General features: G+C 41.0%; 4 protein-coding genes and 1 long non-coding RNA gene across 26 annotated transcripts; 3 read left to right on the top strand and 2 right to left on the bottom strand.

The window, feature by feature from the left end:
• Positions 1–63,335: 63,335 nt before the first annotated feature.
• On the bottom strand, positions 63,336–94,638 carry MTRR (5-methyltetrahydrofolate-homocysteine methyltransferase reductase). 14 transcript variants are annotated; one of them, XM_009208136.4, is made up of 16 exons: positions 93,707–94,331; positions 93,346–93,434; positions 92,838–92,991; positions 90,232–90,385; positions 88,368–88,485; positions 85,406–85,784; positions 80,433–80,555; positions 78,521–78,674; positions 77,680–77,768; positions 75,188–75,368; positions 73,085–73,127; positions 71,581–71,767; positions 68,641–68,759; positions 67,535–67,627; positions 67,244–67,426; positions 63,336–64,555 (listed from the first exon to the last, which is right to left on the bottom strand). In XM_009208136.4, exons 2-16 carry the CDS (start codon positions 93,396–93,398, stop codon positions 64,411–64,413), a joined length of 2,175 nt encoding a protein of 724 aa, XP_009206400.1. In that variant the 5' UTR covers positions 93,399–93,434; positions 93,707–94,331; the 3' UTR covers positions 63,336–64,410. The 14 variants fall into 14 exon arrangements, 8 of the variants coding, with proteins under 8 accessions (XP_009206400.1, XP_009206401.1, XP_009206402.1 ...); XR_004183634.1 differs by lacking the exons at positions 93,346–93,434; positions 93,707–94,331 and adding an exon at positions 94,527–94,638 and having other exon boundaries at positions 90,246–90,385; XR_004183639.1 differs by lacking the exons at positions 93,346–93,434; positions 93,707–94,331 and adding an exon at positions 94,527–94,594 and having other exon boundaries at positions 85,406–85,779.
• A 67-nt stretch (positions 94,639–94,705) lies between these two features.
• FASTKD3 (FAST kinase domains 3) lies at positions 94,706–104,528 on the top strand. 3 transcript variants are annotated; one of them, XM_021939233.2, is made up of 7 exons: positions 94,706–94,773; positions 95,614–97,069; positions 97,711–97,796; positions 100,703–100,877; positions 102,041–102,110; positions 102,430–102,544; positions 104,148–104,528. In XM_021939233.2, exons 2-7 carry the CDS (start codon positions 95,638–95,640, stop codon positions 104,241–104,243), a joined length of 1,974 nt encoding a protein of 657 aa, XP_021794925.1. In that variant the 5' UTR covers positions 94,706–94,773; positions 95,614–95,637; the 3' UTR covers positions 104,244–104,528. The 3 variants fall into 3 exon arrangements, 2 of the variants coding, with proteins under 2 accessions (XP_021794925.1, XP_009206398.3); XR_001903221.3 differs by having other exon boundaries at positions 94,753–94,864; positions 101,920–102,110; XM_009208134.4 differs by having other exon boundaries at positions 94,753–94,864.
• Positions 104,529–116,725: 12,197 nt separating this feature from the next.
• Positions 116,726–137,318, top strand: C5H5orf49 (chromosome 5 C5orf49 homolog). Its single transcript, XM_003899488.3, has 3 exons — positions 116,726–117,744; positions 133,243–133,359; positions 136,807–137,318. Exons 1-3 carry the CDS (start codon positions 117,232–117,234, stop codon positions 136,984–136,986), a joined length of 810 nt encoding a protein of 269 aa, XP_003899537.2. The 5' UTR covers positions 116,726–117,231; the 3' UTR covers positions 136,987–137,318.
• Positions 137,319–141,333: 4,015 nt separating this feature from the next.
• On the bottom strand, positions 141,334–565,939 carry ADCY2 (adenylate cyclase 2). Of its 7 annotated transcripts, none has more exons than XM_009208133.3 (25): positions 565,646–565,939; positions 550,659–550,856; positions 447,022–447,183; positions 337,358–337,507; positions 273,686–273,834; positions 268,661–268,772; positions 265,852–265,979; positions 259,566–259,724; positions 258,600–258,732; positions 257,040–257,216; positions 253,460–253,503; positions 249,126–249,206; positions 243,507–243,576; positions 240,553–240,650; positions 224,013–224,097; positions 209,547–209,684; positions 200,295–200,414; positions 194,259–194,428; positions 183,298–183,382; positions 177,935–178,093; positions 165,654–165,800; positions 163,287–163,394; positions 153,045–153,159; positions 146,395–146,519; positions 141,334–142,151 (listed from the first exon to the last, which is right to left on the bottom strand). In XM_009208133.3, exons 1-25 carry the CDS (start codon positions 565,853–565,855, stop codon positions 141,999–142,001), a joined length of 3,276 nt encoding a protein of 1,091 aa, XP_009206397.3. In that variant the 5' UTR covers positions 565,856–565,939; the 3' UTR covers positions 141,334–141,998. The 7 variants fall into 7 exon arrangements, with proteins under 7 accessions (XP_009206397.3, XP_021794920.1, XP_021794921.1 ...); XM_021939228.2 differs by lacking the exons at positions 550,659–550,856; positions 565,646–565,939 and adding exons at positions 452,592–452,896; positions 453,092–453,166; XM_021939229.2 differs by lacking the exons at positions 550,659–550,856; positions 565,646–565,939 and adding exons at positions 452,592–452,893; positions 453,092–453,156.
• LOC116274869 lies at positions 217,406–259,337 on the top strand. The gene is made up of 2 exons (XR_004183633.1): positions 217,406–217,457; positions 258,270–259,337. It is a non-coding gene; the product is annotated as an uncharacterized LOC116274869 (long non-coding RNA).
• Positions 565,940–576,716: the final 10,777 nt, after the last annotated feature.

The following is a 576,716-nucleotide window of genomic DNA, read 5'->3' as shown; positions in this document are numbered from 1 at the left end:
TCAAAAGGTCTTTCTCCTTGGTTGTATTTTTAAAATGCCATTATCAGAAAATTCTGAGAACTTACATTTTTTATTTCTCATCAATGCAAAATTTCTATAAACCCATCATTTCATAATTTCTATGAAGCCAAGAGTGATTTTCATAAGGCTTGATATTTAAGAAACTACAATTCTTCATAGATTCTGTGACCTTGAGTGCTCAAAATCACAAAATAGAATGCTTGTCTTTCTTCAGAAAATAATGTGCATTTTCTTACAAAGTACTTTGATTGTTATTGGCAAACATTTGGCAAAATAGCCTCTGTAAGTTCAAAGTCTTTTTACAAAACTCAGCAATTTTTAACATGATTTGTCCCTATTGATATAAAAAGAGCACTTACTAAATAAACAGTAGTATTGAAAAATACTAGTTATATTTTAAAGAAATCGGTGTCTAAATTCTTAATATGTGATACATGTTTCTGTAGAATTATATAAAAATTAAATGTTTTAGTAAGATCTAATGAAAACTGTTTTAACAAATAGTTCAAACACATAGTTTGCAAATTCTTTCTCCCTTTGTGTAGGCTGCCTTTCTGTTGATGGTTTCCTTTGCTGCGCAAGAGCTTTTCAGTCTGATGTAGTCCCACTTGTCTATTATTGTTTTTATTGCTGTGATTTTGGTGTCAAAAGGGTTATAAGGGTGGGTCTATAATAAGGGGTTAATTTAAAAAATATGTAAGAAATTTTTACAAATCAATGGCAAAAAACAAACAACCCAATGAAAAAGTGGGCAAAGGACTTAAACAGACAGTTATCCAAAGAAAGCAAGAAGTATATGAAAATATCCTCAACATCGTTCATTATCAGAAAAATGCAAATCCAAACAACGATAAGATAACATCTCATATCTGTTAGCATGGCTAGTCCCAAATACTACCCTTGATGCAATTCCAAGGTCTGCTCACCTTCTCTTAAAGATACTTTTGCCCCCAATGGTGGATGCCTCGTTGTGGGCCAGTATTATACTTGCCTCTGCCTAGACTCCTGATATCAATTCTAGACTAATTTTTGTTTGTTCGTTTGTTTGTTTGTTTGAGACGGAGCCTCGCTCTGTCACCCAGGCTGGAGTGCAATGGCATGATCTCGGCTCACTGCAACTTCCGCCTCCCAGGTTCAAGCGATTCTCCTGCTTCAGCCTCCTGAGTAGATGGGATTAATGGCACACATCACCATGCCCAGCTAACCTTTTTTTTTTTTTTTTTTTTTTTTTTTTTTTTGTATTTTTAGTAGAGACGGAATTTCACCATGTTGGTCAGGCTGGTCTCGAACTCCTGATCTTGTAATTTGCTCGCCTTGGCCTCCCAAAGTGCTGGGATTACAGGCCTGAGCCACCGCACCTGGCCTAGACTAGATTTTTTAATCCACTTTATTGAGCTATGAATTACATAAAATAAAAGGTACAATTTTAAGTGTATAATTCAATCAGCTTGCATTGTTTACATTTGTGTAACCACCATCACAGTAATATATAGAACATTTCCATCAATCAAAAATAATTCCCTTGAGCTTCTTTGCAATCAGTATCTTCTCCTCCACAAAACACTGTCCTGCTTTCTGTCACCATAGTTTTGCCTTTTCTGGAATTTTTTATAAATTGAATTATACTTCATGTAACATTTGTATGTCTGGTTTCCTTCATTTAGTACAGAGCTTTTGAGATTTACCTGTGTAGTTGTGTATATATGCAGTTGTTATTACTGAGTAGCATTCAATTGCATGAATGCATAAAAATTTGCAAATCCATTTACCTGTTGATAGATATTTGGGTTGTTTCTAGTCAGGGGTAATGATGAAGAAAGCTGCTATCAATGTTCATATAAAATATTTGATGGATATATGTTTTCATTTCTTATTTACTAAGGAGCTAGTGGAAATCACTGGGTTGCATGATAACTTTCTGTTTAGCTTTATAGGAAACTGCCAGATTTTTTGCAAAGTGGCAATATTATTCTTGCATTATTGCCAGCAATTTATGAGTTTCACTTACTCTGAATTGAATCCTTGCCAATTCATGTCATTGCCAGTATTTTTCATTTTATTTCATGTAGTAGTTGTGTAATGGTAGCTCATTGTGGTTTTAATTTACATTTACTTAAAAACTAATGATAATATATTTTTATGTACTTATTTTATATCTGTATCTCTTCTTTGATGAAATGTCCATTCAAATCATTTGCCTATTTTTGAATTAGATTTTTGTCAACATATTATAGAGTTATGTTTTATGTATATTCCAGATACAATTTCTTTAAAATATGTTCCACAAATATTTTCCGTCTTTGGTTTACCTTTTCTTGTTTTAACAGTGTCCTTTGATTTTTTTTTAAGTTTTCATTTTAGTTAAGTTCATTTCATTATTTTATTCTTTTATGATTTATGTTCTTTGTGTTCTCTTTAAGAAATAATTTCTTAAACCAAGATCACAAAGATGATCTCTTATGCTTTATTCTGAGTTACAGCTCTTGAATTCAAGTTTGTGATCCATTTGGAGTTCATTTTCTTGTATAACATGCAGTAAACATCAAAGTTCAACTTTTTGCATGTGAATACACAACTGTTTTGTTACTGTTTATTGAAAAAACAAGAGATCTTTTCCCACAAGGAATTACTGTGGCTGCTTTGTACCATATATGAGTATATACATGTAGATCTACTTCTGAACCTATAACAGGAACTTGTAGTTTCCGCTCTCACTTCCCCTGTGATATTGTCAGACATGTTTCTTTTACCTATGTTAAAACTCCACAATCTTATTTTATTTAAACACTCAATTTTCTTTTGAAGTGTTTAAAAAATGACAATAACATCTTGCATTTTTCCCACATACTTACAATTTCCAGCACTCCCCCTTTCTTTGTGGAGGCCCATATTTCCATCGAGTATTTTTTCCTTCTTCTCAAAGAACTTGCTTTAACTTTTCCTTTGGTACAGTTCTACTAGCAATGAATTCTCTCAGCTTTTGTTTGACCTCAAAATTTTTAAAAGCCTTTATTTTACCTTACTTAAAGACATTTTTACTAAAATTAGAGTTCTACCTTGACAGATTTTTTTTCTTTTAGCTGCTTCAAAAATATTTTCTCCATATTCTTCTGCTTTACATAGTTTCTGAAAAGGAGTCTGCTGTAATCTTATCTTTGTTCTCTGTACAAAATGTGTTTGTATGTTTGTTTCTCTAGCTGCTGTAAGATATTCTCTTTATCATTACTTTTTAGAAATGTGATTACAATGTCCCTTAGTGTGATTTTTCTCATTTTTCTTCTGCTTGGATTTTATTGACTTTCTGGGATTTGCAGGTTTATCATTTACACTAAATTTGGGGAATTTTTGGCCATTTATTTCTTCAGTTATTCCCCTCATTTTGTCACTCCTCTGAGGCTGCAATTAAATATAATCACTTCATGCCAGTCATCTATGTTCTGTTCATTCTTTTTCTGGTCTCTTCTCTAGACCGAATTCTTCATTTCATGTGGGATAAATTAAGATCCCCAAGCCCATGCATATTAAGGCAGGAGCTTCTGCCACATGGGTACTAGATCCCTAAAGAGTGAGCAGTGGGCATGGTGGCTCACACCTGTAATCCCAGCGATTTGGGAGACCGAAGCGGGCAGATCACCTGAGGTCAGGAGTTTGAGACAAGCCTGGCCAACACGGCAAAACCCTATCTCTACTAAAAATTCAAAAATGAGCTGGACCTGGTGGCCATGCCTATAATCCCAGCTACTCAGGAGGTTGAGGAACAAGAATCACTTGAACCCAGGAGGCAGCAGTTGCAGTGAGCTGAGATGGTGCCACTGCACTCCCGCCTGGGGAACAAAGTGAGACTCCATCTCAAAAAAAAAAAAAAAAAAAGACAGTGAGTAGATTTTTTTTTTAGTCCTTATGTTCTGGCCTTATATAAACAGGTTTAATTCTAGTCTCTTCTCACCAAACTCAAGAATTCTTAATACTCTCCTTGTAGGAACACTGAATATCTAGTACCCAAGACAATCTTTGTTTCTGATGTCCCCACAGAGGTGTTCCACTCTCATGTTCAACATGCTCAATGCCCACTCAGGTTTTAGATGGAAATCTCCACTCGTTTTAGGTACCTGTGGTTTTATTTTTCATTATTGCAATCTCAGCTATGCATTTTTATTTTACATGAACTATAATGTATTTGGCATTTTTCTGTATTTGGCATTTTTCTGTATTTGGCATGTGTACGTTGCTGAGAGGTTGAGGAGGAAGGCACTGCATGTTAGTGCCATCTCCCACAGACTGGAATTCTCATGGCAGCATCTAAGGGAAATGGTCCCAGAGACTCGTGGTTGCCATGGTTACTGGAAGGTCCATTGAACAAGGAGCTTGGTTCTATATATGAGTTGCCGTGTGCATTTACTGAAGAATGTCATTTTTCTCAGTATTCAAAATAAATGTAGTATCTCTTTATAGCAAAGGTTGAGATCTTCTGTGTCTGAAAAAGAGAATATACAGGAAACTCCAAAGTTTCATATGCCTAGGTGTTGAGTACTCTGCATGAAGAGCACCCTCCTGAGACTGTCCTTGTGTAATTAAATACAACTGTAGTAAATTAAACACAGAAAAAAAAATGATTTCCTTGACATAACCTCAGTACAGTCTACCTTAAGTCTAATTAGCAAAATCTTCTGTTTTAAGAAACAATTTAGTTTAAAAGGTTTTAGGCATTTTTTATGTTAAAGTGTTAGCTATCACGACTTTTTCTGTAGTTTTTATTTTCTTAGAACCATTCTTTGAGTGTTACTAGAGTGGGCTACAGGGAAGTGGAAAGCTTGGATCTGGGGCACGCTGATGGCAGTACTTTGGAGGTGATGTAAAAGCAACGTAGGCCGGGCGTGGTGGCTCACGCCTGTAATCCCAGCATTTGGGGAGGCTGAGGCAGGTGGATTGCCTGAGGTCAGGAGTTCAAGACCAGCCTGGCCAACATGGTGAAACTCCGTCTCTACTAAAAATACAAAAAAAAATTAGCCAGGCATGGTGGCAGGTGCCTGTAATCCCAGCTACTCTGGAGGCTGAGGCAGGAGAATCTCTTGAACCCAGTAGATGGAGGTTGCAGTGAGTCGAGATCGTGCCATTTACTCCAGCCTGGGCAACAAGAGGGAAACTCTGTCAAAAAAAAAAAAAAAAAAAAAAAGCAATGTAGACCAGCTTTCCTACGGGAAAGTGTTTCAAAAGCCATCTTATCACAAAAAGGTAAACTCCATGTGATTTAGGGGATACAGTAATTTTCTCCTAAAGAAACAAAAGTTGGCAACCTTCTTTCTAATGCATCCATTTGAAAGTTAGACGTATTCTCTTGGTTTTCCACTTTAGGCTGTCAAATTTTTGTAGACGTCGGTGTCCAGGTCTGATAAGGTGAACGCAGGATTCAGACGATTCAGACATGCCCTGGATTTTTCCCTCAACCCCTTCCTCTCCCTTGTTTCCAAGCATCTAATCTTTTCTTTCTGTTGGCAGAATTATCCTTGCCAAAGTGAGAAAAATTCTGTGTCCACCTGAGTTGGGTAATATCTCATTGTTGTTTCCAAATGACTTTGATAGTGTCTCACAAAGGATGACCTTCAAAAGCTCCCCAAATTCTTACACAGCCCAACGGTAGGATTAGGTGTTTCCTGGGTCCCATTTTAATTTTACTACACTGGCAAACCGTAGTTCCTGAAATGAAATAAGCTGACTAAACTGTGAAGTTAACAGTGATGAGTGTTAAGATAAACAGGACAGTTGGTTATTGTCTAAGCACTGAGCACTGGCCTCCGTATCCTGATCTGCAGGCTTTGCAACTTGACATTTGCTGATGCAGACAACAGAGGACCCACCTATACCAAAAAGGCACAGTCTCCCACCCGAGGGAGCTTTCATTCTCTCAATGCACCTATCATCTTTCTCTCACGCTGCAATCACAAGACCTTTTGCGCCTAGTTGTGCTATAGTCATTGCCTGCGGATCTATGAATGCATTATCACTTCCCAGGGATGGCTTCCAGGGTGCAGATTCTTTCAGAAGCAGCAATTTGATGGGAGGTTTCGATGGGTGCTGGCAGCCCCTGGCCCATGGGTAATGGAACAGGAAAAGCACATCCCTCCCACCCCATGGCCATACCAACTCTGCCTTTAACTGTTCTACATATTTGTGTTCCACAGAAATGTTTTTATTTCAGAAAGAAGGAAACTCTACAACATAAAACAAAAGTTCAGTGAAAGCCACTTGTCTGCAGGAGTGAGAGCTGCTTTTGTTTCTTTCTTTTTGTTTTGTGACAAAGGTAGACAAAATCCTCATCATGAGGTTCTTCCAGGTCTAACTCTTCTCTTTTCTTCATGCCTCTCTCCACAGAAATGCTCTGTTCCTGTCAAACTCATCTCTTTACCACCAACCACTGCAACATGCCACATGCAATCTCACTGTCTTTCATCCACCAACACTCTTTCCTTTACATAACAAGCACAACTATTGATTGTCAGCATCTGTTCTTCAGGATTTGCTCAACTCTTACCTTTTCAGGAAAGTAGCCAATTATTTCTCTCCCATGGGGCTCCTTCATGATCCCCATGGCAACTTCACAACAAGGCCTTGAGGATACTCCTTGATTGTTACTTCAGAGTTGTACACAGTAGACTTAGATCTTCTGCACATCACTCCCCATGTAGTGCTTCACACATGAGAATACTCAGCCAAGAGTAGGACAGCTAGTCATTAGTAAATTCATTTAAGCCTGCTGAGTGAAGAGTAGGGTAGCTAGTGATTCATAAATTTGTTTAAGCTTTGCAAAGTTTTACTTTTCACATACATACGACAAATGACTGAATTTTCAGAAAAGTATCTTTCTATGAGATTGCCTTTACCAAGAATAGATCCATATTGAGATTCAGCTGCAGTGAAAGGTTTGACTTTTGCAAAATTATGTTTATCCAGGTAGGTGCCAGTCCCTCCCCAGCAGTGAGACGTTTGGATGCAGTCAGTTGACCTGATTTGATAAATGCCTTCCATTTTGTGAAGACAAGAAGAAATGGATGACAAGAAGAAAAAAGAAAAGCACTAAACTTGGGCATTCCTTAATGAATGCCCGTCACATCTCAGCGTAGGCATTTCTTAGCCTTACTAAAATCCTTTAAAAAGTCTATCACGCTGGTTCTTATTAATCCAGTCATTTCCCGTGTGATCTCCACTTTTATGAAAAGGTTTTCAGAACCACTCTGTACACATGCAGTGATTCTATTATTGTGTTCAAGGACAAATCATCCCACATTTGTCTGCAAACTGCACATGGTTATGTGATGCTGTTCTCCCACGAATCCAGAATTCACTCATGCACATCCACACTTCATATCCAGTGTACACGCCAATGTTCTCTCACCCGGCTGCCTCTGGGACAGTGGCAGGAAGTGGGTGGGTGGGTTGGAGCAGTAGTGTTCATGCAGCTGAGGGCACCAGCAGGCTCACCAGGATGCACCCCAGTAAACGATCTCAAAGACCTGAGTTTCCCTTAAAGATCAAATAGCTTAAGAAATTACACTGCTCCTAGTTACCCACTCACTCTCCCTCCAGGTTTCCCAGGGCACAGGAAGCCCACACTGGTGGTGTAATTCTGGCCATGGTGTAACAGTAAATTCCTAGGGTCTCTGTTTTTCTAACTGTGTTGTGAACTTCTTGAGGGCAGATCACTGGAATCTTTTACTTCCTTGTATCAACACTGCATCTCTGGAATTACTAAAAGTTTGTGGGTTTAAACGGACTCTGCCATTTCTTGGCATACTCCAAGCTAGAAGCAGTGATTGTTTCAGCATCTGTCAGTATGGTTAAGGTGGCAGAACCAGATGTAAGATCATATTTTCAGTTCACGTTGAGACTTGCACGTGTGACTCCATTTTACACTGCTCCAGGCACTTGGCTGGCACTAGTTGGTTTTCAAATTTCCCCAAATTTATTCAGGTCAAAAAACCACTCAAAAGCAGAGCCAAGCAAGGACCTCATAATTGATGAGAGCTGGTCTTGCTCCAAGCATTTGGCCTTTTTTTTTTCTATATTATTCTTTCCTTAAAACAACTTCAATTTCTCTCCCTGTCTCTAACCACAGATGTACATTTCCCAGGTGCTGCTGTATGCTGTCCCCAGTGAGGTCCAGAGCTTCTCCTGGGAGGCTGAATGGATGGAAAATGCCCCAGCCTGGCCCCAGCTTAGAGGATGCGTCTCAGGTGCACTGATGCGTGCATGATTATTTTACAATGTGATCCTGACCCCTGGATTACAGCTGGGTTTCAGGGAGCTTTCTAGTATTTCCCTGGGTTCCTTCTGGCATAAACAGCACTGTGCTCTCAGATTTGGCCACCCTGAAACCTGTCCCTTCTCCCGGCCATTAGAAAAGGAATTGATACACTCAGTCGCTCCAACTGCTAACCTTTAGACTCTAGGAGCTGGTTGTTGAATTGGAGACGGCTTCCCTCTCATAGACCTTTGTAAAATAAATGGTTGCTCTTGCCTATCACCTTATGTATGGATTGTATCTTTTGTCTCTTGTGAGGGAGTTAACAAAAGCCTTTCAAATCTAGAAAATATTGTATGCCTATATAAATCATGTCTCCTGAGCTTTCTTTAGCCACTTTTATATCAACTTCAAAAATTTAGGAATATATTAATTTTATAAAAATCGGCACTCTCAATTTTTAATTTTTGTTAAATCTTTGTTGGCTAAGGATTTACTTGAGGTTTCTTTGTTCTTTTTCTTTTGTTCCCACTACTATTAGAGGTCAAAATTAATCATGTCCACTGGAATCATACTCATCCTAGACTCCCCTTTCTTTTTAAGCATTCCATTCTTCACTGGATTTACAATTCTTATACAAAACCTGTGAGTGATATCTTTGGATGCCTTTCATCAGGATCTATAGTGCAATCACCAGGAAGTCTATATGTTGGTCCCTAGAGTTTATTCAAAAAGTAGCACCTGTATTTTAGATGGACATCTGGTCACCCCAAGGCATAGCTCCAATGTCTCACAGCCCAGCTCTCATGCCTGATCATATCCACAATAGTAAGGACTGTTACTATTTAAGCCTGCCAAGTGAAGAGTAGGGTAGCTAGTAATTAACAAATTTGTTTAAGCTCTGCAAAGTTTTACTTTTCACATACATACAACAAATGACTGAATTTTCAGAAAAGTATCTTTTCTGGGGTAAAATTTTAAGAGTTCTATTCAATTTCAGGCTGGGCGCGATGGCTCAAGCCTGTAATCCCAGTGCTTTGGGAGGCCGAGGCGGGTGGATCATGAGATCAGGAGATCGAGACCATCCTGGCTAACACGGTGAAACCCCGTCTCTACTAAAAATACAAAAAATTAGCCAGGCATGGTGGCAGGTGCCTGTAGTCCCAGCTACTTGGGAGGCTGAGGCAGGAGAATGGTGTGAACCTGGCAGGTGGAGCTTGCAGTGAACCGAGTTCACGCCACTGCACTCCAGCCTGGGTGACAGAGCCAGACTCCGTCTCAAAGAAAGAAAAACCAAAGAGTTCTATTCAATTTCTTATCCAAGGTCATGGAGTTCAAATATCTCTAAGGAAGATTAGGCACTAGGGGCTACTTAATTAGGAAATATCCATTACAACTCAGATTACGCTCCCTGCAGCCTATGTGTCATGCAGACTTGTCCAGCAGGCAGAAAGTTTTGCACTGGAGCTGCCCTTAGGACAGATGTGGGAGGAGGAGGAGGACTGTACCCTTCCTCACTACAGTCTCTGTCTCTGGCACAGTCAGCATGCACGGTTGATTCCACACTGTGCTATCACAGCTGGAGAAGATGTAGAAAAAGACACACACAGGCTGGACCCCTCTAGAAGGAGCTGCTGTCCACGATTGAAGCCTCCAGAGGAGAAGGCTCAGGTTCAAGTTAGTGGGTGAATCAGAGTGGACCATGATGGCCCATGGCCATCCACATGTCCTGACTTGATGGTGCTTGGGCACAGGCCTCACAAGTCCTGAATGGCTTAGGTGAATCTCCTCTGCTTCTCCCATCCTCCCAAATGAGATTCCCCATTCCAGCCTTGGCAAGAAGTGCATCAGCATCCACAGGGCTATTACTGACGCTCTTCTGGGGGTTGAGTAAAAGAGCAAATCAAGAAAAAAACAGAAGGAAAATGCTTTGCCAGGAATGTTTCTGGGTGGAGATACCCCAGAGAGTACAAGGTTTAATTTAGACTGTATCTTTTGACCCCAATAGGTCAGGAGAGCCTTATGAAAAAGGTGATGCATTCTCAGTTTTCACTCCCAACCTGATGACCATAGACAGCTCTTAGACTGCATTGACCTACTGCAAAGCCATTCATTCATTTCAATACTGGGAATACAAAGGTGAGAGGGCCGGGCAAGAGAGGAAGAAGACAGCAAGGATTGTAGGGCAAGAGTGAGGGCTTCGAAGGACTGCAAGGGTTAAGGAGGTGATAATCTCTGAAAGGCCCTGTGAATGGTGAGCAGTAGAATGAACTACATGACATCTGGGAGCCCCGAGCTCTGGGAACTCACTGGATGTGTATTTTGTCCCTATCAGTGGCCACTACCTAGCTCAGAACCCCTGCCCATTTCCTTCACCACCTGTCAGAGTCAGCTTCCTCCACCTTATCACCCTCCCCTCCTACTGGCCAAAACCCTGAAGGGGCTGATATATATCACCTCTACATTCTATCAACAATAAATTGCAAATGAAAGAAAGAAGGAAGAAGAAAGGAAGGAACAAAAGAAGGAAGGATAAAGTCTACAAACTCTTTCAAATTACTGCTTGTATCATGGGAAAATGCCAATGTCTGTTTTGACATATTTTTAGAACTGGCAGACTCATTTGCTTAGCAGTTTTCTACTAGGAGTTGATGACATTTGAAATGTTGGATAAGAACAATAAAGCTGTGTTTTCTGTAGCTTGACTGAACACACCAAAATGGAAAATGTTAAGATATTTAAATTCTGAAGGATGGGCTTGGGTTTTTTGACTTAATTAATGGTGTGAAGTACAAAATGTTGTTTAATTAATGCATTGAGATTTTTAAATTATAGAAATTTTCAGGATTTATAGCGTCTCTTATCACTTAAAACATTTATGATCAAGTCAAATACAACTACTTCATCTAAAAGCAAAAGTTATGAGACCTATAGAACTATCACATGTTAACATATAAGAGTTAAATATAAAAGTGTTCCCAACCCTCCTTGTTTTCTTGTGTAGAACAGGCCTAAAATCTCTCAACCTATTTTTTGTTTATCATTTTAGTAGATAAATTTATTATTTTAAACATTTAGGAGAGAACTTGTACAGAAAACCCAAATCTTTCTTTGGGAACTCAGATACAGGCTCCAGAGCTACAGAGGGCATGCCCATGTTTCTATCTAGAAAGCCTTCGAGCCATCACCAAAATTTAGAAAGACAGAACTACTGGTTTGTTGAAAAAAGTCCAGAGGTAGTTACTGCATATTTAAGAAAGAAAAACAGAATAATAGAAATCTTGCATGCATTGAACAAGCTAAAAAAATTACATTTGATCTTCTTTGAATCCTTTCTGTTTATACCCATCTCTCTCCCCTGGGCTAGGAACAAGGAGAACCTCTTCCTTTAGCATTCTGACAACCTTTCCAACTCTCTCCCCTGCCCAGTTCTCCCCTTCTCAGAGACGTGGCTGTCCCGGGAGTCCACAAATTCTTTTACAGAAACTTTAAGAACTCTGCAATGCCCGGAATTATGTGATCATTTCCTGGTTCTAACTATGATTTCCGGGGTACAGTGAGAACTTCATGTTTCCACAAGGAAGTTTATGATAAACCAACTAATGAGAGAAAAGCAATTTCAGATTTTCTTTTTATATGTCCTACAGAAATAATAAATCAAGTGTATTCCAGAAAAATAAAACTAGTCTAGATATTATCTTAAGAATGATTTCCTCTTATATTTGACTTTTACCGTGATGCAGCGAGTGCACGCAACCATTTTTGCTATCCTGAATAAGCTGGGCTACAGGATAAAATTTAAATGGAAACTTACATTATATATTTCAAGTAGGTATAGAAAGAAATTTTAGATTATATTTCAAATTGTATTTAGGGAAAAAATAAAGCAGATTCTATTAAAATTTACATGTAAAAGCATCACATGAAACCATCATTTCAGAACACAGATCACTAGAGTTGCAAAGGAAGTTTCAAAAAAAAATTGCCAAAAAGCACATTGTGTCAGGACACACTTCTTCATCCCAATTCACCTCTAAACTGACAGAAAAAAATGTAAGCTGTTATTCAAATTCTTCAGAATGTCAATATTTTATTACCTGGAGTTTAAGATATAGTTTAATCACTATAATATGCTTGCTTCTTTAGCTCATATAGCTGTAGGTTTGGACATTTTCTTTTCTTTTCTTTTCGCCTTCCTTTCAAGAGGGCCTTTGTGCACACACGTATGTATGAGTGTATGTAATATTTTTAAAGGGATTATGAATATTGAAATAAAGCTCTCACTCAAAGGAGTGATTTTCCTTAGTCAGACATGTTTGTATTCTATGTGTGGTGATTGATAGCAGCAATTCAGTCAAAACAAAGCAAGTTTATGCAAAAAAGAATGGAATTCAGTGTGCTGGAGAGAGGGTGACTATAACCCAACTCAATACACCATTCCTCAAGAGGATCTGTGTATTTGTCCATTCTTGCATTACTATAAAGAAATACCTGAGGCTGTGTAATTTATAAAGAAAAGAGGTTTAATTGGCTCACATTTCTGCAAGCTGTACAGGAAGTATAGTGGCTTCTGCTTCCGGGGAGGCCTCAGGAAACTTATAATCATGGTGGAATGGGAAGGGGAAGTAGGCACATCTTACATGGCCAGAGCAGGAGCAAGAGAGAGAGCAGGGAGCCACACACTTTTAAACAACCAGAGCTCGTGAGAGCCCCTATCATGAGAACAGCACCAAGGGATTCATGAAGGACCCTGCCCCCAACCCCCGCAACAATGATCTGGTCATCTCCCACCAGGCCCCACGTCCAACATTGGGGATTACAGTTTGACACGAGATTTGGTGGGGACAAAGATCCAAACCATATCAATTTGACACCAACTCCTTATAAATGGAAAACCTGGCCAGCTTTCCCTGTCACACATTCCCTATTGCCATGGACATCACAGAATGATCATGAAGCTGGGTGCTCCCATTCAGTTGGCGCCATGAAGGCCTCCCCTCAAGGGGCCTTAGCATCTGAAGATCACACAGAACACTTTCCAGGGCTTTGCCCAGAGGTCATGTGCAGTCTGGCTCTGATGAATGCCCTTCTTAAAGGTTAACATGGATCTTCAAGTAGTAATCATGCCTTAGCACACCTGGGGAGACAGGGGACTTTGAGTCTATGCAAAGTAAAATGCTATTAAAATGTTTCCTAAATGGTACGATTAATTTCAAAGCTCACCTACAATTAAATGAGACAAAAACATTAGAATTTTCTTACTTTTCTTCCTAAAATATTAACCAGATAGAGATGAAGGGGGTGCAAAAGGAAGAATTGCTGCACTATGAGCTATTAATTTGTTTTTTTAAGACAAATAGGTTTGGGATCCAGAAACTGGCAGTGCACTAACAGCAGTGGAGAACACGATGTTTTCACCTCTATGATAGCAGCTAATGTTCTCTTACAAACAGGGTTGCTTTCCTCCTAGTTGAAGTTTGAAGCAGGTGTGAGCTGATTTCCACTAATTGGTTGGGTAACCCCACCCACCCCTTCTCTGACTTCCATAATTGATCATATGTGGCAGGTAATGAGCTCCCTGCCTGGGCTGTAACAATTTGTGTCTTAAACTGATTTCTGGAAACAGTGTTTCTGTCAGGTGTCATTAAGCAACAATCTGAGATATAGACCTGGACAGTTCTCAGGGAGCATTGACCAGTAAATTGATGGACAGAAGAGATAAAAGTGACGACCACGAAAAATTTATATTTCTCATGTCTAACAGCAAGATATTGAATAACTATAAAAACAAGATTTTCAGAACTGGGAAAATGTATGTTGTGCCCAAAGAACCAGTGAGAAAACTCAGCATTCAAACCGGGCAACAAAATTGTATTTTTTCACTTAAATAGAGGACAAAGGCAAAGCTATCTCATTCAGTGAAAGGTTTATTGGGGTTAATAGACTGAATTTTTCAAATAATTTTTGAGACAAGGGAGGTCAGTAACTTCTCACACATTTATCAAGGGTCGAATTTGGCTTTGGAGAACATCCAATGACAAAATGAAACTATTCCAAATAGTTACATCACAAAATAGGCAACAGAAATTTAACACAGAAAGAGGCATTTAGCATTTCATGATATCTTCAGAAGTCACATGAAGTGGTATAACACAAGGGTGTTGTCACACATCTCAAAGAATTCCACATTGGACTGAATTTACACATATTTTTGCAGGTGATAGAGAATTTCAGTGTTGAATCCAGATGCTCAGATTGAAGCTTAGTGTATCACTTTTAAAAGTGCCTAAGTTCAAGTTTGATGTTGGTCAACAGTCACCGCATTAGGAGAAAGTAAAACTAAGGATGAGCTCTTCTGTAGATTTGTGAAGCAGTTTGAAATTGACTTTAAAAAATAAAAATCAGGCAATGCTCTAGGTGACTCTCATTTAGCCCTGCACCATATCTGTGCCAGCTGTCACCAGCCTGTGTCTGCTTTTTTCTGGACCTATGGACTTGTCTGAAGAGAAACGGTACACATTCCAGTTTCCATAGTCATCATGCTGACATTCCTAGTGTAAAACACTGCAGTGGTTTTGGAAGCTGTTTGTTTGTTTATTCATTTGTTTGTTTTGGGAAGGTGTAAAATTAGAGTGACATTGTATTCTGGGATGCTGAAGACTGGATTAACCTAAATTCTCAATACCCCCTGCAGCTCTTCTGGCACTATGGTGGAGAGTGCTGATGGCTTCATTGTTCATTTTCTATTCTGAATTCAAAGGAAATTATAAAATCAATTTTCTTTAAAGTACATCCAATCAATCCTCTGCTTCTAATTGAAACCAGTAACATCCAGGTGAAATGATAAACCATCACCTTAAACAAGGCACTAGCAAATTCTTGTAGGAAGTTCAGCTGTCTACACTTACAGAGAGGAAAGCCAGCAATGTGATCCGCTTAGCAACAGATTAGAAGGAGAGTTCGGATTTTCCAGAATCCAGATCTCCCTCTTACCTTATGACTCTTTATCTAACATTGAGCCATTTTAAGTGTTTCACGTTACATAGCATCAAATTGCCAAACAGTTGAGAAAGAAAGGGAGCACATTTGAACAGCTGACCTGTGATGACTAATTAAATAAGAGGTGGAATACAATTTCTTGTCTGACCTACATTTTAGTTAATAAATATCGTAGAGTGGTTTTTTACCACTAGCACTGTGTAAAGAATTTGTACTATTTTTCTGTTTTTCTGGTGTGAAAGTGTTCTTGACAGCCGGGCGCGGTGGCTCACGCCTGTAATCCCAGCACTTTAGGAGGCCGAGGTGGGCAGATCACAAGGTCAGGAGATTGAGACTATCCTATAAATGGTGAAACCCCGTCTCTACTAAAAATACAAAAAATTAGCCAGGCGAGGTGGTGGGCACCTGTAGTCCCAGCTACTTGGGAGGCTGAGGCAGGAGAACAGCATGAACCCAGCAGGCGAAGCTTGCAGTGAGCTGAGATCGCGCCACTGCACTGCAGTCCGGGCGACAGAGCGAGACTCCATCTCAAAAAAAAAAAAAAAGAAAAAAAAAAGAAAGTGTTCTTGACTAGCTAGCTTTATCTTGTCAACATAGTACAATAAGTTTATCTGAACTAGATCTGATATCAGCTCTTATCATGAGTAATAAGCTTGATTTTTTTAGTGGGTGAGCTAATATGATCTTTAGAAAAGACTATATGATATGACATTTACTAGTAACTGTACAATTGGTGTCAATCTCTAAATTAGGTTTTTATTAATCTCTAAGTCACTTTTCTGCAGGAGCCGTATTTTCAGGAGAGAGCAGGTTTTTATTCCTGATGTTTTTATACCAAATTTCTGAAAATAAACTAGAATAAAATTGACTAAAACATTGTTCCATCTGCTCAGAGAAATGTATAATTCATTTTAATATTAAGCTCATTTAAAAAGTGTATAAAATATTGCCATTTTAGAAATCACTGCCAACACTTCAACATTGCAGAGAGGCAATCAGGCTGGGAGAATGCATCACCTTCATTGCTTTTCAGTATCCAAAAAGAAGAGAATTAGGATTAGAACAATATATCTTCTTTGGTCTTATAGTTTCAAAGCAGATAATCTGAATACTTTAGTTCAGTATTTATTGAGTTACAAACATTTCTTAAATCAACTATAAATCTATTATTATTCATGACCTGGATGGAGAAGCACAGCAGAAATAAATTCTAAAATGGTGCCTTGTCTGCAAATATTGTATCTAACATGACAACGCATTGTCCAATATTTAACATTACGGTCTGTGCATTTCTCAGGTCAAGTGACTATTACTCTATTTCCCCCATTTCACACCTACTGATCAGAGAAGCAGGGGACTCAGAATGTTTTTCTGGCGTCTGACATAGATGATCTGCTGATTGGTAATCAAATATTGACCATGTTGTGTCCAGAGAAATCACAAAGTACACCATGAACGCATAGATGTACTGGACAGAACCAATGCAATCATTTTAAAAAGAATGACAAAGGTTTTCCACATGAATTGATTTAAGGTTGCCATTGGAATACTCTACTTATGCAGAAATGTGCTACTAGAGCTGTGGGATTAAAGCATGAGCCTCCCAAATGGAGAACAATTTGAGTCAGATGCAGTTCATCATACCTGCTAGTGGTACCTGTTACCTGCTGCTTTGTACCCCATAACCATCTTTTGAGGCAGTAATGCTGAACTCAGGTAAAAGCAATAAAGATATTCTAAAAATCCATGCACACACACACACAAAAACAAGGAACCGTAAAAGACACCCTGGAGCTAAAGAAAGTTGACAGCCATGGGGCCAAATTCGTGCAGGAAGTGGTGTGACAGTGTTAAAGAAATGTTCCTGATTTGTTCTGAAAGTTAGAAAAACATTTTCAACTGTCCTAAGGATATCTGTAAATCCAAACATGATCAAGCTTGCACCTTCAGTGTGAGTTAAGAAAGTATTCACACAAAATGATTAGCCGAGTATAGACGACATATTTTGAGGTGAAATTTCCTTTGATATTCAATTGTATGCCAATGTATCCCCTTAGATGGCCAGGTGGGGACACGGAGACTCCCGCTGAGACTTTGTTCATGACTTTGATGGCATGACCCACTAATTCCACCAGACACTCCAGTGGGAACATTCAGCAAAACAAGCTTCGACTCCCGTGATTTTCATCCTTTTGCTGATAAATAAGGAGTTAAGGACACTCTTAGCTAAAACTCTGGCACTCTGGGCACTTGATCCTGGCAGAGTCCAAGGGTCAGACCCATGGACGTGTCCAGTGGGTCACGGTCCCTGGGAACTGTCCATAGCACTCGCTGGGGTGACCAGGTCCCACCTTTCATGTCACCCTCTTCTCTGACCATTTCCTCCATTTGCTTCTTTTCTCTTGGTGTCACCTGTGAGCCGAGGGAGCCAGACCCCTGGTTCATCCCAGACCACATGAATATGAAAGGACCTTCTCTAGGGACAGAGGTTTCTCCCCAGCAGGGATGTCCTCACACGCATTCACTGTTTATAATCTCCTTTCAATTCCTCTAGAGCCTCAGCCCCACACAAACACACACATATATTAAATGTTCTTTTTCACTCCAATATGCATGCTAATTCTAGCGAGAATCTACTTAACCAGGCTTAGGGAAACATCCCTACAAACATGAAGAAGCTGAGATGCCTCATGTAAGTCATAAGAAGCAGCAGCATAGAAATATACTCAGAGTGGAATGCGGAGTTCTGGAGGGAATGCCATGAGTCTGGAGACTGCGGCTGTTCTGTGTGGCGGAGCCTGCCCCAGTGTCCCTGAGTTCCTTAGAATTCACTGAGTCCACATCATTCAGAGGTGACAAAGCCCCAAGTTTCACCAAAGCCACATGTCCCTGGAGCTATGGGGAAGGCCACACACTGTGCAGTGTGCAGGAATTCTGTCCTTCTCCTTCCTGTAAACTGTCAGTGCACTATCAATATTAGATAGTGATGAGTCTAACCTCAAGAAAGTACCCTGAATAGCACTGGGAGTCACTTTCAGAGAATTTAAATGTAACACTAAAGCCAGCTTTCTCATGAAAGCTCATGAAAACCAGCCAATCTTCAACTGTATTCAGAAACAACCATAGAAATTAAACTGTGATTAATGTCATTTGACGTCAGGTTCCTCTTAGAGGGATTAAATTACTTGGTGAAGTTTAAAAGTATTGGTCTTTAATTGCATTTCTTATAGTAAAAAGAAAGATAAAAAGAAAATTAAAAAGTTATACAGAAATTATAACTGTGACAAGTGTCCCCAGAAAGTTTTGGCAGGAACCCCAAACATTCCAGTCTAAAGAAGAGATACGTCATAAAAGAGGTTCCAGTAGAGGTGGTAGATAGCACGGCATATGCCCTCCACATGACAGTTCATGTAATAGCAAGAGGAGGAGTGTGAGGCATGAAAACAGGAGCAAAAGCTATAGAGTCATAGGAAAACAAAAGTTCTTCCACACTGGTGAGAATATAGCTTAGAATATAGCTAAAATTGTTCTAAACCAATCGCTCTTCTGCTAATTGATCATTTTAAAAGGTAACAACAATGACACACCACTACACACCCACTAGGATGACTAAGTTCCAAAATATTGACAATGTCAATTGCCAGTGAGGATGTGGAGCAACAGGAACTCCATTCATTGTTGGTGGAAATGCAAAGTCATACAGCCTCTTTGGAAGACAATTTAGTACTCTCCTACCAAGTTAAACATAACCTTATTGTATGATCCAGCAATAGTGCTCCTGTTGGTTTTCCCCAACAGATTTAGAAATGTATGACCCCACTAGCATGCAAATGTTTACAGCCACTTTTTTTCATAATCACCAAAAGCTAGAAGAAATCAAGATGTCTTGGTTATGGATCTGTTTGTGAGAAATTTATCTCTTTTTTGGGGACGGAACCTCTATGAACGGTGTTATCATACTTTGAAATACTTACCAATGATCAGTTATGATGAGACAGGAGAGTTCCCTGGTTCCCCTCACAAAGCATGCAATCCCTCACAGGGGCGCTGCCCTCTGTTCCACCTCCGTGAGCTCAAACGCCCTTACAGGAGGGGGACCACACAGACGGGAAGGTGCAGGAGCTGGGGTGAGTGCTTTGGGCTCTGGCCCTGCAATAGCATCTGGGGTGGGTGCCTAAAACCCCAGTGTTACAATGCTCTTTCAGCTCTGCCTTGCAGACAGCTTAAGTGTTAACCAGCTCTGTGCCCCCTCTGCCTTTCTGCAAGGGCAGAGGGCCAGTGTGACAGCTTTCTGTATCCCGAGCTCTTGTCCAGCATCCTGGAAGAATTGGATCACACAGGGACTTGAAGAGTGGTGAATGTGGGGGCTTTATTGAGTGGTGGAGGTGGCTCTCAGCAGGATGGATGGGGAGCTGGAAGGGGGATAGAATGGGATCTTCTCCTAGAGTTTGACTATCCAGCAGCTAAACTCCTCTCTGACCGTCCCCAGCCGAGCTCCTCTCGGCGTTCATATGCTCCTCCTCTTCTCTCTTTCTCTGCTGCATCATTCTACTGTTCATCTGCTTGTCTCCTCATCTCCTCATCTGCTTCTGGAGCCTGGGGTTCAGTGTTTATATGGGTATAGGATAGGAGGCGTGGTGGGCCAAAAGGCAACTTTTTGGGCACAAAAACAGGAATGCCTATTCTCAGGGCCACAGGTATCCAGGCTTGAGGGTGGAGCATTTACCGGTGACCCACCCTCTTCTACCCAGTATTTTCCTGTCTCCTGTCTGTATCAACAAGACCACGAGGATCATGAAAACCCTTACTTGCAGCTACCTTGACATACCTTGGGATGCCGTTGCCTCTATACAGAGGAAATGAGGGTGGGTGAACTTAGTGGGCAGGAAGGTAGCACTGAGAGCTGAGCATCTCCTGCTTCCCTGGCTCGGGTGCAACAAGTAACAGAGGAAACCAGGAATCACATTTCGTATGGATCCAGCAGACTCCAGAAAACCAGCTTTACACAGCACTAATGCCCTCGGTAGGGGGTGATTGCCACAAATTAGTTTCACTGGGGAGATGGAAAATAAAATACTAATTTTCATTATCAGTTCTTTCAATATTTTTTATAATATGAAAAATACATGTTGTTTTTAATTATATTTCACTGTTTTCAATACTTCCCCTAATTGGCATCCATAAATAGTCAAGATTTTTCTTTGCAGAGAAAGAGGAGGTGTGGAGTCTATCCAAAAGCTATACAAGTTGTTGGTTATTTTACAGGCTCTTCAGGATGTCACTACGGACCAGACAGGTGGGCTTCCAGGCCAACAGCATGGCAAGGAGCTCCCTGGAATGCCATGAAATCCAAAAGTCAGAGTAAGACGAGTTTAGCAGCAACCTGCAGAACACGTCCATGCTTCATTCTGCCTGCGCCTCTGCTCCGCTCCCTCCACTGGCAATGGCACAGAAACTGCACCAGGAGCAAGGCGGGGTGCCTCACAGTCTACCTTAACTTCTGCTGGTGTGAACTGGGTGCAACACCTGAGCTTCCCCAGGCAAGATTAAAACACACAAGCTGCTTCCAAGAATTCCACAGAGTTATTCAGACAGAGGAATATGGGAGATCCACGGTGAATAACTGTGTGGTCACGTTTATTTTCTTCATTTTATCAAATGCCACTAACCCAAGCACTCCCGGGGTGGGGATGAGGGTAATGGATTCTCAGACAAAATGCCTGTTACCTCGAATTAAACATCTTGAATATTCTCAATCAAAAGTGAGATGATGTCCTATTCCTAAAGACTTTTTCAAATAAAAATAAGACTATTCCAAAAATATAAGACTATTATTTAAGGGGAAAAAAAAAAAAAAAGCTCAAGGAAATAATCCACTTGTTAGAGGAAACTGGTGGAACACAATCATCAACTTCACGCTGTGACCTGCAGTGCTTCCCGTGGCTCCTGCAGCTGTGGTCCTGTATTATAGACTGGATTGTCACTCTGCCATATGTAATTTTTGTTGCTTTTAAAGGATGCGATTTTTGGCAAAGATGGGCACTCACGGCTTGAAGTGTGCTTGCAATATATCACTCTTCACCTCTGAAGCCTCGGAAACATGGGGAGGCACTGAGCATATTCTTAGGGCACTGGGAAATTACGAGAGATGAAAAATATAAAGGCTCCTAGAATTCACTGGAATTCATCAGAATGATCGAGACCTAGAAAGTAGGCGTTAGAAGAGGTGTTTCTGTGAGATGTGGCTTGAAGTATTTGCTTCTTTCCCCTAGAATCGTTTTATTATTAAACTCCTGGAAAAAAAAGTTAAAAAAAATACCCGATAAGTAGACTTTGAGAAAGAGACTATTATGTTAGGACTCAAGTTCTCTCCAAAGGTTCTGTGATGCTGAAATGTGCTTTTCCATGGTGTTTTACCACAGATTCTTCACTCCAATAAGAACTTATCATCCAGTAACTGAATTGGCAAACATTTTTCTACTTCTTCCACTCTATTTTTCTGCTTTTGTCATAATATTTTCAAGAGAAGCTAAGCATTATTTATTACAATAACAAACTCAAGAAACTCAGCAAACGCTTCATTTCCAATGAAGAGACACTTAGAATGTTACCAAGTATTACCCCGTGAAGTTCTGTAGACATATAAGTAGATTTCTGATTATCACAGTGAGGTACATTCATCAGAGTTCCTGAAAGATCTTCTTCAGCTAAATTCCTCATATTCCAAAAGTCTGAATTAGTATTCATTTGTTCCATGTGCAGTTTGTTCGAAAAGTGGCTATTGTACCTATTTCTGGATGTAACCTTCCTCATTCATGATGATAAAGTAAGCTGAATTTTCAAATCGTTACACTCTCACAGGTGGACGGCAAGTATTGGGAGGAACGGAGGATGATGAAGACGGTTGGCATAGGCCAGCCATGTGATGGTGGGGACTGAGAGGTTCATGAATGATCAGGGGACAGGTCAGTGCCACCGTAGTCTGCTCACGTGACAGCAAGACTTCGGATTAACTCAAAATGCTCCAGCATCCCAAGAGAGAATTTACCATCCAGATACCTGGAGTGACCACACAGCACTCATGTTGGAATCACATGTAGCCAAACCCATTTCAATTGTCCTGGAAGTTCACTTGGAAAGTTCTCAAGACCTCTTCATACAGAATGTGGGAGCTCCTTGTAAAACGCGTTGCTCTTTCTCCTCCTCACCTCCGGAAGCCCAGTTCTGAGGGGCCATGAGCGCTGTGTGAGTCATTCACGATGCTTCACTTCAGGACTTTCGCTGACTCATGTGAGGAGCTGATGGATTCTTGACCCCAGTTCAATCAGAGACCCTGGGAGTACAAGCAAACTAGTAGGAAGAAACTTTAATTACAAAAGGAGATGATGTGGGTACAACAGAAGGGGAAATCACAATGCTCCCTACAGATTTTAAGGGAAATCATCAAACGAATGAGAAAATCCTATTTGGTTTACCTAGTCCAAAAGAATTCCCTTCATCCACTGCTGTGAGAGGGGAGGTTGGATGCAGCCTTTCACGTCTCTTCAGGTTTCCTTGCAGCCTTGTGTGGAGGCACAAGTAAGACTACCAGCTACCCGTTGCTGAGCACGTTCACCCATTTAAACCCTACAGCAAGCTGGAAATACACAGCCTTTCATCTGTGTAAAAGATGAAGACACTGAGACATAGGAGGCCAAGTACCTCACCTGGGGCCATTTTGATAAGAAATGGCTGCAAGGCATCTTGTTCTAAGCCTCCGGCTATAACCAAAACATGAAATCCCTCAAAGAAGACCCCAATTTCATGAGCACTTAAGTGTCATGCACTGTTGAAGGCATTTTATAGAAATTACCTCATGAAATCCTCACAACACTGTTGTAAGTGAAGGTCGTTATCCCCAACTGATAAAGAAATGGAGGCCTAGAGGGTGTGAGCGTCTGACTCACGTTTACCAAGGTCGGCCAAGTCCAAAGCTGATGTCCTTCCCAGCCCTTGTTCCTGCAGACTAGGAGGTTGGCCCCCCACACAGAATTCCTGCTTTGAAAACTAGGGATTTAATTGTCCAATGGGGAAAACAATTACAGAGCACACCACCTCACACCAGAAATGGGAAGCACCGCCTCATAATATGCGAGGCACTTTTACTGCACTGGAAAGAGATCTGAAGGTGTAAGTGATAATGATACAATTGTTGTCTCAGGCTGCCATCTAGAGGCAGGTGCTGAAGTGACACCCTCCCCTCCATCCTGCCGCCTTTTCTCTGACCCTTGGGACAGGGAAGCCACAGTTTGGGACTGAGGCAGAGCTGGACATTGGACCATTGCCCAACATGAGGCAGGTCTTAATTTCTTGCTTTTCCTTTTTTCCTTTATAATCTATGTACCCAAAGTGACACACCATTGTTTCAAAGGCGCCCCAAAGCTAGAAAGGCAGTTTTTCATAAGGGGAACCCTTACCTGTCCCCAACTCAGCCACCAGCACCACCCCTACAGAGCTTTGCTGAAAGTCCCCATGCTCACCTGCCTTCTGTGCACACCTGGCTGCCACTGACGCTGCCAACTCCTTACCCTGATGGCCTCTACCGAGTCGTACTTGTCCAGTTTGTTGGTGTGGTTGGTGATGCTGGTGTTGAGGGGAGCAGGAGAGACGGGGTGGATGACAGTCCCATTGTGGGACTGCTGTTGGTGCTACTGCTGTAGGTGTAGATGAGCAGGCTGAGGATGGAGCTGCTCAGCCCCATGTGATCATGTGGAACACGCTGAACCCTGGGGGGACAGGAGCAAAGTGGTGCAGGCTCCCTTCCCCATCCCTTCCTTCCCTTCCTCAACAATTCAGCCTTTGGGTGCAGAACAAGGCAGGTATGTGAGAAGGGCTGCCCTAGCTCAGGGGCCTCAGTGTGAGTAGCAGGGTGAGAAGCCCATCCACAGAGAGGAGCAGCCCAGCAAGAGATGTGAAATGCCTGCTGGACACTACTGCAATGGCAGGCAAGTCCAACTGGACGCAAAGAAAAGCCTTCAGGGATATCAGGACAATGGGAAGGGCCTATAGGTTTTCCCCGGCACCCAAGGCCAGGGGTGTCTGCATCTTACCCACTCCAGCCTCCTCCCCAGGGATTTTCCCAGCCGCCTTCCCTGTGCTTGTGATCCCCACCACCTGGAAGAGACTTTGTCCTGCCAGCGCCAGCCATGGGGTTTGATGTCAAAGGGTCACTCGGCCACTCCTCACTGAGTTCCCACCAGGCTTCGGTCTCCAGGGCTCTGCCTGAGTCCGTCCTGAACCTCATGTAACCCTGCAGTGGCCAAGAGGCCCCACGGGAAGCTGAGCCAAAGGTCAGGAGATGCCTCTCTGTGGATGGGCTTCTCACCCTGCTACTCACACTGAGGCCCCTGAGCTAGGGCGGCCCTTCTCACATACCTGCCTTGTTCTGCACCCAAAGGCTGAATTGTTTAGGAAGGGAAGGAAGGGATGGGGAAGGAAGCATGTCCTGACCTTTGGCTCAGCTTCCCTTGGGGCCTCTTGGCCACTGCAGGGTTACATGAGGTTCAGGACGGACTCAGGCAGAGCCCTGGAGACCGAAGCCTGGTGGGAACTCAGTGAAGAGTGGCCAAGTGACCCTTTGACATCAAACCCCATGGTGAGGACCTCGCCAGTGCTACTGGCAGAGGTTGATTACCCCTCTTTGTCCCTAAACCCTGAGCTTTTCCCTCAAAGTTGTGCTCCTTGGCTGTTCTAGACACCATGTTCCAGGAACCCATGACTTTGGAGCTGGATCTGCCCCCTCAGGTGCACAGACACTATGAAGGGAGGCTGCCTTCCCTCTGACTCGCCGTCAGGCAGAACTCACAAGACAATCCTGACCACTGAAGTCCCAGTGGACAATGCAGTTCCTAGCACAGGCGCCCAATGTAGTCAGCACTAAGGGCTGGATCATCCCGGATGATAACACTAGAACATTCCACAAGTATCACCCACTCCCTGACAACCACCTCAACTTTTCACTTGCAGCTTAGTTGGTAAATGGGTTTCAGAATCTTTGGCCTTTCCTGACTCTGTGATGAAGCCTCTAGGGCTGGAGAACCCCCAACCTGGGACAGCCAGATAAAGTATCCAGGGGGTATTCCACCAGCAGCCACTGGGACTTTAACTGTAACACTGAAGCTGTACTTAGATAAGCAAGAGCTGATTTCACACAAGTTCTTACTTCTCTGTATTTCAGCTGCTAGCGCTCCCCAGGGTCAATGCCTTGTACCGAAGGAAATACTTCCTGCTGCACTGATAACTCATGTTTCATTATAACATAGGGAAGATGCATGACGGTCTCCATATGCAGATACTGTGTCATTAGTCAAATGAATCATTCCAGCAGGTGCCTGGGAAAAGCTTGGGCCAGCTGACATCTTTATGATGATTATATAGTCTTTGTGTCTCATGCAACTAAAAATAGCTCTCTAAGATGAAAAATTTCAGTGGAAGCACATTTTCTGCCTAGAGAAAAATAGTGCCCATTAAATCATTTTTGAATCTGCTTGAACATGTTTTGTTTTGTTTTTTTTAACCATTATTGGCCAGTAAGCAGGGATGGAAACCATCCTGTTGGTTAAGCAAAGTCTGATTTTTCAATAAACCAAAGAAAGTCTATGTGTCTCCCTAAGCATCCTAGAGCAGCTTTGTCAGATAATCGCTTGTTTTTAACCTGTCGGTTCTAAAATAAAATCGATCCATTCTCCCATCTGCCTATTATGTTGATGTGTCAATATCAGCAGCCTAAAGAGTTAAAACATCATTTTTGAAGATTGCAGAGTAATTACATTTTCTTTAAGTTTGATCAATATCAACATGAATTGGATAATCAGTTGGCTCTCCTGGCTCTGACACACAGAAGCAGCATTTTAGGATGGAAATGGGGTTTGTGTCATTTACCTGGTGCTCAAGGCCCTTGAGAAACTCCCACCCTTTAACCTAGACAGGGTCGACCAGAGCATCGGTGTTGCTAACAGTAAGCCCCTCTTCTCCAAGTATGGTTGACACACAGGTGAGCACTTTCATGGCACACAGACGGCACCGACTGAAAAGTCCAAATTTATTATGGATTTGAACCAGAGAATGTGGTTTTTTTTTTTTCATCCAAGGTTGTAGAATGCCTCTCATATGTAGGTCAATCTTCAAGCTCCATTAAAATTGAGTTCATTCCAGAGGACTAGAGACTTGGCACTGACCGTCATGGACCTGCAATGCCAATGGACATAAATGCTTCAATTCTGCTTCACTCCAGTGATATTTCAACTAGGTATTATCTAGCCATCAATTATTTAAATACACATATTTACAATTAATATACATGGCACTTGGGGTCCATGGAGTGTCTCCAGTCTCAATTTTGGCCACGAGACGAAGAAACAATTTACAAAATATTTAAAAAAAGAAATAATTAGAAAATACCAGAAAGTAAGTAGGGAAATAACTGACCTCCACGTGTCCTCTCTCCTAAGTCCTGGATCTTGCTACAGATTCTTCTGGGAGAACAAAGAATATGGAGGGATGATGACATTAGTGCTTCTCTTTAAAAATACTTAAGTAGTTTTTATTTGTACTTGACTTACAGTTCTAGAAGCTTACTTTATGACTAAAAATTATAATCTTAAGCCATGTGTTGAATATCTCTACTTTGGGTTTTATGCGTGTTTATTTGTACATCTGCTTTTGGTCAGGAATACCTTGAGGGAGGATGTGAGGAAGTTGCCTAGCACTGCCCCTTGGGCCAAAATCATGGCACTGGCCTCAGCCAAGTCCCCATGCTTGCACTGGTTGCCTAGTAAAATGCACACTTCCGGCTGTGAAGCCTGGACAGTGCCTGCAGGGGTGGGCACTGTTTCTGCCTCAGCTCTTTGGTTTTATCAAAGCTGGTGTTGTCCCATTTCCTGCAGAGATGGACTAATCCACGAGAGCTCAAAGGAAGTCACCTGAACAAATAAAGTCCCTCTTCAGGAGCCTATGCATGCTCTTTGCCATCCCAAATACAAAACCCACGGCAAGCTGCCAGCGACAGGACACATCTCCTACGTGCTTTAGCCCTCAAGGGTAACACACCATACTGTGAGTCTAGCAATCTTTTTCTTTTGGAAGATGAGAATTGAAAATGGGTCATGAGCTGGGCTCAGTGGCATACACCAGTAGTCCCAACTACTCGAGAGCCTGAGGTGGGAAAATCGCTTGTGTTCAACATAGTGAGGGCCCTCTCTAAATAGAAAAGAAAGATCACATCCTTACAATTTTATTCCAACACTGGGGAAACTCTCCAGAAAACTGGTCTGGGTAAAGATTTCTTGATAAAACCAAAAGTGCAGGCAACCAAAGCAAAAATGGACAAATGAGATCACATCAAGCAAAAAGCTTGTGCATAGTAAAGGAAATGATCAACAAAGTGAAGAGATAATCTACAAAATCCATCTGACAAGGAATTAATAGTCAGAATATATAAGGAACTCAAATAACTTAGTAAAAAATAAAGAATCTGATTTTAAAATGGGCATAGATTTGAATAGACATCCATTAAAAGAAGACATACAAATGGTCAACAGGTGCATGAAAAATTGGTCACTATCACTAATCATTGGAGAAATGCTAATCAAAACTACAAATCACTTATAAATCTTACTATCTCCAATTGATATGTCTGCCCTCACCTAGAATAAAAAGCACACAACTAGCTTTCCATGGTGTTTGCAGAACACTAGTTGTAAGAAAACACTAGTTGTAAGAAAAGAGACATTACCAGAGAGAGAGGGAGAAGGCAGTTTCATAATGAAAACATGCCAGTTCACCCAAAGGAAATAACAATCCTAAAATTTTTTGTATATAATAATAAAAATATGCATTTTCAAGATGCATCAAGATAATAAACCTGGTAAAAATGAAATAATTAAAAGATTAAATCCACAATTATAGCTGGAGATTTCAACACCCCTTTCTCAGATATTGATAAAACACGCAGACAGAAAATCAGTAAGGATATAGAAGGTTTGAACAACACCATAAAACCAACTTGAGCTAATGAACATTTATGGAAGTTTCTATACAAGCACATTGTTTAAAAGTGAACATGAAACATAACCAAGATAGACCATATTACAGGTCTTAAAAGAAGTGTCAAACATTTCAAAAGTGTTTTATTATACAAAGTATGTTCTCCAACCATGAGAAATTAAATTAAAAATTCATAACAGAAAGATATCAGGAAAATCCACAAATATTTGTAAAGTAAACAACATACTACCAAATAATACATTAAGCAAAGAGGAAATAATAGGGAAGATTAAAGTACTTTCAAATAAAGTCATGATGTATCAAAAATCGTAAAATGCTACTTAAGCAGTAATTAGAAGGAAATTTATAGCGTTAACACTTACATTAGAAAGGTTTTAAATCAGTTACCTAAGCTTCTGCCTTAAGAAACAAGATTTTGTTAAAATATCATATTAAACCCAAAGTAAATAGAAGATAGGAAAATATAAAGTTAAGAGTAGAAATCAATGACAGATGACAGAAACACAATAGATAAAACCAATGAAACTAAATCCTGGTTATTTAAAAAGATAAACAAAACTGATAAACTTCTAGCCTGACTAGTCATTTGAAAAAAGAGGGAATCCATCACAACAGAGTCTATAGACAGTAGAAGGATAACGAAGAAATATTATAAGCAACTTTAGTCAATAAATTTTACAACTTGGGTGAAAAAGACAAATTCCTTTTAAAAAAAACTAATTCAAAAAGAAATAAATTGTCTCACACTGCCAAATCTTATTCACAAAGAAATAGATGACCTGACTATCCCAATACCTATTAAAGTAATTGAATTTATAAATAAAACCCTTCCCACAAATAAAACTCTAGGCCCAGGTAGATTCACCAGTGAATTATATCACACATTTATGGAGAAAATGATATCAATTCTACACAAATATTTTCAGAAAAAGAAAGAAAGGAACATTCTCCAGAACTCATTCTGTGAGGTCAGTATTATCCTGATTAAGAAAACAAAAAGAAAAAGAAAAGACATTACAAAATAGAAAACTACAGGCTAATATATGTCATGGAAATAGATACAAAAGTTATTTTAAAAAACATTTTAAATCAAATCTGACAATATGTAAAAAGGATGATATGATGGCCACATAGGTTTATCTTGTTTAAGACAAGGTTACCATATTATTCAAAAATTAAGTCATTTAATTTACCATATCAACAGACCAATAAAGAAAACCCCTAGGCACATCTCAATAAATGTCACAAATATTTAACAAAATCAAACTTCCATTAATGGCAAAGATTCTCAGCAACTTAGAAATAGAATGAAGTTTCTGAAACTGGGTAAAGGGAATCTATGAAAACCGTACAGGTAATGTCATATGCAATGATTTAAAAATGAATGTTTTCCTCCAAAGATCAAAAACAAGTAAAAAAATCTCTTCTCCCCACTTTTATTCAACATTATACTGTATGTTATAGCCAGTGCAATAACACAAGAAAAAGAAATAAAGTATGTGAAGATTGAAATAATAAAGTATAATTTTCTTTACTTGCAGGTTACGTGATTATCTATGTTGAAAATCTTAAGCCATTTAAAAAACAGCAACTATAACTAATAATTGAGTTATCATGGTTACACAATAAAAGGTCAATATACAAAAATCAATTACATTTCTATGCACCAGCAATGAACAATTGGAAATTGAAACTTTTAAAAATACCATTTAAAATCACATGGGAAAAATTAAATATTCAGATAAATTTGACAAAAACTTTGTAAACTGCGTATACTAAAATTTATAAAGCACTGCTGAGAGAAATTAAATGTCTAAATAAATAGAAAAATATCCTGTTTTATGAAGGAAAGACTCAATATTGTAAAGATGTCAATTGTCTCCAATGCAATTAAAACTAAAGTTTGAGAATACTTGTATTTTGTAGAAATTGAAACGCATTATTACAAAATTTGTATGGAAATGCAATGAACCTAGAAATATCATATTTTATAACAGGAGAACAAAGTTGGAGAATTACACTACTTGATTTCAAAATGTTGTAAAGCTATAATAGCTAGTTTTCTATGGGCATAAAGATAAACGTAGAAATCAGTAGAACAAGGTAGAGAATTGAGAAACACAGCCACATTCTACAGTTGATCTTTAAACAACACAACTTTGAACTGTGCAGTTCCACCATATGTGGAGTTTCTTCCACTTCTACCACTCAAGAGACAACAAGACCACCCTCTCCTCTTTTGCCTCCTCCTCTTATTTGTATTCAACATGAAGGCAATGAGAATAAAGAGCTTCATAATGAGAGTCATAATGAAACTGATAACGTTTCCAGTCAACAGCGGGCTATTAGTAGTTAAGTTAGGGGAAGTCAAAAATTATATGTGGATTTTTGACTACATAGGGAATCAGTACTTCTAATTTCTGCATTGTTCAAGGGTCAACTATTGATGAGCAATTCAAATTTGACAAAGGTACCAAGGTGATTCAATGAGGAAAGTCTAATTATTTAAAGAAATAGTGCTGGAGCAACTGGCTATCCATTATCCACATGCATAGAAAATGAACCACAATTCTTACCTTGCATAATACATAAATATTACCTAAAAATGGGTCATAAATTTAAATTTAAGAGATAAAATTATAACATTTCCCAAAGAAAACATAGGAGAAAATCTTAGAGACCTTGAGCTTGGCAAATGTTTTTAAATAGAACCCAAAAAGCACTAACAATAAAAAAAAAAAAGGGAAAAGAACATTGGACTTCATTTAAAGATTTTTCCTCTCCAAATATGTATCAAAAATGAAACTGTAAGCCACCAAATGGGAAAAATATGTATTTGATGAAAACTTGTATTCTGAATATATAAAACAAAACTCTTACAACCTAATGATAAAATATAAAATATAGAAAACAGTTTTGAATGGACACTCTACCAGAGATGATACATGAATGGCAAGTAAACAGCTGAAAATAAGTTCAACATCAGTAGTCATTAGGAGAATGCAGGTTAAAATACAATGAGATAAGACAACACAAACATTAGAAGAGCTCAAATCAAAAGAGGTTGAGCAGAACAAGTTCTGGTGAGGATGTGAAGCAAAAAAAATAAAAAATAAAAATAAAAACCTCTCATAGAATAGCATAACCTCTTTGGGAAACACTTTGGAAGTTTCTAAAAACATTACCTTCACTTGGTCCAGTTATTCCATGCCTAGGGATCTGCTGAAGTAATAAAAGCACATAGTCACACAAATTCCTGTACACCAAAGTCACAGCAGCTTTATTTGAAATAGGCAAACACTGGAAAAACTCAAATTTTCATCAAAAAGTGAATGAATCAGCAAATCACGGTATATTCATACAATAGAATATTACTCAGCAATAACAAGGGATAAACTACTGATGCATGCAACAACATAAACAAATTTTAAAACACTTATGCTGACTGGAAGAAGTCAGAAAAAAGGAAAGTACATAGCATGTGATTCAATTTATAGAAAGTTCTAGAAAATGTAAAGTACTCCATAGTGACATAAAGCAGACCTTTGGTTGTTTGCAACAACAGGGGTGTTGAAGTGATGGAAAGCATGTGTTTCAAAGGGTCAAAAAAGTTCTTGGTGTTCATTATTTCAACTCTGTGATGCGTAGATGTCAAAAGTCACCATATTGTGCACTTTAAACAAATGTGTAGTTGATTGTATGACAGCTATCATTCAATAAAGCTGTAAAAACTGTGATTCAATAACTGTTATGGATTGAGGTATATCCCCCTTCCAAGGTGTATATGTTGAACTCCTAACCCGCGGTACTTCAGAATGTGGCTATTTTGGAAGATACGGTGTTTAACGAGGTAATTGAGTTACAATAAAGTCATTAGGGTGTCCAGTATGACTGGTGTACTTAAAACAAGAAGAAATTTGAATACAGACATATACAGAGAAAAACCATGTGAAGATACAGGAAAAGACATCCATCTGCAAACCAAGGAGAGAGGCCTCAGAAAAAACTAACCCTGCTGACACTGATCTTCTGTGCTTCCAGAACAGTGAAAAAATAAATTTCTGTTGGTTAACCCATCCAGCCTGTGGTAGTTGTTATGACAGTCCTAGCAAACTAATACAATGACTTACCTAAACTTTTAGAATTCAACAACATTTTCTCTTTCCAATGTCTAGTAAAAATAATATTCCTGTTAAGGAAAAATGAGGAATTGATCAAATATTTAACAGAAGTTATAATACTAGTAACAAGAAGGCAGCCATTTGCCTAGAACTTTATAATTTTCAAAAACACACTCCCATATCTTTTTTGTCTCAATAGAACATTTGCTGGCAGTTTTTGTATTTCCTCCATCTATACTATGAGTTAACACTTGTATAACTCACACACTAAGAAACAGAAGACCAGAGATGGAAAGCTCCAGTTAATAGAGCTTGGCTGCCTGGATGTACAGAGGAAGATCAGCGTCTTGTCAAGATGGTGTCACTTGTTGAGATGGTGTGAGAATGAATGGCTTGTCAAGATGGTGTAAGAGCCAGTCTTGGAACCAACTTTGTGATTTGAGGTTCCTTGGCTTTTAAAAAAAAAAATATATATATATATATCTGGTGACTTTTCTATGGAAATAAGCCTAAGTGTGCACGTTCCCACTCATTCTAGGATCATGCACATTAATGATCTCACACCAGGAAGCTGAGGCATGTAAGCTTCCCTGTAGTATTTCAAACAGTGTTTATTCCTATTCATTTTTCAATACTTACACCAATTTGTAAGTGATCTAGCCTAATAGTTGCCCTTAGCCAAACTGCCCTTCTAGTTTTGTAATGAATTCCCCCAAGCAAAGCAGCTTTGCAGTGATGTGGAAAGACTAAAGCTATTTGAAATGTGAGCCAAATGAGCAAGCCCTAGAGGTTTATGTGGCCATTTGTAATAGAATCCAGTTCCTAAATCATTCTCACATGTGTGGTTCAAAGTAAACATTACACAATACCACTATCTTTTCCAATTTACCCGCCCTGAGGGCTAAATTCTGAAAGCCAAGGAAATAGATACTTCTATTATTAAGGTAAATTGAAGACTTTCATATACCTCTTCAATTTTATGCTTGCTCCGTCTGCAAAACTGCCTGCTTTGGGAACCTTTTCACTTATTTCTTCCTTCATCTCCTAGAATTATTTCCATTTGTCTGGAGGCTGGCCTTTTATTCCACTGAGATCCCAGACACCTGCAAAAAGAACCTCATCTTCATGGACAGGGCTTTGTTTTCTGACACCTCTCTGAAGGCTCCTCCATCCTTCCTTCTCCTATTCTAACCCCTGTCTCTGCCTTGACCCTGCCACAGCTTGGGATGGGGCCTTGTCACCTTCATCCCTTCTACCTGGGCTTCCCACGGTCATAGCCTCTTTAACCCAGAGCCTCACGGTCATATGAGTACTGTTCTGTGACTATGGATACTGCATTTGACGTCTGTCAGAGGGAAAGCTCTGTGAGGAGAGGTACTACACTCACCACAGTGACCTCAGCTCCCAGCATAGGCCTGGCACACACTAGAAATACCTGTGAATGATTGTGGAATGATGAGGAAACGAGAGTTGGCAAATTGATCTTCCTTGCTGCCAGAGCACACCATCAGTTCATTCCATTTCTCCAGCAAACATTTTTGGGTAACCCACAGTGCACCACTCACAGGGATTATGAAGACGCAGTGCTACGGTCCAAGCCGAAAAAGAACTTAGAGTTCAGCGAGGTAGCCTCCTGTGAACATTGTCAACCCAGTATGGTCACTGGCTAGTGGTCTGGTGACAATATGCAGTGGTTAAATCAGCCAGGTACCAAATGAACTGGAATCATGGCAGCTACAACAAGCAGCATCTCCTGGGCTGAGTTTTGAGGGATGGGAAAATTGGCCAAGCAGACAAGCAGAAACGGGGAATAGGAGTCATTCCAAACACTGGGTACGATATTTAAAGGAAACGGAAGCCTGAAGGTGTGGCATCTTTTTCAGGAGAAACAAGCAGCTTTATGTTGCTGAAGTCTCAATAAATTGAGACTAGGAGTAGTGATAAAAGTGGCTGAAGAGACAGGCAAGGACAGTAATTCTCAATATGTTTACAGTGTGACTTATCTAACAATTTAGTATCTAATAATTTATCAATTAATATAATTGTCTCCCACCCTAGACTGTGCATTCTTTATGGAGCACCTAGCAAGGAACAGGTTTGTAACAGGGGGTCAGTGAGCATTTGTTGAATGGAGGGAGGGAGGGAGAGAGGGAGGGATGGATGGATGGATGGATAAATATGCATATAAAACTAAAAACACACAGGTCCCAGCTTTGTAGCTGAGGCTCCCAATAACGTTTCTGTTTGTACAGCTACATGGCTCCTCCTAGGGTGCCTCTGCTGAGTTTCTCCAGCCTTAGGAGACTCTTCCTCTGCCCACCCAGCTTTCCCACCCAAGCTGATGCCAAGAGGTTGGAAAAGTCACCAAACTGCTCTTTCCCAGCCCCAGTGGAAGGATTCTTTCAACGGGGGCTGAAAGGCAGCCCATGAGTGGCTTCATTAGATTCAGGTCCATGCTTGTAAACTGGAACAAGGACAGGTGCTATGGGAATGTGAGGGTGCCTCCACTCAACTATGCCTCCTGCCATTCCAGATTTGATTCTTCATTGCCATCAATAGAATGTACAGATTCCGCCAGACGCTTGGGTGCTGTCCTGGTCCAGTAGTGCAAAGGATCCCTGTCCATCTCAGAGACACTCCATTAACCTCAACCATTGGTTGCCTTTATTTTGGTGGATTTGGCAGTCAAACCAGAACATTTTTGATGCAGCCTCAATATCTTGGCCCCATAGCTGTTCCTTCCCACCTCCTCTTGCTAAACACAAACTGCCCAAATAAAGACTGATAAACCCCAGAATATCCTTCTTCTAAGAATAATCTTGGACTAACTATTCCAGAAACTAGCTAAACTTAGGCTGACCCACTCACTAAGGCTCTATAAAATTTCACCTCTCCTTCTCCAAGGCAGAATATTTCTAGAGAGTAGTCTGAAGCCTTGGTATCCTGATTAATGGTTTATATTAACCATGCTCTGTGCTCTGGTTGATTTTCATCCACTGAAGGATGCATCTCCCATATTGAATGTGTTCTGTGTCACATAGGGAAAACTGAGAGACAGGGTTCTAATACAGATTTAATTGACTTGGGACTTTGGCTCAGGTCAATTCTGAGGCATTAAGGGAGAAATTCAGCCCTATTTAGGTGCTATTTAAGTTCTTTTAAGAGAACCAGGTCTAACATTTAAGTCTCTAATCCATCTTGAATTAATTTTCATTATGGGAGTAAAGGAAAGGATCAGTTTCAGCTTTCACAACTACGACTGTAATTTTCCAGCACCATTTTATTAAAATAAGGGAATCCTTTCCCCATTTCTTGTTCTCTCAGGTTTGTCAAAGATCAGATGGCTGTGGAGTGTGTGTTATTATTTCTGGGGGCTCTGTTCTGTTATTCCATTGGTCTATATCTGTTTTGGTACCAGTACCATGCTGTTTTGGTTACTGTAGCCTTGTAGTATAGTTTGAAGTCAGGTAGCGTGATGCCTCCAGCACATTCTTTTTGACTTGGTTAATGCTTGGAGATCGGGCTCTTTTGGTTCCATATGAACTTTAAAAGCGAGTTTTTCCAATTCTGTAGAAGAAACTCATTGGTAGCTTGATGGGGATGGCATTGAATCATAAATTATACCTTGGGCAGTATGGCCATTTACCATAAAATCCTAGAGGAAAACCTAGGTAGTACCGACTGGGACATAGGCATGGGCAAAGACTTCATGTCTAAAACACCAAAAACAGCAGCAAAAGCCAAAAATTGACAAAATGGGATCTCATTAAACTAAAGAGCTTCTGCACAGCAAAAGAAACTACCATCAAGAGTGAACAGGCAACCTACAGAATGGGAGAAAATTTTTGCAATCTACTCATCTGACAAAGGGCTAATATCCAGAACCTACAAAGAACTCAAACAAATTTACAAGAAAAAACAAACAACCCATCAAAAATGGGCAAAGGATATGAATAGACATTTCTCAAAGGAACATTCATACAGCCAACAAACATGAAAAAATGCTCATCATCACTGGCCATCAGAGGAAATGCAAATCAAAACCACAATGAATGCACCATCTCACACCAGTTAGAGAATGGCGTCATTAAAAGTCAGGAAGCAACAGGTGCTGGAGAGGATGTGGAGAAATAGGAACACTTTTTACACTGTTGGTGGGATTGTAATAGTTCAGCCATTATGGAAAACAGTATGGCGATTCCTCAGGATCTAGAACTAGATGTACCCATATGATAGCCATCCATTACTGGGTATATACCCAAGGATTATAAATTATGCTGCTATAAGGAGCCACATGCACTAACATTATGTTTATTGCAGCACCCTATTCCTAATACTTAAAGAGACTTGGAATCAACCCAAATGTGTCATCAGTGACAGATTGGATTAAGAAAATGTGGCACATATACACCATGGAATACTATGCAGCCATAAAAAGGATGAGTTGTGTCCTTTGTAGGGACATGGATGCAGCTGGAATCCATCATTCTTAGCAAACTATCACAAGAACAGAAACCAAACACGCGTAATTTCTCACTCATGGGGTGGGAACTGAACAATGAGATCACTTGGACTGGAGGGAACATCACACACGGGGCCTATCATGTAGAGGGAGGGGAGAGGATTGCATTGGGAGTTATACCTGATGTAAATGACGAGTTGATGGGTGCAGCACACCAACAAGGCACAAGTATGCATATGTAACAAACCTGCACGTTATGCACATGTACCCTACAACTTACAGTATAATAATAATAAATAAATTTAAAAAAAAAAGAAACCAGGTCATTTACTGCTCAGTAGGGGAGTATTTTGAGTTTCTCAGCTATAATACTTTGATTAGGCAACAAGTGGAACTGTAGAGTTAATATTCGAGGGAGAAAATGCACAAGAAATATTTTCCATTCACTTTCCCCTTATTTTTTATATTTCACATTCAATAACGTTGTCCCATAGAATTTCAACATGTGTTAGTCATTGGATCTAAAATTAGTAAAGCACATCAATGCATCACTAAGGACCACACATGACTGCCTAATCACAGTTTATTCCCAAATCTTACTAGATCAAACCACATTCATCCTCTGGTATTTTCCAATCTAACTCCAAATGAAAGCATCATGAGTCAGTCTCTCTTGATCATTAGTTAATAAGGCAGAAATGCAGGTGAGTGATAATTTGCTACAGCTATAGATTATCTATCTGTAGTTGCTATTAAGTATGAGCGCAAATGGGAAAACAATTTGTGTATGTGGTTGATATGGTCTGGCTGCATCCCCACCCAAATTCCATCTTGAATTGTTTCTCCCATAATTCCAACGTGTTGTGGGAGGGACCCAGTGGGAGGGACCCAGTGGGAGGCAATTGAATTATGGGGACACGTCTTTTCCATGCTATTCTTGTGATAGTGAATAAGTCTCACAAGATCTGATGGTTTTAAAAAGTTGAATTTCCCTGCACAAGCTCTCTTCTCTTGTCTGCTGCCATGTAAGACATGCTTTTCACCTTCTGCCATGATTGTGAGGCCTCCCCAGGCATGTGAAACTGAGTTCAATAAAGCTCTTTCTTTTGTAAATTGCCTAGTCTTGGGTATGTCTTTATCAACAGCATGAAAATGGACTAATACAGTAAATTGGTACCAGTAGAGTGGGGTGCTGCTGCGAAGAAACCCGAAAATGTGGAATCAACTTTGGAACTGTGTAACAGGTAGAGGTTGGAACAGTTTCGAGGGCTCAGAAGACAGGAAGATGTGGGAAAGTTTGAAACTCCCTAGAGATTTGTTGAAAGGCTTTGACCAAAATGCTGATAATGATATGGACAATGAAATCCAGCCTGAGGTGGTCTCAGACAGAGATAAGGAACTTGTTGGGAACTGGAGCAAAGGTGACTCGTTATGCTTTAGCAAAGAGACTGGTGGCACTTTGCTCCTGCCTAAGAGGTTTGTGGAACTATGAACTTGAGAGAGATGATTTAGGGTATCTGGCAGAAGAAATATCTAAGCAGCATAACATTCAAGAGGTGACTTGGGTGCTGTTAAAGGCATTCAGTTTTAAAAGAGAAACAGAGCATAAAAGTTCAGAAAATTTGCAGCCTGACGGATGTGATAGAAAAGAAAACCCCATTTTCTGAGGAGAAATTCAAGCAGGCTGCAGAAATCTGCATAAGTAACGAGAAGCCCAATGTTAATCAATGGGGAAGATGTTTCCAGGGCATCTCCGAGACCTTTACAGCAGCCTCTCCCTTCACAGTCCCAGAGGCCTAGAGGGAAAAAATAGTTTTGTGGGCCCGGGCCCAGGGTCCTTCTGCTGTCTGCAGCCTAGGAACTTGGTGCCCTGCATCCCAGCCACTCCAGCCATGATGAAAAGGTGCAAAGGTACAGTTCAAGCCATGGCTTCAGACGGTGCAAACCCCAAATCTTGGCAGCTTCCACATGGTGTTGAGCCTGTGGGTGCACAGAAGTCAAGAATTAAGGTTTGGGAACCTCTACCTAGATTTCAGAGGATGTATGAAATGCCTGAATGTCCAGACACAAGTTTGCTGCAGCAACAGGACATTCATGGAAAACCTCTGCTAGAGCAGTGTAAAAGGGAAATGTGCAGTGAGTGCCCCCCACAGAGTCCCCACTGGGGCACTGTCTAATGGAGCTGTGAGAAGAGGGCTACCATCCTCCAGATCCCAGAATGGTAGATCCACTGACAGCTTGCATCATGTGGCTGCAAAAGTCACAGACACTCAACCCTCCCATGAAAGCAGCCAGGAGGGAGGCTGTACCCTGTGAAGTCACAGGGGAAGAGCTACTCAAGACTATGGGAACGCACTCCTTGCATCAGAGTGACCTGGATGTGAGACATAGAGTCAAAGGAGATCATTTTGGAGCTTTAAGATTTGACTGCCCTGTTGGATTTCGGACTTGCATGGGGCCTGTAACCCCTTTGTTTTGGCTAATTTCTCCCATTTGGAATGGCTGTATTTATCCATGCCTGTACCCTCATTGTATCTCAGAAGTAATTAACTTGCTTTTGGTTTTAGTGGCTCATAGTCAGAAGGGACTTACCTTATCTCAGATGAGACTTTGTATGGTGGACTTTTAAGTTAATGGTGAAATGAGTTAAGACTTTGAGGGACTCTTGGGAAGGCATGATTGGTTTTGAAATGTGAGGACACCAGATTTGGGAAGGGTCAGGGTCAGAATGACATGGTTTGGCTGTGTCCCAACCCAAATCCCATCTCAAATTGTAGCTCCCAGAATTCCCACATATTGTGGGAGGGACCCTGTGGGAGGTAATTGAGTAATGGAGATGGGTCTTTCCCATGGTATTCTCATGATAGGGAATAAGTCTCACAAGATCTGATTGTTTTAAAAAGGGAAGTTCCCCTGCACAAGCTCTCTTCTCTTGTCTGCCAACATGTGAGAAGTGCCTTTCACCTTCCACCATGATTGTGAGGCCTCCCCAGCCACATGGAACTGTGAGTCCAGTAAACCTCTTTCTTTTGTAAATTGCCCAGTCTGGGGTATGCCTTTATCAGCAGCATGAAAACAGACTGATACAGCAACTAAGTCCCTAAGCAGTAGTGGGTCTTGTGACAGTAGCTCACATATTTTGCAGAGAAACTTCTTACAAAGAAATGACAACTTTCTTACTTCCCCTTGAAAATACTGAAGCAAAATAAAAACTTAATAACCTACAGATATGTTCTGAAACAAAGGCAGAATTTAACTGCTCTTATACACAATGGAGTCATGATCTTTTGTTAAAGTCATCCACCTGGAAAAATAAAAACATGATTTAGACCTTTTCTGAACCTGTTCTTTGCCTGTTAACCTTTAGAAAATGAATTAAAGTTGTGAAAGGTGCTGAGTTAACTGCTACTGAATCAAGGACCATGGAGACAGATGACTGCTGTGGAACCATGTGATGATCTGGGCACTTGCCAGGAGAACTAAAAACATATCAAAATGACCTTGTTGTACATTAAATGCTTCTCCAAAATTCACAGCACACCCATCAACCTGGTGTTTCTCCAGGAACATTTGTAGAAGTGATAGTAGTAATAGTAATAGCGGTAACAGTAACACAAATATGCATACACTTTAAATGCTTATTTTGTGTCTGATATAGCTCTAAACACTTTACATACATTAAATAACTAATGAACCACTAAAAATTCCTACCCATTTAGGTTAATACTCCCACCGAATTACAAAGGTTGATAAAGATTTAGTAATTTCCTCAAAATGAGGACAATGTTACAAAGGCTGTAACACCAAATCTGCAAATCAAAGTTCTTGGTTACGGTAAGGCCAGTAGACTGAGAGATACAGGAAGCATTACTAAGCTTTACTCCTTTCTTTGTTTACCCAGAGCCCAGCTCAAATAACAGGAAGGATTCTTTTCAGAGAAAATGAATTAGTGTGGATACTGTTTTGAGTAGCACTTGAAGCCTTAAGTCATACAAAGTCTCCAGGCTTTTCTAAGCCAGGTTCATCATACAGTGTGAGAGGGAATAAAAGATGTGTTTTATAAATAAGTACTGAATTTGGCCTTGGCTTATATTTGAATATTTACACCAAATATTAGCTTTAGTTTTTTATACATATATATAGACATTAAATAAGATAAACATTCAGAAATTAAAATGCAATTCATATATTCAGAAGTACCATCATATATATTCGAATTTGGGGTGATTAAAGAAGATACTGGAGAGTCTACCTTGCAAAAGGATAAAGGAAGTTTAAGATGCCAAACAATCAAGAAAATGTACTATTTAAATGGTAGAAACAGTGAAAGGGAAGAAATGTTCTGTTTTCTAACTTCTGCATTTTAATGGAGTAGAAAAATATAGGATGTTAAGAAAATATTAAAAATTTTTAATGTTTTTCTATTATTATTTTTAATGAAATTCTTCCTGTAGCATAATAGAAAGCTCATCACTCAGGACACCGTGTTATTTATTATGATGATCCCATGTACTTCCTCTTTCAAAAGTCATGCTTTGGGTCAGCAGTGTTATCCATAACACGTTTGAAACCCAAGCAGATCATGGTTTATCACTCACATCCGTTATGTGACAAAATTCTTTTCAGTAGTAATTATGTAATGAAACATATATTAATAATGGTGGAAAAGAAACAGTTAAAATGTTTATAGTCATTAAAAAGCACAGCCAGTAAAACAGAGCCGGTAAAAATCTTTAGTCAGTTAAAAAAAAGTTTTACTGAACTTGATCTATGTATATATCATTCCAGTTAAAAATAAAAAATAAAATAAGTATTATAATTTAAATGAAAGCTTCCCATTCCAAAATGGTGGTGTAGAAGCAAGCTGGCCTCATTACCTCCTTCCCACAGAAACCCAGAAACAAATACACAGTGCCAAGATTATCACCAGTAATATTCCAGGACTCAGATATGAGAATGAGACAGTTCCTGGGGTCACAGAGAAGTAAACAAATTTTAAGCAGAAAGTAAGGGAATCAGACTTCCATATTCATAATGTCCCTCCACCCAATCTGCCCATCACAAATGAAGAGGTGAAGCCGGCTGGGCTTCTGGCTGGGGCCGGGACTTGGAGAACTTTTATCTAGCTAAGGGACTGTAAATACACCAATCAGTGCTCTGTGTCTAGCTAAAGGTTTGTAAACGCACCAATCAGCACTCTGTCAAAACAGACCAATCAGCACTCTGTAAAACGGACCAATCAGCACTCTGTAAAATGGACCAATCAGTTGTCTATAAAATGGACCAATCAGCAGGATGTGGGTTGGGCCAAATAAGGGAATAAAAGCAGGCCACGGGAGCCAGCAGCAGCAACCTGGTCGGGTCCCCTTGCATGCTGTGGAGGCTTTGTTCTTTAGCCTTCAGCAATAAATCTTACTGGTGTGCACTGCTTGGGTTCCCGCCGCCTTTATGAGCTCTAACACTCACTGTGAAGGTCTGCGGCTTCCCTATTGAAGCTAGCAAGACCACAAACCCAGTGGGAGGGAGGAACAACTCTGGACATGCCGCCTTTATGAACTGTAACACACACTGGGAAGGTGTGCACCTTCACTCTTGAAGCCAGTGAGACTACGAACCCATCGGGAGGAACGAAAAACTCTGGACGTGCCACCTTTAAGAGTTGTAACACTCACTGTGAAGGTCTGCAGCTTCACTCCTGAAGTCAGCGAGACCACGAACCCACCAGAAGGAAGAAACTCTGGACACATCTGCACATCAGAAAGAACAAACTTCTGACATAGCATCTTTAAGAACTGTAACACTCACGGCGAGGGTCGGAGGCTTCATTGTTGAAGTCAGCAAGACCAAGAAGCCACCAATCCCAGACACAAAAGCATGTGGAAAATTTTCCCTCAATATACAGTCACTACACTGAAAAAAGTGACAACAAGGTGGACAATCAGTTTCCCCACCATTCAGGGCTCCCTAGTGGGAGACCTTTCCCTTTTGCCCTCAGAAACCATCAGTAGTGTCTGAAGGAAGAAATATCGCTGAGAACAGCCAGAGACAAAGAGGGAAGGTGGAACTACCATCCCTAGGCCTTAAAATTTTGCTGTGTAATTTGGTCAACAAAGACACTGAATCAGAGTGGCTCTTCAGTAGCATCATGCTGTAAGAGGTTCATTTCACAGGTGCACTGAGTGTAAACTCCCAGCCTTCTCATACTACTGGGATATTCCCTTTGAAACCTTATGATTTGAGATAGGTGGTAAGATGATTGTTTACTAGAACCAAGGGAAACTTAGTCTTAAGGTGTCATCTACTGCTGAAAAGGAGGCAGCAACCTAGTAGGGGAAAAAGAAAATATATCAAAAGGTAAATTACAAAGGATCTCTAAGAAAACATATCCAATAAAAAACAAAAATGCCAGAGAAGACTAGAATAAATAATTCTTCAATGAAAAGACACAGATGTACATCCAACAGAAACAATAGCAGATAACCATGATCTCTTCTAAATGGACAAAGCAAGAAAAAAGCAACTGACCCTAATGAAGTGGTGATATGTGAACTCTCTGACCAAGAATTCAAAATGGCACTTTTAAGGAAACTCAGTGATATTCAGGATAACACAGAAAAGCAATTCAAAACTTGTCAGAGAAATTTAACAAAATGATTGAAATAATCATAATAAAAATCAAACAGAAATCTTGGAACTGAGAAATTCATTTGCCAAAATGGAAAATTCATTAGAGGCTCTCAGCAGATCAGGTCAAGCAGAAGAAATAACCAATGAGCTCTAAGGCCATTTGAAAATAGTCAGAAGAGAAAAATAATGAAAACAAATGAAGATTGGCTACAAGATATAGAAAATTACCTGAAAAGATGAACCCTAAGAATTAGTGGTATTAAAGAGGGAGTTGAGGAAGAACAAGGTTTAGAAAGCTTTTTCAAAAAAAAATAGCAGAAATTTTTCCAAAACTTAAGAAATACATATCCAGCTTTAGAAAGGTCAGCAAACAAAACAGATTCAATCCAAATAAAACTACTCCAAGGTATAAAATAATCAAACTATCATAAGTCAAAGAAAAAGAGAGGATCCTAAAAGCAGCAAGACAAAATAAACAATGTATAAAGAAATTCCAATTCATTGGGCAACAGACTTTATTTATTTATTTATTTATTTATTATTATTATACTTTAAGTTCTAGGGTACATGTGCATAACGTGCAGGTTTGTTACATATGTATACTTGTGCCATGTTGGTGTGCTGCACCCATCAACTCGTCAGCACCCATCAACTCATCATTTACATCAGGTATAACTCCCAATGCAATCCCTCCCCCCTCCCCCCTCCCCGTGATAGGCCCCGGCGTGTGATGTTCCCCTTCCCAAGTCCAAGTGATCTCATTGTTTGGTTCCCACCTATGAGTGAGAACATGCGGTGTTTGGTTTTCTGTTCTTGTGATAGTTTGCTAAGAATGATGGTTTCCAGCTGCATCCATGTCCCTACAAAGGATACAAACTCATCCTTTTTTATGGCTGCATAGTATTCCATGGTGTATATGTGCCACATTTTCTTAATCCAGTCTGTCACTGATGGACATTTGGGTTGATTCCAAGTCTTTGCTATCGTGAATAGTGCTGCAATAAACATACGTGTGCATGTGTCTTTATAGCAGCATGATTTATAATCCTTTGGGTATATACCCAGTAATGGGATGGCTGGGTCATATGGTACATCTAGTTCTAGATCCTTGAGGAATCGCCATACTGTTTTCCATAATGGTTGAACTAGTTTACAATCCCACCAACAGTGTAAAAGTGTTCCTATTTCTCCACATCCTCTCCAGCACCTGTTGTTTCCTGACTTTTTAATGATCGCCATTCTAACTGGTGTGAGATGGTATCTCATTGTGGTTTTGATTTGCATTTCTCTGATGGCCAGTGATGATGAGCATTTTTTCCTGTGTCGGGCAACAGACTTCTTAATGAAAGCTATACAGACCAGGAAAGAGTGGGGTCACATTTCCAAAGTTCTGAAAGAAAACACACTTCCATTCAAGAATACTGTATCCAGCAAAGCAATCCTTCAAATATGATAGAGAGATAAAGTCTTAAACAAAAGCTGAGAGAATCCACCACCAAGAAAGAGACCCATCTTACAAGAAATGCTAAAAGGTGTTCTTTAATCTAAAATAAATAAAAACACTTAAGTAGAAAAAGAAAACATTTGGAAGTATAACACACACCAACAGAATTAAGTACATGGAAAACCAAGAACACGCTAATGCTGCAATTATGGTGAGCAATCCACTCATAATTCTAGTATGAAGAAAAAAAGACAAGTCTATCAAAACAGTAATAGATACAGCAACATGTTGAGAAATAGGCAGTATAAAAATATGAAAATTGAGACAGTGTAAAGTCAAAATTGGGTGATGAAGTTAAAGTATATGGGCTTTTTTCATTTTTTCTTTCTATTATTTTCTGTGTGATCTAAGTTTTCATCTCTTTGAAATAAATTTTTACAAGTATAAGTTGGTTTTTGTAAGCCACATAGTAACTACAATGCAAAATCTATAATAGATTCATAAAAATAAAAACACTGGCTGGGTTCAGTGGCTCAAACCTGTAATCCAAGCACTTTGAGAGGCTGAGACAAGAGGACTGTTTGAGGTCAGGAGTTCAAGACCAGCCTGGGAAAAATATTGAGACCCCTCTCTACAAAAATTTTAAAAATTAGCCAGGTATGGTTGCATGCACCTGTACTTCTAGCTGCTCAGGGGGCTAACGTGGGAAGTTTGCCTGAGCCCAAAAGTTCAAGGCTGCAGTGAACTATGATTGTACCACTGAAATCCAGCCTGGGTGGCAGAGTGAGAACCTGTCTCTAAATTTAAAAAGAAAACTATAAATTAAAACATACTGACAGAGAAAGTCATTTAACCACAATGGAAGACAGTTTTTAAAAAGAAAAAAAAGAGAGTTATAAAAAGAAAAACAGACAACCAGAAAACATGCGGCAAATGTCAGTAGTAAATCCTTATTTATCAATAGCAAAGAATGTTAGTGAACCAAATTCTCCAATCAAAAGGCATAAAATGGCTGAGCAAAGAAACAAAACCTAATTGCATGCTGCATACAAGAAATCGACTACACCTATAAAGACACGCATAGACTGAAAGTAAAGGGGTGAAAAAACATATTCCATGCAACCCTAAAACCAAATGGGAGCAGAAGTAGCTATACTTACATCAGATAAAATAGACTACAAATTGGAGGTACTAAAAAAGAGACAAAGATAGTCACTATACGATGATAGAGGGGCCAAATCAATAAGATAATTGACGTGCTTTGGCTGTGTCCCCACCCAAATCTCAACTTGAATTGTACCTTCCAGAATTTCCAAATGTTGTGGAGGGACCCAGGGGGGAGGTAATTGTATCATGGGGCCTATCTTTCCCATGCTATTCTCATTATAATGAATTAGTCTCATGAGATCTGATGAGTTTATCAGGGGTATCCACTTTTGCTTCATCCTCATGATCTCTTGCTGCTGCCATGTAAGAGATGCCTTTCACCTCCCACCATGATTCTTAGGCCTCCCCAGCCATGTGGAACTATAAGTCTAATTAAACCTCTTTTTCTTCCCAGTCTCGGGTATGTCTTCATCAGCATCATGAAAATGAACTAATACAGTAATACAACAACTATAAATATCTATGCACCCAACACTGGAGCTCCCAAGTATATAAAGTAAATGTTAATAAACTGAAAGGAGAAAATAGACTTTAATACAATAATAGTAAGGGCTTCAACTCTCCTCCCACAGTAAGGAAAAAATCATCTAGGCAGAAAATGAACAAAGAAACATTGGAGTTGAAGTATACACCATCTAGGTCTAACTAAAATTTACAGAAGATTTCATCCAACTACTGCAGAAAACACATTCTTATCAGCATATAGAGGTCCAGAATAGATCCCAGAAGTCCAGAATAGCCACAAAAAAAGTATCAACAAATTCAAAAATGTATAAATCATATCGTTTATTTTTGGACCACAATAGGATAAAACTAAAAATTAATAGTGAAAGAAACTTTGGAAAACACACAAACCACATGGAAATTAAGCAATACAGTTCTGAATGACCAATGGATCTATGAAGAAATTAAGAAGGAAATTCAAAAAAAATTTTGAAACGAATGAAAATGGAAATGAAACAAACCAAAAACCATAGTATACAGCAAAAGCAGTACTAACAGGGAAATTTATAACAATAGACACCTATGTCAAAAAAGTAGAATTACTTCAGGTAAACAACCTAAAGATGAATCTAAAGGAACTAGGAAAGCAAGGACAAATCAAATCAAAAATTAGTAGCAAAAAATAAATAATAAATTTATAGGCAAAAATAAATAAAATGGAGATTAAAAAGCAATACAGAAAATCAACAAAATAAAGAGCTGGTTTTTTGAATAGAATAAATAAAATTGACAAACCCTTAGCTAAAATAGAAAAAAGAGAGAGAGAGAGAAGATCCAAATACATTAAATCAGAAACCAAAAAGGAGACATAGCAACTGAGGCCACAGAAATACAAATGATCTTTGGAGACTATTATGAACAACTATATGACAACAAATTGGAAAACCTAAAATAAATGAATAAATGCCTGAACACCTACAACCTACCAGGATTAAACTATGAAGAAACAGAACACCTCAACAAACCAATGAGTAATGAAATCAAAGCCATCAGAAAAATGTTCCCATCAAAGAAAAGCCCAGGACCTGAAGTTTTATCTGCTGAATTCTACCAAACATTTGAAGAACTAATATAAATTCTACTCAAACTCTTCAAAAATATTGAAGAGGAGGAAATACTTATAAACACATTTTATGAGGTCAGCAATATTCTCATAGATCAAAATCAGACAGAAACACAACAACAAAAAAGAAAAATACAGGCCAATATCACTGGTGAACGTATGATATGGTTTGGCTATGTGTCCCTACCCAAGTCTCATCTCAAATTGTAATCCCCACATGTCAAGGGAGGGACATGGTATGAGGTGACTGGATGATGGGGGCAGATTTTCCCAATGCTCTTCTCCTGATAGTGTGTGAGTTCTCATGAGATACAATGGTTTAAACTGACACTTCTCTGTTCTCACTCTCCAGCTGCCATGTAAGATTTGCCTCACTTCCTTTTTGCCTTCCACCGTAATTGCCAGTTTCCTGAGGCCTCCCCTGCCATGCACAACAGTGAATCAATTAAACTTATTTTCTCTATAAATTATGATGTCTCAGGTAGTTATTTATAGCAGTGTGAAAATGGACTAATATAGAATTTGGTACCAGAGTTGGGGCACTGCCGTAAAGACACCTGAAAATGTAGAAGCTACTTTGGAACTGGGTAACAGGCAGAGGTTGGAAGAGTTTGAAGGGCTCAGAAGAAGACAGGAAAATGTGGGAAGGTTTGAAACTTCCCAGAGTCTTGATGAATGGTTTTGACCAAAATGCTGATAGTGATATGGACAGTGAAGGGTAGCAGAGTATAAAAGTTTGGAAAATTGGCAAGTTGACCATGTGTTAGAAAAGAAAACACTATTTTCTAGGGAGAAACTCAAACTGGCCATAGAAATTTGCATAAGTAAAGAGAAGTTGAATGTTAATAGCAAACACAATGGAGAAAATGTCTCCAGGGCACTTCAGAGATCTTCACAGCAGCCCCTCCCATCACAGACCCAGAGGCCTAGGAGGCCCACTGTGGGCCAGGCCCAGGGCCCCACTGCTCTGTGCAGCCTTGGGGCATGGTTCCCTGTATTCCAGCCATTCCAGCTCCAGTTATGGATAAAAGGGACCAAGGTACAGCTTGGGCCATAGCTTCAGAAGGTGCAAATACTGAGTCTTGTTGGCTTCCCCATGGTGTTGGGCCTGTGGGTGTGCGGAAGACTAGAGTTCAGCTTTGGGAGCCTCCACCTAGATTTCAGAGGATGTGTGGCAATGCCCGGATGTCCAGGCAGAAGTCTACTAGAGGAGCAGAACCCTCATGGAGAATTTCCACTATGGCAATGCAGAGGGAAAATATGGGATTGAAGCCCCCACACGGAGTCTCCTACTGAAGAACTGCCTAGTGGAGCTGTGAGAAAACTGCCACCATCCTCCAGACACCAGAATGGTAGATTCACCAACAGCTTGCACTGTGAGCTTGGAAAAGCTGCAGGTACTCTACGCCAGCCTGTGAGAGCAGCCACAAGGGCTATCCTCTGCAGAGCCAAGAGGCAGAGCTGCCCAAGGCCTTGGGAGCCCACCTTTTGTATCAGCATGCCCTAGATGTGAGACATGGAGTTAAAAGAGGTCATTTCAGACTTTTAAGATTTAGTGACTTGCCCTGCTGTGTTTCAGACTTGCATGGGAACTGTAGCCCCTTTGTTTTGGCCAATTTCTCACATTTGAAAAATGAACATTTACTAATGCCTGTACCCTCACTGTATCTTGGAAGTAACTAACTTGTATTTTATTTTACAGGCTCATAGGCAAAAGGAACTTGCTTGTCTCAGATGAGACTTTAGACTTGGACTTTTGAGTTAATGCTGGAATGAGTTAAGACTTTAGGGGACTATTCGGAAGGTATGATTGCTTTCAGAATGTGAAAAGGACATGATATTTGGGAGTGTCCAGGGGCAGAATTATATGGTTTAGCTCTGTGGCCCCACCAAAATCTCATCTCAAATTGTAACCCCCATGTCAAGGGAGGGACCTGGTAGGAGGTGATTGGATCATGGGGGTGGATTTTCCCCATGCTGTTCTCACAAGACCTAATGATCTAGTGAGTGAGTTCTCACAAGATCTAATGGTTTAAAAGTGTGGTACTTCCCCACTAACTCTCTCTTTCCTGCTGCCATGTAATACGTGCCTTGTTTCCCTTCACTTTCTGCTATGATTTTAAGTTTCCTGAGACCTCCCCAGCCATGCAAAACTGTGAGTCAATTAAACTTTTTTTCTTTATGAATTACCCAGTATCAGGTAGTTCTTTATAGCAGTGTGAAAACAGACTAACACAACATAGATAAAAAGTCTTCAAAATACTAGTAAACCAAATTTACCAACACGTTAAAAAAGATCACTCACTATGATCAAGTGGGATTCAACCCAGGGATGCAAGGATGGTTCAACATATGTTAATTAATAAATGTGATACATCACATTAACAGAAGCAAGAACAAAAACCATATAATCATTTCCATAGATAATAAAAAGTATTCAATACAATTCAACATCCCTTTATGATAAAAATTCTCAACAAAGTAGGTATAGGAGAAACACACCTCAAAATAATAAAGACCATATATGACACACCCACAGCAAACATCATACTGAATGGGGAAAAATTGAAACTTTCTCTAAGACAAGACAAGGATGCTCACTTTAACTGCTTCTATTTGACATAATACTGGAAGTCCTGACCACAGAAATTAGGCAAGAGAAATAAATAAAGGGCTTACAAATGGAAAAGAAAGAAGTCAGATTAGTCTTGTTTGCAGAGGGCGTAATCTTATACTTAGAAAAACTTAAATTCAACCAAAAACTGTTAGAACTAATAAACAAATTCAGTGTAAAGTTGCAGGATACAATATCAGCATACAAAAATTAGTATCATTTATACATGCCATAAGAAAGCAATATAATAAAGAAATCAAGAAAGCAATTCTATTTACAATAGCAATAAAGAATATAAAATATCTAGAAATCAATTTAAAGATGTGAAAGATTTATACAAGGAAAACTATACAACCCTGATGAAAGTAATTGAGGAAGAGACAAACATTTAAAAGGATATGAGATAGCCCATGCTCATGGATTGGAAGAATTTATGCATTTATAGTCATCTCATTTTTTACAAAGGCAACAAGAACATACACTGAAGAAAAGGCAGTCTTCTTAATCAGTGGTGCTGAAAATACTAGATAGCCATATGCAGAAGAATAAAACTAGAACCCTATCTCTCACCACATACAGAAATCAAATCAAAATGGATTAAAGACTTGAATCTAAGACCAGAAACTATGAAACTACTAGAAAAAAATCTTTGGGGAAACGCCCCAAGACATGGGTCTAAGCAAAGATTTTTGTGTAAGACCTTGAAAACATAGGCAACCAAAACAAAAATAGACAAAGGAAATTACATCAAGGTAAAAAGCTTCTGTACAGGAAAGGAAACAATTAACAGAGTGAGGAGACAACTGTAGAATGAGATAAAATATTTGCAAACCATTCAACTGACATGGGACTAATAACCAGAATATATAAGCAACTCAAACGATTCAACAACGACAACAAAATTAATTTTAAAATGGACCAAAAAAATCTAATAGACATTTCTCAAAAGAAGACTTACAAGTGGCCATGTGAAAAAAAATGCTCAACATCACTAAACATCAGAGAAATCAATTAATACCACAATGAGACACCATCTCATTCCAGTTAAAATGGCTTTTATCAAAAAGATGGAATAATGGATGCTGATGAGAATGTGGAGAAAGAGGAATCTCCTACATGGTTGGTGGAAATGTAAATTAGTACAGCCATGATGGAAATCTGTATGTAGGTCCTCATAAAAAGTAAAAATAGAATGACCATGTAATCCAGCAATCCCACTGCTGGGTAATCCTGAAGAAAGGAAATTAATATATCAAAGAGATATCTGCCCTCCCATGTTTATTGCAGCACTATTCACAATAGCCAAAATACAGAATTAACCTGAGTGTCCATCAATGGATGAATGAATAAAGAAAATATAGTATATATACATAATGGAATATTATTCAGCCATAAACAGTGAAATCTTGTCATTCTCAGCAACAGAAAGGCAAATGTTGCATAGTCTCACTCATATGTGGGAGCTACAAAAAAGTGGATCTCATGAAGATATAGAGTAGATTGGTGATTACTAGAGTCTGGGAAGGGTAGAGGGAAGAGGAGAACTAGATAGAAACTGGATAGAAACTATCTAGTTTCTAGTGGAAATAATCAAAATATTCAACACATCCTGCAATTCCTTCTGCTACTGCAAGGCCAGGAGTTGCTGTTCTTTTCCCTAATATTTTTCTCAGGAACTCGATTCTTCTTTTTTCTGTTTAAATGTCATTGACTTTTTTGTTGTTGTTGCATAGTTAATAATTTTCTACACAATTTTTGTGTGCTGCTCTTCAAGGAACAATTTAAAATCTTGAGTTTCTACATCATTTTTAGAGCTGATTTTGGCTGTTTGCAAATATTTTTATATCTGACTTACTTGATTGACAATTTCCTATCAGAAAAGAAGATAACTAAAAAAAAAAACCTGCAGCAGAGGAGGAAAACTGAGAAGAAACTGTTGTGTCCACATTAACTTTCAGAATTCACTGCCCTTGAAGTTGAGACAGACTTTCCAACATTTGTCTGTAGTGCATGCAAAGCTTCATCGTGAGCATATCATAACATCAGGGATGGTCTTTTCACAGTTATAACCACATTCTGAAGCATTTTTCATCTATGAGGTGAGACTGAAAGAAATAAACGTTTTCCAAATGTTTAAACAAAAGTCATCATGAGGAAATATTCAAGTGGTCACATACCCAGTAACAGAACTAAAGTAACTCCATTTGTATTTCTTTGTGTTGTTTATAATTTCTATGCTATCATTTTAATTTTGAATCTACTGGTTTAAACGCACAGGGACTGGAGACACGGACTGCACCAAAGCAAATTCTATCAATTCTGAACTCTTAAAAATGTCTCTCAAAAACAAATCCATGAACTCTCATTCTTTGTTCATGGGAATGTAAAATGAGACAGCTACTTTAGAAAACATTTTGATAGTTTCTTAAAAATTAAAAGAAAAAACTTAGCATATGACCCAAAAATCCCACTCTGATGTATTTATCCAAGTAAATTAAAAACTTACATTCATGCACAAATCTGTACGCAAATGTTTACAGTAGCTTAATCATAATTGTCATAAACTGGAGGCAACCAAGGTTTCCCTCAATAAACGAATGGATAAATAAACCACTGTACATCCATACAACAGAATAGTACTGAGCAATAAAAAGGAACCAGATATCAACTCACACAACATCGGTTAACCTTAAATATATTTCACTAAGCACAATAAGCCTGACCCAAAAGGCTCAATGTTGTATAATTCCAGTTATATCACACAGTCTGGAAAAGGCAAAACTATAGGCATGGAAAATAGCTAAGTGGTTGTCAGGGGTTCTCTGATATAAAGAATTATGACTTACTGGAGAAATGGTTGATTCTTAACACTGGGACAGGTAAAAAACAAGGACAACCTGGAGCATTTTCGACTATCAAAAAAAAAAAAGTGCTGAAAAAATGAAACAAATTATACATATCTCAAAACATCATGTATAAACAACATTCATATATATGTGAAACTTAAAAAAAGCAAAACTAGTTCTGCAACTGCAAAGCCTTCAAGATTGTGGCCCAGCCAAGGATGTCAGATCTCACTGTCATCAGCGCTTCCTTGTCTCCCTTTCCATTCCCCTTAACAAAACGGCTTGGCCCTCCTCCCCAACAAAAAGGGAAAGCATGGCAAAGGAACACAACAGTCACCCTGAGAGACATCACATATGATCATTCGAGCAATAAAATAAGTAATGCAGTATTATATTATAACCCAAAGTATTAAATAAATATCCATGAGTCCATACTTCCAGAAATACATGTTAAAATAAATTGGGAGAAGGAACAGCTTTTCCTTGCAGAAGAATTACAAATTATACATGTAGATCGTAACCCGTCCAGGAGCTGGAGCTTAATTTCTCTTCCTTTGAATGTGGGCCGAACTTAGTGACTCATTTCCAAACAACGTCATATGAAAAGGGAAAAAGAGTAACCTCATAGTAGAGAAATTGGCAGATACCACCTTAACCAAGATATCAGGGTTGAGATCCCTAGTGATTAATCATATTATACCATATACTCCATAATATGAAACACTGAGAAAAAAAAAAAACTGCTAGCATGCTCTTCTCAAAACCCAGAAACCCAATGTAATCATGCGTAAACTTCAGACAAACCCAAATAGAGGAACCTCCTACAAAATACCTGATCAGGGCTCTTCAAGGTCATGGAAAACAACAAAAGATGAGAAACTATCACAGACTGGAGAACACTAAGGAGGCGAAAGAACGAAAGGCAAGGTGATATCCTGGATGAAATTCTGGAACAGAAAAATGTTGGTGGGAAAAGTGAAGTAGGAATAAAGTCTAGGGTTTAACTTTTAAAAATCCCATCAAAATTAGTTCTACAATAATATCATTATTGTGTGGTTTAGTGAATTATTTATTATTTGATAAATTGGCTAACTTATTGTGATTCATCGTATTTAAATCACATTTTCAAACTAGATTTTCAAATTCAATAAACTCATTTTTTAAATTTTGAAAAAGTAACTTAGGAATCAGAAAACAAATTGTGTTTGCAATAATAAAATTAACAAAAGATGTGCAAACCCTGTATGGATAAGACTGTAAAATCTTATTAGAGGACACTGCAAAAGATTTAATGAAATGGAGAGCAATACTGTTTTCATGGATAGCAAGCCACAATATTTCAAAGATTTCCATTCTTCCAGGTCTATTGATTCCAGGCAATTCCAACTTAAAAATCTCATCAGAATGCTTTAATGAACTTGAAAAGTTGACGCTAATAATTTATAAAAAAAATAATGACAACCCAAGATAATCGACATACTCCATACTATTCAAAGGAATCTACAGATTCAATGCAATCTGAATACTGACGAAATTATTCACAGAAATAGAAAAAGATCCTAAAATTTATATAAAACCATAAAAAATGCCAGATAGCCAAAGCAATCCTCAGCAAAAAGAACAAAAGCTCAAAGCATCACACTGCCTGACTTCAAAATACATTACAAAGCTATAGTAAACAAAATAGCATGATACTGGCATAAAAACAGACACAGAGACCAATCAAAAAAGAATAGGAAACCCAGAAATAAATTCACACGTTTACAGCCAACTCGTTTCTGACAAAGGCACCCAGAACATACACTGGGGAAAGGACAGTCTCTTTAATAAATAGTGCTGGGAAAACAGGGATATCCATTTGCAGAAGAATGAAATTAGACCCCTCTCACCATATACAAAAATCAAATCAAAATGAATTAAAGACTTGAATCTAAGACCAGAAACTACAAAACTACTAGAAGAAAACATTGGGGAAATGCTCCAGGACACTGATCTGGGCAAAGATTTTTTGTGAAAGACCTCAAAAGCACAGGCATCCAAAGTGAAAATAGACAAATGGGAGGGATTACATCAAAGTAAAAAGCTTCTGCGCAGCAAAGGAAACAATTAGCAGAGTGAGGAGACAACCTGCAGAATGGGAGAAAATACTTAAAAACTAGCCCTCCAACAAGGTATTAATATCAGAAGATAAAAGGAACTCAAAGAACTCAGCAACACAAAAAATAAATAATCCAATTTAAAATGAGCAAATAATTTGAATAGATTTCTTAAAAGAAGACATACAAATGGCCAACGGGTATATGAAAAATGCTCAACATACCATTAATCATCAGGGAAATGCAAATCAAAACCACAGTAAGATATCATTTCACCCCAATTAAAATGGGTTTTATCAAAAAGAAAATAAGAAATGCTGCTGAGGACATGGAGATCTCCTACACTGTTAGTGAAAATAAATTAGTACAGCCACTATGAAAATTGCATAAAAGTTGAAAACTGTGTAAAGTTTCCTACAAGAAACATCTGCCCTCCCATGTTTATTGCAGTGCTATTCACAATAGTCAAAATACAGAATCAACCTAAGTGTCTATCAGGGGATGATTGGATAAAGAAAATGTGGTGCATATATATCAGACATAAAAGAGAATGATATTCTGTCACTTGCAGCAACATGGATGGGACTGGAAGACATTATGTTAAGTGAAAAAAGCCAGGCACAGAAAGACAAATATCGCATAGCATGTACTCTCTCATATGTGGTAGCTAAAAAAGTTGATCTCCAGGAAGTAGCGCATAGAATGGTGTTTATAAGAACAGCCAAGACACTCCTTCAGAAGAAAAATAAGGCTCTGTAAGTTTATGGTGTCATTTTACTATTGAGTCATAACTAACATTTGTTACGTATATTTAACAATGTGTATTTACACATACGCATTTTGTGAATAAAATAGTATGATATGGCCAGGTGCCATGGCTCATGTCTGTAATCCCTGCACTTCGGGAGGCCATGGCAGGTGAATCACCTGAGGTCAGGAGGTCGAGATCAGCCTGGCCAACATGGTGAAACCCTGTGTCTACTAAAAATACAAAAACAGGCTGGGCGTGGTGGCAGACACCTGTAATCCAACTACTTGGGAGGCTGAGGCAGGAGAATCACTTAAACTGGGGAAGTGGAGGTTCGAGTGAGCCGAGATCATGCCACTGCTCTCCAGCCTGGACAATAGAGCAAGACTCCCTCTCAAAAAAAAATAAATTAAAAAAAAAAAAAGTATGACACTTTTTTTTTAAATAAAAGGTAATGGACTTGGGATTCCAACAGATCTGGATTTGAAAGTCTGGCTATGACATTTACTACCCCTGACCTTGGAAAAGACAGTTAAACCTTCTAAGCCCCAACTGCCTCATCTGCAAACTAAGAATAATGACACATCTCATGGAACTTCAGTGATGACTCTAGGAGACCTGCAAAAGTTTTCTGACATTGTGTTTAACACAGGGTAGTTAGCTCCTTTGATAAGGAATGGGCGTGGTGGAAGTGGACAGACCCAGTGAACTCCTTGGTTCTGAACTGAGCTTGTTATTTGACCGGACCACTCCTTAGAATAGTGAGTTACACGCACCAGAACACTCGACATAATAAATAAATGCTGGAAGAGAAACTCATCAGACAATAAAATACATCAATCTACTTCATTGAAATCCAGTTTCACATTCTCTCTCACACTAAAATAATAATTTTATAAATAAAAACTGTACTAACCTAAAAAAAAAAAACACACATCACAACCTCTAGTCATAAAAATGTAATGGATGCCAAAATCAGTATTTGGATTTCCATCAAATGTAAGCCCACCACATTTAAAAAGCAAAATGTTAGCATTAAATAAAACATACATGAAAGCCTAGAATTGATTTAATGTCAGTATAAGTAATGTTAAATTAATTTACTAAATTTATTTACTCTCCATCGCTTTACAGAAAGTTCATTACCCATGATTTAAAGGATATTTTTTCTCTTTATTTTGTAAATGTGTATTATTATGTTGATTGATTTTTAAATGTTAAATCAACCTTGCATACCAAGAAAAACCTCACTTAATAATGCAGTATCTTTTTATACATTACTTGACTGAATTTGCTAATATCTAGATTAGAATTTTTGCATTTCTGTTTATAAGAAAGAGTAAATTACCTATATTTTTATTTTCTTGTAATGTCTAAGTTTTTTTAATAAGTAAAAATCGTATATATTTATGGTATACAACATAATGCTTTGATGTATGTACAGATTGTGGTACCTCATCTGTAAGTTTTGATATGGTTATGCTAGCCTCATTAAAATGATTTGGAATTTAAAAAATATGTATGTATTTTACGGAAGGGTTTAACAAGGCAAGTTCTCTTTCTTTCCTAAATATTTGGAGACCACCAGTGAAGCCATCTGTCCTAGGGCTTTGTTTGGAAGGTTTTAATTCAATATTTAATTTTTAAATAGGCATAAAAATTAAAAGTATTGGTTTTCTGTTTTGCCTGTCAGTTTTGCTAAGGCGAATTTTTCAGAGAATTTGTCCAATTCATCTAGATTTTCAAATAATTGACATAAGAAAGTTGATTATATTTTCTCCTGATTTTTAATAAGTCTGCAGGATGTGTCATAATGTTCCTTATTTCATTCCAGATGCTGGAAATAGGCCCTTTTGTTCTGGCTTATTTTTTGCTAGGAGTTTATCAATTGTATTAATCTTAACCAACTTTTATTTTGGTGGTTTTCTCTATTGTACTTTTCGTTTTTTGTATTTTATTGGATTCTTCTCTCATCTTTTTCTACTTCTCTATCCGTGGTGCTTAATTTGCCGGTCCTTTTCTAACTTCTCAAGATGGGACCTTTGATCATTGACTTTTAAGCATTTTTAAATTTTATAATATAAGCATGTAGCCCCATAAATCTCCCTTAAAGCACTGCTTTAGCTGCATAATTCAGATTTTGGTATGTCCTTTTATTCTTCATCAAAATAATTTCTAATTTCCCTTGTGACTTTTCTTTGACTCATGGAAAATTGTTTTTTGTGTTGCTTCTTTTCCAAATATTTGAGGATTATTCTAGTTCAATTTAGTTACAGACTTCTGGTTTAAATCTCAGAAAACATGCACGGTAGAGTTGTTATCTATCTTTTTGAAAGTTGGTCTGGCCGGTTGCGGTGGCTCACGCCTGTAATCCCAGCACTTTGGGAGGCTGAGGTGGGCGGATCACAAGGTCAGGAAATCAAGACCATCCTGGCTAACACGGTGAAACCCCGTCTCTACTGAAAATACAAAAAATTAGCCGGGTGTGGTGGCGGGCGCCTGTAGTCCCAGCTACTTGGGAGGCTGAGGCACGAGAATGGCGTGAACCCGGGAGGCGTAGCTTGCAGTGAGCCGAGATCACGCCCCTGCATTCCAGCCTGGGCAACAGAGCGAGACACCGTCTCAAAAAAAAAAAAAAAAAAAAAAAAAAAGACAGTTGGTCTATGCTGGTGATTACTCAGCATAAACTAGATGATAATTTCCATTCTGAACTTGTTGACTTTAGAGTTGTCATTTAGGTCCAGCTGGCTAATTACATTGTTAAAAACCTTCTTTTGAAGGTTTCCAGAGTATTTTATCTGCTTGTTCTTCCTGCTACTAAGAGTGGTATGTTAAATTTCCCAGTTTTAATTTGGGTTTGCTTTTTTGTCCTTTTAGTACTCACAACTTCTGTTTATATATTTTGAAACTTTGTTATTAATGGCATACATAGAATTTGCATGTCTTCAAATGACTTACAGTCACTGTGAAAATATCTCTAGTACTATTTCTTTCTGTGAGTCTCCTTTCTGTGATAACTACACCTACTTTCTTGTTTGCGTGGCATATGCTTTTCCAAATTTGCAAACTTTCTGTGTCTTAAAATGTGTCTCTTCTCAACATATTGGTAGGTTTGCTTAATAAACTTTCATTTGAGTTGTTTAGTACAATTACATTTAACATAATTACTGAATGCTTTCAGCAATATGTACTTGACTTGTATAGGGCGCTCCCTGTAAATAAACCTGAGAGATATAGATTGATGGGATATGGCTGTGCAGAAAATGTTGTATTAGCTGCCTAATTTTTGGCATATAATGCAGACAAGATTTGGCATACAATATAGACATCTCATGACCTAAATGGCTCCTTTTTAAAATAAGTGATACCCCATAAGCAATGCAGGAGTCGCATGGTAAATCTTAGTTAGGAAGGACCTAATGCAGCAAGGAAGAACTTGGGGAATGGGTAGGCAGTCCTCTAAAATTTCCTGTACCTTTGATATTAGTCAAGCTTGAGAATGGCTAACATTTCTGACTCATAAGTCTGGTTTAATAATCTGATCTTTTGTATTATCTCAATTCTTTAAGTGGTTGCCTGCTTCAACTACCACAACCACAATAATCCCTTTAGAAGGTAAGCTAGCCATGTGACTCCTCTTGTTACAGGTAGTTAAGACAGGTATGAGCAGGGCAGAAGAGGGCTCTCCCACACACTAGGAATGTTGGGTAATGGTTCAGCAATTATCACAATGCCTCTCTAAAAGTGATAAATTGTGTTTCCTGATGATCTGCACCTGTTGCACTAAAGTGTTAATTGCAGACACCAGGGAGAAGCAACTTCCTGGGCATGCGCATTAAGAGACAAAATTGCAGCAAATGACCTTCAGGGGCACTCCACAGGAAAAGGGAAGAAAGTCTCAGGTGGGCATGTGCACAGCTTCCTAAACACACTGCGGGTGCTCACCTCCCAAGAGTAAGGGGGGCACTGCGTGTGTGGGCAGCCCACCCTACAGGAAGAATCATGGGAAAAGTGCCAGCCTATAAAGTCCTAGCACCACTGTTAAACAGGGCACTTGACCTTGGTGCCAGGTTGGGTCTCTTCCAAGCATACTCTCCTTTCCTTTCTTCCCTGCTCTAAAGCCTTTTTTTTTTTTTTTTGAGACGGAGTCTCGCTCTGTCGCCCAGGCTGGAGTGCAGTGGCGCGATCTCGGCTCACTGCAAGCTCCGCCTCCCGGGTTCACGCCATTCTCCTGCCTCAGCCTCCTGAGTAGCTGGGACTACAGGCGCCCGCCACTGCGCCCGGCTAATTTTTTTGTATTTTTTTTTAGTAGAGACGGGGTTTCACCGTGGTCTCGATCTCCTGACCTTGTGATCCGCCCGCCTCGGCCTCCCAAAGTGCTGGGATTACAGGCGTGAGCCACCGCGCCCGGCTTCTAAAGCCTTTTAAATAAACTTCCACTCCTGCTCTGAAACTTGCCTTGGTCTTTTTCTGCCTTATGTCCCTCAGTTGAATTCTTTCTTCAGAGGAGGCAAGAACTGAGGTTGCTGCAGACCCGTACAGATTCGCTGCTGGTAACTCAAATACCTTCCACCCTTAACACTCTGACCAAATGGATTTGTATTCATTTAGAGTAAAAACCAAAATGCTATGATGATCTGAAACCATTATCAGACCTCCCCATTTGTCTTCTGTAGTCATCACTTACTAGTTTCCCCCTTTGTCACTCTGCTCAATACCCGATGCCCTCCTTGCTGTTCCAACTTGCCTGGCAGTTCTGTCACAGGTGTTTGAACTAGAGTGACTCCATCTTGAATAGGGTCAAAATGAGGCTGAGGCCGGCTGGGCTGCATTCCCAGGAGGTTAGGCATTCTTAATCGCAGGATGGAAGGTCAGTGCGATTGGTATCACAAGATACAGGTTGTAAAGACCCTGCCGATAAAACAGGATGCTGGAAATAAGCCAGCCAAAACTTGCCAAAATCAAGATGGCAACAAGTGACCTCTGGTAGTCCTTACTGCTCATCATACGCTAATTATAATGGATTAGCAGCACCATGACAGTTTACAAATGCCCTGGCAACATCCAGAAGTTACCCTATAAGGTCTAAAACTGGGAGGAACCCTTAATTCTAAGGAAATCCCCACTTCTTCTTGGGAAAACTCATGAATAATCCACCCTAGCATATTATCAAGAAATAACCGCAAAAATAGCCAACCAGCAGCCCTCGGGGCTGCTCTATGGAGTTGGCATTCTTTTGTTTCTTTACTTCTCTAATAATTTATGGACTCGCCCCAAATTCTTCCTTGTAAGAGATTCAAGAACTCTCTCTTGGGGTCTGGATTAAGACACATTTCCTGCAACCATTCTATCTCAGGGCCTTCGTTCTGACTTTTCCCTCCACAAGATACTCACGATGGCTGGCTCCTTTCTCTTTTTCAAGTTTTTACCTTCAGAGACTCCCTATAAAGTCACCCCAACCCTCCAAGACTGCAGGTCACACATCCCGTTTACTCTGACTTGTCATCCTCCATAGCCCTTATCACCTTCTCAGACCCCATGCAATTCACAGATTATTTTATGTCTCTCCTCAACGTGATGTAAAGCTCCCTGAAAACAAAGGTGTTTTAACTATTTTGGTCACTGCGTACACAGTACTTTGTGAAATAGATGAATGAATCCTCCCCCTGGGTATTGTTTCACCTGAATTCCATCTGTACATTTAATAATTTAAGCTATGAATCATCTGCACGTGTTTAAAATGTTTCATTGTGGCCTTGGTGGGTTTTTTCGTAGTTCTTTTTATTACATTAGTCAGTGAACAAGGCTTTATGTGATTTGTTGAGTTTTCCTTTATGGCTTAGTTCATGGTCAATGTTTTAAAATGGTTCAAGAGTATTTGAAATCAACAAGGGTGCCCAGTTTGTTGGGTGTGGCATATATTATCATATAGTTTGCTGTGAAATCCAAATGCTTTTTATTTTTTATCTGGTAGTGTACGACTCAATAGAACGACTGTTTCAGTTTAACAGTATAACTCACTTTAGAATAACCCACAAACACTGTTAAGTCTGAACCACAGAACGGAACCGTCTAGGTGCAGTGAGCGTTCTAATCAGAAAAGTCACATTGCAGAACTGCCTACCACAAGCTCTTCTGTTAATTTTATCACTGAGCCGTATGAAGACTGGCTATTAAAAATAATGAGTGCAATAGTGGCTTGTTAGAGTAACAGGTTAGAAAAGGTCCCTTGCCGGGCGCGGTGGCTCAAGCCTGTAATCCCAGCACTTTGGGAGGCCGAGACGGGCGGATCACGAGGTCAGGAGATCGAGACCATCCTGGCTAACACAGTGAAACCCCGTCTCTATTAAGAAATACAAAAAACTACCCGGGCGAGGTGGCGGGCGCCTGTAGTCCCAGCTACTCGGGAGGCTGAGGCCGGAGAATGGCGTGAACCCGGGAGGCGGAGCTTGCAGTGAGCTGAGATCCGGCCACTGCACTCCAGCCTGGGCGGCAGAGCGAGACTCCGTCTCAAAAAAAAAAAAGAAAAGGTCTCTCACTGCTAACTTCTCCCTACCCCTACATAAACAAGGTTAAAGACTTTATCTAGCAAGGCCCTAGGCTGGTGCCTGAGGCTTACCTCTGAAATACTGTGTCCGGTCACTAGGTTAAAGGATGGTTCACGGTAAGGACAAAATTTTGCCCCTGGAGTAGTCACATCCACGTTGTCACGCACCTTGAGTGAACTCTTCCTGCAAGATGTGGTGGAGTGCCTAAAGAGACAGCTGGAACTTCATTAAGCTTAGAAACTAGGTTAGTACAACTGTTTTGTGCCCGATGACTAATAAATCACAGATACTAAGATAATACATTTAAAAAATGATAAATGTATCTGTATGTACAGCAGCATTTATAATGAAATGTATTTTCACTATCACTAGCTGGTAAGGCTGCAGGGAGCAGCTGAACGATACCCACCTAAAACATAGATAATCTAGCAGTTTCTAGACATAACTTGGATGCTGTGTATAAACAAATTGGCTTAGGTCAGTTTCCAACACCAAGTTATGATTGACTATTTGTCAGTTTCTTTTTATAGATAAAAGTTTTGGGTCATGTAATTATAGATATTATTGGTAGGTGGACACAAGTTCTTGATTGTTGTATCTTATTAATAAGGAATATTGTTGTCTCTTTTAATGTTTTCACCTTAAGTATATCTTGGCTGATACATACAACTTACACATATAATTATGCATGTTACACAGTACTTGCTTAGTATATGTTCCTATCCCATATTTTTAGATTGGCTTCTATTAAAAAATATATAATAATGAAGAGAAGAGATTAAACAGCCACAAAAATTTACATTTTAAGATTATGCCATTTCTTTCAGATCTTTATTTCTCAAAAGGATCAAAAGCCTTCAACAGAAATTTTTTAAATGCCAAGCTATCAAATAAAAATACAACATATACTAGAACAGTGGAAAAAAGTTATAATCCTTTGTTATTTTGTTTTGTTTGGGCAAATTATAACAGAGAATTAGAAACTGGGAATCTAAAAATACAAGGATACTCAAGTCAGTATTTTAGGTACAGGACACAGCTCGAGTGGTATCAAGATAAAGAGTGTGGGAAAACCCAAAACTGTGCCAAGCAGCAGAAATAAAAGAAGTTTGAAAAGAGAAGAAAAAGGCTGTATCTTTTTACTAAACTATGTACGTTCTGGTACCTGTAAATTGAATGTAAATGTTCCCAAATTCTGAAATTGTGACTTAAAAAAAAGTAATGGTGATAGATAAATCATATGTCAGAGTGAAATTTTAAAATACATTTCATATTTCCAGCATCATGAAAATAAATCCCTTTGTAGGCAATTATCCTAAAATATTTTTTATCAGAAATATAGCTTTAGTAACAAATAACCATTTGATAGTTATATAAACATGTAACAGATGTGCTCTACATGTGTAATTTAAGTACATTAATATGAGCATTCTTTATGGGTATACATCATACAAAAATAAATCATTTTCATATTTTTTTAAATGTTGGCACTGTAAGTTCACATGAATGAGCTACTCAGTCAGTCTCCCTATTTCAGGAAGCCTCTGCATGGAAGGACAGAGTCTCTGTGAAGTTCTCCGGGAAGTCAAGGAGGCACTGATGGGGACTGAAGGCGGCCTCAGCTCAGGAGAGCCCACAGGCAACAGGGCAGTTCGGGGAGAGTCACAGGCACAGGAAGGGCATAGATGGAAGACGTGTAAAATCAAATCAGGAAGTTTTGTTATATTGTTAAATAATCCAATCCCCACTCCATCTCCTCCAAGAAATGCTAAAAGAAAATTTTCTTTTGAAAATTTAAAGTCCTGGCACTAGTAAAACTGACTTCTAGTACTTTCAGTCAAAAAAGCTTAATTCTCTTTAATTTCTGGTTTTATGACCAAATATCCTGAAGATAGCGTTTTTCTTCTTTTAAAGTGGCCAGGGTTTTCATTGCTTCTAGTTTTTCAACTCCAATCTCTTTGCTTATTATTTCCACAAGGGCATCATGTACATCCTTGGCCATATTCTTAGCATCTCTAAAAAAGAAAATAAGATGATTGTTTACAAGCAGGCATTTTTACTAAATCCTCCTTAATTCACAAGTCTAATTCCCTTTGACTGTACCACCATAGTTCTTCCCTCCCTCTTCTTGGAACATCTCACACAGACCTCCCAGCCTCACTCATGCCCAGGCCAGGCCTTCATCTACGGTGACTGTTGTAGGAGGCAGAGCTGACCACACGATTCTACAGATCCCAGTCCTCCACAGGCTCCAGGTCCCGACAGTAGGCCAACAATTTCCTAGGTGTCAGAGAAGCATCTGAGGCCCCGCCTGGTTCCGGCCCACCTGCTGGCTCGTCCCTCATTCCCTGCCTTCCACTCTCAAAGCACACAGTAGACTCGTACTCCTGAAGGGAACCAGATCTCTTGCACACTTCTAGGTCTTTATGCACATACAATTAGTAACAGACACCTTTATCGAGGACTTAGTATGTGCCAGGTCCTTTTGAAGTGCTTCTACCTCTTAACTCTTCAGTTTACAAGACAGGGGAGGTACCCCTCCTGGGTGCTCTTGCAGTGCTCTCTGGAACACTTCCGACGTTAGAAACGTCTGTTTATGTGCAGCTTTCTCACCAGGGAGCAAGTTGTTTGAGAGTAGGAAGTGTAACTCACTTATCCTCTGATACAGTCTGGATGTGTGCCCTCTCCAGATCTTTATATTAAAACGTGGTTCCCAGCGTTAGAAGTGGGGCTTGGCGGGAGGCGTCTGGGTCATGGGGGCGGATCCCTCATGAACGGCTTGTTGCTATGCTCACTGTAATGAGTTCTCCCTCTGCATTCCTGAGAGATCTGGCTGAGAGTGTGGCACCTCTCCCTACCTCTCGCTTCCTCTCTTGCCATGTGAGGTGCCTGCTCCCCCTTTGCCTTCTGTCAGAGTGGAAGCTTCCTGGGGTCTTCACCAGAAGCAGGTGCTGGCACCATGTTTCCTATACAGCCTAAACCATGAGCCCATTAAATCTTTTTTCTTTCGTCTCAGGTATTCCTCTATAGCAACACAAAAACCGATACATCCTCGTACCTATCGACATCTGAATGTGCCCAAGCACTCAGCCAGCACTTGGGTGTTTGCTGAATGAAGCAAAGTGTCAGACAAGATTCCACTATGTTAGGAACTGAAAATGTCCTGGTGCCTCACAGTGACATTTCTTGAGAGGTGTCTGTGGTGGCCGTCTCACCTTTCTCAAGAGGCTCTCCCATCCGCTTCTCCCAGGAACTTATACCCCACGAGCCTGCTCCGCTGTCTTCTCCCTTGACACATCAGCAGTACAGGCTCCCTCCCTGAGACAGCACCCTCTTGGCTTTGGGACAATTTTGCTTCTTCGGTGGCTGTTCCTTCTGTCTACTTCATTCCCGCTTCCCTGATAGGCCGTCAATGTTCAAGTGACCCAGAGTTTCCTTCTGAGCCCTCTGACCACTGCTATTAATGCTTCCAAGTGCATTTCACCAATGTGAAAAGTGAAACACCAATGATTGGGAGGAGTTATTTCTGGAATAATGTTTTAAAAGAGTCTGGACATTTAAGATATTCTCCAAGTTCTCAATTACCAGTCATCTGTGATCTGTACAATTAACTCTGCCTCTACTATTTAGAGGTACATCTCTAAAACTCTATTTGACCACCAATGGCACTGTCCTTGCCAAACAAAATGCAGACTAAATACAGACTAAATACTTCATTAAAAGCTAAGGAAAATGTAAACCAAAACAATGTCTAGAATTTTTGCCCTTTATCGACCTAAAGCAATGTTTTTCAATTAGGAGTCAAAATCTATTGAAAGGACATGAAATCAACTTAGTAGCCAAAGCTAGCTTTTAAAGCAAACTAAATAAAATGGAAGAGAAATGATCAGAATGTGTTATAAAAACTAAACAGAAAATGTTAAGTTTTGTTTCATGAAACTTGTTTCAATTGTATTTATACATATGTTCTGGGTCAGGATGCCAGTATTTTGTCTTCTGCATTACAGTTGAAAAAAACAAAAGAACCTGACTCAGAGAATGTGTTGAATCCCAGGAATGTATTTGGATGAAAAAGTGAATTTCTTACTTTAAAAATTCTTTTTCACTAGCAGAAATTTTTTGAGTCTCATTAAAATAAGCAAATAAGTGTTAAACAATTTTTCTTCGGCAATTATGGGTTTCTCTAACAGATTTTGCCTCAGAAAGTAGATCAAATTTAGTAACACAGAATGTTTCTGGGTTTTTGTCAACTTTATCACCACGAATTATGCCTAGAAGAGAAAGAATCCTAGTATCCACATTCTCAGGGTCAAAATCATAGTTTTTCTTTCTTAGTTATTAACAGTTCATAACAGCACAAATCACCTATTCTTATATACAACAAAATCAATCTGGAGATTTCAATTCACATGATTAATGTTGTAACATGAGTGCAATTTTCAGAGGCGAAAAACAGGTATGTAAAAGTTACCAAGAATGTACAATGCAAGCATTAACTTTCACCACTATTTACCTGATAATAACAACTTCTGGGCTAGTAAATATGTCAAAATCATTTCAGAACTGTTATTTCTATTCCTGTACTTAAGAATCAAATGTCTTATCCCTACATATCTAGATTATTGGCTTCTCAGTCCTTTGTTTCTTCTACAGACATCACCGATGGCCCTCTCCTACCCGACTTAGGCACGATAACGACTCACCCACACACATAAATACAGCCGTTCTCGTGGAGGAGGATTCTCACCACCTCCTGGCCATGAAGCTGGATGTTGTCTTGCACATACTTTGCTGTGGCTTCCTCCTCCCCAACAGGAGCATCTCTTGAGAAGGAAACCTTCAGATGAGTTAAGATTCCATGCTTAAGGAAATGTCTGAGCTCTTTTCTGAAATATAATATATAATGGATCACTAAAAGGTTGTCAAGTTGAAAAAGTCTGAGAATTAGAATTGTACACTCAGTGGCTGAGTACAATACTGGGATTGTACAATACCTGAATAGATAATCCCTATCCTTATGCCTGCAGCCAAAAAACAACCACACTGCTCCAAAATTCCCATCTGGGTGTTGTTCTTGGAGTTTCTCTCTAAGTAGGAAAAAAAAAAGTTTAGGTGTGTGATATAAGGAATGTGTAAAACCAATCTCTTTCATTAGGAACTATCACCAACAAACTCAGACAGATTTGTAAAATCCACCTCTGCAATTGAACATTCAGTCATTTAATCAGCGTTTTACTCTCCACAGGCTGTCATGATCACTCCAGCAGGCACCACGCTAGGCAAGTGTGTGGAGAAGCGGCTACATACGACGTACACAAAATGAGGACAATTCAAAGTATCACACTGTGAGATCCAGAGAGAGTTCTACATTCAATAATATTAATAGCAATTTTATGAATAAATGAACTCTCACTATGGAAAAGTGGCACAGGGCTGTGAAAGGTAGAATGTGTCAAGTGTCGATGAAATGATGACCACACTGATGAGACAGAGACATCTGTGATCACGCTTTTGCTTCCTTAAGGAAAAACTTAAAACGAAGTAAAATAACTGTCCAAAGGACAGGACTCTACTGAGGAATAGTACCCAAGACTTGCGCATTAGTTCTCAAATATAAGCAGAAGTACAATTTGATTTTATTTCATATCAAATAATTCTGTTCTGATATAAAGTTACACTTATTAATATTCTGTTGAAATTTACTGATGTTTGAGTTTAATGTTGAAACTTTTACTATAATTGGATCTGTTACTACCAATTTTATCCAATTAAGGGATAGATACAATAGCTGTACATCATCACAGTACGAAGGTAGGCCCAATATTTGTCCCCAACCACATATGCTATAAACCACACTGTAGCTGAGAAAGGAAATACTAAAAGTGCCACAATTAAAAAAGGAAGTTCTAGTACAAAGCAAAATCTCTACTACATTGTGTGTGTCCTTTTCCCATGCTGACAAATTATGTTATCACACATTGAATAATAATTTTTTAAATAAAAATTTTACAATCAAAGTCCAATTATCCTAAAAACGACTAAAGAATCCAAAACAGTTCCTCAGGAATACATTTTCCCATTAGCCAAAAAAAGAACATACCTATGTTGTAGGAACCCAATAAACGGTGCTATGCCAGTTCCTGGACCCACCATTATGATGGGGATTGAGGGGTCATTTGGTAAGTGGAAATAATTTGTTGTTCGAGGAGAGATGGATATCTGAAATATTAAACCAAATGTGGTAAGCATGAAAGAAAACCTAGGAAAGAGTATATAACCAACACGATCTTTGCTAAACAAATCAGAAAGGGAAAATTCCCATCAAAGAAACATCACTAAATAGCAGCATTAGATTTTACTGAAACCATGAGCACATTTGTCACTACAGAAAGAGTTTGTCTTGCAAATTTTTCTTTTCTATTGAAATAAAAAATGTTCTAAAAAATGATAGGCATTGTGTCTTTGAGGTGGAACACTAAATAGACAATAATCAAATCATGTTTCTTGGTCCATGGATAAGATCTGCTTTCTGGTGGGCAGACAACAGTATATATTATGGAGAAAGGTATCCTAAATATGAAGACAATAAAGATTAGCATCACGATGAGGTTGAAAAATTTTAAATAAAAGTCAGGCACCTTAAAAAGAAATTAAGGGGCTGCTCCAAATATTCTAGAGAATGGTGCTGTATTTGCTATTCCAGGTCCAATACTACCCAGAATTATTTTTGTCATAACTAAATAAATCATATAACTAACAAAATCTTTTTGTTAAAATTTCAAAATATATTTCTGAATCAATCTGAGTATGTTTCACTTCCAGTTTCACTGACATATGCAAAAGTCATAGTGAGTGGTACCGAGGTTTAAGAATGACAGGATTCCCCTCCACCTTGCCTGGCAGTGTAATTGTATACATTTTAACTTTTAACTCAAGGACAACTGTAGAAGTAATGAAGAGCCTGAACACCATACCTTTTAAATGAAGGAATGGCAGAGCTGTGTCTCATTATTGCTCTTACTTGGGAATGAAACTAGTTAACATTACATTTGCCTTATTCGCTTCATTCATTTAACAGATTTACTGAAAGTATTCACTATGACAGGCATTAGGGATACAGAAATGAACAAAACAACACCCCTGTCTTTATGGAACTGACATTCTAGTGAGAGAAAAAGAAAATAAACATACACATTACCACGTATATCCACAGAATGATGGGTAATGACTTCCTAATGTCTTAGGAAGCAAAATGACACAAGGTAAGGAAATGATGGGTGTGGCAGTGAGCTTGTAATTCAAACACCAATGCCAAAGAAGGCCCATGTCTACAGTGAGACCTTTGACCACGATGTGAATCAAGCTAGTTAGCCATGCCACAGCATATTCCTGGCAGAAAAGACAACACATGTGCAAAGGTCCTGTGACAACAGCACACTTTCTATGTTTTGGGGCTCTCTTCCTCGAAGGCTGTGGTGCTGCTTCACTTGGGGGTCTATGTGGAGAGAGTATCACGGCAGCTGGGAAGAAGAGAGACAATCTATGCCACACCCACAAGCTTAGTGCTCCTGCTTAGATGTGGCAGATGTCCTTCACACAGCCAGGCTGAACACCAGTGGCAGGGTTAGTCTGTGAACAACTGTACTATCTGCCGTAGTAGGGCAGGGCATGTGACAGGTCTTGCAAAGGTCAACATTCTCTATAATTTGTAATAAAACATGGCACAAGCATAGGGAATTTCAGATAGTTTTAAATTATATCCTTCACATCTGCACTTCTACTGCATATAGATTGGACAGTCAATAAAAATCTGTTAAAATGGGGAAGGAAGGAGGAAGACAGGGAGGGAGAAAAGGAGGAGTAGGTGAAAGGCACCCATGCTTAGTGTTTATGATACGTGATGGACACACATTGTTTTTAACGTTCTGGAGATCATCTGCTATCTTTATACAATCACCATGTGACATATACTTGTATATCAGTACTATAATATTTCTTCTCAAAAAAGAAAGTTTCTATAAGGTTTCTAGTATTTTGATGCATAATGAATATACGATGTATAGTGAACACAGTAAAGCGCCTCTCTGTTCCAGGCAGCAGACTGGAAAAATACCAAGTTAAAGGGCAACTTCAAGCAGCAATCATCCCTCATCCTCTCAAGTATATCCCAGGAAGTCCTAATTCCCCCTAAGGTCTATGAACATTTCGCCTCTAATAACTTAAAGAAACCAAACTTGTCCTAAGACAACATTCCAAGTGAATCACTGATTTCTTCATTACCATGAAGAAAGAGGACTTCATGAGAAAGCCTGAAATGTTGCTTTATTTCAACCATTCTTGTGGACAACTTTAAACTGTTCCCTACACACATGGTCTCGAAATTCTGCTGAGTGCCATATCAAAACATAAAAACAGGTGTCACCAAGTCCAGGTGTAAAGTGTCCACAATCTGTTGAGAAAATCACATAACCTTTTACTCCTAGGTGTGGTAAAAGTATTTACTGAATTTGTGCCATTCTCAGTAATGGCACAAATTCAGATGTCAGACACCACAGATAACAAAAGGAGAGAAACAGGGATGCGGGAATCCTACTAGCCAAAACTGGACAATATAAAATTAATCCTTAGTTGCCCTCAGACTCCCATTGTAAAACTACTTATTTGAGAGGCAGTATACACCTTAAACATAAAATGAGACTGTCTCTCATCACCCCCCTTAAATACTTCTAGACTCTTCTCCACCCCTCCCTAGGCCGATGTACGAAGAATATCAACATAAAAGGTCCTCTTTTCCATGAACAGGACAAGCAAAGACCGTACTATATAAAATTCATGCTTGACATATTCAGAAAATACACACACTAGTTAGAGAGTAAATGGAAGTAAACAGTTTCTGCTCTTGCAATAGAGATTTTAAAATTCAAGAACAGCATAAATGTTCTTATGATAGTAATGAATGATGTGGGTGAGACATTGTTTTTTTCTAATCAAACAAAGAGTATGAGTTAACAATGTTGAGGTGAAGGTACTAATTTCTTACCTTAGGAGCCACGGCTTTCCTGCTGTCTTCATGGGATGCATATGTGTTTGGCTGAAGAACGGAAGCAACCAACAAGGCCAGCCAGCCTGTGCACACTCCCTTCCGCAGAACCTCTGTTGGGGCAGTAGACAGAAATTCCACAACGTTGAAGACAAAATGGAGCTTCCCTGGGTGAAATAAACTTGAGCTGCAAAGATACACAGACAAGTTTTGAACTCGGTATCAGTACGACTACACACATGGGTCAAACCAATCCTTTTTTCACTCAGTTTAGAAATATTTCCTTATAGGCTCTAACCTACCTTCCAAATCCTCATAGAGGAAAGCTATCATTACATAATTAAAAACTGCCCCCAACCCTCACACTCTCACACCCTATATTTTGTGTTATTCAAGAAAGTTTCCAATTTTATTTGCTTGCACTAGGACTAGATGAGATTTATAAAAAGTAATATGCCCTAAGGATCTTCATGTAAAAGACTCATTCAGTCAATATTATAAAGACATTTTACCATGTGAAGAAATGGGGATAAATTCTAACAAATATCCATACATTATCTACCGGTAAGATCACAAAACTTGCAAGTGACTGAAGTATACACCCAGAAAAGAGAAAACTAAAAATTCAAAGTAAAAACATCTTTAAAAGATATCCCTACAAAAACAGATTTCTTTTCACATTACAGGGTATATAATGCGAAAGAACTTTTCATTCTTAATTCCTTTTTCAACCAAAAGAATGGCGCACTTTCTTGTATTATTATTAATGAAAGGCAAAACAGAGAGCCAGACGGGAAAACGGCAGAGGCTATGCAATGGAACGAAGGCCAGAGGGAGAATGCTACAAGTCAGTGCTCATCAAATGTTTTTTTGTTTTTGTTTTTTGAGACAGGGTCTCACTCTGTTGCCCAGGCTCAAGTGCAGTGGCGCGATCTCGGCTCACTGCAATCTCCACCTCCTGGGTTCACGCTACTCTCCCACCTCAGCCTCCCGAGTAGCTGGCGCCCGCCAACACGCCCGGCTAATTTTGTTTTTGTATTTTGAGTACAGACGGGGTTTCACAGTGTTAGCCAGGATAGTCTTCATCTCCTGACCTTGTGATCTGCCAGCCTCAGCCTCCCGAAGTGCTGGGATTACAGGCATGAGCCACCATACCCAGCCTCATCAAATGTTTTATAGTGGAACTTTTCTGTCTCCCCTACCTTCTGCTGCCATTCAGTGATGGGGGCTGGGCACACCAACAGAGGAAGCATGTGGAGGAGCCTGAGACTCCTAGGTGGGCAAACAGTGCTGGGCGGTCAGGAGCCACCCAAGACGTTAAATTCTATGAAGTCCCAGAGGACAGGAGCTCTGTGATTCTTCTGCTTTATTATGCCTGGTACTGTCTTCCATAAATCAGCTAAGTTTTCACTGAATAAATTAGTAAACTCTAAGGATTTGGAAGTCTGAGTGCCAAAAGATTTTGGACAATGATGCTATATATTATGTGAATGAATATTAGTACCTTGCACACGAATATGGTCTGGGTTGGAGTTTAGGAAGATGTTCTAGAAAAAAATAAAAACAAGCAAGTATTAATTCACTACTACTGAAAATAACCTTACCTAAAAAATAAAAAATCCACATCTTATTTAGAATACTCAAAATAAATCATGTTCTAGTTTTAAATCATAGTTAAGAGCAAGTATAAATTCTTTGTGTTCAAGTAAAATATTACTATTTTTTTCAATTCGTAAAGTTAAAAACGAGATAAGACGCATTTCCTTACTCTTGTCAGTATTTCTATCCAAATGCTAAATTTTGAAAGCAAAGGCTCCTAGGAATGGGTCCATGAGGTGGCTTCAGAGGCGAGGAGTCAGCAAACTCTTACTAGGTATGTGCAGTTTTCTGCAGGGAGGTGTCCAGTTTTCAGATTTAAAATAAAGTCATGATCCCAAAAGATTAAAGGCTACTCTTTCAAGAATTACTGAAAATACTTAGGCTTGAAAATTTTCCATCTTACATTTAAAATAATTTAAGTGTTTGGTTTTTAAAAAATCATAAAAAAAATTCAGTGATTTCAAAATACACAGGTATTCTTTCAAAAACAGGTTAAATAATCTGTATTTAAATGTTGAACTATCCACTAATAAACTTCGAAATGTTTTACGTTTTGGTATGTTTTATTTTTAGCAGTTACTTAACTGAAAATCTGAAAAGGTCTACGTATAATGGCTTAGAGTTTTAAACATCAAAATAAGGTTTAGTAGGGTGTTCGACTTAATATTAAGCTTTAGATATTTTAATTTTTCTTAAAGAAATTAGAAAATAATATAATTTTTTATAAGTCCCAATGACTTTAATTTTTTTATATAACTATGTAATATGTGGTATTGTTACAAACATTCTAAAAGGTAACAAAAAATCTATGAAAAGAATTGAAATAAAATAGTATATGACAAGAGAACTTTCCACTACTTAGAACTCCCCACCCTGTGTTCTGTCATCCTAATCCTGCTGTGGTTCCAAAGACTTCACTGGAGAGGGTGAGAGGGCCAGCCTAGGACAGGATGGCGAGAAGAGCGGCCTCATTCAGCAACATGGTCTTACCATTTTGGGGAGGTCCTAAGTGGAAAGAACACTAAGAAAAAGGAGGAGAAATCAGGCCCTGACTTGCAGAGGAGGGTGCCTTTAATTGTACTGGGCATCGAAAAGGATCTTGCTGGCCTAAGAGTAAAAAGGACAATACACATTTTGGTGTCACCAAAGAAAAATGCAAATGTTAAAGGCATGACAACTTACCACTACGGGAAAGGAGATGACAAAATTATAAGCACAGGAAAGTAATAAAGGCTTTGAAGTCCTATAAAGCACCCAGTCTTCACCCCAGTAAGCATTTTCAATCCCTTCCTGAGAGCCACAGAGAGGCCCCCTGGACATCGACTGCTCAGGGAAAACGCTTAGGTCTCTTCTGTTGGAGTATGAGGACTAGAAGAGTCACTCTGGGCAAAAAAATGGGTTACCTTTCATCTGAAATGGGATGGTTCTCTGCCTGGCAGTACCATGAATATGTCGACTTGCACTGGTACGACATAGGCCCCTTTTGCTCTTGAAGGACCCTCGATCTGGATTGGCTCAGATGGGGGCATTTCTGCATTCTGCACACAGCACAGACTGCATCAACCTCTATCAATTCAGTATGATGTTCATTAGCTCTGAAAAAGGTAACTTTTTAATAGAAAGCTCATTTTTAGACATTTAGCTAAACAACCTTTCTGAAAAAAGTTAAATTAGAAAAGATGCTCAATTCTGAGGCAAAAAAAGAGAATAACAAGTGACTCTACTAAGAGAGAAAATGATAGTGACACTGCTGGAAGGAAAAAAAAGAAAAACCAAAGGTTTGGAAGGGGAATTGTGTGACTTCTGGAAGGGCACACAGATGTCACAGCACCCTGAGAACAAGATATAAGATGTTTACTTACCAATCACCACCATCATTTAGATGTATTCTTTATGCATAGAATACAAAGGGTAAGACAAGAGCAGCAAATTTTCTTTACTACAGAAAGGTGGCCCGCCTGTCAGTGCACGAACAGCCACCACGGTGCTTGCGAAAGCGACTACTCACCAAGCAGGAGACTGAGCGGTGGCTGGCAAGAAGGGAAAGCGAGGAGGAGATCCAACAAGCAGGCGCAGGCATCTCGTACAAAGCGGCTATAATCGGCTGCCCCTTGTTTACTGCACAGCTCCTGTAGCCTGCGCTTTTCAGCACTGTCACTGGTATAGTCCACAAGGGCTCGCAAAAATGCCTACAAAAAGGAGCCCGCCTTAAATTATGACACAATTTGTGGGTAGAGCTATTAGAATACTCAGTTCAGTGTCTTCCTGGGGATGCGCCCAATTACCCAAGAAAAAAATGAGAAAGCCACTAGGAGCTATTGTCAGGAGGAGGGAACTTAATTTACCATTTGCTTTAATGTTGACCTGTTAGAAAAATTTCACAATGTAAATAAATAAATAAAAATAATAAAATTCTGAATCCCAATTTTCAAAGTCTAAACTCCCAAACAAAACATCAAACTTGCTAATAAGAATTTTTTATTTCAATGCAATTACAAGCTATTAATTACATGCATACATAGCTTATTTCTCAAGGGCTCTTTAGGAACAAAGCACTTCAGTGTCATTATTCGCATCAAATGTTATGTGAAATGCTAATGGGTACTGCTACTTTAAATTCCATGGCTCAAGACGATTATGTCCTGGACTTCCTTAACAGGGAGGACAAAATCACTGTTCCCAAAGGAGTCACAGGTTTCCAAAGGTTTAGCTGAAGAATCTCTGTCTAAAATACCAAGACACTAACAAATTACACCAAATGCCAAACTCAGTGTTGAACAAAAACAAGGACTCAGGAAACGCTGCTGAATGGACGCCCCAAATCTCTGCTTAGACTTTTTTGGAAGATAATAAAAAAATCCATCAATAACAGTTTGTAAATTCTAAAGCCAATACAATCTTCTAAATTAAAAGCTAAAACAGTCACAATTTTAAATCCTTTAACATACTTTTTTCACTTTAGAACTACGAAAACTTTATGGTACTAAAACAGGAAATACTGCACTGTTTTTGGAGAGCAAGCTGACAAACATTGTTACAATTTAAAATGTAAATATTTTTAAAACAGCAATTCTACTCCAAGGAATTTGTTTTACAAATATACTTCAAGTAAGTGTCCAAAAATTAATACAAGAAAGTTTGCCTTTCTTTTTTAGTAGTGAAAAAGCGAAAATGACTCAACTGCCCACAATTATATCAACAAATAATGGTGTATCCACAGTATCCATTAAAACTCTTTCCATCCTGAAATATACAGATTCTCGATTTAAGTTAAAAAGGCAAGTTATAGAACAGCACATACAATATGGATCCCCATATTTTCCTCAGGAAAGCAAAATTCAAGTGTTAACTCTGAGGGTTTGATTATAAAATACTTTGGTTTCCTAGGTTATTTCTGTATCCAGAATTTTTCCAATGAGCATACTATTTTTGAGGAAAAAAAAAAAACAGGTATACATATATATACACACCAATATATATACACACATATATACACACACACACATACACACACACACTTTACACATATTTTAAAAGCAGTAGAGCTGAACCAAAATTGTGACTTAATCGGTAAGCTTTCATCACAGTTAATTAATTCTAAATTTACTCAAATTACATCTCGAGCTGATTACCAGGAAAGGAAGATGGAAAAAAAATATATATATATACACACACACACACACACACACACACGTATTTAGAGACAGCTGAGCCTCTCTCTAAAGTAGTTTACTCATCCAAGACTAGAAATGCGATAAACACATTAATAAAATGACACGAAAACCACACTGGGGAGATGGTGGCCTAATTACAACACTCTCTACCCTCACTGATGATACAAGTGTGGCAAGGGACATGTGAAAAATTTTAGCCATTAATGGCCACTTCAGGGAACTGGTGAGAAGAAATCAGTTACAAGTAGTTTTAAAAAAACAGTTCCTGGTACAATACTGACATCTAGTGGATTGTTCTACCACCAAGTTCATCTAAAAACTGATTATTACCTACCAAAACCTTTCCATTTTTCCTGAAGCATTCTGTTACAGCAATAAATAGTTACATAGTATTACACAAAGGAGATCTTAACAACTGTAGCAAGTTGCAAGTGGTGGTGGTGGGGAATCCTAAGCTCGCATTAGCTTTCTGTCACCAATTACAGCAGCAGCAGCAACGTGTAGCTGGGTAACACAAGGTCAACTGCAGTCACCTCCATCACTGTGGAATGTGCTACACAGTTAATGACTAGTAAAAATAAGACTAAGAAAAAGCCCTATTTAAACTTCATTTCAAACAAAAATTAAAATGCAAATACAACATAAAAAGATTTGTATATGATAGTTATGATGATAGCACACACCTGTGAGAACTAATATTAAAAACATGCTATCAAGATCATATTTTTTAAGACTGCAAAGGGCAGATTCTAGATTTGTTTAATCAATCCTAAACAAAGCTAAGCATATTTTAAAATAGTTACCTGAAGAAGAGAGAAAAAAATACCTTTTTAGGAATTGCTCGGATTTCAAGACACCAGGTAAAAATGAACTGGAGAGAACATCTCGCAGGTATATGCTGGGGTAAGGCAGCTCCTTTCCAGGTAAAGACGAGAAAGGGGTTCATGACATAGAAGATAAAGAATAAAATGTTTTACACATTCCCCAAAACACAATTACTGTAGTACTTTACAGCACATCAAAGTGCAATACGACTTGTGGCAATGTTTATTCAGTCAAAAAAATTCCCCAAAATGAATACAGTGAAAAAAACTCCACCTTATAAAAAAATAAAAATAAAAGACTATAAATTCAAGATAGGCCACATAAAAGAAAGGAAAATTATTTAAAATTAAGAAACAAAAAGCTAAAAAGATAGCAGTACTCCATTAGCATTATTACTCTCAAAAAATCAATTTAGGACTAATTCAAGATTCTAAATAAATATTTATACTTTGAAAAATAAATAACTTAATTATGGATAAAGCAATTATTTTATATAATAGAGCAAAAACAAACATACTATGAGAAGTAAACATAATAGGAAAAAAATTTTTTTTTAAAACCTAGGCCAATGCTTCTCAAAAACTACATTTACACTCATTTTTCATGTCCACAAATGTCCAATAATCAGAACATCCATTATCTTCTTATTCAGTGTAATTAACATGAAAGTTAAGAAACTAGCAATACCAGTGTATGCCTGTGTTCCCGGACCCTGATGCACAGCTGAGCCCCAGGCATCTGTGCGGCCACCACACAGGACACTGAACCTTAGAGCCACACTCTCACCATCAGCTCCAGTCACTGGCCCACAACACCCTAACGTCACAGCAGCAGGGCTGTACCTTTCTTCTTTGTGTCTGTCTTTATTTTCAAAAGGACGTAGTGCTCTCTCTTATCTTCAAGCTGCAATCTTTGGAGTAGGCTTTGTACCTCAGAATCATTGTTAGGACAGATTACGCTGAAGGCATCTCCAGGCTGATAGGAAAAGTCTGTTTTCTAGGGAAGAGCCAAAATGGAAAAAAAAAAAAAAAAAAAACCCATTATATGTGTTACATAGTTTAAGCTATAGGGGAACAAAAATGTAGTTTTCAATATCATGATTTTAATATATGAACTCAGACAGAAAATAGAATTTCAAAAAAAAAAAACACAATTTTAAAAAGTAAGCTCAACTAACCAAATAAACATATTTTCATTATTAGCAGTTACTATTAAAAAGAAATCTGGCAGTTATCCAGTGTTTTGCCTTTTATCATTGCATACTTAAAGAATGGAAGTCAGACTTTCCTTGTTCTCTACAAAGTAAGGTCCTATGGCGTTTTCAATAACCCATGTAAATATAAAAATCCCTCTTACAAAAACACAGATGTACACACACACGAAAACATACATTACGACCAAAAAAAATTAATTATGATCAAAAGCATTGGTTTTCAATTTTCTTCTCCTTACTTCACTCTTTTCCTTTAGGGGACAGGAAAGGGTACTTTATTTCCTTAAGTTTAAAACATTACACCATCTGGCTTGATACTGGCTGTGAGCAAACATGGGCTGAAAAAGCCACCACTTCCCAAGTCAAGTCTATTACTAGGCCCATTGCCTCTAAGCCCTAGAGTGATACAGATGCAGGCTACAGCTCTGAGAAGGAGCCTCTCACAATGACACAAGCTCACATTTCTTGCCAGCAAGGGCGACAGACTGGATTAAGCACAGACCAACCCTTGCCTCTTTATGACAAAAATGTAAAATACCAGAACAAAAAATATTTTGGTGTACATAGTACTAATATTTATAGATGCAAAACCATTTAGTTTTGACACAATATATTTCTTTTTTTCTGTTAGGAAGTTCAATTAAATCTACACAGACGGCCTTAATGTGCCCTTGCTTATCTGAAAGAACCCACTTAACCTCTCAAGACTTTCACAAACTAAAGGGTTGAGCTAAATGACTTTGAAGAGGTACTCAAGCACTTATTTTAGGATTGTCGATCAGTTTCTTAACCTAAGGTCAATGGATTCCAGCAGGGTGTGGAGGGTGGGCAGGGGGCCCATGGACGGGGTGCATAGAGGCACATCTCAGACTAAAACTGTATGTAAATGTTTCTATATACAGTGGGCCCTCCATATCCTCAGGTTCTCCATCCTCAGAATCAACCAACCCTGGATGGAAAATATTTGGGAGGAAAAAAACAATAAAAAATAACAGTAAAAATAATGTAAACTTAAAAATACAGTATAGCAACTACTTACATTGTGGTTACTGTAAGTAATCGACAGATGACTTAAAGTATCGGGGAGGATGTGCACAGATTACATATAAATACTATAACATTTTATATAAGTGGTTGAGCTTTGAGGATCTGGATATCTGAAAGGGGTCCTGGAACAAATCCTTCAAAGATACTAAGGGACAAGTGTAATCATTTTTCGGTAGACCTCTTGTTATATAACCAAGCACCACGCAGTTCAGCGCACGTAACCAAGCACCACGCGGCTCAGCATACGTAACCAAGCACCACGCGGCTCAGCGTAGATAACCAAGCACCACGCGGCTCAGCATACGTAACCAAGCACCACGCGGCTCAGCGTAGGTAACCAAGCACCACGAGGCTCAGCGTTGGTAACCAAGCACCACGCGGCTCAGCGTACGTAACCAAGCACCACGCAGCTCAGCGTATGTAACCAAGCACCACACGTCTTTCTGCACATCTTGACAATATTACTGTGCTGAGAAATAAATTTTGCAACTTACTGAAATGTCCAATTCTACCAGCAGAGTGGTTTTTATGGCATCGTTCGTAGTAAGTTGAACTGCCTTTGAAATTGGAACTTGAAAAATTGGATCTGCTGAAGTCACAGATGCTTGGCTTTCCTCCTTTAGAAACAAATGGGACAAAATGTAAGTGCAATTTTCAATTATACCCTTCTTTCGCTTAGTGACTATGCAAGATCCATAGGGACTTACAAAATCTCCTGGCTAGTATTCATTTCCAAGGTAAATGAGTGCAGACATATGGAGCTAGCTTTTCAGAAGAGAAGCTCGATTCTATTTCAAACTCTTTATCTATTAGACATTAGAATTTCTGAAATACACTTAGAAAATACAAAATACTGGCATTTTCACATAAAGATCTAGTAGTTTTCCTAATAAACTATGTACAGGGAAACAGTATGTATGCAAATGTTTCAGGAAGGAGAGGAGATCTTAAACGATGTGAAAGAGTTTAAGAATGCAACATGTGTGTATGTGTGTGTGTAGATGGTCACAGGAACCCCCTAGTGTGGGGTAATGCTGTTCATACAGCTGCTGAAATATGGCTTGTGAAATATGGCTAGTGTCACTAAGAAACAGAATTAATTTTAACAAATGTTCATTATTTTAAATTTAAGTAGCTATATGTGGCTAGCAGCTCTTGTACCAGACATAGTAGGTCTTGGAAAACTGCAAAAAATCCCAATTCTTTATAATACTCCCTACTCCTTTTCTATATTCCTAAGTTTAAAAACAAAATATTTTAACAGTACTAGTCAATTAATCATGGATAAGTGGCTATATGGGAAAGCTGGGATGAAGGTCAGTTCTGGGTGTCTGGGGTGTGGGGGTACTGAGATGTACCCCTAAGAAGACTGCCTTCTGCAAAGGCTACGGCAGTGCTGATAATGACAATCTCTGCCACCTGCAAGAACCACTTCAGCATTCTCACGTCACACCTTGCCCCTGCCCACACCTCTTTTCAGAGGCAGCCCACATCCAATGTCTAATCAATGACTACAAAGGTCCAGCCTCTTTGTTCCAACTCAGGACAACTCTGAAGACCCACCAGCTCCAGAGAACCCTGTGGGATTGGCTGAGGCCTTTGCTGAGACTGCACAGCAGCTCAGCTTCTTTCTGTGCCCAATCCTGCTTCCATCCCTCCATGCCCAAAGATGATGCTGTCAAGAGGATGCCCTAAAAACATCTCATTGTTTGACTCCTGGAACCAGCCTGTGACAGTGCCAGGGTAGCCTAGGAAAGATGCTAAAATGGAGTCTGGAGCTGGATCATCTACCTGGTTGACAATGAGACCACCACACTAGTGAGAGAGTAGACAGATGGTACCAGCACACAACAACAATGCAACCGTTAAGTAGCAGGGAGAGCCAATGGAAGCAAATGCATTACCTTGCAAGATCCATCAGGTGCTTGAGAACTATGGAGAAATAGTAGAAGAGAAGACTGGTGGGACTTGGGGGGGCTACTGCTAAACTTCACTCATACTTGAAAAAAATGCAAAAAGCTTAAATGATGAATCAACAATTAAGAAGTAAGTATAAAAGCCAGGGGACATCCACAGGAGCTTAGAAAGACCCAGTCATCTCATACAGCTCATGACAGCAAAGGCAGAGAAAGCCAAGGACTAACTGGGAAAAAAATTCTTGAATACCCAGATTCCCTTTAAAATATTAACTACCCAGAAGCCCTTAAAAATCTTGACTACAAAGAATCCCTTAAAGATCCTTACTACCCAGATTCCCTTGAACTCTTCGAGCCTGCAGATGCAGCCAGTCCTTCCCATGAAGAGTAAGAACTCCCTTCTCACATCTGGATGGTGTAGGGACCTCTGCCCACAGCATATGCCTGTGCCCCCACTACCACACCCCATCCCCTCTCCTGGTTGCTAGACCAATAACTGGGGTTGTTGCGACACACTCAGCCACTAAAGCACTGGGCCAGTTAAGGAAGGTAAGGGCCTAACCCCTAAGAAAGTACAGGACAGAGCACTATGCCCCCACAGGAGCCAGGAGAGTATGCACACGACAAGACAGCTGAGGTCCTAAATTGAGGAGGGCAGAACACAGATGCAAAAAATGAGCAGCTCAAAAAGGCACTGGATCAATCCTTACAATGAAAAAAAATCAAGGAGACATGTAAAGGGAGCTGTAGGCAGCTGCTCCAATAAAAACGACCCTTTGCCCTGTTTCCAGACCAGCAACCCACTGACTGTAGGAGAGAACAGGTCCCTAGGAGGAGGGACTGTGCGACACTAGAGAAATTGTACTTGGCAATGGCTTCTGCAGTCCTTCTCCCAAAGGGGAAATGTACACTGGGCTAAGGGGAATGTGCAGGCATTCCAGGGTCTGTGAAGAGGGGGTTCAAATGAATGTTGTTACCCAGGGACCCAAAGCATCAGCACAGCTCGTCTGTGACAGCAAGGCACATGGGGGGCAGGCGGTAAATGGAGTCCTGGCCCAGGACCCCCTGTGGCCACTCAGCAGCTGGCACAGGGCAACACCGAATTCTTGGCCTCTGACATAAGATCTATCATCATGGGGAAGGCCAAGAAGAAGTCTCTGAATTTGACGCCATCCTCCTCCCTAAACACCGAGATAGAACAAGAGAAACAAAATAGCATCCTGAGAGAAATGACATCCTTAAAAAGCTGATGGACACAGGGGATAGTCTCTCATATCTCCATTTAATTCACCAGTTTGACCACTGCAAAAACCACACAAATCCGGGGGATGACACTGAACTACTGGAAACTCAAACAAGTAACAAGTCCGCTGTAGCCTCTCTGCAAGCTGGTTTTCCTTGACAGAGTAGACTAGCATGGCCTCAGGTATAGGGACAATGATTTCGTCAAAGTGCTCCTTCCCAACCCTATCACTAAAGAGGATCAGAAACAGTTCACTTTGAGTTGGAACAATGTATACATTTACAATTATGCCCCAGGGCTCTCATAAGTCTGCCTGCTGTTATGAGTCTGAACACATGTGGAACACCTGCAAAGCAAGACACTAACCAGCTTACTCTATCAGGGGCATTGTGCTATCAGACTGAATGAGCAACGAGAAGTGGTCAGAATACTGGAGTCCTTGGTAAGACCCATGCCCTATGCAATTTAAGGGCTTGCAGTGTCAGCACAATTTTTAGGGTTCTAACAGTTTGGTGCACGTCAGGACATCCCCTCCCAAGTAAAGGCCACACTAGTGCACCTTGTACCTCACTTCTCCTACAGAGAAGCAGAATCACTGCTAAGCGTCTTTAGGATCTGTGGATAGCACATCCCATACCTGAGAGGACTGCTGAGACCCAAATACCAGGTGACAGAAAAGGTCACCAGCTTTGCGTGGGGCCCAGAGCAGGAGAGGGCTCTAGAGCAGGTGCAAGTGACGGTGCTTGTTAACAGGTCCTGCCGCTCTACCACACAACCCAGAAGGCCCTCTGGTGATAAGAGGTGATACTTCCGCATGGGAGAAAGGTACCATACGGGGCTGACTGAGGCCTCTGGTGATAAGAGGTAATACTTCCGCATGGGAGAAAGGTACCACCACACGGGGCTGACTGAGGCCTCTGTTGAGACTGCATCGCAGCTCAGCTTCTCACTGTGCCAAATCCTGCTTCCAACCCCTCTGTGCCTCAAGGCGATGGTCCCAAGAGGATGCCTACAAAACATTCTTTTTTTTCCCAAGTCTTTACTCTCTCAGTATATTATTTCATATTTATATTGTCTCCCTTCAATACTTCAGATTTGTTAAATCTTTTAACTACATTATTTACAACTCAAGTCTATTTAATGACACTTTCTATTAAGAAAAAACCTAGAAACCGTTTTTTTTTTTTTGAGAGAGAGTCCCACTCCGTCGCCCAGGCTAGAGTGCGGTAGTGCGATCTCGGCTCACTGCAATCTCCGCCTCCTGGAAAAAACCCACAAACTCTTAACAGATCTTCCTCCTAACTTAAAACTCCTAGTCAGATGAATGAGTACTCGCTATGCCCGCTGGCATGAACTGATTCTGTCTCTGGTGCATCACTGTACTCTGCTCCCACCAGTCCAGGCATACGTTGTCTGTTCCCAAACCAGACTGAGATACACTTATTGCAATTATCTCACTAAACAATTCATAAAATAATGAAGTACAAGTGCAAAAACAATAGCCCATAGTTGTTTATACACAAAATCATACTTGTATGAAAGTTTTAGAAAGACACTATAAAAGATGCTAAAAAAATTGCTATTATACGAGGTGTCTACAAATAGTGCTAATATACAAGACGGATGCTGCATCCAAATTATTTCTTAAATGTCTACATCTGTCTTCATTAAAAAACGAGAACAAGACACTAAAACTGGCAATAACTGCAGTAAGGCTGTGGTTTTTGTAAGAAAAGTCCATGTGGAACTCCAAACAGCCACTCAACAGAAAGAGGACTTAGCTCTGGAAACTTATTTTAAGCAGGTTAGAAAAAACTTCAGGGTACCATACACTGACTATGGCAAGAAATTAGCTATCATGCAACGTGATACTCAACTAACTGCCCATACAACTTACTTCTGTTTGACTCATCTAAAATGAGAAACCAAGTTGTTAGTTCTCCAAAATAATGACGAAACTGAGTTCTTAACTATTTACTTCTTCAAATACAGAAATAATAATACAAGACCTTTTGTAATACCTGGGTGGGAAAACTTTTACTGGAAGGGGCCAAATGCCTTAGGCTTTGCAGGCCCCTGTGGTCACCATTAACTCTGCCATTGTAGCTCAGAAGTTGTCACAGACACTACCTAAATGAATAGGCATGGCTGTGTTCCAGTGAAATCTATTTACAAAAGAAAGGTGCTGGGCCACATTTGGCCAGTGAGCCATAGTTTGTTGACCTCTCTTCTAATGTAATAATTTAAAAGCCCAAAGCAAACATTCATGATTAAAAAGCATCCACAGCATAAAGAAAAACTTGCTTACCTGGCCAAGAGACTCCTGCAGATGTACCTGCAAATATTCTGGGGGTAAGGCAGGAACATTCAGAGAGGCTTGTGAGAGTGGGGGTACCGAACGGGTAAGTGAGGACTCAAAGTCTTCAATTAAAACATTGGATTGGTTGCTGTTCACTGCATTTTGCTTCAAAACCTCAGAATCCTTTCTTCCTGAATCATCGAATCTCAGAAGCTCGACTTGTGATTCAATGTGTAGCAACTCTGACTTCACAAGGTCTGTCCTCGAGGACGCAGGTGACGCCACCGGGGCTGTGCCACTTATCTCCTCTTGTCCTCTGCTTGACCTAAAATGCTCTCTGAGGGCCGGCCAGAGTCCAGCAATCCATGGCTCAACCACAAGTTCTAAACTGGACAGTAAAAGCAAAGGAAAAACAAAACAAATGCCTAAGTTCTCCATCTGAACGCAGAACAGGATAATGACAGTCTGTCCATTTGGCAAAGTATGCACTTGTTAGAAACACTATGAAGACCATTTGGAGTACAAAAAAATACTTCATGATTAAGTTTTTAAAAGCAGGATATATTATGTGTTCATTAGCACTGCAGCTGAAAACATGAGCATGTATAAAGGTAAAAGAAATGAAGAGGGACAGGAAGATATTCTAGTAATAGGATGACAGGAATAGAATTCCTCTTAACGTCCCAGAATTGGTAAATTTTATCTTAAGAAGATATAATTTTAAATAGGCATACTAATGCTAACAGAACTTAACCAAAATCCAAGACCACCATAATGCTGCAAATGCTCATTCCATCAATCAAATGCACTTTTTTTTTTTCTGCCTAGCCGATTTACTGATCTTTTCCCTACAGATTAAAATATCAACAAGAAATCACTACAGATTAATGCCAAGTCCTTGGACTAAATAAAGCCTTTCTCTCAGTCCTGAACTATTTTATTTATTTATTTATTTTTATTTTAGTAAAATTCCCAGGGAAGCTGACAACAGGAGAAAAAAAAAAAGCAACCATCCTTTGGGAAAGTTGAATTCATCATAAACAGATTGTTTTAAATGTGGCAGTCCACCTACTATTAACAAATGATGATAACAACAGCCATTCCCTGAACAGAGAAGTAGAGTCAGTGATAAGACAGTGTCAGGGCTGTGGAAATAACACCACTTTCAATCATAACTGAAAGGAGGTCCGATTAAATTCTAATTCCTAAAGTGAAATGAATATTAAGAGGACGCACATTTCAGGCCTGTGTCTCATCATGACTCAGGCTGTCATTTCACTGTGCTCGGTAAGTGCTCATGTAGTACACTGCTTAAAATGTGGTTATATATTAGATCTGCCCTGAGGAGCCTTTGTGAAAACAAGTTTATAAAATTACAGGTTCAATAATAACAGCTACATTTAAAATATCACTTTCATAACTCAGAAATATTAAGGTGATAATATGCGTAACCATGAAGACAGCTAACGTTCACTAAGTGTTTACTACATGATGACAGGCACTCTTCTAAGAGGACAACATGTATTAATCCGTTTGATCCTACCATAAAGCTTACATAGTAAATAGATTACTGTTACTTATTGCATATAGGCAAAAACCAAGGAACAAAAAGCTTAAGTAATCTGACCAAGTTCTCAGTCAGGAAGTGGGGGATCAAGGATTTGAACCCAGGTATTGGACTCAAGCGTGCATTCATAACCCCATTTAGTGTGGTGGTATGTACATCAAGCAAGAATGTCTTGAAAATATCTTTGTTTCAGAAAAAGGAAAAATTGAAGTAAGGTAGTTAGGCTGAAAAATCTAAGCAGTGTAGTCTACTGAAATATACAGTCAAGCATTTTAATACTTACACCAATAAATCAACAGAGAAAATGAAAGCCTTTGAAGAGAAGTGAAATACAGATGAGTGATGGGCCTAATGGTAATGGATGACACAAGCTTTACATTAACAGTTAAACATGGCCCACACAAGACTGAGCATTTAATGTCAATGAACTTCTGGCAAAAGACAAACACTCAACATAAAGGTACAGAGCTAAAAGTGAATTCGCAAAGAAATGCCACAAAGCTTTGTCACAATCAGGAACAATATGTGTACTGGGGATGTGGAAAAAACCCACAGCATCACAGCTGAAGGGAAAGATGGAAGAAGTGGGCACGAGGGTGAGTTCGGCAGAAATAGAGTATGCCGAAAAGCAAGACATTTGCTGAATTTGTCATTTTCTCATAAACAGATTATTCAGTAACATAGTGAGAGAAAATTAAATTAATACATGGACCTAGTAGAAAAAAATCAAGGGTGTGTGCTATTATCTGGCTAAAATAGTTAAAGGCTAAGTAAGTTATAGGACAGTATCTGTAAGACCACTGAATAAACACATCAGGATAATTTGAAAGGTGCCACACTGGGTGAAATACTGACTTGTAAAAACAAGAATAAAAGTAATGAAAAGATAAAGCATGTGTCTGTAAACGTTTGATTGGCATGGTGGCAAATGGCCGTTCAGAGGGTAAGAGCACGCCAAGCAATGCAGCCTACAGTGCAGGCCCACAGACCCACGCTCTCTAACGGCGAAGTGTGGCTCACCAGGCTCCCTCCATGTAAAGAGCCCAATCCAAAGGCTCCGTGTGCACGGCAAGGAGAATGGCATGCACGATTCAAGTTGCTAAAGAACAAGCTGATTTCTGCAAATATCTACACTGTTTAAAATAAAGATAACTGTACTGGGGTACCTTTTCTAACTCTTGTCATTAGCACACACTGAGAAGGATGAGACAGACACAAAAGAAAATCAGCAAAACAGGTAAATCAAGCTCTGGCCGACTTTCTTGGGTCTCAAAGCTAAAAAAGCTAACAAAAGTAAAACATGAGGAAAAGTTCAGTGTTAAATGAAAAGCGAACACGTTTTATAAATGAACTTTCATCATGCACAGAGGGCTTATTGGAATAAACAGAGAACACTGCCCTTACCCTACACAGTCATCTGCATGTCCAGTGTCATAGAAATGCCGGGCTCCAAGCTCTTGAAGTCGTTTATCAATTATTTTCCCCCCATTGCAAAAGTAGGTGTATTCTGAATCACCAAGACCTAAAGAGCCCAAATACATAATTAATGCACGATAAGGTTTAAATTTAAGGACATAAAGAATAGGTAAATAAAATATCTAAAATAATACTATTCCATGCTCTTTTGAATGGAGTAATAATGCACAGCCTCACATTTTATTCTCCTTGAGTAATACTATGCATGCAAGCAGCTTTCTTCTATTTTACAATATAAAAGTACCAGATATAATGAAACAAAATACTTATTGGCCACTGGTGAAAGAAAAGACTTCACATTTTCATCTCCTTGACTATGTGTAAAAATATAGAAATCTTAAAACAAGGATCAGACAGGTTGCAAAACCACAATATCTGTTATCTGTACATTTTTTCTGATACTGAGCAGGGGTCAGCCAACCATAGCTTCTGGGCCAAATACAACCCACCGCCTTTGTAAATAAAGTTTTATTAGAAGACAGTCAAGTCCATTTGTGTACATATTATTCATAACAGCAAGAGTTGAGTAGGCCTGCAAAGCCTAAAATATTTACTATCTGGCCCTTTATAGATAGAGTTTGCTGACTCCTGATATAGACAGGTACACCTGCCGTATAAACAACCACAATAACGATGTGCTATAAATGTTTCTGTGTTGGGGAAATTAAGAATTGCTTCTATGTCTCATGGTAAAAACAACAACAAAAAAAAAAAAAAAAAAAAGGCTTCAATTCCTCAGCTGAGTAGTCATCTCCATGTTCTTTCTCTACAAAAGGGTAAGAAATCAGTGGTTCCACGCTCGGGCCTAACATTGACTAGAACAATGGGATAGGCTTCCGCTCCTGTCTTTTCTGGATTTTTAAACAAGTACGTGTTCTCTCTCTGAAAATACAGAAAGTATAAAAACTTGAGGTAAAAAAAAAATTATAAATACTGTGAAATACTCTCTTGAACATGTTATATATGACAGATCATTGCCAGGGTTACAATCTCAAATTTCTAATCAGTTATTTATTATACTCAACCCATCCTTTCCAGATACTCTCTCCAACAAATAATCCTCAAAAAAAAAAATATATATATATATAGGTCACGAGTCAGGAATGCGGGCTCTCAATTCCCCTCTGGTATCATATTGTGCTGATCTGGTCCTTCTGATCCTTTAACATTTTTAAACTATGGTTCACAGAGTCCTAGGTCAGTTTTTCTTAACCTGGGATACACGTTAGAATCACCTACGAGCTTTTAAAAATAATGATGCCAGGGCCCTACCTTGGAATAATTACATCCGAATCACTGGAGCTGGGCGTAAGTCATAGAATTTAATAAAAATTCCCCTAGCTAATCCTGATGTGTAGCTAAGGAATGAAAAATCATTCATTCTGGGAGAATTGTTCTTAGAGAAGTTATCAAAATCATTGGGAGTGTTTTGTTTTGCTTTGCTTTTCTAAACAGAGGAATGGCCTGAGAAGTTGCTTCTTCAACGACTGTTTCAGTAGGTTTAGGATGAGGCCCAGCCACTGCTACTCTGAAAATGTTTCATGGCTGCATCTGAGGCGCGCCCTTAATTAAAATGCTACTCAAGAGGCTCTGCAGAGGTGTGGCTCTGAGTTCAGTCTGGGGAAGATTCAGAAAAGGTAGCACATTACATACATTTATATATACATACATATAATATTTACATAAAAAAGACAAAACCTCTATGATCACACTTCATAGTTCCGAAAGATAATTCAGATACCAGAGATAACAACAGTATACTATATTAAGATCAGAAGAGAGAGTCCATTACCCAGTAACCCATACCGCAGGTGAGCAAAGAAATCAACCGGCAGTGTTTGGTTCTGTATTTCCTTAACAAACTTGCGGGCTGTGTCGGGTGGATCTCCGGTGCCCGTGGTAGAAACCACAACAACAAGAGGAGCTGTTTCGGTTTTTAGATCATACTACAAAACAAGGATATCAAGTCAGGGACCTAACACTGCATGCAGTTTTGATTTAACACAGCAGCAAAGCAATCAGCTTAGTTTCCTGTCTTGTATTTCAGTTTTCCTCCTTGCCAGGTTTTTTGAGATGACCAGTCCAGTGACTACATGCTCTCAGCTTAATCAAGTTGCCTAATGCAGGATGTCATTCAAGGAAACCATGCGTCTGTTTTGTTGATGCTCATCAAGAAGTTGGGGGATTAACATGTCTTTCTCTTCATGTGGTGTATGAGAGTCAGGGACCAGAAAGGCACAGACAAGACCCATCCCAGGTTTCCATCTAGTCTGGTCCTTCATTTTCAGAAAAATCAGAGGAAATAGGATATAGTCAACTCTTTGCCACCAAGTCATGGGCCAAACATTAACATGAGCTCTGATCTGCAAGGCAAATCAGCACTGCTAAGAGCCAAAATGAGGCACCGTGATGAGCTGCCAAGGAGGAACAGCAGCTAACTGGGTGGAAACATCTTTTCATAAGAAAGTAAAAAAAAAAAAGCAAGGAAAGAGGTGTTAAAATGGGGATGGGGAGACTCGAAGTAAAGAGAACTGATACATAAGCACTCAGGATTAGAATGGCAAGACAAGGAAGCAACAAGTAGAATACTGTGGTAAAGAAAGACAGCAATAAAAACACCACAGCTCTGAGATCTTGAGCAAAGTATAAAACCAGCCATGTGTACTGCATGTGACACTAAGGCAGACGGACAACAGGGCATTTTAAAACTGGGAAATTTAAAGTGTCACTCCTTCTAAATCAGGGAGCTGGCTATCAAGAACCGCTCCTCATTCCCTCAGGTTTCCCGAGCTGAGAATATCATTAGCTATGAGCTCAGCTATAAACTCTTACAAATCAAGTGTATTCTTATACTCACGTAAGTTTAAATATTTCAAACACAGCATTTCACTCTTAACTCTGAGAATATCATTAGCTATAAGCTGAGCTATAAACTCTTACAAATCAAGTTTCTTCTCATTCTCGTGTAAATTTAAATATTTCAAACAGAGCAGTTCCTTGTCTTACTTATAAGGACTCCACAAGCTCTACTGCCCATGAACACCATCTAATTTGGCTCCAAATAATTCACCTTACTTTTCATGCTGATAAAAGAGGTAATGACTTGAGCTAACTTTTTACCAAGGCATTTAATGCTTCCAAGACTCTATATAAGTTGTGTGTGAAACTCTGCATACAGAGTTTGTATAAGTAAAGTCATCTTGAAAAGGACTATGTGAACTAGGAAGGAGATTAGATTATGAACAGCTAGAGGAAACCATCAGCCAGGGAGGACAACTTGGTGTTAAAAAAAAAAAAAAAAAAATTCACCATTCATCTGACTGTCAAAACACCTGCTGATCACCTTACTGAGGTCAACCACAAGGGGCCAAATCAGGACTAGTTTTATGATGTTGATGGCTTTGGTTTTGTCCAAAGTAACAGATGCAGGTATTTCATCATGTGGCACTGCAATGTGAACTGAAGTTATTGCAGAATGACAGAGTCTGCTGACTGGCGGTCTTCTCCAGGAAACTCCCTTTTCTCTGGTGGCCAGAGTCACCATGGTAGGGCTGCATAAAGGAACTAGGTGAGTCTCCTTCCATGAGCTGGGTTTATAATTCACTTGAGCTGCATACAGTCTAGTGTTCAGAACTAGAGTCTCAGGAAAGGCCAGAGGGGGTTGTGCACTTGAGTGAGACAGCACTGGCAGGGCCGTCTCTGAAGTGTTGAAGTGAACTTTAACCGCTTAGCGGCTGGCAAATCACCTTGTGGTATAAAACCCCTGCCAACTGCTATCACCTGAATTGTCTGAAATAGTATAATCTGGAGGCAGCAAACTAAATAAAAGAACACAAGATTGTAAAGTTGCAAATACCCTAAGGTAGGAACTTCTGCAGAGACCGAACGTAAACAACTAGTCCCTGAGGAAGCAGCCGAGTGTTTTCCAGATCCTTACACTACTACTTTAAATTCTATTTCACAAAAGAATCTAAGCGGTCCTTGATCAGGAGGAACTCTAACACGAATGGCAAGGCCTTTCTTTTGGGGAAAAAAATGGGGCACTGAGATTCAACAGACGGAAAGTACACCTGAGCAAGCAAACACACATCTCACTTGTTCTCACAGCCACCCTGTGAAATAGACACAGCATATGCTACTTCTGTCATTTACAGTTAAGGAGTTGTTACTTGTTTCAATTTTTGAGACCATTTAGTCTAATTCAACTGCACACTTCTACATTAAAAAAAAAAAAAAATGCTGGTGATATCTTACCATACCACTGAACAAAAAAATTTCTGTTAAAAAACAAGGACTATCTGGTGGTATTTAGTGTCCTTTATTGTTTCATAAACATCACTTCCCAACCAAAATTCTTCAAAGCGCAAAACGGTAAAAATCCATTGTAACAGCTCTAACCTTACTGGATTCACTAATACAGTGCAGATCTGCAGAAAATCCATGGACCACAGCTTGCTCACATATTTCTTCCGCGATGGCCTTTGCCTGTCCCTGCTGTGTAGCATATAGTAACAGAAACCTCCTCATCACTTCAAGGCATGTAACAGTGAAACTGAAAAATGGGGGAAAAAAGAGAGATCCTGTTTTTAATGAAATAGTAACAACCTAAAGGTATTGATTCTCCCTCAATCTTTAAGAAACAATGCAACAATACCCAAACGTAGTATGTAATAGCCTTTTCTAAATTTGTTTTTAGCACTAATCTTAAATGAGCCTAAATAAGAATTCATCGAATTCAGGAGAGTGTAGGAATGAAACTCTAATTCCATGGCTCAGAGATCAGACTATCGGCTCGGAACTACTTGGGTTTGAATCTGTGGTTCCTAAGTGCAACCCTGTAGGCAAGCTTCCCAAATGACCTGTACCACAGCTCCTCTATCCTAAAAATGAGACTATTACCACCTACCTGAAAAAGGATGTGGCACAAGAACCTGAACAAAACTTGAGGCACAGTATCATTTCCAACAGTCTTAAATATCTCTTGGTGTCCCCTTTCTTAAAAAATATAAAAGCAAAAATTATATTAAAATGATAGGATTCTTGGTTCCTACTTGATCCTAATGCTAAACAAACTAATCACAGTACTAAAGGTAACTGAAGCACATCAGTTACCTTTTTTGTATTTAATGGAAATCAAAAATATGTGAGTGTATGCGTATATTACATACAGGTGCATATAAAGAAAAAATATTTCCAATCCACTTAAAACATTTTACTAACACGATTTTCCTGAAGAGATAAGCAGTAGTAAAACAAACGACACTCACAGATTTTTTTTTCCATACTCATCTAATGGCTAAAACTGGTGGGCTGTCAATTTGTGGAGATAGATTTAAACTGAAACCCAAACCAAAATACTGGCTTTTGGTGAATGAACCGCCCTGGCACAAAACAGGTACTCGACAAGTTATCTGAAAGAGTAAATAAACAATATGAAAACACTACACATTTACAGCTCACAGAAAACGGTGGAAACGATCATGAAAATCTTACTACAGCTAAAATTTCTATCACTTCCCATGAAACACACACATCCTGAGGACTTCCCAGGATCAATCAATCCCTCAGCCCTGCTACTGCCCCACAACCCAGCACCACGTTCCCACGACTCTCAAAGAAGGCCCGGGCCCCAGCAGCCCCAGGGGCGGCGCGGAGGCGGTGGGCAGAGCTCACTGCCGCGTCCCGCCAGGTGGGCTCTCGGAAAATCCCCGGTTCCCCGGAGAGCGCCGCCCCAACCCGACACGTTCCCCCGTTCCCCGCGTCCCCAAGTGCGGTTTCCCTAGTCCTAGGAAGTGCCTAGAACCAAAGGCAGAACAGGCGGAGAGGCCCCACACCACCCAGGAGCCCCCGCGCGCAGAGATCCACGCCGATCTCCGGGACGCGCTTCCGGGGAAACCAAGGCCAAGGCCAAGCCCGAGCCCGAGGCCGAGCCCGCCCCCGCGGCGACCCCCGGAGCTCAAGGGGCGTGGGAACCATGGGCGCAAGCCGGCTGCCTCCCCTCGCTCCCCGGCCCGGGCCGCCTCTCCCTCGGGATTAGTGCGGGGCCAGCGGCCGGAATCTGGAAACCGTAGCCACCAGCGCTTTTACCTGCGCCGCGCCAGCCGAGGACACACCTGCACAGCGCGACTTCCACCAACGCTGCGCCCATGCGCACTGCCGTAGTGCCCAGGCTCCGTACCTAGGACCAATAGGAAGTTCCGAAGGGGACCTGGGCCAATCACATTGCGCGGCTGTGAGTCGTGCTCCCGCCTCGCCCCGCCCCGCGTTTACTACGGAGGCCCACGACGCCCAGGCGCTTCCGCGGCCACCCGGAGTGATTGGCGGGCGGAGGGCGGTAGGTGTCCACGCGGACTCTCCGGCTGGGTGTCACAGACCTTATCGGCTTTCTCCTCAGGCTGCGCCGCCCTGCCCGTGTCTCAGCGCAGGTACCCGGGGCGCCGAGTTTTGGGGGTGCTCGGCCCGCGGGTCCCTTTCATTCCTAGGAAGACGCGCCCCGGGGCATCACGCATGTCTCTCCTGCACACTCGTGTTCCCAAATCCTCCCGCGGCGTCTTGAGATCTGGACTGGCCGCCACACCTTCTCCCTTCATTGATCTATGTTGTGCTTTTTCTTTTCCTACTTTGTTTCCATTGCCGACGTAGACCCTTTCCCTCAACCCTGTCTCCTGACACCGAGGGGAAACCAACAGCTTAGGGCCTTTCCAGCGCGTTTTTACCCTTGCCTTGCTCTAACCTCGCGTAATTTCATCCACTTTATCTATTCTTTGTTTGATTTATATTCAAATGCAATTTCTCCCTTCAACCAACATTTAAGGGCCACCCTTAAGAGCTACATTGCCTGAGTTTGAACCTTAGCTCTGCCACTTAACCACCTGCATAAACTGGGCAAAGTAACTTTGCTCTTCAACTTCTACCTCATGTAAAATGATGGTAAAGGTACTTAATCTGTGTAAGTTAATAGAAAGTGTTTAGCAAGTAGTAACGATTGTTATTGTTGGATGTCAGCCACTTTTCTAATTCTAGGATGCAGAGACCTTGCTCCGCTGGTGTTTATGTGTTATCCATCCTTTTTTTTTTTTTTTCTCCTGGTACTCGTTTGTAGTTTCAACATTGATGTTGGGTCAGTCATGTTCTCAATGTATTTAACCTTGTCTTTTTAAATGTTTTAATTTAGTTATCAAATTGAGAATCTGATGGCATGGCATTAATCACCTTGAGGAAGAACCTTTATCGTTTATCTGATTTTCGGATGCATGGAGCTGCTTTGAAAAGTCAACCTCTAAATCATGTTCACAAGGTAGTCAAGGAGCGTCTGTGCCCTTGGTTCTGTTCACGACAACCTGAGCCTTTCAGGATCAGGTTCCATCATGCCCATTGTAAAAAGTTTAATTCGAAAAATGGAAATGACCTTCATCCACTCAGTGGGCCAGTATTCTCTCAAATATCTGACTGGGTCAGGCTTGAACAAAATGTTAAAAATGGGGAGAGTCAGACGTTTTACAAAAGACTGAGCAACTTGACTTCATCAGAAGAAGTGCTAAGTTTTATAAGCACGATGGAAACCCTGCCTGACACTATGGCAGCAGGAGCTTTACAACGAATTTGTGAAGTGGAAAAAAAGGATGGTGATCAAGGGTTGCCAAAAGAAATACTGGAGAATAGCATCTTTCAAGCTTTATGCTTTCAGTTGGAAAAGGAACCCTCACAGCTGTCAAACACTACTTTGGTGACTGCTTTGCAAGCTCTGATTCTGTTGCATGTGGATCCTCAAAGTAGCCTGTTACTGAACCTGGTGGCAGAATGCCAAAATCGTCTCAAAAAAGGTGGCCTGGAAGTTCGCAATCTTTGTATTCTTGGGGAGAGTCTGATTAGACTGCACAGTTCGGGTTGCGTGACACTAGAACTGATTATAAATCAACTGCAAGGTGAAAAATTGGAAACATTTACCCCAGAGGATATTGTGGCCCTTTATAGAATCTTGCAGGCATGTGCTGAAAAAGTGGATGAACACCAAACATTTTTAAATAAGATAAACAACTTTTCCCTTTCAATAGTTTCCAACCTGAGTCCTAAATTGATGAGCCAAATGCTCACTGCCCTGGTGGTTCTTGATCAAAGTCAAGCATTTCCTCTGATTATAAAATTGGGCAGATACGTCGTGAGGCATGTCCCACATTTCACTAACGAGGAGCTTAGGAGAGTCCTGGAGGCGTTCATGTATTTTGGGTACCATGACAGATTTTTTACAAAAGCCCTAGAGAATCGTGTAGCTGCGGTGTGCCTCACGTTGCATCCTGAAGTTGTCTGCGGAGTCATGGAGTACTGCGGTAGAAAACGGATTCTTTCAAAACCCATCCTCAATGCAGTGGCAGACACTTTTGTTTGCCAATCAGAAAAATTTTCACCTAGTCAGATTTCTGCATTAATGGAACCATTTGGGAAACTCAATTATTTGCCACCAAATGCCTCTGCTTTATTTAGAAAGCTGGAAAATGTGCTATTCACTCATTTCGATTATTTTCCACCTGAAACATTATTGAAACTTCTTCATTCATGTTCACTGAATGAATGCCATCCAGTCAACTTTATGGCAAAAATATTCAACCCTTTTTTCCTTCAACGGCTGCAAGGTGAGTTGGTTATAAATTCTGACAGTTGGAAAAAGTTAACGTTTGAATTGGCAGTGGTTTCAAGTCACATATAAAGGCAGTGTGTTGCCTTTAGTTTTTCTTCCATAGTGATCTGAAGATGAGACCTGAAGTTGACAGATGCTGGCATAAACACAGAGTTAAAGCATGCAGGAACTCGTATAAAGGGAGGAAAGCTGTCTCAGATAAACTGACTTTTGCCTTATCTGAGAAATTGCGGCATTCTTAGGAGATACAGTGATGGTAGTGGAAATAGCCACATTAACATGTTAGAACTTTTGATGAGTGAGCAACTGTATCTTTTTTTTTTTTTGAGAGGATGGCATTGTTCATCTCGAATCAAGGCCACTCACATATTTCCGGAACTCCATAGTTAAAGGAAATTTCCACTAATTCTGTGAACATATTTTCTTTCTTTTAATTGTACTCGGTAGCTAGGAGCTGGGTTCTTGGAAGCCAATTTCATTGGTGGCAAGAGGAGGGCAGAATTAATTCTAACAAGTTCATTTCATAGTGTCATTTAAAAGTACAATACTTCTGTCTGGAGTGTGTAAATTGATGTTGAATGTTCATGATGTTCTTTCATACATACCTCAGTTCAGATGGGGTGCTTTCTGTTTTAGGTGAAGAATCTCGTTTGGACAGATTGAGTCGGGCACGACTGACCCAACTTTTCTTAACCTCAGTCCTAGAATGCCCTTTCTATAAGGTAAAAGCATGAACTGTATGTGGCTTTATTTCCCTATAGGTAGTTTCCTATTAAGTTCTTTGTTTTTGATCTGTCTCAATAACCTCCTGAAAAAGCAGAATTTCATTTACTTGGAGTTAGTTGCCACCAGATAGGCTTTTCTTTGATAAATTGACCCCATTTTCGTGTTCTTGCTCTTGAAGGAACAATTTCCTGCTGTGTAAGATTTCTTAGGAGGTTTTATCAAGTGCTGCAGGCATGTGAGTTACAGTATTTCTCCATTCTCTCTGAAGGTTTTACAGGGTTTTACTACTAGGTTTACTACTAGGTTTCCCATAGCTGTTTGTTATCAAAGTGTGAATGTCTGGACTGCACAAATACCTAAATTATTTGCAAGTACAGTACATTGTTAAGCCAAGCCAGAAATTTTACTTTTATCTAATAGAGTTTACTTTACCTAGAGTTTGCTCTTCCCATAAAGACCTATAAAGATTTATCCTATTATCTATCACATTCCTTATGTAGAATCACAAATAGTGCACCAGACTCTAACATTCTCTCTCTGCTTCTCTCTACTTGACTCTGAATCTTACTTTAGAGTATCTGATTTTTTAAATAAGGTAATAAGAATGGAAAAATACCCCTTTTTAAAAACAGCTTAGATGGTACTAAGTTATATAAAGATAAGTAATAGTTAATCCCAATCTCTTACCATTTCTAAAGGAATAGTATTAAAAGCAGTTTCTGTGCCCAGATGTATACAGATACATAAATGCTGTCTGTTTTTTTTCTCTTTTCAAGGAATGAGACTGACTAATCAAAGTATACTTTGCTTTTATGCCCAGTATATCATGGCCATCCCTTGAGGCCAGTGCATACAGATCACATGCTTCTTTTTACAAAGACATGATATTTCATGGTGTTTATTCTACTATTCTACTATCGATGCACTTGGAGGATTTTTGCAACTTTTGTCTCTATCAAGAATGCTATAATAAACATTCTTGCAAATCCTGTCATACTAGAGCCTTTTTGGTTTTTTTCATATATAAACTAGATTCCTAAAAATGTGATCACTGGATTAATTTTTGATGGACAATGGCAGAATTTTTTTCCCTAATAGTTACAGATGTCACATTTCCCCGCCAATGAATGAAGATGGCCATGTCTCCTCCACTTCTGTTGCAGTGTGTTAGTAGTCTCTTTAATTTGTGTTACTCAACTGCATGAAAGAGGGCATCATATATATTTAAGTTGCATATTAATGAGCATTAATGAAGTTTAGCATATTTTCAAATATGTGTTGGCCATTTACATTTCTTTTGAATTGCTTTCTACACCTTAATTTATTTCTGTTGGATGGTTTGTCTTTAAGGACTCATTGTAAAACAGATACTAACTATTGTGAATGTTGTACATATTTTCCCCTGATTTGTACTCTTTCATTACTTTTTAATATTACTTATGATGTATTTTTAAATGTTCTGTAGTCGAATCTGTCTTTTATGACTTCTGAGTTTCCTGTCTAACTTAAGAGCATGAATATTTTACAACATTTTAAAAAATAATATCTTTTAAATTTTATTTAGATCTTTGATCTAAAAGCAAAACTGAATTTTTATTTATTTGCATATGTATTCTAATTAACAAGTAAAAGCTGTATATACTTATTGTGTTCGTGTTGTTTTGAAATATGTATACATTGTCAAATGGCTAAATCAAACCAATTAACGTGCGTATTACCTCCATACCTATCATTTTATTTTGTGGTGAAAATATTTAAAATGTACTCTTGCCGGGCACACTGTCTCATGCCTGTAATCGCAGCACTTTTGGAGGCCAAGGCGGTTGGATGACCTGAGGTCAGGAGTTCGAGACCAGCCCTTGCTAACATGGTGAAACCGTGTCTCTACTAAAAATACGGAAAATTAGCCAGGGCGTGGTGGCACACGACTGTAGTCCCAGCTACTCTGGAGGCCGAGGCAGGAGAATCGCTGGAACCCGGGAGGCGGAGGTTGCAGTGAGCCGAGGTCGCGTCATTGTACTCCAACCTGGGCAACAAGAGTGAAACTCTGTCTCAAAAAGAAAGAAAGAAAAAAAAGTACTCTCAGCCATTTGCAAGCATACAATCATTCTTATTAACTATAGTCAGCATGTTGTACCACTTGGAATTTATTAGAGTGTGTAATGGATGACAGAAGTTTAGTTATTTTCCAAATAAATAACCATTTTTCCATCATCGTTTATTATATTGCTATCCTTTTCTTCCTAATTTGGAATGTCACTTATGTCACATTTTCCATTACAGACTGAGTATCCCTTATCCAAAATGCTCCAGACCAGAAGTGTCTCAGCTTTCAGATTTTTTCACATTTTAAAGTATTCTCATTATATTTACCAGTTCAGCATCCCTAATTCAAGAATTTGAAATCCAGAATGCTTCATGAGCATCTTCTTTAAGCAGCCTGTGTGTGCTCAAAAGGTTTCAGATTTTGGAGCATTTTGAATTTTGGGTTTTCAGATTAGAGAAATTAAACCTGTGTTGAAAACTTGAGTTGTGTGTACTTAAGACCCTTGGGACAATTCTTAGTTCTAAAAATGTTTCTTGAGCTGTTAGCATTATTATGTTTCTTCTCACTCCCTCCTCACTCTTTTTTACCTTCCTTCTTTACTTTTCTTTCTGTTTATAGTAACCAGTGACTACTGTAAAAACACATATAAAAGACATTTTGAACTATTAGACTTGTATTATAACAATAGACGTTTGCATTGTCATTTTTGAAAGAGATGCCTGTCCCAATTCCTGGAAAAGTATCATGCCTATAAAGTAGTGTTATATCAAACTTTTCTACCTAGGTAACCTTCGATTTATTCTCAGTTTTTATATCTTATTTTTCTTTCTCATGTTTGTGCTTACGATTTTTTAGGGTCCAAAACTCCTTCGTAAATATCAAGTGAAGTCATTTGTTACCCCATGCTGTTCCCTGGAGACCCCTGTGGATTCTCAGCTTTATAAATCTGTGAAGATTGGGCTGATTGACCTTTTAGGAGCAAGATTATATTTTGCTCCAAAAGTGTTGACACCCTATTGTTATACACTAGGTAAGTAGTATAAGGAGTTTTGTTGTTTTAAACCTAAGCATCCTGTTCGATTTTGGAGATATATGGGACTTAGAAGTAATAGAAGGTCTCTGGAAATGCAAAATGGAATGGTCCCTTCCCTGAAGGCAAGTTGAAACAGGTGGTTAGCAGCAGAGCTGTTGCGTCAAGACTGTCTGGGTTTAAGTCACACATATTATCCGCGTATGTCCTGGGCAGAGTATTTAACCTTTTTCTGCTTGCTTCTTCCTCTGTAAAATGATAGTAATAGTGACCTCAAAGACTTATTTAAGCACTAAATAAAATAGTACCTGGAACATAGGAAATGCTCACTAATTGTTAGCTACTACTATAACCTAGGCTTGCGCTGTCCAAATATAGTAGCCACTAGACCATGTGGCTGTTTAAATTTAAATTATTAAACATTTAAGAAAATTCAGTTCCTCAGTCACATTCCAAGTGCTTGGTAGCCACATGTGGCTCATGGCTGCCAAATTGGACAGCGCCTTTATAACGATTTCCACAGCACAGAGATTTCTCCTGGGTGGCACTGACTAGAGACTCCAAGTCCTCTGTCCTTACAGTTCTTCTAACTTGATGAGGAGAAGAAAGCCTTCTCATAAAGGACAGCAGTTCATAGGCTCCAGATGGTCACTTCTCTTCTCTTTACGAAAGGAACTGCAGTTTACCAGAGGGGAAGGACAGCGAAGCCTTCTGTGCTCCCAGACCAGGTGTCTGTGTGCAGCATGCTTTCTTTACTTATCATGGAGGCGCTGCAAGTTGGAATGATGGAAGTTATGAGTTGCATAGATGTCTAACGGCTTAACTCAAGGGTTTTCTTCAGTCTGGATTGAAGGATCTCTGCCACCTGTTATAAGGGGAAAGAGAAAGCATGCGTGGTTCTTGTCATACCCCAGATAACTTCAGAACCCATTCTGTGGTTTAGTGTTATTGAGCTTTCTTAATTTAAGGCTGACCTGATTGATCATAAAGCCAATTGAATTAAAATTCTCACCATTGTCTGGTTGTGGTCATTACTTTGCAGCCTTCAGTCCAATTGATCAGTGCAATATGGAAGGAATCAAAGCAGAGCAAAGGAATGAATACAGGAAGATAGTGTTTGTGAGGGTATCACACGAGGTATTTTTCCTTTCTTCTCTTACCAGATGTTGAAATTAAATTAGATGAAGAAGGATTTGTATTGCCGTTCACAGTTAATGAAGATATCCATGAAAGGTACAGAAAAATATTGTGTTTTTTGCATTATAAGACTTGTTGAGGCTAATAAGCAGTGGTATCTTTTTCTCAAGAAGGTGAAAGAAATAGATATGACTCTGGAAATTAAAATACTACATTTCAGAATACTATGTTGGGAAATTCTTTGTAATATTTTATAAGTGTTAATATTCATAAGATCAAATTCATGATTCATTTGAAAATAATATTGGCACATAGTAATAGCCAAATCCCAAATAAACTTTGGCAACTAAAATATATAATAAATATTTCAGATTATTTTAAAAATTAAGTTTTTTTCTCCTTTTTTATTTTTCAGGATAGCACTGTGTATTGATGGTCCAAAAAGATTTTGTTCCAATAGCAAACACTTACTGGGAAAAGAAGCTATTAAACAAAGACACCTACGCTTACTTGGTTATCAAGTTGTTCAGGTAGAGTTTCACCTATTTTTTTTGTTTCCCAAAAGCAAATCCTAATTCGAATTTTTTTTCCAGGTTACTGTTAAAAAGTAATCTGAGGCACAGTAAAATTTTAAAGAATTTGATCAAACAGCAGTTATTGAATTGGACAGCGCAAAACCCAAAATGACTTGGGAACACAAGAGGGAGGCTTTTATAGGAAGAATGCAAGTACACAAAGAATCTACTTGATTGGTTACAGTTATATGTTCTTGCTGCCTTGTTTGAACTATTCTGTGGAAGGTTCCTAGTTATATAATTATTAGTTTGTGAGATGCTTCTGACTGGTTGAGCTTAAGTTCTGTTTTTCTCCAGTAGAAGCTTTTACAAGAAATAGCCCAAGTTAAATTTTGCTTAACATTTGCACTTTTAAACAAAGTTAAGGTTATTTTCAAGGCCTAACTAGCTTGGTCTGCTCAGGGATTTTTCAGGCACAGGCTCCATTTTAATTTACTTTTACAGTGCTCACTGGTCTGCCAGCCCAGTCAGTGGACCACCGATCTTATGTCTAGTTTAAATCCCAATGTTGGTAATTTGGCTTAAATCTCTTGACTTATATTTTGAAATACAGAATTTTCAGAGCTTTGATTTTTCAAAAGTGGGGCCTGCCTATCTTCATTATAAGCTCTGCTTAACTCTGCTGTTAGACTTACTCAATTGTTGGAATATATGTTCTGTTTTAATTTCTCCTTGATTTAATAAATAAAAGTGGACAAGATAATCCATTAAAATAAGGAGCTTCACCAATACTTGATATTTAAGACCTTTTAAGTATTTTCACGGTAGATAATGTAAGAATGTCTTATGTGAGGGCTCAGCAGTGCATGAGAAGGAGAGCTGCCCTAATTCTCTAAGCTGTCTATACTAGGCAGCACTGTGGTTTCATATCTGCTGACTTTTTTCTCCATCTTGCACATCCCCAGCTGAATATTCCTAAAACTAATCATGCCAGTGTGTACTCAGAAGCCTTCATTGTTTCTTTACTGCTTACAGAATAAAGTAAAAACTTCTCTACATCTTAACATTCAAGACCCTCCATGGCTGGCCTGCAGCCAGGCTCCTGGCACGTGATTACTACCTGGCCCCTCTGCTCCCAGCTGAGCAGGCTCTCTCCTTCGCTGAGCCTCCTGCTGTCTCTCTTCATTCCCTCTTTGTCCCTGCTGCGTCTTCCAGCTCTCTGAATACCTACCTTCCAGCAGTTTGTCGGCATCCCCACCCTCATCTAATGAAATGCCCACTCCCTCTCAGCACTAGATCACCAACCTACAGCTTGTTTTTTATATTTATTGTGTAATTTAACTTGCCACCCAAGGTGTGAGCTCCTGGAGAACAAGAGATCATGTCTGATTCTTATTTACATATTAATTCATCCAATATTTACCAAGCCCCTTCTCAGTGCCAGGCGCTGTTCTAGACACTGGGGATACAAGATGAAGACGCTAGTTGGGATATTTGCCTTTCAGGAGCTTACATTCTGCTGTGGGGAAGCGTGTAAGAAACAAACAAGGTAACCAACAGCCAGAGGAACCTCAGATTTTGAAGGATCTTGACCAGTTTTACTTTTCTACCTTTATAGATCCCCTATCATGAGATTGGGATGCTAAATTCAAGACGTGAATTGGTGGAATATTTACAAAGAAAACTGTTTTCTCAAAACACTGTTCATTGGTGACAAGAACGAATACTGGCTTCAGAACCCAAACAATGAAAGAACTTGCATTTTTATGGAACTCAGTATTAAAAGAAGAATACAGTGTGAATTAGCCACTTCGCAGAATATGTTCTAGACTGGTGATCTGGAAGCATCTATAGTTTTCCTTACACTATATATACATTTATTGTGGTAAAATGTAAAATTAATTTTAATTTAATACTAGTGTCACAGATACTTTTTATACATCAAACAAATGATCATGTGCAGTAAAGGAATTCAATGAATAAATGTTATTTTTAAGTATTTTGTCATAGTTATCTCCTAAATGAAAGTATTTTGCTCTTTAGAGACCTTTTGTTTTCTAACAGATGTAAGGAAGAAATTTTATCTCTATTCTGTGAGTGGAAGTGAGATGTACTGTAAGGAAAAGGAGCAATGAGAAATAGAGTATAGTGCTTTGGATGTAAACATAGAATTAGGCAGAAACAATCCTTTAGTTAATAAGATGTATTAGTATGGGAACTTTTTTTAAATAAACATTTAGAGAAATGGAAAAGCAATTTAGGTAGGTTTTTGGGGGAGGTGTTTGGAGGGAGGATCTTCTAAATTGTATATCAAGAATGAATTAAATCATCATTAGTTCATTGCAGATCCTTCATTGCCTCATCACAGGTTACAGTTTCAAGGGAGAAGAGGACAAGAGGGCCAACTGGAGTAGCAGAGCTTTGGGGTTGGACACTCAGACTTCACCACCAAGTAGTGCTGTGACCTTGGACAAGGACAGCTGCTGTGTATCGTTCACTGACTGTGCTGAGCCCATGCTGAGCATGTTAGCATGATGCTTGTGTGGATCTCACATGCCTTCTGATTTAGGTATTGTTCCTATTTTACAGAGAAGTAGGCTAGCTCAGGATGAATGTTCTACCTGATATTTCATTCATCATTAGTGATGAATGTCAGATTTGAATCTGTCCCTAAGAAGCAATAAAATGTAGTGGCTAAAAATTTAGGTTCAGGATTCCTACAGCTTGGATTTGAGTTCTAACTAACTGTGACCTCAAGCTTTGGTTTCCTAAGAGCTACTCTTACATTATAATGGGATTTCTGTCTTAGTCCCTTTGGCTGCTGCAGCAAAGTACAAACTGGGTGACTTAAAACAACAGAGATTTACTGTCACATTGCTGGAGGCTGAAAATCCAAAATCAAGGTGTCAGCAGGCTATGCTCCCCATGAAACCTCTAGGGGAGATCCTTTCTTGCTGCTTCCAGCTTCTGGTGGTGACAGACATTCATTAGTTTGTGGCAGTGTAACTTACCTGCTTCCATCTTCACATGCCATCTTCCCTTTGTGTCTGTGTGGCCCTGTGTCTTCTCGTGGCCATTAATGTGCATGTGTCTCTGTCTTCACATGGTGTTCTCCTGGTTTGACTGTGTCCAGATTTCCCTCTTACAGGGATTTCCCTCTTACAGGGATGCCAGCCATATTGGATGAAGGCTTACTCTAATGACCTTGTCTTGATTGAATCTCTAAGGTCCCTATGTCCAAATAAGGTCACATTCTCACAGACTGGGTCAGGACTATGATATATCTTTTTTGAAGGAGGGAGGAGGGACACAATTGAACCTGTAACAGGTTGAAATGATAATTATATAAAGCACTTAGAAAAGTGCCTTGTACAGAGTAAGCACACAGTGCGAGTTAGCTAGTATTAGTCTGAATGTCCACCCCATCATGCTTTTTACTTCACTTTACTTATCTTTAGAATAGGAAATGGAAACTGGATGAGCTAAGATCACTTTTTCTCTTCAATTATAAAGAGAGACAATGGAAGCAAATGGAGATTGAGCGGGAGATAGGCACGGTAGGTTTTGATGTATCCGTGTACCCAGCTGACCTTGCCGGTCATTTGGGACCCAGCTTGGAAGGATTCTCACATCTCTCTGAAATCGGGGTAATTAGCTGATTTACACTTTTTCTCAGCTCTTCGATGACTTAAAACAGGCATTCCTGACACTGAGCCTAAGATCTGTTCCAGACCACATCAGGCCTCAGAAACCCCTTTCACACCTCCTTGCAGCTAATATCCAGTCCTGTGTCTTTTTCTGCCTTTTGTGAACTCAGGTTCCCTCCTTGGCCTCTGGTCCACCCTCACTGTGCTATACACCTCTCCTTATGACTTAGCTAATTCTTGGTGCGAAACTCAACCCAGAAATGTGGTGTGAGGTTAACAGCATACAGCTTAAGGAGCAGAGAGGGACTTAACCAATTAAAGAGCCACACGAAGAGGTAATGACGGTCTGTTATAAATGCTTTGAAGAAAAATGCAGCCCGAGCATTCTTCACCTGTGCTGTTCATGTAAGTCCATCTCATCCATTGCAAGCTTTTCCCTCTTTACTCATCAGAATCAGATGCTCTTCCTGCAGTTTTCGCTTGCAGCCTCAGCTGAGCCTGTCTCATTTGGCTCTCCCCTACCGTCTTCACGTACGCATTCAGCAGACACTCACAGCTCTGATCATGCTGGGGCCACTCAGTGCTCCAGGTCCAGGGCCAAGTAGGAAAAAGCCCCTGCCCTGGCGGCGCTTGAAGCAGGTGAGATTAACGGGTTAGTGAGCAGGCGATGGGAGTGGTGAGGACTCTGGCACCCCAACACACAGGCAAGGCTCTGGGAACACAGAGACCTCATGCCCGCCTGGGCAGTGAGAGAGAGCCTCACAGTGCTTTGTAAGCTGAGTTTTAGAAGGAAGAGAGCAGGGTCTGGGGACGCAATTGTCATGGCTGGAACATCCAGTGTAAAGCATACAGGATTGGCCCAGGGAGGGAAGCTAGACCTGCCTCTGGCTCTGTTCAAATTTTAATCCTGAAGTACATGAAAATAATTTAGGCTAATAGAGAAATATAAGGTTGCTGGTTTCACTAACGAGCGAATTTGACAAGCTTTGTCAAATCATAAAGCTAAGTCTGAATTGTCAGAGTTTGTCAAATCATAAAGCTAAACTGAATTCTCAGGCTGATGAATTAATTTCTATGTCTATACCTGTACAAGCAAAAGTGATGTGAATGTATCAGTTGCAATTACGTATTCAAGATGATAGCTCTTGCAACTATATATTTGATAATACTTTTAATAATTGCATAACCTTGCTATATTTGTTTTCAAAAGTAAAGCAAAACAAGAAAAATGAGTGAAAAAAAATTGTTTTACTTGCTAGCACAACCCTTGCAGCAACAGTGATATTCTTTGGGCCTATCAATAGGGGGCAGCAAAGTTCAGGACTTTAGGCTGCCGCAGTTGAAACGAGAGGATCTCTGTGGGAGAGAGTGGATCCTCTCTGAATGTGTGTTGTGAGTGTGTGTGTAGATGGCAGGCAGGCAGGAGCTGGGGAAGAGTGTGGTAACAGTTCTGCCTGAACAATACAGACAGTTTTCTCTACCTTTCCTTACCTTCCTCTATGTAAGGAATGTGCTTCACTTGGGTACATGTGGACACTTGCTAAATATTTGTTAGGCGGTAGAAAATACAGGAAGGAGAAAAGTTCATCAATTTGATAGAATTCTGGGAAAACAAGGAAGCAGTCAATTCCTTCTTAAAAAAAAAAAAAGAAAAAAAAGGTATACCTACTAGAATATGTGTGCAAATCCAGAGAGGGGTCTTGGCTCTGAGGAACCAGGCCAATTATCCCCTTAGGGCTGAGATCTCTGAAACTGGGAATGTACCCAGCTCCATTTGGAGTCTAAATACTTCATGTAGAAAGTGAAATGAGACACATCTTGTAAGCTGTTTAGCCCAGTTCCTGGAAAACAGTAAATACTCAGTGAGCATTGGGTGCGATTATTGTTACTGGTACACATGTGTTCATTCTCAGTTAAACTTTATTGCACAGCTTGCGGTGAGGGTTCATATAAGGCATGGTCTATAAGAAGGAACATGACTAACTTGCCGATCAGGACTTCCAGCGCCAAGTAGGAGAAAGCCCCTGCCCTGGCGGCGCTTGAAGCAGGTGAGATTAACGGGTTAGTGAGCAGGCGATGGGAGTGGTGAGGACTCTGGCACCCCAACACACAGGCAAGGCTCTGGGAACACAGAGACCTCATGCCCGCCTGGGCAGTGAGAGAGAGCCTCACAGTGCTTTGTAAGCTGAGTTTTAGAAGGAAGAGAGCAGGGTCTGGGGACGCAATTGTCGTGGCTGTATTGTACCACTGTGAGCCTTTGACAACTGCCTTTGTTAATATCATCAAGGACGTAGTGCTAAGAAACTTTGTTCTCTAAAGCTTTGGTTGTCTGAAATCAGTTCAATAAACTGGAACATCTAACTGTTGTCTATATGAGCTGAGCCACATGGGCCAATCTGACCAATGGAGAAGTAGCTTCAATATCCACCTCAGTTGCAGAGCTCTAGACGTGGGAATTTTGCACACAACGTTCCACATTTGTCTTCCCTTTGAGGGACCTGAATCGGCTTCTTAGGCCAGGGTTACTGTTAACTCTTTGGCACACAAACTTGCTGTGCTTGAGTCTCTCCAGCTCAGCTTCATTAAATTTTACCTACTCTGTCTAGTCCTGTGTTTGACTCGATGTCTCTTGGCTCCTGTGGTGTGCACTCTCCCGTGCTGCACGAGTCAGGAAACCTGACTTTATGTTGATGTTCTCCCCCTGTCGGGCTCCATCAGAAGAAATTTTGCCTTCATCCAGTACTTGTAATCCCACCCCAGAAAAAGCCAACATCTCCCTCCCACTCCCACAGTCTCCCATACAGAGTGCACACAGTGTGTGGGTGGAGCTGATATTTTGGGTTCTAATGTTTACAAGAAACAATCTCTTTTAATAACCCTGCTGTTTTTGCTTGTATTATAGGAAATTTTCAACACACATAGGAATTGAAAGAAAAGTGTAAGAATTGAAAAAAAAGCTGGCTCAGTGGCTCATGTTGTATTCCCACTGCTTTGCGAGGCCACGGCAGGAGGATTACTTGAGGCCAGGAGCTATGATCATGCCACTGCTCTCCATGAGTGACAGAGCAAAACTCCATCTCTAAAAAAAAAAAAAAGTATAATAAGTTCGCAAGTCCCTCTATTCAGCATGAAAAATTACCATAATTTTCCAATCATGTTTCATCTATTCTTTAACTTTTTCTTTTTCTTTTTTTTTCCACTGGAATGTTTCTAGAGAAATCCAAGCTATCATATTATTTTAGCCTAAATACTTCAGTATTCACATATAACTGATAAGCATTTTTTTTCTTTTTTTAATCTAACCATTCAGCCATTGTTACAAATATCAAAATTAATAATTATTCCGTCATCATTTAATGTCTAGTCTATATTCTAAATTTCCTGTACTATCTCAAAAATATTTTTTAACCGTTGATGTTTTTAAATCAGGATCCAAAGTCCACAAATGACTTTTAGAGATTCTACCGCTGAAGTCTCTTATGTCTCTAACTGCCACTGTTTCTCACCGAGTTTTCATGTCATTCGGTTATGGACGAAATTAGATCAATTGCCCTGTAGAATGTCCCACACTGCTGATTTGGTGTTGTCTAATTTGTTTCTCTATCTATCTGCTGTATTTCCTATTAAATCAAAGGGCAGATCCAGAGACTTGCTTCAGTTTGGCTTGAATGCCTTGGGAATGATGCTTCAGAGGGGGTGCTGGGGGTGCTGTGGATTTCCACAGCATCATGCTATCATTTCATGTTAGTGATGGTCATTAAGATTTATGTGTGAGTTCCTGTGTTGTCAGCTTGATCCCTCCACTGTGTGGTCCTCACAGCCTCTTACCTGACATTTATTGCCAAGATCCATTATTTGACTAGGTGCTGCAAAATGAAACAAAAGGAAGCAAAACAAAATCATTTCCTAATTCTATCATTCTTCTACTTTTATTAGCTTGTAGTCTTCTTTTTTTTTTTTTTGAGACGGAGTCTCGCTCTGTCGCCCAGGCTGGAGTGCAGTGGCCGGATCTCAGCTCACTGCGAGCTCCGCCTCCCGGGTTCATGCCATTCTCCTGCCTCAGCCTCCCGAGTAGCTGGGACTACAGGCGCCCGCCACATCGCCCGGCTAGTTTTTTGAATTTTTTTTAGTAGAGACGGGGTTTCACCGTGTTAGCTAGGATGGTCTCGATCTCCTGACCTCGTGATCCGCCTGTCTCGGCCTCCCAAAGTGCTGGGATTACAGGCTTGAGCCACCGCGCCCGGCCTAGCTTGTAGTCTTCTATAACGAAGGAATTTCTCCTGTTAACTATTTGCATACCCTGAAATAAAAGTTTATTCAGAAAAAAAAATTCCTTCCTTGTATCAATTTTTAGAATAAAGGGTTGGGTGGTCTAGTCAGCTTTGTGTTTGTTCTAGGATGTTTATGAACTCTGGAACGTCTGCGTATTTGTTGTGCCTCAATCCTTTGCAGTCTTCTAACTGATGCTTAGATTATTCCATTTTGGGAGAGTGGGATACCCTTCAGGTTGGCCCCTTTGTCCTTTTGACCTTGTCATCTTATTTTGGTATTTTCTTTGCAGAACAGGATGTCCCAGCTCACATTATCCATTTCCGGTCTCAGACTTGGGATCAGGCCTCTCTCTAAGGAACCCTGGTTCCTGCAGGGCAGTGGCGCTCATTGCTAGAGTTGTCAGTATTTTTTGATTTATAATTTTGGTCATTTTTATTTCAAAATCAACAAAGTAAAAAAAAATTAAATTTTTATTTATAAGTCTCAATTCATAAACTTGATAGTTAAAGTTACTAACCATAGGGACTTTATCAATTGACTGAGTTGGCCTCTAGGACAAACTCGATGCTAAACATGCTTTCTAAGTCTCTTGACAATATGTATGTCTTTTTACCAGGGAGGAGGCATGAAATAAAGGCCTTGTTTAATCCCACCACAGACCGCTAACACAGTGAAATCCCATCTCTGCTAAAAAATACAAAAAATTAGCTGGGTGTGATGGTGGGCGCCTGTAGTCCCAGCTACTTGGGAGGCTGAGGCAAGAGAATGGCGTGAACCTGGGAGGTGGAGCTTGCATTAAGCTGAGATCATGCCACTGCACTCGAGCCTGGGCGACAGAGCGAGACTCCATCTCAAAAAAAAAAAAAAAAAAAAAAAAGTTTTGCAGGATGGACAATGGCTTCCTTGCTCTAGGAGCTGAGGTCATGCTATTAGTCTCACTGTTAAATAGTACTGACAGAGTTCGGAGACTAATGCCAGCAGGTTATTTGGGCTTGTGCCTTTGAGTTCATAATGTGTAAAATTTTCTGGGACACTGTATTAGTCAGGGTTCTCTAGAGGGACAGAATGAATATTTTATATATATATATATATATAAAATATATACATAGTTTATATATAAACAATAAACTCCCCTTTATAGATATCTATGTATCTATATATAATATATAAAAATATATCTAGATATATATCTATAAAGGGGAGTTCATTAAGTATTAACTTACAGGATCACAAGGTCCCACAATAGGCTGTCTGCAAGCTTGAGGAGCAAGGAGAGCTAGTCGGAGTCTCAAAACTGAGGAGTTTAGAGTCTGATGTTCAAGGGCAGGAAACATCCAGCCCAGGAGAAAGATGTAGGCTGGAAGTAGGCCAGTCTCACCTTTTCACATTTTTCTGCCTGTTTTATATTTGCTGGCAGCTGATTAGATGGTGCCCACCAGATTAAGGGTAGGTCTGCCTTCCCCAGCCCACTGACGCAAATGTTGATCTCCTTTGGCAACCCCTCACAGACACACCCAGGACCAATACTTTGCATCCTTCAATCAAGTTGACACTCAGTATTAACCATCACAGACATATAGATGGACAGTCATCCTCCTAGTTAGTTACAAACCTGTGTTTATATGTGTCTCTTCCTCCGCACCATCATGTAATATACCAGATGTAGAGGAATCCTTACTCCAATTAATTTTAAGATATTTTAGTCCTATGAATTAAAGTCCAATCACGTTGGGCCCCTTAAATGAGTTTACAGTGCAATTTTAAAATGGAATAATTGTAAAAGCTTTTAAGTGTAAAATGGAGACATTGACTTTATGTTTAAAACCTCTGCATTATCAACAGAAGAGTTAAAGAGAGAGGAGGGGAGGGAGTGAGATGGTGGTATTTTAATGTATTCACGGGTTACTTTCCCTCCTGATTCCACCACAGCTAACAGAGGTTTACAAGGTGGGGTGGAGGACACCTGGATGTCGCTGTGTTTGCCAGCTGGCTAGGTGCCTGGCTGAGAGTCAATGGCTAAAGCATCCTGTCGTCCAGGCCATGGTTCCGCCTCAGAGTGGTTGAGAGCCCTCATACCAGCCCTTTCTTTCGAGATATTTGTACATCTTTCAGGAAGAGCACCCACTGGCTATGTTACCTGTGCCAAGTCACTTAACCTCCCTTCATGTCGGTTTTCTCAACAGCATAATGAACTAGATAGGTCTTCCCAGCTTAAAAAGTCCATAGGTTTAGATCAACTCAAGATGAACATAACATATATGCCATGCAAGGTGTAGTGAAGCCACAGCTAGTGGGACATGACAGCTGCCTTCACTGGTTTCTTCTTCCCTGCCTCACATTCATAGAAAAAGCACTTCAAAATCTTCCGTTTTGTTCCGATGTCAAGAGAAATGGCAGGGGATTTCAGTTGCAGGGTGGCCTCTGCACCTCCTGAACTCTTGTGAACTGCCTATTTTCCTTTGCTGATAGGCTAGGGCCCCTGCAAGGGATTTGCTCACATGACCTGTTGGGGAGACGCAGGCAGCAGCAGTCCCAGCAGGCAGGTATCACTGTGCTGTGTACACAGTCAGGGCGCACTCAGTCAGCCTAGGCCAGAGCAGCGCAAAATGGTGCAGAGATTGTCAGCTCTGAGAGCCTGTGTAAATTCGTGATGCTGGAATGGGATTTGGAGGTTGCACAACCCATAATCCTAAGGTTGTCATTAGAAACACTGAGGTGAGACCGGGTGCAGTGGCTCATGCCTATAATCCCAGCACTTTGGGAGACCGAGGTGGGCGGATCAGTTGAGGTCACGATTCCAAACCAGCCTGGCCAACATGCTGAAACCCGGTCTCTACTAAAAATACAAATAGTAGCCGGGCCTGGTGGCACGCACCTGTAATCCCAGCTACTTGGGAGGCTGAAGCAGGTGGATTGATTGAACCTGGGAGGCAGAGGTTGCAGTGAGCCAAGACTATGCCACTGTACTCCAGCCTGGGCAACAGAATGAGACTCTGCCTCAAAAAAAAAAAAAAAAGAAAAGAAAAGAAAAGAAAAAGAAAAAAAAAAGAAAGAAAGAAAAGAAAAAGAAAAACACTGAGGTGGAGCTGATCCTCTGTATGTGTGATGGTTAATGCTGAATGTCAGCTTGTTTGTACCAAAGGATACAAAGTATTGTTCCTGGGTGTGTCTGCGAGGGTGTTGCCAAAGGAGATTAATGTTTGAGTCAGTGGGTTGGAAAAGGCAGACCCACCCTCAATCTGGGTGCACACCATCTAATCAGCTGCCAGTGTGGCCACAATATAAAAGCAGGCAGAAAAACGTGAAAAGACTAGACTGGCTTAGCCTCCCAGCCTACATCTTTCTCCCGTGCTGGATGCTTCCTGCCCTTGAACATCAAACTCCAAGTTCTTCAGCTTTGGGACTCAGACTGGCCTCCTTGCTCCTCAGCTTGCAGATGGCCGATTGTGGGACTGATATGGTTTGGCTCTATGCTCCCACCCAAATCTCCATAATTCCCATGTGTTGGGGAGGGACCCGGAGGAAGACAGCTTGAATCATGGGGGTGGTTTCCCCCATATTGTTCCCGTGGTAGTGAGTAAGTCTCATGAGATCTGATAGTTTTATCAGGGGTTTCCGCTTTTGCTTCTTCCTCATTTTCTCTTGCTGCTGCCATGTAAGAAGTGCCTTTCACCTCCTGCTGTGATTCTGAGACCTCCCTAGCCATGTGAAACTGTAAGTCCAATTAAACCTCTTTTCATCCCAGTCTTGGGTATGTCTTTATCAACAGAGTGAAAACGGACAGGGAACTTGTGATTATGTGAGTTAATACTCCTCAATAAACTCCCATATAAAAAAATATATACTATATATCATTATATAGATATATATACATCCTATTAGTTCTGTCCCTTGAGGGAACCCTGACTAATACAGTATGTTTAACCCAGCCCCAGTGTGTGTCCTTACCCTATTCATTTGCCTCCTTTGAGAGGAGGGTTTTCACGCTTCTTTCATCCTCCCATTCTCCTGCACAGAACTTTTGAGTACAAGTACAGACATGAAGAGCCCAAATGTATCAGACTCTGTGACCTTGTATTCCACTCATGTACCTGGGAATACATAATAAGATCATATAGGAAAATACATTTTAAAAAATTTTGATTATCTTAATAATCAAAATTACCACAGTCTGTCTTGCCCATGGTTTCATCTGTCTCTGGTACCCTGCCCTGCATCCTCAGGGCCTCACATCTCATTCCACCCTCATCTCTGGTGGACCATTCCGTGGGGCTATGACTCACCTCATGAAAGTAGCGTATCACCTCCAGTACATGCCCCTGTCTTTTGCTGTCAGCCCCAGGGCTCTTCGGACACCAAGGAGGCAAGATACTGCAGGGGAGCCTGTGAGGCCCCGGGGCGGGGGTTGTACAAGTTCAGGAGTCAACGATTAAAGGAGCAAGCCTCCACCAAGCAGACAGGAGCAAGCAATGAAACAAGCCTCCATGTTGATCCTCTGGGACAATTCTTCAAGGCCTTTCCAGGCCCCTCAGAAAGGTTCGTGGCCATGCACCAGTTGCCCTCAGCAGTGACCTGGGTAGTGCATCCTTGGTGTCTCTCCCGCTTCTCGCTCCTCTTAGTCCCTCTCTCCTGTTTCCTGGAATTACCTCCCAAATAAACTCAGGCCCTTGTCTCAGACTCAAATATTTGAGTTCCTACTATATGCCAGACTTCAGCCATCTGTATAAGTTTGTTCTCATGCTGCTATAAAGAAATACCTGAGACTGGGTAATTCATAAAGGCAAGAGTTTTAATTGACTCAGTTCAGCATGGCTGGTGTGGCCTCAGGAAACTTACAATCATGGCAGAAAGCGAAGGGGGAGCAAGGCACCTTCTTCACAAAGTGGCAGGAAGGAGACACGCCGAGTAAAGGGGGAGGAGCCCCTTATAAAACCATCAGATCCTGTGAGAACTCACTATCACAAGAACAGCATGGGGGAACGGCCCCCATGATTCAAGTATCTCCACTTGATCACTCCTTTGACATGTGGGGATTATGGGAATTACAATTCAAGATGAGATTAAGGTGGGGACACAAAGCCTAACCATATCACCATGCAAGAAAAAGATGTAGGTAACCTTGCCCTCAAGAGCTCTTGGTCTAGGACATGACAAAATATCACCTACTGAAATTGAAGTTAGCAGATTCACATCTGTATAACTGCGTAAACTTTACTAATTTCTTTTATTAAGCAATTATCTCAGTCTCAGTTTCAGCTGAATTCCCAAGATAATTGGTTTCAACTACGTTCACTTTCCAAAGTATGATACCGGGTCACCGATGCAAAGCTTACAAAGTCTTGTGACCGTTAGTTGACCTTTTTTGTGTCTTTGGAGACAACGAGAGAGGTTGAGAGAGGCAATAGATTATAAGGGCTTAAAAAAAACCCGTATTTGGCTGATGCTTTAAGTATGAGTCATGCCCTTCGTGACTTCAGCCCATGGGAGAAAAGTAAGAACCCTCTTTTCTTCACTTCACACGTAGGAGAGATGGTGCTCTATCTCCAAGCACTAGGGATACGTCATCCTCACCAAGTGGCTCCAATGAGGGTGATAGGTCCCCTGGGGCTTAGAGACACAGTGGGCAGGTGTCTGACCCTTGACTCACAGCTGACTCGTGTTCTGCCTGCCCATGGAGCAAAAAGATGTGTTAATGGGAAAAGAAGGCACATGGGTTTCTCAGGAAGCTCATGGGGACCCACGATAGAGATTTAAAAAAAAAAAAAAAAAGAGAGAGAGAGAGAAAAAAAAAGCGTGGTGGCACCAGGATGTCTTAAATCCTGCCCAGAAGGATCTCTAGGACTCTGGAGACCTCTACAGAGTGAATCACTAGGTGCCTCGGAATGAGAGAGGCATCTTAAGTCTTAAGCCTGCATCACAGAATGGCAGACAAGAGATTCCTACCTAGTTGCGGGGGTGGGGAAGAAGGCAGGGCACTGCTCCTTCCATGGTCCGTAAGACCTCTCCATCAGGCCCCTGCTTATCTGTTCACCTTCACTTCCTACCAGTTTCTGGCTTCATGAGGCCACACCACCCCGCTTCCTGCTGCCTTTCAAACACAAGATTGCTTCTGCCTCAGAGGACCAAGTTGGCCTGGAAGGGATTTCCAGACTCCCAGAACTGGCTTCTCATTATTGCTATGCGTCATCTCAAACACCACCTCCTCAGCGAGGCTGGCCTTCCCAGGCACTCCGGCTAAAGCATTTCCCAAGCCTTGGCCATCATGTAACTTTTTTTTTTTTTTTTTTTTTTAACTTTTCTTGGCTATACACCCACTAATCACGAGTATACAGCTCAATACATTTTCAACAAACGGAACGCAGGTATTGACCCAGCATTGAGATCAAGGGCCAACATAACCACATTGGCAAAGGATTTGCAAGAACCCTGTCCACAGCAACTGAGTTTGCCCGAATCTGTAAATTCATGCAGCTTTACACCTGCACTGGCCAATACCGTAATTGCTAGCCACACGTAGCCACCGAGCGCTTGAAAGGCAGCTGGTGTCATTTGTTGAAATGATAACGTTTTGGACATACTGAGTCAAATAAGAAATGACACACATGGCTCTCATCATGTTTCTATTGGACAGCGCTGCCTGGGGCCTCAGCAAGTCGTTTGGCTTCTTCATGTCTTTCATCTGTCTTCTCCAACTGACTGTAAGTTCCCTGTAGACAAGGCCTGCTCCGTTCAAGGCTCGATCTCCAGCTCCTGACACACCACACGCTAGGTGCTCAGTCACTAATGGTCACGCGAACGAGTGATCAGTGGGTGAAGCAGGGACTGCTGCCTGGGAAAGGTGAGCAGGCTGGAAATGGGAGGTCCCCGCGGCGTTTCCCAGCCAGGCTCCTCCCGAGGCGGAATGAAGGAGAGACCCCGGATGTAGTCGAGGGGCCAGGAGGGAGGAGAGGAGAGGAGGGTCGCCCCACCCTGGAGCGGGAATGCTCCAGGGCCGCTCGGGGTCGCCAGGCGGCGGTTTCCAGGCAACGGCTGAACACAGACGCTGGCTGGACGCCGGCGCTGAGCAACCTGAGGCCAGCAGACTCCGACTGGGCCCCTGGGCGGGCGGGACGGACCGCGGTCAAGGCGGGGGCGCTGGACGGGGGCGGCATGGAGGACGACGAGGAGGAGACCACCGCGTCCACGCTGCGGGGCAAGCCCAGGCCGCCGCCCGTCTCGGCACAGTCCGCCTTCAGCTACATCCCGCCGCGGCGCCTAGACCCCAAGGAGCACAGCTACTACTACCGCCAGGCGCGGGTGAGGACCGCGGGCGGGGCACGGAGGCGGGAAGGCTGGGCGACTGGGCAGGGGCGGGCGGCCGGCCGCGGAGGGGTGGGGGAGAGGGGATCACCCCAGCGGAAGGGTCTTGGGGCAGGGCTCTCCCTCGGGGAGAGGGCGTGGGGGTGGGGCTCACCTTAGGGACTGGGCCTGGGGGGCGGGACTAGACCTTAGGGAAGGCGGCCTGGGGGCGGGGCTCACCTTAGGGACTGGGGCCTGGGGGCGGGACTCACCTTAGGGGAGGAGGCTTGGGGGCGGGGGTGCGCCACCCGGGACAGGAGCAGGAGCTCACAGCAAGGAGGATCCTTGGGAGAGGCTGCACCGCTAGGGATGGTGACAGAGCTCACAGCGTGGTGGAGCCCTAGAGGAGGAGCGCGCCTTCGGGCAGGGACCCTGGGGGCAGGGCTTCACTAACAGGGGTAGGTTCCGAGGGGCGGGGCTGGGTGGGAGCGTGCAGGGATGAAGGGGGCGCAGCAGGGTCAGCTGGGGGGACAGGGAGGGTGAGCTCCCGCCAAGGCGCCTGGACCCCAAAGAGTACAGCTAAGGCGACCACCAGTGTCAGCTGAACCCCCCGGGAACGAGGATGTGGGAGGAGCCGGGTGCGCGAATGGGTGTCTCAGCTGCCACCAGGGGCCGGGGGTCGCGGGAATGCTCAGCTGGGACCCAGTGCTCTTCGGAGAAGGGAGCGGGAGCCACTAGGTGTCAGGATCTCTGAAAAGCACAGTGGCTCTGTCGGGACGGCAGGGCGCTCTTTCTGCCCAGGGTCTGGAGGGGGTCGCAGGAAGCAGGGACCACCAGGGTAACAAGGAAACATGGCCTTGCCGCCGGGACTAGGCCTGGATGGTCCAGGGAGCGGGAAACCCTCTGCCCTGCAAACAGAAGACCAGAAGGAATAGCTGGCGAACCGCCTGCAGGGAGGGCTGGACTGAGAGTGGTCCCTCTGTTCTTCTGTCCTGGCCACACTGGCCCGTGCACTTCCTGGGATGGACTCTGAGGGTCTGCGAAGGCCACTGGGCACCCTGCATCTCCCACCAGCGGCCAAAGGCAGGAAAAGGAGCAAATTCGAAGTCAGTTGAGGGTCATCTACTCCTGTCTTCTCACCATTGTTCCTAAATGTCCCCAGTTTGTCTTGCTCAGGATGCAGAGGCAGGGGAGTCATTGAGCATTCATTGAGGACCCTCAGCCTGCAGGCATAACTGGGACAGGCCTTTCTAATTCTGGCTGTCCTGGTGGCTTGAGTGGCTAGAGAGGGATATAGATTAGCCAGGTGTCTAGGGGGAAGGAGATCGTTCCCTTATGGTGTATAAGGTATTCCCAGAAAATGCATCCTTCCTCTCCCCCACTCCCACCCCCACAATTGGTTAGCACACACTGGCCTGCATGCCACCCATAAACTGTAAGCACTCATGGACAGCTTCACCAACAGAAGCAAGCATGTTTCTAGTTTAGACAGCTGCTGTGGGTTGAATTGTGTCCCCTTGAAATTTAGGTTTTGGAGTCTTAATCCCCAGTACCTTAGAATGTGAACTTATTTGGAGACAGAATTTTACAGAGATAATCAAATTAAAATGAGGTCATTAGGATGAGCCCTATTCCAGTATGACCAGTGTCCTTGAGAAAATGGGAAATTTGGATACATACAGACTGGCATGTATTAGTCCTTTCTCACACTGCTAATAAAAACAAACCCAAGACTGGGTAATTTATAAAGGAAAGAGGTTTAACTGACTCACAGTTCAGCTTGGCTGGGGAGGACTCAGGAAACTTAGAATCATGGCAGAAGGGGATGCAAATATGTCCTTCTTCACGTGGCAGCATCAAGAAGAATGAGTGCCCAGTGAAGACGGAAGACCCTTATAAAACCATCAGGTCCTGTGAGAACTAACTCACTATCACGAGAACAGGATGGGAGAAACTGCCCCCATGATTCAATTATCTCCAGATGGTCCCTCCCAGGACATGTGGGAATTATGGGAACAACAATTCAAGATGAGATTTGGGTGGGGACACAGCCAAACCATATCAGGGAGGATGATGTAAAGGGACACAGGGAGAAGACCTACAAGCCTCAGGAAAAGGCCTGGAACAGGACATTCCTTCACAGCCAACTGCTTGATTGCATACTTCTGGTGCCAGTACTGTGAGACAATGAATTCTGTTGGTTAAGCCCCCTCATCCGTGGCACTTAGTTTGTGCAGCCCCGGCTGACGAATACGGCAGCCATAAACCTCAGCCTGCTCCCAGGAGGATCTTTGGTGTCTGATAGCTCCTCTCTGCTTGGCTTTGAGCAATATGCAAGGACGGGGGGAAAGGGACATTTGCAATCAGATCTGTCTCTGCAGCACTGTTTGCCTGTTCTCCCAGGCTCGACTATCCACTGGATGTTAAGACAGGAGGGAAACACGAGGGAATGGTAACTTCCCAATCTCATTGCCCTCAGGGACTTCATTTTGTTTTCCTCCTGGGAGCAATATGTTTTGAAAGAACTGTTACCTATATGTAATTTCACTTATTAACTGAATTTTACATTTTAAGTATGCAATACTCATGTGACTGCCAATCAACTATGATTAATGCATAGCAGTAATGCACTGCATGAGATAAACAGCCGAAAAAGTAAGGAGTCTTATTGTGTTAACTTGTTCTATGCTGTTTTGTTGAAAGGAAATAAAATTCATCTGGCTGTTGGACAGAATAAAAACATGGACAATAACGCCATTTGAGGGGCCCTGTAAATAAGATGGGGGCACCAGGAAAAAGAGCAGAACCCCATCCCCTGTGGGCCAGCTACTGCCTAGGGAAAAGTGGTGAAATTGAGCCTGGCAGGCACAGTTCATTCTTACATTTACCAGTCTAATAAATGGCTCTACCTTCCTGGGGCCAGACTAACCAAAGGGCAGAGAGGTGCCTGAAGTGTGAAGTGACTGGGACTCCATCCCTTGGAAGGAGGTCCGCTGGGAGTGGGCCACAAATCTGTCCCTTTAATGCAGGGGTCAGTAAACCGAGGCTCCTTGGCTGAGTCTGGCCAGCTGCCTATTTTAATAAATAAAGTTTTCCTAGAACACAGTCTCACACCTATATGTTTGCGTGTCTGTGGTTACCCCAGAGAGTTGTGTAGATTTGGTAGAGATCATGTGACCTGCAAAGCCTAAAACAGTTGCTACCTGGCCCTTTACAGAAAAAGTTTCCCACCCCCTGCTCTAATGTATCACTACCTTCTGGAAGGTAGGTATGGAACGTAGAACAAATTGATGCAAAGTGGATTTTTGAAAAAACAACTTTTTTCCATACAGTTTGGATAACTGAAGTCACAAACAAATTCAAGTCCTGAGGCCTTTAGTACCATGCAAAAGAAAATGATGCAACATAAATGTTAACATCTAAATTGAAACAGCCTTGAAAGCAACAAGAATAACAAAAGCATTTTGAAGCCCATTTGACAAATAGCTACCAATGGTAATAATCCACTCCTCAGGATGATATGAACTGGGGTTTAATCACCTGCAGGACCAAAGAAACTGATTCTCTGACCTGGAGACTATTTGGAATAAAGAGGGTAAATTCTGTATCACAGGTTTTCTAGAGAACTCAGTTACACCTAAATTTGCTGTAAATAATTTCAGGCTCTAATTTGGGAGGCCGAGCAGGGCGGATCACTTGAGATTAGGAGTTCAATCAAGAGCAGTCCAGCCAGCGTGGTGAAATCTCATCTTTACTTAAAAATACAAAAAATAGCCAGATGTGGTGGCCCATGCCTCTAGTCCTAGCTACTCGGGAAGCTAAGGCAGGAGAATCACTTGAGCCCAGGAGATCAAGGTTGCAGGGAACCGAGACTGCACCACTGCACTCCGCTCTGGGTGACAGAGTGAGACTCTGTCTCCAAAAGATGATAATAATAGTAAGAAGAAGAATTTCAGGCCCTAATCAAGCTGAGCAGTAAAAGCAGTATGGAATTAGTTCTTAAGCCAATGCTATGGTCTGAATATTTGTGTTCCCCCCAAATACATACGTTGAAATCATAACCCCCAACATGACAGCATTAGGAGGTGGGTCTTTGCGAAGTGATGAGGACATGAAGGTGGAGCCCTCCCGAATGGTATTATCACCCTTGTTAAAGAGACTCCAGAGAGCTCCCTCCCCGCTCCCAGCATGTGAAGACACAATGAGAATGTGCCATGTAGCAACCAGAAAATGCTCCCTCACCAGACACCAAATCTGCCAGCGCCTTGGTCTTGGACTGCCCAACCTCGAGAACCTCGAGAAATAAAAGTATGTTGTTTATAAATCACCCAGTATATAGGTATTTTGTTATAGCAGCCTGATGGGACTATTCTGTTTAGTTTATTCCTGTGTAACACACAGTAGTGTGTATACCAATTAGTTGGTAGCACAGGCTGAGTAATCCTGGGTAAGAATGTTGGCTCCGTGTTGACCAGCCATGTGGACCTGCCACATTAACACACACTGTTTCACTCTACCCACCTTTGAGGCAAATGTTGCCAACTTCATAGAGCTCTTATATGAATGACTTTAATTAATCAATGCAAAGCGGCACATGGTAAGCCCAATGTAAGTACAGCTATTATTATCGTTTGCTTTTGTTAGTGATATTAGAGCTGCTTTTCACTAAGTCCTGGGTCCCGGTGGCAAACCTCATATCCCTGACTCTCATTTGCTGTCAGAAATTACACAGGTGAAGGCAAAATGTGAGTGTCAATCTGTGGCTTCTAATCCTCTGAAGCAGCTTACTTCAGGGAGCCCACAGAGTGGATGCACTGAAGGCTGCACACTTATTTAAAGCCTCAGTAATGCCTCTGAATTGTAAGACAAATTCGTCATCTAAAGCTGCCAGCAAAAATGTGATCGGCTCCTGTACTGCTCCCTAGGGAGTTCTAGTAGCGTAGGCTTTGCTCATAAAATATGGTTCCTGTGGCAGCAAAGCAGATTCCATTCAACAGTGTTTTTCAATTCCTTTTTTCTCCTTCTGCCTTGTGCAGCATTTCTGCTGCGGAAATGAAAAAGCAGAATCAAAGGACAATGGTATTTTATGAAGGTTTGGATTAAATTCCTCAAAGTCTAAGAGCTGCATTTAAAGAAATTATAACTGGTTTCAGAATCCACTTTCCCTCATGCCAAGGGGGCTTGTGGATAACTCTGTCTTGAGTGAGGCTTTGCTGTGAAGGCCCCACCTTAGGTTTGGTGGGATTAGCTGGCTTTTCTTCTCCGTGTATGTTGGGGACAGAAGCTGACTGTTTCTTCATGCGTCGAGGACTCTACCTCCCTGAGCACTGAATTTTCGTTTGCCAAGTGCGGCCAAGCACCTTATACAGATGCATGTTGATATGGCAATAAGTCCCCTCCCAAATCTCATCTCCAATTGTAGCCCCCACGTGTCGAGGCGGGGACCTGGTGGGAGGTGATTGGATCATGGGGGCACTTTCCCCCTGGCTGTTCTCGTGATAGTGAGTGAGTCCTCAGGAGATCTGACGGTTTAAAAGTGGCGCTTCCCTCTTTGCTCTCTCTCTCTCTCTCTCTCTCTCTCTCTCTCTCTCTCCCCTGCCACCACGTGAAGAAGGTCTTTGCTTCCCCTTTGCCTTCTGCCATGAGTGTAAGTTTCCTGAGGCCTCCCCAGCCATGCGAAACTGTGAGTCAATTAAACCTTTTTTTCTTTATAAATTACCCAGTCTTAGGCAGTTCTTTATAGCAGTGCGAAAATAGACTAATACACATGTTAACTGTCCAGAGGCACAAAGAGGAATCTCTGAAGGGCCTGACAGTATACAGACAGTGCTCAATATGAGCCTCCCTAGGTCCTCCCTCTATGGAGCCTGTCTGCATAGGAACTAAGCACCTTTACCACACACACTCAGCCACTCCAAGGGGGCTGTGCAGGGAAGGTGAACTCAGTTCTATTGCTGATCTGCCTGTCAATATCTAGGCTACTCTCCATTATCCAGCATACTCTTAAGCTCACATGCCTTTCCAAAAGAATTTGTACTAGCTCAGTGAAATTATGACCTCTCTGCATGGATATCTCTTTCCCTCTCCCTGCTTGTTTTTCTCCTTTCGTCTATTAGTATCTAACCTGCTAAGTATTTTGCTTAGTTATCTTGTTGTTTTCTCCCACTAAATGTGAGCTTTGTGAGGACAATGATTTAGCTTTATCACAGCTATGTCTTCAGCAATCAAAAGAGTCCCTGTCTCATAGTTGGAACTCCATAAATACCTGTTGCATGAACAAATGAGGAATGAATAATCGGAAAGCCAATTTTTAAAACAAAAGGATAAGTCACCGATTTTCAAAATTAGCTTCTTAGACTAAATAGGGGTTTTGGTTTGGATTGTCAGCTGCTTTGCTTATCCCCGTCCTCGTTCTCCTCCTCTGGTATCGTCAATAGCAGTGGGTTATAGTTTCTTCTCTACTTCTCCAGTTGCATTTTCACTATCCAGTGACCTGCCCCTGGAAAACTCAGGGCTTGGGGGAATTGGGCTGAATATCTTCCTCCAGGGCAGGTAGCTCCTTAAAAAGGGGTTGGTGGGGGCGCTGAGCCCAAGGTCCAGTTTCCCTTGCAAACCCATTAGTGAGAGAGGAATGAGTGAAAGGGGAGGCAGGCATGTTCTAGTGGAGATCTTTCACATGGTATGAAACACCGAGAGTGAGGAATCCATGTTCCGATGAATCAAAACTCCTGTGTGAGCATGTCCTCTGTGTCTTTTCATTGAGTGCATGCTTGTCATGATACGCATCTAAATGTTTTTTATACAAGAACATATTCACACACAGATCACACAGATGTGGACACATATGTTTGCAGCTTGCCCTTTTCATTTAATAATATATCTTAGTTTTTCAAAATCACCCCCTTTTAAGGGGTACAAGCAAATGACACAAGAAAAGGACAACATTTTTCCCAATAACTTTGACCAAGAGGAACGTATAAGATTGAATTCGAGTTTCAGCCCCTTTGGATTGCTGTTTCTTCCTGAGTTGTGAATTGCTGGGCTGGGGGTGATGGGGTGAGTAGGGAGCTGGTATCAGTGGAAGAGGAAAAACAATTGACTCCACAATCACCACATTTCCAACTGGTGACAAGTTAAGCACATAGATGAATGTAGAACTCTCTGAATCAGAACACTCGTAGAATTTGACGCAGACACAAGATCAGAGGGAGGAGTTATCTTGACTTCAATCCAATGGTAGAATATCCAGATTATTTGAAAATTTATAAGAATTTCTAAAACTTGTGATATTAATGTACCAAGAGAGGACACAGAATCTTTTCCACAGGAAAAAACAAAAACCCAAAGAGAATAGTTGAGTATTGTCTTTTCATAAAAACCTAACATTGTGTCCTTCGCAAGCAACAGTCCTCTGAGATACAGAATTTTGAATGCTGTTAAAATTAATGAAAATGTCCTCATTAAGCTTCACACAATACCAAACCTCCAAGGAGATGCTCTGGATTTATAAGTAAATTGAGGCCCTTAAGAATCAAAGGAAACTGTTTTGGATCACCTTGGGGGTTTTCAGTTTTAAAAGTAGGTCGTTTATCCTTGGACTAGCAAACTGATGGAAAGCCTCAAGATGAGGAGGTCATAGTGCTGTGGCTTCTGAGGACAGGAAGTAAGGTAGCCCAGTCATAGGTTGATTAGCATATTAAACAAGGTGGACTAGGATGTGCTATGGAAACACACCCTAAACCCAAAGAGTCTTAACCCCCGATGTGCTGGAGCTGGCGTGTATGACTCACAAAAGCCAAATGTTAGCATATCTTCTAAGCTCTGCGTTTCATTGGTAGCCTAAAATTGACCATGATCGAAGTATTTACACCATGGAAATCATCAAATACTACAAATCAGATTTTTTTTCCTCCAGAAAGTGGGTTGTTAAACATAGGTGCACCAATGGGCTTAACATAATAACCATGACATCACAGAGGCTTTTTTTTTTTTTTTTTTTTCTCATTCATAGCCTAACATTTATGTTTCTCCCGGGAGGCTCTTAGTGCAATTGCTTGGAAATCCAGGTGCCTTCTTTTTAATGGTTTCACTATTACTAGGGCCTAGGAGTTTTTAGGACTTTAGAGTCATGTATTGGATGCTCGAAATTTATTAGCCTGTGAGTGGGGGGAGAGGGTTTGGAGGACTGCCTGGGAGTTTTTTACGGACCAGGACTAGAAGTAGAATTTATTGGAGTTACCCACATTCCTGGCCCCAGCCTAATTGTGAGGGAAACTGGGAAATGCATCTTCTGCTTGTTCCGGAAGTGGTAGTATGTTTGATGAGCACATAGCATTACCCCTGCCGCAATTACATGACAAAAAGTATTAATTTTTTTCTCTTGTTTTTTTTTTCTTTCTTTCTTATAGAACTTATTGGTTTAACCTTATGGTGGAGAGTGAATTAATGCTTTAAATAGTCTGAAGAGGAGGAGAAAATGAAGGACCAGGGTCCCAGTTTGCTCAAAAACTTACCCCAGTTATTTGTATGAGAGTGTGTGCAACTTCTGGGAGTAAGGGTGCTTCTCAGGTTGGGAGGAGTCATGGGGCATGATGGCTACTTCCTGCCAAGTGTGTTTGCCTGGGCTGCCACAAAATGTGCCACAGACTTGGTGGCTTAAAACAACAGAAATTTCTTCTCTTTTAGTTTTGGAGGCTAGAAGCCTGAAATCAAGGTGTTAACAGGACTTTTTTTTTTCTAATTTCCAACTTCTAATTTGTGAAGGATATTCAGGTTTGTTACATATGTAAACACATGCCCTGTTGGATTGTACAGATCATCCTATCATCCAGGTAATAAGCCCAGCCTCCATTAACTATTCTTCCTGACCTTCTCCCTCCTCCCACCTCCCATCCTCTGACAGCCCCCAGTGTGTATTGCCCGCCCCCCATGTGTCCCTGTGTTTTCATCATTTTTTTTTTTTTTTTTGAGACGGAGTCTTGCTCTGTTGCCCAGGCTGGAGTGCAGTGGTGCAATCTCGGCTCACTGCAAGCTCCGCCTCCCGGGTTCACGCCATTCTCCTGCCTCAGCCTCCCGAGTAGCTGGGACTACAGGCGCCTGCCGCTGCGCCCGGCTAATTTTTTCTATTTTTAGTAGAGACGGGGTTTCACCATGGTCTCGATCTCCTGACCTTGTGATCCACCCGCCTCGGCCTCCCAAAGTGCTGGGATTACAGGCGTGAGCCACCGCGCCCGGCCTGTTTTCATCATTTAGCCCTCATTTATAAGTGAGAACATGCGGGATTTGGTTTTCTGTTCCTGTGTTAGTTTGCTAAGGATAATGGCCTCCAGCTCCATCCATGTCCCTGCAAAGGACATGACCTCATTCCATTTCATGGCTGCGTAGTATGCTATGGTGTATATGTACCACATTTTACTTATCCAGTCTATCATTGATGGGCATTTAGGTTGACTTCATATCTTTGCTATTGTGAGTAGTGCTGCATTGAACATACATGTGCATGTGTCTTTATAATAGAATGATTCCTATTCCTTTGGGTATATACTCAGTAATGGGATTGCTGGATTGAATGGTATTTCTGCTTTTAGGTCTTTGAGGAGTCACCACACTGTCTTTCAAAGTGGTTGAATTCATTTACACTCCCACTAACAGTGTATGAGCGTTCCTTTTTCTTCACAACCTCACCAACATCTGTTGTTTTTTGACTTTTCAATATTCATTCTGACTGGTGTGAGATAGTATCTCATTGTGGTTTTGATTTGCATTTCTCTAATGATCAGTGATGTTGAGCTTTTTTTCATGTGTTTCTTGGCCACTTGTATGTCTTTTGAGAAGTGTCTGTTCATGTCCTTTGCCCAATTTTTAATGGGGTGTTCTTTTTTTCTTGTAAATTTAAGTTTCTTGTAGATGCTGGATATTAGACCTTTGTCAGATGTACTGCTTGCAAAAATTTTCTCACCTTCTGTAGGTTGTCTCTTTATTCTGCTCATAATTTCTTTTGCTGTACAGAGCTCTGAAGTTTAATTAGATACTATATGTCAATTTTTGCTTTGTTGCAATTCAGCAGGATTGGTTCTTTCTAGGGGCTGCAAGGGAAGGCTCTGTTCCAGGCCTTTCTCCTTGGCTGGTTGATGGCCATCTTCTCCCAATGTCTCTTCACATCATCTTCCCTCGGTGCATGTCCATGTCCAAATTTCTCCTTTCAATAAGGACACCAGTCATATTAACTTGGGGGTCTACCCTACTCCAGTATGACCTCATCTTAATTAATTATATCTTCAATTACCTTATTCCAAATAAGGTCATATTCAGAGTTCCTGGGGGTTAGGACTTCAACATGTGAATGCTTGGAGGACATAAGTCAGCTGATCACATCCAGTGAGGTTGTTCGGCAGTGGTTCTAACCACAGCAGTGTGGTGCAGTCTCCCGTCTCACCTTCAGTCACCTGCACTTCCTCCCCCTGGCCCAAGCAATTGCCTATCATTCATTCTTTTCTGCTACTCTACTTTGTGCAAACTTCTCTTATTCCATTTGTATTTTTCTGTGGTTCATAACTAATGGGTTGATTTCTCTTCTTAGTCTGTGGTCTCTTTAAGGTAGGGACTCCCCATTTCTGTCCTGGAGCCTGGCATAGTGTCTCACACAATGGTAGGCCTAATGTGCTGTGGAGGTTGAAAACTGGAGGCCTCCACTCTACCCACATCATCTGCCCAGGTCTGTGGACCACAGCAATTTCTCAGGATCGGGGTGGAGGTTATTGTGAGGTAAACTGAGGGTAGGTGATCAGGTACCATGACCAGGCTAAGGTTATGCTACGTTTTAACAATATTCAAAACACAAAGGGAGAGATCACAAGGTAAAAAATGGATATTTTCTGTTTTGCTTTTTTTTTTTTTTTTTTAAAAAAAAGGAACATCATCTGTGAAATAGAGACAATTCCTTGAGGAATTTTAATGGCAAAATTTCAGTAATTTCAGAAGCTCTGTCTTGTGATTAGCATCTAAATCCCAATTGGTTTTTATTCGTACCATTTTGCTTCAAGCCATATGGGAATAAAAGAAAAAAAAAGAAAGATTAATAATTAAAATCCAGGGAAACAACAGATTTTCAGTTTGATTAGTTATTGAAAATGGATAGTCACATTTCAAAGTGAGGCTGCCTGTCTACTGATGATTTTTTTTTTTTTTTTTGGTCCTTATTTTTCAATGATAGAAAAATTCACTTGTACTCTGGAAAGTTCTGAATATGCAAAATCTGCACAAAAATAAGCTTCCTAAGATTCTGATCACTCCATACCCACAAGCAGTGAGATTCCTAGTAAAGACTAAGATGTAGAAGATCGTTGGCAACTAATCCAGGGATTGTGAGGCAGGCATGGCTGCTCATAGTGGTTGCTTTTATAGTGTTTTAGGAGACCTGATTAGAATGAGAAGAAATAGGCATTTTCTCTGTAAAGTTGCATATTACACTGGGCTTCTTCAATATAGGGAACAAAATGAATGAACATATCCTTTCTCATTCTGATAATAGTAATTGCATTCTCATTCTATTCTGAAGTCCTTTCTTCTTCAGAGTTTTTCTCCCAGGATAATCCAAGCACCCCAGTGGGCGCTCACTCAGTTCAGGAGGGTCGGACCTGATTAAAATCACTGTGCAGAAGAAAATACAAGACCAGGCAGTTCCTGGAGGATCTATTTTCCCTGCTGTTCGTGCCACCCACTCTGGAGGGCTGTCTCTCAGATCTGGGTGATATGGTTTGGCTGTGTCACCATCCAGATCTCATCTGGAATTGTAACTCCCACAATTCCCATGTGTTATGGGAGGAACCCAGTAGGAGGTGACTGAATTATGGGGGTGGATCTTTCCTGCACTGTTCTTGTGATAGTGAATGAGTCTCATGAGATCTGATGGTTTTAAAAAGGGGAGTTTCCCTGCACAAGCTCTCTCTCTGGCTGCTGCCATGTAAGAAGTGCCTTTCACCTTCTGCCATGATTGTGAGGCCTCCCTAGACACATGTAACTGTAAGCCCATTAAACCTCTTTCTTTTGTAAATTGCCCAGTCTTGGGTATGTCTTTATCAGCAGTATGAGAACAGACTAATACACTGGGTGGGGGGGGCTGCCCACACACAGGGAGCATTATAGGGTTTGAAGGGCCATCAGTCACTCCACTTTGCCTCAAGGTTCTCAGGGTGCAGGAGGAGAGAGGGCCTCCTGGCCATGAGTGTAGCTTTCTTCCAGGGGTTCAGTTCTAGAGACTAGGTCTTCATTTTGTACACTGCAGCTGTTCTCCCCAAAACCCATGGAACAGGGTCAGCCAGGTCAGGAGGGATTCCAGAGGCAACAGAACACCTAGATGATGAGCAAGAGCCTGGATAATATTGAATCCCTTAAAATATTGGGTGTATGTGTGGTGGCATGGGGGTGACGGAGATCAAGCTATTAGCCAGCCAGTGGCTCTGAATCTCAAAGGAAAGGTCTGGATGGCAATGTATTTACTCTGGAGAATTTATCCTCCCTCATCCTTGCAAAGTGTGTGTGGTGTACTTGGGCTTCATGTGTGTTACTAGGTGGCCCATCGCAAAAAGGTTTGCTTAGCCTTGCAGGCCAGCAGCAGATTGGCTTCTGCACCAACAGCTGCCTATGTTATGAATGTTAAAGATACTGAGATTTCTCTATCATGTCTTAAAATGGTTTTTTAAAGTTTTCATTTTATTTGATAAGCAAATGTCTAATTTGTAGGTAGTCAAAGTGATTGATATTTTTGACATTTTACCTATTGTTTTCATGTGTACGAGTTTTCGAATGGGTTTTCTTTTTCATTTGTCTTATCATCCAGAATTTACTTTTGGCTATAGTGTGATGTGAAGGCCCAAATAACTAGCCAATTGTCACAATACTAAATGTTGAATGGCTTATCAATTCTCCATTGATTCAGGCTTTTACAAAATCCTGTGGGTATGTAGCTATATGGTAGGTTGCCATCAGGAGACATGAGGTCCAGGGTGGTTTGACGTGAACACATCCAGAAGTTGAGTGAGAGTGAAGACAATGATAAGAGATGCTTGTGTCTGGTAACTCATAAAATGACCAGCAGAGCACAGAGGCAGAAGCCACAGCTCCTGGTTGGAGGTCGTTTTCCTCCTTCAAGCCGACTAGAGTAATTCTGAACTAAGACATACCAGGTTCCCTGCAGTGGCTGGCCAGGCACCTTGCACATGTTGCTGTTGGAATTCTTGCGAATCTTAAAGTAATAATTCTTAAAGACCATGTTGTTTCCTTACTAGATGGCTCGTTGAGTAAGGACAGTAGCCACATCTGAGTTATCTTCTAAATTCCCCTCAGCAGGAGCACAGCATGTTGCACATGACAGATGATCTGTGAATGATTTGCTAAGGATTGGCCAAAGCTACATTATGATCTAGTTATTCCCATTACAGGCCAGAGTGCCAAGTTCCTGCAGTCACTGTGAGTGGGCATTACGTGTTTTCCAACATACTATATAGAAGTCTTGCATCCTTTTCACTGCCTACTTCTACCTCTGTATCCTCCTGTTGGAGGGAATCATTCTAGCATCACTAACTGGGAAAAAAACAAAACAAAACAAAACAAAACCAACCAAGCATAAGCTAGAGACCTAATACTCCCAAATCCCACGGAGACATGTCTGAGTTTGCTGCTGGAAAATTTAAGGCAGCTGGAATAACAAATGGCATGACAAGGTGAAGATTAAAGACCAGCTAATACACGCATTCTTTTTTTTTTTTTTTTTTACTAGATACCGAACAAGGAAGATTTTCTTTTGTATTCAGAAAAAGTTGGGATGATAAAGTGGAGACAATACAGATGATAGCTCTGTTAATGGGTCATTTTCTAATACATCAGAGTTGTGTGTGTATGTAAATTACATACATATGATATATACGTGTATATTATATATAATATATGTATTCATATATTTATGGATTACCAAGTGTCACACTTATCACATATGATTAAAGAAAAAATACTTTTATCTTTCAAGAGAGGGGTTTGCACATAGACAGCCTGACTCTTGGCTAGTGTTAGAGTTCAGGAACCAACACACCAAAATATGGCGCTCTGACACTCTGGCCTCAAGAAAAGAAGGCTCACAGTCTCTCTGACCACCCCCACCCCCAGCCCTGGCTCCTGTCTCTCAACTGTTTGTCTCTCCCAGAGCACTTGATGAAGCTGATCTCTAAAGTTTGCTTATTTGCCTAAAGTCTGGACTCACCAAAGAAGAAAACAGTGACCCCTGGTAGCTTCCCTGCGTTTTCATTAACTGCACTCACATCCTGGGAAGACAGGTTGAAGTCTGCTAAGACACCTGGACAGACTTTCGTCACAGACCATCGTCTGCTCTGTGGGCCCAACAGACTTTCTCCCAGACCATTGTATCCCCCTAAAAATAACTTACTGCCTCCCTCAAATCATCCACATTTCCCCATCTTCCTTTCTCGTATGAAGAAGGCTGTGCAAGCATCTGTAGCCCATGGTGTGGTGGGGTAATCACCCTGAGATGTCCCCCATGCACATTAATGAAAATGTGTATACCCTTTCTTCTTTTAATCTCCCTTCTGTCAGTTGATTTTCAGGCAACCTTCAGAAGGCAAAGAAGACGTCTGCCCTTGGCTCCTGCACTAGTGACTTAAAAGATGACTTCTGTTAAGTTTCATTATCTTAGTATGTAGGTATTGTTTGTTTTTCAAAGAAGCTGAAGCTTATAGAAAATTTGAGGAGACAAGACAAGTAGAAATGAAGGAAAAGTACACACATGTGTAACCTTAGAGATGTGGTTTTGCTATGGTCTGAATGTTTGTGATTCATATGTTGAAGCCTCACCCGCAATGTGGTGGTATTGGGAGGCGGGGCCTTTGGGAGGGGGTTAGGCCTGAGGGCAGAGTTCCCATAAATGGAATTAGTGCCCCTATAAAAGAAGCTTGAGGGGGCTTGTTTGCCTTTCCAGCATGTGAGGCTACAGGGAGAAGACACCATCTGTGAATCATAAATATAGCCCTCACCTGACGCTGAGTCTCACAGGGCCTTGAACTTGGACCTCGCAGCCTCCAGGACTGTGAGAAATACACTGCTGTTGCTTAGAAGTCACCCAGTCTGTATGTTATTTTGTCATAGCAGCCTGAATGGACTAAGACACAAATTTTTATTTTAAAGTTTGAGCTCTAGCAATGGAGTCAGACAGCAAGAGAGCTTGGGGAACCACCTCTCTCAACAAGGGAGGAGAAAGTTGAGAAGTGCCATGAAAATGTCCCTCCTTCATCCTGGGCCTCTTAATAACCTTCTCTTGCTGGTGAGGGCTGGGCTTCTCCCTGCTCCACATCACAGCCGGTTCTGCTTGGTGAGGTGACTTTTCCTATCACATACTCACCACATGCACCTCCAGCCTCCCTTGGGAAAGAACTGGCATCTGTGCTCCATCGGGCCTCAATGACCCAGCCTTCAAATTAACCCACGGCTTTCTTTCTCTTTTTTTCCTAGACAGGAATTATTTCCCTCTATGACTGTGTTTTTAAGAGGCGACTAGATTATGATCAGAAGTTGCACCGAGATGACAGAGAACATGCAAAAAGCCTGGGACTTCATGTTAATGAAGAGGTAATATTAAGACAGAATGTTAACAAGTTGTCAGCAGATTAACAAAACTTTATACAGGCATATCTAGTTTTATTACACTTCACTTTATTGGGCTTCATAGAGACTGTATTTTTTACACATTGAAAGTTTGTGGCAACCTTATGTCAAGTAAGTCTATTGGTCCCATTTTTCCAATAGCGTGTAACCACTTCCTATCTCTGTGTCAGCATTTTTTAACAGTAAAGTATTTACAAATTAAGATCTGTACATTTTTCAGATATAATGCTATTGCACACTTAATATACTATAGTATAGTGTAAACGTAACTTGTATATGCACTGGAAAACCAAAACATCTGTATGACTCACTTAATAGTGATATTTATTGCCGTGGTTTGGAACCAAACCTGCAATATCTCTGAGGTATGCTTGTACGTGTGTGTGTGTGTGTGCACGCACGTGTGTGTGTGTGTGGTGGGGAGTGTATGTACAGTCATGCATTGCTTAACAACAGGGATTCATTCTGAGAAATTCATTGCTAGGCGATTTTGTCATTGAGTGAACATCAGAGTATACTTAACACAAACCTAGATAGCATAGCCTACTCCACACCTAGGCCATATGGTACAGCTTATTTCTCCCAGGCTACCAATCTGTACAGCGTGTTACAGTATAAAATATTGTAAACGATTATAACACAATGGTAAGTGTTTTTATATCTAAACATAAAAAGGTACCGTAAAAATATGGTATAAAAATAAAAAATGATACACTCGTGTGGGCACTTACCATGAATGAAGCTTGCAGGACTGGAAGCTGCCCTGGGTGAGTCAGTGAGTGAGTGGTGAGTGAATGTGAAGGCCTAGGACATGACTGTGCACCACCGTAGACTTTATAAGCACTGTGCACTTTGGCTACGCTACATTTATTTTAGATTTTTTTTCTTCAATAATACATTAACCTTAGCTTACTGTTACTTTTTAACCTTATAAACTTTTTAATTTTAAGAACTTGGACTCTTTTATAAAGTAACACTTAGCTTAAAACACAAACACATCGTACAGCTGTACAAAAATATTTTCTCTCTTTAGATCTTTATAAGGTATCTATTTTTAATTTTTTTAAGCTTTTAAAGTTTTTGGTTAAAAACTAAGACACAAACACACACCTTAACCTCGGCCTACACAGGGTCAGGATCGTCAGTATCACTGCCTTCCACCTCCACATCTCGTCCCACTGGAAGGTCTTCAAAGGCAATGACACGCAACACACATGGAGCTGTCATCTCCTAGGCTAACAGTGTCTCCTCTGGAATACCTCCTAAAGAACCTGCCGGAGGTTGTTTTATAGTTAACTTTTAAAAATAAGTAGAAAGAGTACACTCTTAAAATAGAGATAAAAAGTATAATAAATACAGAAACCAGTAACATAGTCATTTATTATTATTGTCAAGTACTGTGAGCTGTACATAATTGTATGTGTTATATTTTATATGACTGGCAGCCCAGTAGGTTTATTTTCACCAGCATCACCCAAACGCATGAGGAATGTGATGTATTACGACATGACAACAGTTATGACATCATTAGGTGATAGGAATTTTTTAGTTGTATTAGATTTTGCCATTTTCATGGCAAAAACAGCAATTAGTTTTGCACCAACTTAATATTATAAGCTTGTGGGACTATCATCATATATGCGATCTATCATTGAGTAAAATGTCATATGGCACATGACTGTATGTGTATATGTGTATGCATGTATATAGGCATACATGTATGTACATGTGTGTATGTATATATGTGTGTATATGTATATACAGATATGTATATTTGTATATATTGTACATATGTTTATGTGTGTGCACATGTGTACCTGTGTGTATATATGTGCATGTGTGTGTATATTCATGTGTATGTGTGTATATATTATATATGTGTGTATATATGTGTACGTGTGTGTCTGTGAATGTGTGTAAATGTGTGTATAGATGCATGCATACATGCATATGTATGTGGATGTGTATATATTATGTGTGTATATGTGTGAATATATGTATGTATATTATGCATATATGTGTATATTGTATGCTTGTACATGTGTGTGCATAGGTATGTACATGCATGTGTGTGTATATGCGCACATACACATATATATTTAATATTGTCCTCAGTTGCTTTATGTAATTTTCTTGATGCAGCTCTCCTCTATCTTTTTGTGCCAAGAAGCTAAGGCTAAGATACTCTTATAGTTCCCTGTATTAAGTCATGTCGTTGTGTATTTTTCTTGATATTGTTGTTTGGTTCTTTAGAATTTAAAAATTTAAGGACAGCAAAGCTAAGACGTTCCCTTCAACAGATAAAACAAGTCTCTGCTTCACCGCTGAGTCCGGACTTTCATAATTTTTCCAGAAAAGTTGGTCTTGCAGAGCTGAAATTGTGCACACGAGAACATTTCTTCCAAGTTTAGTTACAAAGCCACCATAAGTAGCACATGTGGTGCCTTCTAAGTTAATGCAAAGTTAGTGTTTTCCTCAGGAGAAAACTGTGGCACATAGTTTTTCAGAAAAAGGCTCCATCCTCTCAGAGCTGCCATTCCCGAAGGAAGACAGAAAAAGTAAAGGCAAAGAAATCATGGGCTGGGTGTGGTGGCTCACGTCTGTAATCCCAGCACTTTGGGAGGCCAAGGTGGGCGGATCACCTGAGGTCAGGAGCTCCAGACTAGCCTGGCCAACATGGGGAAACCCCGTCTCTAGTGAAAATATAAAAATTAGCCAGGCATGGTGGTGCACGCTTGTAATCCCAGCTACTTGGGGGGCTGAGGGAGGAGAATCGCTTGAACCCGGGAGGCAGAGGTTGCAGTGAGCCGACATCGCACCTTTGCACTCCAACCTGGGCGACAAGAGCAAGACTCCATCTCAAAACAAACAAACAAACAAACAAACAAACAAAAAACAAAAAAAGAAAAGAAAAAGAAAAAAAGAAAGAGAAGAAAAAAAGAAATGATGAGCAAATTCTAGGTGGTGATGAGTGGTATGTGGGAAGAGGAAGCCATGTGAGGATGTGAGAGGGGGAAAGTGAGAGGGATGAGCAGGGAGCTGGGGAGGGGCGGGGCCAGGGAGGACCTGGACATCTGAGGCAGGATCTGGGTGGTGGGAAGGGACCAGCAGCAGCAGGGGCGGGTAAATGACCAGGAAGAGCACAGAGACAGACAGGTAGAGCAAATGGTCCGGCACAGTTTCCCAACATGTCCATTGAATACACCAGCCAGCTTTCTAGCAAATTCAGCGGTTCCCCACCATAGGCTACTTCCCTGTGAAGCCGCTGGCTTCAGCGTGGAGGTCCCCTCTTGGTCTACCGTGGTGGGACCCGGGCAGGTAAAGCTCCCAGGACCAGGCTGATGGATGTACGGGTGAGCTGTGCTGGCGAATGCAGTGGTGCTGACGATGTGCTTTGATAACTTTCACCAGGAACAGGAGAGGCCGGTTGGAGTGTTGACGTCTTCTGTCTATGGGAAGCGCATCCGTCAGCCCATTGAACCCCTAAACCGGGACTTCGGCCGTGTCAACCACGTGCAGGCTGACTTCTACAGGAAGAACGACATTCCCAGCCTCAAGGCACCCGGCTTTGGGCACATGGCTCCAGCCTGAAGCATCCCTGTGGTCCACAGGGCATGTCGCGATGCCCTGTGGGCTGGCAAGGTTGCACAGCAAGAAGGTGGCATCTGGAGCCTTCTTTCCCCTTCCCATGACACCTAGGAGCTTGGCTCTGCCTGTGTTGCATCTCTGCAGTGGGACCCATGAAGATTAGCAGCTTCCCTCAGGTTGCTGTCGTTAGGAGCCTGACCAAAAGCACCTTCAGTACATGTGAAGAGTCTCTGGTTTGATGATTTTCAGCTGGAATTATTTTTGATCAAATGATACCGGAGACCGATTCACTGTGAGCACCTGAATAAAATGAAAACTTTGTTCCCCCTTGGTAATGGTTGGGTTGGTTTTTGTCACCGGCTCTCTACATTTGCTAGGATTCTTTGGGGAGGCAGTCACAGGAGTGAGGTGCAGTTACTTTTCCGAAGAGTTATGGGAACACAAGCAACCCTGGTAACACAAGCAACCCTGCCATGTTCCCTTCTCCAAGAGGAGATACAATGACAATTGTCTTTTGGCACAACTGAACTCTAGAGACTCCATTTTTGTTTTTCCAGAGGTCTGAGCCACAAGTAACAGAATTTAGTGCAGCTGGGACCAGGAGCCCTAGTAAGGATGGGTGGTCCTGGTGGCCAGCAGTGCTCACTGTTACCGCCCAGGGAGAGAGGGCCAGTCCTGGGAAGAGACCAGATTTCGGTGTCAACAAACTTGGGTAAAATTCTGGCTGCTGCATTTTCTACATTTGTGTTCTAGGGCAAGTCATATCATCTATATGAGCAGACATTTCCTCATCTTTAAAGTGGAGTTTCCAAACCTAGAAGAGTTCATGTGGGAGGCAATGAGCTGCCAGAGTGCAGGTACAGGCACCCAGTGCGTGCCCCACCTTCACAGCAATGACTTGACTTTAAACAGTCTTCTTTTTGGAAGCAGTCGCTTTTAACCTAAGTTGGAAATATTTACTCTGGGGATAATTTGAAACTCACCCAAGTGTTAAGGTATCAGCTACGTTTTAAATGAATGGACCCCTTGGAAGAAATCATCTCTCATCTACCATGATTAAATTCCCACAGTTTAGCAGTGAACGGGCAGGTGGCCTAATTAATTTCAATGCTGATTGCTCCATCACTGGTTTTATTGTTTTGAATATGCAAAGAGGATTCTCTAAAAATAAATGACACTGAATTGCCGGCAATTTCAAGGTTGAGTGACTCCTAAATATTTCTTTATTTTTTTGAAAACAATTTTTCAGTGTAGGTGTCTTTTATTTATTTCAAACAAATGGCAGTAGTTTATTTCGAATGCCTTTGGGTGCATTATACCATATTTATAGTAACATAATAGAAAATATATAAAGTTTGGGTTATAGAAATATTTATAAATTATTCATTATTCAGACTTGATTTCAACAAAGACAAGGCATCTGTAAGTGACTGTAATAAATTAATGTCAAACTAAATTATTTTCATTTACTTTAAGTCAGACCTTACTCCCTTCACCTTCTACTACATACTGACTTTCAAAAGGCAGGGCTGTAATTGGCCAAGATTTCAAAAGATCTCACATTTGTAAGAGGAAATTAAGTGTATTTCTCTTGGTATCCCAATGTTTATCATTTAAAGCCAATGCATGAATGCTTGTTAAACTCATCACACATAAGATAATATATTCTTATATTAATGGATTGTTTTGGTTTATAAATTTTCATCACTGGGCAATTGTGTTTCTTTTTCTTTTCTTTTTTCTCTTTTTTTTTTTTTGTGAGACAGAGTCTCGCTCTGTCACCCAGGCTGGAATGCAGTGTTATAATCAAGGCTCACGGCATTCTAGACTTCCTGGACTCAAGTGATCCTCCCACCTCAGCCTCCCAGGTAGCTGGGACTACAGGCATGTGCCACCATGCCCAGCTAATTTTCTTTTTTTTTTTTTTTGTAGAGGTGGGGTCTCACTATGTTGCCCAGGCTGGTCTCAGACTCCTGGGCTTAAGTGATCCTCTCTCCTCGGCCTCCCAAAATATTGGGGTTACAGGTATGAGCCACTGCACCCGGCCTGATGATGTTACCTGGTCATTCAGTGTATTCAGAGCAAAGGAAAGATCAATGGTTGCTGTCTTTAGGAGCACAGTGAGTTGGGAAGGAAGAATAACATCGGGGATTGATGACAAAACTTAGACACTTCTAAACAGATACGTAAAACACTGGCGTTTTTAGGTAACTGGACTGGAGGCAATTTCCATGAGAAGCTTCCTGTAAGACTTTAAGGAGAGCACTGGGGAGAGAATTTTTTCTTGAAACCAATGGCACTGGGACCTGGGCTGATGAGCGATGCACTGCCAGTTTTCTGCCTGGCCGGTGGGAGGCGCACTGCCAGTTTTCTGCCTGGCCGGTGGGAGGCACACTGCCAGTTTTCTGCCTGGCATTTTTGCTCACAGGGATGCTTTCAGCTGCCCAGAGCTTTAAGGAGCTTTGAGCAGGAGTAATGCTCTTCTAGATTCAGGGAACAGGCAGTTTTCCATTCTAGCCTGGCCTCAACTGCTAATCAACTGTGGAACTCTGAACACATGTGCCTGAATTACTCTGCCCCAGTTTCCTCATTTGCAAAAACATTGGGGAGGGAGGGAGGTCTCAAGCTTGATCAGGGATCAGAATCACCTGGAGAACCTGTTCACTAAATAGCAATTGTGCTGGGCCCTCACCCCGGGCATCTCAGATTCAGGGTCCTCCTTCAGGTTGGGGCCTGAGAATTTGCATTTCTGACAAGTTTCCAGGGGATGCTGAGGCTGCTGCCATGGGACCACACCTAGAACGGCCCAGGTGCACACAGAGCTTCCCACAGTGGATTCTGACAATGACTCGGAATGCTTTTAAAAGCCTATTGTTTGGTAAGACTGGTGATATGGCTTTCGGAGAGCACAATTCTCCTTTTGAGTTCTTTTAGCACAAACCCAAGTTCAGTGCACCACATGGGGGAATGGGAGGGACTCTGTTTATGAGAACTTGGTGGACCACCCAGCTGGGGGTGTTCACTCAGGGTAGGTTACCCAAGGAGACCTGCGGATGAGTGTAGCAGGATGTAACAGAGGAGGAACCCACGAGGCACACCTGCTGCTCATCCTTACACATTCTACACCATGGCCAGTTTGAGCTCATGAAATGCTACGACATCCTAGTCCAGATTTCGATTAGAGGAAAGAGAAAAGCCCTTGCTTCAACCACTGTTTTTGGAGATCTAGGGATATTAAGGCCAATGCTGAGTTGTGATTACAGGATCAAAAAATTCCCCATTGAGGCAGAATACTAAATAAGTCATGCTCTGCTCACACTTCGGTGATAAAGGATGGTTATCAGCTTCGATAAGTGCCTTTTACTGGGAATGAGTCACAGTCCTGGCACAGCAGCTGTGCCCGTGCTGTGACTGTGCAGGCCCAGCCAGGCTCTCACAGTCATTGCCTCGTTTAATCACTAGCGATTCCATGAGTTGCCAATAAGGAAAGTACTCCTAAGAGGGACTAAGAGATGTGTTCAAAGTTACACAGCTGGTAAAAAATCAGAGCCAGGAATCAAACCAGGAACTTGTGCTTCAAGTTCGAGTTCCACGAATAAAAGGCTTCCTAAGAGATCATCTGGGTCCTCTACCTCTTACAGATGCCTGCCACGAGCTATAAAAAGAAAACAAGTTTGACCAACTGGGCTACAATTTGCAGTTTTGCTTTTAAACATTAGATTACACATGATTGCTCTGCTTTTCACTATTTGGCAAAGTATGATTTCTTTATGTTATAAGTACCAAACAACTTGTATTGGATTGACAAGAACAAATTCTTCAAGGTCTTCTGTCTTTAAAAATGCATGAACGTTGGCTGTGTCTTCTTTAGCCTTCTCAGACTTAACAGGCAGTCTGTGGGACTTAGTACTTCTCTCAGTTAGTTCACGCTATTGTGAGACTGATTTGCATAGCCGGTTCCACATTATTCTTTTGCAGTCTATTTCTGTTAGGTCTAGCAAAACATTCCTGTAGACAGGAGCATAGTGGACGGAGGGGGCACTGTTGCTCGCAGAGAATCTTTTTACTAGTAAAGTATTTGTCCCTGAAAGCATTCTCTAGAGATGCCCAAATTAAAATCAGACCACTAGATACATTCAACATGCTTGCCTGCTTTCCAGGGAGCTGAGTAACCAATTATCTGCGTCACACACTGTGTCCTAATCTGAATTACATTTCAACATTGGCTTCTGGAGAGCTCTTTCCGAAACAACTGTGTCAAAAGGGAGAACGGATGGAAAACACACTTTAATTCTGGAGCAAACCACAGAAGAAAGAAGACAGGAAAATAAAAGATACAGGCACTGCAAATCAAAGTACATAAAACTTTTAATGAATTAACTTTACAAAAGACAAATGGCATCAAAACATCAGACGAGTTTGGTACAAAACTGGTCCTAGGCTGTGAAGACTAATTCTGGTGACGGATGGCAACGTGCTGCTGGCATGAGACACATGGAGCAGAGGGACGAGAGCCGTGGGTCCCAACGGGGGCCCTTGGACACCACTGGCAATGAGACAATGGGTGAGCACAGACTCCATGTGAGGGACAGAATCAACTTATTCACGAATACTGTGTGTTTGAATATCAGACGAGCAGATGCGGTTGGCGAGCTACCATATTTTCCAGAAAAGAACATGCACCAGAAGATAATATACACCCCCTAGTTTTATTGCCTTAAGAATGTGTGTGTGTTTCACCTCTCTCCTCTTTGTTAGTTCTCTCAATGCTTTTCTTCTATCACGCACGCTCCTTTTCCCTTTTGCTTAGGAGCAAGCACAGTGCAAGTGGCAGAACGATCTGGGCACACGTCAGACACCAAACGGTATGCCACTGGGTCACGGGAACGAGTCTGCAGAGGCTCCATAGGACAGACAGAGCACGCACATCAAAAACAAGGGACAGAAGTTGCAGTCAGAAAGTGTGTGATACCTTCCTGAAAATACAGTCTTCTTGCCAAAATGAAGGTGACTCTTCAGGATGCCACATTGCTCTGGGAAAGGGACCTTGACATTTCTGTGTTTACAAAGTACGTCTTCAGGTCCCCCTTTCCTTTCACGTTGATTATTCCTCGACAGGTGCATGTGTATCCGAGGGTCTGCAGGACGAGGCTTGTCTCCTCCGTAACCTAGAAGGCGCAGGAACACGGGAAAATGGGCTTAGTTAGTACCTACATTGATACAACCCATCTGACTCAAGGATGAAGAGCCAAAGAAAGGCACCATGCTCTTCAACCCAGGAATTCCACTCCTGAGAAGTCAGTAGAACAGTGAGAGGAATCCACAAGAAGGAAGGTTGTAAAGGACAATGCTGTTTAATTCAGTGCAGGGATAGCGAAAAATTGGAAACAACCTAAAATTCAAGTAACTCCAGTGCTACGATGGTGCTATCATGGATAAGACAATATCGAACCATTGCACCCAGAAAAGGGATTGAGCCTGGATCCAGGCTATGATTTCAACCACATGCTGTTATGTATTCACATTGAAGAGACCTGGAAAAAAGAGAGTGAACCAAAATAGGTTGGAGTGGTGGGATTCTGGATGATGTTTATAAATTGTCATGAATGTCTTTCATGAAATAATAAACATTAACACTCAATTTCAGTGTCGATGGGAGGAACACCCTGAGAAGGAGCACTCTCAACTCCCGCAAGGGGTCGCGTCCGTCAGGTTTGATGCCTGTGAGTGAAGGGGTAAAACTGGGAGAACTGTGGGAATTTGCACCGGTGTCCGCACGAGCATGATGCTCCCAGTTGAGTCTCAAAAGTCTCCTCACTTCACTGCATTGAAACGGGGGGCTAAGGAGGGCAGCCCCTCTTGCAGGCTGCCGGCTTGACAGGACCACTTACTTCCTGCCATTGCACCGACAGGCGAGGGCCCCGGCTGCTGAACCATGTCCAGGCCCTGCCGTCAGATGACAGTGAACTTGCTGGCTCCCATGGCTTCCTCCTCAGCGGAGATGCACTGTCCCGTACTGAGCCTTGCGCTCTCTCAGCTTCGGCGTGTGCTGCGCCTTCCCTAGGACACCCTGTCTGGGACAGCGGACCCACGCCTGCCTGTGCTGGGGCTGCCTGAGTGTGGAGGAGCTGCAAAAGCAGAGAACCAGTGAGGCACACAGGCGTGGTCTGAGGGCGAGGCCTCAGCGTCTGAGGCCGGGGAAGACCCCTCTGTTGGCTACCTGCTCCTCCACCCAGTCTCCCCTAGCTGGTGTCTGAGTTTGGGCAGACAGAAAGGCCTGGTAATGCTGCTTTGGAACCATAAGAAAAAGGCACAAAGGAGCAATCTCCTCCCACTTCATCTGAGAAGGCACCTGGCATGGCTGCAACAAGGGCACCTGTGAGACCTTGGCCACCTCCAGCACTGGAGTGACAAATCTGTGCCAGGCGGGTGTGGCAGGGCTGGGCAGCTTGCAACCCACACAGCAGTGTTACGGCACACAGCAGTGTTATGGCACAGGGCACCGTTGTTCTGGCACATAGCAGTGTTACGGCACACAGCAGCGTTGTTATGGCACACAACAGTGTTATGGCACACAGCAGCATTTTTTGTGGCACACAGCAGTGTTGTCATGGCACACAGCAGCATTGTTACGGCACATAGCAGTGTTGTTATGGCACAGGGCACCGTTGTTCTGTCACATAGCAGTGTTGTTATGGCACACACCAGTGTTATGGCACACAGCAGCGTTGTCATGGCACACGGTAGCATTGTTATGGCACACGGCAGTGTTGTCATGGCACACAGCAGCATTGTCGTGGCACACAGCAGTGCTGTGATGGCAAACAGTAGTGTTTTTATGGGACACAGCAGCATTGTCATGGCACACAGCAGTGTTGTGATGGCCCACAGAAGTGTTATGGAATAGGGCGGCGTTGTTCTGGCACGTAGCATTGTCATGGCACACAGCAGTGTTGTGATGGCACACAGGGGTGTTATGGCACAATTTTGGTTGTGGTGTGGCCCGGGGCAGGTGCAAAGGTGGGGGCCGTGTCAACAGCAAAGCTCCAGCCTCCTTGGGCTTGGAGACTGAGAAGCGCCTTGAGGGCAGATGCCGCTGCGGGGGCAGAGGCAGAAGTGCAAGGAAACCATGAGGGGCTGTGTTCATGAGAGCCCAGGACAGCATCCAGGGATGCCCAGAACCAGGGCGAATCCTCCATGCACAGATGTCAAGGACTGGCTATGGAAGAATCATCCACCTTTCTGCAGTGTCATGGAAGGACAGCCCCTAGCACAAGGTCCACATGTGGGTCCTCGGGACCCTGATGAGCAGAGCAGAAAGGAAAGGGAGGCACAGGCGCCAGACGCCCAAGTCCTGCTGCTCTGGTCTGGCCCAAACCCTGGGAGGAGGGCAGGAACCCAGGGAGTGCTTTGCGTATTGGATAAGAACCGAAAGAAGATGAAGAAAACCAAGAAACTCAGGTTTGCAAATTCTGCGGTTATTGGATGAGTGACCTTCCACCTAGAGAACAAACCAATCTTTTGGTGCTTTGGGGGTTAACTGTTGAGGTATTTACCGGCGCTAATGTCACTGGCATTTTAAAACTATCCACTGGTGTTCGTCATGCCAAACCACCCGCCGATCAGCGCCGCATGATTAATGGGAAACCGGGAGGAAGAAGCTGTCCATCTCGATGCACGCTGGTTTCTATGCCTCCAGGCCTAGAAGAGGCCCGCAGGGTTGCTGAGTGGGCTTGCTCTGCTGTTCTCGGGGTTTCCAGGCTAGAAAGCATGCTGGGAGTTAAATACCCTTTAATAAAAAGAACCTGTTCCTCAGGCCTAGGAGAAGCTTATTAATGGTCTGGGCATCGTTTTTGATTTTCCTGGCATCTCACCACTATTTTTTGCACATAAATGGAAAAGAGAGCTTACTGGAGTGAGGAAGCAAGCCACACCTTCGGGTTTAAAAACCCACCCAAATGCAGCCCTTCCAGCTCCTGTGCTAAGGGAGCAAACACAGGTCTACAAACATGGCTCCCTAGTGACAGGCAGAAACCTGTCTTCTTTCCCTCCAGGGATCAGAGGCAATGGAGCCGCCGCAGGTGGCTGACCCGCCCTGAGTCACATGGAGCTTTATGAAGCCCAATATCCTCTTCGAGACACACATGAGCTCAAACACATTTCAAACATCAACCTCTAGCAGATTTACGATCTCAAGGAGGGAGCACTCTCCATGACCTGCCTCACTTAAATTGCTTTTGATACTTATCCCAAGTGCTTGAAAGCTTTTTGGGGAGCTGGAAAGCATATTAAAAACTGCCATAAATCTTTGGACTATTCCGGGTGTTGTGCTGGGGACATGGGCTGGCCTGCAGGTGGGAAAGTGAGCCCTTGGTAGGGGCAGGCCTCTCCTCCCTGCCAAGAGAAGAACTGGGGTTGTCCAGGATTGCTGGAGCATCCCTGGGCATCGGAAGTGGCTAGCGATGTTTATGCAGAAAGTCCTGGAAGCCTTGGTACCATCAGGAAATGATTAGACTAGGCTGCCAACGCCCCACGATTCTTGTTCTAGCTGGGCAACTGAGCAGTCTCCACAGCGCGTGGGAGGAGCACAGGACGTGGGTATGGAATATTCTGTCACTGTCACCCTGGGCTGAACCACTGCTCTTTTGTAGCTTGAGGGATAGTTTCAGCGTCATCAACTGAGCAGTTGCATGAGAAGATTAGACTAGTTTCAGCACAGCTTTAGTAACAGACTTTTTTTTCTATTATCTTTTCAGTGATTTTAAAATACTTTAAAAAATATATTATTAGTGCTATTGTAACATACTTTAACCATGATTATAATTGATTTAATGAGCAATGGAAATAGTCATACAAAATAATTTTAGTTTTCTCCAACCACTGCTTTTCATTTGTCAGACCTTCCTTTCTCCCCCTTGGGTGGATTTCAGCACTGCCATTCATATCAACCTTCTATTTCACATCCGACCTCTCCCCAGCCTACCACTTCCCCTCATCCCAATTCAGCTTGAGAGAAGAAGGTGGGGGGTTGTGTCTGGTTTTGGATGCATGATCCCTCTCGCTTGCAAAGTCCTGTTCAAGGTATTGGCACCAGGAGAAGTAATAAAGGTGGAAGAGGGCACCACTCCCGTACCGAATGCTCAGGGCTGTTGTGCCATCATGCTGGTTGCTGCTGGATCATTTGTTTCCACAAATGCAACAGCCTTTATATAGTTAGAATTTTGTTGTTGTTAACAGTCAATGCAGAAACTGACATTTCCCCAAAAATTGTTCTCCAAAAGATTTAAGTAAATTTCAAGGTTTACTTTTTTCCTTTGTTTTAATATATTAGTATCCTTATTATACTTATTTATGGATCCCAAGAGAATAGACATGGTTGATGAAGGCAGCACAGACCGCACACTGCATTACCTGTATTTTGTCCAGGACTCCGGTGCTGTCCATCCTACTGGCCACATTGACAGTGTTGCCCCAGATATCATATTGTGGCTTCTGAGCTCCAATCACACCAGCTATCACAGGTCCATGGTTAATACCTGTGCCACATCAGAGATGAGTTAGCAAGATTCATCTTATAGCCACTGTCTTTTTTTTTTTTTTTTTTTGAGATGGGGTCTTACTCTGTCACCCAGGCTGGAGTGCAGTGGAGCAATCCTGGCTAACTGCAACCTTCACCTCCCAGGTTCAAGCGATCCTCCCACCTCAGCCTCCCGAGTAGCTGGGGCTATAGGCACACACCACCACACCTGGCTAATTTTTTTTGTATTTTTAGTAGAGACAGAGTTTTGCCATGTTGCCCAGGCTGGTCTCAAACTCCTGAGCTCAGGAGATTCACCTGTCTTGCCCTCCCAAAGTGCTGGTATTACAGGAATGAGCCATCATGCCCGACCATGGCTACTGTCTAAACAGGATGGTTTCATAGGACCATTCTTGAATCATCATTATTAAACAAACGTGAGCCCAACTCATGAAATTCTAAAACAAAGAAAAATAATTCCTCTTATTTTTCCTACTCAAAACTGTTAAAATATCTGTCCTCTTTTATCTTCTAGACCTTGATTCATGTTTATATGACCATTTGTCATTTTGCATAAGATAAAATGTGTATGCTTTAAAAAACTAAAGGATTACAGGTGCACCTGTAATCCCAGCACTTTGGGAGGCTAAGGCAGGTGGACTGAGATCAGGAGTTTGAGATCAGTCTGGGCAACATAGTGAAATTCCATTTCTACCAAATATATATATAAATTAGCCAGGTATAGTGGCGCATGGCACATGGCTGTAGTCTCAGCTACTCAGGAAGCTGAGGCAGGAGGATGCCTTGAGCCTGGGAGGTGGAGGTTGCAGTGGGCTCAGATAGCATCACTTCACTCCAGCCTAAGCAAAAGTGGGAGACCCTATCTCAACAACAACAACAACAACAACAACAACAACAACAACAACAACAACAACAACAAAAAGACATCAAAACTAAACATAATACAGTGGTTTTTCTGTGTTGCGATACAGTTTTAGGCAAGAGATGATTACTATACTATTTCGCAAGAGTTTTAGAGTAAATGTTGATTTTGAAGCAAACGTTTTTATTTTAAATGGCTGCACTACATGGATGTATGCCACTGGCTATTCTGCCACTGTTGGACTTTAGGGTTCGCCCTGATTCTGTGCTAAAAGAACAAGCACAACTACCCCCGCAGCCACACCAGCAGGGCACTTTCCACTCCCCTGTGCTGTTCTCAGTGCTTTACAGATATACGTGCGCTCCTCTCATTCTCAGGGCATGCAGGCCAGGAGGCCGAGTGGCCTCACACAGGGTGGCAGGTGGCAGACACAGGCCCCAAAGGCAGGTGGGTGGCTCTATGGAGTCTTCTCCCGAGGCCCCGACTCCCCCAACTCCACAGCAGGCTCTGGGCACATGGCCCTCTCCCACCTTGAGGCTCGCTGCCTTGGACAGCATCCCCACTGGCGAGCCTGCTGAATTCAGGAAGAACACGTTTTTGTGTTTGTGGTGATGGCTGTCATTTCTAAACCACTTTCCAAAGGACTATCCCAAATCTGCATTGCTGCTGGCAAGGGATCCCAGCTACATCAGCTTTAAGAAAGAATCCTGACATGTGTGAGAATGAGAATGAGATTTTGATGGGATACAAATCTGGGGAAATTGTTCTCATGGGAAGATGACTGGCACTTAGGGGAAAAGTTGAAGGTAGAAGAGAGAAGACTGAGGGGGTCCCTGAGCACCTCCCACTTGGAGGAAATGCCAGCGCCATCAGCGGGAGAGCAACCGAGCTCTCCCACAGGAAGGGGAAGGGACACACAGCCAGGCTCCAGGCGAGCCTCGGAAAGCCTGTCAGGTTTTGCTGCTTGGGTTCTTGGCCCTCTTGAAGCTGGGCTTGACTGCTCAGCGTTCATCAGAGTGAGGAATGTCAGTCCCGGGTGACATAAGCCTGCTCACGCACTGTGTTCTCTAAGGAAACTTAACCACCAGGTCGCTGGAGCCATGCTTGAAGCCAGCTCTCTTCAGCCCAGCTGGCCCAGTTCTTGTCCAAGGTTTCCTGGACCCTGGGGTATCCAGGCGTTAGATACCAAATACATACACACACACACACACACACACACACAAAAAACCACACACACACACACACACATATATATATATATACACACATATATAAATTAGCCAGGTGTAGTGGCACAAGGTGCATGGCTGTAGTCCCAGCTGCTCAGGAGGCTGAGGCAGGAGGATCTCTTGAGCCTGGGAGGTGGAGGTTGAGGAAGTGTTTCTTCCCCAGGTGAGCAGGTGCCCTGGGCCACTGCTAACTACAGAGGTGACAGACGTTGTGCTGACCTCCCCCTTTTAATAACTGCAATTATAAAACCACGGCGATTCCTTGTCTACATCTGAGCTTTGACCCTGTGTGGAAGGTGGATATGGCTTCTGCTGTCAGGAGCTGAAGCTTCAAAAGATTAATCAACTTCTCTAATCAAAAAGCAGCCGGGGCTCTTTCCCAGCTCCAGTTTAACATGCAGGATGGTTCCTGGTCCCATGAACTGCAAATGCGCAGACCGTGGATATTCTGGGAGTCAGGGGAAGGAGGACCATAGATATAGAAATAGGGATACTGACACTAATTGATTCTTCCCCCGACATTTTCTCCTGGGTCCAGGACCCCACCTTCCTGCATTAGTTGGACTGTAGATTGATGAGGGTATTTCTGGAGATTTAATTTCTGACTGCTGAACTGCTTAGTCTGCTACAGCTGATTGTAGATCTTAGGCAAAGCTTTCCCTTATTTGTTAAAAAAATTTTTTTTTTTTTTTTTTGAGATGGAGTCTTGCTCTGTCGCCCAGGCTGGAGTGCGGTGGCGCGATCTCGGCTCACTTTAAGTTCCACCTGCTGGGTTCACGCCATTCTCCTGCCTCAGCCTCCGGACTAGCTGGGACTACAGGTGCCCTCCACCATGCCACCAATTTTTTTTTTTTTTTTCAGTAGAGACGGGGTTTCACTGTGTTAGCCAGGATGGTCTCGATCTCCTGACTTCGTGATCCACCCGCCTTGGCATCCCAAAGTGCTGGGATTACAGGAGTGAGCCACCACACTCGGCCAAAGCTTCCCCTTTGCAATGGAAAGTTAGGTCAGGAAACAGCCCCAATACTGTTCCAAACAGTACTTTTGCAGGTACAAAAGAGGTAAGAAATAAATTCTCCTTTGATGTTGTAGTGTACTCAGGAAAACACACTTCTGGTTTAGGCATCTCAAATAATTTATTCCAGCTCTGGCACAGGTCAGAGCACCCAGGGGTCAGCCGCTGGACACTGGCCTGCAGTTCCAGCACTGCATCTGACAGTTCAGCTTTTCTTCTGGCCACTGCTGATCCCTGCTTGGTCAGCAGCTCTGCGGGTGGGGAAGAGCCTGGACTGATTATTGCTGGCAACAGGGCCAGCTCTAGTTAGTGCAGGGGTGTGCTTGATTTGTGGTTCCAACCAATTCTACAGCCTGATATGCTGAAAAGGATGCTAGGAGGGAATTCACCTCATTATTTGTCCCATCGCTTTTGTAGGCAATATTATTCTTCCGCGTTGCTATCCCTGAACTGCCTCTGGATGTTGTGGTGCATGGAGGTAGAGCAGAGAAGCCCCCTCCTGGGAGAGACTGAGGGTGTGGGGAAAGAGAGACTAAAGGCCAATGAAATGTTGAGTTCAGGCTTCCTTAGAAATCTAACAAGGCTGATATATGGGGTTGAGGGTAGAGAGCTTATCAGTTATTGGACAATCAGGGTAAAGTAGGCATTGAGTGTCAATCAACACGGCTTGACGGAGGTCCATTCAAGAGTTCACGTGAATCTGAACAATATCACTGAAGTCTAGACCAGGAAAATGGCACTTTGGATGTAGTACACATGACTGGCAAATAGTCGTTCTGGTCCCATGCTGCAGTGCAGGGCAATATTACTTTGGTCTCTCTAAGTTTGATAATAGAAGAGGTCATTCTCCCACTGCGATAGTTAATACTAAATGTCAAATTGATTGGATTGACAGATGCAAAGTATTGATCCTGAATGTGTTTGTGAGGGTGCAGACAAAGGAGATTAACATTTGAGTCACTGAATTGGGAAAGGCAGACCCACCCTCAATCTGAGTGGGCACCATCTAATCAGCTGCCAGTGTGGCCAGAATAAAAGCAGGCAGTCCTGGCTGACACGGTGAAACCCCGTCTCTACTAAGAATATAAAACATTAGCCGGGTGTGGTGGTGGGTACCTGTAGTCCCAGCTACTCAGGAGGCTGAGGCAGGAGAATGGTGTGAACCCGGGAAGGTGAGTTTGCAGTGAACCAAGATAGCACCACCACACTCCAGCCTGGGCAACAGAGCGAGACTCCATCTCAGAAAAAAAAAAAAAAAAAAAAGCAGGCAGAAGAACGTGGAGAGACTAGACTGGCCTAGCCTTCCAGCCTACATCTTTCTCCTGGGCTGGATGCTTCCTGCCCTCCAGCACCAGACTCCAAGTTCTTCAGCTTTGGGACTCGGACAGGCTTCCTTGCTCCTCAGCTTGCAGACGGCCTAATGTGGGACCTCGCCTTGTGATTGTGTGAGTTAATACTCCTTAATAAACTTTCCTTTATATATACATCTAACCTATTATATATACATCTAACCTATTATATATACACCTATCCTATTGTTTCTGTTCCTCTAGATAACCCTGACTAATACGTTCATGTAATACATTTTTTTTTTTTAAAGAGGCATAGTAGCAAAATTTGAGGAGCCCATTTTCCAAGCTGTCAAAACAGTGTAGAGTCTCTGGGGTCAAAGGGACATGCCCATGTTTGGTGTGGTCATCTCATCTTTGTGTAAGGTAGCGCCCCCGATAGGGGTTTACTATGCACAGAAGTGAGAAAGCAGAAAGAAAAGTATGGCATTTTGGGAGGCCGAGGTGGGCAGATCACTTGAGGTCAGGAGCGAGAGACCAGCCTGGCCAACATGGTGAAACCCCATCTCTACTTAAAATACAAACATAAGCTGGGTGCGGTAGCACAGGACTGTAATCCCAGATAGTTGGGAGATTGAGGCAGGAGAATTGCTTGAACCCAGGAAGTGGACGTTGCAGCAAGCTGAGATGGTGCCACTGCACACCAGCCTGGGTGACAGAGCAAGACTGTCTCAAAAAAAAAAAAAAAAAAAAAGGAAAATACGAGTAAACACTGACAACTAACAGTACAAGCAGAGAGAAACACATCTCATTTGTGAAAGAGATGTAACATATTTTGGATTTAAATGAAATTCAGGACATACCCATAGCAAAAGAAGAAGATGGCTTTAAATGTGTAGATTTCTTTTTAAAGTTGAAATTTGTATGTAAGAGAGTGTTAAAAACCATTCAGATGGAATTTGTTGCCTGAACTGCTCTTATATAAACTGACTGTCAGAAGAAGCAAAATGTGTTGCCAAGAAAACCATAACATGGTCAAGGAAGCTCTTAGAAATCTGAATGGTTGCAAGTAACTGCACACATCGCAACCCAGCTGTGTGTTGACTTGATGACTTAAAACACACATTTTAAAAAATAACAATTTGTAAAAGGCAAGTAATGAAACATGCTAAAAAAAATAAACTTAAAGTCTGTTAAAAACTTAGAAATCAGGAAGCCTCTGTTTTCAACCAAGCAAAGGTTACTTTTTTTTTTTTTTTTTTTTTTTTTTTTTTTTTGTGACAGGGTCTCTCTCCGTCTCCCAGGCTGGTTTGCAGTGGCACCATTATGGCTTGCTACAGCCTCAACCTCCTGGGTTCAATAAATCCTCCTGCGTCAGCCTTCCAAGTAACTGGGACTACAGGCGTGCGCCACCAAGCTCAACTAATTTATTTTTTGTGGAGATGGGGTCTCATCATGTTGCCCAGCCTGGTTTCAAACTCCTGGACTCAAGTGATCCTCCCACCTCGGCCTCCGAAAGTGCTGGGATTATAGGCATGAGCCACCACACCAGGCCTAAAGGTTATTTTTTTAAACAATATTATAAAGAAAGCTGGATTTTTTTTTTCTCTAGGATTTAAACACAATCGGAAAAGCTGTCACTGTTTCAGAACCTACCCCACATTTGGTGGTCCTACAACTTGTGGCCCCAGGAAGCTGGGACTGTATTGCAACAATTCTAAGACCTACTTTTTTTTTTTAAAAAAAAAACATGTTTACATCTCTGAAATATGGATGAATCTTATCGTTAGTGGCAGGCCCCAGTTTCATTGGCAACGGCCCATAAAATAATGCAGCTGCTCTCTGTGGATGTCTCACAGTGAATGAGCAATGCACGACAGCTCAAGGCTGTGCATGCCGTGCTTGTGGACGGGACCTTGGCTGAGTGCCGGCAGCCTAGGTCCAATCAAAGGGGTGCTTTTTCTAATTTGTCCAAAAGTGTCCTTCCTTCTGTCATCGAGTCTTGCAACGGGATGCATTTGGAATTGTTCTACTCCAACACTGAAAGGATCATCAATGTCCCCTATGACTTACCCTTTATTCCACATCTTTGCCACAACTGAAACCCAGACCTCTTTGCAGAACGTACCTACTCGCAATTTGAAGTCGTTGAAGGAGTGCTTGTTGATGGCATCCAGCTTCGCTACCAGGGCAAAGGCAAACTCCACCATGGTGCCAATGTGCATGTACTGCCGCTCGGGCTCCTGAGAACACACACACACAGGCGGACGGAAGTTAGAGCATCACAGCTGGAAACTTCCCCTTCATCCCAAACCTGAGCTTTAGGCCGAAAGGAATGCTGGCAAATTCTAATGCTGCAAGGCACGGCAGACATTCTGTAAGAATCAAATCCCATCTCAAGGAAGCACTGTGTGGCCAAGGTGAGACAGGAGGCGCTAGAAGACACTGACTTCTGTGTCTCAGGCCCCCTCAGGCCAAAAGCATGATGCGGGCTAAGGCTGACCAGGGGGAACCTATACTGTATTAGTCCAAAAATCACCAAGGAAAGCTGGCTTTGAGGAGGGGCTGGCGCCTTCTTCCCTCTTTTCCCCTCCACAGCTGGCCTTTGCCTTTCTCTGCTGGGCTCTGGCTCTGGTGGCCTGACCGCTAGGGGGTGCCCGCTCCTTGTCCTTGGGCAGCCAGTGGGGATCGCCCAGTGGGAGATGCTGTGGAAAAAGAGAGTGCGGAGGAGGCTTGGGGCCTCGTTCCTCCTCTTCCCTGCTCACCGCATGCTTTCCACAGGGGTCAGTCTTCTTCACGGAGGACAAGGGCTACTGCCTCGGGTGGCAGCTACTGTCTCTGCACTGCAGCTCTCTCTAGCTCTGGGAACATCCCCCTCCTTTTGCCCTCTTAGGCCTTGAAATGGAGGATTTTAAGCTGAATTGTGTCCCTCCAAGTTCATATGTTAAAGTCCTAACCCCAGTCTCTCAGGATATGACCATATTTGGAGACAGGGTCTTTAAAGAGGTGATTAAGATAAAATGAGCTTATATGGGTGGGCCCTAATCCAATATGACCCATGTTCTTTTAAGAAGAGGCAGTCAGGACCCAGTCACCCACAAAGCGAAGGCCGTGTGAAGACACAAGGAGAAGGAAAGAGGCCCGACAGGGAGGAAGAGAGGCCTCAGGAGAGACCAACCTTGTTGATGACTTGATCTTTGGTTTCCAGTCTCCAGAACAGGGAGGCAATTAACTTCTGTGGTTTAAGCCCCCTGTCTGCAGTACTTTGTTATGGCAGCTCTAGCAAACTAATATGGAGGGTAACAATTCCCTCATTTACTCGTCCTCGAGGGCTGTGTCATCCCATGAGGACGAGGGAATCACAGAGCTGAAGGAGAGAAGTCCTGAAGACTTCCCAGTGGGAAGAAGTGAACATTTCTTTGCAGATTTCCTATGAATTTCTGTTTATCATTCCTGTTACCTGTTTATATTTAACATTAACTTGTAGCACTTACTATATATTTTGAATTTCACCTTTTAAACGTTTCTATTTTTTGTTACATTATTAGTATATGCATAGAATTCATTTAATTCATTTAAATGTCCTGAAGGTTCCTGCTCCCCCAATACTTAATGATTCTGTGCACCAAAATGGTGTGGAGAAGCGTTTCTGTTCCAGCCTGCCTGGTGAGCTGCTGGGCCTTCGAGGTTTCGCTGACATGCGGTCCCAGGCCTGCCTGGCATGGCTGCTTGGCCAAATGGACATCTGTGTTAGCTCAGAGGCCGGGGCCGTGTGTCTTTTCAAGTCGGCATCCCTCATTGGTTTGGGAGCTCCACCAGGGTAGAGACCTTGCTCTATTAATCTGTGTCTCCACAGCAGAATAAAGTCCCTGACAAAGAAGAAGAACTCAATAAATGTTTATTGAATGACTATACTTAGGTTGGCAGTAGGATCACCAAGAGGAAATGGCTGGGAAGAATGCAGACAGGGACTCATTAAGCTTTGGCGGAAGGTCAAAGCTGACCGCTGTGCATTTGAAGAGCACGTACCCAGGAGGGATCATGAATATGCCTATTACAGCAGGTGGGGGCTCCATGGGAAGAAAGGAGAATAGGATAGTAGAGGGTTGAGCTGGGAATACACCCTTGGCTAGGCCACAGGTCGAGGGGAGGGGAGCCAGCAAGGCACACTGGAAAACAGTTGAGAGAAGGCCAGGAGAAATGGAACATCAGGCTGTTGTGGGCCTTAGGGAGTGACTTCTGAGATGAGCGTTGGATCCGAAAGGGAGCTAAATCAGAGATGAAGAAAGGTCTGAGGATAAAGAAGAGCCACCTGCTGACCTTGGGGGAGCATCCTCTATGGAAAGTGAAGAGAAAGCCCAACTCTCAGAGACTCAGAAGGGATGGGTGAGAAGATAGATGGAGACTGTAGACATAAGCACCTATTCAAGGTGACAGCAAGGTAGAGAAAAGCTACTCCCAAAGTGGTAGCTGAAGGGGAGAGGAAAATGAAGAAGGGGTTATTCATCTCTTCTACACAGAGTTTAATAAGGAGCATGTGGGGGATTGCACCAACGCAGGGTTTCTGAACCCTGGCACCATGGACACTTGAACTGGGTTGAACTGAGTTATTCTCTATTCTGCGGGCTGTCCTGCATGTCACAGTGTGTTTAACACCATCCCTGGTCTCTGCCTACTGGATGTCAGGGGCATCCTTCACCTCTCATTGTGACAACCAGAAATGTCTCTACTGGCAATGACAATGCTCCGGGGGGCATGGGGAAGGAATAAAATTGCTCCCAGTTGAGAATCACTGCACTAAACAGTATAAATATGAATGGAGAAGAATTAAATCTCTGGTCAAGAGAGAAAGACATCTTCCTATCCTCAGGTGAATTATATCATTCCAGAAAAAGTCAAGGGAAATAGAACTATTGTAGTAAATTCTCAACTCAGAGTCATGAGAGAAAAACCATATAACTACAAAATTGGAGCTATAAAGTTGACTGTCAGCTAACTTTGGTGGAATTTCAGAATGTCATTTCTTAAGAACAGTTAGTCTTTTCTATCATAGCTCACTAGTATTTTTTTGTCTTGCGACTTATGGGGAAAACCTGATTTGGAGGCTTGTGCAGTCAGTTGGAAAACATCTTCCTCCTTAACAGGAAGCACAAGCTGTTAAATCAACGAGCAAAATCTTGTATAGTAAAAATTACAACTGTCCAAGTAAGGAGGACATATTTGCCATGGGAGAAATGATTTTGCTTTTTACCAAACCAAGGTGCAGCAGACAAGCTCTGCCCCTTGAGAAACTATTGCCCAATCTGTTTTCACACAGATGGTTTAAATTGGAGGTTTTAAGTGACCTCAGTAATAAAAGAAGAGATTGAGTTCTGGGAATGAAGTTTAATTCAACATCAATAACTCATTTGGACTTAGCAAACCCTAGAAAAAAGTATGTTCAGTCTCTAGAAGAACTCAATTCATTTCAACAAGTCTTCATAAGTGCGCTCTAGATAAATATCTGATGGCAGTAGGAAGCAGTTATTTCTCCTGTGATCTGAATAATTTATGTTACATATCCCCAGATATTTAATGGGCTTCCAGCTACAGAGAGAGACTACTCAGTTCCCTGAAACACATTTTATAAACTGGTTGCTTTGGAAGTTTCACCAGCAAGGAACATTGCTTAAAGTAAATGCATGTTTACCAAGACGATTTTATAACCCAAGTGTCTGTTTGGTAATAATCGAGGTAATCTTTCAGGCTACAATAAACATAACTTTCCTCTTCTGTACTCTCCTCTCCCTCTTCCTTCCATAAATATTCACTGAGCATTTGTTATGTGCCTGGCCCTGTGTTCTATGCTGAAAAACTTCTGGTGTTCAAGTTCCCCTGGATCTGATTTGGAAGGGAACTGGGGATTGTTATCTAAGGAGCATTTTGTTCTCCTGACGGGCTTCTAGGAGATCTCATCAGACTTCTCAGCTTTTATGCTCAGACTTCTCCCAGCTGAGCATAAAAACTGCATGCTGTGATAATCAGCTTACCTGGGAGAGGGTTGCTAATGGAATATTGCCTGTGTCAGGCAAAAATAGGTTCAGTTCCGGTTTCTGCAATCATTAGCTATGCGGCCTTGGTAGAATCATTTAACTTCTCTGGGCCTCAGTTTTCATCACCTGTTAAATGGGACAATAATGCCCTACCTTTTGTGTGTGTGTGTGTGTGTGTGTGTGTGAGATGGAGTGTTGCTCTGTCGCCCAGGCTGGAGTGCACTGGCACCATCTTGGCTCACTGCAACCTTTGCCTCCCAGGCTTAAGCCACTCTCCTGCCTCAGCCTCCCAAGTAGCTGGGACTACAGTTGTGCACCCACCATGCCCGGTTAATTTTTTGTGTTTTTAGTACAGACAGGGTTTCACCATGTTGGCCAGGTTGGTCTCGCACTCCTGAGCTCAGGTGATCCGCCTGCCTTGGCCTCTCAAAGTGCTGGAATTACAGGCACGAGCCACTGCACCCAGCCAACTCCCTATCTCATTGGGTTTCAGTTAAGATTGAATGAATGGATACAAGCAATGCATTCAGCCTGCATCCCTGGGTCTTGGGTCTTAGGCTCCTTCAAGATAGTGTAGAGATACCTGTCATTCTGCTTGACATGACAGCCATCTAGGAGGAAGATACTAGTATTGTTTTATGGCTAAGTGTGGTACTTTTCCCTCTTATGTACAGTTTTAACAATGACCAATTTGTCTGACCTTTTAAGTGTCTTTGAGATTCTCTGTATGTATAGTGAAGAGGGACAGTTCATTTTCTTTCAGTTTTGAGTTTCCTGCTAACAGCATGAAAGCAGAAGGAAATTTCTCTCTTCTTCTGACACATCATGACAGCTTTGGTGTTTGCACAAAAATACACAGACTTAGGATTTTTTGCTTTTCATTTCCACAGAGACCTAAGCTATTCTTGATTCTTACCAGTGAAGGGAACTGGGGTTATTAGTTTTAATGGACCCCTTAACTACTATGACACTGGCAGGGATGGTCTCTGAATGACTCCTAACTTCCTCTCTGGCCCATTTGACAGGATCCCTCTAATCTTCCCAGACTGTCTGTGCCTACCTCACACCCTGGCTTGGATTCAGTGGTTGGTAGAAAATGAGAGCACTTCAGGGAGTGTGCTCAGGGAATGAATGAGAGCCCATTTCCAGTTTAATATTTCCTTTCTTGACAAATGCCTGCTTCTTCTAAAAACAACAATCAGTTCTTACATGTAATGCAACCGTTTAGCCACATTGTTGACTTAAGCAAAAAATTGGAATGGATCATTTCATTAAAAAGTACAAATGAGGCAAAACAGAGCCAGGCACAAAAGCCCTGCCTCACTAGGTGCTGATATACTTCTATGCACTTGTTTCTCCATGGGTATTATGTTGTTACTGCAAACAGAACATGCAGAGGTAATTACAGATAAAGGCTAAAGTTCAAAAGGCTATTACCCAGATAATTTGCCTCTTTTTGGATTTAAGAAAAAGACATTAATCCTTGGGTTACCCTATATATTTTGTAAACTGAATATCTTTTGTTGCCAGACTAAAGATTTGGCTAAACAATCCATAGAAAGTATTTTGTTTATAACTAGAGAAGCAAAGATTTCAGCCCATTTCGGGCCAGTTACAAAAGGTCAAAGTGACATTCATTTCTTATAAAAGTAACTAATATTAGCATGAATATTTATCAGGTATGTTATTTGCCCCAAATCAATTGTAATGAACTTTCATTTCAGAATACATTCATTGCACTTCAAAATATTTCTAGGATGCCCTTGTAAAGAATCTAATTAAGTGCTGTAATCACAAATAGTATACAGTACTGACAGAATTTGCCTTCATGCATATGATGACATATCATATTTCAATGTCCTAAAACCCTTATCTCTGTTCTATTTGAGGCAGCAATGGTAGCAATATGCAAAACATGGTTCAACCACAACTATATTATTATTACTGTTAGCATTTTTATTCCTTACTATGCCCATGAAGTCGATTAAGTATTTTGCATACTATAGTCTTCCCAACAGCCTCATGCAACGGGCGTGATCACCATTTCATGCATAAGGTAACAGAAGTGCAGAACACTTAGCTATAATATTAATTAATGAGCAGTTTCATTTGACAGTCATGCTCTTTCAACTCTACCCTGAAAACAGTCATGTGTTAACAACAGTGGCTGGGTTTGAAGTCAGTAAGTCATTCAAGGATAACTAAGAAGTCAAGTTTCATTGCTGGGGCAGCTGAAGGTGGAGGAACGGGGCTCCTGGGAAGGGATTTGCTAAAGGGCTGGGAGCAGCGATGAGTGAATAGGATAGATACAAATGTAGGGATGCAGGGACGCTCAGGAAAGGGTGGGGGCTGGTGGAGGGGCAGGTGAGCCAAGGACGACAGGAGGCAGCACCAGAGGCTGCCGTGCGGAGCTCTGGACAGACAGATACACCCAGAGTGCCCAGGTCTGAGCCCTACTCTATGGCTGCTTGTTTTCCCTAGGGCATGCCTCAGTTTCTCCAACTTTCAAATGGGCAAAGAGTTTTACTACTTACCTCCTAAGCTTGTTGTAAGGGCTCAGGAGCCATTCAGTAAAGGTTCAACAAGGTCAGCGAAATAAATCAGAGGGTTTGCATTGGAAGTGGAAGGATTGTAAAACAGAGTGAAGGAAGCTACACACTGTCTGGGAGATGGAGTGGGCACAGATGCAATCACTCCTTGAACAAACACGGGTGATCACTTAAAGGCCCTGCTGGGGACTTTGAAGGCCACTGCATAAGACATGGCACCTGCTATAGTCTGGATGGTGACTAAGAAACATATACTTCCAGGAAAGTTGAAAATAACAGGTAGCAAACAGTGAAGAAAGGAAATACGATCTGGACCCAGACAGCCAGGTGAGGCAAAGCTCCCCAGGTCAGGGCACAGGAAAGCCTTCTGTGAAAGTTGGAGCCTTGGCATTGTGATGAGTGAGATTCTGAACGGCTCCTTGATCAGGCAGGGCGTCTTCTGTGAGCGTCAGAATCACCTGGGTGAACTAGTGGAAATAGGGGTCCCCAACCCACCCCAGAGACACAGTAGGCTTGGGGCTGTCCCTGGAAACCACTCTAACAACCACCACAGGTGGTGCTGCTACAGGACATGGGTGCACCATACCTGGAGAGGATGTGGATAGAACCCAGGTTGGTCTGCACGAAAGCACATGCGTGTTTGAGGGCTGGTGTAGAGACTGTAGGGAGAAGTAGAGGATGGGTCAGGGCAGTGGGCTGGGGCAGAGGATTGGTGCTCTGTTTCCAAAGTGGGGAGGACAAGAAGAAAATGGCAGTAGTGTTAGAAAGCAGAGTGTCTATAGGAAGCTGGAAGTGATCCAAGTCTGCCCAATGGTCAAGACAGTGGATAGAGGTTTTGGTGGAGATCAAACGTGCAGAGGGGATGGATAAAGTCTTAGGAGAGGTCCCTGACAAAGAGGGGCTGGGGAAAGAATATTACAATGTCCCACAGAGAGGGACCACAGGCTGGGGCCAGACAATGGAAGGGCTCAAAAGCCAAGGGAGGATTACTGGGCAAAGGCAACGGCCACCCACAGACAGGACGTCACCCAGGACGAATTCTCAGAGAATGTGATTGGACAGGAATTTTGGAATCTGGAAGTGTTTTTTTTTTTTGGTCATCGAGAGTAGAATTCCTGATGGCACTGGTGAGGCAGGATTGTGGAGCTGTAGAGAGAAAGTAGAAGGTGAAAGGTAAAGGCAGAGGATACAAACTCTTAGTCTATAAAGTGTGGCTGCAGAAAGGAAAAGACCTGGATACTTTTCTTGAAGATCCAGGAGACTGGGTCTGATGGAGGCAGAGTTCGGGTCAGGAAGAACAGGCAGACACGCACCCTGGGCTGTAGGGTAATGGGCTGTAGAGTGACACTGAATGTGGAACAGGTCTTCACCTGGTAATGCCTGGAAAGATCTCCCACTCCGAGGCCCTGCCAAAGGATTGGTAGTTGGCTGTCCAAGAGCAAAGGGCTGGAGTGGATGAGTGGATGTGATCAGGTGAAGTGCTCCTGACGGCCCTCACTAGATGAGCTGGAGAAGCCTCCAAGTCATAGCTGGATAAGGGTGAGGTAAGTGAGGCACTCACCTCAGGGGTGAAACTTCAGAAGGTGCAAAAAGCTCAAAAATAATGAGAAATAATATCCTAGTGCAATATTTTTAAAAACCAAAATCAATGCAGAAAAATTCAAGATGAACTAAAACCATGACATTTTAAATAAAGATACTGCTGTGGACAGGATTGTGTCCTCCCTAAAGTTTATATGTTGAAGTGCTGACCTCCCAGGTGACTGTACTGAAGAGAGGGATTTGTAAGGAGGTAATTATGGTCAACTAAGATGATAAGGGTGGGGCTCCGATCCAACAGAACTCGTGCCTTCTTTAAAGTGGAGAGAAACTCTCTCTCTCTCTCTCTGTCTTGGTCTCTCTCCCCTCCATGGGAGGCCTAAGAGAAGTGAGAAAGCTACTGTTTTTAAGACAGAAGAGGGGGCCCTCAGCAGACACCTAATTTCCCAGCCTTCAGAACTGTGAGAAATAAATTTCTGTCATTTAAGCCACCCAGCCTGTGGTATGCTGCCTGGCAGGCCAAGTAGACTAAGACAGATAGATCCTGACAGTGTTGTGCTGAGCATCTTAGAGCCTGAGGCAATAAGAAAAATGCCTATCTCTATACATGTTTTAATGGTATATTTTTTAAATGGTCAATGTTTTCCAGAACATTAAAGGCATTGGAGAAGCATATATTTGTTTCCATGAAAGCCAGGAAAGCAAAACTGTAATTAGTTCTGGTTTGGATTATAAATATAATATTTAAAAGTAAAAGAATGTTGTACATTTTAGTATCTTGATTGTACATTTTTTTTTCAATTTTTTAACACTTTAATGTTCTGGAAAAAACCCTAATCATTAAAAATCTACAGCACCATGCAGAGGATACAGCAGTTTTCCTTTGGCCACAGGCTCCATGATGGCTTGAGAAGGTGTTGCTCAGAATCCAAAGGCTAGGTTCTTCTGGGGTCTGTTTTATTGCTTGTTTCTTTTATTTTCTTTATTACTGAAGTAATGCATACTCATTAAAAAATAATAATCTGAGGGCAACCACTTGAAGAGGAGAACCAGTGGAATACATATCACTCCAATTAACTGGAAGAACGCTAGGGTTCCCTCTTGGGTCAGACGTCTATCCACACTCTACTCTTTGCCCATGAATGCATGAATGTTAAGTGGGAAACTAGGACCCTCTCCTGATATTCCTGGAAGAGGGAGCTCTGTTATGGTGCCTGCTGCCTCTCTCCCCGCTCTCACTCTTCCCATGGGAGGTGGGTATGGGAGAGGGACTCATACACCGTGCTCAGCCCTTCTCTTTGGGAACCTGCCTGTCCACAGAAAGTGTGTTCTGTTTTTCTGTGGTCTGCCCAGCAGAGGGCAGGCTCCACAGCAAAGGCCACTGTCCTGAGGGGAAACGAGGTCTTTTTAATGGGCCCCTACTGATATTTCAACAAGTTACACAAGCATGTCTATGTACATGCTCTCTCTCTCTCTCTCGCTCTCTCTCTTTCTCTCTCTCACACACACACACACAAGAAAATCTTGAAAACCTTAGTTGATTGAAGATATTCAGTTTTGCCCAAATGACCTTTTCAATGAAATTTCCATGTGGCCAACTTGTTTTTTGACCACATTATTTTATTTTAACTCATTTTTTAGATGGGGTGTCACTCTGTCACACAGGCTGAAGTGTAGTGGTGCGATCTCAGTTCACTGCAACCTCCACCTCCCGGGCTCAATCATCCTCCCATCTCAGTCTCCCGAGTAACAGGGACCACAGGGGCATGCTACCACATCTGGCTAAGTTTTTTGTATTTTTGGTAAAGATAGGGTTTCACTATGTTGTTCAGGTTGGTCTCGAACTCCTGAGCTGAAGAGATCCAACCGCCTCAGCCTCCCAAAGCGCTGGGATTACAGACATGAGCCACCACACACGGCCTTGACTACATTCTTTTACATCAAAAGACCTGGAAACATCCTTACTGAGTCTCTTTTAAATAACTAGCTTTCATCTTCTACTTCATTGTATATTTATCTGTATTAACAAGCAGATACTGATTGGTTTTTCTTCTCCTGTTGGGCAGCAGCAGGAGTTCTGTGAACAGATCCTCTGGCACTAAGTCTGGAATTTTCATCTTCTCTCATAGAACCTTGACCCTGAGCTTTAGGTTGTACATAATACACAGTTCTTGGGGCATTTCATGGCTGTTTTGGTCCCGGGGTGGGGCTGAGGCTCACCTGTGCCATTAAGTGTTCAACACATCTTACCTGGGCGTGCTCCTGGCTGGGCACAGCGCTCAGACCTGTTGCTGCCATGTATGTGCTGCCAATGGTCTTAATCTTTTCAACTCCACTGAATTTTGGCTTGGAAAGAAGCTGTGAAGCAATGACAACCATCCAGTTACTCAGCTGGATGCTGACCTGAAGCTGAGGACTTTATAGAGACATTCTCAAATGCTGGTTCACAATGATGCCATGACTTGTTTCAACCCCTGTGTATGCACCCTGGGGCCCTGAGCTTTTCCAGGAATGAAAACTTCATGTATTTCAAACAGCGCATGTCCTTGGAGGAAAGTACAGCATAATGATTTACTTCCAAGGAACATGAATTACCGTTCAAACTTTGCTGGTGAAGGAACCAAGATGAATTATGATGCAAATGACAATGGGCTTGAAATAAATTTCCTGACTATGTATTTGAAAGGCATAAATTTAAAATTATGATTCGGTGAGTGAGCTCTTTCTTGCATGGTCAGAATGATTTATGATCAATTATTAGTGCTGAGGATTGGCTTTTGCCCTCTGAGTGCTTGAGGTGGATGGAATAAGATCTAGAATGGTTGTTATCAGCCCCAGCCCTAATATATATATTAGGAAGAGAAACCAGCTCTCTCTCTTTCTCCCCTCCATGGGAGGCCTAAGAGAAGTGAGAAGGCTGCTGTTTGCAAGACAGAAGAGGAGCCATATGATATATATATAAATATATATATATAAAGATATATACATATATAAGATATATAAATATATATATAATATATAAAGATATATACATATATAAAATATATAAATATATATATATAATATATATATATTTGAAACAGAGTCTTGCTCTGTCACCCCAGCTGGAGTGCAGTGGTGTGATCATAGCTCAGTGCAGCCTCCATCTTCCAGGCTCAAGTGAACCTCCTGCTTCAGACTCCCGAGTAGCCGAGATCACAGGCATACATTACCATGTGCAGCTAATTAAATTTTTCTTTTTTTTGCAGAGACAGGGTCTCCCTATGCAGCCCAGGCTGATCTCAAACTCCTGGGCTCAAGCGATCCTCCCACCTTGGCCTCCTAAAGTGCTGGGATGACAGGTACCAGCCATCACAGCTGGCCCGAGCTCTACTATTTCTTGTCTTGGAATTAGTTATCAGCGTCCCACTTGACTCTTCCTTAATCTGCTGATTTAGGCTTTCAGCTGGGATGGAGGAAAGCTAGGGATAAGAATGGAAGCTGTAGGAAGGAAGAGGAATGGACTTGCACATGAAGGACGCCCTGGAAGGTCTGTACCTGCTCAGGAGGGCAGGGTTCAAATGGCGCTGACCGGAGACCAAGAGCGTTTTCTTGCCCCTTCCTTGGAACTCTGGATTTCAGGGAGATTCCTCCAGGATTACATATCAAATAATTTAAGACAGATGAGCAAATCCCTGTATCACCTATCCACATATCCACTGTCATTCACCCGTTAGTACTGGGGAATGTTTACTTCACTGAGGAGCAGCTGAGACCCCCAGCCGCTGTTTGTCATGACGCACCCAGGACCACAGTGGTAATTGCTGGCGGCCATGACGTCACCATGAATCTCTAGCATCGACCTCACAATGATGATGGTGGTGAGAGAAAATGCACAGGGCCCACAAGACATTTAGGAGGTTTGCCTGAAACCACCGTGTTATGTAATCTCATCACTGTATTTCAGAATTCCATGAATCATCATTAACATATGCTCCTGGACAGATGTCAATTTTCTTCTATTTTGCAAGATAGTGATAAGAATAGTGTGGCTGCAATATCCTTAAATCAGAGGGGCGTTTGTTCTTACTGGGAAATAGAACACATTATTCTCTATGTAGAAAGTTGAAAAATGACACCTATTTCGAATTCTAAAACAGACACTCTGTCCCTTCTAAAGTATGTTGTATTATCCCCCCATACAGATTGTATTTTCAACAATAAAATGTCATCCATGCAGAGTGCAAGTTGATATCTGACAAAGGCATTGAAGTAGGAACAGACATAGCAATAATCTATTATAACTCATTATCTTTTTATGTAGAAAGGGATGGGCAAGTATTTTACCTGGAATTCAAGCCTTAGCAGAGAATCCACTAGCACACTGGATACACATTTGATTTAACAGATTTTGGTAGCTGTTCCTAGCAGTCATACCAACTTCAAAAATACAACATATTTGTCTACCTCAGGTTAGTCAGAGACCTAAATAAAGCAAAAGCCTTTAATGCCACCTGCCAGAAATTTATGCCAAGGGAAAAGTTTTTTGGGATAGGCCGCTATCCCGAAGTAACTTCAAGTGCGCAGGTGTGAGACTGGGGGTACTCCTGCCCTTCAAGGGCAACTCTCAGTACCTACATCATCAAAGTCAGCGATGATCTCGTTCAGGAGCCGAAGGCATTCCAAGCCCTCCTTGTTCACGTCGGATTCTGTATAAAATTCTTTGAAATCCGGAATGGAGGCAAACATGACGCAGACACAGTCATAGGACTGGTGGTATAGATCCTGCTTGGGAGAAAAGCAAGAGCTGATCACTAGGAGACTGACCTTTAAACCCTCCACAGGCAAGTGGCTTGTTTCTGCCAGGATTCACACAGACATCGCCCAAATGCCCACTCCACCTGCCCCACCCCAGCCATGGCCCAATCCACAGGCTGCCGATGCTCGCAGGGGAAAGCTTCTAATGAGCTGGATTCAGGCCACTAGCAGTTAAGAAGAGGTGCCTTGCCAGTTAAACCTCTTTGTCATATTGACCTGAGACAATGACAAGAGACCACAGAGTTCTGGCTTAGTAAAAAATGTCCTTTAAACAACTGAAGGGAAACAAAATAATTTCCCAAACTCTCAGATTGTCCTGAAGTAACTTGTTATGGCTATAGTATTTGGATGGGAGTCTTGATGAATTTTCCTCTTCAGTGTCTCCTGCAAAGAGCATATGGAATTCATCGAGTTACTTCTTATTACACCAGAAAGAACCAATAGAGCTCCTCAGTCTACTTATTCATATTATATTAGACACTGACTATATTTATTCAGGATATTCTTTTGTTTTTAAATAGGAAGAGGCTCATAGTTCTTTATCCACAGACATGAGTTAAATTGCAATGTCTTGTAAACACAATTTCAAGGTGTTTCCATGATTTTCCCAACACAGTGACACCTTCAAATTCAATGAAGGTTCCAGAAAGAGTTGTCAGGTGGTCTTGGGGGCTAGTCCTAGGTGTGGAGGATGTGCCCTTCCACTGGCAAGGGCTCCTCAGACCCCTGAGATGGCCCTGACACAGGCAGACCGGCTGGGGCCACTGTGGACGCAGTGCAGCATGGGAAATGCTTTCTTCTCCAGGAAAGGTGAGGAGAGTTCTGTTAAACAAGATGGCCGACCTCTGAGGGGAGGGAAAAATGCTAGTGGTTGGTACTTCCTGTGTGTCTGGCAGGGCGAGGGAATCCATTCTACATGAACATTATCAGTAAGCCCTGCTCTTTGGGGCACCCAGATGAACTTCTTTGCAGAAAGCAAGCACTTAAATACTATCATAACTCCAAGGTTTGGTGGCACCTCAGAGGAACTGCTCTTCCCAGTGAGGTCCCGTCCCAAACCCATCAGAGCCAGGGCAACCCAACTGAAGGCCACAACAGTTTTGAGAAAAAGATGGACTCATGGTTCTCAGGACCAGCCACTCTATAATCCCTACTACTGCCTCAAAATCTGTACAAAGTACGTGAACAATGAAATCAAGGTTTTCTTTTCTATTTTGTGCTTGATATGATTGTGCTGGTTTCTTGTGCAGAATTGTATTTTCTCTCTCTCTGCAAAGTTGCCTTTGTGAACACTCATATCCTTGGTAGGCAGCCTATGACAGCCAAGGCACGGTGCTGGCAATGCTGACTGCAGTCACGGGGTCAGAGAACAGGGATACATGAGTTTAAAATGTCAGTTTTATAAAAGTGGTATAAACTCCACTGACATCCCTGTGCTTGAGGAAATGGGTGCATCTAGCAAGGGGAGGACATATTTCCTTCCCTTTCTCCCTCCTTTCTTCCTTTCCTCTCCTCTCCTTTCCTTTCTTTTTGAGACAAAGTCTCACTCTATTGCCCATGCTGGAGTGGGATGGCGTGATCTTGGCTCACTGCAACCTCCACCTCCCAAGTTCAAGAAATTTTCCTCCCTCAGCCTACTGAGTAGCTGGTATTACAGGTGCGCACCACCATGCCCAGCTAATTTTTTTATTTTAGTAGAGATAGGGTTTTACCATGTTGGCCAGGCTGGTCTCAAACTCCTGACCTTGTGATCCACCCACCTCGGCCTCCCAAAGTGTTGGGATTACAGGCGTGAGCCACCACAGCTGGCTGAGGACATATTTTCTATATCCTGCATTTCCCCACTCCCTGCTGACACTGACCAGAGTGCTCTTTGGGGAATGATAATGATGACAAGAATAAGCACGATAATAGCCAGCACTTACTGAACACTCACCACATGGTAGGACGGGCACTTCTCTGAACAGTTTATGTGCATGAACTCAACACAATTACAACCCTATGTAGTACCCTACAACTCTAGGCTGGTACCAGAGTTTTCCATCTACAAATAAAGAAACTGAGGCACACAGTGGTTACGTTACTTGCCCAAGGCTGGAGTTATCAAGTCTGACAGTAGAATCCACCCTTGTAAATGCTACACTTCATACTTTATCAAGTCTCCGGGATGATCATGGGCTTCACTGCTTGGTTTGAGGGTAGCACGGGGCCTCCGACACTTGCGGGTCTTGTTACTTTACCTTTGTCTTTTCCTCTGGAGTCTTTAAGGGTGTCTGGGAGTTGGAGATAATGATATGCAAGACTAAACTGATGGGCAGTTTGGATCTGACATGTCATTTCATTACACAGCACCAAAGTGGGGATGTATGGGAGAATCTCTAATGGGACTTCCAAGAGGGCAGGTGCCTGCGCCTCCCCACTGACCAACGGACCCTCATCCCCTAGGCTGGGCTCCAAGCACAGGCATTGTTTTGGAAAGTTCCCTGGGCTATTCTGCTGTGTAGCCTTGATTAAGAATGACAGACTACATGAGGAAATGGAGCTCAGGGGAGCTGGGGCTGCCACCAAGGCTCCCAGCTGGCTGAGGGGAAGGGCCAGGACCAATCCCTGCATTCTCTGCAGGCCGTGAATGCTGCTGGGGAGCTTGGACTACAAACGGATCACCCACCTTCTTTGGCAGAGTGGTCACTTGGAAGCTCTGAGGGAATTCCCAGGGTGAGCTCAGGTCACTGGTCACACCTGGTCCTCAGATTCAGGGCTTCCATAAGACTATAACTACTGGGAAACCAGGGAAACTTCTAGACTTCTCAAATTCTCTGGAGCCTGAGAAACTTGCAGGGCCAAGAACCATGCCCTGAACTCATGAGAGATTCCCTCCTGTGGTTGCACTGGGCATGGGGCCAAAGAAGATTGCATGCTGACTGGTAGATGACTTGAGCTTGTCTTATACTTCCAGACGACCTGGGGGTTGGAGTAGGGCAGGTGAGCAGCCTTTGAAGATAATTTGGAGCTACCCAAAAGTATTACTGAGCTTTAGAATTGAAAGTGAGTTTAGATGTCTCCTCAACATTCATTCACATGTAACCATTCTGTTGAACAAGCTCAAGGAATGAAAACATAATCACAAAGTAACTGCATTTCTGTGGCCACTACCCCTTTCAGTTTTGGAGTGTGGCTAGATCTTCCCGTCTTGAACAAACACCTGGGACTACCCCCTGGCCCTCCATGTCACTGTGTGCAATGCAAGGTCCTCTCATCGATCATTAGAGGCCCCAGTCCAAGAAACAGTCAAAACTCTTGCCCTCGTTGTACCTGTGGCTTGTGCCCTTCCCTAGTGTGGGCCTTTTGTGGGTGAAGAAGGGGGATCAGTTGGCTTCTACTCTCTCTCCACCACTCCTTCTACCTCCACTCTTCCTAACTTGCTAGATGGGTTTTCCAAACCATCCAGAATGGAGAACAGGGGAAGACAGAAGAGGCTATGAGCCAGGACAGCTTCCTATTAGCTGCATCCCACTCCCTGAATACTCAAACCTGGCTTTCCTCCTGTGGATGTTTTCATGGGTTTTTGGAAGACTCCCTGTCATTTCGCCCATCCCTGGACATCCCCCCACCCTTGAGTCTTCCATGATGGAGGCCATGCACATCACTCCTGCTTCTCGCTACCCTCTCAGGTCTGGGCTTTCGGGCTATTTCTTCAAGTTTCTCTGCCAAGGTCCCTTCACCCTCCCTCCTGCCGCCCCAGGCAGCTCTGTAACATTGGATCTAAAACAACCCTACACCAATTCTCTTTTTCTTGTTTGGTCCTTTAGCAACACTCAGCTTTGCTGTGAAAACAACTGACAGTCCAGCCATGTACCAAGCCACAGCTCCCCTACCCTGTGTGCCCAGATGCCCCATCAGCACCTGTGCTGAGCATTTCCAAGTGTCAGAACCTGCCTGCCATCTGTGTACCCCAGATGGAGATGCTTCCCAGAACCACTCAGAGACTGAAGTCATGGGGTGAGTCCAGGCTGAGCAGTGCTGGCCTGTTCACAAGGCTGGAGGTGAGGGGGGATCCCCACCTTCCCCTTTAGGACGGCCTCATCCCCACTACATTCTGTCCAAACCCTCTTTCAATCTTTAGTCTTCTGGCCAATTCATAAGCTCCCTGCAGGCCAAGGAAGGCTTCTGTAAGCTCTGCACTCTGCTTGACGCCTCCTTTGGAATAAGAGAGCAAGTGTCTCTTCGTGTCACAGGCTGAAATTCTCTTTGACACCCTGTTACACACACACGTGCCCTATCAAAGGACCCTGCTGTGTGCCAGGCTTCATATCAGGTGTTAGGGACACAGAGAAAAACAACACAAGCCCTGCCCTTAGGGAGCTTAAAGTCTAGGTGGAGAGACAGAGAAAATCAAGGAAACATAATAAAGCACAATGGGTGCTGTGGGCCCAGGTGTGGAGGTGTCTGGGGCTGTTCATCAAGGTGGGCTCGGGGGATGGAGTGTTCTAGAAAACATTCAAAGCTGCCACTGGCACTCAGGTCTTCCACCTTCCAGACCAGACTGGTACTTTGTCTCACTGACTCGGGCTGCACAGAGGCTTTGGATCGTCCACGTTTTCCGAGTTGACCTATGGGGGAACCGTTAAGCACCTGGTGTCCCCAGCTGTCAGTTAATGCCTAATTTACTCAGGGGAGTCAAATGACTGGAAAGTACAGAAGCGTCCATTGCAACCCCAGGGGCATGCTAGCCTGACCCTCCTGCAGAGGACACTTGGGCATAGAGCTTTAAGCTTAGTGCTGTTGAAGAATTTGCCGGGTCGTCACCGGGAGGGCTTTCAACAGCAGAAAGGGAGGTGCTGTTTGCACATGAGGGGCATTTCCCAAATTTTTGTAGTGGCACCCGTGGCTCGTGTGGCTTGTTTTGATCAGGCATTGGCTCTCTCTGAATGAAGCTGTCTGGCTCACAATCCTCTACCACCCAGAGACTTGACTCAGGGTCAATTTGGTGACAAAATGCAGTCTTCTCCCCAAGTGATGAGAGCTGGCTTTGATGCCCATGGAAGGGGCTTTTCAGAAATGTTCCTGCCACACAGAGGTGGGGAGAACAGGCTTCCAAAACAGGGAAGGCTCCCATCTGGGTGCACAGAACTCTCCTGATGAGCCTGAGGGTTGTGTGGGCTGAATCTGGCCATGAGAGTTAACAGCTGATGGAGAAGCTTTGGGAAGTTCTAAGTAACACAAGTGCCCAGGAGAAGGAAGAGGCACTGCAAAGCCAGCGCAGACACAAGCAGCCAGGTCTGTGCCCGTGTGCCCAAGCACAGGCCTATGAGCACTTCTTCACTGAAATAAAACCTTTTCAGAATTGATTGTTACGGCAATTACATCATTCTTGACTCCCTATTTCTGAAGGGAAATTAATTTCCTTTGTTCACTGATGCAGTGGGTAGGAGAGTAAAAATGACATGATCTGTGTTAATGCAGGTCTTGGCATAAGCTGTGCCATTTTCCAAGGATTGTTCCAGAAGCCATGGAGTGGAGGCTATCCAAAGACCCCCTGCCCCGGACTCAAAAAGTCATCAGCAACCACAGGTTGTGCCACAGAGAGGAATGGAACTGCCTGCCTGGTCTCTCCCAGAGCCCTGGCCTGTGGGTTTTGGTCCCAGGAGGCCGTTCATCCTCAGGGCAGTGATTCTGCCGGGAAGCAGCCTCCATCCTGTTCATGCATGAAGTGTTTCACTAGTTAAGTCAGAAAGGATGCAGGCGTAAGCTGATCCCACACAGGGAAATAAACAGGACTTCAAGTCCTCTTCTTTTTTTTTGGCTTGTAGGTAGACCTTGTTGTATTGTGTCTTGCTTTATTGCAGTGCACAGATATTGTGTCTTTCACAAACTGAATGCTCCCTCGACCAAGTCTACTGGCACCATTTTTCTAATAGCATGTGCTCCTTTTGTGTGTCCATGTCAGCATTTTTTGCAACAAAGTATTTTAAAGTTAAGGTATGCACTTTTTTTTTTACACATAATGCTATTGAATACTTAATACATACAGTATAGTGTAAACATAACCTTCATATGTGCTGGGAAAGCAAAAATTTGTGACTCGCTTGATAGTGATATTCACTTGATTGCAGAGGTCTGGAACTGAACCGGCAATATTGGTGAAGTATAGCTATAATTTATTTTTGCCAAAGTCTTGTTTTCCTGTATTATTTCCAGAAAACTCACAGAGCAGTATCATCGAGAGTTTAGTGGAAATGGATTAGTGTGGTGAATGCTGGGGTAACCTCCACAAAGGGGCTGAGGGCCTGCCCCCATCCACCCGACGCCCCAGAAGCCTCCCCTGGAGCCACTGCATTCAGAGGCACTGAGCACTCAGCATCAGGGCCTGGCCCATCCTGCTGAGAGGGGCCTGAGAAGACAGACACTGCCCACAGTGCTTTTTATGCAATGCCAGGAACAGGAGTGAAGTGATTACGTTGGGTTTTGTTTTCCACTTTATTCAGGCTCTAAAAACGTTGGGCAAGAGCCCTTGCTGAAAGCTTTTAATCAATTCCCAGGGGCAGTGATTCTCAAGTTTTGCATGAATCTGGGATATTTGCTTAAAAGATAGCTGACAGTATTTACTACATGCCGTGCACAGTTCTAAGAGCGTCATCTAAATTATTGCTTCAAAAATTGGTAGTGGTCTCTGAGAGGATTCTGAGTCCCCACAGCCAAGAGGTGCCAGGGCTGGGCCAGATGCTTTGCTCTCAGTCACCTTGCAGGGCCTAGAAGGTCAAGGAAGGCTTGTGAGGGGATCAGGAATAGCCTGTTTAGCAGGCGCTGCAGGTGGTCCTTCAGTTTGAGAAGCACTGTTCTTGTCTGCAGTGACTTCCTTGGTCCCAGCATCACCCACCTCTGCCATGCAGGTTCAGTAAGGGGTAGGGCTTCTGCTTGGGGAAACCTTAGCGAGGGAAAGAGCTCAGGCAGGATGTCACTGTTTGGTCCTGACACCGTAGAGGGGACAGAAACCTTGGTGACAGCTACACTCTTAAACAGCATGGGCACCGTTATCATTCATCTGTGCAAGGCCACGCAATGTTAGCCCCACCTGGCCTGGGATTGCAAGGTTAATATTACATCATTAGGTCAAGGAGATAGATTCTTCTGTCCAGTGAGGAGGCTACTTTAGGGCAGCAGGGTCCAACGGCCACAGGAGACATTCCACAGAAGGGAGGGGCACGACTTTGCTATGCTTTATGCACACAGGTGGCTCTCCTTATAACACCCTCACTATGTGTTTTCAGAAACAAACAAAACATAAACAAAACTCTCCCTTTCTGAGACTCACTGTGGGAACTCTGAGAACCTTTGGCAGGGGTTGGTGCCTCTCTTTCTAGCTCAGGCCCTTTGTGTGGGCTCTGTTTTGCATGCAGTGCTGTTCCCATGGGGACTGAAGCCTCCAGAATCTCCCCACACTCACTGTTTCGGCAACTGGCTGGCAAACCTCCCCCGGAGGAGTACAGGGTCCTTGAGGAGACGGCGTGGGGCTGCTCTGATTGTGGTGGGGTTTGGGGGCTCCTTTTCATAGTTTAGTCCCCACGTCTTACAGTGGCTGCTAGGGTAGCCATCACCCCCACTGCTAACCCTATTAGACAGAAATTGGCAGTAAAATTTGAAATGTTATATTGGCCAAAGGAAGATCTGCATTGTGTGATTAAATACAGAGAACCCTGCAGCCCGCCAGCTGAGCAGAATGACATGATGATTTCATTTCCCAGCACCATAGTGGGAATGATGATGCCCTGATTTAAGGTTCAGTGTCCACTCTTCTCCCTTCCAGAGAACCATGTCAGGTCAGCAGCGAAAGTGCAAGCCTGCCACGCAGGAATCACTGGCCTTGAGCATAATCCAGACACCCTTGGCGTGCCTGTTATGGAACGCGGAGCCATCCGTGCTGGTCCGAGTCTGAAGAGCTCTGAGACCGAGCTCTTTCATTTTCCCACAGGCCTGTATGCTGCCCTCAGTCAGGTGTAGATTTGAGGACCCTGTGTTTCCTGAATGAAGGAAGGAACTATCTTCAGGAGCTGCAACTGGGAGCTTGGTGAACAGGCACTGATCATGTGCAGGGGCATTTATTTCAACGCTTAAAGACAGGTCCCTGTGTACACACAGGGCTACAGTGGCTGTGATGACACCCCCAAGGAGTTCACCTCCTTTATTTGACAAATACAGAAACAAAGCCCAGAGCTGGCTTCATCTAAATGTTCCCATTCCTGCTTTGTTCCTGAAAACTTTCCAAGCTGCCCTTGCAGTGAGGCAGTGCCAAAACCAGGGCTCACCCCAGGTGCTGAGTCCCCACTCCGGGCTGCTATTAGGCCGTGCTGCCTGCCCCACTACTCAGCCTTACGCCATGGAGCTCGCAGGGTGGTGAATGCTACAGGAGACACTGTGTGTCTTTTTTGTTGTTGTTGCTGTTCAGATGGAGTCTCGTACTGTTGCCCGGGCTGGAGTGCAAAGGCACGATCTTAGCTCACTGCAATGTCTGCCTCCTGGGTTCACGTGATTCTCCTGCCTCAGCCTCCCTACTAGCTGGGATTACAGGCACCTACCACCATACCCGGCTAATTTGTTTTTGTATTTTTACTAGATATGGGGTTTCACTATGTTGGCTAGTCTCGAACTCCTGACCTCATGATCCGCCCACCTTGGCCTCCCAAAGTGCTGAGATTACAGGCATGAGCCACCGCGCCTAGCTGATGCTGTGTGTCTTTAACCCAACAGCAGCACTGCGTAGGAGACTTGGAGGAAAATGTCACGTCACCCTCAGGAGCACCAGAGGGCTGTGCAGTGGCGTGAAGGTCCCTGGTACACAGCAGGGCCACAGGGGAAGTGGAGGAGTCACTGTGAGCTGCCGACACCCGCACTTTGCTGCTGTCTTCCCTCTCACATGCATCCCACCTGTGTGGATGTGGGCCCCGTGCACGCCTCTGTGAAATGCCCGCCTCACCTGCGGGACTGCAGTGCGAAGGCACCATGCAGATGTCCCTCAGCCTCCCTTCTGCAACTAGAAGGCAAGGCACCATGCTTCCTCTTTTATGGATGAGGACGGCGAGGTTCGGACAGGGAAGTAACCAGCTCACGTTCACAGGAACAGACAATGTTGGAAGTAAGAGTTGAGGCTGTGTAGCCCTAGGTTTTATTCTCCTTCCCCATCTTGCCTTTCCTTATTATTTCCAAGGCGGGTAACCATATTCTGATGCTTGCTTAGAATAAGCCAAGCAAACAGGAAAGAGCAGAGAGAACCTGCTACTTCTGGAGGTCTGGCCCAGGAAGGCTGTCAGGACCATGAGAGAGGGCTCTGCAGGGCTGTGAGGCTGAACCCTGGGGCCAGGGTACCTTCTGTGCTCCCCACTGACCTCAGAGCTTCTCGAGCTCCAGAGCTTTCCTCTGAGCCCATGTCCAGGAAGGGACCCTCCTATCAGCTCCCAAATTCTTTTTAAAATTTTTATATTTATTTATTTATTTTGAGATGGAGTTTCACTCTTGTTGCTGAGGCTGGAGTGCAATGGTGTGAACTCGGCTTGCTGCAACCTCTGCCTCCAGGTTCAAGCAATTCTCCTGCCTCAGCCTCCAGAGTAGCTGGGATTACAGGCACCCGCCACTATGGCCAGCTAATTTTTTAAAATTATTTATTTATTTATTTATTTAATTTTTATTTTTAGTAGAGATGGGGTTTCTCCATGTTGGCCAGGCTGGTCTTGAACTCCTGACCTCAGGTGATCCACCCGCCTTGGCCTCCCAAAGTATGGGATTACAGGCGTGAGCCACCGCACCTGGCCTCAGCTCCCTCGTTCATCTCCCTTTGCTCTCTTCCTGCCTGCAGCAGTGGGCTCTTCTGAGGTCTTGAATTAGGCACTTTCCTGGTGCCAATGGAAAAGTAGCCCCTTGGAGCCTGAAATGTTCTCTCCCCGTTCCTCTCTCCCCCTGGCCCCCTTCTCTCAGCTAGTGTCTAGCACTTTCTTTCCAGATTCAGAAGCCACTTCCTCATGGTGGCAGCCTTTCTGGATTACCATATTTACACCCCAGTGTCCTTGGAGATAACAGGATCCTATTTCCAGGAGGCACCCAGGGAGGATGAGGCCACCTCTAATCCCACTCATCTCTGTGTCCTGGGCCACCACCAGCCTGGCTACAGGGCAGGGGAAACATGGGGACCTTGTTGAATTTAAAAATGGGATGGAGACTCTTGTTCATGGGAACAGAGGGCCCCTTAATAGACACTGTGATTTTATTACCTGTGATCAATAGGAAAATCGGGTGCTGAAGAACCCACCAAATGTAGTCAACACCAGGAGAAGAAACAGGAAAGCCCGCAGGCCATGAGACTTGCTGTGTAGCCCTGGAAGGCCCACTGTGCCCTGAACGTTTCCAGGAAGATGAGAGTGGTGATGTCTAGCAGCTCATCTGCCACCTGGCGCCTTATTCTTAACGCCAACTTCAAATCTGCTACAGAAAAATACTGTTCCAAGGCTCCTCACTGCAGGTTCCTTTGTGTTCTCGTATCATCCGGGTTGAGCTTATCCCTTAAGGAGTGCATCCATCTACAGGTGACCCCCGCCTCTTTCACATACACACTCCCAAGCCTCAGTGAAAATCTCCTAAGAACAGGGGTTACACCTCTGAAAAAAAAATCTCAGAACCCCAAACTCACTAAAAATTAAGCTTGGGAACTGAGCCATGCAAGAAACTGCCTGCTTTTTGTTCCCACGTGGATGGCGGCAACGTAGAAGGGCCACGGAGCACCCTAGGTGGCCTCCCTCACAACTGCTCAGGAAAAAATTCCTTGTGGGCCCTGAAATCTTTCAGAATAGACACTCCCCCCAAAAAACTAACCAGAAATCAGAGTTCTGTTGACTCTTATCCTGGCAATGCAAATTAATAGCGGATCTTCACAGGTACTGGACAAAGACCAGACCAGAAATCATCCCTCGGCCCAAGCAGAGGAAGGCATAATGGGCTTTTCCTGACTCCTCTCTTTTCACATGTAAAATGCGGTTTCAAGGAGCACTAATCAAGTCTCACTAGAATGTAACCACCTCCCATCTACCCCACTTCTCTTTTTATTCCTTTTCCTCCTTCCCCTACTGTGCACTCTTTCTCCTTTCAGTATTGAAGTCCTCAAAACTCTCTTTGGGAAAAGCACAGGCCACGAATCCTTGTGTAACTTGTGTTTCTTTTTCCTGGGTACCATCCTCATCCTTGGAAAATAAACCTCTAACTTGATTGAGACCCGTCTCAGACACTTCTTGGTTTACACATCTCAGACATCTGGGAAACGCCACAGAACCAAGTACAGGGCTTTGCGTATTGAAGACGTTCAGATACATGTTTCTTACGTTAAGTCCAAATGTAGACACATCTGCTTTCTCTTGCACTTCAGCAATATTAAAGACATCTCACAACATCTCTCTTCAAAAGCCATTTCAACATTTAACTGACATTGTAGTCTTTTCAACTCTAGCTAATCCATTCGGATAAACCCTCCATGAAATTCCTATTTCCATCCATTCGAATGGATGGACTCAAGTCTTTGGTCTGCTCTTGTGTAGGTAACTGCTAAACGCTGTCACACTCACTGTGTATCTGATATCTTTGAAATTCTAAGAGCCTTGGAAGGCTCTCAGGGAAGCTGAGTGCGGGGAAACAGTGGGCATGTGGGAGGTATGGTTTAACGTTGCCTCTTGGTTTGAGCCTCCATTGCGTGCTGGTAAGGCAGGCCTCCTCCCACACTGGGGAGAGAGCAGTAGCTACTTTGGAGGCATATTTGGGTCTCTAGTGCCTCATAATGGACATTCAGAACTTTACATGATTGGGGGAAAAAATCTTCTCGAATAATGAATCCACCTCCAAACTCAGACTTTTAGAGGTCATTCTAACCCACTATTCTCAACTGATATCTCTACCACCAATCAATATCTTCTTGAAAACTGAACAATTCAAGCCAATCTTGGCCATTTTGAACGCTCGGATGTGCGAAGCGCTGCAGCCTTTATGTCACTGAAGAAGCTTTCAGCCCTCACCCAGGTCATCACGTCACCCAGCCCCATCCCCCAGCCCCCAGCCCCGCCTGGTCTGACCTCATTCTTCAGGCTCCTGGCCAGGAAGTGCTCAGCGACGTGCGCGGGAAGCACGTTCTCCAGCAGTACACGGTTCAGGTTCTCCATGGTCTCTATCTCCTCCCGCTCTTTTTTGAACTTGTTCTTCCATAAGAAGTCTAACCTACAGTAATATTCATTCTGTTACAAGAGGACACAGAGGTAAAGAACCAATAGGCATCTTGTCCTGCCAGAGAGTGGAGGTTTTAAAGAGAAAACAAAAAGAACAAAATGAAACCGAAAAAAGAACCCCCAAACAGAACTACCACCCTCCCTACAAAGCCCTCTGTGTCCCTGAAATGTCCTTCAGTCAACCTCGGACACGGATTTGCAAAAAACAAGAACTGGCCTCAGAAACAGGGAAATCAGCTATATGGAGGCTTCAATTCAAAGTGCCATTAAAGCTTCCTGCAACGTTATGCTACTAAAAGATGGCTCAAATTATTTTTTGAAAAGAGGCATTGTAGAATATAAATGATGAATAAATGAAAAATGAAGAATACCTCAGTAGAGAGAGTGCATTTTTTGATGATTTGAATAAAAACTGTATTGTTCGTTTATGGCAGTTTGCCTTTAGCATTTGTAAATTAGTTTTTCCCTAACACAAATTGTATAACTATGTAATCATTGCAAAATATGGATTTTTTTCCACTTGGGATTGTGTTGTTCTGACAGAATGCCATTCATTACATTTAGAGAAAAGTTCATTTTGATATTAATTAAGATAGTGCCTGCTAGTAAAAACCTGTGTTCATGCTTTATAATGTATTAAAATATAACATATTTTAAAAGTAGTTATTATTAACATTGTAGGAATGGAGAGGCCCAATTACTGACCAAGGGTCTTTTGGGTCTTGGCAACATTTTGTGCCTCCTATGATGTAAATAATTTAATATAATGAAATAGACTTGAATGGATCCTCCTGTAATAGAAAGGCTTAGTGGAGAGTGTGTATTTCACACAGATAGTCACCTATTGACAAATAAATGCAAAGAAGAGCTAACTGCAAGTTTTTGGTTTGCTTTGTTGAGTTGATTAATTCTACCAATGACAACTACAAAGTAAAACAAAACACACACACACGCACACACAGATGGCCTCTCATGCACAAATGAGAGTTTAAAAAGTTTAAAATCCACATTTTGAAATTTGAAAGAAAAATGATTATTCATTAGTTAGGTTTGCTTCAAATTATCTGTCATACATTAGGAAAACTCCTCCTCCTCTGGTGTGGTGCTTACATTTATCTCATGTAGTAAGGCATTTTCAAAAACTGCAAAAAATATATTTTAAAAGTTTGTTTATATTTAGCCAGGATGGTGGCTCATGCCTGTAATCCCAGCACTTTGGGAGGCCAAGGTGGGTGGGTCACTTGAGGTCAGGAGTTTGAGACCAGCCTGGCAAAGTCCGGTCTCTACTGAAAATACAAAAATTAGCCAGGCCTGGTTGTGCATGCCTGTAATCCCAGTTACTTGGGAGGCTGAGACAGGAGAATCACTTGAACCCAGGAGGTGGAGATTGCAGTGAGCTGAGATTGAGCCACTGCACTCCAGTCTGGGAAACAGAACTAGACTCTGTCTCAAAAAACAAAAACAAAACCCCCAAAATAAAAGTTTGTTTATATTTAAAGTTTCACATTCATGCCATATTTTCCACACCATGGACTGATAGAAATTATGCTGTACAGTGACTAGAAAAGTCTTCCTACTTGAAGAATGGATTTAAAAAATAAATAAATCAGTGGTATGTCTGGCTTCAAACTAAAATGATAGATGCAACCAGTGGTGGGGGCATGGAAAAGACACAGGTGCGCACTTAAAATTAGACAAAAGTGAAGCATGAGATGAAACCTCCTCCAAGGGAGCAGTTAAGGCAGCAAGTCCAACCCAAGTGAGCATGACAGGTTTCCGTACGCCATGCTAGGATGTTGCTCAGGTTTTCAGACCCATTGTTATTGCATAACAGGTAAGCATTTTGTAAGTCTCCTACTAAAAAATAATCACAGTATTTTGGAATCAGCTGCACTGAACTGAAATGACATTTTGCCAAATCTATCTATCTATCTATCTATCTATCTATCTATCTATCTATCTATCTATCTATCTATCTATCTATCTATCTGCCTAATCACCACCTACCTACCTTTCGATTTGTCTATCCATCTATCAATCATCTTTCACCTTCCCAAACAATGCAATCTGTTTCGAATCCTCTGCCTTCTGTGTAAGTAGCTGGCAGACATAACTCAGCCAGAAGGGCCCCTAAAAATACTTCAAAAACCCCACTGCCCAAACATACCAACAATATCTCCAAAAGATAGTTTCAAGTCCTAACCCTTGTTATTTGTAAATGTGACCTGATTTGGAAATAATGTCTTTGTGGATATGATTCAGTTAAAGATCTCAAGAAAATCTCATCCTGGACCTAGGGTCGGCCCTAAACCTGAAGACCGGTGTCCTTACAAGAGAAAGGAGGCAGGGATTTGACTCAGAGACACGGCGGGAGGCCACGCGCAGGCGTCTAGCAGAGGCCAGGATGAAGCCCCTGCCTGGGTGACTCGGGGAAGGCTGTGCTGCAGAGGACAGAGAGGATTCTGTGTGCAGGAGAGGAACAGGGAGAGACACACAGGTTTCCTCAGCTCTGAGAGCCTCCCATTCCTCGGATTGCCACCCACCTCTCGGATTCTGCCTGGGGCTACTCTACAGGTTTTCAGGGGCCCAGATCCCATGAAGAGACACAGAATTTGCTTTTCATTGGCTTTATCAACAATGAATGAGACAGCAAGAAGAGCCCGGGTGAATCCTCCAGGACACGCCTGGGACCCCATGACCCTCCCTGCTGGGGCTCACATCTAGCACAGCCTCGAGGGCAGTTCTGGGCTTTTTCTGGTTCTGAAAACAACTTGAGGAACTGGAGGGCTTCACATCTTTCTACATGGACAGAAGAACTAGTCACTGGGCTGGAGTACAGGACAATTGGTGACCCTGTACATTCTTAGGTTCTAAGCTCTCCTACAAAACAATAGCTTCATTTTGAGGTCATGTAGACTGTCCCCTGGTTTTATAGGATACATGGATCCCACCTCAATGTGCTGCTGTTTAAGCTCTGGTGAGACACCAAGCTTCTTTCTTTTTCGAAAGAGACCCCTGAGTTGGCTAACACATCTATCATAAACTAGACTTTAGTACAGCAAGTAGCACTGTACCTGTTGCACAAGAGACGTGTTATGTTTTTATCGAGGCTACTTAGATACCTAAAGCAATATTTAGTATACTGATTTGCTCGGAAACCAAACATATCTCCATCATTTCAAAAAAGATGGTCATGGAGCAGGATGAATAACAATCAAAATAGGTTGCAAAATGCATGTACTATCATTTAATAAACCAATCAGGAAATATAACAACTGAGGCCACAAATGCTTTACTTATAGCACTTGAAAAATCTTATTTCCAGTATAGGGTGTTTTGTGATATACCTCCCCTCCTTTTGGGGGAGTACTAAAGCACTGTGTCACAGACTTCAAAGTTCTTACCCAGAAGACCTGGGGCCTTAGTCAATCATTCAGTCAATGATTTTGGATTGCAGGTCAGCCTGCTGGCTCACCTTGGTATTTCCCACAGTGTCTTATATAGATTCGGTGATTTCTAGCTGGTGTTAAAGAATGGTTATGAAGAATGATAAATCCTTTAGAGGAAGTAATAATTTTTCTAGGCCTCTAGATGTAAATATTACTTTTTGCTACATTAAAGACAAAAATGGAATGACTCCCTATAAGACTGGTATCAAGCCAATTGTGTAAAATTAGTACTCAATCATAACACAGAACACTTTTGATGATTTAGTTTAATTAGAGGGTAAGGGATCAACTGTCAGCCATTGGAAACCATAATTATGTAGTGGTACTGAATGTGGATCATCTCAATGACCAGTAACAAAGTTGGGAGAATTTAATTGGATACTAGGTTCTTAAAATTTGCTGCTGTGAAGGAATCTGAGTGATGATTCTAGCAGGAAAAAGCATCCCAAGCATGAAATGGAGAAACAGGTGACCCCACAGAGGGGATGGCTGCATTGTTTCCTGAGAAATGATCGTCTAGGTGATACCCCTATGCAAGGAAGTGCAATTCTCTCACGTTTAAATTATAGGGTACTCAAGGGAGAGCATGCCTGCCATATGAGCGAGAGCAGAAAGATGGCCAGTCACGAGAAAAGAAAAATGGGTCGCAGGAGAAACCAGGGAAAAAGAACTGCACATGGTACAGGTTGTCAAAACTGCAAGCCAAAGAATGCAGAACAGAGAAAACACAAGGTGGTGGGGTGGGAAGAAGGGACCTCAAACAGCTTTGCATCAGGACAGGACAGCTCGGTGCTAGGGAGATGGATGAGGGCTGCATCATGGGCTCCTAGGGAGGAGGCAGCTCACATTGCTTGGGAAGCTAGAGGAGGACAGTTGTCCCAGACTGCTGGCCTGACAGCCAGATCCAGACTCGGTCCAACTGACTATGCAATTCCTAACAGCTTTCTGGTGGGGAGAACTGGAAGTCAACTGGAAGCCAGACCAAACTCATAAGTATATAGTGTACCTCTTAGACACCAGACAGATTTAATTTAATTGGCATTGCTTCTTCATGGGTTCTTTCCAAATACATAAATCACTGCTGTTTGTTTGTTTCATGCCACCCTTTGCAGAACTTAAAACAGACTTTGGACGAGGCAGAGGTGCCTGGCTTCAGATGAGTCTTGTGGTCTTTGGGCAACTGTCTTTGTTGGAAGCAGAGGAAGAATAATTGTCTTTAAAAATCCTGCACCCACAGCCTCTACTAGGAGACCAGAAGGGTTGGGGGACCAAAGAAGGAAGAACAGTTTCATTCACAATGCAAAATAAAGCTTTTAACAGGGGATCATATTTCTAGGAATGACTGCAAATGGCAGCAAAGGTATTCAGACCCGGTTCAAAGAAGCGTGCCACATATTCTGAAACGCAAATGAAAGCCCCAGTCAAGGTGATATGTTTTTTTTTTTTTTCAAATAGTGTCAGTTATTGAAGGAACACTTTTGTAGGCTTATAAAACCTACAACATTTATTTTGAGATTTAACAGGAAATTAACTGATTAAAATTTCACCCATTCATAAAATTCGCCTTTTGTGGAAAAAAAGAAAGCTATTTCCCCTTTTGTCTATAAGCATCCACACCTTGTACTAACTAGGTTTGTCTTCAGTGATAACAGGATTCTGATTCTTAGACATTTGTTTCCAATAAGGTTAACTACAATGCACAGCACAGCACTATTAATACAGCACTTTAGAGAAGGTATATATATATATGTACAGACTTCTTACCTGTCTACCCAGAACAAGCAGTGTGATGAAGAATATAGAGAGAGACACAGAGCCCATGGTCTTCAGGTCTTTCCAAATGCCTGGTCTATTAAAAAACAGACAGACAAACAGATAACAACACAACGAAACAACATGCACACAGGACTTAGAATTTGAATATCAACAAATGTCAGATTCTCTAGTGCCTGTCTACATCATATACCAGCCAAACACACGTTTCAAATCTCCTTCCAAACCCAGCTTGCATTAAAACAAAACAAAAATCCCTACTTTGAGGGCACAGTAAAATGATACAGATTTCCTACTTTATATCAAGCTACACCAAATATAAAAAGAAGACATAAGAATATGAACATTTTCTTTATACTTCTGGGATCAATATGGGTAATTGGATCTATGGTTTCTTCAATGTTTTCATTATTACTCTCGGAAAGAGACTGTACGCTTGAAATGAATAATCACGTGAGGTATAAACATGAAGTAGGGAACTTGATTTCTGCAAGCTACTCTCACCTCTGAATTACACAGTTTCATATACCTTTCAAGCAGTCATCCAATCTTATTCACTCTTTCATATGATTTTGTATCACAAAGGCATAACAGAGATGAAAATTCCGGGTACACTGCCCGAGTGACCTCAGGTTCAAATTGATAATAAATGACATCAGTCATTTACCCCTGCCAAGATGTCATTGCACTGGGTAGGCTCCCCCAGTCCTCACTATCACAGTCCAGGCAGTGAGCACCCACACATCCTTCCAATGCTGACATGCGAACATTTCCCATATAGGACTGTAACTAAGATCTGAAAAATAAAAGTGGATTATGCATGGACACCACATCACATAATCAGCATAGATGGTATCTGATCAACTACAGGTCATCACTTTCTGTTTGTGTGTTGTCCTGGCTTTTTTATTTTTCCAGCTTCTCTGGGGGGGATTCAAGGACACGTGAGATAACAAGAGGCTTTGGTGTAGTATTAAAAAGCCCAGGTGGACTTTAAAGCAAGAGAGCCTGGGTTTGAATCCTGAGCTATGGGGCCTCGCATAAACCCCATTCAAACGTCACTTTCCCCATCAGTCAAAGGTGGGTACCAACCCCTACCCTGCAGGCTGTTTTAGCCAGTACATTAAATATCTATATACCTGGCACAGAGCCTGACACATAGGAAACTCTTTCCAAATGGTACTTGTGATTTTTAACATTAATTACAGAATGATAAGGAAGGGCAGTGGGGTGGGGCTAAGAAACTAGAGAAAAAGATAAGGACACACAGACTGGAGAATATTCTTAACAGAATGAAAGACTCAAGTGCAAAGAAAAGGTGGACTCTTGCAGGAATGAAGACACAGAATTGCCTGGTCCCCGTGGCGTAGGGGCTTAGAGCCACAGAGAACTCTCCAATAAGGTTGTGCTTGCATTAGGAGTTCTTTCCTCTCCACCAAACCTGCGGTGGATGGAGGAATCGGAGCTCGTGAAACTGAAGGAGGTCATCATTTCTGAGAATGAGGCTGGGGAGCAGTGCCGCCTTCCTGTTTCACTGGCATTGATTTTATAAAATGAAGTTGCTGCTTTCTGAGCCTATGACTGCGGTGTCCAACAGCACAGCTGAAGTGACCGATGGGTGCAGATGTTTAAAACCAATTCTGACTCTGACTTTCATGAATTTTAAACTCTTTCTACTCTATATTGACCGTGCTCGTGCTATATTGAATAGTGAAAGTGGCACCACACAGCTAACGTCCTAAGAAGCTAGTGCAGGCTGAGTTTTTAATTTGCACGCTGCTTTGTGAACATCACATTACTTTACAATTCCAAGGGGCCAGAGAAAGCATCTATGACATCCCCTTCTTCCACCCACCACCCCCATAATTCCTAAACAAAGAGTAAATCTCAGGCCGGGGTTTATAAGAGCTTCATCAGTGCAACAAATCAGAATGAAGTCCCCTTTGCATTTCTAACTAAAGGAACAGATGCCCCAAACACACAGAGCCAGCTCAGGCCCCTCTCACGGACAGAGAGACGTAGGTAGGACCCTCTTAGGCAATTCAAGACCTGGCTGGGTTTTCAGTTAATCAGACAGAAAATTCACACAAGCAACCTATTGGAAGAAATCCTGTCTGGGGAGTCCTTACATTAATGCATTTGAATCTTGGTTTATGGGACAGAAATACCCTGCTCCACCCATCTCCCAGATCTTGAGTCTCCCTGAGGAATAGCGGTGGGTGGAGGGGGAGCTTGGAGGAAGCTAGACCAGCAGAGCCTCTCCCTGCAGGACTGGGGAGTGGATTGGAAAGTGCAGACCTAAACAGATCTCAGGAATCACGAGGCACCAGCAGCTCACAGAACCGACAGGCGTACCAGTACACAGCTGCCCCTTTCTCTTCTGAAGTTCTCTGACAACTACTAGGAACTCCATCTGGCTTTTCTGGATTTCACTTGGATTTCTCAAGACTTCTTTCATTCCGTTAGCAAAAGAGAACTGCCAACTCCTACTGAAAGCCTTCTCTCTTGTGTGGGCCACTTGTGGATGGATGCTGTTAGGGTCCCCATGGTTTCAGTGACTTATTTCTCCACTGTAGATCGGTTCCTAGATCTCCTCACTCTTTGTGTGTCCATGGGAAAGGTGGGAAGAAGGAGGGGCATGGAGCATGGTGGGAGACAGAAAGAGGTACAGTAAAATCCCAGGACATCTTTCTGGCAGAGTAGTCAGCTGTGTTGATCTCTGAATTAATTTCCTAGAGTTGCTATAATAATGAGGTAGCATAAACTAGGTGACTTAAAAATAACAGAAATGTATCATCTCAGAGTTCTGGGGGCTAGACATCTGACAGTAGGATGTTCTCAGGGCCTTGTCCTTCTGAAACCCTTAGGGAATCCTTCCTTGCCTTGGTCTCACTTCAGGTGGTTTGCTGGCCATCACTGGCTTTTCTTAGCTTGCCACCACGTGACTCCAATTCCTGCCTTCATCATCACGTGGCATTCCTGCATGTCTGTCTCTTCACCTGGCCATCTGCTTAGGAGGGCATCACTTATACTGGATTATCGGTCCCCCTCCTTCAGCATGACCTCATCTTAACTAATTCCACTTGCAACAATTCTATTTCCAAATAAGGTCACATTCTGAGACACTGGGGATTGAAGCTTTATACCTTCTTTTGAGGGACACAATTCAGCCCACCAATCAGGTCACCTGTTTAGAGAAATATGAGCTGCACAGCTAGTTGGGTACGAGCTCTCTCTCTTTCTCTCTCTTCCCCCAACTCGCTCTCTCTCTCTCCCCTCCCTCTCTGTTTCTTTCTCTCTCCTTTATGTTTTAAGGATGAAATCTACTTTGGACTCTCACGTGTTAGGGTGGTGCCATCACTGAGTTATGAAATAGGGAAGATACAACTAATATAACTGAGAAAGTTTGTAACTCTATGATTTCCAACACAACGACAATGGTAGCCAAAATGTGATAGAACATACTTCCTTCCACATCTAAAAACCAGACACTGGGGACTCAGATGCTCACATGCTGCACAGGCATCTGCAGTTGGCCCTCCGCCTGAGGTTGTTAATGGAGTAATCACTTTGCTTGTCAAGTTTCAGGAGTACAAAAGAACACCACACCCCAATATACTGGCTGAGGGAGATGGAGGAATTGCTCAGTGAACCAGCCTCTAACTTGAAGGCAAACACTTCAGATGGAGTAAAAAAGGACATTTTCATGATTCTCAGGAGGGAAAGCAGTCCAGGCACATAGACACAAACATTATCTTACCTTCAAAAACTTTACATTTCTGTGGGTGAATATTTTTAAGAATAAAAGTACCCGAAGGAGCCTAATTTCTGTTGTGTTGTCAATAGTGGCTAGCTGAGGTAAAGTCATATATTCTCAGGTCACTAATTGGGATAAATAAAAAAATCAGTTCACTGATCACTGAGGGCCACGACTCATAAAGACCAGACTAACAAGGAGACAATGACTTCCTTCCCCTTCACCCATACAATATCCTCATGGTCTTCAGCTAATCTATCTTTTATCTTTTTTTCATGCCTCTAGTTACACCATTACGTTAGAAAATACCTGGCTTTGTTCACAAATGACCCCCAAATCCTCAGGAATCATCAATGTCAAATGATGCTGAAAGCAAATGTCTTGTCCGAAATGATAATGCCACAAGGACGAGTCTGCTCACTGAGCCTCACTCAGCAAGGGACTGGGACCTCAATCACAGAGCCAGAAGACAACATTGTCCCGCGTAAAACAAGGCAAAACACCCCAGAAAACTAATCTGAGGTTAAGATGCATAAGCCAAAATAAGTCAGTCCCAAGCCTTGTCAGAAAATCTTCAACCAACTCTGGCTTGAGAAGCAGCAGGGAATTGCTAAGACGCCCTCGGTCTACTTTCATGGTGCCCTCTCCTGCTGTGTTCGTTGCAGATCCTGTGGGTCTCCTCTTTGGACTCTTCTCCTCAACTTGAGTCACTGAGGCAGTACCTTCCTCCTGGCCCGTGGCAGGCTGGTAAAGTGTGAGGTCAATGGCTCAGCCAGGGTTCCCACGCTCTGTATCAAGGGCATTCCATGCAAGTGTGTTATGAGAATGAGTAAGTGAGTGGACAAACAACTGTGTTGGCTTGGAAATGGCTCGTCTTTCCTAAGGGGTTTCTGGGCATTCTCTCCTCCCTGGATTGGACACAGATGCACCAGAATGCCACGTGAACTTGCAGTGAAGATGGCCCAACATCCTCCAGGGACAGATGGCTCAAAGGCTCCTGCTTTTTCAGAGTGGTCATAAATGCCAAGCCAGACATGGCGGTGCTGCAGCAGAACCATAGAGTAAGGAATAGTCTCCTGCTTCGAAAAGAGCTCCGGAGGCAGTGGCAGGTCAGAAGAGATGACAGAAGTGTGTGTTAGGGGGGTTGGACTGGGAGTGCTGGCCCTTTGCTGTGGAGACAATCATGTGTCCTGATTAATGCAGCTGTGGTTTCCTTTTGTGGAGAAGAGTGATTTTAAGTCGGAAGCCACTGCTGCCTCAGCGCGATCTGATGTGGTCGGGCTGGCCGTGGCTTTAGCATCACATGGAAGAACTGATGATGAGAAGCATCGCACAGTCTATGGAGTCTATGCCACAGGCCCTGTGAATCCCTCCCCCAATTCTAAAATCAAACAGAACAAAACAAAAGAGCCTAAATATTGAGTTTCTTCCTGCAGATGAGTCCAAACCACAGGACATTTTCTGTTTTAGGTCAGATAGAGAAGTAGTTCACTAATGGTTGCTCTTTATAGAAGGAAAAGAAGCTTGTTAGACCCTGCATAGCCCTAGGACAACTTGCTTTGTTGTTAAAGTGATGCGGCTGGGATGGCTTCCCTCCCTGCTGCCCCAAGAGTGGGTATCAGGCACAGAAAAGCATGCTGTGCTCCTCGCTTTCTGAAATGGCACAGGGTGCAGGAAACAGGCAGAGTGGGGGAAAGCTGAGATGATAAATCTGAAAGGAATCGAAAATCTTTTCAATATTAACTTGACTATATTATGGCTTGGAATGCAAATTTGTAATATAGCCTTCATTTAAAGAAAAGACATGAAAACAATGTCAGGTGCTTGGGAATATCCACAGACCATCTGCCCCAGAGCGAGACCTGCAGCTCTTCCCGACCTCTCCCGTGAGGGGTGGGTTTTCTTGTTCTTCCTCAAGACTTTCTTTCAGTTCATCATCAATCAATCCCTCATTAGGACATTGTCAAAATAATCGCAATATCCCAAATTCCAGCCATTGGGATTTCCGAGACACTGGAAAATCAGGGAAAGCAGAAAAATGCCACAAGGAAGGTGCTTCGTTCATGCATCTCAATGACAGGTGCAAGTCCGAGCATCTCCAGTGCTCTTCCTCATAGGAAGGCTGGCAAGGGAAACTTTTGCAGACATTTCAGCCAGTTACCATCTACAGCTTCTGGATAAGGCTAAGCGCTGTCTATCACTGCTGCTTAAACTCCGTATTTATGCGCTTTCCAGAAAGTATTTATTTTACTGGGCTAAAGTTGCAGCACAGAACTAATTGGTCTTTGGGGATGCTTGTGAGTTAGCCGCTCTGTTCAAGCTCTCCATGTCCCATGTGTCTCTAGAATTAAAGGTACATTTCTAGCCACCAGGTAAGTGAACATAATGGCTTGGTCCAAGCGAAATAACACCGATCCCTTGAGACTTTTCAGTTCAGCAAGAAAAAAAGACTCAGGAAAAATCCGACAACTTCTTGCAGACTCAGTAGCAAAAGCCTTTGTCATGGGAAGGATAAGTGTCTTCGAGACAAAAACAGCTTCCAGCAACATCCGTTGTTATTAATATCACTATCACCTTGAAGAGCAGCTGGTGTCTCAACAGCTCTGGCTAAGGGCTTTGGGAGACAGTGTCACAGATAGGAACCACAACCATTATCGATCCATTCACAGACAGTACTGAGGACTGCTATGAACACCAAAGAACAGAAAACATCTGAGAACCTCCTGAGCTACCTTCAGCAGGAGGCGACTTATCTGAATCACGCCCCAGCAGGTCACGTTAAATACCGGGACACTCCTGGCCTCCTTCCTAATGGATTTTCAATGGCACACTCTCTCTGAGTGGTCTTTCTTTCCTCCTGAAAAGTCTACTCTTCACACTCTTGAATGTGTAAGAATGTCTTAAATACCATTTTCTTAATTATTCATCAATACGAAGTTTTTCTAGCGCATCCCTCTCCTTTTTCCTCTGCCAACTCCATTGGTTTGTAACATCTTGTTGGCCCATCCACGAGCAATGTCAAGTTCGTTCTGAAAAGGCTCTGCCACCGGAGCCACGATGAAGCCACATGCAGGACAAAGTACAGAGGAAGACGGCCGGCACTGCCTTTAAACAGAGATGCCCTCCCTGAACTTTCCTTTGAAATATAAAGATATGAACAGAACCTGAAGTGGATACTAAAAGACACACATCCTCAGTGATCTGGAGATACACTCTGTCTTCAGGGAAGCAGGTGAGGCCAGAGATTTCAGGAAGCCGGTGTCAGGCTCTTCCCATTGTTCGAGAGCACGACCTGCTTTTGTTCATTCATTCAACAGATTTTTGTTGAGTACTAGATGCCAGGCACTGTTATAAACCATGGTATTTGGTTCAGATCTTCTCTTCTGCATGATTCAGGAGAGTGCGTTAAAGTCCTCAGCCCATATGTGTATATCACAGAAAAGGGGCTAACAGGCAACAGAGGCCACGTCCCCTTCACCCAGGATGGGTACCTTCCACCTTTCCTGGGTGAAACAGGCAGAGGAGCTGCTTGGTCCTCCGGCATACCGAGGGGTGAAAGCCAGAAGCTTGAGGGAGGTCTATGTATTAGTCGGGGTTTTCCAGAAGGATAGAACCAATAGGATGTACGTATATATAGAAGGCAGTTTATTACCGAGAATTGGCTCACCGGATTGCATGGTGAAGCCCCATGACAGGCCATCTGCAAAGCAGGGAAAGAGAGATGCTGGGAGAGGCTCAGTCCAAGTCCCAAAGCCTCAAAACCAGGGAAATCAACAGTGCAGCCTTCTGTACTGAGAACCCTGGAGATGCTGCTGTACAAGTCCCAGAGTCCAAAAACAAAGAACCTGGAGTTTGATGTTCAAGGGCACGAAGCATCCAGCACAGGAGAAAGATGGAAATCAGAAGACCCAGCAAGCCAGCTTATCCCACCTTCTTTCACCTGCTTTGTTCTGGCTGCGCTGGCAGCCGATTGGGTGGTGCTCACCACACTGAGGGTGGGTCTTCCTCTCCGAGTCCACCAACTCAAATGTCAGTCTCCTCTGGCAACACCCTTGCACACACACCCAGAAACAATACTTTATCAGCCATCTAGGCATCCTTCAATCCAATCAAGCTGACACCTAACATTAACCATCACAGTGTCATTGGAGCACTCAAGGCCAATGAGGAGCAGGTCTAGGGGCCTTGGTGGACAGCAAGGACACTGACCTGCCACAGTCAAGCAAGGGTCCCAGAAAGAAGACCAGAGCAGGAGAGAGAAGGCAGGAATGTGGTGCCCAGAGACAAGTCACCAAAGGGATGGGACCAAATGCTATGACTTCAATGGTACAGACGGACTCAATCAGAAAAGGCGGAGCTGCCTGGCCATCCTGTGAGCCAGCTCCCGCCTTCAGGGACACCTCTGGCTTTGGGATTAAGTGATGTTCATTCTCAAGGCACCACACTGCACAGATTTTTTTTTTTTTTAAAGGATCTCACTTTCATATTGGGAAGTGTGTGTCAGCATCAATAAGCAAGGCAAAGGATGAGAAAACTGATGTCAATTATTTGATGGGGAAAAGTTCTTGGATCTCAGAAAAGAGAAGGAAAACATTGACGTTGGTTGGTTTTACCTCTGGCACAAGTCACAGGGTTATGTAAAACAGGCAATGAGGCCGGAGAAATTGGGAGGCTTCTAAACTCCCACTTTCAGAGTGGGAGTTAGTTTTAAGTGCACATCATAGAATATTCATTGATTTTGAGGTATTATGCTTTTCTGCTATTACATCAGTAAGACTCATCTTTCCACATAAGATGCTTCTGAGAATATTGTGCAGCCTGTTCAGGGATCAGTTCAAGAAGTGCCAGAACTTCTGATCAAAATTAGGAAGTGGGAAAAAATAATGAGTAAGACCTACTACTTCATAGCACAACAAGGCGACTACAGTCAACAATAACTTAATTGTACATTTAAAAATAACTAAGGCCGGGCGTGGTGGCTCATGCCTGTGATCCCAACACTTTGGGAGGCTGAGGTAGGTGGATCACTTGAGGCCAGGAGTTTGAGACCAGCCTGGCCAACATGATGAAACCCTGTCTCTACTAAAAAAATATATATGTAAAAAAGTAGCCAGGCATGGTGGCAGGCACCTGTAATCCTAGCTACTAGAGAGGCTGAGGCAGGATAATGGCTTGAACCCAGGAGGCAGAGGTTGCAGTGAGCTGAGATTGTGCCACTGCACTCCAGTCTGAGCGACAAAGCAAAATTCTGCCTCAGATAAATAAATCAGTAAAAAGTGTCATTGGATTATTTGAAACACAAAGGATAAATGCTTGAGGGGATGGATATCTTATTCTCCATGATGCGATTATTTCACATTGCAAGATGTATGAAAACATCTCATGTACCCCATAAATATGTATACCTATTATGTAACCACAACATTTTTTTAAAAAATAGGAAGTGAGAGACAGGCACGTGCTCCCAAGGAGGGTGCTAGCTTTACTGATGGAAGTGAAGGCAAGTCGCTGAGGTTTCTCAAGTCAGTCTCCCTAGTTTCAAGGTCATTGCAAAGACAAACCGAGCTGCAAGCACAAAAGAGCTTTAATACGGTGAATGTGATCTAAAGGTAAAACTCCTTTTCTTCAACCTGATAACTACTCTCCTGCTGTGGGGGTTCTACTCAGAGATTGCCTGTCTCCTCAAGCGCCTCACTGAGGTCCCCAGAAGCAATTCTCTCCACACCTGGAACTTGGTAATCTGATTTCTTCTTTTGCTTCGGATGTGTAACATATTCAGGGGATTTAAATTTAATAAAGGGAAACTTAGTAGGGTTATCAGCTGCGTGTGAAAATCAATAATGCTACATTTATTTAGGAATACAACATAGGCTTTCTGGATACAGCAGAGCAATAGTAAAGCATGTTTAGTTGGCAATTTTGAGAATTTATTGGAAAATTAACTTCCATTCTCATTTTGGCTAAGGAATCATAAATATAATTACGCATTTTTGCAACTCCACTGCCTGAAGCTTGATTACAGATAGTAGAGTTTCATTGTGTGGAGGACGACGAAAATTAAATTAGGTGAAAAGAACGGGTTGCATCTTCTGCAAAGGTTCTTATTGCTAAGAAGTGTCTACACAGTGCGATGACTGCCATTCCTAACACCAGGTCTCCAGTGGAGAAATAGGTGGCCATGTACTATCAACACAAAACAACTTTCTGGAGTAATAAATCAGTGCAAATATTTAAGGCATTTATATTATTTTAAAATAAATATAGAAATAGGATGGAGGACAGTGCAAAGCCCTCCTAGAAAATACTTTGACATCTGATGGGTTCAGAAATAAACCTAACGCTTGTTATAAAATGTTTTGTTTTTGAGATGTGATGTGGAGAGTATTATCACGATTAAAACAATTTTTTTCAAACAAATATTCATTATAAGCTTCCGTATATATTCATATACGGAAGTAATTCGGTAACAGGAAACTGGTTATAAACCTGAGTGAGTGCACCCGGTAGAATCATTCTTGCTGCATCTAGCCTTACAGTTGAAAGACCTAAAGCAATCATATATTTTCTTGGAAGTCAATTTCTCCATAGAACAAAGAATTTTCAGGATTGACAGTTCCTCTTCCCCATAACAGTATTTTAGAAAATCTCTAGTGAGAAATATAACACTGTAAATTGTGAATACAGTTACTTATTTTTTCAATATCTTGCTTTGAACTGAGGGCCATTTTGCCTTCCTGAGGACACTTGGCAATTTCTAGAGACATTTCCAGTTGTCATGACTTGGGGCATTGGAGATTGTGACTGGCATTCAGTGGGTAGAGGCCAGGGATGTCACTAAACACCCTACTTACTACGCACAGGACAACGCCCCCCACAGAGAATTATTTAGTCCAAAATATCAATAGTGCTGAGGTGGACAATCTTAGATTACTTTTATCAACATAGTATAGGTTGTAACACAGTTCTTCTCTCGAAACCACTTCACATCTTCTATGTGTGTTTGAGAATACATAATCAGATGCAATCTACAACAAAAACACATATCATCTTTCTGAGGTATCACTTCAAAGAAATTCTCTCAGAATGATTTATCGATGACAATGACATCGCTAACTTGCATTTACTCAACACACACTTACGCTATCCACATGCTAGGAAAGAACTAAAGTAAGAGAAGGAAGAGGCAGCGGCTCACCTCTCAAACAAGACCTGGCTGTAGTCGCCCAGGACGTGGGCGTGGGTGTGGAGTAGGATGGTGTTGTAGCCCACCAACGCCACCATCATGATCAACATCTTCAGCTCGTAGTTCACCCGCAGGAACACGGAACAGGATATCAGTCCCAGAATGCAGCTGTAGATAAAGTACTGAAACAGCAAAGGACAACAGACAAATCCTTAGGATCTCTTCTAAGAAATGCTGAAACAATTACAATCAGGGGCCACCGCCAATCTCATTTGGTCAATATATAAGCCGGCTATGAAAACAGAGGCCTGTTTCTTATCTTTGATCCAGGGGCAAATGCCTGCATACATTAAATTCAGAAAAAAAAAAATCATCCAAAGCTTTCTGACCCAACCTTGCATGATAAATAAAAATAAGCATGTATATTGCCACTTTTTAGGAATAAAATTGCAAAAAAAACTTACATGGAAGACACATCATTATAATCCAATGTTATTTATTTCTTGAAAATGAAAACATTGTGGCCTCCTATACATTCCTTAAATGTAAGTTAACGTCTATAGAATCTTTTTCGGCCTTTCAATTCTTTAATTCATTAAGATAATATAAATCATTACAGACAACTGTTAAAAGCAGAAGGAGGCCCAGACATTTTATTAAAAGAGAAACTGTGTGTCAGAGGGGCCTATTTCAAACAGAAGGATTTAAATCAAAAGCCTTGACCAGGGTGAGTCATGAATCCCCGGGAGTTCAACAGGCACCAGAAGAAAGTGGAAGAACCAAGTGGGAGCCAGCGAGCTGGTATCGTCCATCTTAGGGCAGAGCAAGCTGCAGGCAGGCCTGCCCCAGGTGAACCATTTCCTCACCATTTACCACTGCAGGCACCGTTCAGATAGGCTTTGGATAGCTCTGAATTCAACTCTTCACTAGCTCATTAGCTCACTTATTTGCAGCCAGTGACCTAACTTGCTTGTATCACAGTGTCTGCATGACACTGTAAAATGAGGGTAATCATATTCTCCTTGTAGGTCATTGAAAACAACAGAGATAAAAGACTAATGCACAGAGCCCAGAGTCCTGCACGCCAGGAGGGACTCGCTGCAGGGAAACAGGCGCCATCTTCAGAAAGGCTTTATTTGCTCCATCATGGGGTTTCTATGAACAAGGTTTGTGTTACTATCTCAGCATTCCTAGAACAGAGACAACACTCAAAAAAAAAAAAAAAAAAAATTAAGACTTTTAATAAAACATAGATCTTATTGATTTTTTAAAACCTTGTCTTTTAAAATAGCCCAGCTTTTAAATTACTCGATTTTAATTTCATCATACTGAGTAAGCCAGGTAAGAGCTGCTTACTTTTGTCATTTGAGCTCTGCCTTTGATTTCCCCAGCTAAAGCCATCTACATTAAGCTATGTGGAAGGCTACTGATACTAGCTCAACAGTCCTGTTCCTGTGGAAGAAAGGAAAGTTGGAAATAGCAGCTTGCAGTGATCATATGGCAGGCTTTCTCTTTGTAAGAGGCACACTTGAGTGAAGGCAGCCTTAGAAATGAGTAGGAAATGAGTAGAAAAGCAGGAATGAGTAGAAATCCCATTAGTAAGGACTTCGACCTGGCACTGTGGCTTCAAAAGGAAGACCAATACCTCACACTGGATTACACACCAACTAGGTCACTCTTCAGGGAGTTAAAGTCTTTCTTTGCATGGGAATGTGAAGGCCACTCTTCATTTCAGGTGGAAGCATTTTAAGGAACACTGAGTGTTGTAAGCACAGTTTCTTAGCCGCAATTGCCTGATGTCAGGTCTCCACTCTTCTGCCTCTCATGGCTTCCCACAACAGAGAACAGGAAAAGGAAAAGAAGAGACCACGTGGGTTAATGTAGTAAAATGATAGAATCAACAGAGCTGTGAACAGGTGGACAGGCAGTATCTGAGAGGGAGGATGGGTGTAGCACGCCCTCTGAAAGGAGACCTTATTTCTAGAGAGTTCTGCCCTTGTCACCTTAGAGAAGTTACTAAGTATCTACTTTAGGGCAGGTCTGAGGACTCTGATACAAGGTACATTAATGCTCTATGTTGCTTAGAACAAGACCACTCAAAGTACAGCAGTGAGTTCTGCAAGACAGGGGCAGAATGTGGACAGAAACTTGGCAGAGTAAGCTTGTTTCTGATGAATATAATGAAATATGAGCTTGCATTTCATATGGCTTCCTTTTTAGTTCATTTTGCTGTTCATTCACCATTACATTTTTCAAAAGCATTAGTCTGTCATAGATTAGAAATTAAAAACACAAAACAAAGCAAAATGAAAAAAGGGCCTTCACAAAGAATTTGAGAAGCCCTCATTAATAACCTAGTAGCCCTTTAATAAATAGTCTTGAGTATTTAAAAACTGCTCCTTAAAACCAGGGAAATTGCCCCAGGAACTGGCGGGGGCAAGGCTTTTATTCAGGGATCCTGTCCCATCGGATTCCCCAAAGCAGTTGACCTTAACAAGGCAATCCTGTGTCCTCCACGAGTCACTCAAAGTAAAGATGATGATAACACCCATCTTGGAGAAGTCTCATGAAGATTGAGTAACAAAAGAGTTCAGAACAGCCTAGTCCATGAGAAACTTGGAAATTCTGCTATTATTACTACACACTAAAAGTCTTTTGTAAGTTTTGGTTTTTGAAAGAGCTCTGTTTCTAAAATTATGTTGAAAACCACTGTTATAATGAAAATTATCAACCAGTTCAACTTAATCGAATGAGAGAACAGAATAAGGAACCACTTATAAGAGGGTGTGTATGTATCAAGGGGTATATGTGGATTGTTTGGTGTATGGGGACCTGGGGTAAAATTTTAAAGGTTCTCACAGTTTGAACCTTTGAACTATGTGTCAACACCTATAAAATATGCTAAGGTTCCACATTTCAAAATTCATTCTTAGGCTTTACATTTTTTATTTTCACATTTCAGGAACATCTACTAAAATATGTATGTTAATGGGAAGTATACTTTAGTCCATTTCTGTAAAATGGCCTTCTAGAATGTTTGGAGGCTGTGCAAGAGGTGATCTGGCATAAAAAGGTAGGTTGAGAACCTGTAAATAGCCATCCAGGGACGTGTGGGAGAGAACAGTGCAAGACGCCAGGCTGGGAGCCTGTCCTGGCTCCATGGTTTAGCGGACCACGGAAGGCTCCAGATGGTCAGCGGCTCTGGCAGTAGGATTCTGAACCGACTTCTACTGGAGTGTACTTACTGATAACCTGATTGCTAGTAATGTTTACCAGTTTCAACATAATCATTGAAACCAACTTGTATTTTACAGAAAGGTAACAGCCACCGCTATCGGGAGTAATTTATTAACACTAAAGTATCTGGGTCTTAGCTTCTTCACCTGCAAAACAAGAACCCCAATAATACCTACTTCACCAGGCTCATTTTTGGGTGAAATGACGTAATGCATACCAAGTGCCCGCTGTGGTACAAACAACCTACACTGCAAAGATCCTTTATGGCTAATTTTGGTATTGTAAAAGGACTATGTTTTCCTGCCACAGAAACAATACACCAGATGTTAAAGACTGGGAAATATACAAAAGGATATCTATAAAAATAAGGGTCTCTGATAATCCCCAACATCCACTTTAGCCACTATTCATTATTTGTATATGTGTTTCCAGTCTTTTTCTTTCTACTTATTATTGGCAGTATTGTTTTAAAAAATTAAGATCATACTGTTTTGTATTTTTTAAAACCATACTTTTCAATGAATAATATATTATGAATATGCATTTATATGTCATTAATTTTTTTTACAATGTCTTATATGGTGGTTAAGTATAACCTTATCCTGTGTTACAATAAAATTTATTTTAAAATTTGCATTTTCAAATTTTTAGGTTGTTTTCTTTCTTTTGCTTTCTTTTTGTTGATGTTATATAAACACATGCACGGACACGTGTTTGGTAAACCTTTTCACTTTTAAAATTAATTTTCAAAATTAGTATTACAGGGTAAAAAGTGTGTCTGTCTTGTGCTTTTTGATAATTATTGAAATTACCACTTAGAAGAGTTATATCACTTTATACCAGCACCAGCAGTGAGCTGGGCATGCTTCTCAGCTTGCTGGGCAACTTCAGGCATCACATAACATGGGGTTTGAGAGATGACGCCTGTGTGGCACACACCCACAAAACGGCTTTTCAACTGTTCCCTGGGATCCTTTAGGGAGGAAGCCAGGATGTCTCCAGGCTCCTTGGGGACCGCTAAACCCGTGAGTTCACAATGCGGTTTCTGTGCAGCCAGTCCATGCAGACCTGGGGCTTCCGTGGCAACGCTGGCCAGGATCTTCAAGGCCTCATTATTGGAAAGATAGTAGCCGTTTACTAAATCCCACCTAGATTTTAGAGAACCTATTGTGTGCTTTTTCAGAATCTTTTTAAGACTGAGTAAATGTTGCCTTTCCCCACTTTAAGTTTTTAATAATTTTCTTTGACTGCAAATAAGATATTACACAGATTTACCTAAATGAAATTCAAAATGATTTCCTTATTCTTTTAGGGATGCCAAGTGTGGCGAGTTGTTTGGCTCAAACATAGTGGAAGGAGAGATTTAAAAAAGTATCGCAGCTATTCATTTTTTTTTTCCTGTCAAAAAGCATCTTCATGTTAAAATTTTAAACTTAAAGTGCCACGTGGATGCGAAAGGGGGACGGCTTGGTCATTGCACTCTCTTCCCAGCATCCAGCCTATGGATCATACGGATGCCAACACCATTGGATCAAGGAGGAAGAGGCAGGCCACACCATTAATTTAAATATTTCTCTAAAAAAGAGAGCTCCAAATGACCCACAAATGGCCCACAGTGAGACTACATTCAGTAGACTCTCACGATGACTCCAGCTTTTCACTTTTCACATAACTAAACAGAGAAGTCAACACCTAGTCCTCCCTGGAGTTTATGATAACACCTCATTTGAAGGGTAGGATCTCCTGGGTAAGGGATGAACCTATACCACCCCCTCTTCCCAAGCCCATGGGGACACTGCTTTTGCACCTTGGCCATCTTGCCCATGATGTAGTCAAGGCCTCAGAAGCCTTCAGGAAAGAACACCAGAAGTCACTTCTATCTGTGCATGGAGCTGTGAGCTTCCCAAGAAATGAAATGATGAGAAGGGAAAAAAGAACAGAGCAAAATATCAAGGAAGAAAATCAGAGAAGGAGGAATGGGAAAATAAATCCACTTTATTGCCATAGCTAATGGAGTTAAAAATTTTGGTAGGGAATTTTGAAAGCATACATATTAAATTATCAATTTCAGTCCCCAAAATAGTTCACTTAGCATTCTCAAAACTGATTATTTGAGACGGAAACTAAACAAGCATAATCTGCACTACTTCCAGATAATTATTTGGAAAGTGAAAAGGAGAGTATCAACACTTTTTTTCACACAAACGATGTATGGAAGAACAAAGTTGTTAAGCAGTAAATAACTGACTTAACTCTCCACTTGGAAGACTAATGTGTTAATATACGTTTTGAAGTTTCAACCTAGGTCCTTTGGGATACTGGTTAAGATGAGTCAGTTAGCAAGAATTACTGGGGAACAGAATCACTGGGCAACGTATGCTGCCAAAGAAGAGGGAAGAAAATGAGATGTGGGTAGTTTTATCACAGCTTTAAGGGGGATAATATTAATTCACTGGAGCAATTGGCACTGTCTCTAAGTGAGAAACCCAGAAACATGGTGCCTTATAATTGAATGCCATATGGTAGGAAATATGCTAGAAGTGCTGTAGTGGTTAAGAGAAGAAGGCAAACATTACTGGTGAAAGCATCACAATAACATTGTAAGTTTTCGGATGTAAGTTTAGCCAGTCCCCAAGGGCCCGGACTTCTAGCAGAGGCTGACATTTGTAATTTCAGGACCACTCAGGGATTGATACCAGAGAGGAAATGCAAAGTCTAGAACACATATGAAACTTAAGAAGGATATATGTTAATCCAGACTACTAGCATACAGGAGAGCCACCAATGCAGTCATAATTGCAATGTTCTTACCGGGAGGAAAAACAAATTTTGCGCACGCAGAATCGCCGCCTGATTATTTGAGGCTGAAAAGCTTGTGTTTGTTGTATTGGCAGTTGGAGGGATTGTTTCCTCTGAGTCACTCAGGAAAAACTGCAAAGAGAAGGTTTTTTTTTTTTCAATGAATTAGTGCAAATTAGATTAAATAACTAGCAGGTGGGTGTTAACTTTATGAATTCTGTGTTCCTTATGCACAGTCAACAGGATTGTTTATGTGGACTTGGGAATTCCTACTGAATAAGTAATTAACGATTTATTGTTCTATACATTCAACAGAGAATTCCAGAACTTCAAAATTCACATTAAAGAAATTAGAGACACCTCTATCAAACAGTAAATTAAAAGTACACAAAGCTCTTGGCAGAGGGAGTGGTTAGAATTACATTTGAAACCGATATCGCCTTTGAAGCCGGTATCACCATGTATACATTCAACTCTCTACCATCAAGTCGGAGCCTTCAGCATGTTTTTTCCCCCAGTACCTTTGCCATCCTGGCTCAAACATTAAATGAGTCAATACAATCCTATGAATTTTTGATGTTTAGAATGAAAATTAATTTTATGGGCAAAATGCAATCGCCAGCCTCGACATTTGTATCTGTTACTTGTGAGTGCTTGGCAACTCAGATCGTAAGGGGTGAACAATTTAAAAGGACGGATGTTCTCAGGACTGCTGGAAAGGGGATTTTAACTAAAAAACAGAAAGGTAATGCTGAGAAAATAATGAGCTCTTACGTAATGGTCACCAATATAAGCACCAGAAGGACAGCATCAACCTGTTAGCAAGGCAGGGGAAATTTGTCTCTCTCTCTCTCTCATCCTCTCTCGCCCGCTCGCTCTCTGTCCTACAGAAGCTGCACCCAGACTAAATACCCAAGGATCAGCCACTTTTCTGTCATGTGGCTAAGGGTCAGAGGAATGTTCTGGAAACAAACCAGAGAATCATGACTTCAGCCCATTCCTTTTACTGAAAGAAATTAATCTCATCCATACACCTATTGAACAACTTGTGTTTTCCGCATAGGGTTAACCATACATATTCAAGGTTTAAAAAGTGAAACTTCCTTATAGTTTCTACGGTTGCTTCTGTTTGTTTCTATTGAGTTATTTCCCTGGACTGCATAGCTCTGTCAAATACCTAAACTAATTTATTTGGATAGATAAGAAGACATTTATTTAGTCTATTCTTGGGAACATTCTCCTCATAGTCTATAGAGATATGAGATACAATATTTCTGCCCATTATATCATTTGATTAAATTTGGCAAAATGCTGATTTAAGCATCAAAGAAATATAGTAGCTTTCTTTATGTATGATGAAAGAACTTGTAAAAATTGTCACATCCCTGGCCGAACTACAAATGTGCTAATATTTTGGAAAAAATTATATCAGGGATTAGAAAAGAAAATAATGGAATAATTGCTTGGCAAACATCAGGCTCCAAAAGGGTACAGATTTAGATTTAGATCTGATAGACCAAAAATCCAATTGATTTAAATATTTAAAAAATCAACAAATGGCAAAGAAAAGGAGATTGTTTAGCTTGGTGGGTTACTAGTCTTAAGTGCCAAGGATCTTAAAATAATTAACAAAAACTTCTTGATTATATCACCATATAGGCAAAAAACTAGGTAAAATGAAGTGTTGCATTCTTGACATACAAAAAATGAGTAGTTTACTTTGTGAAAAATGTGTCTTGCAAGGAGGTTTTGCAATAAATATGATGGTTGAACTTGAAGAACAAGAGAAAACTCCAATCACTACACACGTTTCCTAATCCACTTCCGCTATGTCTTTTTAGTAGTTATTAATATCAACTCCCCGTAAATTCAAGAAACTCTTCATTCTGTCGAAAGTCATATTACAATTTTGAATCAACCTCCCTTCCTCTGTCTTCTTTGCATTTTAAAGTAACAAACTCATATCATTCCCTAATTGTAGCCAGTCAAACACTCAAGAGAGTTACTAATCCCTTGCCCACCTTCCTTCCAGGTAAAACTACCCCAACTTTCTCCACTGAAAATATTTTTAGCATCATAACGATTTAGGGAGCTCTTCTCTGGACCCAATTTAATTTTCTACAACCTTTGTCATAATTGGGACAACGATGTCATCATTCTGAACAAAACTTCCTAAATAAAATGCTAAGGAACACTGCATATTTTTAGTTTACTTGCAAATTTTACATTTCTCAGGCAATTTAAAACATATGAGAATTACATTTTTCGAATCACATTAAACTGTGAACAGGTGCTTTTGTATTGCTTTCTGCCTGATGACATCATTGTGTTTGTCATTTGGTTGGAATTAGAAGTCTACCTGACTAGACTACTAGTTAACTATGGCTAACTCCTTGCCTGGCTGGCTCACAGATTTATATATGCTTTACTTATAATAAATTTCTTGGAAATTTCTCAGAAGAAATTGCAAAATGCTGCGAGGAATCAAGTGATGACATTCTCAAAATGTCAGGAATAAAATGGCAGCACATTCGGCCGCTCATATGAGATTCTCAACAGCCAGCTGGAGACTAATACGGAAAAAACACTACATATGAAACAAACATGGACCACCAATTGTTTTTCTCCACTTTTTATTGAGGTGTTGGTATCACATGGATAAACATCGAGTGTTTCAGATATCCCGTTAAAGTCACACAATTCACTGGAAATAAAACTGACTTGGACATTTTGGCATTCAATACCAATGAGTAATGAGACTTAAAAAGCCAGTTCTGTGAACACACTGTTCCCATTGACCCTGGCTCTTGTAAGGGTCATTAAAATGCAGGCTGGGAATAAATATTAGTGACTGGAAATTGACGCGGAGCCTTGAGATGAACCGGCCCATCCACGCAGTCAACAGCAGAGGCAGGTCAGGGCAGCCTCAAGCCATCACACGTTATTCCTAACGCATCTCTCCCCTTTGAGGTACAGAGTCGTGGCAGACGATGACAGAGAGGCAGTTAACAAGGGCTGCTTGCCACTGGCTGGAAAAACGCAGGGCAAACCGAGGCTCACCTGCTGCAAAGGGACTGGGGCATCCAGAAGAAAAGGAACACTCGAGGGCACAATGCCAGGGGCAAGGAGCCAGACACAGAGGGACAGATATTGTGTGACTCTACTCACGTGGGGTCCCTGGAATAGGCAAATTCATAGAAACAGGAAGCAGCACAATGGTGACCTGGGGCTGGGGAGAGGGAGGATGGGGAGTGAGTGTTTCATGGAGACAGAGTTGCTGTTTGGGAAAATGAAAAACACTCGGGAGATAGATGGTGGTGATGGTCGCACAACATTGCAAATGTACTTAATGTTACTAAACTGTATGTTTAAAAATTGTTCAATAATATATCTTATGTTATATATATTATACACAATTAAAAAATACATTAGAAACAGAAAAAACAAAGAAAGAAAATGAAAGCACTCTTCCTCTGCCTCAAAGGGAAAACTTAAACAAATCACAAGTGCTATACATGAGGACATGAATGAGGCTAGGACTTTAAACAGTTTTCTGAGAGCAAGTTACATGTTCTTCCCAGTGACTTAAAGCATATGCGCTCCCACAGCCCCCCACCTCCGCCAACACAAAGAACGGTTATTCTTGCTGAAATGTGAGTCCGATGCCTGGATTAGTCTCACTGGGTTAACAACAGCTAAGAAATAGAAATACAACTTGAGGATGGGGCTCCCTCAGTCTGGAAAACGTGTTCAGAAAAAAAAAAATGCTGAGAAAAAACATGAAAAGCTATACTCCTTTAACTAGAAACTGCTCCCGGATGGACAGGTTCAAGTGGGACTAGGTAAAAAGAGACAGAAACAATCCTGGGACCATTGAACTGCATGTAAGTAAAGACTGAGTTTCACTCACATCCTTCAGCAGAAGGTGTCGCCTTCCTGATGTGAGTGACAGGAGCCCGCTTCCCTTGCACCGCCCTGCACAGGTGCCCCCTCCTAATCTGCCTGCCTGCTTGGGCAGTCTGAGTGCTGCATCAGCACCACCTCATGAGGTATGTGGCCCTGAGCGCTGCCTCTGCCTCACACAGTCAGAGTTCAGGAGCCCGGGGCATCTGCAGATCCTCAGGTGTGGCCAGAGGCAGAGCTCCATGGACAAGTCCTGCCTCTTCTGTGATTAATAAGACATTATACACAAGGCTGTACAGCTAGGTCATGTTATTTCCTTTCCGTACCTAACGTCAACTTTCCTACAGTTTTATGTTTTTTCTTTGACATAAGTATAAGAGGAGCACCTGCGTGGAAAAGAACCACTAAGTTCATGGCACCAGGTATCAATACTAACGGTATTTTTCTGCACACTTGGAGGAATTCAGTGCCTGAGCAGCTCTGATTTCTTCTCCCCCTGCATCAATAGACAGGAAAAGGTGGGGGAAGGTAATTTAGCTTATTTCCTGCTTCTACTGCTACAGAAGGCACATTAAAAGTATTAAAAAGTGTGATGAATGATTTTTGAGAAAGAAATAAATCTCAAGGGTCATCCATCATACTTTTAATGTGTCTTCTGTGGAGGAAGGAAAACAACATTGGAGACATATTTCTGTTTCCAAAGGCAGTTGTTCTCTCTCTAAAGGATCGTAGCTACTGTTGAAAGAAGGTCTCCTCCTAAATGATCAGCTTGTCAAACATTTATAGACAGTGACTGAACTGTCTGTCAATCATGACTAATTACGCTATACAAAATAGAGTTAGCTTCCAAACCAGATTTGTTTCTCATTTATATCGTCTTTAAGAATTACGTGATAAATCCTGGTTTTATAAGGTCAAACTAGATGTTACAAAAGGAAATGGTTTCTTATTTAGAGGGCTGTATGCTTACCTATTCACTCACTCATTCTTTCATTTAATAACTAATGAATGGAAGGCACTTTCCTAGGACATGTGGGAAAAAAACAAAGATTTCCTCAAAGTTCATTCTAGTATTATTCATAACACCCAAGATATGGAAACAATCTGTCTATTGATGGATGATTAGATAAAAAAATTTGGGGCTGGGCATGGTGACTCACACCTGTAATACCAGCACTTTGGGAGGCCGAGGCAGATCACGAGGTCAGGAGTTCAAGACCAGCCTGGCCAACATGGTAAAACCTCATCTCTACTAAAAATACAAAAATTAGCTGGGCATAGTGGTGGGCGCCTGAAATCCCAGTTACTCGGGGGGCTGAGGTAGGAGAATCATTTGAACCTGGGAAGTGGAGGTTGCAGTGAGCCGAGATCATCCCATCACATTCCAGCCTGGGTGACAGGGTGAGACTCCATCTCAGAAAAAAAAAAAAGAAAGAAAGAAAAAGAAAAAAGAAAAAAAAAAGAACAAAATAGAAAAGAAATTTTGATACACACACATACACAATGGAAAATTATTTAGCCTTAAAAAAGAGAAAAATCTTGTCATTTGCAACAACATAGATGGATATGCAGAACATTATGCTAAGTAAAATAACCCAGGCACAGAAAAATGAATGCTGCATGATCTCACTTATATATGGAATAAACAAAGCTGAATACACAGAAACAGAGAGTAGAATGGTGGTTACCAGGTGTGGGGGAGGCCAGGAAATGGGAAGATGTAGGTCAAAGGGTACAAAGTTGCAGTCATGTGGGATGAACGCACCTAGATTACTAAAGCACAGCGGGAGGACTTGGTCAATAATACTCTGTTGTATTTAAGATTTGCTAAGGGAGTAGATTTTAGGTGCTCTAATCACACACAAGAGGTTATGTGGAAGGCGATGGATATGTTCAGTTGCTTGCCTGTAGTAATCATTTCACAGTTTATATGTATATCAAAACATCATGTTCCACAACTGAAATTTATATAATAAGAGAGAAAGAAAAAATGATCTCACTCTTACGTTTGCGTATATGATGTTAAATGTATTGTCCCCTAACTCATATGTGTTGCTACTGACCAGTGAAGGTCAACCCTCAGGAAGTGTACTCAATTTGCTTGCATGCACGGTGAACACACTCCTGACGGGCCAGGAGGAGGCTTAATTTTACAGGCATGTGTCAGTCACCCGAGGGTTCTGAGTAAATCGGAACGCTAGCTTGTGCACCCTGCTGCCCTTCAAGTGCGCTTTCATCAGCCCACAACCCAGTCTCTCTCACAGCTTTCATCTACCAAGGCGCACTTGGTGCTTGGCCGTGCGCTCTCCTGGGAAGCTGGATCTTGGAACAGCAGGACTAACACATACATGCAGGTTACAAAGTCGAGCCCAAAAAACCCATTTTAGAAAACACCCTCTGACTTCTGGCGTCTCAGGCCAATGCCCCTTGCCTGCCCCTCTCTCTGTCCAGGTTCCTCCCCCGTGATTTCTTCACATCCTTGCAGTATCCAGGAAATTGCATATGCAGAAAGCTGAGGCATTCTTGTGGCTCGTGGCGTGTCTGCAGAAAGGCTCTTTCAAGAAAGCCTCTCTCCTGTCCCTGTCTTAAATCTCTCACCTTGAGTTCCCCACCCTGAGGCCGTCCCCCTGAAGAAAGCTCTGGGACCACAGCAAGAACACCACTCCCCCCCACCCCTGCCTCCCAACCCTGTTCTTCAGGCAGAAAGCGCCCGGCTGGCCAGTCTCGCTCCCATGAGCAGGTGCCTTGAGTGGATGAATGCAGCAGGTCTCCCCCTGAGCCCTGGCATTTCTGTCTTTCTGGAGCCCAGTGGTACCCCAGAAAATTGCTTGTTGTCTAGACATGGCACATTTTCCCTCTTCAGCTGTTTTCCATTCATTCTGGATTAAGCCCTAACTGGAAATAAATGATGTCACCATCCAGGCACGCCTGAGACCTAGAAGAGGAGGCCTCCTTCCCCTGCAGAAAATGAGCCTCAAGTGATGCAAACATCCAGGAAGAAGGGGAGACCCACTTTGTGCCACTCGCTCATCTTACAGAAGGGCAGGAGGAGAGCTTCCAGCAGTGGACCTGGCCCATCAGGACCTCTCCACAGGGGACTGCCAGCCAAGGGCCTGCAATAGCCCAGGGAGGCTGTGGCCTGCATGGACTTGCCTGCTGAGCCCCTCCTTCCCCAGCAACAGAGGAGCCTTTGAACTAGCTGTTCTGGAGGCTGAGCGAGTGGCTGGAGGAGGTAGCTGCGGTGGCACCTTTCAGCAGCCTGCATGTCTGGGGAGCCCCACAACAGGGCTGACCTCATGTTCTTTCTTGGGGAGCTCCGGAGAGGGAGCTGGGGGACACATGCAGGTGAGGTAGGGCTGCCAGCATGCTTGTACCCAAACTCATGACACAGGAAAACCTGCAGGAGTCGCACACATTCACCTCCAGAGAGCAGGGAGGACAAGCTACAGCTTATCTCTGAAGGCGCCTTTGCAGGTGTCACTAAGATCAATTTCTAGGCAACACAAAGCGATGGAGAGGCCATTCCCACTCCTGCTGCTAGTGCTTGGCCCATCTGGGATCCAGGTAGTGTCACCCTCACCTGAATCTGCAGGTGTCTGAGAGGAACTTACGATCACTAGTTCCTAGTGAGAGGAACTCTACGATCTGGAGGACTGGCCCCATGTAAACATTCAAGGACCTAATCCACTTCTTCAGGTGGATTTGTTTTTCTCTACTTCTTTTTTTTTTTTTTTTTTTTGAGATGGAGTCTCGCTCTGTCGCCCAGGCTGGAGTGCAGTGGCCGGATCTCAGCTCACTGCAAGCTCCGCCTCCTGGGTTTACACCATTCTCCTGCCTCAGCCTCCCGAGTAGCTGGGACTACAGGCGCCGCCACCTCACCCGGCTAGTTTTTTGTATTTTTTTAGTAGAGACGGGGTTTCACCGTGTTAGCCAGGATGGTCTCGATCTCCTGACCTCGTGATCCACCCGTCTCGGCCTCCCAAAGTGCTGGGATTACAGGCTTGAGCCACCGCGCCCGGCCCTTTTCTCTACTTCTTAATATGAATTTCTGTTCTTGTCCCAGAGGCAAACATCCCTCCTTCTCCCCTTCCACCCACCTGTCCTTGCCCCTCACTTCCTCCAGGTCCACGTGGCAGACTCCTCCTTTAGCCCTCCAGGACTGCATCTAACAGGCCTTGCTCTCCCTTCCCCTCATGCCTCTGTTGCTGCCTTCGCCTCCTCGTTTCAGAATGACTTGATGATGAGGTTACCCAGCTGTCTGTCTCCTACTCCTACTCCTACTCCTAGAAGGCACAGAACTGTCTTTGGGGTCTGAGCACCCAGCACATACCAGGCATATCTTTATATTCAATAAATATTACATTTCACTGCATGAATGCTTTCTACTTTATAAAAACAATGTTATTATTATGAAATAATATATGGTCTGTCACCACAACCTGACTGTGGGCCCCTGGAAGGCAAGGACTACATCTCCTAACACTCTGCATTTCCCATTGAGGGAAGCCTCCACTACAGGAAGCATCAGATCTATGGCTGCTGCTGCTGATGTGAGAACAATAAGGACATGTGTCAAAGCACCGTGACGAGCCAAGTGTCTATTCTGGGGGAGATAACCAGCAATGATGAGACTGATATAGTAAGAGTGGCCATTGGCTCAAAAATTACAAAATGACCAGAACTGTCCTAAGTGTGGTGGGAACATTGGCTCATTGAATCCTTAGAACTACCTTGGTAGAGAAAGTCTTGGTTCCCACTTTCAAAGAAGTGAAAATGGAGCCTGCGGAGTTCAATGAAAACGTCCTTATAGTCGCGTAGCTGGTGAGACGGGGAGCACGGGGTTGCAATCGGGTCTTTTAAACTCCAGGACAGGACACCGCACTCCCCTTAGTTTGAGGGTTCCTTTGCCCCTCATGACTATCCTTAAGACATTGCAGTCATTTCTGCAGCCTGTTGAGGGGCCACCATGAGCAAGGAAGTGGGGAACTGCTCCAAGGAGTCACCCCATCTCTCAAGGTGGCTCTGTGAAAGCATCCCTTCCCTTAGAGAAATGACTGCTGTAGCCATTAGATGCTAAATTTAACAGGCAGCAGCTGGTGTTGCAAAGGAGTTAAAAGCGAGTTTCCAAAATTCCACGGGACAGGTCCCAGAAGGGAAGAACGCCCTGCCTGCTGTGAGCCCTGACTCACCCTGGGGCTGACCATGTTGAACACGGCCATGGTTAGAGGCTTACCATGTTGAACACGGCCACAGTCCGGGGCTTACCGTGTTGAACACGGCCACGGTCCGGGGCTTACTGTGTTGAACACGGCCATGGTTAGAGGCTTACCATGTTGAACACGGTCATGGTCCGGGGCTTACCATGTTGAACACGGCCATGGTTAAAATGATGGCTGTGGTGATGATCGTGAGAGAGATCCGTGGCCAGGGGCGGTTGGCAATGATGCCCGAGGACTTCAAAAGCCACATGAGCAGGGGAGAGGCTTTTTTGCTGCATTGCTAGGAGAAGAGAGAAAGAAAAAGAAGAGCATTGCTAGTTTATGACTTCTCTCCAGTTTCTTGATGACAATGTTTAAAACCACAAGAAGCACCAACATTATTCATAAACATGTAGATTCTAGCCTCCCCTGGGGACTCATACCAAGTCACAAACCTTATTAAAATTATGTTGGCATCATTGCTACCAACTGAGAACAAATTAAATGCCTATGACAAAGGTACATTGTGCTTGTATGTCTTTTAAAACAGACCTGAAGTTATGTTTTTAAGTGACTCCTTTCTCAAAGGAAAAATGTCAGTTAATTACATCACCCTGGGGGATACGTTGGGTCTCTGATCACAGCTACGATGAAAGTTATCATTTATTCAGCTGATTTATGTGGAAAGAGATCAGCACATCTCCTGACCCTTTTAATGCTGCATTAGCAGATCACAAGAATACAGCCCAGGCCACAGACTTAGTTTGGCGCCTAAACTTATAAATACGGTATCTGAAAGTCTCAGGCATGAGGCATGATGGCTTTGTGTGATCCCGTCTGGTCTTGTGGGGGTTTTCTCCCACATGGAGAAGCTCTTTTTTTCCCCAAAAACATTTTTGAACAGTGTTGAGAAACACATAATATAAAACGTGCTCTTTAAACCATTTTCAAGTGTAGAGCTCAGTAGTGACAACCATATTCACATTGTTGTGTAACATCTCTAGGATTTTCAGTCTTACCTAATTGAAACCCTATACCCATGGAGAAACAAGTCTCCATTCCTCCCTCCTCCCAGCCCCGGCAACCACCATTTCCCTTCCTGTTTCCACGATGGTGACTACTCTAAGACCTCGTGTAAGTGGAACCATCTAGTAGTTCTCCTTTTGTGACTGGCTTATTTCTCTCAGCATAGTGTCTCCAAGGATCATGATGTTGTAGCATTATGCCAAGATTTCCTCCTATTTTAAAGCCTGAATAAAACTCCATTGTACGGATCTATACTTTTTTTTTATCCATTCATAAAATGGACACTGAGTTGCTTCACCTCCTGGCTGTTGTGAATATGCTGCTATACATATGGGGGTTGGGGAAGCTTTTTTGATATAAGAAGGAATTGAGGTCTTTGGGGAACGACAGCCAGCATTTGCTCCCCATTCACTATGGGGTCTCAGTGAATGAGCTCACCCATCCTGAGGGCCACCTTTCCAAAGATTCTCGCCATCTCCCAGGTATGAGTGTGGAGCAGTACACAGAGTTCCACTAAACTGTGAGTGACATCAGCTCTGCCTATGCAGATGCTGCGTGGGCATAATTTGCATACGTTATCTGATATGACAAGCAGGATGTAAAAGTACTCCAGGGATTGATATCTTCACATTAAAGGGATGTGGTCCCAAGACAATGTGTCTTAGAAACAAACAAACAAAAAAAGGTGACGATTTCAAGAAATTCATAAGAAGGAATGACGTAAATTATACCCTTTGATTGATACTACTAAGTTAATCTATTGGCAAACAAAGCTGGTGTGACATCAGTGAAATTCAAATTCAAATAAAGAATATTCCTGAACAGCATGAATAGGCTGTGCTTTAGTTCTCTACCTCTTTCACATCTTCTTTTTGTATTGTTCCTAAAATTATTGTTGCCCTAAGTGTTGCTGTATGTTCAATGTTGACACAGCAGTTGAATGAGAGTCTAAACACAGGAGAGAGGAGTTGAGAAGGGTGAAGATTCAGCCAGTGGTCTAGCTTCAAACCTCCACTGCTGGGAAACTTGCTGCCAGTTAACGATCGTCTCGGAAATGGGGTCTCAGTTTCTTCCTCTCAGAAATGGGGATAATAACAGTACCTGCCTCCTCTGTCTTTCCAGAGGTTTAAACGAGTTAGAGAAGGTGTGTACGACAGGACTTACAAGTGTTCGCTCTTCCTGTTATTTCAATGAAGAAAACACAATATTTCTTAGAAACATTTTAATGACCAAATTCCTATTTGCTTTATATCTATGTAAACAACAACGACAACAACAACAAAATCTCCTCTCTATTCCTTTCCACCATGGTGGCTTTGGTTTTTTTTTTTCTTCCTTCCAGCTCCTGATAGGAAAAGATGAAGAATGTTTGTTTACAGCGCACATGCCCCACTGAGGGAGACACGGGACCAGGTTCGGGGTTCACTTCTTGGGCTGATTTTCCCGGGCCCTCCTCTCATTTATCCGAGTACCTACCGGGGAGCTTGAGCCAGGGCTGCCCTCAGCCGCAGAGGCTGCCCAGAGCTGGACTGCTGGCTGGCGGCAGGGGGCGCCCTTGGCCCAGCTCTGCAGGGCCTCTGATCACCAGCAGCAGCAGAACCAGATCTGCACTTGACGCTTCTACTCAAGAACAGGTTTGGATAGGGGTTGGTGGTGGCAGGAAATCTGCCATGCAGTAAATTGTCCCTTAATGCTCTAAACATGCAGCATCTTAGAGGGTCAGGTAACCAGAAAACATCCACCCACAAATGGTTATCATTAAACACCCACCCATGAATGGTTATCATTATTGTTTAATGCATGCTACTTCTAATAATATTAATATCACAAAACAGTCAAATCTGTGTTCTTTTTTTTTTTTTCCTGAGACATAGTCTCACTCTGTCGCCACTCAGGCTGGAGTGCAATGGCGTGATCTCTGCTCACTGCAACCGCCGCCTCCTGGGTTCAAGCGATTCTCCTGTCTCAGCCTCCTGAGTGGTTGAGCTTTTTTTTTTTGGCCATTACATTTAAACCGCAATTACTTTTGCACCAACCTATAATAAAATATGAAGAGCCAAGCTTCAAATGAAATATCACGCTTATCTAACTCAGATTCCATTGGATGATGGCATTTGGTTTGATTCTCGCAAATTAGGACAATATATTTATATTCACATCCAGATCGACTACAATTAGTATCTTTAAGAGAAAATTGTTAAAATCAATGCTCTTATGTTTGTGAAATTATAATTTTTCATAATTCTGATATGAATTAAATTCTGAATGAAAATATGATAAATTCTGTAAACAGAAATTATCAATAGAGATGATAATGAAAATGTTAATGGCAGAACATTTAAAAAGTTTATTACTTCAGGAGAAAATGTACATCTAGCTAAGATTGCATATCGCTGTCAATTAGGTAAAATATTATCTAGTTATTACACAAATTTTTGAAATTACAAAATTAAAACAAGTTACTGTGTTTGAAGATTTAGAAAAATACATGGTGATAATCTTGTCAGATACGCTATCTAATAGGAATATGTTGTATTCTGCTCACAGGCTAGTAATTTACTAAAACAGACCTGGGCAGATATGCAGGAATTTTTTTTCCATTCGTGTGACATGCCAGGCAAAATGACGAATCAGCAGCACTTGCAGCTACTTACTAGACGCATGGGGGTTCGGCAGACATGGGTTTGGCACTACAGGTTCAGGATGCACTTGGTTCAGTTGCTTCACCTATGCAGTTTCCATGCACGTCTCAAAGTTCTCCCTCACAATTGTTTTAAAACTTATGCCAAATGTGTTGTTCCAGAGGTCAGGGAGACAGGTGGCTATCTTTCCTTGTTACCAAGCAGCGACAAGGTAAGTAAACCTGTTCTGAAGTGTAAAAATTGGTAAGGATTGCTGCCAGCAAGGACAAGGAAGTAGAAGAGAACAGAGAGGTGACAGTTGCAATGACAATGACGAAAGAGGAAGTGGAGGATCAAGCTGGTGGGGGGAGCAGAAGAAACCAATGATGGGGCTAAGAGGAGAAACAAGACTAAGATCTTCAAATGGAAGGAATCTGATTAAGAAAAACGGAGATCCTTGATTCAGTGTGTAGCTCTGTAGAAAAATTACAGCTTGGCTTTTGATATGATCATTGGCTTCAGTTTATCCTGTTTTTGATTAAGTATTAAAGGCCCTGGTGGAAAAACATTTATCAAAATTCAAACCATCCTAATTAAATGTTATAAACGACAACATCTCAAAGAATATTTTGGCCTTTATTTGGAAGATACTATTCAACTGAAAATGAGACAATGCCTGCTGTGAGCCCAGTCGGTGCAGTCATTTGCTTTGATCTTTGGTTTAATTCCTGGCGTAATTTCAGTCACATCTGTTTCTTTCCTTACTTGATCATCTCACTGAACCCCATGATTGGCTCTTACTTACAGTGAGCTCACCGTGTACCTTCTAGAAATGCTCTTGGATGTGAATATCACATTCATCCACTAACAAACAAGGGATTGGTACTAAATGTAGTGGGAGATGTAATAAAAGAAGCAATATAAATTTATAGAAAAATCCTGGCCAGGCACGGTGGCTCATGCCTGTAATCCCAGCACTTTGGGAGGCTGAGATGGGTGGATCACGAGGTCAGGAGTTCGAGACTATCCTGGCCAACATGGTGAAACCCCGTCTCTACTAAAAAGACAAAAATTAGCTGGGTGTGGTGGCGGGTGCCTGTAATCCCCGCTACTAAGGAGGCTGAGGCAGGAGAACTGCTTGAACCCGGGAGGCAGAGGTTGCAGTGAGCTGAGATTGCACTGCTGTAATCTAGCTTGAGTGACAGAGCAAGACTCTGTCTCAGAAAAAAAAAAAAAAAAAAAAGGAAAATCTTATCATAGAATTGATGGTGGGGATAATGAGCAGTGGGGTATGGTAGGAAAAACGTGGGATGAATCCCAACGTTCCTAATCCAGTACATGCAGATCCTCCTCAGAAAAACAAAATGTTCATACATGATCCACCGAAAATATCAGCCAGCTTCTCTTCCTTCCCTCTCTTCCTTTTTTTTTCTTCCCTTGTTTTGATCCACTTGCAATGGAAACAACTGGTAGTCTCTCAAATTAAGTTAAATCTAATTTTTTCACTCTAAAATTAATTCTTCATAATTTAACTTAATCATTATACAAGTAGACTTCATTTACTGTTTCATTAGTATCCATTTTAAAAATCAGATGAGACACTTGAAGTAGAAGCTCATATTAAACAAAGTTAATAAAATGAAAAAAAAAAATCCAGAAAAGTTATAAAGATATCTGAGTAGCTGAGAAGCAAACTTTTATTATTAGGAAAACAAAATCCATCTTAAAATCTTGCTTGGAAAATATGGTGGTTTCGTGTTTCATATAAACATGTACTTTTGTGTATTTGCCTAAAGGAACATCTACTTTGGCATTTTAATTAGCTGAGGACTGTCCTTCTGAATGGCAGGAACAAGCCGGAGCAATAATTACTTGTAACATTTAATGTCACAAAGACTGTGATGTGTACTTTGATTATTTAATTGTCCTTTAATTTCCCACAGGAAGACTTCTTTATGCCAATCAATCATATTTTACAAAATCAACCTTTTTCTTCCTTATGCCCTGGGTGAGCCACCTCCCTGCACTGTTGCTCCACTGGGTACCACACTGCATCATTTTTGCTGACATGCTTATCTCCGGCCAAATGCAGAGCTGGTTGAGGACAGCGACCATATCGCACTTGTCTCTGTTTTCTCAGAAGCCAGTATAATGTTTGTTAAATGGTAGGAACTCATCAAATACGTGGTGATTCTATGTACTATTTTTAATGATGGACTCAAAGGGAAATTACCAGGGCACAGAAACAAAGAGAGAGCTCAGTGATAAAAGGACTGAGGCTGTGGGGTGGATCCAGGAGTGTCCTGGATCAGGGCTCAGGCTATGGCACTTAGCGGGTGGCCTTTTAACACCCATAGGGAAAAGAAGATATTTCCTCAGGCCAGCAAAACGTGGGCAGCTGCAACTAAGACTCTTGAATAAAATCCAGAGCCTCAAACCGCTATTCCTTCTGTACAAAGAAGTCTAGAAGAGCTCCATTCACTAGCTCAGGGAAGTATCAATAAGCTTCCAAGGATCAATCCAAACCCTAAAGTGTTGGGTGTGAAATTATATTACCTGATTCATAATGAGAATTCCAAATTGAAGGGTTGTTAATTACGTCAAAACCAGAGAAAATCCTTGGGGCTATGGCAGAAGCAAGAATGACACGGCTTGTAAATGATACTTTAGACTACAGAGTGCAGGGATGTCCCATCTGGGGGCTTGGGCAGTTCCTCCTGAACATAGCCTGACAATAAAAACCAAATTATAAAGTACCTAAGGCAATGGACCATATGAGGAAGAGTCAAAAAACATAAGAGGTAGAATTAGCACCATGAGATCTGCAGATACGACAATAATTTGAAATAGTTTCTAAAATAAGATTAAAGTAACAAAAAAGGGATTATAATCCATATGAATGAGTGAGTTGTTAAGGAAAAATAACAAGTATTTTTTAAAATGAGCCACATAAACTTTCTAGAGATGAAAATGTAGATATTGAAATTAAAACTAAATTGTTATTGAGGAACTGGATGAACTGCCCGTGAATGGGAGATGCTAAGAAACATCTCAGGAAATAAACCATAAAATAGCACAGAAAGATAAAAAAGTTGAAAATAGGAAAAAGAGACTGAGACACAGAGGATATGATGAAGAGATTCAACATACCTATAATAAAAGTTTGAAAAAAACAGAACAGAAAGACCAGGGAAGAGACAAAACACAAGGAGATATTGGACAATGACGTTGCAGACCTAGAGCAGATTATGAGGTCTGTGGTTGAGAATACACAGCTGAGTCTCAAAAATAAAAGTCAGGCTACACTTTAACACATGGAACCTACTGCCCATGATTCAAAGAGCAAATCCTGCAGAAACTCCCACCGAGACAAGGGACCAAGTGTCTACAACAGTTAGATGGACAGGAGAGTTAATCTCATTGCCACAGAGGCCAGGAAATTATGGAACCCTGTTTTCAGAATGTTAGAAAAAATGATAAATAATCACCATGAGGAAAAGATAAAGACTTTTAAAACACAAAATCTGAGTGGGTATATTATTTACAAGCCCTCATGGGAAGGATTATAAAAGGAAGCATTTAGTAATATGGAAACTGAATCCAGAAAGGTGGAATGGTATTTGGAAAAAATAGTAAACAAATACATCATTTAACAAAAACAAGAATATACATTGAATAATTTGAGCTGTTTAAATTTAGAAAAATTTAAACAATGCTAGTATGGGAGATGAGAAATTACCAGACTCAGAGCATGGTCCCTGCATTGTTCAACAAGGAAGTGGAGACATTACTAATAATACACTTTGTTAATCATGTGTAGTGTACATGTTACCTGTTTTAAGGTAATAACTGAAAAAACAAACCAAAGTATATAAGTTCCAAGTCACTGGAGAGAACAACAGAGAATAAACTCCAGGAGTCCAAAAGGAGGCAGAAAAGATGGAAAAACAAGTAGAAGCAAAAAAGATACAAAGTAGATTTTAAAAGATTTTAGTAATAATTGCAATGTACATAAACCGATCACACTTGTCGAATTAGAGAGAGATCTGTCTGAAACAGAAAAAAGAACATAGAGCTACATGCTGTTCACCAGAGACACACCTAAAACCTATATCCTTTTTGTTGACAAGGAAAAGCTGGAAGTAGAAAGATGGAACAAGGAACACTAAGCAAATACTAACCAAAAAAAAAATATATATATATATATATTTTTATATACATATATATATATGGTGGAGTGATATTAACAGGAGAGAAAACAGACTTCAAGGGGAAAACACGGCTGTGGGGTAGAAAGCTTTCCTATTAGCTGGGAGTGTGACCTACTTTTCCTTTCCCAAGGCGACCTCTCTATTTGTGCTTTCATCTCTGCCTAGAAGAACGTTGGTGGGCTGGCATCGTATTATCTCTGCTATTGAAAGCACAAGGTAACAACATTGAGAGAAAAATTTCTTCTGATATTTTCTGGCATTTTCACTTGCTGTATCCAGCATATGCGTTCTAAACGTGTTTTGGGGGTTTGTTTGTTTGGTGGTGGAATATTTGGTTAGAGTCACTCTCTTGTATTTATCATAGAAACGTAAGTCTGCCTCAGGTAGTTTAGAAAGCTAAATGTGACTGTGAATGTGCACTTATTACTATTACTGCTACAGTGACAACTAGTACTATTTTTAATTGCTAATTGTAATGAAAATGTGAACTTGAATCTCTTATTCTAGTCTTAGCTTCTGCCTAGATAAAATGGATTATTTTCATTATCAAATAAAATAATGTCTGAAAACACTTTGAAGGACTATTATATGTATAAAACATTTTGTAAAGTATTATTATAATACTGAGTACTTTCTTACTAGATTATTTTAATCTAAATACAATTATAAATTAACTTTAAAAATATATCAAATGTCTTTTAAGATGAATTTACACTTTGCCCAGAACCTAGTTTTAAATAAATGGGACCAACAGCTGAAAAACATATTTTAGGAAACTAGAGTAGAGACGAATAGGAATAGTTACTATGTGAGGTTACCATGACTTACCAATGTGATTTTGATTAATGTGTGCTGAGCAGTCACCACAAGGCAACTTTGGTGCCATGCTGGTCCATGTCCACAAGCATGGGCATCCCTGCCTAGTGCTGGGCACCGTCTGCCTGTGACTCACCCCATACACAACCCTGGTACCCTCTGCAACCTGCCTCTACTAGAAGGTTCCAAGGCTTGATTGCAATTCCAGCTCCAACATCTACTTGCTATATACCACTGGGGAAGGCAAGTTATGTAGCATCTGTGAGTTCCCGTTCTATGAAATTGTCAAATAGATATTACCTGCAAGGGCTCTTGTGAGCATAAATGAGCCAGTCGAAGCTAAGCGCCCAGCAGAGTAAGTACGTATTTTTAATACAACATTTACTACTTACAAACTGTGATGAGGCTGGAATCAGAACCGCTCATTGGGATCTTGCCCATCATAAATAGTTTTGATTTATTCCAAAGATTCTTACCCAAGGATAGGAAGCCTTTGCAGACCTCATAGCCATTGCATTCCTGATTCTACTCCAAAGCCTCCATTTCCATCCTCAAGAGGCCTGATTATAGCTTCAGCATTGTGTGTGTGTGTGTGTGTGTGTGTGTGTGTGTGTGTGAGTGTGTGTGTGTGTTGCGGGGTTGGGGGGGAAATGTTTATTTTAAATAACTGCAAATAAAAACTCACTTAAGTGGATGGCACCTTTGGAGTTCTGGGTCCCTCATCCACAAAATTAGAGGCTGGATGAGGTTATCTCTAGGTTCCCTCTCAGCTCTTGAGTTTTAAATTCTGAAATGCTAAGTAGCATCTGATGTAGAAAGCATTTCAGAGTCAAGGAATCATGGTGAATGTGAGCAAGAAATTTCAATGCAGTGTGATGAAGGCCACCAACTCACCGTCCCTTCTCTCATCCACACATCCCTTTACACATGGAACCCACCATCCTACTAGTGTGTCTGGAATTGGTGGGTTCTTGGTCTCACTGACTTCAAGAATGAAGCCACGGACCCTCACGGTGAGTGTTACAGTTCTTAAAGACGGTGTGTCTGGAGTTTGTTCCTTCTGATGTTTGGACATGTTTGGAGTTTCTTCCTTCTGGTGGGTTTGTGGTCTCACTGGCTTCAGGAGTGAAGCTGCAGACCTTCGCGGTGAGTGTTACAGCTCTTAAGGTGGCACGTCTGGAGTTGTTTGTTCCTCCTGTCCGGAGCTGTTCATTCCTCCTGGTGGGTTCGTGGTCTCGCTGGCCTCAGGAGTGAAGCTGCAGACCTTCACGGTGAGTGTTAAAGAGCCACGTGCAACCCGGGTTCCCGCCTGCGCCTTTCCCTCCACACCTCCCGGCAAGCAGAGGGAGCTGGCTCAGGCCTCGGCCAGCCCAGAGAGGGGCTCCCACAGTGCCATGCTGGGCTGAAGGGCTCCTCAAGCACCACCAGAGTAGACGCCGAGGCAGAGGAGGCGCCGAGAGCGAGGGCTGCTAGCATGTTGTCACCTCTCACTAGGACATCTGGAGAAGGTTCCTTAGGACACATCTTTCTCTGCCTGAGAATAGTTGGCAATGGTGAGATGAAGAGGCTGCTATATGGGCCCAGGAAGGCACCTGAGGCAGAGGTGTCTAATAAGATCCAACAAGTGAGCACATCAGGATGCCAGGCCCAGATGCAGAGGCTGGGAACCCACCAGAATGTGGAGCAGGATACCATGACTGTGAGCTGGATTCAGAGCTTCAAGTTCAGAAGGAGTCCAGTTGGGGTGAGAATGTGGGTGGAACGTTTTCTGAGCAGTGGTGCCAGGAAATCGCACTTGGGTGCAACCCAACATTCCTTCAAGCAGAGACTGATATTAAATATTTATCTTGTGCTTCAAGTACCAGAGTAGTACAATGAACAAAACAGGGCTGCAGTGAACTCGCTGAAGATCTTTCCATCCACAAGAATGAAAGTAATAATGCAAAATGGGAATCCCAGCCAGTCAGCACGAGGGGAGTTGGTGGGGAAAAGATGGGCTCTTCAAAGTTGGGTTATGAAAGTCAGACGATGATTTCCAACTGAGGAGACAGCTGGAGGCATGTCAGAGTCAAGGAATCACGGCGTATGTGAACAAGGCATTTGGATGCAGCATGATGAAGGCCACTGACTCACATTCCTCCTCATGTCCACATGATCATTTACACATAAGAACCTGGCCCCATGCTGGGACATCTGGAGAAGGTTCTGTAGGGGACACCTAACTCGGCCTGAGAAAGTTTGGCCTCCATGAGATGAGGGAGTGCTAACCAGAGCCGGATGAGAGGAGAAAGTAAGAAAGGACCCCATAAAAACACTACAGTACAAGGAACTCTATATATTCAAGGGGAAACAGAAACAACCTAGAGGTCTCAGTGAGATCTTATGTGATGGAGGCTAAGCTACATGGTGTAACAAGAAGGGCTTGGTGCAGGAGTTGGTGCAGTTTCCAGGTTTCTTAGAAGGTGCCCGGTGGCTAAGCCCACCCACGTGCACAAGAACTGAGACCTGGGCAATGTAGGGGTAGCAGGGAGCCAGCATGGGGCATACCTCGGGTGGGAGTAAAGGGGCCGATGGAGGCAAGGGTTGGGCTTCTCACAGAAATAATGATCACAGAAAAGAAATGCCTGCCATGTGTTTGAGAACATGCCACTGAACAAATATCTGTATGATTTTTCTATCAACAGGAACAAATCTGCAATTCATTATCACCCTCTTTTTTTTTTTTTGCCTATTTTGATATCTTTCTACCTTTTTATCAAGGCCAGTTGTAAAACAAGCAATCGATCTGATTTATTGGCGTTACGCTTTTTATGCAACAGAGATTGACAGGCAAAATTCTCAGAAGAAAACATTAGCCAGGCTGACCTCTCCTCAGCTTCCTTTATGAAGTATTACATTTTATGTTAATTCTTCATACGGAGAACTGAAAGCTGGTATTAGAGCACAAATACTGCCTTTGGCATCGAAGTTTTCAAAAAGTTACCATATGTTAATTGAAGGTAAGTTTCGGGTATTAAATACTCTTTAATAAACTCAGTATTTAATACATAATAAATGCAAATCATTATAAAACCTTACACAACTAGGAAGCTATTAAGAAGCCAGGGAATGAGCAATTAGGATGCCACAATGTTTCTCCATGACCACTGTGGAATATTTGTGATGAGCAGTTTTTGACTGAATTTGGATGGCAGAGTGCAGAGTACTCTTAAGTACACTTAAGCCTCCTTAAATTATCTGTACACCAATATATTTGATGTTGCAAATTTAAAAAATCCTTACGGAATGGTTTAAACAGTAAAAAAGTACCTATTAATGAAGTGAAAAGAATTCCTTCTTGATTTTTTCATGGATTACATCCAAGGAGGAGGAATTGCAGCTGGCCACTAGAGGGAGCCTCATTCACAGATCTTATGGAATCAAGTTTAGGAAGACCAAGTGTCATCACGTTTAGGCTTCCTGGGCACTTTGACACCATACAGGCTTCTTGTGAGGAGGAGGTAGGCACCAATTTATTTGCAGCCTTGAAATCTTCCTTTTGTGGTACCATGAAGTCAAAAGGGACTTCCTAGCATGTGGCCTGTGGAGGCCAGGGTCCTGGGAAGCTCCAGGGATGAGAGGGCAGGAGGAGCTGTGGATGTCACCTTGACAGCTTACTGGGGCCTCAGGCTGGCCACAGGAGGGAACAAGAGCTACGGCAGGAGCAGCAGGGCATGGGATTCCAGCGAGGCTGAAAGGGAGGCATCATAGGGGAGCAATGCTTTCCCACAGACTCAGCACGGTTGTTCCTGAGATATTTTTTTCTGCCCCCAGCTCTATGTTTCTTTAATATAACAACTCAGACAGTAGAAAGAAAAAAAGTCAGCTTGATACCCTAAATATACTGCATGCCCCCATATCCAAGACCAGATTCCCTGGGATAGAAAATGATAAATATGGCTAGTTAGGCACAATGATCTGAACTGACTTAAATAGAACTAGGTTGGGATTTCCAATGGAACCACCAATGATGGTTCTTATTTTGAAAACCTGAGAAATGGACTTCAGGAGATTTATGGGGGTAAGGAAAAGAGCAGGGGAGCCTGTGTGCCTTTCCACCCGAGGGATGATTCTGGGAACATAGAAAACCAGGCTTCTTTCTACAATAAGCATTTTCAAACTTTGTCAAATAGTCCCATCAGGGCCTTTCAGAGCGGATTCAAATTAACCAAGGGTCCTCGCTCCTCTATACAATCCACAATGTCTTCAGGGGACTTCAGAACCGAGATGCTATGTGTGCATTTGGGTGAAGCAGAAACCACAGTCCCATTTTTGGAAGAGCTTTCAATACAATTAGAAACATCTAAACTATTATACAGTAAACAAAATCCACACAAGTTTGCAACGGTATAAGGCACAGAGGGCAAAGTGCTTACTGTCGACTGCAGAAAGGCAGAGACAAGGTTTGGAATCTTAACCAGCCTTGGCCAAAGGCTTTCAGCACGTCGGACTGGAATGCAATGGACAGTTTGGGGGTCAGGACTGCCACTTTTCAGAGCTTTTGAAGGGGGGACGAGGATTCTAAGAGGCCACTATTGCGCTGTCCTGATGTTGTTGCTAGCAGTAGTAGTGTGTTTTATGAAAAGCAAAATAACATTGCAATAAAGCCACAGATGCAAACTGTAAACCCATGCAGAATAAGAAAAAATTCTTTCATAGAAGCCACAATAGTCCTGAGAGGTAACAGACAGACCACAAACCTCAGGAGGCTTCCTTGGTGGTGTCATCTAAATGGGTTTGTCACAGTCTAACTGGCAGAAGAAATCATGATTTTGACAATGTGAAAATATCTAGACTATAGTCTATAACTGCAGAACTCACATAAAATGCATACATTGAAAAATATTTTAAAGAACATTTCTATTTATTTTTTATAATAGGTTATTAATTATCATGTTAAATTTTTTATTTAAAAAAAAATCTCTGAAGCTTCTCTTGAGAATGCCCATGACCTCTGTTGAGAAGCTCAGAGTGGCCTCTCTGTCCCAGCTCATCTCCACTGAACAAAACAAAATAGTGGCTTCTCTTCAGGGCCTTCTATCCCATTGTTTGCTTCCTTAGGATGCTCTCATAGACCGATGGCCAGCTAGCAACACTTGCTTTAGACTTCCAATTTTAGATGTAATCTGTATATCCAGAACCAGCATTTAAACCTGATTAGCTTAAATTAAACCTAATAAAAGATATTTTAATATATGCTTTCTTCAACTACTCCAACATTCTATAGCTTGAAAGTGACTGTAGCAATGTATTAGGTTTACTTTTTTTTTTTTTTTTTTTAAATTTTACTTTAAGTTCTGGGATACATGTCCTGAACGTGCAGGTTTGTTACATAGGTATGTGTGTGCCATGGTGGTTTGCTGCACCTATGAACCCATCATCTAGGTTTTAGGCCCCACGTGCATTAAGTATTTGTCCTAATGCTACTATCCCTCCCCTTTTCCCCTACCCCCCCAACAGGCCCCGGTGTGTGATGTTCCCCTCCCTGTGTCCATGTGTTCAACTCCCACTTATGAGTGAGGACAGGCAGTGCTTGGTTTTCTGTTCCTGTGTTAGTTTTAATTCTCCTGGACACTGAAAGTCTCGTATTATACTTGCATTTGCTGCTATAAATACTCTGAAAAGTTAGAGGAAATGATAAAAATATATTGACAGAACCAAATAGCAAGAATGCAATCTTCTGATGTGACATCGAACGTTTCAAATCATCTTTGTATTTGTGTCTTGGTTGTGCGTGAGCTGTTCCAGTCTGTATTCTTGCCTATAGACCTGAAGGGTGCATGTTTCCTTAACTGGGATCTGGAGTTCTTGAAGTGGTAAAGCAATAAGCTCCTTGTTTCTGAAAGTTTTAGGTAAGAAATCAGCTTTCATGAAATGAGCATACTTTTCAAAGAAGCGCCACATTTGAATACCTACCAGAAGCTGTCCAGCAAAGCAGACGAAGAGGATGAAGGCCAGCAAGAGAAACGCAGCCCCAAAGGAGATGCCCAGGACGGACGTTCTACCAGGAAACAAAAAGTAGCAAGTCAGGGTGGAGATCATTTCTATCATTCTGGAAAGCTACCAGTAATACTTTTGGGTTAATGAGGACTTTATTAAATTCAGACTGCAATCCTCTCTAAATTTTTGAGAAATAAAAATGGAGCTAAAATACCACACACATGTTCATAGAAAAGGGTCTACACAGCGATGGCCAATCAACTTACTCTGACTCAATAAAACTGCCTCATAAGCATCAGTTCTTTATGGAGGATAAAGAATCTTTTTAAATGACTCGCCCATGTGTCTGGCAGTTTCATGTGGTACTTGGCCACATCCCCCATCTCGGTGGCCTCTTCACTGCCAGTGAGATCCTGGCAGCTGCTGCCTTAAGGACAGCCTCACACCTTGATAGCCTGGAAGTCCTCAAGTTCCACCCTTGTTCCTGTTGACCCAGGAGACACTGAGTCCTCCCCCCGCCCCCGCTAACCTCATGCAACCAGATTCAACCTATTTTGTTCAACACAGATGCAGCAAAATGTGTAGCAAGGCTTTTTACACGCTTGAGTGCACCAATGAACTCAAAAGCATCCCATGATCATGTGAAAAACACACCTACCGAGTTGCGAATTCTGCTACTGACAGATTACAGGTTTATTTATAAGAATTGTATACATATCCAAAGGTCCTTTAAATAATTAAATAATTCAAAGCCTTTTAAAGCTGAGTTTAATGCCAGGATAGAAGTTACAGAGGTATAAAAAGGACTGAAGCACAGTGAATCATCAAAGATGAGATGTAAATGGAACATCCAAAGAGAGGTTGGATGGTGTGTGAGACCAAAATGGAACCTCATGCCAATGAGGTTGGCTAGAGACAGTGAAGAAACAGAGGATTTGGCTAAGAAGAGGAGTAACATCCAGAAACGACGACGTATGGGACAGAAGAACCAGATATAAGACAGCCACAAGCTGACATCATCCTGCAAGTGCACTCCTGTGAGCCCCACAGAAAGAGAAACAAATTAAGCAGTTAGTGCCCTGAGTAAAGCCCCTGATGCTGTCATGATGAGAAGCTGTCCTCAACTCTCTATCTCAGATACCTACTCTATTAAGAGAGATGACTACAGGGACACACATCAAACAACATCTACAAAAACTCGAGTTCAAACCAACAATTGGACCTGACCCAATCAATAACTTTTGGGCAATGAGTCATGTCCCGGACATGATTCACAATGCTTTCAAACACCTGGCCTGATAATAATATTTGTTCAGATTTTATGAGTGATGATAAGACTCTGCGGGAGGGTGTGTATATACCAAGTACACCTAGATTGTTGACTAGTCTGATGGGCCAGGCTCATGCTAGGCTGTTCTAACACAAAGATGAGTAAGATGTGATCCTGCAGCAGCGGGAGGAGTGCCAGCTCACATCTCAGAGCTATGGAGGGTGCTTGCCATTATCCTCATGACTAAAGGCGACCACAGTGATTCATCTGCTGAGCTTTGATTTGCTATCTTCTCTTCTGTTTTTACGAAGGAGCTCTGACAGGTTTTTTTCTTTTTTCTTTTTGGACACTGTGCTCTCCTAGCTTTTTCTTGGTGTCAAGGTAATGCCATATTCATAAGGCTGAGTATAGAAACAACATTTCGTCTTTTTTTTTAGACCCCAAACTGTTTAAATACTGAATGAATGATATCTTCTTGAAGGTGTGATAAAACTCAAGTATGAAATTATCTGTGATGATGATGGTGATGATGATGATAATGATGATGGTGATGGTAATGATGACGGTGATGATGATGACATAGGTGATATGGTGATTGTGACAAGGATGGTGATGGTGATGATGGTGATGACGGTAATGATGGTGATGGGTGATGGTGATGATGATGATGACAATGAGGATGGTGATGATGGTGATGATGATAGGGATGGTGATGGTGGTGATGATGGTGATGGTGATGATGATGATGATAATGAGTGATGTTGATGATGGTGATGATGATGGTGATGGTAATGATGGTGATGGATGATGGTGATGGTGATGATGATGATGATAATGAGGGATGGTGATGGTGATGATGGTGATGACGGTGATAGGGACAGTTATGGGGATAATGGTGGTGGTGATGGTAGTGCTCGTGGTGTTGGTGCTACATTCTAACATCTATAGAGTATTCACTATGTGCCAAGTGCTATGTATATATGTACATATATAGTTCACTTTATTCTCACAATAATCCTATATGGTAGTTAGTATTATTACCTCATTTTGCCAGAGAAACTGATACACAAGGAAGTTGAGGAACTTGTGTAAAGTTATAGCTCTATTAAGTGATGTTGTTGGCGTTTATGTCTACCCAATTCTATTCCCGATCCAGGTTCTGTTTTAGAAATAGACATGTCACATTTCTGCCATGTTTATTGGTTCTGTTTCTTGAGTCAATTTTGATAATTTTCCTAGAAAATTATCTTTTTCATTTAGATTTTCAAATGTAAAATATTCTATGTAATATTTTCTTATAATTTAAAAACTCTCCATATTTGTAATTTCTTATGCTTAATGCCATTTTCTTTAGATCAGATTTGTGAGGTTTTGCATGTTTTGTTGATCTTCTCAAAGAATAAGTTCTTGGTTTATTATTAAGGTCTGCTTTTCCTTTCTATATTAATTAGTTTCTGATTCAACTTTTAAAAATTCCTTTCTTCCCCCTTACTTAAACTTATATACTTTATTTTGGATTGTCATTTATCAGAAAATCTTTTGTATCTTCTAATAAGTGCATTTAAGGACATAAATATTCTCCTAGTTACAGCTTTTGCCAAATCCCACAGTCTTTAATTCATAGCTACTCATTATCACTCTTTTCTAAAAAGCCTATAATTTCAATTTCCATTTTCTTTCAATACTAAAAGTAACTCAGAAGTCTGAATTTTAAATTCCACAAGAATATTATTTTTGGTTCGTTCTTGTTATTTCTAATTTCATTTGATTTTATCGGAGATTGTGGCCTCTATTATTTCACTTTGACAATTTATTTTTCTTCTGGAATGGGATAAATATGCTCAACTTCTATGTCTTATGAAATTTTGAAAATTATATGTAATTTTTATGCTGGTAACAAAGTGTTTCTCTAAATGTAACTATTCAAGGAACCTTATGAGTTAGTCAAATCCCTAATGGGCTGGCTTACTTGATCTGTCAATGTTAGAATATATTAACATTTCCAACGAGGAGTGTAGGTTTGTCCATGTATTTAAACATTTTAACACTTTCTGCTTTATTTATTTCAAAGAGATTTTGAAGTGCATAAATATTTATGACTGTTAAATTTTTGGTGCCTGAATCATAATAAAAATCTTTCTTTTAATGCTGAATACCTTTCATTTGAATTCTTTATTGTCAGGAATTTATATTATCAATATTTCCTTTATTCTATAAGCTGTTTCCTGGAATAGCTATTCTATATCCTTTATTTCCAACCTTTCTCATTTTGCTTCAGCTAGATCTCCTACACATGGTGTAGATGTGGCCTTTGCTTTGTAGCCCCAATCTTTTAGCCTTTTTCCATGAATAAGACATTTTTATCCATTCACAAATACAAAATTTGTTAATATTTGACCAATTCTTTCTATCTTATTTTCTTAAAATGTTGGGTAGAATTCACACACAAATAATCTGGGTATGAAGTTTCCTTTGTGGGAAAAATTTTTAAAACAAATTCAATAAATGTAATAGATACATGCACAGTTAAATTTTCTATTATGTTTCAGTTTTTGGTAAATGGTCTTTTCAAGAAACTCATTTTATCTGAATTGTAAATCTGTTTGGTTTCAAGTAATTTATGGCATTTCATATCTATCCTGTTAATATCTGTAGAATCTGTAGTGAGTCCTCTTTTTTCCCTTAAATTGTTAGTTTGGATGCTTTGTGATTTTCTCCCTGTTTTCCTTTCTTGATCAGTCTTGCTAGTGGTTTAGGAATTTTCAAAGTCTTTTTCAAAGAGCCATATTTTGGCTTTACTAATTTTCACTACTGATGGTTTTCTATTTTATTGATTTCTTCTTGTTAGTATTTATTCCTTTCTAATTGCTTGATTCTAAATTGCTCATCTTTTTCTGCTTCCCAAGATGGAAATTTGGACAACTGATTTTTAACTCTTTCCTCTTTTCTAATTTTAAAGCATTTTAAAGCTACAAATTCCCCCCTAAATTGCTGCTTTAATTGCAATCCCACACATTTTGATACATTACATTTTGATATTTAAACATCTTTGCATTTCTCTTGTATTTCTTATTTGACTCCTGGGTTAGAAGCATAGAGTTTAACACTAAAATATTTGGGGATATTTTAAAATATTCTATTGTTAATGATTTCTAATTTGATTTTAGTGTGGTTAGACATCAGACTATATGATTTTTTGTCTTCATATTTATTTCTGTATTTTCAAATTTGTGGAGATGCTTTTATGGCCTAGCATAAGTAATATCTTTGTAACAGGTTAATGTTCCATGTGCACTTTAAGTAAACAAGTATTTTTCAATTCAGTTTAGTAGTTTATGAAACATCAATTAGTTTTAGGAAGTTGATAATGTTGTTCAGACCTCCTATATATTCCTATTGGTATAATAATAAGAACTAGAAAAGGGATACTAAATATCTAATTATGTCATAGATTTGTCTCATTTTTTCTTGGATTTTGTCAGATATGCATAAGATGCTTTTATGGTCTACTGTAGGTTAAGTGCTTTCATATCTGTATTTTATAGATCTGTTATTAGGTATAAGCAAGCTTTATGATTTTATGTCTCCTGGTGAAATGACCTTTTTATCATTACTCACTATCTATATTTATCTCTGTTAATATTTCTTGCCTTCATAACTACTTTGTCTGATATTAATGTATGTATAGTAGTTTCCTTGTGCTTATTGTTTACATCAGATATGTTTTTCATCCTTTCACTTTCAAGCTACCTAATTTTTGTATTTAAAGTGCACCTCTTGTAGAGAGAATGTGGCTTGGTCATACTTTCCTTTGGAGTGTTTAGTCCTTTCACATTTAATAATGTTTGAATTTAATCTTACCCGTTGGTTATCTATTGTTAATTTTCCCCATTGGTTTTATTTGTATAGTGTGGTCTGTTACATTTGTTGCTACTATTTCAAACCTGCCATTTTACTATCTGCTTTATATTTGTCTCATTTACTTTTGTTTTTCTGTTCTTCCATTATTGTCATTTTATTAATTATTTTAAAGTGTTTTTCATTTCCTCTTGGCATTTTAGCTGTACTTTTATTTTTAATGACTGCCCAAGATTAATACATCTTTTCTTAAATGAAAGATAAATATATTGTCTTTTATACTCTCATACAGTAAGCATGTCTAATACCCTCCATTCCTTCCTTAGATTCATGTTTTCTTCTCACATCATATCACTTTAGCTGAGGAACTTCCATTAGCATATCTTGGAGGTTTGCTGGTGATGAGTGTTTTTCATCTCAACTTTGAAAAGGAATATTTGAATTGAATGTTTAATTCAGGGTTAATCATGCTCCTATCAGTGGTTTAAAAATGTTCAAGTGTTTTTTGCTCTCCATAATTTGTGATAAGAAGGCAGCCATTCATTCTGTCATTGATCCCTTGTAAGAATTGTGGGGTTTTTTTGTGTGTGTGTGGGTACATTTAATGTTTTTCTTTCTTTTTTTCTTTGGTTTCCAGAAGTGTGACTATAATATGCCACATGTGGTTTCCTTCATATTTATCATGCTTGATGTTCATAGAGATTCTTGCCTTTGGAGATTGATGGATTTTAACAAATTTAGGAAAACTTGTCACTAAGTGTCTTGGTAATTTCTTTCCTTTCAAGTATGTCTCTGTCCGTCTAGTAAAGACTTCATTTCACAGACTCTTTGTCAAATGTTTCTAGCTAGTTTGGCTGATGAGAGCTGGTGGGAAACTGGGAGGCAAGGGAAAGAAAGAGATTGGGTATATTTCTCCTTCTTACTCTCTACTTGGCAGTCATTTTCTGGATGGCCTGCAACTCCTACATTTCAAATTTCCAGATCCTTGTCAGACAACTTTACCTTCGTCTAGCTCTAGCTTTGCATGGTTCTAGCATCTGCAAGAAGGCCCAGGAGCCTGGGTTTCTGCTAACAACACCTCTATCCTGTTTCCTTACAAGTCTAGAGGTGGTAGGAAGTTTCTTCTGTTGCTATACCATGGCTACTATACTCTCCCCTGTTTGGTTTATCAGCTTTTCTGTTATTCTGTAAATACTTCTTTTTATTAAATTCCCATTCTGAAACACCTAAGGCAATTTGTTTTCTTTATTGGAGCCTAATCCATTAACTAGATAAAGCTTTCTCTGGGTACTATAATATCATTAATAGTTAGGTAGAAACCTAGGGAAGAACTGTAACAGTGACTTCTCTAAATTCCTTCCTTTTTCTTTTGAAAACAGCAAAACAAAGTTGTTGCTGGAAGTATTTAGCATTAGAAGTATTGAGAAATATATATATATATCTTGGGTTATGCCATACTCTAATTTTTTTATACATGGAACAAGGGATTATGGAATTATATTGGCCTTCAATTAAACACATATCAATTGATTTAGAGACAATTATGTGTTAATCTACTAACAAATCATAAGGTTTATTTTGTGAATCAGAGTTTAAATAATGGATTCTTGTACTACAATGAATTATATAGGCCTTTGTTTCCTAAAATGCATTTCAATGTTTCTTTTTTTTGAATAATTATTCACTATGAAGAGAGTTGACAGAGACATTCTAAAGTAAGGTCAAATAGACCTGAAAAACAATACGTGTATTAAAATGTGACTCCTCCTATTTTATAATAATATGCTGGACACTGTGAAGAGCATCCCAGAAGAGTTGTTAACATTTTTTTGTGAATGTATCTGATGACCACTACTTACTCCTTCCTCAAATGTCAAAATCTATTAAGAGCTGATAAAGGAATACAGTGTTACTAATACAGCTTACTATCTGTTTTTTATTTGCTGTAAGGTATAATATGCCCATTTAAGCAGGGATAATCATTCTTAAAAGTATGTTGTGACACACAAAACTGACTAAAGAAGAAATGAAAAATATAAATAGGCTTACGTATAAAAAGTAAAGAGATTAACTTGGTAATTTAAAAAAATCTACTTACAAAGAAAAATTCATGTGCAGATGGCCTCACTGGTAAATTTTCCCAAACTTTCATTTAATTTTTAAATTTTTTTGAGACAGAGTCTTGCTCTGTCACCCAAGCTGGAGTGCAGTGGTGCAGTCACAGCTCACTGCAGCCTCTACTTCCTGGGCTGCAGCCATCCTCCTGCCTCAGCCTACCAAGTAGCTGGGACCAACAGGTCTGTGCTACCACGCCTGGCCAATTTTTGTATTTTTGGTAGAGACGGGGTTTTGCCCCTTTGCCCAGGGGTGTTGCCATGTTGTCCAGGCTGATCTCGAACTCTTGAACTCAAGCAATGTACCTGCCTCTGCCTCTCAAAGTGCTGGGATTACAGGTGTGAGCTACCATGCCTGGCCCAAAACTTTGAAAGAAGAAGTAATATCCATTTTTTACAAACTCTTCCATCAAATGGAAGGGAAGGGAACAGGTCTTAACTCGTTCTGAGACCAGTATCACCCTGATACCAATACCAAAGACATCACAAAAAAGTAGAAATCAGTATCTCTTATGAATATGGATACAAAACTCCATAACAAAATATTAGTCAATTGAATCCAGCCACAAGTAAAAAGGTTTACATACCAATACCAAGTGGGGTTTACCCAAGAAATGTAAGGTTGCTTTAATATCTGAATATCAGTCAACCTATCAATAGATCACATTAATAGAATAGAAGAAAAAACACATTATCATCTCAATAGCTGCAGAAAATGGATTTGACAAAATCCAACACTATTTCACAATGAAAACACTCAACAAACTATTACTAAAATGGAATTTCCTTATCTTGATAAAAGGTCACCCTGAGAAACTCACAACTAACATCATACTTAGTGGTGAAAGGCTGAATGCTTTTCTCCTGAGATTGAATAAGAAAGGATGTGTGCTGTGGCTACTTCTATTTAACTTTGTACTGGAGGTTTTAACCAGGGAAATTGGGCAGGAAAATAATATAAAAGGCATCAGATTGTAAAAGAAGAAGTAAAATGATCTTCATTTGTAGGTGATATGGTCTTGCATATAGAATAGTATGTGACAACCTGAGATTCAGACTTGGGGTGGCTCAAACTCTCACCAATATGCTCAACTTCAGGCTGTTCAGTATTCTAGTCTATGGCATACTGACATTTATGTTCAGATGGACCTCTCTTCCATCTGAGTTCTTATGGGCTTAATGCTTCTGCCCCCCAAAATCTATCTGTTGAATTCCTAACCCCCAATGTGATGGCATTAGGGAAATGGGGCCTTTGGGAGGTGACTGGGTCATGAAGGTGGAGACCTCATGAATGGCATTAGTGCCCTTATGAGAATTGGCTGCAGAACTAGCTATTTCTTTCTGCCATGTGAGGATACAAGAAGACAGTAGTCTGCAATCTGAAAGACAGCCCTCACCCGAACCCACCCATGCTGGCACCCTGATGTCAGACTTTGGCTTCTGGAACCATGGCTTCTAAATTCCTATTGCTCCTAAGCTACACAGTCTGTGGTCCTTTGTTAGAGAAGTCCAAAGGACTAAGACACCAGGGAACAACAAATACTGTGAGACAAAGTAATGGTTGGTCAAACGCTCTTAATTATAACCATTTATCCTGCCTGTTCTGTCAAAAGCATGTTCAGGTCCATTAAGTATACAAAGATGTTGGTGTAACTTAATCTATTTTAATTCACATCCCAGTTGCAAAACTGCTTCTTTTTAACCCTGGAGCATAACTTATTACGTATGTACTGAAAAGCAAACTTGAGTCTTCCCTGTCATGAGGCAAGAAAAATTACTTTTAGTGTTCATTTTTGACTTTGGTGCTTTACTCAAGTGCATTCTTATGGAATATGGAAGAGGCTGATTCTGGACAAGGTCCTCTTTCCTTTCTGCTTTTTTCCCCCAGTCAATGAATTGCTTAAAGGTGGCCTGACAGGGGTGAGAAACACATTTATTGATGAGAGAAACCCAGTGGAGACACACATTCCACTCAAAAAGCCTATGAAATGTATTAATTACAAGCCATCTCTCTGGGTAAATAATGATGTCTTTGGCATTCTATTGAATGTCATGACTTTCACGGCCTCTCTCCTGGTTGACTTCACTTCCCTTACTTCTTCCCTAAAGCAAGCCTCTCATCAGCTCTCCACTCACATCTGTTGTGTGGGATTCAGTCAGGATGATAAGAACCAAAGGAAGCAAACTTTTCTTTTAATTATAAGTTAGCATGAAATAAAAATTCCTCCTTTTTAAAAGATAGAACTTCAAAATGAAAGGGAATTCGGTAAAAAAGAAAAGAAGAAAGAAAGAAGCAAAAGTTGAAAGGAGGAAATGGAATTTAAATATTCATCACCATTATAGTAGCCTTTCTCTGATGAGAGGACTTTAGCTTTGAGATGTTCTGGACACTTGAAGGTTCTGAGATGTAGGAAAGAAAAAAGAGATGATCTTTGGCCAAGTAAGAAGAGTTCTACCTTTACAGCAATGATAAGGGCTGAAGATCTGAATTTTCAGACACACTGTATTCCCCAGAAAGTGCAGAGTCATCTCTTCCTATACCCTCTACTTGGGGGAGCTCATCCCATCTCTTGGATTTAAATAATCCATAGGTGCAGGTTTTTCAGATTGTGTCTCCACCCAGCTCTATAGAATCTATAGCAGCTACAGAGGGTTTCACGGGAGGTTCTATAAATTCTGTAGGTCACATACTCCCTTCTGTGTGAAACCCCAGCACCTGATGTGTAGCAGACACATGTATCTCATGTCCAGAACAGAGCCCTTGAGTTTGCTCTCCCTCCCCAACCTGTACCTGCCCCAGGATTCTCTCTTTGTCAATGGCAACAGTTTTTCCAACTGTTCAGGACAAAATTAAACAAAATTAAAACCCCTGCAAAACTTATTTTCTCATACTCCTTATATCTAATCCAGCAGTAAGACTTGTCTATATCATTCTGTACAACCTATGCCAGGATTTGAACGCATTTTATCACCTCTAGTATTGAGTATTGAAATAAGTAATGAAACTGATATTAGAGATCTAAGTAGAAATAATGATTCTAAGATACTTAACATTATAATTTGGTTTATTAATATCTCTTAAGTAAAACATCATTATTCTTAATTTTTCTTAGGCTAATGAGACACATGTTATTTACCTCAATTGTGCTAGAAAAAAAATTCATCCTTGTTTTAACAATAGTCCTCATGACCGGTAAACATAATCCATTTAGTTTGGCAGATAATATGAATGAAACTACTTAAAAACAGAAAAAGCAATTCATGCTTGATCATTTTTGGTCTTCGAAGGTAGCTCACATTTTTGATAAAGTTATACTACAGGGCAGACAGAGTGAGAGAGCAACTCCAAAAAGAGCAGTCAACCAATAATTTAATTTTATCTATTCAAATTCTGAGACTACAGCCAGATTGAATGATTATAGGCTGAATAAGGATGATGTTGGGCTCCCCTTCAGGGAAACACCTCCCTTTACTGGTCCTTTCCAGGTAACAAATTTCTCCATTATTAGTTATTCATTCATTCACTCACTCATTTAATTATTTCTTTCCCTTTTCCAAAAACACGAGGCAATTTACCACAAAAAAAGCTAAACAAATGAAACAAAGCAAAAGTATAATTAACGAGTTAAGAAAAAAAGTAAAGATAGGTCAGCAGAAGTGAGAAGCACCATTATTCTAGCAAAAAATGCTTCATAAAATACAACAAAATGGTTTCTTTTTTTTTGTTTGTTTTTTGAGACGGAGTCTCGCTTTGTCGCCCAGGCTGGAGTTCAGTGGCCGGATCTCAGCTCACTGCAAGCTCCGCCTCCCAGGTTCACCCATTCTCCTGCCTCAGCCTCCCAAGTAGCTGGGACTACAGGCGCCCACCACCTCGCCCGACTAGTTTTTTTTGTATTTTTTAGTAGAGACGGGGTTTCACCGTGTTCGCCAGGATGGTCTGGATCTCCTGACCTCGTGATCCGCCCGCCTCGGCCTCCCAAAGTGCTGGGGATTACAAAATGGTTTCTTTAAATAGATGAGATAATAGGCAAGAAAGAGAGATTCCTAGTACACAGAAGGTATTCAAATGCAGATCGCTGAGAGGGGCGATGCTAAAGGCCCAGGAGAAACCAGGGGCTAATACCTGTTCTTGGTGTAAGACTGATGTCTACCCAAGGAAGGTGATGCTCTCAGGCATTTGATTAACATGAAATTAGAACTGAGCTCTTGAATAAAGGCAGGGGCCCTGAAGGGCTGTCCCACCAAGAAACAAGAAACAGGAAAACTCTCCACCAGTCTGGTAATTTTTAGGGAAGATAACCATCTGACTGGGGCCATGAAGAGAAGGTCAGTTTCAAAAATTGGGATCACCAGTCTTGCTCCATGCCAGTAGGTGTTGACCCAAATTCACATGACCTCCTTAGTGCAGGAACCTTAGTCTAAGGATTTAATAAAATATTGTGACTTGAATTGGTGAATCCCAGAGATACCTGGCAAAGATACACTGAAATCTATCCCATAGTGATGCCATTACAACTCAGAACATACAAGACTACCATGGACCCAAATCCTTGCTGTTGATAAATATATACACAAAATTACAGACAATACAAGGACAGACTTAAATGGCAGAATCACATGTTGATCAATCCTAAGGAACACAGTAAAATAAGTGATATTTCCACCAGGCGCAGTGATTCACACCTATAATCCCAACACTTTGGGAGGCCAAGGCAGGCGGATTGCTTGAGGCTAGAAGTTTGAGACCAGCCTGGCCAACACGGTGAAACTCCGTCTCTACTAAAAATATAAAAATTAGCCCGGCTCAGTGGCAGGTGCCTGTAATCCCAGCTACTTGGGAGGCTGAGGCAGGAGAACTGCTTGAACCCGGGAGGCAGAGGTTGCAGTGAGCCAAGATGGTGCCACCACACTTCAGCCTGGGTGACAGAGCAGAACTCTGTCTCAAAATAATAAAGAAAAAGAAATAAAATAAGTGATCTTTCCATATAACATGTTTACAACCTGCAATAGACCAGTCGTGGTGGCTCACGCCTGTAATCCCAGTACTTTGGGAGGCCAAGGTAGGCGGATTCTTGAGGTGAGGAGTTCGAGACCAGCCTGACAAATATGGTAAAACCCCGTCTCTACTAAAAATACAAAAATCAGCTGGGCGTGGTGTTGGGCGCCTGTAATCCGAGGTACTTGGGAGGCTGAGACAGGAGAACTGCTTGAACCCAGGAGGAGGAGGTTGCAGTGAGCCGAGATTGTGCCACTACACTCTAGCCTGGGTGACAGAGCGAGACTCTGTCTCAAAAAAAAAATATATATATACACACACACACATAGGCAAAATATAAAATTATATATACAAAAAGGTTAGGTTTTAAGAACAACACAGACTTCTTAGACATGAAAAAAAAATCACAAATATTATAATCTCAATGTTGGGTGAAGAATTTATCAGAATGCAGCCCAAAGAAATAAAAAAGTGGAAACTGGGAGGAAACATGACAAAACCTGGAGCCCAGGATGAGAACAAAATATGCAGCTACAAGAACTCCAGAGGAAAGAATAGACAATCAAGACAATCAACAGCAATATGTACGAGATAGAGGCAGAGAATTTTGCAGAACTGAGCAGAGATACGTGTCTTCAGATCGAAAAATCACACTTAGTCACTTAGGTAGGTGAAAACAAAAACACTTATGGAAACAGTATGGTGGATATACCGTCACCCCACCCCTAAGCAAAAAAGATACCTAAAAGCACTCAGAGCGGGAAGACATACCCCCCAGAAAGGAACGTAATGAGACTGACAGAAATACTTCATTAACAAAAATAGAAGATGTAATGCCACAGAGTAATGTCATCATAAGTCTGAGGGAAAACAAAAGTTAACCTATAATTTTATTCCCAGTTAAACTATTATTCAAGAACTGTGAAATAAAGTAGATAAAGAAATTTTAATATAACCAAAAAAGGCAGCTATTGTTACTCATAGACCCCCCTCCAAAAACCCTAACAACTCATAGACATCACCAAAAAAAGAAATAAATAAATTTGAAGAAACGAATAATTTTTAAAAAGCATTGATGAGCAAATTAATTGGTAAAGAATGTGGCAGATTTAAATAAATATTGACTATAATTACAGCCAGGGCTAAAAATCCTAGGAAATAATTATATTGAAGAGAGGTTATGAATAACTTTAGAATGTATTTCATTAAGCATAAATGTTAAAATTCAATTCACAATTGCCAAGACATGGAACCAACGCAAGCATTCATCAACCAATGAATGGATAAATGAAATGTAGTGTACATACACGATGGAAAATTACTCTGCCACAAAAATAAAAAAAAAATATCTTTTGCAGCAACTTGGTTGGAACTGGAAGCCATTATTCTAAGTGAAATAACTCAGGAATGGAAAACCAAATACTGTATGTTCTCACTTATAAGTGGTAGTTAAGCTATGGGTACGTAAAGGCACACAGCATGATACAATGGATTATGGAGACTCCAAAGGGGGAAGGGTAGGAGGAGTGAGGGATAGACAACTACATATTAGGTACAATGTATACTACTTGGGTGATGAATGCACTGAAATCTCAGACTTCACCACTCTACAATTCATCCATGTAACAAAAACCACTTCTATCCCAAAAGATATTGACAAAAAATATATAATATTAAAAACATGTAAATATCAAATACATATTATAAACAATAATTATATATTTTTATTCTTTAACTTAAATAATATATATTGAAATTTTAATGATAATCATTAAAAGAAAAATATAAATGATGTATATTCTCTAAACTTTAATAGTAATCTTTAATGAAAAAAATACATAGACTTCCTAACCAGTAAAAGAAATAAAAGAATAAACAGGCCTCTCTGCCTATGGAGTAGCCATTCTTTTATTTCTTTACTTTCTAATAAAGTTGCTTTTAATTTACCATTAATAAAAGGAATAAAAGAACTTGATCAATCCATTAGAAATCAGAAAAAAGAGAATAAAGGACCAAAGAAAAGCAAGGTAAATAAAACACAAAATAAAATGGTAGAAGTGGGTCCACTCACACCAATTATAAAATCAAAATACAGATGACAAAATAAATACAGAAGAAATTAACATGAAGAAAGATATCAAATTGAATAAATAAAACCAAAATAAAAACATGTATTGTTTAAAGGAAGCATACCCAAATAATAACAGTCAAGAGGGTGGAAAATTGGGTCTACAGTAAAGAGGACACAAGGTAAACATTTGCAAAAGTCTGGATTATGGACCCGTGTGTGTTTATTATATCACACTCTGTAGTTTTTTGTATCTTTGAAATATTTTCTAGGAAGATTGTTTCTAAAGAAAAAGAAAAAAAAGGAGATATTAATACGAAAGAAACACGAAGAAGTCACAGAACAAGAAGCCTGAGGCTGTTACAGCAAGTGCAGGTCTGGGGGCTCCATTAGATGAGGCTGTGGGTTTTCCTTAGAGCGAATGCAACCTGCGTGCACCCACAAAAGTAATGGGTGATGAAGCTTGAGAGAATGAACGTCCATGGGTCCTCATAAAGATGCAATACCACAGAAGAGAGACAAGGAAAACCAAAGCCAAGCCAGCAAAGACATGACAGGGATGTGTTTCTTAAAAGTGAAATCCCATGAAACGTTCTTCCTGGTTCCTGGAAGTCTTATTGTCTTCTTTGGAGGCATCTTTTAAATTGCCCCCAGTCACTCTCCCCACCCCCAGCACCTCCCAGTAGGTGACAGATCCTGTATTACTTATAATGCAGAGAATATAGAAATACTCATCCAATAGGAAGATGTAGAAAACTTAATGAATCTATCTATGTAAGAGTAACAATGAGGACCCCTTCCCTGGGTAATATTTATTCCACCTATCTAGCTTTCAAAATGCTTTTCTGCTCTACCAGTCTATAAGCCAGTGTGTACTGGGATGGCTCCTTCTCTCCAGTACCATGATAACAGGCCTGACACTAAGGAGCTTAATTTGTTAACATTTGTTTGAATGGAAAACTGATATGTTAACATTGGGACATTTCACTGAAGATTTTGTAAGTCCTGAAGAAGGGCTCCTTTTGCCCATGTATTACACTTCCAATTCATGGGGAGAGGGGACGTCTACTGGAAACCCCTTCCATAAGGGAGCACATTGCTAAGGAACTGGACATACATGAACAAAACTTTCACCACTCTACAATTCATCCACGTAATCAAAAACCACTTGTACCCCAAAAGTGGTTTTTGGCTATTTGGCTCAGTACCCAGAAGAAAATCCTTTGAAGTACAGAGGCGGAGAAACAGACAACTTCTTTGACAAAACACTACTCAATCTAAGCCGCTTGAGTTGCCCACAAAGGCTGGCTGCACTATGAGAGTTAAATGCAAGCACACAACTGAATTCTACTAGATTGAAAATGGTTGCTTTGACCTTAACAAAATAGGTTAAGAAAGAAAAAATATATGATCAGAAGGAAAAAAAAATCTACCTTCAAACTTCTTTCTATATCCCCAGTTATTAAAAGAAGGACAAGAATTTTCTTTAGATTGTAAAATGAGAATTAGCTTTCTTGAAGAAAGTCACCTGATTGGTCTTGAATGAATTAAGAAGGTGCAAGAGAAAGATGACCTAGGGATCCTAAAGTGATTGGTTTTTCACCAGTAAGTGGAGCCAGAAGGCATTCACCTCAAAGCATGAAATGTGGTTTGCTCCGATTCTCCCATTTGTACCCACGTCTCTCCTGGGAGAGATCGGCTGAACCTTGACTTACAACAATCAAAGACGGCTGTGGAGTGGATTTCAAAGAGAGGGCCGTGTAATGCTCAGAACTTGGACAAAATGGATGGGTGGGCACAGTGTGTCTTATAGTGAAAGGCCATGCCCTTTCAATATAATATAATGCCATTTGTTTATTAGAAACCACATCTGGGGACTGCGGTCTTCGTGGGTAAAGTTTATTGAGCTACATTTCCTAGACTGTGCATCAGAGTAATACCAACATCAAAACAAGAAGGTTAAATTATTTTTTTTTTAAATCCCTAGAAGTTTGAATCAACATGTCCACTTGGAAAATCCAACATTATGCTCAGGAAGACACATGGGGGCCACTTAACCTCCGAGGTCCTGGGTTACTCTCCCTTCACCACGACATGTTAAATCACCCCTCTGTCTACACATTAGCATCCTTTCACACCTTTAAATACAACTGGGCTCCAGTGGAAAGGCAACCCAGGTGAGAATCCCAATGGAAACCAGAAGTACTTACTTTGGCAGCACGAGAATCTGCACAATGAAGATACAGAAGAATATGAGACAGGCACAAGTCACGTAATACTTGAACGCTGGCAGTGCCGTGGCCCGGTACTGAAGGGGAGAAAGGAACCTGTGAGTGACGGTTCTCCAAGAGAAGAGCTGTACACAGTGACCAGCAGCCTAGTTGTACCCAGAGCATGCACCACACTCAGTAATTGTGTAGATTGACGCCAACGCGAGGGAAGGAGAAAGCCTGTTCATCTCAGCAGTGAGTGTTTTCTTCCCCCATAAGAACTGTGAAGGAGCGACTTCCAAGGACCACAGTTTATGAGTGGAACTGTTTTCAAAGCCATCTATAAGCAACTGAATCTCTCTAGTAAGGAGAGAGGTACCTGACCAGAAGGTTGAGTGAGTGAACTGTGAATCGCACCTGTGCCCTGGGTCCCATGAGGGTCTGTTGTCTATGAGTATTGAGGGAAAGGGAATGACTTCTCATATACTATTTTACTTTTCAATACTACTGAGGAAATGCAAGTCATAGTCCTTTATTTTAGTATTTTATTTTATTATTTGTCTTAATGCCATTGAGAGGTGATGGGTAAAGTTACAAGACCAAAAGGTTTGCCGACTTGGTTCTTAGTTGGCTTGTTCTGAGTCTGGCCAATGGGCTCCTCTTCCTTCCTCTTGTCCAGTGCATTTGGCAGGAGCCCACATGGTTACCCATGCCATGAATAAGCTGATCAGCGTTAGCTGCTTACCTGGGGCTGACCCTGCTTGACTTAGGCAGGATAAAAATGCCAGAGAGGGCTATACTTATGATGCTGATGATGACCCCTGCTGCATTCAGCATGGTGTCCTGCATTCCCTGCTTTCCCTGTGATAATCATTCAATCCACACAACAGCCCCTATTTTTGGATGAAGAAACTGTGGACTGGAACAATGGACTACAATCAGGGAGATACAGTGCATGGGAAACCAGGACCTTCACCAGGCTCTGAACTCATACTCTCAACCTTGAGGCGCAACTGCCTTACGAAAGGTTGTATGGTAAAATTAAAGGAAATAAAATTTTGTGCCAATGCCTTTGAAACCTCCTGAAAATACTGTCAGGTTGCATTGGCTACATTTGCATAAACTCTCCCAAGTTATAGGGACACATATGTATTTCTTGCATTTTAGCCTCCCTGTTTTAGTGCTGCATGAAGGATCTCTGATGGGTCTCCAGATATTTCTCTTCTCTTAGCTCTTGCAGCCTTTTGCCCTACCTGATCCCCTGAAGGGCAAGCTGGGGATAGATGGACAAAAACTGAGCTTAAGTCTTGCTGCTCTCTAAAATTTGCTTTAAAGTCGGCATCCACAAATATGTATACATGGGGAATGTATGCAAAAGCTGCATTTTTAAATGATAACTTTCTGTTTACTAGAATTTTGGGGGGTATATTTTGTGACTTAGTAGCCAACATAATTTCCATGCTCATGAAGAAGCTATATTAGCATAATTGCTGAAATGTGATTACATTCTATGCCCTCAATTAAATCCTTATCTTCTAACTTCTTCAGGCCTTTGTGCAGAGATATGAGTGGGAATTTCTTTGTGGTATTAACAAAGAAATGGACTTCTATCAGGAAAGAAATAATGTAACAGCTAAGCAATAAGTAGCCATTAATATTTGCTCAAGTTATTAAGGATAAGATGGTCAATAATAGCACATTATAACAAGCATCAATTTGGTAAACTGTCTGCATTCAATGGTCAGAGTCCTCTACTTAGTAGTAGACAATACATCCTCTTGACAACCAACATAAAAAAAACTTTTGATGTGTCCATAGATTTTGGAAGGAATTATCATATTTAATATTTCTATTTGATATTCATAAAATAATGCACTAAATTTTATCAACATAGTTTATTATTATTATTATTTTTGAGATGGAGTCTCACTCTTCTAGGTTGGAGCGCAGTGGCGCGATCTCGGCTCACTGCAAGCTCCGCCTCCCAGGTTCTTGCCATTCTCCTGCCTCAGCCTCCCGAGTAGCTAGGACTACAGGCGTCTGCCACCAGGCCCGGCTAATTTTTTTATATTTTTAGTAGAGACTGAGTTTCACCATGTTAGCCAGGATGGTCTAGATCTCCTGACCTCGTGATCTGCCTGCCTTGGCCTCCCAAAGTGCTGGGATTACAGGCATGAGCCACCGTGCCTATCAACATAATTTTAATACCAGAGCTGCAAATGCTACCATTAATGTAACTTTTGTTCAAACTATGCCTGTAAATATATAGTTGAATGATGCAAATTACTTCTAAGTCTGGTTCCTTCTCTAGATGGACAAAAAACAAAAGGCAAATAAAATAAAGTTGAGCTAGAAGAATGGTTGTCCTCTCTGCAACAATCAACTGAATTCATTTTAGCAAACCCATATATAGCTTGACATGTAAAATCTAAATGTCTGCTTACTTATTTGTGCCTGAAATAGCTCTCACTTTAAGAGCCATAATATGAAAACATTTAGATACAATAACGCTTAAAAGTTCTAATTACCCTGAGAAAGCATTGAATGTAAAACTCACATTTCGGTCAAAATATTAAAATAATTTGTGTAAAGACATTGTAGATTTATCAAGAAGAATTCTGTTTTTTTAAGACTTTTCTGAGAGAATTTCACATTGAGAAGAGCAGATATTATCTCTCACATCTTTCATTTAATTGGGATATTTCACACACATTGCAGATACCATTTACTATCGAGAGGGTTGAGAATGGTGACTGACCAAAGATAGAAACTTAGTAACAAGAAATACAATAAAGCAATATATGCACGAAAGAATCACCAGAAAAGCCAGAAAGAGTTTGAATATAGTGAGAGGCAGCTTAAATGTCACATATGAAAAACATGAGCACAATTTCATGAAGAAATTCAAATTTCAGAAAACCCAATTGGTGATTTTGAAGAAGAGAAAAGCTTACCTCTTTTTCTAGTACTTTGTTATAGAAAAGCAGTGAGATTCTCTGAATGTCTTCAGACTTGAGCCATTGCCTAGAAATAGAAAGGACCAACACATCATAAAACTGAATCTCCAATCAAACATCTGGAACTATTTGTTAAAATGACTTGCACTCTTCTTTCTTTATTGTGTATCATTCCGAACAACATTTTTTTTTTTTTTAAAAAAACAACATATAATGCCAACTAACTGCATATGGAATCTGGATAATGTTAACAGGATCTGAAAATATAATATTCCTAATCATACACTGTCCTCCTTGGAAAATTCTATATTATAAACCAACTGTCAAATCAACTGAAACTCAAGGGATCTGAATTAAATAACAAGGGAGATAAGTTCATCTAAAGGAGTAAAGACATCAATAATGTGATTTCCCCATGTTTTTCTGAAATTATCCAGTGGTTTCACCTCCTTAAGGATCTAATTCCTAGAGAAGCACCATTTTTTTTTTTTTTTTTTTCAGCTTCTAGAGGGCAACAGATCAGAGCATCCAAACCATCAGAGTGCTTTTAAGATCTGGGTGAGAAGGTTTTGCTTCTTTCAGACTTAGCAAACATACTTTCATTGTCACTTTTTTCATTTCTAGAAAGAAAAAGTCATGCTTGAATAAAGTTTTCTTTTCTTTTCTTTTTTGAGATCGAGTCTCACTCTGTCGCCCAGGCTGGAGTGCAGTGATGTGATCTTGGCTCATTGCAACTTCTGCCTCCCAGGTTCAAGTAATTCTCCTGCCTCAGCCTCCTGAGTAGCTGGGGACTATAGGTGCCTGCCACCACGCCTGGATAATTTTTGTATTTTTAGTAGAGATGGGGTTTCACCATGTTGACCAGGCTGGTCATGAACTCCCAATTTCGTGATCCACCTGCCTCAGTCTCCCAAAGTGCTGGGATTACAGGCGTGAGCCACTGCGCCTGTCTAGAGTTTTTTAAAAATTGATAAAAATACTAGTATAATAAGCAATCTGTTCAGGATAGATTGACGCAAACATAAAAACGCATGCATAAGTACTATGCATCGCTCAGTTGTTGACAAATAAATAAAAATTATATGGAAGTATGCACTGTACCACACTGTTTGGCTTTTAAACACCTGTTTGAAGCAAGTAGTTTGGAAGACTCTCACTGCCAGGCACACACCAAGATTAGCTTGAACATCCCAGGAACCATCCACAGGGCACTTTCGACTGGGGCAGGGAAGTCAGTAATGTATTCTAGACTGACAGCCATTAAAAGTGAGAACAATAAAAATACCTCTTTTAAAAATCTTTTATTTAGTGCAGGTTTGTTACATAGGTAAAATTTGTGTCATGGGAGTTTGTTGTACAGATTATTTCATCACCCAGGTATTAAGCCTAGTACCCATTAGTTATTTTTCTTGATCTTCTCCCTCCTCCCTCCCTCCACCCTCTGACAGGCCCCAGCATATGTTGTTCCCCTCTACGTGTCCATGTGTTCTCATCTCTCATCCCACTTATAAGTGAGAACATTTGGTTTTCTATTCCTGTGTTTGCTAAGGAGAATGGCCTCCAGCTCTAGCCATGTTCTTGCAAAGGACATGATTTTGTTTGTTTGTTTGTTTGTTTTGAGATGGAGTTTCACTCTTGTTGCCCAGGCTGGAGTGCAATGGCATGATCTCAGCTCACTGCAACCTCTGCCTCATGGGTACAAGCGATTCTCCTCTCTTAGCCTGCCAAGTAGCTGGGATTAGAGGTGCATGCCAGCAAGCCCAGCTAATTTTTGTTTTTCTTAGTAGAGACAGGGTTTCTCCATGTTGGTCAGGCTGGTCTTGAACTCCCGACCTCAGGTGATCTACCTGCCTCGGCCTTTCAAAATGCAGGAATTACAGGCATGAGCCACCACACCTGGCCGATCTCATTCTTTTTTATGGCTGCATAGTTCTTTGATTCAAGGGTATAAGCTGTAGGGAAATAAACTTTTATGGTATTTCTTATTACCATACCAGCGGCAGAACTATTATTCTGTTTCACAAGACTAGATGGAGGAATCAAAGATTGGTTGACATTAAAAGGACCAGAAAATACAAATTAAGATAAATTTTAACCATACTCACTTTCAGAACTGTGTCTTTATCAGACTATGAATAATATATGCAGGTAACTTACTAAAAACAGTATTTCCTTTACTGAGAAAAAAATATAGTTTATAAATGCTCCTGGAAAATGTCAGCTTGGGAGCAAGAGTGAAATTTAGGAAGTGAAAATAAAACCAGCACCTCCTTTACTAGTCATGCCAGCATGCACCCAGTCTAGGTTTCCATGGCCTGTGGTGGATGGCAGGTGGATGGCAAGGGCTCGGGATCAGGCTTGCTTGCCTTAAGTCCCCAGAACCCATGTGGTGCTTCGTGAGCCCCAGCACTAGATCCATGCTTGGGGACACGACTGAGTCCTCACCAGTGAACACACTCGCCTCCTTTTGCCATAGCACGCTGGGTCTGGCCTGTGGCTTCTCCCTTGTAGCAATGATGGATGGGCCTAATTCTCACTTTGTCTTCAGAATTAAGAAGCGCATATTCTTCCTACACACTTAATCACCTCTGTGAATCTTCTGAGGTGGCCTCCACTCCCACTACTGATTTAGAACACAGGTATCTCAACATCAATTTTGTAATAAGAACAGATGCATTTTGGATGGATAGTATCACACGCTAAAATGTGAAGATTTTCCCATATAGAATCTATCTTTTACAAATGTGACTTGCTGAACACATCGTGCTGTAATTTTTCTCTCTCCAATGACACCTCAGATTATTTATCAGCAATGGACTTGGGAATATTTTGATGTGTAGAAAACAAAGAGATTTATAAATGTGATTTGGATATTTGGAAGGGAATAGATTTGTGTGTGCCAATTAGGTCAACTATTACTTGCAGGGGATTGGAACCACAGAGAAAGAGAAGAGCAGTGGAGGGGAGAGGAGAGGAGAGAAGAGAGAGGGAATGTGTGTGTGCTTGATTTAGGGCCTCCTGACATTTTTCCTGACCCCAGTGGTCTATGGCATGAAGAAAATCAACCCCATCCTGAGTTATCGCAATAAGTGATTCTCTATTTATTTATACTAAGGTTTTTTAAATTTTCTTTTGTCAAAGGGTTAAGGAAAATAAAGGAAATTCCGAATACTATGCTGACTAGAGGGGCATGGGTATACCCACACCTGCACCCAGAATTATTCAGAAATATGTGAATGCAAGTCCTTGCCACAAAGGAGATACTAAATGAGGAGACCACTTTCTTATTGTTATGCACCGCGAGCTTGTGTCCCCCACCAAAGTTCATCTGTGAAGCCCTAACTCTCAGTGTGCCTGTATTTTGAGATGGAGCCTCTAAGAATGAAATGAAGGTTAAATGAGGTCGTAAGAGTACAGTCCTGATCTGATAGGATGAGTGTCTTTGGAGTCCTTCTAAGACAAGACACCAGAGAGTTCCCCACCACCACGGCACACACTGGGGAAAGGCTGAGCAGATGGTGACATCAGTCAGCTTTTTAACAAATGCGTGTTCAGTACCTCAGTGCATGAATAAGCAAAAATCTGCATAGAAATCACTGTTTTATGGCAATAGCAGGAAACTACTGAATGGTACATCAAGCCCGGAGCCCCAGTTGAGTCCTCAAGTGAAAATTCAAAGATCAGAAGAACTTCATATCAAAGAACAAGAGGAGTTAATGAGTAAGGCATAACAAAGTGTAACTGAGGTTAATTAAAAATACATGTATAAGAGCTTCCATTTGAAAAATTTCCCTTTTAGTTTTTGAGTGCAGCACACTTTTCTCTATTTGATTTCTGAAACATGTTGGGAAAATTACAACATAAGCAGTTACATCAGCACTAAGCATTACTTTGGAATAAAACCACGTTAAAACATAAGGTGTTAACTAAACATGTATTTGAATACTAAATGACACAAAGCAAACACATAATTTAAAAGCAACTTATCAATAATAAAGCAATGCCAGTGGTGGCACTCTCTGATGATCTGTGTGGTAGGAACGTTCTAAAAGGTGCATACAAAAATAATTTAAAAAGGTAGGTTTTTCACCTGCATGAACACATGCTGAGGTTGACTTTAGGAATTAGTTTTTAAAATACTAACGTTATTATTATTATTATTATTTGCTAACTTTTCTCAAAGAACAAGATTCCCTCTTTCTTCTGATCTTGTGTCTTATTCTGGCGAGTCACACGGTGTCAGCTGCTATTTCCTCTGCTTGAATGAATGCATCCTTCCACCTATGTTTTATGAAATCAGGTGCCTCCCTAGGTTTTAGCTGCTGTTACATTGCAGGAAGTTATTTATTTCTCAGTGTGTGATGGTTTCAGGCAGAGGCGAGGTTATTTTTCACACTGACCCTAGCGCCAGGCAAAGCAGAGCATTGGCCCTGGTGCTGCAGGTGGGCCTTGGGCACTCTGGGACAGGAAGAAGGCTTTGCCTACTTGTGGCACAGGAAGGGGATCTAGATGGGTGATAATTCAGTATTCCAGCACATCCGAATGGCAACTCTTGCCTGACCAAGATGCTTTATTGCTTAGAAAATATGCACTCACACTCACACACAAAGGCACACACCCACCACAGACACCCATAACACACTGATGCGATTCTCTCATAAGCCCTGTAAATATTCTATAATAAATACCTACAAGGAACAATCTAAAACAGGCATGCATTTTGCAAAGCCATGCACTATTTGAGACCCTGTAACTTAATTTTAGAGACAAAGAACTCTAGGTGAGAATCATTTACACTTTTCAAGAGTCAGCTTCCATGATAAAAATTAAATAGGTCTCCATAAGGATGGAAGCTTTTCTGTAAAGGCTTTTCATTTGGACCTCCTGATGTTTTCACTACAGTTCAACTCAACAAAAAGGAATGGAATGTCTGACGTGTGCCAGGCACCATACTGAGCCGTGTGCCTTCTGCTCTCCGTGGGTTCAGTTATGACACACGCACCCACGGAGAATACGAAGGTTGATGAGCGCCATCATTCTGTCGAGGCTGAGAAGGCCATCACCTTCTTTAAATCGTTTCCCTCCCACAACTCTGGACCATAACAGCAATTTAAAACCATAACAGCAATTCTTGGCCTCAGAGGCTAAATGACATTTTGTGCCCCCTAAAATCGGTCTTCCTCTCATTGCTCACCAATGCTAATTCTCTTCTAGGATTTAGAACACAGGTATCTCAACATTAATTTTGTAATAAGAAGAGATGCATTTTGGATGGATCGTATCACATGCTAACATTTGAAGATTTTCCCATATAGAATCTATCTTGTACAACTACTACTTGCTGAACACATCGTGCTGTAATTTTCCTCTCTCCAATTACACCTCAGGTTGTTTATCAGCAATCGACTTGGGAATATTTTCTAGGCAGGAATTAAATATTTTTTAAAAAATAAAAGAAATACTTTTAACAAAACTTTTCTGAAAGACAACTGAAGTGAATGAATCAATGGTCTCAGAAACTTGGCTTTGTCACGGCAACTATTGAAGAGACTATGATAAAATTCATTTGGAACATAATAGAAGATGAATGATAATTTAAGAGAAAAAAGTACTCACTTTTGTGCATTAATCCCATCAATTGCTTGAATCATCCTTTCATTCAATTCTTCTTCAAATCTTTTCTTTTGTGACTTGGTTCTATATGAAAAACGAAATACTACGGGTAAGGATATTATTAGTAAAATAAATATTAAGCCTATTTATTAGAGATACATAATATTTTACATCCTTATGAGGTACAGATGATATTGTGTTGCATGCATGTGCAATGATCAATCAGGGTATTTGGGGAATCCATCATCTTGAGTATTTATCATTTCTATGTGTTGGGAACATTTCAAATTCTCTCTTCTGACTACTTTGAATTACACAGTACATTGTTGCTAACTATAGTCACCCTACTCTGCTATCAAACATTAGAACTTATTCCTTTTATCCAACTAAAGTTTGGGCCCACTGACCAATCTCTCTTTACCCACCCATCTCCCACCCACACACCTTTCCCAGTCTCTGGTATCTATCATTCTACTCTCTACCTCCATGAGATCAACTTCTTTGGCTCCCACATAAGAGTGAGAACATGCCAAATTTGTCTTTCTGTGTCGGTAAGCCTATTTTTCAATGATGTCAAAAGCTCTGTTTAATTCTGTCAATCAAGTAGAAAAAGAAACAACAGTGTATGAGCAGGCCCTTCTCTATTAACATCCAGCCACTCTTTGGATTGAGTGAATAACTAAAGTTTTTGGAATAGTAAAGATGTTTCCTTATTCACTCACAGTAAAATTTACTAGGCATTTACAAGGCAACACTGAAAGACATATAGTTGGTGTCTGAGATAAAGTAACTTTCTCTCCTAAGAGATGTATTAGCTTTTGACTTGCTGCCTTCATAAACTTTATTTTATGAAAGAATACATTGGTTCTAGAAATTCCCCTGTAAAAATGTGGCTTGGTTGACAAAATAGTCATTCCTTTTTCATGTTTTCCTTGGTCAACTCTCAAAAATTTTCAGAACTACAGTCTTATTTCAGGTATGTTAAATGCTCCTCAGTTTTGAAAGCACTATTCACAGAAAGCTCCACTTTTGTTTGCAGACCATCTCACTTAGTTTCAGAAGCAAATAACCTTTAGCCATAATATAAGATATTTTCTGAATAAATTGTGCCAAATAGTAAGAGCCCTCCAAGGTTAATTTGACAATTTGCATAAGAATGATGTCAGGAGGAAACCAAAATAGTACCTATTCTTAGAAGTTAAATATCCACTGCAAAGATTAAAAAAGCACAGCCTGCTAGCCTGAACAGGGCTATGCCTGTATCTTGGTTGAGGCATGAATTCTGTGTGTTATGGCTGATTAGATTACAAATGAATAGACCATCAAATCTGAAATAAAAATCACACTTTCCTGAGTTCAGAATTGCCTCTACATATAGATAAGAATAGCATTAAATATGCAAAATCACATTTATCTGTAATTAAATCTCACAGAATTATCATTAATGAAATGGATGAGTTTTCCAATTCCATCATCCTATGTTTGTGGATTTGTGTCTTCAGGCCTTGTCTTCTTCAAACAGGCTGAGAGCAGTCTTGGTTAAAAAAATAAAATGAATGATATTAAGTGATCCATCCACAGATATTGAGCCAACTGAATTAAGAGGTTTTAGTATATCAAATTCCAAGTTGTTTGAAGAAGGCAAATTAATTTTTATTTTCCTTTAAAAAAAAAAAGCAAGGAACCCTTTACCAAGCAACTAGTATGGCTTGCATATTTTCATTTATAGTTGAGACCTGTAGGACCTTAAACCCTTCATTGAATGTTTATCAGTCCCACATCTAGACTTGAGTTTCTTGACTTCAATTTGATGGCTTTCTCTTCTGCAAAGTCTAAGAAGGAGCAGTGTAAGAATGTTGAGGCTTACAGGAAAATGTAATTCTTTGATATTTGTCCAGTGCTAACAGTGGTATTGCCTTTGTTAACCTGTTTTAGGATTTGCTTAGATGATGCCTGTAGAGAGCTCAACGCTATAAATATGACACACAAAGTAGCCAATAAATGCATGCTTTCTGCATTATTTGAATTCGCTAATTATCCAGACAATAATTCTTGACATACAGACACTTTTCTTATCTCTGCAGTCTTGTGACCTCTGCCATGGAGATGATAAGGTCCCCTGGGGCTGATGATCTCCCCACCAGGGTCTTGATTTGCCTCCAGGACTCTCTCCCGCTGACGTCCAGCATCTCTCATTTTCCCATCCTGGCACCTTCCCCTGGGCTCCACCATTGGCCTTCACACTGCTCTAGGACCCCAACCCCTGTGTCCAACGCATCTCCATTCTGTCTCCCTGGCTCCTTCCCCAGACCCTTGCCTGGGCTGTTAGGTCTAAGTAGGCACGGGAAGGGACATGTGACAGGAGTGCATGGGACAGACTGGAGGCTCAGACAGGTATCATGAGGCAGTCCACGTTACAAAGGCCGGAAGTGTCCGAGCAGCCTGGATAAGTCTGACTCAGAACTGGGATTTTCTCCAGGAGGCTTTGAGGCCACCAAAGATCAACGACTACAGAGACAAATGGGATAAATGTGGAAGAGGCCTTTAGTAAAGCAGGCAAGCCTGAAGAGCAGTTAGGAACACATGCTCTGGAGTCACAGAGCCCGGGCACAAATACTGGCTTCATCTCCACCAGCCATATGACTCTGGCATTCTCCCATCCCTCTGTGCCTCAGTTTCTTCCCTTCTAAAATGATAACAGCAACAGATTCTGCCTTGTAGTAATGCTGCAGAGACCAAATTAGAGTTTCTATAGCCCAGCGCAAATAATAACGACAGCTTCTTATCATTGTCTTCCAGACAGCGCTCATCCCGGGTGACACTGCCTCACGTAATACTGGGGTTCCATGACACATGACCCATTGTAACTTCTATAAATAGACGCTTAAAGCAGGATTGCTGGGAGGGAGAAACAGATAACAGAAGAGACTGTGAATATAAAGTGAAAGGAAGTCCATGACATTTTTGTGGTCAGTTGCTCATAGATGTGCCAGCATCTTATTGACCAGAGGCACTGTGCTGTTTTCTCCAGGTGTCTTATGGACTCTCCAATATGCCTCAAATTAGCTTAAGTTCTCTTCATTACAGCATATGCCACTTACATATAATGCTTCAAAGGCTCAAGAACCAACATATCCTCATAACATAAAGACTATGAATGTTATATCTCAAAGTTAAAATGTCAAATTTTGCACAAAGTCCAAAGTAGAGCTCATCCCAACAGTCACTGAGAAGGATCCTGGGCTAATGTGCCCTGTTGCCTTGTTTCAGCAGGTTACAACCTATGTTTCATTTTTACTTGGATACAATTCCTTTTCTACAGAAAACAGGTCAGATCTCATATTTTCCCTTAGTTTCTGTAAAACTATCAATAGCTCCAATAAACTGACCTCTCTGGGGAGAAAGAAAGCCTGGCTTAGCGTTTGGAACTACATCTTATACCGGTTACCTGAATGTCCTAATATTGATTTGATTAACTCCCAAACCAATATTAAAGTGAAACTCTGAGCCCGAAAGATAGAGGAACATGGGGAAAAAAAGGAGTTAGTGCATGGGATTTTACAGTGGCTGCAACAGGGCGCGTGGAGACATTTGTGGGAAGCTTTTCTCTTTTTTTGAGCAGAGTGGGTAACCCTTTATTTCACTATAGACAGACTGGATTTATCTTGCTTTTACCTTTAGAATTCAACAGAAAAGTGTAATTTTTTTCTTTTCTTTTCTTTTTTTTTTTTTGAGACAGTTTCACTCTGTCGACCAGGCTAGAGTGCAGTGGCCTGATCTTGGCTCACTGTAACCTCCACCTCCCGCGTTCAAGCGATTCTCATGCCTTAGCCTCCTGAGTAGCTGGGATTACAGGCATATGTCACCACACCCGGCTAATTTTTTGCATTTTTAGTAGAGACATGGTTTTGCTATGTTGGCCAGGCTGGTCTCAAATTCCTGATCTCAAGTGATCCACCCGCCTCGGCCTCCCAAAGTGCTGGGATTACAGGCAGAAAAATGCAATTTTAAGCAACATACCCATTTTAAGACAATTCATTATTATTATTATTTTTTTTTTACCACACATTAACATTAAGAAGAGTCACTTTAGGAAAACAGTTTAACATTCTAAAATGAGTACCAGGTGGTGTTTTCCTTCTCCCTCTCTCAATTCTAACAATAAGACCCCAGTGATTCTATTTTTAGAAGCTGAAAGCAATTTAATAGGGCTTTTCAAGGGGAGCTGCTCTTTCAGAAGTAGCCTTTGAAATGACCATAATTGATGATAATTACTCTCAGAAATGAATAAAGAGCAATAAGCTTTAAAAAATCAGATAGTCAAAGAGATACCATACCTTAAGGTGCGATTTTGAAAATTATGCTGACCCATGGGCACATCCTATATTGAGAAAAAAGGTTATTAATTGTCAAAAACATGTTTCAAGAAGAATGTTGCAGTGATAATGAGGTGAAACATATTTCCTCTTTTATCATGGACAGTAGCATTTAGCTAACAAATAATTAATTACTCATGTGGAGAAAAAGAGCTTAATCCTAAATCAAGGTGTAAACTCAGTTTATCTTTGGAATGTTGGTGTAATCTCTAAACTCTGGATGCTAGAAGCATCAGGATTATGGTCTGGAGTTTTAAGATATATAGCCTGCTATTATCAGATCTGATTTCAAACAGTGGCCTGCCGGGGACTGATATCAGAGTTACCATCAGTAACCTATAACCATGTGAAAATGGACTTTGGTATCAGACAAATATTAGAAAATGCTGTGGAAAGAACAAAAATATAACCACAAAATCTGTAGTCATCCTCATCACTGAACTGGGGTGTTAAGAAACAGTACCATTGGTTAAGTATGTGAAATCACAAACCATCGGACAAAAAGAATAAATCAGCAAAGGGGTGCTGGTAGTTCCCGAAAGAGAAGTGGAAGAGAAATAGTCAGAATTTATCAGTGGAAAAGCCATTGCCAAATATTCAATAATAGGCTTTCAAGGAAAGATCGCCTTTCCACATTTATAGTAGGAATGAAACTAAAAGTTGGAACAAAACTGCTCCAAAGAAACTTTGGTTTGCTGCTTTGATTTCCAAGGTTATATTAGGATATGGATTTAGCCTACAGAAAGGAAAGACGTTTTTCAAAAAGTAATTGAGCTCCAAGTTTCATTCCATACAGTAAAGTAATGTATTATTCAAGAGCTCTATCAATGTTGAATCCAGAGAGAATGGAGTTCTGCATAGGGGATTAGATAAAGGAATCACTTTCTGCAATGTCAATTGTTTGACCCTGGGATTTATAAGTGAAAACTCCAACAGGGTCTTTCTGAAAGTGAATGAGACACACAGTTAAGTCAAAGTGGTTTGGGCTTAATGCATCACCAAAAACTTGGGACTTTCTTAAAATATGCTAGACTGCTGCTAAGGCAATCCAAGCCTGGCTTTGAACCTGCAACAGGTGGGACCAGATGGTTAAGAAAATAGAGTTCGTTCAAGAGTTCCTTTAATTTTTATAAACAACTTTCTGAAGTTGAGACACTCGACAGTTGTAGCTGTATCTTGAAGAAGGCATCTTCATCAACACATAACACCAGATTAAAGTCAGATTGAAACCATTCCTGGGTCCTACACTCAGATAATAAAAGAGATAGTCACTCTTAAGTCTTAAGACAATAAAGGCTGACAAGAAATAAACAACAACAACAACAACAATATACCTGGGAAAATAAGCCTTTTCCCCACAGGAACACATGAAAAACAGCACGGGAAATCATATCCAGGTATTTATATATGATTCCTATTCCTTAAAAACAAACCAACCAACAAACCAATTGCTGGTGTACAATAAATCCTGATGGGAAATGTAGTTATCCAACATAGCACTAACTAGCAAGACTGAGACTAACTTATCCAAATCATTGTTTTTCATGAGTGACAGAAACACAGGCTTTCACTGGTTGGACAGTGGAGTCCTAGGATGCTGTTTCTCTAACATATCTAAACGCTGTAAGGCCCCAGCTGTCCCAGGCCTTCCTCCTTGGATTGTTCTCTTCTTGATGATTTTATCCAGTCCCATGGCTTCAAATATCATCTACAACCTGATGATGTTCACATTCATGCCTCCATCTTGGACCTGTCCTGTGAGTTCTAGACTTGCAGATCCAACCATCTACATCCTCGCTGCACTTAACTATGGATTAGAAGATGTCCAGCAGAAAAGTCTTAAATTTCCATCTTAAATAACCTGGTTTCCCCCTTGTATTTGTCATCTCAATTAATGGCATCATCATTGTTCCAGTTGTGGGGCCAAAAAGTTTGGATTCATCTCTGCTCCTAATGTTCATGGATATCCAATCCATCACCAAGTCTCGTTGGCTCTACTTCCATATTAGCCCCTGAATTTGCTTCTCATTTAGCAGTGGTGCTAAACTCTTAGCATAAGGAGATATCATTCTTACCAGGTACCCCTGCACTCTTGTTCCATTATTTCAAAGCCTAAATTATATCATGACCCTCTCTTGCTTAAGATTCTCCATGACTTCCAATTGCACATAGAATGCCATATAAACTTTTACCATTGTGCATCTCACTCCACGACCTCCCTTTGCTCATTGTTCATGATGTTCCAGCCACAGCAGCTTCCTCTCTGTCTCCAGGGGACACCACACTCACTTTCATCTTTGGGCCACTGACTTTGTTCTTCTGCCACCTCCTCTTCCCATTCACTCATTTCTCCCTCTGAGACTCCCTCAGTTGACCTACCACAGTGGCCATTCCATTTACTCTGGATGCCATCACTCAATTTTATCTTTCCCATGACCCTCATCAGCACCTCACGTGATCTTGTTCATTTATTTGTTTTTCTATCTATGGTCCCTCTTTGGCTATTAAAATGCAAATGCTAGGACTTGTGCAGTCTTACTGATTGTCTGATGGGTCATGGTCTTCCGTCTAATAGTCACATTTACTTTTGAGTTGAAAAAAGATGAAGAGAAGTTGGGAGAAGAAATACAACTGAGCCAAAACATGAATGCTGAGCCCCTGCCTTTTAGGTGTGGGAGTGTCACTTTGAGACCTTGGGACAGGTAGGGGCCCAGGGCGACTGAAAAACTCCACTTTCACCTGACAACTGGCATGTTCCTTCTCATCAGACAATAAGAATTACGTAATATTATATTTTTAAAAATCGTAACTGCATCAGTTGTAGCTGCATTATCATTATTATTACGATAATGCTACTAACTGCATAACTTAGCACAGTTAGTAGCATTATCCATGAAATTTTACCCCCAGATAGTTTTAAAATCTAAAAATACTATGGGGATTATACTAAGTGCTTGGTTGTATTCCTTTTCTCTCCTCCTATGGGCCTTTCTATTTTCCATCTCCATTGCAACCATCTTATCGCAGATGTCCCTGGTGTAAGGAGCTTCAGTGCTTTCTCATATGCTGGAAGTTGGAGGGAAACATGGAACCATAACAGGACAGTGTCCACTGCTGCCAACAGAGCCTGGACATTTGCGCGGTGAAGAAACGGGCTTGATGATACTACTCAAACTCTAAGGGCATCATGCCTTTGTCTTTTCATGAAGAACCTCAAGGCTTTCTACTTCATGATATAAGTTTTTCTTTAAAAACCCCTCAATTAAAAAATAGTTGTATTTAATTGCTACTATCAGTTGTAAATAACACTGTATATGAAGCTATAATGCAAAAAATCATGCTAGGGTGGAACCCTTAGCAACGTCAGCATGGAGCTCACTCATACCCTGATGGCTGTTCATAAGGGCCTCTCTAAGAAGGAGAAAGTGGTAAGTTTGTTTCTTGCAGATAGGAGTTATTTTGGCAGGAGATGCCCAGCCTTTGGTTTTGGGAAGTTAGCTTGCCCACAGGGCTCAGGCATTGGAGGCAGGGGAGGGCATACCGTGGTGCTGATCTTGCCGTTCTCTGTGGTCATGCTGTCCCTGTGATGTAGGTGTGCAAAGGGCTTGGCCGCCCCCCAGGACTCCAAGTACCGGGTCATGCGGACCGAGGCCCTCATTTTGGCTCCGTCGAGGGTGTGGCGAGGTCTGAAGAGATGCTGGGGGCTCCGTCGTTCTCCCTTGGGGTGAGAAACAAAGCATCACACCCGGCCCAGCACAGGGCCACACGTGATCCTTTCGGCATCAGCCTCATTAGACTAGGGTCATATTCCTCCCGACAGACCTCCATTCGCCCTCCGTGCTTTCTGTCCTTATTCCTTCAGTGTTACTGGGGAACACACTATTTGAGTTGAGGGATTTTTTTTTCTTTTTTCAGCTAGCAAAACATACATGTAATTGAGACTTAGAAAAAAATAATGACATGTTAATGGACATTTTTTATTAAGTAAATTCTTAAAACAGACTGTGCTGATCTGTTTAGCTTTTCCTTGATGGTTGTGTTTTTCTAAAGTGATAACTGTAGCTGTTTCTAATGCTAAATAGCCCCAAACATCGTGTTTTGGTGTTCTTTACCTGAGCATAATGTTCTTTGTACATGTATTTTTTGAGCACCTCCCCCATCATCTCCCAGTCCCTGCTGCTTGCCACACATCTATATCCAGATCGATCATCAAGCTAGTTGAAAGTTTGTCTTCAAAGGTGAAACCTTTGGGGCTTCCCAGATGCTACCATAAGTAAATGTCCATAAAGTTGGTCTTGTTGATTTTATGATATTGGTTTTCATGTTTCAGAGGTCTTTCTTGCTGATATTTGCACCATTTACCAGCTGTGAAATTTGGGAAGAGTTACATAACCCTGAAAGCTTCAGATTCTCAATCTGTAAATAGTGATAATACCCATTTGGCAGGAATCTGAGAAGGGTTAAAAGAAATGAGAACTCTAAGCCCCTTGATCTGGCCTAAATGTGGTGTGAATGAAATAGGAGAGAATTTCTCACTGTTTGTATGGGGTGGGTCATCTTCCAGGCAATAGATGTTTTTATGTTATGGAAGGTAAATATGCTTGTGCATACAGACATCTCCCAAGCATGTCTATGTAATATTTATGTGTTACTCTTCCAAATATTTCTTCTCTTTTTTTGTATATGTTCATCCTATTTTACTTAATTAGATTTTTATCTTCTAAAGCCCTAAGTAAATTATTTTCTCTTTATTTAATTTCCCAACTGACAGGTATCAACAGCTGTGCCCACTGAGAGGCTTTCAGATGCAGCATCCACCAAGGAATACACCGACTAACACACATGACAGCCTGAACCAGCAACCTGCATCAACACCGTCATCCTGCGGACAAGCAATGCATTTCAACTGCTCATTTAATAAGTATCTGAATTCATGATTACAAAACAGCTTCCGTAATTAAACCACCATATGCATTTAAAATCATTTTGGGGACAAAGAGTAGCAAAAACTTATATTGGATATTGACTAAAAACCACTTATGAATATCAATAATTTGCTCCTCCTCCCTTTTCATCATAGACTCTTTACAACGGTACTGACCTTGGGGTTGATTACAAAGTAGGTTTTCACCAGGTGCTGTTTTAAATATGGGTCCCTAATGTCACCATCTCCCTCCTCCACTTTATAAGCGCCATTCAAGTGCTCCAGGGTGACGGAAGAAATGTGAACACGTCTGAAATTGCATTTTAAAATCACAGTCAAGACACAAAAGGATAAGTGTGAAGGAAGTTGTTCTATTTGCTCATGATTTCTGAAATAATGTATCCACCAAATGAAGGAAAGTCTACATGTTCTTGGGAGCACTGACCACAATTAACTTTAATATAAACTTTTATATTCTATTGACCACTGCTTTGGAAAGATGCTCTTGGAGGTCGTGCACTACTAGTTTTGGAGCTCCTCTGCACTCACAGAAACCTGCATGTTGGGTGTGGTGAATTACAGCAAATACAACTTTATTATCTCGATTTTTTTTGAGAATACCTTTTGAAATGTATGTCATGGGCATTTTAGAAGCATGCTAATCTGTATAATAGTGTAGATTTTCTTTCTCAGTGCTTTCTCTTCTGCGTCTCTAAACTATAGCCCTTGATAAGGATTCTCTTGACTGAAATATGTTATTCTGCCCAGAGAAGGATGCTGTAGTCACTTATTTTAATATAATGGTTTTAAAGGTCAACAGCTCTAGACAGATGCCATATCTGGACTGTATTGTAAAACATCTTTAAATCAGGTCTCTAGTCATACATTTGCAAATAAGTAAAAGTTTGTAATTTACTGTCTGATATTCACAGTCTTTGAACTATGGACAATAGGGGTCATGGTGTAGGGACTTGAGAGCTCGTCTTTATCTGCTTAATATAAGAGGCTGTTGGGCGTGAGTAACATGATACCAGCAGAGGCAACAGAAGTGATCAAAAACTCAGCACTCTGTCATTAGGCCAATAATCTGTCATTCCTATAGTGCTGTCTGCTTGAAGAAAGAAATCCAATGCTTGGCCTTACCCAGGGACCCCTCCGGCTTCCATGTGGTTGGCCAAGGTCACGTCATGTGACCACACATCATACTGCCACTTCTGCAGACCAATCACGCCACACAGGACGTTCCCAGAATGCACGCCCACACGCATGTTGATATCAACTCCAGTAGCATCCCTCACTTTCCTAAAGAGAAGGGAAGTGAGATCATGATCAAGTAACATCCAGTGTTTCCTTTAACTCTTGGCCAATTTTCCCACTGTTTTATTATTCAGAATTTTTCAGACTGTTGGAAATGGCCATGAACCTTCCTAAGGCAGGAGATCACTCCTTTGAGCTAAGAAGGGTTTTTCCTTCCAGTCATTTCAGATTAGACCAATGTTCTTGCCATTAAAGCCAGATTAGGCCAGATTATAGTGATGACAAAACATTTTGGCTATAACTTTTACTTCTGCAGTGAATATGTATCAAGCAACTACCATGTGCTGGCACTTGTCTGCATTTTCATACTAGAATCAGGTGACATTGCCTTGTAATGTCAGAAACAGTCTTAAACAGGGTTTGCAATTTTAGTGCTTAGCACAATGTACCTCACCAATGAATATCTTCTGCTAATAAGAGAACAAGATAGCTCATCTGTGAGCTTAATAATGACTTTAGCTTACATAAGAATTTTTAGCAAAATAATCATGACATTAAGCCTTTTCAGTTGTGCACATTCTTTAACAAAAAGAGAAAAAATACTTTTTAGGACCCTATCACCAACTCATTAATGGAAAAAAATGATGAACTTCAATGAAGAAAAAATGGAAATGCTTGGCCATGCTTATTTATTCTTGCTAGCTGAATACATTAAAGTAGTATTGCAAAAGAAGTATACAGGAAGATGTTCCTAATTACATCGCGAGAATTACCCCAAGAGGCGATGTGGAGGGAAGCAACGATGCCGACCGCAGCACAATCAAAGAAAGACACTACCACTTGTGAACCGTAGTGAAATGAATCATTAACATCTCAAAATGGCATAGGCATGTATGTCATGCTTAAATGATATAATGATACCATTTTAGCATGCTAAAAATGATCAAACGAAATGGACCCACGATGTAAAAATAAATCGCATTCTGAAAAAAGAACACAGAAAGATATTTTCCTTCCTGTTTCCTTTCCTTTTTTTCCCTCACTGTCTTCCTTTCTTGTTTTTGCAAAAAAAAACCCAGCTACCCATTTGGGTCTATGCAAGTCATCCAAACCTTTCCTTCCTGCCCCACAAAATGAGCCAGAGCATCAACAGGACAAGGAGACCCACCCCCACCCCTTTGCCCTGCATCTGCAGGCTGCGGTTGTGTGAGCACCAGGGCGTCCTCATCTCCAGACTTTGCTTATAATGACTCCTCTTCCTGCTCTCCATGCCCCCAAGCCTCCCTTTGGTGTCATGTGGTCAGCTGGCATTGTTCTTCTGGGCTCAGGCACAGCGCCATTCAGAAAGGCTTTCTGTTCTCTCCCCTCTAGGTCGGTCTAGGCAGCCCTGCTGCCTCTGTCCTCTAACTGCCCTGAGGGCAATTAGCACTCCCTGTCTGTCTCCATCTCTGCCCTCAGCAGAAATTCAGCGTGGGTGGACACAATGTCCTCCAAGTGGATTGTTTACCTCTCAAAGGGTTCAAGGCCCAGTGCAACCACTTCATACAAGATTAATAATGGACCAAGGTCATTTTTGAAAAATGTACTGTGCTTCTGTCTTTGAGCAATGATGATCCTGAAAAATTTGTTAAAGGACCCATAATTGTTCTTAACATTTTATGTTGTTGAGAGGACATTTCCAACCACGTGGCATTTCTGTTTACCAAAATAGGCCAGCAGAGAGCCAAGGAAGGATAAAAATGGAGGAAAAAGGAGTCTCAGATTGTCCATTTGACAGAGCTGAACTCCTTAATGAGCTGACTGGTTAAAACATTAAAACCGTCTCCATGTTGTTTTTTTTTTAAATGAGTTGACCATGGGTTCAAATGGATCAACTCGCCACATGTTTTGTTGCATGTATATGCAACTTACGAGCTATAGAAAAATGTTGAAGTCATTGCTTAAAGCTTGCAACAGTAGTAGGCAAACAGTACAGTTTAAGAGAAGGCTTGAGAAGGCTTAATCCCTTACAAAATCAAGGTCCTCAATATTACTTGATTAAAAATAATTTACATGTTCATGACAGAAAAAAGAAATGTTTCTAAGCATTGGAGATGTTCCAAAACTGCAGCTGAAGTCCCTCTGCAGCAGTGCCTGGGCTCGCAGGGAATGAGGTGCTGCTAAGTGTGGAGGTGTGAACACAGAGGGAAGAGCGGGCAGCCGTCTGGGACTCATGCTGCTGGTTCCTATGACACTGAGACCATCTGGCAAAAACCCAAGTGCCAGCTGTGCACATTCCCCTCACTAGCTTAAAAACTGGCAGTTCCTGTCTGGTACCCATCCCACCTCATGCCTCAATGAATGGGAATGGAAATACGCGTCCTTACATGGGAGAGAGGATGAAAGTGGACAAACAATTCCTGGAACTTGCTGAGATGCCCTCTCTGTTGCTGTGCTTTCATAGGGGTGTAACAAAATAAACTTTTTTTTTTTTTTTTAAAGACAGAATCTTGCTCTGTCGCCCAGGCTGGAGTGCAGTGGACAGTGGTGTGATCTCGGCTCACTGCAACCTCCATCTCCTGGGTTCAAGTGATTCTCCTACTTTAGCCTCCTGAGTAGCTAACATTACAGGCGTGTGCCACCATGCATGGCTAATTTTTATATTTTTGTAGAAATAGGGTTTCACTACGTTGGCCAGGCTGGTCTCAAGCTCCTGACCTCAGGTGATCGGTCCACCTCAGCCTCCCAAAGTGCTGGGATTACAGGCATGAGCCACCATGCCCAGTCCAAAATAACCATATTATTGATCGCCTTGTCTACAATACATGAAGCAAACAGAGGAATAATGTGGAATTCCTTGTTCCTCAAGTGGCAGGTAATAGGGACACAAAGCCATTGCCTGACTTGAGGATTGAGTTGAGGGATTAGCAAGAATTGGGAGAGGTCCCTCAAACCTGTTGACATTACTGAGATTCTGCAGACGTAAGATATTACTGATGCATCAATGATCAAAAAATAAATAAAATGTGGTATATACCTACAGGGGAATATTATGCTGTCATCCAAAGCATCAAAAGGTGCTGACACATGCCACCACAAAAATGAACCTTAACAACACTAGGCCAAGTGACAGAAGCTAAACACAGAAGGAAAGATATTATATGATTCCATTTACATGAAATATCCAGAATAGTAAAAATCACAGAGACAGGGATGGCCAGGAGCTGGGGAAGGGGTAATTGGGAGTTACTGCTTAATGGGTACGGAGTTTCTGTCTGGGGTGATGAAAAGCTTCCGGAAGTTGACAGTGGTGATGGTTACACAACACTTTGAATTTACTCAACATCACTGCACAACTGTACATTTTTATGTCTCATCGTACATTTTTATATACACATAAAAATGATTCAAAGAGTAAGATTTATGGTATACATATTTTATCACAGTAAAAAATGTAATAGTATTTCTAATGAACTGGTGACATGCCAGTGCATGTAATGTAAGGATTCTTTCTTCTAAAAGATCTTCAAGACATTGGAATAACTTAAACATGGAATTGGAAACAGTTCATTCAAAAGCAGAAACAAGGTTTTAGTAAATGGGTGGATTCTTTAATCCAGTGTGTTATTGATGCACATAATTTTGCTCTTCATAAGACTCTTTTCCACAACTACTTGAAAAAGAAATTAAGAAAAATACTGAATACTTCCCTCCAATATTACTCATTTCACCTTATGTGGTTGTCACCAGTGGCAGGCTACAAATTTGAAAAAAAATTAATATATTTTTAAATCCAATAGTTCCACTGATTGGATTCACTTATATCTAGGTCCATAGAATTATAAGTAGTTACTTAGTTTTGAAAAAAACGCTAAAAGCTATTTTTCATGTATCAGAGAGTACATATGATTACTTATGGGAAGAAGCAATTATGGCTATTTCTGACACTACGCATTTTGTATAGCTGAGTTCACACTAACTACTCTTTCCATCTCAACTCTCCCATCGACTTCATTTCCCTCCCATTTCTGATCGGTCCAACAGAAGCATGAAGGAGTTTGCTACAGGGCTAGTGAATATGGAACATGCGGGTCTCTCCATTTCATTGGCTGAGGCTGTGTGTGTGCGTATGTGTGTGTGTGTGTGTGCGTGTGTGTGTATGGTGGGTGCGGTGGGGAGGTGGCGTGGGGTGGGGACATTAATCTTCCCAGGACTGGGCTGGGGAAGTCACCTGTTAATATTTTAGTCGCTTCAGCATATGACCAACACAGTGACAACAGGACTTGATGTACTCTCACATAAAGCCCTTTCCACTTTAATCGTGAGACATAGAAGAAGAACATCAAGCTTGTAATTCCAATCCTGTTCAGATTTTTTTAAAAACAGTTGAGGATAAGGTCAAATCATTTGACCAAAATGGACAATGAAAAACCCAATGAAGTACAATATTCCAACCATGCAGTCACCAAAAAAAAGGCTTTATTATTTATAAGAATGTTCTGGCTTCTACAAAGGGCATTACTAAAGAAGGTACTGCTAATAAAACTGTGATGCTGGTAATAAAAATTACCTTTTTACCTTATATTTTTACCTTGTAGCAGTCAATGGTAATGATATCATTATTCTATGTAAGCAAATCTTCTCTGGAATCACAGTAAAAAACATTATAGATCCAATGCAGAAAACATATGTTACAAATACAAATTAAAATTAAATTCACAGAGCTGAGCATTTTTGACTTGACGAAAATATTTTTGTATTTTTTTTTATATTAACTGCAGTCTGGTTGTAAAAACTACCTCTTCCCTTACGATGTGTGTGAAGTCACAGAATTTGTCAGAAATTGGAAAGATGATAACATGTGCACACTTTTACCTTAAGATCAAAGAAGACATTCAAAATTTCTTTTAAAAATCACCTTTGAAACAAACAAAACCATCCCTTCCTATAGATTTCCAACTCAGTTTCACTGTAATCTAAGGCTCATAGTAACAATACTAGGCTGGCTCAGGCAGTGCATACCTATCATGCCAGCAATTTGGGAGGCCACGGCAAGCAGATCGCCTGAGCCTAGGAGTTCAAGACCAGCCTGGGCAACACAGGGACAGCCCCGTCTCTACAAAAATTACAAAAATTAGCTGGATGTGGTGGTGCTTGTCTGTGGTCTCAGCTACTTGGGAAGCTGAGGTGGGAGGATTGCTTTGGGGTCAGGAGGTAGAGGCTGTAGTGAGCTGTGATCTGGTCACTGCACTCCAGCCTGGGTGACAGACTATGACCTTATCTCAAAAGCAAACCAACAAACAAAAATAATACTAAACACTTAATGAAGTCTTACTTTCCATTCTGTTACTCACATCCCAACAAATGGGTTTCTGCACAATTATATTTAAATGCACAATAATGTATTTAATGCCAGGAGGCAGAACAATAGAAATAGTCATGGGTGAGACTTACAACCCCAAATTGTTAGACAGTTTTAAAAAAAATGCTTACTATTGTTTCCTGACTCAGGAAACAACAGACGCTGGAGAGGATGTGGAGAAATTGGAATGCTTTTACACTGTTGGCGGGAGTATAAATTAGTTCAACCATTGTGAAAGATAGTGTGGCAATTCCTCAAGGGTCTAGAACTAGAAATACCATTTGACCCAGCCATCCCATTACTGGGTATATATGCAAAGGATTATAAATCATTTTACTATAAAGACACATGCACACGTATGTTTATTGCAGCACTGTTCACAATAGCAAAGTCTTGGAACCAACCCAAATATCCATCAATGATAGACTGGATAAAGAAAATGTGGCACATATACACCATGGAATACTATGCAGCCATAAAAAAGGATGGGTTCATGTCCTTTGCAGCGACATAGATGAAACTGGAAACCATCATTCTCAGCAAACTAACACAGGAACAGAAAACCAAACACCGCATGTTCTCACTCATAAGTGGGAGCTGAACAATGAGAACACATGGACACAGGGAGGGGAACATCACACACAAGGGCCCGTCAGGGAGGGGGTTGGAGAGGGATAGTATTAGGAGAAATACCTAATGTAAATGATGAGTTGATGGGTGCAGCAAACCAACACAGCACATGTATACCTATGTAACAAACCAGCGGGTTGTACACATGTACCCCAGAACTTAAAGCATATTAAAAAAATGCTTACTAAGTAGTCCACTTACTTTATGGCTTCACACATGTCCAGTCCCATTTTCACACAGTTCTTGGCATGGTTAGGGAGAGATATAGGGAGTCCAGATACACAGTAGTAGCAGTCTCCTAAAATTTTAATTCTCATGCATTCATTCTCCTGGAAGAATAAATTACAGAATTTCAGTTGCATTAAGCACTTGCAAAATGATCTAGATTTATGTAATATCATCAAGCGCCAGCTCTGCTCACACCATTCCAGGGGCGTCTGGAGAGAGCAATGAGAACCAGTTGGGCTTCCCTTCATTACCCAACCAGAATGAGCTGCCCTCCCCTACGTGCCGATTTCCAAAGTGGAATAAATAAAGAAAAGGGGAAAAAAATGGGAAAGAAGGGAGAATGTTCTGGAATGATTTATACTCCATAGAAGCAGAGAAAGATGGTGATGGGGCCAATCTCTTTAGTCTGAGCAGCTCCAAACATTTATGGTGAAATAAAACATTCTATGCACAGCTGAGTCTTTCAGAGTAGAAAATGATGACCAGCACTCCGTGTGAATTAGAATCTCATGTCCTTCCCTACTGTGCTTATGGTTTCTTTCATTTATTTTAAATCTAAAGCAGATTCTTACCTGCAGATATGTTCCTTCTGATAGACATCACCACACCTAATAAGCTACCATTCAAAACACTGCCAAGTAATTTAAAAGTTAATTCTCATCTTAGGTTCAACTGTTTTAATGTAAAGTTTGACTACCTCATTATTTTTCTGGGCTAAGTTTTGTGTTTATATTTTAATATTTAGATTAACTGCATTCATACATGTTGATCCTCTATTTGTTTCTAACCCTTTGATGCAGCTTACAGACTCTTCAGTAAAATAAAAGAAAACTAAAAACAAAAAAGATGTACCAAATGAGGGCATTTTTTTTTCTCTAACACAAACACAGGCTTATGTATAAACTGAACAAATTTGAAATAATCAAGTGAACACATCTTCTTCTCAAACATGTGTTAGTTTTGCTGAATATTTTGCATATTTCTTTCCCTGTCTGATAGTGCACAAGCCAGGATGTACTTTCATATGTATCTATAGTACTACAGATGATGTGCTTAGTAATTCCTAATGACAATATCATGAACAAGAAAAAGGCAAACAATTACATGTTAATCAAGCTTCCCTCCCATACTTCCTAAACAGATATTCTGAGACTAAAAATCATGAAAGTTACAGTGAGTGGCAATGATTTCGAGTTCCTTAGTGTAAGGTTATGTGCTTTACACAGTACTCAATGCACTGGGGTGTCGGTTTGCTGACAAGAACCCCCCGTTATTGAACAGTGAGCCATGAACTCATGATGAAGGCACACTGCCCCTCTGACCAATGATGGATAAAGCCAAGGCTGTACATTCCTTTGTTCCATTGACTACAGGAAGTCATGCCGAGTACCTCTGTTATGGGTAATGAATTGTGTCCTTCCAAACTCACATGTTAAAGTCAGTCCTGATACCTGTGAATGTGAACCTGTTTGGCAATAGGGCTGTTGCAGATTTAATTAGTTAAGAGGAGGTAGAACTGGAGTTGGGTGGGCCCTTATCCTCTAAGAAGGAAACCTGTACACCGAGACAGACACGTTGAGGAGAGAATGTCATCTGAACACTGGAGTTACGCTGTTCCCAGCCAAGATAGAAACGTTTCTTCCTAACACGAATAGGTAGTCCAACAAAAATGACCTTTTATTAATTCAAACTTTTAAGACATCATGTAAGTTTCAAACCTTTCTTTTCCTATAAATGAACACCCATAAAACTCACCCCCTTCCTTTGGCTTGGTAGAGGAAGGAAGCAGAGCTGTGCTTTAGCTGATTTTTTACAATCTCCAGTGAGAGCCGTGTCATGGTCAGCGGAACTACAGGAGGCAAAAACCTTGGGGGGTTGGGCGCAAGAATAATCATACTAACATCTGCAAGCCAGATTTCTTCCTAAGAGACTTGGCTGGAATGTTCCGTCTTGTTGAAAAGTGATCTAAATCACACAGTGAACTAAATTTAGGACCAATTCCTCCATAGATAAATAACTGATATTAGTAGGCATAATGAAGCATTTTTGTTGTTGTCGGGAACAATTCAAAGAGAGAATTGACCAGAAACATTTAATGAGAAGTACAGGGCTTGCAGGAAGACACTTTTTGCCATCGATATGGCCACCGGCAACTGTGACAGTTCTAATAAATAATACGGTCTAGTGTGGTTTCAGATGGTTTCACGTCAACTCCTATCTGTGAAATTGTCCATGAAAGAGCATACAAATGGAAGACCCTGAACTTCCATTTCTGTTTAAGTGGCACAAGAATCAAAGGATAAAAATGAGACAAGAGTGGGGGAAGGCTTTGCATGGAAGATACCCATTCTATTTCAGGGGTTCTTCCAGGGTCCTGCTTAACAATAAGAATAGAGAATGTTGGCAACTAGAGGAGTGGAAACGATCCTACCAGATCCTTGACATGGAAATGCCTCAAAGAGCACCTTAAAATAGTACCATGCAGAGGGATTTGCAAACGGAATCTCACTGCCTGGAATGTATTTATTATATGTGTGCTGAATTATACATAGGGGGAAGTTTTAAAATAGATAAAAACGTGATAATGATATGCCATGCTGTTTCTCATCCCTGAGACAGGTTTGAGGCTCATGAAAGACCAATAGCAAAGAAATCCAACTTTTACAAACAACCTTCCTAAAGGATGCTTTTCTGAAAAAGTAAACTATTGATAGGTGGATGAAGAAAAATGAAACCAAGAGTTTAGAAATCTTCAGAGAGCAAGAGAATCCATAACACTCACCTTGGCAATTTGATCAAACTTTCCGAAGAGCTCATTCAGCATGTGAACTAGTTCTCCTGGGGAGCAGTCACTTGCCAGCCGGGTAAAGCCAACAATGTCAGCGTATAAGATGCTGAGGGAAGAAAGGAGGTGGGGAGACAGAGTTTTCCAGTTTATCCATGTTTTAAGAAAGTAATAATAATTTTGCCACTAAAATCATGTAATTTTGTTTATATTTTCATGAGTAAGATGTCATTTTTTGAATTAAGAATATATAAACATTTTTTGAAACTTGTTAATTAACATTTTTGAGGTTAAACTTTTGTAGTTAAGATGGGGAGTGAAGCAGCAAAATAATTTTAAAAAATTCTGTTTATATTGAGTCAAAGTAGAAACTGGAAAAATAATCCTCTTTTTACAAAATATTCATCAAATGATTCTGGAATCCCTCCTATCTGCCAGGATGAAGCAGACATGGAATATCTTCCTGATGTTCAGAATTTAGCTGGGACGATGTGTTGAACACATGTGGACATCAACAAATGTCCAATTACGAATCATAAAAAGGGTTACAAAGGAAAACGAGACTGTTATGAGAGAGAAGAGTAGGGGCAGATTGGACAGTGAGAAGGCCGGGAAGGTCACTCTTAGGAAATGACAGAACAGCTCCCTTCATGGGATGTACACACTAGGAAAGGCGAGTGTGAGATTCCTTAGAGCTTTTATGTGTTTAAAACAGGAAAACACAGCACCTGTGTGCACACTGCAACTTTTCCTACACACACAATAACACGTTTCTGATTTGTATCAAGGTCTTATAAAGAAGCCTAAATTTCTGTAGGTGGTTTGAGATTCACAAAGTGAATATGTATGACTTAAGATGTTCCATGGAACAAAAACAACTACTATTTCACAGCCATTAGGATGGCTCTTATAAAACATACAAATAATGGTTGTGAATGAGAACCTGGAGAAACTGGAGTACACGTGCATTGCTGGTGGGCACGTAAAATGATGCAGCCACTCTGAAAAACAATATGGTTGGTCCTCAAAAAAATTAAACAAAATACCATATGATTCAGCAGTGCCACTTCTGGGTATATATCCAAAGATCTGAAATCAGGAACTTGAATAGATATTTGTACATGAATGTTCATAGCTGTAGTATTCACAATAGCCGAAAGATGGAAGCAAACCAAATGTCCATGGACAGATGGATGAATAAACAAAATGTGGTCTATCCATACAATGGAATGTCAGGCAGCTTTTAAAAGAAATGAAGTTCTGACATGTGCTGAAACTCCTGAAAACCTTATGCTAAGTAAAATAAGCCAGGTGCAAAGAACAAATACTGTATAATTCAACATAAATGAGGCACACAGGATAGTCAAACCATAGAGACAGAAATTCGAATGCTGGTTGCCTGGGACTTGGGGGAAGGAGAGGTGTGGAGTTGTTGTTTAATGGGTTCGGAGCTTTAGTTTGGGATGAAGAAAAAGTTCTGGAGATGGATAATATTGATGGCTGTAGAACAGCGTAAGTGTCCGTGATCCAACTGAACTGTACACTTAAAAATGATTGCAATTGTAAATGTTATGCTATGCATATTTTACAATAAAAAAAAAAAAGTACAAACAGGGGCACCAGTCAGCAGGGTCTCAGCCAGAGCAGGGCAAGACTCTGCTGTTGGCCATACTCTGCTCCTTCTGCTAAGCCCAGGATGTGTGGCTGCACCTTAGAGGAAATACTTGCTCCTCTGCTGATGGACACGACCTATGGGAGAGCTCTGATGGTTACAGGAAAATCAGGGTTTCGAGGGCAGCTTTACCCTCCACTCTGTTCAGATGATCCCTGAGAAATCATCCCTATTTCTTCCATGCTGACTTACAGCGGCAGCTATCACAAGTGCTGAGCCATTGTGCGAGAGGAAGGATGAACCATGCTCGCTCAGAGAAAGAGTCCCTGATTCAAAGCAGTATCGGGAGGTAGCACGTGTGGATGGGCAGTTGACTCCACTTACTTCTTTTTCACATCGTCTCCAGTGCTTCTTGTGCTCAAAACTTACAGTGAACAAAGCAGCTCTGACACAGGCTACCTGCAGATAGCTTAAGCTGGTCCAGAGGTTATTTTGCAGCAAAGGGATTAAAAAGGTAAGCAGGTGGCCAGGTATGGTGGCTCATGCCTGTATTCCTAGCCCTTTGGTAGGCCAAGGCGGTTGGATCACTTGAGGTCAGGAGTTCGAAATCAGCCTGGCCAACATGGCGAAACCCCGTCTCTACTAAAAAATATTAAAAAAATTAGCTGGGCACGGTGGCAGGTGCCTGTAATCCCAGCTACTTGTGAGGCTGAGACAGGAGAGTTGCTTGAACTTGGGAGGTGGAGGTTGCAGTGAGCCAAGATTGCACCATTGCACTCCAGCCTGGGTAATAGAGTGAGACTCCATCTCAAAAAAAAAAAAAAAAAAAAAAAAAAAGCAGCCAATTGTGATGCAAGGTATAAAGCTGCAAAGGATTATGGTAGAGAAAGTACAGTGCACTTATGGGACCATAGAGGAAGAAAACTCCACCTAGAGCCTGACCATATTGCCACTTTAGAAAGATCACTCCTGCTGTGGCAACCTGGATGCAGGCAGGTCAGTTAGAACTCTATCCTTGGAATCCTGGAGAGCCCCACTGAAGGTCTATAATGTGGTGAAATAGAAGTGGACAGACGTGGGAGACAGGAAGAAGAATGAACTGATTTGCCACTAATTTGATGTTGTAGCAGGAGTTGTCTGGGAGAGGGAAGCATTGAAAATGAAGATCCTATATCTGGTTGAGCGACAGAGTTCAGATATCTAGGTTTGTGCAAATCAAAACAAGTGTGTAGGGGAAGATGACTAGTCCAACTTTGGTTGTGCTGTGCTTGATGGTGGTGTCTTAGATACACATTAAGTAGATGAGTATGGAAAGCTATGGTTGAGGCCTGTGTATGAGCATCATTTAGGTGGGAATTAAAGTCCTGGAAGAGGACTGGAGAGAAACAGAGAGGAGGTAAGAGAGAGCCCCCAACATATTCTCATTTACAGGACAGACTTGATTGAGGGAAAAGAAAAGAACAAAACAGACTGTCAGAAGAAAACTAAGGGAATGCAATGTCATGAGACAAAGGGATGCGAAAATTCTTTAAGTGGGAGGACAAGGCCAAGGTGTCAGGTATACTTGAGTGGTCAAAAAGTGACTTAAAAATATTTCCCAAGATGGGAGGGGCATTGCTGAATTTCAGACATTTAAGGCTAGAAAGAGCCATTAATAGCATAATATACTTACATAACTAAATGTTTCTTCTGTAATTGTATAGGCAAAATGCTCACAAACCTGAAGGCAAGCCAGTATTTTAAATAATTTTACTCCTTAACATGTGTGAACTTTCTTTGAATGTATTTAGTTTTTACTATCATGTATCCATCCAGTCATGCTTCCTTAGTTCCCATTCATACACAAATGTGTTTCTGTTACCTCCTTCCTGATATGAGTTTCCTGTATCACACAGACATCTGTGTATGCTTGGGTATTATACAGCTTTTCTAAAATCTGGTGTCAAATGAGATTTGTCCTAACAATGTCTTTAAGTAACAGCTAAATTTATTTCTTATTAACAAGCTTCAAAAAACGTAAACCTGAAGCAGCCTGGCTCTTCTAAAAACTCTAACGACTAAACTAAGACCATCAAAACATAACAAATGAGGTCAGATACATGCACAGGTTACTTACGGTGATAACTCAGTGATATGGTTTGGATTTGTGTCCCCACCCAAATCTCATGTCGAATTGTAATCCCCAGTGTTGGAGGAGGGGTCTGGGAGGTGACGGACCAGAGGGGTAGATTTCCCCCTTGCTGTTCCCGTGATAGCGAGTGAGTTCTCACGAGTTCTGGTTGTTTAAAAGTGTGTGGCACCTTCCCCTTCCCTCTCTTTCTCCTTCTCCGGACACATAAGATATGCCTGCTTCCCCTTCCCCTTCTGCCGTGATTATAAGTTTCCTGAGGCCTCCCCAGCCATGCTTCCTGTACAGCTTGCAGAACTGTGAGTCAATTAAACCTCTTTTCTTTATAAGTTACCCAGTCTCAGGTAGTTTTTTATAGCAGTGCAAGAATGGACAAATACACACAGCTAGAATGCAAAGTAGTGCATTAACACACTGAGTGGATGAAAGAACAAACCCCCAAAAGAAGTGGTACTGGGAAAGGGAGGGACACAGAAATCAAGATAGTCTGGGTGAGCCTCGCTCTGCTGTGGTTCGGAGACAGGGGCAGGAGAGAAATGGGAGGGACGATCCTCTCCAGCCTCAAGTGAGGCCTCCTCACAATTCCTCTCTAGAGCTTGTGGGAGACAGAAGCCTCACACCCAGTCTCCTTCCCTACTATAATCCCATGAAGATAACATGTTAGTTTCCTAGGCACTGTAATTCCCAGAATGACTCCTGGGAAGTAGATATGAGTCTACCAGTCTCAGAAAAGCAGTCACTTTCACAGTAAATTAACTAAGGTGCACATCATTGTTCTGTGACACTGGTCACTGGTTTTCCAGATCTGAGAAACTCCTCATGCTGATGGAGAGAAGAACACCCAGTTTCCCTGGGATGTGCTGTCTTCAGAGAGGCCCTGCTCCTGCAAAGTCTATTTGGAGGACTCAGTCTTTATGCCTGGAGATCCCACAGACTCTCCCTCCAATCTTACTGCAATCTGACCACAGGGTTTCCAGAATGAAGACCCCGGTGTCCCCCTCACTCCTCTCTGTGACGGATGCTTGGCCACAGCAGCCAGGGCTGTGAAGGACAACTCAATCCAATACAGCAAACAGCATCCTATTTTCTCATCTTAATGTGAAGGCCCCGAGAGGCAGCAACAGGTGAGTGGGGTGGCAGAATTTGGGTGATTATTTCTCCTGTAAAGGATCCACTGTCACAAAGGAGAGACAGTGATATGAGACGTGAGATCCCAGGCAAAATGTCTCCAATCAGGCAAACAGGCTCCCAGACCAGCCAAGGAGTAAGCACAGCATCGTACCTCACGTTGGTATGCCGCTTCACGTACAGGTTGTGGAAGTTATTTGTGTTCTCCATCTGGCCTGCCTTGGGGCCCTGCAACCTCTGGATGATCTCCGCTTTCATCTCCATGGCGATGTGGGCCGGCAGCAGGGAGAGCAGAAGCCGCTCCTGGACAAGGTGAGGAAGGAGGAACAAATGTCTCTCAGACAACGCGAGGGATGACCAAATGACACTGGAGATCCTCACTGATTTGTAGGAAGGCCAATTTGGGAATTCTTTCCCAGAAGCTAAATTACAGATTCTAGAAATATATATTGGGAATAAAAAGAGATTTTCTAAGGTCAGAGTGTATTATTATATTATTTATTGAATTCTAAGAGTGTGTTCTTCAGCATGAAGAATAAAGGAAAGCAAAGTTGTTTCCCCAGAGATTTTAAAATCTATTTTGATTTTAAAGTAGCAAAGCAGAAACAATATTAAAATTTCAGAAACCACTGGTCAGCCTAAGATAGAAAACACTCATTTTCGCCTGCTTGTTCATTTCTGAGCTAAAATGCTAGCTTTATTGCACTTAAGAAAGACAGCTGATAGTCCACCTATTGTGCATTTCTTAAATAAGATAAATACTTTCAAAGATTTCATTTCCTCTATGATAAGCACCCAATCCTCTTTAGTAATTCTAAGCTATTATAAAAATGGAGTCAGAAGTGTTAGCTTCTGTAAAATGTCATCCATAAGAAACTACAGGTGGAACACCAGGAAATGATAACATATGAGCTTTTTGAGTATTTTTGGTCTTTATATTCAGTAAGTTCAGAAAACAGTAAATATTAGTAAACAATATTGTACTCATTTTAACATAAACTTATTTTAGTTAGAGTGGCATTTTCTCATTCTCCTCAGTGAAAATACACAATAGTTTTTGGAGGAAAAGTCTAACAGAAGGGTAATCTTCAGGACGTACATCCATCCTGGAGTATTTTAATGTTAATCCATTTTAGAAAGCACCATATTCTTTAGCTATTGTAGAGTTTGGCAACTGATATTCAAGTTGATAAACAAATATTTGTTCAATGAAACACTTTATCTACGACATCTTTATCTATCACATTGTCTCTCTTTCTCTTTTTCTTTTTTTGGCAAGCTGATGAGGGATTAGGGGAGGAGGGGAAGCTTGGATTTGCTTTCAGGTTCACAGGGCCAGGTGTCAATCTCTTTGTCCACTCCTAGTGCACATCGCTTGGGTGGCTGTTGGAAAATTCCCCTGAGAGAGCTGAGGGTGGGCCAGGAGTGCATTCTGATGCAGATGGGATAATCCTGCCCCCGGCTCATCCCTCCAAGGAAAGACAAGTGCAAAGGCAACAGAAGACACAGTATGTACCCATGGGGGAACCTCAGTGTATAGTAGGTAGTTTCTCCATGTACTGGCATCTGAGCATTGATCATTTGTTCATTCATTCATTCACTTATTCACTTATTCAGAAAGTATCCATCTTTGACCAATAAATGCCATGCCCTTTGAAAAGCACTAATGGTAAATTAAAGAAGGATGCCCAGACTCTCTGCTTTGGTTGCCCTTCTGTTTCCCAAGAGTCAGGCATTAAGCGTCTTCCAAACACCACCCTGTCTGTCTAATCTCGTCTGACAGCAAGTGCACTGTGTGTTGAAGCCTTGGTTATGAATGATATGATACCAGAGACCCTGTCACATTCTTCTTTGATTTACCATTAGCGCTTTTGAAAGGGCATGGCCTGATCCCACTCTCTTCTCAGAGCCCACTTGAAAAAACCAGGGGGTTTGTTCTAAGTTAATGGCACTTCAATTGCTAGCTTTCATCATTTTGAGATAAAGAACTACTCTGTCATCTACTCACATTTGGCTACTCATCCCCCAAATGCATAAACTTGCCACTTGTCTTCAATTTCTCTATGCTTTGGCCTCTGTGACTCATGAAATTGTTAGACCTTTGGGAAACTCCAAAGGTAATCAAACAAGTTTGATTACCCATGGCAGTGTTTAGCAGATAGAAGTTGTCCTATAAATTTTAGGGGTTGAGTTCTGCTAGTATTGCCTCCACTGAATTCCATTTCTGCAGGTCCTGAGCGTACAGTACAGTGAGGCACCCTGTGGGTGGTCACTTCCTATTCTTTCTGTTTATTGAGTAATAGATGGAATAATTGGAGTGAGGCCAAAATTTTACATACAAAGGAATTATAATGTCCAAAGTCTATTCACACCAATAGATGAAAGCTGGTGAGGAAAGTGTGAAATTTCTATCCACAAACATCAGAGACCTGGTCAGTCATGGTGACTGACACCTGTGGTCCCAGCACTTTGGGAGGCTGATGCGGGCAGATCACCTGAGGTCAGGAGTTCGAGACCAGCCTGGCCAACATGGTGAAACCCTGTCTCTACTAAAAATGTTTTTAAAAATTAGCTGGGCGTGGTGGCAGGTGCCTGTAGTCCCAGCTACTCCAGAGGCTGAAGCAGGAGAATCGCTTGAATCTGGGAGGCAGAGGTTGCAGTGAGCCAAGATTGTGCCACTACATTCCAGCCTGGGCAACAGAGCGAGACTCTGTCTCAAAAAAAAAAAAAAAAAAAAAATCAGAAGACTTGTCTAGTCATATTCTCAGACATGAACAGAGGAGCCCCTGATGGGAGAAGGGAGGCATGTGGCTTTGAGGTTTCCCATTGAATCTGTCATAATCAAAGCACGTAGATGTTGAAAACAAATGTTATTTCTAGAGCAGTGATAAGGACTATTAACATGTAGACTATAAATAATTATGGGTCTGGATCTAGGCTATCTATTCAGAAATTCCAGTAGAATCTGTGCATCTACAGAGATGTCTTAAGATTGGCTTGATTAGGTTTAAACCCATTTTGTACTCTTTCTGATGGGTGATGAGTCAAGGGCTGAGACAAAATGAAATGCACCAAGCCACAGGCGCTCAGTGTACATAACTCTCCATTAGCAGAGCTTATGATGATAACCTGTGTGTACGTGGACTCAATACCATCTTCCATTGAATTTAAAACAGTCGACATTCCCAGTGTTTACATGAGTTTCTAGCTATGCTTCTTATAGCCGAGGCTGTCAATACCCTACTCATTTCCCTTCTTCCTTGCTTGGGGGTCACTGTAGATTGTTCCTTCCTGAATGTATGGTTTCCTGTGTGTCCGCTAATGAAGAGGTAGCTGATGAATAAATACTCCAGCTTTTGCATCAACATCCCTCAGTGGGAAATCTGAGCATGGTCGGTACATCCCTTGGTACATCCCTCAGAGAATCCCAGGCAAGACTGAGCCCTGCTTCCATCATCAGCCCCTTTGACGAACTGACTTCCCTCTTTGGAGGGAGCTGACCTCATGGTCCCACGCCCTCACCCTGCTAAAGAGAACCACTTCCCAACTAAGTTATTGTACCCAGACCCTTGTCTTAGGATCTGCTTGTGGTAAACCTAACAGATATTTCCAAGCATCATCTCTCCTCCTCCTATATTCTGTAATAAGATTATGCTAAACCCCAAATCACACAGAGCCGGTCCTTCCTGAAAGATACAGATTCTATGATCAAAAAAAGAGAATCAAATATAGTAATCCTTTTCCACACCCAGAGTCTCATTTAACAACCAAATGTAAGTTAAAATCTTTATTTTAGACCCAAATGTAGAAGGATGACTGACTTTTAATAGGTGGTTTAAAAAATATAGAAAGTAAACTTCATATGTTGTACAAAACAAGAATTTTTTTCTTTTGTTGGAAGTATTCAAGAATCCATGTGAATTTAGACTGAAATGAAGATGCTGGTAACTGCCAACCAGCCAAATAAAAGAACTCAAGCCTTCCCCCCATCATTCAGTGCTGGCACCACTGGTGGCTGGTAGATAGCACTGGACCTGGCGACAGCTCAGTGTCCATGCTTTGAGGGTGCCCGTGCCCTCTAGGTGATCACAGTGCTGGGCAATTGAATGAGTTACCAAAAAAAGCCTGAGCTCAAAAGTGGTGAAGCAAGACTCCTTCCTTTAAATTTGTCTTTCTTCCCTTTAAAAATGTTCTGATCTGAAGGAAAAGCCCACTATTATGGCACACATGATAAATTTCAATCCAATTTGTAAAATCTGACAATGTTAATACTTCTATCAATATTTTAGCTTTTTGCGAATGTAGTTGTGTGCCCTGCCAAATTTTCTGAAAGGAACACACACACTTAAGTGCTTAATATACTGGGTATAACTTAGCTACATTATTTTCCCAAGTTTTTTGGAGAAATTCCTTAGGGATACTTTTGAAAAATTAAGTTGTAATTAAACTGACTGATGCACTCTGGTTATTACTTTCTCTTTCTAGTAAAGCTCATGCAACTACTGAGAATTTGTCTAATTCTGGCATATTCAAAGGTTATCTGATTAATAACTTGCCCTTGATTTGGGGGTTTCATTTAACACATCCCTTTGTTAAACCTCCAATTATTATTCGCTAACAATATATTTTTCTTAGAACTTGTTCTTTTAAATTGTGTCTGATAAAAGAGATGCAGAGTTAATTTAGTAAATTTCAATGTACTAGTGATCAAAGTTCAGAACAATCTGAGCTCTGAAGTGTTTCTAAACTAATGAAGCAAGGCAGAGATTGTAACTATATTTTACATCTTTTTTTAGACTATTTCGATTGGTAGGAAAATCCAATTGAAGCAAAGAAGATTTGTACTTAAATTTTGAGCAAAGATGTAGTAAAACATATTATACCCTGTCCCTTCAATAAACCATGCATGGAATAGATAACGTAAAGCTGTTTTACTTTCCAGAAGGGAGGATAACAATGAAACACTGCTTTCATATGAATCTTTAAGTTTTTCTCTTTTAATTCTTATTTTAAAAGCAATTTCAATTATATCAGGATGCTAAATCAATGGGATAAACAGAAAAGATGTTATAAGTTTTTCTCCTTCTAAAAGAAAGAAGTTAACAGAGTGGACAAACACTAGATCCCTAAGCAGCCATTAGGCCACTTGTGGCTCCGTTATCCACGTACTTAGGAAACAGAAGTCATTTCATAATGTCCTGCAGTATCAAAAAGCTAGTTGTCCATCAACATGAAATGCTGCCTATGCTGTCCTGAGAAAACAGGTGACAGAAATAGAGGACAATAGCACCTCCCCCAGCTCCTGTCACACATCTGCCCTTGCAGCAGGCTCCACATCTCCAAGTCTCAGACAATAATGGTCCTCCTCCTGCCTCAGCCTCCACCTCCCTGTTCTCCCAACAACTGCTACTGCCGCTGTTTCCCGTGACAAAATTTAGCTTTTTCTCTTAGGTCCTTCAGTAGAATTTTTGCTTCACATCAATCAATTAAAACTCTTACTATTTGAAAGGTCTTGCTTTATCTTTCTTTGACTTTAAAAAAAAAATTGGTCATCATATTCACATGGGATGGGGAGTAGGAGGCGTCGCAGTAGAAATAGCTCTGAAGTAGGAGAAGATGGGATTCCGCCCTTTCTCTGCTACCTCAACGAAATCAGTCAGCCTTTGGGGCCCAGCTTGGTCATCTGGAAAACAGGTCTGTTGGCTACGGAGTTGAAGGCCTCCATGTCCATGTAAGAGCACAGCCCTTCAAAGAACCATGGGGGGCCCTTTCTAGAACTTACCTTCCACTGTCTTAGAGATGACTACATCCTGCTGCACCCGAGTGCCCAACCACTAGCCCCACGCAGAGGAAAGAACTCAAGTGCTCAAATCCCCACCCAGTGGCAAAGACTGCAAGTCCAGATGGCCTGAGGGCAAGGAGACTCCAAGTGGGATCCAGAACAAGCACCCAGGGAGGAGGCTGAGTCTGGGCTGTCTGTTCCTTGCAGTGTCTCTGACTTGTGGGAGGAGGATGAAGAAGGGCTGAGATGACTGAGGAGCGACTTTAAAGAGCAGCGTTTTCATATCTGTGTGCAGAGGGAAAGTCAACCTGCTTCTTTCACAGCCCGGAAAACTGGAATGCTTTGTGCAAATTAAAATCACTACGCACTTCAGCAAATCAGGTGCCCCTTTCATAAGACAGCAAGTGCTTTCCTTGCATACATATCTTATTTTCTCACTTAACAAACCCTGGTCACATACAATATCATTCAGATTTATACATGTTTTGACAAAAAATAAAAAAAAGGCACAACAGACATAGATGTGGCTCTGAGGGAGTGAAGGCAGGTGGTCATCACCTGCGAGTTGAGACTGGATGGGACTCATCTTCCAGCTTCACAGCCAGCTGTTTCCATCCAGCTGGATTTGCAGGTTCAAGGAGATGATCAGAACATTTGTAGAGTATATTGTTAAAAGATGGTGGAAAGAATGAAATTATCACTCACACGGGATGACTCTTCAGTTAACAGAGAAGAAAGTGCTAATCAAGTCAAATTATAAAGTATATCTACGGTCACTGGTGACAGTAAATTGGTATTTCTAAACTGGAACTGTTTATCATCAACGGTCAATTCAATTCTCTAAAATAGAGCCTCTAGGGAAATGAGAATCATTCAAAAGGTGGAAAAATATTCAATCCTTGGATAAGAGTCTATGTAAGTCCTCAGATGAGAGCTGCAGCTGTGCTCCCTGGGGTAGGCACAGGGCACCTCGTGGCGCACCAGCACCCAAGTCAGCCCTGCAGGCCGGTGCAGCTGCAAAGCCTGAGCAAGCACAGCTCAGCACCAGTGTGAGAAAATCACCCAAAGGGGAATCTCGTCCTGCAAACAAGACCGCCACACTCACATACCATAAAGTGAAAAAGCAAAATGCTCCAGAGGGGGGCCACGTCTGATTGGACCTGCCTCTCAAAGAGTATCCATCCACAGGTAAGCAACGCCATCCAGCCTGACATGGGCAGTGCCAGTGGAGGTATGCGGGGGAGAGAATGGGTGAAGACAGACCATGCTCCTGGGCATTGGCCAAAATCCCTCAACACAAGGTACAGACGGCCAGGCAGGTGGTGGCGCCAGCCTTTGGATTTCTTCTTCTGAGGAGGACAAGGTGGAGATATCATTGACAGAAGGAGATAAGAAGAAGAAGGAAAAAGAGGCAGCACATTGGTATCGATTTGACGAAAGGTCCCAAGGAGCAAAATGGAATATTTGATATGTTCAAATGCAATCCCTCAGAGCAACTCCATGCTACAGATGACAGATACATGATGCAGTTATGTACACACTACACTTGCAGTGGACTGGACTATTGTTCTGAAATGTGTTGCCCCTCCCTCCTGTGCCCCTGGGAGGCAATGAACCTTGGTAGGACCAGTGACATGTGAGTAGCAGTGATATGTGCTCCTTCTAACAAAAGCTTCAGGAGCCGCTGTGGGCCTCACCATGCTTTCCTTTCCCTCTTCTTTGGGACCAGCCGTGTCACCGATGGTGACTCTGAGCCTGGGTCCCATTCATGGTGCAAAGTGGCAGTCCCCCTACAGTGGACAAATACAAGTGAGAAACCACTATTGTTGTCAGCCACTTTGGTTTGGGAGCCATTTTTATCACCGCCTACACTAGCTATTGAGACAGATGCAACTCCATGCAGGGATGTGCACATCAATCTATGTCCTCTGTCCCTGAGTGCTTAGGATTTTCTCAGCTGCTCTGACCTGGGGAGAGGTCACTCACTCACGCACGTGCTGCACTCACAAGCTGCAGCTTCAGGGCAAAAGTTCTGGAAAGCTCCTCTTTCCAGAGGAAAGTTCAGTGAAGTGCTGATTCTTCTCCCTCACTTAGAGTAAGAGGAGGTTGAGCCTTGGCAAGGCCATTCCACCTGTGAGGAGTCTTCAGGGCAGGGACCTCATGACTTTGAAGCCCACACTGGTAACCCCCGCTGGTCTGCCTTGCAGTCCACGGAAGAAAAGGCAGAGGATGTGGTCGTTTCAGGGGTGTCAGAATTACACAGAGCAGGAATGATCCTAGCAAGTACGGGACAACTTTGTACCACTGTGCATTTCTTCCTCCAAAATAAAAACCAGAGGTCACATCTCTAAAAGATTTTCTCAAACTAAAACCTGGAGTCATGAGAATTTACTCATTCTACTTGGTGGCAGATGTTATCCTACATGCAAATTATTGTTGTCTATATTCTCCAGTCAAAGTTCTAATTCTCATGGATGCAAAAGTAACAGGGATTAATCAGCCAGGCCAGTTCCCATCCTTAAGAATGCTGGCAGCACGGCGTCACCATCCCAAACTCGGGGAGGCAGTGAGGCTCCTCTGAAAAGCATAAGAAAAGGAACACTATCGTCTGTCCCGAGGGGCACAGACTCCAGCTCCCTCCCTGATGATGCTGAGACTGTGGGCCCACCTCCCTTCACCCTTGACAGTCAGCCCCTCCCAGATTCAATCGTGAAGAGAAACACAGCATGGATGACAGGCTCCTCCCACATTCATGGGTCTCCTTTGGAGTAGGCTGTGCTGCCAAGCTTAGAAGCTCAGATTTATAAAACCATCATGAGTGTAAGAGAAGCTTGAAGGGGTGAGGATGAGCCACAGAAGGGGCAAAGTCATGGAAGCGGAGACCAGACCTGAAATAGCTCTGCTAACTTTCACCTTAAAGGAGGTCTATAAACTCATGTTTGTAGCGTTCAAAGTTGTTGACTGAAAAAAAACAGGTCTCTTCTTTTGCACAGAAATGCACCATCTCCTATTATTCCCAGGCGATTTTAGAACTGCTGTACTTGCATGCAGACACTGGGCTCTTAATTCAATGTTCTTTCTTCCACTCAACAAATATTTATCAACCACTTTCCACGTGTCAGTTCCAGGTCTAAACAATTTGTAAGTATTGTCTTGCTTAATTCTCTCAGCACTTAATAACGTAGATATTATTATTTCTCCCATTTCTATGAAGAAGAAATTGGAGACCAAATAGGTTGCATGGCTTCCTAAACAACCCAAAGTAAGAAGGTGGTGGAGTTGGGATTAGAACCAGTGGGAGGAAAGTAGTTAGTGGTTAATTGCTCTTAACCAGTTTGCTAAACTGTACCCAGGAAAAAGAGACAATACATAAATAGGCGCAAGAATAAATCACATAGCTTCAGCTGCGGACAGGAGAGCACTTCCATACTGAAGTGTCTTAGGGCATGACTGATTCTCTTTCATTTCAGTGGGGACAATGACCCTTTTTTTTTTTTTTTAAACAGTTTTGAAGTCGGAGATTTGAACCCCAAAGCACACCTGCTCTTGGGGAAGAGTACCACAAGTATCCCATACTGTCGGCAGACTCCCAATCTCTCCCCACCAAGCCAAGCCCAATCCAGGCTGGGAGCACCCCCTGGGTGAGAGTTGGAGCCCAGAGCAAAATTGTAGCCAATATCCGAAGGCTTCCTTTGAAAATATTGTCAACTGGGGAGATTTCTGGAAAAAACTGCACTGCATTCCTCTTTCGAACACATGACTGAATCCTGAAGTGGTCACATACATTTTCTGCTGTGGATGCTTAGGAAGGTGAGTTTAGGACACTCCCGCTGATGTCCACATCTCTGCATACTTGTTCTGGTAAATTAAGTGCTCCATGCCCGCTCCCACAGAAAAGCCTCCAAAGATACAACCCAGCAGATAACAGCCTTTAAATATTGTGCCTGTCTTCAAACACTAATTGTCCCTGTGGGCACTGACGTAGCTGATAACAAAAGATGCACGTGTCATTTCCGCATAACAACTTTTCAGGAAAGAATAGTAAGCAAGGAAAGAAAGGCTGCAGAACTGTTCTAATTCTTACTCTGCTCATGAAGCAATGTTCTGAGCTTCTTCAGATAAGGATTAAAGATGCAAAAGGCAACTGCAAGGAAGTCATCACACCAGATAGCTGAAAGCCTGTCATGATCCTGGAATTTTATTAAATGTAACTCAATGACTGAGGCTCAAACTGAAAAATAAAGGTGCTCTTCTGCTGTGGCTCGCTTGGCTATCAGTTTTCTACACATACATATCTTATTTGTGTACCTATGTTGCTGGCACATGGTATTTTTTAAGCTTTCTCTTTGTCTTTAGAAAATGCATTCTTAGTAATTAGAATGCAGATTTTCTTTCAGGGACTCTTCCTTCTAAGCTTCACCAACAGCTTTGTCTTTGGAGAAAATCACATCAAATATTAGCTAAAAGCAGGCTCTTATGTGCCCCACTACCTGACAAAAATAAACCATGGCTTACAGCTTACAGAATTTAAGAAATCAATCATATAATGGATTTCCTTGCAAGTTACATAGGATGAAAACTCAAGTTTACTTTATACATGTAATGCATTAGGAAACCTTGACTGGGTGTGTTTTCCCACTCGCTTATTGAATCCGAGTGTGTAAGTTCTTAAGATTCATCAAAACTTTTAAGTCCAGAGAAAGGCAACTGGCAGCCTGTGGGCTGAGCCTGGTCAGGCAGATGTACTCTGATTAGCTTGCAGAGTGCATAGTTACGTGTACATGTTTAAAGAATTTGAACCCCTTCAGATAGGTCATGCACCGTACAGTTTACCACAGTCCTTGCCATTCCCTAATGACTTGCAGGTTCACTGCACACATTTACCATGTCTGCCTATACTCTAAGCCATGGTTTCTCACCCCCAGCACTATTGGCATTTTGAGCGACATGGCTTTTTGCTGTGGGGGGCTGACGTGCACACTGCAGGATGCTTAGCAGCATCTGTCCAATAGACTGAGACGTACACTAGACTTTAATACTCTCTACCCACTAGATGTCAGCAAGACCCCCAACCCCTTTTATGACAATCCAGACTGCTCACAAGCATTGACAACTGTTTCCTGGGGGGTAACAGTCTTCCTCTGGTTGAGAATCATTCCTCTAAATATAAGACTTCCCATCTGGACTTTTAACCTGACTACTTTCTCCTATACTCTTCCCCTTCATTTACCTCTGTTCCTCTCCACCTTGGACTCTGTGGCTCATCACTTTCATTGTTGTCTTGCCCCTGCCATTCCAGAATGGCACCTCTCCAGGACATCACTAGGAGGTACACCATCACTTCTCACATGCCATTAGCTATACACAGCACTAAGGGATGCAGTGACATGTCTCTATTCTGGGTGAGACGTACCTAGCCACAGAGATCGTCTTACAACAGAGGAAGAAGAGAACGAGTACTGGGAGACAATCCGTTGGTCCCTGTCACATGCAGAGAACTCAAATGCAGCTGTTTGCAAATGGAAACTGTCACCTTCCCTCCAAAAGCTGTCCCTCTGTTTGTAATCTTAGTGCAGTCAATATCTGCCCATGCGCCTAGCTGCCCATGCAGAAACCTGCTTTCATACCTGACTGTTCTTTCCTTCTTACCAGTCCACATCCAGTGAGGCAGGCTCCTGTCTTTCACACCTCAGAACCTGCCCCTTCCTCAGCCTACTGCTCTGCCCAGTTCTCAACAACCACTGTCACCCAGAGAATCACCTCCTAACTGGCTTCCTTCCTCCAGTCCTCCTTTTCCCTCACCTTCTCTTCTTTCTAAAATGGGAAGTAGTCAAATAAGCTCTGCTCCAGCTCTGAAGGCTTCTAACACCTGGGACAAGGCCAAAGCCCTGCAGTATATTACGAGATATGATAGGCCCCAGGCATCCCACCCTCTTTATTTCCTCCTCTTCCTTTCTTTGACCCTGCAACCCAGCTCTTCTGAATCACCTGCAGCCTCAGACCCGCACTGGAGCACGCTCCCCCTGGGACCTGAATGGCTGATTCCATCACGTCATTTCCATCCATTCCTTTGCTAAGGCTATCCCCACCAATTCTCCAGGCAAGCTTTCAACCACCTCCTCCCTAAGAGCCATCCTGCATGCCCTCCCACCCACAGCTAGGCTAGGTGCTGTGTGCTGTGTGAGCCGTCAACATTCACCTTGCTAATGGCCCCTGAACTCTGCCAAAGTCATCTGTTTACTTCAAGCGTAAGTGTTAGTGAGCCAGGCCTGTGCCTTCTTCAATATTTTGTTCCCAGTACAGAACACGAAGACCATTGCCTGGCATAGGTAGACACACACACAGTAAACATTTGTTGGATGGATAGAGGAGCGAATGCATGATTGTGTGACTGAATGCTTCATTTTACATTTTGAATAAGATTTTCTTTTATTGGCAGCGGGGGGGGGGGGGGGGGGGTTTCCTTCTTTTTCTTTCTGTAGCTAATTTTTTCTTTTTATTATACTTTAAGTTCTAGGGTACATGTGCACAACGTGCAGGTTTGTTACATATGTATACATGTGCCATGTTGGTGTGCTGCACCCATTAACTCATCATTTACATTAGGTATATCTCCTAATGCTATCCCTCCCTCCCTCCCTCCACCCCACGACAGGTCCCGGTGTGTGATATTCCCCTTCCTGTGTCCAAATGTTCTCATTGTTCAATTCCTACTTATGAGTGAGAACACGGAATAAGATTTTCACTGAGAAACCCATTAAATAATCTGACTTTTCAATGACAGAAACCAGGAGAACATTCTGGCCTCAGCTCTGTCACTCTATAAGTGGACAATGGGTAAATTACATAACCTCTTGGCCTTTTACCTGAGAAATGATGAGGTACATTATTGCTGTCTCTTTCAGTTCTAGGTGTCTCCCATTCAATAAGGTGTCAGGAGGAAATGGTAAGACATCCTTGAGGGTGACAGCAGAAAAGTAAATATGCCTTCAATTCTATTTTTGGTTACTGTTAAACACCCACGTGTTTTCTCAATTAGAAGAAATGATTGGACGATGTATATAAATATATGTATATGTTATATATATTATGCGTGTGTTACATCTCTCTCTTTTAATTTTATCACAATATGCATTATTGACATGCACACATAGATTTTCAGGGGAACTGCAGAGAAGGAAAAGTATTTCAATTCTTTCCTATGTGTTTCTCAAAGATCTTCTAATATCTGATCTTTCTAGGGCTGATGAAGTAACATTCTCCTTTTTGTTATTCTGCAGGTACAAGTCCAAGCGCTCACGTTAATTACGTTGTTGAAGGCTCCTCCCGTGGCTGACTCCAGCTACACGCCATGACGGAAGACATGTGGCCCAGAATGCAGTGTGGAAGAGCCAAAAAGGGAATGAATAACTTATAAACGGCAGCCCTGCCAAAGTGAAAAGAAGGCAAGTTTTCTGCCAGGAAACAGAAATCAAGATCAGCATGGAAATAGAAGTCATGGCTAATGAGAAAATGCTATATTACATTAAAAAATATTTATTGATTAATTTGAATAACTACATGAGTATATATAAACTTAGGAATTTTCAGCTTTGTCATGCCAACAAAAATATTTATCAAACAGTAAACAGATTTTTAACAGCACTAAATTGACGTGTGTAAAGCTGAGTCTGATAAAATATTAAATCGTATGCAGAGATTTCTAAGGAAAATAATGTGTTATTCTCACCAGCTATGCACCCACGCTGACTTGAGCTCAAGCCTGGCTTGGTTTAGGAAGCATTAATATTTCAATCATCTATTGCTGCAAAACAAATCACCTCAAAACTAGTGGTTTGGAACAACAATGATGGATGGTTTCTCCTGACTCAGTGGGCTGGGTGACTGGGCACTGCGTCCTCCTGGTTTTACCATCGACAATCTTATGACTGTGCTCAGCTGGAGGGTGGGCTGACCCTACAAGGTGGCCCCAGTGACACGTCTTTCTGGCTGTTGCTGCTGGCCATGGGCTGGGACTTTGGGTCTTCACCATGTGGAGGCTCATTCTCTGCCAGGCTGGACTGGCTTCCCTAATGGTGTACTCAGGACAGCAGTCCTAGAAAATGAGAGACGATCTTCAAGAGCTCATAAGGTCTGGATTCCAGAATTCACAGTCACTACCCCATTTCCTGTGAGTCAACGCAAGTCCCAGGCCCTCCCAGATTCAATCGTGGAGAGAAACCTTTCATGTTTTCCATCTGCCACAGCTTGGATGACAGGCTCCTCCCATATTCAAGGTTCCGAAGGCTTGGTGGAGCCAAGGGTTAGGTAATTTCTCTTTTTTGTTGTTTGTTTGCTTTTGTGTTTTTTAGATGGTTTTGCTTTTGTTGCTCAGACTGGAGTTCAGTGGCATGATCTCGGCTCACTGCAGCCTCCACCTCCTGCATTCAAGAGATTCTCCTCCCTCAGCTTCCCGAATAGCTGAGATTACAGGCCCGTGCCAAGCCTGGCTAATTTTCTGTATTTTTAGTAGAGATGAGGTTTCACCATGTTGGCCAGTCTGGTCTCGAACTCCTGACCCCGGGTGATCCACCTGTCTCGGCCTCCCAAAGTGCAGGGATTACAGGCATGAGCCACCGCACCCAGCTGGGTTAAATAATTTCTACAGTGAATCTGGGGGCTCAGGTCCTCTCCGTAAGGGGCCCTGAGAAAAGGCAATACAGAAACTCCAGCTTCAAGTCCAGTTTCAGTTACCTAAATTCCAGTTTGAATTTCTGTGAATTCACCTTGTGTCCAGTTACATATTCAATATATTTCTCCTCTGTTCATTCTCGTCCAAACATATGGCCAAGGCTGGACTGAAACTCCACAGGATAAGACATAGAAGGATTGGTCCTCCTGAGAGGTCATAGGGTGAATACACAAATTACTATCACTCAGCTCACACTGTGGCTTCTACCTCAAATTAACACTTGGCAAATAATTCTTAGAAATGCCTTAAAACAAACAAGACAGACAATGGAAATGAAGCAGCTGTCTACAAATGCAGTGACTCACTTTCAGTTTATTTTAAGACTGTTCTAGACGTAAATCCATATGAATTATCTCAGAAAGTGGTTTTTTTTTTTTTAAATTCATGTTGACGTTTTGTCAAGAAAATGAAAGTAAACAAAAATTAGACAGGTTTGAGAAGATGTAATAAACAATTCTGAACAAAGAAAGGAGGAAATTAATGAAACAACGTTTAGGTATGTTTCATGATTCATTCTTAGGTGATCCATTGAAATATCTGGGACTGTTCTGTTCTCTATTTAGTGATTCTCTATTTAGTGATTTTACTAAAATACTTTTTTGCTAGCTGATAAAAGCATACCACACCACTACCCATAGCAAGATGTTCTTTGCATATGATATATGCAATTATGACAGAGCAGAAGATCCTTAAAAGAAATGTTCAAAACTCTCAATTCAGTAGATGAATCTCAGGCTTTTTATGCAACCTGGATTCAAAACTGAAACTCACATCAAATATCTGATCCTCACTCATCATTTACCCAATACTGCAAAGCTACAGAATAGCTTGTTTTAAAGTAACACATCTGAAAAGTAAAACAGAAGTATCTATTAACTTTCAGAGTAATTATTTCAAAAACATCATATAATAAATACTAGAATTCATAAATGTTCTACTGTAGCTAAATGTTCTTTATCAGGAAAACTAGACACTTGCTAGTCTTACCTTGCTAACATTATCAACATAATACCAACACCAATATTAACAATATCAATTACCCAGTAAACTCACTGCTGTCCTCTACTACTGCTAAAATAACTTCAAGCCTAAACATGTCCACGAAGTTCATAATTGGATCCAGTCCTACTACACACCTGCCCGCCATTTCATTAGCATTCTAGAGAGTTGTGGCTGTGAATGAACAGGATTCTTCCCTGTTCATTCTCTCCTGTTATATTTTGTTTGGTTTTGTTCTTACTTCTCCTTTAAAATCTGCTCTTGCCCCACAATGGTAGCTGTTGCAGGGTTAAAGGAATTAATATTTACAACGGGAAAGTGCCCAGTTTGCAGAAAACCCTCAAATGTTAGCCTCGATGGGCACAAAGTCTCTTTTGACAAGTTCAAGCCTACATGCACCCTTCTTTTCTCTGAATTACGATGGCTCATAGTCAGTACGGCCTCTTGTCACTTAATTATTCTCTAACTCTTTCACTTACATTGGTCGTCCCAGTTGCCCTCCAAATCATTTGGTGGGGGAAGGGCACGCAGAAATAATGCATTTTATTTACACATTCTTTGTACTTCTAGATGTTTATTTCAGTTTTTTAATGATCAATAATTATGGTTCTATTTTTTGATAACCATAAAGATATAAATAATATGGGTGGCCAAATATTAGTGTCATATTAAAACGATTGGGCAGAAGTTCCCTACACAATACCTAACAAAACAGACCAACATTTCTACAATGCAACAAAGGACCTTCACCACTACAGCCATGACACAAAAAAGGTCATGGCTCAGTATTATAAACTTCAAAAATCAGTGGCCAAGACGAGAAAGAAGATTCCAGAGCTGAACATAAGATGGAGGTGTGCTTGACTCTTAACCCTCCCCACCCCTCCAAGCAGCAGCTCAGAACTGACCAAGTCAGAGAATTCTTCTGAATACCCACAAAGTGGGGCCAACTAACAGCCATATTCAATTTCAGACCTAAGGATGATGAAGATCATTGTGTGGTTGGAAACAGAAAGTTTTTTAAAAAAATGAATAAAATGGAACAGTTTCTCTTGGTTGGAAATGAAGCCTTCCAGGCTGAGGAATGGATGGAACCCCAAGTTTGTCCTCCATGGAAAGAGATCTGCTCCCCTCCACACACTCAAAATGGCGCAACCAAACATGGGGAGAAAGCCAGCCCTGCTGTCCTGCAGGCGCCCTCCTGGCACCAATACTTTCCTCTGCCCACCACAAAGCAGACGGAGCACTAAATACCCAAACTGCAACCACCCCACACCCAAACCACTGAATCGCCAGCCCCCCATACAGCGGGAAAAGGGGTAAGAGGTGAAGGCCAGGAGCCTGGAAACAGGATGCACGACTTATTTTAGAGAGTCGCCTACTGGATCCCAAATGAAGCAGAAAACAACCCCACCACTACCACAACAAGTGATGCCGTGGGGGCCAGGAGGGAGCAGTGGGGGTCAATCCAACACCGAAGCTAGGGACAGCTGAAGACAGACACACTGAGACTGGACCCTACCCTCTGGGGCCCCTGCTAGCAGGCGGCTGAACCCAGGGAACAGCCCTTCCTCCTCGTTCATCTTTCAGTTGATCATTGTCTTCCACTGGACACATGGGTGTAAAGGACTAAGAGTGCTTAGGTACCCTGACAATGTACGTTTCTCGGGGTGTAGGAATCCCATAACACATTCCAGTGACCTCACAGATATGCCTCAAAAAAAATGGAAACAGTTTCCAAGACACAACAGCCCTGGAGGCTGCCCTTCACGATCTCACCTCCAAGCCCCCGCTGAGGCCTCTGGCTACTACGTATTGTCAGGGTCTCAGCTTCCCCTGTCCCCCACCTCTTCCCTATTGGCTCTCCTGTGGGGCCTCACTCTAAGCCAGTGGTAGAAACCAGGACAACTCTGTTCCCCACACAAGTGGATGTTGGGCAGAGCCTGGAGAAACGCTACTTGCATCCAGTGGGCAGAGGGCAGGGATGCAGCTACGCATCCTGCAGGGCACAGGGCGGACCCCACCTTGACGATGTACCCAACTCCAATGCCCACAGTGCTGAGGTGAAGCTGGCTCAACAGAAGCTATCACATCAGGTTTCGTGCACATTGTAGGTTGTTTTTTTTTTTTTTTTTTTTTTTTTTGAGATGGAGTCTCACTCTGTTACCCAGGCTGGAGTGCAATGGCTTAATCTCAGCTTAATGCAACCTCCACCTCTGGGCTCAGGTGATTCTCATGCCTCAGCCTCCTGAGATGCTGGGACCACAGGCATGTTCCATAACACCTGGCTAATTTTTTATATATATATATATACACACACACACACACACATATGCACACACACACACACACACACACATATATATATATATATTTTTTTGGTAGAGACAAGGTTTCACCATGTTGCCCAGGCTGGTCTTGTACTCCTGAGCTCAAGTGATCCACCTGCCTTGGCCTCCCAAAGTGCTGGGATTTTAGGCATGAGCCACTGCACCCAACCATTGTAAGTCTATAAAATTCAGTTTTGCTGAAGCATGTGATGAAGTAACTTGGTTAGTAAAATTACATGAGATTGTACTCCTGGTCCTTCCACGGAGGCATGGCCTCTGTGAGGTGGGGGATGCTATAGTGTCTCCAGCCTCAGAGGAAAGAGGCAGAGTCACAGCACTGTGGGATGACATCCCAGGACATGGAGCCTCCATTCAGGTGGAGCAGAGCAGGGGCTGGCACACCACCCCTGAAAAGGGCCGCAAGTGAATAGTTCAGGCCTTGAGCACCATGCCCTCTCTGCCATGACTACCCAACTCTGCCACTGTAGCCTGTAAGCAGCCATAGCCAATGTGCAAATGAATGAGTATGGCTCTGTGTTCCAATAAAACTTGATTTATGAAAAACACCCAATTTCATATAATTTTCATTTGTAATAAAATACATATATTTAGTTTTTAAAACATCAGCCAGAAGTGATAGCTCACATCTGTAATCCCAGCTACTCGGGAGGCTGAGGCAGGAGGATCATTTAAGCCCAGGAGGTCGAGGCTGTAGTGAGCCATGGTGGCACCACTGCCCTCTAGCCTAGCCTGAGTGATAGAGTGAGACCCTGTCTCTTAAAAAAAAAAAAAAAAAAGGAATAATCTAACAATATAAAAACCATTCTTAGTACTCAGGCCACATGAAAACAGGAGGCAGGCCAGATTTGACCCACAGGCTGTAGTTTGATGACTCCCAGTATAGAGAAAGTTCCCTTGAAAAGTCAAAGTTAAAGGCATTGCAGACACATTAAAAGTGTCACTGACAATTGAATTAAGGACAATAAAGGTTATATCCTTCATCCAAAGGGCATTTTTACTATTATCTCCATAATCTGACACTCACAGGTTACTTAACATGTTGTACCTTGCAATAAAAGCCATAAAATGGATCTTTTAGAAAATAATAAATTTCAAGTGATCACTGAGTTCTCAGCTGAGAAGGAGAGGCTGAGAAGGAGAGTGTGGTAGCTTTGGAGTCAAGAGTCTCGATCAAACCCCGCCCCGCAACACCTCCTTGTGTCCTGATAGTATGGGCTTACGCAGGGACCTGGCCAAGTCTGAATTTAGGTGACTGCTTGCTACTGAGGTAGCCATCAGAGAGCACAAAAGTCACTGCACCAAAACCAGAAAATCGAAATTCAAGTCCGAGCTCACCCACTCATTTGAATGAGACTCTAGGTCACTCCCTAACCTTCCTGGGCATCATTTTCCTCACCTGAAAATGAAGGGGCTGGACTAACACTCTGAATGTCTTTCTTGCTGTAGAAGCTGGGGAGTCAATACTTCTGCAACGTGTATTTTTAGATAAAGCCAAAAAAAAAAAAAAAAAAAGAGTCAACTTGGTGTAGCTGCAAACAAAAGATCTCATTTCCCCACTCAATAGCTAATTCTCTAGCAGTCAGAATTCAGAACACATGTTGCTTGATTTACGGTGGCAACCAGTAATTTGTGTGAGAAAGACTTAATTTAGAAGAACGCACATGTCATTTTTTTTCATAACCAAGTAAGAGTTACAATTAGTTTGATTCATATGCTGTCACGGATGTCTCCACCACACTCACAGTGAACAATAAGAAGTTTTCAAGGCAGCTCTTTGATGGAGAGAACTATTTCTCAGTTGTGTAATTAATACTAAACATAAATCCTCCTCCGTTTCCCTATTGACTATTCCATGCTCACTCGAGCATCATTGTCTATGAGTGATCATTAAGTAGAAAAACCACTGAATATATTTGCTTTTTTACTGAATTTTATTTTGTAGCATTTTGCCTTTGGGAAATTGCCAAAATTAGTAGTGAAATGCCCCAAATAACCCGCTGAAAAAGTTGGGAAATGCCTTAACTTTTTCTCCCATTATGACACATATCTTAAGCAAAATTTTAATAATATGATTCCATTGAAAACCAGATCAATCAAAATGTTTTCTAATGTTTGTTATACAAATAAAGAAGATGCAAGACTGGATTTAAAACACAAATAGGCATGCTGTTCATAGCTGAAGAATTGAAGTGCTCATGATCATTTCTAGTTGCAAAATTCCTCTCTTGCCTAACATCTGTCGGTAAAATAATTAAAATCACATTAAAGATTGATTTCATCAAGAAGAAATAAAGCACTCCCCACAGATGGAATCTTAGAAAAGTTATCACATGGGATATGGAATAGCAGATATGGGATCAATGGAGTTCATTTTAGACTAGGGATCTCCAACCCCCAAGCCAAAGACTGGCTGGCCTGTTAGGAACTGGGCCACACAGCAGGAGATGAGTGGTGCGTGAGCGAGCATTACCGTAGCTTGAGCTCTGCCTCTGCTGTCAGATCAGCGGCAGCATTAGATTCTCACAGAAGCATGGACCCTATAGTAAACCGTGCATGGTAAGGATCTTGGTTGCATACTCCTTATGAGACTCTAATGACTGATGATCTGAGGGTGAACAGTTTCATCCCCAAACCGTCCTCTCCCCCAGTCTGTGGAAAACTCGTCTTCTACAAAATGCATCCCAGTGCCAAAAAGGTTAGGGATGACTATTTTATAACACACACGTGTGCACATGTTCCATGTACCACTGAGCATATATTCCTAGTATATAAACGAAGTTTTTGTTTTCTGTCATAAGGTTAAATAATAGCATAGCAGTATAGGTGTTGAATAAAGCCATTCAGTCCATGTACATTTTGTCACAAAAATAAATACAACAATTATTATTATTATTATTATTTCTTTGAGACGGAGTTTAGCTCTTGTTGCCCAGGCTGGAGTGCAATGGGGAAACCTAGACTCATCGCAATCTTTGCCTCCTGGGTTCAAGGGATTCTCCTGCCTCAGCCTCCTGAGTAGCTGAGATTACAGGCATGTGCCACCACGCCCTGCTAATTTTGTATTTTTTAGTAGAGACGGGGTTTTGCCATGTTGGCCAGGCTGGTCTCGAATTCCCGACTTCAGGTGATCTGCCCACCTCGGCCTCCCAAAGTGCTGGGATTACAGGTGTGAGCCAACATGCCCAGTGAACAATTATTTTTTTAATGATCAAATATTTTACACAAAATACCCACTCAATCAATGTTGAGAAAATGGATGTTATTTTGAGACATGAGCTTAGTCCCATCTACTTGGTTTATCACAATCTCTTAAACTAGGTAGACATGGAATAATCAAACTGGTTGGAAAGAAGCAGAGTGAAAAGTGGGAGGGGCACAACCATCCTTCACCAAAAGGCCCTCAATGCCACGCCTCCATGTAGTGTCTGCAGGTCGCATAGTCCACATGGCCTATCTTTAGGTTGATTATACAGTTTTTCATATACTGGGCAATGCATGAAAATAAATCCATTAAAACCTGAAACATTAAGTAAATGAAAAAATAATATTGGCAAAAACTCATCTGTCTGGAGTGGTTACCCTGTGCCAGGCAGCAAGTGCTGGGACATAAAAAACACAGAGAGCCCATTGTTGGGAATGGTTACTATGCCCATGAACCATTGAGGAACATGACCTAAGCTCACATTGCCTGGGGGCGGTGGAGCTTCAGTATCCCAAAGCCATCCTCTACATAACCCTACCCCTTTCATCTGTCTTCTCTCTGAAACAACAGTATCTTTCCAAATGCAAAAGCTAACCTTGCTTCTTGCAACTTTAAACTCTTCAGTGGTTCCCCATTGCCGGCAGCAGTGGCTTTTGACCTGTGTGATTAGGACTGATGGACTGGAAGAAAGCCCTGTGCACATACACACTGATAATAAATAGAGAGAGATGTAACTGGAGCAACTGGTTCCCCCCACCAAAACTTACCTTTTTTACATGAAATGCACTGACATTTTCTATTCTAGTCCATTCCTTAAAAATGCAAATTGCAACCCACTGAATTGATTTCATGACCCACTAACCAGGGCCACATAAATTGAAAACCACCCCTCTGAATGGTAAAATGTACATTCCTTGGCCTGGGATACCAAGTTTTCTGGGATCTGGATTCTCATCTCTCATTGTGACCCCAATACACCCAGACCCTCCCCTATATCATTTGATTTTCAGTTCTCTCCATGAATGGTCTCCTGAGCTTTGTGTACAAACTCATCCCTCTGACCCACCATGTCCATCTGGAAACTTCTGTTTAGACCCACACACCCAGACAGTCCTAGATTGTCTGGCTTCTCAACACCTCTTGACCCAGGTAAGTATTTATTAGTTTAGAGGGGAACAGACATTCCCTCTGCTTTACCTGGCTATTTACTCTATTGGAATTTGAACTTGGCTCATCTACACTCTTGATTCCTTTCGCTCCTACCAGTGTATTCCCTCTAATTCCTGTTCATTTCCTCCTTTTTTGAAGTGTCAGCAGTTCAGGTGATTCCCACAATATTTACAAGGCGCACTGCTTCCCACCGCCGGGCCCAGGATGGCTGCCTGCTGTGCCTCCTCATACTGGGTGCAGTTAGAATCAGGCACATTTCAATATAGAATGATGTTTCAGGAAAATAGTGGAGTAGACATGGATTCCAGGCTACTCTTAAATTAGTAAAGACTGGAGCTATGGTGGATTTCAGGCTATTCCAAAATTAGTATAGACTGAGCAAGTTGTTGGGCAACATCACATCGTCATCACACTTCACATCTTTGGGTTGGAATTTCAGAGCAGCTGGCATCTTCTGATGCCAAGCTGATCTCAGATGATGGGGAGATGAAAGGCAAGAAAACCTTTGTCTGACAAATGTCCTAGCTATAACACAAGTAATGCCATACTCTTTTCTCTCCACCAGTAAAAAAATACCCTTTCTGTTCATATCAATTATTTTTCCCCACATAAATGTATTTATATTAAAAAACAAAAACTCTTGTTTGCTAGATGGGTATTTTCAAATGTGTGCTTATTGTTTTTAACTTCTCCATGTTATTCTTCTGATTTCTAGTGATCTCTGAAGTACCCATGTGTATTAGTCAGTTCTCCAGAGAAAACAGAAAAAATAGGATATGTCCATTTCTGTCTGTCTATTGAGAGAGAGAGAGAGACAGAGAGAGAGAGAACATTTATTTTTAGAAAGTGGCTCATGTGACTGCAGAAGCTGGCAAGTTAAGGTTCCATAGGGCAGATGAGAAGTCTGAAGGTAGCCTGGAGGCAGAATTCCTTCTTCCTTTGGAGACTTCAGTCTTTTTCTCTTCAGGCCTTCAGCTGAATGGATGAGGCTCACTGGCATCATAGAGGGTAATGTGATTCAGAGTTTACTGACTTAAATGCTAATCTCATTTAAAAAATAACCTTCACAAAAACATCTAGTCTTTGACCAAATATCTGGGTACAATGGCCTACCCAAATTGACAATTAACCATCACACCATAGTTTCAGACAACTTAAATAATGAAGCACATACATCGTAGAAAAAATATTTCCTCTCCTTCTCACTAATGTTTCACTGGAGTTGTTTGTGTTGAAATCTAGAGGGACCATACGATTCATTTTTCCTGTCTTATTCTCCAGGAGAGTAGCCCATTCACTGAAGAAATGGCACAGACAGGTGGCTGTCAGCAAAGAAGAAGTCACTGTTCTAGAGAAGTCACACCGGATCACCATGGCATCATCTCTGCATCCCTGATACCATTGTATGAGCAGACCCCATGTCTACACCATCAGTGCTTAGAACGTCTTCATAATAGAGGGAGGAGTTTAAATAAGCATTGCTTTCACTTTCAATAGCCTTTACAACTATGGAATACTTTCATTTTAATTGATTTAATTACTTAAAGGCAATACAAATTTAGTTAACTTTAGTTAGTGGAAGATGATACACAAAATTGTTATCATATACCATAGTCACTTCATTGTGCTACCCATATCAGTGTAGAATGTATTCATTCTAATAGAGAGAATGGCCTTCTCACTCCTGAACAAGTCTTGACATGTTATTTTATGAGCTTGGAAGGGAATATTGTCATGTTAAAAGTATGAAGAAAAGTCAATGAATCACACATGTTAAATACCGAGAAACAGTTACTCAAAAAATATGTAGATATCTTTTGGAGTCTGGAAGCAGATGAACAGGTACCAAGAATGCTGGTGCTCCTGTTCTGAGGTCTCTTTAACCTGAAACTTTCTGACGGTTTGACAGTGGAACACGTGACCTTTGCAAAACATCTACATACTGAAGCCTGAAGACAGAACTGAAGAAAGAACAGGAAGATGACGTGTCAGTCATCCCCACCGGGGCACCTATTATTTGTTTACTCTTGCACTTTCCCTCATCAGGAAAGTGGAAAAGCCTGGAAGTAGCTGCAGTAATCCTCTCCCCTTCTGACAGCTTGTGAGACAGTTTATTTGCTCATATGCTCTGAATGCTCTTTTATTTACCCAAGCATGAGTCTTAACCGTTCTTTATCCATCCACCTCCTGATAAACAATGGACTATCCCATCAAGTTCCAGGACAGCGCTAGCTACTGAGGACAAACAGATGCCTAGAACACAACCCGTCTCTGAGGAGTCCTTAGTCTACGCAGAGGAGCTGGGGCATGAAGCTGAGACTAGTAATTAACCAGCTACTTTGGTAGCTGTTTTGTAAGAGTTATGTTCCAGGGAAAAATGCAAGCACACAGAGGGAAGACCAACTGCTAGGGAATAGACTCCATGACCGTGACCCACGGTGGGAGAGGATGGAGCAGGGAGGCAGGAAGCCAGGAGGGCAATGTCAGCTGAGCACAGAGCCAGTGCAGAGGCAGCGCCAGCACTGGCACTGAGGACCCATGTGGGAAAGAGCTGGGCATTTAGAACCAGAAAACGGGGGCTGAAATCCCAATCCAGACATTACACACAGCTGTGCAATCTTGGACTTCACATATGGGAATCTCAGTATCATCATCAGCCCCATAAAGAAAACGCCCGGCCAAGCACAGTGGCTCACGCCTGTCATCCCAGCACTTTGGGAGGCCGAGGCGGGTGGATCACGAGGTCAGGATATCCAGATCATCCTGGCTAACACGGTGAAACCCCATCTCTATTAAAAATACAAAAAATCAGCCAGGCTGGTGGTGGGCGCCTGTAGTCCCAGCCACTCAGGAGGCTGAGGCAGGAGAATGGCGTGAACCTGGGAGGCTGAGCTTGCAGTGAGCCAAGATCGCACCACTGCACTCCAGTCTGGGCGAGAGAGCGAGACTCCATCTCAAGAAAAACAAACAAAAAAAAAAAAAAAAAAAAGAAAAAAGAAAAAGAAAGCTCCACGCACCCTGCATGTTTTCACTGATATTCTAATGAAAACGCAAAATGATCCTGGTATAACAGGAGCACAAATAAATGCTAGTTCTTTTCCTCCTGGCAGCCTAGGAAATGGCCTCTTTAACATGTCAGTGGCATATGGAGGTGGTTCCTACCTCTCATAGAATTTGGACAAAGTGATTAAAGATTTTTTTCCCTAAGAATTAAAAAAACAAACAGAAATAGACCCGGAACAGACATCTTAAAGAGTAATATCAGAGCGATAGAGATGTGGCCAGGCAGCAGCTGAAGTGTAAGGAAAAGGAGCAGGAGAAGGAAATGAGCCAGTGTCTCTCCAGCGATGACCTAAGGAGAGGCCCCAGGAGAGGGCAGGTGGGCTCAGGACCATCATCCATGTTCAGGTCTGACCTCCTCACGATAACGAGTCCTGAAGCTCCACTTGATCTTATTTCTGCTGGCGGGGCACAATGATGAAGATAACTGACCTGCGAAGGGGAGAGTCTCACATGGGTGAGGTGGGACTGCTCAGGGTCCATTCATAAATAGTCTGCTTCCTCAGTGTCTGCGAGCCTGGTGCAAGAGTGGGGTGTATGTTTGGGCTGCTGACAAATTACATTGCTGAGTTCCCGATGGGAAAGGCCAGCCCTGGCTGGATTGAAAGATCTGGCTGTTAACTGGGAAGCTATCTTGGTGGACATCCAGATGGACAACTGGGACATCCTGGCGGCGCCTGTGATCACTGCTGCCTTTAAATGCAGCCAAAGAAGGCAAGGAAAAGGACAATGGTGTTGATGAAAAGAGTCAAACTCTATAAAATATTTGAAGAGATTTATTCTGAGCCACATATGAGTGACCATGGCCTGTGACACAGCCCTCAGGAGGTCCTGAGAACATGTGCCCAGGGTGGTCGGGGTGCAGCTTGGGTTTATATATTTTAGGGAGGCATGAGACATCAGTCAAATGCATTGAAGAAACACATTGATTTGCTTCAGAAAGGTGGCACAACTCGAAGCAAGGGGGAGGGGGCGGGCGCTCCCAGGCTATAGGTACATTTAAACGTTTTCTGGTTGACAACTGGTTTGAGTTTATCTGAAGACCTGGGATCAATGGAAAGGAATGTTGAGGTTAAGGTAAAGGATTGTGGAGACCAAGTTGTATTGTGCAGAGGAATCTCTCAGATCGCAGACTTCAGAGAGAGGGCAGGTTGTAAAATATTTCTTATTAGACCTAAAAGGGTGCCTGTCTCTTAGTTGATGATTTCCTGGATCTGGAAAGGAAGAAGGAAAAAATGGGGATTTTTTCCACAAGAGATTTTTGCAGGGCAATTTCAAGATATGGCAAGGAAATATATTGTGGGGTAAAACATTTTGATTTTCTTGCTTGTTATGGTCAGATTGGAAAGTAAGTCATGATACACAGGATCATAGAATTTATGGTTTGTAGGCCATGACTCCCCAGACCCCTTAGACAGGAACTTAGGCAAGATAAAAAGTCAGAGCTTAGTTCTCAATGGCAAGCCTGTCAAGCCAGTGCTTCCCAAAAGGGAGTGTCTCCTTTCTGTTCCTAAAGGGAAAGTCCTCCCTTACCATCTCTCTCTGAAAGGGAAAGTCTTACTGGAGGGAAGTGAAAGTCTTACTGTAAAAAAATAGTTCTTTACAGTTGAAGTAAAATTTTAAAAATGAGTTTTCAATTCAGCCGAGAGAAAAAAATTCAGATGTTTTTCACATTGAACAGTTTGCGGCTATGTCCTTTAGGCTATTTGATCCCATCTTTTGCCATTAAATGTTTTTATTAGAAAGCTTTACAAACAGATTCTTTTGAAATGTTCATTTAACCTCGATTTCAATGGTTTCTATAAACGGAAACTGCTAGTGTTACCTTGAAAACCCGTGTCCAGTTTGTAGAGTTTTGTCATGCTGAACCTGGAAGCTTCCAGCTTGAGCTCAAAGGAATGGAAAGGGTATTTTAGGCACTGGGTCCACACAGTGGCCTCTCCAAAGAGTCACACTTCGAAATCCTCTTCCAGCTTGAACTTGTTCAGTTGCTTCAGATACCTTCCTGACCTCTGCAATTTCCAGTGTAGAGAAAATTTCCCATATAGCACAGAGCACAAACCTCCTTCCAAGAGAGAGTTCTGAGATATGCAAAACTCTGCAGAGGGTGTGCCTGGCCTCAGGGGTTTGTCTTTAATCTCAGGGCCCCACTCGCTAGAATCCTGACCCCAAGCCTATGGGCTCGACCAAATATGCCCCGTCCAATAGCCTCACGCAGGGGTCCATCTATGGAGGGCTCTGGCTGGTCTTCCAGAAGAAACAAGGTTCAGTGATCAGGATCATGAAAGTAGCAGGCCCTAAGTAAGCCCTATTCCAGGCTCTTCCAAAGGACCTGGAATAAACACCCTTAACTAATTTCCCCAACATGAGGTTTCCGAGCTCACTTATGCAGAAGCCATGAATGTCTTCAGAGTTTCTCAGTTAAAGTGCACAGTCCTGAGGTCTGTTGGTGGGCACTGAGACTTTGGTAGTAGGCTCCAGGCCCCTCAGTGGGAGGTGCTGCAATGGGCAGGATGAAAAATACAAAAGTGCACCCAGAGACAAAGCGTGACTCTCATGCTAGGCGTGAATAGGGTCAGTGCCTGGGGCTTCCTGGAATTGTGCTTTTCACTGGGCCGTTTACGCTTTTTGTGGAGTGCCTGGGTGATGAGTTGGTGCTGGTGTGGAGTTTCCTTCTTTTCTTTGGTGTGGCTAAATCTGTATCAATCTAGAAGGTGCGTACCTAACTCTGTCTACTGTAGTAATTTAATAGATGCTTATTAGTAGTAGTAAGAATTCTGCTAGTGACATAAAAACCAAGAGATAAACAGATTGATATAGTCATTGATTCTGGATTGCTGCATTTCTCCGTTAGGTCTCTAATATCTACTTAATCCAACACTAAACAGATGTTTGACAATCAACTGCTAATTCAAACTGAATGTATGAATTTCACTGCGGACATAAAGAGGCAGGCGTGGGGTGAAGACCTCACACCACTCTTTAAACAGACGATGGTCTGAGTAAACTGTTGTGGTTCTATCAATTTCCTTACTTGTGCTAGGATTGGACCTGCTTCCGAGCATACCAAAGACAGTGTACCCAGAACTTCTCTGTGCTCTTGTTTCCTTCTGTAAAGTCCTTTCATGAAAATCTCTTTCAGGAGATTCTTTACGCAGGTTGAGAACCAGGATGGGGTGGTCTGTGTGCAATAGCATCCAGGTAAGTGAGACTAAAGATGACGAAGTAAACTGCGGTGGCTTTGAGGGTAAGAGAATAAACATTCTTGGCGATACTTTTCTAGACCTAACACAAAATGTGTTCTAAGCTGTGTGAAATGCTGCTAAAACATCCATGGTCCCAGCACTATAAATTAAAAGTAGAACTGAAGGCAGTGCTGCCGTGCTGGGCTGGCAGGAGGCTGGCCATGCAGAGAGAGGCAGGAGGACATCTGTCTGCTGGGAAGGCTGGGAAAAGACTGACCAGGCTTCTTCCGTGCTGGTGGCCACTATGCCATGGAGAGGGGCAGCAGCTGTTATCTGCACTAGCAACAGCTGGATGAAGGAGTCTCAGTTGCATTTCTGCCTGTGACCTTGAAATGAGGAGAGGTATATTTGCCAATAGTCCCTTGCTTCCAGAACACTGATGGCTGCTAAATTTTGCACATTTGCTTGGTTGGGAAATGCTGATATTCTAACCTAAGGAATTCCATTTTATCCTTTAGACCCCAGTATTGTCTCCCTAAAATCTGGAAATCATCTTTTTCTTTTTGGTATTTGTGTGTGCTGTACCACTAACTTGTATGTTACCCTTTGAGTGACAGTGATTAACAAAAGTGAGGAGGCTACGAGTGGTAGGGAGAATAATGGTTTCCCTCAAACATTCATATCCAAATTCCAAGAACCTGTGTATATGTTACCTTGCACAGCAAAAGGGACTTTGCTTTCAAAATAAAATACAGATGAGGTGAGAAATGATCTATTTCAAAGAACATGCTATGGAGATATCATCTGTGAAAAGCATGCAATTAGAAATGTCTTTTTATGTGATTTTCTTGACAAAAACACTCTAAACACTCTCATATCTGCACAGTGATATACCTTAGGAAAAGAATTTCTAAATTCAGTTAAAAATCTTCCAAATAAAGATTCAATGAGTCTTAAATCCATTTACTAAAAAATAAAAATACAATGTTTTTTGGTTGAATTTCAAGAACTGACATCAGAAAAGATGGCAACAGATCAGCTGAATTTTACCAAAACTTCCATGTCAGTGTGAACAGGACTGAGAAGTGAGTACCGTGATTTGGAAGGCAGGTCACTGAGTATTGCATCACTGAATCATTTATTCGACCATTAAAACCAAGTGTCGGGATAAACCAAACTTTGTTATAAGCGTTTGATTGCAAAGTGTTAACCAAAAATTTCCTAAACATACCTTTTGATTGGGAGTTTAATCTACTTGCATTTAACATAATTATTTATTGGGAGGGGTTTCCTTTGCCATTTTGTTCACTGTTTTCTGTTTGTCTTATGGTTCTTTTGACCCTCTTTTTCCCTTTTGGCAAGTATGCATTTTCTATCATAATAATCTTACCAAAAATATTAAATAAGAAGGTTTACAGTATTTTTGAGCTATTAAAAAGTAGATCTTTTAAAATATTTTCTAAATCTTTGTCTACCCTTAATTTTAACTTGTGATTAATAATCTACATAAATATTAGCACATATAATTTATGAATAAGCAAATATATAAAACGACTGGTTAAAAATATTTACCCATAGGTGTGCACAATCAAAACAGTTTGATGCCCCAAGCTTTAGCGGTATATATCCCTGTCCAAATCACCCTTGTTGGTTCTCAAGTAGCCAAAGAAAATTAAAAAAAAACTTTTCAGGTAAGGAAATATACTGCCTTGGGACTTAGGGAAGCCAGCCATGGAGTAAAGATTTTTTGAGTTTCTACACTGCTTGGTGTTGGGACACTCAATTCTGCCTCCAGCAGCATGTACAAGGATCTTTCCTTACCTCCCATAGCTACCCTTCCCCGCTTCTGAGCTGAGATGGTTAATTTTATGTCAAGTTCAGTAGGCTATTGTGCCCAGTTATTTGGGCAAATGGTAGAATAGATGTCACTGTGAAAGTATTTTTTTTTAACATGGGATTAACATTTACATTTAGCTGACAGATTAAGTAAAGCCGATTATGCTCCACAACATGGTTGAGACTCATCCAATCAGCTGAAGAACTTAAGAGTGAAGACTGAGGTCCCCTGAAGAAGAAAGAATTCTACCTCCAAACTGTAAAATAGAAATTCTGCTTGTGTTTCCAGCCTTCTGACTCCAGACTGCAGCATCAACTCTTAACTTACTCTCCAACCTGCTGGCCTGCCTTACAGATCTCAGACTTTCCAGCCCCTGTGATTGCATAAGCCAGTTCTTTAAAGTAAATTTCCTTCTCTATATATACACCTATGCCATTGTTTGTGTTTCTCTGGAGAACCCTGACTGCCCCACTAATCCACATGTAAAGGAGCAAAGTCAGAGTCAACAACCCTGTCCTGCCCATGCCTCTCTCTCTCTTCAGAGGATCTGAGCAGCTCAATATAGCCTCTCCTTCTCTTTTCCTTTCTCACAGTCCTTCCTTCCTTCCTTCCTTCCTTCCTTCCTTCCTTCCTTCCTTCCTTCCTTCCTTCCTTCCCTTCCTTCCTTTCCTTCCTTCCTTCCTTCCTTCCCTCCCTCCCTCCCTCCCTCCTTTTCTTTCTTTCTTTTCCACTTTTATTTTGAGTTCTGGGGGTACATGTACAGATTTGTTAAATGGGTAAACTGCATGTGGGTGAGTCTTGGTATAGGAAAGATCCACTCACAGAAGCAGTTAAGCATAGTACCTGATATGTAGCCTTCCAACCCATGTTCCCCTCCCACCTCCTCCTCTCAAGCAGTCCCTGGTGTCTATTGTTTCCATCTTTGTGTCCATGTGCATTCGATGTTTAGTTCTCACTTATAAGTAAGAATATATATACCTACATAAGTAGCTCCATCTTTTATTACTGTGTTTACACAGGTCATCTGGTTATAGAAAATTTATTATGCACACCAGTTTGGAAAGCAAGCAGTATGTAAATGGAGGCTCTCAGTGAGTACCTAGACAGTTGTGTGTAGCTGAGCCACAGTTCTAAATGCAAAGTCAAGTTTTCCAACTACTCCTAGGAATCTCTACTTTCATGTAAATGACACAAGAATAATGAAACTGTTTCTTGTAAGTTGGGTTATTCTGGTGGTGTTGGCTCACAGCAGAGGTATTACTTATCCTTAATAACTCAGTTTCCTGGTCCCACAAGTGTCCTGTTACAAGCCATGGACATAAGAGACTAACTGGCAAGTATAACTCTCAGAAACCACAGAGCTGTGGGATCAACACCAACTGCTAGAGGTTTTCAGCACGTTTACAGATAAACAGACAATGAGTTTGGCGTCAATTTAACCAGACTGTTTCCGTTTCCATTTGAAAGCTGGTGAAAAGCAATGAAATAACCAACACAGTAGAGCAATCTGGGTATTATAAAGATGAACAGAACACAAATGTACACACTCACACATACACACAAAGAAGACATGTTGGTTTATGCCAAATCTCATCTTAAATTGCACTGCATTGGAGAGGTATGTGTAATTAGTTAAATTACACATTATTTAACTGGAACTGGATTGAATAGAGTGAACAGCTGCAGAATAAGGAAAACCATACCTACGCTGAAGAGCAAACCTCTGTAAAGTTTTAGCCAACGGCATTTCTTGTTTCTTTCATCTCAGAATCTGAGTATTAGCACATTGAAATATTTAGTTTTCTAAAGGCTCTGCATAAACTGCATCTTAGTGTTTTAAACCAAATCACCAAGAAAATTCAGTGTGATGGTAAATTACATGTATCAAGTTGACTGGGTCATGGTGCCCAAATATGTTGTGATCAAGCATTTTTCTAGATGTTTCTATAAGAGTTGTTTCTGGATGAAATGAGCATTTAAATTGGTGACAAAGCAAATTGTTCTTCCTAATGTGTCCAAGGCCTTCAAAGAAAAAGAGTGATTTCTCCCAAGCAAGAAGGAATACTGCAGTAGATGCGCTTTGAACTTGAACTGCAGTATCTGCTCTTCCCTTGGTCCAGCCTGTAAGTCCACCCTGCAGGTTTTGGAATCGCCAGCCCCTATAACTGTGTGAACCAAACTTAAAAGAAACGTCTTTCCATATACACACACATTTTATTGGTTGTGTCTCTGGAGAACCCTGACTAATACACTTAAGATTTATACAACATAATGCTTCTGCTTCCTTAGATTTTTGCTTTTAACAGAAGCGATACAGTAAATACACTTTTTGGCAGGTGTGGTGGCTCGTGCCTGTAGTGGCAGCTACTCGGGAGACTGAGGCAGGAGAATCACTTGAACCCAGAAGGCAGACGTTGCAGTGAGCCGACATCATGCCACTGCACTCCAGCTTGGGCCAGCAGAGTGAGACTCCATCTCAAAAAAAAAAAAGTCTATATATATATATTTCTCTTCCCCAGTGAAAAGGAGAAACAAAACTTACAGAAAAAAGCAAGTAAACATGTCAAAGAACATGCACAACCCAAGAGTGGACAAACCTTCAGGAGAAGGGATTCAAGGAATCTGTTCATGAGAAAAACCTGGAGAGGACAGCAACTATATGGAAACAGAAACTTCAGTTCAGGAAAGGCAGGGATATTGTCCACCCAGCATGCAGGGGCTCAAAACAGTCCATCAGTGCAGTGCATTGGTTGGGTACCACTGAAGATCTCCATGATGAGAAAAAGTCTTTGGCTGACCAGCTTTGATATCTGCCTCTTTGAACCTAGAAGACGGTTCATGTCAAAGGGTGAGGGCCTCCTGCATTCGCCATTGGAAACCTGAGGAAAGCAGACATGTCACTGCACCTGGTGGTCCGGGGTCTGGGACACTCATTTCCAATGGATGGTCCCTCCCGTCCATTAGCCTCAGTGGAAACTGGGAGCTGCATCCCTTCTCAGTCATAGCTCTCTCCTCTGCCTGGTTCTTACGGCTTTTCAGGAGAACTAATTGCTGGGAATTTTGGCATTTAAATTTCAGCTGAGAGGGAAAAGTAAAGATCTGGATTGTGCATATCTGAACAGACCCCTAGGACCCCTAGAAATCTCATGCTGAGGAGATATTTCTACCGTGGGGGAGGCACATCTTTTTGGTCTTTGATATGAGAACTTAGGCGATTAACTCTCACGTGTGTTTCGCCCTTAGTGCAGGAAAGAACGAAAGAACATACCCCTATTAAGTACTTTGCTTATGCATTAAAAATTAAAAATGTGTCCTGGCATGTGTACACATGTGTGCATGGCAGGGAGATGGTGTGGGGGCGGAGCACAGGCAGAGATGGAAGATACAGGAGGCAAGAATAGCACTGGTTTGGGAAGGGAGAGTCACTGCGACATACTTAACCCTGATCATCCCTTCACGTCACTTTAATGCTCGGGGAAGACAGCATCACAGCACATAGCTCCTCCCATGTTTGTAGAAGACTTTGCCCTAATCTACACATTGCCCTAATCTACACATTCTGCGTATGCAGAAAAGTACGCGTGATGAAGGAAGCAGAAACTCAACGACTCAATGAGCTTCACTGATTTTCAAATATCCAGCACCCTGCCTCCTCAGCCCTCCAGTGGACTAACACTTTCCAAACTCCTTCATTTCGGGGAGCACGTTATTACAGGTTGAGTATCCTTTATCCGAAATGCTTGGGGCCAGAAATGTTTCGCGTTTCAGATTTTTTTGGTTCTTGGAATATTTGCATATACATAATGAGGTATCTTGGGGATAGGACCTAAGTGTAAACATGAAATCCACTTATGTTGCATATACACCTTATACACAAAGTCCAAAAATCATTTTATACAATATTTTTAATAATTGCACATGATGAAATTTGTGTTAAGTACCGGTGTGTGGAATTTTCCACTTGTGGCATCATGTTGGCACTTAGAAAGTTTCCGATTTGGAAGCATTTCGGATTCTGGATTTTCGGATTCTGGATACTCAACCCTTACTACGTGTTCAGAGTTTGACAGCTCAATCATAGAAGACTGCAGACTCTAAAATCAGATGCTTTCACTCCTAGGGACTATACCTGAACCCAGGGATTTGTCATCCCCCTTCAGAGGGATTACAATGGCACATCTGCCTGGGTGACAGTGCACTCCCTCACATCCTTCCCACTTTGCTTATGTAATGAGATGATGAAACGCTGCCATATAGAATTCTGTACTCTAGTTCGAGTGCTGTGAGGGGGGACAGGACAACTGGCTGCTCAGCTACCCAGACAATGAGGAAGGCCCTCAGGGCCCCTTTGACCTGAGAGACTAAAAAGTATTTATAGCTCTATATAGACTTTCTGTTCAATAATGTCATTTAGTGAATTTTCCCGATTAATTTTCCCAGAGTGCTTATTACTTGGAATCAATTGATTAATTTTGTTGTAAACAATCCTGAAAAATTTTAAAGAGCAGAATCAGCATAGGATCAATGCAAGTCATCTAGGGAAGTGTTTCAGCACTAGCAGCTGGCCGGGCGCCGTGGCTCACGCCTGTAATCCCAGCACTTTGGAAGGCCGAGGCAGACAGATCATCTGAGGTCAGCAGTTTGAGATCAGCCTGACAAACATGGTGAAACCCCGTCTCTACTAAAAATACAAAGTAGCTTGGCATGGTGGTGCATGCCTGTAATCCCAGCTACTTGGGAGGCTGAGGCAGGATAATCGCTTGAACCCAGGAGGTGGAGGTTGCAGTGCGCCAAGATCATGCCATTGTACTCCAACCTGGGCAACAAGAGCAAAACTCCTTCTAACAACAAAAACAAAAAAGAAAAAGAAAGAAAGAAAGAAAGAAAAAGAAAAAGAAAAAAACCTAGCAGCTCGTGTTTGAGGAGAGGTGTCTATGAGTCAGGTGCTGTGTTAAACGCTTTCCATGTTAACGTCACAAATATCCTTATTTTACAGGACACAGCTCAAAGGTGGTGAGGAAGCATCTGGGTCCAGACAGCTGAGCTCCAGAACCCGGACAGTGGAGACTCTGCTGTTTCAATAGGTGATCAGATGCACCCCACAACTCCTACACCATCTTTGTAAGTGTGCATTTACTTCTGACAACTACAACGTGTACTTTCTTGTAGTTCTGTTAATTGGGCCACGTGATGGTTAACTCTGTGTGTCCACTTGACTGGGCCACGGCATGCCCAGATGAACCATGATCTCTGGGTGTGTCTGTGAGGGTGTCTGCAGATGAGACTGGCAATTGAATTGATGGACTTGGAAAAGTAGACTGCCCTCCCAGTGTGAGCGAAAACCATCCAATCTCTATTGAGGGCCAGAAGAGAACAAAAGGTGGAGGAAGAAAGAATTAGTCCCTGTTTTGGCTTCCAGCCTTCTGGCTTCAGCTGGAATGTCAGTCTTCTGCTCTTGAGCTGGGATTTTACATCCCGGACATTCAGGCCTTCAGATTTGGCCTGGGTCACACCACTGGCTTTCCTGGCCTCCAGCTTGCAGAAGGCAGGTCTTGGCACTTCCCCACCTCCATAACTGTGTTAGTAAACACTTCCCAATAGATCTCTTCCCGTATACATCCTATGCCTTCTGTTCTCTAAAGACCCCTGACTAATACAGTCCTAAAAACATTCAGACACTCAGAAATAACAATACAAGCAACAAAGTAACACAACCAGGTAAGGTACCATGAACGCAGAGCCCCTTTCCTACACAACCACTTTACAGTTACTGTTGGTTCCTTAGTCCTAGCCCTGAGTCATGGGAAACGCCTGCTCAGGATGACTTCCGTGACAAAAGCCTTGGAAGCCATCCATCCCAAACTCAGAAACAACATTTCTAGATCTCTCAGTGTCTAAAACCTGAGGGGATCTCAAAGGGCATCTAAAATTTGAAACACGAATGTTTCAGCCAGTCATATCCTCTGGGTATGCATTTCAGAAGGTGCCACTCTCTAAGTACACAATACTTACTTGCATTTTTTTTCCCCTAAACAGGGATTTCCATGTCCCAAGATCTCAACCTTCTTTTCAGTATTTCAAGATGTCCTAGGCTGCTTCCCCTTACTATTGACAGCAGTGCTGGGCATGCGCACTCCTCTGGGCATTCGCATTTTCAGTGGCAGCAATGTTTATTAACTGCCCACGTTTTCCACCCCTCTGTGTTTGCATGGGGGGAAGGTAAGGAAGGTGGGGTGTGTGAAGACACAAAAGGAGTGAGTCAAAGAGCATGAGGAAATGATAAACTTGTAAAGTGAGAAGGCAGAAGCACACAAAACTCTAATAAAAGACAGGAGAAACAAGCAGCTCCCAGCATCTCCACTTATATCACCACATTCCTCCGGTTAGGGGGAAACATCTGCCCCTGCTCCTGTTACAGCTTCATGGAAGGAACCTTCTTTCCTACTCAAGGATGTGGCTCCAACCGCCTATCTACCTCTCTACAACAGCCATGTTTCCTTCTCTGCTGGATCGCTCCATAGTGCACAGGCACGCTGCTCATTCCCTCATCTTTAAAATAACCTTCTCTTGATCCCATTTTCCCTCTTGGCCTCTCTTTGCTGCAGTGAGGCTTCTCCCTGCCAACCCACTAGAGCTCCTCTTGTTAGGACACAGGCCATTGCCTTCTTCTTTCCTTAAACCCTGTCTACTGGGCTGTCTCTGTCTAGACACCATGCTCACCTGACTTTCCTCTTGCTGGATGAGCCATCTCTTCTCAGGGCCCTTTCCTGACTTCTCTTTATCTCCCGGGTCTCTGAATGTCAGGAGTCCCATGGTGACTGTGTCCAGCCTCAGAGTGGAAAATACTACCGATCTGCTGGCTCCTCTCAAACGCGGATCTCTGGCCCAGCCCAGGACCATCATCTCCAGATGTGTAGCTCCACTGGTCTTCTCAACACCTCTTCTGGAATTTCTACCAAACTCCTCACGACGAAGTCTAGAATTGAACTCTTAATCTGCCCCCAAACTGACTCCTTCCCCAGGAGTGATGATAAGAATTTATAATTTTTCAAAGCTCATGAGTTTTTGTGATAGGGAAATACCCACATAATAATATTTTATACTCATAAAACATGAAAAATGTGTCCATTGCAGAAGATTATCTAAGGCAATTTTTGTTTAAATCAATCAGCAAATATTTCTCATTTAGATCAGTATCCTCACTGTTTTAGATGCCAACATCAAGATAAAATATTCGTATTAAACTACCTAATATTTTCTAAGCTCTATGTGCCAGGAAAAGAGCAAACTCTTTACATTTGTTACTCACTTAATCCTCCCTAACACTGCAGCATGCATGGGGATGATTATCATCATGATTTTTTACATCTTGAAAGTCTCAACAAAGAGCAACTTGCCTGACATCTCACAGGAGCGAAGCCCACGCCCAGGCTGGCCGGCTCCAGAGTCCATACTGCCTGCTTAGAGTATGCGAGTTGTCATGGCAAAAGGAAAGGGACAGAAAAGGAAGTATTTTGAAACTATAACTCTTAGAAATTATACTTAGCATAAAATGTAACTCTTGTTGGCAGAACTACCAGCATTCTCCCCTGAAATGCGAGCCCTCCCTGTCTACACCGACAGGGCTAACAGGTTCATGGAAATCAAAACAATATCATTTCCAGCACACAGTAACGTGGAAAAAACTCAGCATCACAGAATTTATTCCTTTTGTCCATTCTAAAACTTATTCCTTCCTCTTTTTTTTCCTATACATTTCTTCTCCTTCTGGATGATATTTTATTGCTGTCTTCACAGAGCTTACTGAAAAAATGTATGTAATAATGACAGGTCAGTGTGTCTTGGTCAGGGCAAGTCCCAGAGCAAGAGAGGGTCTCTTTGTAGAAGGCAGGGGGGCAACATTCCCCGGCACTCATGAAGAATCTCTGCCCGGCATCGCCAGCTTGACTTAGCACGTGTGTAACCAAGTCAAATCAGTGTCAGATCAGCTGCATCCACCTCACTGAGAGCCACACACTCAATATCTATGAGCTTTGCACTCCTGGTGTAAAATGAGGTTAACCTGACAAAAGGAATTCTATAGATCTTGTATACAAAATTATGTAATCATTATTCAAAAGTTTACTTTCCTCATTAACAGTGATAACAATTATACAGAGAATACAATGTCAGTTTTTAAATAGCATATCCAAAATGCATCATACCCTAAAGAGTAGAAGGGATAATTATCTGCATTGTTGTTATAATGTTTACTATGTGGCCACGCTTTAAAAAAGATCAGTGGAAAAAGGTTTTTATGGTTGATATTTGAAAACTGGGTTTTTGTTCAGCAAGAAAAATAGCAATTGGTATCAATCTTTCTTATTGATCTCTCTGTTTCTGTTCTCTTTCTCTCTCCCATAATATAAAGGACTCAATATTTTTATACATGTCACTACTTAATGGGAAAGGTAAAGGAAGTGCCCAGAGCTATAATCAGGGAATGATTTAAAACTTGTACTGTTCGTAGTTCTGTTGATCGGTTTTTATGCCTGTGATAAATGTTGGCATATCTCCTGCTCAGGGCTGGAACTCTCAGTAGGGTTAAAGTGATTTTTAGTAGAGGTGAGGCCGGGCGCGGTGGCTCACACCTGTAATCCCAGCACTTTAGGAGGCCGAGGTGGATGGATCACAAGGTCAAGAAATAGAGGCCATCCTGGTCAACATGGTGAAACCTCCATCTATACTAAACTACAAAAATTAACTGGGCGTGGTGGTGTGCACCTGTAGTCCTAGCTACTTGGGAGGCTGAGGCAGGAGAATCGCTTGAACCTGGGAGGCAGAGGTTACAGTGAGCCAGAATCATGCCACTGCACTCCAGCCTTGTGACAGAGTGAGACTCCATCTCAAAATAAACAAAAAAATCAATAGAGGTGAAGGTGGGGAGAGATGTTCATTAATGGACATTGTGATGGTTAATACTGGGTGTCAGCTTGATTGGATTGAAGGATGCAAAGTGCTGCTCCTGGGTGTGTCTGTGAGGGGGTTGCCAAAGGAGATTAACATTTGAGTCAATGGACTGGGGAAGGCAGACCCACCCTTAATCTGGGTGGGCGCCATCTGATCAGTTGCCAGTGCAGTCAGAATAAACGCAGGCAGAAGAACATGGAAAGACTAGACTGGCTTAGTCTTTCAGCCTCATCTTTTTCTCGTGCTGGATACTTCCTGCTCTCGAACATCAGACTTCAAGTTCTCTTGGACCTTTGACCACAGACTGAAGGCTGCACAGTTGGCCTCCCTGCTTTTGAGGTTTTGGGAGGCAGACTGGCTTCCCTGCTCCTCAGCTGGCAGACGGCCTATTGTGGGACCTCACCTTGTGATCATGTGAGTCAATACTCCTTAATAAACTACCCTTTATATATACATCTGTCCTATTAGTTCTGTCCTTCTAGAGAACCCTGACTCATACAGACATGAAATTAAAATTTACTAGAAGAATTGGTCATCAAACAAATTGCACTTTTTTGCATTGTTTCCTCTATCTTTGGTGCCTCGGATACGCTTGCTGGACAAACAGTTTCAAAGAATGCTTTGATGCTGGGTTTCAAATCAGGACCCGTGGGTTGGGATAAGTACCTGCCACTGACCATGCAGGCAGCTACATAATCTACAAGGAGCAGAGCTGCAGAGCTGCTGGATGAATCCCAGGCTCCATTCCTCTCCACAGGCCTCCTTTCTGCCAAGTCACCAAGGAGTGGCAACCTAACCACCAAGCAACGTCTTGTCAATAAACCGTCTATCAGCACCCTTTTATGCAAACATTACTCCCTGGGCAACCGCCCTACAAACAGAGAATGATTTCTGTTCCAGAAGTCACCCCGCCTTGCTCAATTCCATTTTGTTAGGATATGGGGAAAACATGTCTTTGTTCAACTCTATTTTCTTTTTAAATTGACCCTTACTCCACGAGGTTCAAAAGAATTGAAATTTTTTAGAGAAAATCACAGTTCACACTCTGTCCTCGTTATTTCATTTAGAAAAACAGCAGCAGCAATACTGGAATATACAGAAAGCACAAGCCACTGTCCAGGGGGCAGGAGCATAGAAAGGAAAGTCACAGAGGCTCCCACGCAGTGGGCTCAGGATGGAGGAAGGCCTCTGTGGGGTTCCTCCATCCTGCGTCTGGAGGTGCACTTCTGCTACTCAAATCTACATTCCACTTATATAGTTGGTACTGTAAAGTATTTTTTAAGGTATTACTATCTCTGAATTTTACTTAATCAAATCTTCTCATGAAGTACAAAAGACCAAAGGATATAAATTCATATTTATGGTAATGGCAGTTGTCATACACCCAATGGCCTCATAGTGGCAGCCATCATTCCAGTTTTCATTTCTGAGCCTGCACACTCAGGGACAGTGAAATGAAGGATATGTGAAGAGGAGAAGAGAGTGTGTGTGTGTGTGTGTGTGTGTGTCTGTACCTGCACGTGGACTTGTGACCAAAGTGATGGCTTTGGGTTTCACTCCCTGGGGTTAAGACGAGAGTAATGTCAGTTAATGAACTATTTTAAAGGCTCAACGTGGCTGCTGCGTAGTGGATAGACTAGGCAAGCAGGAGTGTGAACAAGGACAATTCAGTGAGTGCTGAGGTCCGGGGAGAAGAATGTTGGCTTGGATGAGGATGGTAAGGGGGAAGGAATAGCATCTTTGGGTTTACTTTGAAGGTAGATCTGGGACCATTTGCAGATGGTTTGGATATGAGAAGTGAGAGGAAAAAGTCCAGTATGGCTCCTCCTAGAGTTCTGGCCTGGGAAAGAGGGTAAATGGAACATCATTTACCTAGAAGGGTAAAGAGGGGGAAAGTTGGTTTAGGAGGCCATCAAGAGCTCTATTTTGGTCATGTTTTGTTTGAGATATTCTTTAATTCAAATGAAGACTACACTAGGCAGTGGGACTTCGAGTCTGGATTTCAGGGGAGAGATAGGAGCTATGGGGTTGTTAGTGTGTAGATGGTTGTAAGGCAGTGAGAATGGGTGAGATCCCTACAGGTGAATGGCAGAGAATAGACTGGAGACCCAAGCCCTGGTACACTCCGGCCTTCAGAGGGATCAGGCAAGCAAGGCATCCTGCCAAGTCCTCTCCCTCTGAAGCACTGCGTGCTGTGGTCTGCAGCTTTTATTCTCCCACATAAATACAACAGACAGAAGAGAAAATATATACTTTCATTCCTCTCTTTCTTTCTCTAGAAATGTACATGATAATAGGTAGCTTAGCAAGAACTGTTTAGATCCTCCAGACTCTTAGAATTTGTTCAGTTTACCATGTTTAATGAAGAACATTGAGAGCTCAGCTGTGCTTCCTATAAACTGATGATGCACCCATAAATAAATACAATGTCCAGAGAGCTGAAATGTCCAGGCTTAATCTTATAGCAAATCAGAATGCAAGCAACCAAAATTGTTTTTAGTATCAATGTTCCAATTCACATCAACACAATATTTGTGGTTCTAGGAGATAACGGGAAACATTTAACTCAGTTGTTACCCAAATGAGGAGCAGAGCAGGAAAATGCCATTTCTTATGCTTTTCATATTTTAAACATTTTCATATTGTTAGAAAAAAGAACAAAGAAATTCTTTCAGTGAGGCTATATCTCTAAAAGTGGACCCCACTATGTAATCCGGAAGATGTAAAAATGATAGCATTTTCTTAGCCAAAGAAGTGATTTATCACAGAGCTCTCAAATTTATGAGACAGGTTTTATGTCCACTGAGTTCTAGTAGCTTATCTCCTGAGCTATCACTGTTTGCCTAAGTCATAACCGTGAGCAAAAGACCTTCTTCCAATTCTATTAGTTTTCAGAACGTGACAGAAAATCTATTTTGCCTACAATGGCAGAAATGACTTGCTTCACAAATTTAAAATAATACCTTTTTTGATTATCAAAATTATATTAAATGATACAAAATGGTTTTAATTCATTTTATTGATAGTTAATGTTTTCTGGATTTTATGACCTGAGACTGGTGTATTGTATACATATTTATACATTTCAATTCTCACAGTAAGTCAGTGTTTCTAACCCCAGGGATTTTACTTGGCAAAGTTTTTCTTAAATTATTAGGAGACCCTGGCTTTTTCTATTGCCATGACATTTGTCATAGTGGGTGCTTATTACCTGAAACACTAGTATGAAGAATAGTGAGGTTCTTCGACTGTAATTGATAATATTAATGGTAGAACACATTTCTAGACAAAATCATATTTTCTCATCATGCCATAGTATTCTTCCCTGTAAATACAAAGAAGTTTCGCTTAAGAAACTTATATTCTTACACTTTGCTCTGAAGAGTTTTTTATAATGAGCACACATGAGTATTTACAGTTACTGAAAATAATTAGCTAGAATGTGAGTAATGTGCCATAAGAATCGAACATTCTGCCCATAAGATAGAAAAGATAGGAAGGAGTGAAAGGCTTCCTAGAAAATACCTGAAAATTACAGTCGAAATTGGAGATACAGTAAAAGAGAAAAGAAAAAAAGGCAACGAGTCAAATAATTTTCTTTGAAGGCTTCTAATAGATTGAAAATAATACCAGAAAAATGTGAAATCTCATGGACTATCAAGGCTGGAAGAAAACCTATTATGGTAAGGTCCAGAACCCTCATTTTACACAGGAGGAAACTGAAGTCCAGAGAGCATTTAAATCCCTCTCAGCATCGCGCCTTTTCCCCAGGCTCCTTTAATCGGATGGAGGAAGAAAAGGAGAAGGTCCGCTTATGTGTTCTTTTGCTTTATACTTCAAGTCTGAAATATTTCAATACAGAGGGGAAAAGAGAATATTAGAACACATCAAAGTCAAGGACAGTTGGATCTACAGCAGATAGGACTGATGAGTCTTCGTAGATGTTCAAATATATAAATTTTGCCATATAATGGTGAAGAAGGAAGAGAAAGCAAGAGTAAGAGGCCAAATGCCTGGCAACACACTAGCTGGTTTGTGACCATCATTCTCAGTACCTCTTGATCTTCCTCTAGTTGCCATTTTCTTAATTTTTAAGATGTGTCAACAAGCATTGAATATTTCCAAAAGCTTCCTTTGGGGCTACCTTTTCCCAAATATTTAGGGCTAATTCTGAAGTGTATATGGTACATGAATTTTGGTGCAAAACCAACCATTCACAGGTTATGGAAAGCAGGTGGAGGTGGGGGTTGAACCTTCACAAGCACGCAGGGCCCGCGTGCACTGTGTGCCGGCTGCTAAGCCTGCTCTAAGTCTCTGATGCCTGCAATTTGTCTCGGGAAGAATCTTGTGCAGCAGATATTATCATTGCTTATATGGCCTGCTGTGTATCTCTGATACCTGCAATTTGTCTCGTGAAGAATCCTCTGGGGCAGATATTATCATTGCTTACATGTTACAGGTCAGGAAACTGAGGTACAGAGTGTTTAAAAAATCAACAAATAAACAAGTAGAACAAAACCCCAAACGAACAGAACCAAAAATCCAGGGTTGGTCACATATCAGGCAGAGCTGAAAGGGGTGTGTTAGAAGCTGAAAGGCACATTTGCACACCTTCAAAGAAGGACAAGGAAGGGGTCTTCTTAGTGAGGGAATCCTGAATAGGATGAAGGTCTCACCTTTCTTCAGGACACAAAACTTTCCTACAATAACTTTTTATGGGGAACTGGTTCAGACTGGTTTCTTTGCTTACAATTGTTTTTTTTTAATCCCAACTTTTTTTCTCTTTTATTTTAATTCATTTTTGTTTCACTGGAGGAAATCCACAAATGAAATGCCATAATAATTGTGCGGAAGTTGCATTTTCTGAATCCACATTTGCCTGAAAGTCTTTATTTTAACCTTATTTACAAATACTAGTTTTTTACAAATATTTACAATATTTACAAATATGAGTTTAACTTCGCATATAAATTGAAGTGCAAAATACTTTTCTTAAGTATTTTTAAGATGTTTGCTTTGACAACTGGTGTTGTTTATGCAAAATGCAAATCTGACTCTTGCCCCATGGCAGAAAACCTAGTTATTTTCTCTCTAGAAGCTGTTAGGATTCCTTTCTTTATCCCTAACACTGAAATAGTAGCAGCACAGCAATGAGTCTAGCATGGTTATTTGGAAAGTCCGTTGAATAAGTGAAGACTCAGGTTCATAAGGGGAGCATCTTATCATTTCCTCATTGTTTTCAACATAAACAAATGTCTGTAAATAATGATGTAAAGAAGAATGGGGATAAAGGTTTTACTGGGCAGAAATTTATGTATTTGATGAGGAATTTGTTCACTCACTAGTAACCTGGTGATCCAACCAGTCATCCTCCTTCGCAAAGTTCTTATACCACACTGGACATTGTCTCATTGGTAATGAAGGTTGAACGTTCTTTAATCTTACTGCTTCAATGTCTCTTTCTTCATTGTCTGTTGGCTGAAAAAGTCTATCCTGGTCTTTATGGATTGTGCCAGCTTTCTTTTCTGAGGACTTTGAAGGTACAAATGCCAGCTCCGCTTTTATTATCACTTTTCAAAACTTTCCAGTGAATCCAGGGACATACCACTTAGGCCTCAGCCATCCATCTACCCTGATATTTTAAAGCATTGGCTACTTTCCATGGACTTTCTTTAGGGCATTTGCAATTCAAAAAATAGATACCTTTAATAAGCACATGCACCTTGAGTGATTATAGAAATGTGTAAGATGCCCACAACTTGACTACGGCAGGTAATGTCATTATCTCTGCTCTATAGGTAAGGAAATCAAGGACTGGAATGATGAAGTAACTTTCCTAAGGTCACACAGTTATCAAAGGTTTCCAAGGATTCACAACCAAAAGCATGAAACTACAGCCATGCTCATAACAAGGACAGAATAGTCCCTCTCAACAAATGATTCAAAGAAGAACATCAGTTAAGGGCACTGCATTATTAACTAGGGTGTTAACAGCCTCGGCCTTGTTCTGAGACTAACCGTGCCTCGGGAGGATTAATATGATACTACTGTATAGCAAGAATTTGGTGGGGCAGAGTGTATGGAAACTTAAGCTAAGGGTGTAGCTTTGGGAATGGCAAATAGAAACTGACGTGTAGGAAGAACTCTATAACAGAGCAATTAATTGTATGGGGGACAAGAAGAGAAAGTGGAAGCCAAAAAGGGAGGTTTAGAGTTGGGGTGGGAGAGAAAAAGGTGGAGTCACTCACAGAAATAGACAGGGTGATTGAAGAATGGGATTTGGGCAAAGACGGTGTTTGAACATTCTGAGTTTATGGTGTTAATGAAAAATGATCTGAAACTCAAGACAAGGTACAGGAATTACTTAATCGAAAGCCAATTATATAGACAGGATGACTAAAAATGTGTGATGGGCTAAAAGCTAGCCAACATAAATATGGAGAAACTGTGCCCCTGTGTGGTCCTAGAGAATGTATGTGTTTGGTGAGAGGGAATAGAAAGGGTGTCTCCAAAGGACATGGAGAGGTAAAAAGAAGTCAGAGAATTGGACTGGTACCAAGTGATGCCCCAAGAATAGTTTTTCCCCAAGTAGACAAAAATGTGGGCAGCAGAAGGAAACACTGAGGAAATCAAGGAGGAGGATGGAAAATGCCTTTAAATTTAGGAAGTGTTTTCAGTTGAACAGTGAATTTAGATAGCAGTTCAACAGCGAAGTTAAGAAGTGGGTAAGTATTGAGGAAAGAAAAAAGAAAAGTAACTACTTTTTCAAGAAATTAGTGGTGAGTGAAAGGAATCAAGAATGAAGACAGTATTTGTGAGATATTTAAGAAAATATAACTTTTTTAGTTTATTTATTTTAAAATAAGAGAAACTGGAATGCATATCAGCAAGGCATAACACAGACATGCATTATTGGAGCCATTTAATAAATAATAACTATATTGTTAAAATGTGGTAAGGTATTCTAAGATGCTCAGAAGACATGTCAGAAAAAGAAAAGAGGTCTTAAAAATCATACTTTTAAAGAAAAGAAAACACACAATAGAATGTGATTATTATTTAAAAAAATTAGTCCCTCACTAGTTGGTATGAGATTAAAAGAAACTAGAATAAAATTTAGAAAGATTAGGAAACAACACTAACTATTAGGAAACAGAATGAGAGACATTAGATATGGTATAATAATTCTTACCACAAATGAAAATGGTCTACATTTAGTTCCCCAAAGAGCAAACTATGTTTAGATTTAGAAGGAAATCAAAATGTCATGGATTAAAAGATAAATGTTTAAAGAAACTAGAAAAAAAAATCACCAAAATATTGTTAAGGAAAAAAAGAAAAAGAAAAAAAAGAAATGAAACCAAAACGATGAGCCTTTCCTGTAAGCACAGACACAACAAATCTGCTCCATAGAATAATGTCGTTCAACACAGCTTTGGTATCTGTGGACACCAGAAAATACAAAAAATTCAGGGGATAAAAACAAAAAAGTATAGTTTGTGGAAGATTAATGTATATGAGCTCAGGTAGAAAGCACTAGAGTGAATAGACTGAGTGTCTGGATACAAGATAAATGTACATCCCAACAGTATTCCTGGATATTATTTATAATCTGGTAAAATTCATGCTGAAAAAAATAATCTCTTTGCTAGAGCATGCTAACCTATAAAATTTCTAGAATAGACATTTAAATTATTTAGAAACTGCAGAGAAAACACTAAAAGCATGCTGATTGATTTAATGGCATATTTTCACAAATAGAAAAATCCAACATTTCTGAATGTGAAGGCTAAAGAAATATATTTGAAAATCTGAAAAAAAAATCCTACCACAGTCTCCGTAGATACAGAAAAAGGATTTTAAAAAATAAAAAAAAAATCTAATTAAAAAATATACTTGAGTGTTTTTTGGTAGTAGGTATCGTTCTCTCATTTTCACATTTAGAACTCCTTTAATGAGTTCTTGAAAGGCTGGTCTAGTGGTAATGAATTTCCTTAGTGCCTGCTTGTCTGGAAAATATTTTATTTTTCCCTTGATTATGAAGCTTAGTTTGGTGAGATATGAAATTCTTTGTTGGAATTTCTTTCTGTAATAATGCTGAAAAGAGGCCCCCAATTTCTCCTGCTACAAAGTCTGCTATTAGCCTCATGGGATTTCATTTGTACATGATCTGATCTTTTTCTCTAGTTGCCATTAAAATTTTTTCTTTAATGTTGACCTTGGACAGTCTGGTGACTATATGCATTGGTGACGTTCATTTTGTATAGTGTCTGGAAATAGCATTCTGGACATCATCTTGGGAAATAATTTATGACTATGTCCTCAAAACCAATTGCAACAAAAACAAAAACTGACAAGTGGGACCTAATTAAACTAAAGAACTTCTGTACGGAAATAGAAAATAATAACATTGTAAACACACAGCCTACAGAATGGGAGAAATTATTTGTAAACTGTGCATCTGACCAAGGTCTATCCAGAATCTATAAGAAATTTAAACAATTTAACAAACAAAAAACAAATAATCCCATTAAAAATGGGAAAAAGACATAAACAGATACTTTGCAAAAGAAGACTTACAAGCCACCAACCAACATATTTAAAAAATGCTCAATATGACTAATCATTAGAAATGTAAACTAAAACCACAATGAGATACCATTTCATACCAGTCAGAATAACTAGTATTAAAAAGTCAAAGAACCACACATGCTGGTGAGGCTGTGGAGGAAAGGGAATGTTTATACTGTTGGTGGAAATGTAAATTAGTTCAGCCACTGTGGAAGGCCATGTGGAAATTTCCCGAAGAATTTAAAACAGAACTACCATTCCACCTGGCAATCCCATTACTGGGTATATACCTAGAAGAAAATAAACCATTCTACCAAAAAGACACATGTACTCATATGTTCATTGCAGCACTATTCACAGTCACAAAGACATGGAATCTACCTAGGTGCCCATCAATGGTGGACTGATTAAAGAAAATGTGGTACATGTACACTATGGGATACTATGCAGCCGTAAAAAAAGAACAAAATCATGTCCTTTCCAGCACCATGGATGCAGCTAGAGGTCATAATCCTAAGCAAATTAACACAGAACACAGAAAACCAAATACCACATGTTTTCACTTATAAGTAGGAGCTAAACATTGGGTACTCATGGACATAAAGATGGGAACAACAGACACTGGGGCTACTAGAGGGAGGAGGATGGACAGAGGCAGAGGGTCAAGAGTTGAAAAACTCTTGGGCACTATGCTCAGGACCTGGGTAATGGGATCAGTCATACCCCAAACCTATCACCCCCTGAATCTAAAATAAAAGTCAAAATGATACACATATATCATTGATGATAATCTTGCAAGATATATTCATGGTAATTCTGCAAGAGATATACATATGTATGCATATATATACACACATATATGTATGTGTTATGTATTTATATGTATATATATCAAGTTTTATATACATATATCAAGTATCAAGTAGTGGTAATCTTGCAAGATAGAGGAAGTACTGCAATACAGCACTTATAGCAATTACAAATACAGCAATTACAACTGTGAAGTTACTGGGACAAGGACATAGAGACAAACTCCTTAATAAGAGACAGTTCCATTTGACCTAAAATGTTTTAAAAAATTAATATATGACAAAGGAGATATCATAATAGAACAAAGCACAGAATGATAACTCATAAATAAGAGAAAAAACAGCTTCACATCTTTTGCCACAATCATCTTTGTTATTTAAGTTTGAGGTGCTTGGGAATCTCTGTGTTTTTGATCTGCATTTTTTACAACTCTAGTTTTAGCACAATCAATATAGATAGAGATTCGTAGAATCTGTGAATCTCGGGGCAAATGTAATGGACAGTCTGGCTACCACGTAATCTACAAAACTATCCACATCTTTGTCAGGTGCTGAATGCCCCACCTCAGCAGCTATAAAGGACTGCAGGCGTCGTAGAGTGTCTGGTCCCTACCCACATCTTTGAAAGAGGGCTTGTGACTGAAGAGCATCAGAACCAGGTCTCATAGTTCTTATAATCTCCTGCCTTGAAATGCATAGAGTGACAGGGAAGACAGATAACCAAGATCAGCTTTTCAAATTTCTTATCTCTCTATTCAAAGAGTGTTCCAATGATGAAAGGCGGAAAAGTGAGCAAGCACAAAACTTTCTTTGAGGCATCAGAAAAGCTAATTTTCCAAATCCATTCATGGCTGGATAATCAAATTAGCTGTTATTTCTTTAGTCTTAGAAGACAGTGTAGCCCATTATCCTCTGTTTCAAGGGTAAAGAAAGATAGCAAGATATGAAATAAACTAGTCATTGCATAGAGACAACACCCATGAAATACCATAAAATTGGTATATTTCTATTTTTCTGCATAATAATATTCTTGATTTGATCTGCTCTAGGCTTCCCTCTTATATTGTTCATTTCCCAATTAAATGAAAAAAAAAATAATGTTACCAAAGGCAGAAGACAGTAGTCATAAATGCTAATTTACATGAGAAACAAAGTTACCATTTTTCATGAAAACATACCAAAAGCAAACTTTATTTAAAGACATTTTAAAATTCTCCCATTATTCATTGGCAACTTTGAGAGATCTGTCAATTCTCTGTAATATAGAATTTGTCACATTTTATGTTCATTTCTGTCAGTTGATGAAGTACATTGCTCTATAATGGAAAAATTTTCCTCTGTTTTTCAATAAAGCATTCACAATTCCAGTCATATCTTTTCAAGAGGCCCACTCATATAAAAGTGTTATGTCTTCTGAGCCCAGATTTTGATCATGATCTATCTGTCTCTTTAAGGGGTAGAATCTGTGGTTTGACATTTGCCTTTTTCTACTGACCTTGCAATACCCACTCGTAAATATTCCTCTAAACATTTTTTTCCTTGACTCGTTAATAAAATTCACCAGCGGAGATCTGGCATAATAATTATGTTAACTACTGTACTTATCAATGTCAAAATCTAACACTGTTTTAAAGATTCATTACCCTGCAAACTGTCGTCACAATTGCATCCCTCAGTCAAGTGTTTTAATAAAGACTAGTTTAAATGCTTGTTCTTCCTCAGATCTGGATTAATTTAACAGGCTGGGATGATGTCGAGCCTGTGTTTTATCTTTGACATAAAAATTGCATCTTTCATAACACAGAAAAAATCCATGTCTACACTCCCTACTGGAAGGAGACTAATCACTTCTATAACAATAAGGTTAAAATAACTCAAGTTCATAGAAATATGTCAGCCAAAATTACACTAAAACTAGAGGAATACAGGCCTGGGAGGGAGAATGAAGCATTGTAAATCTCTGCTGTTTATCCTGGCTTGGTGTTTGAAGTTTCAAGATGACCAAGTATTACTTTTGTGAATGATGATGTAAGTGAGCCTCATAATGAATAGGAAGATGTATGCAATAATATCTGAGCTCATCCAGAGCAGTCATGAGGTATGGGTGTGCAAAGATTGCATTTAACCTGCATAGAATTTAGAAAAAATAGAGGGAGAGATTTATGAATGGAGACTCTAAAGGGTGTAAGAATAACTCAGGAGTCCAAGGATTGTTACAAACCATGAGGAGTACAAAGTACTGGAAGACATGGTTTTAGGACTATTAATAAGTAATTATTACAAAATAAAAAAGCCACAGGTGGCAGCTCTAGCCATCTCCTTGGGTTAAACATGAGAAAGCAGTAACAGGTTTCCTGGGCCTTTCTCACTGCGGTGCAGTGGACTCTTGGTCATTTTGAAACTTCAAACACCAAGCAAGGATAAAGAGAAGAGATTTACAATGCTTTGTTCTTCCTCCCAGGCCCATATTTCTCTAATTAATTATATGTATGGATTAATACATATTATGAAGATTGCTCAGAGAGAGAGAGAGAGCAAGAGAGAAAGAGCAAGTTAGTGCAGAACATATTTCTGTGTTTTGTCAGTTGGTGTTTGGAGAGCATATGTTCTCACTTACTCCATGCAGGGCACTGTAGTAGGTTCTAATACTCTAAAGAAAAATAATGAAATAGTAGCCATCGCCACCTGTATTAGTCCATTTTCACAGAGCTCATAAACACACACCTAGTTCACAATTCACAAAAGAAAGAGGTTTAATGAACTTACAGTTCCACGTGGCTGGGGAAGCCTCACAATCATGGTGGAAAGCAAGGAGAAGCAAATTACATCTTACATGGATGGCAGCAAGTGGAGGGAAACTCTTGTTTTTAAAACCATCAGGTCTCATGAGATTTATTCACTATCATGAGAGCAGCATGGGAAAGACCCACTCCCACGATTCAATGATCTCTCACCTAGACACTCCCAGAACACGTGGGAATTATGGGAGCTACAAGGTGAGATTTGGGTGGGGCCACGGAGTCAAACCATATCACCGCCAAAGATTTCAGAGTCTAGTTTCAGGGTGGCAGAAATGGGCTCTAAACAGGCCGGCTAGGAAGATGATGACCCTAGGAAATGAATCGCTGAGTCACTTCATCTGGGATCAAACTCTCAGGTGGCTGCTGAAATGGCTGCCACATTCCAGTGATACCTGGATCAGCCAAGTCACAGGAAGAGCCTGTGCTAAGACTCCTGCAAGGCACTTGCACACATTGACCTCATGCTGGGAGTGTGTTTTGTTTCTTTCAAATGCACTTTTCTTCCTCCAATCATTGGTTCCTGCCCTGGAGGAACAGAAACACACTAGAATGGCCGAGTCCACACTACTAAACTTTGTCCAAGGGACGGTCATTTCCTTCAGGGCAGAGGTCATAGGCGTGGCCTGCTGAGCCTCAAATTCTATCAGATGAGTCTGAACTCATTCTACAGTCAATGATAAAATATTTGTGTTTTTATTCTATGCTACTGGTTTAGAAAATAAAGTGTTAATTTCCCAGATAATCTGCCTCACGAGGAGCCAGAAAGGTATTGAAAATAGGACCACACACACAAAAATATATGATAACAAAGAAAATTCCATCTGGAGGCCAAACACGATTTGCTAACCTCCTGTCACCTTGAATCTGCTCAATCACCAGGTGCCCGAGTCCACAGCACAGCAGTGAGAAAGGCTCAGGATATCTGTTGCTGCTTTCTCACGTTTAACCCATGATGGCTGGGGCTGCCACCCGAGGCTTTTTTATTTTTGCATTTCAGCTCTAATAATTCCACTGGCTGCTGACTGATGTTTATCTGGAGGAGAAGCTCCTAGCCTTTTTGCTTTTTCCATTTTTATAATGGGGATTGTGCTTGTAGTTAAACTGCCCAACCTTGAAACTCTCAAGCTCTGGATAGCAGTTCTTTCCTGGAATATGGTTATAACGTGACACGCACTGATATGTGCTGATTCTTTTGCCTAGAGGATCAGTTGGTTTACTTTTAACATTTAATTTTCTATTTTTACTTTAATATGCTTCTAAAACATAGTTAAACTTAGTAGAGGCTTGAATTTCTGTCTTAATGTATTCTTTTCATGTTACCTAAAATTTTGTTGACATTTTTTTCCTTTTCATGCTTTCCAGGTTATTTGCCTAGTTTAAAATAAACTTTTCCTTTGTTTCTATTTGGATTAAAACCTTTTTAGTAGCTATTACCAGAACATTAGCTACACATACAATGGACTACAGCTGTGACTATTTAGTAAATGTAATGCAGCAAACTCAGTTGCCTTTCTTCTTCTTCTTCTTTTTTTTTTTTTTTTTGAGACAGAGTCTCACTCTGTCACCCAGGCTGTAGTGCAGTGTTGTGATCTCAGCTCACTGCAACCTCCGCCTCCTGGGCTCAAGTGATTCTCCTGTCTCAGCCTCCCAAGTAGCTGAGATTACAAGTGCTCACCACCATATCCGGCTAATTTTTGTATTTCTAGTAGAGATACGGTTTCGCCATTTTGGCCAGGCTGGTCTTGAACTCCTGACCTCAGGTGATCCGCCCACCTCGGCCTCCCAAAGTGCTGGGATTATAGGTCTGAGCCACCACACCTGGCCCCAAACGTATTGTCCAGGCCACTGTTGACCACCATTTGTTCAAGACCAGTGGTCACTCCTTTACCCTCTTCTCACTATGAGTCTTCAGCATGTGACTATGTTGGCCACTATCCCACTTATACCTTCTTCTCTTGGCTTCTATTGAACCATTTCTCTGGCTTTTCCTCTATTGTAGTGAATCCTTACAATTTTTTGTTGCTTTGGCATCAATTTTAAATTTAGACTGGTCTTACTCAAGCAAAGTCTAATCATGTTTGACACAGTTTCCATTCCCCCACCTCCTTGCAATTTCTCAAGGTGGTCAATCAAGACATCTGCCTTGTACACTGCCTCCTGGTAACCACCTCCCCATGGGACAGCTGGATACACCCTACTAATCCCATACCCTGCATAGACTGCACAGGTATTCCACCCACGCTGACCTTCTCTCAGTCACAGCATGACCCCATAGGGCATGTGCCTGCTTGTTCTAAACCCACCAGTTAGAAACCCAATTGCATAATGTCTTGAACCCCAGTAAAGGCTTTGGCCCACAGCTCCCTTTCTCTCTTGCTCTGCACCTGCTGGTTGACCCTGTGTGTCCTGGATGCCTCCCTGCTTTTTGCTGGCCCTGCAAATGGTGCTGCGCCCTCTCTTATCCAGATCTGTAAACAATAAACTGCTTCTGTCATTTCATGGGTTCCAATGAGTTGCCTCTTCTACCCCATCCTAACTTGTTCCTGGTCAGGCCTCTCTGGGAGAGTGGCTGTCTTGGTAGGAATAAACTGGACACAGGTCAGACGAGAGCCGCAAGGGCATGTGCCAGGATAAACAAGCTTCCCGTGAGAGGGACACCTGGCCACAGGCAAGACACTTAGGTATCAGGCCATCTGTGACGTCAAAGAAGGATCCCATGAAAGGCGCATGGGAAACATCCACGACCACATCCCCAGTATCCCCATCAGGGCAGGGCTAGACTTTACAGCCACTAACATGAGAGGGAACTCAAGACCAAATTAGGAAAAAACAAATCATCTATATAACTGGTTGATTTTTCTCAGTGACTTGGGCTTCTTCGTCTTCCTCTATTCCTGCTCAAATATTCGTGTGCTTTGAGGTTTGGTCCTGGACCCTTTTCGTCTTTCCTAATCCCACTCTCTCCTTGGGACATGTCATCTGGTCCTGTAGCTTGAAATAGCAACTATATGCTGATGATTTTCAAGTTCACATCTTTAACTCCAGATCTTATGTGCAGCTGCTGGCTTGGCATCTCGAAATCAGCTGTTCAAAACTCAACTCTGGATTTCTACTCTACCTTACCTGCCAATAAATAACGTGACCAAAGATGTTGAAACGTTAGATGTCACACCAACCATCATCCCGTGGCTCAAGTTCAAAACCCAGAAAGCTCTCTTCCTTATTTTATTTTGATTTCACTCAGTATCTAATCCAAAAGTAACCCACACTAAATCAATGTTAAAATATGTCCTAAATCTGTCTACTCTCACCAAAGTTATTCCTGTCTCCAGCCTGTACTGCTGCCATAGTATGCCATGGCTTCCAAAGAGTCACCTACTGACACTCATCCCTTCTCCAACCCATCCTCTACTAGGAGCCAGAAGGATCCTCTAAGAATGGTAATCAGTTTACGTTGCTATCTTACTCAAAACTCTGCAGTGACTTCCCACTCAATATAACATTCCAAGTCCTTGACCCACCTTGCAAGGCCTGGCGTGTAGTCTGGCTCCTGCCTCTCTCTCCGCAACTGTTCCACTGGCCCCTATATTTCTCAAACAGGCCACTTGGCTCCTGTCTCAAGACCTTGGTAGTTCCCACTCCTTTTGCTAGGAACACTTTTCCTCAGGCCCTCCTGGGTCTGAGACCTTCAGAAATTCGTATTTCAACCTAGATATCATATCCCCAGAGAAGCCTCCCTGCCTGGCCCCTCCAACAGGCCTCTTGGTCTTCTCCAGCCACCATACTTTGTCACATTATCTTGTTATCTCTTCTCATGAAATTATGGGTTTGATAAATTACAGTCTGTCCCCTTCTATTAGAATTTAAGCACAAAGAGAACGGGGACCTCTAGTCTTGGCTACCTCTGCATTCCCCAACCTGGGGAAATCGCCAGAACCTAACAAGCCAAAAAAACTGTAAATTTGATAAATAGGAGAAGAGGGCTTTTCCGTATCTTGCATAATCCTGTATTTAACAGAGGAATAGATGTAAAAATACTATGCAATTTGAAAAGGGTGTGAATGGGTTTATGTGAGTATCATTGTCTCACATGCCTCTTGCATTGCATTCTGAGTGCATCATATCGTCCACTTTTATGACGATGTTAGTCTTGAGGAGGAATTTTCACATCCAGTAACACACAAATATTAAATGTCCCATCATACGTAAATACATTAAAGGAATCTTCTACAGAATTTCTGGGATAAAATTTCTTAAAATCTTGACAGCACTCAGATAACCCTAAAAGTAAAATCTCCAAAAATAATACCATTTGAAGACACATATGCAATTAACAAAACCCTGAAGTTCATGAGTTCTAACCTTCAATTTGGTACAGATATAAATGGATACCTCGGTTCAGTAAACACATCACTCGTGCCGTAGGAGGTATATGTATCTGCAGCTGTGCTCATGGTAATATACTATTAAATATGCATGATCAGTAACTTTAACATTTTGAAGTCAGCCCCATGAAAGGAAGTTCAAAATGCCTTTCCCCCTATTAAAAGGCATACTGGCCTACTTGTGATTACATTTGCAGGAAGAAAAATACGACGGCAATCACAGAAGACTTGAGTTTTGTTTCTATATGTGACAGATATCACAAGAACGTTTAATGAAATAAAAGGGTTGATTTTAGGATTTATTTTTATTGGATTTACTGCTATCAAATGATGTCAAACTTTCTTGAATCTTTTTGCTAGATTATCCATTGCCTATTAAACATTTTTGCCAGCATTAAGGTACCATGTCACAGAGTATTAAAAATAGACAATCCCCAGGAAATACTGAAAATTCGAGGGCCTCAGAAACATCAAAATCAGGTGTTTTCCTTAGTACGTGACTTCTGAGTTTGGGGGCTTCTTGCGTATTATCGACAAAAATCTGCTTGTCATAATCTGGAGTAATATAACTGCTTCCAGGTGTTTCTTCAGCAAGACAGGTGAGTTGCTTCTTCACTGAGGACATGAGCAGGAGGTCTTGCTCAAGTTTCTTATACAGAGGAAACTTCTAGAGAGTTTAATTTTATCATTTGGCTTTTCTACTGCCATGATGTAAATAGACACCTGCATATATTTAATCGTTAAAAGAATCTCTGCTTGATTAATTGCATTAATTGCTATAATTCTTTTTTTTTTTTTTCCTTTAAAGCAAAATGTCTTTTTTTTTTTTTTTTTTCAGACGGAGTCTTGCTCTGTTGCCAGGCTGGAGTACAGTGGTGTGATCTTGGCTCACTGCAACCTCTGCCTCCCAGGTTCAAGCAATTCTCCTGCCTCAGCCTCCCGAGTAGAGTAGCTGGGATTACAGGTGTCCACCACCATGCCCAGCTAATTTTTGTATTTTTAGTAGAAATGGGGTTTTACCATGTTGGCCAGGCTGGTCTCAAACTCCTGGCCTCAGGTGATCTGCTCGCCTTGGCCTCCCAAAGTGCTGGTATTACAGGCATGAACCTCTGCGCCTGGCCAAAATGTCCATTTTTTTTTTTTTAAAGAATGAACAAATACTTGCTAATGTGGCTTTTGTAAACCCGACTAATGGCCTGCATTTATGTTCTTTGTTAGGCATCAAGACTGGACAGTGATTCCTGAGGGTTCCTTCATCCTCCCCCTGGATCCTGGATCTGTAACTATTGATTTCTCCTTAAAGGAGGTTGAGTGCACAGTCATAGCACAACCTTCACTGCAATCTTCGCAAATATGTGGTGATCTCAACCCTTCTAACTAAAGGTCTTCTCAGAAAATACTGCAGACTTGATTTAAGGATTATTGACATTTTTCTGGGGTTAATTTTCATTTCTCATTGAAAAGCACCGATAGACATCACGGCAAAATTGTAGCGTTCTGAAACATCTTGTCCTGGAATTTCTCAATGAGGCATAACAACGGAGCTTCGTGAGAATTTAAGTAACCCATATAATACAATGGGGTGCAAACTGTGAAAATAGTTCTTGAAGTTCATTCTGATGGATTGGAATAGCAAACACTGTGATGAGAACCTTTTATGACATCTCAGCTCTTCTTTTTTTTTTTTTTCAATTTTCAAGTAAAGTATTTGTGTCATCTTCCACATCATTTAATCTTTCACTAATGAGAGTTGAGAAAAAAGCAATAACCAACACTGGCTTAAGCTATGCCTTCTGCATTGGGGAAGAGATGCCAAAGAGAAAAGCATATACTAATCATTTAATAAAATGAAAAAAATGTGGTGACCAAGATGGATGTAAGTTATGGCCTCTTTATCAAGGAAGAGATACCAAAGAAAAAATGACACAACTAATGATTTAATAAAAGATGAAAAGTGGAGATCTCAAAAACATAAGTGGGGGATGTGGGAGAGTTTAATTAATGGTCTGAGATGCCAGAACCCAGGAAAGGCCTTTGTATCTGAGCCAAACTGTACCTACCGCACGATGTGTGTTTCTCCTGTTAGGCTCTCTCTGTTGGGCATGTCCCCCAGCCCTGTACCTCAAAGCTCAGGGATGACATTTATATTAAAATGTGCTGCTTTAATTCTTCAGCAACTGCAGTGAGAAAGCCTCACTGGCTTGAATTCCTCTCACATGACTAACGTTCAGCTTGGCTTTATGAAAAGGTACATAACTGTTGAGATGCCTCAACTCAAGTCCACGTACCAACTCAGGTGAAGACAATTGGGTAAAACAATTAGTCTTGTCATTGATGAGTCCGCCTAAGGTCTATTTCATTGGTGAAAAGTAAACTGAACATGCAGAGATGGGGTTGGTAAAAGACTGTTTTGAATAACTCACCACCACATGTCCAAGCAGACAAAGCTGCAGAGTCCTCTGTTCAATCTCCTTGCCTCCAAGAAAAAGAAAGCTGATCCTGGAGGGATCTTTAGGGATGGCATGGCTGGCATCAAACTCTCCCCATGCCTCGGCATGGTCATGGAGGGGAGCAGGGTGGCAGCTGATTTCTGTTGCTTCATGTTAGTGCATGAGAATTCAATGGAAGAACAGCTACTGATTGGCTTCTCAGCAGGATACAATGTTGGATGCTTAAAGTTGCTCAGAGTTGTTTCTACTCTTTGTAGGACTTCCATCAAAGAGTCCTTCATGTCCTGGAAAATCTCCAGTTAACATTCCCAGAGATCAGACCAGAAAACCCATGCAAAACCAACATGAAAGACAGAAGGGCCCTGGAAGTTACACTTACTCACTGAGTGATCTGGGCCAAGTAATGTGAACAGTTTCTTTATTCGGTTTAAATGGGAAAAGGGACTTAGGTCCTAGAGTTGCTGTAGGAATAAAGAAGACAGAGAGTGGTAGGCCGACTAACGGTCCCACAAAAGTATCTTCATCTTAATCCTTGGAATCTGGGACTATGTTAGGTTTCCTGGCAAACCACGAATTTTGTGGATGTGATTAAATTAAAGATCTTGAAATGGGGAGGTTATCTTGGATTAGCCTGGTTAGTCCAGTGTAATTATAGAAGCCATAAGAGTAAAGGAGGAGGGTTGGAGTCAGAGAAAGGGAAGAAGATGCAATAGCAGAATCAAAAGTCAGAGACAGGCCCAGCTCAGTGGCTCTTGCCTGTAATCTCAGCACTTTGGGAGGACAAGGCGGGCAGATTGCTTGAGCTCAGGAGTTCAAGACCAGCCTGGGCAACATGGCGAAACGAATACAAAATACAAAAAATAACAAGTTAGCTAGGTGTGGTGGTGGACACCTGTAGTCCCTCCTACTTGGGAGACTGAGGTGGGAGGATCTCTTGAGCCCCAGGGGGCAGAGGTTGCAGTGAGCTGAGATCATGACCCTGCACTCCAGCCTGGGTGACAGAGCCAGACAATGTCTCAAAAAAAAAAAAACAAAAAAACAAAAAAACCAAAAAAAAAAAAACCATGAAGGAGAGAGAGAGAGAGAAGAGAGAAAACAATTCAAAGATTCTATCCTGATGACTTTACATATGGAAAAGGGGCTAGGATCTGGGAGCCAAAGAATGCAAGCAGCCTTCAGAAGCTTGAAAAGGCCAGGAAATGAATTCTCCCTTCAAAATCTCCAGAAAAAAACAGCCCTGCTAATATCTTGACTTTAGCTCAGTAAGACTGATTTTGGACTTATAACCTCTGAAACTGTAAGATAAAAAATCTGTTCTGTTTTAAGCCATCAAATTTGTGGAAATTTATTATAGCAGCAATAGGAGTCTGATACAAGAGTACACATAAAGTACTACATAAACTACCCGGGAAATTATAAAAACTTAAAGAAATAGTACTTGCTTCTGTTTGCTTTTCCAAATTTTAGCAGCCCAAATCTAGAAAAACTTCAAAAACTCTTCACTTTGCAAAACAAATGAGCCATAAAACGCATTCAATAAAGTCATTGTAATACCTGCTATCACATTAGGATTAAAAACAGGAAAGTTTGTCATTATCTACCCAACCATGACCACCCAAGGATCACTTTCTTGTTCCACTAAATTCTGCAGAGAGGAAAACAATTTTGCATCCAAGGACAGCCAGAAAGACTACTGGTTCACTAACCCCCACAGAGAGTTGCAGAATCCAGGTATAGCATGGGGTCTCTGTGCCTCGCTTGACCAGCATTTTTTACTAAAAGGACTGTTCTGTCATATTGATCCACAGGATGGTTTAGATTAAGTAAATCACACACACACACACACAAAATTGTTAAATTACTTTAAAACAAATACAATATATAAATCAAAGAGGGTTTATTCTCCCTCTATGAAATAGCAAACCTGGCTTTTACTCCTACGGAAACAGCATTTATTTCAACTACCTAGGCAGTTAGCAAACACTGTTTTTGTTTTGCTGTGAATCCAGCTCTCATTAATTCCTGAGAGCCTATTACATACCCCAGAGAGCAACACTCACTGAAATATGTTTTCTCAGGTCTGATAAGAGCCATCTGCCACACTACACGGCATTCAGGAAACAGCCGCGGATTTTACTGTGGGATATGAAACTTAAGACAAAAGTCAAAACTCGAGACAGGTGAATACCTTCGGTTTCTAAAGGTGGCCTCAATTCCAATGCAATGCGTTCTTTTCCCTACCTTGTAAGAAGTCATGATTTTTATTGTTCATAATGAGAACACTTTTAAGGCAAGAACACAACTCTGAGAAAATCTCTAGCAACATTTTCATTCCTTCTTCCCTCAAAATCTTATACTACAAATAGCCACTTTATTCAAGCCTGGGCTTTGATCTTTAGAAATTGATCTCACTTCCATCTGAAACATGTCACAAAATTTGAAGAAAAGAAAGCATGGAGTTTTGCAATTTTGAAAAGATTTCAGAATCACTAGACAGGTCCCAATAGTTTCAATAGCCCCCCGCCCCCCGCACACTCCCATCCTGGGTGAAGAGGGACGGCTTGCTGGGCTCACCCGCCACTGCATGCTCTCCAAGGAGGAAGGACAGCAGAGAGTGGGGCTGTGAAACGAGGCCAAGGAACTCCCAAGGTGGCCGCCTCTCAACCTCTGGGAACACGAGCTCTCTCTGACACAGCTGCTAACGTGTACATTAAATTGGATGCTATTTATGTATCTAAACAATGACTGACACTGTTTTCTGGCTGATCAACACATATCCTTCCTGAATGAAGAACTCTGAAGGACATTACTGTTTGCCACAGTGACTGTGGATGAAGCGAAAGGTGGTTTGCGATGCAGTGCGAGCAGGAAGTGACATGTGGAACCCAAACCTGAATTTGATCGGTGGCCCTACTGGGCCTCAGTGTCTCCGGGGCCTCGCCCTTCTATGAAGGTCACACAGGTTGCCACTGGCCAGTTTTTTTGTTTCCTTAAATCTATCAGATTATATCTTACTGATGGCTTTTTTTTTTTTTTTTTAACCAAGATAATCTCTTCTTTCCATTTAATTACATGCTGGTCTGACAGAAGTGCAAACACATCTCATCATAGACACATATTCTCGGAAGCCCTAACCAGAAAGGTACTGCATTCTAGGAGTAGACTCTGGAAATGGACTTCCAACGCTTGTGACAAAATGCTCCTGTGAGGTAAAGTTGTATTCTATTAAACATATTTAATATCAGTTCTTGTTTCTTTAAAGTGTCCCTTCTCACTTTCTTTATTTTTAAAAGAATCACTGGCTTCTTTTCTGAAACTAGTAGATGCATGTCTTTCTAATGTCTCCCATCATGGTCTAGTTCTTGAACTCCACAAGGTCAATGTGGCTCCTCTAACCCTCAGCTCACTGTGGCAAGGGACGCCGTGTGCTTTTGGCCGCTCAGGTCTCTTCAGAGAAATATGATGTGCAGGTGAGGTCAGTGACCTGACACTGCTTTTATCAAGGCAGTTCCTAAAAATATTAGGTTATGTAATCCGTCTACTTGGAATTTCTGTTCTCTGTAGCTTTGGTGCTATTTTGAAGGAGATGACAGAGCTGATGAAAAAAAAGTTAGACATGGCTGTCGGGCCCAACTTGCTCCAGTCTGTACTGCTTGAGAAAGGAAACCAACTCTCCCAAAACATTTGAACTGTAGCATGCGCTACAGCAGGACCACCCAAGAATGCTCAGTGCTACTTGTCGAAACTGTGGAATTTTCTAGAACCCAGATGTAAAACTTACTGAAAATAGGTATATAAGGATAAACTGGATAATAGTCCCAAGTTAACAACTGTCTATGTCTCTTAATTTTGAATTCAGAATTTGAGACACATCTAGAACAAAGAAACAAACAAAAACATCGGTTCCTGAATACCTTTGCTATATAGGTGGTAAGACAAAAAAGGTATTTTTAAAAAACAAACCATAATATTTGCCAATCATACCAATGCGAAGGCAGCGTTTACAGTTATACCCCAGTGCCTAGAGCCATGCCTGCCACAGCCTTGGTGTTCACTAAATATTTGTTGAATGAATGAACGAATATCCTGGATCTCTGTTTTCAAAAAAGAATGTGATTACCATTCAGCAGTCCACACACAGACAAAGGACTAGTGCCAGCATTTAAAGGATATATTTTTTGCTCCCACCACAATACACTTTGATGAAATTTGATAGGGTGAACTAACTCAGTACAACTTAACAAACAATAATTAAGAATCCATGATAGGCCAAACACTGCTAAGAGCACAGGTAATATGATGAAGGCCCACAGGGAGGGGGAGCAGAAGGTTTATAGCCAGCCATGTTAATTATTAGCTTTACAGACTGGGTTCCCAGTGAGAAATACACAAACCCAGGAACACACAGCTGATCCGCCATCACCCGGAGTGAAGCACAGCAAATCCAGGGCCCCTCTATGGCTTCTTCTCCATGCACATCTATTGTGCCTGCTTTCCACCATGCTTGGTGATATCTTTGTCCCCGCACATCTCCTATTGTCTCCATTGCTTGCTTTCTGTAATGTTTCCTTGCAGTCTATATATTTCCCTGATGTGCATTTGTGCCACCCACAGCAATCAACCTAGGATGCCCCTGACAATGACACCTGGCTCCTCCCCAGACTCTTCAATCACCTCCCTGAGGAAGACTCCAACATTTCATCCTATGTGGGCAACAGGTGCTGTAGGAAGTGCTGCGATGATGGCACAGTGTGGTGAGCGGGCGGGGGTGGAGGGTGGGGGCTCATACTTCTGCTGGTGCAAACGCTTGCCACAAACACTAACCAGAAGTGAGTTTCTTCACGAACTGTTCTTATTTGACTGCCCCAGCCACTTTTTGATGATGGTTGGTGTATCTGGCTGTGGGTGATCCTGGGTCCCTGGGTCTGAAGGCTGCATGGGGAAGATGCCATCTTTGCTCTTTTGATCATAACTTTCTGTTACAGTTTAGATGTTTGTCCCCTCCAAATCTCATGTTGAAATTTGATCCCTAGTGTTGGAGGTGAGGCCTGGTGGGAGGTATTTGTGTCTTGGGGGTGGATCCCTCATGGACAGATAAATGCCCTCCCTAGGAAGGAAGCTTGAGTGAGTTCTCATTCTATTGTTCCCATGAGAGTTGGTTGTTCAAAAGAGCCTGGCACTGCCCCTCTTTCCCTGCCTCTCTCTTGCTTCCTCTCTCGCCAAGTGATCCCTGCACATTACCCATTATCCATGAGTGGAGGAAGTCAAAGGCACTCATCAGAAGTAGATATGGCACAGGCTTCTTGTGCAGCCTGCAGCACTATGAGACAAATAAACCTCTTTTCTTGATAAATTACTCAACCTCAGGTATTCCTTTATAGCAGCACTAAGCAGACTAAGACACTTCCCAGGTGCAGAGCCCAGGGTTTCTTCTCTGGTTTTTCTGAAGCTCATGAATGAATGAACCATACTCAACATTAATAGTAACAGCATCATTTTGCTAATGCCTAAAGTAATGTGGATGTAAGAAGAAACATGCATTACCTGTTGACGTTTTTCAAATTCCAACTTGATCCGGGACTTGATGCAATTACAGGTGTCCTGATATGTTTGCTGAAGAGCAAGTTCCATGAGGTGCTTATGGTAGGCTCCCGCCAGGTTCCCACAGATGAAAATGATCACATTGGCCAGGATCTAAAGAGACAGAAAGAACTGCTCAATAGGGTGACTGTGTCTCACTCGTGAATATAATCAAAACGAAGTGCACATTAGCAACTGTCTTCAGAGAGATAACTGTGGGAAGTTAATTTTACTTCTGCTTCCAAAGTAACATTTTTATTTGCTTAACAGAAAACATCAGTCTCCAGAAGAGTTCTACCCTGTTTTTGGATCCATGCCCTTTGGTAGACAACTTTGTAGTCCCTCCTTTGACTTTGGGCTCAGTCATGAGATCTACTTTGCTTTCGCTAATGCAATGTGGACAGAAATAACCACGAGCCAGATCCAGATCCAGAGTGACTTGTTTTTCAAGTCACTCTCTTGCACCTCATTAGGAAAAGAACATTTCCGGGTAGCCCACCAGTCCCAGGATGAGAGACACATGGAGCAGAGCTGTCCTAGTCAACCTGCAGTCTTATTGTGTACCTCTGAGATTTCATGGTTGTTACGCAGCATTATTGCGATACTAGGTGACTAATACAAACTGCCCTCACACCAAAACTGTACTTGCTGAGCCTGGATAACTGACATTCACCCATTATCTTTTGTTTATGTAGAAATATGGTAGTCTTTCAAAACATAAAACTCATTATTCTTTTGATGATAAAAACAATTCATGTTCATACAATTTGGGAGAAAAACAAAGATATAAAGAAAAACTAAAAATAATCTGTAAGTGTCCTGGCCAAGCGGAACACTCTGCTGTCCATACGGCCTTGTCTACCTACTCCGTTTTCCTCCGTGTTCTCAAAACCGGTGGCATACTCTACTTTGTCAAGATCTCTCTCTCGTTCCAAAAAGCTTCAGTTCATTCTGAATGTAGTTTTTGTCCTTTGCTTTAACGTTTAATAAGATACTTTTTAGATCATATAAGTTCCGTAGAAACAAGATTTTTAAATGCTTAGATAATATTCAGTTCTGTGACTAGATTGTCCTTTAGATACGTCCATATTGTTTAATACTTATCAATATTCTGTGCATTTGCATTATGCTATAGTGGTCAACCTCATGTATAAAGCTTTGGCTTCGTATTTGATCATTTCCTCAGACATAATTACTGAAAAGCCAGAAGTATTTTTAAATTCTTGATACATATTGCAAAATTGCTCTCAGGAAATATTCCATTTACATTCTCATCAACAGTGTATGACAATAGTCTTTTTAGTGTAGCCCACTATTCACATGGAGCAAGCTCTTGTGTGTCCAGGGCAAGACCTACAGACCTGTCTGTGAGTGGATAGACATATCTGGTTAAAATCCAACCTACCCTACGTTTCCATATGACTTGTATTCTCACCAAGACAGGTCACTAGTGGCTTTAATAACAACTCAGCAGCATCAGTTCCAAATATTCTATGCTCCTCCCTAAGAATCTCCCCATAACATAGACCACTTCATCACATTAATCATCCAACGTGGTGAGCAGGAGTGGCTGGAACCCATCATGGGAAATTTATTCCTAAATCTTCAAGGTTCCCTGTGACAGGACTGAACAGAGAATCATAGCTGTCCTCCCTCTCAGTAGGGGGGTCACTTCTGCCAAGGAGAGCAGGAGGAATCGGTCTAACTGGAGGGCTTGGGAAAAGGATATGAACTCTCTGCATCTTAGCCCATCCTCCCCCATAAGCAGGGTCTTCCTCTCTAAAGTGGGTGGTCATCTTCATGTTTTGCGTTCTCAGCCAAGCAGTGGACCTAGTGGGCCACTTGCCTCTGTGCTGAGAAGGACTTCGATTTGAGGGCAGATGGCTGTAGGGAAAGATGGGTAAACTCAGGGGATAATCAGCAAGATCATTTATTCCTAACTGCACTCTCCAAATAGGTGTAAGTGTAATAAGGTGACATTTTGTTCTCCATCTACCCAATGCCTTTGTCTATCTCTCAAAGGGTTCTGAATCCAAGAGGAAAACAGTGATATTAATTATTAGCCTCCTCAAGTCCTAGAAAATAAATGTTTGGGATACAGGGGAAAAAAAAGGACAGAGTTAGAATTGGAAGAATGATGTGATGAGGTTCTCTCTGAATAAATGCAGAAGCACAATAGAAGTGGGGTCCAGAATCATGCACATTAGAAGGGGCCTTCAATGATGTTTCATGTAACTCACTCATTTCAGAGAGATTTGGGGCCAGGGAGATCCTAAAGCTCACCCATATTCTCACAGCTAACCCCCATAATGTCCAGTTATGCATCTATATTTTATCTCCTCCCCATTAGTATGGATAATTAAAATCTTTACTGGGAATTCCTCTGTGTGTGTGATCTGTGTGTGGTATATGCATGTGGTGTGCATACATGCATGTAACTTGTGTGTAATCTGTGTGTGAAATGCATGCTTGGGTGATGTGTGTGCATGTGATATGCAGGTAACGCACGTGCTCTGTGTGGAAGGCATATGTGCTCACAGTCTGTGTGTAAGCGGGTGCAGCAGCCCAGCGCTTCAGAGCAATGTGGCTGTCTTCAGTGTTACTTCTACACATTTTCTAGCATCACAGGGCTCTCTTCCTTCCCAAGGCCATACTTTGACACATCACCTCTTCTGAGAATGTCAATCCTGGAGCATGTGGAAAGTCCGGATGACCTTCCTGGCTTCCGATTTGAGGGGACCCTCCCCTAGTTGAACAGGAGTTGATTTCAGCACCATGTCCAATGGTGCATTGTCAGTTAAGTCCTGCCATACTCTGCTTCTGCGAAATGACCATCTGCTTTGCTATAAGTTCTTCAGATCTTGTCATTGCTGGATATGCTTTGAAGAACAGTGCACCAAAGAATGCAGGAAATGAGAGAAGCCAACATAAACCATGCTGCTCAGAATTAGAAAATACTAACTCCTTCCTTATTAGGTGTAGCTGAAATTATAATAAAAATGACTCAGTGATTATTCATGAGAGCTTTTTCTCTTCCTCCTCAGAAAATGCCTTCGAAGCAAACCTGTCAACATTTTAGGGAGTAAATTCCTCCACAATAAAAACCAAGTGGAATCAACAGAACTGAATGAAGCCATCATCTGTCCCTTGGCTTCTTCTGCAGGGCATAGAAATGGGGCACTTTGATACCAACACTGAGGCTCCAATGCGAGTCTCTACCCTCTGGAATGCGAGTACTGTCTTATCCTGTTTTACTAGAATCCCACTCCCCACTTATTTCCTCTGAATTCTCTTCGCTCGGAGGCCCTTGTTGCAACAGAGCTTGCCACAGGCTTTTCTTCCCCTACGTTGAGGCAGCCTGTATAGGGTAGTCCCTCCTCTGTGGCAGTAGACTGAATTCAGGGTGCTCTCCACCGTGCTGCCTGGCCCTGGGCACAGAGCCAGTGTAGCTGACCAGGTAAATGTTTCTTGTCCATTGAGAGGTTTCCAAACATTTGACAACAGAAGCTCATTCCAAGCAAGGGGAGGCCCCCTGGAGAGCAATAAGGTTTTGCACTTCTCGCTGCCTGTCTTCCAGCCAATGCTCTCCGACTGCCACATTCTACTGGCACATTTGCACTGCCACGGCAGGTAAGGAAAAACCTTCTTGGAGTAATTCATTCTGGATGCTGCATTGCTTCCAACAAATGTAATTTGAACCCCTCCTATCTACAGAGAATGGGAAATAATGCATTTACTGATTTTTAATTTATATATTCAAAGGAAAACTTTTAAGCAATAAACAACATAGGGCTTTAATGTCAAATAGAATATGATATGTCTTTCCTGATGGAAAACTTATCGAATTATAAGCCTGTTCCTGATACCCGGTTTCATCCCTATATTCTAAGGTTAATTGAATTGACCTTGGCATTTTGATAATGACACACATTTACAAATACAATTGATGTCCTAAATAATTTTTCTTTTAAAATGATGCATGCATGGAATGACTTTATACAAGACCTAGAGCTGCAAGGAAGTGATTAGGTTACAATTTTCTTTTCAAAAATAATATCAAAGTATTTTATTTTCCAGAGGACTATTAAGCAGAACCTCTGACAAACAATCCTATTTCCACAATGTTGAGTTTGTTTTATAACATCATACCATCTTGCTGTCTCCTTTTATCTTCTTGCTTCATTTAGCTACTTTCACATCTGTCAGAAAACAGGAGAGGAACTTGGCCTCCAGAGATCTCTTAGAAGGAAATAAATTATTTAAAGTAATAACAGCAGTCAAGGTTTACCCTGAAGATTAAAACCAGGTCTTAAAATCGAGCATGTGCAGGCTCTGGAATCTGTGTAAGTGGAACCATGCCCACACATCCTCACAGAAGGTTGCTGTCTGCACTGCTCCCCATCTTCTCTTGATGTAAATGTGGGGTGATTTGTCAACACTTTCTCAGAGGATGCAAATTAATGAATCCTGTACTTCCCGGAAGCGTGGTGTCTACTAGCAAATTATTATTATTATTTTGCTCCTTTCATAATGACCACCATAACCCTTCTAAATATACCTTATATCTTTTTACCCTTAAGAGTACAGAGAGCAACGCAATCAGGAGAATGGACTTGTTTTATTATTTCATCTTATAGACTGGGCAACAAAAGGTCTAAAAAATTAAGTGACCTGAGGGCTGCCTCCAGGCCGGGAGAGGCTGTCCAGACTGTCCCCGTATATTCTACACAGCCCCAATTCATACGCATACGGCCAGATTTCTCCACCGCACACGCAACCCCTCCAGGGCATGGGGAAGGCATTTCTGAGGAATTTCTAAAGAGACACATGTTATTTTGTAAGAAACTGATTTTTTTCTTTATAAAGCATTTGTATTTATGCTGCAAAGTGCTTTCATCATTTAAAGTTATGTTAAGTTCTTGGAGACCATATGCCATGGAGCCTTTACTGGTTCAGCTCATGCATCTGTGCCTGTTGAGAGGAGAGTGAAGGGAGGGTCAGGCTGCTCTCACCCAGGTTATGAGGCACAAGTGTGACCCATCTGAGGACTATTTCACCTGGGAAGAAAACATTTAAGGGTATCAGGTCATTGTCTTTAAGCATTTGAGAAATTATCACATGAGTTAGGTGACCACTCAGATTTCTCCTTGTGGCTCTGATGTATTATGCATTTTAAAGAGTTTACTATTCTAATTCTTAACCTCATGTTGGGGTGGCAAACTAAAATGGCCCACGCAGACACCAGGCAGCACCCTGCAGGCTGAGGGCAAAGCCAGGCTCCTGGTAATGCTGGAAATGCCATCACTTCATGACATTTTTTTTTTTTTCTATGAACTAACTGCACAATGTCAAAGGAGAAAAGTTATAGCATTTGACACAGGTCATCAGCTTAAAACAAAGCAGATCATAAATATGCAAAAACACCAATTATAAGTCAAAGGAAAATAAAAGGGAAGACAAGAGCATGATGAAGAGAGCTGGGAATGAATATTCAGTAAGCTCACCACTTATCATAAGCATCCAATTTGGCTTACAGAAAGCAATGCTCTTGCCTGGGGGAGAAAATGATCAGGTACAGTTTTCCTTAACTGATCTCTCAGACACGGCTGCAGAGAATCCCAATCCCATCTCCGTAGCATTTCTCACAGCCCTCTAAGAATTAAATTTGCTATGTGCAGTGGCCTCAGGGTTTCTGCTCTTTATCAGTCATTTAGTGACAATCAGGAACACTGTGCTTTGGTTAATGACATCCAATGATCCTTAGGTCATGTGCTAGGATCTTCTAATTTGAAATCCCTCCAAATGAGGAGGAGTGGAGTCAGACAGAAAGGTATAAAGAAAATTGAAACACCAATAGTCTCAACCGTGGATGTTATTAGGACTTTGGGCTAAAAGACTAGAACCAAAAATGGGGAGTCCATTGCAATTTGATTTCCTATGGAAGTTTCCATTACAAAATAGATAGTACTGTTGGTCATGATTATTATTTTCTTTATTCTTTTTATACCACATCTGTTGCTATTAAGTCTTTTGGAATAGCAGACATCATGTTATTTTTCCAGATATATTTGGAATGAAGGGCTAAATCTTATAAGTTGATAGGGCTCATGTCTGGCCAATAACTAGACAAAAATAGAGTATGGCAGCTTGGAGGGCTCTTTGCTCTTCTCAGAACTGCTCCAGCAACTCATTAAAAGTCAACTGGAAGAGATGAGCCTAGAAGATCCTCAGATCGTGATAGAAAGTTCCTCCCACAAATTAATTCATTGAGAACACAGTTTCCCTCCAAGAAGAGAAAGCCGAATTAACCATGCAGAAATCCAGACCTGTACTTCTCAGTTCAGTGACTGCAAACTTGAAAATGATGGGGAGAAGTTTCACTTGATTATAGTTTAGAACCAGAGAAAAGGGAATAACATGGAGTTTCCAATACTCAGGACTCCATAGAAGAAAACAACACAAGCTATGAAGATTTATGGCTTCCCTATTTTCTGCAGAGGAGGGTACTGTCACCCTGTTTACTCTTCTGTCCATTCTCTCTTTGACTCCAAGCACACAGAACAATCTTAGCTTTAGGGTTTAGCTCCTCTCCACTATGGGAAAAGAGAAGATGAAACAAATGAGCTGTATGAGGAAGTTACAAAGATAAAAATGGAAAAGGAAAAAGCAACACTGTCATCAATTTCTATGATGGAATATCTTTGAAGAGTTACATGGAGCTTTACATTTCTCCAAAGAGATTTCTTAGTCCTTTATGATAAGTTAAAGCAGAGGGAATCATGGGAATCACTATCACTGAAACTCCTATTCCACTTCGCTCACATCCAAAATAGAGCAGATGTTTCCTTTTCATTCTTGACCTATTCTGCACACCGTTTCTGCAAAGCAACACTACCAGATCTTCTCCCTACTACCTTCTGCCTCAACACAGCTTCAAGCCCAATTCCGAGAGCATCTATACACTACAAAGCATGTTTGTGAGCATTATTAGTCTCCCTCCGGACAGCCGAAACACTGTCTCCTAACCCAGTCTGATGTTTGGATAATTGCATCTTACATTTGGTCAGGCAACAAATCAATGATTACCTAAACTTTACATCGCCACTGAGACCTATAGAAATCATGATCTCTTTGGTCTTTTTGAGTTCAGATAGTTGAATGAATGTTACTTATTCCAAAGACGTTTGACCTGCTTATTTCAGAAACTCAAATTTCTGAATGGTCCTGGATCTTCCAAGAGGCTTATTAAAAATGCCAGTCTCTGTGTCTTCCCAAACCCTGTCTCCCAAAGTAATGACACAACAGGAGGACACATTTTTAAGTGCTGCATCTCAATGCCTTTCAAAAACTTAGAAACATGAAATTATACACCAATTAAAACAACAATTTTACTAGTCTTAAATCAGCTCTCCTAAGGATCCGCACCAAACAATATACACTTTGCCTGGTTCTGGTGATTTCAGTGGACTTAAATGCTTAAAAAAGAAACTTTAACACACTCTAATTCAGACTTTTCATTAATTTAGACAGATCATCTCTCTAATTAATCTGAATCAATGAAGTTTTGCTTCATTTAAACACCATTTCTAATTCTCTTCATTCACCACCACTTAATAGGTGACACATGTGGTCCACACCCACTCATTTAAAAATTTGAAAGCTGACAGGTATTTAGGTTTATTTAAAAGCATGACCAAGGCTATTAGAGACTCTGATTTATGCAGCTTAGTTTAGGAGAAAATAATACTCCATTTTAGGGTGAACATGTGGCGTATTCCCCTTCTATTAACATAGCACATAGAAGGGATAAAATGCCTTTTGTGGGTACCAGGGGGAGGTTGCATTGCTATCGCATTTGCAACTGGCATTGTGACCTACCTATAGTCGCATTCGTAATCTACACAATAGAAGGTCAATTTGGAATTACACAAAAAAAGTGCAGACTGCCCCGCTGATTATGACTGAATCAGAAAACACCTGATGAAAGGATGTGGACCTAAACGTTGACATCAAATGTAACAGGACAATGCAGAGACGAGATTGCACAGAGGTATAGGAATAACAACACAGGATGCCACGGCCAATCTCACCTGGAGATTTAAATATGATATTAGTAAGCACATCCGTAAGGAAATGACAGGCTGCAAAACGCTGCGAAACAGTCATGGACTCCAAATAAAGGAGAAAAATAGTGAGTGCTGTGATTCACAAGGCCCGCTTTGAATTGGAATGTCCTTTTTGGTCTGACCAAAATATGCTGCATAAAGTCATAGTGTAATTATAAAAGGATGCATCACTGAAACCATTTGGGAAGAGGAGAACAAAAACTTTTCTATTACAAATGAAACTTTGGTTGTTTCATTAATCACACTCATCAGGAAAGGGCATGCCTGGCAACTGCTTCCCTTGATAGAATCAAAGACTGAAAGGTACTCAAAAGCACTCTCCCCAGAGTGTACTCTTGGGGTTACCCCAACCACCTTCCTTCCTCTCTTGGTGTATGTTTTTCTGTAAACCATGTCCTGTAAGAATGAAAAGACAAATTTTTAAACCCATTGGCACCATACTCTGATTTCTTGTAAATTTCGGTCAGAGAACATGTATTATTTTTGCCCCAAACACCAAGTGACATCTCATGTTTTCCCAAATGGACAAGACTGCAGCTGTTTTTCCTAGACAATAGCATTCAAAGACCACAATTGAAAGGAGTGGGCTTTGCTAAATATGTGCAATAGTATACTACGACTACAACAACAACTACTACTACTACTAATAAAATACCATAGACTGGGTGGCTTAAACAGCAGGCACTTATTTCCTCACAGTTCTGAAGGCTACAGCCCAAGACCAATGTGTAGTTAGGTTTGATCGAGGCCTCTCTCCTTGGCTTGCAGACAGTTGCCTTCTTGCTGTGACTTGGCCTATTTTATGCTGCTATAACAGTAGACCACAGACTGGGTAACTTATACAAAACAGAAATTTATCAGCTCACAGTTCTGGAAGCTGTAAAGCCCAATATCAAGGTGATGGCAGGGTTGGCAGTTCTAATTCCAGGAAGGAGCCTTGAGCACAGCAGCCTCTGTAGGGGAGGAATGCTTGGTCTCCCACGGCAGAACACAAAAGATCAAGTGAAAAAAATGGGATTAACTCCCTTTTATAACGGTGTTAATCCCACCCATGAGGGCAGAGCCCTCGTGACCTAATCACTTCGTAAAAGTTCTACTTCCTAATAGTGTTACAATGGCAATTAAACTTCAACATGAGTTTCAGAGGGGACAAAAATTCAGTGACCTCACAGGGTCTCTTCTCTGTGAGCACACCACCCTGGTGTCTCTGTGTGTCCCAGTCTCCTCTTCTAATAGAGACACCAGTCAGATTGCATTAGGGCCCACCCTAAAGATCTCATTTTACCTTAACCACCTCTTCAAAGGCCCTATGTTTAAATACAGTCACATTCTGAGGTGGTTAGCCTTCAGCATATGAATTTTGAGGGAACGCAATTCAGTCCATCACAATATGACACTAAGTTTTAAAGACATTTTTACATATACATCACCAGAGAATCCACTTGAATGTCAAAATGGGCAAGCCTTAGACATTTGGGGCTGGCAGCTCTTTTGCAGAAATTCCATGTACTACCCATGATGGTTCAATGTGCACCAAGATGGGATATTCATTAAATACCCTTTAGTCGTTCCGCAAAACATTTGCTGGCATTTATTTTTAATCAATTAAATTTTGTACTCTCCCCCTAAAGAAATCAAGGTCATTAGAATAAATGCAATAAAACAAGCCAACAATAGAACTCAACAAAGCAAACAAACAATTTAGATGATGCAAGGCAGGCTTCTCATGAGCTGGAGAAGTGAGATTTTAATTGCAGCCACTAGGTTCTCAGGGTGATGGCTATGAAGTTTCTGCCATTGGGATCATCCTTAGTTAGTTTTCTATATGAGAACACACAAATACTTGTGATTGAAGGAAGACTGGTGATAAACTTCTTCTGACATTATTATACTTCTTCTGACATTATTATAAAGCTAACTGCAAAAATAAAACCACTAATGCAGAGGTTCCTGAGTTTTCCTGGTTCATAATACTCATTAATTCTTTTTATCATGTTACTAGACTAAAGGAAATTCTTAGGAGTTTTGTTTATTACTTAGTGAGGCCAAAGCAACTTAAGTATTATGCCCAAACAACTTAGCAGTTGATGCGAAAAACCACTAGCACCACCATATGTGAAAATAAAATATAATATTTTTATTTCATTCTTAGATAATCATGGTGAAATACTAATGATGTATCAGTGGCCAATGTGCCTGTTGAGTGTTGCATAACTTTACAGAACACGGATTCTGATTCAAGACTGCCACCTACATCTCCCATTGCATCTTAATATCTGCATCATACTGGTTTTTGCTCACAGCAACAACAGAAACCCAGCTTTGCAAAGACATGATGTGAACAAAGGAATGCTGCATGATCTAATGTTGAAACTATGAACTATCTCAAGAGTAGTTTGCTGAGCATCTTTGCATTTCCCTTGAAATTTTAAAATATCCTGGCGTGTCCTTGGGTGCCTTGGAACAGTCTGAAAACCACATCACCAAAGAACTAAGGTTTCGATGAAGTAAATAAATATACAAATTAATTAAATAAAAGTTATGAAAACTATGATGAACTTGCTATCTATATTCTCTTCCAAAAATTTTGAGACAGTAGCAGATACTTCCTTTCTGTGCTCATTTTTCTTCTTCTGAGACAAGAAGCAGTCATCTAACATACCCCGTAAGTCCAGATTTGGTCAAGTTCTCACTTGAAAAAGATGGCTTGCAAGAAAGAGCTAAAAGTCACATGAAGTGACAGTTAAAAAGGTATTGGCAGGAAAACCAACAAGGAATTCAGAAGTACCCCAGGGATAGTAATAGAAGTTTTGTTACCACGTATAGATCTGAGGAGGCAAAGGGAGTGATATGGTCTCGATTTGTGTTCCCACCCAAATCTCATGCTGAATTGTAATCCCCACTGTTGAAGGAGGGGGCTGGTGGGAAGTGACTGGACCATGGGGGCAGATATCCCCCTTGCTGTTCTTGTGATAGTGAGTTCTCATGAGATCTGGTTGTTTACAAGTGTGTAGCACCTCCCTGTTCTCTCTCTCTCTCTCCTGCTCCACTGTGTGAAGATGTGCCTGCTCCCCGTTCGCCTTCCGCCACAATTGCAAGTTTCCTGAGGCCTCCTCAGTCATGCTTCCTGTATAGCCTGCAGAATGGTGAGTCAATTAAACCTGTTTTCTTCATAAGTTACCCAGTCTCCAGTAATAAGGTAATGTTATTACCTTATAGCAGGTAGTTCCTTATAGGAATGCAAGAAAACAGACTAATACAGGGAGGGAGATGTTGCTAGAATCTGGAGAAAGGTGTTACTGCTGGGGAGTCAGCTACCCAACAGGAATTGGTGGAAGCTAAGTCACTGCAAACCTGTGTCCTGGCACAGGGGCTGTTACAGCCTCAATCCCTGACCTCATTCTCCTCTTGCCCTGCAGTTCCTTGGCCATGCCTTCCACTTGCCTGACCCAACCTGAAGCCAGAGGACAAAGGAGCTGGTGACACAGTGCTTCACATTCACTTCCACGGGACAGTAGGGTGAGAACAGTGACTATGGGTCTGGAGCAGCAAACAGGGACCACCCACCCCACGTTCAATACTTCAACCTTGTGCAAAATCACAGCTAACAAAACCAAAGGTGGACTTTTGGGTTGATCAGATTCTGTCTCCAGGAAATTAGGTTTGAGTATTAGAGATTGAGGGCACCAAGATGAAGACCATGTAACCTGGCAGTTGAAGCTACCGTTTTGGGAATTCTGTGAAGAAATTTTGTACAGACAGAAAGATGAATCAAGAAGCTGGCTTTTGGGAAAAGAAGGACAGGGCAGATGTACACAGAGGCAGACAGATGTATACAGAGGCCACTCAGAGAGGATAGAGAGATGGAGGTTCTTAGTCCTAGGAGGCCTGACCAAACTTTAAAAAAATGGGATGTGAAATATTTCAACATAACCCCCTTTCACAAATTTACTTAAACAATTTGGCTTTCTGTTCATTGTGATCTGGGGTCTCTGTTGACACTCATGAGATGTGTGAGGCTCATATTATGTCAGCTTAGAATTAGTTTTGATGACTATGGGTAATATTAAGTAAATTAAAGATACATTATTGACTGCTCAAACTGGTCAAATTTAGAGTTATGTTAATTCTTCAAAGCCTGTCCTCCCAGTGCTCTCTGGGTTACTCCTTGAGTTCTCTTCTGTCTACAGGTAACTTCAATGTAAAACCTACTCTTCAAAAAGGCTACTCTTCTTTTGTATAGTAAATAATATGGTTGGTCTTTGTCTTTTATTTCTTGGAAGAAGATTACATCCTGGGACTATCCTGAGTAATAGGAATGTTTTTGTTATTGGTGAGCCTCTTGGATTATACCTGAGTTTATCCTACAAGAAAGATGAGGCTCAGGATGGCTGGCCATCTGCATGAACAATCATGTGATTAGAGGAGTGAGGCTTTGAGCCACATAACATAAACCTAACCTCTGGGGAAGGGAGCTGGAAAGTGAGATCAATCACATGGATGATGATTCAGTCAGTCACGCCTATGAGATGAAACCCCAAGAAAAACTTTGGACACCAAAGTTCAGTGGTTGATGAACACACTGATGTGCAGGGGAGGTCATGGAAATTGGAATTTGTAGTCAGTTGCTTAGAAATGCAGGTGACCTGGGGACCACCCTCCCTCACAAGTATGGCTGGCATCTGAAGGACAGCCTGGTGGAATTCTGAGCCCTTAACTTGTGGGGTCTCCCCTAATGCTGGATGGTTAGTGCCTGCATGATTTTGCAGCAACCAGCTGGTGTCAGAAAATCTTCCTTTCATGAGGTGTCATTCATTAGGTGATAACTGCCCCTATACTAGAGACTCTGGTGATAGGACACACCACATCAGCCTTCATTTCTGTAGTTGAGCTATTTGTGCCTTTTCCATCTCTGGTTTCCTGGGATTCCTAGGGCTTCTCCAGTGTGCCTGTCTCAGAGTTCAGCTTATGAGTTAATAGCTCTTGTGTGCAATCTTTTTTTTTTTTTTTTTTTTTTGAGATGGAATCTTGCTCTGTCGCCCAGGCTGGAGTACAGTGGCGTGATCTCAGCTCACTGCATGCTCCACCTCCCAGGTTCACGCCATTCTCCTGCCTCAGCCTCCCAAGTAACTGGGACTACAGGCGCCCGCCACCACACCCAGTTAATTTTTTGTATTTTTAGTAGAGATGGGGTTTCACCGTGTTAACCAGGATGGTCTCGATCTCCTGACCTAGTGATTTGCCCACCTAGGCCTCCCAAAGTGCTGGGATTACAGGCATGAGCCACCATGCCCGGCCTCATGTGCCATCTTATCCAGCAGTTGCCCTTGGGTGACTGGAGCTATCTCTTAGTTTAAACCACTCTCCTTCTCACCCTTCACTCCCATTTTCCCTGCTCCCTCCCATCATCAGCCAATCCCTCATTTAGTCAATGACTGACAAACACAGGTGTACAAAAGCCCAACGTTCCTGCTTCAGGGTAGAATAAACTCCAGTGCTCCCCATGAGATCAGACTGTGGCAAGGCCTCACCCCAAACCATCACTCTGGTTTGCTCAGCTTCCTCCTTCCCTGTCCTGTCCTCCTCACTATGGTTCAGGGTTTGTACTAGGCCACCCCCCAATTTATCCCTATCTTAAGACCTGCTTCTGGGAAGCCCAAACAAAGATACCCTGTATCTGCATTGCATAAAAACCAAAAAGCCACATATTTGACTATTTTGTCATTTCAGTTAAGTATATAAAGACCTGTCTTTCTTGAGGCAATAACATGAGGTTTCCTATTTATAGTGCATGATGTTCTAAATACCTAATTAGGTGACTTCTAAATGGGAAATGATTCCTTTTTATAGGATCTAGGTCCTTTTTTTTTTTCTTGCTGGTATCCAACTGTGAGAAATTCAGAATCACTTCTAAGAATAAAAAAAATGGAAACTATTATGTTTTAGGGAAAAAGAAAATGTTTGATTAAGAGCTCTGTGTATTGCTAACAACTCTCTTCAGTTGAATTTGCTTTTCTAGAATAATACGTCTCATGCGCCCTTTATTACTCTGAGACTTCTCCCATGTCATCAGGCATTGAATAGTACAAGAAAAAATTTCTGCCACATTCAGTCTAGGTCCAGCTTCTAGAATCATCTCATTGTTGTGCCTAGATGAGCTTTGGATAACTTGCCTGACAAAACCATTGTGCTTTATAAAAAATTACATACTTAAGCTTACTGGGTACACTTCTCTTAGGAAGCATAACAGTGTTTTCCATATGGTGGGCTTCACACACACTTTTTCAGCTTATAAAGAAAGTAAGAGATAAACCCCCAACCCTCATTTGGAACTGTCATGGTCAAAATAAACTCTCCACTGTTCCCAAGTCTAAATGCATTTCTGGGATGAATTAACATGCTTCCTGATGGTGTGAAGAGGTATTACAAGCCAGAAATAAAACAGAAATCCATCCAAGCCTACTAGAATTTTGAAGAATGAGTATAAAATGTTAAAAATATTCATTTCCATTTTTTCCAGTGGATATATTACATAATAAACCTGCCACTAAAAAATCAAGCATAAAACAATTAGATGTTTAACAATCCAGACTAAAACTGTTAGTCCAGAGGTACCAATTTTTTAAGGACCTTAATAAAGAGTGGGCACACTAGGTAACAACTAATGAAGTAATGAAGTTTTTTTTTTTGTATCATATATAAAATGAACTTTAACAGATCAGAATATTTATTTTCTCATTATTTACTTGAGAAACATTTAATATCTTTCCCATGATTTCATAAGGCTATGTCACATATAAAATTAAATAAAAGCAGCCAAAGAGTTTACTGATAGTTTAAAGGAGAGTGTCCTCAAAACTCATCTTTACACTGGAAAGAGAAGAGATACAGAGTGCAGAGCTTCCCATGGTCAGGTGGCCCTAAGAGTTGTTTTCCTAACAGAAACATTTAAATTCTGTGCTTGCTACAGGGAATAGTTTTCACACCTCAAGGATTTCTATAGCAATCACTGCAGTGAAAGATGCTGATGAGAAAAAAACCGTGCCTGGCATCAGAATCACTTGGGAGTAGAACAGAAATGAAGAAAACCAGTTTGATTTTAGATTATGCATTTAAAAATTCCTTTATTTAGATCAAACTTGACAACCAAATTCCATAATTTGCAAGAAAAGCACTTTTTAACTCCTTCTCAATGCACAAGAAAACCACATAGGCCTGGACCATCACTCTATCAATTGTCTCCAGGCAACAGGGAGTCTAAGCCACTGTGCTAACTCACTCCTCACTGCTTAATGCTACGGCATCCATCTCTCCCTCTTTGAATCATTCCCAAGAGCCAGTGAGCCTACTCCTTAGCTAACAACACCCTTCCTTAACACACACATCCTTCCATCTTCTCCATTTCTCATTTCCCTTTAGAGCTGAGCCTCTAAGACTTGTCTATTTAAGCTCTTTCTAGTTCTTGATCCCTGTCTCTCCTGAACCCATTTCATGTGGCAACTCAAGGCACCACCGAAACCACTCTAGGCAAGAATATCAGTTACCTTCAAGTTTGCCAAACCCAGTGCCTCCTTCCTACTCTCTCCTGACCTCACACCTGAGTGGCTCTCTCAGCAGCAGCTGGGCCCTTTCTCCTATGCAGAATCCCAGCCTGCCTCAGCTGTCCTGGCATCAGGCACCCTGGGGTGAGCCCATCTCACTGACTCCACTGCCTTAATTCGAATGTTGGCAATCTCCAGAGCACTACCCAGGTCTACTTCTCTTTAAATTCCCCCAAGTCCTCCCTTGCAGCATCATCCACATACCTAACTTCTTCAACACCATCCAAATAACACCAATGCCCAAAGGTATATCTCTAGCCTGCATCTTTCTTCTGAGGGCTAGACACAGAAAAGTAGGCCTCTCCAATTTAATATGTTTCTTATGAAAGCATCCTATCCTAAATTCTTTATATAACCCACCCTTGTCTGCATCTCCAAATTCTATCCATGCCCTGTCTCAGCTCCACTCTAGGCACCAAGCCCTCCTCTGGGGTGCTCCAACTTGGCCAGGCTCGAGGCTTTGCACACGCACTTTTCTCTGCCTGGCAATCTCGTGCCTGGCTCTCTCCCTGTGTGGAACTCCTTCTGCTCATTCCTGGCTTGTATGTCAGGGGCTGCCTGGGCACACTATCTGAATGCCTTCCTGCTGTTTTCCAGGATGGCTTCCTGATATTTCTCCAGTATCACTGGAGTAAAACTCCCTGATACTTCTCCAATATCAGTGGAGTAATACTCCCTGATACTTCCCCAACATCATTTGCCAGAAGTAAATGTTTCGCATTTCTCCATCTGCTTATTGTCTGCCTTTCATGTTCTGCTCTATGTTCCTTGAGGGTCAAGATCCCATCTGTTTTATATTCCCCTATATATAGACTGGGTAATCCATACAGAACTTATTGGGTTATCCATACAGAGCTTATGTACTGGTAAGTATTTATTAAATGAATAAATAGAATCCTACATATACCTATGATTCAGCACATAAGAATTGGAAATATCCTAATTCATGTATTGAATGAAAATATATTCTTTCATTCAACAAATATAATTGACAGCCTCTTATGTGCCCCAAACTGCTCAAAGTATAGAAACTATAATTTTAAGAAAACTTTTTAAAAAGGCCAAAGCCCTGCCCTCATGGGCTTATATTAAAATGTGAGTTTTTGCCCTGAATCAATTCAATCTACTTTTCTGCCTCTCCTATTTAGTGAGAAAGCTTTGTAGCTGCTTCATAAGATATCATCCCTGAATATGAGGGTTATGCCTTGATATATACCTGCCGTCCCTTCAGTAAATCCATGCAAATGATACTCAGAAGAGACATGAAGAATTTGGACCTGAACTTATCCTATCAGAGTTAAACTGGAACCATGAAGCTATGTTTTGTCACCTGAAAGGGAATGAAACCTTCCCAGACGGGCCAGATTTGAGTCTGATCTGTTGGGTAAACTAAAACATCTAAAGAAAGAATATGTGCATAAAAAAGGGGAAGTGGAAGTGGGTGGTGAATATTTCAATTATGGAAACATGGAGAAAGGCCTGTCTCTTTGGGGGCGGGGAAAATGGCACTGTCTAGAAGAGAAGGTATCCTGTTAGCTGACTTCAGTACCTGGCCCATATGGCTGGCTCATCCCTCTAGCAGAGATGCATATTTTAGGCTTTCAGAGTTTGATGTCTTAAACTATGCATTCTCAACAGAGGTCATAGCACCCCAAGGGGGAAACAATGGTTCTTGGGGACGGAAACAATGCACAGGTAGATTGCATAAGGTACACATCACATAAACAGATATGCAATCTACCTGTGGCACTAAATTTCCATGAGTGGTCAGGTAGGAATAAAAATATCTAAAGAGGTTATCCACCATGATCAAGTGGGCTTCATCCCTGGGATGCAAGGCTGGTTCAACATATGCAAATCAATAAATGTAATCCAGCAGAGAAACAAAACCAAAGACAAAAACCACATGATTATCTCAATAGATGCAGAAAAGGCCTTTGACAAAATTCAACAGCACTTCATGCTAAAAACTCTCAATAAATTTGGTATTCATGGAACATATCTCAAAATAATAAAAGCTATTTATGACAAACCCATAGCCAATATCATACTGAATAGGCAAAACCTGGAAGCATTCCCTTTGAAAACCGGCATAAGACAGGGATGCCCTCTCTCACCACTCCTATTCAACATAGTGTTGGAAGTTCTGGCTAGGGCAATCAGGCAAGAGAAAGAAATAAAGTGTATTCAGTTAGCAAAAGAAGAAGTCAAATTGTCCCTGTTTGCAGATGACATGATTGTATATTTAGAAAACCCCATCATCTCAGCCCAAAATCTCCTTAAGCTGATAAGCAACTTCAGCAAAGTCTCAGGATACAAAATCAATGTGCAAAAATCACAAGCATTCTTATAAACCAGTAACAGACAAATAGAGAGCCAAATCATGAATGAACTCCCATTCACAATTGCTTCAATGAGAATAAAATACCTAGGAATCCAACTTACAAGGGATGTAAAGGACCTCTTCAAGGAGAACTACAAACCACTGCTCAGTGAAATAAAAGAGGACACAAACAAATGGAAGAACATACCATGCTCATGGATAGGAAGAATCAATATTGTGAAAATGGTCATACTGCCCAAGGTAATTTATAGATTCAATGCCATCCCCATCAAGCTACCAATGACTTTCTTCACAGAATGGGAAAAAACTGCTTTAAAATTCATATGGAACCAAAAAAGAGCCTGCATTGCCAAGACAATCCTAAGTCAAAAGAACAAAGCTGGAGGCATCACGCTACCTGACTTCAAACTATACTACAAGGCTACAGTAACCAAAACAGCATGGTATTGGTACCAAAACAGATATAGACCAATGGAACAGAACAGAGCCCTCAGAAATAATACCACACATCTACAGCCATCTGATCTTTGACAAACCTGACAAAAACAAGAAATGGGGAAAGGATTCCCTATTTAATAAATGGTGCTGGGAAAATTGGCTAGCCATAAGTAGAAAGTTGAAACTGGATCCTTTCCTTACTCCTTATACGAAAATTAATTCAAGATGGATTAGAGACTTAAATGTTAGACCTAAAACCATAAAAACCCTAGAAGAAAATCTAAGTAATACCATTCAGGACATAGGCATGGGCAAAGACTTCATGTCTAAAACACCAAAAGCAACGGCAACAAAAGCCAAAATTGACAAATGGGATCTCATTAAACTAAAGAGCTTCTGCACAGCAAAAGAAACTACCATCAGAGTGAACAGGCAACCTACAGAATGGGAGAAAATTCTTGCAATCTACTCATCTGACAAAGGGCTAATATCCAGAACCTATAAAGAACTCAATCAAATTTACAAGGAAAAAAACAAACAACCCCATCAAAAAATGGGCAAAGGATATGAACAGACACTTCTCAAAAGAAGACATTCATATAGCCAACAGACACATGAAAAAATGCTCATCATCAATCGCCATCAGAGAAATGCAAATCAAAACCACAATGAGATACCATCTCACATCTGTTAGAATGGCAATCATTAAAAAATCAGGAAACAACAGGTGCTGGAGAGGATGTGGAGAAATAGGAACACTTTTACACTGTTGGTGGGATTGTAAACTAGTTCAACCATTGTGGAAAACAGAGTGGCGATTCCTCAAGGATCTAGAACTAGAAATACCATTTGACCCAGCCATCCAATTACTGGGGATATACCCAAAGGATTATAAGTCATGCTGCTATAAAGACACATGCACACGTATGTTTACTGTGGCACTATTCACAATAGCAAACACTTGGAATCAACCCAAATGTCCATCAGTGACAGACTGGATTAAGAAAATGTGACACATATACACCATGGAATACTAAGCAGCCATAAAAAAGGATGAGTTTGTGTCCTTTGTAGGGACATGGATGCAGCTGGAAACCATCATTCTCAGCAAACTATCGCAAGAACAGAAAACCAAATACCGTATGTTCTCACTCATAGGTGGGAATTGAACAATGAGATCACTTGGACACAGGAAGGGGATCATCACATACCGGGTCCTATTGTGGGGAGGGGTGCGGGGAGGGATAGCATTAGGAGATATATCTAATGTAAATGACGAGTTAATGGGTGCAGCACACCAAAATGGCACATGTATACATATGTAACAAACCTGCATGTTGTGCACATGTATTCTAGAACTTAAAGTATAATAATAAAAAAAAGAAATCTCTATGAAGAGATATGCTTTCCATTTTATAGATTTTTAAAGATCAAGACAAAAATAAATATTTTGTCATTAAAAAAAAAAAAATCTAAAGAGTTTCCTTAGGAGTGTGTCTAATAGAAAAAGATCTAGAAACACTGCTTTAAGCATTTATCTTTAATTTTTATTTTTTTGAGACAGAGTCTCACTGTGTTGTCCAGGCTGCAGGGGAGTGGTGCGACCTCGGCTCACTGCAACGTCCTTGTCCTGGGTTCAAGCAATTCTCATGCCTCAGCCTACCAAGTAGCTAGGATTACAGACATGCACCACCACGCCTGGGTAATTTTTGTATTTTTAGTAGAGACAAAGTTTCCCTGTGTTTCCCAGGCTGATCTCTTTGAGCTCAAGGAACCTGTCCGCCTTGGCCTCCCAAAGTGCTGGGATTACAAGTGTGAGCCACCACACCCAGCCTGTTTTAAGCATTTAAATCAGCCCTCCAACTGTGTTATCTCCCTGCTCACAGGTGATCTTTGGATAAGATGGTTTCCTGCTATAGAAACAATTTAAGAGGTAGTTTCATAAACTGTCTGGTCTATCAGATAGTCATATTCCTCATGACAAATTAACAAATTGGCATTCTGAGTTTAAATTAGCATTCTTTTGTATCTATAATTAATTAATTCTTTTTTGCCTGGTAAGTAGTTAGAACTAATCAGCATCCCAAGTCTGGTAAAGGATGGATTATGCCTAGGATCACCCTTCAGAGGTCTCAAGGCTGAAGGCCACTCCTTCAGAGCAGTGACCTCTCCCTAGAGGATGAATGCTACCCGTGTTGACAGGTCTCCCCAAAGGAGACACATCTTTGGTGTGATTATATCATTCACCAAATTAATACCAATTTATTTATGACTCCACTAGCCACAGATTTAAATATGGCCTTCTGAGCTTATGGATCTCTCTCATTTGGTAATATACAAGTTACAGCCAATTCCGTACCTAAAGTTCACCAATGCTCACAACTACAATGAATCAAATGGAAACATCCTCCATCATATATATGTGCAAAATTTCGTGTAAAAACTATGCTCTGGTTAGGGAAACCAAGACTTGTAATCTTTTAAATCATGTCATCGATTGTAAGTGCCATGCAAATACATATTCTGGTTTGTTGTTAGCAATTGGAAAGGCAAAATAAAGCTCCACCAAGGTGCTTTTCTGGTGAGAGCTCATGGCTCCTCAGGGGTGCAGTGTGCTGCGCAGTGGAATCACTTAGCACTCGCAAAAGGTGCACACGTGCCTGGAGCCCACTCTGGGAGAGCCAGTGGGTTATTACTTTTTAAAACATAAACCTCCCCAAGTGAATATGTTGTGCACTACCAACAGAGAAACTGATGTCAGATAAGAAGCAGATGACTAAACGTGAATTCTTCCAGATCCAGAAGAAAGAAACAGTTCAGGTGGAGAGAAGAGCTGAGAATGAATAATGAATGAATAATGAATGAATAATGGCTGATGCTAATAAGCATGAGCTTCCTCCACAGGAATGCTAAAAATGTGAGACCTGGTGTAATTTTTTAAACCAAAAGAAAGTCATCCTTCCGCTAAATCAGGAGGGCTGCTGTACTGAATAGGGAAGAGAGATGAGCAACTCAGTTAAGAGAACCAGAACGTCAACTCAGATGAAGCTGAGGTGCTGTGGGACAAAAAGGGAGGGAAGCGAAGGCAGAATAGGATCAAAGGGCTCAAAGAAAGACAGCTGAGGCCCAGGCTCAGGTGCCCTGCGTGTGCAGGGCAGGTGGAATTTCAGAAGACCCACAGCAACTGAACTAAGAACAGGGGTGGGAATGGGATGGAAGACAGTATGGACATAATATGACATCAAAGATTATACTCTTGGGATGACAGGTTTTCCTGTAACTTCTACACGAATATTTTTAAAAACACACTCTTTTGGAATTATGGCATTTATACATATAGTGTATGTATACATTTTGTTCTGAAAGCTAATAGCAAATATTCCATAGCTTCAATAATAAATGAAAAATCACAAGCATCAAGTGAGAACTAGTTAAATGAGTATTCTGATGTGACATATCATTCTCTTGTTCCTTTGTTTGCTGAGTATGATAGCATTGGGTTAGCAAATCTAATAAACTTTGGATTAATGAGGGGATCACACTTCAGAGCCTGCAAGAATGTGCCCGGGCAGAGCCTTCAGTAATAATAAATGTTGCATTTAAATGATCATGGACCAAATTTAGATTTAAATGTAAAATAATATCTTCCATAATATTTGCATAAATTAAATTTTGCATTAATAGTTAATGCAGATAAAATATCCACATAATTAGTTGTGTTTTTCCAGGCTTCCCCTTCATTTTCACCTCCACATCACCATTGGACATAAGCCCAAAGGAGAACATCATCACTCAGTCAGAATTTTCTCTCCCTTTAAAAAAATTTTTCCATATCCAAACCTGGGCCACATTTATTTTTCTATTTTCCAATCCAATTTTTAAAGTAAATTTTTGTCGAAGTAAAACATATGAACAGAAAAGTACATGTATCTTAAGTGTCTGGCTCGATAAATCTTTAAGTGAATAAATCCACATAAACAACACCCAGATCGAGAAAGAGAGCATGACCCCAGAATTTTCTCCTGCTTGACAGCAAATGCCATACTGGAACCTTCACTGGCCCTAATGACAGTGTCTTCTTCTACACACTCCAGTAACACCAGGAATTAGAACATCTGTGGGTATGCTCCTACGTAGGGTGAGTTTCCTGGTTAAAGAACACCCTTCCTCAGTCTTAACAGTAGCTCCAAAATGGCTGCATGGGCTACTCTCTGTCCGAGGAGGTGGTCACAGCACCACATTCTAAGCAGCATTCACGTGTATATTTCAAGGGGAAAAAATTCTGCAGCCCCGTGATTTATCAACTTGGGAGTTAATTATTGCTTACTACATCAACAACTGCTCTTAATACTTCTGGTATTGGAGGAGATGCCAGTAAGAGGTGGGGCAGTGAGGACATGTGAGCGCCAGCACAACCCGGGTGGCAAAAGCCCTGCAGAGGCTCTGGCAACACTGTGGGGAAACACTGCTGATGAGCTCGTCAAGACCTTTCCCAGCCCTTCTACCTGGCTACCTCCCACTACGAAGGCTGAACATCCATCCACACATTGACTTTCCCGGGCTCTCCTGTGACGGGAAACGGTGATGCAACAAGATGTGAACGAAGTCAGCCTCAGGAAGGAATGGTCTCTGTGCTAAGTAGCTTTTAATGTCCTAATAAAAAGTAGTAGATACGGTTAGTGGGATATTTCTACTTTGTTACTTATTCTGCTTGCCTTGAACGTAGATGAAATGGCTGGATCTGCAGCAGCCTCCTTATGAGGGTGACAGCAAAGCCAATGGGCTCCTGCAGACATCAGCCCTGATTTTATTAATTTGCCACACCAAAGCCAGCAGCCCCCATGTCTGGACTTCCTTTAATGTGAAGTAAAGAAATTCCCATTTGTTTCATCCTCTGTAGTCTGGTTTTCTGTTTCTTGGAGCCAAATATAAGGCTGACTCATATATTTGGGACAGCCCAACTGAGTCAGTAAACACAGCCTTACCTATGCCATAGGATAAGCTTCTGTTATATGGAGTTTGCTCAGTGAGTTTGGTGTGAAGCAAATGAATAAATTGAGACCACCTACAAAAGCTATGCACGCGGCATACCTTAAATAAATGTGGCAAACTAGTCAGAGAAGGAATTCAGACCGACCTGAGAAAAATTAACTGTTTTATGAAGGCAATAATGCCAAGAGAAACTTAAGGGGAGAGGTGAATGGAGTGTTGTATGGAACCAACTAGAGGAGACTTCTTGCAAGTAGAACTTGAGCAAAACGTTGAAAGGTAGGAGTGAGGCTGCCCTGTGTATGAAGGTCTGCAAGCTGACAAGAGGCAAATCCAGCTGAAACGGGGAAGACATCCTGGAGTGTACCTGGTGGAACAAGCAAGAAAGAGCCAGAGAAAGAGAAGACACATTCTTTCCCTCGGGGAGCTATTATATGGTTAAAGAGACTTACGTATCACCAAAGGAAGGCATCAAAGCAGATTTTGCTCAGTTGCCATTCTTTGATTGTAGTGGTGTGAATGGTGACTCCCTTCTTCCACCAAAAATTATGCCCACTTGGGACCTGTGAATGTGACCTTACTTGGAAAAAATTATACCTTTGCAAATGTAACTAAGTTTATGATTTTGAGATAGGATCATCACAGGTTACAGTGGACCCGAAATCCAATGACAAATGTCCTTCTAAGAAGAGAAAACACAATGCAGAAGGCCACGTGAAGATACAGACAGAGGTTGCAGTGATGCAGCCACAAGTCACAGATCACCCAGCATCACCAGAAGCTGGAAGAGAGAAGGGAAGATCCTCCCATAGAGCCTCCAGAGGGAACATGGCCCTGCCGACACCCTGATTTTGGACTTCTGGGCTTTGGAACCGTGACAGAGCAAATGTCACATTGTAAGTCACCAAGTTTGTAGTAATGTGTTACAGGAACCCTAGGGAACAAATACTCTGAGGCATGCAGCACGCAGCACGCATCACTGCTGAGGGAGCAGGAGGGAAATGCCAGAAGGCATGACACCTAAGGAAGGGTGGAAAGGAGAGAACGGGGTGCTTGGAGCTGAGTGAAGAGAGGAATGAAGCATCTGGGAGGAACATGATGACTGACCTGAGGTTTCCATGTTGGATAATGGTGTAGATTGTCTCATTCGTTAAATGAATGATTTTCCCTTAGCAGAAGGCCATGTTGTTTAAGAAAGTTTCTTCTTCTCTTTAAGGCAAACTGAGCTTGCCTCTTGGGGCTCAGTTCCATGCAGTTTCGACATGAATGTGACTTGAAGGTGAGAGTTGGGAACAGGTGAACTTCTAGAGTCTGTACAAAAGTTACTTTCCTACATAAATATCTTAGTGCCAGATATTTCAAATCGCTTTAACTGACTTTTGCCCTGCACAGAGGCCTGAGGTATATGCAAGCGTGATGGCGTTGGCTATTTCTGAATTTCCTCTACAGTTTTTTTTTTCTTTTTAATTCATGATGGTATTTGTTTAAAGTTGAGCTATTAATAACTTAATATTAAATTGGCCTCAAAAATTAGTCAAAAGAAAACCAACCTGGACCAGGCGGTGAGGGACAACGAGGGGCTCGGGCCTTGGGGCTTGGGCAAAAGCTTTGACCACGTGGCTCCGTCCTTCACCCTGGGAAAGGTGGGGCTGAGTCAGTCGTCCCAAATTCCAGTTCCAACATCGTTCACTGAAGGCTTTGAGACTGGTCTAGAGGACTCTATAATACCAACTTCTAAGAGATTTTAAAGGATTTCAAAATTCATGAATATAATCCATCCAAAAATTCTTGAAAAATTGTAATACCAGTGGCCTTTATCCCAATTGCCGAGGCCGTAATTCTGAACTTTCTGATTACGTGAACTTATTCTCAGAAATCTCCAATTCTTTATTATCCATTCTTCCTTTCCAACCTCCTATGGCCTGGCTGCACTCTAAACTTCACAGTGACCTAGCTCTCCAGGCCCTGCCATTTTCTGCTAATCTATCAACCTATTTGATGGGAACTCACCACACATGGTCTGAATTTATGTCCCACCAAACCCCTGGTGACCACCTGTACTGTGCCCAGCCAGTCATGAATCACTGATGGATTCCATTATCTTATCCATTCTGCTCAGAGCACAATTCCAGAGGATTCCCCTGGATGTTAAGACTGAGCCGCTCCAGCCTCATGGTCTCCAATCTCAGCATGCTTTCAGCAGCACCAGCAAGTCACTAAGTACAGACTTGCTCTCACTTCCGTCTCCCTCTGAGACCATCTCAGACCCTCTCCAGTCTCCCCTGTCTCAGTCCTTGCCTTTGTGCCTTGAGACAGTTGTGCTTTCTACTTCTAGAAGACTGAGGCCATCCTTTAGACCCTGAAGGTTTTGCCAATGGCTCCAATTACATTTGTAGCCATGTCCATACCAGTTTCTCCAGTCCACTGTGCCCTCCTGTTCAAGGACAACCTCCCCACCTTGACCCAACACCCTCCGCAGAAACTCCCTCTGGAGCCTCACTACAGCTCCATCCCTTCCCTCCCTCCCATTGATTTGGCCACTGAAGGGGATGCTTGCATTTCTCCAGATTCCACTCCATGCCTTCCCTCTTCATCTCTATCAAGTTTCTTGAAAGAGAAGTCAGTTCCAATTTCAAGTGTGCACCATATTTCCTCAGGGAAGCTTTGCAGAACCCTGAAGTCTATCCCACAAAAACCCAGTGAGTCAGCATCCCAGGACCCAGCACAGGAACCTGCTTTTAACAAATGGCTTATGTGCTCCTTGTGTTGCCCGCCTGCTGATGATGTGGTCTATGCTCCTTCTTCCCTTTCCACCCTTTAACTCACTGCCCACCAGGATTCCTTTATATGCACGATGAAGTCAATGACAGCCTTCCAATTGCCAAATCCCAGGAGCATTTTTAAGCCTTTATATACATTGTTCCTGTGTTTCTTGGAGACTTTTGACATTTCTAATTCCTCCCTCCTATTTGGTGATCTCTTTCCATACTGCACTTTGAGATCTTCTTTCACTGACGATTCCTTGTGACTCTTCTGCTCCTCTAGCTCCACACACCTTGAAACCCTCTAGGATTGCACCTTTATTCTCACAAGATTTCATCTAAGTGACCGTGTTGGCCCCCATGGTTGATACAATCCCCCATAGTGTAATGTCCCCCAAATCTGTGTCTCCAGCCCAGATCCCATTCCTTCCACACCACTCATCAACAATCAGTAAGCTCTCACAGTTTTGTTCACAAAATATCTCTTGAATCTGTGTCTTCCCTTCTTCTTTCCTGCTTCTCCTACTCTTGTTAATCAATCAACTTTGGATTCTCACAAAAAAAAACTCTTATTGCCCTTGGGCTGTCCCTACTCAAATCTATCTGCCCTTGGGCTGTCGCTGTACAAATGAATCTGCCCCTGGGCTAACCCTGCACAAATCCAGCTGTCCCTGGGCTGTCCCTGTACAAATCCATCTGCCTCTAGGTTGTCCATGTACAAATCCATCTATCCCTGGGGGCTGTCTCTGCAGAAATCTACCTGCCCCTTGGCTGTCCCTACACAAATCCATCTGCCAGAAGTCACCAAAATGCAGCAAATGAGCGTAAGACCACCTGCCTCAGTCAGGACAGGTGGGCAATGCCGTGGCAATGAGCAGCTCCCAGATCTCAGCATCTTCACACAAAAAATGTCCATGTCTCCTTCAACTTTGAAGTCTACCATGGATTCCAGCAGAGGGTAGGGAGAGCGCTGCTCAACAAAGGCACCTTGGAGATCCAGGCTGACATGGTCTTCATCTCAATGCAGGTGTCCACAATCACTGTCAGAGGAGAGACGATGATGCAGTGGCTCCTTCGGGAGGTGTCACACATCACTGCTGCTCACGTTTCACTGGAAATCAAGTCACCTTAGTGCAATGAGGCTAGAAAGCACAATCCTATCATGTGTCCAAACCCCCAGCACCCACAACTAGCAGTCCTCTGCCTCGAATTCTCCAGCAATTCTCCACTGCCTTCAGGTCAGGCCCTCCAACTACCCTATGCATAATGAAGACCAAGGATGTGTGTTTAAAATACAACATTCCAGAACTCCCCGCAGAAAATTCTGATGAGTTTGAGATATAGTACAAGAATATGCATTGCAATTAACCTCCAAGGGGATTATGTTACTGGTAGCCCATGAGCCACACTTTAAGAAGCTACAAGGTCAAGTACAGTGTGAACTTCTTAAAATAGTATAGTATGTCCTTGACACTGGGACTCAGGCTTTCTCTAGAAGTCCATATTTAGGCTCACCCCTACCCTGCAGCCACCTTGCTTCTGAGGTGAGGTTACTCATGAGTCTGGCCTCGAGGCTTTGCCCTCCTTCTTGCTCCCGCTCCCACCTTTCCCTGACTGCAGGACTTAGTACAGGAGGCACTGAAAGACGAAAGTTTTCTAGTTCCCAGTCCAGCCCAAGCTGCAAAAGGTGGCCCCTCTCATGCACTCTACCACACCACGTGTATCTTGTTTTTCAGTTGACCACTAATAATTGTGCACATTTATGTGTTCCATGTGGTGTTTGATCTACGTATACGTTGTGCTGGGCATGTTCCACGGCCTGGCTGGGGGCTGGATTGCCGACTGGAGAGGAAAGCTCCTTCAACAGAATTTGCCACTAAGACATTGCAAGGATTTTTCCACTCCCAAGCACAGGGCAAGGTACACAGAAGGTGTTCCATGAATTATCATGGAGTGAATGGGTGAGAATGAATGTATGAATGAATGAATGAACATCTATTCCAGCTCTATGCTACTACTGCTTTTTGTGTGTTTGTTTTCGAGGCAGGGTCTCAGTCTGCCACCCAGGCTGGAGGACAGTGGTGCCATCATGCAATCATGGCTCACTGCAGCCTCAACATCCCAGGCTCAAGTCATCCTCCCACCTCAGCCTCCTGAGTAGCTAGGACTATAGGCACAGGCTATTATGCCCTGCTAAGTTTTAAAGTGTTTTTATACAGGTGGGCTTTTGTCACGTTGCCCAGGCTCATCTTGCACTCCTGGGCTTAAGCAATCCACCCACCTTGGCCTCCCAAGGTTCTGGGATTACAGGCATAAGCCACTGCACCCAGCCACTACTGCATTCTTTACCCTGCCTATTCTACTGCTCCTAAGGGAAGCATCGTGAATGGCAGGGTTAAGCCCTGGAAGCAGCAGGGGTCTAGAAGCATTCACTGCAGCTCAACCTCCTGCTCCCTGGAGAGGGGGCCTCTGGGCCCAGCTGGGCGCAGCCTGAGTGCCCAACTTCTCAAAGAGGTCTCTGTGCAGCTTCTGCCTGCACTGACTAGAACGTTTGCTTTGAATCCAACCCAAACCGCAGCCCTGGCCTCACCCTGGCCCTGCTGCCATTCCCTCTCCTGCCTTCAGGCATAAGCCAGAAATAGCAGCTGGCAGAGCAAAGAGGGAGCAAGTAAAAGCTTAATATTGTTTCCTTGCCCTTCAGACAGCTAAAAAAAAAAAAGGACCAAGATAAATAGAGATTTCTGGATTTTGCTCCCTGGATACCTGCAACTGGAGACAAATCTTTTGGGTTCTTACAGGAGCTCAAAAAGTGGCTCATGGAGCTGTACTTCCTCATTCACTAGTTTTCCTGGACTCCCTTTCATACTTATAGAAATATGTTTAACTTGGCTGTATCGTTTGTATGTAGCCCTTCTTAATTCCTGTTTGAAATGAAATGAAGACGAAATTTTTTAAAATAATGACTACTCTAATTTACGGATTCAGTATAGGCCCCAACCTTCAGATTACATTGTCTGTGGCATCTAATTCCACGAGTACTAGTTAATAACAATAATAAAATAATTGCAATAACAATAGTAGCAACAGCAACAACATAGGTGAGGTAGATGCAGCTTTTACTGTGAGCCAGGCACTGTTTCCAGCGCTGCATATTTATTCATTCATTTACCAGGTTTAACTCCCATCTTAAAGATGAAGATATGAGGATAAAGGTGTGAGGTGACCTCCCCGGGGATCTCCAGAGAACTGCACAGCCTGACTCCAGAGTTCCCAGCTCAGCCACCCACTCACTTGCCTCAGATGAGGGAATTACACACTTAATTTTTAGAAATTTTGTTGTCATTTTAGGTATTTCGTTGTTGTTCACATTTCCTCAACTCACTAGAAGACAACTCCTTTGATACACTAATCACTCAAGTAATCGGATCACTCCATTGTAAACAACAACTGTATTGTTAGTGAGGAAACAGTGGAGACATTTATTCGCATGGATCTAGAGTTCTGTGTTGCCTTGCGTTCTGATACCCCAAAGGTGGACTAACTGGTGAGGGGAAGTTTTTGGATCCGGCATTTGGTTATCATCAAAATGCATCCATCGACAAGGCTGTTATCATTTTGTGTGTCTAGTTATCCATTTGAGAAATGAACATTAAAAAATTGTTTTGTACCTGCAAGAGGAACTATGATATACAGCTTACCCACTATGGAAGACTGGAGGAGACAGAAAATAAATAAATTCCTTAGTAAGAAAACGAAAATATAAGTGCAAAATAGCATCTACTGAGGATTTAAATAATACGTGCTGAGAATTTAAATAGCACCTACTGAGAATTTAAATAATACCTCCTGAGAATTTTCTAAATGCACGCACGGACACACACACATAGTTTAAAAGCTTTTAACTAAGAGGCCATTAGGCAAGTATGGCTCCAGGGTTTTTAGTTCCTGGTAAGGAAACTGTAGCCAATTGTAAACAGCAAAACCAAACTGGGGACTTGACCAATCTGAAACCACCAGCTAACTCCTATCTAGGATCTTCACTGTAACCAATTATATGCATTTTATTTCTTTTCAATTAAAAACATTTTAAATCAATATAATAATTGTACAGGTTTGTGGGGCAAATAGTGATGTTTTGATACATATCATGTATAGCGATAAGATAAGGGTAATCAGCATATCCATCAACTCAAACATTGATCATTTCTTTGTGTTAGGAACATCCAATACATTCCTTCTAGTTATTTGAAAGTATATATTATTGTTAACTCTAGTCATCCTACAGTGTTATAGAACACTAGAACTCACTCCTCCTATCCAGCTGTAATTTTGTATCTTCTTTGTCTTAGTTGTGAGTTCAGCCTATAAAAGGCTCACAATCCACACTGCTGGAGTGACACTCTTAACCTCTTCTGGTTCTGCGTGCTGCCTGATTCATGAATCCTTTGATGCTCAGATAAACTCTGTTAAATTTATTCTGTCTAAAGTTTTTCTTTTAACAATATATAAAAACATTTCCCCATATGGGGAAACTAAAGGAGGGCTTTCAAGTCAGCCAGTGCTGGTAGACACAGGGTAGGGTGTTGTCCACCACCCTGCCCCACCCCTGCAGAGGAGGGGACTTCCTAAGCAGGGTTGGGTTCCTGCAGAGATATCTTGCTGCAGAAGGCCTCTGGAAAGAGTGTCGCTAGACTTGGAGGAAGCTAAGAAAGGATTATTTTAAACTAGCATCACCATATAAAATTTCTCATACGTCTATACAATTTGCTACTACAGTCAGCCCTCTGAATTCATGGGTTCCATATCTGTGGATTCAACCAACTGCAGATCAAAAATATGTTTTAAAAGATGTATGTTGAGTCTGTACTGAACATGTACAGACTTCTTGTCATAGTTCCCTAAACAATACAGTATGCCAACTACTTACATGGCATTTACATTGTATTTGATATTATAAGCAGCCTAGAGATGACTTAATGTATCCAGGAGGATGTGCACAGGCTGTATGCAAAAATTACACCATTTTATATCAGGGACTTGAGCATCACAGATTTTGGTATCTGTGAGGTGAGGGGTCTGGTAACCAATTTCCTTTGGATAGTAAGAGATGATTATATTTAAAAATTAAGTCACTTGTAATGTAGAGACACCAGAGCTTAGGAGATGTTAAACACTCCTAAGTTTTGAACATTAGAGAGGAATTTCTCTCTCCAACAAGAAGATATGCGAGATAAAAGAAAATAACAGGATGGTTGTTCCTTGAAGGTTCATGCTACGTTTTTAAAAATAAAGCCAGGAACTAATATATTTCATGTATATTTGGAAGAAATAGATTTAAATGCTCCAAAACATTTTGAAGGCTTAAAAATTAACACAAAGGTTTACAGGTAATGACTCATTACAATATTAATACAGTATATAAGTATTAAAATAAACGCCCCAAAATTAGCAATGGCCAATAAGGAATGTGCTATTTAATTTTGAGAAAAGCGAAGCTAGTATTGACTCACTCTTTAATAATAACACTGTTGTTTCTAAATTTATTCCTGCTTTATTTCAAAGAACTTGCACTGGGGTGTGATCAGGTGTTTGGGTACCTGTTGCAATGTGGTCATTATAAGGGAATAATTATAAATAGATAATGAACAAAACCACTATCCCTTTGTAAACCACTTTGCCTCGGAGGACAAATAAAACAGATTAAAAGAGGAAGAGAAGGCAAACCAATTTAGAGTGATATACTAATATGTCAAATAATTGGCTTAGAGAAGCAAGAACAGATAGCATTTAAAAGCAGGCTCTGGACTCTGTCCTTTGAAGCTGGCCTTGAGGCTCCGTTCTTCCTTAGACAAAATCTTTCTTCCTGCTATGAAATAAGGTTCATGATGTTAGTCTAAGAGGCTAACGGGGCCAGTTCTTTATATAAGAGCTTTGGATATTTTTCTTTCATAATTTTATATCCTTTCTTTTGGATGAATGTTTCCCAAATATAGAAAAGCCCACCCACCTGGTGAAGTTTTATTTATTTGGTCATTGGTTCATCAAACATTTTATTGAGGACAAGACACACAAGTCCCCTGCTCTCATCAAGATTTATGTATTGGTTGGGGACAATAACAACAAACGCATAAACTCATTAATTAAGTCAATAATTAATTACAGACTGCAGTGTGCAAGGAAGGTGCTGTAGAGAGGGCCACACAAGAGTTCTTGGCTACTTACAAACAGGGACATTTCAGCAAAAGACTGTTTGTTGTTTCAAAAACTAGAAAGCATCTGGGGTTTTCTCTCGAATGGTACTTGAGCTTCTCAGCTTCCTTTACTTTCAAAGGTTGACCTGGTACTCATCTGCCCAACATCCCCCAAACCTTGGGGTCCTACGAGCTGCCTCTGGCCCTCTCTCATTCTCCACATCTGATTGGTTGGGGTATTTAGATATTTCAATGTGTGTGACTCACATACTGAATACCTCTTACCACTTCTATCACTAATGCCCAGGTCCAAGCCACCATCACCTCTCGTCTGGATTTGCAGTGGCCTCTAAACTGCCTTTGACGCCCTGTCCTTGTCTCCATCTGTTTCTTCCCAGCACTGTAACCAGTGCCAGATTGGATGAAAGTCAGATCTTGTTGATCCTGGCCAAGGTCATTCGCATGCAAACAGAAAAGGCATGGACTCTGGGGTCTTCCTCTGCCAACCCCATGAGCATATTCACTTCTCTCCTCCTGTAATGTCACACAGGACTTTGTTACTAACAAGGACGGAGTGTAGGAGAAAGAAGGAAAGGATAGGATGAAAAAGGGAAAAACAATAGCCAAAATCTGCTAAAACTCACTCAAAAAGAAGAGACTGGAACTTTCCTTGTTATAGAATACTGACCCAAACAGATCCATATCCATTCAACATAGATTAGCTAAATGCCCCCAGGATTTTCTCATAATCCTTCTCAAATCAACACAGAGCAAAAGTCAGTGCCCTTAACACTGCCTCCCAAGCTATTTGTGGTCCGCTCATGTCCACCCCTCCAATCTCAAAGCTGGCTTGCTTTTTCTTGTACTGCACACTGGTTTTCTTGTGCTTCGTACCTAGAGTTCTCTTAACCCAAATATCTGCATCCTTCAGTTCTCGGCTCAAATGACACTTTTGCATCTCCTCTCCAGCTCTGTATAGCATTTCCTGCTTTACTTTTCCTCCTATACAATTAACACACTCTGCCATGTTATATTTTTCATGTTTGCCTATTGTCTCATCTTCCCCCAATTAGAATGTGTCATGAGAACAGAGTTTTTGTCATATGTGTGTATAGCTTTCCCCAACTTCTTGAAAAAGCGCCTGGGGGCATTTAGCTAATCTATGTTGAATGGATATTTTTGAATGGATATGGATCTGTTTGGGTCAGTATTCTATAACAAGGAAAGTTCCAGTCTCCTCTTTTTGAGTGAGTTTTAGCAGATTTTGGCTATTTTTTTTTTCTTTTTTCATCCTATCCTTTCCTTCTTTCTCCTATGCTCCATCCCTGTTGGTGACAAAGTCCTGTGTGACATTACAGGAGGAGAGAAGTGAATATGCTCATGGGGTTGGCAGAGGAAGACCCCAGAGTCCATGCCTTTTCTGTTTGCATGCGAACGGCCTTGGCCAGGATCAAGCCAACAACCTCTCTAATTAAAACTCCTGCAAGACAAATTCACTTTCTTGTCACGTGTCCTGTTCATGAGCTAGTTTCACATTTTACACTGAAGTAATATAGAGGTACTTTTGTGCGTGGGTTGTGTGTGGGTGTGTTTGGTGCTCTATATAATTGAAGTAGGATTTTCTCCACTGCCTAGTCCCAGATGAAGCCCAGAATTTTTGTTCAAATTTACTTCCTTCTAAAACTTCACTCCTTCAAGGTTTTCCTCGATTCGTGCTCATCCCCCAGAGGGCGCTGGGCAGCTGCTTTCACAGCTCTCCCTCCTGCTATTGGTCCCCAAACCCATCTGCATTTTATCTCCCAGATACAAAAGGCTTGGTGCCAAAAATATCTACCTATAGAATGTAAGTAACATAAAACCTCAAGCTATGCATACTATCACATATAACATGGTAAATCACACAATCCCAGGAGGAATTCTCTTTTTCCTTAAGTTTCGCCTTCTAAAGGAAATAAGTTGTACTTTGTTACTATTTAATAGAGGTGATGTAATGGGCCGGATGGGGGGACGCATTTCATGTTCTACACAGTTAAAGGAGGATATTCTCCATTGCCTGGTATAAGATGAAGCCCAGTTTTTGTTCAAATTTAATTCATTCCAAAACTTCTCTCCTTTGGAATTTTCCTCTGTTTATGTTTATTGACAGGATAACAGGATAACAGTTAACTGATGATTGTTTTGGCATCAATACCAACCTTGATTTCACAGTATGTTATCATTACACAGAAGCAAGGTCTTCCTTACTACTTTACTTATACTTTTCTTGTATGTTCTCAAGATTTTTTTTTTTGTAAATTTTACCATTTTTTTTTTACAGTTCCAGGAAAGATGAACACTGGACTGGAATTGACGTCGGTGCATTAGATAGGAAAGGATGGGCACCGCTGGGCATTACGTCTTCCCACTGGGAGTCTCCATTGCCATTTCTCCAGATTTCATTTTCTTTCAGTTGAATTATATTTTATTTTCCTATAGGTACAGAAACATTCTATTTGAATCTATTCCTTATTTAGTTCACCAATCATTATTAATAACAATTTTTTACTACAGAATCTTAGTTTTTATTCATCCAACGATATCAGCTTCCATCTGAAAGAAAACATTTCTAGAGTCTGTTTTCATAATATTTAAAAATGAATTCCAGATGAATTATATTTGAATGAAAACGCAAAAGTGTATTAATAATTATTTAGGAGACCCTCTTTGTAATATTGGCAATGGGAGATATTTTTCTAAACAAGACTGAAACCTAAAGGCAATAAGAGGAAAGAGCCATGTGTGCATACCACATGTTTAAATTGAGTAGCAAATGCCACTGTAAACAAAGGCAGAAGCCAAATGGCAGGCTTGGATAAATATACTTGTGACACATATTAAAAATAAAAGTGAAACATTCCTATTAAATATGTAACTTCTACAAATTGAAAAGGAAAACAATGTTATGGATAAGAAGACTGAAAAAGTTACTTCAAAGACAAGGAAATCCAAATGGCCAGTCAACGTATAAACAGAAACCCAGTCTCACCAGCAGCCAGGAAAATGCAAAGAAATTAAAATGAGATACCATTTTCACCAGTCCTTGGTAAAAACTAAGAGGCATAACATCCAATGACTTCTAATCCAGGTGTGTTTGCTTCTATGCATGGATTGCCCTCCTGGGTTTTTGCCCAGGGCTGGAACATCTGGCTCTCCTGGTTTGAGGGTTCATGGCTGAGACCCGGTGCCCCACCTTTTCCTTCTAATTCTCTAGCCCTGGAGAGAGTGTTATAGGAAGGATGAAGACTTACACAGTTGCTGTATAACCATCAACATGATCAAAATGAGTCTTTTTAGTACTTTGAGGTAGACAGATAACAGACATTAAATACTAGACCTAGTTTGGAAATGATCAAATTAAAATAAAAGGCCTCAGAGGACTCATTCATAAGTAGCCTGTAGATGGGAGGTTCCAGCTTAAGTGTCCTGACCGCAAGTTCCCATCACTGTCCTGTTCATGTGCAGAATCATAAATGTGATCATTACTTTCTTAAACTTTCTGATAGAATCTATACTGAAAGGGTGGTGTTATACAAAAATCGCAAGAGTATCATCTTAGGAGTAGTAAATTATAAACAAGTTTCAATGCATAAAAAGCCAAAAAAAAAAAAAAAAGGTTCTGTCTCTGAGTTTTCTGACATAGGTATATCAACTCATAAATATTTTATTTTCCCTTAAAAATGTAAATTGCACACTTTAGATGGCGATCAACTGAATTAAGTATAAATCCATAAACTATTCTAATTAAATAATGTCACCAGTAATCACATGAGCAATTTCAAAAGCTAAAAACAAAATCATTCCAAAATTTGCCTACTATAATTTTGAAGATGTGTATGAAATCATGATAAAACTGAATTACCTTTAAAATATAAAAAGACCACAGATTTGAAAAATAACCACTTTTTCCATTTGAATATTATTTATTTTTCTAATGTTAAAATATTTTAAAAACCAATTACAGAAATAAATAATGAGTCTTGACTATATTAATGGTTAAGATAAATTAATACCAAACTTTTTAAATGCCTAGAAGCAAAAACATACTGGACCCTTTTCTCTATATATTAAACATAACCACATTTACATTGCGGATTCCTATGGGCTGACTTTGTCCACACCATAATGTTCATTACTTTTGGTATTATTATGAAACTATAGTATGGTCTTGTCAAATAATTTTGTGTAATATTTCACCTTTTCTGATGACAAAAAACCAGGCAACACACTTAAACTATTAAATTATCTACAGAGAGAAAAATCTTGCTTTTTTTTTTCTTTTTTTTAACATGGTCACAAGTGAACCACTTATTTTTTCCCCTAAATCCAAACAAGCACAAAAGTCTTGATATTTAAATATGGCTTTGGATAAAGAGAACATAAGGATCCTAGAATGACTTACATGGTTATAAAACTATTTTTAAAAACAGAATTTTAAAAAGAATAGCCAACATTTAAATGTAATCTAATTTTGCAGCAGTATGTCTCCAATTTATTCTGTTCTCTGTTACATCTGTCAAGAAAAGCTTCTATCATTATCTGAGTAAATGAAATTAGATGGCAAAACAAAAAGATTTACAACATCAATTAATAATCCCTATATTCTATGGTCTTTGGCAAGTGTCCCAAATTTAGCTTTCTTACACCTCTCTTCACATTATTACTCCTTTTCGTCCTTTGCACTTAGTTGAAGCGCAGTGACTCCCCAAGAGACTCATTTCATTTTATGTTATTTCCAATAGCTCCTGTCGGCTTTGATTTTGGTTTTAGCAGGTGGAGTCTAAATACTTGCTTGGCCATGGGATTTGGGTTTCTCCAGCAGCCAGATGTACTAGTGTTGGCCATACAGTTGTGAGCCACTTGTGGCTAAGACCTAAATAGATAGGTAAGGATGAAGCAGTTCATGACCAAGAGGCCTTTTGGAATCAGCTGTGAAAGGACTCATTTAATGTTGCATAACCCAGGCTTTACTTCATTGGATGGCTTTAATGTATCTGGGAGAGAAAAAAGGGGATTTAGTAGTGTTTCCTCTGGATGCACAAATAATGAAAAGTGCTGTGAGCTCCCGAGTGCTGCATCATTGGTTACCCCCAATAGCCCATCTCTGTCTCCTGGAGGAGCAAGAGGGAAACTCTTCACAGATGCTTGAACTTTGGTGGACAAACAGGAGGAACACTCAGGAAAACAGGGGCAGAATTTAGGGCCCAGAGAGAGTCCCTTTTAGACTTAGAAATGTCTTCCTCACTACAAAATTAGATATTCAGCAGTATGTCTGTCTTTCTTTCCTTTCTTTCTTTCTTTCTCTTTCTTTCTTTCTTTCTTTCTTTCTTTCTTTCTTTCTTTCTTTCTTTCTTTCTTTCTTTCTTTCTCTTTCTTTCTCTCTCTCTCTCTTTCTTTCTCTTCCTTCCTTCCTTTTTCTTTCTTTCCTTTCTTTCTTTTTCTCTTTCCTTTCTTTTTTTCTTTCTTTCTCTCTCTCTCTCCCCCTCCATCCCTCCCTCCATCCCTCTCTCTCTCTCTCTCTCTTTCTTTCCTCCCTTCCTTACCCTTCTTTTCCTTTCCCTTCCCTTCTCTTCTCTTCTCTTTTCTTTTCTTTCTTTCTTTTGCCAGTGGACATTGTTCATTTCTTTCCAGTCGTTTTTACTTTGTCTATATATTTTGTAAAAACAAAATTGGAATCATTTTCTTTGTTGGTTACAGTGTATGTTTTTCATCTGTTTTTCCCAGCCTTTTACTAAAGTCTTAAAAAAATTAGACAGTAGCAAACCTTTCACAAAATAAATTGGGGTGAATAAGGCAATTTAATGCTATTAATTTTTGTAATGGTCAAGGCTATTGTGTAATTATCAAGTGGCTATTAAGGACCATTACAGTGCCTTGCAAATTGGTTAGTTTTACCTGCTGCATTTCACTCTTAATTTTAATCACTTAATTTTTTTACACTTAACTTTTTATTTGGAATTTATTTTAGCTATTGGACAGTGAAGGTTTAACATAATTTTTTCCGTCAATGATGGAGTCCACTCCTAACACCTGTTTATTGGATAACTTTTATTTTCCTCCTTTACAATATCTTCCTTACTTACATGTTGTATTATGTTTCTTTGCTCTTTTATCTATTCCAGGGACTGGCAAACTACAAACTACAGGCCAAATCAGTCCTGCAGCTTGTTTTTGTACAGCCCAAGAGCTAAGAATGATTTTTACATTTTTAAATGATTAAAATAAAATTCCCAAGCAACATAATGTTTCGTGACACATGAAAATTACATAAATAAAGTTTCATTGGAACAGAGCCATGCTCATTTACATATTGTCTCTGGCTGCATTTGTGCTAAAACAACAGAGATGAGCAGTTTGACCCATGAAGCCGAAAATGTAAATAGTGTCTGGGCCTTTACAGAAAAAGCTTGTCGTCAATGGGAACAGTCCATTGATCTATCTAACCCGTAATTGATGGTGCATGTTTTAAGATGCCATTTCTGGTTTACTTTTAAAAATAAAATACAGCGTTATTTTATCCAATCACCAAAAAAGGCCCAGTGGGCTGTTGATTAGTATTTTTACCATTATAAATATATCTGGCAAAGATTGGCCGTGTTGTAATATGCACTATTTCTACCCAATAACATGGTATGTCCACACTCCCTATTTATGTGGATTTTTAAATGTGTTTCAGGAAAGAATTTTAGTTTTCTTGTACATGTTTTCTATTTTTCTCGTTAATTTTTTCCAAAACATTGCATTTTAAAAATATTTGATAGAATCCTTTCTTCTATGACATTTTTATAACCATATTACGGAAATAAGGAAGGCTTATCAGCCTCTTACATTGCTTCTAATTACTTTTCTGGGGGTTTTCTGGTATCAACATATTATTTGCAATAACAATAACAGGGATTATAATAGAAGTAATAATAAATTTATACTGTCTCTCTAATACTTAGTTTTTTTCTTTCTCTTGACTAATTGCATTAGCTAGCATTGACATAATAATTTTAATAAGACTGTTGGCCTGTCCTTGTCATTTTAATGGGAAAGCAGGAGAAGAGACATCAGCAGTCCCAGATTTCTGGCAGCTCAACCTCTAATCCACCAATTCTCTCAATGTTTCCATATCCTCTTCTACAACCCTGTATTTATGTTCTCTTTTATTTGCTCCTTCTCCAAATCTTTCCCTCACTTGTCCATAACATAAATAGCAATCATTTTTCTAAATTAATTGCTATCATTCTGAATAGAACTTCATTCTTAAGATGAAGAGCTTCATCTGTGAAGTAATCCAGGCAGGTTTTAATCCGCTACCATGTTCCAGGCACCTGGTCCTACCTAAGATTCAAGGAATGCAAAGATACATCCCACCTCTTCCTTAAAAGGTACAGGAGCCCATCAGCTGTGGAACTCTGGGGGAGATTGGTCTGTGAGAAGGAAGACTTTTTAATTTTTTTTTTTTTTACTACATACATGTATCATATTTATAATAGATGTCAATGCTTTGACTTAAAGTAAAAATAAAATTGAAATGAAAGAAAACGCTATGTGTCATCAAGCATCTCGCAACAGAATAGGGAAGATGCCACATAAATAGATCAAACTCACCACACTGCTTAGTGCCGCTGGACAACAATTAGACAAGGATTCCTGAGTGATCAACTGGGAGGAGGGATGCCACCTCAGGAAGGAAGCAGGGTGAGTGGGGACTCCCTGCAACAGGTGATCCCTGAGTTAAGTCCTAAGGGATGAGTTGAAGTTAGTTGTGTGAATGATGGCATGGTGCAGCTGAAAGACAGCACTTCCGGCCTGGGCAGGAAAGGGTTTGGACCTGACTCCACCTGTCACTGGGTCTATAACTCTCGACACTCTCTTCAAATCTGAGCCTCAAACTGTTCACCTATAAACTAGGGGATTAAATGATCTATATCGTCTATATCTATGTCTTTGTCTATCTTTGCCTATCTATGTATGTGTGTGTCTATGTACAGACATAAATACTATCTCTACAGATAGATAAATTAGATGATACTGCATCTACAAAGAGGGATCTGCAGGGATAGATAGATGGAGATGTGGCGATGGATATAAACACGGACACAGACATAGAATAGGATCCATGTAGGAGCTCCATTCAAATGACCTTCACTTGCCTTTGCTGTAAATTAAAGAGGACTCTCCACGGCTCACCTGCCGCAGTCCACACACTTACACTGCCACCCGACTGCAGGCCTTTCTCAGCCACTCTTGCGTGAGTTTATCATGGGCCTGTCTGGGCAAGCTAAAGACAGCCGGTGAGCTGCCTGAAGACATCCCCTGAGATGCAGAGCACAGCACGTTCCTGTCAGCGGCTCATTAGACGACCTTGTCTCCTATTCGAAAATGAAGACCTGCAGCAAATGTTACGGTTGAATTAACTGCACAGTTCCTTCCCTCACATTTGTCCGAACTCAGGAATTGACATAGAACTGTTTGGTACAGACATAGGCCTGCATTAAGAAGATCTGGAAAGGAAGACGGGAGGATGAGAATGGATGAGGGTGGGGGAAGCTGACGGGAAGGACAGTCCTGTTAATGTGGTTAGGACCTCAAAAGTGACTGTTTTAAAAAATTACCATCCTGTCTTGAATTTCCACATCAATAATTTAATATAATTTTTTTTCTTAACCTTTAAATGCCATGATCAGCTTGCCATGGATTAATCCAAATTTATCATATTGGTTTGCCAGAACAAAAGGAAAATGAGATAAATAAAATAAGTATATTATTTTCCCTTTCTAAATATAGTGATAATCTTACCCACCAGTCATGATACAGGGAAAAATATACACCAAGTTGGCTGAATTTCACTTTACCAGTTACTAGAAAACAAGATGTGTGTTAAGAAAAAATGATGTATTTTCACTAAATGAGAACTCAAGTTTTAAAACGTGATGTCAGCACAAAATAGTCACGGAGTTGAAACGGCCCCTGTTAGTGTTACCAAGAAAAATACTTTCTTGGTTGCTTTTAAAAGAATGCCAACTAAGAAAATGTAATCTTTGATAATTGCCGTTGAAAGATTTTCAGTAGCAATATGGTAATTTATTGCAAATATACCAGAGGACAAAGGAAAACAAACACCTATGGGAATCTTTTTATTTATTTACTTATTTAATATTTTTGAGGTGCTGGGCACAGTGGTCCATGCCTATAATCCCAGCATTTTGGAAGGCCAAGGCGGGTGGATCATTTGAGGTCAGGAGTTCGAGACCAGCTTGGCCAACATGGCAAAACCCCGTCTGTACTAAAACTACAAAAATGAAAGTAGTGAGGCATGGTGGCAGCACCTTCAATCCTAGTTACTCAGGAGGCAGAAGCAGGAGAATTGCTTGAACCCAGAAGGTGGAGGCTGCAGATAGGCGAGATTGCACCACTGCACTCCAGCCTGGGCCACAGAGTGAGTGAGACTCAGTCTCAAAAAAAAGAAAAAAAAAAGTCAATTTTGTATTACTTAGTTACCCAACAGTGCATTGCTTCCTCTTAATTTCCCTGGGCCCTTTTTCCCTACATGATTTTAAAAAAAGGAACACATCCACATAATTGGGGTTCAGTAATAACATAGATTTTGGTCCATTATGTTAGGATAACTTCTCTTAGAGTGAGAAGGGATGATCTAACGCTTTTCAACATATCCATGGAAAAGGGCAAGTAGAAAGCCCTGGAAAGAACTTGAGTTCTCCTTTTTACTAGACACGCTGCATAATTTGCCATCAAGCTGCATAATTTTTAGAGCCTCCAGGTAAAAACAGGGACATCATCTATTTTGTAGAGTTGGCTGGAGGCTAAAGAGAAGTGCTAAGGACAGCGATTCATGAATCAGAGATGCCCTGGTTTCACTCTCTGCTCTCTCCTTTCCCGCCGTGGCTGCCGACCTGACCTATAACGGTGGGCACTGATGTGCTAAGAATCCTGACGATGACAGGGAGTGGGCAAAAGTGCTTCTGGTGGGCCAGGGGCACTTCTGACGGATTTTCCTGTACTAATTTATTCAATTTTCGTAAGACTCATGCGAGCAATTCCCACATTTCACTACTATTACCCACATTTTATTTTCTTAACTACTATTGAATATTTTGTTACTTTCTCCCTAATATTTTATTCTGAAAATGTTCCAACATATTAACAAGAATTGAATGGTGAACACTCAGAGGTTGACAATGAGTGTTTTTTGTTATATGTGCTTTATCATGTATCTTTTCCTTTATTTACTTCTCCGTCTCTTGATCTATCTTATTTTTTAATGTATTTCAAAGTAACTTGCAGAGATCAGGACACTTTACCCCTACACACTTCAGCATGCACGTCATTGAGTGAGTGGAAAAATTGGTTGTGATTCATTTTTGAGGTAAAATGGTGCCTATAATTACATGTATTAACTCTTTTCAAGAAACTGTATATATTTAAGGAGTACAGGGTAATGTTTCACCATGTACATACAAATCGTGAAATGATGACTGCTGTCGGGTAAGTCAACACAGCCATTGCTTCACATAGTTACCTTCTTTTGGTGGTGGTAAGAACACCTAAATGCTACTCTTAGCAAAGTTCTGGTGTGCAATCCAATGGGTTTGGATACTCATCCTGAAAGATACAAACTTGAATGCCATAATCCTAAATGTTGAAATCCTGAAAGCCAAATTCTGGGATTAGTGTATTTTGGGTTGTACATAGGGTAATTATATCATGTTAGTTGCATCATGTTAGGTGGGACTATTAACTTTTTATTGTCTTTATTTGTCTTTGAGAGACAATTCCGATTTGTAGATTGGCTTATGAAATACAGTAACTATGGAAAACTTCAGTCTAAACATGTGTCATTTGCCTGCATTAGCATTCCTTCCAGTTGATGACATTCCAGGAGCATTTAATGAATTAAAACCACATTTGCCTGAAGAAGCCAGTGAAGGTCCTGACTGGATTGAAAACAATCTGTGCCTGCTAGGGTAAAGGGACACGCAAGATATTGCTATTCTATCACCATTATTGTTTCCACTAAATTTGTGGTCTGTGGATGAATGCGTGTGGAATGGTTTCCACATACACAAAACAACATAGAGGCATGGCACAGACAATGGGAGAAATTGGCAGGGAATGCTCATCTTGGTGTATATTGACCAAATCATAGAAGAATTTAAAAAAATCAAAATTGCCACGCAGAAAATGAATGTGAACATATTCTCAGAGGAGACCCAGGTCCTAAAAGAAAAAAAGCAGCTCTTCATTGTGATGAAAGACTTCTAAATATAGTTAACGATGGTGAAATTTGGCCACGTCTTATATACTGTCTGTGCCCATAGCCCCCTGTAATATACTTTTTCATAAGTCAAATATTATTTTTAGATTTTTAGTTGTTTTCTTTTTAAAAAACTTTTTTCCACGATTTTAAATTGTCAGCATTATTTTTACAATTTGTGATGCTGTGCATTTCATCTCTGCATCACTTTCAGTGGAGAAGGTTTAAATTGTGTAGAGGCTTTTAGAGAGTTCTAATTCATTTCACGCATTTTTGCAAATTTGTGTCCACAAAAGTGCATCATCACAAAGTTAACTTTCTGTGTATTGTACATATTTGTAAAAATGTTGAAACTTTCTCCATAAGTGGAGATATGATCTTTTTGTACACCTGCATTTGTGAGAATAAAAATTTCACAAGATCTCAGCTCTGGGCAACGGCGGTGGTGGCCCACCACAATTTTTGATCAATTTCAGCAAAAGACATTTTACATAAAGACTTGGGTTGCTAGTCATGGCATTTCAGAGAACCACAGTTACAAAGCTGGGTGCACACAATCTCCAAACATAGTGATATGTGTCTATACATTCTCCTTTTTGATCTATTTCTTTATGAATACAGTTCATCTGCTCAAAACAATTACAGTCATACTAGTGTCCTTATTATTCCTAGGTATTTATGCAAAAATATGGATTATTATTGCCTATTTTATTGTGCAAAGTGACCTATGAAATGTTCTGTCATGTTTTTATATTTTCTCAAGTAAATTCCCTTTTAGGAATATAAATAAATATCTTTAAAACTTATTTTTTCCAAAATGATATTTTTGGGGTTTTGTTCCTTCAGGATTTCAACATTCGGTATCATTGTTTTTGGGATTGTGTCTTTCAGGACTATAATCACCTCCCCAATCCAATATTATTAATTATGCTTTACATTAGGTCTTTAGTACCATTTAATAATTTTTGACAAATGCATCCATCAGAGTGAAGAAAAAACCCTGTAAAGATCTGGAACATTACCACTATGGAAAAATCACCCCATTCCCAGTCATTCCCTTTCCTTCTTTCCTAGAGGCAACCACTGTTCTGCTATTTTTTCATCCAAAGTCTTACCCTTATATACAAAAATCACACAGTACACTTTGCACTGGGCTTCCTTTCACTTAGCATATGTTTTCGTGACTTATCTATGTTGCATGTAACAGTTGCTTGTTCCTTTTTACTCCTCAGCTGTATTCCAGTGTATGATTGCTTCATAGTTTGTATAGCCATTATTCTGTTCCTGGACACTTCAGCTGTTCCTAGTTTTTGCTCTTTGGAATCAAGCTTATGTGGTCACGTTTTTATTTCTCTTGGGTACATACCTAGAAGTTGAATTCCTAGGTCACAGAGCAGGTGTGATTAGTTTTGAAAGAAGTTGCCAGACCTTTTCCCCAAATGGCTCTACCATTTTGCACACCTACCATCAATGTATAAAAGGTTCAGTTATCTGATAACGTTGACAATAACTGGTATTGTCATCCTTTTAAATTGAGTCATTTTGATATGTGGGTAGTGTTATCTCATCCTAGTTGCAATTTGCATTTCCCTGATGACTGCTGAATTTGAGGCCCTTTTGATGGGTTTATGGGACATTGATCTATTGGTGGATCCTTATGCTAGGACCACTGCATCCTGATTACCAAAGCTAACCAAAGTTAAATACTTTTAACTTCGTTCTACTTTTACAAGATCATTGTGATTACTCTAAGTCCTTTGTATTTCAATATAAATTTTACAATCAGTTTATAAATTTCTACAAATGGACTGTTGAGCTTAACATTAAGATTGATTCACTATGTACAACAATCTTGAGAAAATTTCCATCCTAATACGTTTGCAGTTTCCAATTCATGAGTAAACTACATTGTTCTGTTGACTTTGGTCTTTTTAAATATGTCTTAAATGTGTAATTTTAAATGTAGAGATCTAATTTGTCTTTTCTTAAATTCATTATTAGATATTATAATTTTTGAAAAAAAACTGTAAAGGAAACTAGATTTTTACTTTTATTTTACATTTTTTCCTACCAGCATATAAAACACAACTGATTTTTGTACACTGACATTGTATTCTTCAACCTCGCTACACTTGCATATCAATTCTAGTAGTTGTTTAATCTAATTTTTACAATTTTCTATGTACATAATTGATCTTCTATGAAAAAGGCAGTTTTACTCGTTCCTTTCTATGTTTTATGCCGTTTATTTTTTTCTGGCTCTTTATTTGCATGCTCTGCAGTAAATATTAAATAGAAGTTCCTTGTTCCAGACTTTGGAGGAAAAGTGTTTAATATTTGACCATTGAGTAAAATGTTAGTTTTATTCTTCTTATATATGCCCTTTATCAGTTTGAAATTTCTACTTTCTCCTCTAAATTACTGAGTGTTTTAATCATATAAGGGGGTTACATTGTGCCATGTAATTCTCCCATTTATTGTAATATTCATATAGATTTTCTCCTTTGTTCTGTGAATGTGTTAAACTATTCTTAGAATAAACTCAGTATGTTCAAGATATATTATCCTTTGTATATACTGGTGGATTTTATTTGCTAAGATTTTAGTAAGAAATTTGGAACATAATTTGGAATTATATTCCAAATAAATTCATTTGGAATATGGGTCAGTCATTTTCTTTTCTACTATCTTTATTAGATTTTGGTATCTAGGTTATGCTGGCCTCATAAAATGAGTTGACAAGAGTTCTTTCCTTTTAAAATTTTGAAAGGGTTTGTGTAAGACTGGTGTTATTTTGTTCTCTAAGTATCACTGGTTCATTTTAAGAGGATTTATCTCTTACTCGTTTTAATTTTAACAGTTGTTTTCAGGTATATATTTTAAGCCCATACATGTCCTTCTAATGAATGCAGCATGATATCATTGTAAAGTGTCTGATAATGATCTGTCTTGAAACCTACTCTAAATAATGTTAACATAGCCACTCCAACCCTACAGTGCCTGTTTGCCTGGTTATCTTTTGCTGCCTTTTATCTTTAACCCATATATTTATACTTAAAGTGCATCTCATGCAAACAACATATAACTTGGTCTTGTTTTTTACCTATTTTGAAAATATCAGTCTTTTAGTCAGTGTTTTTAGTCCACTCACATTCAACATAATTATTCACATGGTTAGAATTAGGGCTAATATTTTACTAGTTGTTTTATGTTCATCCTATATGTTTTACGTTCCTCTTTTTCTTTCTTTCTTTTTTTTTTTTTTTCTTTTTGAGACTGAGTCTTGCTCTGTCGCCAGCCTGGAGTGCAGTGGCACAATCTCAGCTCACTGCAAGCTCTGCCTCCCAGGTTCAAGCGATTCTCCTGCCTCAGCCTCCCAAGTAGCTGGGACTACAGGAACATGCCACCACACCCAGCAAATTTTTTTGTATTTTTACAGAGATGGGGATTCACCAGGTTGGCCAGGGTGGTCTCGATCTCTTGACCTCGTGATCTGCCCCCTTTGGCCTCCTAAAGTGCTGAGATTATAGGCGTGAGCCACCATGACTGGCCATTCCTCTTTCCCTACTTTCCTCTTTCCTTCTGTAAGTTATTCTTTTTAACCCCATTTCAATTAATCAATTGGATTTGCAGCTATACTTCTTTGCATTACTATTCAGGTGATTGCTCTAGTGATTAAAGTTGATTTAGAATACTGTACACCTAATATAATATGAGAATCCTGGAACTGTATGTATTCATTCCAATTCTACTGTACACTATATATGAAATATATGTACGTGTATGTGTGTACACATATACTATATACTATCCTTGTCATGTATTACAATGCAAATATTATAAATTCTTCAATATGATGTTATCATATCCATCTTAAACTTCCATATGTGTTTTTCAAATTAGGATAAAACAGGTTTTTTTTTTTTTTTTAAAGAAAATGTACACACATTTTACAATTTCCAAAGCTTGGTCTTCCTTCCTGCCAATCCAACTTTCCATCATTTCAACTCAATCTGAAGGAGTTCCTTTACTTTCTCATACAGTTCATATCTGCTGGTGGATAACGCTGTTAGTTACTGTTCATTTGAAAATGTCTTCATTTTGTGTTAATTCTTGAAGGATATTTTCACTTAGAGCTGTGGTCTAACACATTTGTTTTCTTTTAGCATTTTAACAATGTTATCCCACTCTATTGTGGCTCCATTGATTTTGATGAAGTGGCAACAGTCATTCATATTGTTTCCCTTCGATATGCCATTTTCTCTGGCTATCTTTGAGATTTTCTCTTGGTTTGCATCAACCTGACCATGACATGTCTGGTAGACGTGTTCTTTGTATTTAGTTAGCCAGGCGTTTACTAAACTTCTTGAATCTGTATTTTTATCCCCACCCCCACCCGCCCCACATTTTGGATACATTTAGCCATTATTTCTCCAAATGTATTTTCTTCTCCATCCTCTCTCACTCCCATTCTGTGACTCCATTACAAATATGTTAGACTTTTTGTCATACAGATTACTAACCCTTTGCTGTCTTAAAAAAATCATTTTTCTCACTGTTCTTCAGATTAGATAATTTCTAATGGTTCCACTCATGTGCAATACCATTCTTCTGTCATCTCCAATATGTTTTTAATCTCACTCATTAATATATTAACATTGTAAATTTAGATTTCCAGTTCTAGAATTTTAATCTGGTGCCTTCTTATAGTTTCTATTTCTCTGCTAAATTTGTGTCTTACTGTTCACTCTAAGCATACTTTCTTTTGCTTCCTTTTTAAAAACTTAATTAAACCACTTTACATTTTTAGAGTGATTATCATTTCTTTTTTAAAAAGTAATTTCAACTTCATTTTAGATTCAGGGCATACATGTACAGGATTTTTACGTGGGATTATTGCAAGATACTGAGGTTTGGGTACAACTGATCCCATCACCCAGGTACTGAGCATAGTACCCATAGTTAGTTTTTAAACAGGTGTCCTCCTCCTTTCCCCTTCTAGTAGCTCCTAGGGTCTTTATGTCAATGAATACCCAATGTTTAGCTCCCACTTATCACTGAGAATATTTGGTATTTGTTTATCTGCTTCTATGTCAATTCACTTATGATCATGGCTTTCAGTGGTCACTTAGGTTGATTCCATGTCTTTGATATTGTGAAGAGTTACAGCCACTTTAAAATTCTTGCATGCTGATTATAGATTATGTGTAATAGTCCCATTGGATTCCACCGATTGTCTCTTTTTTAACATGGTCATTTTTTCTTTGTTTCCTTTTATTTCTTTTAATTTTGAATTGTATACTAAGCATTATGAATGACATGTTATAGAGACCTTACATTCTGTCACATTCCACTGGAGAATACTGATTGTTTTGTTTCACTTTAGTAGGAGTCAAACTCCAAATCTGGTCTCTCCCACAGTGGGCAGCAGCTGAAATCTCCATTCTGTTCTTTTATCCTCTCGTCTGTGGTCTCGGGATGCTGGCTGGATCATGCTTATTTCAACAGTCTCAGGTGTGGAGTTTATATGCAGTATTGGCTATTCTCTCTCTCTGTGGATCTCTTCTTTTTAGGGTTTTCCCTCATGTTTAGCTACTATAGTGATGTTGAACTCTTTCTTCCAGTAGTATAATCCAGGGAAAACATGGATTTCCTTTTTAAAATTTTATCCATCCCAACTGGCACTGAGTGGGGTTTCCCCTAAGGCCAAAATCTATAAAAAGCGAAAGGTCATCCAGGTGCTGTTTGTCTCCTTTAAGTTGTTGACTCCTATGTAGCTCTGTTTCTTTTGGGTCACTTTCCAGTGCCTTCAGGTGGTTTTGTTTTATATTTTGTCCAGGATATGTATTGTTAGGTATAGAATGATTGGCTTGACGGAAGTGAAACTATATTACCCCACTGGAAAAATGAGGAGACTGAGACACAGAGACTAAAGGACTTTCCTAAGACCTATCATTCCAAGATAAAATTTTTATATTTAAAGACAATGACTTTCTCAATTCTATAGGAGATATGTCTGAGTGGCTTACGTGGAGTCCTTCCTTGTTTGCCCTAGTCCTAACCCAGTGTGCTGCCTGGGTTCCCGTTACTCAAACTAGCCAACCAGGATGGACCATATTTGGACTCAGAGTGGCTGTGTGCCCACCGTGAAAGACCTCCCACCACAAGTTCGCAAGGAACTTACTCTGTTGGGAGCATCAAGGAGCATCAGGAATGGGAGTGGGGGTTGTCAGGCACTGTGGGTTGGCACGTTGACTGTTCAAATATGAAAACTGGAAATACAGAGGAGTCTCCTACCTTTAAGAGAGTTCCTGCTTTGGAGTTAGGTAAAAGTAAGCTGCTAAAATAAGATGCCCACAATTCCAAAATATTTTATTTCTTCACAGAAATCAGATAAACAAACAGAAAATTTATTGCAAAAATACGTAAACCACCACCATAACAACAAAATGCAAAATACATCAACAAACAAAAACTTGCTAAAAAGAATAATTTCTCTTTTAAAAATACCTAGGCAGCAAACAGGAAGGTGTGAAAGATATTTCAGGGTGTGGAAACAGTGAGAATAAAGAGCTAAGTGTTTACACTGGGGAAACCTCCGTGCTGTATTTATATAACTTTCTCAATAAAAAAGCACTGGAAACACACTCAAGACTTCTGTTTCAGTTTGACCACTGGCATCGCATCAATGCAAAGTTACCATTTCAGAAGGCCTCCTCTGGCTGGAATTTCTCAAAGTGCTCTCAGACATTACATGCCAAGAAACAAAACACCAAGTCATCCACATTAAAAGCATTCTCCTTTCATGTATCTTTCAACGATGAATATTATGTTCATATAAATTTTGCAAGGTTGCACAAGATACACAGCAAGGAGCCTTCAGTCTGTTGGCTTTTGAGATAGCTGGAGAGATCTCTGTTGAAAATGTGACGTCTTTTCTGAGAACTAAGGATAGTGCTGATGAGAGACACAGGTAAGTGTGTTCCCACCAGCCCTCCTGCCTTAGCTATAACAATTACAGGGTTAAGACCACGCCAAGAGCTGGGAAAATCTTTTGTCCTTCTCTGTTACCCATTTCACTCCATCATGGGCCCTGGAATTTGACTTTCCTTTCACTCTTGTCAGCCATCAAACTGTAAGTGCTTTTAACCAAACATTTTTCTTTTCGCTGGTCCATGGGAGTCAAGTAACAAACTCAAAATTTCACCTTTTCTCCTGTTTTAGAGGTAAACTATGGCCCTTGAATTTTCTAAGTTTTGTTGTCATTGATTTATTATTATTAACACTGGTAATTCTAAAAAAGTAGTCTAGGGGACACGGCACACACAGAGGGTATTTATAATGCCACGAGACAGTCTTCTCCTGTTTCATTAGCTGTTCTTGACTCATGACTGGAGCCAGGCTCACCACTTCTCCCAGCCATTGGCTCCACCCCCAGTGGCAAATTCACTATCAACTTACTTTATTCTTTGGGTACAAATCATACACACCCTTGCCTTTTAAAATACATCTCTATCCTAGCTATATGAGTATCAAAATCCCATATACATATGTAAATTGCAAGTTTGATGGATAGTAACATTGTTTTTAGTACATTATAAATCGATTACTCCAGTTTAAAGTCCTCTACAGACCACAGAACAGCTTCATGCACATGGCTTCAAGACTGTCTTACTTTTTTGGTAATACATCTGATATGAAATTAAAATGGAAAGACTCTTTCTGATCCTGCAGTCTGAATAAGATGTCACATCTTTAAAATGCTCTCCTTGTCCATCCTGGAATACTTTAACAGCCACATTTCTCTGGGTAGCAGAGACTGACTAATGTTTGGAATATCCAATAGTCTATGAAAAAATATAGAGAAACTAACAATCTTTGTATCACAAACTAAAGGAAAACAGAATCATATTCAGGGCAAATCCATGAGGGAGGAATTGAGTACCGTGAGGTGTTGGGACTGCTTAATTAAGATATACATTAAGCAATGCTATGATGTAAAAAAGTTACCTTTTCAGTAAAGAAAAGTCTATTCAGGAAAACCAGACTTGCACATGTATTTTGTTTAAAATAGTCTGCCAATTTTAAATAGGTTCCTAGCTCTATTTATTAAGCAAGTTCTGTTTAATGTTTGGGGATGTGCTTAGAATAAATTTCCAGTTAGGAAACCTCTTGACAGTATTGTTGGTCGGGAAGGGGGTGTGGGTAAAATGGTTCATTTTCTGTCTTCATTTACAAGCTGTGTGACCTTTAAGCAAGTTATTTAAATTATCTGAGCCTCAGTTTCATATTCTGCAAAGAAAAAATAGTACAGTTTGGTTCATTTAAAACAAAATAATATGTTGAATAATACTGCCTTGTCTAGTGTCTGGCACACAGCAAGCACTTTCAAAGGGGCTGTTATTATTTACCCAAGAGCCCTTGCAATTCTTGGATTATAATACCAGCTTTTACAGAAGGTATCACGAAAAGTTGCCTTAGTTTGTATAAGCCTCTTTCACCTAAAACATCTAGCATGTCACCGTCCTGTTCATTCTAAATGCCAACCAGAAAAACACAGATGCAACAGAGAGGAATGGGAAGCGTTTTCCACCTGTAATTAATGGGCTTGCCTCTGCCCGTTCACCTACCGGAGCATCGCTGGAGTGTACATGAATACACTTTCCAGCCAACCCTGTCCCTCCCCCAAGGAGTCATAAACCCAGGCTGAAGATTTAGCACAGAACCATCTGCGGCAGCCCTGTGACAGCTCTGTTACTGCCACCCGCCTCCTGGGAGGGCCTGTGTGCAGCACAGTGAGCCAGAAAGAAAACATTTTCGGCTCCGCTCCAACAGGGGCCTGGAGGAGGGAAGGCGGAGGATGCCCAAACACACAGATTTCTGGTAGAGGAGTCTACAACCCAGAACACCCTAACCAGTCAGAGCACCAATTTCAAAATATCTCAGTCTAAATAATCCTTCCTTGTTGCTTTAGAAAATAGAAAAGAAGTATCTCCAGTTGCCAAAAATACACAGACACACACACACACACACGCATTCACAGACAGGCTTAATATTTCTTAATTACTGAAAAACAGTAATATTATGTTAGAGGTAATTCATTTTAAAGATGCAGATTTTGTTTTCTCACAAACTTGATTATTTACAGTAAATTACAGGGTTTTTATTAGCATTGGTGTTAGAACATTTTGTGAAGGTTGGTCTGTGGTACATATTTGAATATAAAAATACAGTTTAAATGACTTTAAAAAACGGATTCATAATTGGATATGTAGAGGTTGGCAGTTTTCCAAAAGATTAAATACAAAATGAATGGCTCCATCAAAGGTATGCACAGCAAGAGAGTATCTAGGACTGTGGAATATTTAGGACCAAGGAAGTCCTAAATCTTCAGAATATTAAAAATAAGAGATAATTTTCAGTTAAATCAACAAAACAAGAACAAAAAAGGAACCAATAAAAAATAAATGCAAGAATGAATAAACTGCTGACAAATGAATGCAAAAGCACTGCACTTCCAAAATTCTAAATCATCATCTTTATGAAACCTAAGCAATCATACATTACTGTTTCTTGAACATCTTTCTTACGTTTAAATAAATTAAAACTGAGGCTTTTAAAAAACAGTTTTGTGTTTTTTCATTTATTTTAATGCATGGGAAACAGACAATTCAAAAGAAGAAAAAATCACCAATAATGTCACCACTCCAATGTGCATCCTTCCAATGATTATATTAAAATGCAGACATTTTTCTCTTTTTTATTTTTTAATTAAAAAATTTTTTTTATATAGAGACAAAATCTTGCTATGTTTTTCAGGCTGGTCTCAAACTCCTGGCCTCAAGTGATCCTTCCGCTCTAGCCTCCCAAAGTTCTGGGATTACAGGCATGAGTCACCATACCCTGCCACAGACATTTTTCTTTACACAAATGGAATTGTACTATTGCTATCATTTTAAAATCTGTTTTTTTCACATAATGATATAATAATTTTCTCATATTGTTGGTCTTCACTATCTTTATATTATTTTATTTGGGTGTAAAAAAATATCTCTAATCCACTCCCTAGTGTCAGACACCTAATTCTTTCTAATCTTTGCCATTCTAATCCAATAACCATTCTTAGAAACTAAATTTTTGCATGCATTCATTGGAACTTCCTTGGATACATGATTACAGGCTTCCCTGGTGACTCAATGGATGTCCTCCATGTGAAAAGCATTGCTATGTTTTACTAGATTGTCCTCTACATCTGGGATCTAACTTAAAGGTCATGGGTAGTATATGAGAGAATCCACCTGTATGGGTCTCATCAACTTTAGATATTACATAGATTTGAACGCTTTGCCACTTTGCCTGAGGATGTTTTAATTTAAACATTGTAAAAAAGATATTTGCGTCTTTTAGCTACAGTATTTGTACGTATGTGTGACAGAGCCAGTTACTCCATGCCCATTGTTGTGGGTTTGTCTTTTTCCTCTTGCCCTATTACCTTGTTGTAGGAATCTTCTGGAAACATTTCTTTATCCATTAAGAAAATCAACCCTGTATCCCAGAGGCTGCAAATGTTTTCCATGTTTTTTTACGTAACTTATATTGTTGATTAGAATAATTTTAATGTACACAAATAGTCATGTAGTCAAATATACATCTTTTCCCCGTGGCTCTCTTTCTAGAATCATGCATCCATGCCTGTGAAATATGTAAGCCATATTGGCAAATAAAGATGCCAATTATATCCGATTACAGCCTACCCTAAAGACCTTGTTTAACCTTAATTACTTCTGTAAAGACTCAATCTCCAAATACAGTCCCATTATGAAGACTAGGGGTTAGGACTTCTACATATAAACTTTGTGGGGGAAAACTGGCTAGTCATATGCAGAAGATTGAAACTGGACCCCTTCCTCACACCATATACAAAATTAACTCAAGATGGATTAAAACTTAAATGTATAACCCTAAACTATAAAAACCCTAGAAGACAACCTAGGCAATACCATTCAGAACATAGGCACTGGCAAAGATTTCATGATGAAGATGCGAAAAGTAATTGCAACAAAAGCCAAAAATGACAAGTGGGATCTAAGTAAGCTAAAGAGCTTCTGCACACCCAAAGAAACTACCAACAGAGTAAAGAGACAACCTACAGAATGGGAGAAAATTTTTGCAAACTATGCAGGTGACAAAGGTTAATATCCAGCATCTATAAGGAACTTAAACAAATTTACAAGAAAAAAACATTAAAAAGTGGGCAAAGGACATGAAAAAGACATATATGTGGCTAACAATCATATGAATAAAAAAGCTCATCACTGATCATTAAAAAATTGCAAATCAAAACCACAATGAAAAATAATCTAACACCATTCAGAATGGCTACTATTAAAAAGTCAAAAAAGTAAGAGATGCTGGCGAGTTTGTGGATAAAAAGAAACATTGATACACTGTTGATGGGAGTGTAAACTAGTTCAAACATTGTGGAAGACAATGTTCAACCAGTGTGGCAATTTCACAAATACCTGAAGATAGAAATACCATTGAACCCAGCAGTCCCATTACTAGGTATATACCCACAGGAATATAAATTGTTCCATCATAAAGACACATGCACATGTATGTTCACTGCAGCACTATTCATAAGAGCAAAGACATGGAATCAACCTAAACACCCATCAATGATAGAATGAATAAAGAAAATGTGGTACATATACATACACCATGGAATACTATGCAGCCATAAACAAGAATAAGATCATGTCCTTTCCCAGGGACATGGATGAAGCTGGAGGCCATTATCCTTGGCAAACTAATGCAAGAACAGAAAACTGAATACTGCATGTTCTCACTTATAAGTAGGAGCTACATGATGAGAACACATGGATATACAGAGAGGAACAATAGACATTGGGTGAGGGTGGGAGGTGGGAGGAGGGGGTGGATCAGGAAAAATATTTAATAGGTACAAAGATTAATATCTGGGTGATAAAATAACTTGCACAACAAACTCCCATGACACATGTTTACCTATGTAACAAACTTGTACATAATGAACTTATAAGTGAAAAATAAAATAATAAAAAAAACTTTGAGATGGGTGACACAATTCAGGTCATAGCATTAACTAATACAATCCTTAATACAGAAGAACGAACTAAACAAAACTTTAAAAATTGCACCTTAACCTACCCTAGTCAGCTGCCTGCTAGAAAAACAACAAAAAACAATCGATATATTTCCTTAGGGTTTAAACAAGACCCAGAATTGCATCACATAATACTCAAAATGTTGAAGAATGGATCCAGAATTCCTTAGAACATTACTATGGTTTGAATGTTTTTGTCCCCTCCCAAAATTCATGTTGAAACTTAATCCCCAAAGCAATAGTATTGAGTGGTGTGGCCTTTAGGAGGTGATTGAATTATGAGGACTCCTCCCTCCTAAATGGGATTAGGTGCCCTTATAATAAAAGGGCTGGATGGAAGGACTTTATCCTTTTTAGCCTTCCACCTTATGCCTCTCTGGAGGACACAGTGTTCAAGGTATCATCTTGGAAGCAGAGATGGGACCTTCACCAGACAATGAATCTGCTGGTGCCCTGATCTTGAACTTTCCAGCCCCCAAAACTGTACGAAACTTATTTCTGCTCTTTACATATTACCCAGATCATGGTACTCTGTTATAGCAGCAGAAAAATGGGCTAAGACACACACCAAGGACAGGAAAAATCACAACCCACAAGTAAAAGTAAAATTAATAGATACCAGTCCTGATATAACTCAGACGTTAAAATCATTAGACAGAGACTTTAAAACAGTCATCAAAACCAAGCTCCGACATGTAAGGAAACACTTTTGACTTAAATGGAATGATAGAAAGTCTCTGGAAATAGACAGATGACATAAGAAAGAATGAAACAGAGATTCTAAAACAATAATACAATAACTTTTTAAATGTGAAGTTTAAACTACTAATACCAGAATTTTATTGTTGAACTATGTTAATGATTTCAGGTTAACATAATTTTTTAATTTCTAGTATTCTTTTATACTTAAAAAAAAAAACTTGTTTTCAGAAATTCTCCAAATCCTGCAACCTCTTCCACCCACATTATCTCAACTTGCTGGTTTTCTTTTTTAAATGAGAGCCATCCTAAAATTTTCTCTGGAAGAGCATCTCCTCTGTGTCTTCTCCTAGGCTCTCCTCTCCTCTCAGAGCTTCTCTATTTTTACCATGTTGGTCAGGCTGGTCTCGAACTCCTGGCCTCAAGCAATCCACCTGCTTTGGCCTCCCAAAGTGCTGGGATTACAGGAGTGAGCTACCATGCCCAGCCGCTTCTCTATTCTTGACACTGATGTCATGGAGACTGGTTTCAGCATGGCAAATCCCAGGGGAAGCTCCAGGATGACTTTCATGGACAGACTTTTAAAGGGAGAGACTGACAGTGATACAGACCAACCAAAACATAGGTTAGTTATAATATTCATCTTTCCTAACGTGAGAAATATACTTTCTTCACATCGTGCCCTTTCGCTGAGCTGCGAAGCAATGGTCCGTAAGTCCATCAGCGCTTCTGCTCAGCTCCTACAGCATAGATGTTGCCCTGAACATTTAGAAATCAATTAAAAAATGGGATTTTGTTCTTTCTGATTTAAAATAAAACAACAGGAAAGAGTTTCAGTTACAGTGAAGAAGTTGTTGAGTAAAATTACTCTCCACAGATGAAACCTGAACTTCAGATTCTGTGATAGTTTATGTGCCAAATTGATCACACTAAAGAATGCCCAGAAAGCTGGTAAAACATTCATTCTGGGTATGTGCATGCATGTGTTTTTGGAAGAGATTAACACTGAAGTCAGCAGGATGAACAACGAAGATGACCCTCACCCATGTGAGTGGGTGTCATAAAATCCATTGAGGGTCCAAACAGAACAGAAAGGTGGAAGAAGGGCAAATTCATTTTCTCTTTGCTAGAGCCAAAATGTCCATCTTCTCCAGTCCTTTGACATCAGAACTCCTCCTTCTCAGGCATTTGGACACAAACAGGACTTAACACCCTTGGTTTCCTAGTTTCCAGGCCTTTGGACCAAATTGGACCACTGGCTTTCTTGGTTCTCCAGCTTGCAGATGACAGATCATGGAACTTCTCAGCCTCCATAACTGCCTGAACCAAGTCTTACAATAAATCTCTTCTGACACATATCCAGAATATATACTACTTCTATTTATGTGGAGAACCTATTGGCTCTGTTTCTCTAGAGAACCCTGACTAATATGCATTCCACACCAAAAAAGAATTCCCATAGCATATATTTACCAAAGTGTAAGTTACTGCTTCCAGTTTTTACAGTAAGTCTCTTAAATAACATATAAGCAAAGCCGATTGCTGGTAGAATCATAATCAATGCATTAACAAGGAGAGTGTTTCTAAATCTAGCAAACCTGAAGGCCTAGGGTTTCATAATGAAAGAACATTGACTACAGTCAAGGACAGTTGTCAGTGCCCTTCTGTGTCACAATTTTAAACACAAATAAATAGCATCAGAGTTTGATTCCCATGAAATTAAGTTGAACTAATACAATATTTGAATTGCGGTAAATTTATTGTGACTTGAAAGAAGTTTCTAGAAGCCACATTCTTGAAGGGAGGGTGGAATTCTGTTAGTGTGGAGTTCAAATATATTTAGACATCTCTTTGTGGCTTTGTTTTTTACTCCCAAACACAAGCATTTTTTTTTTTTTTTTTTTTTTTTTTGTCCCTTGACTACTCCTTCGCTTACATAGCTATGTATTATCTTCTTTTTTTATGCATTTTTTCTTCATCTCATCCTCATTTCTGGTCCACTTTTAGTCACTCCTACCCATGTTCAGAGGCGACAAAATACTGCTTCACTTTCTCACAGCATACTGAAGTAAGAGGGAACGCCTGCTCAATGTTGCCCAGTCTTACAGAAGTTTAAATTGCAGTGGTTACGTCAAATGTTGAAGGAAAAAAAGGTTTTTAAACTGTATGTATTACAACAAAATTACAGGATATTAAAATATTTGAGTTAGTCCATTTAAGTTTCTCACGATGATATTGAACACACAGTTCAGCCGTTCCGGTCAAAAAGTCAAGGCACCAACAAGTGGCTTGATCTAAGATTTTCTATGTTTTTATTTTGCCCCTAGAAATATGTGACTGTCAGACCTTGTAGTCACAGCCCCTCAACGAACCTAATTATGATCTGATTGGAAATTTAATCATTGAGGGAAAAGCTTAAGTGAAATTTTCAAGCAGAAGTCGTAGGGTTACACTTACAGTGATCAAAAGATTGTGTGACCTGAATCTAGTCATTCAGTCAATCAGTCTCCTTTTAGAAAATCAATGATACCGGTTTAGAAGATATGTAAGGTCCCCTGCACTTTCAAGATTATTAATGGTTTAATAATTAATTAATATTTGTCCATTGAAAATTCTTCATTTTCAAACCACAGTGAACTTTCCCATACGTGTGTGAGTAAAGGACTGAAACAGCATAGCTAAATTAAGTTGAGATTCAATGCTCAGTAACCCCAGCTGGGTCAATTACATCAGTCTTCTTTCCTTCTCCAAAGGCAGACAACCAATCTCTCTGTCTCTCTTAAGCCTGAGCAGTTCACCATTTCAACTATGGCCTTGGAGCTCAGGAAGTCATAGTCATATTGGGGCCGCAGTTCAGAGGAATGATTAGGTAAGAAGTTAGGCAAATGGAATATGAAAAAGTCTTATATATTCCAAGTGGCTTGGTGACCTAGGGTTGGAGGGAAATTATGGAGCTAACTAACTTGAGTACCCTGGTAACTGAAGAAGCCTAAATAAACCTCTAGGGTAGCAGCTGTGGAGTGTGTAGATGACAGGTGACTAGGCATGTTCCTCAGCAATCCTGGATCATATCCTTACATTGTTTAAAGCAATTAATTATCTCTTTAGTTCCCATAATGCAGGCCAAATTATTTGTCATGAACTATGTGTGTCTTCCATGATTTGGCCCAAGTCTTTTTCAAGCCTCAAGCACTCACCCACATCCAACAGCCAGGTCAACCCACCCTTAGCAGTTGTGAGATTCCTGAACATACCTGCATTCTTAGATCTCTCTGTTATCCAGATTCTGTCCTGCAGTATCTTCTGCTTTAGAACCATCCCCCACCTGCCTTAGGTGTTGCTTAGGTTTTGAAAAGCTCTTCCTTTGGTGTCCGTAGTGCCTTGCTCACATCATGCCCCACACCGAACTGGGTTGCTCATTTCCATCTCTGTCCCTCCATGAGACCATATGGACCCTGCATGATGAGCTCTTCATCTATAGCTACCAAGTAGAATCAACCGCTTAATGCAAAACAGCTTCTATATCAGCAGTACATTGCAGTCTACCACGGTCGTCAGTCTATTTGACAAATAGCCCATGTACAGACACTGTGGGTTTTACTGCCCAGTTTAATTGGAAAAGATGGGAAGTCTACAGATGTTCACTTAGACTCATGCAGATCCATGCCATCATGGCTGACAAACTGAGAAAAAAAAATGTACTTTACACGCAAGGAAAGCTATGCAGCTAGAAAGAATAAGACATTTTCTAGAACAGTTGTCAGTTGAATAGAATGAAATAAAATTTCACCTGGTTTATGCACTGTGTTGTGAGGAGAGGTGGTACATTTTCTGATTTAACTAGAAAACTCTAAAGTCTCCTATTTTATCTCCAAGAAGGGGAACATTCCAGTTCTGGTAGCAGCAGCATCCAACAGCCTATCTGGTGTGAAACTATTGCCTTTATTAGAAGCCAACACTATGGTCATGCATCAGCACCTCCCATCTTGGACTCTGTTTTCACTCCCAGTGAGAAATTCCACCATTAAACTATGGAACACCTCTGGAAGTGAAACAAAGCACTCATACAACATAATTTCCATGACCCAAGAGAAATAACTTTTTTAAAAAAGAAAGGGCTGTCAACAGCTAATTATTATACCATCATTAAGAATAATACCATGTGCTTCTTCAACTTTCTTTTAAATGTATCTTACTAAGGATTAATTAAGAGGTATGCATCTGATTAAACCATATCAAGACTGAAAGGCTGGAGTGCCAAAGATCAAAGTCCAAGAAATTTAAATCAGTTAATGTAGTATCAATTAGGACTGTCAGGACCATGTGGACATGAACTGGCGGTGAAATAAATGCTGCTGGAGAAATGAATGTGTGTGAATAAAAGGAAAACTGTAGTTTGATTCTGAGCTCTCATTCCATACTACATTGAGTGCCAAATGAACAAAAAGTGAAATATTTCTAACAATCAGATCACAAAATATTAAAAACAAAACCCAGAATGCTGTTTTCTCTTAAAGGGGTAGAATCAGCTCTAATGAAAAAGGTGAGCACACAAAAAGAAGGCAGTCAGAGAGAGAGAGAGAGAGATAGACAGACAGACAGAGAGAGAGAGAGAGAGGAAGGCAGAGCACTTTGTTGCATCTCAGCTTTGTACATCCATTGTTTTTTGATAATTCAATGCATGTTAGATTTTTCTTTGCATTTCTGTGATCTAACATAGTGAATTCTTTCACAGATGCTGACCAAATAAGAAAACGTGTGTTGAATAAATACAGGAATGAGGCAATTACATAAATGTTATGTAATGCCGTACAGTGAAGCCCAAGAAAACCAAGACTAAACAGAAATTAGGAAACATCAGAAATAAATATGATGGGTAGAGTCTGAATTTCCAAACTGCTTAAATAAAGCTCAACTCAACACAACCGTATTAACTTAGACTCATGCCCAAGTCATTACATCGCAGCTGAAAAACTGAGAAAAAGTTTATACTTCACACAAAGGAAGCTATACAGCTAGAAAGAAGGCCAGAAGATCAAAGTTTATACAATATGAACTATAAAGAAGAACACGGCCCTTGAAGAAAATGTCAGCTTAATTGGTAATTAAAGGAAAAAGGACACAAATTCCTGAAGTATCAGTTTTAACTTACCATTTTAGGAAAAAAAATAAGCAAATGCTGAAATCTAAGCAAACGCTGAAATCCACTGCAGATAAGTTAATTGTGCTTGGATCAACAGAAACCAGAGAGAAGTCTTTTAAACTAATTCTACTTGTTCTAGAGAGCTAATTCAAAATACATAAGCAGCAAGAATGACTGCCCTTCAATTCAAAGATAATACAGTAGTAAACCTTTAAAAAATCAAAGTCTGCAGCAATAAAATGGTAAGCAATAACTTATTTAGACACATACAAAAATTTATCTAAACTGTTATCCAAAAAGTAGAGAAATTATATTTATATCATGATTATCTCTAAGAAAACACTACGCCAATGATAGACACAGATTGAAAAGAATCCCGTAAATGTAGATATCTGTTAAGTGATGAATTATCAATATAAGCTACTTAGAATTATTTTAAAATGCATTTTACAAATACGTCACTTGAAACTGGTCAACGCAGACTTGAAATAAACTAGAATGAAAAGTTGCTATTTTCTTAGCCATTTTAATACTTCCTCCCAGGCCAACACACTATGATATTTGGAAAGTTCCAAATGCTACTTTGCAACTTGACTGGCAAAATCCCAGAACATTTGGACAACCATACAGTTACTAATTCCGTTTTTCCTTTGTTTGTTTGTTTTGCCACTGAGGTATCTGAGGTCCCATAACCTGACACATTTAGTATCTCACCTAGAAAGAACTGGCTCCTCTATCCCATACCATCTCATGACACCAAGCCTCTTGGCTGCTGCGAAGTTTACATCTACAAAGTGGGGCTTATTTCTGCAAACACACTTAGTAAGAAGAAACAGAGTTTGAGAGTGTTCTATGAGTCTGTTACTCATAAGAATAATGTCCCTTTCTCTCTCTTTCTCTTCCTCTTTTTAGAGACAGGTTCTTTGCTCTGTCACCCAGGTTGGAGTCCAGTGGCTTGATCATATCTCACTGGAGCCTCAAACTCCTGGACTCAAGTGATCCTCCCACCTTGATCTCCCAAGTAGCTGGGACTGCAGACATGCAACACCATGCCTGGCTAATTTTTTTTTTTTTAATTTTTTTATTTTTGTAGAGACAAGCTCTCGTCATGTTGCCGAGGCTGGTCTAGAACTCCTGAGCTCAAGCAATCCTTCTGCCTTGGCATCCTAGTGTTGGGATTACAGGCTTAAGCCACTGTGTCCCTTTCTCTTAATGTTGATGGGAAGGCATCTTTGGACATGAGTATTTGACAGCTGCCTTCAGAATGTGCTGACCCACCTTGGTGCAATTCCTTGCTGAACCCAAGTTATTCTTCCCTGATAAACACTTACGTAGTCGTTTCCCTTGCTCCAAGAGAAAAATCCTTCTTGCAAAGTATGTTTCGCTCATTATTATGAATATAAGACTAGAGTTACTTTTTCTTTCATTTGGAAAAAGCTAAGTGAGGTTTCTCAAAGCAGGTTTCTGAGAACTAGGGATACTATTAGATGTTAAATGGAAAAAGTTCCCATGGTCCAATACATTTGGGAAAAGCTGGATTGCTCAGGACTCAGTGCTCTGGCATTCTAAGGGCTATCAGTCATCATTTGGTAATGGGGCTTCTTAGGGGAGCAGACAGTATGTGGCCATCTCCCAAAACCATCTGGACACAGGCTCTTTGCCTGTCGAGGTGTCCTCAAAGACTTGGGTCTGTGAACACATTTAGCAGATACTGGTCTATGTTGTTATACAGTCACATGCCCCCTGGACTCTGTGCTAAGGCAGTCACTGGCCTACAATTAATTTTATTTGTAGCTCAGACTACAATTGTGTGAGCATGACTTCGTTTTTGAACTTTGGGATTGCCACAGTCTGTTTCCAAATCTTGCAAAGCAAACTGATGTTGGAGAAAATAAGTGGCTCAAAATAGTGTTTACCGAGGCTTCATTTTTTCCCTATTGATATTAAAATGGAGGGCATAAAAATTATTATAACCAAGGGCGTCTGTAAGTTCTCAGGTTATTTTAGCACATAAGAAAGATAAGTCTAATGAGAACTCCTCAATTCTGCATTCATTTCTCTAGCTTTGAAAAGAAACTGAAAGCACTTTTGATAAACGTCTTAATGAGTTGCCCAGAATTCCATTTATGTATGCTTTGAAAGGCTCTTGAATAATATCAAGTGAATTTGCAATTAACTTCTGAAAGTCAAAAAACTGACCCTGAAGGAGCCCACCAAGGAGAACGGAGAAACTTTTCCTTCTAGTCCAGCATGTGAGCTGGGCCACCGGCCTGAGGGCGTTACAGCCCATGTGCGTTTATTCCAGGCTCTGCGTGGCCTGGAGATGAGCAGGTTCACATCCACCTGTCCACTTGCTTCAGCATTTCTATTCGTTAAGTGATAAATAAAGTGATGACTGTTACATGTGCATCACTGCTAGGACATTTGTGTAAACCTTAGAGAAACCTTTATGTAATGACGCGTGTTCTTGAATTCACCATGATTTGTGGTCTCTGATGATGCTTTTTCATTATTTCTTGGTAACAGTCCTGTATACCATTAGGTTGTTATTTTTGTGAATCCTCAAGAACAGAACGAAACCTTCCACCTGCTTTGGGGTGACCTTCACTATGCTTTATTTGACCTCTGTTGGGCAGTGGCGGTGCCTGGGACCCCAGTGATTTATAATGTACCTTTCCTCAAAGCCCAAGGCCCTTAGAGGCAGGGTGGCAGGATAAGCATTTCAGATGCAGGGAAAACCAGTTCATAATCTAGAGAAACGATAACTATGAGCAGAGAGCGATTCGAGTTTGCAGAAGCAGCCTGATGCAACTATGAAGATCACAGGCAGAGACATGGCACACAGGACAGGCTTCCGGTTTTAATATCTGCCTGCTGGGTGGCCTTGAATGAATCAGTCACCCTCTCCATGCCTCCCAGGCCTGCTGTGGGGAGTGAATGGGTTAATATATGCAGAGGGCTAAGAAAAGTACCCAGCATGCTGGCAACCCTGTAGCAGGCCATGGTTATTGTTTGCACTTAGATCACGATGAATCTCTTGAAATTCTCAGTAAGTACATTACTCATATTGTAATACATCCCTCATTACAAAAAGAAGAGAATATTAAATTTGTCATCCCCTTAACCTAGCATATAAATGTGTCCTCATGCTGCATGGCTATGGTAGCTCACAGAATAGGAAGAAATAGCACCAGACCAAGAGATAACCAACTCTAGTTAACTGCTTTTGGGGGAAAGGTGTTATTTAAGTAACTAAAGCTACCATGTTCAAGGGGAGACAGAAGGTCTTGAATATATTTACAAAGACTATGTTTTACAGAATTAATCTTCAAACAAATGATCTGCTTAGTTAAATTCACTTACAAATCAAATAAGAATAAGGATATAATCATTGCATGTGACCAGAATTAGTCTAAATGTGCAATCTATATATGGGAAGTGACTGGGATGGCACTTATGATAAAAGCAAGAGGAGTCTTTGTTTAAATCAACTGCAGTACCCAGCCTATTTGATCATGCACTCAAACAATCAATATTTATGGAACATAAACAATGGGTAAGGGGCTGTGGGGTTACTAAGTGTTCTTACTCCCCTAAACCGTAGGACATGAAGAGAACCAACAGCAATACGTTCTAAGAAAGAAAGTGCAATTGAGGCCAGGAACTCGCAGAGTAAGCACTGGATGCCTTAAAAAGCTATAAAGCTTCCGTGTTCTCATTTACGATGCCTCTGCCTTGTGCTTTTCAGGTGGACCCAAGGTGCATCCTCACAGGGATATGCTACTTTTTGTCTAGGTAAGAGAAAGCGCTATACATGAAGTTCCACTCTACTCCATATTCATGATTAGGACTGCTATGAATGTGTTATCAGCAAGATTGCGATATATGCAGCCTGCACATTTTGATCTTAAGAATCAAGCAGGTGATTCCAAAAAAACGGGTGGCTTTGGAGCAGATCCTCATAGTCCAAGTCTCCAGAGCCTGCCAGGCTCACAGAAGCTTCTGGTGGACTTAGGGGTGCCTCAGGGTATGATCAGCAGCTTTCTTTTGCAGGATAAGCTCATCCCTAGTCTCCTCTGCATATTTTATTTTTTACTCACCTGCTGTGAAGTTCTATATTGCTGGACCCTAGAGTACTGTGGATAATAGAAGATTTCCCTCAGTCACAAGGACAGAGATACAGATGGAGTGCCATGTATAAATAGCAAGTTCACATTGGTTCCATTAAAACCATGTAATTTGCTAATTCCTTTTAACTCTACTTTCTTAAAAACAAATATCAGAGATCACCTCTTTCATAAGTAGATCTAAGACATGGTAAGATCAAACACTAAATGTCTCCAAGATGTCAAGAATGAGAACAAGACCAATATAATGCATTTAAAACAATGAGCAGGATAGCAAAATAAGCTGATTAAACCTGAGATAGAGAATTTAAAAAAATAATATAAAGGAAATGTAGTCAATAAGAATGTCTTACCATTTTTCTTAACTGAAAGGAGAACCTAATATTGTCCTACAAAGGCGGTTCTAGCAAATAGAGAAAAGAAAATCTGATGACTTCTTAATGGAGTCCCAGGCTCGGTCTAGAAAACAGTTCATGAAACCACTGAGAATAAAGAAAAGGACACCATTTGGTAAAAACTTAAAGTCTTGGAGTTTCTAGCTAAACTAACAGCCTTTGCTATTTTGAAATCTGTATTCATCAATGTCATCTGTTTCCCACTACTAAGGCTGTGTGTGTGTGTCTGTCTGTCTATGTCTGTCTGTGTACATGGGTGTGTCTGTGCATGCATGCTCCAGGATGGTGATGATTCAAAGAAATTACTTGTGTGAACTCTTTAAGTGAAATAGAAAGGACTAATACATTTCCTGCTCAGCACAGAAAATGACACTAGTCATTTTGTACAACAATGGCCCTAAACAGTGAGTCATCACGGTAAATAAAATTCTACAAGATCGTACTGAAGATAAGCAAGAGAGTCCCTTCCATTATGATCAGATGCTATAAGGATGCTTACTCTTGCCACTTTTATTTAATATCTTTCCCAGAGTTTAACTTCATCAGATACATAGATACAAATAAAAAATAAAATCAGGGATATAAATATTTAAAATTATTATCAATTATAATATAATTATACCATGTCATAATTCACAGACATGTTCATCTACGTGGAAAAAACAGAACCAAAACAATAGGATTACTAAAAGTTCAACTAGTTGACTTGTTAGAAGCTCCAAATGTTAAAATTGAGAGTTTTTCTTATATAGTGACAATAGTTAGAAAACATAATTTTTAAAAAATTATAAACCCATTCACAGAATCAACAAAACGATATAAAATACTCAGAAATTAATAAGAAATGTATCAGGCCTACATACATACTACAAAATCTATGGATGTATACAGAAAACATCATGTAAATACATTGCTAAATGTGCACTATGATATTCCTGAGTTTTTGAAGACTGAGTATTACAGAGAATCAAAATTAGCTTAGACCTAATCAAAATTGGCAACTTGGAGAATCTGAATAATTCAGTGTGGTTGGAGGAAAGACAGCAAGGCATAAAGGTAGCTGCAATGACATCATGGCAACAATATGAACAGTTTATTTCTAAAAGAGAATGAGTCCCCAACACAGTGACGTGTATCTTCTTAGATGCCAAACATATAACTTGTGTAATATCTAAAGCAGATATTCTCCATTATGTTACAATAACCAAGTTTCAAGACCTTGCAAATATGGGCATTGGTAAATTATTTATACATTCCAATATTACTGCAAGGATACATATTTATTGTTTGTCTTCCTGTTCTAAAGTTCACATTTTATACAGCCATGCACTGCATAACAAAGTTTCAGTCAATGGCAAATCACATAAACAACAATAGTTTCATCAATTGTAATATCGTATTTTATTGTACCTTTTCTATGATTAGATACACAAAAGCTTACCATTGTGCTAATTGCCTACAGCATTCAGAACAGTAATATGCTGCATATGTCTATGGCCTAGGAGCAATAGGCTGTGCCACACAGCCTAGGTGTGTAGCAGGCTACACCATTTATGTTTGGGTAAGTACGTGCTATGATGTTCGCACAATGATGAAATTGCCTAAGGATGCATTTCTCAGAACAGATCCCTGCCGTCAAAAAAATCATGATGATATTTGGATATATTTGTAACAAGCATTGAAAAGGCAAAAAATAGAAACATAAAAAACGAAAATCACTAAATAGTATCAAGTTTCAGAAGGAGCCCAAGCATGCCAGCCTATGTCTTTAGGTCATGCTTCATCATAATCTTAACCTTTCCTTATGAACTGTTAAAAGTAAACGGGAACAAAATATCAAGAATGAAAACAAACTACGAACTTATTTTTAAGAAGAAAGAACAAGCAGGCCGGGCACAGTGGCTCTTGCCTATAATCCCAGTACTTTGGGAGGCCGAGGCAGGTGGGTCACTTGAGGTCAGGAGTTCGAGACCAGCCTGGCCAACATGGCAAAACCTGTCTCTACTAAAAATACAGAATTTAGCCAGGCGTGGTGATGCATGCCTGTAATGTTGGCTACTCAGGAGGTTAAGACAGGAGAATTGCTTGAACCTGGGAGGCAGAGGTTGCAGTGAGCTAGCATGGTGCCACTGCACTCCAGCCTGGGCGACAGAGCAAGAATCTGTCTCAAAAAAAAAAGAAAAAAAAATGATAAGAGTTAAATCTCAGATATCAGAAAACTGTTAGTGAATTTGAACAGACTTTTTTCACCTTACTGTTCTGCGTAAGAAACATATGTGAACACCTTCAATTCAGGCTGGTGCAGAAGTCTCAAGACCATAAATTTCAAAAAAATAGTGCTAATAATGATATATGAATATCAAACATGTGCATAAAGGGTCAACACCACTCAAAAAAAAGACAGGCAGTTACTTCCAGGTAGATATGAGATAAAGACTTTTTTAAGCGGCATTTTCTCTCTTGAACTAGACAATTTGTTACTATTTTATAACTGCTTTTTGAAATTGAAAACATTCAAAAGGCAGAAGAGTACAGAAAAAATAACATAGCAAACACCTTAAACTTGCTATCATACCATCCTGAACAATGACACACCACACAGTACCATCACCGGTTAGTGAGCAATGCCTATCCTCCCTGTCTCCAGAGAGGCGACTGCTATCCAGTCTCTTTCCACACATTCACCTTATGTGGATCTCACCACAAACAAAATGCAGGGCTGTTCTCTATGTTTTAATTTTACAAAATGGCATCTTGACATTTACCCAGTTTCCAGCAATTGGCTATTTTTACTCAATTTGATGTTTTGAATAACTGTCTGTTAGTGCACATATATCTAGTTCATGCCATCAATCTCTGATTAATGTTTTTGTATTTGAATAAACCACAACTAATTATTCACTTTCCTATCAACGGACACTTATTAGCTGTTATCAATTGTTTACTAACATAAATGATGCTGAAATAAATATTCTAAAATCTGTCTCCTTGGGAGAACTCACTAGTCTTTCCAGGTATAACAGGCAAGTGCCATTTCTGCTCCAAAAGTTTCATAAAAATTTTACCTTTCTGAAGTAGTTGTTTTCATTTTCACCCCCAACAGCAGTATGGTCATTCTCACTTCTTCATATGTGAGAATGCTGGAAGCATTCCCCTTGAAAATCGCCACAAGTGTCCTCTCTCACCACTCCTGTTCATCATAGCATTAGAAGCTCTGGCCAGGGCTATCAGGCAACAGAAAGAAATAAGGGGCATCCGAATAGGAAGAGGGGAATTCAAACTATCCCTGTTTGCAGACAACATGATCCTATATTGAGAAAACCCCATGGTCTCGACCCGAAAGCTTCTTAAGCTGATAAATAACTTCAGCAAAGTCTCAGGATATAAGATCAATGTACAATAATCACTAGCATTCCTATACACCAACAACAGTCAAGCCGAGAGCCAAATCACAAACAAATCCCATTCACAATTGCCACAAAAAGTATAAAATACCTAGGAATACAGCTAACTATGAAGGTGAAAGATCTCTACAAGGAGAACTACAAAACACTGCTCAAAGAAATCAGAGATGACACAAACAAATGGAAAAACATTCCATGCTTCTGGATAGGAAGAATCAATATCATTAAAATGGCCACATTGCCTAAAGTCATTTATAGATTCAATGCTATTCCAGTTAAACCATCATTGAGATTCTTCACAAAACTAGAAATAACTATTTTAAAATTCATATAAAACCCCAAAAGAGCCCAAATAGCCAAAGCAATCTTATCCGAAAATAACAGAACTGGAGGCACCATGTTACCTGACTTCAAGCTATATTACAGGGCTACAGTAATCAAAACAGTATGGTACTGGTACAAAAACAGACACACAGACCAATGGAACAGAATAGAAAACCCTGAAATAAGACCACACACCTGCAACTGTCTGATCTTTGACAAACCTGACAAAAATAAGCAACGGTGGAAGGATTCCCTATTCAATAAATGATGCTGGGATAACTGGCTAGCCATATGCAGAAGATTGAAACCAGACCCCTTCATTACACCATAAACAAAAATTAACCCAAGATGGATTAAATACTTAAATATAAAACTCAAAACTATGAAAACCCTGGAAGACAACCGAGGCAATATCATTCTGGCCATAGAAACTGGCAAATATTTCATGATGATGATGTCAAAAGCAATCATAACAAAAGCAAAAATTGAAAAATGGAGTCTAATTAAACTTAAAAGCTTTTCCATAGCAAAAGAAACTATCAATGGAGAAAACAGACAAACTATATAATGGGAGAAAATTTTTGCAAACTATGCATCCAACAGAGGTCTAATATCCAGCATCTATAAGGAAGTTAAACAAATGTACAAGAAAAAAACAAACCATCCCATGAAAAAGTGGGCAAAGGACACAAACACACACTTTTCAAAAGAAGACATACATGCAGCCAACAATCGTATAATAAAAAGCTCAACATCACTGATCATTAGAGAAATGCAAATCAAAACCACAATAAGATACCATCTCACACCAGTTAGAATGGCTATTACTAAAAAGTAAAAACAAATAGGCCAGGCACATTGGCTTGTGCCTGTAATCCCAGCACCTTGGGAGGACAGGGCAAGTGGATCTCTTGACCCCTGGAGTTCCAGACCAGCCTGGGCAACATGGTGAAACTCCATCTCTACTAAACGCACACAAATTAGCCAGGTGTGATGGTGTGCGCCTGTAACGCCAGCTACTCTGGAGGCTGAGGCACGAGAATCACTTAAACCTGGGTCGCAGGGGTTGCAGTGAGCTGAGATCACACCACTGCACTACAGTCTGGGCAACAGAGTGAGGCAGCATGTAAAAAAAAAAACACAACCAAAAACAAAAAAACAGATGCTGGTGAGGTTGTGAAGAAAAAAGAATGCTTATACGCAGTTGGTGAGAGTGTACATGAGTTCAACCAACACAATATGGCAATTCTGAGAAGACCTAAACACAGAAATACCATTCGACCTAGCAATCCCATTACTGGGTATCTGGGTATATACTCAAAAGAATATAAATCATTCCATTATAAGGATAGATGCACATGTATGTTCATTGCAGCACTATTCACAATAGCAACAACATGGAATCAACCTAAATGCCATCAGTGGTAGACTGGATAAAGAAAATGTGGTACATTGTGGAATACTATGCAGCCATAAAAAGAACAAGATTGTGTCCTTATGCAGGGACAGGGATGAAGCTGGAGGCCATTATCCTCAGCAAACTAACACAAGAACAGAAAACCAAATACCTCATGCTCTCACTTATAACTGAGAGCCAAACGAGAACACATGGACACAAAGAGGGGAACACATGCTGGGGCCTATTGGAGGATGGAAGGTGGGAGGAGGGAGAGGATCAGGACAAATAACTAATGGGTACTAGGCTTAATATCTGGGTGATGAAATAATCTGTACAACAAACCCCCAGGACACAAGCTTACCTATGTAACAAACCTACACACGTACCCCTGAACTTAAAATAGAAGCTAATAAACAAACAAACATGTTGTGAGGCTATTTCAGGTATGTGAGACTTTAACATGTTGCCAGTCCCATGGTTGTGCAATTATACCTCCTCGTTATTCAATTTGCATTCTTCTGATTACTAGGGAGGTTGAGTATCTCTTCCCCGGTTTACTTGTCATTTAGATACACTCACTTAAAAATAAATGCCATCGATTTTCCATATATATGAGTTTTATGTATCTATATCACATATATCAGATATGTGTGATTATTATATATATTATATATATAAAGTTTATATATATATAGAAACTGTGTTTGCTTCATGATTTATAGGTGAGATAACTTTTATCAGCTGTATTCATTGCAAACATCCTTTCCCGGTCCTGATTGTTTCTTTACTTTTAAAAACGCATCTTTGCACAAATGAAATTTTAAATTTTAGTGAACTAAAATGATCTATTGTTTCTTTGCAGTTGGTGCTCTTTGGGTCTAATTCAGCAGCCCCCACCCTTTTTGACACCAGGGGCCAGTTTTGTGGAAGACAATTTTTCCATGGATGAGGTGGGGGCAGGGGGGTTGGTTTCGGGATGAAATTGTTCCACCTCAGAATATCAGGTATTGGATTATCATAAGGAGCACACAACCTAGATCCCTTGCATGTGCAGTTCATAATAGGGTTCCCACTCCTATGAGAATTTCATGCTGCTGCTGTTCGACAGAGGCCGAGTTCAGGCAGTAAAGCGAGCTTGCCTACTGCCCACCTGATGCGGTGCGGCCCAGTTTCTAATAGGCCATGGACCAGTTCCAGTCCGCAGCCCTGGGGTTGGGGACCTCTGGTCTAAAGCTCTCACAAAAGCATAAGCCATAATGGAAAAGATTTTAAACTCAAAATATGTAGTGTTAAAACTTCCTATATGAAAAAAGTTACCACCGACAGAATTAAAGCTTGACATACTGAGAACAGATGTTTACAATCATAATACTGGCTCAACTAACACATACCTAGTAAGAACTCTTGCGATGCAAATTTATTCACAAATTTACTGTTCATTCATTCATTCATTTTTACTCTGTTAATTGTTTACTTTATAGAACATACGTCTCATGGTACCAGAGATCTGCAACTATTTTTTATTTATTCCTGTAGAGCAGTTCTAGAGACATAATGGCTTCTCTACACTATTCACTGACTGATGAATGAATTACTGCACACAAAGGAGATACAATCAATATGTGTAAAAATTTGTATATAACGTTGTTCATTACAGAATTATTTAGAATATTGAAATAGTGGGAATTACTTAAATGCATAGCTATAGGCAGTGGGTTACATACATTATATTCTTCCAGTATCCAATATGGTAGCTTCTCACCACAAATAAGTGGCACATGTGGTTGGGAAACTAAATTTTTTATCATTTTTACCTTAAATTTAATTTTAAATAGCCACATTTGTCTAGTGGCTACCATATCGTGCAGTACAGGTCTATATCATGAGATACAATGTAAAGTTTTTGTTATATTCATTTGAATTTTATTGTTGATTTTATCACCCAAGAATCATGCCTCTGTGTGTGTGTGTGTGTGTGTGCGCGTGCTCACATATGTGTCTGTAAAAGAACGGAGATCACTGATTTTCCTGAGTTGAATTAGAATTTAAAATTAAGTCTAATTATGAAAAGATATGTATAATTCAAAAAGATACATGAAAAGATACATGCAAATGGTGCAACCACATAAATTTATAAGATACAAATGGAGCCTAAAGTTATGGGAATGCCATATTCCTAAAATAAATTGTACAAGGTTCGAAAGTACCTAACCCTCTCATTTTAAATTCATCTTTCAAATTAGCTTCCTGTGTATTTAAAGTGCTTTTTGAGTATGGACATATACAATTATATTTAAATAAATATCTGTAACATACAAACAGTTACCAAATAAAACATGTGTTCTATATGGAGTTAAACAACTGAAATTATACAATGAATTAGCTTTCACCAAACTAAAAGCTAAAGATCTGAACAATTTGCCAAAAATTCATTCCTACCCCAAAACACAAACAAGCACCAATATTGCAAAACATAAATATCAAGTGCCACTTAAATTTTCATAATTTTTACTAGAATAGGTTCTTGAAAGCAAACATTCAAATATGTAGCAGGCATTCAGTGGATATTTGCTGAATGCATGAATGGCGGTAACTGAGTGCAAGATGCATCTAACTCCCTGTACAATAAAACTTTCCAATGAAGAGATCCTTGTAGACCACAGGCAGATTCAACAGGGCCATCATATAACAGTAAGTTGGATACACGATTGTCAAGATGTGTCTTAAAACAAGCATAGAAAGGGACATTGACGAATCAGTGCACACCCACTCATGTATTCATGACATAAACAAGGCATGACCTTTGATCTGAGGATGAACTGATGATGAAACTGCCACTTCCTTCCTTCAAGCACCTTGTGCGGAGGGAGAAAGGATACAGTTTGGATGACACCTGGGAAGCTGAGAGAGGACCAGGTTGCAAAGCAACAGCATAGTTCCAGTTCCTTCACATTCTGGGGATAGTCACTTACCTCTATGAATAGCTAACAAAAACTGTTGAAACATTTGCATATATATAAGATATTTCACAGAATTTCAGAAGGTTCCTAGATCCTATGAACTCTATCATGAACCATGTGCTCTGGGCTCAAATTTCCAGCCAGAGCCTGACACTTGACCTGCAAAACAAGGCAGATTTGACCCTCCTTACTGAAACTTAAAACAAAACAAAACAAAACAAAACAAAACTTGATGATTAAAGGAAGCTGGTCTGGCCACCGAACAGACATACTTTTTGGCCTTCAATGATCAAATCTGCAGTCTCATGAGCTTACAAAGAGCTTAGTACATATATTTTTTTTAAAGAACCACAATATGGAAATGTACAACCAAACCCCACCCAGACTCTTATTCATGGAAAGTAAACATTTATTGATTATAATTAAAATCAAATATGTACTTCCAGCTCCCAAATAACCACTTCTTTATTAAGAATAGCATATTGTCCCCATTATGGTTAAAATGCAAAAATATGTTTACTGTTTAGAATGTCATTGGAACCCTCGAGATTTCTCATGAGGGACCAAAGTGCACAGAATAACTAATGCCTCTGTTGAAAAATCAAGACAAATCTCTTTATTTACTTACTTTTAGTTTGAAAGAAGAAAAATCTAAATTTAAGCACATTTGAAAACATTTGACTAATCATTTTCTTTTCTTTTGTCAGCCTTGGCATAACTACTTTCAGAAGTGAAATCACTAATAAACAAATTCCTATTTATTTGCTTGTCTGTTTGTTTATTTAAACCTGCCCTTTTTCTCCAATGCCCTTTTTTAAAGACACAAGATGCCTGAATGGCTGACTTTCACTTGTATAATTTCTAAGCCCTCCACGTTTCTTAAGTAATTCATGCCATAGCGGGATTTTCAAAGTAACTCCAGCAAGAACTCATTGTTTAAACCTTAACATGTTTGCTATTCCCTTACATTTTCCTTTCCACATTGAGAAGGAAATACAGGTCTCTCTTGTGCTTCTAGCTCTGTGCCCCACTGGGAATACCCTGGGTAAGGTGCTCTGGATTGAATCGGGGGGCTGGGTGCTTCCAAGCACTGGCTGGGGAGAGAGCAACCTTCAGTCCCTGACCACAGGGTTCATGCACAGTGGGAGTGAGGGCATCTCGCCAAGCCCTGGGGAATCCCACAGTTAATAGCCACCATACCCTCCTTGCTTGTGTCCCCTCAGCTTCTCTGAAGCAATGTCATGCTTGTCTGCAGGGTCTTGGTGATGCTTCTCAAAATCATTATCCAGGCCCAACTGACTTTAGTTTAATTTAAGACCATCTGGAAGCAAGGGGGCAGGTGAGCTATTGTTTTATAGTCTGGCCACTTTTTCCTTATTTTTCTTTCTTTTTCCTTTCTGAGAACCCTGAAAAGAAGACCCCGACTTTCCTAACACAAGTTGAGTCCGAACAACTGATGCTCAAGCCTTTTCTTTGACCTAAGTAGAAAGTCTAGAAGAGCTTTCCACACGGCGCATCAAAGGCCAGCAGCCTTCAGAACTGCACTCCTCTGAAGACTGCAGTGAACGCCACTGTGGTTAACCTCACATGCAATGAGATGCAACACTTTATGTGTACTTTTTGATGAGTTTTGATGAATCTGGGATGCTATTTAGGCACCAGAACAGTCAAGATATGGAACGTTTCCCTAATGAGTACAAAGATTGTGGGTTGACACTGAAATGCTAACTTAAACAGTTCTGTGGCCATCTTCTCTTACCAGAATGTTTTTGGGCTTAAGCATCTGTTGAGAAGACTCAACCTGTGTGAGTCTGGGTCTTATCAGGTTTTCCAGAAAGGAAAAGGACACTGAAAGAAACAAAAAGTGGTCAGACTACAAAACAATAGCTAACCTGATCCCCCAAGTGGCCAGTTTAAAGCCCCAGGCTTGACCAGCACAAAAACAGCCTTTTTCTTTACTAATAGGATGGACGGTGGCCACAGAAGGTCCTCCCATTAAAAAGAGTAATAATAAATAATGCATTATCAGAAAAACATTTAAAAATACCATGCAGGTTCTAAAGCTTTAGTACAAAATGGCAACCTAAGAAAAAAATATAGCCTTTTTTAAAACCCTGAGATCTCCTAAAAGTTAATAAGGCCAAGTTATTTGGTACATTCATAATTCAAAATAATAAAATATTATAAGAATCTACTTCACACTTCTTTCTTCAGAGCTCATTCTACCATTTTACTTGAGTGACCTAAAAGTGATTTCTGGGGATCAGAAGAAGTTGCCACAGAACAGCTATAAGAAGTATTGTGTTCAATAAATATTTCTGAACAAGACTAACGTTACTGTATTCAAAGTCTTCCAGGCAAGTGAGGCACAACAGATCCAATTTCTTCTAATATTCTTAAATATAGTATGTGGATGATTATATTCCCTCAGGGGAAAAAAAAAGATTTGCAATAAAGAAAGACAGCTTCTCCTTAGTCCTGGCATGTGCAGAGAGGCTGAAAGAGTCTGTCAACCATCAAAATACTGCTTCTCACTGATGAAAGACACAGAATCCCAGACCCTCATTTTCAGATGGATTTTTTAAAAAACAATGTAATTAAAATGTAGATTAAGGAGAAAAGTTTGTTTTCCACTGTCTTAACAAGTCAGTGTATTTGAAGAGGTTTATCCCAGTACTTCAGCTGGTTTCATGAAAGAACCCTTTCTATACCTAATAGGAAGCTCTGTTCACTGAAAGCAATTATGACCAATTTATTAATCTTTCCAATCGATAGGTCTATTAAAAATCTACCTCCAAATATTATAGGATTCTCATTAAGCCATTGATAGTAATTTTAATTAAATGGCACAACTCTGTACTGATTTCATTATTTTTAGCTGTCATATTGTTCAGGTAATAAAATAAAGCGTACACAATGAACAAATAATACATCTCCCACAGGCATATACGTACAGAAAAAAGATTGGGCATAAGTTTAGACAAGGTTTAGTTATGGAGTGGCTTTCAAAGGCATCTGTCACCTCTGTAGGTCTCTCCAAATCTTTTTCAACCAGTTAATAGTTACATACTGGGCATTCAAAGAAACATATCTAGTAGTATGTGATAAAAAAGATCTATGGCATCTCTTGACATAAGCTCCCTACAAAAATACGATCTGCCATTGCTGATAAGACTGATACTGGTTTTGTTTGGATATCAGTGTTGGCTGTTCAACCCTTTAGAGGCTGATAATTCAACCCTTGGGAATCACTAGTGTCCAATACACTGTAGACTTTCTTAAATATTTGGAATATGTAAAAGAACACATAAATAAAATTATTAATGTATTCTTAAATGAAAATCACAGATATTATTTCTAAAGACTTTTGAGTCTTTAGATGGAAGCTTGTGTCTACTGAGATACAGGACAATGCAAAATAAGAACACTGACCTTGACGCTTCCCTGCAATGGAGACTTAGTTGAGTCATTTCAACCCCCTGAAGCTCAGTTTATCAATATTTACAATGGGACAGTAATAGTAACTTTATCAATTGTCAGGAGGATTAAAGCATTGTGGACATACATAGTGCAGGCTCTGAATCCTAACTGCATGAACTCAGAATAGTTTTCTTTCCTTAGCATCTTCCAACCCCAAATAAGATTTTTAGAGCCACCAAGAGCGTATAATTTGATACAGTGATGACTGATTTTTGAAGACAAGGAAGCTCTATTCATTAAAAACAATTATGACCCTTGAATACAAGGATCAGAAGGTTAAAATTTTTGCAGAAGATTTTGAATTTTTGGTATGTGTGAGTCAAGGAAAAAAAGAAGGAAGGAAGGAAGGAAAGAAGGAAGGAAGGAAGGAAGGAAGGGCTAGCTCTCCTTGTGAGTTGTCAAGAAATGCTTCTTAAATCAAGTGACTCTCAAGCTGATTTTAAAATGATGAATAGAAATTCTGAGAAAAGAAGGGCACAGAGATAAGAGAGAATGCCATGGAGTGCCCAGTACCAGATTCCAGGGGCCCCAGGGAGCAGTTGGCTCAGGCATTTCTAAGCAGATCAGTGTGATGTGACTGAGATGCTGAGTGTGAGTGGAACTGTGCAGTTGAGGATGAAGGGCGTGGGATACCATGCTGGGATGGGCGCTGTCTCAGGTAAGTGATGAGGGCTCACCAAGGTGTAATGCAGGGAGTGGACTGAGCCCAGAGGCAGGGAGACGAGACACAGGGATGCTGGTTGTGGGGCAAGAACACTCTTCCAGAACAATAGACGGCAGGAGAAAACAGAGTTCATGGTCAAGAGGGACATAGACATTTCATGGGGTCCTGACAACAGGCTTGGTCATCCCAAAGTTGACAGAGATGTCTAGAGAGGAAATGTTTATCCAAAGTACTTCTTCATATGATGCAATTTTCACTTCAGGGTCACTGCCATTGAGATATTCCCACAGAACAATGGGAGGGTCAAAGTCTCATTTTCCACAGTGATGCTCGTTTCAGACTCATACTTCTTCTTTAATGATACTCCTGGGGACAGGGATTTTTGGACCCAGTAGACTGTTAATGGTTAACTTTCTCTTTAATAAGTAAAAAGGAATTTATAGAAAAATCAAGATGTGCTTTTTTTGGTTCTTTAAAAAAAACTCTTCATCAATTTTGTAAAACAAAGAAGGCTTGGGTTCCAAGTTTAATAGTGAAAAAGTGTTTCGTGTTTGAGTGAAAGGTGAGCCACTCAATTCAACAGAGAGAATTTTAGAGAGGGCCATGGTGGGTGAGGATTAATCTGTATTCTTACTTTTGGAAGGCTGGAATGCCAAAACAGGACCTCAGGATTCTATTTGCAAAATATCCCTGGGGTTCCGGGAAAACCAAGTGGAGAGACACAGCAGTCAGTTGTTGGGCCACTGGATGAGAACATTCAGAATTCCAAAGAGGGAAGCTGTGAGAAAAACAAATCATGCAAGTCCTAGAAATAGACTTATCTGAAGCAGGAACTGAGAGAAAGTTTGGTCTATCCAGGATCCCGTGGACAGTGGCTGGAGAAAGCCACTTCCGGGTATGAGATAGGGCTGCATCCCACTACTCACACGCCGCCTGGCGTCCTGTCGGGGGACTGCATCTCATGTTCCTGCACAATGAGAACTTTTGAAGGGAAAATATCCGGGCTACTTTGCAAGGCCCTAAAAATGAGAAAGGAATGTTGGCACTTAAAACAAGACTATCAAAATTTAGCCAAAGGAATCATCATCACAGGGAGAGAACTCTTCAGATTCCAGTAGTGGTGAAGCCAAGATGAGCAGCAAATGAGCACTTGCTTGTGAAAGTGTCTGAAAATGCAAAGAAAATTTGAGAGGGTGATACCTTCCCATCCCATTTTCTTCAAGCATGGTCCTGTGACTTGTGATCCCCTTCCTACTCGGGGAATTACATTTCCCTGCCCAGCTAACATAAAGTTTGGCTAAAGTATGATCAGTGAAAGTGACCAGAGGCCCTTCTGAGCAGAAGCTTTAGGGACATCACAGGATTCTACCATCTCCCTTCCATTTGCCATGAGCCCAGCAATGCTCCAGATGGGAATGCTGCCTCCGCCAGCGATCTGGAGGAAGGAGGATGGTGTGAGAACTGCAGCCCACTATCAACAACAGAAACCTAAGGTAGCAACAGAAAGCAGCTCTGCTGTCAGTCACAGAGATCTCAGGGTCATTTGTTACAGCAGCATCACCTCGCCACTCCTGCTTCATATGCCAACTTCATGGCACTGATGGTCCCTTGTAAGAACTAGAAGAAAATGTGAACAGGACAGAGCCTGTAGCAGTTATATAATACTACCAGCTTCATGAATGTCTTTCTAACATGTTTTTTCAGTATCATTATCCTCGCCTCCAAAAACACCACCTGTAATTATCTGCTGCTAACTGCAGATGCAGTAAGAACAACTCAGCTCTAGGGTTTCAGGGCAAATGAATGCACTCAGCCTACTATCTCTCCTCCCAGAGTGCGAAACAAAGGCAGACAAGTAAATATTATGGTTGCATGTTTATTTTTAATTTCACAATGTTCATTTGTATGCAAATCACAGATGGCTTTGGGGTTCTAGGCAAGCTGCCAAGAAGATTCTTCAGGGCCTAAAGTGTGGACACACTGTGTCGACTCGACTCCATTTTCAACGTATTTCAGGGATTAGAGCACTTCAACTTGAGAAAAGATTTCAGATCCACTGCTATTAAGAAAAAAACTATTAAAGTTACTGGCAAACGCTGACATTGCAATAGCTTATTCTTGAAGGGACAGAATAATTAGGAGCTGCTGGTGCAAAACTGAAATAGAAGTTGTTCATGCAGACACAGACATACAGCACAATGACATGCAGGTTCATGCTCATTCTGCCAGCTGTTCTAAAAAAATTCGCTACAAATCTTTACTCTTACAATGATTTCTATGTGGCATTTTATTTTCTCACCCAGTTTTAAATTATTGGCTTTTACATTATGTTATATATACACGTACACGCACACACACATATATACACACACAATTTATAACATAAATTTACATATTATCTATACTATAGTAATATTTATAAATATACTTACAAAGTAGACCCTTCGTGACTACTTTAAGTAGATAATGCTATAAGTAGATAATGCTATTTTTTCTTTTTATACTGAAGATAACAATTAATTTTAAAAGAAATAGTTCATCTATACAAACTTCACCAGCTAACATTTGAACTTCCCAGACAAAACTGACGTGATATGTTTGTTTAATTCGGCCCTATACGGAAAAGAAAACAGTTTCACGAAGGCTGCTCAGATTCAGCCCTGAGATGGGCAGGTGTCAATGGAACCAGCGGCAGTTTCATCTTAATTGCGCACAGATCCCAGAGGGAGAATATGGGGTTCCTGGAAACTACCTTCTGAGGAATTTACAAAGGAGGAGCAGTGTGCTGGGGTCACTCCCATAACTAAGACTCCTGAGTCTCAGAGCACAGGAAATAGTGTAATGCTATCCATGGGCTTCACCAGTGGAAAGCAGTGAGCTGTGGGAAAGTCCCTCCAGGATGGACGACTGCGTGGTCCCTCCGCAAGAAGTCTGACATGGTGAGGCTGAGGGGAGGAGCAGCTGCACTGTTAAAAACTAAAGCATGGGAGAAGTGACTGAAAGTAGACAGCAAGTCAGCCCCTGCTGACACACCTAGTCGCTACAGAACGTGTCAACTCCGAGAGAGGCACAGCTAAAGATCACCTGCTTGGAACTCGGTATGCCAGGCATGCCCTTGATAACACAGGGAACAAGGAGGCAGGCAAGCTCAGAAGCTCCTTAATTCTGGAGGCTTATAAGAAATTCCTGGAAAGCCCACCTTTCTGCATCTGAACCAGGGCAGGTGGCAGGTTCTGGTCTCCCCAGACATGCCAGCATGTGTCCTGAGGTAAGAAAGACACGATGCGAAACCCATACCTATGACTGCTCCATTAGGCTTTTCAGGATTTCCTGGACTGCATGAGGGCCTCTCCACCCATGCCACCCAGGCCTGGTGCTCAATTTCATCAGCAGGGAAAGAAGGGGGACTACTGTAATTATCCAAGTATGTCCATTTTGTCCATTAGGTTATGAATTCGGAGAGCACGAATTCATATTTCCTGAGTCTGTATTGAAGCCCAGGCACCATAACATTGGATGAGAGAATGAATCGAATAAGAAAGCCAGAAGTCTCTGCTGTGGGTCCTGCTTTTACCCACTGGTGGTGTCACACCCCCAGCCTTCCCTTGAGGAACATCCTATTTATGTGTAGTTCCTCATCAGTAGCAGCAGCTCTGGATATTCACCATTTGGGAGTGTGCAGGAGTGGCATATTCTGAGAGTGGATCCCACTCTCCTATACCCATGGAACTTTTAAAAAAACAATGGAAAGAAAGACACTGAACAAATAATGATGTAAAGTTGTTTATGGTGAATGCCAAATGGGGTCAGGAGAAGGAACCTGGGGGCTTGCCTGGGCCATAAAGTAAGGTTTCTCTAAGGAGGTGACAATTTCAAGCTGAGCCCCAAGGAAGAAGAAGGAGCCAGGAAATGCTGCATTGGAGGAGGTGTGGTGCATTCTGTAAACGAAAGAAGGAGAAGACAGCTGAAAGAGAGGCGAGTTGGAGAAGGCACAGCCCACGGACGGCCTTGCAAAGGCATTTTGATTTTAGTCTAGCAGGTTGTGCATCTTAAGCATAACACATGATCCAGTCTGCTTCTGCAACAGCTAAGTGAAGGAGTGAGGGAAGGAAGCAAGTGAGGAGCCTCATGGTATATTCTGGAATGACCCGGACTTGGAACCTGATTGAATGCTCTGGGGAAAGGGGAATCATTGGGTGTGGGTGCAGGAGGTGGCATCTATATGCCTGCCCCCGAATCCAGCTCTGCCACTTGCACACTGTGTGCCCTGGGCCAGTCACTTCATCTCTCCCAGGCTCGGTCTTCACACCAGAACAAAGGAGGTAGGGACCTCATTACCAGTATTTAACAGAACGGAACATGTCAAACACCTTGGAAACTGCTCGCTCCAGATAGGAAGCCGTGAATAAATGCTGTTGTCAGTCACTATCTCTATTATCATCGATGTATTTAGTCATGCATTACCATTCATTCAAAGCCAACTCCGGACATGGCTGGGAAAATAAAGACCTAAGAGAAAGCATTAGATGAACTGGATTTCTGTTCTGTCTTGTAAAAGAAAGGACCATAGGAATCAGTACAAGAAAACACAACCTTATTAGGGTGCTTTTCTGAAAACATTTCATGTCCTCTAATGGAGGGCTGTATGGTATCCGTATCAGAATAGGTGAAAGGAGTTACTGATGGCAGGGAAGAAGCTTATGTTTAAGGGATGGCTTCCTAAGACAGAAGAAGTGAATTTCTGTCAATAGTTCTGGAAAATGATCATTAGGAAATAGAAATTTCTTCAAATGTCTGATCTGCAGTGATCCCCCTCTGCACACAGTTACCCCCTCCCAGCCTCCAGTTACCATGGCTGAACTGCCCACAGGGAAGGGATTACCTGGGAAGTGCAATTGTGGAAAAGAAAGAAGGAGCAAAAGGGCTGGTTATCGGTTGGCATGGAACCCACCGACCGCGTGCTGAAGGACTGCCACGTCACTGTCAGAATCACCTTCAGAAATAACTAACTGCCCTTCTGAAGGACAGGCCAGCTTCTCCAAGCACAAAATCGTAGTCACTTTAAAAATAAACACTGTAGAAATAAACCCCTTTTCTAAGCTGTGACTTTGGGGCGGGGGCAGCATAGGTCTGGACAAAGTGTTCATTCACTGGAAACTTCTACGGGTCGAGAGCAGAATGGGTGCTTGTTCCTTGGCCACGCAGGCACAGAGATCCTCCCACAACCAACTCTTTCATTAACAGGAAGGTGAAACTTCCCCCTGGCTTTTAAGTATCTGGGACACTCAAACACTCACCAGTAGGAAACAGGTTCTCTAATAAACTATTTTTCTTTTCCTTGTAGAAAGGAGAGAGACCAAAGGCACCACATTAGTGGATACTGACCCTGGCAATGGCAAATCCAATATGGTTCTCAGAAGCACTGTAGAGAGGGATGTGTGAGGACACCAAGCGGAGGGGCAGGCATCTGCTCAGCCAGTTTCCGGGATGGTGCCCAAGATCCCCTCCTACTGATATGTGTGTTCTGATGTTATCCCATCCACTTAAGGGTGAGACCCAGTAGCCTCCTTCTTATGAGCAGAATAGGCGAAAGTGATGGGTCAGATGTCACTGGTCAGATTAGGGTGCACAAACTACGACTCCCATCTTGCTCCTACCTATGCTCGTTCTCTTGCTGGTCTCTGCAGCCCTCTTCCTTGCTAACCCTGAGAAAGCCAGCTGCATGGTTGTAAGCCACCCCACAGAGATGGCCAACTGGCAAGAAACTAGGTGGGGCCCCTGGCTAACAGCTCCTGAGAAACTAAGACCCTCATATCCATGGCCCATAAGGAGCTGAATCCTGTCAATGCCACGTGAGTAGGTTTGGAAGTGGGTCATCCCAGGGGGAGCTTTAGGATGCCTGGAGCCCCAGCCAACACTTTAGCCGCAGCCTGGAGACAGACCCGAAGAGAGAGGGCTGAGCTAAGCCATGCCTGGATCCCTGACAGAAACTGGGAGATCATAAATGTTGTTGTGAGCCCCTAAGTTTTGGGGAATTTGTTCTGCAGCAACTGGTAACTAATACACACCATTTCCTTTCCTTTTCTTTTTTTTTTAAATAGGTTTCTTTTTTTATTATTATTATACTTTATGTCCCAGGGTACATGTGCACAACATGCAGGTTTGTTACTTATGTATACATGTGCCATGTTGGTGTGCTGCACCCATTAACTCGTCATTTACATTAGGTATATCTCCTAATGCTATCCCCCCCGCTCCCCCCACCCCATGACAGGTCCCGGAATACACACCATTTTCAAACAGAGAATTTAATACAGGTCATTGGTTCCCCAGCAATGGAAGAATTAGGAGAAGGCAAGGTTAGAGGAACAGGAATAAGGCAGCCCAGAGATGGAAACAGAGGAAGCCCCCCACCCCTGCCCCTGCCTCGATGCTGGAGGGGAGGGGACAGAGGCAATGTTAGTGGAGCCCAGAGGTTCTTGCGCAGAACAGAGCTAGGCGTGTTCATTGCGAGCTGGCGCTATGCAGGAGAAGCAACTCTTGAAGTTGTAGAAGAAGGGGAGAAGCATTGCTTTGTTTCCTATGCCTCCCAATCGCCTGCCAAGGCTGGGGTGGCCTGAACCTAGCAGACCCCAGAGCCTGGGGACCCTTCCTGCTGGGTCAGTCCCTGTGACCCCAGGCAGACAGGAGGCAGCCAGGGATGGACTCAGGGTAGGCAGGCCCAGGCCCGGCCCCAGTGCACACCCATCAAACACCCAGGATTCCTTGTGCTTTCTCCACGGGAGTCAGTCGGGTGGGGACAGCCAGGTTTCTCCTGGGTTTCATTTCTCTTTTATTTCCGCATGATTTCCTTTTCTCATGTCTCCACAAGGACAGATTTCCCTGGAAACTCTCTCCAACTCTTTTCCTTCATTTTACTCACCTCTCCTCCCAGGAGGGTGTGGGCCTGAGCGTGAGTGGAACAATCTCCCCACGAGATTTCCACGTTCTAATCCTCAGGGGTGGGCTGAGCCATGGCCCCTCCAACGTCGTCCACATCCTAATCCCTGGAACCTGTGGATGCTGCCGTCCATGGCAAAGAGGACTTTGCAGACATGATGAACCTCAGGAGCTTGGGATGGAGAGAGCATCCTGGATGACGCAGGTGGGTCCAGTTAATCACAGGGGTTCTCATAAGAAAGAGGCAGGAGTATGAAAGAGGAAATCGGAGATGTGAGGATAGAAGAAAGGGGTGGAATGATTCAGGAATGCAGCAGCCTTTGGAGGCTGGAAAAGGCAAGGATAGAGATTCTCTCATAAAGTCCCCAGAAGGAACCTGCCCTGCCAACACCTTGACTTCACCCCAGTGAAACTGGCTTTGTGTTTCTGGCCTCCAACACTGTAAAATGTGTATTGTTTCAGGCCACCAAGCTTGTGGTAATTTGTTACAGCAGCTTTGGAAACCAATGCTGCCTGCTGGCCTTGGCTGGTCCTCAATAGCTCTGCAGGATCTGCCTGTTTCTTTCCCATCGGCAGCTAATGTTGTGATGAGTGGGCTCCTTGTCAAGGGGAGCAACCCAGGGTGGGGCAGGGAAAGGATGGGGGTTAAGCGCTAGGGAGCTGACTTGCTCTCGGGCCTAATGGGGACATTTTAATCTCTGTCCCTGCTATTTATGAGTGCATCTCTCTCTTGGTTTTGGAAGAGAGATCTAATACGATATGCACCTCAATTATTAAGTTGGTGCAAAAGTAATTGTGGTTTTTGCAATTACTCTTGCACCAAGCTAATAAAACCTTCATCAGTTTCACATGTGTGAAGGGACTCAATAACTGTTGGGGAACCTAGGACTGGCAGCTGAGCTCACTTTGGGTTTAAAGCATTTTAGAGCCAAAATAAAATTTAGGAATTACATATTACTAACTGATCTAAAAGGGTCAACTCAAATGCAAGAAGGTTTATTTTTTCAAAGAAACAAAGTAAAGCAAAATATTGAAATAAAATACTAATCCAATTAATTAAAATATTAATCAATTAAGATATCAATTAGATTAAAATATTAATTAGATTAAGATGCTGTACTGTAATAGCATTATGGTCAACATATTTATTTTAATGATGCCTTTGAATGTGATGTACACCAAGCAATGTAATAAAAATTTGCTTGATACCTTGTAAGATTGTACTCAACATATGTGTTGTACGTGTTTGTATATATCTATACACATACACATACATGCATATTTTTTATTTCCTCTTTTATGATCTTATCATATAACATAGGATGTACTAATGATAGCATAGTATTTAAGTTACAGGATGTAAAAAAGTGAACAGCACCCCAAGGACTCTGCACACCCCTCTGGGGATGGCAGTATATTTTCAGTAGTATGCAGGGCAGTTGTTTCATGCTATGAAGAAACATGGCTTTGTTACTGTCTTTGTCTAGAGAAACAGTTTAAAGGGGATGTGCCTGAGTGTCCAGTTGACAAGGGGTGGACTGTGATAGTTTTATGTGTCAACTCGGCAAGGCTCTGCTACCTAATTATACTCAATTATCTAGCTGTTGCTGTGGAGGTATTGTGCAGAAGTGATTCACATTTACAATCAGCTGACTTTAAGTAAAAATGGAAACCCTTGATAATAAAGGTAGGCCTCACCAAATCAATCAAAGGCCTTGAGAGCAACACTGCAGTTTCTTAGCGCTGTTGTGTGGCGAATGCAAAGGTGCTACCATTTCATAGCCATACCACTACCAGGCCTTTCACTTCTCAGTGGACCATGAGTTTCTTCCCTCTTCCTTTTTTACACAGTTTTTACATAAATGCACTACACTTTGTTCAGCAAATCATGGAAGGACAGAATTGGAACAGAGCTCAGGATCATTTTCTCCAAACTCCTCATTTTAAATATGAGGGCATTTGCTCAGGGCTTCACAAACATAATTGAATCAGGGACACTGGCAATGGCTCAATGGCCTTGAAGAGACCCATTTTTTTTTTCTGTAATATTTTACCTGTCTTTCTTGTAAAGTATAACCCAGTTATGGGCCCTGTGACAAAAATAAAACTCATCCCCAGTCTGCCATTAAAGTCACAGAAATCAAGTAACATTTTACTTTCAACACAAGAGTTCTGAGAAAGCTGAGTCTCCTATTTGGACCATTTAGAACATCAGAAGAGTGGGCTGATGGGGTGTACTCTGCAGTCAGCCTTCCCGGGTTCGGATCCTACATATTCCACTTATAAGCTGAGCCACTGAGTCATCTTTGGCCACTCCCTCTGAAGTGGAAGGGGTGACGTGTCCTGCTTTGTAGAGTGTGGACGATCACATAAGTCAGGAGGTGTAAAGTGCTTGGAAAAGTAAATGCAAGTTAACATAAGTCAGCTCAATGCTAACTAATGAGTGAATGTTAATCCACTCATTATTATCCATCCATTTCGTGGAAATAGTTGCATTTCACAGTAAGAACATTAAGATAAAGGCTCTTGAGTTTGTATTATTTCTTTTACATGATTTTTATTATTTTTGTTCTAATCTTCAACAATTTGTCATGTGTTCTAACCGGATGAAATCTCTTTGGACTCTGTATTCTATTTCCATCAGATTTAGTATCTCCTCCAGACTTGTGACATCACTAGCGGCTCTAGGGCTGCTCTCAGCATTTCTTCTGTCACCCGACAAGCCTTTGATCTAAAATGCAGGGCAGTTAGAGCCAAGGATGACCCCTGAAAGGTGCACCTGAAAATTCCCCTTCACAAGGATATGGGTCACCTGACTACTGTGGGCCACCTGGTCCACTGGGGCCAGGTCCCCAGGTGATGCAGCCTTCTCAGCTACACTAATGTCTTATCCTTGGGGATCTTGTGTGTGAGCTCATCGAGAATCTGGCTCAAAGACAGACACCCTCTACCTCTGACATCCCCCTGATCAAACAGCCCACTGTGTGTCTACCAGGAGCATGTGTTCCCATCAGATCTTTAATAAATGGGAAAGGATGTGTATTCTGGTGAATATATTTTCATTTCACAAGTCTTGCATTTCACACCATCTGCTGATTTGGGCACTTCTCATGCTGCCAGTCAGCTTAAATTTTATTTTTAGACACCAGCAGACCATGAAAACCCTGCAGGCTACATTTTCAGATATTCTGTACAAAATATCTCAAGGGTCTTTTAAGACCCCATGAAACTGGATTGTGACTCAGGAGCTTAAGTCACTTAGAATCACTTGCTTACTTTATGAAGAGAGAAACTGAAACTGATGCAAATGTAAATGGCTCCAGTAACTGATACTCTGTGCCAAGATCATGCACACTGGTTGGGAGGGTTGACTATAGGCGGGCCATTGTATGGGAAGCACAGCATTAGGAGAACGTTCTCAGCTGAGACAGTGAAACCTGAGAGCTGAACAAGCAGACTGCTGTGACAACTCCAAAGTACAGGACGGAAGTCCTCGAGTGCCTTTTCATCTTAAGAAGGCTCTGATCTTCCCTTGCCTCCCCCCTGAATCCGGACCAAATTCAAAAGAGAGAATGGAAGGTGGGAAAGCAGGAGAAGCACTATGTGTCAGCCATCCTTTAGTAAAATAAAGGGCAGTCTTATTTCACTGACAGGAGCCTGTCTTCTTCCAATGCAGACCCCAACCGGGACATGAACTGGGAGAAATGCTCACCAGCATGTCCCGGAATATGCTGAATATTCGTTCTGCTCTGTGGAGACTCTTTGGGGAAATATTTAACAGTGCCCTGCAAGCTGAAAAATTACGGCATGTGTGCCTAAATTGCCCAGACACTTCCACGGTGTTGAAAAATGGAAATGCGCTTCATGAAATCCAAAGCATCTGCTTAAAATCCAGCAGAAGATGTTCAGACACATTTGGGGTATTGCAGAAATTAGAGATGGAAAAAGGATAAAAATCTTACAGCCAGAGTGGAGGTGTTGAGACCAATTAGATAAAAACTAACCTCACATCCACTAAGGATTTAACACAAGTGAGCTTATTCTGAGACTCAAAGAACAAACAGGTGAGGGTATATTTTCTTTTTGTTCTTTCCTTTTTTTTTTTTTTTTTTTTTGGTTTATTACATAGGTAAACATGCGTCACAGGGGTTTGTTGTGCAGATTACTTCACCACCCAGCCTAGTACTCTCTACTTATTTTTCCTGATCCTCTCCTTCCTCTCACCCTCCACTCTCTGAGAGGCCCCAGTGTGTGTTGTTTCCCTCTACGTGTCCATGTGTTCTCATCATTGAGCTCCCACTGCTAAATGAGAACATGTGGCACTCAGTTTTCTGTTCCCGCGTTAGTTTGCTAAGGATAATGGCCTCCAGCTCCATCCATGCTGCGGGGGTTATATTTTCAAGAGAAACAGTTGTTTTGGAAGCTGCATATTATAAGTTTTTGAAACAATAATTAACTGTGTTTAGTAACATAATTTTAACAGTAGACAGTTAAGGACTTGGGGGTGATAAATTATTCTACTGAAAGTAGAAATACGATTTTGGTTTATTATCCTAGAGCAGACCCATGGGCCAAGCCTGAACACTGCCTATGTTTGTACATAAAGTTTTTTGGCCGACAGCCACCCATTTGCTGATGTGCTGTCCTTAGCTGTTCCTAGAGCCAAGCTGAGTAGTAGCCACCTACACTAGATGGCCCAGAGTCTGAAAATGCCTCCTCTCTGACCCTTCCCAGAAAACGACTGTCAATCCCTGTTCTGGAACATGCTCAAGTCTTGTATTGCTGCTCATAATCTCACTCAAAATATCTATCGACAACTTCATAGTTGAGTGATTGGAAAGATGATTGGAAAGACCTGATGCTATTTGAAGGCACCCTTTTGGTTCTAAATGCAGAATCTGGTATAGTATGCATGACTTGAGTATGGCTAATTACTTAGTGAACAATTCTATTATAAAGGAAGCAATTACTCTCTGCAAACTGTAATGAATCCACATTTCTGGAGGTTAACAACACAGGTTTCCTAGTAGATGCTAAGGTGCATGAGGTTTTATTTGTGTTTTTAATCCCATGCATTTTTGGTAGCCCTTTAAAAAGTACTGGAATATAGCAGTTGCTTAAAATGTGTCTGCTGGATAGATCAATGAACTTGCAATTGACATCAGTGTAATGAATTATCTTAATTAACAAGAGACAGATTTATCAAAACTGTAATCTGATTTGTAAAAATATAACATAGCTAAAATTTATACTCAAGAGGCCAAGTGCAGTAGCTCACACCAGTAATCCCAGCACTTTGGGAGACCGAGGTGGGAGGATCACCTGAGGTCAGGAGTTCGAGACCAGCCTGGCCAACATGGAGAAACCTCGTCTCTACTAAAAATACAAAATTAGCTGGGTATGGTGACATGTTGTAGTCCCAGCTACTCGGGAGGCTGATGCAAGAGAATCGCTTGAACCTGGGAGGCAGTGTTTGCAGTGAGCTGAGATTGTGCCACTGCAATCCAGCCTGGGTGACAGAGTGAGATTCTGCCTCAAAAAACAAAAAAAAAGAAATTTATATTCAAGAAATTTGTTTTGAAAACCAGTGAAACTACTTTTTCTGCTCGCTTTTCATGCTACATAATGGTTTCTGCAGTTTTGTACATTTAACTGTTGATCTAATTGACATAATGTTGCATTTCTTCCCACTAAGGTTTATATGATTTATCAATTAGCTGTTCTAGAAAACCATTATGGGATATCTTGCTTGATGTTTAAATGTATTAACATTGAAAATGTTAAAAGTTTAAATGAGAAAACTTAAATGTTTTCTCCCATTTAAATATCTTTCCTAACCTTAGAGGCTGATGATGTGTGTGTTATCGAAAAATAAACAAAAAATAAGCCAGAGAGAAAGACAGCCATAATCTAATAAATAGCCCCCGCTTATTGGACACTTAACATGAGCCAAGCATTCAGCTGGGAATTACATACTTTCAATCCCTAATCCTCAGTCATATTCCATTATTGGTTCTCTTTTACAGATAAGTAAACAGATGGCCAGGGAAGCTAAATCACTTACTAAAATTCATACAACCAATTCATGCAGAACTGGGATTGGAGCTCAAGGCTTCCTGACTCCAAAATTAAAGCTGTTTCTATTATGCATCATGCTATCTTTGAAAAAGGGAAACACGTATTTTAGTTCTGGGAGAGTCAACAAAAAATATTGTATATTATGTCTGACCAGTAAGCAGTATCTGCTATGTACCCGAGATCAAAGACAAAGTTCCTTCTATCACAGAGCTCCCAGGGTAGATGGAGTCAGGAAAGAGAGTCCAGTGTTACTCAGGTGAAAGGAGAATTATGACTGCTCTGAGAGCTCAAACGTGACCTCCTGGGGTGGGCTTGTGGGCTATCAAGGACTTTCTGTGGGTGACACCTAGGCACTGGCCAGGTGACAGTGCTGGCATGCCCCAGATGGAGACAGAACAGAATTAACAACAGCAAGGAGAGGAATGGCCAGTCACAATCAGGGACCTGTGAGGAGCCCAGCATCTGCAAAGCTCAGAATCCACGGGAGGGAAGGGAGGAACCAGGCTGTGGAGGCCGCAGAGCCATGTCCTACAGGGCCCTGCACGCTGCACCAAGAGATGTGGACTACTTTGTTCTGCAGGTACTAAAAAGCTATTAAGGATTATAAAGGCAGACTTAAGTTTTAGAATGAGCACCTGGAAAGCAAAGGATGAAACTGGGGGTTCCTGCAGCTCCCCAGGCAGTAAGTGATGTATTTCTGATCCAGGGCAGGGGCAGAGGATGAAAAGCAGAAGGTGACTTGGGAGGAGAGCAAAGAATGTGCAATAAACAAACTCTGGTTCCTAACAAGATGGAAGGGTGAGTGTGATGGAGGAGGCCACAAGTGGGTCTCGGCTGAAAGGCTGGGAAGTCCAGAGGATGGTGGTGCCATCTACAGAGATGGAGGACCCTTGAGCAGGAAAATACTGAGTCGAGCTTGGGAAAGGCTTAATTTGAAAGCTTATGGGACATTGAAGTGGAGACAATGAGTTTTCTAACACTTAAGACAAACACGTATTGAAACCTGGAGCCAGGAATAAAAATGAATTTTAAATTATATACAAATCAAAAGTCCTGCAATTAATGGAAATTTTTTACTTTGCACATGTTATGAATATTAGATTTTAAAACATAGTAAATAAGAAATGAGAATTTTAAATTGATCCAAAATGTAAGTTCAAAAGAGTTTGTAAGGCTTCCTATAAGAATCTAAAACCAGAATAAAATTTCTACACACTCACGTAGACTTTTAATCAAAACCCACAAAATCTTTTATTTCCATAGGATACAGAATTAAGTAAATAACTGTGATTTATAGATTACTTTAAGACAAATTTTGTTTAGAAATGACAATTTTTACTCTAAATATGTTAGATCAATGTGAAACCTTATTTATAAGAAAAAAACTATTCCTGCACCCATCAACCCATGACCTACATTAGGTATTTCTCCTAATGCTATCCCTCCCCTAGCCCCTCACTCCCTGACAGGCCCCAGTGTGTGATGTTCCCCTCCCTGTGTCCATGTGTTCTCCTTGTTCGACTCCCACTTATGAGTGAGAACATGCAGTGTTTGGTTTTCTGTTCTTGTGACAGTTTGCTGAGAATGATGATTTCCTGTAACAAAACTGCACATTCTGCATATGTACACCAGAACTTAAAGTATAATAAAATAAATACGTAAATAGGAAAATAAAACTCTCAAAAAAAGAAAGAAAAAACTATTCCTGACCAAAACTTCACAAAAATTAACAAATCACTGCTAGATGAGTAGGTAAAGGTAAACTCCAGTTGAGTCAAAAATCTAGAATGGGCTTTGATATACAGAAGATCAAGCAAGAAAAAGAACTAAAAATGTTGGGAAACTAATTTGCAATGATATATTGAGGTATTGCATGGATAAGATCCCAGTTCCTCAAGTCTTCTGAGAAAGTTCTTCAAGGGAGGCAATCAATCAAGATGAGAATCAACTGACCCCAATGTTCCTGAACTAACTCTGGGGGATTTGCGGGGGGGATGACAGTGATGAGTGGGGCACTCCATCTGCACAGGTGAGGGCTTTCAAGTCGCCGCTTGTTCTCTGCTGGGATCCATCCACCCCTGTCTAAACGCCTGTCATCTCCAGTACTGCAACGGCAAATCTGCCCTACATGACTGGTCTGAGGGTGGAAATGTATTCCACTGGGCGCACCCCAGTGTCTGCAATATAGGACTTCCACCCCATAACGGTCTGGATAATCTTCAGCAGGGAAAGTCTGGAGGATTGGCCAGAAGAAAGCTCAGCTTTGCCTCAGAGAAGCTCCTTTGTACTGAATCAAGAAACACAGTCTTCAACCTGTTAATAAGCCTTAAATCAGAGTTTTATAAGCCACAGCTTGGAGCAGTAAAGTACTGCACTGACAAAACTTCCTGAGCTAGGTGTAAGACAGTTTACTTCCAATTGATGCCCTCAGCATCTCCTATAGTATTTTTGAAAATGCCTTTTATTCTATATTAATAGGAAATTAAAATAGTGACCTTCTCTGACTAGTTAAATAGCTAAAGTTAGGTGATCTCTATTGCTCCACAGACAAACATTGCGGGGGCTGCTTGGAATCACACCCTAGCCTTGATGCTTTCTGTGGGTCAGGTTAATATCACTAGCAACAGTTCAAACTTAGCTCATTTTTCTGCCAGTGACAAGAAATCCCAGATCTTTGAACCTCTCTTTGTATATCCGATTTCCTAGTGCCTCAATCACCTTCGTATCCTTCCTCTGATCCCTCGATAATACTATGAATGTGAAGAGCTCAGAAAGAGATGTAAATCCATGTACGGATCTGACTCGTCTTGAAGAAGACAAGAGAATAACATCAAAGTTTTCATGATTACCTTTAAAGGATGCCACTAACTCAGCTACTTTACATTTAGCTGCTATGCTTGGAGATGGTGAGTGCAACAGGAAACAACTGCCCGTTATTCCCCTGGTTGGGTGATTCTGAAGACACCTGGAGGCTTGTCATGCATTAGAGTGCTCATTCATTCAAGCATTCTAGATGTAGTCAAGCATGTATCCATTTAATACTATGTGCACTCAGTGCAAATAAAACTGTTATAAAGCTTTGGTCACTTTGGGAGGCCAAGGCAGGTGGATCACCTGAGATCAGGAGTTCAAGACCAGCCTGGCCAACATGGTGAAACCCCATCTCTATTAATAATACAAAAAAAATTAGCTGGGCATGGTGACAGGTGCCTATAATCCCCGTTACTCAGGAGGCTGAGGCAGGAGAATCACTTGAACCCAAGAGGCGGAGGTTGCAGTGAGCCATGATTGCACCATTGCACTCTAGCCTGGGTGACAAGAGCAAAACTCCATCTCCAAAACAAACAGACAAACAAAAACAAAGCTGTGGTTTCTGCCAAAGATCTCAGAAGCTCGTCTCAAGGCCCAGGGAATGTGCAACAGAAGGAGAGGTGGGAAAGTCATAGAAATAAGCAGGGTGAAATATGATATGACTATGATACCAGGGGTCCTGTAGAAACTAATAATAACCAAGAGCAGGTTACAGCAGGAACATAACAGGGGGAGGCCCCCACCACGTCAACCTGTATCTTGTGATCAGTGATTTACCACTGGCTACTTAAGTCCAGGGACACTGACACCGCCACTGCCTTAGCTCTGCTTCTCGTCTGCCCAGAAACAGGTCTGTTTTCTGGCAGATGCAATACAAAAGAGGAAAAGAAAGCAGGAATGCCCAGGGATTAGAACATCAGGTTGAGTTCCATGAGCCCTTTAAACAACACTGAGACTCAAACCTGCTAAACTTCTACTAAACCAGATAAACCAGCCAATGGCTAGAGATCTTAGAAGAGTATCTCAAATTATGATAAAACTGCTCACTCACTTTATCTTTGCTTTTCTTCATCCCTTTCTCATCTTATGTTTAATATCTCATTCTAGAGTTTTAGGTTCAGACATGGATAAAAAGTAAATTTTTAAGAAACTAAAGAAAAGGTCATTTAACTAATGAAAACATTAATTTAAAAATCAAGATAAAAAGGGTAAAACAATACAAATAATAAATATATCCAAAATTCATTTCTTGGAGCAATAAAGTAAAACAAACAAATCATCAGCCAGATGAATCATGAATCAACGGAGAAAGAGCAAATCCCCAAAATAAGAAACTAAAGACAAACCATTTCCAGTTAGACACACAAAGACAACAGTTCCTCTTCTCCACCTGGGAATTATCCAGGACACCAAAGAGAATGAGAAACACGCGTGCAACTTATGTTTCCAACAACATTACATAATTGACAAAGCCCTCAGCCACCAACATGGGTATGATGGCTACCAAAAGCTAGCAGTGCCTAGGAGTAGAAGCCAAGAAAAGACATGAGAAAAGAACACAGATTAGAAGGCAGGTGTCAGCAGGGAGCAGAGATGTGCTTGTCCAAAGTGAGGGGCCTGCCCAGAGGTGGAAAAGCCAAGTCAATGAGTTGACAATGGTATGAATGCTGGCAGGATTCCCTGCTGGATTCAGGAGACTTGGAAGGCTGGACTCCAGAGAACATAACATTATCCAGGAATATCTGTAGGAGACAGTCTATCTCAGCAGCACAAAGACCCCACAGTCAGCATCTCCACTGGCTACAGGAACCACTAGGACTGATGAGCACCACATGATATGGGGATTTACACACAGTGAATGCTCAGTAAGTTCCGGCACTGATGGTGAAAATAAGCAGCATCTTAATGGTGGTACCAACATGGAGTTCATATTATAAGAACATATTAACAAAAAAGAAAGGGCATAGACAATTTCTAATCTTAATGCAGTAAAACTAAAATTAATAATAAAAACAGAAAATAAATCTCCTATTTCCTGAAAACAAAATACAGGTTTCTTGATGTCAAAAGTGAATCCCAACCCAATTAGCAAAATATATAGAAAATAATGATAATGAGCACATCAGAGGGAGAGCCATTTTTGAAGAAAAATGTATAGCCTCAATACTTACGTAAATAAATGGGGGAGAAAAAAATGTGTGTTAAGCATCTAACCTTAGATGTTAGAAATACAGAACAAAAGAGAACCAAAATGAAAACATTAATTAAAAAATCAGGATAAAAATGGTAAAACAATAAAAATAATAAATATATCCAAAATTCATTTCTTGGAGCAATAAAGTAAAACAAACAAATCATCAGCCAGATGAATCATGAATCAATGGAGAAAGAGCAAATCCCCAAAATAAGAAACTAACTAGGCAAAAGCAAGCACAAATACGGAGGGATTTACCACTGAGAAGAGATTACTCAACTTTATGAAATACAGTTTAAACCTTGAATGAAAGAGACTGCATTTATAAGAAAATATTTTTGACAAAAACAACATCCTGAAGAGAAAGTAAGTCTAAACAGAAATATTTTCACATGAAAAATAGAAAACAATATTTAATATAGTGTGTATATACATATATGTATATATGTGTGTATATACATATATGTTTACATATGTATATATCAGACGTTTATATATGTATACATATCAAATGTTTATATATAGACACATATATATGTATATATAAAAACATCTGACATTAAAGGAGCTCATGAATAAAGCACTCAGAATCATCTCTGACCCATGGCCAGTGCTGCATAAGTGTTTGTTATTATTATTGAGATGTACGCAAAATCTGTAATGAGTTATTGGTCAAAAGGATCAAGCCACAAATTAAAGAAAAACACAACATGACCTATTGAGGAGAATTCTGAAAATCCACGAATTGTTCCACATTACAAAAGGAGAGAAATCATATAGTCTTGTCCATGAATGATTTGTTTTAAAAAGTCTTTTGATACAGCTCTAGATTTACACTTTAAAAAACCCCAGAGAAATGCAAATCAAAACCACAATGAGATACCATCTCACACCAGTTAGAATGGCGATCATTAAAAAGTCAGGAAACAACAAGTGCTGGAGAGGATGTGGAGAAATAGGAACACTTTTACACTGTTGGTGGGATTGTAAACTAGTTCAACCATTATGGAAAACAGTATGGCGATTCCTCAAGGATCTAGAACTAGATGTACCATATGACCCAGCCATCCCATTACTGGGGATATACCCAAAGGATTATAAATTATGCTGCTATAAAGACACATGCACACGTATGTTTATTGCAGCACTATTCACAATAGCAAAGACTTGGAATCAGCCCAAATGTCCATCAGTGACAGACTGGATTAAGAAAATGTGGCACATATACACCATGGAATACTATGCAGCCATAAAAAAGGATGAGTTTGTGTCCTTTGTAGGGACATGGATGCAGCTGGAAACCATCATTCTTAGCAAACTATCACAAGAACAGAAAACCAAACACCGCATGTTCTCACTCATAGGTGAGAACTGAACAATGAGATCACTTGGACTCAGGAAGGGGAACATCACACACCGGGGCCTATCATGGGGAGGGGGGAGGGGGGAGGGATTGCATTGGGAGTTATACCTGATGTAAATGACGAGTTGATGGGTGCAGCACACCAACATGGCACAAGTATACATATGTAACAAACCTGCACGTTATGCACATGTACCCTACAACTTAAAATATAATAATAATAAATAAATTTAAAAAAAAAAAAACCCAAAAACAAAAGAGTCTCTAAATAAGAACCAATGGCTACTTCCTTCACACTATAAAATTTATTTAAGTTAACCCAAAAGCCAGGAGGTAGCTTAAAGGGAAAACATTAATCCTACTAAACAAAAAATTAGACGAATGTGTCTACTATGACTGCCTTGATAACTCTTTTCTTCCTGGAGGAACAATGCAAAGCAGTTGGAAAGAGAAGAAAGTTTTAAAACATGTAAAGTGGAAATCTACTTGAAAATGATGTCTGACTACTTACTTGGAAAACCTAAGGGGATCAAATGAAAAACTACAAACAATGAGAGAACTCACAAGTGGCTAGAGGAAAAGCGTATGCACCAAAAATCCAATGAAACTCTGTCTCTTTCTCTTTAATGTGAACATATCACCTGTTTGTAAAATAGGCAAGGAGTATTAAGAATAGAAGTTCAGTTGCCTTACCTATCTGCAACCATCCGGCAAGAACGCTTTCTCTGTTTGCTCTATGGATGATAGTTTTGTTTCAACAAGGGTGAAATTCCCATATGTTTCTTCACTCTGAATTTTTGTAGTTTTGCTTTATTTTCCTATGTTACCATAAATACTGACGAAGAAGCTATCTTCATATGTTGTGCACTACAGAGCTTAGCAATGCCTGAGCAGACAAGAGAACGGAAACCCCACAGACTCTCTGGCCTTAAAGAATACATGGAACAGTCTGCAATAACCCATGGAGGGAAAGAAGTACAAGCGCAGTCCAACTGTGGGTGTTGGTATCTGTGTTGGGGTGAAAAGTAGACTCGCTCAAAACTTACATCCACTGGAAACCTCAAAATATGACTCTTTTGGAATAAGGTCTTTGCAGAAGTAATTAAGTATGCTTCAAGGAGATCATCTTGGATTTAGAGTGGCCCCTAAACACAATGAATCGTGTCCTTATAAGAGACAGAGGAAAGGAAAATGCAGCGCCAAAGAGAAGGCGGCCATGTGAAGACAGGGGCAGAGATGGGACCTATGGAGACTAAGGCGAAGGCATGCCGAGGACTGCCAGCTGCCACCAGAAGCTACAAGAGAGGCATAAACGCAGTCTCCCTCACAACCTCCAGAGGGAACCACCTATGCCAATACCTTGGTTTTGATTTCTATGAGATAACAAATGTCAGCATTTGTAAATCTTTGTTGTTTCAAGCATCCAAGTTTGTAGTAATTTGTTACAGCAGCCCTTGGAAACCAATACCGTTTCTCATCTGGACTGTGGTAGGAGAGATTCAAAGGCACGGAGCTGTAGAAGTGCATGTCTTCAAGCCACAAAACTTAGATGGAGCATGGTCAGATCCATATTATCAAGGTACCATGAAGCTGGCCAGAGTTAGAGGAAAAGGGCAGCCCTCCAGGTTGTCTGGGTAACAGAAGTGGGCTTCTCCAAGCAACAAAACACTCTAGACAAACAGTGGCATGATAATCTAAGACAACCAGCTCTCTACATGCCTACTCTTGTATTTCTCCCTCTTATTTATGCCAAGGAGTAATTTGAGGAACTGTGTCTCAAGGGTTTTCAAAGCCTGCTATTCCATTAACCTTCAGGAACTCAGACCCTCAGGCATTAGCAGAACTTTCTAACTGCACTCATCAGTGTAGTGTAGGCTTCTAGTACCTTGCTAGAATGAAGTTGAGTGCCTTGAGTCCGAGTAGGATTCACCACAAGGCAGTCAGTCAGAACCAGACTTGGACTCTGAGGGTGTTACATATGTATGATCCAACTCTTGCCTTACTGAATTCACAGGTCATTTGGGTTTTGATTATGAACATATTTCCCAAAGCATTTTTACACCCAGTTTCTAAAAGCTTATCTAAAATTATGCAAATTTAGCAAAATACATTACTGCTGCTGCTGCCTACTACTCATTGATGGCTAAGCACCAGATTAGCTTGATTCCGGGTTCTTCTTCCAGGTCATCACATCTGATCAGCACCAAGGCCAGAAACCAAACAAGGAGGTTGGCCATTGCTGCTGCCATTTTACAGATTCGAAAACTGAGCAAGCTAAAGAATTAGGCTAAGCTCATGCAGTGTTGCAGCTTGGGTTCTCCAGGAAGCAGATTCTGAAACGGGGTTCAGTGTTTATTAGGGAGTACCCTCAGGACCAGTTCCCGTGGGGAAAGACAGAAGTGGTGCTGGGCACAGGGAGAAGCTAACCTGCTATGCAAGCCCAACAACTGGCAAACTCACAGGCACCCTGGAACGGAAATGACTGTCAGAACTGCCTGCACTTGACCAACATGGAAGGAGTTTATACCCCTGACGCTATCAGTCATGGATATGGACCACCCTCGCAAGGGCACAAGCTCGGGCTGGCAGGTGTTTTCAAGCATTCCCCAAAGAAGCTGATGACTGAAAGTCAGCTGCAGACAACACTCCCAATGGCCAGGAAGCCAAGGATTCCTGGAGAGGGGACCTGGGACATCTACCTCCATGTTCACTGCATGCAGCAGTGAGGTAGGAGAAGCAGAAGCCAACCCAGATTCTGCCCGAGGCCAAAATGCTTGCTCTTCCCACCCTCCCACACTTGCTTCCATATCCAGACATTCACGAGATGCTGAGAGGGGTCTCAAAAATAACTAGCCCAGAGTCTGGCCATTGGGATCTCTCATCTCCTAGGGGAGGTAAAAATTGATGCACATTATTCTCAAAGAAAGCATGCTCCGATTATTGCTGCAAAAACAGAAAGCACATCCCCTCCCTCTGCTTCCAGCCTGCCCAGCTTGTTTCACCCTGAAAATATAATAATGTTGTGGTCTACCATCAAGTAGTTATTATTTTTAATACCTGATGCTTCTGAGCACTAACTATGCACCTGGCCCACTTAAGTCCTTTTCATTTATCCCTCATTTCCTCATCCCTGCTGCCGCAGGAAGAGGCCATGACAATCATTTCTGTGTTACAGATAACTAGGATCAGCCCAGCTCTGTCTCTCCCTGGACTGTCTCCAAGTGATGATGTGTACATCCTCCTTCCACGGCACCAGCTCACTGGGTTTCTCCTTACTCTCTAAAGAGAATCTCTTAGAACCAGAGCTATGCTCTTGTTAAAGTCAGGCTGCAGATATATGATTCTCTTCAGTTCATATAACTTAGCAGATTCATCATTCGGTGCTGCAAGAACACAGGAGGAGTCTGTCCTGTGTGACTCGCATGGGGGATGCTGATTTTCTCATTGTCTTACGGGGTTTCAAAGAGTGATTACTGGTGGTTTAATAGATGCCTAGAATTAGTATCTTTCACAAACTACCCCCTCCCTAAAAAATAAACATTTGGAATGAGCAGAACCTCGTTATCTTTGTAAGTAATGGACCAAAGATGCAAGGATTGGTGAAATTAAGAGGAGAATCACTGCCAAGATGCCAAGTGAAACATTAGTGAGTGATACCTCTAGCCAACATTTAATCAATTTATAGTAAAGTATCATATTCAACATAAACCCATCGCTTAGAATAAGCAGAATACAGGGTACAGGTGACGGAATCAAGAAGAGGACAGAGACAGTTAATGGATGGCTGTCACTTTTCATTTTTAAAGAAATTCTTTTTTGTGCTCCTTTGATCAAATCTCCAAGAGAAATTCATGTTACGATAGGGCTTCCCTGTACCTCCGTTCCCTCAATGCCCTCCACAGAACAGCTCCAAAATGCTGAAAATGAAACTAGGTCTCATTCTACCATTACAGTCAAATTGTTAGTTACCAACATGAAAGTTCCATGTCTTTAATTTTCTTGTATTTTTGTTCTAGAAATTGCCAGTGCATTTTTAAAGTCTGATGTCCTGCATTACATGTTATTGCTGGTGTTTTGTTCACTGGCCCTACCAAAACTCTACCTAGGTATAGGTGTCAGGCCTGGGAAGGGACCAGGGAGGAGAAAAGAAAGCAGGGATGAGAAATGCATTTAGATTTGCTTTAGGATTTAGTCACATTAGGCACGTTCCTATTTTTAGTTCCTCCTGATCCTTACTCCCATTCCTTCCAATTTTAATGTCTTTGGAACAGGTAAGGAATGGCTTGCTAAACCTAAGGGATGGATTCTACTCAATCAATAGTTTCATGCTACACAAAATGGACAATGATACAGTCTCCTTTCTCTTCTCCTGTGAAAAAAAATTAATACCCTGAAGACAAAACAGTGAGAACAGAGATCCAAATTCCTAACAATTAGTCTCTCCCACAGCCAGAAACCGGGCAGCTGGTAACCTACTGTTTTTCCTTTGAGCTTCTCAGATTAGATCCTAAACGCAGTTTAATTCCAGACTCCAATATACACTTTCTGAATTATACTTAAAAAGACTCAATTATGTAACAAATCCACATTGCTATTGATTACACACTTGGCATAGATGATTTGTTGTATTAGGTGCAATCTAAAATTTTTCAAATTGTATCAAAACTTAAATCTATTAGAGCATCCACAGTGTAAAAGAATCCTATAAAATTTCTCTAACATATAAGTAATCCTGTTATAAAATCAATAAGCACCCCTTAGCTTTGCTTCTTTAATAAATGTGGATTCTCGCATAACTGGCTTGCTTAAGTAAATCTATATTCAAATTGCTCTCTCTCTCAAGGGAAAATAAAAGATACATGAAACGAAAATTCAGAACGTGCTATGAATACCAAGGAAATCAAAATATAAGAAAAGTGAGTTTCACATACAAAGTGCAATCATGATGTATAAATAGGAATATATGGAAATTCCTGGGGGTTGGCTCATTATTATGCCAACAGTGATACTAACCTACAAAAGTACAGCAAATGAAGAACAGGCACGATGTATATATACGACGAAATAAGCACTAAACGAGCACAAGCTTCATGCTGGACCGAGGCTCCTGACCTTTGGACCCACTGAGCCTGGCTGGAAGGCATGATCCCAGCCTCTGATATCCTCTGAGGGCCGCACCACTGCCACCACCCCTGGAGCCCAGGCAGCCGCCACAACTGAGGTGGGTGGAGAGGAGGGTTTCACATCTTCTTTACCTAGTCTCAATTTCCCTTTGCCTTGATATGACGGTAAGCAAAAAAGACTCCTTGCTGCTATCATGGAACTTACAGCCAAATGCATGTTATCTTATGATATAAGTACAATTTTTATGTTCTAGTTAATCATGAATTACTAAGGGCTTTTGGTTTTTATGCTAAATGTATCATGTAGAAATGATATATGCTTCTTACATGGATAATATAAAACTGTTTTTCTTTAAGTTTTCTCATAATTAAATATTGTCTTCCCTTCATCACTAAGGGATTCCAGTATGTCTTCATAATCCCAAGACTACAGAAAAACGTTTCTTTGAAATTCAGTTAGGATAACAAAGAGAAAACAATTATTTAAAAAATTTGCAGAAAACAGTAAGAAATAGATCGGAGAGTGACTGAAAAATGTCTCTTCCTCTTTCACTAATAATTGCTGTGTTCAAAATGTGTTCGTTTTCTTTCTGGTCCTACCTTTTCTCCCTTCTTTTTCTCTTCTTTATTGATATATAAGAGTTGTACATATTTTGGGGGTATATATGATATCTTGATACTTGTTTACAAGGTGTAATGATCAAATCAGGGTACTTAAGGTAGCCCTCACCTCAAACCTTTATCCTTCCTTTGTGTTTGGAACAATTCTTCTCTTCTAACTATTTTGAAATATATAATGAATTGTTGTAAACTATAATTTCCCTACCATTTATCAAACACTAGAACTTATACGTCTCTCTACCTGCATTTTTGTACTTGTGAACCAATTTTACCACCTGCTTCCCTTCCCAGCCTTCTCTTTTCTTCTTGTCCTTCTCCTTCCTTCCAGAATGATTCAGGCCTAAAACCATCAGACAAGGCCCTGTAAGGAAGCATCTGCACCAGCAGTGGATGCGGGAGGCCAAATTCATCCAAAGATGACAAAGTTGGGTGTGAGGTACATCCAGAATGGGAAACCCAACCACAGGGGGAAAGAGCCTGAGCAGAGGAGGGGATACCTAGGTGCAGGGCAGCCCCACATGCGTGGGTGTCAGAGCTGGGACAGGGGAGAGGACACCCAGGTGAGGGGCAGCCACACACACATGGGGTATCAGAGCTGGGACAGGGGAGGGGACCCACACATGTGTGGGGTGTCAGAGCCTGGGCAAAGGAGGGAGACGTGCTTGCAGGGGACAAGCTGGGTACAGGGATTGGAGCAGGAACCAAGGGAGGAGGCATGTGTACGTGAGGAGGGGATGGCAGTAGAAATAGGAGGCTGGTTACAGACACGAATTGGTCCGATAAAGGAAATCTATCATAAATCATGGAAGCTAGATATTTTTTACTATTAGTCAAGGGAGCTACAGTTGAAAGGGCAAAAACTGGAGTGAAACCTATGGTTCCTTGGAAATGGAAATGTCCTTGTGAAGTCCTGACTATTAGTATACACACACACACATACACACACACACATCTGTAATGTGGACGTAAATGCGTGTGGGCCTCACCTTGGTATAGTGACACCCAAGACCTAATGCCTAGATCATGTCTGTAAATGCTGTTCACTTAAAAAAAAAAAAAAAAAAAGCAGGACTCCTGATTCTTTCATCAGAATCAGCACCCTAAAATCAGAGAGGGCTGATTTTAGGCCTGGGGCAGGAAGGAATAAGATCAGCCAGAAAGATCTTGTTCCACTAGAAAGCAAGAAAGGGCTCCAAGGATAGTGGGAACGTGTCAAGAGGACACCGAGGCCAGCTTGAAGAGGTGCCCACTGGACAAATCAGAGACAATGTAGGCATCAAAATAAACAGTGATGGTGGCCGGCTGCAGTGGCTCATCCCTGTAATCCTAGCAACTTTGGGAGGCCAAGGCTGGCAGATTGCCTGAGCTTAGGAGTTCGAGACCAGCCTGGGCAACATGGTGAAACCCCGCCTCCACTAAAATGCAAAAAAGAAATTAGCCGGGCATGGCAGCGTGTGCCTGTAGTCGCAGCTACTCAGGAGGCTGAGACAGGAGAATTGCCTGAACCTGGGAGGCGGAGGTCGCAGCAAGCCGAGATTATGCCACTGCACTCCAGCCTGGGCAACAGAGCGAGACTCTATCTCTAAATTAATTAACTAATTAAATAGTGATGCCAATGGTGTATAATCAATTTAATAAAATAGGAAAAAAGAAGACTGTATAGATATTAATAAACAAATAAATTGAAACAAGATATACACCTAGTTTCAAAGTGCCTTTCCACAGAGTATGTCTTAATTATAAGGAGGAAAAGAGTAATTTCTATGTGAAAGAGTTGGATGGACAGAGCCATCATACAAGTGAACACCACAGATAAGGAGACAAAGAGAAGCCATACAGCCTTGATTGTGCTCCGGGAAGACACACCCACCATCGCTCTGTGATTCTTGCCAAAGATGCAGAACCGGAATCTATTCATGAGGAAGCATCGGACAAACTCAAGTTGAAAGACATATTACAAAATAACGGTCCTGCAGTCTTCAAAAGTGTTAGGATCATAGGGCCAAAGAACCATTAAATAATTGTTCCATCCTGTAGAAGATCAAAGAGACTGGAGAACACATTGCCATGTGTCATGCCATGCATCTGAGCTAGGTCCTTTTGTGACGAAAGACGTTGTTGGGAAAGCTGAAGGAACTTGAATAGGGTCCGTGCATCAGATGGCAGTGACAGGGCAATGTGGACTTCCCAGCGTTGGCAGGTGTCTTGTGGTTATGTAGGAGAATGGTACTGTAGGAAATACACACTGAAGCATTTGGGGTGATGGGGCATCAGATTGGCAACTTACCTCTAAATGGCTTAGCAAAAAAAAATAATTCTCTATACTCCATTTGCAACTTATTGGTAAGTCTGTTATTGTTTCAAAATAAAAGTTACAAAATACATTAGTGATTACACTTCAGGTTGAAAATGTGTTAAGGAATACCATCCATAATTTTCAGTTATTAATTAAATTTCCTTAATTAGGTGATCTATCATAGTCTGAGAATGCCTTCTACTTCAAGGCAAATACTGGTAAAAATGAATTTCCTGAGAACAATGAACTCTCTTGTGCAGCAGGGAAGGAGAATATGGATTTATCTTAAGTGAATATTTTGATTAAGAGATAAGTTCTACGTGCTATCAATGGATTGCCAATGTTCAAAGAAATAAAATGAAACAAAAACTTCTTTTTTTTTTTTTTTTTTTTTTTTTGAGACGGAGTCTGGCTCTGTCGCCCGGGCTGGAGTGCAGTGGCCGGATCTCAGCTCACTGCAAGCTCCGCCTCCCGGGTTTGCGCCATTCTCCTGCCTCAGCCTCCCGAGTAGCTGGGACTACAGGCGCCCGCCGCCTCGCCCGGCTAGTTTTTTGTATTTTTTTAGTAGAGACGGGGTTTCACCGTGTTCGCCAGGATGGTCTCGATCTCCTGACCTCGTGATCCGCCCGTCTCGGCCTCCCAAAGTGCTGGGATTACAGGCTTGAGCCACCGCGCCCGGCAACAAAAACTTCTTAATATGGATCTGTGCTAAACAAAACGCACTCCTCCTTTGATGGCCTAGAAGGCAGGGTGATACTGACTATCGTTTGTGGGCAACCTCTTTCTTCATATCAGGACACTATCCTTTATTTTACAGATAGTGTTACATTCAACAATTACACTGCAGCAATGCAACCACCAAATTTGTAACATTCTAATTTATATATACCATGCATAAAAAGATTCAATAAAGTGTTTTCCTGGAACCTCAAACCAGTGGTATTTTTAAGTTATATTTCCAACAGTGGCCAAGGGTACTGAAAGCTCCTTTCTTCATTACTGTGATGTTTACCTACAAACCTCCCATTTCAAATCTGTTCGCATGTTCCACCTTTCCCAGCTCTTGGAATTACTGTGAAATTGTTTCTGAGAAAATGGGAAATGGACTTCATGTTATTCTGTTCTTTTGGGTGTTGTTCCTTTATAAAATACTATGGAGTGAAGCATTTTTATTCTTTGTGCTATTCTAGAATTACCCCATCTCTGGCTGTTTGCTGATAAGATGTATTTTTCTTTGTCAGTTTTTGAAACTGAGTAAATAAAAATTTAAGATTCCATCTTTCCCACTTTTTTTTTTTAACCAATGCAGGAAAATAAAATTTTTTTTTTTTAAAAAAAACTCAGCTCAATAAAGAATACAGTATTCAGTGACCTGCAATACATAAAGTTCTTCATGCAGCACTTCCTTTTCCCTTTTTTGTTTTAACCTATTTGATGCTTACCGACAGGTATTAAAACTTCTGAAATATTTTTTGTCCTATTACATCTGCACCAGCAGACACTTCACTTATTCCTGAAGGAGCAGGAAGGATAAGTACAAAGTGTTCGAGGGACGTGTTCCAGGGTCCCTCAAATGGTGAAAGTGCTGTGAGCCACGGCATGTTTGAGCGTCTGATTGCTCATGTGAGAAGGGATTTCCCACAGTTATTTTCAGCATGTAAAGTAGCTGAGCAAATTGTTTTCTCATTTCTACTGCAAAAATATGCCCACCACCCTGACCCATATGTGAACACCTAATGTTGAGCTTAACAGCTCAAATAAATGAGAAGATGGAAGAGTGGAATTTAGAGGAGAAAGGAGAAATGCCCCACAGACATCCTCAGGAGAGGCTCTGAGTGCAGAAACAGGAAGTGAAGGCTGGGGTAGACATGATATACACAGGGGTGTTTCTTGCACTTCATCCCAGGCCAGGCTGGATTGTTCTTTTGAGCAGAAGGGTAGTTTCCAGGGGCTAGGGGTTGGGGGAAACCGGGAAAAGTTGGTTAAAGGCTGCAGGCTTTCTGTGATACGATGAATAAGTGCTGGGGATGTAATGTACAGCGTGGGTGGTGATAGATGTGTTCATTAATCTGAATGTGACAACCATTACACAATGCATACATCTAGCAAGTCATAATGTTGCACACCTTGAATACATACCACCTTTATTTGTCATTTAAATATTTTAAAATTGGCTAGGCGCGGTGGTTCACGCCTGTAATCCCAGCACTTTGGGAGGCCGAGGCGGGCGGATCACGAGGTCAGGAGATCGAGACCATCCTGGCTAACACGGTGAAACCCCATCTCTACTAAAAATACAAAAAATTAGCTGGGTGTGGTGGCGGCGCCTGTGGTCCCAGCTGCTGGGGAGGCTGAGGCAGGAGAATGGCATTAACCCGGGAGGCAGAGCTTTCAGTGAGCTGAGATCGCGCCACTGCACTCCAGCCCGGGAGACAGAGCGAGACACCGTCTCAAGAAAAAAAAAAAAATTTAAAATAAACATAAAACACCCACCTTCATTCTCTCATTGGATTGGTTACTGGCTGGCCTCTGTCTGTGTCTCAGGTGGTGCCGGTTCCTAGCATGTGTCAAAGGCAATGCAGAGGGGAGCCATATGGCCTTCCTCCTCCTCCTCCTGGGAGCGGGCGCTTCTTAGTCATATCCAAATGAGCCGGGGTGAAACGCTAGCCCACTGTGTAAAATCAGAGGCCACTGCCTCTACAGTCAGTGTGGACAAAGGATGCTTAATGAATGCAGGTTTTCCTGGCTACTCTTAATGAATGCGATGTTATAAGCAGTAGCAGATGAGCACTGAAAAAAGGGATCCCCAGAAAGCTTTCCAAATGAGAGAGACTACTACAGACCCAAGAGTAAGCCTTCACTTCCACCTCAAGTTTCCAAATGAAATAGCACATCAAGTGAACGAAAAATTGCTTTCTCAGACCCAGCAGGGCTTAGGTGACCTGTGCCTAAAGTTCCTTTAGAATGGCACAGTGCTGTCACAACTGCGATTTTCTCAGCCCCACTGCATTTTATGCCCTGGCTGCATTTGTTGCAGTTGATCCCCACAGAGCAAATTAAACGTGCTTTTAATAGGTAAAACAGAGAACATTAGGAATAGCTCCAAATCACCCTCATGTTTGTAGGTGTACATCATGAGAAATCAGACAGCTTTTAAAATGCTTTTAAATAAATAGAATGGCTTCTTTGAAATGCTATTTATTAGTAAGGCAAAATTTATTGTTGTAGCATGTTAAAGAATTACTATATCTTTTAATGCTCATAGACCTGATAGAAAATTTTAAAATGAAGAAAATTTTTACCTTTGTAAAGAGGGTTTTGAATGTCAAGGTAGAGCGAAGGTGGGAACAAACTATGAAATTAATCGTATAAGTTACTTTACTATAAAAATGAGTGCTGAATTATAACATATAAGAATACCTTTTGATCATCAAAATTATACCACCCATCAGCAATCGCAAAACAGATTTGTCACATCCAAGTTTCCTGCTACCATTACTTTTGCGGTTGCTAATTGCTAAGTGACTGTGGATCCCACCAACGGCAGTAGAGCGGGGCTGGCTCCTCAGTGTTGTAGGGGGTCAGCCTCAAGGGGCAGAAAGAGAACAGCTGCAGGTACCACACTACACACACCCTGAATGGGCCAGCAGCACCCGCCTCAACCCCTGGTGGGATGTGGAAAGTCATTCTCTGAGGATGTGAGGTGCACCCACCTGCCAGACCAGGTGCTCCTTGCCTCCCGGCGTTGCAGACAGGCAGACGCTAAGCACGATGGTATGGGAGGAGGAGGTGAGGACACTGGCAATGATGGCGTCTCGCATGTTGAAGGGCAGCATGGTGTACACCACGAAGATGATGAAGAGGAAGAACGATACCTATGGGCAGAGAAGAAGAACAATGAGAGTCACAAATATTCTGGTTTCTAAGAGCCTTCTGTTTCCATCCCATTAAAGGCTGCATAGAACAGCATGAGACATGCTCATTTAAGAAATAATCTGTGGACAAAATAGGGCAGTCGATGCAAATAAGTTCACTGGATTACAATAACAGACTAATCGTTGCGATGGAGAAAAGTTTGTTTTCAAAATTTTGGGACTTCACTTTGGTATCCAAACCACTCCATGAGTATGGATGCAAAGCTGGTCCTAAACTATCAGGGTTCTGTATCTTTGCTTTAGAACACGCACTGAGGATTCTTGAAGTGATCTACCAAACTACAAAGGGAGACCCATGGAGGAGGGACAGGCATCATCAGGGACGGGCGGGGACAGGGGAGACCCATGGAGGAGGAAGAGGTGTCATCGAGGGGAGTTAGTAAAAGCAGATGCTGAGAGCACAGGTATGTAACAAACAAAACAAAACAGTCTGCGGATGGCTCAGCTGCCGTGGAACTCAGTGTGGCAATTCCCCAAGAAGTTAAACATACACAGTGGTTCTACTCCTGTGTACATTTCGAAAAGAATTGAAAACAGGTACTGAAACAGATACATGTACACCCATTTCATAACAGCATTTTCCTAGCAACCTCAAGGTGGAAACACAAATGTTCATCACAGGATGAATAAACAACATGTGGTATATCCACACAATAGAAAATTATTCAGCCTTAACATGGAGTAAGGTGACAATTCATGCTACCATACAGAGGAACCTCGAAAACATGGTAAGTGAACAAAATCTGGGCAAAAGACCTCATAGTGTATGATTCCATTTACATCAAATATCCAGAATAACTAAACCCATAGGGATGGAAAGCAGATTGGGGGTTGCCAGTAGTTGGGGGAAGGGGACTGGGTGGGGAATGGAGAGTAGCTGCTGACTAGGTACACAGTTTCCTTCAGGGATGATGAAAAATTCTCTAAAACTAGATTAGGTATTGGTTGCACAACGTTGGGAATGCCACCTTAATTGGGTAATTTATGTTGTGTGAATTTCAGCTCAATCAAAACAATCAACATGAAACCTCTCAAAGAAATGTTTGGCATGAAAAAGAAAATGGTTTAGTAGGTAACAAAAAAAAAAGATCACTTTTATCATAAAAAGAGCAGACAGAACAACATCAAAAAGGATGAAAGGTGAACAATCCAGTTGGAAGGGACTGAGGTCAGGAAAATAGGGAACGGGACATGTGGCCAGCTTCCCACGCGTCTCTTGACTCCAGACAGAAGGGAAGCTAAGGAAAGTGTGCCCCATTTTCACAGTGTGACCTGTGTCACCTGAAGGGGACGCTCAGGCGCTGCACAGCTGGAAGGATGTGGTGCAATCACGCCAGCGCTTCTGGTACCAAGTCTGGACGTGAGCTCCTGAGAAGAATGTGGGCAACGAGCCAGGCTCCCGACGGAGTTAAAGGGGGAAGCCTGGGAGAACACCAGGCTTCTTCCCTCCTGGGAATCTGCACCACGTATTACCACCTGAAAAGAAGCATCTGTCACCACTTCACTATTCCAGGGTGGTGTCTGATCAGCTGTATTTGTGTAATTGTCATACACAGAAGAGCACAGGAAAGATTAAGGAGACATAGTCTAAAAATAAACGTGGGTCCTCAAAAGGCCCTCTTCTATTTGGCACTCCACGCTTTTTGGAACAGGCTTGCTGAATGAATGCTTGTTAAGGCACTTCGACCTGAAGAAGCATTCATTCTGCAAGCCTGTGTGAAGCTCCTGTGAAGGCAGCCAGGTTCTGAAGGTGAAGGGCGCAGGACAGAGCCCCAGCTCTCAGGGGCCTCAGGGTCCAGCAGATGAGACAGTCATGCACGTAGCTGTCATCTAGTAGTCTGTGTCCTGAGAGAAGGGCACCTGCTCTCACTGTGAGGAGACGACCGGGTGGACGCTGAAGCACCTTCTCTAATTCTTGTGAGTCCAGCCGTCTCGGGACGACAGCCAGGAGAAACCCACTGTGAGTGGGATAAATGACCCGGAATCCTCATCAGGAAGCCCAGATTGGGCATGGACCATCTGCTTCATGCCCCCGTCTCCTCCCATTCAATCTATATTTAAAAGGGCCCTCAGGCCAAAAATTGTGGGGGAACACATTGCCATAGCAATATTTTTTTTCTGGTAAATATTTTTTCTTTCACCTCTTTAAAAATAAAGGCTCTGAAGGTTTTTTCAGTAAAGCATTATTATTTAGCATCATATGCATTCCACTTGTTCCATTCCATATTTGGGACGTGAAACCAAGGCAAAAACTATTGTCTTAGACCGTTTATGTATAAAAATGCAAAGTTTGGCTAGGAAGACATATCAGGCATGCCTTTGGAGGGACTTGTAGTAAGGGATGCTTTATCTACACAGACAGGCTGGGGCACCTCCCTCACTTCATCTTCCCAAGGAAGGAATATGCATGAATTCTAGCCCCAAAATTATCTTCCAAAACCATTGATAGCTAGCAGCAGCATTCACTGGGAGTTTGCTGTGCAGATCCCTTCCCAGGTCTCCAGCAAGTCTGACTGAGAACCACTGAGCTATCAGAAAAGCTTCTTTAGGAATGGGAAAATCAATGGTTGTGTACTTATAGCTTATTGAGCAAATGAAATTTACTTTGGAATCTCTGTATTGCCCTCCCAGTTTACAGAAAGTATGTTCGATTAAGATACTGTTTTTTCTACACATAACATTTATGTAAAATCTTATATCCCATAACGGGTATTAAATGAATAATTTCAGGTACCAGAGTTGAAAATTACAAAAGAGAACCTCTCTTTTATGATTACATATTTGCTTCTATGCAAAAACCTTTAGCATTTCTTTAAAATTATCACTTTCGAGTAGCTTAATTTCGGATAACTTTAAAATTCTAATACCATCTCCATTAAAATATACTTCTGCAAATATTTTGAGCCTTGAAATGGAAGTCTGTGGAAGACTTATCCACGATAACCAAATGGAAAACAGATCTTCAGTTTTCTGAACACAGGAGCCCCTGTTAAGTATTCTTCATGAGACGGCAAAATTAATTTTCAAAGGTCAATTGTGCAAATTGCATTAAATCAAATCAGAGGTTTTAGTGGTAGTATTCCAGGAGTTTGGCTAGTGGTGCTTGGGGAGTGTGCGGCGGGTGGGACAGTGAGGAAGAAAGTCAACTACAGCTTCGACTCTCACAGGGAGAATGTTCTTCACTCCTTATTAATCCCAAAGAGTTCTCATTTTTTTTAAGCCTGCTTTCCAATGCAACTTCAAACAGGGCCATATGTAAAACTAAAATGGATTTGGCACATGTAAAGAATGTGTGGGTAAAAAGCTCCAGAAAGTCGAATGCTACCTCTTGGGTTTCCATGTTACCATGGGGACATCTCCCATGGCTGAGATTCCCCTTAGATGTAGCTCTGTCCAGAGGGTAAAGAGGGCAGAGCCAGGGATCTCATTCCTGTGATCCTGCACAGAAACCCCAAGTTTACACAATAGCTGAGGCGTCCGCACTCATTCCAATAAAACAGTTTCAAGTGTGTCTCTTAACTCCAGCTCCACACTTGCCTTTTGCAAGACATGCCTATCTTCCTACATATCTTCTACTTGCGTCTCAAGCTTCACAAGTTTCAAATCAACCAAGAGCTTCTTTATGTTTTTAAACCTGTTTGTCTTGCAGGATAACTCAAGTCTGCCCATGATGGCTCTGTCTCCAATAACCCAGGTGCAAATCCTTGAAAGTCACCTTTGAAAATTCTCTCCTCGCACCCACACTCAAAAACACGGTCTTCTCATTTTAGGATTCCAGACCAGTGGGTTGTCTCTGTCTGTCTGCTTCTCTCCATCCTGAACTCACTGAGCTGGTTCCTGGCATTTCTGTTTGTTAGGAAATACGATTTTATACTCTTTCCCTCTATGCCCTGCTGCCAAAACAAGGGAAGCAGAGTGTGTACCCTTCTCCTTCGTGTCCACTCCATGCCTTTCTCCAAGCCTTGGGTAACCATCAGGACTCTTTACAAAAAACCATTGCTTTCTTCTTTCTGGCCATGTAATGTAATTGCACTTCACTGTTGTCATTTCAGTTAGGTGAGAGGCGAGTGGAAACTTTAAAAGCTCATGCACTGTTAGCCATGTCCTCCTCCCTCCCCGGCAACCATGGAAACATGGAGTTGAGGCTTCTCCCAGTCTAGGTCCCCACGTGAGCAGCACAGCCTCTCAGCTGACCTACACAAACCTGTGTTCACGCGAGTGGTTGACAAACCTTTGTGATGTTAAGCCCCGAATTCCTAAGCACAGTTCAGCTGGTCCTGTTACCAAGCTTATAGAAACACACATGCACGCTCATGGGATGTCTTACTGATGTCATATTTATAATAATTGGGTGCTTTTATATATAATACCCTGCAATTTGCATTTTGTTCCATTAACTATATATCACGGGCCTCTTTCCAGGTCTATAATCACAAATATATTATTTACTTCTTACTAGCTGCAAAATGTTCCATGGCAATGGGTACATCATCTTTGACTCTAGTATTTCCCCACTGATGCTCTCCCTCCTGGCAGGAGTAATGCTCCTTCAGTTCTTCCTTGCTCCAACACCATTCTTTCTCTAATCCAGATAGCATTCTACTGCCAGATTCATGATTCTGAACGCACAGGTCTCATGTGTTTCTTCCTTGGATGAAAACCTCCTGTAGCTTGCCTCATACCACCTGCACGAAATGGAAAATCCTCCCCTGCCTCCACCCACACCCTCTAGTCCTCTTCATTCTCTTTACTTATTCAGAGCATTTACAGTCCCCATTTATTTGTTAATTTTCTCCCCTCACATGGGTAAGCATAGTGACAAAACCAGGAACAGCCAAGACCCCAATGCCCAGGACAGTACCTCACATATGGCAGATGCTTCACTGAATATTTGCTGTCTGCAGGAAAGACTATTATGCATCCTAATATGAACCAAGCCATAACCACCTCATTAGCATCTACTCACCAAATGCTTCTCTAAAAACATTCCAACATCCTCCTTGTTCCAACTGGACTCGCCATTAGCTATAGACATGTTAATTTTCAAATTACCATTTCTCTATTTAGTAGATCAATTACGTTGAATCACTCAACTGGACAGACATTTGTCAGATGCCTGTGGCAAGCAACAGCAGATACTGGGTTGAATCAGGAGCAGCCTCAGTTTGGGCAGCCCCTGTTCTCAGCCTAGAGAAGCTGGCCCCTTGCAAATACCCCACTCAACTCTCTTGACTCAGCACATCTGCTCCTGCCTATCCGAAAACACAAGATCTTCCAAAGAAGGCCAATTTTGAAGAGTTTGATACAATGAAAACTCAACTAAACAAGGAGAACATGAACACTGTCACCACTTTTTCATGAAGAAAGCTCTTTTGTGGAACCAAGTTCAAGCTCATCTTCTTTCTGGAGGGTGGGCATAACCCCCTCGGTGAGTGTGCAGTAAGAGCTCCTTGTGCTAATGAGATTCTGAGCTGGATTTTTTAAGAGGCAGTATCATAGCTGTGCAGTCAAACAACGGTGGAGTGGAAGGGACCATTTAATCCATCTCTTCCAAGGCAGGCTGCAGAAAGCATAGGACTTGGAAGATGAGCTGCTCCAATGATTTCATGGCTTCTTCAGATCATGCGTCAAGTGCATTAGCTTCTTGAGGCTGCTGGAACAAATTACCACAAAGTGGGTGGCTTTAAACAACAAAAAAATTTTCTGTCACAGTTGGGAGGCTAAAAATTTTAAATCAAGGTGTCCGCAGGGTTGGTTCCCCCCAGAGGCTCTAAGGAAGAATCTACTGCAGATTCTGGTGGCTCCCAGCAATCCTGAGCAACCTCTGATCACTCTGCTGCCATCTTACCTGGCCTTGCTCCCATGTGTCTGTGCCTCTGCACAGCCCTCTCTTCTCCCTGTATCTCTGTCCAAATTTCCCTCTTGCTATAAAGACCTCAGTCATTGGATTTGGGACTGACCCTAAATCCATTATGACTTCATCTTAACCTGATGACATCTGCAAAGACCCTATTTTCAAATAAGGTCACATTCACAAGTACTGCAGGCTAGGACTTCAATATATCTTTCTTGGAGAACATAATCCAACCTGTAACATTAGGTTTATGCTGTAATCAAACCAGGGTTTAGATCTCAAGTATTTTCTGCCCACTTCACATCCCATGTTCCATTCCTGAGTCAGACATGAAAGGCAAGTGTCTATAATATCAAGGCTACTTACAATTTATAAATCCAAACTAATTTGATAGAAATATTCTATTTTTACTTTTTGGACATAAAATTACTATGAAAATGGAGAAGAGTTGAGGTACAGCTTAAGCAAAGGTAGACCAGGCTCGTGGATAGGTCCTAACTTGATTCTACACACATCAGGTCTATCAGGGTTCCACTCTGTCTCAGGCCTCTGCTTCAAGGCCCATGGACTTTCACAGTGTGGCTCAGTCTTTCTTTCACAGTGCAAATATTCCCAAACATGCCAATCATAGATTAAAAGATATTCCCAAACATGTCAATCATAGATTAAAAGATGAAGCTTCTGGTTTTCTCTTTCAAATGGCTCTCAACTCTAATATACAAATGGAGTGTTGCCATTTGTTGCATTCTCCCCTGGAATGTATAAACAAGTAGAACCATCGGCAAGCTAATCAAGATTAGGTACAGAAAGAAAGCACAGTGGTTCTGTGGAGAACACACCATCAGAGAACTATTTCCTATTTTTGTTAGGCTAGTAAATTAAAGGAAATAACATCTCAGTGAACATAATGTATTTTATAACCAAAGGCAGAGCAATTAAAATCATTTTTCTCTCCAAAAAATCTAAGAAATTAGAAATACCATAGAATTTACATTAGTAACTTAATTTTCAAAGACATAGATTTTACCAAAAACCATAGGAATTATACCTTGTATCTCATTGTTATTGCAGAATACAACGAGAAATGCCAAAATTTAGTAAATATTGTCTGAGGAAATTTAGAATTTTTAAATACATTAATCTAATTGAGCATTCTTAATGGTAAGTTACGTCAGGCCTCTGAGCCCAAGCCAAGCCATCACATCCCCTGTGACTTGCACATATATGCCCAGATGGCCTGAAGTAACTGAAGAATCACAAAAGAAGTAAAAATGCCCTGTCCCGCCTTAACTGATGACATTCCACCACAAAAGAAGTGAAAATGGCCGGTCCTTGCCCTAAGTGATCACATTACCTTGTGAAAGTCCTTTTCCTGGCTCGAAAAGCTCCCCAACTGAGCACCTTGTGACCCCCACTCCTGACCACCAGAGAACAACCCCACTTTGACTGTAATTTTCTTTTACCTACCCAAATCCTATAAAATGGCCACACCTTTATCTCCCTTCGCTGACTCTCTTTTCAGACTCAGCCCGCCTGCACCCAGGTGATTAAAAAACTCACACAAAGCCTGTTTGGTGGTCCCTTCACACGGATGCGCATGACAAATTCTAAGTTCAAAGTAATGTATTCTCATTGGATGTCATCTATATCTCAAAGAATTGATGACTTTGAGAATATTGATGACTTTGATACCATTTACTAATCAGGAACACTGTTTAAATTTTCTGGAAACGTAACTAGAAAGCTGTATAGTAGAAATGTACTTTAACATTTTCCATAACCAAATCTGTAAAACAATAAATACGTTTTCACCTAGATGATTATTTTCTTATCTTGTTCCTTGATAATACTTCACACAAGGATTACTCTGAGTCACAAATATATTTTTTATACAAACATCACAAACTGTGTAAAGGCATCTTCTGTTTAATTGGGGGAACCTCATTCATCCCAATGTCTTATGCTAAACTGTCCACTGGCTCAGTTCTAAGGTCTAACTCCTAATTCCCACATTCATATACTATAGCGGATTACACAGACCTAATGACCGAATTGTTGTTAATATTATTTACAGGAAGACATGACATAGAGACTCTAAATTATCAAAACAGGCCTAGAGTATGTGGATGCAGTTTTCACAAGGGATATTTTATGCCCCAACTCCAATGAATCTCTGTCCTTCGTGTACTCTCTCCCATCTCATTTAATGAAACCCCTAGTCCCCAAACCTAGGAAGTATTCTTAATAGTTTTCTCTTCCTCATTCTTTCCACCCCTACAAAAACATCCAGAGCCCATCTACTCCCTCCTGCCTGTGGTTACAACATCATCCAAATCACATGATCATCCCTGGATTCCTGCAACAGCATCCAAATAGCCTTTCTTACACCAGTGTCCCCTAGAATGAATTTTATGCACAGAAGTCAAAGCAATATTTTAAAAAGTTAAATCTGATAACAGTAATCCTCCTCTGTTTATAGCCCTCTGATGGTTTACTTTTCTTTTCTTTTCTTTTTTGATGGAGTCATGCTCTGTCACCCAGGCTGGAGTGCAGTGACGTGATCTCAGTTCACTGCAACCTCTATCTTCCAGGTTCAAACAATTCTCCTGCCTTAGCTTCCCGAATAGCTGAGAGTACAGGTGTGCACCACCACGCCCAGCTAATGTTTGTATGTTTAGTAGAGACGGGGTCTCACCAGACTAGTCTTGAACTCCTGGCCTCAAGTAATCCACCCACCTCAGCCTCCCAAAGTGCTGGGATTACAGGTGTGAGCCACAGCGCCTGGCCCCTCCAATGATTTTCTGTAACACTTAGAATAAATTTAAAGTCCTTATAATGCCAATAAGGGTCTCTCATGATCTAGTCCTGGTGCTATCTCCAGTCTCGCATCCTATCAACTCCCATCACCGCCATGTTCATACTCCCTCCACACCGGCCCTCCTGTTGGTCCCTGAGGAACCGCAAGGCCTTTGCAGTGGTTGTTTTTCTGCCCCAAAGTCCTTACCCAAATCTTTCCTTGGCTGGCTGTTTCCTGTCATTCAAGCCTTACCACTCAATTGTCACCTCCCCAGAGAGAATCCCTCAATCTCCCTATCTAAAAAAAAACCTTTCGTTTTCTTTCTTGCTAATCATGCTACTTTTTTTTTTTTTTTTTTTTTTTTGAGACAGAGTCTTACTCTGTCGCCCAGGCTGGAGTGCAGTGGTGCGATCTCAGCTCACTGCAGCCTCTGCCTCCCGGGTAAAAACAATTCTCCTGCCTCAGCCTCCTGAGTAGCTGGGACTACAGGTGCGCACCACCATACCCAGCTAATTTTTTTGTATTTTTAGTAGAGATGGGGTTTCAGTATGTTGGCCAGGATGGTCGCAATCTCCTGACCTTGTGATCTGCCCATCTCGGCCTCCCAAAATGCAGGGATTACAGGCGTGAGCCACCACACCCAGCCCCTACATTCTTTATATCATTATTGCAATTAGAATGTTTATTTCTACATCTTTAATTTCTTTATATTTTTGAAATTTTGTATCTTCTGTCTTCCCCCATACATATGCAGGCTCTATGGGACAAGGACACTGTTGGGATGCATCCCTGCATCTGCAAATTCTACACAGCACCTAAAAAACCTCAATGCAGATTTGCTGAAAGAAGGAAGGAAACACCTCAGGTGTAGTTATACTTGAAAGTTATGAGCGGGGAAGCCCCAAGGAGGCTGACTGAGCAGAGGCAGGTTCTCAGCAACGTGGAAGTCCAGGGCATGTGTCGGGTGCTGCACACGTGTTAATTCCCTAGTGCCTCAGGCAGCACCTCGATGGCAGTCATTTTATCCCTGCTCATCTTAACCTCTCTTCAGTAACAGAGTATCATAACTCTTCATTTCATATTCTTCACTAAAAGATCCACGCATACTATAAGTAAGTAAAACCACCTTAGAAGAAGTAATGAAAATTAAATCAACTCCTTTGCATCCACCGTATGTTCTGTACGTGTGTTAACCTAGGTGTCATGACTTTTACCTGGAGAGATGCACTGTCTGCCCTTTTCTCCCAGTTCATTGAGAGAGTGGGAGGTACCAGCATCCTCAACATTTCCCATGATTTCCTGGAACAACAATGACCCTGCATCCTATTTGATTTTGTGGAGCTCAAGATCTTTGTTAACACCAAGTATGGTGCTTGGGCCCGAGCCTAGTCATGCCTGGGAGCTTGTTAGGAATATACTCTCTTGGATCCCACCCTAAATTGACTGAATTAGACTCTATGGTAACCCTGCTTCCCAGGTGCTGTGCCTGTGACCCACACCACTCCAAAGGGTTGTCAGCGAGTCCCGTGATCAGAGTTACTCTTGCTATAGTGACAGCCACTGCAGGGGAGTTTCCAATATTCCAACCAGATACATAGGACAAGGATCATGCATTCAGCTCTGCCATGCAGTTCTACTCAAGGTCTGGTGCTAAATAAATGTTGACTAAATCAATGAATCAGTGAACTAGGAAGAATGATTATGCATCTTTCAACTTGGTTATTCGTTTCTATTTCTTGACACCTCCAAACCAAGCTGATTTTAAAATAAAAACCACTGAAAAAGGCCGGGCGCGGTGGCTCACGCCTGTAATCCCAGCACTTTGGGAGGCCGAGGCGGGCGGATCACAAGGTCAGGAGATCGAGACCACGGTGAAACCCCGTCTCTACTAAAAATACAAAAAATTAGCCGGGCGCGGTTGTGGGCGCCTGTAGTCCCAGCTACTCGGGAGGCTGAGGCAGGAGAATGGCGTGAACCCGGGAGGCGGAGCTTGCAGTGAGCCGAGATCGCGCCACTGCACTCCAGCCTGGGCGACAGAGCGAGACTCTGTCTCAAAAAAAAAAAAAAAAAAAAAAAAAAAAAAACCACTGAAAAAATATATATTTCCTTTAAATTTCATTTCTACTTAATAAGAAAAAGGACCACACCAACAATTACAGAGGACATGAGACTCTGGCCTTTTTCAGACCTTCTCTGTGTCATCATTACCCCATTCTGCTGCTTCTGTTTTACTGATGGAGAGCTCTTGTTGCAGAAAAGGTAACCAAACTGTCCGTTTGCGTCACCAAATAATAACTCTTACTCAATACCTGACCATTTTAAGTAGAATGCCATCTTTCTTACTGTGAAAAGCATAATTGGAAATTCTTGGAAATTCACTTTATACTATTTAATAAAATCTTTTATAATCATAATTCAAGATAAAAGCTCAGGAACATGTTGATTACTAGATTGTAAAAAAGATTCTATCTTTCCCATACAGTTAGCTTAGGCTTAGAATATCAACTCTATAGAATGTGAAAATATTTCTTTAAATGTTATATTATTAAGCGAAAGAATCCATATTATGTTCTTTGAAGGAAAGCCAGGGCTTCAAAAGAGTAATGATCAAATCATGAATCACTGGGTAGCTTTCATTCTTCTTCTGAAAATGTTATTCAGAGTTAGAGAGATTGATGATGGAATCAGAGGTAAAACAATAACTTTCACTGTGCTTTTTTAAATTTAAAATAGGTAGGAGGTATGTCATACATTTTTAAAAGCTTGAGAAAAAGAATAGTAGGATATAACATTAACAAAAATCGGTGTCCTGAGGGAATGCAGACAGCTGACTGTCTTCTCCAGCTCTCCATCTGTTCTGAACCCTCAGTCTCTACGCTGGGTAGAAGGACGGTGGCTGTGGATTCCGGCCCTATTTCTCCTCCTCTTCTCCTAATCCTGATTCCTTCTTTTGCTGTGAATATCCATGTACCATATATGTCATCTTCCCTCTCCATTCACCATGCATGCATTCATTTATTCACCAGTACCGATTTTAACTCTACAATATACAGGCATTTTCTTAGCTATTATTGATAACACAAGGACCCCACTCTCAAGATCTCTGAAGTTTCCCAGAGTGAAGCCCTATCTCCAAGCTTGTCCATTTATTTTCTGTACCTTCTTTCTTTCCCTCACACAAACATTACAACTTCAGGATCTCTCTGAAAGCCTAATTTGTTTAGTTAAAGTCTGCAAACTTTTTGCCAATAATTAACAAACAACTGTCTTATGACTGAATGTGGGCTCTCATCTCCGTCTTCATAGTTAAAGCAAACTCTGTTCCTTGGGCCTGGAATAATAGTGCACTGTTCCCACATAGTACTCCTGTGTCCCCCAGTACCTATTCAGATTGTGAAAGACTTCTTTTGGAGGGGGTTCTCTTGGCCAACGTGAGGATGAAAACACAACGGTCCCTTCCTTGCATTGTCCTCAGTTTCCTAATGTAGAAGATGTGGTGGAATGCCTGATCGGCCCACAGTTCTTTCTCCTTCCTCACCCGGACATGGAACCCGGCAGGTGGAGTGTGCTCCTCACCCACCTGAGCGTGGACCTGGCTGTGTGACTCACATTGAGTAACAGAATATGGGAGGTAGTGATACCTTGCCAGTTCAGAACTGAGGCTTTCAGAGGCCTCAATCCATATTTTTGCCAGCCCTCATGGAGCTCTGACTTTCCACAATGAGGCAGTTGTGGTCCAGAAAGTTGCATCTCTTCAACTGAGTCCTGGATTAAAGACATATGGAGCAGATCTGGACCCAAACCAAATTCCGGAGTTCATCCTTCCTGCTGAGCTTGTGGAGAAGGTGAAAAGAGATCAGACAAACTCAGCCGACCTGAAGACTAGTGAGTGTGAAATATGAAATAAACTATATTGCTATAGCCACTGAGATTTGCGGCTTGCTATTCAGCATTATTTATCAGAGCAGAAACCTAACTAATACAACAACTTTTGTCAGAAGTAAGGTGCTACTGTAACAGAAACCTGAAAATTGGTAATTATGCCAGTGACTGGCAAAAAAGGACTCAGGCAAAATGTTAATTCATTGGAAAAATAATTGGTAAACACAGCTTCTAAGATAGCCATTTACCAATAATGCCCAGGCATCCCAAGCTCTTTGAATTGTATGATAAAGTCTTTAGAAACATCAGAAGAAGAACTGAAAAAAGTGAAATATTACACAAATATCTCTCAGTACATAGAAAAAAATGTGTCTACCTGAAAATATTTTATAAGCGGGCTTTACTGGCAAGTTTTTTTTTTTTTTTTTTTTTTTTAATTTTACAACTGGGAAAAACAAGGTACTGAGGGGTTAAGTAGTCGCCCAAAGTCATAAGGCAACATAGAAAGAGGCCGTGATCTGCTGAAGTCAAACATTATTCCTACATAATCCCTGAAGGTTAATGGAGTACCATGAGGTAAGCTCACTCAGTACACGGGGTATTCACGTCGTTCAAAATACAACCTTGAGAATCTCTCTGCCCTAACAAAAATACCTCGTTCCAATACCAGGAGATCCTTTTCCTTAAAAATTACCTTTCTCATCAAATGCAAAGAAAGAAAGTTTATTTGGAAGCAACCAGGTAAGGTAATGTTTATCAGAAAGTGCCTCCTTATTTTTTCTAGTTACATAATTAGGAGAAAATAATGTACCTTTTGATGATTTTTTTAATCATTTATTTCAGAAGGTAGTAAATAACTTTCTACCCTAAGTTTTTACAAAAGTGGCTGTGTTACCATTTTCATCTCTCCCTGGCTCCCTTTCGATGTGCACCAGCAGAACACAAGCCCTCCCGCATGTGAAGAAATCCCCATGCCTCTAACTTGGCATGTAGACATCAGTCAAGAACATGGCAGGCAGATCACGAGGTCAGGAGATCGAGACCATCCTGGCTAACACGGTGAAACCCTGTCTCTACTAAAAAAAAAAAAAAAAAAAAAAAAAAAAAAAAAAAATACAAAAATTAGCCAGGCATGGTGGCGGGCGCCTGTAGTCCCAGCTACTCGGGTGGCTGAGGCAGGAGAATGGCGTGAACCAGGGAGGCGGAGCTTGCAGTGAGCCAAGATTGCGCCACTGCACTCCAGCCTGGGCGACAAAGCGAGACTCCGTCTCAAAAAAAAAAAAAAAAAAAACAACGCATCACATATTTACCCCTTTGTATCGCATTATTCCAACTTCACTTTCATTAGTATTCAGATTCAAATTATACAATACACTGCCAATAAATCAAGGATTTATTCTGAGCCCACGTGTTCAAAGAGAAAGTTACAGCACTTAGGTAGCTAGTATTATAAAACAATACACTCGGACTTAGGATTTACTTAAATAGCAATACATTGATGATTCCATCAAAACAATTAATCAATCAAATATCACAGTGCCCTGGCTTTTCTTAAACCATTTTTTTTTTTTCTTGGGGAATGGTAACCATGGCCTTCATTTTTATTTATTTTTCTTTTCCTGTTCAAATGCCAGCTGTTTCATCCTACTGTTAAGGACTGGGGATAAGGGAATCTTTGCTGCATGTTTGTCCAGTATATAATAACATAAGTGTTGTATGTATGAGGGTTTTTAACTTTTAAATCACTGGCCTATATATAAAAACATCTAAAAATAGTCTGCGTATTTTATATGCAAAAACTAGTGATACATTTTTGAAGGTATATGATCTTTTTTTAACTTCATTTTTGGCATTCTTCCAACTGTTTACACACTTTGTTGAGTGTTTGGCACCATGCTAGGCTGAATCTATGGCTAACAGACTATGCCATTGGCAAATACTACCTTATTTCTCTTTATGTAAAGGAAAATAGTGATGCGTGAAACAATTTGGAAAATAAGTGATCACGCCCTCAATAACAGGTAGGCTTTGTAGAAGAAATGGTGTCCTGGTAAATTGCTTTGAATTATACCATCTCAGAAGTGGGGGGGGAAAAAAAGATAAGGTCTTCATAAAAAAAAAAAAATAAAATGTTATATAAAAGGGCTTTTATTTATATTCACTGTTTTGGTCCTTATGAATATTCATGTCCATATTCTTTTGAAACATTAAATTTATTTAATCTGAAAGGCCAGCACTTCAGATGAGAAAAGCTCATGCAGGGAAAATGAGTGAATTATTCATCTAAAAACAAATATTGTTTTGGGACTCCGTTTTATACTTGTGTATTCAACAACGACATAAATCAGCATCTAGTGGAGCAGTGTATTGCAGAATGGGCTCTTACCGCAAAAAGACCCTCCACGTTCTAAATGCCTTTGTTTGTTTTTCTCCTTACTGAAAGAGGACAATCTCAATAGAAAGGATGCATATCCGTGAGCGACGAACACGAATTATTTTAGCATCTGCGTTGGCTCAGTGGGGCTTTCTTGAATTACATAACATCTTCCTGCACAGTCCTCGGCTCCAACCCATCAGGGGGATGGTCGCCTGAATCCTTGTGCTCTCCTCTGTATGTTCATGCCAGTGGGGCCTCTAATGAGCAAGTCTACTGCCCGACAATAATTAAAGCTCCACCGCCTAGTGCACCAGCAGCTCCCTCACATTTCTATGGGACTCCATGGTTTCCACAGGATGTGGTCTTTCGAAGCCTTATTTACACCCAGGATTAAGTTTCAGGGTTATATTACCCTTACGACATGTACCATGCTATTTAAAACAATGAGAGTCAATCACTGCTATCATGAAAACCAAAAAAACTACACACCTTAACAGGCTTTGTATTACTTTAAAATCACTCCAGGCCAGGCACGGTGGCTCGCACCTGTAATCCTAGCACTTTGGGAGGCCAAGGTAGAAGAACTGCTTGAGCCCAGGAGTTTGAGACCAGCCTGGGTAACATGGTGGAACCTCATCTCTACAAAAAATACAAAAATTAGCCACAGAAAGGCGTGGTGGTGTGCACCTATGGTCCCAGTTACTCGGGAGGCTGCGGTGGAAGGATCACTTGTGCCTGGGAGGTTGAGGCTGCAGTAAGCTGTGATGGTGCCACTGCATTCCATTCCAGCCTAGGTGACTAAATGAGAGCCTGTCTTAAAAAATAAATAAATAAACCCTCTCTTCCTCTGAATGCAGTAGTATAATTTAAAAAATAATAATAATAATAAGGCTGCAATTTTCAGTCAGGCATGGTGGCTCACACCTGTAGTCCCAGCACTTTGGGAGGTCCAGACAGGCAGATCTTTTGAGCCCAGGAGTCTAAGCCCAGCCTAGGAAACACAGTTAAACCCTGTCTTTGCAACAAGCCAAGATCGCACCACTGCACTGCAGCCCAGGCAACAGAGCAAGACCCTGTCAGAAAGAAGAGAAGAGAGAAGAAAGAAGAAAGAAAGGAAAAAGAAAGCAAGCAAGCAAGAAAGAGAAAGAAAGAAAACACTTCAAAGACAAGCAGGCATGGTACTTCTTGCTGAACAGTGTTTATTTTTAAGGTGATAACGACTTGGCTATTACCTAAATATTAATAGGTGTATATAAAGTCCTGCCTTCATAGACATTATGTTCCAGAGTTCAATGTTAACTATGGAAATGGGAAAATTTCACACTCTGCATATTTTCACAATTCTATCCCTTTTAAAAGGCAGATGTTGAAAATAGACTCAATTGGTTTTATCAAAAGAATACTGTATTCTAGATTCTGTAACATTTGATATTTGGGTTTGCATTTGAGTCCATTTCATGTTTTTTGTTTGTTTGTTTCTGGTTCATATGGGATTTTGTCTCTGTTGTTTCACAAACAGGTTCTTCATTTAAGAGGTAGCCATGAGCACACATTTAACCCACACCCGGAACAACATGAAGCTCTAGGAGTCGGAATGCCTTCGGCTGATATTGTTTCTAGAAGCCCACCAGGTGTTTTTCTCAATCCCAGAAGCCAGGGCAGCTGAAATAGCTCTTCAAATAAGAGCACACCTACATCAGGAGCACAGCCAAAACCTCAGTGAAACGTGCCTTTCACTGATTGCTTTCTGTGGCGGTAAACTCCCGCAAAGGACAAACCCAGGACAGTGAGTGGGTGTGTCTGCTGCTCTCAAAAACGCCTGTGCTTTCCTGCATTCTGTTTTCTCTCCTGGAAATGCCACGCCTGCCTTCTTTTAAAAAAGTAGTTAAATGATGTTAAAGACTTGTCTTTGACTGTGGGTTGAACCAGGTGTCTATGCAATGTGCTCTTGTGGCATGAGTGCCCGCATGCACACTGGCACTGATCTCTACTATCGAAACACTCTTCCATTTCACCACAGCTGTGTGGGCCATGTTTCTTCCTCTCTATGTTAACAGTCATCGACACAGCTGACGTAACTGTGCGATAGTCCTATGAGTTATTTAATGGATAAGAAAACAGAATCGAGAGGTGAAGCACCTTGTCCAGGTCCCCCCAATGGCAGGCGGTAGCATGTGGGTCAAAACCTGGGAGTCTGGCAGCTTTCTTGCCTCTACGCTCAGCCTAAAACTCACATGCAGTTATTAAACTGACATGACTTTAGGATGAAGCCTGTCTTACTTAGAAAGTTCAAATACATTAATAATCATCTGAAAGAGTACGCAGAAGTAGGGGGGCAAGCCATTGGTTTCTCATTGTCACCTCTACTTATAAACATTCACCTCTGCCTCTGTTGTCATGCACTTGAATGGCCAAGTATTTTAATACCTAATTCACTGCATACTTCTCAGGCACTTCTCAAATCTTGAGAGGAGAGTGTTAAGAACAAAGAAAAGCACTTATATGAGACTGACATGAATTCAGGGGAAATCAAGGAACAAATACTCTGGGTAAAGATGAAGTCCGGTGAGATCAGAGATCATTTCATTTCTTCATTCATTAAACCATATTTATCAAGCACCTTCTGTGTGCCCAGCTCTGTACTCCCTGCTGGCTAACACGCGGAGCAAAGGAAAACGAGTCTTAATCTCATGGAGCTGGGGCTGCAGTAGGCACCAGACAAACAGCTCTGACAAAGGCACAGGAGTTGCAGATTATCTGCAGGACACAGGAACCCGGAAGGGCAACAGCTTTATTATATTATATCAATACTGTATAAATACAACTGCCTCAGGAAGAACCTTCTGGGGAGAGGAACGATGCCTGCAAAGCCTGGTGCTGGAGATCCTTCACATGGAACGATTTTGCTCTGCTGATATCCATGGACACTGGGTGATTTCACTCGTGTCAAGCACAGTATTGGGAAAAGCTAGATTAGTATCAGGGTCATTCACACTTTTCCTGAAAAGCTTCAAAGGAGCTGCTAGAAAAATGTATGGGTGAATTATCCTGGAAGAGAAGTGTAAAACCATGAATTCACAGAACATGAGCATTCCCTTAACCAGTCTTTAATGAACATATATTTGAATGACCCCCAAAGTTAATTTCCTTTGTTGTTAAGCCCATCTCTTTCTCTTGGTACCATCGGGCGTCAGGACCAAGAGATCAGCCCGGAAGCACAGAAGAGGGCCTTGTGATGCTGAGGAAACTGGCAGTCCAAAGCCTGCCTCTCTGTCCCGGGCCACGATGGGAATAAGAGGTGGCTTCAAGGTGAGGAAGGCAGTGTGAGATGACGGATGCCTTCTCCTCTCTCTGGACCAGAGGGGTTCGGTCATCACTGGTTGACCAAAGTGCCCATAGCTGGGGCTGCTCCCTAGCCTCATATGTGGGGCTCGGGTGGGAAACAGCCTCTAATGCTGCCCTGCCTTAATTTGGGGACTGCCACCAAGTAAATAGCATAGTGTGCTTAGGCAGAGGGCGAACACAGTCCCACTTGCATTTGGTGTACGTGGTTTTCATCAGGGGTCACATCCTTTTTCCTGATCATCGCTGCGTCTTTGAAGAAGTGTGAATGTAAACACTGCTCTGTAATCACAAGGCACACATCAGGACCAGAGAACGGCTTTTAATTCATCCACCAGCCTAGTTCCTTCTCCAGGGTACAGCGTGGTTGTGTCTGGTTTCCTTCCCAGGTAGATCAGCCATGTTGAAAGTCTCCCATTGATTGTGAGTAGTAATTCCCCAGCTTAGGAAAGAGACTCTCTGCATCTTGGTGAAGGAACCATTTAGTGTGATGCCTGGGTGTTGCAATGACAAGGGTGTGGGTCCTCCTGTTAGTGGACCTAGCCTGAGGGCAGGTGGAGGAAGCAAAGAATCCACTGATCCTGCAGGCTCCCTGCCTGGTGGAAGCCCCTTGGACTTCCAGGCCAACCAAGGCTGAAGGTGGACTCAAGGACGAGTGAGTGCCCTCTCTTCAGAAGTCTCCACCCACTTCCCCCTGCAACATTCTTTTTCCTTTGTAACATAACTTGAAGTTACTAGGGTAGAAAAATCTCATTCTTTATTTTGAATAGATATGAGTAAACATCCTATGTCACTATCATTCCTCATGGTCTCTCACCCGCTGAGTTTCCTAAAAATTATTTCTGAATTTTTATTCTATATTGAAACTAAACTTCTCAAGCCAGATGACACCATTTAAAAATGTAACTAAAAAATGTCAAAAAAAAAAAAAAAAAAAGCCGACATTGAAAAAGATCCATGATTGTGACTGAAAAGCATCCATATCTTAATAATTTCTTTTGTTGAATAACTTACCATCTTATGCCTCCAGGTTGTTAATCTTTAGAAATCCTCCTGCATGTTTAAGTATTTCCATCGAGTTTATGCTGTGCATGCATGCATAGGACCTCTAGGGAAAGCAGCCACATTTGACTTTGGCTTCTGCATTCCTCTTGCTTCACATGGAAGCATAGAATAGAATAAACACTAAACAAAACATCTTGTCAACAGCCTCAACAGGAAGTCCAATGAAGGAAAAAAATGTAGACTTAAAAAAAAAAAAAAAAAAAAAACTTTTATTTAAATTGTAGCTGTTACTTGCGAACAAAAAAAGATGTTGAAAGTTGTCCTTAAAAACACACATAAAGACGTTTTCAGAAACCCTACACCATCATTCCAACTGTGAAACTGCTTGACGAACTTAGAATGCTTCCCCACTTCAGAAACACAGTTCTCCCTGCTGGTGAAGCTTGTGTTGATCATTTTCAAAGAATGCTTTTTCATCTCAGACCTAAACCAAGAACTTCTGCAAGGATCCTAGTTTCTTTAAGGGGAAGAATATTTAAGTAGGAGCTAGGCGTGTGGAGTGACCTTACCCCAGGGTGCCATGTTTTTCCAGTCACTTTCTATGGCCACAGCTAAGAAACACATATGTAAATATTTATTAGAAATAACTACATTCCATTTAGTCCTCCTGTTTTCAGAGTGTCCTCCTGGGCCTGACAATTCCTCAGACTTTCCTCGTTTTTGATGACCTTTACAGTTGTGAGGAACACTAATAAGGTATTTTGTAGGATACTCCTCTACTGAAAGTTGTCTGGTGTGTTTTTCTCCTGATTTTACTGGGATTTTGTGTTTGAGGGAGAAAGACTACCCGGGTAAAGTACCATTCTCATCACATTATAGCACGGGGACACACTGTCAACATGAGTTTTTGCTGTTGATGTTGACCTTGGCTAATGGGCTGAGGTAATGCTTGTCAGATTTCTCCTCTGTAAATTACCCTTTTTCCCCTCACTTTCCACTGTACTCTTTGGCAGTAAGTTACCCAGTGAAGCCCATACTTAAGGAGTGAGCGATTCTGCTCTCCTTCCTTAAAAACAGAGTATCTACATGAATTATTTGGAATTCTTCTGCAGGAAAGAGTTGACTATTCTCCTCATTTATCTAAACACTTGTTTATTTCAGTGTGGACTCATGATTATAATCCAATGGTATTCAAATACTTCCAGCTTTGATTTTCCTTGGAGAAATGGCTGATTCTAGGACTGGGGCAAGAAACATCCAAGATCAGCTGTGAGCCTCTTATAGTACACGTAAGTGCATAAAAACAAACACAGATAATCCCACAATAATGAGGCATGTGAAAGGACCAAAACATAGGAGACAACTGAATGTTCTTCTTTGTTAGCCTTCCGGAATCACCTTGAGTCTCTTGTAAAAAGCATAGAGTTAAGTTTTATTTTATAGTTCTTTTTTCTTTCTTCCTCTTATAAGTGAGTTAAGCCCATTTACATTTAGTGATATGACTGAAAGTTTCCAACTTGGCCATGCAGTTTATCTTGATTTTACTGTGTATATAATATTGTATTTACTGTGTTTTTTCTCTATACGGGCAGTTTTCTTTGCTTTTTCATTATATTTATTTGTAGTTAGAATATATATTTTGTATTTTTTAGTGGTAACATTTTATATATATATATATATATATCCACCCACATATATGTACTTCTTTAGTGTTCTGTTCCTAAATAGGTATGTATTATTTGCTTTGTTAGCTTTAAATTATATCCTTTGACTCCCATTTATTACTTAAGCAACAATGAAAGAACTCACTTTATTTTTCTTCTCTCTTTTCCTCTCAGTTGTGAACCTTTTATTAAAGTGTGGCATCAAAACACAAAAGCACAAAATTTCTAACTGCACAGGATGATGGATTTTACAAAGTGAACACAGTTGTATAATCAGGACCTAGAAACAAAATATCTCAAGCATTCCAGAAACCTGTCTTTTTGCCCCTCTCCCTCTAGCAAATACCCTACAAAAATAACCACTTGGCCGGGTGCGGTGGCTCACGCCTGTAATCCCAGCACTTTGGGAGGCTGAGACGGGTGGATCACGAGGTCAAGAGATTGAGACCATCCTGGCCAACATGGTGAAACCCCATCTCTACTGAAAATGCAAACATTAGCCAGGCGTGGTGACACGTGCTGCTACTAGGGAGGCTGAGGCAGTAGAACTGCTTGAACCCGGGAGTTGGAGGTTACAGTGAGCCGAGATCACGCCACTACACTCCAGCCTGGAGACAAAGTGGGACTCCATCTCAAAAACAACAATAACAACAATAAAACAACATTAACAACAACAAAAAACACTCTGATTTCAAACACCATGGATAATTTTGGCTGTTTTTAACATTTACTTGAATGGACTCATATCACATATATCCTTTTATGCTTGGCTTTTTCTGGTCAACATTATACTTGTGAGATTCATCTATGTCTTTGAATGTAATCATTATGGTTGCTTCATTCTCATCACTGTCTAGCATCCCATTGTGTAAATATAGCACACTTTATTTAATTGTTCTTCTGCTAGTGGACATGTAGGTAGTTTTCTAATTTAAACTACTACCACGGTGCTGCTGTGAACATTGTTGTACATACCTTTGATGAATATATTTTAACAATTATGTTGAATATAAACTGAGAAATGAAATTGCTGCGCAGTATTCTGTGTACATGTGAACTATAGTAGATACTGATTTACAGTTTTTCAAGTAGTTGAACCAATTTACATTATCAAAAGCATTATATAATAGTTTTACTTACTCTATAGCCTTGTCAATACTACTCCCATTTATAAGTTTGATTATCTCTATATTTTCAGAAATTATCACACTTACATATACCGTTCTCCCACACTTGTCTATACTTTCATTTTACTCTCAGATCTACAGAGTATCCATAAAGTTTGAAAAGAGATAATATTGTCTTTACTATTATTGTTTTGTTTTACAAAATGAAGGTGTTCTAGAAAACACTGTGAATGTTCACCTACGCTTCCAGTCTCAATGAATACACTGCAGAATTCACAATATTCACTTATTCAGTGGATATCCTGAGTCCTTTAGTTTATGCTTTTCAGCCATTTCTTCTTAGATAAATCTGGTCCTTCAGTCTGGTGCTACTCAAAGTGTTGTCTAGACTGGTAACTGGTTAAATAAATATAAGAAACTTGTGCCAAATTAAATAAATTATTTCATTACGAACATTGTTCAGTGCAGTCAACTTTTTTTTTTCTGTGCAATTTCTTCCTAATTCCACTTGGACATGGTTTCCCTATCTGTCTCCGCTGGTAGCTTGTAAGTGAAAGTTTATTTTTCAACATAAAAATTACGTAGGTGCTTGCTAATTTCTCTCTCCTCATTATGGATCAATTATGAATGACTTTTGGATGCTTTAATTTGCTCTCCTTATTGATGTAATTTTTTTGGAGGGATGTGTGAAAAAATTTAGATTATGAGGCCGCCTCAATTAGATATTACTGACACTAGAATACTGAAACTGGAAACTGTAATTTCCTGTTTTTATTCCCAAATGGTTAGCTAACACTTTTTTTGAAGGCTCAAATTAATTTCCCACTGATTTGAAATGACACATTTATACTTGAAACTATTTCTGTTCCAGCTATCCATTTTTATTCTTTTAATTATAACCTTTATACATTTTAATATCACAAAAAATTCAAGTAATTCTCTACAGATCTGCTTTATATAACTGCCCTGGTTATTCTTGTTTGTGTATCTTCCATATTGTTAGTGACATGAGATTAATCTTCCCATACTTACATGTGTATTTTGGTTGAGAGTGCCTTCAATTGAGAGATTGAAGATGGGAAATTTGATACTTTTTGAAGAACATTGCATTTTCATAAGTGGGAATGTGCTTTATCTTTGGATACACTAATAGCTTCTCTTATGGCATTCCTTAAAGTTTTATAGTTTTCTGCACGAATTTCTGAATAATACAAGCGTATTTGGGAAATTAATAAGGACCTGAGTCTATATATTTAAGGATCAATTAAGCACCTGAGAAAATTGACCTAAAAAGATTAATGCCAGGGAAATTCTGACCATTGCTTATGTTTATTCCTAGATATATTATTGCTGATATATTCATATAATATATTCCTAGATATATTATTAATGTAAGTAAAGTTACTGTCCCATTATATTTGCTAACTTTTTGTTCCTTATATATTGGAAAGCACTTAAGCTTCACACAGGAACTCCTAACATAATTAATCTCTCCATTAATGCTAGTGGTTTTCAATTGAGTCTCTGGTTTATCAGGAGCTAATACTAAAAATGACTAAAATTTACAGAAGGTATACTCTCTGCCAACTATTTTAAAATAGTAATCTTATGGGCATTATCCAATTTATTTTAACAACAAACTTGTGAAGTACATGGTACTAATATTCTCAATTGAAAAATTAAATATTAATGCTTAGAGAGGTTAAATAACCTGGCCAAAATCATTCAGTTATTATATATCAAGGTCAATGTGTAATAGCCACAATTAGTGATCATTCTTTCTAATCCTTTCTGTATACTTTCATTTTTCTCCTTGTTCAACCAGCTTGGTTAAGTACAGCATTATCCAACAGAATTAGGAGCACACATCCTCTTTGGTCTTCATCTTAATGATAATTCCTCCAATGTTACATTCCTAAGAATTTGGAGTTAGCAATTTTTATTAAAATGTTGTTGTTGTATAAACATTTTATAAAGTGTATAGGAAACTTCCTTTTGATTTTTTATGTTGCTAAGAGTTTCTCCCCTATAAATTAGAGTGGATTTATCAGAACTATTTTTCGGCATGCCTTTTTGCGTGGTGTGTTGTTTGCCTTCAAAATCAAATATTTAATGAAAAATCATAAGTCTTAGACAACCTGATAGTTCTAATCTTTGGTTCTTACGTTTTAAACAGGCCATTCACACTTTAATCTTGGACTATGCAGCAGCAACAACCACCCTTCAGTGCTCTCCTAGGAGAACTGCACTTACAATGGGTTACTTTGCAGAGAAAGAACACGCATGTATTGGTAGGCGTGAAAGAAAATTATTTTTATAAATTCAGTCATCTTCTACGTGATTACTCCTTTTTCTAAAATGACTGAAAACTTTCCACTGACTGGCTAAATAATTCATTGAAAGTGCCTCCAAATCTATTTCTAAATTTAAGAAATGAAAAGTATTTCACAAACTATTTTCAGATAAGGATGTCAAAATGTTCAGATTTAGCATACTCGCATAACGTTCCAGAGGGAAAAAAAGGTACAGTATGATTGTTCCAGGTTTACTTGTAATGAGACCAACTGCATTGGAAATAAAACACTATTTAAGAAGAAACTTTTATTACCAACAGATGAAATAACTTAGTCTCCTCCAGAATAAAAGCAATTCATAAATACACTCATTTTAGGTCATTTCGTGTAAAAATAACTATCCTCCTTTGCAAATAGATTTAGATTCATTTTCTGGGAACAAAACAAAATTTCTGAATCTAAGGTCTGTTATTCTTCTGCAATAATATCCCCTTTTATGCTTATAGCACTAATTTCCAAAACTGATTAATTTATCCTATCTTAAGAGTTCATGGTAGCAGACTAGTGTCTTCCAAACAAAAGAGCTTGATGATGTAATGAAGCTCGAGATTCCTGACACAGAGATATAGGCATTTCCTGGCACACAAAGAACGAGGGCACAAGTTCCCACGAAGCCAATTTAACTCCTTTTACTTAGGGCATATTTGTGAGTGAAGTCAGACGCAGGACATGTAGGTGAGGCACAGGGGTGATTAAGGCTCACATACATGTGCAGGCACCTAAACACGGCTAACAGACTAGACCGCACCAGAGATAGTCACCAGGATATTAAATATGGGTTTGCCTGAGTTTTGTTTTATCTTTGAAATAGGGAAGATTCGAGCAAGAAATGGTAAAAGCAAAGTGGCAGCAGAGATGAGGAACAGCTAGACAATTCCCCAGACGGGTGTGACCAAGCCCAGGTGCAGTCACTGGCACATCCACCACATGGCGGCTGGTCCAGTGTTCTCTCAGACAAGCCTGGTTTAGAAGGATGGGGCCAACAGTTACAACACCTTTTCCACTGTCTAAAGTTTAGTCAAAGCTACAAGTTCAACTAATCCAAATGAAGTCTGTTTCTTTGTTTTACTTGTTCTTCACACCTTGTTGAATTCTGTTACTTGACACCTTGGTAGGTTTCCAGGCAATTCACACTTTGCTGGAAACCAACAAGAGCATTACCAAGTCCTTACTGTGACATTAAAATGGAGCTGAGAGTCTCTGCCTCTGTAATCACTAACACTAATTAAAGAGTTCACCCCCATTAGCCTTGAGCCCTCACCATCTGCCAAGCCTGAGGAGCCCTTGGAAACAGAATCCAGACTTTGCTCACTAGGATGGGTTAAAGATGGTGAAATTTGAGCACATGTAAGAAGTACCCAGCTCCGTTTTGAATAACAGGGAAAATACTACAAGAAGCACAATGTCCCATGCAAAGACTTCAAAGTAGAATGCAGTGTGTGGGGACAGCATAGAGTTGAGAGCAGAGAGAGGAGAGGCCAAAGCACCTGCAGATTCACGAGCTTCAGCAAAAAGTTTAGAATTGATCAGGGGCATAAGGAGCTACAGAAGGGTTCCAAGAAGGGGGCGGGATTTGATCACACTGGAGTTTTAGTAAGATTACCTGCCCTGTGGGTTGCAAAGGCTTGAGCTGGAGGCAGGGCAACAGCGGGAAGCTGGTGATTCCCATGGATGGGTGGACCAACTGGAAAAAAGCACTTGAGGGCTGCCAGCAAAGCAGGGTGCATCTCAGCACTAGAGCTCAGCACCATCTTGTGCCTCTCCTTACTGGGGGCCCCTGTCTGCACATATTTGACTGCTGAGGCACAACCAAGCCTACACTGCACAGAGCAGGAGGGACCTGGGGACCTTTCCTCTCTGCAGCTCGGCTTTTCCAGAGGCTCCTCCTCTGGTTTCCACCTGGACATGGAAGAGAGTGTTATAGGGCTGGATGCTGGGTTTATGGACCTGGGCCAGGGGTACAGACTTGCACTTATTTGACTCAGTTTCCTTTCTGCCTCAACCTGCCTTCCCATAGGCCAGGGATGCTAGAGATGGAAGACTTCCTCTTTTGCTTAGGATGAATCAGCAACAATTGGTGTATCTCAGAGCAGTTGTTGTATCCCGTGATTGAACTCCTAAAGCTCCCAGCTCCACCATCTCTCTGTCACTTTCTATGTATGGTCCTATCTCTCTCCACTAAGAAAACAGAAAACAGCAAGAGCCAGTCTCCTCAAATTCACACTCCTGCCATCCCAAAGCTGCATGCCTACTGTCTTCACGTCTTCTGGGAAGGGATCCCCCTCTAACCCCACATCGCAGACATCATTGTTTCCAGCCTTAAACAACAGAGTTCCAACAATTATTTATTCCTGGTCCATCCATGTTGGTGTCCATTTTCAGATCCTTACACTTTCAAAACAGGCTCTTGTTTCTTCCTTTCTATATAAAGACACCCGACGCCCCCTCTCCTCTCTCCTTCACTCCCCTGTCCTCTCCTTAGAGAAGTAACAGGCACTCACTTCTTATTCATCTTCCTGCCATTCCATGCAAAGAAGAGCTGCTACCCTCCAAGCCCTGCTGAGAACCTTCTGGAAGGCTGCCCATGCCCTCATTGGCTGCTCATGGAGAGATGGATCCAGGCTTTCTCTTCACTGTCTTTCCTCCCAGCCTTGCAGATCAGTGCTGACTCCTGGCTTTCCTCCCATACCTCTTACTTTACTTTTGCTTTCCTTTTCTTCATTTAACTCCTTGACCTTCTCTTACATCAATGGTTTGCAATCTCTCTGCCATTAGCCACTGCCCTGAGACACTGAGGAAGTCAGGCTGTCTCCCCACAGCCACACTCTTCCCAGGACGTAGCTCAAAAACCCAGCTGAGCACAAGAGCGATGGCCATGAACTGAGGATGCAGCCCGGGCCCTCGCAGCTCCTCACCATGTCCTTTTTCCTTAGCAGGGATCTCATCACAGCCACAGCATCACCACTGCACCACTGAATGCAGGTGCAACAGTCTCTGATCTACAACTGCAGCTCACCCTCCTCAGACTTCCAGAACTACAGTGTCTCCTACTTACCCTTCATTACTATTATAACACCTTCACCTCCCCCAACTGGACTCTGCAAGCCACTCCATTAACCTCCCTCCTCTGGCCTTTTTCTCCTCTCAGATGCAAATCTCTGTTAAAGGCACCACCCTCCTGCCTGGTGCTTAACTTAGGAATCTCAGAGTTGCTCCCACATCTAACTGGTCTATAAGATCTGGCAGCTCTATGATTCAATTCTCCAAATATCCATTGCCTCTGGTTCCCTTTCTTGACTCCTACAGTCCTTCTTTAATATCTGTTCATCTTCTCATGGCTTATTACAGTCATTGTCTAACTGAGCTCACAGGGGCTGGTCTTCACGTCCTGCAATCTAACTTCCCCACAGCAAAACTGCTGAAACATGGATATGATCACATTCATCCACTGCCCACCCCTACAAAAAGATTGGATGATTAACTAATGCTTATGCAAAAAATTCCATCCTGTGGTGTGACATTAGAGGTCTTTACAATCGCACCTCCACCTACCACTGTGGTCCCTCTTCCAAACATGTCACTGACCTACATATACCCAGTAATGTGGCCACAGCATGACACAGTGATGTGTGTTCTCCTCAGCTCCATCCTTGTGATGGTCCCTTTCTAGGTTCCCCCGTGCCCTTTCAATCTGGTCAAGAATTTCCTACTTAAAACTCAAGGCCAGTGCAGGAGTGTGATATCTGCTGCTGAGAAGCAGACATCTACAGCACCTGGCACCCTGGTCCACATGCCCTCCACCCTGTGACACCTGTGCTCTTTCAGGGCAGAGCCCCTGTGTTACTCAACACTGTGCAACAGACAGCCTGGCACACACAGGAAGTTCAGTTCGTTCTTTTTAAAATTTAATAAATGACCACAATGTGGAACATGGAAACAGAATATAGTAATAGATAGATGAATAAAATAAAACAACTTGTTAGTTAGTTTCATATTATAATATGATGTCAACAACCCAGTTAGGGGCTATAACTTATTTGTTACATAAAGTAGTGATTTTTAACATCTACTTTAGACCTTAAAATATCAATGGCTTATGTTTTAAATTATCTATCAAAATTATATAAACTGTTTTCCTATATATAAGGCACAGAAAGAAAAATGACTATTCAAAGTAAAAATAATAATGGGCTAACTTGTTCCTTTATGAGATTCACCAGGGATCAATTTTATATAATTAGCATTTTTATTAGTTTCTAAGTCCTCTTACAAACACAAAGATAAATGGAAGAAAGTAGGTAATATGATAAAAAAAAATACATCATTTTGAGCCTGTAATCCCAGCTACTCAGGAGGCTGAGGCAGGGAGAATCGCTTGAAGCCAGGAGGCACAGATTGCAGTGAACTGAGATGGCGCCATTGCACTCCAGCCTGGGCAACAGAGCGAGACTCTGTCTCAAAAAAAAAAAAAAAAAAAAATCATTTTTAATTAGATCATTTTTGAACCAAGCACAGATATGTGAGAATACATCTTGAGTATCATAGAATTCAAGTTATTAAAGAGATAAAATTATAATTTGTTGATAAACCATGTAAAACTCTCAGCTACCATTTATCAATTATAGTAAGGCATTTCCCTTATTTAATTCTGTACCTCTTGGATGGCCACATAATTAATCTCATTTTGTGCATTTTGTGATTTTCTTACTAGTATTTTAATTGTAAGGAGCATGTTTTTTCATTGCAATAGCATCATCCTTTCCCTCATGTTTATGTTCTCAATTACGTATATTTCATTTTCAAAGTTTCTATTTCCTACTAGTATCATATTAAATGACACCATTATTTAACAGACACTTGACTTAGGGTGACTGTGATTTATAACATTTTTAATGGGTCTTGTCTAAATTTCCACTTAAGTGACATGTCTGTTCAGGTGGCCTTTGGAAAGGTTGCTTGGTATACCTTAAACCAAGTAGATTTAAGACACTTAACCATCTGTCAGGCAATAACATCCCCAAAATGATGGTGTGCCTGTGTGTGTGTGTGTGTGCGTGCACGTATGTGTGTGTGTGCGTGCATGTATGTGTGTATGTGCGAGTGTGTTTAATGGCTAGAGCCTTTGAAACATACGTGCTGATTACATTTCTATTCCTTACATTTATTTTTCAGATTGGGACAATAAAATCAGACTAGAATTTCCATGTCTGTGTATGTACTAAAGCCTCTGTGGCATCATTGCTCCTAATTAGTCTAGTGCTAAATTCACCTCATCAAGGCCGTTCTACCTCTGAGTGGCAGGCATATCTCTGTTGGTGCATTGCTCCCTATTCACCCTACAGGGGTCATGAGTGGGTGAGGTACACGGTAATCAGCTTGCAATGAATTATAAACAGTAATTACAAACTCTCCTTTGAAAATAGTTCCATTTAATATCATGGAAAGTAACTTCTAAAAGATATAAACCATGGTATTAATGGAATAAAAGAACAACTCTTATAGAAGCTATTCTTATTAAACAATACCTACTAGTTGTAAAAGGGAAAAAGAACTAATGTCAATTATGTATATTTTAATCTATGAAAACTCTTTCTTACTGTCATAGTAATAATGAACGTCCAATCACATAGCACATTGTCTCTTCTCAGAAAGAGTACCCCAGCTCACCAAGAATGATAATTTTTACCACTCCATTCCTTAGAGTCTTTACTTCTGCATTAAATGAACTGTTAAGTCTGTCTTCAAAATTCAACCAAAAAGTACAGAAATCAGGAATAACAGGATAGCATTCTAACGCTGAAGCTATATGCAGCTCAAGTCTCCACATCTTAAGTCATCATGGGACAGCTCAGGTCTGCTACCCTGGGTCTCCAAGAGTGAACCTCCCCCCACCCCACCACACACCCACACACACACACAGACACATACACACTGAAGCAGAAACAGCAAAGGCAAGTGCAGAGGGCACTGCATTGAGGATATTCTATTTTACATCCTGGGTCCTCTCAATCCAAATGTCCCTCCTCCAAGTGGGGTTAGAGATGCATACCCAAGACTGTGTAATTTATCAAGGAAAGAGGTTTAATGAACTCACAGTTCGGCATGGCTGGGGAGGCCTCACAATCATGGTGGAAGATGAAGGTAGAGCAAAGGAATGTCTTACATGGTGGCAGGCAAGAGAGCCTGTGCAGGAGAACTCTACTTATAAAACTATCAGATCTCGTGACACTCATTCACTACCATATGTCTAGCCAGGCACAGGGATGTGACAGAATCATGCCAAGATGATCCAGCAGTGGCCCCAGGATGAGCCAAGAGATGAGGGCAAGAAAACAGCCCCAGTTGAAGAAGCAACCCAAGGAGGGGCTGAGTGGCAAGGTGAACCAAGGAAACTGTGACACTTAATATGTAAGTGTGTCAAAAAGAAAGGAGATAGTGGAGGGTGCAACAGTCCCTGGATTGGCGAGTGCATCCTAGGAGTGGTAGGGGCCCTGCTGTCCTACTTGTCCTTGTATGTTTCCTATAAGAACTCTGCTAACAGGCCTCAGAGACTCAGGTGTGTAACTTTGGAAAGTTTGCAACAAAAGTGGGTATCCAAGACACCCAAGGCGCATGTTTCATAGTAGAAATGGGAGTGGGAGAGCCGGGCCTCAGGAGTGCTCTGGGCAGGGCAGGAAAGTTAGTGTTTTGCATATTTTTCTTACAGAAATGGTAAACTGGGGAGAAGGCAGGGCCCAGCTATTTGAATAGGTTCACATTAAAGCAAGTCAACGTGTCAGTTGCTGATGAGGGACATTTTTCAGGGCAGGCTCATTCGTGGGTCCCTTGGGGTTGCACAGGCAGGTCTGGACTATAGATGGGCCTGAGGAGGAAATTAGCAGCTTAATCTCTCCCAGGAATCTTGGTGTTGTGGGCTGGGCACTGACAAGGAGCTTTGGAATTCTAGAAGAAATGGGCAAAGGGATCTAGGGGCGAGGATGCTCAGGACACTGGCCTCGTGGGAAGGGCCTTCGGAGAAATTCCCATTGGCGGTCAGGCCCTTTTGATCACCTAACTTCCATTTCAACGTGTTCCCCACTGTTGGGTGTCATACTCTCTCCATTGCCCCTAAAAAAATGAGCAGACAAAACAAAAGCCACTATGCAATGCAGCTTTGATAGAGGAGGGTTAAAAATTTAATGGAAGCAGAAATTCTGAAAGAGAGCTAAGTAGGAGAAATGCAAGTTCCTTAGAAACATGCTTGAGGGACAAGGGCACAAGGAATTCCCCACAAGACAGGGGGATGGAGGAAGTCAGTGACCCCCAAGCCCACATACCTCCTGGAAATCCTGGCAAGATGTGTTAGTCAAGATGTATTAGACATACCCAAGACTGGGTAATTTATCAAGGAAAGAGGTTAAATGGACTCACAGTTCAACATGGCTGGGGAGGCCTCACAATCATGGTGAAAGATGAAGGAAGAACAAAGGCATGTCTTATAAGGCGGCTGGCAAGAGAGCTTGTGCAGGGGAACTCTATAAAGCCATCAGATCCCATGAGATTCATTCACTACCATATTACAGTATAAGGGAAACCCCTGCCATGAGTCAGTCGTCTCCACCTTGTCCCACCCTTGACACATGGGGATTATTACAATTCAAGGTGAGATTTGGGTGGGGACACAGCCAAACCATACCACAAGACCACCTGGTTACTTTTAACTTTTATGATTAATATCATAATGTTTTTGTCTTTCTTTTCAGTAGGAACCCAAACATTAAAAAGCCCTTTTAATGATGTGTGTTTTGAATACACAAGTTTTCACCTACACCACTCAGAGCTTTCCAATAAGAGAATCTCTAAATAAACAGCCTGAACTTGTCACATAAGAATGCATATTTTGCTCCTGAAAGAAAACACAGAAATCAATTTAGATGATGACTCAAAAGTACCATATTTTAAATGGTTTCATGTCAGATGGATTATTCTCATCAAAAGTGGAATAATCTTCATCTTCTCCCAGCACCATGACTTCAGGCAATATATTTTAAATGTCTCATTGGGAAAATGGGAATAAAATAATGACTTCATGGGGAACCAAATGCTTTGCCACTGAACAAACCAAATGTGTTATCTGGGGGCTGAGTACATGAAGAAGATCCAACATGGCTCATCAGCGGTCTCCTCACCCACAATGGAAAGCTCTCTCTGTGTTAGACTCTGTCAGGCTCTGGGTGGCAAAGAAGAGATTGCTTCTGCCTTCACAAAGCTTCTGGACAGGAAGAGGAGACTTTATTTTAACAAATGATAACCAAAGACATGGTTATATGTTTATGATGAGGCCCATAAAAGGAAAACTGTGCTATGGTAACAAACAGCATTGGGAGGGGAATGTGGACCTTCCTGGTTGGGTGTGGCAGTGGTGACAGTGTGGGTCATTTCAGAGAATGTGGAGGGCATGAGCCGTAGCATGACAAGCAGGAACTGGGACTGCCAGGATGGGCTGGCACTTGGCTGTGATGGTCTGGAGAAGGGATGAATCTGGAATCCAGAGATCCAGTATGGGTGGACAGCTGTCTCATATCAAGGACCATAATACTTTCCTGAAGGCCCAGGCCAAGCAATGACACACATAGCCTTTTTTTTTTTTTTTTTTTTGAGACGGAGTCTTGCTCTGTCGCCCAGACTGGAGTGCAGTGGCCGGATCTCAGCTCACTGCAAGCTCCGCCTTCCGGGTTTACACCATTCTCCTGCCTCAGCCTCCCGAGTAGCTGGGACTACAGGCGCCCGCCACCACACCCAGCTAGTTTTTTGTATTTTTTAGTAGAGATGGGGTTTCACCGTGTTAGCCAAGATGGTCTCGATCTCCTGACCTTGCGATCCGCCCGTCTCAGCCTCCCAAGGTGCTGGGATTACAGGCTTGAGCCACCGTGCCCGGCCACATATAGCCTTTTTAAGACATCTTGAAAGACAGATCTTTCATTCAAAGTCATGAACTCGAACTAATGCTTGGACACCACTGGGAGGAAGCCTGTGTCAATGACACTGCCACCTTAGCATGGTGTCTGGTCCCCAGAGGCATGCTGTCTTCCACCACATGGGAGACTGAGGCCATTCCCTTGCAGGAACTGGCCTTATCAAGGAACCCTGACCTCCAACGCACGTGCCACTTTATTCTGATTTGCCTACCTTGGAACTGTGCAATCATTGCCAGGCACTGTCTCTCAATTTTAGCTCACATCTAACAAATTTCTGATCGATCTCATTTTACCTTCAAGTTAGCTTGCTCCAATGACGGTATGTGCTCCCAAGTCAGTATTTTTTTTTGGTAATTTTCTCCTTGTAAAATGTCAGAATTTATGGAAGCAAGAGATGGAAGTTGCTACATGAGCAAGGTGAAGCTAATACTTCAGGCACCCCACCCCATTTCCCATAAAGCAAGGACTGTTTCCACAGTGACAATCAGCCTAGAGGTGTCAGAGACGTTCACAGTGGCTCACACAGCTGTCAGCTGCTGCAAAGAGCGGGTGTTGCCCTTCCCTAAACACTGTCTGAAACTCTCAGCTTCTAACACAAAAGTTTTGTTTTAACTGCCCACAAAATTCGTTTTAAAAATAACTTGGAGAAACTCACAAAGTTTATAAACCAAGTATCAGGGATGTGCCCGAAGACTCAACTAGAAATATGTGTATGTACATATGTATGTGTGTGCATGTTAACTCCTGTGTGTATAAGCACGAAAATATATGTACATTTGTGTGCATATTCACATATGTGTTTCATGTTTGTGTATAAACTTTGACTATTATGATACTTCATGAAACTCTTTAAACTTTGCAAGAGCACTATAATGAAGAGATAGAGAAAGTCAGGCAAGTCAGGCAGTACACACTTTGAATGCTCACCTGCCCCTAGAGACAAAGTTTCCTCAAGAATTCATTCAATTTCTCCCATCTTATTTGTTCTTAATGAATAATATCACATATATTTTCACCTTGGATTTAAACTCAGAACTTTCTCTTATAAGGATGTTGCGTTTTTTCTATTTCATTACTTTATCTTCATAATAAGATATTTATTAAAATAAATTTAAAAGATTCAAATGAGGGGGACTATCACTGTAACTGTCTCTAACATCCATACCCATAGATCACTCCTTTTATTATCTGGATATTTCTCCTGCTATCTGTTTTTCTAATATAAAGAACGAAAACAAGATTGTACTACATATATTGTTCTGTAATGATGTATCATATCTAGAATGTTAATAAAACTTTATATCATAGTTTATGCTAATGTGTCATAGTTTTTTTAATGTAATGCTTCTTTATGGCAGAATGCTTCTATGAAGACTCAGTTATATATTTTGCATATTTGTATAACTATGTTCTTAGGATAGTTCACCAGATGTGGACCTGAGGTGTCAAAAGAAATGCACATTTTAAGATGGAAGAAAACATTCACCAAAATCCTTTTCATGAATGTGTAGCAACCTTCACTCCATCAGCATTACATGTGTGTGTCTCTTCCACTTTGCATTATAACTCTGTTTTGAAAGCATGTCATATCCCTGACATGTTAGTTTGAATTTATTTATTATTGGTGAAACTAAATTTCTTTCATGTTTTTTGTTCCATGAATTTTACATTCATCCCTTTGTCTACTTTATTTTGATTTTATTATTAAACACAAAAAGCTCTCTGTATGTTGAGAATGTTAACCTTTTGCCTCTCAGACAACTTTCATGTACTTTCTTCCATTGACAGTTTATTAAAATTCTTTATATGTCTATGTTTTCTACTTAGACTTATAAAAGTTTTAAATGTCTGCATAACCGTATCTATTCAAGCTTCAGAGGGAAAAAGGAACTCCCTGTGTATACCAGGTAAAAAGAAGGCTGATAATTGGTCCACTGGATTTAGTTAGTGACATGTAAGTTACTGGTGACCTTGTCAAGATGACCTTAAGTGCAGTTTCGCTGAATGGGCTCCTTCAGTGACCTGTACTCTCCTCTGGTTCCTCTTACCTCCTTTCTGATGTCATCCATTCCAGATTGATATGGGGTCTAGGGAAGACTGGGACCAAGGAGCACAGACAATTCTTTCAAAGAGTTTCTTATCAATGAGAAGAGAGAAATGGGATGGCCGTTTATGGGAAATGGGGTCTGAAGTGCTGAATTTTAACATGTAAGAAGTAACACGTAAGTGTGCTGAAGGAAAACATCTAGCAGAGAGATTTTTAGGATGCAGAAGAGAAAGGGAAAAAAATGGCTGGGTAGCTGAGAATACCTGAAAACTGGTGCCCAAGAGAAGCTGGCCCAAGATCAGAGAGCCACAGGCACGTCATAGTTCATGATAGAAGAAAGACAGAGGATAGAAGTGTAGTTACTTGGATGTGGTGGTAGAAGCTCTTCAGATTGCTTAAAACTTTCCAGTGACATAGGATAAGAAAGAAAGTCATCATCTGGAAGTGAGAACAGAGAGAGGAGAGAGGATGTGGAATTGGCCTTTGAATGTAGTTACATTGTGGGAAGTTCCTGGAAGGGTAATGGAGCTTGGGTCTCTCTGCAGCAGTGCCCCATCATTCAAGGCTTCTTTGAGGTCAGCAGGCACACACTCACACAATTTCATTATTTTCCCTGGGAAGATGATGCACATTTGTTATAAAGTGCATTCCTTAAAAACCTTTTAGATCCTGCAAATTGGATTATTTTTTCCTAATGCATTTTCTAATTGGGTACTGCTAGATTATGAATAAATTCTGAATGCTGTATATTTGTTGTTTATTTAGCTGGTGACTGAGAAGACCTCTCAAAGCACCGACAATCATCTTTCCAACTCAGTAGTATATAAGTAGAATAAAAGCCGGAGACATTACAATTGATTTAACATTATATTTTGTTAAGAGGAAGACTATTCCATCAATTGACAGATAGATTAAAGTAAATATTGATGTCTTACAGGAGCACTATTTAACTTCTTGGAACCTGGGTTTCCTCACCTTTGAAAGATAAAATCTGGTCTATCAATATAATCTGATAATCAGATAATATCAATCTGATCTCAATAACTTAAGATTTTCACAAAAATATTTGTAAATTTCCCTGTAATATGCAAGCAAATAATACTGGAAATTATTAATCTTAGTTAAGAGAGAGAACTGCAGATCAGCAAAGCTTGATAGAATAAAAGACAACTGAATCACATTTTGTGTACTGATCCGGATTTGGGGAGGAAAAGATGAAACAGGAGGCCATTCATAGGAGGAAGGAGAGGAGGCACAGAAGGTGTACTCCAGTGGGGGCGCATGAGACCATGGACAGGGCCAGCAAGGCAGCACCTCTGAAATGTCACTCAATGGCACATTCTAGAACCTTCCACCCGGCACTCCCATCCCATGTCATCTCCCTGGGCTCCAAACACCTGAGGTCATGCCAGAACAGTACAGAACTGTCTCAATGTAAAGAAGCTTTCAAAATGCATTACTTTAATTTGTTGGTGACCCTCTTACATTTTTACATGACATTCACGAAATGAAATGTTTTCAGTACTTTGGTTAATAATGAAACAAATGCCACTGGTCTCTCTAAGATGAAAAGCATTTTTTTTTATGTACTGCAGTTGTCAATCACTGAAAGGCTAGCATGTTCTCGGAAGGATCACCTAAACTGCAAATTCTTGAATCACAGTCCCAGTAGATGACTACTCTCAGATTTTTTTGATACATAATAATTGCACATACTAATGGGGTACATGTGATATTTCGATACATGCATATAATATATAATCATCAAATCAGGATAGTTAGGATATCTATTACCTCAAACATTTGTCATTTTTTTGTTGGAAATATTCTAATCCTTCTCTTCTAGAACTATAATTCTAGAATTTTAACATGTAAGAAGTAACATGAAACATTTCTCTTCTGCATCCTAAAAATCTCTCTGCTAGATGTTTTCCTTCAGCACACTTACATGTTACATGTTAAAATTATTCTCTTCTATAACTATAGTAACGCTATTGTGTTCCTGGGCACTAGAGCTTATTCCTTGTCTCTAACTGTATGTTTGTACCCATTAACCAACGTCTCTTCATGCCTCTTCCCTCACACCCTTCCCACACTCTGTTTACTATCATTCTACTCTCTACTCCATGAGATCAATGTTTTTAGCTCCCACATAAGAGTGAGAACATGTGATATTCGTCTTTCTGTGCCAGGCTTACATCACTGAACCTCCAGTTCCATCCATGTTGCTGCAAATGAGATGATTTCATTATTTTTGTGACTGAATAGCATTTCATTATACATATATATATGTATAATCTCATATATACATATATACATACATATATACATATATACACACATATACATGTATATATGAGATTATACATATACACATATATGTATAATGTCTTGGAGGAAACACTCCAAGACACTGTGCAAAGGTTTCTTGGGTAATACCTCACAAACACAGGCAATTAAAGCAAAACACAGACAAATGGGATTACATCAAGTTAAAAAGCTTCTGCACACACACACACACATATATGTATATCTCACATTTTCTTTATCCATCCATCAGCTGATGGACACTTAGGTGGATTCCATATTATGGCTATTACGAATAGTGCTGCAATAAACATCAGGGTGCAGGTCTCTCTTTGATATAATGACTTCTCTTCCTTGGATAAATACCCAGTAGTGGGATTGTTAGATTGTATGGTAGTTCTATTTTTAGTTTTTTGAGAAACCTCCATACTGTTTTGCATAATGAGGGTGCTAATTTATACCAACAGTACCTAAAAGTTCCCACCAACAGTATATAAGAGTTCACTCCATGTCTTCAAGCACAGGCAACAACAACGGAACAGACGAATAGGACTATTTTAAACTAACAAGATACTGTATAGCAAAGGAAATGATCAACAGAGTGAGAAACAGCCTGAAGAATGAGAGAAAATATTTGCAAACTATTCATCTGACAAGGGACTAATATCCAGAATACACAAATAATCCAACAGCAAAAAATGAAGTAAAATAATAATAATCTCATAAGCATTAGGCAAAGGATCTGAGCAGACATTTCTCAAAAGGAGACGTACAAATGAACAACAGGTATATGGAAAAATTGCTCAACATCACTGTTGGGTAAATGCAGATCAGAACCACAATGAGATATCATCTAACCCCAGATCAGTACTTTTTGAAAACTTAAATCTTATACCATTTTTGAGTCAGGAGGGAAAATACACATATTGACAGACTTAGAGCTATAATAATTCACCGTAAATCATGACTTCTAGAACTTCATCTCAAACTAACTTCCTATAGTAATTGGACCATCTTAGAAATAAATTTAGAAATAAAATATAGGGCTTCAAACTATAAAACTACTAAAGGAAAACAGGGAGGAAACACTCCAAGACACTGTGCCAAGGTTTCTTGGGTAATACCTCACAAACACAGGCAATCAAAGCAAAATATGGACAAATAGGATTAGATCAAGTTAAAAAGCTTCTGCACACACACACACAAAATCAGCATGGTGAAGAAACAATTCATTGGATGGGAAAAAATATATACAGACTGCTGTTCTGACAAGGAATTAATAACCAGAATAACAAACAACTCTATAGGAAAGAATCTAATAATCCAATTGAAAAATGGGCAAAAGATTTGAATAATTTCTCAAAAGAAGACATACAAATGGCTAACAGGCATATAAAAAGGTACTCAACATCATTCAATATCAGAGAAATGCAAATCAAAACACAATGAGATATCATCTCACCCCAGTTAAAATGGCTACTACTATCCTTAAGAAAGGAAATAACAGATGCTGGCAAGGATGTGGAGAAAGGGGAACCCTTGTAAAATGTTGGTGAAAACATAAATTAGTACAGCCACTATGCAGAACAGCATAGAGGGTCCTCAAAACTAAAAATAGAGTTACCATATGATCCAGCAATCCTACTCCTCGGTATATATCCCCCCAAAAGAAAATTGGTATGCCAAAGAGATACCTGCATTCCCATATTTATGGCAGCACTATCCACAATAGCCAAGATTTGAAAGCAATCCAAGTGCCCATCAGCAGATGACTGGATAAAGAAAATGTGGTACACATACATAATGGAGTACTATTCGGCATAAAAAAGAATTATATCTCTGACATTTGCAACAACGTAGAAAGAACTCATCATTACTATTTTTAATTCAACTTTTATTTTAAGTTCAGGGGTACATATGCAGGTTTGTTACATAGGTAAACTTGTGTCATGGGGGTTTGTTGTACAGATTATTTTGTTACCCAGGTATTAAGCATAGTACCCTTTAGTCATTTTTCCTGATGCTCTCCCTTCTCCCACCCTCCACCCTCCAATAGGCCCCAGTGTGTGTTGTTCCCCTCTATGTGCCCATATGTTCTCATAATTTAGCTCCCATTTATAAGTGAGAACATATGGTATTTGGTTTTCTGTTCCTGTGTTAGTTTTCTAAGGATAATGGTCTCCAGGTCCATCCACATCCCTGCAAAGGACATGATCTCGTTCTTTTTTATTGCTACACAGTATCCCATGGTGCTTATGTACCACATTTTCTTTATCCAGTCTATCATTGTTGGGTATTCAGGTTGATTCAGTGTCTTTGCTATTGCAGACAGTGATGCAATGAATACTTCAATGCATGTGTCCTTATAATAGAATGATTTGTATTCCTTTGGATATATACCCAGTAATGAGATTGCTGAATTGAATGCTCTTTCTGTCTTTAGGTCTTTGAGAAAGTGCCACACTGACTGTCTTCCACAATGGCTGAACTCATTTACACACCCACTAACAGTGTATAAGCACTCCTTTTTCTTTGCAACCTTGCCAGCAGCTGTTATTTTTTGATTTTTTAGTAATAGCCATCCTGACTTACGTGAGATGGTATCTCATTGTGGTTCTGATTTGAATTTCTCTAATGATCAGTGATGTTGACCTTTTTTTTTAATATGATTGTTGGCTGCATGTATTTCTTCTTTTGAAAAGTGTCTGTTCATGGCCTTTTCCCAATTTTTAATGGAGCGGTTTGTTTTTTTCTAGTAAATTTGCTTAAGGAACTGGTCATTATTATGTTACAAGAAATAAGCCAGGCACGGAAACACTAACTTTGCATGTTCTCACTCATTTGTGGGAACTAAAAAATAAAACAATGGAACTCATGAAGCTAGAGAGTAAAAGGATGACTACCAGAGGCTGGGAAAGGTAACTGGGGGGATTTACAGGACAGTGGGTATGATTAATGGGTACAAAAATTGCTTAAAGAATAAATAAGACCTAGTACTTGCTAGCACAACAGGGTGATTATAGTAAACAAAATTTAATTGTACATGTAAAAATAACTATAAGAGTATAATTTGATTGCCTGTAACAGGAAAGACAAATGCTTAGGGTGATAGATACCCCATTTACCCTGATGTGGTCATTATGAATTGCATGCCTGTATCAAAATATCCCACATAACCCATAAATATATACAACTATGTACCCACAAAAATTAAAAATCAAAATTAAATACAGTGATTGCTCCATTTTATTATTGATGGAAAATATTTACTAAGCTGTGAGATCGTAGCTAAAATCAGATAACTCTCGAGACAGTTGTTGGATTTTATTCTTACATCTGAGTAAATAACCTTATGATCCCAGCACCGAATGATAAAGAATGAGCCAGTACGATGTTTCTGGGACACCATGGTTTATTTATAATCTTATCACTCTTATTCAAATTTGTCCCTTTTTAAGAAGTTATACTTTTATTCCGTAAGTCCTCATGCTGGATTTTAACTGCTGAACTCGTCAATGCATGAACCATAATTCATGAACCAAGTATATAATAATCTACTTTAGATTCCAAGGATATCACCAATAATACGTCGTAAATCTATGGTTCTTGCCAAGTTTTAATCATCCAAACCCTGACAATAATAGGAGCTATAAAAAATTATGCCCTTACAAAATAAAAGATAAATATTTAATTCCATAAGACCTTTTTAATTCTAAATTCAGGCATTTTACTTGTATAAATGACATACAAAACTATCAAATTAAACTTAAAAGCATGTACATTCATGCTGGATGACAGACTGTTACTAAATGTCCTGTATGCCGCTGTGGTCCTATAGAAGGATCAGTGTTTTACTCTAACTCTAATACATAATGTAAAATCTATCATCCTTTTGTATGATTCTAATGCATCAGCAATGCAAAATAAACATACTTTTGGTATCAATTCTTTTCAGGCCAGGAACCTTCCCTTTAAAAAAACATCATCAGTGTGTGTTGAGTTTAGTTATCCTGTACAAATACAGGTGCCTTTGTGTGCTTTCAAAGATTAGCCTTACCATAAAACATTAGCTGACAAAACAATATTACCTTATCAAATATGTTTCCCCTGTCATTCAAATGGTTCAATAAACATTTATTAAACAACAAAGATACAACATGCATTCAACAAATATTTGAGTTTCTGGCATGTTAAGTATATTCTATAATTATAAAGAGTTTATATATACACACTTATGTATACACAATGTATAAGTACACATATGAGAAATTAATGTAAAAGGTGGCACTATTTTTATATGGAATAACATTTCCTCATATGCTGCTTCAATTGCATACGCTAGTTAATGGCCACATTAGTTTACATGTTTGTTTTAGCAGAACCCAAATCCTTGTTAACCCTTTTGCTATCAGTCAACTAGGCCTAGAGTGTACCCAACTGCTCAGAGAAAGAACCCACAAAGACAACCCTGCTCAGAGAAAGAACCCACAAAGACAACCAGAAGCAGTAGGTTATAACTGCTCACAGAACCCCAGAAGGAGATATTAATAAATAGGCCCTGAGTCTATGATATTGATAAATTAAATGTACAAAGTTACAGAAGTACCACACCACTGTCACTTATAACAGCCAACATTTTATATTCATGTAGTCAGTCAAGAAAATCTTTCTGGTTATTTTAAATCTTCCAGGCACCATGTGGGTTAAAAGACTGAATACAGTGAAGTAAATGTCCCTAGGTTCACAGATGTGTCCAATCACAAAAAGTAATTGCTGCCACCAGGATAAATGCACATATCTGATGTAATTAAATATTTTTGTTGCTTTATTTCAATCACTAGATGTTAAGAGTAGAGCAGTAATATGGTGATGATGACGGATTCAATCCCTGTTCACATCAGTTAGTTTCACCCAGAGATGGTTTCAGTTCTCTAGACTTAGTTCTGATCAGGCCTCAAACAATATTTTACACAAAGGTATTTTATCTGAAAACACAGAAATGCATGTAAGCTGAAGACTGGATAAGAGCAAATCTTTAAAAGTTATCTAAAGAAAAACACCAGGGCCTTTAGGAACGGCCTGAGCTGTCTCTGGTGCACACTTAAGGTGCTGAATAGAAGTATGCAAGGTTAGAGATTTCCTCTCAGGTGCTGTGCTTTCTGGCACCTGCTATGCAACTGACAGCAGGTGCTAGATGGTGAACCAGAGAAGAGCTCCTCTATTTCTAGTTTACCCTTCAACTCAAGGTTGAAAATTCTGCAAGTAGAATATAAATGAATGCACCATTCCATCTATGTATTCCTTTAAAATTGACAGTTCCAGAATATGTAGACAATACTCTGAAGCACATAGTGAGGGCATATGAGAAACTAAGCTAGAATAAAGGATATTAAATAGCTTTTCTATTTTCATATAAAAATTCAATATTTTCTGTCTCTTGATTCAGCCTGGCTCTTTTAATGGGGCTCTTTGTAAAAAAAAAAAAAAAAAATCAAGTCTTTTCTGCAAAAGGATCCTTCTGCCTTTATAATCCATTATCATTAGTAGAGGAAATAGAGAAGAAAGTGGAGATAAACATAACTATGAGAGCGATAGTGAGGTAATGTCACATGTGGAACAAGCTTTACTAGATAAATTGATGCTGGAGAACGTATTTGCAGAGCTAAAATTTTATGGTTTTCAAGAAGTACTCTTTAGTTTCTTGGACACAAAGTAATATTCTAGGTGTCAAAGAAAAGCAAGACACAATATTTCCTTTTCTGCTCCTCCAAAATTTGACTACTCCTGTCTGATATTACTGCGTTGCAAAAAGTAAAGATGGTGAACTTCAAAAATGTTCTCAATTAGATGCACTATATTTTTGCTTATATATTAGAAAACAAGACATTGACTTATACATAAGAGAATAATGTGAGCAGTGGATCTTTCGTAAATGTAGAAATGAAGAGATTTCTGGAGACTGTCCATTTGCTGTTGATCTTGTCCATCCTTATGTAGACAAGACAGAATCATAAGAATCAGCTCTGACAAGCAGCTTTTGGGAAATCTGGATCTCTTCAGGGATCTCTATCTGTAGGTCACTGGGAACTTAAATTGGGAGCAGACTGGTGACCTGACACTGAGAGAGTTCCTGATGATATCCAAAGCGAAGGGCCTAGAAGAAGCCAGTTCCCAGCATTTAGAACACGTACATGTTCCAGGGCTACATTCTGACTTTCTTCCTGAGTCCCTGAGGAGTGTCGGGCTCTGTTGACCAACTCCCCAAACTTCCCTCTCAGGACTCCGTTTTCCTCCTACCTCACTGGCTGCTCCATGTTCTGTCACAACAATGTCCAGGTGTGGGGAGGCCTGGCCTGTGGGCTGGGTCTTCTCCACCCATGCTGGCTTCCTTGGGGGTCTCACCAGCCCCAAGCTCCAACATTCATACATTTTTTTTTACCCCCATCCAGAGCTCTCCTACTAAATGTGGAACAAGCTTTAGCAGATATATTGAATCTGGAGAATGTATTTTCAGTGCTAAAATGGGTTTTCAAGAAGTACTTTTAAAGTTCCTGGGCTTACAGTGATACCAAAAGTGTCAGAGCATGGGAAAACGTGGTATTTCTTTTCATGCTGTCACCGTCTGTCTACTCCTCTCTGATATTATTAATACCAATGGGTTGAAAAACTATGGTGAACTTCAAAAATGAGTTCTCATTAAATACATTATTCATATATGAGAATTTTTTAAATTAGAAGTATGTATATATTAGAATTATGACGTTGCCACTTGGCTGTTCCAAAGTCCACTCAGACTTTAGATCTCCAAAACATCATTCAAGCTTCCTCCCTCAAACTCAGTCCCACCACAGTCTCCCCATTTCGGAAAGGAGTGCAGGCTTCTGCCCTGCTCCAAAGCCTGGGAGCTGCTCTTAACTTTGCCTCACCCTTCAAATCTCACTCAACAAGTCCTGCTTGTTCTCCCTTAAAAATACATCTCACCGGGTACGGTGGCTCATGCCTGTAATTCTAACACTTTGGGAGGCCAAGGCAGGTGGATCGCCAGAGATCAGGAGTTCGAGACCAGCCTGGCCAATGTGGCAAAACCCCATCTCTACTAAAAATACAAAAATTAGCCAGACGTGTTGGCGCGTGCCTGTAATCCCAGCTACTAAGGAGGCTGAGGCAGGAGAATCTCTTGAACCTAGGGATGGAGGTTGCAGCGATCCGAGATGGTGCCATTGCACTCCAGCCTGGGCAACAAGAGCGAAACTCTGTCTCAGAAAAACAAAAAACAAAACAAAACACAAAAACAACAACAAAAACACATCTCAGTTCCTCCTTGTCCTCCAGCACAGGACCTCTCCCTGCTCCTGACTTCACAACTGCCCTCTCCATTTTTCAGACCATGGATACAGTGACCCCTCAGAGGAGATTCAGGCCTTGTTTGCCTCAGTGCTGCCCACTTGGGATTTTCTCTTTACTTCTGATCTTCTCTGCACTTCCGGTCTTTGCACTTCCGGTTTTCTCTTCACATCTGCTCTCCGCACTTTACCTGTGTGCTGGAGAAGTAACTGTCAGAACTGGCCAATGGGTGCCTTTCCATGTTGGCTTCCGACGGGGTTTCCCACCAGAGGCCCAGGCAGGAGGTGGGAGGACTCCCCCTGCTGGGTCCCCCAGGCCAGCGACCCTGCCACCAAAGCCATGGCTCCTGGGAGCTCTCTGGAGGCTTGTGGCCCAGGTCCAGAGATACCCTTCCCCACTCAGGCTAGGGTGGTAACAGCTGCCCATTGTGGCTGGGCCTGGGGGCTGCATCATCTGAGTTATTTTCTCTTAAATTGGCCTAGGCCTTCTTAACACCGACTTTATTAACACTTTCCAACCACCCCACCAGAGCGGTGTTATCTGTTTCCATTAGGATCCCAGTTGATATGTGAGTTCTTCTACAATTCACCAGCCACTTCTCAGTGTGCTTACAGTAAAACCCAAGCTTCTTTGTTTCCACCACATCCACAAGCTATAAAACCTGGCTCTGCCACCTCTGTCCTGCACTTCTCCTCAGGGGGTCTCTCTGCCGGGCTCAGTGGCCTTTTATCCACTCCTTTAGCAGTCTCCTTGCCGGATTTCTTTGATATCTTCTGTCTGGAAAATTGTCTCAAAAATCCTTTCCAAACACTGCCACAACCACAACTCCTAAGCCTTGCTTCTTTTCAGCCTTCAGATTTCTGCACCATTTCATCTCCTTAAGAGCATTGTCCAGTACACCCCCTCTCCCATATCAGATCCTTCTGACTCCCTATTACAGTATCTTGTTAATCTTTAGAGCACTCCCATTTTTCCCTTCATTGCATTATTGTTTTATTTTCTTATATGTTTGTGAGCACCATAAAGCAGGGCCAAGTCTGTCCTTGTATGCAGTATCTTCGTGAGAAAGCTCTGTACCTAGCTTCCTACATGCTCAATCTTGTTTTGTTCAACAAATGAGTTAATGAATAGATTCAGAATGTAAAGTTAAGTAAATAAGAGCTCTGGTTTCTGGTTAGAATGCAATTACCTATAAAGAGCATTGCTCCCAGCCTATCACCAAGAAAAAGCATAATAACTTACAAATTCATACCATCCCTTGAACTCTTCAGAGAGCTGAGGTCACAGAGCAATGAACTGGCCTAAAATCTTAAGAAAGACAGGTGCTTCCCAGGGGAGGATGGCATGAATACTGACTCATTTGTGGCTGAATGAATGGAAGACAGGGCCACCATGCAGGCAGGTAAGATGTCAGCTGCAACTTTAATGAATTGCTAAGACCAAGGGTGGGCTAGCCCAAAAGGAGAGAACCCTGGGAATTGAGATGCAAGAAGAGCACATTCCTGTTTACAGGCTTTTCTCCACAGGCCTCTACCAAGCATTCATAAGAAAGATTGGGAGCTAGAAGGGAGGCAGGTTGAAATCTCTCTTGATAGTTCAAGTCTGGGAGAAGAGAATGCCTACCACTGCAGAAAGGAAACAGAGGACTGACCTTTCTCACGTAAAGGCCTTAAATTGCTAAGAAAAGGCATGATACCCTGTCATTCCCAGGGTGCAGGTGAAGATCTATTACACCTGGGAGAAAGGCAAAGGTATTTTAAAAGAGCCCTCTGATATGATTTGGATATTTGTTCCCTCCAAATTTCATGTTGCCATTTGATTCCCAATGTTGGAGGCAGGGCCTAGTGGGAGGTGTTTGGGTCATGGGGCCGGGTTCCTCAACAATAACTTGGTGCAGTCCTTGAGATAATGAGTGAATTCTTGTCCTATTAGTTCTCACCACAGCTACTAGTTCAAAAGAGCCTGGCACCTCCCCCCACTCTCTCTTGCTTCTCTCTCACCATATGATGTCTGCACCTGCTGGCTCCCCTACTCCTTCTGCCATGTTGGAAGCAGTCGGAGGCCCCCACCAGAAGATGCAAGTGCCATGCTTCTTGTACATACAGCAGAATCGTAAGCCAAATAAACTTATTTTCTTTACAAAATACTCAGGTATTCCTTTAGAGCAACATAAATGGACTTTGACACCCTGTATGCCAGGGAAGGGGCAAGAAAGCATCCTGTGTGCAGATTATAAGAATGTGCCTTATGCTGGGGGAGGTGCAGGACTACTGAGAAACCCATCCCAGGGTTCCAGGAACACAGAGACTGCCTATTACTGAGGCAGAGCCAGTACAACAGAGAATCCCCCTCCTCTGAGACCCACTATTGGGCGTACAAGTCTGAGTAAAAAGTAGGAGCAGTATATAAACCAATTCAGGAAGGGCAAGAGTAAGAACAGAGATCCTCTCTGGGAGAAATGATACACAGGAGAAGTCTAAAGCTGAGAGTGGAGCAGGAACCAATACAACACTTTAAAAACTCACCAACCGGCCGGGCGCGGTGGCTCAAGCCTGTAATCCCAGCACTTTGGGAGGCCGAGGCGGGTGGATCATGAGGTCAGGAGATCGAGACCATCCTGGCTAACACGGTGAAACCCCGTCTCTACTAAAAATACAAAAAACTAGCCGGGCGTGGTGGCGGGCGCCTGTAGTCCCAGCTACTCGGAGGCTGAGGCAGGAGAATGGCGTGAACCTGGGAGGCGGAGCTTGCAGTGAGCCGAGATCGCGCCACTGCACTCCAGCCTGGGTGACACAGCGCGAGACTCCGTCTCAAAAAAAAAAAAAAAAAAAAAAAAAAAACTCACCAACCAACAAATCAGAACACACCCTAAGGACAAGGTAAAGTTAGAGAATGTGGTGTACTGAAGTTGCAAGACAAAACCCAAACCAAGTAGAATGCTTAGCAAGATTGATTCAGTCCTCCATAACTAATAGCCTAGCTGAAGGAGAGGCATGCTAATTTCTAGTCATAAATTTGATCTGTCTCAGTCTCTGCTGTCCTATTCATAAAGCCTAACATTCAAACAAAAATTATGTGAAACATAAAAATGCAAGGGAAAAATGAATTGATAAAAGATAAATCACACATATATATACTTGCATATATATATATGCATATTTCTCTTGCATCATGTATTATATATGTATATCAGAAAGGGAATTTAAAATATCTATGATTAATATATTAATGACTACTGGAAAAGGTAGGCAAAATCCATAAATATATGGACAATTTCCAAAGAATCTGAAATAGAAAAATTAAGAAATAAGAAAGAAAAAAATAAAAATGCTAGAAATAAAAATATGAAAACAAAGTTTAAGAACCCTTTGATAGATTCACGAGTGCATTCAAGAAAGTTTAGATAAGAATCAGTGAAATCAAAATAGGCTAATCTAGCTAATCTTATGTGAGCACAAGGAAAAGAAAGTCAGAGAAAAACAAGCGGAACATTGCATTCCAGAGTTGTGCAACAATACCAAGCAGCCTAACCTATGTGATCAGAATCCCATAAGGAAAAGACAGAAAGAATGGGACAGAAGAAATAATAGCTGGTAATTCTTTGACAAATAATGAAATATGTCAAGCCATAAATCCAACCAGGAAGCTCAGAGAAAACCAAGTTGGATAAGTGAAAATAAAATGAAATAAAATCCAAACACATCAATTTCAAGCCACTGAAATTCAAAACAAAAAAAGACAACAAAAACAAAAACAAAAAGAGGCCTCCAGGAAAGGTGAAAATACATTACAGAGGGAGGAACAAAGAGAAGAATTACACCTGACTCCTTGTTAGACACTATGCAAGAATGTAAACAATGATGTAGCATCTTTAAAATATTGAAGAGAAAAAGCTGCCAAATCAGAATCTATAAAGAAGAAAATGTCTCTCAAATTGATGGAAAAATGACACTTTTTTTTCAGACAAGCAAAACATAAAGAACTTATCACCAGCAGAGCTACAGTACAGAAACTTGGATCTACACAAATGAAGATCTCCAGAAATAAAGTACATGTAAAATATATAATCATAAACACATTTTTACCTTTTAAAATAATTCTAAAATATAATTTATTTTATCATAGAAAGATAGCCACAGATTGTAGATTTGTAGCATATGCAAAAATAAGATATTTAAAAATAGCACAAAAATGGGAAGGAGAAATTGGGAGTATATTATTATAAGTACCTTAAATGCATATGAAGGGACATAAAATTACTTAAAGGTGAACTATAATTAACGGTATCCACCAAAAATTTTAAGAGGTATGAATAAGCCAAAATGGGAGATTTTTAAAAATCATTAAAAATAATCGAGAAACAGGCAGATAAGATTTTTAAATGCCAAATGAACATAAAGAAGAAATAGAAAACAGCTAGCAAAATTATAGTCTTTAACCTTTCCAATAATTATGTCATTGTTAAATGGTTAGACACACCAATTAAAAGCCAAATTGGATAAGAAAGTAATACCCAACATGATGTATGCTGTCTATAAGAAACTCAGTTTAAATATAAAGACATTGATAGGGTAAAAGTTAAAAAATTAAAAAAAAAGATAAACCCTAATTGAAAGAAAACTAGAGTGGCTATATTTTTTTCAGACAAAGTATATTTTGGAATGAGGAATATTATTAATAATAACAAAGGACATTACATACTGATAAAGGAGCAAATTCATGAAGAAGGCATAAGAAACAAACATGCATGCACTTAGCAACACAGCTTCAAAATACATAAAGCAAAAGCTATCGATCATCCTCAAAATAAATAAACTAAAATTGTAGTTGGAAAAATCAACACCTCTGTCTTAATAATTAATATATTAAGTAGACAGAAAATCAGTGACGAGGAGAAATCTCAAAAAACACCATCAACCAACTTACCCTAATTCGTTTACAGAACATTTCATCCAATAATGGTAGACTACACTTTCTTTCTTTAATTACCAATAGAAGGAATATTCATCAAAATAAAACATGTTCTGGGCCATTAAACTACATATATATATATTTGTATATACACACACACATATAATAGTTTTTAAAACTATATATACATAGTCTAACATATGATTACATAGTCTAATATATATAATATATAAATATATTAATTGTAATATATTTATATAATTTCATATTAGTTATAATTAAAACTATATATAGTCCAATATATATCATCTAATACATACATTAGATAATACATGCTTTGTGCTTTCACTACAATCCATGAAAAAGCCATCTATGAAAAAACAAATAAAAATAATTCTAAAAGAGCTAAACAAAATGTAAAAAGAAAGAAACTGAGATGTATGCAGAAATAACAAGTGAGTCCTGAGAGACAAAAACACTAAAGAATCCAAATACTGAATTACAATCAACCACTATCCTAGTCACATTTGATGAAATTCTAGAGGCATGTCCATAAAAATCACCACAACACAGTAACACCACTAGCAGTTGTGCTATTTATTGTTCTCTAAGGTCTAGGCAAACCAATGAGACGTTAAAAAAAAAGAATCATGAGAATAAAACTATTGGAAAGTCAATGAAGACTTATCTTTTCAGAATACTAATAAAAATAAGTGAACAAGTATTCAAATCAGTAAAGTAAATTTGCCAATTATTTAAAATATGCACAAAATTAACAATACCATTAATGACAGAAAATTTGGGTAAAATTTCCTCATGCAAATTTTGAGAATAAGATGGGTCTGGAGAGAAATAGAATGAAAAGCTATAGAAAGTGCATATAGAAAACAATGAAGCCTTACCAAATCAGAAAAAAAAAAAAAAAAGAATGAATTAATAAACAAATAAACAAAAAGTTTCATTGTGTTCTTATACAGGGTTATCGTGAATTTGTTATTATTCCCAAATTAACTTTTAGCTGCTTTGCAATGCCAATAAAACTTATAAAGGAATGTACAGAAAAATGTTTCTCGAGTGATGCATGAAAAATAAACTAAAATGAACAGGTAAAGAAAACCATAGAATAAAAAAGGATTTGAATTGTCAAACATCAGAATAGGATAAATGAAATAAAACTAAAGCCAAAGCTAAAAAAAATGTGCAAGCTCTTTCTTCTAGAAATAGCACTTACAGGATTTTATTCTATGAAATGATCTGGGAGATATATATATAAAATATATATATACACACTCTAAACCTGCAGATATATATATGTGTGTGTGTATATATATGTGTGTGTGTGTGTATATATATATATGCAGGTTTAGAAAAAGACTGGAAGTCAGTCAGGTGATGCACAAAATGTTATGACAAATAGGATAGAACCATTCATGTCAGAAGAATATTATTAGGATTACCATCTATAATGAATAGAACATTCATCATATATTATAAATAAATTTTGTGATCACAGTTTTAAATATAAAAAAATGAATGTACTCATACAGTCACACATATTGACCATTCATGTCAGAAGAATATTATTAGGATTACCATCTACAATGAATAGAACATTCATCATATATTATAAATAAATTTTGTGATCACAGTTTTAAATATAAAAAAATGAATGTACTCATACAGTCACACATATGGTATAAAGCAGAGACTACTGCATCTTAACACTAAAAAATTAATAGTACTTAGGAATGGCTGGTTAGATAATTGGTCATTTTATTTTTTTAATGTTGGTCTTTTGCCTGGGTTATAAATTTTCTGCGAAAAACCTAGGTTACATTTATAATCAAGAAATAAATGAATGCTACTTATTAAAATTCCCAGAAAATGGAAATTGTCATAAAAGTAGCCACTCACTTAGGGCTATATTACTCTAATAAAGTAAAGAAGAAGACAGATTTGACCACTCTTCTGCCTTGACCTTGTAAGGACAATATGGGTTAATCAAATACTGTGGAGTGATATAGCTTTGGCATGAATTTACAAGGCTGTTGAAAAATTACATCATAACCTTTCCTGGACATGAAATACTCCAACATTTTTTGAAGGTGTTATTTATTTAAACAGTCATTTTAGCATTTAGTTTCCAACGACTTGAAAACATGAGGAATTTAAATGTCTGGCCCGAAGTCACAAAGTAATAGAGTTTTTACAATAGAGTGAATTCACAGCCTCTGCGCCCTTGCCTTTTATGCTGACTTCCAGACATGGCAGATAAATAGGAGGGTTTTAGCTAAGCAGCAAGATACAAATTCAGAGCAATAATTTCCCGCGCCCTGCCCCCCACCATTAGCCTCTTCCTTTTTCAGCTAACAAACTTTTGTGATTGGTGACATAGTATTAACCAAGTTTCATAACTGCAAAAAAAATTAATAATTATACTGCATCAAACTGAAAAAACTATCACAGAATCATACCTTCAATGGCAATACAAATGAATATATTTGATCTATCATTTACCTCTCAAACTGATAAGAAATATGCCCAAATTATTTAAGAATGCTTTTTCTTCTCTCCTACTGGGCAGCTTTTCTTTAGGAATGTCCTGACCTAGCCAAGTGCATCACTGTTCTTTCCTCAAAGAGCACGTCACAAAGAGTCCTTCATTCATATATTTACACCTCGTTTTCTGTAAGTCTCTCATGCACTGTCTCCAATTTTAATTCCAATATCATTCTATCTCATCAAATTTGATCCTCCCCAAGTATATTCTTCAAAAGGCTATTGATTTATTTGCTGGCATTTAACCCTATTTCTGATTAAACTGATATCATACAAACTTATAAGGAAGGGATTGCTTTTTTAAAATTCTTCTCCTGAAGGACAACTATAACAGTCTCTATAATCAATACCACACACAGATCATTCATGGATATTTTTATATTTAAAGAAAATGGGAAGTTCATTTAACTGTTCTTCTTATGGAATTATGGTTTATAAACCAGTAGTTTTTCTTCCCATTGTATTTGCATAAAGTGGTGATATTTTTGTTAATCTACATTCATTCTTACCTGGACTTCTCTCAAGCAATTTGCACTATCATTTAACCAACTGAAATGCCAAGATGAAGTTCTAGAAAAACTATTTCCCAATATGCATTAGAAAATATCATTACAGAAATATCCATGCAGTAATGATTTATTTCATCATATGCCCTCTCCTCTAAGGGATTATATATAGAGAGAAATAAGACAGTCTTCTCAAGGAGTTTTAAATGCAAATAAATGTAAAAATAAAATTGTTTCTTTCAAAATTCAACTTATTTTTGTTAGAAAGATCCTATAAATTATTTCCTTCTTCTCCACAAAAGCCATTTATCAGGAAACACTGGCAAAGCACAGAATTATTTCTGGAGGCAGAAATCTGAGGATTCAAAGCTGGATAAAAAAGTCATGAGAACTTTGAAGGCTAGTTAGCACAAGTTGCATGTATGCACAAAACGGCCCGCCAGTCCATGACCACGTGGCAACACTTCTCCATGGTAGTCAATGCTGGCAGTAATCACCAAAGCTTCCTGGACACTAAGCACTTGTCAGGCCTCGCGCATCCTGCAGAGAAAGGGCAATTGCCTGGAAGTGTAGAAGAGGGAGTTTGGATAAAAACATAGTTGGCTGATGTCTCAAGGGCTATCAGCACCCAAGAGTTCTGCTTCTCTGTAAGTTACGAACCTGTTTGTTGTCATTGTTTTAAGAGGCAAGATAGCTGGGTGGTTAAGAGCACAGGTTCGAAGCCACTACCTGGGTTAACAGCCTGGAATTTTCCATGAACTGGCTGGCATTTGGGCAACTCACTTAAGCACTCTCTTATCTCCAAACAGGGACAGGTGCTCGTCCACTTACAATGGGGTTACATCCTGATAAGCCCACAGGAAATTGAAAATATCCTAATTCAAAAATGCATGGTGAACCAGGAGCCATGGCTTGCTGGCAATGCCCAGCATCATGAAGGAAGGACGGTTTTTACTAAATGCACACCACTTTAACACCATCATGAAGCTGAAAAATCCTACATCAGGAACTGTCTGTGCCTCACGGGGTGGGTGTAAGGATTGAGCAAGTGAAAGTCCTCCAGGAGAATGCTGTCAGGCACACAAAAGCATGGTGTGCGTGTTACTTGCTATTATTATTTTTCATTCCTTAAATTACAGTTGGCCCTCATTCAACTTAAAATGATGTGGACTCTATTATTTACATTTTTACCTTGAAAATACTGTCAAGAGAAACTCATCAAGTTCACCAGCCTCCTTAAATGATGGGCTCTAGCAGCCAGTCTGTGGCTTCCTAGGTGAACTGTGGTGTTTTCCCTTCTCTTCCAAATGCTCATTGCGAGGTAGGATAGACAGAGGCTCTAGAGCTGGCCTGGCAGGGCTTAAAAGCAGGCTCTGCCACGCACTGGCAGTGTAGCCTTGGCAAATCACTTAACACCTTGTGCCTCAGTTTCACCTGTAAAAAGGGGTGCTGATATCACCTTTCTCACTAGAGCTGCTGAATTGAATAAATAAGTGAATGTGTAAGGAATCTAGGGTGGGCTTGGCACATAGAAAATACTCCATAGATATTAGTTGTTATGTACAAACAAGTCTGGGACTATACGAATAAAAATAAAAATAATATTCCACAGGCCACCACATGAGGTTATGACAAAAGGAAAACTTGGAGGCATATCTTGAGGATTTTACTAAGAAAAAATATATATACGATATGGCTGAAATTAACATTCAAAGCAGCCAGAGATAAACATTTGTCTTATATTGCTAATAATTTATCATAGCAGCAGTAATAAAGAATTTCATCTTAAAATGTTTTACTCATTACTGGCACATAATAAAGATTCTTTGTTCTAAAAAGAGGAAAAGCTATTTTAAAGAGGTAGGACTCACATAGTTGGGGTCATCTGGAAAGTAGAAAATAGACTTTTTATTTTCTAAGATTTTCTCCAATGACATATCAATGAAGAATGTCTAGATGTCTAGGATCTTCTTTCCCCAAATTTCATTGACCTTTCAGTAAGCACAGGTTAAAAAACATGCAGATGTAACTAACACCCCCTCTTCAATGAAACTCCCTGGGCAAGCCAGCCAGCCCCATTCTACATATTCTAAGCTAAGAGAAAGGAGGATTTATTCTAAAATACTTTAGAACTGGTATATATTTACAGAGCTATCTATACATATACATATGTAAAATTTCATTGAGCTGTAAAACTGTCATCCTAACATTCACATACTTTGCAGCACATAAGTAACACCTCAGTAAAAATAAAAACATGGTAATTAAAAAGGATCTGTGTAGCTTCTATCTGAAAAACCATAGGTGTCCACATTCTCAGGGACTTCATCCCAAATACACCTTGTACCTGCTCTGCAGAGCCTCTACCAATAGCTTGCAACACCTGTGCACACGCTGTGAATCAAAGAAGCACAGAGTTAGACGGAAGCTTGTGGAGGGCTTTAGGGACAGGAGAAAATGAAACTAACAGCCTGGAGAAAGTGGCTTACTTTGAACAACAAGGAAGGTGGATACTGACTCAGTTTTAAGGTGGAGCTTACTGGATTTAGGAAGCATCCATATGGGATGTGAGAAAAAAGACTTTACAGACCTCCAGCTGACATTATGTGAGAGGAAGGAGAGCATATGAAAGAAGTTCTCTTTAGAAGGAAAGATAATGATATGGTTTGGCTGTGTCCCCACCCAAATCTCATCTTGAATTGTAGCTCCCATAATTCCCACGTGTTGTGGGAAGGACCGAGGGGGAGATAATTGAATCACGGGGGTGGTTCCCCCACATACTGTTCTCATAGTAGTGACTCTCATGAGATCTAATGGTTTTTTAAGGGGAGACCCCTTTTGCTTGGCTCTCATTGTCTCTTGCCTGCGCCATGTAAGACGTGCCTTTCACCTTCCACTGTGATGGTGAGGCCTCCCAGCCACATGGAACTGTGGGTCCATTAAAAATTACCCAGTCTCGGGTATGTCTTTATCAGCAGTGTGAAAATGGACTAATAAAGATCATAAATTTAATTTTGTGATATTAGTTAGATATCCAAAGGGATATCAAGATTTTAACCAATTTAATATTGTCAACACAATATCCCATCAACTTCTCACACCTAAGATCTCCTCTTACCACCACCTACTCTTGTCATTTAGATTTGGTCATTTTGACTCCTTTACATCCAATGTTCAATCAGCTACTTTTTTGAGTGCATATCGAGTGTAACAGAGAGCCCTGCACCCCACCCCAGCTCTGGTCCATGCCCTAAGCTGAAGTGAACTGACCTTATTCGTTCCCCTTACTACTGCTATGTAACAAGCTGCCCCCAATCTTGGAGGCTTCAAACTGCAATGGTTATCTCACAATTTTGCAAGTTAGGAATTGGGCAGGGCCAACCTGGGAGAACCTATTGTTCCATGTGACATTGCCGTAGGTCAGTAGATGGCACTCTGACCTATGGTTTGGCTAGTCTGGATGGTCCAGGACAGCTTCACTCACATGTTTGGCACCTTATAGGATGGGTAGAAAGAGGCACTCAGCTGGGACTCTGAATCAGAGCTACTGCCCATGGCCCTTCAGTATGGCGCTCTCAGTGTAGACAAATTACACAGCAGCGCAGAGCTCCGAGAGAGAGAGAGAGAGAGAGAGAGAGAGAGAGAGAGAGAGTGAGTGAGTGCTAGAGGACAGCAGGCAAGGCGTGTGCCTGATCTGACCCAGATTCAGTCCTCAAACAGCTTACAATGAAGAGGAAAGGACAGACAACAAACACACACAAAATATACAGGATATTTTCAGGAAGTAATTAGTACCAATAGAAAAATAAAATGAGAGTACAGTTTGTAGAATGAACTTCCTAAAAAACTATTGATTTATGCCATTTCTCTATTCAAAATCTCCAATGGCTTCCTTGGATACCAAATAAAATGCAAACTTACTTGGCTGTTATATACGACACATCAAAATACAGCAGCCAAAATGGAGAACGTAGGACCCGTCCCCTAAGTCATCTTCCATTGCTTTCTTTGTAGCTTTGCTGTTGCTGTTACTTCCTCCAGCATTTATCCCTTCTTCCTGTGATCCTATCCCATCTTTGAAACCACTGTGTCCAAGAAACATTTTTAATCTTTCAGTCAAATCCATTCTCTTCCTCCTTTCAACTGCCATGAATTTTTCTGGAGGGTAAGAGTAAATAATTTTATACTTTCTTAACTATGTTATTACAGAGACATTGACAAGCTTAGCACATTCCTTTTCAGGACGATCTCATTTGTTTTTTTTTAATCCATCACCTTGTGCTTTCAGCATAAGCCCATCCATGTGATGATGAATGAGAAACAACAGTACAGCTTCAAGTTGAAAAATCTGAGCTTTCGAATTGAACTGATCTGGGTCTACATCTGGGCCCCAACAGCAAAGAGCTTGATTATACCACCTCTTTGGGTGACAGTCCCCTCAAGTGCAAAGGAGGGGACTCATAATAATTACTTTGCAAGGGCAAAAAAGAAACACATCCCAGGCCTGTGGTGAGCACCACTATACCATATGCACCATGGAACGACGGTTCCTTTTGTCCTCTTCATTACTGTGTGATGGACACTGAATAAATCCTCACTGAATTCAGAGGAACAGTGTTAGCAGAGACACAATGATAGCAGGAAGATTTTAAAAGACTTTAGCAGTCCTTTGATGTGGGGAAACCAAAAAAAAAAAAAGGCATGTAATAGGCATAGGTGCTGTACTTGGTTTCAAAAGCCAATTTTATAGGCATGTTTATTCAAACAATTTTTTTAAGAAAACACTATTGTTATTGACTCCAAGGAAAACATCAGCCAATTCAAAAGGAAAAGTTGGGTTTAAATCTCAAGTTCATGGACAGCCCAAACCTGTTCCAGTATCACAAAGTCCTCCCTGTCACTCCCCTTTCTGACGCATCTCTGGAATTCATCCCCTCTCCTTTCGGGCTTGCTGCATCAGCCAAGGAGATCTCATCTGCTCAATCCCTTCTTTCCCTGGACACTGCAATATCCTCTCAGAAGGAATCCACCCTGCCAAGGACAAGGGCCACAGATACCAACCAATGTATTTAATGTCTATTTTCTAATCCAACCCACACACATGATCAAATAGGGAAACCTGCCTAACAGAGAATTGTTATTTACACCACGAATGAGCACCTGACCCTCAAAAAGAACTAAAATAAAGCAAAGCTCGTACTAAAAATACACTGCATATAATGTCATCACCCTAACAATTCAAAAGGTAGTTCCAAATCTTTAGATACTTTTGGTAATAACTGCCATTGGTTACTATTATTGTCTTAAAAGTTTTCCTTAATAAAATGTCAAATGATTTAATTTTTGGTAACTATGTTTAACACTCTGCATTTTTTAATAACGAGAAGAAGTATTTCCTATAAGAGATATGAAGTGTCAACTATATACTTATTACGTTTAGTCAATGTCAAGAAGATAGCAGTATTGGGAGTGCCATTTAATCAAGAAATTAAAACTTGGCGACTGACCTAGTATTATCAATCAGTAGCTGAAAAACGCAATTTGGGGACTGACATGTTTATTACTTTCATCTGCCAGTATTTTTTAAACATTTCCATTAATTAGTCTGAGAGATTGATGACTCTCTTCCAAGTGTTATTCAACTGCTACTTGAAAATAATAAGGTTAGACGCACTAAGAGACAGTGTTTGGGTTCTTGTGCTGCTGTTAATTAAAACACATTAGCCCTAATCGAATACTCAGGCTGCATTCTGTAGACAATTCCACTTGCTCTATCTAAAGGAGAAAGAGTGAACAGAAAGGATCTGCTATCAAAATGTGTAGACACTGTAAACTGACAGACAGGAAAAGCATCATTACCAAGAGTATTCATCCTCACTTCTCACCAACAGATCAAATCATAGACAAGAAAGTAACCTTGCCCTCCGTGGCATTCCTTCTCAGGGAGATTCTGACAATGTTGCAAATTTCCAAGAATGAGAAGACTTTCCCTTTAATGTGTTTGCATTATCACAGATGCTTAAATATGAGATCTAAACAGAAATCATTTCTGTTACTAGCAATCAAGTAATATTTCAAACGTGAATTCAGAAATAAAACCGAAACATTTTTAAAGTTGCTTGGACAGTGCAACCAGCATTCATCGCTCAAATTCACAAGGAAGATTAACTTGAAGATCGATCTAATAAATTTCTACAACAAAACGGTAAGGAATTTCCTTCTCTAAATCCAAATTTCATTTTTCCATAAAGAGCCCCAAACAAAAGAGTGGCTCAATGAAATTCCCAGCTCTTTTTCAAAACATGGTTTGACTGGCTGGGAAACGACGTCAGATTCTAAGATGTGCCAAAGGCACATATGTGGAAGCAGAATTATAGCTTCAAGGCAGCTTATAAAATAAATAAAAGCTATGAGAAGGCAGAATATTATACTCAATTATTATGCACTCTGAATGTACCTAAAATGTTGGGATTTCATGCATATCACAATGGACATCCATAACTACACATTCAGAATGTTTTCTAAAGACAAACTGAGCAATGTGCATTGAGGCGGAGCTTGCCAGTTGCCTCCACTATTAATCCTTCCCTTCTAGTAAAGAAAAAGAAGCTCATTTCTTTGCTAACTCAGCCAAAGAACTACATTCCCTAGTCCCTTCCCAACAGATGTGATCATATGACTAAATTCAGCCAATGAGAGACAGACAGGTCTCTAAGATTGTCAGGTTTCTTCCTGGAAGTCTCTTTGAAAAGAACAGACAGAACCCTCATCCCAGGCTTCATGCCTTGTGGTGGCCTCAGAACAGCTGCTCCTGAGAAGATAATGGGAAAGGGGGCAGTGAACAGCAAGGAGTCAGGCCTCTGCTGGGCCATGAAGGATCTCTAGCAACTCAGGATTCCAAACTCTGGACTTGAGTGATGTGAGATAGAGACAAACTTCCCTCCTATATAAACAACTGTGGCTGAGATTGCTTTTCTTGTAAATGCAGAGGAACCTACTCTCGAATGATAGAAGCAAAGCTTAAAGAAAGAACTTATAATGTCCATCCCCATTCCAGGACACTCCTCCGACTACTTGCAAGGTTGTGTCTCCTCCCTGCCCTTCTTCTAAAGGAAGAAAGGCTCAGAATGTCACAATAGTTTCTACATAATCCTGTAAGAAATACATACTCATGTATACAATTCCATGTCCACAAAAAAAAATTAAGACACTTAGTGTACAAAAGGAAACAACTAACCCCAAGTGAACCTACATTCAGGTCCTCCTTGACACCTTCATTCTGAAGATTGCTTGTAAGAAACACACCAACCACGGCTACTGAATTAATACTATGCTCCTAGGACATTAAGTATAAACTTCCAAAGATCATAACTCAAGAGTTTTAATTTTGATAATACTGAACATTTACATTATATTTCAGGGGAAAAAATTTTTAAACTATAGTAAAGGAGCCAAGTGTATGTGGGCAGCATTTTATCACTGTATATAAAAGATGCCTGTTTAATCCATGGTAGCATGGACCTGTAGTCCCAGCTACTTTGGAAGCTGAGGTGGAAGGATCACTTGAGCCCAGGAAGTCAAGGTTACAGTAAGCTATGATCGCCTCACTGTGCTCTTCAGCCTGGGCAACAGGGCAAGATCCTGTCTCAAATAAATTAATTAATTAAATGAAAAATGTTGTTTAATTGTTAAATGATCCCTGCTTATCAATTGTGCTAAGTAGAATTTTAGAAGGCACACAGCCCAGCAGATGTAATAGGATTAAATATTCACTTTACAAAAAAACTTTAAAAAAATTACCTCTTAAACTGCTATGGATAGTTCATTTATTTGACTCATTAAGGTTATATGTTGCTAATGTTATGTGCCATATCTAAAGGTTTTTATTTTTAAAGTACATTACTAAATATACACAAAAATAACTATAGCCCATTTAATTTTGGAGTTAAGGCAAGAACATACACTAATCCCAACTACTCTTCAAGTTGTCGATACTATTCTTAGAAGACATTTAGCCATTTCAAGATCGTCACTACTAAACAAGACCCCCTCCTTGGAGACGAATTATTAGGAAAAGCAAATCTCAAAAGTGTCTTCAAAATGTGAGCTATGGGTTTGATGCTAACCATCAGAATGTGAAATGACAATAAACCTTACATTCACCTGTGCACATCCATGAAAAGAAACATCAGCTGCAAGACACCCCTGACTCTTCTCGTCCTACTTAACAATCCTCTGGACTGGGGTTAGACAAGTGTTCACTCTGCTCCAGCTCCCTCAATGGGCAGAGAACACTCCAGCACCCTGAGTCACAGCCTGGGCCATGTGACTTGCTGGGGCCAATGCATTGCTAGTGGACTTGATGAAACACTGGCTTAAATTTGCTTGCAGAATTGGCCTGGTCCTTTTCCTGTGTTCATCCCCCAAGGAACTCCCGGTCCACGGAGAAAACAGAAGTATGTCAAAACATCTGCACCCAGCCTAGAGTGAGGGGCAGCTGAGAGTCGCCAAATCCCAGCCAACGCACAGACCTGGGTGAAAAACGCATTCTTCATGATTTAAGGCATTGGTCTTGGGGCGAGTGGTTGTACAGTGTAATTGTGGCAATGACCACTTGATACACCACCCAAAGTCATTCTGGCCAGTCCCTGGAGCAGCCGTCCTAATGAGCAGACCTCTGTCAGCCCCTTCTGGTGTGAAGTGTCATTACTTCCATCAGAAAACTTTTTTTCAGGCTAAAGTCAACCCCACATAACTGTTTGCCAAATAGCCCATGTGTTCTTTGTTTTGTGTACTCTCGAGTCTTAGGTAAACAGTCTTTGCCATATTATCTTGACTTCTGTCATTGCTTTACAATTGTGTGATAATGGTGATATCTGTGTTGTATGGCATCAAACTCCCTGTGGGAAGACACTTTTTCTTGTATTTCTTTTAGAGAGCCACAATGTTAGACAGAAACGCCATTAACATATGCCAGCTGGAAATGATTAGAACTTGGGAACGAGAAAGCTGAAGTTCAAAGCAGATGGACAATATCACAGAATACACGTTTTATTTTTCCTAAACGCATATTGGAGAGAAAAATAAAACAGCATCTCTAAAAATATAAATTATATCTTAAATATTTCTGATCATGATTTGCAAATAACTGCTTTATCTAAATAACTAAATAACTGCAAGTTAATGCAAGTTAATATTGCTTCCTCATTATACATTACGCTACAAAACTGTTCATTACTCTCATTAATAAATTAAAGTATAACATGAACTATTCAAAACTGATGTATATGTAAATAAGAAAAAGGACTCTATTATTTTTTGACCCAAAGCTCATTAATCAAGAATATATTTTTTCCTACTCTTTTTCTGTTCTTTTACTTATCATGCTCTTACAATGTAAGCAGCAGCAGAATCCTATGATAATACTATACATTACTCAAGTCTATTCATGATTATTATATACCACCATTCCCCTACTTTCCCTGGGGACATGTAAAACCAATAAATTTCTATGCAAAGTGTGCAGGTCATCATTTAGAATAATATATTTTAGAAATCATATAGGAAATCCAGGGCCAAAAGTGAGGAAACTATGCATGAAATAAAAGGCATATTTGTACTGGGTTCTACTTGGTATTTTTGTCTGCTATTATCAGTCAAATTTTGAGGTTTATTTTACTTTTGCAAACATGGTGACTGTCATCCTCACTGATGACAGGATGACGTGGTGACTGCGAACACACTGTGTTCTGTTTTACCGATTGCCTCTTACTTCTCAGCTTCAGAGAAAAATGAGGAAGCCTTATGGTCCCCACTCTCGATCTGAATGGACTACAGAACAGAGGGCCAGAAGTCCTTAACCAATAGGGCATTAGTCTTGATCCTGATCTGCAGGTGTGGGCAACTGTGTGCAAAAATGTTATCCCCTCCCTGCACCTTCTCCCCTTGAGGGTGTGACTTTGCATCCCCTCCCCTGAAGAGGTGGAGTCCTTTCCATCACCGCTTGACACTGGGCTGGCTTTGAATCTTGGAGTAGTCAACAGAAAAGGACAGAGGGAGCACAGGTGGCCTCTGAGGCCTTGAATGCACCTGACATTCTCTAGGAATCCTGGAAGAGCCTGGAGCCGCCTGCTGCAGGAAGGAAGGCCACAGATGGGGCAGACCGGGCTCTGCAGCTGAGGGCACCCCGAGCTCTCCAGCCCCCAGCTAAACAGCAGCTGACCATATGCACAAGGAAGCCCAGCCAGGCCAGAGGAACCACCTGGGATGCCCGCATGCTTGTATAACCACTAATTTCTGGGGTGGTTTGTTATACTACCAAAGCTAACTGATATGGCAGGTGTTCATCCAAAACCTCAGTCTATTTCCTAAAACCTGAAGCATCAATGCAGATGAGTATCATAAATTTCAAGTAGGGACATTCTGTAAAAAATTTCAATGTTCTTGGTTCTCCAACTGTCCTGTGCATCAGAACCATCTGCGGAATTTGTTAAATGCAGATTGCTGGGGCCTCCTCTCAAGTTTCTGAGTCAATTGTTCCGGGGTGGAGCCTGAGAATTTGCATTTCCAACAAGTTCCCAGTTTTTGCTAATGTTATTGGTGTTGGCCCCACACATTGACAATCACTGTTTTCTACAAACAAGCGGAATAAGAATAAAAGATTCCCTCCCTTACAAAATCTTATTCTTATAAAACTAGAAGAATAAACACATCTCTTTCAAAAACCCTGTTACAGTAGGAAGTCCTATCAGATTTTAACATAAAAAAGGAATTACATTGATTAAGCAGACATGCTGGGCAACATGAACATTAAACTGGAAAACAATAAATTATACCTCCTACAGTCATCAGCACTTCATGAATTACCCCCAATACAACAGTTTATGATCCTATTTAAAGCTTCTTTAAAACAGTGTAAAGAATATGAATCACATTAAATATTATAGCAAGAATAAGCAGTATTTCCATATACTATCAATATTTAAATTTAAAAAATCACAGCAAGTAGAGCATTTATTGCTTGAGCCCGATTGCAATAATATTTCAGATAGTATTCATGTTGTTGATGCCATCCATGGTTTATGGAGTGTACACATTTTCATTTCAAGTGTCTTACTTCAGTAACTTAAATATATTTGCAGTCTCTGAAGCTCTGAGTTTTCCTGGCAGTAATTCCTGACTTTTTTTGAGGCACAGAAAGCTATTTCTATCCAGTCTCCTTCAATCTGTGCATCCAACAGATCCTCACCGAACGCTGAATCCCTAAAGACATACAATTCTTCAATGTCAATTCATTTCGTTTAAATCAATACCAAATTCATAATTTAGAAAACTGACTTTTACTTTTAAAATGAGCATTATTTGTTCTGTTTTCATTTCAAACTCATGATTATTAGTCCAATTTAAGGCCACTTTAAATTTCATTATTTTATAAACTATAAATATAGCTAATGACTAATTTTAAAGCAACTACTATTTTTATATAATAGGACTACTTTCCATCCTATAGACACTATAAAATAGTTAATCTCAAGGCCTAATTTCTTAAAAATGAAAGTGGCTTATACAATTTTTATTTACAATTTTAAAATTGTAAAGTTAAATTTTTATTTAAAATTTTATTCCTACTATGCTTTCCTAATAATTTATATAGCTTATATATTATATAAATACATTAATATGTTATATTATGCAATTCTATAACAATGTACATTGTAATACATTATAAAGAATACGTAGTATGCCATTATAATTAAATATATTATAATAATGTATAATATGTTATATAATATATAGCATATATATTTACTATATAATACATACTGTATATCATATATTATAACATAATTATGTTAATAATTGATATAACATAAAATGTATATATTATAATTATGTTTGTCATATAATATATACAGTGTATATACACATACCATATATAATATAACAAATATATAATTATAATACATACAATTTATGCTATTATATTTCATTATATTCCTACATGTTTTATAATATATATGTGATATTTTAAAACAAATTATGTAAGTTTGTGATTATGTTTTTGATTGAATAGGTAATCACATAATTTTGATCCCCTATAATAATGTGTGATACCACATTTAGTGAGAACTTTTCCCTCAAATGTCCATAGTTTAAGGAGACTTTCATCAACTGTGTTGCAAATTTTAGTGGAACAGTATGTAATCACTGACCAGCATCTCAGACAGACTTTTAAACCTAAATCTAACTTGTGTTTTCACACAGCAGCATAAGTCTAGCCTCTCTTTACTAACAAAATATCAACAGTGACAGCAATGTAAGTCTAACTGTGGTGCCTTAGCTAATTTTATTCTTCTGTTGTATCCTTCAAGCTGACATTCATTACAATATACAACACACAAAGAGAACCTAGGAAAGATGGCAGTATGCTAAGTTTGTGCAGTGGGAAAAGAAGAAAACCCAGTTTCACAGGTCGGGTACAGAATGTGGAAAGTTCTGGCAAAGCTGTTGGATGTCTGCTCGATAGCCATATAAACACTCTTTCAGACCAGCAACTTCACTTTTACATTCAATGCTAAAAAATGACTGGCAAAAAGCACATAAGAAATGCTCTATACATGAGGAGGATTTATCACAACATGATTATAATAATGAGTATATTTGGAATAACCTAAATATCTAACAACCAAAGGAGAGTTACATATATTGTACAAAAAAGTAACACTGACGAAGAATTTTAAACACGTGAAAAAAGGCAAGCTACTAAACTGAAGATAGAATATGAACTCAAATGCATCAATAATGAAAAGAAAACATCCCAAAGGAACTTCCAAAACAAGCATAGTATCAGCTCTGTGAGTTGGAATTCTCTGTTTTGTTTCCTTCATTGCCTATTAAGGTACTTAACATTATAATTTTTGCAACAAAACATTATTTTACAACATTGCATGAAGAAATACTTTTATAAAAATCTTTTGCCAGATTATATGAAAAAAGAAGTGTTCACCAATATTTGGAAGAGGCAGCAAGATAGGAATCAAGGATAAATTTATTCTTTAAATTCTAAAACATCTGAAAACTGTTTTCTCCACTGGGAATTGTAAAGTAAATGGACGCATACATCACTAATATTGCAGGCTGGGCTCCACACCATTGCAATAAAGAGAATGCCGAAATCAAGCAGGTCACGCCAATTTTTTGGTTTCCCAGCGCAAATAAAAATTATGTTGAAACTACACTATAGTCTAAATAGCATTACTTAAAAAATGCACATACCTTAATTTAAAAGCACATTATTGCTAAAAATGCTGTTAACTGAGCCTTGAGCAAGTCATAATCTTGTTGCTGGCGAAAGGTCTTGCCTCAATGTTGACAGCTGCTGACTCAGGGTGAGAAAACAGCTGGTCAGACACGAACAGGGCAGGAGATGGCACCCCCCACCCAACTAGAACTGTCAGGTGACCCTCAGGTGATGTTCAGGCAGTTAACTGTCTCTCTAAAATAATCATTGGTTGCAGCCGGTACCAGGGAAAAGCAGGCTCCCTGTAGATAGAAAAAACCTGAAACTGGTAACAGCCGCTTCTTAATAAGATCTCAGGAGTTGGGTGTGTGGGCTTACACAGGTGCATTAAGAGGAAAAATGGTGGAGTTTAACTGGTATATGACCTCCTAGGGACATTCAGTTGGTCAGGGAAGATTGCCCCAAGTGAGCATTAGTACAACTCCAGTAAACACACTCTGCATGCTCCCCTCCCAAGAGCTGGCAGGCCACCGTGCATGCAAACTGCCCACCCCGAGGGAAGAGTCAGGAGAGAAGGGACACAAGACCCGGGAAGTATGCAAACATATAAAACCCCAAGTCAAAAGGTCAAACCATGCACTTGTCTTTCAAGTTGCCCGCTTGGCCCTCTTCCAAGTGTACTTCCCGTCTTTCATTCCTGCTCTAAAGCTTTTTCATCAATTTCACTCCTGCTCTAAAACTTACCTTGGTCTCTCCTTCTGCCTTCTGCCTCCTCAGTCGAATTCTTTCCTCTGAGGAGGCAAGAATTGAGGCTGCTGCAGACCCATAGGGATCGCCGCCAGTAACAAGAACTATGGTTGCTGAAGGCGGGGGTGGCTCTGGTAATTTCTTACAGTAACACTGATCTCTGACAAAGCATACAACAATATAAATCAGGGGGAGAACACATTGTTCAATAAGTGATGCTGGGTAAACTGGATAGCCACATGTGGAGGAATAAAACTAAATCTGCACCTCTCACCTTATACAAACATAAACTCAAGAAGGGTCAAAGACTTAAATCTAAAATCTGAAACCATAAAAATTCTAGAAGATAATCCAGAAAAAACTCATCTGGACATTGGCTCAGGCAAAGAATTCATGACAAAGACCCCAAAAGCAAATGCAACCGAAACAAAAATAAATAAATGGGAGCTAACTAAACTAAAAAGCCTCTGCACAGCAAAAGAAATAATCATCAGAGTAAACAGGCAATGGGAGAATATATTTGCCACGACTCCTGGCAAATGGGAGAATGGGAGAATATATTTGCAAACTCTGCATCCAACAAAGGACTAGTATCCAGAATCTACAAGGAACTCAAATCAACAAGGACAAAAACAAATAATCCCATTAAAAAGTAGGCAAATGACATGAATAGACATTTCTCAAAGAAAAATACACAGATGGCTAAAAAACATATGAATAAATGCTCAACATCATTAATCATCAGGGAACTGCAAATTAAGGCCACAATGAGATACCACATTACCCCAACCAGAATGGTCATTATTAAAAAGTCAAAAAACAATTGATGTTAGCATGGATGTGGTGAAAAGGGAACACTTATTCACTGCTGGTGGGAATATAAATCAGTACAACCTCAGTAGAAAGCAATATGGAGATTTCTCAAAGAATTCAAAGTGGATCTACCATTTGATCTAGCAATCTCACTGCTGGGTATCTATGGAAAAGGAAAGAAGTTATATCAAAAAGACACCTGCATGCATATGAGTATCACAGCATATTTCACAATTATAAAGATATGAAACCAACTAAGTGTTCATCAATTGATGAGTGGTTAAAGAAAATGTGATATATATACACCATGGAATACTATTCAGCCATAAAAAAGAATGCAATAATGCCTTTGAAGCAACTTGTATAAAACTGGAAGCCATTATTCCAAGGGAAGTAACTTAGGAATGGAAAACCAAATGCTGTATGTTCTCATTTGTAACATACAGTGGAAGCTAAGCTATGAGTATGCAAAGGCATGCAGAGAGATATAATAGACATTGGAAACTCAGAAGTGGGGAGAGCAGGAGGAAAATGAGGGATTAAAAAAACTACACATTGGGGGCTGGGCGTGGTGGCTCATGCCTGTAATCCCAGCACTTTGGGAGGCTGAGGCAGGCAGATCACCTGAGGTCAGGAGTTCGAGACCAGCCTGGCCAACATGGTGAAACCCTGTCTCTACTAAAAATACAAAAAAGCCTAATGTGATGGTGCTCACCTGTAGTCCCAACTACTTGAGAGGCTGAGGCTGAAGAATCACTTGAACCTGGGAGGCCGAGGTTGCAATGAGCCGAGATGTGCCATTGCACTCCAGCCTGGGCAACAAAGCAAGACTCCATCTCAATAAAACAAACAAACAAACAAAACCTACATACTGGGTATAATGTACACTACTTGTGTGATGGGTGCATTAAAATCTCAGACTTCACCGCTATACAATTCATCTATCTAACCAAAAAACCACTTGTACCCCTAAAGCTACTGAATAAAAAAATTTTAAAAGGATAAAGACATAATAAAATAAGAACAAAATTAAATTTGTCCCATCCATGTACTCTTTCTTTCCAAAAAAACCATTTCTTTGTAGCATATGATACTAATTTATAGCATTTTACCCACACTAGAACTTCCTTCAAACTTGCACGGTGCCCCAAAATACTTAAAATAATATCAAAGATCACAGGTCACAGGTCACTATAGCAGATCCAATAATAATGAAACTTTTCAAATACTGTGACAATGAACAAAATGTGACACAGTGACACAAGTGAGCACAGGCTGTTGGAAAAATGCCGCCAATAGATTGGTTGACACAGGGTTGCCAAAAACATTCAATCTGTAAAAAATTCAGTATCTGAGACGTGCAATAGAACAAAGTACAATCAAATGAGGTGTGCCTATCCTGTATATGGAGTTGGCTGTTGCCAGTGTGGAAAATCAACTCCTTTTCTTTCCAGCTCCTATAGTGAGTTGTTACGTATTTCAACAGGGGAATACAGATTTTCCATTTTATTTTTATGTATTTTTTGGCTATTCATATTTAGTAGCACAGCCTGAAAGTGAAGCTGGCACCTCTTGGTTGCTCTTGTTCTGTTTTGTACTAAAAAGTACCAGGCTGATAGAGGTCTGCATAGGAAAAGGTAAGGCAGAGGTGCTCTTTTGTTCATCCAAGTATCAAAAATAGTACTGAATACACTGAAAACACATTTGAAGTACTCATTTTAAGAAGAATGATGTTTTTATTTCTCAGTCTATTTTGGGGGACAACATTTCTTTAAAAAAAAATTGGTTGTTCTGGATAAATGAATGAATTGATGGATTTGCTTCATAAGGTTCTGAACTAGAGGAGATAACAATCATTAGAGAAATACAAATCAAAACCACAGTGAGATACCATCTCACACCAGTCAGAATGGCGATTATCAGAAAGTCAAGAAACAACAGATGCTGGCGAGGTTGCGGAGGAAAAGAAAATGCTTTTACACTATTGGTGGGAATGTAAATTATTTCAACCACTGTGGAAGATGGTGTGGTGATTCCTCGAAGATCTAGAAGCAGAAATACTATTTGACCCAGCAATCCCATTACTGAGTATATACCCAAAGGAATATAAATCATTCTATTTTAAAGATACATACACACATATGTTCATTACAGCACTATTCACAATAGCAAAGACATGGAGTCAGCCCAAATGCCCACTGATGATAGACTGGATAAAAAAAAAATGTTGTCCATATACACCATCGAATACTATGCAGCCACAGAAAGGAACGAGATCATGTCCTCTGCAGGGACATAGATGGAGCTGGAAGCCTTTATCCTTAGCAAACTCAGGAACAGAAAACCAGACACTGCACGTTCTCACTTGTAAGTGGGAGCGGAATGATGAGAATACATAGACAAAAGTAGGGCAACAACACACATGAGGACCTGTTGGAGGGTGGGGGAGGGAGAGCAACCGGAAAAATAGTTAATGGATGCTGGGCTTAAAACCTAGATGATGGGACGCTCTGTGCAGCAAACTGCCATGGCACACGCTCACCTTTGTAACTAACCTGCACATCCTGCACATGTACCCCAGAACTTAAAAGTTGATGAAAAAAAAAATGAATGAATCTGCTCAACACCAACACACCTACAGCTGTTACAGGCCTTACATAAAATAAGTTAGAGCCATCTGCTAAACAGACAGAGACTCAGAGGAGAATCTCTTTGCCCCAGAAACCCTGAGCACGAGGGAAAAGGACAGAAAGCACCTGTCCTGGGTCTGGCATGCGACATTCTTCAGAGACCCTTCTGCATCTTGAATGTATTCTCCTGATAACTCCTTGAGACAAGTAGGACAGAGTGCTTACCTCTTCCTATGGAAAGAGCTCCAGAGTTGCAGCTGAGAGAAGCCATGACTAGAAAGACCCCATCGCTACCTCAGGGTCTTGTGGGATTAGAAGAAGCCAGAGTTCCAGGTGTCCCCAGAGAGCACACAGGGTTTGCACACAAGAGGGGCTGTTGTAAGCAGAGCAACTTCAGAGGGATGCTTGTGCCAAGATATTTGGGAGGCCTCCTCAGGGGACACCCTCTGGTCCCCATGTCTGCAGAGGTCTTGGCCAAGCTCTGCAGCTGCCCCCTCCCTTCTGCAGGAAGCCCCAGGTCCTCAGGAAAAGCTTCTGCAGCCCCAGTAGGTCCTGCTCCTTATAAGCCCCTTCCCTGGCTCTGCTCTGGCCTTTTGGACACTTTTCCTCTGGATTTTCCCTCCGGCCTCCCCACTAAGCCAACTGTGAGTACGAGAAATTCTGCTGAGATCTGGTACAATAGCACCTTCCTTGGCCCTGGAAGCCCCTTGTCTGCAGGATCCAGTTCCCCACTGTGCCGATCTCTTCCCGCTCTCGAATAGCCTCCTCCTGCCTCTCGACCTCTTCACTGTGCAGGACCCCCTGACTTCCCACTTACTGCCCAGCTGCAGGCTGTGGGAGTGAACATTTCTGCTAGAAGAAAGTCAGACAAACAAAGCTGAAAAAAGAAATCACATGAGGTGGAGGTGGGGGTAGGTCTGGAGGTGACCTGACCAGAAGTCACCCTATACCAGCACAGAGCTGGACAGGCCCTGAGGTCCGGGCTCTCAATTCCCTGAACCAGATTCTAAAGTGAAGGGATCCCTATGAGAGATTTGCTCTCCCACTGCCAGGATGATGCTGCAAGCCCTTTCCTCTGAGGGGCAGGAATAGTTGTGGCCAGGCAGGGTCACAGGCAGTTAGACCTCAGCATGCAGGGCCGACCAGGCCAGAGACATCAAGAGCCTAAATTACAGGTGAGACCACAGGAGAGACCGCAGAGTTGCAGAAGAGCTTGGGGGATTTTGTTCTGGAGGGATCCCCAGAACAAGCTTCCGAGTAAGGTTGGGTGGTGGGCACTGAGCCTATTTTAACTTCAGCTGTCGTACCAGATGACCAACCGAGGGAAAGAGTGATGACAGAGAGGGTAACTGTGACGTGCTCCAAACATGAAGAAACACATGCGTCACCAGCAGCTAACAAAACAAGCAGCATCCTTCAGAATTCAAGGATGAACTTAACATGAGAGGGCAGGATCTATGTTTACTCATTAATTTTGGTAGTGCTTATAAAAGCAGGAAGCCAATAGTCCTATCAAAGAGGTATTGGAGAAGAACATTGTAGAAGAGTATTCACACAAGGCAACAGCAAGAGAAAAACACAGTTCTTTCTAAGCACCAAAAGAAACCATCTCCTCTTTTAAAATAAGTAAATAAAACAAAAGCAAAACAAACAGACCACATGGCAAGACTATGTATCTGTACTGTGCACACATGTGGGTATAGATCCAACTGTGCGTTCACTCACAGCAGAACTGAGGCCAAGAATGATGACTGTATCGATATATGCAAATATCCCTCTCTCGTCTATTAAAACAAGACTTTCAGGTTACAAAACAATAACTCTATTCTGTATACCAAAGACTCACATTTATGTATGTATATGTGTGTGTGTGTGTGTGTGTATGTATTTATTTCAGAGACAAGGTCTTGCTCTGTGGCCCAGGCTGGTCTTGAATTCTTGGCCTCCAGCAACAGAGACAATTAAAATATCCCAGAAAGCTTAAAAACACAGGAATGTAAAAGAAAATACCAGGCAAAAGCAATAAAATATAATCTGAGGTTAGAATTTAATATCAGACATCATGACATTTAGGATAAAAACTATTTAAAAGAAGACAAATACAGGTGCTTTATAATGCCAGAGACTACAATGAACAATCAAATTTCTTAAATACAGTTGACGATATTCAACGATCTATGAAATTCATTTCCAAAAACATCAAAAGGCATTTAACAACATACAACAACAATTCTTTATAAAAACACCCGGTAAAAGAGGAGTTGATGGATGCTTACTTAACATTGAATGTAATTATGTAAATATAAAAATTTTAGTCCAAATGCCAGCTCTTACTTAATATGGAAACACTGGAGAGATTCCTACTAGAGTGAGAAAAACTGCACAGATGCCAACTGTCGCCACTATTATTAAACATGGTAATGGATGTATTAGACGATGCAATGAGACAAGAGAAAGCAATTAGAGGCATCGGAATTGAAGGAGAAAAGACATAAAACAATCTTTATATGCAGATAAAACTGGGTGAAGACTCAAAAGTGCATTAAAAGACTTGAAAACAATATGAGGATTCTTTCAAATAGCAGAACATGAATTTTAGAGAGAAAAATCAATAAACCCAATTTAAAACAGAAAATATAAAAAAAAAGACACAGTGTCAGAAAATATATATAATAAAATAATTGAATGAATGAATGAATCACAACAAATGCAATGCTTTGGCACATAAAGGAGATACGTGCTAAGCCTAGATGAGGAACTGAGAACACTCCTGAAAGAACGATTCGTGTGGCTACGCATACACGGAAAAAGTAATGTTTCTGGATGAGATCACAAAGTCACCACTTCTCTTTAGGTTTAGTTATAATTTTAATGCAATCCCCATAAAAACATCTACATGTTTTTATTTTTTTCTGAGGGTAGGAAGTCCATTATAAAATGTGTAATATTATAAAAGATCTAGCAGATATTAAACATATAATTTCCAAAAATAAAACAGAGTGGTCCTGGCACCCACAGAGGCTAACAGAAGAACATGAAATCGATGAAAAGACCTGAGTGAAGTGGAGATGAAGCACAGGAAAACAGGGTGACCTTTCAGTAAACAGCGCTGGGCCAGCTGGGTAGCCACATAGATAAAGATGACATTGGATCTGCATGTCACACTTTCCACGGGGAAAAATGCCCCATGAATCAATCATCTAAGTGTAAAACTGAGCTCCCGAAAGCGCAGTCCTTTATAACCCAGCGGTGGGGGTGAGGGAAACAGACTTCCTGAATATGTCTCCAAACACACTAAAAGATTGATTTACTTAATGACATAAAAACTTACAATAGAACTTTTGTATGCAAAACATCACACCAAAATGCAAAAGACAAGGTAAAAACTGGGGAAAACTTTGCAGTTTAAATCAAAGGTAAATGACAAATATCCCTGTGAATAAAGAACTCTTAAAACTGGAGAACAACCTAATGCAATAAGGGCGAGACCATGAACGAACAGTGGAGAGGAGAAAAAATTCAAAAGTCCTTTGGACACATGAAAAGCTGGTCAAGCTCACTTACAACAAACAAAATGCAAATCAAATCTGCCTTGGGATGGATGTCGTTTCTGTAACTGTGTGACAACGTACTCTCCTGTTTGGCAAGCTGCAACCCAGGCACTCTTAGGGACTACTGGGGAAGCAAAGCAGTCCAAGTCCAGGGGAGGGAAATCGACAATATCTAGCAATATCATGCTCATCCTTTGCCCTAAAAATCCTATTCCTTAGAGACTATCCCAAAGATACACGGGCAAAAATGGAAAAAAATATTCATTGTAGCATTGCTAAGAGTAAAAAATTGAAAATAACTCCAATGTCAATCAATATTGGAAAGATTAATGAATTAAGATAAACAGTGAAATGAAGCATGCAGCCAAAAAATGAGCTCTATATACTGATACAGAATGTTAGCTATAGAATATCATTTAGGAGGAAAAAAAGGAGTAAGTAAAAAGATAAAAACCAAAGCCAGCAGAATCGGTCACCAAAAGGGGCTTGAAGAGAACAGGACAAAAAGAGCAGGTATGAGGAAGATTTACCCAAAATCTCTCTGAGATTATATATAGATAAACCAAATAGTTATAAGTTTGGAATTATGCATTTTATATATCCAAAAAGTCAAACTAAATTTTACAGATGAAAACTGCTGAAAATTTAAAACAAAGTCAACACAACTCTGTATCAGGGAGAATCACAAAAACACCAAGAAAATATTCCAACGGATGTCAGAACGCAATGTTCTGACCCTATGTATTTTGTGAAATGCAGCTTTAGAACGGAGACAACAAAAAAAACTTAACACTCAATCAGTGGTCATAGTATTAGTGTTAATACTGTTGTTTCAAAAATGTCTATTATAGATAAATATGTGTATGTGCTCACATACGTGTTCTAGAATAAAACAAGAATAAACAATTGTTTAAAGGTGTTGAGTACATAGATTTTAAATGTAAGAGTGTATTCAGGCATAAAACTGAAGTACCGATCTCATAATTTTAAATTTAAAGAAGAAATGTCAGCACAAACTCATGGTCTCTTTCTCTTCAAAACACTTCCTTTCTAGTTCTGTCTCCTGAAAACACATGAAAACAATGACATGGAGGAATGAGCTCTCCTTAACCACCATCCCCATCCCTGCTGTGGAAAAGAAAAGGTGGAGGGTGTGTCAGGGGCATTTTGTTGTGCAGAAATCCAAAAGCTAAGAAAGATTAACGGGCTGTGTCCAAGGATGCAGAAGTGAACGTCATGGGGCTCCGACTAGCCAAAGAAGGGATACTTTGAGCATCAAAAGTAATGGCTGTAACTGATAGAAACACATCAAATACATAAAAACATTTAGGATAATATTCAGGAGTATCAATCTAAGAGTTTATGTGATGCCCTCCAAAAAGAAAGCACCCCCCTCACCAGAAAAATTAATCACCGAGTAATAGGGCACAGATTCCTTACTCTGAAAATTAGCAGTTGTTGAGAAAGTTAACAATTTATTCTTATTTGCCTATTCAAGTTTCAGTTCAGATAAACTAATTAGCCCTCCTCATAAGTGAAAATTCCTTACACGAAAATTTCAAGAAAATTAGGGAAACAAACGAAAGAATGAGTCCAGACCAGGGTGAGCGAGAGATGAAACCAGGAAGTGAAAGGGCAGTGAGAGAGGGAGCGGTGGAGGCATCAGTTTGTCACCCTCTGAGGCCACTGATCTATCTCAGTCCCAGGAAGACTGGGACAGAAAGACCCGCTACGTCTCCTGATCGCACCCAATGGGAACACACACCACCAGGGCAGCGTTTTTGTCCTCACCTCCAAAAAACAAAAGTTAAACCAAATCTAATGAAGCCATTAAAGGTACCATCCAGTTTACAGAACGTATTCAGTACAAAGACCTAGACCCAAGCTAAAAGCCCAAGGAGGTAGCAAATGGACAAATCCAGAATGTGAGGCATCGTACTGCCCAAGACAGAGCTTTTAAGATGAGCAATTTAGAGGTATCAAGTTGGATAGGAACACAAGAAGAGAGACTAGTCTGGATGAGAAGACACACAGGAGGCACAACATGCAAATGCAATTAATGTCCCTAATGTGGAATTTGACTACATCAAACCAAATGCAAACAACAGACGTTTTTGAGACCAACTGGGGCAATCAGAAAATAGACTGGGTTGTGTTATAGCAAGCAGACATTGTTAGCTTTGTTAAGTGTGGTAATGGTATATCAGTCAGGGTCCTATCACAGAAATAGAATCAATAGGACCTATACCAGAAAAACAGAGAGAGTTTAAGGAATTCACTTATGTAACTGTGGTGGCTGCCAAGTCTAACATGATGAGGGAAGGCTGGTGGACTGGACACACTGAGGCAGGAGCTGAGGCTGCAGACTTGAGGCAGAATGTCTCTGCTCTGGGAAGCCTCCAAGTTTGCTCTTAAGGCCTTCCAGCTGATGGGATGAGGCCCACCCAGAATTTCAAGAACCATTTCCTTGAAGTCAGTTGATCATAGATGTGCCACCATATCTACAAAATCCCTTCAGAACAACACCTAGATGAGTGTTTAACTGAATTATGAGGTACTATGGTTAGCTAAGTTAATACATAAAACTAACCATCACAAATATCATGGTGGTTATATAAGAATTTTGGGAGCCAGTGGCAGCTTGAAATGAACCATGGGGGCATAGTTAAGCCTTAGAAAACAGCAACCACTATAAATCAGGACTTTTTTTTTTTATTTTTTTTCCTCTGACAGGTGGTTTACCAGCACGTTATCATTCTAGTCATCCTTTATCAAGTCAAGAAAATGTGTGTACATGTCCATTAACTTATACATTGACTGATACAGACTGATACATTGACTGATGGGTTTTAGGGTTAAAAACCACTAAAAATAATTAAATGTCATCAGTATGACATGCAGTATCACTCAGCTAAGCATCTTCACTAGAAGGCACTTATTGATACTTGTTATACCCAGTTTAGGGATTTCAGCCATCAGGAAGTAGGCTGTGACAATACCCACTGCTGTAATTCCATCCCTTGTCTCCCATGCACCAGTCCTGCCACACTACTCTCAGTGGACAGTTGACCAGACATTGCTGGATGCCTCAACTCCAAACCTTGGAAACCCCCAGAAGTCAAGAAGTTTGTGTCCCTCAGTCACTTGATTTTTTTTTTTTTTTCAGGCATTCAAAATTCCTTTCTTCCTAAGAACGTATCTCCAAAAATGTCCTACCCTCTACACCCTGACTGTAGCCTCCAGCTGAGATCACATTCTCCAAAGGTACAAAACCATGTTCAATTTCTGCAGCTCCATTCCCCGCCTGCGCTGACTTCCTGTGACTTAGTTTTCTCACCTGTAACGTGGAGACAGCAGCATCTTCTACCTCAAAGGGCTGTTCTAGCTCCAGTGGGCTCTTCGGCTCAGCCTCTCATAACCCTCCATGTGCCTGCCTCTTCAGCTCAACTCCTGGGCCACACTGCTCTTTTTCTGGCTTATCCGACATGGTTATATGTCAGCATTTATTGATTTCTTTTGTATCATAAATTCTGTTGTTGACATTTTGAAAAACATCTGCTGCTTCCTAGGATTTTTCCTATCTCTAAGAAATTTCTCACCATGAAGGATCACTGGCTTTTTAAATCCTCATTAGTGGATCTGTCACTGTATTTCCTCCTATAAAGCAATAGGACGGTGTTTGGGGGACTCTGGAAGGGCGCGCTGCATTCGGCTGAATAAGGGACAGAGAATGCTGTTTCCATGTAGCTTGTGCATGCAAAAGGCCTAGACTTAAAATGTTCAGAATAAAATAGGTCCCGTTAATCATTTATCTGCAAAAATGTATGCTTCAACTCTGAAACACAAAATGAAAAGATTTTTTTTTTAAAGTAGCTTAGGGAAAAAATACTTGAAAGGCTTCTGTAATTAAACATTTTAGAGCATAATCATAAAAGCTGAGTGCACACAGTGCATTTCTTCAGTGAATCATCTAGCTCCCTGTGAAAGAAAATCAAGAACATCCTTTGCTAAATAATTTAATGCAATCTCTAAGTGATGGCTCATTTTTAATAAATATAAAAGTAATGCATGATGAAATCCTCATCTTGACTGGATAGATGTCCACTCTGTTATAACAACTTGAATTTAAGCCAAGCCTGAGTACCCTCTCCTCAGACCTAGGACTTCTTGACATCTGTCCTTATTCTCACCATTTTTAAATTCTCTCGTCTCTGACATCACAGACACTACGCATAGCTGGAACTTCTCCTGTGATGTGGATGCTGCTCCCCTCTCTTCTCTGTACCTCTCACCCATCTTATTCCACGGCTTTGGAAAAATCGTAGGTTTACTTTTAAACAAACCTTTCTCTTGAGGTCTGAACTCTCCTCTCACCCCCGGAATTCTTCACCTGTAGAGTGGGAGACTCCTTCACTCCCTCCCACCTGTGTCTCCCATTTCTCCTCTCTCCCATATTCAAAACTTGCAGCCAGTTAGCTCCTCCTGCTGTTCTCCATCCTCATTCATGACATGAAGTCCCCTGGACTCTTCCATAATGTCTCCTACAATCAGATGGACTGTGTATAAAATATGGACTCTGGAACTTTCTCTGTGACACTTTCTCATTAATAGTAGCTATCATTATTCCATTTTGTTTGATATGAACTTAATAAATTATAAGCCTTCTAATAGAGAATAGTTAATGTTGATTAATGAGGTTACAATATGCATAATGTATATGTACACACTTACTCGTGTGTGTGTGTGTGTGTGTGTGTATCTTAACTCAATTTGGCTGTGTCACCACCCAAATCTCACCTTGAGTTGTAATAATCCCCATGTGTCAAGGGTGGGACCAGGTAGAGTAACTGAATCAGGGAGTGGTCTCCCCGCATACTGTTCTCATGGTAGTGAATAAGTCTCATGAGAGCTGATGGTTTTATAAATGGGAGTTCCCCTGCCCAAGTTCTCTTGCCTGGCACCACGTAAGACGTGTCTTTGCTCCTCATTCACCTTCAGCCATGATTGTGAGGCCTGCCCAGCCATGTAAAACTGTGAGTCAATTAAACCTCTTTCCTTTATAAATTACCCAGTGGCGAGTATGTCTTTATTCGCAGTGTGAGAACACACTAATACACTCTACTTCTTTATAAAATGATTTCCTTAAAAAAAAGATCATACATAAGAAAGTCTATCTCATGGCAATGATGTCTTCCTAATTCTGCTTTCCCTCTGTGGTCACATCAACAACAGAGAAATGCACTCACAGTGTCCAGGTACTGGTACATTTTGCAGCATTGGTGGGAGACAAAAGACAGGAAATGAGGACATGGCCCTTGTGTTGCTCCCAGGTGAGCTGGGCTGAGAGCACTGGTCAACCTGCTGTGTCCTGCTGTCCTCTCTCAACCCAGGGGACCCTGAGGAGTCTCACATCAGCTGGCCAGCCTCACAGCCCAGGGCAGAATCAGTCCCTTCAAATGCCACCCTGCTGCTCCTAAGAGAACCTCCAACTGTTCACTCAGCATTTTCTCTGTGACACATTCAGTAAATACTAAAGGATTTATTATCCATCACATTTGGAAACTGATCTGTGATGTTTCATTATACCCATTTTACACATGAAGAAACTGAGGCTCAAAGAAATTAAGTCACATACAGTGGACAAGCAGTAAAACCAGACTCAGAGTTCAGTGTTTCTGGCTATTGCTGCTCCAGCACTCACGCCTCCCTGTTGGGCCCCTAAACCATGGCCACACCCCTGAGGCCCTCTCTTTATAGGACATTGGGCTCCCACATCATCCAAGTCATCATTGCAACCCCCACCCCAGCACTGCAGTCTCCCTCATATTATTCGCTTATTTCCCCCACAGTACTCGCCATCTTCTAACAAGTATATAACTTACTGATGCACTGCATGTTATGTTTGCTCCTTCTCCTGGTAGAGTGTAAGTTCCATGAGAGCAAGAGGTTTCATTCCTTCTGTTTCCTGCTCTAGCTCCAGGGCCTAGCCTCTCCATAATTACTTGTTGAACTGAAGTAAATAACAGTGGGTAAGAACAATGCCCTAACAAGGAGAACAGGAGCCAGTTTTGAGGCTTTCAAAAATATCTTGTCCATCACCCTTCCATCTGGAATCCTCCAGTGGACCTTCTTGGCTGAAATGCAGTTGACATTTACAACAATGTAAGAAATGCCTCTAGCCAGCCAGGCTACCACACAAAAGGGAAATAAATAGATTGCAATCGGTGAGTTGAGTTATATGAAAATGCCAACACATTTCTTTTCTTTTCTTACCAAGACGATCATTGCACAGGGTTTAGCCTAAGAAATGGTGGCCAGACCACGGGAGCACAAAAATCTTGCCAACAGGGTCAGAAGAAAAAGGAAAGGAATATTCTGAGAGCTGTGCTTCATTCAAAATTCACACACCGCTGTCATTACTGCAGAAGTTTATACTCTTCTTGTGCTTTCTGATTTCAGTAAATAAATTTTGCACAAGAAATATTGTTCAAAGTGCTAATTAAAAAGTTACTCAAATACTCAAATGCAGCCTAGATCCCACTGGTATCAGTATCTTTATTACTCACCTGTTGAACAAAGGAGCTGCACCGCATGCAGAATTCAGGAAAAGATACTCTGGGAGACAGGAAAACTCACTGCAATCACGAGTACCCATCACGCTGTGCCTGGCACTGTGCTAAGAACTATCCTTGCAAACCTCCCCACAGCCCTCTGAGCTGCTGCTGTTACGATTATGATTTTATAGATGAAACCAAGGACAAGTGGTTTTCCTGACCAGGGTCTTCATAACATGTGTACAGTGACACTGAAAGTGGCCTAGTTCAGTGGATTGCAGACCTGTGCTCTTAACTTCCACTCCACACTCCTCACAGCAGTGTGCATTAACACCTGTGGTCTGTGGCTCCCCAGTTTATCGTCTCACAGGGGCCCAGCTCAGGAAGGGAGGCTGGAACATGTCTTAAAGTTGGGTTTGCGAAGCCAATACCTTCATTTTACATAGCTCTGTAGTAGCCTGAGGGGGTTGAAAAAGATCACAGAGGAGGCTGAGCACCCATAAGCCATCCCTTACGTGCATAGGCTGCTGTGGAACATCAGCACTTTGTAAAAGTCCTGTCCAGCACATTGTAATATGTCCGAATGACACCTCCTGGCCTGAGTTCCTGCAACCTTCTGCATGATGGAGGGAAGCACTGGCCCCACAGCTGGTGCCTGCAAAGCAAAGCTGGGCCTGATCCCAATGGCCCCTTTAGAGGGTCCCTTCTCTCCTTAAATACCACTGGAGAGACAGAAACAGCCCCTTGTGAAGGTGGAGCTGATTTCACACCCCTCAGCACGGGGAAGGCGGCTCGGCTCCAACAAGTTCAGCTGTCCTGACATCAAAAGATTCCCCTCACACACTCTGAGGAAGAGGCAGTGGTTTTATCTGGATCAGACCCACTCCCATCACAAAAGTGTCCCAAACAGGCTGCACACGCCTGGCATGTTATCCTTAGGCTCTCTGTTATACGACTGTCTCAGGAGCCCATGAGAGTGCCATGAGGATGAGTCACCTGATCAGCCACCTGCAGGCAATTCTTTGCCAAAGGCACCAGCAGCTGATGAGCGAATGTCACTGTCAACATCCAGGGATCATTTATCAAAGATAGGTGGACTTAAGGATCTTTGTCTCAGAATTTTAATCCTGAAATTCCTTATCGCATGGACCTGTTCTTCAGGTTTTCTAATACAATCATGGGTTTACTATATGTCAACAACGGGCTTAAATTGTTGAGTGGGACAAAAACACAACTCACAGAGATACCGAAGTCAAGGCATATACTGTTTCAGTACATCCGATATGAAAGTGGAGAAGGCAACGATAGAGACAGAATGTGAAGTCAGCAACTGCAATGTTATTTCCGCAGGCTATTTTATTGATATTGCCATTGTTCACTTCTCCCAAGCTAAGGTAAGGTCAATTCTTGTTACTTGAGGTAGTTATGTCTATAAAGTTGCCATGGACACTCAATTAAAGAAAACTGATCCATTAAATACAGGGTTACATTCCTGTGCACCCCTGGTCACAATATTTTCATCAACAGATCAATGCAGAACCTTGTTTTATGTGTGTTTCTGTTTAAAGATACTGCATTTAATATAGTGTTGATTAATTATCATTGAACTATGTGAATGACACCAATAATTAATTTTGGAGTTACAAAGAAATTCCAGAGAATAGGCAAATTCACAAATGTGGAACCTGCAAATAATGGAAACTGACTATATTTCCACTCCATTCTGACTCTACTCAAAAACCAAGGTTAAAATGTTGAGGTTTCTGAAGGCTTCTAAAATTTTACAGTGTTTTCATTCTACAGAAGTCCACAATTATAAAGTCACTGTTGTGTGGCGAAAAAACTGCTCAGTTATCTGAGAACTTTGTTCATGTCTAACAGCTCTAAATGCCCAAGTCTGATGTTAAACTCTGTTGAACGTAAACATCCCAGCATCATGAGCAAAGCTGAGCCCTGTTTCGTCCTACTATTGACACACATGGACAATGTCCTATACTCAAAATAGAGTTTGGCTCAAAATGAGAAAGAAACCTAAGCTGGTCTTTTAATAGTCAACACATTCTCCAACTACTCTCAGGGCCATGATTTTCCAATTGGAACTATAAGAAATCTTTTTGGATTCTTAAGGAAAAGGATGTTCATGTAATTAACAGCTTATATGAAATGAGAGTGTTTCCTGAACTTAGAAATAAGCTATTGTATGTCCTGAACTGTCCCTGCTGGCCCCAGAATCTAGAACTTGCTGGACATTTCTGCTGGAAATTCTGATTATGTCATATGACTAAAAGGATAGGTTCTCCCCCTGGCAGATGTGTTAAGTCATGAGTGAAGAGGCATCAGGCAGCAAGAAGAAAAGCTGTAGCCAAAACCAAGCCCAGGGTTTCCACAAATGGCTAAGCACAATGCTAATATTCCAAAAATATTCATTCTCTTCTCTGGGCCACATTGTGAGCTTACATCAGTTCACTTGAGAATGCTGGAGAAGCATTGACACTGATCTCACAGAATCTTCATGTAACATAGCCCAAGACCATGGCACAACATAGCGACCACATAGTGTGACAGTGATACTCCTCGGATTCTGTCCTAGCCTGAAGAAAACACACAACGAGAACTCATAATCCCCTCAGTTCTTATCTGATCCTCAAAACACACCCGACTGAATGGGTTTCCCAGGTAACCTAACACCAGAAAGAAGATATTTTGGTTAGCGATAGGAGCACTCTCTTAATAGCAATTGAATAATAAATTGGCATTTGGATGAGAGTAAATTAATTCACCATTCTCAGATCTTCCCTATAAAGCTAGGAAAGAGATTCTGGACCCATGCAGGCCTCCCACAGCACAGACGCTGAAGGAGTCTTGGCTGAGACCATTGGCTCTTTATAACCACAATGTGGGAGACACATTTTGTAGAATCCCACTTCCATCTTGCATGGGCTAGATCCCTTTTCCTCTCTGTGAAACTCACAAATAGTCAGAGGAAAGCCTGCAGAGGCTACACCAGAAACTAGCAGGTAGATATGCTCCCAATTATACAAGCATGCTTCTGCATTTATTAAATAGCCTACTACAGCACTTAAGAGTTTGTGTGCACATCCTAAGAATATGTGGAGTTCATATGTCCTACACTTGACCTGGGTGGCTTCCAATTTTCAATGAGGAAAGAAGTGTCCATGTCATATCCAGACTCTGATCCCATCTTCTTCAAAGCTGTCTCTAAGGTGAAGGTGGCTTGGAATGCAAGGCAGTGAATGCAGCACACACAGCGTATCATATCTGCAGTTCAACTATGCCCTATATGTTAAAAGAATAAGGGACATCTTCTGATATATGCAGATGTACTTTATTCCTTTGACTTTAATTTAGCATTTCATTGGATGAAAATGCTAAATTGATTTATCTAGTTCCCAACTTATTACCATTTAGGCTATTCCTTTTTTTCCCCTCCTATAATAGACAATGCTGACACCAACAAACGTCTCCTGGAGTCCCATGCATGCATGTAAGACCAGTGGGTAGCTGCAAATATGCAGAACTAATTAGGTTGGGTCTTTTCTTTTGCATTTATTTGTCATCATTCTTGCTTTACTTAAAATATTTGCTTTTCATGCATATTTAGGAAACTCTTCCCTATATTGACGTCATGGAGAGATTTCCCTCTGCACTTTTATGAAAACTTTACCAGTTTGCTTTTCTCATCTAGATTTTAATACACCTAGAATTTGTACTTTTAACTGATTTGTATTTTAGCTAATTTTTAATTTGCGTGACATGAAGACATGACAGGACAGATGTAGGAACCTGATTTTTTCCAAAAGATAGTCAATTTTTTTCTTTTGTTATTTCATATATCCTTTTTTTAAATGTATCAAGTACTCCCTCCTGTTCTCACTGTTTTAATTTCACCCCTGCCACATAAACAGGTCTCTTTCTGAGCTGGTCATTCTGTTCCCATGGTCTCTTTATCTGTATCTGGGCCAATACAATACAGTTCAATTCCATTATTTTATTTGATTTATTAAAATAAATCTTCCATTTTTTTCTTTCTTCAAGGAATTTGGCTTATCTGCTTACAAAAACAAAAGTTATCTAATTGTTCCACAATTTTTGGAGTAATGTGTTTTGTGTTTTTTATACTTCTTATAATATTTCATTCTTTGGCTATGTCCCTCATCAGGAAGTAAACACTGTGATAAAAGTAATTTTTGCATTTCAGGAATATTAAAGAAATATAGCTTGGTGACCTAGGGATTGTATGTGTGCACGCACACACACACACACACACAAACCATGTACAATTTTTTTAAGTTAAAGACATTGAAGAGATACTGAATTTTTTTTTTAAAACTCAGCAACTGATTTGACAATCTTTTAAAAAATTAACAAAATATGCATTTGCCCAAGTAATCGTTTACTCCTTAAGTAGTCTTGATAAAAATAGAATTACTGCCATTTTCTTAGAACATCTCAGTAACTTTATTCCACTTCACAATCCTTGATAAAGGCAAGGAAGAGGGAAGGCTGAGTGATGGAGTGAGCATACCTGAATGGAAAGAAGGAAGGAGCAGTGATTTCCAACCTGGACATGTTTTTGGCAAGTCACCAAGTCTCTTTTTGTATCTCACCCTTGTGTTGTTTCATGTTTACAATGTGAATAACACCTGCTGCATATATGTATTAATAGTTTGAAATGAAAAATGTGAACATTCTTTGTATGCGACAAAATCCTGTACACCATCTTACACCCTTACTGAGGTATAACTGATGTACAATAAGCAGTACATATTGAAAGTGTACAATTTGATGAGTTTTGACATATGTAAATACCTGTGAAACTATCACCACAATTGAGATAGATAAAGAACACAGCCACCACCCCAAAAGTGTCCTTGTGCCCACTGTACCCATCCCTCTATGTCTTGGTCAACACTGTATACAATCAGCTTTTGACTTTTAGCAAATCTACATTGTATGTAGCAGTATTTCATTGGGCTCTGAATCTGCATTTGCCTAATAGGTAAGAATGAAGTAGGATTCTTTCCCTCACTCCTTCATGGGCAGGAACTGAAGTGTCGGCGCTGGAACTGCCAGCTACTTCCAAGCCAGCTGGAGCGAACTCCAGTCACTCAAACCTGCTGTGCTCAGCCCCTCACAGGAGGCAGCACGCGGGTGAGCAGGTCCAGGAGCCAGGGTGAATGCTTTTGGGCGCTAGCAGGAACAAACTATGTACCAGCCCCGCAGCAGCATCTGGTAGGGGTGCCCGCGACCCCTGAAGCCACGGAAGGAGTGTTACAGTCAGGGTTCTTTTAGCTTTGTCATCAGTGGACAGCTTAAGTATTAACAGCTCAGTGGAAGGTCAGTGTTACAACCTTTTGCACCCACACTCACATTCCTGTCCAGCGCCCAGGAGGAAACAGGTCCCACGAACACACTGGAGATGGTCAATGAAGGAGATTTTATTGCCAATGAACGTGGCTCTCAGTGGGAAGGGGAGCTGAAAGGGGACAGAGAAGAAAAGTAATCTTCCCCCAGAGTCCAGCCATCCCCAGCCGGACTCCTCTCCAAAGCTACACTGTCAGACAGCTGTCCCTCTGAAGTCAAGACACTTCTTTCCAACGTTCAATGGTAGTCTCCGACATCCAGCTGCTTCTCCTCTCTGCCAGCAGAGCCTGAGGTTTTTATGGGCACAGGATAGGGGTGGGGTGGCCATGGGTGGTTTTGAAAAAGGCAACACTCCAGCGAGAAAACAGGGACGTATGTTCTCACTTTGGGCCACAGTTTCATGCTTGAGGGCACCCTCTTCTGCCCAGAATTTCCCTGCCTCCTGTCCCTATCAATAATACTGAGCATGTTTTCATGTGAGTGTTTGCCATCCATCTGTCTTTTGTGATAAAGTATTTTTTGAAGGTTTTGCTAGTTTTTTGTTGTTATTTGTCTTATGATTGTCAGTCTGCTTTATATATCCTAAGTAAAAGTCCTTAGTCAGATTTTGTAATGATTTGCAACTATTTTTTTCCTGCCTGTGGTTTGCATATTCATTTTCATAACAATGCCCTTGAATGGTAACAGTGTTTAATTTTGATCAAATCAAAGCAACTTTAATAAAATTTTATCTATCAGGGTTTTTGTTGTTGTTGATAGTTCCCACCATTTTGCGTGTTATATTCAAGAAATCATTTTCTAACACAAGGGTACTGAGAGCTTTCTTCATGTTTTCTTCTAGATGTTTTTTTTTTTTTTTTTTTTTTTTTTTTCAGCAGCTATTACTGATAAGCTTATACTTTTCCCACCGAATTGGCTTAGAACATTGTCAAAAATAAATTGACCATATATGCATGAGACTTATTTCCGCATAGTCTAGTGTATCCCCTTGGCCTAAATGTCTGATTTTACACCAATATCATGCTATCTTGATTACTGTAGTTTCATAATAAATCATGAAATCTAGTAGGGTAAGATCTCCATGTTCTGCTTTTTCAAATTTTAGGGGGTATTTTGCATTTCCATATACATTTTAGAACCAGCTTCCTACTCTCTATGAAAAAGCTTGCTGGGACTTCAGTTGGGATTGCACTGAATCTCAAGATGATAAATCTGGGGAGAATTAACATTTAACATTGTCAATGGATCCATAAACAGAATGTCTCTCCAGTTATTTAGCTCTTTAATTTCTCTCAACCACGCTTTACAGTTTTCTGTGCAGAGAAATTGCACATATCTATTCAAATTTACTTCTAAGTATTTCCTATTTTTGAGTTTATATTAAATGGTTTTTCTCAGTTTCTAACAGGATGATTCCAATATGTAAGAATACAAAATGCCTTTTTGGCATCTGCTGAAATGGTGACACACAGTGCACCTGTTGAAATTATCCTTAAGGTGGTGAATCATGAAAATTTGATTTTAAAATATTAAACCAACTCTGCATTCTTGAGATAAACTACATTTGTTCATGAGATATATATATGATATATATACAGACTATATATGCATATGTATATATACATCATATATACATATATGTATATATAAATATATATATTGTTCATGATACCTATATCATGAACAAATGTAGTTTAGTTTATATATAGAGAGAGAGAGAGACATACACATGTATATATATTTGCGGTACTAGATTAAATGTAGTAATCACTTGATAAATTTTGATTTGAATTTTGTTTAGAATGTTTATGTCCATGTTCCTGAAAGATACTGGTCTGTAGTTTTCTTTCTTTGGAATGTCTTTGCTTTTATCAGAGTAATGGTGGCCTCATGACATGAGTTGGGAAATGTTTCGTGTTCTATTTTGTGGATGAATTTCTGTAGAATTGAGATTACTTATTCTTTAAACTTTGGTATAATTCACCAGGGAAGCCATTTGGACCTAGGGTATTCTTTATAGGAAGATATTTAACTACTTATTCAAATTATTTTCTACATATAGAGCTATTTCATTTATCTATTTCTTCTTGAATGAGCTTTACTGGTTCGCTTTTCAATAAATTTGCCCATTTTATCTATGTTGTGAAATTTAATGGATAGAGTTGTTCATAATATTTCCTTATTAAAGTTTTAAAATCTGTAGAACCTATAACAGTAACCCCTTGTATATTCCTAATATTGATAATTTTATCTTCTATCTTTATTCCCAATCAGTATTTCTAGAGTTTTATCAATTTTACTAACCTTTCCAAAGAACCAGTTCGGATTTCATCGATTATTGTTTTCCTGCTTCCAATTTGGTTGTTTTCTGTTCCTTTTAATTTGTTCTCTATTTTCTTGAGATGAAAGTTTAAGTTACTGATTTCAGTCCTTTCTTCTTTTCAGCATAAACACTTAATGTTACCACTTTCCCGCTAAGCACTGCCTTAGGTGCATTCCACAGATCGTGACACATCATGTTTTCATTTCATTGAATTCAAGATACTTTCTAATTTCCCTTTAATTTCTTATTGGACTCGTGGGTTATTTAGAACTGTGTTGGTTAACTTCCAATTGTTTATTAATTTTTCAGAGTTTTTAATGTTATTGATTTTTAATTTAAGTTCATTATGCCCAAAGCACATACTTTGTATGATAACAACCCTTTTAAACTCAGCAACACTTTGTGGCCCAGAATATGGTCTATCTTAGTAAATAAATGTTCCACATGCATTTCAAAGAAAACACACTCTTCATTGTTGGGATGTGTTCTATAAAGATGAATTAGGTCAACTTGTTTAATGGGACTTTTCAAATCTCCTATATCCTTATTCTTTTTCTTTCTTTTTGTCTCAGCAGTTATTGAGAAATGGGTACTAAAATCTCTGAGTAAACATGGATTTTTACATCATGTATTTTGAATTTCTCTTACTAGGGGTGTAGGTATTTGAAACTGTTAGCTCCTCTTGATGTACTAATTCCTTTCTCAGTAGGGAATATCCCTTTCTCACTGTACCTGCTCTTTCAGGGTCTGTGTGAGCACCGGAAATTATTTCACCTGCTCTTTCCTGGAACTTTTTTCGTCGGCCTCAGTAGATTGCTCGTAGGCATGTGCCTGTCAGTACTCTGCTGATGAATTGGTGGGGCCCTCTACAAATCGCTGGAAAGCTCTTTCTCTCTCTCTTTCTCTCTCTCTCTCTGCAACTCTTCTCATATCTCTTGGTATTCCATCCTGAGAATTTCAGCATCTTTGTCTTCCCAAACTCAGAATTCTGTTTCCTCAACTCAGTGCAATTAGCTGGGTTCTGTTTGGGTCCCCTCCCTGTGTCACAACCCACGGACTCTCTCCAGAAAGGAAACTGGAGCAATCCTAGAGTTCACTTCTTTTGTTTCCCTTCTTATCAGGGTCAATTTCCCATAGTATCCTTTGACCAGTATGTTAAAGCCATTGTTTCATGTATTTTGTCCTGTTTTTTAGCTGTTCAAGGTGGGGAGGTAAATCAGGACCCAATTTCTGCATCATGTTGGAACATGAACATACAAAACACTATCTACTTGGGAATGAAATTATCCCCTCACTGGTTTTAACAGAATACTTATTAATCTCAGCTTTGAATTTATTGGACAATAAAATTATTAAACCCAGCTTATTGAAAAATAATTCAATTTAACATAATTTGTACCAGTACACAGAGTAGTATGTATTAATGGAAACTTGGGAACTAAAGCTTTTCTTTAAAGTGGAAGCTGAACTTAAGCAAATGAAAATGGTCTTAAATCATGTGTCATGGAGTGAAAAGACATTTATTTAGCAGAAAAAAAAACTCTACCCTTGGCTAAAGATAGTTTTTGGTGTTTATACCCCTAACAGAGATAAGCAGCCACTTAAAAATTATGCCTTGTTTCCTCTACTTTTCTCATGGATTCTCTCTGAGGTAGGCAACATTCCCTGTATTTCAGATGGCTGGAGATTCCCTCCTGCTAGTAAGATTTTTCTGCCTGAAGCAAAGTCATGATATAGAAAATGTAAGTGGTCCTCAGAGCTCCATCAACCTGCTACCAGCAGTTCAAACCTAAAATCTGAAAAGCTGAAATCACCTTTCAGCTCGCCGACCCCTGCCCTCCACGTGAGAGCAGACAGGCCCAGCTCCCTGGAGAGTGGACTGCACAGCCTCGCATGGCTCAGTCTTACAGGGGCCTGCCTTTGGTGAAATGCTCTGTAGTTGCTGTTTTTAAATGCTTAATAATTTTGAACAAGGGGCTCCACAATTGCATTTAGCATAAGGAGCCATGCCATATGGAGTGGATTCTGCATACAGACTAGGTCTAGATATGAATTTTAGGTCTGCTGGGGCTTCAAACACTCCAAAGTAAATGGAAAAGTAGAAATAAGATTCTCACAATTTCCACATCTGAGTTCCTTCCTTGGTACTTGTTACTGGTTGAATTTTGGTCCCCTTCCCCACCAACACAAAGATATGCTGAAGGCTTAACCCCCTAGAACCTCAGAATGTGACCTTATTTGGAATAAGGTCATTGTAGATGTAATTCGCTAAGATGACATCATACTGTTGTGGGGTGGCAGTATGGTTTGGCTGTGTCCCCACCCAAATCTCATCTTCAATTGTAGTTCCCATAATCCCCATGTGTTGTGGGAGGGACCCGATGGGAAGTGAGTGGATCATGGGAGCAGTTTCCCCCATGCTGTTCTCGTGATAGTGAGTGAGTTGTCACGAGATCTGACGGTTTCATAAGCCTCTTGCACTTCTCCCTGCTGCTGTCTTGTGAAGAGGGTGCCTTGCTTCTTCTTCACCTTCTGCCATGATTGTAAGTTCCCTGAGGCCTTCTCAGCCATGCAGAACTGTGAGTCAATTAAACCTCTTTCCTTTATAAATTACCCAGTCTTGGACAGTCTTTTACAGCAGCATGAGAATGAACTAATACAGGTGGGCTCCTAATTCAATATGACTGGTGTCCTTGTAAGAAACTGGCATATGAGGACAGAGACATAGAGGAAAACACCACGTGACAAGGGAGGCTGAGATTGGAGTATCGTAGCTGCAAGCTAAGGGACACCAGTGACTGTCAGCAAACCACAGAATATTGGGAAGACGCAAGAAGGATTCTCCCAGGATTTCGGAGGGAGCATGGAACTGAACCTTCATTTCAGATTTCTGGCCTCAAGAACTGAGGCATTTCTGTTGTTCTAAGCCAGGAACTTTGTGGTACTTTGTTCTGGCAGCCCTGGGACATGACTGCAGCAGACAACCACAAATATTGCAAAGTGGCATATTAACACAGCATCCTAGTTCTGTTCACCACTCTTGGCAAAGCTTTTCTCTCCTAAATTCTGTGCCTGGTGAGCCTCCCATGGCCATTTCTCATTTGGGTCACACTCTTTAGAGATGGCAAGAGGAGCCATGACCTCAAAGCCATTACAGAGGGTGGAAGCCAGTGCTGGCAGCTCTAGATCTCCTGGGGGAGACCCAGGCATATTCCACAAGCAGAGAGAAATACTAACATCTCCATGCTTATGGTGCTAAAGCTAAGATCCGGCAATGATTACACACTCACAAACTCCAATCCAAGGCTGCCATGGTTTATATATTTATGTCCTCTCCAAAACTCAAGTTGAAACTTAATCCCCAGAGCAACAGTGTTAAGAGGTGGTGCCTTTAGGGTGTGATTAGGCCCTCACAACTCCTCCCTCGTAAATGAAATTAATACCTTTGGAGTACTCAGATAGCTGTCTGGCCTTTCCATCTCTTCTGACATGTGAGGACACAGCAACAAGACTGTCTTGGAAGCAGAGAGCCATCCTCGCCAGACACCAAGTCTGCCAGTGCCTTGATCTTGGACTTCCTAACCTCCAGAATTGAGAGAAATAAATCTCTATTATTTACAAATTACCCAGTCTGTAGTATTTTGTTATAGCAGCAAAATGGACCAAGACAAAGGCCAAATAGTTCTAAAAAGTAAACAATGAGAACCCAATATTCACCTTTAACTCAGAGAAGTGTTTTATTCTGGCTAAAACTCCTATTAGACGGCACTAATCTTTGGACAAAAATAGAAGGTAAGCTGTCTGGCCAGAGCAGTGTTTAAAAGAATGAAATGGACTTTCCTTATGCAGGATGGGGCCTCTCCACCTCATCTCTGACAACTCCTCCAGGGACTTTATTGCCTCCCCTCTGAGTCACATGCTTGTCTCCGGCCTGGATGTTGGGAATACCAGTTATGAGCAAGATGACACAAAGGCTGGGACTGATGGGAAGCTGATGGTACAGCAATGAGTTAATTAAAATCTACAGGGCCTGTTAATACCCAAACCCATCCTACGAATAGGAAAATTACAGTTCCAATGAGAAACACACATTAACAAGGCACTGTAAATGTAGAGAGCAAGAAAAAAATACCATGATAGTATAAAATATTCAACTGCTTTCCCCCATACTTATTCAGCATGAATCTAAAAGTTTACTGTGAAGTCTCCGATAGGCAAATGCCTTTATTGGATTTGCAGGTGTGTACTTCACTCCTCCCTTTATGACTTGAGTGAAAAAAATATTAGTTGCTGCTAAGAAAAAATATATTTGAAATACAGAATACCAGAGTTTAGTGAAGTGTTGCTTAGCAACTTTTCATAGGAAATAATTTAAACTCTGAATTTATTTTTTCCTGAGAATTTGCTGCTCTAGCCTGGAGTCTAGAATTCACTCTCTTACATTCCAGCAGGTTCTCTGCATGCCTGCATGGGTACATACACACAGCTCTATTCTGATGGAGACGAAGTTGTATTCGTCACAAATTATCTAAAGAATGTTTCTTGGGATAGCACAACAGCATCCAAGACTTAATGCTTGAGTAGTTGGAATTCCATGACAAACACAAGGGAGATTATGCAGAAGCCCTAAGATAGCTGCCATTGAAAACACCTCCATTGAAACTAAGTCAAAAACAGATGTTTGGGAAGCTCAGAGAACATTTTTCCTCCCTTGTAAAAGTCCGGCTCTTTCAGGAAAACACTACAAATCCCAGACTCCACTCACGCCTCCTTGTTGAGCCCTTGCGTTGCCTTCCCTAGGAGGCTCTTCCAGATGCCCTGAGAGCTGCACACATAGATAGTGAGCTCTCGAGACAGTGAGCAGCACTGGGCAGACTTCAAGGGAGGTCACAGGACCCATGGCTGGCACTACACAGGGGAAGCTGGCGAGTGGCTGGACTGAACCCTGTGTGGCATCCTGGTGAATGCCCTTCCAGTGTCCTTTGCACCTGCGGAGGTTTTCCTACAGGGAGGAATGGGGCCAAGCACAGGCATATAGGAGCTAAGGCAGACCCAGATGAGAACACCAGCACAAAGGGGTACAATTATAAGGACTCCATGTATAATAAATCTCTTTAGAAGAAAGTAGAATTTCAGTTTTAGTTGATTCCCCAACAGTAATGCTGCCTAATATATATATGGGCTATTATTATTCCTTGGGCCAAGTTAGTCCTATTTCTCTTATTGATTCATGTGAGGAGTGAAAAATACCTCCAAATGGAAATATCATCTGGCAATTCGAAACAGTGACAGTACCATATTTTTGGCATCTCTGAAGAAACTGCTCCCTTCCCATGAAGTTTTTCCAAATAACATCAACCCAAAAGTGGTTCAAATAGAACAATCCAGATTCACAAATATGTCCCTTTCACATCACACAATAATCTGTCATATGTCAGGGCACAACACTGTGGGGGATGCCCTAGTCACCAACGACAGTGGGCATCTGGAGAGTCCACGTGATGGTGGCAGGATGCCAAGTTCAAGTTCTGGTCCTTTTCCTCACTGTGTGACTTTGAGGAAGTTGGTTAACTTCTCTGGGCTTCGATGTTTTCATCAGTAAGATGCAAGTGATAATAGTATTTACCTCACAGGGTTATACAGATCAAATAAGTTGTGTATGCAAAGTAACTACATGGTGCCTGCTACAGAGAGGCCCTTGGAAGTGACTCTGGTCATTCTATGGTAGAAGAGGCAAGCGCACAGATGCAGTATTCGTGCACTCATTTGTTCCCACAATTTTTGCGATGTGATCACTATGTGTGTGGTGCTGTGTTGTGCACCGGGAAAAGACCAGCAAGCAAAATGTCTCAAAGTACAGTCTTTACTTACTTGTTTTTATTTGTACAAAGTTATGGGGTACAAGTGTAATCTTGTTGCATGCATAAATTGCATAGTGGTGAATCAGGGTTTTAGGGTATCCATCATCCAAATAATTTACATCGGACTCCTTAACACACACTGGCTGTAGAGGTGGAGGTGGAAGGAGAATCACAGAGCTTGTGTGCAGGACAGAGGACAGTTTACTCACGATGCCAGTTTTCAGTACCTGGAGCCCATGCTCCTCTTAAGAAAAGCACTACAGGGAAAATGAGAAGCAGAGAGAATTTTCCAGAAAGACCAACAGAATTGTCCATTCAAGCAAGATAAGGTCTGGTAAGGCCCAAGTGAGGGTTAGGGTAAATCCTCAGCTCAAGGCACAGCCTGTGTATTAGTCTGTTCTCACGCTGCTAATAAAGACATACCCGAGACTGGGTAATTTATAAAGAAAAGAGACTCACAGTTCCACATGGCTGGAAAGGCCTCACAATCATGGTGGAAGGTAAATGAGGAGCAAAGTCATGTTTTACATGGTGGCAGGCAAGAGAGTGTGTGCAGGGGACCTCCCCTTTACAAAACCATCAGATCTCATGCGACTTATTCACTATCACCAGAACAACATGGCAAAGATCCACCATGATTCAATTACCTCCCACCAGGTCCCTCCCAAGACACATGGGGACTATGGGAGCTACAATTCAAAATGAGATTTGGGTAGGGAAAGAGCCGAACCGTATCAGTCAGTTTGGTTTCTCAACACTCTGGCTGGGAACTCAGAGTCGGGATAACTCAGAAATGCCTCCTCTGCTCCAGAGAGCCAGAAACATGAAGGTCTCCCAATAAACACACTGCAGGCTGAGCCCAGATCAGTTGCACTTCCCTCAAATGCACAGGTGTCATCAGGATAGGCATGGTTATTAAACAACAAAAACATATCCTCATCTTTATTGTTAACGGAAATAATTTTAACTACTTTTTAACTTTTCTCAGGTGTGTGCTTCTTCGTAGTAAGTCCAAATGCCCCCGCTGAAAAACCACCCTGGCACACAGCAGCACACAGAGAAGAGTTTCTTGGGTGCACAGAGGCAGGCTTTCCAGGTTGCATTTTTCTACTTTCATTCATATGCTACTCAGTTCTTCCAGCGGTAAATACATTCTTTGGTCGCATTCCAAGTGACTGCACTAAAGGGAAAGCAAAAGGATTCTGCACCATTTCAAAGGCTAAGAGAGGCCTTTATTTTCTTTCATTTTCACTCATTTTCAATTAAAAAAAAAGATGTTTGCACACTGATGTCCTATTTTTGTAAGAAAGGACACATATGTACATGCTGAATGTCTGACATCCTTTTAGGTAACAGGACAAAGAAAGTCTCTTCTTCCTAGGGAAAAATGTTAGCCTTTCGAGCTGGTGGTAATTTAACAGATCTGTTAAATAACTTCAGCGTGGTCTCCCTGCCAAGGCTGAAATGGGGTTGTCAGGAATAGAAGTTTCTATTGAACTCTATTCAATGAGCCTTAGTACGAGAGAAATGCAGAAAGCTGGAGTCGGATGCAAATATGGGTCAGTTTTCCTATCCTTCCTGACCACCGTGATGGCTCTTTAACCCCATGAATGAGCAGAAGACATTCCAGGCAATCCAGCCTGCCTGAAAAAAACCATCTCAGAGGACGGTCCTAAGACAGTAATTATCAGCTGAGATGAAATGGATCCATGCTTGTCAGAAAAATCATTAAACAGGCTGGGCATGGTGGCTCACATCTATAATCCCAACACTTTGGGAGGCTGAGGCAGGAAGAATTGTTTGCGGCCAAGAGTTCAAAACCAACCTGGGCAATATAGCAAGACCCCATCTCAATTTTTAAAAAAAGAAAGAAAAACAAAATCATTAAATAAAATGTCACTTAAAAGCCTAGGGTTTACAAAGCGAATCAAACTTTTTGTTTGTTTGTTTATTAATGTAACAGGCAAGAAGGATTTAATCAATGTCATGAATGTAAGAATTAACAAGAAACACTTCCATGACAGGAAGGGCAGAGATAAACCAACAATGCCTAGCATGCTGACGTGCCTTGACAGCGCTCTGTTTATTTACACGGCAGTGTGATTGGACCAGTTATTTTCTCTTTACATTCATGAGTGTTGATTTGTTTCAACATGACATTCACACACAAGAACGTCTCTAATTCCTTAGAGACACTGGTTTGTATGACGGCAAAAACCCCAATTACTTTTGCACCAACCTGATAAAAGTCTCAAAACTTTCACAACCCACATTTAATTTCAAGGTGGATTTGAAGTTTAAGGGAAAGCTGACATCGAGAGCAATTTCCAAATCTAAGAAGGACGAGTGAACCTCAGAGCAGCACTCCACAAGATGGAAATGCCTGTCCTACTACCAGAGAGTACCCACTTAGGGTGCTCTGTTAGGAGCTGAACTGTGTCCCCTGAAAAGATAGATTCAATCCTAAACATCAGAACTTGTGACTGTAACCTTATTTGGAAACAGGGTCTTTGCAGAAGTCATCCAGTTAAGATGAGGTCATTAGAGTGGTTGTAATCCAATATGAATGGTGTCCCTATAAAAAGAGGAGAAGAGCCACAGAGGAGCTGCCACGTGAAGACAGAGGCAGAGCTGGAGTGATGTGTCTACAAGCCAAGGAATGCCAGCGACACCAGAAGCTGGAAGAGGCAGGGGAGGATTCTCCTCTAGACTCTTCCAAAAGAATACAGCCCTGCTGACACTGTGATTTCAGACTTCTGCAGACTTCTGACCTCCAGAACTGAGACAATAAATATCTTTTTTTTTTTTCTAAGCCATGGAACACAACTTGGAAGAGGTTTGGTTACTGCAGCACTAGAAACGGATCCAATGTCTACCCATGGGACAAATGAGTGCTCTTTTTGAAATCAGTGACAGGGCTCCAATAAACACATTCTGGAATTCCGAGCTTCTCTGTTCCTCCCGGTGGGACTGGTGGGCGCCACAGCAATTATGGGTAGAGATCTTTGCTGTGTTGTGTAATTGAGCTGGACAGAGAGGGAGAGATACACCCAATCACTTATTTCTTAAAAATAAAATGATCCCACTTACTAGATGCACCAGGGCAGAGAAAACATACTCCTCTGCTAATTCTGAGTTCAACATGTTCACGTATTTTTAAACCATTCAGAAAAATGAAACACAATTGCAGCATCACCCTCACAGCCATCCAAACAGCTCTATCAATGGGGAACTGGAAGCACAAATGAAAGTCATTTCACAAGGCAGTCAGGCAAGAGGCAGGCCAAAAAGACTTCCGTGTCAAATGCAAATGCTGCCCTGACCTGGAGCCAGAAACTCTGCAGGTTACTGCGCAGACTTCACTCAGAGGTTATACTGTTTTAAAAGTTTTCATCGGGGAGGCAGCTACGTGGAACGGCATCAGCTGGGTTGAGTGCCGGCAGCACAGAGCAGAGGGAACCTTCCGGATGGGGGTGGTTTGTGCCGAACTAAAATAACGATGTTGGGAAAACCCCACCCCTTACAGTCAAAACTTGTGAGGGCAAATCTCTTGAAGGTTTGGGGTCGTTTTCCCTCGATTTTCCTTTTTTTCCCAGTTACTCCTCCCAACCCAGGTTGTTGACCCACCCCCAGGGTCACCACCCTTGTTCCTGCCTATACTTTCTCAGGGTCACACACTGAAAAATCACTCCTTTTTCCTGATCAAAACTGCCAACGTCACTCTTCAGTCATGCTCTGGCAACTTCATACAATTCCGCTCACTGAGGGCTTAAGAGCTGGTTATTTAAAAGGCATTACAGAGAAGCCATGTTGGGTGATACGCGGGCTTCGCAGGCTCGGCTCCGCTGAGTCTCGGGGCTGCATAATTCTTTGTCCTGTGCGTCGTATGGTGATTAGCAGCATCCCCAGCTTCTGCCCGCGAGGTGACAGTAGCACCCACCCATACCCGTCCAAGCTGTGACAAATGGAAGACGTTTCCTGACACAATCACACATCCCCTGGGGGTGCAATCGCTTCCGTTTGAGAAGCACAGGTCTCCTGGCTGAGAGCCAGCCTCAGCAGGCAGACCCCTTGGGCTCAAGTTTCTTTGTACTTCAGCCTTCCTCCTGTGCCTTTGTCTCTGCACTTGGAAAGCTGGGGTAGGATGGTGCCCCGCTCATAAACGAATGAATGAAGTCATGGAAGGGAAGCCCTCAGAACAGGGCCTAGCAGTAGGTCCAGAGCATGCACATGCTAGCTGTGTGTGCTTTGTGCTCTGCACTGGCGATGTTGCTGACTATGAATTGCACTCAAGTCACTGTACAGTTTAGAGTTAACCTTGTAAGAGGTCTGGCCTTGCCCTCAAATGCTGGAAGGTGATCTAGGCCCTTGGAATGTTCTGCCTGAGAAGAGTGTGTTTACGTATCTGGGGGCTTAGACCCCAGGACAGTCTGAATGTGATTTATGATGGGAACTTAGAGCCCTGTGATGTCAGTGCTGCCTCCAGAGGGGCTGGAGAATAAAAGTGTCAGCCTCACCTGTGGAAGGCTGGAGACTAATGGTCAGCTGTGCAGGCAGTACATGACTGAGCCCCAATGGAAACTCTAGACATCAAAGGCTCAGCTGAGCTTCGGCAATAGATAATTCTCTTTGGCCATTGTCACACGTGGTTATAGGACAGCAGCACCATCCATGACTCCACAGAGAGGGGGACAACAGGGGCTGCACATCTGGTGGTTTTCCTGGGCTCCTCTCTTTGCCAGAGTGTCTCTGTATTCTCTCCATGTAGCAATCCCTAATCACAGCGATAACAGCTGTCACAAGTTCCTGGGTAATCCTGGAAACCCCCCAGCCTGCAATTAGTATCAGCAGTGAGAGTGGTCCTTTGTAGACTGTTCCCTCTGACTGTATAGCAGGCTCATTCCTGCATCACTTTACAACTATGTTGTTAATTTAACCATCTTCCAGTGGGAACCATTCTATTCCAAAGGATACTGAAAGCAGCCTGCTTTCTTAAGCACAGTGCTTTCCTAAGCAAAGTGAACCTGCCGCAACACTTCCTAATGGCTAATTAAGGGGTGTACACATGTGAAGTCTGTAGTAAAAGACACCAGGGCTGGGCGCAGTGGCTCATGCCTGTAATCCCAGCACTTCGGGAGGCCAAGGCGGGCAGATCACGAGGTCAGGAGTTCAAGGCCAGCCTAACCAACATGGTGAAACCCATCTCCACTAAAAACACAAAAATTAGCCGGGTGTGGTGGCACGTGCCTGTAATCTCAGCTACTCAGGAGGCTGAGGCAGGAGAACTGCTTGAACCCAGGAGGCAGAGGTTGCAGTGAGCAGAGATCGCACCACTGCACTCCAGCCTGGGCGACAGAGTGAGACTCGGTCTCAAAAAAAAACAAAAGAAAAGAAACCAGAAGGTAGACTTTTGCTTTTAATTTCATTTTAAATCCCCATTGCCATAGAATGGACAGGGGCAGCTAGAAGTGTTGGGCAGGACTTCAAGCTTTAGGAGGGGCAGGACTCAATGTCTCTCCAAGGGGCGTGAGCCGGTCCACTGCATGAGGCACACACCCTGCCATTGCTCCTGGCTTAGGAATAGTGGCCAAAAATAGCTGCAGCCACTGAGCCTGGCTATGGCCTTTTCGGAGCATCATGCCCTGGGTGAGAGGACTGAGCAGACACAGCTGTGCACCTCCCACAAACATCCCCAGGCCACGGGTTGAGCTGGCCTCCCAAGCTGCAAAATTAACATGGAACACCCGGGCTGAGCCTCATATACACTCACTATCCAGGGCCCCAGTGGCATGGGAAAGACAACCACAGAATGGTTAGGGTTATATTAGGGGCAGAGGTGAATATATTCTAATTCAAGATGTACGTAAAAGCAAAAATGTCAAGGTACACAGGGACAGCTAAAACCGAGAAATTTGGCCAACAAATTCAACACCTGAGAGGAGTCAGTCTTGAGAAAATGACTATGAAACAAGCATGTTTATGATCCTTGGAGAGATCTTTAAAAGCAGGCAGATAGTGTCAAAAAAAAAAAAAAAAAATACATGTTATAAAACAACAACCACAATAAAAACAGGTTAAAATACAAACAATAACAACAACAATCCTGAAGATGAAAATACAGTCATCTGTCAATGAACATATCAAATGAGTAGCTACTGGCTGCCAATGGCTGGACAGCATTCTGCTAAGGGCAAGGATAAGACACTGGAGAGACAATCACATCCCTGCCCAGAAGCTTATGTTCCAGCAGCAGACAATCAATAAACAAAGAGAGGGGTGTGTCCTATAATTTACGGTTCTATAAGTCACCCTAAGTGCCATGGAAACACTGAAGCCAGGTGAGTGATGTTGCCTTACGACGTGACAGATGGGAGTCAGGAAAATCGTTCTAAGGACATGCAACTTGTGGACAAGAACACAGACAAAAGGACCTTATCCTGATTAATTGGTTCTATTAAAAATAGTAACAATGATAAAGCAAATATTATATTACTGGAATCTTCCATGTTCCCATCAAGTTAAACATCTGATGCCACTTATACCCTGTCCTTCCACACTGCATTAGAAATCTAGGCTAAAATAATTAGACAAAATACTACATCAGAATAAGGTAAACTGAGGATATGAAAGGGAGAAAGAAAATTCTAATTATCTGCAGATGCCCACACTACCTATACAAATAAATTGAGAGTCTCAGATCAACTCATAGAACTCAGAAAAGCCCACTGACACTGTAAGGTCAACATAAAAACAACAGTATTCTCATATATCAACACTGACCAATTAGAAAAGGTAATTTTAAAAATTCCGTTTATAAAACAGCAAAAAGACCTTAGGTACCTAAGATTGAGTCTAAGGAAAATTATTATTGATTTTATAAAGAAAAGAGAGTCTCTGGAGGACACAAAAAGCAATCAGAATTCTTTGAGAGACACGCCATGCCATTTGATGAAAAGACTAAACACAAAAAGAGCATATTTCTGGATGTTTTCTATACTACCCTCTTATTAATTCTTAGGCTTTAAATATCTTTCATAACAAAAATTTAGAAATTCAAGATCATTTAAATCCAGAACCCAAATGGACTTTTCATTGAACATGACAAACTGATTTGTAAGAAAAAGTGAGCTAAAAACATTCTGAACAAGGAGGAGGGACTTGGCCTTCCAGATAGTAAGTCTTCTTAGAAACCTGTAACATTAAAACAAGATGGCTTTGGTGCAAGGAGAGACCATCAGATTCAGGCAACAGACCAGCAGAATCTTAACTGTTCTCCTATTTACATTACCTGGGCACCAGTATGCATGCAACAGGATGTCTAGGCTGCTGGGGGAGAAAATGTTTAAATGGTAATTTTAAAAATTACCTTTTATAATTGTTCAGGGTTGATGCACAAGAATACTATTGTTTTTATGTTGATCCTGCAGTCGTGGTGGGCTCTCTTATGAGTTCTGTGAGTTGATCTGTGACTCCCAGTTTATTTGTATAGATAGTATGGTCATCTGCAGATAATTAGAATTTTCTTTCTCCCTTGCATGTTTACCTCACTGTTACATAGTATTTTGTCTAATGGTATTAGCCAGGATTTCTAATTGAGTGGGGAAGGACAGAGTGTAAGTGGCATCAGTACCACAGAGGGCGAAGGAGAGAGCAGGGAGTGTGAGGGAGAGGAAGAAGCCAAGCAGAGCATGGGGGCCTGTGCCCAGCCCTCCAAGGGGCTCTAGTGGGAGAGTGATGAAGGAGAGATGATGGCTCCCGCCAGGTCTTGTGTCCACTATGCGTGTCCTCTTAGAGCCAGGAAGACTAACTTGAGTTCACTTAGTCCAGCCTCCTCCCTTTGCACAAGAAATGGAGGCACAAAGAGAAGAATGGCTTGGCAGAGGTCACAGGACTACTTACCAACAGAACGCACTGGCAAGCTCGTCTTTGGGCTCTTTCCAACTGAGGTACACCAACAGTATTCTGTCCCTTGACATGGCATTTGAGCCATTCTGTCCACACCCTCTGGAAACCCTCCCTGTTTCACCTCTACAGCAGTGTACCCTCACTGGCTCTCTTCTCCCCATCATGGCCCCTGTATTCCTTTCCAGATCCTGTTGCTGGCACACCCCTGGCTCTCAATGTCCCCACCAAACCTGTGGCAGCCCTCTCAGCTACTCAGTCACCCTCTCCCTGGATGGCTTCAAAACTCCATGTCTTGGTTGACAAGCTCTAAGCTAGTAGCTCACATCTCAGCCTAGGCCTGTCCCCTAGACAACACACCGTTTATCATGCTGTCAGATGAATACGCTGGGAGCAGCCACCCACATAGCAGCAGCACTATGGAAAAAGCCAATAGTTAGACAACACTTTCCTCAGGATATGACCTGAGGCCCAGAGCCTCAACCGGTGCAAAATGAACGAACGTGGGTTTTTCGGTAGGTATCCGAAGCCACCCTTTCAATAGCTTGTGACCCACGTGGAGGGAAAATCAGTGTCACAGAATTAGGAAGGGTCTTTAAGTAAGAAAATTCTAGTAATTGAGAAGGAATTTAAAGACAACAACCAGTCCTGGAGGGTTGCAGGCACCTGGAGAAATAGGAAGCCTAGACAAGGCACTCTGGAAAGAGAAGGACTGAGTTGTCGAAACTGTGGTTCGAGATGTTAAACAAGGCTACAGACAGAACTGAAGTTCAGCTATCCCAAACAAGTGACAGTATGAGGCCCCGGCCAGCTCCTTGGTTGTGACACGATGGGTTTGCTAAAATGGAGACAGAGTGACTTTGACCATGAGTCAAAGACAGCTATTTCAAAAGCCTTCGTTCTCTGTGCCTGGCTTATTTCACTTCTAGTTAGACAGGAGGAATAATATATAGTGATCTATTGTATAACATGCTGACCATAGTTAATAATAATGTATTGTATATTTCAAAATTGCTTAAAGAGTAGATTTTAAAGCTTCTCACCAAAAAAAAATATGTAAGTGACATGTTGCATATAGTTTCATTTAATCTTATATTAAACATATATGTATCCAATTATACACACACATATATATACACATACATCTATACATATACACATACATACAGATATAAATACATATACATTGTACCCCATAATACATACAATTATAATTTGTCGATTAAAAATAAATTTTAGAAATAGAAATTTAAAAATTAGACTCCATTCTCAGTTACAGAACTCCTCTTTATAGTTTAAGGCCAAGTTGTTTACAGAACTAAGTATGTCACAAACCAAAACATAAAAGAAGTACAAAAAATATTTTCACACCTTACCTGGTCCCAGGGAGAGACGGTACCTCCAAAACACATGAACAGGTATCCCATGGCAACAAGGCATATCCATATCACCAACGAGAAGAGGCGCAGCAGCTTCTTAAACACAGACTCTATGCAGACCAGGATAAATATCGCAAAGAAAATCGCCAGGGCGGTCGGAACTGTTATTAGAAACGCCACATGGTCTTCAACTTCCTGAGGAGAGAAAAAAATACATGGAAAAGTTACCATTTAGAGTCACTGTGATACCAATGATTTATGTTGTTAAAATGTTATCAACACTTGTCAATGTCAGAAAATACTGGGTTTAAGAAATTGTTTTGAAAGTAGAACAGTTTGAACATTTAAAATTCAACTTTCATAATAAATAAACATGTTTTTCTAAATAGATAATCCAATGTTGGATATTTAAAATAGGAAAAACAATATCTCATCAAAGTTACATCTTCCCTGATCAACGCAGAACTGGATTGTATTCAGAAGTGAATGTAAGAACACATTAATGCCAGGAGAAAATAAGACAACCAACTTCCCTCCCTAAATCAAAGGAGCAGAAATACCTTGGCCTTAGAAAACTAGCTTCCAAATGGATTTTAAACGTTTTATTTTTAAAACTTTTTTTTAATTATCTCAGTCTTTAAAGTGATAAGCTTTTATTTTAATGCATGGCAATTAATGTTTTGACAGGATCATAGGTTAACAGAAAAGGGTCAGAAAGTGCTGAATGTGGAAAGTGAGGGAGCAAGAAATGCATAGAGGAGAGCGCCATGTTTGTGATGTCTCTCTCAAGAGAGGTGGAGAAAATAAAATAACAAACATGGCAAAAAAAAACAAGCAAAAAGAAAATGGGCATTTATTATTCACTTCTTACTAACGCATTTATTTACATTTATTTTGGCACACAGTTTTTTTTTTCTATTTATCTCTTCCTTACCACATGACAAAGACCCACTATTTCCATTCTACACAAGTTCGGCTCCACATACAGACATTATGTTTCATTTGATTACACAAGCCTGGGCTTAGGCTGTAGCTTCTGCAAAACACTGCGCTGGAAGCTTGGTATGGACAGCGTTTCCTATGGATCGGAAAACAGTGTAAGGTCTTTACCCCTCACCCAAACGTGTTTAGTTATGGAAATACCCATAGACACTTCTATTTAAAAAAAAAACAAAAAACCACAAGGCTGGGACCATATCTGGGACTTACAAAGGGACTGTCCGTCTGGTGATCTCTATTCTTTACAGGTGGGCACAAGGTTCATTCCACCCACTGGCAGCTCTAACTTCACACTGGAAATGGCTCCATGCAAATACCAGGCACTGAAGCACAGGGAGATGGGGAAACAAGAGCAGACCAGCCAAAAATCCACACAGAGTCCTGGTTCCCAAGGAGGGGAAAAGCCAGCATCCAAGCCCCCTTAACTGACATCATTTCCCTTTCTCTCCCACAATTATGTGTGATAAATGATGCCTGGGAAAGAGGCAAGAGGAACAACAAGAATGGTAAATGCTAGTAAGTGCTTCTTGTGCTAAGCAGGCTTACATATATTAACCTCTTTAATCTTTACAACCACCATCCTGGTGGGGGCAGGCAGGGTGGAGGGCACTAGTGTTAGTTCCATTCTACAGTTGAGGAGACTGAGGCATGGAGAAGGGCTGCCATGCATTGTCCAGCTGGTGGGGGAGATAGGCCTCCAGCCTGGGGATCACCTATGGGTCTGTGGTCCTTCAGCAGACAGCGAGCTCAACCGAATGGGACCAGTTGTTGCTGTGGCCAAAAGAACGTGTGTTTCCAGAATTGGCAGAAAACAAGAAGATCAAATGAGATGTTCTTATTCTCTCCCTCCACTGCTATTTTTATCCATGATTAAGTGCCTAAGTTATTACTCTTACCCTCAGACACAGCTTACAATTACTGCAAAAGGGTATTAGGTGTCTGCCAGGCTGCAAGCACTCCCTAGCACTCAGACACCACGAACAAATGGACACGTGGGACATGACAGCGTGTCATCTGAGGACATCAAATCTGAGATTACGATCACTACACACATGGAGCCATGAAAACTGATTTAATTTAAACCTCCCCAAATGAACCTCACTGAGCTGTGGACAGAAAACTAACCAGTAAATAATCAGGAAACCTATTTCCTTGTATGACTTTTTTTTTTCCAGTCATTTCATTACCCCAGCAGGGGCGAAACAATCATTGACTTTACTGGCTCTTAGTTCTCCAGAAAGACTGAAAAACAGGGCAAAAATATGCATGACTGTAAAGTGAAAATTAGTAAAGCAGGCAAGAAGAAAACGGTGATATAGCCCTTCCAGAAAGCAGAGGAGAAATGGAACGACCTGTAAGAGCTTGCCCGTGCTTCTCTTTTAAAGGATCTCTCTGTCAATAAGACAGAGACCCAATGTCTTATTTTTCTGGGTAAAGTATGTAAGACTTGATTTTGATTTTGGTTCTAAATTGTAAACTCTCTATTTTTTTCTCTCTCTTTTTAAAAAATCAGATCCCTGAGATGTGATTTGTCGGGGCTGCAGTTGACTTCTCCACTATTAGTCACAGTGAGCACAGTGTCTGGGTCCTACAACCCTCTTAGAGTCCTGCAAAAATGTTTAAATTTCTTTCAAAATGAGAGCAGCCAAAAAAGCACAAACTCTTAGGGTCAAAGATTACATACATCTTTATGACAATGCAGTTGCAAACTATAAAGAGGACTTCGACCTCTGAAGTCCTAATCCAGGTCATGATCCTCGGTGGCTGGTGGTGTGCCTGCCCTCACCAGGTGGGTGACGTTAGCAGGTGGGTTCTGCACAGCAGAGGAGGAGCGTCAGCCTCAGACCATACACCCCCACCTCGAAGGGTGAGCCAGAGGCTCAGACGGCCAACGGCTTGAGACAGTCAGCTGCTGCTTGTGAGGCCTGTGACCCTAACCTTTGCAAAACCTGGGCCCACTGAAAAACAGAGACTATTCAAGGAAGAGAACAGCCACAGTTTATTCTGTATCTGCCTTTTGAATGCTAACTCTGAAGTTTTAAGAACCTTGCATGAGCATGTCATGGGAAGAACAGACGAGTATTCACTAGAGGATGTACAAGCTTACAGGCCACAGTGTTCCCTGGCCTCGCTGCCTGCATCATGCATTTTTTTTTTTTTTTTTTGAGACGGAGTCTCGCTCTGTCGCCCAGGCTGGAGTGCAGTGGCCGGATCTCAGCTCACTGCAAGCTCCGCCTCCCGGGTTCCCGCCATTCTCCTGCCTCAGCCTCCCGAGTAGCTGGGACCATAGGCGCCCGCCACCTCGCCCAGCTAGTTTTTTGTATTTTTTAGTAGAGACGGGGTTTCACCGTGTTAGCCAGGATGGTCTCGATCTCCTGACCTCATGATCCGTCCATCTCGGCCTCCCAAAGTGCTGGGATTACAGGCGTGAGCCACCGCGCCCAGCCTGCATTTTTCTTATGGCTAAGTCAATGGAATAAAGAGACACCCTCAGACCTAGGATGACAGCTCCCCCTCTCTCCTGTCCATCTCCCAGCAGATGGAGAAAGGAAGGAAGTCAGCAAGGTACACCCCGAGGCCATGTTCTTCTGATTGAGTTGTTTGCAAATATTAGAATATAAAACAGACTACTTTAAAATAAGCAAACTAAAACATTAAAACCATCATCAATCTCAATTAAATAACTATGTATCCTAACCCCTCCTCCCTTTGTGGAAAAAAAATACCATATAATGCAAACTAAATAAAATGTACTAAAATCCTTTCAATATTACCTAAAATGTACTAAAATGCCTTTTTAAAAATGGCTTTAACAAGGTAAAATAAAATTTACCATATAATGCATACTAAATGAAATGTACGAAAATGTCTTTAAAGCACGATATTTTAACTATGGTATCATCCACTGTGATGACAATGGGTTCCTTCCACTGTAAGCATTTTATTCCTTCATTTTCCATGCATTTTCTGGTAATTTCAGATGGATTCTAATTGCTAGGCCTATTAAATACCCATCACTTTTATTTCTTATGTGACAACTTCTTTGTTTCTTAGATGTTTTTCCATGCAGTAATAGCTTATCCGTATTTTCTTTCTTTTCAAAGCACTTTTTCTTTTTGTTAAATAGTACTATTTTGCATGTAGGTAGTAAAGGACAGTCTAATGTAAAATACTGCCTTTCTATTTAATTTAAAAAAATGATATTTTAGTGAAATGCTTTGAAGTCAGCAAGACCAAAGGTAGAAACCGATTTCCATCACTTCCTGCTGTGATTTTTCAGTGGGAGAAGCCGAATGTCCCTCAGCCAGCTTCTTCACATGCAGTCATCCACATTTGGTGTGGCTTCTGGGTGTTTCGTATGTCACAGGTGTACCACAAATGACAGTAATTATTAGGAGACATGAAATCAGCCTTTAGCTCTGATAAACATTTGACTACAAATGGATGTGTGGAGATACATTTTTTCATATGCATATAGATACATAGACAATTTTTATTCTTATCTACATACATAGTCATACTCCATCTTACCATGAGGTGTGAAAAGAATAAATAGGCAATTATAATAAATTTAAACATCTGTAAAACTAATAAAATAGCCTCAAAATGTATAAAGCAAAAATTTACAAAATCAGAGAAAAAAGTAAACTAATCTACTAAGCAGACAATTTCAACTCCCCGTCTTGCTATTGATAGGCCAAGCAAATAAAATAAAAATGCAAATAAGAAAAGATGTAAAGGATTTGAACATCGTAATTAGTAATCTTGGCCTAATTGAAAAACAGAATTCCACACGCAACCATTAGGTGGAAGAATATTCTTCTGAAGTGCATGTGGAATATTTATAAAAATCATGTGTCAGGCAACCTCCAAAGATTTCAAAGAAGAGGTATCACACAGACCCGTGTTCTTTGATCACAGCATAGTTTATCTTAAAAGTTCATCACAAAAATGTAAATTAAAAGGTACCACATATAAGATAACTTATATGTTCCCCTCTATGTGTCCATGTGTTCTCATAATTTAGCTCCCACTTACAAGTGAGAACATGCAGTATTTGATTTCCTATTCCTACATTAGTTTGCTAAGGATAATGGCCTCCAGCTCCATCTATGTCCCTGCAATGGACATGATCTTGTTTTTCATGGCTGCATAGTATTCCATGGTGTATAAGTACCACATTTTCTTTATCCAGTCTACCATTGATGGGCATTTAGGTTGATTCCATGTCTTTGCTGTTGTGAATAGTGCTGCAATGAATATTCACATAAATGTGTCTTTATAATAGAATGATTTAGATTCCTTTGGGTATATACTCAGTAATGGGATTGCGGGTCGAATGGTATTTCTGTCTTTAGGTCTTTGAGGAATCGTAATGCTGTCTTCCACAATGGCTGAACTAATTTACACTCCACCAACAGTGTAAAAGTGTTCCTTTCTCTCCACAACCTCACCAGCATCTGTTTTTTTGTTTTTTGAGTTTTTGTTGTTATCGTTTGTTTGTTCAGGGTTTTTTTGGTTGTTTTTTTTGTTTGTTTTGTTTCTTGTTTTACTTAATAATAGCCACTGTCTGGGCACAGTGGCTCATGCCTACAATCTCAGCACTTTGAGAGGCTGCGGTGGGCGGATCACGCAAGTTCAGGAGTTAGAGCCCAGCCTGGCCAACATGACGAAACTCTGTCTCTACTAAAAATACAAAAATTAGCCAGGCATGGTGGCGCATGCCTGTAATCTCAGCTAGCAATAATCCCCTTCCCTGTATCCACGCCCATGTGTAATTCTCTTCTACACTGAGTCCGGCGCTAGCCATGTGGCTCCATTTGGCCAATCTAATGGCAGGTACATGGCACAGGCAATGACTTGAACAAAGACTTGGGCAGTAGGGCTTGCCTCTTTCCTCTTGCTCTTTGGAAGCCCCTGAACTCCATGCAAAGAAGCTCAGGCTAGCCTGCCAAATGAGAGGAGACAGTCGAGTGACCTGGCACTCCACTCAACAGCCATGGTGGACAGCCTGCCAACTGGCCACACACATAAATGTGGCTATTTTGAGTAATCCAGTAATTAACTAACATGCCAGTAGACCACACAAACATGAGACAGACCAGCAGAGATGAACTTAGAAACCTAGGTCAGAAGACCAAAGACCTGACCCACACAATTATGAGCTAAAAAAAAGAGTAGTTCAAATCTGTTAAGTTTTTAGTTGTTACACAGCACAAGTTAATTGATACAACCTTCTTCCAGGCATATGAAAGTTTGGCATGGCTATGTAAGGTAACATAGCAGATAGTATTTTCCACACATGGGGGCAATCTACATTTCATCCCATGTATGCTTGACATTCAGTTAGGTTCTATCCCCTTGGACTGACCACCCACCTGAGAGGGTCTTCATGATGCCTCAATTAATAGAGTATGGCAGAATTCCCTGACTTGAGAGACAGGGTCATAAAAATGCCATGCAATTCCATCTTTTTCTTTTAGGATGATCATTCTTGAAACCAGCTCCCATATCAAGAGAAAGTCAAGCAATCATGTAGAGAGGCCACATGAAGGTGTTCTGGCCAGCAGTGCCGGCTGAATCTCAGCTGCAAGCCAGTATGACCACCAGACAGGGAAGCGAGCAAACCTTCAAGGGAGGCAAGACACAGCCTTCAAACCACCCCAGCCAATGCATGGGGCAAGGAAGAGCCACCACTGGCAAATGTGCCCAAACTGCAGGTCCAGGAGGAAGATATATGATGGTGGTGTTTCCAGTCACTAAGTTTTGTGGTGGTTTTTAAGGCAACCAAAGACAACTAAGAACATTTACTCTGGCCAATGAAAAATGAATGAAAGTGATGTGTCATTTCCATGTGGAAAGTGTTCATCGCCAGTAGTTAGACATGGAAGCAAGCTTTTCTTCTCTGGTGCAACAATGAGGAAAGAAGTGTGTTGTGGGATGTGCCCTCCTTCATCCTGAATCCCTGAGTGACGGGGCTGCCAGCAGAGTCTCTCTACGGACTCATCTTTACCGTGTATCCTGAGCAAAATATTAACCTTTGTTGTGTTGTGTTAATCCAGGAAGACTGTGGAGTTGTTTCCATGACATAATCTAATATGTTCTGACTGACGTAACAGGAGATAATAAAGATAAAAACACACACAAGAAAAGTAATGGATAAGATAAACAAAGAAGGACGGTTCTTGAAAAAGCTAAAAAGAAGACTTCTGGTGAGATTATACAAGAAGGCATATAAAAACAATATTATAAATAAAAATCAAAAATAAAGCATATGTAAAACATCAAAAGGAGAATATTATTATCAAAATGAGCATGCAGTTAAATTTGAGAATTTGGATGAAATGCAAAACTTCCTAGAAAAACATCTTACTGAAACTGACCCCAGAAATAAAATTAGAAATACTAGACAATCTTACTACTATCAAATATACTGAAGCAGAAGTTTCAATCTCCCCATAAATAAATCAAAAATACTTATTACAGAGCTTTAGTAATTGTGTGTGTGGGTGTGTGTGGGTGTGTGTGGGTGTGTGTAGCGTTGAAAGGATAAAAACAAAACAAAACAAAAACTTACTCAATGTGGCAGAACAGCCCATAACCAATCAACCATATGTAGAATTTTGATATATGACGGATGTGAAGAAAGTAATTGAAATGGATCGGTGGCAATTGATTCTCCTCAAGGAAAAAATAGGTAAATGAATCTCAATTTCTATAACACACCACACATATATATCATTTATATGTATGTGTCTATATATAATAAAATGAACAAAAAGACAAGCAAAAGAACGATAAAACTCAATTTCAATATGAAGTTTACATTTGAGGATAGAGAGTAGAATGGAATGAGTTGAGCATATAGAAAGAAATTTGCTATTAGAGATATTCTACTTCAAAATGGATTCATGAAAATTTATTTTACTATAAATAAGCCACATAGAGATCAATGAGGATTATGCCTGAGAATCAAATATTAATCAAATTATCAAATGAGTAATTCTATTTTATGCACCTAAAATTCAATTCCAAAGAGTATGGAGGTTATGTATTTGAATTCACTGCAAGTCAATGATGGGAAAGAGTTAGACATTAGGTTGACCATATGTCTGGACTGTGCTAAGATTTCCTCATTATCTGTTTTATTCATGTTAACCTGATCTCCGTATTTAATTTTCAGTATTAATAACTTTAATTCATTCTAGTAATGGACTAGTCTAAAATTTTATTTCTTTCATAATGTCCATATATCATTAGTAACTTGATATTTTAATTATTTACTCTTGTTTTCTCTATACACCTAAAAAAATAATACAGGACACTAAACCCTCCCCCCCACACACACATACACACACACACATATATATACACACATAATATAATTCAGTGTTAGGAGTAAGCACACAGGAATAAAAACCAGTATTTTTTAGCTCTGGCTTGTCCTAGCTGCAATACCCTAGCATCATTATGTCTGAGGGACAGCAAAGGATATTGATATAAATGGGTAGAATTCATAATTCCAAGATCTTGCAGTCAGGGCTCCCATTACAATAGTGCTGATCTGCCATCTTTTCTACCAGGAACTTTCTATGGGGTGATGACCCTAGAGACCTGATTTGTTCACAGGACTCTCCCAGAAAATAATGATCATCTTGAGAAATCTTCAGAATTTCAATATTTTAAAAAGAAACTATAGTATTATACTTTCCGTCTATATGTTTCAAATGCAATAAATTATTTACTCAACATATTTTAATTGCCCTATAATTGAACTTTCCCATTTCCAGCACCAAGCTTTTCAGAAGTGACTTGGTTCAACTCTGAGATACAATCTGCCTTACACATCTCTATGAGCCATGGTCAGGTCTGTGTTTTCATTCTCTTTGTCTTGGCACAGTTGTTCTAGAACTCTGGGCAGAGTCAGAAAACTAGCTGGTAAAGCTGCCCACAATGGTTTTTTGGGTTGAGGTTTTTCTTACTGTGTCTACCCCACTCTCACCTGTGTCTGGCTCCTAGAGACAGAAGTATAAGCAGAAGAAAAAAGAAGGAACCAAAAGAACTATGTCTAACATTGCCAAAAACAGCTGTACAAACGAAGTCTTCTCCCAACCCTCTTTTCATTCTCTCCCTTGTAATTTTTTTTTTTTTTTTATCGTATCCTTATACCAAAAAAGGACTGAAGAATTAGCACAGGCTTAATTTTGTCAAATGGACCAAACCCATGAGCTAACTTATTAATCCTTTTCTGTCCTCCCAAACGTTTGGATATAAGGCACAGAGATGTGGAAGAGACTTCAAGATTAGGGGAGCCACTCAGGAAGATCCAGAAAGTGGAGAGGGTCAGAGGTGAATGCCCTCAGCTCTTGTGGTCCTTAGATATGATAATGATCATGATGATAGCCTGTCCTAAAGCAGTCAACAGTATTTAAGAGATCATGTCAACATGCAGGGGTGAGCCAGTTCAGGGTGGAGTGCCATCCAGGGGTGATGTCAATCATGGTACTTGCCCCCCGCCCGCCTCCCCAACCCAGGTGCTCTAAATACTCAATGAAGGAAGAAATGAGTCGGGTTCAATGAATTGTCTCGAGGTCAATACCAAATGATAGGAAGAACCCGTATACCAGTGGAGTATGCCCAGCATCCAGCTCGGACTCTCCTGTCACTAACAATTTCTGATGAAATACGTCACACACAAAACACCTTCAACACAGCTCTAACAGTGTTGTTCCATTTTTAGTAGAATATTCGGTTTTAAATTATCAGTAAGAATCACGGCTTAATAGGAATGATTCTCACACCCATGGTGCATATGCCAGGACTTCTCAGACAATAAAAGCAGAGCCACAGTCAAGGCTCCACTTGATGGAGAAGACACTGGGGACATTTAGCATAATGAAAATAAATAATGCCAGCAAGTCAGTGAATTAATTACGAGGAAGCATCTCGACGGAATTCCTTTAACTCTGGAAGAGAAAAGCATTGAAAGTTAACTCCATTACACAGAATGAAGATTGAGGCTGTTCATATTAGTAAGAAATTTCAACAAGAAAACCTGCTATTTTCCAAGACCAGAGCTGGGAATTCTAGACCTGCAATGTTCTCTAGCAAAGTCACCCAGGGAAAGTCAAAAGCCCTGTGACCCTGTGACAACGTAGCAGTTGCATGACCTTGAAGAAATGAGTTCACTTCTCAGGGTCTCAGTATCATCATCTGTAGAATGAGCACCTTTCTGGCTCTAATGCAATGTGACTACAGTATTCTTTCACAGTAACAGTGAAAATGCAGCTACGAAGACCTAGGAACAGCTAACAGTCCTGGAGGCTTACTTTATGCCAGGCATTGTTCTAAGGACTTTGCATGTACTAACTGAGACCATCAACTTACAAGGCAGGTACCATGCCATTTTACAAACAAGGAAACTGAGACATAGGTTAAACAATTTTCCCAAGGTCACAGAAGTGGAAATGGACAAAGCCACAATTCCCACACAGCAGATGCTCTCAATCATTTCACTCCACTGTCCTTTTAAAACAGGAAAGGAAGGTGCCATGTATATATTTAACCATACATTTCAGTATCCAAAGGATGCTTCCAAACCCTTTCTTGCTAGGCCCCTAAATTGCAACCATCTTTCCTACAGAAAATTACAGTTTTTCCATGGCCTTTGTTATAGCACAAGTAAATTATAACTAAAACGACTTAGAGAATTACTGGTTGCAAATTACAAGCACCTGCAGAGTGAGATTTCTTGCGTGTATAGAAATGCATAAAAAGATGAATCTTTAGCTACCTTTACTGCAATACCTAAGAACATGCTCTATTCCCTTCCACACTCAGAATCATGAAACTAGAGAAAGCATGCACAGAATTTCCTATTCCTTAGAGCGGATGTTGGGTACATCTGTCTGCCCTCCCATACTCCAATCCCCAAGGAAGGAGGTGATTCTTCCACCTACTGGGGGTGCTGAAAGATTGTCTGGAATAACAAAGTTGGTTGCTCTCTAGAAATAATTGGGTATGTTAATTTATTTTGGAAGAATAAAATTCTTTCTCGATGTACAGATAAAAGAACCTCTCTGATAAATCTGCCCTTCAAAAAATATCTGATGTTGGAAAATTGATTCATAATAAAAAATACTTCTGGTTATTGGTCTAAATATCTAGTTCATTGTATCACCATAAAAGAAACAAGGTGGGTCATATTCTCGGTCACATATATTACCTATTTATAGTTAATAAAAGTACATACTCTTATTTTAGTATCATACTAAAAAACACAAATATCTACTTTATTTCTCTATCTGACTACTTAAAATTATGGAATACAATTTTTTCATTTATATTGAAATATTGACTATTCCTAATCATAAATTTTAGCCAAAACAAATCTGGCTAGAGCCAGCTGGTATTCTGACAAAATGACAAAAAAATTATGTCAACCTTTCCTAACACTGACAGGCAAATTTTGAAAACAGCTGGCTGATTTTGGATATCATAAACGAGAATATTAAATTCTGAAAAAGGGTTTTCATGCATTCAGTAATAAAAACCAGTTCCAAAAAACAAAGTAGAAAAAGAAAAAACAATGAGAACAAGAAAAAAAATTAAAAACCAAGTTACATGATAAGACTTATGACTTAAAATTTCATTTCATTAGTTCTAAGTTTTCTGATGCCAAGGGTCAAGTTTATTTTGTTCCCCATGCCCAGAATTATTGCCGTTCCTGGCACTTGGTAGGCACTCAACAGGCTGATGGTGAAAAAATTATAAATCAGATTTTTCATAAATACTCTCCATGATAAACAGCAGAAACTATTACTCACATTATTAAACAATACTTACATTCAAGACATGCCATTGAATTTTCTATTTACTGAGTTTCATGTCTTCAGGTAATTCTTCACAAATATGGGATTAAAACTACTTAATTGTTTTCATGTAGAAAATAACCAATTAACCAAGACTGTGAAGTTTCAATTCAGGATTTATTTTTACGGTATATAAAACTTTGAGGATTACTTTAATTTTAGGGTCAACAATGCAGAATCATGAATTGATCAAAGGTTGAAATTAAATGAAATCACTTTGTGAACAATGTCAATTAGGGAAATATTAAATCAAAATGAAGCTTGCTTTTTTTCTTTTTAGTATGTATTCCAAATCACTTCTACAAAGGCAATTACATACAGCAAAAAAAAATCTCTACGTACTAGCATTATGCTAAGAGCATTTTGTAGTCCAAATGCCTTTTTGCTCTAGGAGGCTAGGGATGTGCTTTAAGAAAATTGCCAAACTTCTACAAGAACCGATGAAAGTCTAATGGAAATCAAAATCAGGCAGATTCAGGGGGAAAAAAAGGAATCTGTCCAAGATTTTAGGCAGCAAAAATAGATCTGCTTAGCTCCTGAATTGCATGGCAGCCCAGCTATTCAAGTAAAGTGCTCCAGCATGGAAACCTTGGCAGGATCCCAAAGCAGCCATTCCCACCTCCCAAGGTAGACCTCTCTGAAGCCAAGCTCTGCCAGCCCAAGAAATGAACTCACCTCTAATTACACGAACACAGCTTTACCTTAGCCTACCTATTCTATCTTCAAATGTCCCTACCCCAGCCATCGTTGACTATCTAGATGGAGAACATGTTTTAGAAAGCACAGATGTTGGTTATGGTGCTTCCAAAATCAAAATAGAAACAGGCTGTTGGGGGCCCAACATCATCCCAGTCCTGACTCAGGTCCACTTTCAGAACACAGGGCACATTGCTCCTAGGCATAGCTCCTTCCGACTTGGTCCTGCAGCTGGTCTCTGCCTGAAGGTGGCTTTTCTGCCAGACTGAGTTACCCTCCCTAATTCTGGAACATTTCTGCATAGCTTATCTCTTTGAAGGGTGCACATAGTAGACATGAGACCATGAATTAGGTGCGGCCAAGAACAGGATTCATTTCACTCTCTCTGGACCTCACCATAGGTGACAGCCATGCTGTGGGAAATGCCCACTTTGTGCTTAAAATGATTTAGCTGAAGGCAAGAGGAGCATGAAAATGATTGATTTATCAAGAAAAGTAAAGATGTTTGGATAACGTTGTGAAAAGAATACCACTCCCACAGTTGCACCAAGCAAAAAGGAACATAAAGGAATTGAATATAGAAACACAAATATAAAGAGCAAAGACAGTTCAAATAACGGTACTTTAAACCCAATCATGCTAAATCTGAGTGACCCATTCAAGAATCTCCATCAACCAAGTTTAAGAAATTAGAATTCTCTATCACAGAAAACCAAGTAGTGTGTACAGGGGAAGCATGAACTTCACACTTGTCTTTAAATATATTAATGCTGCTAGAAATAGGTCATCACCTGCTCCTTTCCATTTAGAAGAGAACAAGCCAGAGCAGGTTTGAATTACAGGTTCAAGAGAATGGCAAGCCGAAATGCCCCAGCAGAACAGATTTCCAAAGGACAACTCTGATGTTTCTTTTCTTCCTGGCAAGTAAAAAACAATAAGTAGATGTCTTTAGAGATCCTGCTTGCCCATGAGACTGAGCAGAAGTCTCTCCCCAAGTCCTTTTTGTTCCTAAAAGTAGTAAAGAGAAATAAAAATGCCATTCCAGAGAGCATAGAAGGCCGGTTCCATGTGGAGAGAGTGAGGGCTGCTCCGGACACATATCTAGACTACAGGGATCAAAAGGTACTCTCTGCTCTAGGTTTGATAGTACAAGAGCCAGTGTGTGATCTGTGACTTCATGGCCTCCTACATTCTATTTTCTATTCTTACCTCATTGAACTCAATCAGTAGACAGCTACCATTGAGTGGTGTGGGGAAATTTTTTTATTTTTTAAAAACATGATGGTAACAATTCTTCCCATGCATAACATTTGAACACCATCTGGCTCTGGATATCCGAAACAAATTGCCAAATACCAAGGACAGCTATTTTATGCATGGTGAAACATAAGCAAAATCCACTTCTTTGGTGGTGGACACATATAAATATAGGCACATATTTATATTCTAAGCCAAAAAAAAAATCACCCAGTGGCGACATTCACAGATCAACCACTGACTAAAAAAAAAATATATCTCGCTGGATAATCGATGCCTCGCACAAAATCTGCACATGCATGTCACAGGCAGTGCAAAAGTTTGAACCACACACTCAGAGATCAGTAACAGGAAGTTATCGCCATCTACAGACTTCCCCTCACTTTTCAAGGGAGGGAGCCAAGGATTTCTGCTGGAAAAATATAAACTGGCAAAACTGGCTGTTGAGCTGCATTATACTCCTAGTGATGAAATCCACTTTAATAACCTGTCCAAACCCCTAACCACGTTACTTCTCTAGAAACAGAAAGCAACCGTCCATCCCAAACGCTTCTTAACTGTAGACCCTGAGATGAAAGATTCACAAGTCAACACCCCATCACTTTCTGTCTATCGGGCTAAAGGGCTAAATGATTTTAGCAAAGGCAAAGATGTATACTTAATTTTTCTTCTTCATTTTCCTTGTCATTAACCACTTTCCCAAGGCAGGCTTTCTGCATAGTTGAATAACGCCCAATCCAAACTAAAATGCCAGCTGCGGGGCCGTGCCAGCGGAACCGGGCAGGAGACAGCCACTTGCCCAGGAAGCCCAGGGCTGATTCTGGGGAGACCTATTCCAGCGCTGCGGGCAGCGGCGCCCGGCAGAAAGCGCAGAGTTTACCAGCGGTGCGCAAAGATGCAAAAAGCACACGCCCTGCCCGTCCACCTGGTGAACACCTCGGCAACTTTATTTTGGGAAGAGCCTTCCCAGGAAACTTTTCTCTCGCCCGCAGCCCTTGCCAGAGACCACCGGGCTGCGGGCCGGCAGAAGGAGCAGGGAGCCGCGGGCCGAGGGGTTGCCGCGGGCCGCGGGGCAGCCCAGAGCGGGACGCGGCTCGGCTGGCCCGGGTCCTCTCGGGGCCGGGGAAGGCGAGGCGCTGGATTCACGGGGAGGCCACTCACCAGCCCGAGCGCGAAGAAGACGGCGAGCAGGGCGAGGCAGGCGCCCATGACGATGAGCAGCAGGAAGACGATGAGCAGAATTTCTGGCTCATGCAGTGAAATGGACTCGTAGAGCCAGTCCCGGGACCGCGGCAGCCCGTCTCCGCCGCCCGCCGCCTCCTCGGCGCGGTCCCGCAGGTAGCGGCGGCGCCGCATCGCCTGCTGCCACATCGGGGCCGCTCACGGGGCGCCCGCCGTGCGCCCGGCCCAGGCAGCGCCGCTTGCCGCGACCGCCCGCGTCCCGCCCCGCGCCGCCTCAGCCGGCCCGGCCTGCCGGCGCCCGGGCTGGCGGGGGCCTCAGGCAGGAACTGGGCGCAGGGGGCACTGGGCAGGGGCCAGGCAGCTGACCTCGGGGGCAGCTCCCGGCGCCGCCGCCGCCACCGCCACCTCGCGGGAGGGGGCGGGTTCCACGGGGCCCTCTGCCCGCGGCTCCCCGCCCCGCGCGCAGCCGGCCTCTGTGCAGGGGCGGTGTAGGCCCCCACCCGACGGCCGGACTGCAGGCTGGGGACTGCGGGGGCTGGACGGTGGGGGGAGTGGCTGACTTGGGGAGCTCCCGCTGCGCCCCGGCCAGGGGTCGTCCTCGCCCGGCGTCCTCCCACACTCAGCCACCGGGTCGTCCACCTCCTCTACCCTATCCGGAGTGCAGCGTGGGTGGGGTGGGAGGGACAGCCCTCCCCACTAAGAAGTGAGAACACAGCCTAGGGGGTGGAGGGAGGGAGTCCCACCCCCCGACTCCTCCGCCCCACCTGGCTGGGAGCACTGCGGGGCTCCTAAGCTCCTCTCCAGTACCTCAAGGGCAGCGGGCAGGGAGGCTGCCGCCCTCCTGTTCCCCACCCCTTAGCGGGCTGCGGGGCCTGCTCCCACCCTCCCCCACAGTCACAGAGCACAGCCGGGGTCAGAGGACCCGGGGGTCCCTCCTTTAGTACGTGGGTCAGAGGACAGCGGGAGACTCCCTCCTTTTCACTCTCTTGGGGCCCTGGAGGGGATTTCCCACCTTTCCCGCCTCCCCGCGTTGGGCACGGGTTTACCGTCCAGCCCTTCTTCCCCTCAGCGCAGCGGGGTTGAGGGCTCCCCCAACTTCTCCACCCTTTTGAGAGGGCCGGGGCTCCCTGCAAGGGCGGCAGGGCGCGGAAACGCCAGAGGACGCTAACTGGAGACCTGCACGATGTGGAAGTGAAGCGGCAGTGACTGCAAGGGGAGCCCCCGCCACGGCCTCGGGGGACAGCCGCCCTTGCGCCCTGCACGCTCAGCTTCAGTCACACTTTGTAGGTGCCATGTAAGCCTGTGGTTTCACAGGTTTACAGAAGTGCCCCGTGGCTGGTCGTGGTCCTCGCCGAGCCCCTCTGCCGAGCGGGAATGGCGGCAAAGGGGCGCTGGGGAGAGCGGCTGGGCCCTGGGAGTTTGGGGGACTGGACGCAGGAGGCGCTAGAGACCCGACAGGAGCCTTGGGAGCAGATGTCATCAGGGACAGTGTCCCCTCCCGACACACGTGGGAGTGGAGGTCGCTGGCCCTCGCCCTGGGGGCTGAAGGGACTTCATCGCTGATCACCAAAGGAACCCACCCTTCTGGAGGTTTCCTGCTGTTTGAGTGTAGTCCGGCCCAAAGAGCCCCCAAATCCCACCTCCTCCCCCAAAGCCTTACCCTAAAGAATCCAAGGCACAGGGACCCTCCCTTCTCCTGCCACCAGCGAGCAGCCCAGAGGGCAGCCCCAGAGGGCTGTTCCATATACTTTTCATCTCTTCCAGGAGATGACCAGTTCTCAGGACTCAGCCTTTGTCACCACCTAAGACCTTAGAACCTTCTCGAATGGCCCCATGCCCCGCCTCCCTGGCTGTCGTGTCCTCCTCGCTGCAGAGGGCATGTAAGTTAGGTAGCTGTGTTACCCTGAGCACAGGGCCAGGCCGGGCACGGAGACCCAGGCGGGATCCTTCCAGAGGTTTTCATTTTAGCAGCAGTCAGTGCCCACAGGGCCTAAGGGTGAGGGCTCAGGAGCTGCACAGCTCACGCTGTGGTGGCCGGGGAGACTGGGCTCAGGGCAGCGTGCAGGACATCAGGTCCGGCCCCACCAGGCTCCATGGTCCCTGGACTTCCCTCCTTCTGAGGACCTGGAGGCAAGGAGTGGAGGAGGAGGCAATGGGTAGGAGGGGGTCCCCCTGAAGCATCCTGTAGGTCCCAAGGCTCACCTCCCACCGTGGGTCATCCTGCCCTAAGAGCAGAAAGAAAATCTCTTCCCTGCTGGGTTCGTGGACTGCCGCCTCAACCCCTACTCCAACACCCCCCTGCGACTGTAACCCAGGTAATTTCAACCTCAGACCCTCCCATCAATCCTCACTGGGCTGGGTGCTTTGGCTCAGTGCTTTGATGTGAACCTGAGGATGTGATTACTATACTCCCAGATTTTAGGTTTCTAAAGGTTCTGAGAGCAAGCTTCAATGACAGACAACACTGATGAATCCCCGGTATAAATATCCAGAACCCAATCTCTTCCAAGGAAACATGGTTGAGTGGGCAGCTGGACACGGTTTCCATTGTGTTGGTTCTGTCTTCCTCCTGCTGTGTGCTTGGTCGTTCTGGGGTGGGCAGAGTTGCACATTTCCAGTCCTTTCCTGTGTTAGCAACAGACTAATTATTTATCTTCTCTCCAATCCTTGCTTCTTCTTTACCCCTTGTATTGATGTTTGCCTTCGCCCACTCAAGAGGGAAGAAAAAAATAAATAATCTGTCATTTAGGTTTATGCTAAAAGAGCCAAAAAACTTGTGAGGAAAAGGAAATGCTTAATTACTGCTTCCTTCTTCCTAGTGGGGAAGTGGAATCTTTTAAATATCCATTATCTATACCATATATATGTTCTCTGTATAGTAAAGGGAGTCTTAAGACGTTTAAGAAACTTTGTTACAACGTAATGACATGGAAATTATTTTGCCCTTGACCCCTTTGAGTTTTTTTAATTCACTCATCCTTTCATCAGTCATTCAACTAACATTTTGTACCTACCATGTGCTGGATGAAGGGGGCAGGATGAGGGGGTGGGAAAGACAGGGATCCTGGGACCCTTGTAATAGTTTCCAATTTACTTTGAAAAGTAGGGCTACAAGAAGTGAAACAGGAACAAAAATCAACATTCCTACTCCTCCTTTCCTCCTGAACACTACAATTTGAATTTCATCATCATAGACACACGACTTGGAAGGAAAATAATATAAAAATCAAGAATATGTCAGGGCTTCTCTGAGGCTTTGTTGGATCTTGGTTTTGTTTTGATGCTTATTTTTATGGGGGCTTCTGTCGTTGCTTTATGTTTAATACAAAAAAAAAGTGGAACAGTACGATCATTACAGTGGCTGTATTTATGTTTTAGAGTAGAGTGCGCTAAGTATGCATTTTAAAAAGTTTTCCACAACGGTTTCTATTTTAAAAAAGGATAAAAAGAAAAAAAGAAACAAAATAATAACTCACAAGCCATATGAAGTAAAATGAAAAATGTCCTTTAGTACAAAGCCAGGAGCGTGAAATACGGACTCTTGAAACTAAAGGGACCCCGAGGAGTCCTGTGGTTCATCTCTGTGCCTCTGGGTAGCAGGGCCGCCACTCCAAGGGTAGGGCATGGAGAGCAAGGGGTTCTCCCATAGATTTACTCTGTAGCAATTTATTTGTGGCAAAAAGAAACCTGCTGGGGAATCTCTAACGGGGCCTGTGGGAGAAAAAATAAAAAGCAAACATCAGGAAACAGAAGTCCTCTTTCCTGTAACGCTAGAGGGCAGCCCTCTATCCTCAAAACCCAGCAAGCGAGGCTGACTCTCTGGGTCTGTGACTTGTGCAGCTAGTTTAAGGTTCTGCTGTCACCACCCTGAAATTCTTACAAATTTTTGATCCAAGGGTTCTACATGTCCATTCTGCCCATGGCCCTGCAAATTAGAAAGACTGTCCTGGTAACAGGTCACACTAAACAGCGCTCCAGGCTGGGCCTGCAGGCAGAGCCTATGGCAGGCCAGCCAAAGCACAAGGCCTCCTCTGCCTGTGAACTCAAGCCACCTATCCCCTCCTAGTCTGGTCACCGCTCATGGATTACATACACACTAAGATACACCCAATCGATTATAAATCTAAGCAATCACGCTGCAGGATAGTTTTATGCATCAGCGGGTTTTGGTTTAAAAATAACCCATCTTCTAGCTCCTATTTCAAATCCAGTTAGATTAGCTCAGTCAATGACGCCGTCGTGTTCCTCTCAACATCCACAGGGTTCTGATTGATTAAATCAAGGCAGCCCAGCAAACTGCGCCAAGGACAGAAGCGGACGTGTGCCAGCCAACCCGGGGCAGGTTGCAGAGCTGAGCACAGAGTCTTTCCCCGTGTATTCATTTTTCTCTCTGGCAAATCCATTACTAAAATTTATATAATAAAGTATGAACAGTATGTCAACAGATTCATTATCACCATGAAATATGCTTTGTGTACCCAGATAACATTTACATTTTTATTGAACCAGAGTCTGGGAATACAGAATCCACCCAACCTAAGCCAGTTTATGGCTCTTAGAAGTCAAATTAACTCTTTCAGTTCATTTAAGTACTTCTTTGCAGTTCAGTTTCCAAAGCATCAACAAAAAGTTGCTGACTGTAACATTAAATATGTTCATTCATTTTCTTGTCCATCCGGTGCCAAATGGTCCTTACATGCCTTGAAAAGACCCTACTTTATGGGCTTATTTGATCAATTAAATTTTCAGAGACGATACCAGAATCAATATTTCAAAAAATCATCTGTAAAACCTGATTTGGGGTGACTCACTGAGATTTTTGCCCCTTAACATGTGAGAAGATGGTACTGGTATTCCAGAATAGACCTTTCACAAATGCCCACTGCCGTGGAGAAGTTTACTCCTGATACTCTTTCAAAATCCATGGACATGCTGCAGCTCCTTCCATGGGCGCTGAGAAGAGTGACAATAGGTTAATGACTAATCAGTTTCCAGCACGTCTGCAACCTTGTGAGAGATATCGATTTCTCGGCTCTTGCACGGAGAGTGTGATCTAAAAAGCAATGACTCATGCCGCCGTGGAGACGTGTGCTCAGGATCAGTTGCCTAGAGAGGTGCAGGAAGAGGGGCTTATTTAGCAAGCTTACGGAAATGGGTAGTTCAGATACCTTGGCTTTTATTTTTATACCCTTGTAGGTGTCCCTCAAAATAGTCATTAAGGAGTAACTTAATTATGCTCTAAAATTAAAAAAAAAAATGCATATCAAGGGACAAGACATGGCGTCTATGGAACAATGCTGAGATATAGTTCATGCATGTTTTTGTCCCATTTCACCTTTCCCACTCAATTCAACCAACGTTTGATTTTAAGCCACTTCGCATGTTTTGATTCATGATTTTTTTTAAATCTGAAAATAAATCAAGTTCACTTCTAGTCTTATTCCACTCTATCATGAAGTAATTATAAATATTCTCAGAATTGCTTCCTTAATGTACTGGATTTTCTTCCATCTCTGATATCAACTATACATCCTTGGAGAAGTCACATAAGATCTCCAAGCTTCAGCTGATTTATTTTTGAAGTAGGAAAATAAAAAATGGATGAATTTTTCTAAGACTCTTTCAAACATGTTTGTACCACTGCTGGGTAAAGGGATGGATTTTAATCAACATTTTTAGACTGAAAGGAAAAAATTGTTTGCATTCAATTAAAAAATATATAAATATAATAAAATTGAACTGCACCAAGAAGATTGTTGAATTTTGTCTAATTATTTAATAGTACTATTTCCTTTGGTATAAAACAAGAAAAAAATGTATTAGTGGTGTGTCATAACAATTAGTAAATACCCACAAATCTTACTTTTGTATTAATATGGCCTGTGTTCCCTCACTAAAAGGTAAGTTCTGTCAAGGCAAAATATTTTGTTTCTTTTGTTCATTATGTTCCTATTACCTGAAATTGGCAAAACACATAATAAGTGCTTAATAAGTATGCGCTATATGAATGAATGAATAAATCAAGAAAGACGCAGACAACTTCATTCTTTTAAAAACTGAGTTCAATTGATGAATAATGGCAATATATTACTTTAAGCAAAACTTCATTTGACAAAAATATTTCCAGGTCCTGAAGGGGTTGTCTTTATATGTTTGCTATTAATACTCTATTAAACAGTACCCTCCACTATATCTTTAAAAACCTCACAGTGTTTTCAAATTTCAAAGTGGCAAAGTTGTCATGAAAGATTGAACACCTATTGCTACCAATTCCACTTGACCAACAGAGCAAAGGGTAACAGGAGTACATAGAAGATGAGATATAAAGAAATAATGATAAAATAAATGTGTCCAGGAAAAGAGATTATCTGGAGAAAATATCACTGAGGTTGGTTTTTAATCAAGAAAAATGGCATCTAGTACTGAGTTCCCAGCAACACATCTTGGGCAAAACGTGTTGTGTGTTCCCAGTAACACATCTTGAGCAATATCAGTGAAGTCTCCCAGGATGTATAAAGGGATAATTTAAAACTTCATCCTCGTTGAGGCGCAGCAGCTCACATCTGTAAGCTCAGCACTTTGGGGGGCTGAGGCGGGTGGATCACAAGATCAGGAGTTCAAGACCAACCTGGCCAACATAGTGAAACCCCATTTCTACTAAAAAAAATACAAAAAGTTAGCCAAGCATGGTGGCAGGGGCCTGTAATCCCAGCTACTCAGGAGGCTGAGGCAGGAGAATCATTTGAACCCAGGAGGTGGAGGTTGCAGTGAGCCAAGGTCATGCCACTGCACTCCAACCTGGGTGACATAGTGAGGCTCCATCTAAAAAAAAAAAAAAAAAAAAAAAAAAAGAAGTTCCTCCTCTTTGCAGCTTCACTGTGTTGAAACACTGACAGCAAGAAGGCGGAGGTAGGATGCAGTATAATATGTGAGCTCCCTGCATGGCCACACTGATTGACAAGTGTGAAGACCAGTGTAGGGGGTAGAATGAAGAACAACGACGGCTCAGAATAGGCTTGTTGTTTGCTGGATTTTGTTTGTTCATTATGCCTAGCATTTGTGGAAAATGTGATATATTTCTAAATTTAATTTCAAATGCTATAAGGCCCCATGTTCATGGACTGAGTTACAGATTCCCTCTAATAAATCCAGGATTTTTTGCTATTAAATGGAAGACTTCAAAAAGAAACCATAATAAATATGTTAAGTAGCATATTTGAGTGCTGCAGCATGCAATACATATGAATATCTTCACACCTAAGTTGCTGTGCGCTTCTCTTCCAAATAGTATCCCAGCTACACCCTCAGCTCTCATCAATGACGAGTCTGAAACTGAACTCAATGTCCCAACCTAACAAACCTTCTCCTGGCTCCAGGAGGCTTGGATTATCCTACTCTTACTCTGTCACTGGCCCACATCCAAACAACTATTTTTCCTGTCAATGTTACCCAGTATTTTCTCAAGTCTCCCGCAGTTTCTTCCCCCACCATCTCCTTCCTGCTTGCAGCTGCCCGGCTTTGCCCTCTAATGCCATTATACCTCTTGCTTTAGGCTGCAGAAATAATTGCAGGGAGCCCCCTGAGGTTCTGCCACCACCCCACTCCCACCATTTCTGGACCTATATCCCTGTTTCTTCCTTTGTCTACAATGGCACCCTTCACCCACACCCCTTCACACCAACTCTCACCTACCCACCACCCTCCACTTCCCTTGTGCAGAGAGCTGATTCTCATCGTCTACATTTGGGGCTCTCCTTGACCTCCCTCCTTCACCCGCTCTCCGCGCCATTAGCTGATTATAACACTATTTCAATCCTGATCACTCTCCTAAAATAGCAAGCCACTACTGTTAAGCAGTATTTTGGGTATTGGGAGGGTTAAGTAAAAGACATGTTGAGAGTACATCTTTTTAGTAATGCATTATGACGATGACTAGCATGCAAGCTCGTTTTGTCCTTTATTATTTAAAAAGCATGATCATTTATATCACTATGAGCAAGGAATTCTAAACACTGGGATTTTTTAAATAAAATGAATACATAGATAAATAGTGACAAAATTTTTACATAAAAACTAGTTAAGAAAATACTGTCAGAGTAATAATTGGTATTTCAAATGAATAATCAATTGAACCTTCCTGAAAGAGACAGAATCTGCTTTTTCCTGCACATAAGCCACCTGAAATGTACTTCTCTCAGCTCTTATTTCAGTGCAACCTGGTGCCTGGGACAATGTTTAGGGAAAGTTGCTGGGCTCATGTGGCCAATTGCCTCCAAATGACCATATATGGTTAATGTGCGAACTCTATCAAGACAAGCTGTATTTACATTGTTACTGAGAAACGTTGAAGACATTTTCATGCTCAGCAGGCAAAAGGAATAAAAAAGCAATCTTCAACCGAGACCCACGTTATTGCATTATAGTCTAATAACTAATACATGGGAAAAAAAAATCTGTCTCCCTGCTGTAGGGAGCTGTTCTACTAAATATATTCTTCCAAGGAGCCAACAAATGGAAGACTTATCTTAAACATTTAAAACATATACACTTAGAAATCTTAAAGATATTAATATTAAAATATCTAGATTAAAATATAGAAAATATATATCAGGCTTGGAGGTTGCTCAGTGTTGATTCAAATTACGTTATATCAAGTTTCATTAGAGTGCAAAGTATCTACTCTTAAGATATACAGTTTGTAATTATGTATTGTTACAGGGTTGCATTTACTTTTTTATATGAAGAGAAAAGTATGTAATTATATTTCGTCTTTAAATTTGCACATAATACAATTATGTCTGTTTGGGAGAAAATTTTACAAATGTAGGTTGTAAGTCCTTGTTGCCAACCCTCTACATTGACGGTGTAGAAAAGTATCCACTAGCCGTCTTCTTTGCCTTTTTCAATGGTGTTTTATAGGAAAATTCAAGGGATAAAGGACTTGCAAAGTTTGACATCAGGAATCACAGGTGTAAGTGCATAACAAAATCAGATTAGTCCAGTGATTCATACATTGCCCATCAGATGTCTTCTTTCATTGGGAACCTTTCAGAATGTTTTTGCTTCCTGCGAGTAAAGTATTCTTGACCCAAATAATATTCAGCCCTTTTCTTCTTCAGGGTCTATCAGTCGTGTTTCAGTGAATTACATCTAAACAAAAGGGCAAAATGGAATTTATAAAATGATTTTTGTACTTAGCCTGGTACTTAGACTTCTTTTAGAGCCCAGAGTTTAAGAATGGGCTCTTAGGCTGGGTGAGGTGACTCAACGCCTCTAATCCCAACACTTTTGGTGGGTGAGGTGGGCGGACAGCTTGAGCCCAGGAGATTGAAACCAGCCTGAGAAACATGGTGAAACCCCGTCTCTACACAAATACCCACAAAACTTAGCCGAGTATGATGATGCACCCTGTGGTCCCAGCTACTCAGAAGGCTGAGGTGAGAGGATAGCTTGAGCCCAGGAGGTCAATGCTGCAGTGAGCCGAGATCACACCACTGCATTCTAGCCTAGGCAACAGAGCAAGACAAATAACCATGGAGATTTGTATTAAGAAATGCTGAACTGCTATCGTCCAGGTATGTTTCTTATTAAATAGGTTGCCATAACCAGAAGCAGAAAGGATACTGGTTCCACTCAACACTTTCAATCCAGTGATTGTTAGATGCATAAACCATTGAAATGTCTAAAATGTTTTAAAGCATTTAAAAGATGATTACTCGTGCTTATTTACCTTCTTTTTGATCATTGCCCCAGAATAATTTATCATATTCTTACACAAGGTCTTATAGTATAAGACCTTTAGGGAAAGATCCACACTGTTCAAGCTGCTCAGACAACTGGATACTCCACATTCATGATCTTGTTTAATTAATTTACTTATTTTTACTGTAATACATATGTAATCCTGTAATCCTTTGAGTTTTGTAGCTTCTTTTAGCCATCTGGAAGCTTTTCTGTTTTTTTAATTGACTAACGATTGATCAATACCCTACCCAATTCCCAAGAAGGATTAGTGGATTAATGGCAGTCCTCTGATTGTTCTATTTCAAATAGTGCTTAATTAAAAAGATAATTCCAACTGGTTTAAAAATAGGTGGAATATAAATTTCAATTAAATAATAGTGGGAGTAGGGAGTAAGCAACTAAAGATAATTAAAACATAGCAAATTTTAAAATGATTAATGGGCACATACAAAATCTAGACTTGATTATTTTAGAATGTGTATTTAATTTCAGAAATGAACTCTAAGAAATGATGGTGGGAAACTAAGACCATGGCAATACGAGTAACCAAGCAGAACCTGGGCTCAGAATCTCTATGTTGCACAGTGTGCCTGATGGAGGTTTCTTTAGAGGTGTAACTCAGAAAAAAATGCTTCCCAGCAATACACTTCTCAAGTAGAGCTCACCTGAGCTTTATTTTTCTATAAGTGATTTCAGCTTTTCACAGAGCCCCATCTCTGAGGTGGGGAGGAAAGGAAGTTGTTGGAGTGCAGTGCCATCAGTCGGGATCTGTAATAGGGTTTGGCTCTGTGTCCCCACCCAAATGTCATCTTGAATTTTAATAATCCCCATGTGGCAAGGGTGGGACCAGGTGCAGGTACTTGAATCACAGGGGTGGTTTCCCCCATGCTGTTCTCATGATAGTGAGTGAGTTTTCATGAGAGCTGATGGTTTTACAAGGGGCTTTCCCCTTCACTCGGCAGCATTGTCTCTCCTGTCACCTTGTGAAGAAGGTTCCTTGCTTCCCCTTTGCCTTCCACCATGATTGTAAGTTTCCTGAGGCCTCCTCAGCCATGCAGGACTGTGAGTCAAGTGAACCTCTTTCCTTCATCAATGACCCGGTCTCAGGTATTTCTTCACAGCTGCGTGAGAACAGACTAATATAATCTGTAAGTGGGGTTACAGAGTGTATCACATAAGATTGCGTTATATAAAGGGGTTATATTTATATACAAATAACCCCTTATTTTTTTTATATATATCTATGTGGAATGCCCTTTATATATAATATAAATATTATATAAATATTAATATTTATGTAACCCCT

Source organism: Papio anubis, chromosome 5 (genome assembly GCF_008728515.1).
Source record: "Papio anubis isolate 15944 chromosome 5, Panubis1.0, whole genome shotgun sequence".
Taxonomy (NCBI): domain Eukaryota; kingdom Metazoa; phylum Chordata; class Mammalia; order Primates; family Cercopithecidae; genus Papio; species Papio anubis.
The sequence above is the reverse complement of the archived record's forward strand: the minus strand, read 5'-3'. Positions and strand labels throughout refer to the sequence as shown.

Coding starts and splice junctions, on each gene's coding strand:
- MTRR (XM_009208135.4), bottom strand. CDS start 93,398: ATGATACTGTGCCTCAAGTTTTGTTCAGGTTCTTGTGCCACATCCTTT. Junction 90,386..92,837: donor GTATTAGTGAATCCAGTAAG/GTTAGAGCTGTT, acceptor CTTGTTTTGTAG/TATGATCTAAAAACCGAAAC. Junction 67,628..68,640: donor ATTGGGTTCCTACAACATAG/GTATGTTCTTTT, acceptor TTTCCTACTTAG/AGAGAAACTCCAAGAACAAC.
- FASTKD3 (XM_021939233.2), top strand. CDS start 95,638: ATGGCATTAATCACCTTGAGGAAGAACCTTTATCGTTTATCTGATTTT. Junction 97,070..97,710: donor TTTCCTTCAACGGCTGCAAG/GTGAGTTGGTTA, acceptor TTTCTGTTTTAG/GTGAAGAATCTCGTTTGGAC. Junction 100,878..102,040: donor ACCCTATTGTTATACACTAG/GTAAGTAGTATA, acceptor TTCTCTTACCAG/ATGTTGAAATTAAATTAGAT.
- C5H5orf49 (XM_003899488.3), top strand. CDS start 117,232: ATGGTCACGCGAACGAGTGATCAGTGGGTGAAGCAGGGACTGCTGCCT. Junction 117,745..133,242: donor ACTACTACCGCCAGGCGCGG/GTGAGGACCGCG, acceptor TTTTTTTCCTAG/ACAGGAATTATTTCCCTCTA. Junction 133,360..136,806: donor GACTTCATGTTAATGAAGAG/GTAATATTAAGA, acceptor AACTTTCACCAG/GAACAGGAGAGGCCGGTTGG.
- ADCY2 (XM_009208133.3), bottom strand. CDS start 565,855: ATGTGGCAGCAGGCGATGCGGCGCCGCCGCTACCTGCGGGACCGCGCC. Junction 258,733..259,565: donor GAAGCCGGAGGGGTCCCTGG/GTAAGGCCAAGC, acceptor ATGCAATTTCAG/ACGTGTTCACATTTCTTCCG. Junction 146,520..153,044: donor CGACTTCAAATTGCGAGTAG/GTACGTTCTGCA, acceptor GATGTGGCACAG/GTATTAACCATGGACCTGTG.